A 520199-nucleotide genomic window follows, 5' to 3' on the forward strand; every position below is an offset into this window, starting at 1 on the left:
TCCATACCAATTTTATTTCCTTTCTTAAGCCTACTCACATTTTTAAACATACTGTAATGTGTGTAGAGGATTTTTTTTCCTGTCTAGATCTGTCTTTATTAAATGCTTTCAGCATTCTCTGATCCCATGAAACTATTCTTAAACTACTATGTCAATCACTGGTGCAGCTCAGCTTAGCACATGTCACTGTTGCATGGTGCTGGTGGCTAGCTCCAGCCCACAGACAGTTTGTGTACACCAAACCTACCTGAGAGACAGAGGTCACCAGGAAACCATGCTAGATCACATGTTCCAAACTTTTTTTAAGGCCTTAGTGGTTAGTGGGTATACGTGGTCAAACATTGGACATCATTTGTAAATGGATTTTTCTTTGGACTGTCAGTTCACAAAATACAATGTGGAGATTTATTATTTGTTATAAAAGTCCAGCTTATCTTAGATTTGTTTCTAACTAGCTGTTATAACTTAACCCATATTTTTAATCTACATTCTTCCACATGCTCATTACCTCATCTCCATTTTGCCCACCCTGTTTCTTCTGTGTATGGCTGATTACTCCAACTTCTTCTTCCCAGTATCCTCTGCCCTGAAAACCCTGCCTAGCTATTGACCATTCAACTTTTTATTGAACTAATTAAGTGACATATCTTCACAGTGTACAAAAAGATTATTCCACAGCAGGGTCGGTTATATCCCTGCCTCTTAAAGCACAGGGAGCTTGAGGGAAGAGAGCTTGAAAGAATGTTAAGAGCTGAAGGAAAGAGAGCAGTCATGATTATCTGCACAAGGTCTGCACAAGTCTGGACTCATCAACACCTTGTCATGGAGAGGTGGAAAGGACTCAGATGACCTCTTTCTTCCTGAGGATAAACAGACAGTAAATGGTAGCTAAGGGGGAAAGGCTCATGGAGCTCCATTAAGATATATTGATAGTTAATAGATGTATAACCATTGGTGTCCATATAAACATACATACATACATACATACACACACACACACACACCCCATACCACACACAAACAACTTTTATATGGAAACATAATGAAACTTACTGAGCCACAAAAACAAACAAGGGAAGAGAAAGGAAGAGTAGCAACAAGAGTGGAAAGAGAGCAAGAGAAAGCTAGAGGAGTATAATAAAAATAGATTGTGTACATGTGTGGAAATATTAGAATGTATAACTCATACATCAAAACATTTTCAAATTCATATCAAAATCATAGTGAGATATTACTTTTCACCTACTAGAATAGTTAAAAATAAAGTATGGATTATGCCAAATGTTAACAAAGTTGGGGGATGGCTAGAATGAACTCTGACCTATGCCTGTATGCTATGAATGAGTTGAGATATTTTAGTTAATAGCTTGGCCCTTTTCTACGAAGTTAGATGCGTGCTTTTTATATGACCCGTCCATTCACTTTTCAAGTAAATACCCAAGAGAAATAAAAACATACACCCACACAAAAATAGAAATGCTTAGATAAGCTTTATTAACAACACCCAAGAGTCAGAATCACCATATGTGTTCAATATCAGAAAAAACAATGAATAAGTTGTGTTGTACCCATTCTTGCTCATAAAAAGCAAGCTTACTAATGCACACAATATAGGAAAAAACATCAGAAGTACTTTGTCAAACAAAATGAGATAGACACAAAAAGGTATAAATTTTATAGTTCCAGTTATGGGACATTCTGCTAAAACATAAAGTAGATCACTGTTTTCATTGGGCAAGGACACTAATTAAAAGACTTTAAAACTTATTTGTGAGAAATTGAGTGGTTGCTTAAAAAATTGTCAAGCTTTCCTGAATTGCCCATAGTGTACTTTTTTATTGGTATTTCCATACAAAACTTTATATTAAAAATGTATAGAGCATATTTCTTACTTAAGTATAAGGTGGTATTTACTGAGTATTTTCTTTTTTAGCTCTTTTTATTTACTCTTTGTCTCTTTCACATTATGCCTTTTGGTGCCATTCATTTCCCCATACCTTCATGTCTGCCCTCTACCCTGGCAACCTTCCTGAAAATAAAATAAAATTTAAGAGGGAAAAGAAGAAAATCAAAGGAAAAATCTTGCCATGGAAGCTGTAGTACAACAGTGAGTCATGCAGTAAACCCCTTTGACCATATAGCTTTACTGTCTAGTGTTCATTGCAAAGAGTCACTGATCTGCAAAGAGGCCTCTGGCTTCTGCTACAATATTGATGCTGAGCCCTGACTAGGCTCCTCTTAGATATCCTGTTGCTGCCCTGTGTCATAGAGATCTTTTAGCTTTGGGTCTGCAGAACCGGCCCCTTCACATGCTCCTGCAGATCATAAATGGGTTGAAAATTGGGATGGGTCAACTTATAACCCTGGTTCTGAGTCTGTGTAGATGCAGCATCCTCAGCCCACCAGTTCTTCCCTGTCCTCACCACCAGGATGACCTCTCCACCTTTGTCCCAGCTAGAGGGTAAGCCAACACCTCATGGTGCTACACACATTAATAGAAATGGGTTAATCAAGATGTGAGAGTTAGCCAATAAGAGGCTAGAACTAATGGGCCGAGCAGTATTTAAAAGAATACAGTTTCTGTGTAATTATTTCAGGTAAAGCTAGCCAGGAGCCGGGCCAGAGCCCACCACTCATATCACTACACTAAACAATTGTGTGGCCTCTATGATGCTCACACAACCAGGAAAGAAACCGATGGATTTGTTGGTTGATTTAGGATATGCTTGCACTCGTTGAGTAAGAATATAAGCCACGATTTCCTCTTATGTATATGTAGAATTTTTGTGTCTTCCACTCTCCTTTGTGTCATTTACTTAGCAATTAAAACGTGTGTTTTCTTTGATAGAACAAGTTTAAAGCTGAGAGAAAATGTTCCCAGGCCCATGAGTTAGAAGTCCAAACATTTCCCATGAGTTGTCACTAGAACTGTTCTCAACTCCTAGAAGCTGCTCCTGGGGTACATCTATCTTTTGCAAGCCCTCTTGAAACATGGTTCTGACTTCCTTGAGGTTAGCAGCCTATCTGCTTCTTCAGGAAGAATCCAGTTCTCTAGTGTTTCTTACAGGGACTTTCACTTTTTTTTTTCTCATGTGTTGCTTTTGTTTATTTATTTATTTGGGTAAGAGGTGGTTTTCTCAAAAAGTTGAAGAATTAACTTCTGCTTGAGCAGAACTTTGAGGGAATTTAGTGTTCCAGAGTGCTCAGACTCTTTTTTTTTTAATTTATTTATTTATTAAAGATTTCTGTCTCTTCCCCGCCACCGCCTCCCATTTCCCTCCCCCTCCCCCACTTAAGTCTCCCCCCAGCCCGAAAAGCAATCAGGGTTCCCTGTCCTGTGGGAAGTCCTCCAAGGAGCCCCCACCTCCATCTAGGTCTAGTAAGTTGAGCATCCAAACTGCCTAGGCTCCCACAAAGCCAGTGCGTGCAGTAGGATCAGAAACCCATTGCCATTGTTCTTGAGTTCTCAGTAGTCCTCATTGTCCGCTATGTTCAGAGAGTCCGGTTTTATCCCAGGCTTGCAAATGCAAACTTGTGCAACCACTTTGGAAGGCAGTATGGCGGTTTCTCAGGAAATTCGGGATCAACTTACCCCTGGACCCAGCAATACCACTCTTGGGAATATACCCAAGAGAGGCCTTATCATACAACAAAAGTATATGCTCTACAATGTTCATAGCAGCATTGTTTGTGATAGCCAGAACCTGGAAACAACCTAGATGCCCTTCAATGGAAGAATGGATGAAGAAAGTATGGAATTTATACATATTAGAGTACTACTCAGCAATAAAAAACAAGGACTTCATGAATTTTGCATACAAATGGATGGAAATAGAAAACACTATCCTGAGTGAGGTAAGCCAGACCCAAAAAGAGGAACATGAGATGTACTCACTCATATTTGGTTTCTAGCCATAAACCAAGGACATTGAGCTTATAATTAGTGATCCTAGAGAAGCTAAATAAGGACTTTCACTTTTGTATTAGTGACTTTTATATCACTATGACCAAATTTCTGTTAGCCGCAGAGTAATGGAGGAAAGAATCATTTCAGCAGCATCAGGTCCTGCTGACAAGGTGTGGTGGCTACATTGGTTCTGTCAATGGATAGGACTCTTGCAACAAAGCTTGTTACATCTTGCTAAGGTGGGAAACAGAGAACTGGAACAAGAGGCAGATGTGGCTGTATCTTCAAGCCTCACCACGGCCAACCCTGCTTATGCTAGCAAAGCTAAGGTCCCCAAAGTTCTCCCAAAACAGTACCAGCAGGGGGGAACAAGTGTTTGATCACATGAGCTGGGAGGAAAGCTTGGGATTTCACATCCAACCTGTTAACAGACTTGAATCCTGGGGGCTTACACAAGATCACCTGCTTTGTGGTAACTCCATCAGCAGATTTTGATCCTTAATTACAGCTACAAAACCACTTTTTATCTCAATAGAATGTGACTACAAGAATTGATGGAGGAAGGTCATTGGTTAAAAAAATAAAGAAACTGCCTTGGCCCATTTTATTGGTTAGAACATAGGTGGGTGGAGTAAACAGAACAGAATGCTGGGAGGAAGAGGGAGTGAGCTCAGAGACATGCCATGCTCCCCTCTCCCAGGCAGACACGATAGCTCTGCTCTCTGAAGCAGACATGATTAAGCTCCGACCCAGGATGGACGAAGGCTAGAATCTTCCCGGTAAGCACACCTTGGGGTGCTATGCACATTATTAGAAATGGGCTAGTCCAGGTGCGAGAATTAGCCAGTAAGGGCTAGAGCTAATGGGCCAAGCAGTGTTTAAATGAATACAGTTTGTGTGTTGTTATTTTGGGGCATAAGCTAGCCAAGCAACCAGGAGCTGGGGCGGCAGAAGCCGGGCTGTTTGAAGAGGCCCGCAGCTCCCACTACAGAATGGCACCCAACGTGGCTGATGGGATAATAGATTTGTAATTGTGAGTTACTGTTTTACTGTTTTTAGACAAATATATTGGTATCGATTCTTGTATATTGATACAAAGTGAAATTATACATGCATGTTTCTACCTCTGTTTAAAACAATTTTTTATGTATTGACATATATTGTATTGATATATATATATAGTATATATTTACCATATTGCAGTGTACATTTCTACCTCTGATTAAGATACTTATATAATGTTTGTGTATTGATATATATTTACCATATTGCAATGTATATTTGTACAGTGTTTATATTTGGAGGTCATTATCCTCATTTGTTACACAGTTGTTTATTGTCTTAGTCTTTAAGTTAGATAGATATTGAGAATTATATAGAGTAATAGTCATCGAAGTTTGTCATTTATAATTAGACTAATCAGGTTCTTTAGATATATAGAGATTATACTCAGTATAGATAGATAATCTTCAACCTCTTCAAAGAGCTGTAGAAAATGGCCTTTAATCTAACTCAGAGTTTTGTGATAGTGAGACACAATTGCTCCTGGCAGCACCAATCTATTCCCGAGAGAATGTTGAGCACCAAAAACACTCCACCTGGAGCCTTTCTTTTTGGCAGATCTGGCCTTAGGGCAAAGAAATGCCCATACCTCAACCACTGACAGAGATACAGAGCATACATCAGTGGATAAAACAGGACTGTCATATCCTGGCAAGACAGGGTAAGATAGTTTTGAAAAGTTGCCTGCTTTTGAAAATGGTATGTCAGTTATGTTAGGCCTTAGCCAAAGTTGGTTGCTTCAACACTGCAAACGTGACTTCGGGTGATTGCCCAGGTAGCTAGTTGTCTCTGTGATTTGTTGCATGTTTTGGAAGTTGTTTTACTGAACTTCCTAATTACCCAGGTAACATTATTTCCCTTCTCAGATCTTCGATGGGGTTGAAGACTATATAAATGTAGTTACTTTTCTCTCATGACTTGGCCAATTTATTTATTATACAAGACCTAAGCTAGTTAGAATAGGAAATTTGTACTTATTGTATATAATTTCGTAGTAGGTTTAGAGCTCTCTTATTTAAACAAAAGGGGGAGGCGTTGCAGGAGGTCCTTCTGCTCCTCCAGCCTATAGCCGCTGAGATACCAGCCCATTGGGGCATGGTCTCTCTCCCTTTAAAAAAGCGGCTACTTCCTTTCTTGCTGTCTTTGCTTCCTGCTCTGTTTCCAGCGACCAGACTCCTTCCTGATTGCGCAAAGGGCTGTTGTCTGGGATGGTTATCTGTAAGTTTTTTCCCCTTTAAATAAATACCACCTTATTAATCATAATTCCAAACTGGTGTGGCATTGTTTGTGACTTACGCCTTCAAGGAATAATATCTGTATTCATTACTTTTCTCTTAACACTGTGACAAATATGTGACCAGAGCAACTTACAGAAAGAAAGGTGTAGTTTGGCTTGTGGTTTTCAGACCATTGTGGTGGGAAAGACATGACAGAGCTCACAGCAGGGGAGCATGTGTCAGAAACTTGCCACATCTTGGCAGATCAGGAGTCAGAAATATGTGACAAGAAGGAAATAGAGATAATATTCCCTCAACAACCTTCTCTGAGTGACCAACTTCTCCTGACCAGGTCCTACCTCCTATAACTTGCGTAAGCTCCGAAAACAGCACTGCCAGCTGGGTACCAGATGTTCAGACACATAAGCCTGTAAGGGATATTTCAAGTTTAAATCACAACATCACATCATATTCACAGGTCCTTTCTGCACTCAATGGAAGGGAATAATATATGTGTGCCAAGGAAGGGAGATCTTAGGTACTTAGAAATCTGCCTGCCATGCCAATATTATTATATTCACACATTATATTTGTTATAAGGAGGAGGGGACAATCCCAACAGAGGCTAAACTTAACTCCAGATGTATCCACTACAAGATCTGGAAGTTTTGCTTGAAGAAAACTAGAACACGCACACAATACAAAGAACCAACAAATGAGAGAAAAAATTGCTCTCGTGTAACTATCACATATTGTCAGTCAAGCCGCTCCGACTCACAGACACACAGAGCCAGCACACAGGATCTATTGCTCCAGTTCTGGCACAGTACTACCACTCTCATAACTGCAAGATCAAGATTTTAAATGCTCTTTGGTCATTTTCTAACTATAGACTTAAAAGGTACTTTTCATTGTGCAAGAACATTTGTCACCCTCATTTCTGACATGGGTATAGTGCTGTTTCTACAAACAAATTTCAGTACAGATTTTAAGTAATGGGAAATCTAATGTATCTAAAACTCACGTTCTCACAAACTCAAAGAATTCTTGTTAGTTCCATGTAGCTGACTTGGAGGATTCACTTCGAACAGGTCAGATATCCCCTTTCTCAATTACCAGGCCCTGGGAGCACAAGTCTCCCCATCTTTTCCCAGTACTGACACCCTTCCCCTTAATCACCAGAACCTAAAGAAAAAAAAGTTTTTTTTTTCCTAAACTTAACCTGTCCTCTGCTCTGCCAGTATTTTGCCAGGTCCAAGAGACAATGGACAGTTCCACAAAGCCTGGACAGCAGTGAAACAAACAGCTACCCCAGGACATAGCCAGCATCCCAGCTTTCTCAGGTACCCCAAGATTTCAATGTCCACAAGTCAGCATGAAGCAGTCTTGAGAACCTGGCATCCCTATTTCTGTCCCTCCTGTAATCCCCTTTAATCTCCCCACGTTTTATAATAATAAAAAGATGAGAATGTTAGGATTCAGGCATTATGCTCACCTACCCTATCATCTGGCAGGCTACACCCAGGAAATATCCTGGCCAGCTCAGGGTCCTGGTTTGTATGCAGATGCAAAGGTCCCTTTAAGAGTCAAGCTCCGCTGCTGCTCTTCTGAAGGGACAGGCAGGACTTTTCTTGCCTTTTTTTCTCCTTTCCCTCTCTCATTCTTTCTCTTCTCTTCCCCTTTCTTCCTTCCATTTTCCCACTCCCTTCCCTTCTCCTCCCCCCCAAAAAAAAAACTCCCCACTTAAGCTCTGCCTGCATGGCATGTCTGTCCCTCACTCACCATGAACTTCCACCTGCCACAGTGGCCCTTATCCACCACGGTCCCATCTTGCACCATATCGTATCATAACAGTTGCTATAGAACCAGATGTTATCATTGAATAGTGCCAGTCCTAGGTTTGCCAGCCAGCCCCCAGCTAGTTGGTGGGAGGGGGACAGTGGCATGACCTGCAGGCTACAAGCACAAAGTTAGAGCCTGGCAAACCGCAGGGAGGCCAAATCAAGGACAAGGCAGTGCCTGAAACATGGAACCTAACCCGAAGGCCCTGCCTAGCTGCAAGAACACCCTGACTCTGGCCAACAGTAGGATATCCCCAGGGTTGTCCAGTATTTATGGTTTGTCAGAAATAAGAAACTTTGAACAAGACCAATGACTTGCTGCATTGAATATTTGGGTGTAAAGCTGTTTGGGCAAATATACATACTTTGTGACACACGGCAGTTTCCAATGCCACTATGAAGAAGGCTGCAGTGTATGAGTGGAAACGTCCTTCCTAAGCAGAACCAACAGGGTGGTGTGCTTCATCCTGAAGCTTTGCAGACTCAGCCCCAAAACACACTGCCCAGCCACATGATCCCCATAGATCTGAGCAATGACAAGATGTCAGAGATGAAGAACAGTTTATTTTCTGAACTGGATCTCCTTGAAAGAACTTTATGGTCTATGCTTACCTTGGAGGCCACTTTGGTGTCTGTGATCCATCGCCCCAGGCCATGTTGAAACCTGAGGTTCATGCGGATGTCCGTGGTATATGCTGCTGCATGAAGCCTTGCTGATTTTGATGTCTATGGGCCAGGGTGCTGCCAGGGACCATATTGGTGCACTTGACCTGTGTTGCCCCAGAGGCCATTTTCATATTCTTGGCCTGTGCCTAGGCCTGTGATGGTCTGTGGCCAGTGCTGTGCCAGGATCATGTTAGTATGTGTGATTTATACTACCACTGAAGCCCTTGCTGAGGTCCATGGCTCATGCTGATGCTGGAAACTATGAGGATGTCCTTGATCTAACTAACTGTAAATGCCAAGGGAGTTATTTTTGTAGTGACATTGACAACTGCAGTCTCGTAGTCGAGAAAGAGAGACATAGAAGGCTGCAGTAATACCTCCTACTTCCATGCCTGTCCCATTCCTTCATCTCCCAAAAAGTAACAGTGGACCCAGGAAATCAAAGGAAAGAACTCTGAAAAGTTATGATAAAAATCCTGGAGCTGGGTGTGGTGGCACATGCCTTTAATCCCAACACTTGGGATGCAGAGGCAAGTGACCTGCCTGGTTTACAAGAGCTAGTTCCAGAACAGGCTCCAAAAAGTACAGAGAATCCTTGTCTCAAAAAACAAACAAACAAAAAAATCCTGGAGTATAGCTCTCCACAGTTGAGGGCTTAGGTTCAGTTTTCTTTAAGGGGCTGCATATTGGGAATGACCATGCTCCAGTGAATATATAGACAACAAAAACTGGGCTTGTGGGGGTTTTTGTTTTGTTTGTTTTGTTTTATTGTTTTCCTTTTATTCTTTTTGATGCAGGGGTAGGTCACAAGGGTGAGGGGTGACCTGAGAGGACTGGGAAGTGAGTGTGATCAGAATGCATGATATTAAATTCCCAAATAATCAATAAAAATATGTAAAACAAAAGACTATAAAAATATTATGAAAAACATTTTTAACAAACAAAATTATTTTTCCTCTCTTCTCATGATATCCTTTCTAGTTTTATGATCCACACAAAGACATATATAAGTATATATGCATATGTATAATTTTAATCTAAGTTCTATATATGAGAGAAAAAACAAAATAACTGTCCTTCTGACTTTGCCCTGCCTCCTTCTTACAAAAACCCTTATGACTATATTGTGAAGGTAAAGGCGTAAGTCAAAAACAATCCCACACCAGTTTAGAATTATGATTAATAGAATCATTATTTATTTAAAGGGGAAAAAACTTACAGATCACCGTCCCAGACAACAGCCCTCTGCGCAATCAGGAAGGGAGTCTAGTCGCTGGAAGTGGAGCAGGAAGTAAGAGAGAGCGAGAAGGGAAGTGGCCGCATTTTTAAAGGAAGAGAAACCAAGCCCCATTGGGCTAGTATCTCAGTGGCTATTGGCTGGAGGAGCGGAAGGACCTCCCGCAACAATATTGGACCTACTTAGATAACCCAAGATAATCTTCCCATCTCACATTTGGGAAGGGGTTATCTTTTGCCATTAAGAGTCTAGAAAAACGAAACACAAACAACTTTGGAAGAAGGGGAAAGTTAACCCTACCTACCATAGAACTGACCACAACCATAGTGCTCCTGTGTTTAACATGAAGTATTATTCTAAAAAAAAAAAATCCCTTCTGCATTCAAGAGTCCTGATACCCTTACTTTTTCCAGTTTAAGTCTTCATTTGAGATCAAGGCACAGGCTGAATTATAAAATTAGTGTCCTGCAGATGGGTACAACTCCACCTTATATTATGAACCTAGGACCCTTCTCTCATCTTCAGTGCACAACAAACCAAGGAAAAGGAAATAGGTATAGAAAAGGTGTAAAGGAAAAGTTATAAAACTATGTCATCTCCAGCCCCAGCAGAAGAGTGCTGGAGAAGCCAGAAAATAAGGACAGCATGGAAACAGGTGAACCTAGGAAACTTGCCACCCGTGCACTGGGCACATTGCCTTCCAGAAGTACAATCTATGGGAATCAGCATTGTGCCCTGTGGCTCAGAGCCTGCATTCACATTTTCCCAAAATCTCAGAATCCCACATACTGCTGATTTACGTAATAAAATGAAACTTGTTTTTAAAGTCACATAAACTTGTTTTATTAAAGAAAACATTTTACGTTTTTCAAGAAAATGCTCTGACTTCCCTCAGTGATGTACCTGGTTAATCAAAATAAACCCTTTATTTCCCCCTAAGTTGTTTGTGGCCAGAGTGTTTTATCACAGCAACAGTAAACCAACTAGGACAAAGTTATGGTATACAGACACATTGGAATTATTTTCAAATATAGGAAAGAATAATATTATGTCATTTGCAGAAAAATAGACACAACTTGAGATCATCATATTAAGTGAATTGAGTCAATCTCAGAAAGAAAAATACATGTTTTCTCTAATTTTTAGTTCCTAAATTTTAAATAGACTAATGAAATCACGTTTGTATGTATACCATGAAAGTAGAAACAAATTGTCTGTGGAAAGTGGGAGAATTAGAAAGGGGAGAGGAAGAGGATGTAAAGGGAAATATATCAAAGTACATTTATACTTCTATAAGCATGCCCTGATGTAGCCTACAGTTGTGTACAATGAATATACACCAATAAACTTTTATTCATTATTTGTTTTATTTTTGAGATTATAATTATATAATTTTTTTCCTTCCTCCATCTAAACACTCCTATATACACCTTCTAGCTCTTTTTCAAATTTATGCCCTTTTTAATTAATTATTACATACATATATTCCCCAAAACATAAATACAGTTATGTTCAGTCCATATGTGTTACCCATAGATATGTTTGGAGCTAACCATTTGATATTAAATAAAGAGTTGGAATGTTATTCCCTGTCAAAACTTTCTCCTGTTCTCTGCATTCCTTGATTGTCTATAGTTCTTTGTTAGTGCTTGAGACCTCCTGAGTTTTCTCCTGTCCCTGCTGACATGTCTTTTTTTTTTTTTTTGTTCATGCTTGGAAGGTAACAGTGGTAAGATTTTATGTGTATAGCTTCTGATATTCCTGGGAGACACAGTTTCACAGCAAACTTCCCGTTCCACTGGCCTTTTCTTCTGCAATGATCCCTGAGCCTTAGTTTTGTTTTATGTGTTGTAGATACATCAGTTAGGACTGGACTGCAAACTCTGCATTTTGACCGATTGTAGCTTTCTGTAATGGTCTCTGTCTGTTGCAAAAAGCTTTCCTAATAAAAAGGAAACTTATCTTTGGGTACAAAGACAAACATTTAGAATGTAGTTAGGAATCCAAATAAAAAGAAACCATTATGAGAATAGAGAGGATAGCAGGGCATAAGTGATCTGGTGGGGGACATGGAAAAGAGGGGACTCTAGTCAGTGATGAGGAAGGAGATAACACAGAACAGAAAAAGGTAAAATGATAAGGATTTCTCAAAAGTAAATAGGAAATCATACTATTAACTCTTTCCCTAGAAATACCTATAATACTCATAAGTAGATATACGGATATACATATACAATTTAAATGAAAATTTTTATTTAGGTTGACAATGCTCCCTACAACAGCCAAATACTATCTAATGAAAACACCAACATCAGGCATGAGAAGCCCTCTTTTTGGTTTTTGGTCATGGATATCCAAAAGACTCCAAAAATATTATGACTGCAATTGCCTTTCAATTTAATGAAAAAATTCATTGTTTTTCTCAACTATGAAGATGAGAGGCTTATTAATAAGACTTTAGATGGTGGGACTCATCAACGTATTTAGACACCTACAGGATATAAGCTTTCCAAAATGTTTGTGCAACTTTTGAAAAACATAGACATAATTACATCCTGGACATTAACTCACCAGCTAATTAAAAGCCATAAGCTACTATGAGGATCGATCTGCAAAGCAGAAAGAGGAAGTAGAAAAGTACAGGGAACTACAGAAATAAGCAAGTGTTAACCTGGAGAATGTTCAATCCTCAATACAGACTGATTCTTCAATTTTTCCAAAGTTCCTTACCTTCCTCTGGAATCCTAGTAAAATTGCACCACTAGTGTACAAGAACATGGTTTTGTTCCTTGCAACTTAAAAGATAAAACAAACTGATTTTATGAGGTGAAATTTGTTGTTATTTCTCTGGATTCATTGCCATAATAGAGTCATTTCTCCTTTTCACAAAAATGGGCACTATAGAAATCAAATCTGACAATTTAGAGAGACAAGGTTTTATCTTCCTGAACAGAATTCTGGTAGCAACTACTAGAAATGGAAAAAAAAAAATCTCAAACTAGAAAGAAAAAAAAAAAGGTATTTCCCATTTTCCTTCTCTTCTTCACTCTGCTTAAATATGTTCTCAGAACAAACAGAGTAAGTGTTTGCCATAAAGGGAACACTTACTACAAGGTTGTTGTGCTAAATCATATACATAGATGTAGATAGTAGATTTCTTAGTTCTATTTGGGTCACTTTAGATTTTACTTAAACCATACCAATCAACCATACTACCAAGTGTTGTAAGGAAGCTGCTTGTTCATTTCCAGCTGCCCAGACCTGAAATAACCACACAGAAACTGTATTAACTAAATCACTGCTTGGCCTATTAGCTCTAGCTTCTTATTGGCTAACTCTTACATCTTAATTTAACCCATTTCTATTAATCTCTGTATCACCATGTGGCTGTGGCTTGCCAGCAAGAATTCGTCTGATGTCTCTCTCTGGAGGGGCTACATGGCTTCTCCTGACTCTGCCTTCTTTCTCCCAGCATTCAGTTTAGTTTTCCCCACCTAGCTCTACTCTACCCTATCACAGGCCAAGGCAGTTTTTTTATTCATTAACCAATAAAATCAACACATGTACAGACATACATTCCATACCAACCAAGCACACTGAACTATAGGGTGTGTGTGGCATGCAAGGACCTGGAGGGTCAGGCTTGGTTCCAGGTTGAGCATTTCTTCCACAGTGATGTTCACCCTCTGAAATTGTTTCTGGAAGTGAGTCAGCTACTTTCTGTGAAACCATTGTGTAAGATCCCTCTCATTATGTTTCTGCTACTAGATTGTGGAAAATCAATATAAATTAAAGGATAATAAAGACTTAATTGCTTCTTGAATCTTACATGTATGCTTTTCATCTGTTCCAGTGGGTAGCATGTATGATTGAGTACATGAAAAATTAATCAGGAAGCAATGTGTCTTACTTTACAATAAGTAAAACACCACTCTTTATACTGGAGCCAGTTTCTATTGTATAATCTATACATGTTGTAATCAGAATCACACACACACACACAAGTTTATGGGTGTATTAGTTGCCAACAGTTTCCATTTAAAGGATAACTGAGTTATCCTGAGACAGGATGCTTTCTGTTATCCTCAACACCTGCATTAAAGTGTCAGGAGTATTTATAAAGCTAGTGGCCTTGTACCTATTTACTACACTAACAGTATTAACTGCTGAAGCTAGATAAATACCACATGACACAAAGGGTAATCAACATTCTGCCAGGGTCTTAGATAAATCCAAGTTTACAAAGATTAAGGCAAATAACACTGAGAAACTCAGCAAGCAAAGAAACTGGAACCCTAACGCTTTCCCAAAAGCCAGATGTAACAAAAAATTAAATAAAAAAAGCAAGCACAACAGAAATAATCATAAAACAAAGTGAAACTTTAAAAATGAGATGTAAATATTTAAAGAATGCATAACAGTGTTAAATCGTCCCTATCTAGACATGGATTCTGTTTCAAGAAATGTAAATTTAAAACCAGACCAATCTTTAAAATGACATAAATTGATTGTTGCAGATATTGAGGGTGGAGCAATAAGATTTAGAAATACTAACCAGAAACTTTGAAAACCTAAAAATCTTTTCAAGTAAAATCACTTAAAGATCCAAAACCACAATTTTGAATCCCCTCCTCACAGTTTCTGGGAGCATCCACAGCCTGCACTTCACTTTCGGCCACAGCAGAGGTGGAACTGCATCTCCATGATCTCCACTCCTAAAAAAAGACTGACCCCAACTCAGTCCAAGGATAGTTTTCTTCTCAAATTCGTAAAGCCAGAAAGTCTCAAATAGTACTTTGACCAAAATCTTGTCATGTTTTTGATGCATAGTGAGATCTACTTTTCATATCCCCACTACTATTTTTCTGAGAATTTGCTATATGCCAAAACCAGCTCTTGGCAACAGAAACACAAAGACAAAGACGTTGCAAACTAGAAAGTCTTTGTTAAGGGTGTTTTGAATATAGTCTTTCTGTCATTAAATAGTGACTCAGATCATACTAACAAAACCAAAGTTTGATCATTCAACAAAATTGTTGACATTTTCAACATATTGAAGCAAATTTCAACATATATTGACATATTATTGAGGGAGTTGATTTTATCTATAACTAAATACTGCTAGGATGCTTTATAAAAATCTTAGTTTTTAACTAATTTACTACACAGTTTGGGTCATGTTATCAATGTTTATTTTCTTATCACTTAATAAAATATGATTTTAATTCAGTTTCTCTGTTTTAAAAAAATCACAAAAATGAAGGTCAGACTCATACAATCTTTTACTGTGCTCTGCTGTTGAATGATACTTATGTATCATCTAGCATGCTTTTATATATAGTCTTAATGATTAGGTCTGAAGCGGCCCAGACACATGGAAATATATAGATATCCAGTGTTCTAAATAGAAGATTTTCCTCATAGGCCAGAGTATAAATATTGACATTCTCAGAGAAATGGAAGAGCCCAAGAAAAAATGCAAATGAAAATAATTCCAAAGACTGTGTATTTAAAATGTCCAGTACTTTTAATAGCTATGTTAGCAGAAATTCCTAAGTCATATTTTTAGCAGCAGAAAAAAATATATGCCTGGGTTTAATATTCTTTTATTATTGTATTATTAGAAAACTTTTATTTGTTGGACCGTTTTACATGAAAGCAATTGAGCCACACCAGGGCATTCGTTATTTTAACAGAAATTTTTGCTGGAGGAAAATTCTGCATGTATGCTACCCACTTACAAACTGCAATCACATGTTTATTTACCAGGGAAAGCAGAAGAGATATGATGCTAGGATTTAACTTCCTTTAGAGTCCAAAGGAAGAGAAGGTTTCTATTGCCTTTATAGCTTGAAAGCAAGTGAAACAAGCTTTTCACTCTCCAAAGCATTCTTGTTTAAAACACTCTGCAATTTAAATTCACTTCCCAGAATATAAAATCAGATCATTTAAGAGGAGGAAAACGATCCAAGAAAAAAAAGCCATGTGTCATTAATTCAGTTATAAATTATTAGCCAAAAGCAGCTTCTCAGCATTTGTATTTGATGAACAAAAATTGATTGCTTCAAGGGCATTTCAATCCTTTGATGTTCCCATCTTTTAGCTCACCACAAATCTGAATCCTTAACAGAATGATTATAGCATTATAGTAATCCTGAGAGCCAATACTAAAGGATTTGCAAGAGCAATTGAGATCAATAGTTTGAAAAAAGAATGTCTTTTTGAATTGACAGTGCTGTCTCGCCTGATCGTGAACCTGAACAAAATAAACGGAGTCTAAGTACACAAGCAATTGCGCAGGCTGAGCTGAGCTGCTGCGATGAGCCGGGTTTCTGAGCTCCTGAATAGACCTGAGCACTGAATATTTCTAAAGGATTAAACCCAAACTAATGGCAACCCAAAGATATTTTGCAAACAATCAGTCTCCTGCTAAAATAGTTAAGATAATACATTAAGGGTCTTGATTTGGTATTCAAAGGAGTGAGTTCAGCCACAGGTTCAAACATTTGCCTTTGCATAGTTTGAGATTATGGGAAATTGGATTAGAGGTAACACTGTCTTAATGGTCATCTACTTTGGACCACTTTGAAAATGAGAATCCCTACAGCATTCCAGAATGGACTGGAAAGGACCATATCCTTCACATATAATATATTAGAAACCCAATAGCCCAGGAATGTGTGAAGACACAATTGCCCACATCTATGGGATTTCCAAATTGTAACATTATTTGATGCCTCAAAAGACAGAAAAAGACAGCGGATTGTTAAAGGCTCCTTGAACAATTCAAGGATTAGCATAAAATTATACATAAAGGAGGGTTAGAGCAGCCATACACTTGCTCACCACAGTGGGGGCATTGTTAGTGAACACAAATGGACTCTAAGAAATTGTGACGGCATCTTCACATCGCCTAAGGACCCGCAGGTTTGAACGTTGATGTATATATTCTCCAAGTCTTTGTTTCCTCAACAAGGGGTAACCTTCGTCCACTGGAAAAAGAAGTTAGGAGGCTCAGATGGCACACATCTGGAGAACATCCCATGGAAAAATTGTGAATGGGTAAGTAATCTCTTTCAGAACTAAGACAAGGAGTGGTAATTTATGGTTTAACAGACTGTGAAAACTACCATTAATTCTAACATACAGACTTTAACCAAGTGATTGGGAAGGGTGAAATAAGTCCAGCAATGAATAGAAGCAAAACAACAATTCTAAATAATATGAATTTCACATTGTCATTTGAATGTGAAAGGCTTTTCTATGACAGAGCTTACGTTTCTGGCCACTATACAGGGTAGCCTGACTGACTTATACTCTGCGACGGTAAAGATCTTTGCATTTCTGATGTCTGAAGAAGTTGCTTGAATTAAACATGTTTTAAAGTCAATTCTTGAGAGCTGAGTTGGATAAACAGGCATTTTATTTGGAGGCTATGCAGATAACATATGATCTCTAAAGTTAACCTTTTTCTCAAGCTTTTAAAAATGTTTTGTAGCTGTTCTTGTCCAAATGAATCAAAAGAAGAATAAGCAGGAACTACATAAATAATAGCTGCCTTAAAAGGGAGCAGAAAAATTGATAGCTCTACAAATGGCAGCCACCTGTACCAGGAAAACTCAAAGAAAGAGAATAAGGATTTGAAGAGAAAGAATAATTGGAGATGTGACAGCAAAGAATAGAAATCACTCTCCAGAAGGTGTTTAAAAAGCTCTTCTCCCTCCTACTTAATCACTGTTCCCTTAAGCCCATAAATTAAAATGCAATGCATATGTTATATGCATTATGAGTACGAGTACCCACATAATCTAAAGCATCTTAACTCTGCCCAGATTGTTTTCATACTGACAGCCTCAACCCTATTAATGATGAAAGAATACCAAGCTTTTAAAATGACCTCCTCTGCATCACATTCTACTAGTATTGTGTTGAATTATGGCAATGATGGTCTGTTACCTTCTTGTAAGCAGAAGTGTAAATGATGTTTTATTAAATGTATAAGAAATTTGCACAGGAGTAGAACACACTTTGTGATTTTCATGTTAACTTGGAGACAATTCAGTAATGCCTTTATTACATTCATCTAAATGTTTTAAATGAGTATATCATTAGTAATATGTAGATATCTAGCTAATATTATTAAAATAATGAAAAACGTGTAACTCTACTTTTCAATAATTCATTTTAACCAATACAATTAATAGCAAAGACCAAAGAGAAATAAAGCACTCTAAGGAGCCGGTAAATGTATTCAAGATTTCCCTTGTGGCTCAGTGTGTGTCTTTGCTGTGAGATAAGAATATGGATAGCTCCTCCCCAGATCTAGCATAGAGCTTTGCGGTGGTTTGAAAGAAAATGCCCCCCAAAGGGTATGTCACTATTAGGAAGCGTGGTCTTTTTGGAGGAAGTATGTCACTGTGGAGTCAGGCTTTAAGGTCACATAATTGTTCAAGATACTGCCCAGTCACTCAGATCACTTCCTGTTGCCCATACAAGATGTAGAACTCTCAGATCCTTCTCCAGCACCATGTCTGCCTGCATGTGACCATGTTGCACCATGATGACGTTGTGGACTAAATCTCTGAAAATGTAAGACACCCTAATTTTTTTTTGAATTTTCGAGACAGGGTTTCTCCCTAGCTTTTTGGTTCCTGTCCTGGAACTAGCTCTTGTAGTCCAGGCTGGCCTCAAACTCACAGAGATCCGCCTGCCTCTGCCTCCTGAGTGCTGGGATTAAAGGCGTGCGCCACCACCGCCAGGCTCCTAATTATTTTTTATAAGGGTTGTTATGGTCATAGTATCCCTTCACAGCAATAGAAACCCAAAAAGAGATGAAATGCTATCATGGACCAATGTTAAATTATTTAACTCTAAAGTTAAATTTTAATTTTTATCAAAAACATTAAGCATACTATTTCTCAAGAATGAGTTAGTGTAACATGTTTCAAATATACGAACAAGCACTAAGACAGGAAATAGGCAGTTTCTAACAATAGATAGAGAGAAAAAGAAAGAGCATCTCTTCATGAAATGACACTGCCCATTCACCCAAAAAATTGGATCAACAAAAATTCTGCCATATGGACCAATTTAAATTCTATAACTACTTCCTGACATTGAACTTCTCCATTCCTATGTACAATAGATATTACACATGGTGGCTTCTAAATGGCTAGGATGTCATCCAGACTCATATGCTATCGAGAACCTCCCAGTTTCTAACTTTGATACCATATAGATACAGTCTATTTCTCTCCCTGTAAGTATATATCACCCTTGAAACCCCACTCTGAGATTGGGAAGTTCTCTTGGAACCTCTCTACATCAGCTGGGAACTTTCTCTCTGTGGCCTTTCATTTATTACCATCCTCACTGCTTGATTTATTCCACAGGAATAAATAAACTTGTGAGAGTTTGCCCACAAGATAAACTCTCTGAGAACAGAGAAACCCGAAACAGCCTTCACAAAAACTACATCAAGGATAAATGAATTTAATTACTTATCATTTATTAATCTTGCAAGAAAATTATAAAGTTAGGCAAATTCTAGATTTGTATAACTAAAATATAAATATTCTGTCTTTGAGTGCTATAAAACAAGTAACTATTTAAACCACAAGGAGACCACGTTTGACTGCCTAGAAACCAAACAATGGCACAAAGATAAAGGGTGTTGGGGTGGATAGCTTTGTGTCCTGAACTCTGATGATGACTGATGAGAACCAGAAGTACAGGTATTTGGTACCAGGCATATTGAACACAAAGAGTAGTAATTATATAGATGGAGACTACTTCATAAAACTGAAGGACAAGAATGTGCTAGAAATGCCATGCCAAGGACCCTGGAGGTCTACTCACTTTAAAGCTCTCAAAATTGCAACTTGGTTTCTATCTACTACTTGTTCCATTCATTTCTTCCTTTGCAGGCAAGGTTTCTCTACTTTTCTCCATCTACCATATAATATGAAAGCCTAATGGCTCCCAGGTTTTTGCCTGATTACAAAATACAGTTCCAGCCTCATGACTCAATGTCAGATCCTTTGGGAAAAGAAAATGATTACTTTGGCTTAAGTCAGTTGTTCAAAACACCTTGACTAGAGAGAGAGAAAGGGAGAGAGGGGAAGGCATTTCACAGTTGTCTGATGCAGGTATAATGGCTGTGATTCAGAAATTTTTCTTCTTCAAAAAACATGACAGGCATTAAATTTCACAGTATAGGGAGATTGGCCAATGCTTTTGCTAACACTAATATTGGAAATTTCTGCCCCATCCATTCTCCACTGCATCTGTGACGAAAGGAGCCATGGTCCTGATTGTATCTGGAGTGGTAAGTGTCTATAGTCCTGACAGGAGGGCACCTCTCTAGACCCTAGCCCTCTGGATATATACTCCACACCCTTCCACCACTCAACAAAGTCCCAGAGACCTGGGAGCAGCCTCCCCACACCAGCAACCATAACCCATCACATCTGTGGCCATTAGAGATTTGGCCCTTACTGTACCTGGACAGGTAATTGTTTGGGTTCCCAGCTGGAGAGCCCAGCTGTTTAGTCCCTATACAATGGAGTCACATACCATGTCCCATCCCCATCCACCAAAGCCCCAGAGGCCCCAGAGCAACCTCACCACAACCACAACCATCCCTCACCCATTGGTGACCACCAAAGCCTTGGCCCTGATTACACCTAGACAGAGCCCCCAGAATCACGTCAGCAACCACCAAAGCCACAGGCCCCACCTGCAGTTGAAGGAAGAGATGAGTAGATGACAGTGTAAGAATACATTCGATAATATAAAGATCAGTATAGCACCACCAGAAACAAGGGGTTCTACATCAACAAGACCTGAACATCCCAACACAGGTGAAGCAGAAGAAAACTGTTGCAGGGGGCCTCTTGTTGGTTTCCAGCTATTCAGCCCTGAAATAGTCACACAGAAAATATATTATTTAAATCACTGCTTGGACCAATAGTTCTAACTTCTTATTGGCTAACTCTTACATATAAATTTAACCCATCTCCATTAATCTGTGTATTGCCATGTGGCAGTGACTTACTGGGTAAAGTTCCTGCTTCTGTCTCTGGTGGTGATACATGGCTTCTCCCTGACTCCACTCTTCTTTCTCCCAGCATTTAGTTTAGTTTTCCCTGCCTAACTAAGTTCTACCTTGCTATAGGCTAAGCCAGTTCTTTATTCAATAATCTTTATTCAATAATCCCACATCGATATGGGAGTCCCTTCTGTGTGCTATGATTACCATTAATGAATAAAGAAACTGCTTTGGACCTATAGCAGGGCAGAACTTAGGTAGGAGGGGAAAGCTAGGCTGAATGCTGAGAGACAGAAGGGCAGAGTCAAGGAGATGCCATGGAGCTGCCGCCAGAGACAGGCATGCCGAAAATTTGTTGGCGATACATAGATTCATAGAGAAGGGTTAAATTAATATAAGAGTTAGTCAGTAAGAAGCTAGAACTAATGGGCCAAGCAATGATTTAATTAATACAGTTTCTGTGTGATTATTTTGGGTCTAAGCTAGCCGGGCATCTAAAAACCAACAAGCAGCTCTCACTCCCTCCAATACCACATGAGAAAATGACCTTAAAATTAGCTTTATGAAGATGATAGAGGCCCTAAAAGAGAAAATGAAAAATTCCCTTGAAGAAGTGGAGAAAAATACAAACAAAAATTAGAAGAAATCAAAAATTCCTTCAAAGAAAACCAAGAAAAAACAACCAAACAGATGAAGGAAATAATTTAAGACTTGAAAATGGAAATAGAGGCAATAAAGAAAACACAAACTGAGGGAAATCTGGAAAAAGAAAATCTGGAAAAATGATCAGGAACTATAGATACAAGCATAACCAAGAGAATACAAGAGATGAAGGAAAGAATCTCAGGCCTTGAAGATACAATAGAGAAAATGGACTTACAGGCCAAAGAAAATGTTAAACCAACAAATTCTTAACACAAAATATCCATGAAATCTGAGACACCATGAAAAGATAAAACCTACAAATAATAGGTATAGAAGAAGGAGAAAAAATCAAGCTCAAAGGCACAGAAAATACATTCAACAAAATTGTAGAAGAAAACTTTCCCAAACTGAAGAAGGACATGCTTATGAAAGTACAAGAAACTTACAGAACACCAAATAGATTGGATCAAAACTAAAAGTCCTCCTGCCAAGCAATAATCAAAACACTAAACATGCAGAATAAAGAAAGAATGTTTCTTTATTCTGTAAAGGAAAAAGTCCAAGTAACATATAAAGGCAGACCTATTAAAATTGTACCCGATTTCTCAATGGAAGCTATGAAAGCCAGCAGGTCCTGGATAAATGTTCTGCAGACACTAAGAGACCACGGATGCCAACTTAGACTACTATACCCAGCTTTCAATCACCATAGAAGGAGAAAACAAGATTTTCCATAAAAAAAAATCAGATTTAAACAATACCTAGCCACAAACTCAGTCCTACAGAAAGTACTAGAAGGAAAAGTTCAACCCAAGGACGTTAGCCACGCATACAAAAACACAGAAATAGGTAATCCCACAGCAGCAAAATCAAGAAGGGAAGCACACACCACACAATACCACCACCAAAACCCAAAAAAAAAAGGAACTAATAATCACTGGTCTGGTCATTAATATCTCTTAATATCAATAGACTCAATTCACCTATAAAAAAGACACAGGCTAACATAAAAGATACAAAAACAGGAGCCGTCCTTCTGCTGGATACAAGAAACATACCTCAACTTCAAAGACAGACATTGCCTCAGAGTAAAGCATTGGGAAAGAATTTTCAATCAAATGGACCTAAGAAACAAGCTGGTGTAACTCTCCTAGTATCTAATAAGATGGACTTCAAACTAAAATTAATTAATCAAAAGAGTAATGAAGGAAGTTTCATCCTTCTTTATGAAGATGAAATTTCAATTTCATGAAGTCTCAATTCTCAACATTTATGGCCCAAATATAAGGAGATTCACATATGTAAAAGAAACATTGCTAAAGCTTAAATCACACATCAAACCCCACACACTAATAGTGGGAGACTTCAATACTCCACCCTCACCACTAGACAAAAACTAGTGGTGAGACAAAAACTTAGGACTGTCAGACAAAAACTTAGCAGGGAAATAAAGTAGCAGATGTGATGACTCAAATGGGTTTAACAGACATCTATAGACCATCCCACTCAAACACAAAAGAATATACATTCGTCTCAGCACCTCACGAAGCCTTCTCTAAAATCGACCACATACTTGGTAACAAATCTCAACAGATACAAAAAAAAGTTGGAAAACACCAAAAACACTAGTTGTAGAAACAGCACAAACTCATGGAAATTGAACAATGCTCAACTGAATCACTAATGGGTCAAAGAGGAAATAAGAAAGAAATTAACGACTTCCTAGAATTCAATAAAAATGAATGCACAGCCTACCCAAACCTATGGGACACTTTGGAAGCAGTTTTAACCAAAAAGTTCAGAGCACTAAGTGCCTTCCTCAATAACCTGGAAAGTTCTAAGTACAAATTTACTGGTAACAAATTTGCAATGGTCTTTGGAATTCATATGTTGTCACCAAAAGGTAACTATTACAACCCCTCACTTAAAGTATCTTTCAGATACTTTTTAACATAATTATAATTATCAATTTAAGTTTTTACTTGTACTTAGACCCAGCAGACCTGGATATAAGTTACAAATAATGTCAAATGAGGCTTAGAGAAGTAAAGTATGGTTTCAAGTATGACACAGATAAAAATGGCAAAACCGGGTTTCAATCAAATGAAACACACTAGCAACCAAAGTGTACTTAATCTGTCTAAAATTTATTCAGAAAAGAGAGAGACTGGAGCTGCCTGATGCCAGATCCTCACATATGGCTGAGAAATTCAAATGACATACGTATTTCTTACCTCCCTTGTGAGATAAAGTAAATATATTAAACATTGAAAGTGAAACTTACAGAGCTGGAGATATGGCCCAGCAAGTAAGAGTACCTATTTGCTCTTTAACCAGTGAAGGCCTAGCTTTGAATTCCTAGCATGTGTCTATCCCCACAGCATTAGGGTATGGAGACAGGCAGATTCCTAAGGCTGACTGGCCAGGTAAACCTAGTTGAAATGGTGAACCCTTCCAGTGAGAGATCCTGTCTCCAGGCAAAACAGCAGAGAATGATTGAGGAAGACATACAACATCTTGCTCTGGCCTACATATACACACACACATGCACACATGTACGCACGTGCACGCGCGCGCGCACACACACACACACACAGAAACTGTAACCTAAATCAATAAGCCAGAAAAGGCTACAAAACATAAAATTCAACAATTCAAGTCAAAAAAACTTATGGCCCCTAAAAGCAGCCAAGCACGTGTGTTTTACACTATCTGAGAGACACACTCAATACACAGGTCGTAGGAATTAAATTCTTCTTTGGTTTGTGTAAATTGAGGATGAATTAAGAGTTTTTGTCAGAGGAAAAAGCTTTCCAACCAGGTTTTGCTCACTGAAGTTAGGGAACAGTTAGTTTTAAAATAAGTGCACTTAAGAACAGCGTTTGATCTGCCAACAAGTAAACCAAGAATTCAGTAAAATGGAAAAAGTTTTAAAGTCTGGAAGTGATATAAAATTGTCTTGAAAAATAAAATGCTTCAGTTGTGTGATAGTGGCTTAGTTCCAGGTCTGATGTAAGTGTAGGACCCAGAGATTTCCTAAAGTAAGTTTATATGGCTAGAGAAGTGTTATGTATTCTGGTCAGCTCTGATACCCTCTCAGCACTGACCCATTACCAGTTTCCTTTAGCTGTTGGGAGTTCTTGTAGTTCCAAGATGGTATTAGTGTGCTACCCTGTGTCTTTCAAAGTCATTGTTGTCATTTCAAGACACATTTCCCCATGACTTGGGTGGAGCCCTGAGATGCTCTCAAATCACAAATACAGTTTCCATAGAGGTGATTCTTCTCTTAACTATAAAACCCACTCTCTATGAACTGCAAAGAACATAAAAGTGTCAGCAGACGGGAAGCAAGTTCAGAAGTTAGGGTAAACTGGAACTGGAAACAAACTCAAGAAAAATCCTGTTGGGCTGAACAGAAGCATACAGTAGAAAAGAAATCTGAATGTGATTATTACAGGGGAAGAGGAAGCCTGGAATTTGAGGGAGAAGAATGCACAGTGGGAAACCCTAAAATAAGCTTTTTCCTCTGAAGTCAAGAAAAAAGATTTGACATCCTCCTTAAACATCACAACTAGCTTTGCCAAAATGTTTGACTTAAAGAGAAGATGAGAAGGAGCTTACAAAAGAAATCCAGAGTTCACTGAGTAAAAATTGTCCATATTCTTAATAGAAATAAAATTGATAAATTAGTCCTGGCTAGTAAAACACTCTGGTTATTATATATCCTATATATTACACGTTTCCAAATATATGAGTGAATATCTTTCTTAAACATGAGTTGGCACAAACTGTTTCAAACCTTCTTCACATGCATGCATTATGTGCATTAAGTAGACTACATTTTTCTTTCACTTACTTGTGTGGGAGGCCCCTAAGGATCTCATTCTGTGGCAGGCACAACATCATTTAGCACCATTTATCATTTGCTTGAAGATGTGTGAAATCACTAGTTAACAGAATTCCCTTTGACAGTCTGTCATATGAAAAACCAGCTTCTATTGTTTCCAGTGTGTGCTCTCTGTATAAATTAAAATATTATGACAGAAGTCTAAACCACAGCTAATATTGCCATTATCATATTATTAGACAAAGGTCCATTATGTGTTAGGAATTCCATGTGCCAGACCTAGATAGATGACACCCACCACATTCCACTTCCTCTTTCTCCCTCCCTCTGCTCCGACAGGTTAAGATACCCTTTACCACTTTGTCATCTTGCTACTTTTTAACTTGGCCAGCACTTTCTTCCTATGGATTGGGGATATATTTGCTAAGTTAGAATGTGAAAGTAACTCAAGAAAGAAAACTAACAGAATTTGATAGAGTATTAAACATTGTGGAAGAAGGGAGATCTAATAACCCATTAGCATTCAAGCAGACTGTATGAAACTCGAACGGTGAGGTTGAACTGGATCTGCCCCCCTCCCCATGCACACACATCCCAGGAGTGCCTCCATCCAGGAACCTCTGCACAGGAAGCTGGCCCAACATCTGGGATTTAATCACCACAGCAGAGAATGTATCTGGGCAGGCCCTCAGCTGGCTTCTCCAAATTTTTCTCATGACTGAGAAATGTTTGATATGGATTAACTCATATGGTTTTCTTTGCAGCTGATTTTTGCAGATATTTGGTCTTTTGACACATTTGTGTTACAAAGAAAAACATATGTCCTGGCCAACTATTTCTACAAGTATAGGTTCCAGGGTTTTCTTACCTTTTGTTTCTAACTTAGGTTTTCTTAAAAAAATAACAATAAAAATAATTTAAAAATTCTTCCTTATTTTTCATTTTAAAGGTAGTTTTTATATAAGGGCCATATAACAGTCATATTTAAAATTCCTTAAGGTCAATGGCACTTTGGTAAGTAATTTTTATTTAGGAAATAATGATTGTCAGGAGAATTAACAAACATAAAGTGTGAAAAACAAATTTCTGTGGAATAACAATGTAGAGGGGTGTGCTTTGTCTATAAAACTGCTACACCTCTGGGCTGGAGAGATGGATCAGTGGTTAAGAGCACTGTCTACTCTTCCAAAGGTCCTGAGTTCAATTCCCAGCAACCACATGGTGGCTCCAAACCATCTGTAATGAGATCTGGCTCCCTCCTCTGGCGTGTGGGTATACGTGGAGGCAGAAAGTTGTATACATAATAAACAAATAAATCTTTTTTAAAAAAAATGTACAAAACTGCTACACCTCATCTGGCATTTCTGCCGCTAACCCAGATTCACACAGCCTAACTCTACTACAATGACTGATATCTGTATAAGAACCAGTATAACAAAAAAGTTACTCTGGATGAATCAAAAGACAAAAAGCTCTGAGATGCTCTTTCTCAGCTGAGGTGTCCCAGTCCACAGAGCGTCATCTGATGTGCATTTACATTGTTGTCAGCAATGTAATAATTACAAAATTATCTGAAATAGTTTCAGTTATGAAAGTTATAGTAGCTTGTAGCTACTTTTCTCAAGGCTGTTTAAATGACTGAGCCAAAAAGTGACTGAAGCTTACTGTATTCCATGATTTACTCTGGAATTCAGTATTATTATTGGTCCAACCCAGTTCCTTGTGGTTTTAAGATTAAAGTTCCTATTTTGATTCCTGGCTTTCGGTGTAGTTTCCTGAAATCTGCTCTCATTCCTTGGCATGCAGCTCTGTCCACCTTCAGACTAGCTATGGAACATAAAACCTCACTTGTACTTTGAATTTCTGCCTTCACCTTCTGGAGCCAGCTAGAGAGAACCCCTGATTTTAAAGGGGTGCCCTGAGTGTCTCCAGACCACTAAACTCTCCATCATGTGAATATCAATCGACTTGTAATCACATTTACAAAATCCCTTTCACAGAGGAATGTGTATTTCTTTGAGTAACTAGTAGATGGGAATTTTGATGTTAGGCCCACATATTTAATTCTGCCTACTAAACGAAGTTTAAAAGTCACCATTTTGTAACACATTAAATCAGGCCTTGGGTCTCTACTAAGAGGGTTTGAAAATGTTACTGCCTTGTAAAAGTTGAGACATTTAGTGTTTTTATTAGCAATCTTAAAGTAACTGGTCACGCAGTTGGTAAAACGAAGGATATGGCCACAAAGCTGAATGTTTTAAATGAGATTAGGAGTAAACAGTTTTCTGTTGCTGAAAAGCTACCACAAAGTCTAGTTCAGACTCTGGGAAGAGGTCCAATTTCGAAACACCAAACCTTTCAAAGCAAAACAGGGCTCAGAAATTCCCCAGCACAAGTACATGAGTACTTCCCCTCAGCCATTTTTCTTCATTTTCTGTGTATGATGTCCTAAGGACATCATGCTATGCCGTGGAAAGAAAAGGAAAGTGGGAACAAGTTCTTCCTCAGGGACAGATGCTTGGTGAAGCTGTAATAGTTCCTAAGGCCCCAGTAACAGGACAAAGGGTAGAATGCCTGTCTAGACCTTCTGAAGCCTAGTGCACAGGTCTCATGTTTTCTTACTCCACACACCTCCTCAAAACACTCCAAAATGAGCCCATTGCATCTCCCTCCCATCACTCAGATGCCCCCCCCCCACTCTGTGAATTCTTTTTCTCTTCCACTCCTCTGCTAGATCCCACATGTATTCTGTGAATAGTTTTAATTATAAATTTCCATACAAATGTAATTAGGCTTCCTCTTCCTAGCACTAAGGATAGAACCCTAGAATTTTGTTTTGTTTTATCTTTGTTTTGTTTTGTTTCTATACTAAGCAATTACTCTACCACTGAACTATACCCCAGCCCTTAGACTTCTAGGTCATGGCCTTGCATGGCCTCATGGTATTTGCACCTATCTCTGCCTCTGCCTCCCTAGTGGTGGATTATACTTGTTACCTGTGCACCAGTATGCAAAGCAAGACAAATTTTAAAAACAGGAAGCCAGGCAAGACAAGAACTCTCTGTCTCATTTTACAAGCGAACAATTCAAATTATTTTTCTTTGGCAGAATGTACCATTATTGTTATTTTATGTCATTGACAAATTCTAGCAGTTCTCCCACACTGAAGCATAAGAGGCATTTAGAATAGTAGTTTTATAGAGATTCGTATGTTTGTATAGGAAGCTTCTGGCCTTGTTTTCTGCAAAATGGTAGTTCCGGTCATCAGCTCATCAGCACTGGAATCTCAACCACAGCACTGACTATTGTGATAACTCAAGCAAGAATCTTGCCTCACATACTTGGTGTGTTTGGTCTGCACATTGCCAGTAATAGAGAAACTTAATTCACAAGCCTATAGGGTCTGAGAACGCTGCCTGTGAAGTTCCCACCACAGAGTTCTCCACACAGTGAGCATCTGATAATTATTCATCACTTCAATTACACAGAGGGCTGGACTAAAATACCCAAGTGCCTTCCTCCACTAGTGGCCTATGATGAAATTAGCATGTCACCATCATTTCTGTTTCTTAAAATCTATTTCAAACATTTGAAAATCTCTAATTTATTTCAAACGTTTCTGTCCAGCATTTGCAAAGCAACTGCCTTTTTGTTACTCTCCAAAGGACAGTCAAATACCTTCTGGATGCTACACCTATTGCTGTCCCTGCTGAGATGCTAGACAAAACAAAATAGCTTGTCCTTGATCCTCTCAGACCACGAAAGGAAGAAAAAAGAGTGGAAAGGGGTTCAGAGTTCTCTTCTGACACCCCTGCTCACTGACGGAGCCTGAGCTGAAGAGCGGCTTGGTAAGACCACGGAGAAAGGAAGACAAGTGGCCTTAGCTGACAGGAGAGTGGGTAACAATTGCTTCAGAAATTCGTGCGCACATGCACCTTGATTACAGCACCCCAGTCCCAAATGGCTGGTCTGGCTCCAGTTGGCAGGGGAATGGAGGGAGAGTATAATGAGCCTCCAGGAGCAGGAAAGGCTGGATGGCTGTTCCAGTGCAGACTCTGTCCTGTCCCTGAGCCCTAAGTGTCCTCCAAACTTCAGCTCTCAGGCAAGACTCAGAGAGGATGTGCTTTCTTGCAGTACAGGGTAAATGAATAACGGATGGATGGCAAAAGAGGATATTCAAATGTTCTTGGTTCGTTTTCCTTTTCTCAGTTGGTGTTTGCCATGCAAAGGGTGAGAAACTTGTTCTTTTTTTAGTCCGCTGAAGGGTATTAACGTTTTATGGAGAGAAGATGGATTGGTCTTTTTGAAGTGCTCGCTTTGCTATTATTGCTCAAAGAAAGAAATCAGTTCCGCATTAAGCTGAGGCTCTCGTGGTATCCTGGGAGGCCAGAGGGATGTCATGTTTCCACTTTCTGAACTTACACACACACACACACACACACACACGCACACATGCTCATGCACACACTTAGAGAGAGAGAGAGAGAGACAGAGAGACAGAGAGACAGAGAGAGAGAGAGACAGAGAGACAGAGAGCGCTAAGAGAAAGTCATGGCTTCCTCAGGTCTGCTTACAGCCACTTGCAAATTAGTGCCTATAATTGGATCAAAAGTTGCTAAATGGGTACAGGAAGAAAAGGCCCTTCTGCCCCAGTGGAACTATCAGAGAGCTGGCAAAAAGCTTCATTCAGACTGCCAATTAGACAAATAGTGACTTGCTCTCCTAGGCCTCAGAGAGTCTGAGGCTTTTGCTTAAGCTTTTCTGGGGATTGAGGAAATGTGGAGGGCGGCTTCAAACATGCACACAGATGTCACACTTTCCATGGGCTTCCTGGTCACCATGCCTAAAACCTGGGTCCTTTTTCCTTGCTGTAGCAGAACAGGCTACATTCCAAGAGAACATGTGAGCTTTTCAAGTTACCTCACCTCCTGTTCTCTCCCTGTCAGCTCTCTGGCCATCTCCCTAACAACTCCAGTGTTGATACTGTCCTTGTGATAGTTTGCCGCCTTGAATATGCTCCGGGGCCCATAGCTGCTGTGGCAAACAGAATCCCACTGCATTCAGGCAGAAGCCTGCCACTTTATCTATGCCCAGCCTTATCCCAAACTACCTGACATCTTTATCACCCAATGTAAAGTCTGATCATTACTCAGATAAGCCGAATGTTAGTAATTCAAAGGTATTTCAGCTTCAGTGTATCTCATGCATCCAAAGAGGACAGTAACATGTAGGAAAGAGCAGACATTAAAAGTATCCCAGGCCCCCATCCCTTTGTCCACTGCCAGGCTCACTAACTCCACACTGTGAACACTGTGGAGTTCATATATGGTGGTAAACTTATCCTTCCACAATGCCCAGCGCCATTAAAGACACTGTCCAAAGCTATCTATTTGGACTTTATTAATTTTTCTGAAAATTCATGGTTTCAATGAGACTTGAGTCACATAAAGTTGGAAAATAGTTTAATGATATTATTCCTTCAAACTTTATTCCCTCTAAAAGATTCTATTCACTGGCGACATGTTAGCTAAAACAACACTGTGTCCTTCTGAGGATTCTTGCCCTGAAGCCTGGAAGAAACAATCTTGTATCCCGCTGCCATTCCCCCATTTCCCTTCAGAGGGTTTGGGTATGAGGCTTCTTCTGGGAAAACAATATATTTTTGTTTCCTCTCTGGGCACTAGGGAAGCATATTTTATAGTGAGCCACAGATGCTCAATTATTTGAATCCTTCTTCAGATGTTGCTCATTTACATTGTCTGTGGCAAATAAAAAGATAAGTACAATCATATTGCAAATCCATCATGCTATGATAAATCTGTAGGCTTCTGTCTCTGTGTCCTCTCCACCTCGTGGAATTTATATTGCAGTCATAATAATGTCAGACCTACACTATGAATATCTTCCTGCTAATTATGCCTAGTTTTTAAAACAGTCCCCATTTATGAAGACAGTATTATGGTATTCTTGATTATACCCTAAATAATTTTGTAAGCATAAAACATGCCGAATAATTCTGGAATCCCACTAAAGAACTGCAATAAAAATAAAGCTATCACATACATTCCAATGTCATTTTTCTTCTTACAAAAAAAGTGCTTTTAACAAAATACAGTGTCCTCTCAGCCCTCCCAAACTAACAAAACCACAAATTTCCATTCTTTCAGGACAACACTAGAGCAGACATTACAGAATTTTAGACAAAAGAAAAGTGAAAATGATATTTCTAGTCATTAAAATAATAATTGCAGTAGATGCTGTTCATTGAGTGATGAGCTTATAATCTCTCAGGTAGTGTGCGTCCATTTCTTGACGACATTGTTTTTACAGTACTTCATCAGCTTATCAGAGTAGGTGCACTTTTTCTTATATTAAGGTTGGAGATACTGATGTCGAGAGTTCTAAGTGAGCTCTAACTAAATACTTTGCTGGGCTGGTGTGACAAAGATCTTGAGATCATATGTATTTAAAGTGTGCAACCTAATATCTCAGACACTAAAATCCTCAAAAACAGAAATGGAAGACAGTTTCCACAGTTAGGCTTCCAGCCTATCTACCCATCAACTCATTTTTGAACACATACAAACCAGAAAGACCTGGTAGGTGAAGGTACATTGGAGGATTTTATTGTTTGAATCTTTATGTCAACTTCACAAAGTAAATGTCTAAGCATCCTGTTCTAGTCCAGGTCAGCTGCTCTGCTGAAGAAGCAACAAGAAAGCCACTTGCAAGATCTGATAGAGCTAACCCCAGCCCTTACGTCCCTCTTTTCAGCCACTAAGGCCACAGCTTTACAGCTGAAAGGTGTCTTAGAAATGTAACAGCTGCAACCAAGTCCATCCTTTAAACACAGACTTTCATGACTAGAGCAACCAACAAGGCACTTTGCTGTCCAAAGTACTCTTCTGGCATTTTAAAACCTTCATTCAGCTTTCAAAACTTAATTGACAGGCAATTTGACAGTGTACAAATTTAAAGAACATAGCTGGGCCTGTAGCCTATGGAGCATGTGGAGTGAAAGATAGGCTTGCCATTCCTGTATCAGAGACCTGTAGTGAGACCTGAATAGAAATCTGGGCAGTCTTAGGAGTTGACAAAAATGTCAGTACTGGTATCAGATCAGAGTAAGAGATTAAGTTTTACTCAAGTGAACCTAAACACATTAATAATTATGATATACTGCATATTCTAGGGTGTGACTATTAATTATCACATACCAAAAAAGGGACAAATCATATTTCTTTATAATTTAAAATTTTAAATCTGATACTTTAAAAAAATTGAAAGACCAATAGCATCATTAAAAACTACATTCATCCCCACAAAAATAATCTTAAATCTTACTTGCTATAATTAAGTGATCTGGCAACTTCTATATAAAGCAACCTGAAATTACACGAATAGCCATTGTGTTATCCCACACCCCAGGACATCACCGCAAACAAAATCTCACACTTAACAAAAAGAAAATTACTCCATGTGCCTTGGAGGAAATTGGAAACATTAGCACCGATCTGTGCAAATGAATGCTTTTCTGAACAATTATAACTTATTAAATGGAATTTGGCTTGAAATTAATAATACAAGGTTTATGGTACTCTAATTCTTTAATATTTAAAAGATTTATAATCCTCGCAGATTTTATCAGAGAGAAATAAAAGAGAAAATCCAGTTCTATTCATTTCCTCCAATATAACTCACTTGGACTGACTGATTTAAAGCCCAGAAAAATGTCCCCTCTAGTCTCCTCCTCCCTGGAGCCTGAATCCAGAGAGACTCTCTCAATGTATGCTCAGCCACCAGCTACTGCAAGTCACTTAAGTAAACACATGGGCACCTTGGTGAAAGCAATTGCATGGTCTGAATACCATCAACTGACACTTCTAGTCAGTGACCCTCTCAGGTCTCAGAAATGGTCTTTTCAAATTCCGGGTCTTGAGGTATTGATTTCAATCAGCAGCTTTTCCTAAGAGCATCATTTCAAAAATAGCCCTGTCACAATTCTACTATCTCATCTTCGCTTCATCTGGGCTTTGTATTCCTGTTTGAAACCATTTTGTGAGATGACACCAGAGGCTTTTACTGAGGCATTGATTGAGCGTGAATCATACATGAATAATAGAATTTATTCTCCTGTATATGAGAAAATGCTCATATTTAAGTTTAGTAGAGGGAGATTTCAGGTTTAACATATGAAATATTTTTTTCTCTTACAAAAATTTACAAAAATACAATGTCAAATTAGACCACAGTAATAAAACTTGCAAGCTTGTTTCTGACCTGGTGATGACAAGTCCATATCATCTTTTTGTGACATATACATAATGCACATAATGTTTAAAAAGAAAGGCAAAAATGGTGTGTGTGTGTGAGTGTATGTGTGTGTGTGTGCGTGCACGCACACTTGTCTTTCTGTTTTGCCCATGTGGCTTTAGAAAGAAACACAATAATTTCAATATAGCTTTTCTTCCTTCTTGGTCATTGTATCTATACTTTTTTTCTGAAGTTATAATTGTAAGCTACCCAGCAAAACTTCATTTGATGACAGTGATGAAAAGCACACTCACAGACTTTTACCATGGGATTGCAGAGGTTCAAAGTCACCTAGTGTCTTACTTATAAAAATTCTTGGATTGCTTTTCTAACAATAATTTTCTACTGACAGAAAATTCAAACTGTTTTTGTATTTAAAGGAAAGATCCAATATAAATGCTTTCTATGTCCTATGAATCCTATAATAAATGCTTTATATATTTTTTCCTTTGATTCTGCTATGTACTCTTTGAAAAAGTAACATTTACACTGTCAGTAAGTAACTAAACTTTTTATTTTTATTTTTATTACCTTTCAAGACAGGATTTCTACATGTAGCCCTGACTGTCCAGGAACTCACTCTGTAGACCAAGCTGACTTTGAACCCAGAGATTCACCTACTTCTCCCTCCCTAGGGTTAAGATTAAAGGCATGTGCACCCACCCCCAGCTTAAATATGTAGCCCAGAATGGCCTCTAACTTGTGATCCTCCTGCCTCCACCTCCTTCAGAAACCTTACTGGTGTGTGCCATCACAACTGCCTAAAATGAGTTTTAAATTCAGATATTCAGAGCACAAATATAGGCAAAAATTTAGCATCTACTGTTTCCTGGCATTATCTGTGATATGAGGCATTGGTGGATGAATGATAGGTATATGGTTCCTGTCCATATGAAAATGAAGTCAACTAATAATACAACGGAAAATATAAAGTTAAGTTTTATATTTCCAAAGGTATAAATACACATATATATTGTGCGCATGCACACACACACACACACACACACACACACACACACACACACACACACACTTATATATGAATACAAGGAGTTTGGAGCCACAGAGCAAGGATGTTACAACTTAGAAAAAAATGTTTCAAATTAAAAGAAAATGCAACTATTCTAAATGCCAAAAGGCATTTCATAAAATTAAGCATCCACCAGTAATCTAAAAGAATTTATAATTTGAAAAATATTTTGATCCTACTGCACGTACTGGCTTTGGGGGAGCCTAGGCGGTTTGGATGCTCACCCGAGACCTGGATAGAGGTGGGCGGTCCTTGGGCTTCCCACAGGTCAGGGAACACTGATTGCTCTTCAGCAGATGAGGGAGGGGGACTTGTTCGGGGGAGGGGGAGGGAAATGGGAGGCGGTGGCGGGGAGGAGGCAGAAATCCTTAGTAAATAAATAAATTTAAAAAAAAATAAGCCCAAAAATTGTGATGTGAGCACTGCTGTTTACAGAGAAGAATCAATAAATGAGTTAAAACTATTAGAAATCATAATGTTTTGATGGGTATGATTGGTATAAGCTCATTGTGCAAAAAAAAAAAAAGAGCATGTTCTGTGTGTTTTTAATTCCATATTAAACAAACGAGCAAACAAACAAAAGCACCCAGGATAGGAAAAGATCTATGTGATCCTAGTAAATACTTTAGAGGAGATTTAATAATACAGAAGCTGGAAAAATGACTCAGCATCTCATGACTTGATGACTCTTGCTGCTCTTGTCAAGGACCTAAGTTCGGAACCCAGAACTACATGGCCATCCACAACCTTCCGTAAGTCCGGTTCCATGGGATCCAGCACCTTATTCTGGCCTCTGAGAGCACAAGGCAAATATGTGATGCATACACATACAGCCAGCAAACACTCACAATACAAATTTTAAAATACACACACATACTTATATCCATACAGCTATGAACTGACACAAGAAACCACATCACCCATCACAAGAGTTTTCTTCATTGTCCGCTATGTTCAGAGAGTCCGGTTTTATCCCATGCTTTTTCAGACCCAGGCCAGCTGGCCTTGGTGAGTTCCCAGTAGAACATCCCCATTGTCTCAGTGTGTGGGTGCACCGCTTGCCGTCCTGAGTTCCTTGCTCATGCTCTCTCTCCTTCTGCTCCTGATTTGGCCCTTGAGATTTCAGTCCGGTGCTCCAATGTGGGTCTCTGTCTCTGTCTCCTTTCATCACCTGCTGAAGGTTAATATTCAGGAGGATGCCTATATGTTTTAGCAGACAATGAGGACTACTGAGAACTCAAGAACAATGGCAATGGGTTTCTGATCCTACTGCACGCACTGGCTTTGTGGGAGCCTAGGCAGTTTGGATGCTCAACTTACTAGACCTGGATGGAGGTGGGGGTTCCCTGGACCTCCCACAGGACAGGGAACCCTGATTGCTTTTCGGGCTGGGGGGGGACTTAATTGGGGGAGGGGGAGGGAAATGGGAGGCGGTGGCGGGGAAGACACAGAAATCTTTAATAAATAAATAAATTTATAAAAAAAAACAAGAGTTTTCTTCTGACTTCCCTCCAAATTCCTCTCTTTATGCCCACAAATCAGTGCAGTTCTCAGTCTCCACCAGAGAAGTTTGTGCAGTGAAATGGTGGTACCTCTTCCCCAAAGTTCCAGGATCTTAGAAGAGTAGGTAGAAATATTATAAAAGTCAGAGGTCAGAGCCAATTAGTGTCTTTTGAACATGACAGCACTCTCTGCACTAATGAGCTCCCAGAAGCGGTGATTGCTTCCTACAAGATCTGCACAAGATCAACCCAGTCAACATCCTACATGAAGATAGAGGGGGTTTATAAGCGTCACCTCTGATTATGGATACCCCTCACCCTAACCCCTGCTATGAGCAGTTGATGGCTTCTGGGGGAGGAAGAGTCAGCTTTCTTTAAGGGTGGGTATGAGTCTGTATGGTGGCCACTCTCCAGTTGATGGCCTCACCGCATATCCTTTCAAAAGGCCTTTAATAGGCAGAAATCCTTAATAAATAAATAAATTAAAAAAAATAAAATAAAATCCACATGAAAATACAGTGGAAATAAAAAATCCTAAACAGAAGAAAAAAGGCCTTTAATATAGTGTCTATCCCTCCCCATGTTCTTCCTTTCCCCTGCCTTCCCTTCCTTCATCCCATTAAATTCTTACTGTTTCATTAATCCCTTTCTCTGTTTTATGTCATTATATTCTAGAATACAATCCTTGTCAGAGAAGCCTCCTTTTGCAGTAGATGGCAGTTAACACAGAGACCCAAAACTGTTCAACATGCAGAGCATGAGACTGCAGAGTGCTCACCTCTAAAGAAGACATCTATAGTATTCCTCCTCCAAAATCTGGGGGAATCGTCTGGGAATATCAGGCAGAAAGACTATAAAAGTCAGAGGGTGTGGCTGACTGCAGCAAAATGATGTTTTCTGTATACAATGGGGTAGTTGCTCAGACACAGTCACAGTAGTGGTGGCAGCATGTACAAGATCTGAGCGAGCTCAAGCCAGACAAAATCTTAGCCTGAAGTGAGGAGGCGGTCACAAATTCCCACCTCTAGCTGGGGAACTGTAGTCACCTGACAACAGCTGGGGGAGAGAGAGAGAGAGAGAGAGAGAGAGAGAGAGAGAGAGAGAGAGAGAGAGAGAGAGAGAGAGAGAGAGAGAAGAGAGAGAGAGAGAGAGAAAGAGAGAGAGAGAGAGAGAGAGTTTTCTTTGAAAATGTAGCCCCTTGTACTATACACAATCACTATACAATGGGATGGCCCCACATCCAAGAATAGGTGACCAGCACAAATTCAACTTGACTTTTTTTAAAAATAAAGGCTGGGGTGAACCTGGGAGAAGCTGATGAAGGGGAGTGAATGTGATTCAAATGCATTCTATGAAATTCTCAAAGAAAAAGATTTCTCTTTTCGTTTTTCAAGACAGGGTTTCTCTGTGTACCAACTCACTTTTTAAACCAGCCTGACTTCAAACTCACCAAGATCAGCCTGCTTCTGTCTCCCAAGTGTTGGGATTAAAGGTGTGTGCCACCACAGCCCAGCAAGAAATTAATTTTTTTTTGGCTAGACAAAGAATTTTATTAACCCTTTTCCAAATTTTATTCCCAGGCTTCTTCAGCTTAATTTGCTGCAAAGAATGAATTGTGTTTAAGCAAAAACTGAAAAGAGCTGCAGCGTCCAAAGGGGCTTGGGCTTAAAAATATTAGCGATCTAGATTTGATCAGATCCATAAACAAAAGACCTTTAAAAAGCAGCCATGATATAAAATAGCAGCTCCTGTAACTTCTGCAAGTGTCACTTCTTCAGAAGTCACCTCCATTCAGTTTTGGAGAATTTTTATGAGGCTTCTAAGAAAGAAGAAATTAATTTTTAAAAAGAAAACATGAAGTGGCAGGAGGAAGAAGACTCAGGTAGACCTGAAAGGAGTTAGAGAAGTAAGGAAACATCATCAAAATACGCTGAAGTTCTCAAATTAGCAATGAATTTTAAAAGAAAGATTTTAAAATATGGAAAGTAAAAAAATAATAAAATCAAGGCAACCTATCAAAACAGAATTGTCACAAATTGAAAACAACCTATTTGCTAAGATATTTATTACCCACATGTGAAAAATAAAAAAAAATAAATTAAAAGTAGAAAAATAGCAATCTAAACAAAAAGGCTAAATAAATAAGTAAATTATGACACTTTTTTCTACCTTACCAAGTAGCATAAAGAAAATTTAGGAGAGATGTAGAAACATTTAAATAATGTTAAAGTACAATAAGATGGGATTCAAAATTTGCATACATTTCTTTTAATTTCATAAATATATGTGAATTATACCTCTTTTTAAATTGTTTTTAAAATTTGTCTTGTTTGCTTTTGCAATGTTGGAGTTTAAACCCAGAGTCTTACACATGCTGGGCAAGCACCTAACCAGCCTGTATCTGTAGCCTAATGCTTTAAGAATCTCAAAATTCATAATGCACTTGCTAAATATTTTAACAGAAATATGAAATATATGTGTATATATGTAGATATATAAAGTATATGAAACATATAGTGTGACAACCCAAAAGGAAACAGAAGTTTTTCTGAAGTTAACTTTAACCATTTTATAGGAGCTGTGTGCCTTGCAGGTGGCAGGGTTTTCCCTTTAAAGACTGGTCCTGAATCATTGCAAACAGGGAATAGATTTGCAAAGATGGGTTGGGCACATTACACAACTAGCAAAAACCTCCATACCACACAGCATCAGTTTATACAGACAAACAAGTAGAGGCAAGTCCAGAGCACCCTCAGACTAGCAATGCCTCCATCTGTATGTGCTGAGACTATCAGCAAAGTCACCAAATTTTTCCCATATCAGTCTAAGCAAAATAGTGGCAGAAATTCTTTGGGTGTTGGAAATATCATGCATAGAAGGTAATTAGAAGAAAAAATAGATAAAGAGAGAAGAAAACGGAGTTGAATTTGCAGTTTTAGCTCATGAAATTATAGAAAGAAATGTTTTTAAATTATTTTTTAGAGTTCTATTTTGTAATACAACTTAGAGAAATACAGAATGTAAATCAGAATTTCTGAGGTTTGTGAGGAAAATTGCAGAAAACAGATTTGAGAAGGGATAAGAGGTAGGACATAGATGTTCCAATTCATCAAAAGTCAGGAACTGCAAAAATGTCACACGCATCATATCTTTTATTGGACAAATAGCAGGTGAGAATCATTAACATGGGCTAGTCATTATTTGGCCCTTAATATCATAAGGTCGAAAGTGCTCCAACATACTTCTCTCTCACACACACATAAAATATGGATGTAATGTTGCTTTACAGTTCTTGTCTTCCTAAAATAATTTGGCATCATAATATTTTAAAAACAATTTTAATCCAAGTAATTTGAGTGTTGTTCTACACTTTCCTTACTAATATCAGCAAGGTTTGTAATTTTTATTTAAGCAAATATTCAATAAATAATATTTTAGAAAAATTGTAGCTTAGAAAATTGAGAAAATGTGTAAAAACATAATAGACAATATAATTTGTCATACTAAAAGAAACTTTGCTAATAATAGGCAGAGAAATATAGGCTGACAGCCAGTCTATTTGGATATTTTTAAATTTTATAAATATTGAGATGCCAAATTATTTCAGGAAAATAAGAGCTACGAAGCATGGAGAATCCTAAAGGCAGAATTCACCTTGCTCTTGAATTTAAAAGGGCTGGTCTAAGGTTGAGTTGAGAAGCCCACCAACAGGCTTCAGTGACTGGAGACTGGGTTCCAGGTGTGTGACTATGTACGTAACCATGAATGAAATATGTATAAAAAAGACACTAGCACACTTGAAATCTGGAGAGGAACTAAGATGGCCAAAGAAGAGGAAGAGCATTGAGGATGTCTGGGAAACAACTCATGTGAGGAAAGTTCTTGTCATATTAGCATACAGACCTGAGTTGATTCCACTAAAGCCACTGTATATTTGCCTGTAATCCCAGTGCTGGGAAAAACAAACAGGAGCATCCCTGGGGCTTTCTCATCAGGCCAGTCTAGCCAAATTGATGAACTCCAGATTCATGGTTTTTGAAACCCTGTCTCAAAAAACAAAGTGGAGTGCTCCTGAGGAGGTACAAAACCCAAGGTCAACTTCTTTCTTGCACACGCACGCACACAAACACACACACAAGCTGAGGAAGAGTCCGAAGAGAGCATCAGGACTTTATGCCATAAGGAGAACATTTCATGCTTGATCTGAATGCCCTATTTATAGTTGTCCATCAACATATGAATGAATAATGAATGAAATTGTGGTGTTGTATGGCAGTTTCCTCCAAGGTTAAAGAACTTCTGACTTGGCAAGAACCTTTAAGACACAGGATAGGAAAAGGGAAGTGGAACAACAGGATATTTTAGGACAGAATGATTGTCAAAAGGTGAAACACAGGGTCTTCTAAGGGGAGGTAAAACAAAATGGCTTTGGGAAGTCCCTGAAACTTACCAGATTCACTAGGCTCTCTTACCCAATAGTGTATGTGAGCAATAAAGACTCCAAAAAGTCACTCTTCAGATAAACCCAGCTGCCTGGAAAGAGGCACTGGGAAAGGACACTCCAGCCTGCCGAGTTGCCTGAAGGCTGTGCAATGTGATACAGGTTTCCAGTTTTTGTAAAGTGTCACCCATGTTTTGAGTGGGCTTTGGTGATACATCTGTCTTTGAATCATTTCTGCTCTTATAAATAACTCCTCACTTATATTCCTATAAGTAATCCCAATAAGACTCTCTGGTTCACCAAGTTGGACTTTGGTGATATCCGTATTTTTGTTTGCTGCCAGTTCTGTATCTGTTAATGGTTGTTCAGGTCTCTTCAGAAATATCACCTGGGCATTGATGCACAGAGGAGTTTTGTTCAGCAATAAAGAGGAATGAATTATTTATAGAAGAATGGATCATATGTTTTCTTCCACATGCTGAATTTAGAAGGAAAATAAGGGACATAAGAAACCACTTTGGATATGAAAGAGATAAGAGGGAAAGATAATAAAATAAAAGGGCAGTGAAGCAAGCAAATGAAAGTATATACAAAAAAGTCACGATGAAACCCATTACCTCATTTAATTAAAAAATACTCCAATAAAATTATTTGAAATAGGAAATCAGATTAGGCAGAATTCATATGATGAAAAAAATACCAAAAAGTGTCATGAACTAGACCACAAGTTATTTTTAATTTGGTAGTGTGAGGTTAGCTGCTATGGGACAATGGTCTTTTATCCTGTCATTTGTATTGTTTTTGATAAAATGGTGATTGGCCAGTAGCCAGGCCGGAAGTATAGGTGGGGTAATGAGAATTCTGGGAGGGAGTAAGTTTCAATCTGCAGTTGTCACCCAGACACAGAGCAAGCAAGATGTGACTGTCTCTCTCTCTTCAAAATAGATACCAAGCCACGTGGCTAACACAGACAAGTATTTTGGGCTAATACAAGTTATAAGAGTTAATAAGAAGCCTGAGCAAATAGGCCAGTCAGCTTATAATTAATGTAGACCTCTGTGTGATTTCTTTGAGACTTAACAACTGCAGGAACTGAGCAGGACAGAAACCTCAAACAACAGATAGCATGATGTATGCACTTGTATGTATATACATGGAAAAGAATAAGAAATCCAGCAATGCAATAGGAGGTAAAATCTCTCAAAAAAGAAACATAGGCAAAAAGTTATCGAAAGGATTGTAGGAGCCAGATGGGTCAGTGAAATCACAAGAAAACTCACAAAATCAACTAACCTGGCTCATAGGGGCGCACAGAGACTGAATCAACAACCAGAGAGCCTGAATGGGACTGATCTAGATCCTCTGCACATATGTAATAATTGTGTAGCTTTGTCTTCTTATGGGACTCCAAACAGTGGATTCCGGGGTTGTCTCATACTCGTTACTGGCTTTTGAGACCCTATTCCTCATACTGGGTTGCCCTGCCCAGCCTTAATACAAGGCGAGGTGCTTAGTCTTTTGACAATTGATATTACGCGTTTTATGAATACCCATGGAAGACCTGCACTTTTCTGAATAGAAACAGAGGAGGAGGGGATTGGGGAACAGAAGAGAAGTCAGGGGAGGGACTGCTGGGAGAGGATGGAAGGAAAACTGTGGTCAGGAAGTTAAAAAAAATAAGTAAAATAAGTTGGATAGCAATTGAGGAAGACATTCAATGTCAGCTTCTGAACTCCACACATGTATGGAGAACAGAGAAATAAATCCATATGTGCACACACACACACATGCACGAGCACATGCATACAAATAATACAAAATAAAGGAAAAAAGACAATTTTGATATATTTTAGTTTCATGTAAGAAAACCATCAATGTTAATTATATATCAAATGTAGGCATTTAAACAAGAAATAAGTATGACCAGCAGATGTCTACAAGCTGTATATAAATAAGCCTACTGGAATAAATCTCTTTCCTGCCCACCCTGAAAAAATTCTTAGCAATGGACAGTCTTTAACTATATGAGAAAATTGTGAATGTGTGTGAAACTTGTTCCTCTGACCTTTTAAATCAAAACAGCAGGTTTTAGCAAGGCATCATAAACAAGCCCCGTTAAGCCTAACTCATGGAGCATGTGATCAACACAGGACAAAAAATGGAAATGAGAGAAGAGGAAACGCATGGAACAGTAAGCCTGGTGACCTTCTGAACCACTTCTTCCCATTTTAGATCTAAATTACCCATGTCCTTGTGAACTTTGAAGACCATACCCATCAAAGTCCTTTAGGTTATTTGTTAAGACTATATACCAAACAAAGCTATCAAAATAGTCCTCACCAGAAACCAAGAAGAGATCCTTATTGTTCTGTAGATACTACTAAGATTCCCTATAAGGTTTGATTAGATGGCATTCAAGCCAGATTCCCAGTAATTACTCCCTATACAGCAATCTGGCCTGAGAGAAGCTAAAGAAGCAGAGATCATTTCCAAACTCTCAAATCAGGCTTTTTTACATATCTTCTACCCTGACACATATTCTAATGGGAACACAAGACCTTAAGTTAAAAGGCATAATTACGGAAAAGTCCAAAAAAGAATTACAAGAAGGTGACTTGATTGGGGGAGGGGGGGGGAAATGGGAGGCGGTGGCAGGGAGGAGGCAGAAATTTTTAATAAATAAATAAAGTCAAAAAAAAAAGAAGTTGATCATAGCAGACTAGATAAGCCTGGAAGAGTGCCCAAGTTCTTAATACCTACCATTGGCTGCAAGGATTCCTGTAGCAACCACAAGCTGGTCTCTGCAGTTGCTTACTGCTGCACGAAGATACCTTACAGGAACTGTCTGTGCTTGCCGGTCAGCCTTCTAGGCAACATGTAGGCAGTTTCTAATTCTACCAAGAACACATGCAATGTGGTAGCTGCAACAGCCACTTAAGCTCTTTCTACAGAATACCCTTAAAGCCAAGTAATTGGATGCCTGGGAAATAACTTTGTTGGAAAACGCTTGTCATATAAGCATGAGGACCTGAGTTTGATCCTCAATGTCCACACTAAAATCAGGAATGCTGGTGTTCGTTTGTATGCCCTTCGTTTGGGAAGGTAGAGAGACAGGAGGAGCTCTAGAGCTCTCTAGTTGGCCTTAGGAACAAGCTAAAGGCCAAGAGACCTTGACAAGGGCAAGGTGGGTGGCTCCTGAAGAATGACACCCAATGCTGTTTTCTGGACAGAAGATGTGCTCAAAGACACATATGAGTTTGTGTGTGTTTGTGCACACAGCATGAGAGACAGAGAGGGAGTGAGACCTAGGAACAATCCATTGTTGTGAACCTACCCTAGTTTTTGAATGAATGAGCTTTGGTTGAATTTTTAAAGATTTTAAAAGTTATTTTCAACTATGCATATGCATGTGTGACGGTATTAGGATTTGTGTACATGTGTGTAGGTGCCTGTGGAGACCGGAAGAGGGCATGAGATACCCTGGAGACAGAGTTGCAAGTGGGAGTGAGGTTGGAACCTGAACTCAGGTCCTTTGCAAGAAAAGCAATTTAATCACTGAGCCATTTCTCTTTGGTTGGATTTTTATCCCAAGAAAAATGAAAGCTTTCCATGAAACAAAACAGAATCTTTAGTGGCTATCATGAAAGGTAATACTTATGCTTGAGTTCATGTTCTGAGAATGCTTAATTCCTAACTGCTACTTAATTGACAGTGCCTCTAAGGCAAATAATAGGGACGAGGAACATGGTTCGCTAATATAGCGCTTGCTGAGTGCACACAAAGCTCTACCTAGTACCACAGGTTTTTTTTATTTAAATATCATAAGAAACTTGAGTGAACAACTTGAATACAGGCATATTGAACTCCAGATACCAGAGCAGAAAGGCAATATTCTGTTCAAGTGGACCATAGGGTTGGTCTGGTTCTCTTAATGCTGGTATTCTTCCATCACTGAAACTGGAGAACAGCAGCCCCAACACAAAGACAATGCACAGGGGCTGCTGGAGTTGTCTTTCATTGAACTGACTGATTTGTTTTATGCAGCTATCATTTAGATGAGGATTTCCTTTCCTATATGTAGTATTGTGACTACCATTACATAAGGAAAGCAGAGCAAATCAAGGTACTGTTCTAGATCAAATGTGGGAGGTTCAGATTTCATCTCCACCATGTGCAAGCTTTGCAGCTGAACCACTTAAGGACTCTGAATCTCAACCCTTAAATACTAAAATGGAGAGGGCTGGAATCTGCCTACCTCTCTGGTAGGAAGTAATCTTCTCACTGACTTCTATAATGGTCTGTGTTTGGTTTATGACTGACACATGGTGGCTCTTTTAAAATATAATTTTTATTCGGAATGAAAATATAGTCATCTCTGCCATTTCCTCTGGGGAGAGGGCAGAGGGCTGGGCAACATAAGGGAGATGCTCCCATATAATACTCAAGAGCTCACCTTGCTGTGGAAACCTTCCCTGGTGACAATGACAAAAGGTGGGTGCTAGTTCCAATATGGACCCTAGGACGGGTCAGGGAATATTCCATTTTATGATTATTTAAAGGATTTATATTTTCTTGAAAGCACATGAGGTCTAAAACATGGGGTCTAACAAAATAGACCCCTTGCGGAGTAGTCATTTTGTGTGCACAAGCTTCTGGTCTTGCGTCTCTGTACATGGAGTGTTTGTAGAGTTGAACAACCTAGCCAAATCAAGAGCTCAAATGGCTGCCTATAGAGTACCAGTTTGACTGACAAATCTGTTTTGTCCTATAAAGATTCTTCTTTCAATGAATAATTCAGACTCAGAATGCATGTTGGTAACTATATTTAAACCAAAAATTCCTCACATAATAAATACATTTTATGGACATTAACTTCAATTTTACTTCAGAAAGCTATTTACAATATAAATAATTATAAATGGAAACACTTTGCAAGATATCATTGACATTGCTATTATTTTCTACTTTACATTCCAAAGTAAAAGTTCAAATTACAAGTTTATACTACAATATCACTAAAAACTATACATTGCAAGAGGGTATTTCGAACCAGTATCTTCTCTCACAAATATAATCCTTTTTATAGCATGTCAGTCAAAAAACAAGCATAAAATATTTTTTCTTTCTTGAAGTGCCTCTTGTTTCTTTTCTATTTTTGAAATCTGTTCCTTGGAAAAGAAATTACAGTTACTGGAAAAATTTACCAATGCCAATTTCATTTCTTTTGAAATGTAAACACATCATAATTATTAGGTAGAAATTTAATGTGATTATCAGATTAGGACAAAGTCCTCTTACCTAGTTTATGAAGGCAAAATTCACACAGCAAATCCCAGTAAAATAAACTACAATGATTATCTTAAAATTATGAATTATAATTTCTTGTGTGAATCATCATACATTCACATTAGATATAGCACATTTATAAATTCTCAAAGTAATATAAAAGTCATAGTGTGTGTGTGCATGTGTGTGTATGTGTGTATTTTCTGCACACATTCTGAGAGAAAGAACGCTGAACGAATGTCTATACGGAATTGTCATCTTACCTTTTGAATTTAAGCACTACCCGTACAACCTTTGTGCACAAGAAATAAGTACCACACAAAACTTTCCCCCAAGAATATTTCCTATTTATGATACACTTGCATGTATCCACAGCTGTTCTGTCCCTCGCTTAAAATTTAGAGTGTCTTGTTCACCGTATATCTTCACAGTAAGAGCTAGCCAACAGATTTTTACCTATAGTGAAATCCTTACAAAAAATTAACACTTACATGGATGCTCAATTACTTATTTGGAGGACTTACATTCTCTGTTAAGTCATTCAGAAAACTGGATGTGTTTCTACATCTACCATTTGAGTAAATTAAGAAGCCAAACCCAGACATTCATTTTTTTTTTTTTAACAAGAAAGGCAATACCACAGCGTAAGCTATTCCAGGCAAGAAAAGCGATTCCCAGTCCAGTCCTCAGGTCCCACTCTGTCACTCTCAATTACTGCTAGCACTGATAGATCATACAAATAGCTTGGTGATTAGCTGGTTCCAAGAGAGAGAAACAGAGAGGTACAGAGCAAGAGACAGAGTTAAAAAAAAAAAGCAAGTCTGTATTCAGTGTCTTTCCAGCTATTCTATCATTTACGTAATCTAGATGGGAGGAGGCTTTCATTTTATTTGAAAATATCAATTCATGCTTTCCAAATAATCTCATATTAGAATTAAAATCCACATAAAAAAGAAATAGAAATGGAAGATAATATCCTTTTAAGGAGATCCCATTCAAGGTTATGTTAAGTGGGATTCTCTTCCCAAAGGCAGCATGTGGCAGGCAGCAGGGTGCGGACGTGAAGAACAATACTCGCTGGGAATGCTCTAGCTCTATAAACTATAATCAGAAAATAAGAAGAAGCTTTCTGTATAAACACTGAAAAATTGTTTATTACATACTGTCTGGTTTTGAATGTCCTATCAGTTTTGACATAGTGTCTTGTACAGGCAAGTACAGCTTAGAAAAACTGTCACATTAGATTTTGCATGTGATGTCAAAAGATTTGTGGGGACAGAGCATACATAAATGTCTCATCTACATTGTCTCTGACCTTAAAAATACATCCAAAAAGAATATATCAACTGTATGTTCACAATAATAATTTTAACAGGAAGATCGGGAAAATTTATATTTCATTGGTCACCCACCATTTTAAATTTTATCTTGGTAAAGAAAGTAAATAAGCATCAGAGATATTGTTACTATTTCCAGATAAAATAGGCTTCGTAAAGACTAATAAACTGTGAATGTTGTGGTGCTATAATTATATGTAACATTTTTTAAAATTCCCAAAGTGATAGAAGGAAACATGAATCTCAGGCTTTCAATATTTTAGCAAAAATGGGAAAATCAAGGACTAAAAATAAAGCCAATTTAATTTTAATTTTGATAAAGTTATTGGAAATGTATTTATTCTAGTTCCGTATTTTTAAGAGGCAGATAATTCTTTATAAGCAAATATGTTCTTATACAGAACAAAATAATGGAGGCTACAAATACATTCTTTACATCTATGTGAACAGTCAGAAGTCACCTAGCTATAAAAGGTCAATTCATTTGGAGTCATTTATAATAATCATGCCATTTTGCCAAACAATGTAAGCTATATATATATTGTGATTCTTTGAAGCATTATGTGGAATATTATAAAATTATCACTGCCAAATTGACATTTGTTTAATTAAATAAATGGCTAGTGTATTTTAAATGGGTCAATCTACCAAGACTGTTAATCAAATTATAATTTAGAAGATTCTGTCTTCTTTTAAAAATATTAGTTCTGGCATTCTGGGAAGCATTGTTTCTCCTTATGAGACTCTGTCTGTGGAATTCACAATTTATTTTTATATGAGTTATCCTCCACATTAAAAACTCTGTTGGAATTTCGTTAGTGTCAATCCTCTCTTTAGTATTAGTTCATATGCCTAGGTTCTTCTTTCTATTTCTTACAGAAGGTACCTCTGATAAACTAATATATACCTACCCAGAAATATAAGCTACTTGTATAGATTTTTCTGCCCAAAATACCCACTCACCAAATATTTTTGCCTGACCTACAGAATTCTGTAAAACCATCGCCATTCCAAAAACATTTCTCATGTTGAAATTTTAGCCAAATCATCTATTCTCTGTGTTTCTCAGAAATAATTTTCTCAAAATTACAGAATATTTTTCTTATGGGGTTCAAATTTTAGATTTCATTGTCCTAAGAACATTTTTGAAGAAACATTTAAGTGCATAAGCTATGTTCTCACTGACTTGCACCTGTCTTCATTTTCATTGATAATATTGTTTTGTTATACTCAAGTAGTTAATTTTGTGTATCCTCTTCTCTCCTGCATAAGCAACCCAATGTTTCAACTCTAAATGTATTGTCATACAGGCTGTCACCAAATGATTGTGTTGAGTGATGAAAATACAGTACTAATCCCTGAGTGTCTAATGCCATGTAATGCTTTCATAATCAAGTCCTTCCAGTACATTCCTCTCCTTAAATAGCACAAAAGTAACAGGCATGGGAATCCTAAGAAATACTACCTATGAAACTTTTCTAACCAATCGTGTCATTTTCTTTGAATACTAGAGAATAGTGCATTTAGTAGATTTAAGTATTTTTTTTCTTCCCCCTCATAAATTTGTACCATCTTCATTTGGCTGCATCTAAGAGAGAGTTGACTATAACTCTTCCTGCCTGAAAGAGTCCACACATTGCTTAAATAACAAAGTATCTAGACCTGTATGGAAAAATCCAAAGTCTTGAAAACTCACAGCAGAAATTTAACTGTTTACAAGTTTACTTTGCACTAATGAGTCATAAACCATGGACAAGAGGTGCTTTTCAGACCAGAAAACCAAGATGCAGTGACTGTGCATGATGCATCTATGGACCCAAATTTAAGTGACAGGCAAGAGCAGAATAGAAACCCAGAGATCTTGCAAAAAGTTCACTGGACTTTTTACTGTGCCACATGGACATTTGAGCAAGTATGTTGTTTTCACCGTTTACAAATAGCAAAGAAAGTCAACATTTTCCCTTTGAGTTCCCCATGCTCCTTTTGAACCACATGTCTATCTGCCCAAGCTGTTAACTTAGACCCTCTCATGAGACTTTTCATATGAGACACTCTTGTATCTGTGCTTTGAGATGTTTTTCAATACTTATCCTGTTATCCTGTAGTACCTTACAGATCTTCCTTAGTTACTTTTGCACTAATCAGCATTTTGTCTGGGTGAGCTGGTTTAAATTTCTTATTTGTATATCTAAGTCCCCAAAATGCTGTTTACCTGTTCTCAGTCTTAAAAGGTGTTTTGAACATATAGTTATCCTCTTGGATAAGGGAAGTAGACAAAATTGCCGGGGGGAAAAGTGGGATCTTGGGGGTGGGGTGGGATGGGGGTTAGGGGAGATGGGGAGAGAAAAGGTAGAAGGGAAGGAGGGTGGACTTGGGGAAACAGGAGGATCGGGATAAAGGAAGGTTGGATAGGGGAGCACGGAACCACAATTCTTAGTTAAGGGACCCACTTTAGGGTGGGCAGGAGACTTGACCCTAGAGGGGCTCCCAGGTGCCCAAGCTGAGGTCCCCAGTTAGTTCCCTGGGCAGCTGAGGATAGGGAACCTGAAATGACCCTACCCTAGAGCAATACTGACGAATATATGGCATATCATCCTAGAACTTGCATCTGGCGATGGATGGAGATAGAGACAGAGACCCACACTGGAGCACTGGACTGAGCTCCCAAGGTCCCAATGAGGAGCAGAAGGAGTGAGAACATGAGCAAAGATGTCGGGACCACGAGGAGTGCACCCACCCACTGAGACAGTGGAGATGATCTACTGGGAGCACACCAAGGCCAGCTGGACTGTTACCAGAAAAAGCATGGGATAAAACTGGACTCTCGGAACATGGCGAACAATGAGGGCTGATGAGACGCCAAGGACAATGGCACGCGGTTTTGATCCTATGCAAGGTGCTGGCTTGGTGGGAGCCTAGCCAGTCTGGATGTTCACCTTCCTAGATATGGATGGAGGGGGGAGGACCTAGGACGTACCACAGGGCAGGGAACCCTGACAGCTCTTTGGACTGAAAAGGGAGGGGGAGAGGAGTGGGGGGAAGGGGAGAGGGGTGGGAGGAGGGGGAGAAGAGTGAGAGGAGGGGGAGAAGAGTGGGAGGAGGGGGAGGGAAATGGGAGGCTGGTGGGAGGAGGTGGAAATTTGTTTTTTTTTTTCTTTTCTTTATCCTCCTTTTAGCAATAAAAAAATTAAAAAAAAAAAAAAAAAAAAAAAAAAAAAAAGGTGTTTTGAGATTCAGTATCATTCCATGCTGCTTCTTCTCCCTTTCCTTCTCTAAACCACTTAAAATTGAGTAGGCTACACTTCTTATGGTCTCCTAACATTTCAATGCTATGACATAGAAAGATCCTTACTGCTGTGTCAAAGCAATCCTGGTTTATGTCTAACTCAAAAGTAAGGTGGAAAAATCACTGCTTCCTGACTGTGTGTAATGGGTACCAGGTGAAAATGCATTCATGTACTGTAGATAGCACCATTTCTCTAATTCATACCTGAACCAAATGAGTGGACTAGCTCAAAACCATGAGGATGAAGAAACAGGTTTACAAGACACGTCCCTCTTCTCTTGAGCTATTTTGGGAACTAGTATTCCTTTCAGAAGCTTCATGTGGTAGGTACCCATTTTGTGTATTTATGCATGTAAAACGCACATAGCAGTTTGTGAGTAGCATAAGATTTATGTGCATGAATTCTACTAGATTGTCGTGACACAATTTATCAGCCCTTCCACGTTGTATATATGCTTAATTTGCATTAGTGTTTTTCAATTCAAATATATCTACTATGGTTCCACTGTAATATGTGGGCAATTTCTGTATTTATTTTAGCTGTTATCTGTGTATAACCCTGAACGTTGGGGTTGTTCTTATTTTGTAGTTTTTACTCCCACAGAAACTCCTGCCAAATAGCCAGAAACTTTAACTTAGCTTTTCTAACAATCTGTGGCATAGTAAATGCTGCTAAGGGGACATTAAATGATAAATATGTTTCAGAGACCCTTGAAGAACAAAATATCTTAGAAAAACATCAGCTTCCATTGGTTATTATAACAGATGTTCCCTTGTGTCCTTGTGCTGGGTCTGGCTGCATCCTCAGATGGGAAGTTACATCAAAGTGTGAGCCATTACATCCCAAGGAATAGTTTCTAATAGTTTCACTGTCATATAAATGCTCCAGGGCATATCCAGTTAATGTATAGGCATGCTTATCAAAATACTGCCGGTGGGAGCCAAAGCAGTTTGGAGAGATGGCAGGATGGTCTCCTGCTGTCTGATGAGGAGACGTATCTGAATGTAGATAGTCTTTAGCCAAGATCAAACTGGACTTTGTAATGCGGTCAGAACTGGGACTACTTATCCGAGACAGTGCAGTGGGACTGTTGTCATAGTCATTTTCATGAGGGCTGAGCATCTTGCCCTCTCTCTGCTGGATATGGTCACACGGTGAATTGCTGGCAAGAGCAGAGCTGTGGCAGACTTCACCTGACGGTGGAGCCTGTTGATAGTTTGCAAAACAGAGAGAGTGTTTTTTCCCAGCTCCATTAATGGAAGCCAGTTGGTCTGGAGGCGCTTTCCTTAGCTGTAATCTGTTCTCTTCCTCTTTTATCATCTGCTGTGTGGCTCTTATGAGAGTTTCAATTTTGCTAGGTTCATGTGGGCTATTTTGGTACTGTTCAGTGCGGTATCGGTCACCTGATTCACTGGCTGACCCAGGGTCTGGAGAGCTGACCACACTATCTTCGTCCCAGTGACCTCGACCTACATCATAAAAAGTAAAAAGTAGGTGGTGTCAAAATTCACACACACTCACACAAGTGCATTTCTTTCCTGAAAAAAAAATTACATCTTTCATTTTAGTGACATATTGGAAATAGAAACAGGTTTGTATGACAGAATATTAACATTTGTACTGAAATTCAGATGTATATTGGATTTGTATGTAATCAAAGGGTTTCAATTGCAGATAACATTTATAAAACGTTTCTTAGAAAATAAATTTCATTCATTAGTTGTAAATACCAATTAGTAAATCAGTAAATCACATTCATATTTCCCTATGTGCATAAGTTATTGGACCTGCACATCTACAAGTAATATGAGGAATGTGAATACAATTTGGTTTTTGTTATTAGAATGTTTTCAGTTGAATTTAAAGATGACCGTTGTATAAGCTGAACTATTATATTTTAAATAAGTCACTGAAATTTTTTTATAATTCTTGGTTTATCTTAAATGAGACTATACTCATTATTTTTTAAAAGGCTCTATTATTTTTTAAAAATTCGGAGTTGATAAATATGTTTGTATATGGGTGTGGATGGATAAATGATACAGATGTAAAGATAGTTATCATAACCAAAAGTATAAATACTTTGCTCTCAACAGTAAGGTAAGCATGCTAGCTTCAGAAGTATCAATGAAATCTTTGGTTATTTCTGAAACAGAATTCTAATTATTATTGAAACAAAGTCTTGAGTAAATAAATATTATCATTTTTATAACAACTTGTTCTGAACAAAGAAGGCAGGTTTAAACGCCAAAGAGTAATGCATTCAAAATACATTTCAGAAACTGGATTCTTCTCAGTCTGAAACAAATATAAAAAGCAAAACTAAAAGAAGACAAGGATGTATGAGTGCTGTAAACTGCTTAATGTTGCAGCAGAGCCCCGAATAACACACGCCATTGCTTCCTGTCCTCTTCCCTTGTTTTATTTCTAACATTTTCTTCCAATCCATATAGGTTAAGCCAGAGTTTTGCTTCTCACCTTTATCAGGCAAGAAATTGCCCTTTGCTTTGGATTTCCATTACCAGATATTTCTAACATTTTCATCCCGTCCATATAGGTTAAGCCATATAGGTCTGCTTCTCACCTTTATCTGGCAAGTAATTGTGCTTTGCCCTGGGTTTCCATTACCAGACTACCAAAATGTTCCTTGGTTCTTAAGAGGTTGTTTACTCAAAGGAAAAGCAGAAAAATAAAAAGCAACAATGGAAAGAAGTTAAAAATGCTCAATGAAGTATCTGCCAGGGAGCATTATAAATGAGGACATGATCTAGCACACTTCTCGTGCTAGGAGCAGGGAGAGAATTAAGAAGGCCTTTGCAATGTCACTGACTTTTAATAAAAACAGGGAGATTATCAAAAACCTGCCTAGATCTACACTTGTAATGGTCAGGATAGACTCTTCTTAACTCATTTTCTTTGAAAAAAGTAATTACCAAAGTAATTTACTTTATAATTTACAGAATAATTTAGTTTGAAGAAAGTATTACCAATTATCAAAACTTTAACATTAGTGTCCCTTTCTCAGGGCTGGTGAAGTTGTATAACTCTCCCAAGGTGAAAATCCAGGTAGTTTCTCCACCTTTGACAACGTGGTATTTTCTCTGTCATGATGATGGGAGGCAGCTACCAGGACTTGATTCCCAGAGAAGCTGCTCATGTATGCACAGGACCATAGCCCACTAAGCAAAGCCTGCCTTGTCCAGCACAGCAACCGTGCCCTGGCAGAGAGAAGCTGCCATGAGAATGCTCAGGATGACAAGGCAAAATTCAAGTACAACTACAAATTCGATAGAATTATAAATTGCTGATACTTAATTTCTGTTCTCTATGGTTTTTAAAATGAGAAATTTTTTTCTCATCTGTCATAAATAGGCTAACATTACCAAAATTAATACACTTCAGCTGAGTGGACTTAGTTCTTCAACTTCCATTGGTGTGGATTTCTGTAAATCAAAGGTAAAAGACTACGGGAGTCAGTCCTTCTGATGTACAGCCTCCTGCTGGGTATCTGGTACCCCTCAAGCTCTTACCATGGAGTCTGTGGACAGAGGTGATATGCGGCATGCTGTTCTCATAGGCTTCTCTGCTCTCCGGGGAGGCCTTGGTAAGTGGCAAGGCTGCTCGAGATCCCCACCAGGGATCTCTGCCAGTTGGTGGTGCTCCTAAGAAGTACCTGCCTGCCTCACAGCGGCCTCCCTCACAGGCTTGAGTGTGGAAGTGCCTGTCCTCCACCAGCCTGGAATGATCCAGTGCAAAGCCATAGCAGAGGGAGCTGCGATCTGGGAACTGCCTGTAGGCACATGACACTTCGTGCTGAGAACCAGGCCTCTCTGGGTCCAGGAGCTGTGGGGAGGCAGAATCAGTCAGGGGACTTCCACCCCACTGGCTGTCATGGTCAGATTCCGATCTCTCAGTGTGGAATCCCGAATACTGAAACCAAAAGGATAAGGGAACAACAACATCAATAATCATTAAATTAGTTTTTTTTAAAAAAAATTAAAACCTTTTTTTCTGCAAGGACTGAAGGTCACAATGGCCTGACGCAGTCAAAGTAAGGTACCCATTAACTTTGAACAATTTAATTAGCTAATAGCCATACAGAAAATCACTCTGGCTGTTAAAAGAAATAAAAAATAATAGCAAACATTGAAGTCCTAGGCACTGAATGGGTGAATTACCCCAGGTTATTCTTTTTTATGTTTAATTCTTTTTTTATTAAAATTTTTTATTAAAAATTTCCGCTTCCTCCCCGCCTCCCTTTTCCCTCCCCCTCCCCCCACTCCACACGCCCCCCTCCCCTCCCTCTCCCTCTCCAGTCCGAAGAGCAGTCAGGGTTCCAAATGGACTGAGCTCCCAAGGTCCAAATGAGGAACAGAAGGAGGGAGAACATGAGCAAGGAAGTCAAGACCGCAAGGGCGGCACCCACCCACTGAGACGGTGGGGCTGATCTATTGGGAGCTCACCAAGACCAGCTGGACTGGGACTGAAAAAGCATGGGATAAAACCGGACTCTCTGAATATGGTGGACAATGAGGGCTGCTGAGAAGCCAAGGACAATGGCACTGAGTTTTGACCCTACTGCATGTACTGGCTTTGTGGGAGCCTAGCCTGTTTGGATGCTCACCTTCCTAGACCCCAGGTTATTCTAATAACCCTTTGGGTGTAATGTCAGTGTCCCCACCTAAGACTCACTGTATCATTAGGTACCCATTAACTTTGAACAATTTAATTAGCTAATACCCATACAGAAAATCAGTCTGGCTGTTAAAAGAGATAAAAAAAAAATAACAAACATTTAAAGTCCTAGGCACTGAATGGATGAATTACCCCAGGTTATTCTAATAACCCTTTGGTGTAATGTCAGTGTCCCCAGTGGTGGGGATAGGAATGCTAAATCACAGAGTAAAATAACTGGCCAAGACCACAAGGAAAGACGAATAACAAAATCAAAACTCAAATTCAAATGTTTCACCATCACCCAAACGAATTTGCCTAAATAAGAATGCAGGAAAATTCCCTATTTTATAACAATTTACTTTTTATGCTTTTTTTCTTAGAAAAATAAGGTAAAAGCTAAAGCTCAAGGTACCAAAGTTCTGAGCCTTTGTTAAATTCTATTTATTTGTTCATGTATTTATTTTTAATTGTGTATGTGTGAGTATGTTAATGTAAGGGTGAATGCCCACAGAGGCCAGAGGCTTTGATTCCCCTGAAACTGGAGTTGTAAGGCATCTAACATGGATACTGGAGACTAAACTTCAGTCAGTAAGAGCAATATCAGCTCTTGACCAATGAGCCATCTCTCCACTCCTGGACAATTTGTGCTAAACCATTAACTTCCTGAACGCTGTGTCAGGGAGTTACATATTGTGTACATATTGAGTACATGGCAGAAGAGCTACTAAATGCTTCCCTAATTCAAATGAAATGTAAGTTCAAAAACCTTGCCCTATGTAAACCTTGTTCATAGACAGGCTTCTAAAGTTCAGTTACACAGGATCATATGGAAGTAACACAGGCCATCATCTTTGTTAGAATTCTGCTGCTCATCTTCTCCAAACTATATCATTGGGTATTACAACAAAATGTAAAACTCAAGCCAGCAGGATTGTTGTTCGGCGCATAAAAGCACTTGCTACCTAGAACTGAGTTCAGCCCCCAAATTCTATATCAGAAAAATAAACTCCCTCATTTGTCCTTCTGACCTCCACATGTGCATGGTGGTACACTTGCAAATTGCTTGTGCACATCCACACCCACTCATGCATATCATACCTTTACACACAGGTACACACAAACATGCATGCAATAATAATGAAACTTTTAATTTCAAAAGAAACAAAATGTAAAACGTTTCACAGACCTTTCAAGGAAGGTGCTCACCATCAGGGTCTTCCTAAGTCACTAAAATTCGTAGTATATTAGTGTTCATGGTGCAAAAAGGTACTCAGAATACTACCAGAGGAGAAAGGTAACCATCTAACCAGTCACAAACCCTGGAACATACCTGCCTGCAAGATATGCTGGTATGGTGGTGGCACAAAAGTGTCAGAAAAGTTGTAGGAGTAACCAACCAACTCTTCAATTGGATTTAAGGCCCATTCCATGAGATGGAATTCATGCCTGTCACTGCTAGGGTAGTTAAGAACCTGAAACTGTAGGTCACAGGCCCAAGGAAAAACCAAGTACTGTGATTTTTCAGTCATGGCAAGAATCACACAAACACACACAAAATGATTCCTGATGACATTCTGCTGTTCCCATAGATCAATTTCTCACTCAGTCATCATCAAAGAAGTTTCTTGTAGTCAATGGGTACTGATGCAGAGACACAGAAGTGAACAATGTGTAGAGAGTAAGAGACGTTGGAGCACTTGATCCTAAACGGAATGTCTTCATTAAACCATTCCCCTCAAGGATCAGGTATCGATGCAGAAGAGGAAGTGGAAAGATTGCAAGAGTCAGAGGGTCCAAGCACTGAGAGGAGAAAGTGGGCACAGGCTCCCACCCCTACCAAGAAACTAGGTGCAACTGACATCCACATGCAAAGGAAAAGTTTCTCCAGTGCACTCTTACTGCTTACTGGGTATATTAACCACACTTAAGGGTGGGCCCCCTGCAGTTGATTGAGCAAATCACCTGTGCTGAGCCTTTCACAGGACAAAGCAAAGACTCCACCTTCTGCCAGACCTACCCTGAGCTTGATTCTTCCCATCCGAATGCAAGCAGGCAACTCTACCCAGGGTGCTTGGGAAGAGAGATGAGGCACCCAGGTTCTTGTCAAGCAAACAAAAGCTATGTTAACAGGAGTCACACTTAGGACAAATCTAAATGCAAATTCCAAGTCAAAATTCTTCCCATGACCATTCTTAATTATCATTTCTATTATTTTCCAAATACACATAAGAGCTATCAGCATTTTCCATTAACAAAAAGAAGTCCAACTTAATCTCCTTGCAGGGTTATAAGCAGAAGACACAAAAGCACCCTGAGTTCTAATTCCTACATCATAACTCCGACCTGCCACAAGCCTTTTCTTCTGGTCATGCGAGCCTCTTTCCACAAGACAGCAACTTCTCTTTCAGCAAAGCAAAGTTAATACATCCTGATCTTCCTGAGTGGAGAAATGAATGCTACATTTGTGTCTTCTTCAGCAATGCTTGCCACTGAAAGGCTCAGATATCTGTACTGTCCCAAGCTGGGAGTTGTCTAGACATCACTTGTTTTTATAAAAGTATAAACTAGACCTATTTTTGAAGTGCTCCAGTCAAGACTTCTGAGCCCTGTTGAGTGGAAAAGGCTTTCCTTGAGTGTATATGAGAAAGTAATATCACATCAGGGAACAGTCTATGAATTGCTCATGAAGAAAATCTAACAGGAGGCAACCCAGGCATACATGAGGTACATATTTCAATAGCACTGGAAGAGAATCTGAAGGGAAGCCTCTTGTCAATAGCCTGGAAACCACAACAATAAAGACACTGCCCGGAGACCTTGAAGCAGGTAGAGCAGAGCAACTCACTCAGAGCGAGAGCTTAAATTGCTTTGACACTACAGATGGAGTCGAGATATAAATGTTTGTTTTTAAGAAAAATGTGTGAATGTCTACTAGCACACAAAAACAAAACTATCATCCAAAGTTACTATTTTCTGGTTTAGTTTAACTTTTATATATGTATGTGCTGTTTTATTTTGTTTTGTGAGATAGGGTCTCACTGTATAGCCCAAACTGTAAATCAGGCTATGTCTTGAACTCACAGGGATCCATTTGCCTCTACCTCCTTAGTGCTAGGATTAATGGCTTACACTACCACTCCTTGCCACAGCGACTTATTTAAATAAACTATACTCGATATAAACGTTGTTGTGAGTCCTAAAACCCCATTGTTTGACTTGAAATATGTTCTAGCTTTTTGAACTATTTTTATTTTCGAGATTATTATAATTACATTATTTTCCCTTCCCTCCTTCACCTTGATTTATATAAAATTAATGGCTTCTGGACTCGTTTTCTTTAATTATTGTTACAAAGACACACACACACAGAGACACAGACATACATACCACTGCTAAATATATAAATACAACCTGCTTAATCCATATAATGTTATTTGTATGTGTATGATTTTGTTGCTGACCACTTGGTATTGGTAATTTGAAATATTTCAAGAATTTATCAAATATTTGGGGGAAGAAAGAAAGGAATGCAGAAAATGGTCACCGAAGTTCAGGGTACAGATGACTGCTATAGATGAGAGCTTCTGCTTTACCTCGGTTCTGCTCTTCCGTTTCCATCTTCTCACATTTACAAGTTCTTGGACAGATGATTTCATTTCTTTTAACAAGAACAGGGACCTGAGAGTCGAAATCTACCAAAGGCTAAATCAAAGTTGCCTCACTTAACGAAAGAGGCACTTGGTAGAGAAGAAAGACTTATTTCCTCACTAATTCCTACTATAACTTCCAGGGTGACCTTGGCCAAATGATTTCATCTTCTCTAGCATTTTCTATAAACTGAGACATTGCATTGTATTATTTTATATGGGCAATAGTTAATTTGGTGTCCTCTCTAATGTTGAGACATGGTTTCTACATCTATCCCTATATTTAATCCATTGGAAGAAGGTAATTATAGTAAGCCAGGGTAGTAAAAGCTTATAATGCTGTCACTTGGGAGAATGAAGCAGGACTTTTGCAAGTTCAAGAGCTACATGGTGTGATGCTATCTCAAAAACAAGCAAATAAAAGAAGGAAAGATCATCGTCAAGACCTCTAACAACTGCAAGACATTTTATTACTATGGTTTTGAGAGGAAAGTTATTGTATGAGTATGATTTTTTTCCTATAATGCCAATTTTCTCCCAAGAACTCCATTTTATTAGACACATATTTATTAGAAATTACATGACATGATGTCTGGTGTGTAAAGTACTATATTCTAAAGTATTGAGAATATTACAGCATTTGAATTTAAATTTCTAAATTTCAAAGCTTTTCAAAACCACAAGGTCACCAAGAAGCACAAATTGAGTCACATATGATTCGTACCATTAGCATTATTACAATGAGATAAAAAGACTAAAATTAAATCACTTATAAGTAGAAAACCTCTCACGTAGAACCTGTGGATGTAGGATGAGGGGAGTGAGAGGGAGAAATCTAGTATATAGACAAAATCATCCTAAGGAAGATTTGTACAAATGTACAAAACTAAACGTCAAAATATAAGTGCAAGCCAGTGTTTGGTTACTCACAACACTGACCAGAAGAAGGGACCTTAGAAGTGAGCAAAGTTCAAAACAAATTTTCAAAGTGTGATTTTCATGAGAAGAGAGTACAAATCAAAAATGAATTTCAGTCCTTAAGAGCTGAAGTAAAGGAAGAAAAGAAGAAAGGGGGAGAAATTAAAGCTTCCATAGACACACACATAAAAACAGAAGACATTAATCCTGCTACCTTCTTCCTCCCACCATCATCCCTTCCAAACAATGCATTCACAAGTTGACATGACACGGGTTCTAGAAAAGTGTCACAGATCACAAAGGATCAAGGAATGGGGAGATATTAAGCTTCATACAAAACCCTTTTACGGAGAAAACATAAAACATCTCATTAATAAAATTCAAATCAAGTATCTATAAAAAGAGATGCTGGAGGGCAGCATTATAAATTGAATTAAATAACATCCATAAACATTAGAAGCTGCACGTATAAACACATGCATATATATATATGCATATATATATATATATGCAGATAGAATTAGTACTACCTGGAATTAAGAATCTGATGTTTAAACACTAAGAAATGGACTACAAATAACCTACCACATGGCTAGGGTTGCAGTTCAGGAACTAACTAGCAGTCTCCTACTATATATATGGATATGGGTGTATACATATATACATAAATATTTACATGAAAGTTAACTTTCATGTAAAACAAGGGAAGCAAAATATGTATATCATCTATCTTGCATTAAAAAACACAAGATCTGTAAGCCAAAGAAAAAGAAAACCTGTTTCTACTAGGAAGAAGAGGGGGTGACAAGAGGGGAAACAGGAAGCTGCCTCCCAACACTATGTACTGAGGTAGCCTAGAAGCAATGATATATCCCAGGGAATAATCACACCAAGTATGTATATCTTTGTTTCTAAATACCATCCTACTCTAAAAGGAACAGACCTCCTTGAAAAAGAAATCACTCTTTCTAGGACTAGAGCAGGTAGGAAGGGAGTCTGAAATATCTTGGAAAGCCATATAGTAAGAAAGTGCTCAGAAAAATAAAATGATGTAGATGTGTCAAAAATACATAGGAGTCAGCTTTAAGGAATTTCCTTGGCAAAATAGAAAAAAAACTTAAAAACAAATAAAGGCTGTAGCAGAAGATTTTAGTAACAACAAACACAGCAACATCAATGAGCTCATGCCAATCAGTCATGTGTGGAAGAGTGTTTGGGTTAGAAAAAAAAACTGCAACCAACTTAAAGATTTATTTAAACATCAATGATCACAAAGGTATCAAGGGAAAAGTTTATGAGGAATAAACTAGTTTTAGGGTCTTCAAGAGTCTAACCAAAAAATTGCTATTCATTTGAAAAAGATAAGAAGCGGTTACTTGGTAGAGACACCAGGTGATAAACACTGACATCTCCAGATAGCTCAGATAGATGTCAGGGCCTTTAGATGAATATATGCTGACCAGGGTGCTTCTGGGAGTACTCCAGACATAACAGATGACTGCAGGGAACCATGAAGATGCAGCACAAAAACCATGTAAAACCACTGGGCCTTATTCTCCAAAACTGACAGTGACATGGAAGAAAGGCAGACAAGACAAGGAGCTATACAAATTAAAGAAGACTCTAATAGGCAACAACTGTGTGTAGTATAATGTGGATGGGAACGTGAACTGCAGGGACACTGCAGATGCTCTGACAGATATTACAGCCTTGGCCTTACATCTGTAATTGACTAATGTGAGCTTTCTCAGACTGACAACTGTGCTGAGGTTATCTAGGAAAATATACAGGTCCTGATGAAATACACAAATATTAAGGTTTACATGAGGTGCCATCACTTATGTATCTACTCTAAAATGATCCAAAAATGAGAGAAAGGAATAAATGAGAGAGAAATAATGATAGAACAAACTTGAGACAATTAAGGACTGGAAATAGGAAATAGAAAGAGTGTGAATGGGTATTCTTTTAAATTTACATATTGTGTGTATAGAATGATTTGAAACAAAGCCCTTTGTTAAAATAAATTTTTCCTGAATAGAAACTTGCTCTAGCAAGCTTAAACTTAATTGTTCAAAGGGAGGGGGTCAAGAACATGATGGGGACAACCACAGAGACAGCTGACCGGCTAATGCAACCTCACGGACTATGGACTGATAGCTGGCGAAACTGCATGGGATGGAATTAGACCGTCTGACGTGGGTGACAGTTATGTGGCTTGATCTGTTGTGGGAGCCCCTAGCAGAGGCACTAGGACTTATCCCAAGAGCATGAACTGGCTTTTTGGAACCCATTCCCTATGGTGGGATACCTTGCTCAACCTTGATGTAGCGGGGAAGGTTTGATTCTGCCTCAAGTTGGTATGTCAAACCTTATTGACTCACCAGAGAAGGCCTTACCCCCTCTGAGGAGTTGATGGTGGATGGGAAGGGGGAGGCGAAGGAATAGAGAAGGAAAGGGAGGGGGAACTGTGGTTGGTATGTAAAATATAAAGTAAATTTTTTTAAATAAGAATAGGACCGAAAAGTTGTAATTGTTCAAATGTCTTCGTTATCATTACTATGATCTTTGATCATAACAGGACAATTCAAGCTTGTCAGCTGGGAATGTGAGTAGAAACAAGTGTTGATCTACTGTAGCATGATGTGACTGGGACAAGAGATCTCCCTTCCTGGTTGTTGGTTTTCCTGTGTAGAAAAAAGGAACAGACTACTTTATAGCACTTGGGATCTCGTGCCTTTGATCCCAGTACTTAGGAGGCACATGCTTTTATCCACAGCACTAGGGAGAAGGAGACAGGAATACAAGGTGGGTGGAGACAGGATCTGGACCCCATTCAGTATGAGGTTAGAAATGGGATCTCCCCCATTCAGTCTGGGGAATCATAAAGACAGGCACCCATTCGGTCAGAGATTCCAGAAAGATGAGATGTGACTAAAGCTGCTCCTTTGCTCAGTTGATCTTTCAGGATTTTCCTCAATATCTGACTCCGGTTTTTATTTTTAAGACCAATTAGGATCCCACTTCACCCTACTAAGAATATTACAGATGTATAAGAAATTAAAATATGCATTCCCAAATTTCCAAAATGAAATCAGACTTCTACCCAATCCCCTACACACAAGTCTTTTTACAAATCCTCCGACTTTTCTTGCCACTTGTACTTTGCTCTCAATGTTTCTCAGTTTACATGCTGATAAAAGCCTAGGGACACATTGCTAGGATGTAGAAGGGACATAGCAGGTGGTGAGCTGACAGGGTAGGATTAGGAGGTGTGGCCTTGCTGGAATGAATGTGGCCTCATTGGAGAAAGTGTGTCACTAGGGGTGGGTTTTGAGGTTCCAAAAGCTTACCCAGTCAGAGTCCTTCCTTCCTTCCTTCCTTCCTTCCTTCCTTCCTTCCTTCCTTCCTTCCTTCCTTCCTTCCTCCCTTTTTTCCTTCCTACCTTCCTTCTTTCCTTCCTCCCTTCCTTCCTTCCTCCCTTTTTTCCTTCCTACCTTCCTTCCTTCCTCTCTCTCTTTATTTCTCTCTCTCTCTCTCTCTCTCTCTCTCTCTCTCTCTCTCTCTCTCTCTCTCTTCCTACCCCACTCCCCGTTTGTCTGATACCTGTAGACAAGGGTGTAAAGCTCCCAGATACTTTTCCAGCACCATGCCTGCCTGTGTACTGCCATATTCCATGCCATGATGAGGATGGACTTAACCTCTGAAACTGTAAGGAAACTCCCAATTAAACGCTTTCTTTTATAAGAGTTGCCTTGGTTATGGTATGTCTTCATAGCAATACAATAGTGACTAAGATATCAAGGATAGATAATCATCCATAGGATCACATATCAGCTTGTGGATGGCCCCACTTACCATTCTTGGCATCTATACAGTCAAGTAAAAGCATGATATATAAGCTGCTGGGCAAATATATGCTCTTCTTTGACAGGTAGTCCTATGTCCTCCTACAACATAAATCTGAAAAACTAAATGAATTTCTATTTTAATTAGTTTACAGCCATAAAGAGAGTTCACTGAGAATTAAGTTTGGGTTAATTTTACTGGAATTTCTATTTTTATTTCTTTGAAAACATGTTGTCATTCTAGGTACACTACACCTTAATTAACCTGACATTTGATTTTAATTTTCAAAACAAGCATGAATGTTTTCACACTTAAAAACAAATCAGATGAAGAACGCCCTTGTTCTCTTAGAACAGGAAACCATATGCCACCACCAGCTCCCCTTTGGGATTCGGCTCATGAAGGAATCATTCCTTCTAGGAGAAACTGTGTCTTACAAGGTTAAAGGTCTAAGCCATCAGTTAAGTCTGGTGTGCTACCAGTGTAAACTATTTACAAGACAGATTCCCAGCTGATATGAAAAATAGACCATCCCTCTTCAAGGTGCACATGTTAGTTTGGACATAGTGATGTAAAGGCATTAGCTTTAATGTGGAATAAAATATTAAGAACTCACATAGGGGGAAAAGAGTTGAAAAAAGGAAAATATGAGATTCCCCTTCAATATTTGAAATTGCTGCAGTAGGTAGATGAGCTTTGGTTGATTTAGAGATCATGTTCTCTAATTTACATGTGTTAACTGATACCTACTACAAAAATAACCATTAGAAAACAGTTGGTATCTGTCCAGTACTTTGTTAAGGTTCTACAGGCACAGTTTTATTAGATGTTGACATCTTAAAGGTAACCTAGTTACAGTCATAGAAAATACAGTCTGAAAAATAATAAAGATGTGCCCAAAGTGACATGATTATGAAGCTTAAGAGGGAAGGCTGCATCACTTCTAATGTTTATACAGACATGACTATTTCCGACTGGGACACTCTAGTAAGCCACCATCGCACCCCTTGGGTGGTGTCCCACAGTCATTAAGCCGTCTTCTCACACAATTGCACCCATAGATATCCCTTTTGTGTTAACTGTGCTAGAAGGCAGTCTGCTCCAACAGCATGTTCCAGACAGGTGTTCTGCATTCGTCTGGATGTGGCAGCAGCAATCCAGCTCAGGAAAAACTGCCAGATGTTCCAACAATAGAAGCTACAGTTATCTATTTTTATTCTGGCAGCTCATTGCAGTTTTATCATTTTTAGCTGTAAAACGTATTAAGAGACCCTCTGATCGTGAAGTCCCATTTTCCATGAAAAACTTTCACTCTATCAAACATGAGCAGCTTTCCTCTTGATTTGTGTCTGAACCATGAGAAAAAACATCACAGATGCAGACTGTATTATACTGCGAACATATGCATGCTTTTAAATCACTTTTATCTTACTTTTACTAATGTAAGCCTGAAACATAAAATATGTTCTTTTTTTCATTCACTGTATGGGAAGAACAGATGGTGAAAGAGTTAGATTAAAGTGGTACAGCATGTCCATTAGAATAAGCCCACTGCTTGGGATGCTTCCCTCAGCCAGGAGTCCTGTTTACTGAGGAATGGCTGTGGTTTATATGCATCAGAAATGGCCAGAGGCTTTCCCAGGGGTGAGTAACAAAGTTAATGGCAGAATCAAACAATTTTTAAAATGAAAATAACACAGAGTACCCATTTGAGGATGACTGAATTCACATGCCTGTGACTACATATCTAACAACAGACAAATAACAGAGTTCTATTTTAACTCAAAAGAACACAGAACTCTGGAAACTTAACTGCAATTGTGAGAAGAATACCAAGTGCACATCAGATACGTTCCTGATATCCTTCTACGGAAATCTTGCTGCCACTATTCCAGCTATAAATTATTGTAATAAGAATGGAATACACATCAAGAAAGGCTAAGTGTAGTGTGATTGCTATATGAATGTCATTAATATCTAGCATTGGAAAAGAACCCTCTGAGAAATTATTTAACTTATCATATGGTTCCAAAGGGTTTTTAGTGTTTTTTGAAAAATAATAGAAAACATTCTTCCTCCTTCCCTCCTTTTCTGATCCTAGGAATGGAATCCACAACCTTGCTCACGCTAGGCAAGCGTTCCACTCAGATATGTATCACCAGTCCACAGAAAACATTTTAAAGAAAAAGGGGTATTATCCTTGAATTTTAAAGTAAATAAACTCACTGCAAGTGATTGGAAAGCAAATACTAAAACAAAATTCAAGCATTAGAAAATAAATGTTTGGGTTATTTCTTCCTTATTTTAGAGAATGGTTCAACTATAAACTTCCCAAAACCAATATTTAGGAATGGGCTAACAAAACTTTCACTCATTATTTAATTATTTGATCCTCTTATGGTATATTCCGTTATTTATTATGATTTTTTAAAAAACTTCAATCCACATTATAGTTATATTCATGTTCAGCTCAAAAACTACCTGTGAATTCTCTGTTACAGCTCATGAAATAGAAATAGGGCAGATTTTTATAATACGCCTTAACTACAACTTGAAATGCCATAGAACTTTTTGATTAAAATAAAGTTTTTCATATAACATATTCTGATTGCAATTTCTCCTCCCCCAACTCCTCCCAGATCCTCCCTACCTCTCTGCCCACCTCTTTCTCATTAAGAAACAAACAGGCAACTATCTTAAAAAAGAAGAAGACGAAGGAGAAGAAGGAGGAGAAGGGGAAGAGGAAGAAGAAGAAAAAGAAGAAGAAGGAGGAGGAGGAGGAAGAGAAGGGGAAGAGGAAGAAGAAGAAAAAGAAGAAGAAAGAGGAAGAGGAGGAGGAGGAGGAGGAGGAGGAGGAAGAGAAGGGGAAGAGGAAGAAGAAGAAAAAGAAGAAGAAAGAGGAAGAGGAGGAGGAGGAGGAGGAGGAGGAGGAGGAGGAGGAGGAGGAGGAGGAGGAGGAGAAAGAAACCAGAATAGAACAAAACAAACACATAGGTTTTTAAAAAAGAACTAAAGAAATAAGAATGTGTACAGATGTCAAAACACACACTCATACTCAGGACTTCTCTTAATACACCCCAACAGACAAAAGCTGTTCCTGGGATTTCATTTACTCATTTTTCTCATGGGAAAGTAAGCTTTGTAGACATCTCATCTGCTGTCAAACCAATATACATCTGAAAATAAATCAGCATGCCAGAATAGGGGCTAAGTGTTCTCTAGTGTCATCTTATAAGGCATCTCCCATCAGGTTCCATTAGGACAGAGCTGTTACCAAACATGACATCCCCAATCCATCACCTTTGTAAATTCAAAGGAGAGTTCCTATGGACTTACATAGGCATTTTCACTGTGGAGAGAATTTTAAACCGGTATGAATAAGCATGGAACAAATGCTTAATTAAAGTAGTTAAATCAGAGAAACTCCAGCTGTAACAATCAAAGATATACTAATTTGCTCTGGAAATGTGAAGTAGCTTTAGTCCAATGAGTAAATCCTGGGTTTCCAGAACAACTAGCATTAATCTGAATGGCAATTAAGGAGCTAAAGGGCATTGAGAGCCAGAATAGCATCGTGTACAGACTCACGTTTTCATCTTCCACAAGTAGGTGGCAGATTAGTTGGGTTTAGATGTCTACTGGCAGTGCCACCTGCACCAGCTCCTCACTGAAGCTTTGTTTGGTTTTCTCTGCTTTATTTTGGGTCTAGACAAAGGAAGTGTTGCCCAAGCTACTCTTGGCTGCGTTCTGTGACATGACATCTATAATCCATCTATGCTGATGTGTTGGTAAGCATATTAATAACTCCTTCACACTACAAGATTTCTCGTATTTGTGACTTTGTGAAACGAAATTGAAACCTGAAGACCCTCTGCTGATTTAACTCATTCTACATGGTAGAATAAACAGAAGGACAGATCTACAGGTTTTTTTTTTCTAAATATAAAACAGTGAAGAAAACTCAAATAGCATAGATGTAATAGCAAACAATATGCATTTTGAACCTTTCTACATATTAGTTGAGCATCATATTTAGATATATAATGTGGTAAGTACTATAACATCATTACTATAAAAAAGCTTGTTATCACATCCATTATTTCCATTGGTTAATTATTTGTATCCTGTATGAAAATTTGAAATTTCTTTCAGCAAAATTTCAAGCACACACTATAACATTGTTAAGTACAATCATCACATTTAAGATTAGCTCCCAGACATATCCATCTTAAAACTAAAAGTTTATACTCTCTGACTAACACTCCCCACCCTCAACTTCTGGCAACCACCATTCTATTCCAATAAATATGACTAGTCTAGATATATACAAGTGAAAACCTACAGTATTTTCCATTATCTGCTGTATTTCACAAGTGACAACATTTCTTTCTTTTTACATTATGTGACAAGGGGTTATATATAAAAATTTTTGACCATTCATACTTCAGAAGACATGAGTCAATTCCATTTCTTCACTATTGTAAATAATGCTTCATTGCAGTTTGATCCAGTGATTTACTTTTCCATACATAAATACTAGACTATGGGTTTGCTAGACGACGGAGTGACTCCAGTTTAAATATTTTTAGGAGCTCCTACATTACCTTCTAGAATAGCTTCAATAATTTGCATTGCTCTGGAGGCACACAAGGTGCTTTGCCTTGTATCACTTCTTCAGCATTTTCTATCACTTTTTCTACAAACTTTACAGTTTCTGGTCTTTCATTTAAGTCAAATAATCTATATCAAGCTATTTTTGTATTTGGTAGAAAAGAGGTCCAATACATTTTTTCTGATATCCAAAACTGAATTTGGATATCTAGTCATCCAAACACCGTTTAGTGAAGACCCCGATTACTCACTCTTGGCATACTAGTCAAAATAGCTGATTAGATAGACAGGACTTTATTTCTAAGCTCTGTTTTATGGTGATATAATGTTTTGATTACTGTAGCTTTAAAGTTTAGTTTGAAATCTGGAGGCATAATAGCTCTAGCTTGCTATTCCTTCTGAGTGTGATGCTCAATCTTGCTCTAGTGATTCCAGCATTTTTGTAGCTCAGCACAAATTTTCTCTTTTTATTGATTTTTATTGAGCTCTACATTTTTCTCTGCTCCCCTCCCTATCTTCCCCTCCCCCCTTCTCTTCTTGAGGTGTCCTTTTCTGGCTGGAGCATTGGTAAGTATCTGGCATTAAATTAGTTTGGAAATTTATCTTCAATTTTTTAAAGAACTTTGAAAAAATTTACCCATAATTCTTCTGTAAATGTTTGGTAGACTTTAGTAGAGAAGCTATGTGTGACCACAAACTTGTTTTGGTGGGGAGGTGCTGTTGTTTGGGTTTTCATTGTTGTTGTTTTATGTGTGTACTCTTTTTGTGAATGTATGCTGCTTGTTTGAGTGTCCGCAGAGGCCAGTAAATGGCATTGGATCCCCTGAAGCTAAAGTTATAAGTAGTTGTAAGTTACCAGATGTGGGTGCTGGGAACAAAACTCTGGTCTTTTAGAAGAATAAGTTCTTAACTATGAGCCATCTCTCCAGCCCTTTGGGATTTTTTTTAATACTGACTCAATCTTCTTATTCATTATTGAGTTCCATAGATTTTCTGCTTCTTAATGACACAGTCTTGATACTTTTTATCTTCTAGAAGTACATCCATTTCTTTTAAGTTACACACTAATTTTATGCATAAAATTCACATAATCACTTAATATCCTCTATATTCCTATAAATGTATGAACATCCAACTAAAATGTCTCATTCCCCATAAATTTTATTTATATTCTTTCCTATATTCGTCTAGTTAAAAACGTGTCAGTTTGGGAAAGCTCTATTGCTGAAGACAACAGTTACTTATGTAATCAAACATGGAGAAATTGAGTTGGTGCCCAAGACTAGTAATAATGGTGCTAGAAGATACTCTACAAACTACCACAGAAGGAAAGTAATCATCAGTATCACCGAGCTATGAACTCTGAAACCTACAATAGCAATCTTCCTGCAAGATATCTGGTACAATAGTGACAAACTATTATGGGAGTTACCAACCACATTTTTTAAATTGGCTCACTCCATAAAATAGAAACTAACACTGGTAAAGTAACCAAGGATCGAAGACTCTATAGACCCTAAGGGGAAATCTACGACAATTATTCTGCTAAAAGACCATAATAATAAAATGACACTTAATGACATACTCCTATGTCCATAGACTAGAATATCACTCAATCCTAATCGGAGAAGCTTCTTACAGTAGATGGCGATTAACATAGAGAACTGCAAATGGACAATATAAAGAGAGTGAGAGACATTAGAATACTCAACCCTAAGTGGAATGTCTCTATTAGGCTGCTGACAAGGCTCAGGGAAGAAGAAGCGGTAATAAGAAGTAGTAAGAGTTAAGAGTGATGGTTGCTCCAAGGAAACAGAGTCTTCCAGATACCACAGGACTTATTATATACGTATAAACTCACAGAAACTATAACAGAATGCACAAGACCTGTATAAGTTCAAGCCAGTCAAAATTCCAGCAAAGAGAAGGGGAAATGGACACAAACCATGAGGCTATGTGCAGTTAATAATTTATAGTAAAGGTAAAATCAGCTTTTTTACCAATGAAGTGACCATACTTCAAGGTAAGCCCCGTGCTCACAAGTAGTTGGCCAACACAAAACAGACTCCATATCTTTGTTTTGTTTGATTTTTTTGAGAGAGAGGAGAAAGAGAGAGAGAGAGAAAGAGAGAGAGAGAGAGAGAGAGAGAGAGAGAGAGAGAGAGAGAAGAGAAGAGAAGAGAAGAGAAGAGAAGAGAAGAGAAGAGAAGAGAGAGAGAGAGAGAAGAGAGAGAGAAGAGAGAGAGCATAAAAAGTTAGGTAAGTGGGGAGGTAGGAAAGACCTGGGAGGAGCTGGGGGAAGAATATGGTCAAAATAACAAAATATATTATATGAAAACAAATTTAAGCCAATAAATAAAAATGAAAGTAAAAGATTTAATTACAGTTTTCCGTGTTTTATTTACTTCACTTTCTTCGTCTTTCTGTGAACGTCATCGTTAGGTATAAAGTTAAATTGAAATCATCCCTTTTGTTTCTGTTGGATTTGGTTTTCAAGGTGCTTGGTAAGAAGCCCAGTGTCAAGCACTCTGCCGAGAGCTACACACCATTCTTTGCACAGAACTCTTCATAACTACAAGCCTTCTTTTAGCATTTTTCCTCTGTCTGGTATGGCTTGCCATGTCTTGTTTCCATTTTCATCTGTCTCAGGATTTTCATTAGCCTTTGTTTCCCCTTGACTCATTAACTGCTCAGGAATGTGTTATTTAATTTCCACATATTTTTAATTTTCTCAACTTTCTTCCTGTTATTGACTTTTGGTTTTATACCATTGTTGTCAGAAAAGATACTTGATATGATTCTAACCCTTTTGAATGAATTAAGGGAAGAGTAGGCACAAGGTAATACTCTTTAATACAGTATTTCCCTCTGCCAGACAGAGGAATGAGAAAGCAGAAGCTATGGCCTTGAAAATTCATGACTGGCCACATCTCCCAATTCCTCTCTACCGGGCTAGTTTTTCTCCTCCATCTGCACCTTGGACATAGTTTCCAATGCACTCACCTTTAGCAATTTATGCCTACCTTAGGTGTAAGTAAATAAAGAACTTAGTAGAAAACAATGCAGAAACTCAGTCTCACTACACTGAACAAAATATTTTCTAAAATAATACTCCAAAGGTTACATATGGAGATAAATGATCAAATTTGTTTTAATAATCTCCTGATATTTGAACAGAAGAAGATAAGTCCTAAATTTGTATGTTGCCTAATCCCAGTAGTATAATCTAGTCTGCATAGTATAAGAATTTCTGGGAAGTTGATTTCATTTTTATAAAAATAGATTTGTATTTTTCAATATTAGTCAAGAATGTCATGCTTTCATGCTATATATAAAACATCAAATGAAGGATAGCTACATAGTAATGGTAAAATTACTTTGTGTAATAGAATTACTTTCTTGCAAAATTATTACTATTTTTCCTGTAACTTAAAATGTCAGGTTCCCAGTATAGAGTTGAAGCCAGAAAAAAAAATTAAAAAAAAAAAAACCTTTTCCAAGACAATTTCTACCTTCGCCAAAAGGAATCCAGACTGCAGGTCATGAAAATTAAGAGGGTTCTGTGAGATTGTTTAAAGGAACAGATGTCAAATAAAACTCGCAAGTGTTACAGTGTGTCTGTAGCAAGTGATTAAATGCTTTCAGATTTCAGAAGCATTCACAGTGTAATGCATACATCCTTATTAGGGATGACACATGCATTGCTTACTACTGATTAGAGAAAAGGAGAAAGAGTAAGATGATGCAATAAACTTACCTGGCATGCACTGACTTATTAAACACAACTAAAAACAGACTGAAGTAAAAAGTCTAAAAGGAAACTCTGAAGTCAGGAGGCAATTTACTTGTGATTGACATGGGTGAACCATTGCAAGATATCTTTCAACTGGTATTAAAGTAGTCAGGTCTAGTTACGGAAAAGAATGTGGAAAGCATAATAGCAATCTGTAACACATAAGGTCTGAAAAATAAATTCTATAAATGCAGTAGCTCCAATTCTTTTGAACTATGGAAACTTCATTGTTATTTCTACTCATATAAAACCAGTAACCATACAATGCAAGAGTGCTGCACCAGGAATGCAGCCCCACAGCAGCCCTGAGGCTATGTGAAGAATGAGAGAAGCTAGCCATGATATTTCCTATCACAGTTTCTAAAACCATTCAAAACAATTCATCTTGACCTTTCCCAACTCAAGTAATACACAGAGGTTCAAGGGTGATCCAGTCATTCATTAAGCGGCCATAATATAATCATGGCTAAAATTATTCCCAAGGGTTTCTAATACCAAAGAAGGACCTGAGGGTTCACCTAACTCCTGCACCCAAACTAGGGGCTGGGAGTGAATTATAATTTGTGCATATCTTGAATGTTCATAGAAGAGTACATAAATAATTCAAAAAAGCAAGATTGCTGTTTGCCATTCACTAGACATGTGCTAGAAATTTTTAATATGCCTAATAAAAGAGGGCAACAAATAATATAAAATCATTAAATCACCATAACCTCACAAGAGGCACAAGCTATTACTTTGTAGGTTCCATTTTGCTATGCACTCTGCCTTCTCAAACATCAAATGATAACTTGCAGATAGAAATAACAGAGAGAAAAGAATAATTTTAAAATGAGCATGTGATGTTTTTATTTGCAAGTTATTTACAATAAAGTTTTAATAAAAAGAAGCATAAAAATTACCCCAAAATGAGCAAAAGCATCTAAAATGTGATTCAAGCCATAGGCTCATTATCATTATTTTTCTATTAATACACATGGAGTAATTCAATATAACTTTGACTTGAACAACTGAAAACAAGTTGTAGAAGTATAATGTCAAAATAATGGCATAAAACATGACCAAAACATATCCATAACAAGAAGGGTTACAGAAGCCCAGAATAAGAGAATTTCACCATTCTTTATTTGCCTTCTACCTCACTAAATAACTTTAACAGGTCTTTATAAATTCACATCAGAATGATGTGAATTAGTCCCAGGAATAATCTTCCTTGCTTTACCTTATCAATATTCTTACATCCTACCTCTCCCCCCCCCAAAAAAAAAACCTTCACTTATTCTCTACACAATACTTAAGTTCCTTGAATTAGTGTATATTAGCACCAATATATTTCTCCAAATATCCCTCGCTCATCCGGAAACACCACCTTCCCCCACTTCGTCTCTAGATCCAGCCACACTAATGGCATGTCCTTGCATTTCTCAGTCTTGGTCTTCCTGATTTCTCATCTTGTTTTTTTACTTCCAAATGCCTGATTCTAATGCCCAAAGTTGGATCACCTCACCTGTCAGACAACATTCACAGTGCCCTCTATATGTATCATCTCTCATTACATTTTTTTCTCTGTAGTATAGTTTACTACTTTAACTTTACTGAAATTTTTAAGAATATGTCTTATACCACTGGTTTATATTTTACCCAGTCCACATCCCCAGATCTTTCAATGATCGCTGTAGCATCTTCCTGAAACAGATCCTCAACTCATACGCTGTGGCTTGAAAACTTATAACAACAATGCTGGGCTGAAGAGATGGCTAAACAGTTAAGAGACCTGACTGTTCTTCTGAAAGACCAGGGTTCAATCCCAGCACCCACATGGGGGCTAACAACTGTCTGTAACTCCACTTCCAGAGGATCTTCTAGCATCCATGAGCACTGAATACACATGGCACACAAACATTGATGCAGACAAAATACCAGTCCACATAAAGTCAAAATAAATCTCAAAAAAAAAATCTTTAAAAGAACTGTGCTACATAAAATTTGAAGACTAGCTGTTCCTAAAGAATAACTTGAACCAGGTATTTTTGAAAAACTAATTATTTCTTTAAAATCTTGAGGATTTAAATATAACTAAGTGGGGCAGATTTAAGAATTGTTTTCTTCCAGCAGAAACAATGATGAGTTTGCCCTGGTTGTCACACTTTTCCAAAGATACTCAAGCACCAGGACAACCAATTGCAAATGCCTATCCCCTTGCCAGTCTGTACTAGCAGCTCTTCAAAAATAGAAAAAGTATGTTTCATTCCTGGCATGTGTGTGCTAGTACCCATACAGTAGGAACTTAGATAATGATTTATCTATCACCATTGTCATCTAAAGTAAAGAAAATTAAATAATAACCTTTAGTAGACACATAAACGTTAGGTAAACTTAATTTAGAGTCAACCATGCTGCTTAAAAGGAGGCATACAGTCAAAATTCTAAGGACTGGATTTTTAAGTATTAACACACACACACTAATGGATACACTAGAGAAATCCTGTATAAACAATGTGTGTGTGGTTTTTACTTTGTTTATGCCTGTGATTTTACTTTACAAAACATCATAGAAGAGCAAACAATTCTAAAGAAAACGGTAAAGAGTAATTTTCTACTTTCCACTTTTATTTTTTATACTACACAATATGCTTAACTTTCATATTAATTCTTCATCAGCTAAACACACACAAGAAGTCGTCTAATGGGAGAGCATCTACTGTTCATGTGAAGTGACAGAAACTTTAGACATTAAGACGGAAGTAGGAAGAAAACCAGAACATGCAATGAGGTTTAAAAGGATCAACAAGGAAGTTCATATGTGTGCGTGTATGCATATGTGTGTGTACATGGGTTAATTCCTCATCAGCTAAACACACACAAGAAGTCATCTAATGGGAGAGCATCTACTGTTCAAGTGAACTGACAGAAACTTTAGACATTAAGACGGAAGCAGGAAGAAAACCAGAACATGCAATGAGGTTTAAAAGGATCAACAAGGAAGTGTATATGTGTGCGTGTATGCATATGTGTGTGTACATGGGTGTGTGCTTGTGTGCGTGTGTACACACACACGTTCCTACATATTCCTATATAACAAAGAACATATTCCTATATAACAAAGAACAATCTTTTTAATTTAGTATTTCCTAATTTAAATCATTCATTCATCTGTGTGTGTTCAACATTCATTTATTTTTGAGGAAAAGACTACCCAGAGGCATAATCCATTCCAAAAAGGAAGCCATAAAACTCACTTCCCAAAGCACCAGATGGTGATATAAAAAGCTCCTCACAGACTCTCTAGAGAAAGGAGCAGCTCTGTTGGCAGTGTCTTTGGTAATCCTACTTTATGCCCCACAAGTAAAGCACTCAGCTATCCTGGGAGAAGCTGTGCGCTTTAAAGCATGTAGACCTTGCCCACCCCTTTTGTCAGAGGAAAGAAACCCCAGCTTCTGTGAAAGATTTAGAGCCATGTGACCTGAGCCTCTTTGGTGGCAGAGTGACTGTCTTCTCCTCTTCATTATCTAGATACTAACATAGTCTAGCAAATAGGAGCTTTATAATGACCTCTAAGTCAATGTAAAACATTTCTTCAAATAGTTCACACTTACACATGTTGACAAAATGACAGATCTGAAAAGAACAAAAAAATCACTTTTGTATTCCCCAGATTGCCATTTTTAATAATAATAGTAACAGCAATAAATGTAAGTATAGTACCTCAGAAAGACCACTGGTTTTCTTCTGGCCCAAAAATAAGCTGCTGAGTTACCCATAGTGAGCTGCAGGTAGTTTGGCAGTCCATCTCCAGGAGAGAATGGAGGAAAAGTAGTCACAGGATACGGGGAGTGGCAAATCCTCAATCCTGTGCTACCTTCTCCAGGTAGGAAGCTGCACAGACACATACATCTTGCCAAAATCTAGATTCTATGTATCCCACACTGGTCATAAAATATTCTTTTCCCTCCAAAACCCATTCTCTCAAATGTACACTTCAATACCTCGGGATACCTCCTCTGGGTGTCATCATCTCACTGCCTTGTTAAGAGAAGAACCGTCTTTCCTCCGTGTCATCTGGAAAAGTCTGTCTGTCCCATTTCCCCCATATGCAATCTGTGGGCAAATCTCATGCTGAAGCCATTCTTCATATTTAGCTTCCAAACTCTTATCTTTCTCTTTTAAAGTTCCCAACTTAATTTAGTTCTTCTGATGAGCTCTTATTTCCTATATTTTGTTATGCTGGCTTAATCTTCCAAACTAATCATTGTTGGGAGTTAGAGGGAGGAAGAAGTAAAATCAATAAAAATATCAAAGAAATCGTGATGATGAAAACCAACTTTCCATGAACACAGAAAATAACAAAATCAATTCACAATTCTTCTTAACAGTTTTTATCTATCAACAACATATAGTTAATTAGATTTTATACTTCTTCAACTTTAAGATCAAACCAAGTCAAAAAAAAAAGTTTTAAAACATCAGGTACTGACCTGGGGATATGGGGAGGTCCTGGATTTTGACTTGGTGCTGGATAGCCGAGACTTATTCCCCTTCCTGTTGTCAGTGATGGTGGGGGTGGAGCTACTAGCGTAGGAGAAGGTGGGCTTAGAGGCTGAGATCTGGTCCAGGGAGAGCTGCAGACCTTTGTATTCTGTGTCTCTGCAGGGGTGAGAAACAAAGCCTTCAGTCAGCCTCCACAGGGACTAGATTCGTGCAAATCATAAGAAAAGATAGTACTCCATTTATAAAAAAGAAAGCAAATGTTAGTGGTCAAGTTACCTTTCCCAAACAGCTGCTTTTCTAAAAACGTAGAAAAGACTCACAGTCAACAAATGCCTGGGAGTGTGACTGCCTTCCATTGATTTTATTAAATAGAAGATAAAGGTCTTATTTAATTACTCAGATAAGTATTTTTAATTAAAAACCTAAAGAGTAAATATAATGACTCAGAACGCCCTTTGGCTTTCTAGTAGCCCAAGAGAAATCTGCTGAATTACCCCCAGTGAACTCAGGAAGCCCCACAGTCCTTCTCCTGGAAAGAATGGATTGTAAGTGATAAAGAGATTTTGTGTGCCACAGATGGTGCAATATGAATTTTTAAACCTGCCCTAAAGTTTTCCGTGTGAGTGAACTCAACAGACCACCAATGCTCCCAGATCATCAACAACAATATCATTGTGATAAACATTCTAAACATTCCAAACATTCTTATAGCCAGCTAGCTTCAAATTAGCTAAAAATCCCTTTCAATGGGCTAAATCAGGTATCTCAAAGTAAATTTTAACACCATATTTTTCCCATTCTTTCATTCATCAAATAAACATTCATTGCTCCCCTCATAAACCAGCTTTTGTGCTACATAGAGATATGAGAATGAAGACGATAACTATAATGTGTAGTAGATTATAATTTATTCAGGAGAAAAAGAATATACATACTGACTGCAGATTGGTATGAAGGAATCAAGGAGCTTCTGTTATGAAATCCACTTGGTCTTGCTCACAGGTGTAACCTCAAAGCATTTCAGATATCGTCAGATATCACTTGGAATTTTTCATTCTCTTCAGAGAATATCAACCCTACTGTCTAGTCCCTCAAAACAGATTTTTCAGATACTCTTCTTTATCACCACTTGTGGGAGTAATTTCTTAAGGATTCTAGAACAAACTGGAATGTGCCAAGGTAACTGACTAATTCTTTTTACTCTCTAGAACACTGTGAACTATATATCTCATCATATTTTGTTGACTTGCCCTAGAGGTTTTAAAAATAAAAGCCCCAACTCTAATTTGCAATCCCCTCTAGAACACTTATGAAGCATTCATACAGGCATTTTATGCAAGTTTCCAGCTTCTTCTATTTTTTTCATCTTACTTTTACTTTCTTCATTTATCCTATGATCATTTTCCCATTCTAGGAGACTAGCAAAATCAGGCAAATGGAAAAATATAATTAGTGACTTCAAATTTACTGTGAGGGATGATTTTTAAGTGTTCTTACTATGAAAAGCAAACATTATTTAAGTATTGAGCTAGTATACAAACTACAGATGCTTAATTTAGCCACTACACAACATATACATATATCAAGAACCCCAGTATATGCTATAAATCCATGTAACTTACTTATCAACTCAAAAAGGCAAAAGCATAAGTCAGGCTCTGAGTCTTTCAAGTGAGTAAGAATGTAAACCGGATAACCCAGTTTCAGTATCATCACTGGCAATGCAATGACATGCATCAGCAAACTACAACAGCATGACATCAGACACAGAGTCTGTTGAGTAAAAGCCTTTCCTTTTTATTTAAATCAAAAGGGGGTAAATTGCAGAATAATCCTTTACAGTTTTAAGATTGATTTAGTAATGAGCTGAATGGCCATTAACCAGGAGGGAAGAGGTTAGGTGTGGGACTTCTGGGGACAGAGAGGTTACTGGGAAGAAAAAAGGTGAGGCTGCCAGCTAGATGCAAAGGAAGCAGGACATACTAGAAGAGAGGCAAAAGCCGTGAACCAATGATAGCACATAGACTAGTAGAAATGAGTTAATTTAAGTTATAAGAGCTAGTCAGAAACAGGTCATAGCTAAGGCCATATATTCATAATTAATAATACATCTCTGTCTTGATTCAGGGACTGGCTGGCGGTCTAAAAAAGTGTGCTACATTTGGTGTCCAATGTGGAGGCTTGGATATCTAAACACAGGGCCTGAGAAAGTTAAGAAAAGTTCTGGGCAAGGAACCAGATGTAGTTTTCTAATCTTACAGTCTCTCGGGTGGGCCAGTACTCGGCACACAGAGGTGCCACTACCAGCCACCAGCACCATGTGCTAGACTGAGCCATGAGGCAGCTAACATGGCAGTTTAAGATTTGTCTCACATGGTCAGAGAATGCTGCAGGTACTCCGTAAAGACAGATCTCAATGGAAAAAAACCTCTAAACAGGTTACAGTGTGTTTTTAAAATGTGTGTAGGCTTAAAAAAGAAAACAAAGGGTATAGACAGTCAGAGTAAAAGTAGTTATAAATAATCAGATAAAGTCTTTAAAGAGATTTTGTAATAGGCTGCTTGTTTGTTCTCTGGCCACCCAGAATCCCAAAATAATCAGAATAAGTAGTAAATAAATAGAAACTATATTACTTAAATCACTGCTTGGCCCATTAACTTTAGTTTTTTATTGTCTAACTCTTACATATAAATTTAACCCATCTTCATTAATATGTGGCAATGGCTTACTGGGTAAAGTTCCAGCATCTGTTTCCAGATGGGCTACATAGCTTCTCCATGACTCTGCTTTCTTTCTGCCAGTATTCAGTTTAGGTTTCCCCGCCTAACTAAGTTCTGCCTTGCTATAGGCCAAGGCAGTTTACTTCATTCATTAATCAATAAAGGCAACACATAGACAGAAAGACCTCCCATACCAAAGAGAGAATAAAATAATATAAAAAGGATAAGCCATATAAAAATGGGAAATACACAGAGTATCTAGTTCCTATATAGTGTCACGTTGACTCTGAATTTTTTGATTGCTGATGAGCAAATGATGGCTGCTGAGAGACATGGGATTGTTAAGAGGGACTGCTGAATTAAGCCAGCCTAGATACTTTAGGAATGCCTTAACTTTAAAATGGAAGTCAAAAATGTCCCCCCCCCATGGAAAATGAAAGGCTGTGGATTCACTCAAGGCTGATAGAGAACACGTTTGATCAAGAGAGACCCCCTGAAAATCCTGACTACAGACATAAAGAAATAAACCTAGAAAACCTACAAGACAGAGCAAGAGGACCAGACACCAATGAAAATGGGGAGCACAGATCATGCAGTCTCTCAGAGGACCTCTGTTACAATTTCCTCAGAGTTTTACATCCAGAACAGCTTCAAGGTGGTTAGCTAAGATGGCTTAGCCCCATGGACTGATCCAGTCAGGACTACAGATAAGCCCTGCGCTTTCCCATTATACAGAGAGTGAATAACATATGTTTATTCTAGAACTTTACCATTATGATCTCAGTACTCTCAAGGTCCTCCAAAGATTCTATCACCCACAGATAACAGGGAGCAGTCTACAGAACACAATATTCACATTCCCAAGAGGTGAGGTGGATGGTGTGGGACATTCAGTGGATTATATATGTTTGTCATCATTTAGAAGGGTTAGCTATAACTTGTTATTGGCAATGGTCAGAAAACAAAAACTAAGCAAAGGAGATTAGATACCAAGATCTCTTTCTGAAGGGAAAAGGGGGAATTAGTATAGAAATGATGAGATAAAATGGTGGATTGTTAAGTCCATTGTTGAGTATTTAAACAAACAATAGTCTCAAATTTTTAACATTGGTATGGATTTTTGTAACTTGTACAAATTTAAGGTTATTTTTGTTATACAGCATATATGTTTCTATTCTTGTTTAAGGAATTATACCCCTGTAGATCATTTAAAAAGGTAATGTTAAAGTTTGAGTCCTTGAAAACTATTTAGGATAGTAAAGAAATATAGGTTAATGGTTAGTCATCTATAACAATCAAACTTATGGTAATATTAGCATGGTCTCAAGGCCTTACAAAAATAATTTTAATCAATAGGTAATCTTCAAATACTTCAAATACCTACATAATATGGCATTTAAAATATTTTTGATAACATAAGACTTTTCACAACAGTGAGGTATGTCTATTCCTGACAGCACTAATCTATTTCAAAAAAGAAAAATGGGCATCAAAGAACCTCTGTATGGAGTTTACTTTTATTGTGTCAAAGTTAGTCACTGGGCAAAGAAAATGCCCTTGCCTTGACTGCTGACAGTTTGCTGTCCAAACTGGACAAGCAGTACACAAAAGAAAGTGACTGGTCAACGTTGCCAAGACAGAGTAGGACAACTCTTCAAAAAAATTTGCTATACAGAAAATCTGTCAGATATTGTAAGCCCATAGGCCAAAGAAGAATGCCCCAACATTACAGAGGAACATAGGGATTACTATCCAGGCAACCAGATAGCTCCATAATTTCTTAGTTATGGAAGTTGCTTGCTCTGCACTTCCTGTTTACTCAGGTAATATTATATCCTTCTTGGGTATCTGATGAGGTTGAAAATTAGATAGTTGAAGATTATAATTACAGTTTCCCTTAGTTATGATAAAAAGTAAATTAATTATAAAACCCACCAAAATAAGATACATAATAGAGTATTTTCTCTGAATTTACCAAGCACTAATGGATTGGACATTGTTACTGTATTTCTTACTTGATAATTGTTGTTATTATAATAGTTTTGCATTGCTGGAGCTATTTAGACAAAATGAGAAAATGTTGGGAGATATTTGGTTACATTGTGTAAAGCTATGTCACTGTGATTGGTTTAATTTAAAAAAAAAAAACTAAATGGTCAGTAGCTAAGAAGAAGGTATATCCAGGACTTCTGGACAGAAAGAGCTCTGAGAAGAAGAAAGGTAGGATTACTACCAGTCAGATGCAGAGGAAATAGGATGAGGAAAATAGAGATGAGATAACAAGCATGTGAAAGAATGTAGATTACAAAATATGGGTTAATTTAAGTTAAAAGAACTAGTTAGAAACAAGCCTAAACTAGGGCCGATTCTTCATAACAAATAGTAAGTCTCTGTGTCATGATTTGGGGGCTGGTGATCCAAACAAGGCTGCTACAAGCATCTTCATCTACAAGCTCCACATCTGCAGAGCCACACAACATTGGATTGAGAATATTTTTAACTGCAACTGTACTGAACCATATACAGGCTTTTTCCCACTGTTCTTTATGCAACTGTTTGAAGAACACTTACATTATTTTAAGAATTTTAAGTACCTAGAAAAACATTAAAGCATGTAGGGAGATGTATGTAGATTATACACAAATACTACGTTTTGTTTAGGGGACTTCATAAATTTGGGTATCTATGAAAAAATCCTGGAGCCAATACCTTTTGAAATCTGACAATGACTATTCAAATCATTTAATGAGAGTGAAAAATATTCTTCTCTAAGAAAAACAAAGATTTTAAAAGAAGTCATACACTTGTCTTCTAAGCTCAGAAAGTCTGATCACATTATTCATCTAATCCCTCCTTCTGAAGACAGTGTAGACATGGATAGTCCTCAGTCAGAAATGCAATGTGTTCCACAATACAACTCCTGATTTGTTTTTCTTCCAAAGTTTTCCTTCTTTAGTCCCTCATTTTATCCAAATAGTAATCTCTAAACTAAGCATTTGGATTCTTGGCATTCTTTTTCTCCCAACATCTTATATCCCATTTGTTCCTGTGAAGCTCTTCCTGCCTGCAAAGATTCTTGAGTTTATAATTACTGAGTATCTCTACTGTGGGGCTTTATTCTAGGGGGTTTATAGAAATCAATGAACAGAAAGCCTCTGTGTCTCAGGTAGGAGACACCAAGGCTGCTCCTGAGGGAAGTATGGAGGAGACCAGAAAAATTTCCCTACTCTAACATTTCTTTTCAAAGGATTATGATTTCCCCCAGTAAATTCCAAACTTCTAGAAGACATAAGCAAAGAGGTATTTTGTCATATTTTGAAGGTAAATGCACATTAAATAAATGGAAAAGAAAGACAAGGACACACTAAAAGACTTTTCCCCCACCCAGTGAATACTAATAACTTAAAACCAGCAGATCTTTTTCAATGAGAAAACAACCCTGATGGGCTATGAGCCACATGACATGCCTTTCTTTCTTTTTATTTATTTATTTATTTATTTATTTATTTATTTATTTATTATGCAATATTTTGTATATTCTGTCTCTGTGTATGCCTGCAGGCCAGAAGAGGACACCAGATCTCACTACAGATGGTTGTGAGCCACCATGTGGTTCCTGGGAATTGAACTCAGGACCTCTGGAAGAGCAGGCAATATTCTTAACCACTGAGCCATCTCTCCAGCCCTGACCTGCCTTTCTTTAGAAAATAGAAAGCCAAGGGGCCCGGCGGTGGTGGCGCACACCTTTAATCCCAGCACTCGGGAGGCAGAGGCAGGCAGATCTCTGTGAGTTCGAGGCCAGCCTGGTCTAGAAGAACTAGTTCCAGCACAGGAACCAAAAAGCTACGAAGAAACCCTATCTCGAAAATCAAAAGAAAAAAAAAGAAAAAAGAAAGAAAGAAAGAAAAGAAGAGAAAAGAAAGGAAAAAAATAGAAAGCCAAGCACATCGAACTCTGACAGGAGGTGGAGCTTCTAATTTTGACCAACCACTTCATCCAATGTACTTCTGTTGACCAGAAAATAGAAGATCCATTCAGTGCCTGCCTTCTAGCATGCAAGAATTACTCTCCACTGCAAATGTGGTCTGTTTCTATACAGGAAATTTATATTGATAAGAAGGAAGCACTTTTTTTCTTTGTATACTCTCAGATCTAAAAATACACATAAAGTTCTACAAAGTCTCTCTGAATGAGGGGACTCTCACAAACTCATCCTATCCTACAACATTAACCTGACAATAAAATCAAACAAAGATAGAGCAACAACATAAAAAGAAAACTGCATACCACTGTTCCTGATGAGTACCTAAAAATCCTCAAAGAAATACCAGCAACTCAATCTAACAGCACAAAAGATCACACACGGGGGCAGGCAAGATAGTGTGGCATGTGAAAATACCTGCCACTCAACTCTGATGACCTGAGATCAACTCCAGATCCCACATAAAAATGGAAGTGGAAGTGGAGAATCAACCCCAAAAAGTTGTCCTCTGACCTCACATGTGCTTTGGCACAAACAAAACAAGAAAAACGATTAAACCAGGCATGGTATCATATGCTTTTAATGCATTCAGAGGGCAGAAGTAGGTGGATCTCTGTTAATCCAAGACTGTATTAATCTACATAGAAAGTTCCAGGATATCGATGGCTACATAAAAGAAAGAAATTATCTCAAAAGAATACAGAAATAAAAAAAATTAAACACCATGATCTGTATTCTAAAAATTCAGAAATAGTTTAGCATATGTAAATCAGTAAGTGTAATTCATTCCACCCAAAATATAAAAGACAAAAGCCATATAATCACCTGAATCAAAACAGAAAAATAATTTGAATAAATTAAACACCAATTCATTATATAAACTTTCAACTAATTAATTGAACATAATACCTCAACATAATAACAACTGCATTTAACAAACTCACAGTCAAATCTTACTTCTGGGAGGAAAGTTGAAGTCACTTCCCCTAAGATCTAAAGAAAAAAAGGATATTGGTTTAGGAGCTCTATTGCTGTAGTAAAACACCACAAGCCACTTGGAGGTGTGAAGGGCTTATTTCAGCTAACAATTCTACATCACAATCTAATCACAAAGGAACCCAGGCCAAGTACTCAAGGCAAGATTGATGCAGCAGCCATGCTTACTGGCTTGCTCCTCACAGCTTGATCAGTTTGCTCTTTTATACAATCCATGACCACCTGGCCAGGGATGGTACAGTCCACAGTGGGCTGGGCCCTCTCACATCAATTATTAATCAAGAATATGCCTCACAGGTTTGCCTATAGGCCAATCTTATGGAGGCATTTGCTCGGTTTAGGTTGCCTCTTCTCAAATGACCCTAACTTGTGTCAAGCTGACAGTGGAGAGGGGAAGGACAGATATCCTCTTCCTATACTCCTATTTGACAGAATATTGGAAATTTTAGCCAGCGTAATAAAACAAGGGAAGGAAAGAAAAGGCATACAAGTAGGGAGGGAAAAAAATCTGATTATGCCAGTTTGCAGACCATAGGAAACATGAAGGTTTACATAGAATGGTAAATAGATTCAGTAAGGCTATATGATTCAAAATCAAAGTTATAGTTTCAATGTGGAATTTACAGCATAGGCTCTTGTGTTTGAACATCTGGCCCCCCAATGATAACACTGTTTTGGAGATTGCTAAACCTTTTGAACTAGGGCTTACTTAGGAAAACTGGGCCATTGGAGATGGGCCTTTAAAGTGATGTCTAGCTTCTGAGTCTGGCCTAAATTTTCTATTTCCTGATCAACCAGTATGCAAGAAGTTACCATTTCACATACCTACCACTAGAGACAAAGACGCTCCAGCTACCGTGCCCTCCCTATCATAGAAGACTGCTTCTCCTTAAAACTTAAAGTCAAATTCACTTTTCTCCTTTAAATTGCCTCCATGAGATTTGGTCAAAAGACAAGAAAAGCAAATAACACAAACAACATAAATATCTGGCTGGGCATAAATTCAGGCTTGTGCCTGTAATCTCAGTACTTAGGAGGATGAAGCAGGAGAACTCCCATGAAGTCAAGATTAGACTAGACTACAGGGTAAGGCACTGTCTTAAAAAAAAATAAAATAAAAGTTGCATTTTAAACACAAAGAGCTAACTTACTGAAAAAGAAATCAAATAAAGCAAACTTATCAATAAAATATATTTTTAAATAAAATACTTAAGAGTAAACTTAACCAGAGAAGTGAAAGTCCTACAATAACCATTACAAAGTATTAAACAAACAAATTGAGGAAGACACAAAAACTGGAAAGAATTCCTGGCACTTACAGATTGAAATAACCACTAGTGTATAATGCGCATACTACCTACCCAAAGCAACTTAGAGACTTTGTGTAACGTCACCAAAAATATGATTAGCGAGCTGGGAGCATAAATCAAGGGTAAATCACTTGCTTTGTATGGGAGATGTACTGGGTTCAGTCCCCATTACCTAACAGAAAACAATATAAAGGCTATTCTTCATACAAATACAAGAAAACAATCATAAAATTCATGTAAGTGCACTGACAAAGAGAGAAAGTGATCCTGAGCACAAACAACAAAACTGAATATGTCATAATACTTCTTCTCTAATGCACTAAACCACCCCTAACCAAGAAGCAACTGGAATTGGTACCTGCTGAGAGAAGGAGGATCTGTTTCTCCAATGGAGTGACACTAGATATATCAACCACAACCCAGGACAGGCTAACCAATACAGAATAAACTCCATGTTTTTTTCTTTTTTTTAAGATTTATTTATTATGTATACAATGGTCTTCCTGCATGTGTTCCTGAAGACAGAAGTTGGCACCAGATCTTATTACTGGTGGTTGTGAGTCACCATGTGGTTGCTGGGAATTGAACTCAGGACCTCTGGAAATGCAGTCAATGCTCTTAACCACTGAGCCAACTCTCCAGCCCAACTCCATGTTTTTCTGTGTGCTTTTTGTTGTCATGGTGGTGGTGGTGGTGGTGGTTTGGTGGCTTTGCCTTTTTTGTTCTTTTTTCCAAGTTTTTGGTTTTTGAGGACTTTTTCAAGAGAAAAGACGTGAAGTTAAGTGGGGAAGGAGATGGGGATGATCCAGGAGAACTTGGGAGAGAAGAAAGAATATAATCAAAATACGTTGTATGAAAAAAATTTAAAGCAATACAAAATAAATAAAGCTCTTTATACCTGAAAAACAAAAAAGATCTACTGTGTATTCTAGCCAAAAAACATAGTTACTGGAATCAAAACATGTTCATAGACCAATGGGACATAAGAGCCAGAACATAAAAGCATACAAACATACAATGGGGGGAAAGTACACACTTCGATACAGTAAAGGGAAAACTGGGTACCTGCGTATGAGAGATTGAATATTCCTACACTCACTAAATAAGAAAAAAAACTCAAGATGGATCAAAACTTAAATAGGAGGCCTGAAACTATGAAACAAATGGAAGAAAATACAGAAGAAACACCTTAAGACATCATGATAGGCAATGGTGTTTTGTTTGATTTATAAGATCTCAAAAGCATGGTCAACAAAAGCAAAACCTGAGAAAATGAGACCATATCAAATTAAAAAGCTTCTGCCAGCAAATGAGACTACCTAGAAGATGAAAATGGACCTACCAAATAAAAGAAAATATTTGAAAGTCATTCAGCTGACAGATGAATACTATGCAAAATATAAGAACTCAAAAATCTTAATGACAGAAATTCCCAAATATAACAACTTAAAAATGGATGAGTGGTCTGAATAGACAGTTCTCAAAATACTAGAAATAGTCAATAAACACAGAGGGAAAAGACTCAATATCACTATCTGTCAGGGAAATGCAAATTAAAATCATTAGAATAGCAAAAAGATAGCCTCTCACTCCAATCAGAATTATTAAAAACAAAACAAGAAAAACAGAAAATGCTACTGGAAGTTCAGAGAAATGTGGACACTTGCACACCGCACTGCGGATGAGAATACAAATTAGTGAACAGTGTGATGGCTCCTTAGCAAACTAAAAACAGAACTACATTCCAATGCAGCTAACGCTCTTCTAAATAAAAGTCAAAAAGAAATGAAACCAGTGTATAAAAATAAGTACCTGAATTCCCAAGCTTATTGCATTGCTATTCACACTACCACTACATGGATTCAACTGAAGAGTTCATACACACACAAGTGATGAAGAAAATCTCTCTATATCTGTCTATATATCTGTGTCTGTCTGTCTGTCTGTCTGTCTCCCTTCCTCCTTCTCTATTTGCCTACATACACAAGTATCATTCTGCCATCATAAAGAATGAAATCCTGTAATATGAAGCAACATGGATGGAACTAAAAGACATTCTGTTAAGAGAAAGCTCCAGATGTAGCCAGGGATGTAGCTTAATGGGTAGAGTGCTGACCTAAGAGGCACCAAGTTCTGGTTTGATCCCTATTACCATGTAAACTAACCACAATGGCACATACTTGTAACCCCAGCACTTGAAATGGAGATGCAAGAGAACCAATTTAACATCATTCTTTGGTATACGTCAAGTTTGTGGCCAGCCTAGACTATATAACAGCCTATCATTTAAAAAAAAAAGTACAGACAGAGAAAAACAAATACCACATATTTTCAAAGACGATAGCCATGACTTGAGTCTTGGAGAGAGGGAGAGAGGGTTAGGGAAAGATGGAAGTTGGAAATTTGGTATTAAATAAGTCCTAGTGTTTTGTAGCATAGGAGGGTAATTAATATTTGTATCCTATTATGTATTTATGAAGAACTAGAAGAAAAATGATCAAAAGCTCCAAAATTATAAAAACAAGAAAAGATAAAGGTTTTAGTTACTATACCACTGCACATTGCATACACGTGTTGAAATATAAGTATGTACCTCATAAATGTGTTTAATTATTATATAATGCATGGGAAAATTAAAATATTTTTAAGATCTTTCTAAAACTTTTACACAACTTTTTGGTTTGTATGTTTGTTTGTTTGAGACAGGGTCTCATTACATAGCTTTGGTTGTCCTGGAGCTTACTCTGCAGACAAGGCTAGTCTCAAACTCCCAGAGATCTGCCTCCAAAGCGCTGGAATCAAAGTCATGCAACACACATACGACTTGCGTAGCTTTCAATGACAGAAATACGCCAAGCTAAATAAATCTAGATAACATTTTAAATCTAATATACAGTTTAAAATTGTGCCCACTCACCTCATTGTCAAATGTAAGAATTATAAAAATGCTGTTAATAATTGAACGAAAATGTTGTTCTGATCCTCAACAGCAATGAAATTTAAATAACCACCCCAGGGACTGAAGGGAGGGCTCAGCAGTTTAAATCCAGACAATCCAGGTTGGGTTCCCAGCACTGACTTATTAGCTCAAAACCCTCTCCAGTTTCAGGGAAACCCATGCCCTCTTCCGGCCTTCGTAAACACCAGGCATGCGTGTGATGTACAGATGTACATGAAGCAAACATTCGCACACACAAAACGAAAAATTTATTTTTAGTTTTTTAAAAAATAGTAGTAATTGTTCACATTTACCAGTGAGCACAATATCAAACAGATGAATGTGAAGCCAACCCTGTCTGTCACCAACAAGTTGCCACCCAGGCTTCCGTTCTAGTCTGTGATCCATAAAGACGCAGTGAGGTTTACAAGCAATCTTGTGTGAAAATCCTGCAGCACAGTGCCTGGGAGAGCAAATACTCAGCCACCAGCGTCATCTCTTAGCTTCTCACTCTACCACTATACTTGACTTCAGAAGTGATTTCATTATAAATACTGGTTGTTTTTTTTTTTTTTGAAAGAGAGAAACAACGTAAAGATGGGTGGGTTGGGAGATAGGGAGGATCTGGGAGGAGTTGGGGAGGAGAAAACATATTCAAAATATATTGTGTGGAAAAAAGTTTTTAAATCTTTAAAAAAATTAATAAACACTCCTTACATTGTATTTCTTTCATCTTCATACCAAATGCATTTTTATTTGGTCTGTTACATTTGAGTTGTTAAGTTCTAGTGCATGTGGTCAAAATACTAAGGTAAGTTCTTCATTACTAAGTAAGCACATGGAATCGTTAGAGCACAATCACGCAGAGCAACTCAGCCTTCCTTTTTCACTATTCAAAGCTCCAACAGCTCCATAGATATGTAAGGATGAAAAGCATAATAGAAAAACCCCACTTAAAGACATTTCGAGCAGTTGATGTGCTGCCAAGGGCAGCTCTGAATGGCAGACTTGGGAGGAAGAACAAAGCGCTTGCTTTACTTTTAGACTTCTATTAAGTTGAGCATTTCATTTATACCACTTAAAGGGCTAGATGTTTGTGGGGATTAGAAGTCCCATTTCCCTCTACAGACTTGGACACCAGGAGAAATCTGGCTCTGCGTCTCTCCTTGTCCTCCAGTGAAGCAATTCTGGTACCACACATATACTCAAGATTACATGTGTGTTTAGTGAAGCCATTTATTTAACACTTTCCTTCTGGTATATGGCAAAAAAAAAAAATACTCAGCTTCCATAGACATTGGATCCCAAAGAGTTGGTTGAGGAACATGCCTTAGGTGGTTTCTAACAACAATAAAAAAAAAGGCATGCATCTGTTCTTAAAGCATTCTTGAGATACGCTATATATTCAGGGTTCCACAATTTATCTTTTTAAGGGTAGCTTATACTGGACTCCAGATATGATTGGCATACTGAAAGGAAACCTATTGGTATATGGTACTTGATATATTCTTCAAAAGACTATTGAGGATGATTTACATTTGGTTTTCTCTCCTTTTAATGATTTGTACAAGAGCTATAGGCATCCTTGGGTACCTCTCACTCTGAGAGTAATGAGAGATGAGTAACATTCTATCATTTGATGTTGTAGATGTTAATCTCACCCATATTTGCAGACCAAAGTAATCTTCTTATTCCATTACAGTCAAAAATCATTCAATTTTCAGAATTAGCCAATCAGTCTACTTTAAACCTTATAATAGCCATGTACATATTTGGAATAATTCAAATTTCAGTAGGAAAAAAAATGGGGCCAAGTTCACTTCAATGGCCTTTCTCAACCTTCTTTTAACACTGCACCACAACTATTCATGAAGTCAGTGTCATCATGTCATGTGAAAAGCTCACTATGACACCCTTGTAAAGCTAATGAAAGTAACTTCCCACCTTGGAGAAATACATTATCATCATTTCTATCATTGCAGCCACGACAGAGTGCTTAAGATTCACAGCCTTACAATCTGTGCACAAAGAAGCAAGCAACCACATTGCTCAGACAGTTTCTAGAGCCTTTACAAAAATGTTTCTTCCCCAGCACCACAGTGTATTCCATTTTCTTTTTAGAAAACTGAACTTTCTGCTTATGATATGACAATTTTGGACCTGCAGGTTATCCTGGAGCTTCTCTGGGTACATTATGCTTCATGACAATTCTTAAAAGATGTTGCCAGATTTCCTAGCTGAACTATTTTTTTAAACAGCTGAAATTGATCAAATTACCCAGGCAAAACGTGGAAAAAGAGACACACAACTGATTTGACTCCAAAGGCACAGATTGAAATAAGCAGAGGATTGCATTAAACCACGATCAGATTAAGTGGGGATGACGGTGCCTATACTAAACTTTTTAATTGGATTCCAGAGTCACTCTTACACACAGTGCATGACCTTCTTTGTATTCTGGCTGAGCTGCTGCCTAGCCATCAGTAAGTCCTGGCAGCAGAGAGACCCGTTTTATGTTTCATATTCAGGCTCCTATGGAGCCCAGCAGAAAGAGATGATAAGGACGATTCCGTACTGAGAAGCTCACAGACGATGACAGTCTGGTGAAAATTGGGCTAAGGCGCCTTTGGAAATGAAATCGTCTAGTACAAATAAGTAGATTCGTGGTTATCCCATAGTCATTTCCCAAAACTCTGCTTTTGTAAGCATTGCCTTTACCTAAAAGCCATCCTAAGTTTATGTGAAACCTTTTTAAATTCCTAGATTATAATTAATAAGGACTCTGAGATACTGTGAGAACTTAAGTCACAGAGTCAAATCCTACTTTACTGTTGTAGTAAATTCACTTATTTTTTTCAAATTGTAATTGAAGCATATATAATATTTAGGAAAACTAGAACACTAAAGTCATTTCATCCTAAACTATTTTTTAACTCCTAAAATTATGTGGAAGGAGACAGGAGAAATAAAATTTAAATCCCTAGAGAAATAAATTCTACACTCTGTTAATGACTGCAATATCTCCACAATAGAAAAGTTAGAAAAGGGTACACAAAGTGTTTAGGAATATCCCAAAGGTTTAGTATCATGAATATACATTAAAACAAGCAACAAAAGATAATTGTGCTTTTAATTTGGCAGAGGTATTTTTAATGAACCTGCTAATGACACACAGGAGAGGAAGTAGACATCCACATCGCTACAGCTGGGAAAGTAAAACAATCACACCTGTCAAGTCTTGAGAATGTTCATGCGCTAAGTCCAGCCGTTTACTCTCTAGCAATCTATAGTGTTCTTAGAAAATAGAAAATAATTTTACGAAAATTATTGGAAGTATCAAATATCTATATACAAATATGTTTATTGTCATAATTTCTGATATTTAGTTAGAAGTATAAAATAACCAAATACAAAGGAATTACTAAGTTATGGCATATCCTGATAAATTTTTATACATCTGGTAATCCTTTGACTTCAGTGACATGAAAAATACAATACACTGATTTTTTTTCTTTTTAGGTTAACAAGTACTATCTATATATAATAAGAGGCAATGAACTAAACTGTTAAGTGCAGATATCCAGAAAACAGACCAAAATATCTTTTATCATTTCATTGCTATCTATACTATCATAATTTTTCTATAATGAGCACACTGAACTTTTATAAGAACAAATATTTCTTTTATAAAACACTAATTAAGGTAAGTTTCAAGTACTCCTAACATACAATTAGTAGTTCCCTAACCTCTTTTATTTCCAAGATTTCCTATTTGTGCCTATTATATACAAAAAAAAAGAACTATTGAATTTATTTTTCAAAGGTTTACCATCTTAGGAATACCATTTATGATTTTTAAATGTTCAAATGCACATCTGCTCTCTCAGTACTTAGATATTTCACTGTGTTCTGATCTAATTTTCGCCCTTGCTACCTTACGTAATTATTTGCCTCTGAAGATTTTCATGTGAACTGTTTCAATTTTCAGATGAAATGAACTCATCTGACAGACAACTGATCTCCAAAATATATAAAAAAACTCAAGAAGCTAAACATAAAAATACCAAATAATACAATTAAAAATGAGGTACAAATATAAACAAAGAATTCTCAACAGAAGAATCTCAAAAGACTAAGATCAAAAACAGTGATGAGAGCTTATGCAGGCGAGAATGTGGAGTAAGAGGAACACTCCTCCACTGCTGGTGAGAGTGCAAACTTGTACAAGCACTTTGGAAATTGGTATGGTGATTTCTCAGAAAATTGGGAATCTACCTCAAGACCCAGCTATACTAGTTTTAGGCATATGCCTGGTAAAACACTGGGCAGAGCTCCTGGAGTTCAGCTGAAGAGAGGGAGGAGGGATCTTGCAGAAGAAAAAGAGGAGGAAACTCATAGACTCTGGACCAACATTCAGGGAGCCGGCTTGGACTGACCTAGGTTATCTGCATGGGTACAACCATTGTGTAACTTGGTCTCTTGGTAAGGCTTCTAACAGTGAGAGCAGGACTTCTCCCTGGTGCTTAGCTGGCTTTTGGTAACCTGTTCTCTGTGCTGGATTACCTGGCCCTGCATTGATGTAAGAGGAGGAGCTCGGTCCTGCCTCAACTTGATGTGTTCTGCTTTGTGCAAGCCCATGGGATGTTTATCTGTCCCTTTCTGAACGGAGATGGAGGAGTAGATGGGGTGGGGGATAGATGGAAAAGAGGAGGGGATGGGAGTAGAGGAGAAAGGAGAAAGTGGTTGATATGCAAAATAAATGAAAAAATATTATTTAAATTAAAGAAACAAATTAAGTGAATTAATTTGGGAGCCATATTTCTTGCTATGAGAAAGTTTTAATTTTTTAATTGATTTTTATTGAGCTCCACATTTTGCTCTGCTTCCCTCCCTGCCTCTCCCCTCCCCTCTTCAACACTCCCCTAAGGTCCTCATGCTCTCAATTTACTCAGGAGATCTTGTCTTTTTCTTTTTCCCATGTAGATCAGGTCTATGTATGTCTCTCTTAGTGTCCTCATTGTTGTCTAAGTTCTCTGGGACTGTGGTTTGCAGGCTGGTTTTCTTTGCTTTATGTTTAAAAACCACCTATGAGTAAGTACTTGTGATAATTGTCTTTCTGTGTCTGGGTTACCTCACTCAAAATAATGTTTTCTAGCTCCATCCATTTTCCTGCAAAATTCAAGATATCGTTATTTTTTTCTGCTGTGTAGTTTAATTTTTATGTTCAGGAAAGTATTCTCCATTTTGAGTATAGCTGTTCACCTTTTAGGTCTAAGACCAAAATTCTGTTGATCTTATAACTTTTCTGTTTCTTATTGTTTTAGAAGACAAGGAGGATTTGGGTTTTTATAAGCAAATCAAAAAAGTTTAAACATAAAATTCCATTTCAAAAATGGAATATATTAAAGCCAGATAATCTTCCCTTTCACTTGCTAAGTTATTTGTGTTTGTTTGCTTTGGTTTTTTGTTTGTTTTGTTTTTTCATGTTATTTTTGGAGACAGAGTGTCATGTAGCACAGTTTGTCTTCAGCTCTCTGTGTAGCTGAGGATGGTCCTGAACTTCTGATCTTCCTGCCCTTGCCCCTCAGTGCTGAGAGTACAGATTATGGATTATACCATCATGCCTGGCTTTGTGGTGTTAGTGACCAAAGCCAACTCTTCTATAGAATAAATTATATCTTATTTCCTTTGAGACGGGAGTTATTTTGTTTGGGTTGACAATTCCCTTACATTTGGCTTAGTCTCTAGTCTCATAGGAACCTTCTCTCACTTAGTTCTTCTAATCCTCAGCAAAACTATTTCTAAACTCTAACGATGTCATCTAGCAGAGCACATAAAAATATCACAACTATTTTTGGCTCCAGAAACATAAAAAAAAAACTGTAGCCAAAAGACCATAATCATCCCTTTACTCTGGGAAACTTGATTCCATATTCAAAGCTATAGGCTCTGCAAATTCTGACCCCAGAATCTCATATAAAGAGACCACGGAAGCCAAATGCATAGTACTGCTGGAAAGTCTTCCCTGCCTTACACATTACAAAGTCTGCATTTGTATATCATGGACGCAGAAAGGCTCAGACTTTGAACTATCCAGGAAAAGACAGCAGAAATGATGGCATGATGAAATGTGCTTGGATGCACAGAACGTTGTTTGTTTAACTTAAATATTATAAAGTATGTCCTGTAACATTTATTCTTGATTAACCCTCTTCTGGATAGTTAATCATTAATGATTTCTTTACAGTTGCTGTGCAAACAGTTCACTCCTGCTGATGACATATCAAATCTCAGGGACATATTCTTTAATTGGATTCATTTATTTCTAATCTCCTTAAGCCCTTACTACTGTAATGCTTGACTAAATATACATTAAACTCAATTATTTAAACAGCTAAAATAAATTTGGGGTGTATTTTATGAATAAAAATTCATAATTCATCAAATGTGTGCCTCAGGAATCATTTTAAATTGTCTGACCAGGATCTTATGTTAAAGAAAGGTTTCAATGGTTGATTGAGAATTTGGGCTGCCCACTGAAATGACTAACTTTCAGTTTTGTCTGGTTAAAGTCAGCCATTATAATACTATCCAAAGTGCACAGTCATCAATGTATGAATTGGTATCTGACCATTGTTATAATTTATAAGATTTGGGATGCTTCCCATGACAATGACTCAGAAGTGGTTTACTGACATTAAAATACATTTATTTCTTTAGCCTTAGATATTTGGCCCAAAAAAAGATGATAGTACATTTCCCATCTGTTAACTTTCTTTGATGAAACTTATGACTCTTCCTCTGAACACAGGTGATGTGGCATTCCCTTCTGTATGCTGTAAATACTATTGGTTAATAAAGAAACTGGCCTAGCCTATAGCAAGGTTGAATGCTGGGAGAAAGGGCAGAGTCAGGGAGAAGCCTTGGAGCCTCCACTGGAGACAGACACGCTGAAACTTTTCCTGGTAAGCCACAGCCTCGTAGCGATACACAGATTACTAGAAATGGGCTAAATTAAGATGTAAGAGTTAGCCAATGAGAAGAGCTAATGGGCCAAGTAGTATTTTAAATAATATAGTTTCTGTGTGATTAATTTAGGGCTAAGCAGCCGGGAACGAACAAGCAGCCTCCTCCAATGCACAGTAGCCCCCAAACTTTCAGCACACCTCAGAAAACATCTAATCAGTTTGTTAAAACACAACCTGCTAGACTGTACCCTTTTTTTCATTTATTTGCAGGTCTAGGATACAGTCCAGAAATGTGCATTTTGACTTACTCTCTAGTGGTGCTGATGCTGGGAGGGGAGATATTCTGTGAAAACCAGAGCACTTGTTATCTGGGATGAAAATACCAAAGCAATCAGGTAAAGGGGGACTACAGAACAGTGGAAAACAGGTGACCCAGAAAGGATCTCTCACTGAGGTACTTTCTCAGAACCTGGATGCTTGTTTCCTCTGGAGCTGCTGTTCTGCAAGCTGCAGAGCTACTGTTCAGTCCCCAAGGAGCTTCTCTTCTCTTCTCTTCTCTTCTCTTCTCTTCTCATTTCACTGGATATTTTGTTCCCCTCCACCTCCTTACATTCCATACCTTGATGATCTCCATTTTCTAAGACTTTCCCTCTCTACCAGAACTGAAGTCTAATCTGTGACTTTTCCAGGCATTAAACCCCAACACACAACTGTTTGATACCACTGCCTGCAAACCTGTTTTGTCATACACTGTCCAAGTTGTTCAGGCTAAATAAAACTCTAGGTGTTCTTGATTCCCGTCATTTCTCACACATATCTAATATTTCTGAAAGCTGCCTCTGGTCTACCCATAACAGACACTCTGAAACTTGGCTGGATACACGCCTGGGATCTCTGCTGTTGTCTTGTGTCACACCACAGCCCAACCATACAGCCTGGTATGCAGCAGGCCCTGAGAAATTATTTGCTGAGTTTTTACACCATTTCCAGCTTGCCTTAGACAGAACTTCAACCTAAAACATCCCTTAAAATCCCCTTAGTTATCACCACAGAAATTAAGCAGATTCTTATGACAGAAATTTGTTTATAATAAAAGTCCTATTGAGTCAACTGGGAAGACATACAAACAGAAAAGAAATTAAATTGTAAAGCGCCTGTGCTGTCTCCAATATTTCCCCCAGTCTTCAATTAGCTTTGACAATAGAACACTACACCACATTCTGCTCGTATTTTACATGCACTAATTGGAGGAGTGGAATCAACTCCCACCCTGCCCTTACCTTTGTGTGCCTCATTCTTCCAGCATTCCTGACCCCAGTGGGGTCCAGAACCAAAATACAACACAACGCAATCAATGCTTCACTTTGGCAGAACTGCAGAATGATTTCCACAGTGAAGCTAAATACTGTGGCTTCCAACACTGTACATTTCCTAATAGTATGGGAAAATTAAAATGCAGGATTCTGAGCTGAATTTCCTTCGATCCGGAGGGGGAAACAGTAATTCTTTGTCTGCCACATATTTGGACAGCAATAGCAACTACATGGAGAGCTGAACGCAGTAAATTTCCTGGGTTTTTGCCCTTCGGTCAGAAGAACACCTTATGGCCTCCATAAACACAGAAAGCAAAAGAACAACTAAACAACAACAAGCCCAAACCCTAAGAATGCCAAAAGCCACAGATTCTACTTTTGCAATGGTTAGGAGACGTATTTTCTAAGGATACATTACACGCGAATTAGGCTATTGATGAAATGTAGAACGTGGCAAGGGACTTGGGTTTAAAAGTCCAAACACTGAGAGAATCCCACCTTAATGGATACCTTTATGATATCCCGTTCAATATAATGAGGCTATTTCCAAGATCTGGCCAGCAGCCTGTATTAGCACAGCTTTGCCGATGTGGATACAACAAATTCTGTTTGAACAAGAAATCCCTGAGAAGGAAAGATCTTTTGCCGGGCTCTATCCACTTTACAATCAATCACAGGAAAATACCCTTCTGGGGAAGCCAGCAACTCCCATTTGAATCCTAATAAAATACTAAATGTTCCAAACAAAATGATGTTCAATGGGAGACATCTATCAACTGCTATTTTTTTTTGAAAAATCATTATTTTTGATGCTTAAGTTGATAAAGGAGGTGATGGGATTGGGTATGAAGTATGAGGATATTGCATGGGAGCTGACTAGATCCAGATGCATACAATTATGTCAGAATGACTCACTCTGTGAAGACTGCAAATTAAAAGAAAGAATAACTTTATAGACGTTAGCAAAATATCTGCAAGATGTCACCAGTTACTTCATAAAAAGCCAATGTTGGGCATTTAAATGTAGAGTAACAACTTCATTTTGCCCACCTTAATACATCACCATTTTATGGAGAGCATACCAAAAATGCCATCCAGTGCAGTCCAGGGTCTGGGTGAGTATACTGCTTACACTGCTAACTATAAAATATTAACTGAGCCACCTATTCTCACTGAGCGCCTTGCATCAGCCATTACAGTAGGATACCATCTTTCTCCTCAACCTTCCCAAGCATGGTAGTTAACAGAACAATTCTCAGAGACAGCAGCAGTGCCTGGAACATCATGCCTCATAAAGAAAATAATTTTTAAATTATTACTAAAACCACACAGGCATAATGGTGCATGCTTTAATCCCAGTACTCTACAGGCAGAGGCCGGTGGATCCCTATGAGTTCAAGTCTAGCCTGATCCATATAATGAGCTCCAGCACAGCCAGGGCTATACAGAAACCTAAAGTGATTAACAGTCTTCTAAAGTGCAATAAATCTACAAAGGTAATGAGAGTGATTTTCAATGCAAAAGTTCATGTGATTACTAAGCCTATCAGGTATCAACCACAAAATAGTGAGAAATCCCATTAAAACAAAAGCATCCTAACATCAGTCCAGAGGAACAAAAATCAACTCAGGTACATCTGCTTTCTTTTCTCCAAAGTCATGAGACACAAAGAGCTGCCCCCTCTCCCCTCTCCCCTTTCTCTCTTTCTCTTAATCTCTCTCTCTCTCTCTCTCTCTCTCTCTCTCTCTCTCTCTCTCACACACACACACACACACACACACACACACACACACACACACACACACAGAGAGAGAGAGAGAGACAGAGAGACAGAGGAGAGACAGGGGAGGGGGGGATGGGAGCAGGGAACATCTCCAAGTCCTATTCCTAGCACTCCCTCCCACCACCTGGTCAGGGAGACTCTGAGCCCTAGAGTCCCTGGGCTCACCCCAGGATTGAATTAGTCAGGGCTGGAGCACTCTGGCTCTCTCTTTCTTATGTAGATAAGAAGAGAGCCCCCCTTTTTTTGTACTTAACACCTTTTCTATTTCCACTCCCAACCCCCAAAGACATTTGTTGCTCATTTTGATGTTTGATGTCCCTCAAACTTGTTGTGACACCTGTTGTAGACCAGGTACTCAGTAAATCTTTTGTAATCTTTTATAATTTAAATCATTTATAAAGACTCCTGAAAACTGAAGGACCTAACAATTCATCAAAATGACTACTGATTTATTATTCTTAAGCAAATTTTTGCCTTCCTAAAACTTATCTTTTCTTCTTTCAAAGCCCAAAGACTCATATATACATGTGAATATATATAATATATGTATCCTTATATATTTTTGGGGGGCTTATTAGTGTGCTAAAATATTTTTATTTCATTAAAATAAACACTCTATTAAAAGACATTTTCTCAATGTTATTTTGAATTGAGCGTAGTGCCAAAACACATATTATTTCATCTAATATTCAGAATGACTCTAGGAGGTAAAGTGCCCACATCTTACATATTAAAACTACAAACAGTAGAGTTGAGCAACTTGCCTGGTCACAGAGCTGTTGAGTGGCAACGCTGGAACTAATCAGTAGACTCTTGGCTACTCTGCTATCTTGTACAATAGTACATACTGCAAGCTTATTTTATAACACAAATTTCAAAAGCCTTGTCAGGAATCTCCAGGGTTTAAGGTATCCTAATAAGAAGCCTAGAGGTTAGATTGCATCATACTCTCATAAGAAAAGAATTGGAGAGGCAAATGCAGCCTTTTGGCCCTGAAAATCCAGATCAAGTCCCTCACTGACCTTCCCTGTCCTAATACGTATGTCACACTTTCTTTCTGAAAATTAGTATCAGTACAAAACCACTGTACATGCCAGTACTATACAATCTTTTCAATAGTTCAATTTAGAATACTGTTCAATTTAGAATACTGACACCTCAAACTTTCAAAAGTATGTTCTGTGCATAGGTGCAAAAAATTATTATTAAATCCATGTTGAATGTGTACCACTAATAATTTGTAAAAACAAAAAAAGAAAAGAAAAACACCCCAGCTCCAACACGATAGTCCAGAGTAAAGAAGGGCAGAAATGCTTCCAGCAATAGCACAGAATAGCCACGCTGCAAACGAACACAACTCATTGACCCATGTCAAAAGATCCTAACCCTGTTTCCCATCCCTTTCCCTAGAACTTCACCCTTACCTTGAACTCTGTGTTCCTCACTCCATTTCAAACTGGGTCAACCTGACTTCTCAAGTTAGGTAGGTCTCTTATGTTTAGCTAAGTCAACTATAGACTGTTTGAGCTTGGGTGATGTCCAGAACTTTGTTTCACATACAGCAATGTACAGGCCATGCAAAACAAGGAAGACAAAAGGCTCCATTGAATACCATCAAAAAGGCAAACGTTTCACGATGTATGCACCTGAAGCTATAGTTACTAACAGCAGTGAGTACAGTTAGTAAAAGGGCACTGGTTCCCAATTAAATGAAAGACTAGTAAAAGCTTGACTCCTCTAAATGTTCCTTTTGTCTGGGAAGTAACTTCTGCCAGATATTCTCAGCCATTCTAACACAGAGGAGGCCCTGAGTAAATCCTGGTTCCCCTCTCTCCAAGCAGATATGTCTCCTGCCTTTAGAGCTCATGACAGCAACAGCAACAACCATGGAAATCACACTTAAAGCATAGCCTTTATAGTGTAGAGTTAAGAAATTGTGTAGAAAGGAGACATTTAAAATTACCCAAATCTGTGGTCGATACTTAAAAATTCAAGACCCAGTCAAACCCCAAACCCAGTCAGTGTCCTACACAAAATCAGCCTCCTCTCAACCCTCTGGCCTTTGCCATCACCGTAGACAAATTTTTTCCTTTCCGGAACCTTCGACCTTGAAATGCCCAGAATATAGAAAAGAAAGAAGGGGGTCCTTGAACCAAGGCAAAAGGTGCAGGTTCTTTGTTACAGGTATTCATCAGTAATTTGCATGTTTCATTTAATCCCCAGCCAAGTCATCTTTGCATAGTAGTGTAAGCACGCAGCACTTTAACCCAGTGAATTTTCTGTCACCACCTGCTCATCTGGAAAGACAGCAATATCATAAGCCAATGGGAGCAAAGCACAGAGAGAAACACTAAGAGTAGCAGCAAGCTTTTAGAAATTATTGAGGTACACAGTCACACACACTGACGGTTGAACCTAGCACTTCAGGCATAGTAGGCAAACACTTTACTACCAGACTATATTTTATTTTGATATAAGATCACACTAAATTTCCAGTGCTTAACGTGAACTTATCCTGTAACCCAGACAGGCCTTGAACTTGTGATGTCTTGCCTGAGCTTCTGGGATAGTTATGAGTGCGGGCTTACATCACCAGGTACAGCTACAGACTCAAAGCTTATTATACCAAATATAACAGTATTCCCCAAAATGAGACTATAGGGAAACAAAAGCATGCTTTCCTTAACTGAAATAAAACTCCTTTTGAATTTTGAACCAAGTTCACTTGTCTCAGCCTCCAAATAATGCAATGACCCATACTTTCCTATTCTATAACTCAAAAATCAAAACCTTTCCCCACCCACAGACAAGAAAGCCAGAGGAGAGGTGAGGCTGGACATCACCAAGTAGTCATCACCCAAAAAGGAAGGGGAGATCTTTTATGTCACAGCAGCGATAAAGGGAGGAGTGGAGTCCAGAAGGAAGGAGAAAACAGACAGCAGCACAGGAACTGAAGGAATGAGTGGAAATTCCCAGCAATCAAGTACAACTACAAGGGACAACTGCTGTCATTGAACCATCTCTCTTAAGGAAGAAATGGAAACACCCCACTGCCACAAAAGGTAATTTGTGTCCATTCTGATAAACAGGATTACTTATATTAGCAATTCACAAACATCTGATTTACTGTGTTTTACAAGAACATAAAACATTAAACCTGGTAGCAGAAATGAAATGCGTAATAGCAGCAACATATCTGTAATCTAGAGAGATGCAAAACAATCAGAAAAAAACAAAATATTTGTGATCTACATTATTGTTACAATAATATTGAAAATATCCTTAATAAGGCTTTAGAGGAAAATTATACATTGTTAATTAAGTATCACTGATAAGATGCCATCACTATGCTTTAAAACAAAATGTTAATATCTGGACACACAGTTCTGAAGCAGCAATGTCAAGGCAGTTTTTTAATCTTCCACCATGAATTTGCATTAAAGCCCATTTTGATGTTGGATGGCCTTCATCATTTAAACTCCCCTTCTGACTTTTCCTCCCCTAAACCACCTCCACTTTCATCGTCATACAAGGCAAGATGCTATCATTGGCACAGAGCCTTTAATTCTAGCTTCAGGTCATAAAAGAAATGAGGACAGATTAGTCCAAGGGCATAAAAGTATAATTAAATAAGAAGAATAAATTCTGATGCTCAATTACATGATAGGGTAGTCATAGTAAACAATATAATTTATATTTCCAAAAACTCTTTAAGATATTATTTTAATGGTGTCGCCACATAGAAAATGTAACTATAATAGGTAATAGATAGCTCATCTAGCTGAGAGCCCTGAGAATAATAATAATAATATAATAATAATAATAATGACAGCTCTGACAAGATATTCCAACTGGTATAATTGAATGTTCTGGGAGTATCCAACTACTTTTTAATTGAATCTACAGTCTACTCCAAGAGATGGAACCATTTCTGTCATTGTTACTGAAGCCAAGAATCTATGGCAAGATAAGTCATGGGCCCTAGGGAAAACCCTAGTACTATTATTCAATTAAATGGACATAGTATTAAAATGACTTTTAGTGACGTATTGCTGCACCCACAAATCAGAGCATCTCTCAACCCTTAACTGAGAAGTTTCTCCTTGCAGTAGATGGTTATTGACATAGAAACCCTGAGACTGTGGAACATTCAACCCTAAATATATATATATATATATATATATATATATATATATATATATATATATATCACACCCTTCCTCCAAAGGCTCAGGGATCGTCTCTGAAAATAGGACCAAAAGGTTGTTGAGAGCCAGAAATGGTGGATAACTTTAAGGAAACATTGCTTTCCAGACACAACCAGGCAGTTCCACATATTAGCTCACTGCAGTTGAGACAGCACGCACTGTAACAGCATAAGCTCAAACCAGATACAAGCCCAGCATGGATGAAGGGAGGTAGGCATGGTATCCCACCACTAGCTTGGGAGCTATTGGTATTCGATATCAAATGCTGCTGGGAAAGGGACAGTCAACTTCCTTTAACAGTGTGACAGTTGAGCAACACAAATTGGGCTCATTTTTGTTTGTTTGTCTGTCTGTTTGTTTTATAAAACAAAACAAAAAACCCCGGACTTTGGGTGGATAGGGAAGTCAAGGGAGAAAGGGTAGACTTGGGAGGAGTTGGTAGATGGGGATGAAAATAACCAAAGAAAAGAAAAGAACTGGGTTTGATTTCCAGCACCCACATAACAGCTCAGAATCTGCCGCAACTACAGTCCCAGGGAAAACCATACTCCCTTCTGGCCCCCATCGGTACTGCATGTGCATGGTGTTTGATAATAAAATAATAATAATTTTAAAGATTAAAAATTAATCCTTGGCTCTATCACTTATCCTGTGTGAGCCTCGGTTTTCTCACTCAGCAAAAGATAAGTTAGACCTCTGATCTAACCACTAAACAGAACTCTCAAGAAAAAAAAAGCAACTAAGACGTGTTTTGAAAGAAATGTATGTTCAGAGTTTCTTTAATTCAAAGCAAATACAGCATATTTACATCTTAGCATTCATAAGGTAAAAATAGAAGAATTAGGAATTTGAGGGCTACTCAGTAAGACCTTTTCAAAGGGGAAAAAATAGCTGGGTGTGGTGGCACACCTTTAATCCCAGCACTCTGGAGGCAGAGGTAGGCAGACCTCTAAGTTTGAGATCAGCCTCATCTACAGAGCAAGTTCCAGGACAGTCAGGGCTACACAGAGAAACCCTGTCTTGAAAGAAAAGGCAAAGAAACAAAAAAATAATTTTAATGAAGGTATATTAGAAAATTTTAGGAATATTAAGATTAAAGTAAATATTAGTGATGTGTACATAAGAAGGAGACTAAACCTCACAGCTCTGATGCTTTCTTAGGGCTTCTTTTCAATAGAGGGTTTGGTAGATACAAATTACTATTGATACTACTGTGTCTTCAGTCTATCTCTATAATTATTAAGGTACATAAAGGATCATCTGCTGATAATATCGATGCTCAATATAATTGTGATAGATTAAATACATTTATGGATGGACTCTATTTTATAGGTAAATGTTGTGCACAGTTAGTTTTGAGCCAACAGAAAGTGCTCCACAGATCTGTGGCATAAGAGGAATCTGTTTGCTATTTACTATAGGTCAGTAAGTCAACAGGGCCTTCCTCCATCTGCATCATGTGCAACACAGAAGAGGAGTGGTTTTGATGATTACATTTTGTTCACCAAGTTTTAAAATGTATTTCCTAAATCTTACTAGCAGTAGAAATAGCATTGGTTCTTAAATAAATTTTTTAAAAAATTAAATATTAACACCAAAATTAATTGGGCACCATTAACCTATCTGGAAGAACAAATGAATTCGAAAGTGTTTCAACATTCACTGGTTAAAGCAAGGGTATATAAAGTTTTCTACTCACCAAATATGCTACATTTTTAAATCTTTTTTAATTATGAAAATTATAAGGCTTCTCAGAATATTTAACTGAGAACAGCGTGCAAAACATGAACTTGAGGCATGGAATCTGTGTTTATTACAAGGCGGAGCACATTTTTCTCTGATGTTAAGTATCTCTCCTTCAGCATTGATCAACTTTTCTACAAATTCATGGAGATACTTAGAAGATAGCCACAAATCTGGATTGTCTCCATATGTTGTTTTTAGTAACATAAAAATTGAATTTTTTACAGAGAAAACTACTTCCTTCTATGTGATCTATAAACCACCCGACAACAACACTTGAGATTTTCCACTAAAAACAGTGTTCTAAATTCTAAATTTAGTAAACAAGCAGAGGCAAGCTTTTTACCAGAAAAAAAAAGGCTGAAAATATTAATCAGATCATTCAAAATCTAACTTTTCTTTTTCTTTTCCAAGCACAATATCACAATAGTATTGGTCTATAATTTTTATTAGAAATCAAGTTTAAAATGCTAGACTTTAGGGTTATAGAAGCCATCTCAAACTCTCCAAACACTGTCTATCAGCCTTGCTAAGGTCACCCATCAAAGAACACTTGCTAGATATTGGTGGTAGACTGATTTTCGTGGCACATATAAACTAAGGTTAATCCACACCTTCACTTGCTTCTATAGGCAGTAATTCAGAATACTATAAATGTGTCATCATGTACAGTAGCTAGGCAGGACATTTAGGATGCAATAACCACAATGTCCATAACTTTATTTGAAATTATTTAATAGGAAATATACTCATAAAAATCAACCACATACAGCCATAGAGGGACATCAAAGAAATGTGGGAAATAGCAACAGTGTACTATTCTTTCAACATATAGGTCTGAAAACAATGTGGATATTTTAAATGATAGTTGAACCTCATTGATTTATCTTAAAAGTAGAAGAGTATTTCTTAATTTTAAAATGTACAGTGTCTATAATCATAAAGAGATCCAGCATCTTCAATTTTCTTTTAAATTACATTTCATAGTTTATTGGGTGTTTCACATTTTCAATTTTCTTTGCATTAAATACTAATGTTTTCCATCTGAACTAACTATGAATAATTACTACTACCAATTAAACTGAAGTACATATGAATTCCAGACTCCAGTCTTTGTACAATGTGCTTTCCTTTTGTATTTTCCACTCCCAGGCCTCTCCCTAACAGTCACTGTGGTTAGTTACGTTCTCAATGTATCTATGCTCTTAATCCTAAGGACAGGTGTCTCTCACATTTGATGCACATTTTAAAGCCCAGGAGCACTCAGTGTATAAGAAAACTCTCTCTAATTATGCATGTCTTACAGAAAGTCATAAACAGTCATGGTTTTGTTTTCTTGTGATGGAGGGATATTACAAAAACACAATAGGTGTTACATTGAACCACAGACACCAAAGAAGCTAGGGTTTTTTATGCTCTGGTGTCTTTGCATTTTCTTTTCTCCCGATTTGCAAAATTGAATGCTGATATTGAAGTTAGGAAGGCACAAGGTAAAGACCATCGCCTGCTCTAAAAGCATCCTACATTCCCTACATGCATTGCTGCAGCTACTAATTAAGGCAAGGTTTAGGAGATTTCTGTTCATTGGTGCTTTCATTAGATAATAATGACTGATTTTTTCCTAAGTGTATTTAAACAATATGTTTTCCATCAGAAAATTAAAAAAGTAAACTTCTCATGAACATAGCTTCTACCAAAACACCACACTCTCATTTGATCATTGATTACTTAAAATTTTCCTCTACTTTCATGTCATGAAAATCACTTCAAAGTGTACATTATATAAGAGTTTACATTTGGAAAACATCTGGACTGTCAGGTTATCTGGGGGCTTGCTTAGTATTTAAGGGCACTGTTGAGGTGGTATACCCGCAAAGGATTCACTTACCATTCTCTGTCTGCATCAAGTAGCCCCCAAACAAATGGGGCTATTCACTGCTACCATAGAGAATCAATAAGCCTGTGGTTAATTTGTTAAGACAATGTAAATTAGTAACTTCCAGCCAGATGTGCGATACACATATCAAAGGAATGGCAACCTGTTCGTTATGGAAATCCTGTCAACACACACAGAGCCAAATGATGACATTTCATCTGAAACAGTTTCCAAATTTGCAACTATAAAAATTGTTCTGAGACTTTCTATACAAAGAATTGGAGCTTAGACTCATAAAAAGAGTAACCAACATCAGCTTCCCATCTTGTGTGCCTGTGCATATATGCTTCTTTGTGTGTGCTTCTATTTTCAGCTGAGGTGCATTACATTCAGTAAATGTGTGCCATGCTAGTTTTCCTTCCATAAATCATGCATTTCTCCCATTACTTACTTTTTAATCAGATGTAAAGTTAAAAGTCTAATTTGACAGCTCTCAAGAAGCATGTAAAGAAAGATGAAGACAACAGAAGGAAAAAGAACACTCACCTACTGAAAAGTAAAACAGAATATTTCAAAATGACTGCAAACAAATGAAGCTTACCCATTGGGAGGTCAAACTTTCATTCAGATCATTTGTAGGGGGGTGAGTCACTGTATACACGGTTGTTTGATAAAGAACTAACTACAGGCATCGCCAGAGAACAGAGGTTACATATAATGCTTGCGATGGCTCAGACACACAAAGCACCTTCTTTAAAAATGTTCTTTTCTTTTCCATGGTAAGCAAACATAATTTTTCACCCATCAATACCACTGCTTCATGGGTATGTATAATTATGCCTTGTCAATTTCTCATTTTTATTTTAATAATATGAAAACCATTAGATTTATGGATTGTTTCATGAGACTCAAAATAGTATGCTTTTACTCTGTATTAAAATACACTACCTCTTTGCTATTACAAAAATCAAATCTTTCTTTTAATATGGTTTACTAAAAAGTAAGCAATTAAAACATTCTTAATAACTACTTATTTTAAACATACCATAGATTTATAATAAATAACACATTTGTATAAATAACACATATGTATACATGAACTTACAAGCACAAACACACATCTGCATGTATAAGTTTATAATAGACCTAAGCATCTTTACCCAGGGAAAGGCCACGGCCACTGCTGGTCTTTGAGTTCAAACACAACTACCTATTATTTTTAAACAATCAATCCTTATTTAAATTTATTTTTTGAATCTACCAATTTTTTTAATTAAACAAAGCACTGAGTGTTATTGCTAAGCATGTTTCCAGCCACTACATTTTTATCTGACAATGGAAAGCAATGTGGAATGACTACAAACCTCATCTTGTACTTTATACTCTATTCCAAAGAGCATCCTTTAACCAATGTCCCTAATGACAAAATAGCATTTCTGCTAAGTGTCTGGTGTGTCAATACTTCCAAAGTAAAGAATTTCTGAGGTCCCCTAAAATCACAAGTTTTCAACCCCTTTAAGAAACTAATAAATGCACACACAAAAGATTTCTTTATAAAGACTTCAGCCCTATGCAACTTGACTTTTGTAAACCCTGCACAGAGTGTGCTTCTTCAACAGGCGCGTACCAGACCACGGGATCAGCTGCAAGGCATGTTTCTGGAAAGAACAAGATTCCAATGCAGCTGCAGCAGCTGCCCTGTCTGTCACGCCCCGCAGATCCAGCGAAGATGTTTCAATCTAGCACCCACAAATTCTTGTTGCCTAACACATAGCCTTTGCTTTCTAGAGGTTAAAGTTTTCCTCTGCTGGTCACTCAGGCCGCTTTTGTGGCTCAAGGAAAGAAATGCTCCTTCAGAATTCTAACTTTGTTTGCAGACTCTGTTTAAAATTAAGAACTTCAAACCCGAGATCTGAAAAAGTGAAACAGATGGCCAGTTTCTTAATAGTAAATGGTCCCGTAGGTCGGATCTTTCCCCCTTCTCTCTTTTTTTTTAAATACAGGGTTCTCTTGAAAGGTTAAGAGAGAAAAGAGAGCAAATATGGACAGTATTGCGAAAACTCCTAAATCTTTTCCTAGAAAACGACGAAGAGAGCCTTCAAAATCCCCGACCTGCATCAAACCGCCTCTCCTGGGAGACCGGAGCCTGACCGTGCACACAAAATACAGTTGGAGAAGGTGGTCTCAGGCTGACACTCAAGCACTCACGTGAGAACGTAATTGACGCTGACGATGCAGTGCGGCCTCGAGGAGCGGCTGTTGTGAACGATGGTGGCGTAACTCTGCACCCAGACCCAACCGCCGTGCTTCGCCAAGAACCTGTAGTACTTGGTGGTCACTTGCCCCTTCACCAACACTAGAAAGACGGAAGTAGATGTCGTGAACGGGCCTGTCCTGGACAGGTCCCAGGTGCTGGGTGGTTTGAGTACAAAGCCCCTCATTGCCATACCAACTGCGCCAGTGCAAGTGGGAGAGAAGATGGGCAAATTCCCAATCAATTGACTGCCTGTTAAACTGAATCGACCCTTCCCCGCCCCACCAATAGATACCTATTATATGCTAATGATTGGTGTGGGCCCTCCTGAGGCTCGCTGTCTTCCACACTAGCAATGGGGTAAACACTAAAAAGTTAGAGGTTTTCCCAGACTGACTTTTCCTGCTGCAGAAGGGGAAGTCCTGCTCTAAATCCTCAATCCTGGGAGATTAAGCTCTCAGCAAAGCTGTCTCAAAAGCTAGGTGAGTTAATGCTGGATGAGGAAAGTAGCCTAGGTTGTTTAAACATTTCTCATCTTTAGTGATGTTTGCAGGTGAAGAATGAGACCCCACTGGGGGAACGCACCCCCTCCCACTCCGTTAGTATTAGCAGCTCCGTTAAGTCAGAGATACCAGATGGGTCGCAGCAGTCCCTCCTCCTACTACTCCCCCTACCCCTCTAGGGGAGAACCCCCAGCAATTTGCCTGGACTTCAAATTGCCTGAGAGTAGGGTGGGACCTTACGTAAGTGATGCGCGCAGCGAAGGTGGAAGGTGTCACAGCCATGCACGTGATGATATAGGGTCTTCTCAATCAAGTCCTGAGGTTCATACCCAGTCAGCTCCGCCACCCTGGGGGTAAAAAATTCTTTGGGATGAATGTAAGACTTTTCATCACCTGGGTTCTGGGCCCCATTTCTTGGGCTAGAAAGATCAAGGGAAGGCTCTCCCTCTCTAAACACTGTCATTCTTTAGAGTCCCTTTCTCGACTGCCCACCCACCTGGAGTCCAGGAAAATAAGCTTCATGTCCAGACTGGCTCGGAACATGAACATGTTGCTGTGTAGTTTGATTTCTGTGACAGCGCTCGGAGGCAGGGAGTGACCCACAGCCACCAAACCCACATTCTGGTAGCACCCATCGAAGGGCGACATATCCAGGCTGTACTGGCGGATCTTCAGGTAGCCGCTACAGTGAATGACCTGTGATGGAGGGGGAAGGGCGAGACTCAGCAGAGGTCGGGAAGAGCTCCCTAAAGGAAGCAGAGGAGTTGAAACATGTTAAGATTCTACTTGGCCACAAACCATAAGGTGCCCCCAAACGAGTGACTGCACAGCCACGGTGAATTCACGTGGGAGCTCGTAAAAGAAAGAAAATTAAGAGAGAGATGCAAATGGTTGCTTCCCACCAAATCCACATGAATTGGGGCAGGGAGCCGGCTCTCCATTGATGGTGGCATTCAGCTAAAGAACCCCAGTTTGCAGCTACGTCTTTAGTCCTTAACTCCCTGAGAGATGAATGACTAAAGGGTTTAGAAGCTTTACAGTTCCCCAAGCTCCTCTCTAAGAACAGCCCAGTGTCCTGACTTCATCTTTTAAGTGTCCCTCAGATACCCACAACATGTAATGACCTTTCAGGGCTGCACTCTAAGTGTGGTCCACAAGTGTGGTGCCTGGGGCAGGAACCAACCTCCCTTGCCCCAGAAGCTGCCTGGCCACCCACAGAGTAGACCTTCCAACTCAACCACACACCTTGTAGCCACCGCAAGTGAGGCCTGCGTTCCGCTTGGCTAAAACACACTTCATCCTCAGAAAGAAGGAGCGTTCAATCTCATACTCTGTGAGAAAGAAGAGGAAGTCTCAGGAGGAGAGACAGGCAGCCAAAAGAAGCAGTATCCCAGCCAAGACTAAGTGGTGGCAAGCCCCCAAGCTGACTGGAATGAGCACCTTGAGATGGCAAGGCCTGTCTACCTTACCCTGGACGAAATGAGAGTGGTAGGGTTGGTGAGCTGTGAGCACCGCTGTCATCTCGTCATGGTCAGCTGGGTGGATATATTCGTAGATGCTGTTCCCAGTCAGCTCCACCTGTAAAGAGGAGGGGTCACCATCTCTGCGGTTATACAATGCCCCCAGAAGAAGCTGAAAACTTGCATGGGGGGGGCATAAAGATGGAATAGGCTCTGCTGCTTGCTACCTGATGCATCTTATCTAACTCTCAGCTTCCTCACCTGTAAAATAATCATACATGTCAGTAGTAGTGATAACAATGGCAGTCACTGTCACACCCCTTGGAACACTTGTGTGGAAACTCCTCCCACCATGTCTGGCTTATGGTAAGAATTCTAAAAAGTAACAATTATTTAAGCCTGCAGTAGCATGCTAAAGGAGAAGGGAAATCCAGGTAGGAGGTGACTGAGTCCCTCTGTCACCTGAGAGGTTTCCAGTGCCCAAATGCAGATATGAAATGGTTGGGAAGCCCTCCCCACAATTCCAGCTGTAAACACTGCAGCCTGGAAGGACGAACCACTCACCTACCTGAGAAAGGCCCAGGTGAACTGAAGCTGTCTCAGAAATGTACATGATCTTTCCATCTGGGGCCACCACGAAGATGAAGCCATCCAGAGTCTGGGGAGGCAGAAATAGAGTGAGAGATCTGAGAAACGAAGCAAGGAAAACAGAAGTTAGACACAGGCAGTACAGAAAGGTGAGGCTGTGACAGACTGTCCAGAAACAGGACACAGAATAACCACAAGAATCTCCTTTCTTGAACTTCCCAAGTCTGTAAGAGCAGCACGCTGACAGCATTGGCAGGTCAGAGTGAGGCTACGGACAAGGCTAATGTCCTATAAAGACTCAAGATCCACTCAAATGAAAAAAAAAAATCTGTGGCTAGCAAAAGTCTGGGTGGGGAATGGGATCACAGTCTTCAACAGGAACAGGAAGTAGGGTAGGCCCTCAGGACAGTGGTGCCAGTAAGAACCTCTCTTAATATTGAAGGGTTCCGTAGTAGCAGTGATCAACTGTGAAGAGAGAAATAGCTTGACTTAAGAAAGATCCAGAACAGCAGACACTGGTTGACATGGGAGAACTGGCAATTTGAAGTTATAGACAGAAGGAAGCTGGCCAAAACTTTCAGAGTCAGGAGAGGGAGATTTAGGGGATGAGAGGCTTTTCTGAGCAACCAGTAGTAAAGTAGTGTGACACTGTGTATGTTCCTGTATGTTTACACAGATGCATCAAGCTGGCAGTCTCATTGTAAAGAAACTTTGGAGACTTTCCCTGTCCCTTCATCTCTGTGGATGAGCTAATGGAGACCTATGATAAACCCAACTCCTCTTAAGGAGCTCAAAGGGACAACCAGCCTGAAGATGAATGTGTTGACCACAAAATTAAGTAGATAGAGATGAATAGGCAAGAGACCCAGTAACTATGCATTGCAGAGGCCTCAAAGAACTTGAAGAAGGAAGGACTGAAGAGAACACCTCAAGCAGAAGAAATGATGTAGTAAAGTCAGAGACTGAGGGAAGGGAAGGGTTAGTCTGATGTGTTAAGAGCTGGTGAGGCTGGTGTGAGATGGGGCTACAAAAAGCACATACTCAGTGAATTTTTAAAGTTTGGAATGTCAGTTTGGGGACCTGTAATCGCTCTGCAATCGTTACGTTTCCAAAAGTAATTCTAAGCAAGAATAATATATTTTTGTTTCCTGGCAGAATGTTCTACATGAATCAGGATAAGGAGTCCATGTAGCTATTGGCCTGAAATCACATCTAACAAAGGGGAGAGTCTAATTTAAGGGTGGCACTGAATGCAAATTTTATATTAACTTGCTGGCAGAAAGAGAAAGTAATGTTGATTTCCTGGCTTCAATAAAAAGGGTATGCAGAGCCGGGCAATGGTGGCGCATGCCTTTAATCCCAGCACTTGGGAAGCAGAGGCAGGCAGATCTCTGTGAGTTCGAGACCAGCCTGGTCTACAGAGCTAGTTCCAGGACAGGCTCCAAAGCTACAGAGAAACCCTGTCTCGAAAAAAAAAGTTATGCAGAAGAGTGGAAACACAGAGAAACTGAGGTTTTGCTGTGAGCCCATGTCATCTCTCCAACTGGAAACCAAGATGTTGTGTAAGTAGAAGTCTGAGAAGGGAGATAATACATTCTTGTCTTAAATGTCTAGGTGGCAGCAGGAGACAAAAGTTGAGAGTCCAGAAGGGACTAAACAGTTCAGGTGACAAGTGTTAGTTTATGTTTTGCAGAGTCTTTGGAGCTGTGAGAGGAGAAAGGAGTTAGGACTTTTCCAAATGACATCACAGGCAATATTATGACAAAGAAGAAGAAGAAGAAGAAGAAGAAGAAGAAGAAGAAGAAGAAGGAGAAGAAGAAGAAGAAGGAGAAGGAGAAGGAGAAGGAGAAGGAGAAGGAGAAGGAGAAGGAGAAGGAGAAGGAGAAGGAGAAGGAGAAGGAGAAGGAGAGGAGAAGGAGAAGGAGAAGGAGAAAAGGAAGAGGAGGAGGAGGAAGAGAAGGAGGAGGAGGAGGAGGAGTGTCTGCTAGCTGAATTAGTTCAGGAAAGTCCTTGATATCAGGACAAGTGGAGCCTGTGTAAGGCCCAGTGGGGAGGGGATGGGAGATCATACTGGAGGGAAGTGGGAGCCAAGGGAGAGGAGAGTGAAGGACCCCTGAACTTCAGAGTGTTCAGGAACTGCCAGAAGTTTAGTGAAAGAAAAGAAACCCCTAGAAAAGTATGAAGGAAAAAGCTGTTTGGGTTTTTGTTTTCTTGCTCACACTGCTAGGGAAAAAAAAAATATATACAGGAGCTAGAAGAGATGGCATGGCAAAGTCAGGTACTTCATCTGAGGTAAGATGTTTCCGCAAAGGGAGCTCTGGGCTTTTCTAGCTAAATTCAAAGCGCAAGTCAGATCAGTAGGGAAATACTCACCCAAGCCCTCTCTTTGTTCAGTTTTTACTTGACTGAAACATCTTGCCTCTAGGAAGGAGAGGGGAAAGCAGCACTGGGAAATGAAGGACTCAGCCTCAGGACTCTGTTCCTGTTGACTGCTTCCTAGGCTTCGTAGGTTCCGGGATACTACGCTAGGAGACCCTAGTGGACCCGAATAATAGTAGAGGGTGCAGGGTGAGGGCAAGTGTCAGTCCTAAAAATGCCACTGGGAGTTTTATTATTTAAAATATTTGCTCTGCAACTTAAGCGGCCAACGGGCAGTTAAAAACCCTTCGCACTGCAAATAGCAAGGTAATGGCCACCTCACATTGTTTAAACTCATTACTGGGGGTGCGCATGTGTGTTGTTGTTGGGTTTGCACAGAGCTTGGACTAGCCTAAAGTGAGGGGCACTGACAAGGGGGTATGCCTGGGAACTACCGGGAAGAGACGAAATGAGTTGCAGACGCAGCTGGATCCGGAATGTGCCGGCTTAAAGCACTGAGGGCATTTGCAGCAGATTCCGGTTATTTCCTTTGCAAATTCTTCATTTCAGACGCTTCTTCAGTCCTGCGTCCCAGGCCTGGTGCAGCGCGTTACAGTTTTCTTAGGCGAGAAGCGACAAACGGAACTCCCTCACTTGGATGGAGCCCTCCTGGGGCCTTGCCAGGCTGATTTGCTACCTTGGTAGTCACTTTGCCTTCCCTTCAACCTTTCAGGCACCACTGGTCCAACCGCACCCAGCTAGATTAAGAACTCAGATCTAAGGGGAACTGACTATTGGGACTCCCTCCCTCTCCCTCCCCCCCCCCCCCCGAGAAAACAAAAGCCCGGGTGGTGCCCAGGCGGCCGGTAGTCCTGGCATCTATACCTGTAGTAGATGAGAGCCGAGTTCTCGACCAACGTTGTCCAAGGGACTGGTTCGACTGGTGTGGCCCCACGCCTCGCCAAGCCCTGTGGAGACACACAACCTTCAGTGAAAGACAGTCGGGGGCTAGAATACAATTACGGTTTCTGTCACTCGGGGAGCGGGAGTAGCGCGGGTTACCACCGCAGGTTTCCAGATGCGATCTGGAGGGTGGGAGACTAGGTCCCGCAGGAGTTCTAGAAGCCTCAGCCCTGGATAATTACAGCACTATCTTCAGAATGGGTTCCTGTTTTCTGGTGGGAAGAGTATTTCTTTTCCCAAGTTTTCATCCTTGTCCTTATAAGCAACCTGAGACCAACGCAAATGGCACTCAAAGAAACCAGAGGCCACCGGCCATATAGGCTCAGTCCCTGGTGGCCTTTCTGATTGGTTGCCGGGCTTTCTGGACGCTGGTTTCCCTCAGCCTGAGCTGAATATTATTAGAGAAACCCCTATTTGGGGTTGACTTCCAACTTCTCTTTCACCAGCATCTCTAGACCCTGCCTTATCCTCCTCACCGTTATTTCCCCTCCCCACAAAAACCACCACCTACGGTTTTTTTGGAGTCAATTACCTTGAGATGCCAGCCATTCGGCACCATTTTCGCTCTCTTCTGGACTTAGAATCAGTTTCCCCACTTGTCTAGTACCATCTATCAACAAAGACAGGCCATTCCTCCCCTTTGTTTTAGCGTGTCAATCTTTCAAGCCTTTGACATCAACTTTTTTGAATATGCTTTAAGAAATATTTATTTAAGAATCCCCATATATCAGTACAAAATATGGTCTCTACCCGTATTGAGAATGAAATAAAAGTAACAAAAAGATGCATAGGCGTGTTCATCTATTTATGAGTATCTTTTACAGGTTGCTGATGAAATTACTTCAGTAGTTAAATCCTTTCGTTTTTACATCACGAACAAGCCTTAATCGTTTTCTTTTTTCTTAAGGTGACCTTTTTCGTTAGGAACAAATACTTTGAAACGTATTTGTTTGACACGTAACAAACAGGCTTGAATTGTAATATGGAAAGGAGAAGAGTTTTTCACACTAAGACATCCGGTTAGACTTTTTTGAAGGTGTTAGCTAGGACCTGTTTCCTAAGCGCGTGATCAAAACCCTGACAACGAGTAATGGCAAGCGCCCCTCAGGCTCAAATGGGGTCTTTCTGGGTGTTTGCACACCTAAATAAATCTAACGATTTCCGCACTGCTCTGCAAATATTGCGGCTCCACTCCTGCGGCTGCCTCCCTCCGTTGATAGCGCAGTGTGATCCTCCCTGACGCTCCAGCACGTCTGGTTTCCCTCCCCGAGTGACTCTGTGATCCTAGCCCGAGTCATCCTCGTGGACCAGGAAGGGGGTGGGGAGGCTGTCACAGTCACCTATACAAATCTCTTCGATTTTGCCGTCCCCCCTCCCCTTCCCTCCACTCCCCTCATCCTCTTGAGTTTTGGCCCCGTGAAGGAGTTGGCCACATCTAAGGAAAAGAGAAAGGTCCTTCCTTGCTGAGAGTTCCGAGGACTTGAGTGGGGTCAACCTTGGGCCCCTCAGACCCCTCAAAACCAGAAGCTTCGTGAGATCAGAGGACAGGACATTCCCGCTGGTCCTCCAGCGGGCTGAGGCTGTGGTTGTCTGAGACTAGCTCTCGCAGCCCCGCAAGCTGGCAAAACTGCGTTTTAGGCAAACAAACGTCTTTAATAGAAAAATTTGAGGGTCGCCTGGAACCGCCCGGTACTCTAAAGACCTGAAAAAAAATCACCGGGTGGGGTCGCGGGGTTGTCGGGGGCGTGTAAAAAGATCTTGCCTCCGAACTCTTGGCGCCTGTTTTGCTTTGTCGGGTTGTGCCCTCATTAGCATGTGCCTACAAGGGAAAATAAGACTTGCCCACAGGTTAATAAGCAGCCCGAGAGGGTGCGGGTGCGAGCTAACAAGGGAGTCCCTCCCCGGCCTGTGCTTCCCCCCCACATGCACACCTGGGAGGAAACTTGGTTTCACAGAGGCTGAGTTCTCTTTTTGTCCGCAGAGAAAACCTGTCACACGGTTGAGGCTGGGTTAATGTTTTATGAGGAACCGACTGCCCCGCTCTGCCAGTGGATCTCACCTAGGAAGGAGCTAGCCCTCCTAAGTGTGGAGGACCTATCCCCAAACTAGTTCAAGGTTCCCATTTCCCCAAATCTTAAAGTACTGCCAGGGACCCTCTCACCTCTTTCCTTCGATGAATCTCCCCAGCACCCGGTTTCAGTTGGCAAGGGGGCGGCTGAGATTTCGTTTCTGCACTTGCCCTACCGCAGAAAATGCCCAAATCCTTTGATTGTCTGTTTAAAATGAGGAGGAACCAGCTCTCTTTGCGGCGAGATTACAGTGAGAACAAGATCTAAAGATCCCCTTGTAACTCGGTGAGGCAGAGGGAACAGGGTTTTTGCAAAGGAGAAAAGGCGCTCTGTGAGGGAGGCGATAACTAAATCAGGTTTCAGACAAAAGGATTTTCCCCAGCTAAAGTGGCTGAAGACAAAGGAAAACATAATCTATTTTGGAAGATTTCCAAGATATGCCACATTAACCTCAGCAGATAAATTTTGCTTCTCTCAGGCCCCTCTCTTCCCTTAAAGTCTGGTTTATCGTATTTACATAAGTAGCATTAGAAGGGATGTATCTATTATGAATCTAAAGGGCTAGCTCACATTTCATGTGAAAACCCAAGCAAGTTTCACTGTTGCTTTACCCTTGGTGCGCGGTTGAGCCATTTCCATTTAAATACCCCCTGACCCAAGGATTACCTCAATGGACTGACTGCGCGGGTTTTGTAATTTCCTGAAAATGAGATTTCGATTTATAAAACAAGAAACCAATTAGTAACCAAATGAGGCGAAGTAGATCCACTAAAATTGACCTAATCCCACAGGCACCATTTAGGCCCGTTCTTGGTGAATGAATGATGAGCCCCAGTCTAGCGCGCGCTCAAAGCATCATCCAGCTGTGTTATTGCAAGCAGCAAAAATAAATTGATCGGGCTTTTCCTTCGAATGAATTTCATGCCCTTGACAAAATACAGATTACAGGCCAGGCACCATTACCGCCTTTGCTCGACCGGAAAGAGAAGAGCTTGTTGTAGTGGCCCCTTCTTTCTTTCCTTCGTCATCAGCACGGCATCTCCATAGAAATGTGCCCCCCCCCCCCCACACACACGCAATGCCTAGTATGCCTTTGAGGCAATAGGGAAGTGTCCCATGACCCGTCTACCACCGGGGACGCGGTGAGACAAGCTCTCGCATATTCCTTCTAACTTCAGGTCCCCAGAGGCTAGTAGCTGCTACTTGGGAGGAGTGTGTTAAAAAAGAAAGTCAAAACCGCCCAAATACCACTTATTCCTCACTGCAGGACTTGTGAGCCCTGACTGAAAGCACTGTCAGGGCTAGCGCTCTGGGTTCTGGCTCTGAGCGGTTCAGCCACGGAATTCTCTGGAGTAGAGAAGGTTGTGGAATTGGTGCTCCCGGCAGAACCAATTCCTCCTGCACTGCCAGAGCAAAGCACTTCGTCCAACACCAGAGCGCACCAGTATCTCCACTGGAGTTGGGAATTAACCCAGGCCACTGCCGGAGAGGGGGCTCTCCGGAGGCTCAGTAGACCAACCTCGGCAAGGCCGGTCCTGTATCTCTGCGTGAACCCACAACTGGTGCCCTTCCCCTGCGTGCCCGCCTCTCCCGGGGCAGAGCCAAAGTAACTGTGCCAGGAATCTTGTAGTGTGTGTGCGCGTGCATGCGTGTGTGTGTGTGTGTGTGTGTGTGTGTGTGTGTGTGTGTGTGTTTGTGATTCGCAACTCAACTCAAGGCCGCAGGTCACTCACTGGTCACATTCTCCGTGCTTCATCCCGCCCCAGAGTTTATGCTTCCGGTTGGGAAACAGAGGCTGCCAACCAGGCTGTGTAACTTGGACCGCACCCGCTGCGCGTCACTGAACACTACAAGCACTCGGGGGAAGCAGGGTTTCCTCAGGTCTAGTTTAAAACCGGGGACCAGTGTCCTGTATGTAGGCTGAAGGTGTCATGCGCGATGATCCAGGGCTTTTAGTCTTCGGAAATGCCTGAGGCTTGGCAGTGCCATCTCCGTACAAAGACCCGCGCCTCCATGGCAGGGTGACTCTGCACCTGGTGACCTACGGATCCAGCCCTTCCGCGAACAGGGCACGGACCCTATCTCCGCTGAGCTTTTAACCACCGGACTGGCAGAACAAAGGATGTATCACACTCTGGTGTCTAGCAAAGCCTGTCCTAAAGTTAGGGGTGACCGATTCTCCGTGGACCTAAGATCCGGTTGGTTTGTAAAGTGTGCCCTAAAAGGAGAGTTGTCACAAAAAAAGAATCCAATACATCACGCGGACATAGTGAGCTGCGAGCTTTCTGCGATGGAAAATGCCTGCACCGTAGGGTCGCTGATAAAAAGCGACCCGGGGCGGGGTGGGAGGGTGTTAGGAGGGAATGGAAGGAGGGGAGGGAGTGGGAACTTGGATTAATGTTTTGTTTTGTTTTAAAAATCTAATATTTTTTTTAAAGAAGCGACCCGGGATCTAAACAGAACCACCAGAGTATCAAATCTGTTTCAAACCTGCGGGAGGAAAAATTGCCCACTCTTCCCATTCCGTTCCCACTTTCTGAGTGGCAGGACTGATCCTAACCTAAATCTTGGCGGTCCAAGATGTGGGCAATGAGTGCCCCGCCCAAACTATTGATATTGTTACTGTTGGTTTCCTTGTCTTGAAAAATACCTACACTGACAAGGGAATATCGCAAGAATCCAGGAGTTTGCATTCAAAGCTTGCATCTGACTGTAAAAATTCAAAGCTAGCAAGATTCCCCAGAACTGTATGCCCGCCACCCGCCGCCAAGAAATAAAACAATTCTTCTATATTTAAGGTTGTTTTCTTTTTTTTAATGGGTAATTGTGTTCTGGTTGAAAGCATCCCACCATTGCTTATGATGCTGTGTTCGTTGTTTGGTATTAATTAATGATATATCCATTTCCTTAAAAATGGTTTTTCCATTGATCAAGTCCACAAGTTCTAGTCTGCCTTGCACACAGTTTAATTCTGCACTCACTTAAAACGAACATTAAAAATGGAATTCAGCAAAGAAAGCCAGACTTGAGCAAAAACTGTGCTTAAAGGAGGCTTTAAATGAGAAAAACTTGTGTAAGAAAACAAACAAGGAAACTCAATACTCAATCATTTCCCCAGGCAGCAAGAAAAACAGCCTTAAATCACACATCCACGTGAGAAACTGGCTTCTTTTTATTCTTTGGGTATTTTTAATACTCAAAAATATAATGATTAAGAATTTCAGGTTTTTTATGAATATTGTAGGTCTTGGGAATTTCAACTCTGTGAGTATTTTTATTTTTCATACACATATTGACAATAAATCTTACTGATATTACCAAGATTCTAACCAGATTTGAAAGCATACCTGATACACTATGTCCCTAGCCAAAATTACTTTAGAATTGGCTGGGTAACAACTATGTTATTTTTTGTTTGTTTGTTTGGGTTTTTTTTTTTTTGAGTCAAAGTTCTCTGTAACTTTTGGAGCCTGTCCTGGAGCTCGCTCTGTAGACAGACTGCCCTTGAATTCACAGAGATCCTCCCGCCTCGGCCTCCTGAGTGCTGGGATTAAAGGTGTGCACAAACACCACCTGGCCAAAACTTCTTTTAAAGTTGAATTTGTTCTGTTTTGCACATACATAAAGTCATGCTAATATTGTTTTAATGCCTTTTTAAATTTCATTTTATGTTATGTGCACTGATGTTTTGCCTACACACATGTCTATGTGTGGGTGGCAGATCTTGGAGTTTCAGACAGTTGTGAGTTGCCACTTGGGTGCTGAGAATTGAACCCAGGTCCTTTAGAAGAACAGCGCTTAACTTCAGAGCCCTCTCTCTCCAGCCCCTTGTTTTAATACCTTACTACCATCTTTCTGGCTTCGATAACACCAAGGATTTATTTTTTTCTACATTCCTTAAGTTTTCCTTTTTGAGACTATTTTCAAATGAAACGTGATTAATCAGATGATCTTCCCCCATGTTGAATGATCGTGCAGTACCCTTCCTTGATATTCTTTTCTTCTGATTAAATCTCCAATGCTGATCTAATGCTTGTTCCTCCCCCTTCCTCATTTTCTTCGACCTCCACCTGTTCTTCTGGTTTGGGCCTCAGCTCTTAGAGGAAGGATTACAGATGTACACCACCAAACCCAATTTAAGAATAATTCTTAGTTATTCCTGCATCATTGTCTTCTCCCTCTCTCATTTTGTACTCAACTGTTCAGTATCATCTTTTCGGAACATGGACCCAGACGAAAATCACTACACTCATTGGAGGGGGGCGGTTACAGGGAATAACCTGTTTTCTCTATCCACCTTTTATTCAGGGAAATGTGGGAGAATTTTTCGTTTGTCCACTTACCATAAATCCTTTGGGCATTTCCCAGTAGTATAAAAGTGATTTGTTAAAAAGGAGTTTTACAACGTTGTTATGCCTATAGCTGTGCTATCAGATTTGTAATCATTTGAGATTAGACAACCTATAAAAATCTGTCTTATATGTGATAGGATATTTACCATGATAAAATAGCCGTACTTATTCTTAAAACAAGAAATTATTGAACACCTACTGTGTAGTAGGAATGCTTCAAGATGTGTAAAGTAACTTCAAATTCTATTTAGCATCACTAAAAAGATTACAGCGATAAAAAGTGTTCAGTTTGCCCAATGCTTAGAATCAACCTTAAGTAAAGGCCCGTGTGCAATTTGGCACCCCCTGCAGGTAGTGCCTGGTTCTGCCGCTTGTCACTATTTTGCTCCTTTGAAAACTGCTGAGTTTTGTAATTGTTTGTCGTTGTTGTTTTCTTTGCTATCTTAAGGGGCTGTATTTCGCTTTGGGGTTTTTGAAGCTCAAACAACCTCAAAATTAAAACCTTATCCCTAGGTGCCAGCTGTTCTGATGATCCTGGCTAACTCATCGGGTGGAGGCCGCGGGTGAGTTATGAACTCCACAGAAGCTGGAGAAATAAATGATGTGCCCAGAGTTCACACATCGTGCATCCCCTCCTCCTCATAAACTCACACTCACCCGTAGAGGAGAGAAGAGGTGGGAGGGGCCGGGGTTCAGGAAGAGAGGGATATAGAAAGCACAATTTTCGGTTAAAGTAGCCAAATGGGATGGACCTGGCCACCAAGGAGACCTCAGTGGAAATCTTTCCTGCCGCTCTTTTTAAAAATAATTTTAAATTATTTGCTTTGGGTCCTTCTATCTCTTTATAAGGCGATTTTTAATTTTAAAGAGCTAGCGTCATCAGAAGAGGAGTCGTCTTTTAAAAACAAAAATAAAACAAACAAAAATACCCAGCCCGGCTCTCTCCACGATCTGCACCAAGCAGACTAAGGTCTCTGGCCTGTGGGTTCCGGGGCTCTGTTGAGTGACTGCTGGTGAAGTCGGCCCTCTATTCTTCTCCCGCGGTTATTCTCTGCCCCACAAGCGGCACCATATGCTGCTTCTGATCAAACAGCAAGCGACATCGGCACCGATAATTGAGGAGACCCACTAGAAATCACGCAGAAAGGGAGCCCACTGAGACCACAGGAGCTGACAAATCTCTGCTAATAATCCTGTTAGGAACAGCGCAGCCAGCGGAGTTCGAAATAGCTTTATTTTTATAAAGTAGGCGCTGACAGCATAAAAGACAAAGAGATCTCTTTTTAAAGCTGAAGGCGGTGTGGCACAATGGTGATTTTCCCATCTGCAATTCTCAGCACAATTTGGATGTGAAATGTGATTGTGTGTGTGTGTGTGTGTGTGTGTGTCCTTTCTCCTTGAAAAACAAACCCCAAAACTTTTTAAGTATTATAAACCGCGATTTCTCTCCTCTTTGGATTTCAGGGTGAAAGGAGATGTTCAAGGAATTAACTATATAACACCACTAACGGAATTGAGAGTAGAAATCAACTACTTAGAAGGCTTTTGTTGTGGACCTGACTAATTTGTAGCGTTTCTGAAAGCTTTTAAACAAAGATCAAGTGAAGAGAACTTCGTCCTCTAGTAATAACTACTCTCCCCATCAAAAACAGCACCCCTCAAATACCTAAAACCAACAGACAACATGTCAAACGTTCTCACTTGTAAATAAGCACAGATCTTTCTCTAGAAGTTTTGTTTGTCTAGTAATCATTCTTTTACATTCTCAAAACTTCTTCCCCTAACAAAATATTTTTTCTATTCTGGTTGTTATTTGGCTGTGAGTAAAGAGCAGCAAATGGAAGATCAAAGCGCCCCTTCCCCAGTGCGCAATAACTTTTCCCAGTGAGCCGAAATGCTTTCACACACAACCGTGTTCTGTGAAGGCTGCTTTCCTTCTCACAGTGAATTTGGGACACTAAAATTCCAATTTGAAATCGTATCTGCTGTTACTTCTTCTAACTTCTAGGCCGTCTGAGAATTTGTCTGGACCTTTTTGCCAGCCCAACACTGAGGATACTTTTCGGCACATTCTTTCTGCTTTCCTTGAAACTTGGGTATTCTGAGCACTAGTTTGGTGAACGTCTTAAATACTCAGAGCCAATTTACCATAAAGAGTCAAGAGACTGATCCAGTCAGGACATACTGTTTGTTTATATGTCCGCTCGCTCTTCTTGCCGAATTGTGATCCTTTTGAGAAACTAGCTGGCTCACCTTGCTCCACATAGATAGGTCTAATCTATACCTAGGAAAAAATAACAAACGGACAATACTCCTGCTTTCTACTGGATACATTTCTGATGAGAGGAATAAAAAGGAAAGTCGTGTTTGGATTAGCAGTACTTTCAACTGAGCCAAGTATCTGAAGTGTTGACAAAAGCCCTATTGGGCTTCCCAACCGAAAATATCGTGTGGGCTGGAGAGGAAAGTATGGGGAACAGAGAGGGACTAGAAAAAGAACAAGACGGGGCGTTTGGCGCTGACTGCTCAGGGTTAAGTTTCCCTTTGCAGAGAATATATCCCCGCGAGGGCGAAAACTAGTACATTTCTCTGCTAGCTAGGTAGACTTACGCCTTCTTTGAAATTCAATCTAGGTACAGCCGCTTACCTTCTGGGAAAACCACTCTCATTTTGAGATAGCTGGTCGTGAGTCTGATTATGGATGCTTTGTCCAGCTGCGAGGTGATGGCTGAGGGTAAAGGCAATAATTTAGCCAGTTCATAAAATTCACTGTTTTCTTTCTCCCTCCTCGTCCGGGCAGCATTTTTAGACTTTTCTTTCATCGTGTCTCGGGCTCCCTTTCTTCTTACAACGTAAACTCCACAGACTCATCCAAAACCAAAAGTTAACTTTCAATTAGCGATCACACTCGGTAGAAACATAACTTTGAACGAAGAGGCTGAAATCGGCTCCGGGGAGACCGGAATGATGGAAGGATCAGGAAAATGAAGCAAACAAACACACTTTCTTGAAATCGTGAGGTGTTTAAGGATAAGAAAGTTGCTGGTCCACAGCAAATCCCGGCAATCCTACTGATTTATAAGTATAAAATGCTGGCAGGACTCCCGAAGAGCCAGCCTTTTCATCGGTTCTGTGGTGAGAACCCCGGTCCTTGGAAAATCGACATAATAATACCCGACGTTTGCTTTTTCGTCCCTCTGGCGTTCGGAGCCGTTTTTTTGTGGAGAACTGCAATTCCACGTAACTTCTTTCAGATCACTATGAAAACAAGAGCACCAGAGCATGAGAGATCTTTGGCTCGGCTAGACTCAAACCCACTGCAATTCTGCAAAACGGCCCCAAAGGGCTTCTGCGCCCATGTTCTGCTCGTAGCGACACAAGGTATTTAAAACTTGGAGACTTTGGCCCAAGCAGGGTCGCCCGCAAGTCACGCTTAGATTCGCTTGCCTCGTACTGGGAGATAGCCCCGACGGCTAAACGCACGTCTGCGGAGCCCTCGGCCGCGCACCCGAGCCAAGCTCTCGGGCCGCGGACTCGGGAGTCCTCCGCACAGAATTCCTCCACTGCCCGCCACCCCGACTGCCTCTTGCGCGCGGGGCTCACGTCTGACCGGTTCCTCGAGAAGTGCCGCTTACGCATCGAGCCCCAGGGGACTCCCGCAGTCATACGCCGGGCTCTACGGAGCAGAGTTAACAGGTGGCACGCGCGACCGCCCCTCGCGGGCATCGCCTGGCGCTCTTGGCGCCTCGGGCTTTACCTACCTTCCGTCGTCGCGCGCCGCCGAGGCAGCCGAGGCTCCCGCCCCCTAACTGCGCTCATGCCTGCGTGCCCGCAGAGCCTCGGCGCCAGCCTCCCCGCTGTCACCCGCAGTCTGCAGGGTGAGCCTGGGCGCCCTTCCCGAGGACATGAATAGGGGAAGGGAGATAGCAGGAGGAGGAGGACGCGGGCTTGGGAAGGGCGAGGTGTTTTCCGCGCCGTCCTCCTCCTCCGTGGTGCTTAGGAGCCGGTACTGTTCCTAATTGGGAGCCTAAAGCGCCCCCCTGTAACTTCTTTATAGCTTACCGGGTTTAGCTACAACTTCGCTCCCAGGCTCCCTTTCTCCCGCCCTTCTCCAATGCCACTCTCGAGTCTTCCCTCTTCCTATTGGCCAGAAGGACCCCAAGGCGCGGCTCTCATTGGCCAATCGGGCTGAGTGACTCGAGTGCTCCCCTCGCCACCCCCCACGCGTTTGGGCTCGCGGCTCGGGTCCTACGACGCTCCTGGCAGCTCCGCTCCTAATGAGCCCCGGGCAACGGGGTCGCCGCTGCCCCGCTGCCGCCGCAGCTCCCGACCCCGAGGCCTGCCTTCCGCGTACTGTGCGCCACTCGCGCTCCCTCGACTAGGGTGTCTGCACACACGCGGCCTTGTCCGGGCTGGGAGCTTTCCGAGGCGGCAGGCTGACCCCGGCTCCAGGAAGGGAGGCGACAGTAACCCAGAGAAGGTGGCCAGGATTTACCCACGGCAGAGTCCCTCATGCCTGCAGGACCGGGTGAGGGAGACCGACGCTGGACCTTTTTACCTTGACATCACTGTGACATTTTTCTTCACCAGATGAAATAAATACCTACCTTTAATTCCCCAAAAAGGGGCGTCTTTTTAAAATGATTCGCGTTTGTGGCTGATGCGATGGACAGCTAGCTCTACTAGGCAGTGTCCTATGGGAAACAGAGTGGACTGTCGGGAGAAGGAGGTGATATTTGAGATCAGAATGTTGGAACAACTAGTGTACAGATAGACGTCTCACAGCGTTGTTATCTAAACCGCTGGGCAACTCTGCGGGTTTTATTTCAAGAGACAAAAGACCAACATGAATATTCCTTCCAGAGTGGGAAGTCTAACTGAGAGAACTTGAAAGGTATACATTTCCCAACCTTTCTCAAACGTAATTCATAAGATCTGTTTCTGAAAAACTGTAGTTTAGAGACCCTCCAGTTTTAAGAATATAATAGACCGCAATAAAATATAAAAAAAAGAAAAAAGTTAAGTTTCCCTTAAGACAATGCAGCTCACAGATATCATCCTTGGTTTCGCATGTCTTGGAAGTCAGCAGCACACCGGGAACTGTGCGCTCTGCTCCTCTTTGTGGCTCTTAGAAAATAAATTCTCTGAAGAGAGTCGTGTGCCATAGTGACTCGGCTCACCTTTAAGAGTGTTCGTTGAAAAATAAGAAGAAATCTGTCATCTCCTAGTCCCCCGTCTCCCAATGGCATTAGAATCCTTGGACAATGGGGGTGTTCTGGGGTGTGGAGAATAATTACACATCTGAGCGACACCTAGAAAGAGATTTGGAGAGAAAGAAAAAAGAAACTAAACTAAGAAAAAAGAACTAAACTAAGACTGTGTAGATGTTTCAAAACCAGAACCAGTTAACAGGGCTTTAATTAAGAAGGCGGAGTCATTTCCCCAGTGGCTGTAGCCACTTAAAGGCCCGATTCTGGGTGGGTTGGGAGCATCTTCCATCTAAAGATACACTGTCAATGGGAAGTGAGCAGGGCGGTAGAGGTGTCCTGTGGCTCTCATACAAGATTCCATAAAGACCAGATAATCTCAAGTTTCTTACTGTATGATATGTGTGATGCTGTGTGTGTGGTGGTGTGATAGTGTGTGTGTGTGTGTGTGTGTGTGTGTGTGTGTGTGTGTTAAAGGTCTTTGGTGACTCTCTTTTCCACTAACCTGCACAGATCTCAGGAAGAGACCAATCAAACTAAGCAGCGGCTTTCTGCTCGACTGTGTTCTGGACAAGATTTGTGCAGCCTGCCTTTGCTTCACACCCCATCTCTACTTCAAACGAAGCGCAAGCTGTGGAAGTGCCTCTCTGGGGCCTGAAACCTGAACCTACCCTCTGTGGGGGTTGGTGGAGGAGACTGTGGAGGCCAGGCTTTCTCCAAGGACCCCTTTGAAGAGGAACGTAATATTTTGCCTTAGGGGAAAGAGGGGCAAAATGAGGATGGGAGTCTTGACGGCAAAACAAGTGTATAGGGGATCCGAGCAAGTCCCTCCAAGATCCCCCAGAAGTTCAGCTGTCCATTAAGCTCCTGGAGACTTCCTTTAATATAGTCAATGCCCGATCCAGAGGTGATCGCCCTCGTTAAGTCTTCAGCACACAACTGTCAGGGCTTCATTTACCGAAAGACTGAGTCAGCCAGGCAACGTACCACCTGTTTTTTTAATCTTTGTGCTGGAACTGGCCTCCTTGGCTCCCACGCCGGGCACCTGGACCCCGCCCGCCAGCCCCTCCCGCGAGCGATCCCTGACAGCGAGGGACACCAGCTGGGAACCCCTACCCCGGGTGTCGCCCACGTGTTCGCGCTCGCCTCTGGCGTGGGAAATTTTAAACAAGTTTCCTGAGTCTGAGGGCTAAATCTATCCACTTATTTGCCAACGCAAGAAGAAAGAGACCCGCACACGCGAGCCACCCCTGCCAAGCAGGGGTCTGCCTAGACTAGTCACCTCCCGAAGCACGGAGATTTTGGGAACACAGATTCCCAAAGCCAAACCATACTAACCCCCTCCTTTCCTCTCTCAATAGGACTAACAGCCAAGCTGAGTGGCCACAGCATTCTTCTGAGAGTCCGTCTCCCCAGGGGCACCCGGAAGCTGGCCGACGGGAACCCTTGGGGGCGTGAGGGGTTCTCAGACTTCGTCTGCAGACGCCAGGGTCTGTGGGCACAGCAGGTTCCCCGAGTGGATTCGAGAACTGGCAGAGCCTTTGCTGCCAACCAAGTCCGGAGAGCCAGGGCGGAGCCTCGACCAGGAAGGCGGGCTGACCTTTCTCGATCTCAGATTCAGATAAAGTCCAAGCTAGAGCCGCGCGAGCTGAGGTTGCACGCGAACAAGGGAACGCTGAAGGGAATCCCAAGACAAGCTGCCAAGCTGGGTTTCAGCGCAGCAGCCCGAACCTGCACTGTGGTGCTGACCCCTGCTCTGACACAGACTTTTCACATGCTTCCTCTAAGCCTTCGGAATGCCACATTTGGACATCCTAGATCTGCATCTTAGTGACTTCTACAATCAGGCCGCTATAGATACACATGCACCTCTCAGGTGTACAAAGAACATAGATAAAAATTATAATTAATGGCAAGATCAGGATGAAAGGCATATTTATAAAAACTTAAGCAACTAAATATGTTATATACAGTGCTCAGCTCTCTACCATGGAACAATTTAGGAAAATACTAAGGCCTTCAGAAATAGTTATATTTTTCTTCCACGAACACATGTTGATGATTGTAATGCTATCTTGGACATACAGGAAGATTGTGACGGCTCTTGTGAGGTTGCTGTGATACTGAAGGACCCTTTGCCCCTCTTGTGGGGGAGAGTCTGTCATAAAAAACCAAGGGATCACCAAAACAGTGTCAAAATTAGTATTTTAAAAATTGCAATAAATGTTTCTTCTCTAGGGATCTTCTCAGGAATCTCTGAAAGTGGATAGGTAGAGTGGAAAGGAGAGAGAGAGAGACATGTAGAGAGACAGTTTTTCTGGAGTTGTTACTCAAGTATCTACCTTAATTGACCTTGGAGATGTTAGAAAAATATTTGCTTCAGTGGCTACAAACTGGGAAAAAAAATCAACATAAGAAATGGTGAATGTAAGTAAGGGTTTTGTGTCGCTTCTCTGAATATTCTAGATATTTTCCATCCACATTTTAAAACTGTAATCTAAAATACAACCTTGAATTGGCTACTTACTAGTGAGTGCTGCTTCTATTGCCGTTCATAGTTGTATAGCCAAAACTTCTATGCTTTAAAATAAAACGTTCGTTGAAAGCTCTGTCTGCAATGAAAGAGGATATTGTGCATTCTGAAGCTATAAGCTGACTGGAGCCTGCTCCTCAGGGAGTGGTGCGACCCTAATTCAGCCCTAATTCAGACATTGGGAAGGTGGAGAAGAGGTGACTAACCCATCCTTGTGAGATCCCTAGATGAACTGGCTGAGATGGGCCTGTGATTTCCAGGCGGGGGTGGGGCTGGACTGAGTGAAGAACTAAGGAAAGGTGAGGGTGACGAAAAGTGGGAGGGGGAGGAAAAGGGGCTGAGGAAAAGGAAAGAGGTGAGTTTGGGCATCTCCAGTACTCTAATGCCAGCCTCTGGGGGAGGGGGAGTTGAGGGTCTTTGGATTGGCTTTCTGGAAGGCATTCTCCTTCCCTAAGCCCCAGCTTTTTTTTTCTTTTAGCTGTTAGCTTCAGTGCACCCCAAACTATATTGCTAACCTAGCCCTGAGCTCTTTAGGAAGTGAGGGTAAGGTTGTGGTGAATTCCTTCAAATAAGTAAGCCAGTTGCCTGCTTCCAGACCCAGCCAATTATTTGGGTAACTTACGACAGAACTGAGGCGTTTAAACGTGGTCCTTTGGCCCCACACTGATTTAAGAATCTGAAATCCGGTGGCAGGCAGTGGACTACGACCCCCTGCAAGTCTGATCGCCAGAAAAACCTAGGTGATGGCTTCAGCTAGCACCACTGACGCCATCACTGGCGCGTAGGGCTTCTGTGACCAGTCTGGATACTGGAAGACTATCACTAACTAATTCAGCAACCTCAAGTGGCTGTTGCCTTTGTCGTCTTGGGAAACTACCTGACGTAGGACTTAGGGCAGAGAGTGAATGCCCCCTGGCTAGGTACTGTCTTCCAGTCTCTAAACTGGGAGTGCCATCTCTGGAGTCTACACGCAGGTTGATTCAAACACTGACTGCCAAGTCCACTTCCACAGTCATTGTCGCTAACCAAGAGCTGCTGCGGTGGCTAGTAAAGGAACTACATTTGGAAAGTCAGTCTCAAGGGGTAGAGGTTTCTTGTGGGTCCTGCTGTTGAGGAATAACAAACATAAAGTAATATGGCTGTCTAGGTCAGGCCCACCAGCAAGGAGAGATTCTCTGCAGATGGTTCATTCTGACTGCTATTTGACAATGCTTCCTTGGAAAGGAGGGCAGCCCCAAAGCAAGGGGAAAGAAGCACCAAGCCATCCATCTGCTCTGATCACTTTTTTATCCTCCCTCCCTCCCTCCCTCTCTCCCTCCCTCCCTCCCTCCCTCCCTCCCTCCCTCCTGACAAGATCTTACTATGTAGCACCAGCTGACCTGGAATTCACTGTGTAGATTTCAGACTCATAGAGATCACCTGAGTCTGCCTCCTCAGTGCAGGAGGCACTAGCTCAGATCACTCTACTGTGAAGACATCTGAGGAAAACAGAGATGTGCTCAAGGCATCACCAGAATACTTCAGGGTTCTGGATTCTCAGCTATGCTACAAGAAAGACAAAGTGTTTGGGGCAGGCCTTGTAAAAACACACACAATAGCAGATGGTCATTGATTCTCCTAACAGAGAATCATTTCTTGTCTCCAAGGATTTGTTTCTTGTCCATGGGTGGGTGGGTGAACATGGGGAGGACAGAGGGAAATTTGTATGAGTAACTTCTTTTTTTCTACCCTGTGGGGTCTTGTGCTTGAACTCGGATCTGCAGGCTCAGCAGTTTCACTTGTTGGTTATTTGTTTGCCCAGTACTGGACATTGAACCCAGAGTCTCATGCATCCAAAGCAAGCACTGTAACAACTGAGCTATATCTCCGGTGCCTTCCCGATGTTTTAAAGAAAAATAAACAATGAAGCATTCCAGGTGCATGCACAATGCTAGAGGCAGGGAAATGTCACCAGAGGAAGAGGCCCCGCCTTGATGTGTTGGATTTCCATTTGCCTTGGAATAGCTGCTGCCTCCTCCTCTCAGGTCACAGTGTGACATCTGGACTCTGTTGACCTGTAGGTATTTGTGTAATATTTTCAAGATCCTCTTCTTCCTTAAGGAATTGTTAAAAATTGTATTTTACACTGGATGGTGGTGGCTTACACCTTTAATCTCAGCACTCCGGAGGCAGAGGTAGGCAGATCTCTCTCTGAGTTCCAGGCCATAAGTTCCAGGACAGCCAGGGCTACACAGAGAAACCCTTTCTTGAAAGACAAAATAAATAAGTAAATAAATGAAAAATATATTTTACAAATGCATTGATATAAGATGGAAGTAATTTAGGGGTAATTCATTGTCATATAATGACTATTCTGTTGAATTTCCCCTCTGATTGTAAAAGAAGTTATAGTTAACATATGTAGCCACTGAGCCTCTTTAGGAGACCTCTAGAGAGGTTTTGGTCAATAGTATTTGTTCAAAAATCAGACTTAACTATTAACTATTAGAACCTGCCCATCCCTCCGTGCTCCCCCTACAATATCTTTCCAGCCTAAAGCTGAGTGAATATCCAGACATTAGGTTACCAAAATCATTGCTTGTCTTAACACTTGGCCTACCTGGAGATTCAGATTATTAGATTATATTTAAAGGAGGATGCATAGGGTGGAATGCATGTAGACTGTCAGCTTGTGTCTGCTGCTGCACCGCTACTTAGCTTCCTAGAGTCAAGGCTTCCATATGCATATTCAAGCAAACATTACAATGGATTTTATACATTGTTCTGCACCTTAAATTTTCACTTTCTATGACAGATTCAGACATTTTCCTCATTCTTTCTTCTTTAAATATCCATGTAGCATTCATTTTAAGGATATGTATTAGCAAAAATTATTTTACCTGTCACCCATGGAGGGTGTTCAGATTTGTTTTCTCTTGTTGTTATCACAATGTTTCCACAAGGAGCACTGTACCCATGTCATTTACCAATCTATAAATTCTTAAAAGTAGAGTGGCTGGGTCAAAGGGACATGGATGTGTGTCTGTGTTCAACATTGCTAACCTGCTCTCCAGGAAAGCTGTCTTAACTGACATTCCCAGAAGCAATGAGTAAACGTGGTACAACCTTGTAATGAGACACATTATTAACTCTTCCCTATCTGGCAGGTGAAAAACACCGGTCAGAATTTGTTAGAGAGATTCATTCTAAGAGATCTGTTTGTCTCCTGTGAACTGTCAATGCCAAACCAGTGGACGGCGGAGGCTTCTTTGGTCTCAGGTGGACCATAGTCCCCTGGGTAAGGGGAAAAAGGACAGGATCTAGCTTTAAATCAAGATAAAAGCATTTAAAAGCCATGGGAGTGATCCTCACTGGTGACACTCGCAAGGTGAAACAGGTTCCAAGTTCAGGAGTCATTCATCCAGACTTTGTTTTGTTTTGTTTTAAATACAGCATGCTTCACATTGTCTAACGCAAAGCACAGAATAAGAGAAATATGCAAACATAATTCCAATGTTTCTTCATCCAGCAGCTCTTCTGACTAATTTTAATCAATTATATTGTACATATGTTAACATGCTTTCTAGTTTCTGGGTTCTGTGTGTTGTGAAATTCAGTTTTCCCAGGTTGACATTTGATCAACCTATTTCTGTATTTTACTTGCAACCGCATGGGGACTTCACCACAAAAACAACTTAAGGATGAGCATATGCCACGCTATTACTTCTCATGATTGGAATGAATAACATGGAGGAAACAAGGGGATAGCTTCATCCTAACACACTATTTTATTGGAGGAAAAGCTATAATGGCTTGGCTAAGAATCTAAATAAAAAATGGTACATAGGAGAGAAGATGAAACATGCGCAGTAAGTGTGCAGCCCATCAGGGCTTAGATCAGTTTTTATATTTATTTTCTCTCCTGGAGATCCAATGACTTGTTTGGAATAATAAATGTCATACCATAAGCCATCATGTGTTCTCCCTACTTAATCCACAGCCACTGGAAAAAAACAAACCGATAGCAAACCAGACAGCCATAAAATGGGCATTAACAATTTCTACTAACTCTTCTTAAAATTTGTAATTGCTTCTTCATTAAGGGGTGTAAGTACATTAGAGTTTTATAAGCCAGTTCTTTTTAGATACAGAGCAACATTCTTTCTCTTTTCCACTCTGACCCCTCCCATCAGAAAGACATGATAATGAGAAACTATTCCAGCAGGAGGAGCTGGTTTAGACACAAATGGATTCCATGGCAACTCCTGACTCCACATGACTTCTAATAACTGGCATTTCAGTTGAAAATTGTCTGTCTGGTATTCTGCCCAACACCGGTGCTTTATGTGGGGTTTTCCCTAGTTTACATCTCAGGAACAGAGTCTTAACCTCCAGCTTCGTGGATAAGCAGCTGCAGCAGGGATACGTCACCACCTGTAACCATGAGGCAGCTAGTGATTTGTCAAGTATTTCTGACCCAATTTTCAGACTAGCTGACAGAGACAAATACTGAATGAGAAATGCCCAAAGCTGGTACCACATTGTGCAGAAAATTTGGGAGGCAGGTTCCACTGCAAAATGACAGAGAGTTAAATGTTCTCATTTAACTGCAGTCTAAGCATCAACCAGGCTTCGGACAGCAGGTCTTGGTGGTGGGTTGCTAGTGACAGATCACTGCATTGGAGTAAAAAACTTGTGTAAGACATGAGTAGCCAAATGCTCCTCTTTCCAATTAAAGAGCAAGAATAACCTATGTGATGTGCTAAAATGGGGGAATCCAATGAGTATTATTAGTAACACTGGTAGGATGGTGAAGAAATCTGTTTCAGGACAGGGTTGTAAGATCCCATGTCTGTTTTGCAGTTTGTTTTTTTTTTGTGTGTGTCCTGGGTGGGTGGGTGGGTGACCCATATCTCAAATAAGTCAAACAACTGCTCTGGGATATGTTGCAAATTGATGATGGAATTATGTGCAGTGGTAAAGACCAGCCAAGCCCACACTCCTGGTCCATTTCTAGAGCTTCTTGTTCCCCCTGGGAAGGTTGTATTTCTTCTGTAGGCAAAAGCTGATATTTGGCTCTGCCTTTGTTCTATAGTCTACTCTGAGTGTGCATCTTTCCATAATTTGCATAAAAACCGCTGTCAGGTTTAGCACCAGCCCCACCAGTGCCTCCGGCCTTGTTCATCCAAGGCTGTGTGCTGCTGGGGAAGAAATCATGGAGGAACCTCAGTGGTGAATGGGTAATCAAGTGACTTTTATTCCAGGCGACTGGAAGAATAGAAATGACATAGCATGTTGTGAGGGCATATTCCAAAGGAAATGGGGAAAATAAAAGTAAATGTTACAATGGAGAAAAAAAAACAAACACACATGGGTATGGGAAGCATCAACAAGAGGGTCTTACCAGGGACTGCACATCATTGTGCGCAAAATGGTTTGAAAATAGATTGGCCAAACTCAGAGGAAAATGGTTTCGAAATAACTGAGTTTTTAAATTTAATTTCTAAGTTCTGTTTGGAAAATGGTATTAAATAGTTTATATATTTCCAAACAGGAACTTTAAAAACTCTCTCCAGCTTTGACCAATTTGAAATTTGAGGTCAGGTGTAAGATAGTGTTGACTTGGCATTAACAGTGCTGCTGTGCGCAGGATCTTAAGCAGAGGCTTGAAAGATCTAACTGCTTTTTAACACCCAAGATCTCTATGCTTGAGAACAGTGTGAAGGGCAGGGAGACTGAGGTGTCCACTCCAGGGAAGATGAGAGCTTCAGCCTGGAGGAGCAACGGCAGTGCGGAAAGATGGGGAGAGTCAGGACACGAGTGACAGGCTATCCAATAGGAACTTGAGATGAACTATATAAGCTTGGTGTGAAAGAGAAGGAAGTGAAACCATGGAATAAAAGTGGCCTAGTGTATAGGTGGAAAGCAAGAGAGGAATGGAGAGAGGTTCAATAAAGAAGACAGTTTGGCCTTCGTAGCAATCAATTCAACAGTAGCCATTAAAGTTTAATCTGAATGTATGCTTTGGTCCAAAAAAAATGTTCTAAAATCTTATTCTTCAGAAACACACCCAGATGCAGCAACGTAACCAGATCCAATCCCCTTGTTTCTAAGTCCCAAGTACTGAAATCATAGGCAGGAGCCAAAACACCTAGCTGCAATGCTGTTTGAATGAAACAGTGTTTCATTAAAGCAAGATTATTATATTTAAAAACTGAAGCCAGATAGAGGAACAGTTTTCTTGACAATAAGGTAAATTCTTTTGTGTCTTGCTATGAGGTTCAGGAGGTCCTGTCCCTCACTCTGGGAAACATGCATCCTCTGGTTAGGAAGTGGGTGTGGTTGGCTAAAGTAAGGACAGGTTTTAGGCTGCTGAGGCCATTATAATCTAGAAGGAACAGCTCATCTCTGAGAGTAGTACGCCTGAAAAAAAAAATTCATAGTCCTACTCACAAGTTGTGGATTCCTTTGTCCCTTTCTAACTTTCATAGCAGAGACAAGATTCACAGCGCAGCTTGACTGCCTCTGCCCTGGAGTTTCTGACCTTTTGTGGTCTCATCTGTAAAATCAAAGACAGCAGCTGTGGTCAGCAATGGCTCTCAGTGGATAGGTTTGCAGGTAGAAGGCCTCAGGCCGACTGGGCTCTCAGAGTAAGAATGTGTCTTTCCTACTCCAGGTCAGAGTATGCTATTTAGTAGAAACTCTGCAAAATATATTCTGAATGAATACATTTGGGTAATTCCACAAGATTATTTTGCAGAAGAATCTAATTATCTTATAAATCATTGTGGGTTTTTTTTTCCATTTTAAGTTCATGTGAAAATTTTTTTCTCCACATTCTTTTAGGTTTCTTTTTCTTTCTTTTCACTTTCATCTGCGTCCCCAGTGGCATCTGTTAGCAAGGGCGCTCAAGGACAGAGTGCCAGCAGTACACGCTTGCCACCTATAGGTGGACACTTTTATTACAAGGTTTTCCCTGCGACAGAATGGGCAGAATAAATAAATAAATAAATAAATAAATAAATAAATGCCCTCCCTCCAACTAACCAAACACGAAAAAAAAAAATAATAAATTGCTTTTCAAGTGTTTGATGTCATTATTCTCCTGAGAACTCTATAAATTGGGATTTTAGGGAATAATTCTTTTGTTACCACAAATCAAATTAACTTTTTTTGATATGAAAATTTATTACATAGTTTATTGTGGTTTGCTATTTAGCAAAGTGTCTGGACTTTATAATACAATGGTCTATTTATTTAGACCGTAAAACTGTGTTCTTTATCACTCTGCATGGACCTGTATGGGCATAACTGTCTTTTACACACAGGTTTTGTTTTATATCTGAGCTTGGTTATCTTGACCTGACCTCTTAATAGGCAACTGCTCACCTATTGGGAGTTCTTTGCAGCTTTAATGTACTGGAATCTATGAGTAAAAGCACCATGTTGTCTAACATCTCAAAGATTGTACAACCAGGTATGAAGAGATGGCTCAGTGGTTTAGAGCACTGGTTGCTCTTACAGAAGATCCTGGTTCAATTCCTAGCACCTGCATGGAAGCTCCCAACTGTCTTTAACTCCAGTTACAGGGGATCCAATATCTCTAACAGACATACATGCAAGCAAAACACCAATCCACATAAAATTAAAAAATAAGTAAGTTATACATATAAATACATATCATGCCCTTGGCTAAACACACTTTCATTTTATCTTCTTGACAGAGCTATAAATTAGGTACCACTATTATAAATAGGAACAGTAGAAATGACAGAGAGAGAAAGAGATTGAGAGAGAGAGAATCTTGCCTCAAGTTATAAGGACAGAGTTTAGTCAATTGAGGGTGTTCTATCAAGCCTGTTGTGCATTTACCCATTGAAACACACGTCCCACTAAGTGTTGTCTCTTATCTGTTTTTTGTTTTTCTATTGTCCGCTTACAAGTGTTTTGCCTGCATTTATGCATACCGCATTCATGCCTATTGCCCTCAGGGTCCAGGAGAGGGTGTTGGATTCCCTGGAACTGGAGTTACAGATAGTTGTGATCCATCATCTTCTTGTTATTAATTGAATCCCAGTCCTCTGAAAGAGCAACAAGTACTCTAAACTGTTGAGCTATCGCTCCTACTCTGTTTCTTTTTTCTTATAGTCCCATTGGAAGTGGAAACAAGAATGCTGCCATGACTATTGACTTAGACATAACAGAACAGTCCGATCTGGTAAGCTGATGTGGATCAAAGAAGGAAGTTGACCATATTCGTGCTTGAGGATGTCCAATAGGCAAGCTGTTCATTTTTTCATTTTATTGTTTTTCTTTTTGTTTTATTAGTGATGGAACTCAGGATCTTGCACATTCTATCACTGAACTATGTCTCTGTACCCAACTAATACTTTCTATTATCAATATCCAATGTTTATTGACCACTTAATTCTCCATTTAGAGAGGAACAAAAGACTTGGGTTCTATGAGGTAGCATGTGCTGTGTGGTGGAGTTGTAGAAATTACTGAGGAGAAGCTAAGATAGGAGAAGCATGGATTCAAGGCCAACCTGGTAAAATCATTTCTTCTAAAAGCAAAACAAACAAGCAAAACTAAGAAAGAAGAAGGGGAAGAAGAAAGAGAAGAAGGAAAGACGCTACCATTCAAGCCTAGAAACTTAGCCTGGGCAAAGCAAGTAAAGTGAGAGTCAGTAAAGTTAATGTAGCTTTAATCAGAGAAGAGGATTTTTGTCTCTGGAACTATGAGAAAGAATAGTGCAAGCAGTAAGAAAGGCTATGTGGAGGAAGACTGTGGTCAGGTCAGGCAGGAAGGAATTTCCATGGTAATGAAGATTGCTGCTTGCAGGGATGTTCTTATCCCATGAGGATCCTCATCTCCTCTTTTTCAGGGCCCTCTAGACCTGAATTCACATTACATGCCACATGCACATTCATACTGGTCATTTACTTTAGGGGCCTTAGATTAAACATGCACATACAAAATTCAGCTCTCTCTTTGGAGTTTCCCATTCCCTCTTATGGCTTCAATGTGACAGATGTTAATAGGACCCCACCAACCACAGGCACATCTTCCTTAGCTTCAGGTTAGGACAGACTTGAATGTGAATCCTCACTGTCATTATTAGTGTGATGCCTTGGCCAAATCTCATAATTTGATTAGGTCTTAAATCCACCATCTGTAAAATGGGAAGAATGCTCATTATTATAGGAATGCAATATAAGAGAATATCTTGAAGTAGCAAGTGTGTGAAATTGCATTTTTAATGCCCAGTAAATGATCATTTTCCTGAAGGTTTCTAAAGAGTCTCATAGTAGTAGCACAGGCTCCTCCCACTTGATACTGCTGTAGATCCATTTTCTACTCTGTTCAGACACTGACCTAGCCGAAATTCTTAAGGATATCTGGGTTTCCTTTAGCTTCTGGCTAGGTTTTACAGTGGATAATGGGGGAGATAAAGATTAGACGGTTTACTGACATGGGTTGTCCTCTTATACTCAGGATATTGAGTGACCATGTTCTCCTAGGCTACCACTATGATGGTCAGCCACCCCTCAAAATTCTTTCAATTTAGACACCTTCTCTTCTCTTGCCACATCAGATCCAGGGCGAGACCTTACTGCTGCTAGTCCCTGTATGCTTTGTCATCCTTTGGTAAAACCTATACCTTTGTTCTACTTCAATTTTTAATTAAAAATTATTACATTCAGGTTACATGATGTGTGTGTTTGAGCATGTGCACTCACATGCCCTAAGAGGTGGTGGTCAGAGGACAATTTTTTAAGTTGTTTTTCTCGTTCCTTCATGGGATCCAGGGATGGAACTCGGGTCATCAGGCTTGTGCGGAAAACGTCTTTACTAGCCGAGCCATCCCTTGTTCTACTTCTGTGTACAGTTTTTTTTTTTCAATACATTATTCTTACTTAAGACCTGTGTTTATGTACATGTGATTTTTCTGGAGTCCATCTAGAGTAATATACCTTTCAGGAAAAAAATAATCTCGAGGTAACACATAGAGTAGACCAAAAGAATGAAACCTATCTTAAAGAAGAATGTGCTGAGGAATGGGTCAGAAGGCAGTGAAGAGAATGGGAGAGAATGGCGTAGACCAAAAGAATGAAACCTATCTTGAAGGAGAGTGAGCTGAGGGATGAGTCAGGAGGCAGTGAAGAGAATGGGGGAGGACGGCAGGTGAAATGCATTCTTAACCCTGTGAACCACGCCTACTTTTCCTCATGTCAATACTGTCTAGACGACATAACTGGTCATCACATGATTTGGAAGACAAATGTCCCTTTTAGATGTCTTAGGAATTGAAAGATAAATCCAAGGAACTAGAGTCTGATGGGCACAGATGAAGCATTCATCTTTCAGGTTCAGGCCTGCCTCAGGTCTAGTTGTAGTTGATGTTGTGTTGAATTGGAACTGAAGTCTCTCTTCCTCCTCTCTTTCTCTCTGTCTCTGTCTCTGTCTCTGTCTCTGTCTCTCTCTCTCTCTCTCTCTCTCTCTGTGTGTGTGTGTGTGTGTGTGTGTGTTTGCATCAGGATAAAGTAATTGCTCTCCTTATTCCCATAGTACTTCACAAATACAACAGTTTAAGACTGACAATACTGACCTTGAGCAGAGAAAACCATCTGAGCAAGGTCTTGGTTCTGTTGTCCCCAGGCTCTGTCCTGTGTGCACTCTCTCTCCATTCTCCAAAAACTGAGCAGGGCAATCAAGTTTGTGGTACTAACCCAAATAAGGTGCAGTGAAAGTAAATGGCCAATATCCACTATGAGTGAGCACATACCATGCTTGTCTTTCTGAATCTGGGTTACCTCATCCAGGATGGTGTTTTCTAGTTCCATCCATTTGCATGTAAATTTCAAGATGTCATTGTTTTATAGTGGATGTTAGATGTAAAGTAAAGGATAAGGAGCCTATAGTCCACAACATCAGAGAAATTAGGTAACAAGAAGAACCCTAAGAGAAACATACATAGAGCCCCTGGAAAGGGGAAATAGACAAGCTCTCCTGAGAAAATTGGGAGTATGGGGAAAGGGAGAGAAGAGAAGGTGGACAGGCAGGAGGAGAGGAGAAAGGGAGAGGGAAGAAGAACTTGAGGCAATTGGATGGCTAAGACAGGGGAAGGACAAAGAGGGAAAGCAAGGAATAAGATATCTTGATTGAGGAAGCCGTTATGGGGCTAACAAGACCTGGCACTAGAGAAATACCCAGAAATGCACAGCGATGACCCCAGCTAAGACCCTAAGCAGATGTGGAGAGGGTGCTTGAAGTGGCCTTGCCCTGTAGACAGATTGATTACCATCTTAAATGTCATCATAGAACCTTTAGCCAGCAACTGATGGAAGCAGATGCAGAGATCCACAGCGGAGCACTGGGCTGAGCTCCCAAAGTCTAGCTGAAGAGAGGAAGGAGTGAGAATATGAGCAAAGGGGTCAAGACCATGATGGGGATACCCTCTGAAACAGCTTACCTGAGTTAATGGGAGCCCACTGACTCAGGCCTGACAGCAAGGGAACTAGCATAGGACCAAACTATGCCCTTTGAATGTGGGTGACAGTTATATGGCTGGGGCAGACTGTGGGGCCACTAGCAGAGAGACCAGGATTTATCCCTACTGCTTGTACTGGCTGTTTGGAGCTCATTCTCTTTGGAGGAATACCTTGCTCCACTTAGATATAGTGGGAAGGGTCTTGGTCCTGCCTCAGAGCAATGTGCTTGACTTTGGTGAATTCTCATGCGAAGCCATACTCTCTCTGAGGAGTGGATGGGGGAGTGAAAGGTGGAGGGAGCAGGAGGGGGGGGGAGTAGGAACTGGGATTGGTATGTAAAATGATAAAGGAGTTTTTTTTTAATGAAAAATTAAAACAAAAAGGTAGCCAAGATGTAGAAGTTCCTATTTCCAAGTAAAGATACCAAACAAAAAAAAGTAAATGGCAATGGGTTCCCAACTGGCATAACCAAGTCCTGATGTGGGTTAAAAAGGAAGGTGAGCTCCCTCTTGTGAGGATGTCACAGTGTACACAGGAGAAAAGAGCCTGGTTTTTCACCTTGATGTTGCCACGCCTATTAAAAATCAGCACAATGTCTCTATCCCTGTAGAGATGTGCAAGACATTTGTTTCTAAATAAAGGACTCCGTTGTTGGGCAGTGATGGCACACACATTTAATCCCAGCACTCAGAAGGCAGAGGCAGGCAGATCTCTGCGAATTTGAGGTCATCCTCATCTACCGAGTTCTAGGACAACCAGGGATACACAGAGTAACTCTGTCTCAAACAGACAACAAACCAAATCAAAGAACTCTATTCACTGTTCATGCTGCTGAACTAGCTGAATAATTCTTTGCAAAAGAGATACATTGAAATATTTTATTCTGAAAAAAATAATGTCTTACAACTTTTGAGAGTTTTTCTCCCTCATCTCTTCTAATGGATGATATTCTTTTTTCTACTGGATGATACACATTATTTTTGAGTCAGGGCTTTTATTATATAGCAGTGGCTGAACTGAAACACTCGAGGTAGACCAGGACAACCTGGATGGAACTCACAGTGCTAGTGTTAAAGGTGTATGTCAGTGTCATCACACCTGACAATGATACATGCTTTTTTCTTGGTGAGAGTCCTTGATGAATTTATGTTTCCATAAGGTCTGAAGTACAGCAGACACTCTATTGCTTATAATTGCTTTCTTAGATATCTTTCTTCTCATTTATAAACTATATAGGTTGTCCACATTTTAAATCTTCCATTTTAAGCACCTGACTCTAGATCCATTCCTGAGAAACAGAGGAGTTCATAATGAAGCCTGGGGACTTAGGTGGAACAGCTTGGTCCAGGTTGGCTGGAGAAGCTGGAAATTTGGGCAGTGCTTAGCCATGAGGATTTTATCAAAGACAGCACCCAGCAGCAGTCACTTCACGCATAACACATATGTTTGAAGGAGTCCTTCTGAACTGCAGCTTGCTTCATGATCCAATGGCTTTCTGTACCCTCATCCCACCCTATGGCAGAAGCAGAGCTTGCTCTGGGGAATGTGCAGCAATAGCTGGAGCCACGGGCAATGCACACATTTACACTTTCTACACTCAGACAAGATCGCTCTCCCTTCCCGCTCCCCTGGCTCTCACCTCTGATTTTCAGGACTAGGAAACACATTGTGAGGTCTACTCCAATCGGTTCCTGGATTAAAAGGGAAGGCCTGACAATGCTGTGATAATCTCGAGAGGAGAGTTGAGACCCTGCCCCAAGTAAATTCTTTCCTTTTTGTTTTTCATGTTATGATCTGATGAGCCTTGACTAGGCTCAATTAAATACAATGGCACCATCTTCAAAGGGGAGCACCAAGCCCTGAGAATGGGCTAATTCTGCTCCAGGTTCCCGCTGCCTAGCTGCCCTTGACAAGCCCCAATGGAAGTCAACAGGTGCGTGTCCAAATATAAATGAACAGGCTTAATGAGAAAGCATTGCTGTCTGAGGGGTTTTAGAAGACTTTACTCTGTGGTTTGGCCAGTGGCCTTGCATTTCTTTGCCAGAATACAGAGAAACTTGACCCGTGTCTCTCAGAAGTTAGAGATTCTCATCTCTGCTGTCACTACATGACCTACACACTTCTCCTTCCCCACAAAAAGAAAATCTCAAAAACAAACAGTGAGCTGAGAGGGGAGCTGAGGAAACAAAGGAAGAAGGGTGGCAAGGCAATGCTCAGTGAGTCTGTATTTTATTCCCTTCTGAACACATTTATACAAGCCCAAAACAGAGGAGTCTTCATGTCCGGGAGGAGTGAGAGCAGAGATATTTACAAGCAAATTTATCTCAGTTAAACTTTCTCCATATTGGTAATTATGTGACAAACCACTAGAGTTATCTGTGTTACAACATACATGTATACATATGTTCCTTCCCCCCTTCTCAAGAATGGATTAAGAAATGAGACATTAAGAAACAAGCAACGCAAGTAACTTTTCATTTCATCTTTCTTTAGGCACTTTGTCTCTCTTATACAGACACCAAACACATGTATGATCCTATAGGCAAAATTCATTTTTCAAAGAAGATTCTGTGGTTTCAATGTCAGAAGAATAGGCCATATACCTCTGTTACCAAGAGTGTAGGGATTCAGCTCAGAATCTACCTTCCTATTCTTCAACATCCTGAGCAAGAGATTTGTGTGAGACTAGTTATAATAACTAGTCTTCATTTTGCATTCTAGTAAGTTAATCTAGATGCTTCATACTTTCAAATAATCACCAAAAGGAAATAAATATGACACCTTTCCTGTAATCTAGAGGCAGAAGCTGTGAGTGTGCAAATAAAAGAACAAACATCTGAGCTCAATTTACATATCACAGTAACTATTGTGATATGTAAATTGTGAGTCAAATAAAAATCTCCAGGTAACTCTCTGGGACAAAGGGAAACACTCATTGCTGGGAGGTGGTGGTGGCCTTTAATCCCAGCACTCTGAGGCAGAGGCAGGTGAATCTGTGTGAGTTCAACACCAGCCTGGTCTACGAGGAAGTTCCAGGTGTGGCTACCGAGAAACCCTGTCTAGAAAAACAAAAACAAACAAACAAAAAATAAACACTCACATTAGCAGTAGGACAGTGTCGAGCTCTCCATTCTTCTTGTCCAGAGACTAAAACTTTTTGGTTCTCAGCCCTCGAATACTGGGTTGGTGGGTCAGAAGAGGAGCAGGAACTCCTTCCCCTAGTTGCTGCCACCCAAAGGCTCAGGGGGTGCGGGTTCCTGTGTCTCTAACAGTTTTGGGAGATGCATGAGGCTCCTCCTCTGGTACCCTCCTGTGTTATAGCCCGAAGGAACACACACCCTGCTTTAGCCTGATGCCAATTTCAGGAGGGTTTATGACAGCTGACCACTGTCCTTCATGCATCCCCTGTAGTCTGGGCAACGTCAGTGTGTTCACAAACACTGAGCCAGGATCCCATCTCAGCCTGCTGAGGCCTTGGTGGAGCAGGGGGTGCCCATATGCCGTCTTTTCTGGGTAATAAACCGCTCTGACTGGGACCACAAGGAGCCAAAGCTTTGAGATGTGACCACAGCAATGGAGGCAAAAGTCTGTATAAACACTGAATAGAGGAAAAACTCAAGAGTTCGCTTCTCAGCCTTTTGCTGGCACGGCAGAGCTCAGAGCTTGATCACCTTGGTAGTCGTGCTCTTGGGAAGCAGACGAAAGGCTCCTAATGAGCTCTAAATTCGACAAGAAAGGGACCCAGCTACCCTCCACAAGCTGTTGGCCTCGGAAACACAGGAAAGCTACCGCTTAGTGCTAACCTTAACAGCTTGCAAATGCCAGAAAAACGGCGTAAAGCAAAGAGTAAGTCTACCAGACGATCCCGCAGTGCCCCCGACCAGCTAATTGGCTCCATAAACACTAAGAGAAGAACCAACTTTCTGCACTAAGAAAAAAAAACATCCCAACAAATTGCCGATTCCAGGTGAAGGAGCAAGAGTATCATCAGTTACGAGTGATTAATTAAAATGATGTGAAGAGTGCAAAAAGAGGAGTTGCAGGCTCAAAGAGAAGAAAATGACTTCTCTACCACTGAACAAACACCCTCCATCTTGGAACGCAGTTCTTATTCCAGGGAGGCTGCCATTGAGGAAACCATGTTTTCAAACTTCTCTTTTGGAAATGGTTTTACCAAGTCAGGTTTTAGACATTCTAAAAAAAATCAGATTTTCCCTGAAGAATAACCATTTGCCACGGTCGGAGAGAAATATACTCGAGGTTCAGGGGAGTCTTAAGAAGGGTGGTTCAATGGCGAACAATGAGGGCTGATGAGACGCCAAGGACAATGGCACGCGGTTTTGATCCCATGCCATGTGCTGGCTTGGTGGGAGCCTAGCCAGTCTGGATGTTCACCTTCCTAGATATGGATGGAGGGGGGAGGACCTAGGACGTACCACAGGGCAGGGAACCCTGACAGCTCTCTGGACTGGAAAGGGAGGGGGAGAGGAGTGGGGGGAAGGGGAGAGGGGTGGGAGGAGGGGGAGAAGAGTGGGAGGAGGGGGAGAAGAGTGGGAGGAGGGGGAGGAAAATGGGAGGCTGGTGGGAGGAGGTGGAAATTTGTTTTTTTTTTCTCTTTTCTTTATCCTCCTTTTATCAATAAAAAAATAAAAAAAAAAAAAAAAAAAAAAGAAGGGTGGTTCAGAAACCACTAGAGAATAGCTGCACTGTGGAAAGAGGAGCAGCCAGTGGGAGCAATTGCTCTGAAGAAAACAGTAGCTATCTATTCAAACACTATTTTATTTGTAAAGTGAGATTGTGCAATAATCAGTCCAATTAACAAAAGTCGTTTTTAGTTAAAGGAATCCTTTTGAAATATCTACATTTCCTTTTAAAGACACAAGAGGAAAGACATACTAAAGCTGCTTTTAGGTTTTTGTTTTTATGGAAATACCTCACATCCCTGCTATGGCTATAATTATTGACGAAGGAAAGAGAGTTTCCTGCGTGCATATTTCCTTCATATCTTCCATAATCTTTTGCAATCTTTGATCTCTAAATTTTAAGGATTTAAAAAAATCTATTTTTATTTTTACTGTGTGTATGTGTCAGTGTGTGCACATTATTTGTGTGCAATTGCCCACAAGGGCCAGGAAAGGGTGTTGGATATTTGGGGACTGAGTTACAGGTGGTTGTGAGCTACTTGACGTGGGTTCTTGGAACCAAACTCTTGTCCTCTAGAAGAGCAGTAGAGTAGCACACAGCCTTAACCACTGAACCCTTTTTCCAATTCCAACTTTAGAGAATTTAATTACTTTCTCCTGGAATTCTTTCATTTATATCAACAATTTCTTACTTATTTTTGACACAGAGTCATGCTACATAGGTTAGTCTGGGCTCAAAATTGTGATTTCTTTGCCTTTGCTTTCTAAGTGCCAGGATTGCAGGTGGGCACCACCACAGCTAGCTTGACATTCTTTTAATTATATTCTGAGGGCTGGAGAGATGGCTCAGAGGTTAAGAACATCGCCTGCTCTTCCAAAGGTCCTGAGTTCAATTCCCAGCAACCACATGGTAGCTCACAACCATCTGTAATGAGGTCTGGTGCCCTCTTCTGGCCTGCAGACATACACACAGACAGAATATTATATATATATATATATGTGTGTGTGTGTGTGTGTGTGTGTATGTGTGTATATATATATACATATATATAATAAATATTTTAAAAAATTCTATTCTGAAAAAAATTACTTTAAAAAACTTTAAATATAATTACATCATTTTCTCCCTTCCCTTTCCTTCCTAGAACTCTTCCCTGTTTTCCTGTCCTCATGTCCTCTCAAATTCATAGCCTCTTTCTCCTTACTTGTTCTGTTACCTACATGTATAAACAGATATATAAGTACACCTGTTGAGTCCATTTGTGTTCCTTGTATGTATATGATTTCACGGCTGATAAGTTGGAATTGAATAACCAGTTAGGTGGCTAATCTCTGCGGAAGACTGATTCTCCCTCTCTCAGCATTCCTTAGTTGCTTGTAGTTCTTTGTCTAGGGAAGAAGCCCAGGAGATTTCCTCCTTCTATGGTAGCATGTTAATTGGCATCTTTGTTAAGGTGTTTGTTTATCATATTGCTGATGTCTCAAGTGTGTTGAAATTATTTTCTTGAAGCTAGTACTTGTCTCATCTGGGAATGAGATATTTTAAAGATGTTTTCTCATACAAAAATTAATCACAGTAATATTATTACTGATTTGAGCTCTAAATAATTCTTCCCATTCTCCACCTCAATCGCATTAATGTTGTTTTGTCTCTAAAAGTCACGTTGGCATTTCTAAAATCACTGGAAAAATTTCTAAGTCCTTAAGTTTTCCAAAGTGCTGAAATAGGAAGCTGGATTTCTTGGTACACATTTTAGAACTTTTCCACAGGCTTCCCATTCATGTGGTGAGACGATCAGTGTGGATGAAAAGGCTGTACAAATCTCTTGTTCTTGCCACATTATGAAATCACCAATTCAGCACCACACAGGGACAAAGGCACAAACAGACACGGAAAGACACAGAAACATACACAGACACACACACGCACATACAGACACAGTTATAGACACAGACACACACAAGCACACACAGACACAGTCACAGACACAGAAAGAGACAGACACAGTCATAGACACAGACACACCACATACACAGACACATACAGACACACACAGAAAGACACATACACAGATACAGACAGACACAGTCACAGACACACACACAGATACAGACAGACGCAGTCATAGACATAGACACACACAGACACACACATACAGAGACACACAAGACACAGTCACAGACAGATACAGAAACACACACATAGACATACACCGACACAGACACACTCATACATTACACAGACACACACTGACAGAGAAAGACAGACACACATACAGATACAGACAGACACAGTCACAGACACACACAGACACAGGCATAGACAGATAGACAGTTATATATACAGACACATGCACAGACACAGCCGCAGATAGAAACAGATACACTTGGGATCTCAGGATATTGGAGGTGAAGTGGAGGCATGAAGATGGAGGGTCAGTATCCGTAGGTAGTTTCTTGGAAGTAAGTAGTATTCACACAATTTCTTTAAATGCTATTGTATTAAGGGTAGAAAGGCAAAGAAAGCTGTTAATTCTCTCTGTACATGCAGTGAGACCAGATAGGAATGAGGTCAAGGTGAGGATCCATGTGCGAGAATGTCATTGTGGCCCCATGTGCAATTGTAAATTCATTCATTTGGGCCTCAAAGGACAGAAACCATGGAAACATGAACAATTAATAAGCTTAATGTTGCATTTACGAAAGAGTCAGTTTCCACATGTTAAGTCCAAAGTGGCTGCTCTTTCAGGTCAGTGTACTCTGGGTCAATATTTTGAACATGCCCTTGCTATGTGTTTGCTGCCTGTTTTCAGGAGATTTACCTAGCTTCTCCGGGAATCTGAGTGCAGAGAGGGGAGAAGTGTCAGCCTTCCAGTTGTGGACAGGACTCGAACTGAAAGAAATAGCCTGCGTGAGTAGTTGCTTTAAACCTCCAAAAAGATGTTATTTTGCTGTATGAGAAGCATATGACAGAGCCACACAGACAGTAAGCATTGATATGGTCCCACTTATGGGCATGTCCGAATCCAAGTTCTGCGTCCTTTCTGATATCCATGGGTGTTACAAGTGTTAATGTCTCCTAAAGTAGACTCTTTAAAGCTAGTGACAGTGGGGAGCTGGAAAACAGAGGAACAGACTGACTAATCGGCTGTGGAAGGTATTGATGTTTTATGGAGACATGTTGGCAGAGGAAAGCTGTGTTTTCAAACCCATGCCCTTACTGCCAGCCAAGGTCAATGTGACAACAATTTTACAGTGGAAAATTATATCCAGCAAGTTCTGTAGTCTGATCCTAATTAGGAACTAACCTCTTTTATTAGGTGATATTTTCTTTATTCCTTCACTATGGGATGGATTAAAAACTGATTATAATTGGCTAATAAAATTGTATTAATACATGTTGTCTAATAATTTGTGAATTTTGAGAGAAATGGCCTTTTATTTCTAACTTCTTATTACTTCCAAATCATTAGTGACTCACATATGTTCTGTTGGTTTTATAATAAAATCTTGAGGAAGGAGACCATGCACTTCTTCTTTAATATCTGTTTGTGCAATCTACATGGCTTTGTGGTTTTTGAGTCAGTGGTATTGGTATCACTCATCCATCTCTCAACAATGAATGGCAGTCTCTGAAGTAGGGGGTTGCAGCGGCAAAGCTTAAAACCAAATAAAATCAAGGCAGATGGGAATGCAGACAAGTGGGGTAATGTGGGTAAAAATATTTAAGACTGCAGGTTTGCAACTTAGGTCTGATGCCATTCCTGAGCTCATTTCTTACTTCTGGCTCCCTTGAGTGGGCTTTCTAAGTGTAGAAGAGCGAGTGTTTTAAAATTTTAGAAACATGCCATAGCTCTTCATCCCTTATGGCTGTTTCTCTTCTAGAGTATGACAACTGCTTGGATTTGGGGTTGAGGCTCTAGGGTGGAAGTGGTCGAATGACTTGACTGTCCATTGTAACAACATAGTAGGTCTACTAAAGGGAACTGCCAGAGCTTTCTATATGCCAGGCCCCGGGGCAAAATACGAAGTGGACGTGGCATCTGTCCAAGATGAAGGTTACTCTCCTGGGTCAGCGAAAGACCCACAGCCACCTCCAGCTTCATGAGTAGAAGTAGCCATGGAGGGACACACAGGGATTGAGTACTTAAACAGCCTAAGGTTAGCCTCTGATTGACACGTGAGGATAAGTGCAACAGCCAAGAAGGGATCAAAAGTTTGCATTTCAGGGTAAGGTAGAAACCTGGTGCAGGGGAAACTCCCAGGAATCTACAAGGATGGCCTTAGCTAAGACTCCTAGCAACAGAAAATATGTAGCCTCAGCTGGCCACCTCCTCTGACCAGGCAAGACTTCTAGTGGAGGAATTGGGACACACACCCACCCACATCATCTTTCACCCATAGGCTGTCCTGCTCCCTAGATATGCTGGGATAAGCGTGGCACAGAGACTGTGAAAATGGCCAACCAATGACTGGTCCAGCCTGAGACATATGCCACAAGAGTGAGCTTATCCCTGACACTGCCTGGAGTACCAGAACCCAGAGACTGGATGACCCAGAGACCTAGGATAAAACCAAACATGACTGGAGAAAAAAATGTCAATGTAATGATATTGTGATATACACACAGATTGGTGCCTAGGTCAATTGTCATCAAGAGACTTCATCCAGCAACTGATGGAAACAGATGCTTAGGCCAACAGACAAACATTAGGCTGAGCTCGGGGAATCCTGCTGATGAGAGGAAGGATTGTAGGAGCCAGAGGGGTAAATAGCATCATAAGAAAACCCCCAGAAACAGCTAATCTGGGCTCATAGGGGCTCACAGAGACTGAACCAACAACCCAGGGGCCTCCGTGGGACTGGCCTCAGACCTCTGCATAATGTGACCTTTGTGTAGCTTGTTCTTCTTGAGGGACTCCTAACAGTGGAGGCAGGGATTGTCTCTTACTTCTTCACTGGTTTTTGGGACCCTGATTCTCATAGTGGGTAACCTTGCCTTGCCGTAGAGGGTGATTAGACTCACTGCAACTTGATATCTCATGCTTTTTTTTTTTTGATATCCATGGGATGCCTGCCCTTTCCAGAATAGAAATGGAGGAGGAGTGAATTGGGATGAAGGACTGGAAGGAGAGGAGAGGGGAAATTATGATCAGGATGTAAATTTTTTTTGACAAAAAGTCTTTCCCAGTGTGGATGCCAGCAGGACTGGGCTGGGATGTGCTGTGAACCAGGAACACTGAGGTAAATATGAAGCAGTACAGTTGAGGCAGAGGTTATGGGCTCCGAAGCCTAGAGGCTTCTGGGGGGCTGTGGCAACAATAAGATGAAAGTAAGAGCTCCCATTAATTTCCTATGATTTCCACCAAAGCATATAAAACAAATGAATGGCTTAGAACAACTAAAACATATTATTTCAGAGTTGTGAAATTCTTAGAAGTAGAAACCTGGACTCAAGGACCTCTGTAGGGGGCTATACCTTTTTTTTCCCTTGGAGGGAGAATCTTTCTTCCCCTCTTCTTGTTTTATGTGGCACTGTGTGTTCCCTGACTTGTGGTCCCAACACAGGTCTAGGTTTAGCCTTCTTGTTCACATGGCACCACCTCTGTGTTTCTTTGCAATCGTCTCTCTATGTGTGTCCATGTCCTTTGCAAAGAGGGTACCAGTTGGGTTGGACCAGGGCTCACCCACGTGACCTCAGTTTGTATTTCATTGACTGTATTAAAATACTACTTCTTTATAGAGCTGGAGAGATGACTCAGTAGTTAAGAGCACTTCTTGATTTTGCACAGGACTGGGATTTCATTCCCAGAATCCCCATAGCATCTCACAACCATTTGTAACACCAGTTTCAAGGATCTGACTCCACTCTGCCAGCCTGCTTCTTCAGGCACCAGGTACACATGTGGTGTGGGAGGTCCTTCTTTATATGTGTTGCTTTTATTGGTTAATAAATAAAGAATCTGCTATCAGCCAATGGCTTAACAGAATATAGCCGGGCTGGAAGAGATATACACAGAGAGTAGGCAGACTCCATGTAGCCACCAAAGGGGAAAGACATGAGCTGTGCCAGTAGGCCTCAAGCCTCATGGTAAAATATAAAATAATGGAAATGGGTTAATCCTAGATGTAAGAGCTAGCTAGCAATACACTTAAGTGATTGACCAATCAGTGATTTAATTATTACTGTCTCTGTGTGGCAAGCAGTGATTTAATTATTACAGTCTCTGTGTGGTTATTTCAAATCTGGGCAACCGGGAACGAACAAGCAGCCTTCCTACTACACACATGAATAAACCTTAAGTTGTGGTGAAGTTCACAGAGAAACATTCATACATATAAAATAAAAAAAATCTTAAAAAATTAAAAATACTAAATTTTGTATTTTTCAATAGATTATGACTTTTTAAATCTTTTTATTTTACCTCATTTGAAACTATTTTACTGAAAATTACTGTGCAAGTTAACAACAACAAAAATTTAAATGTTGCAGGGTTAAACATTAAGTCTCTCCCTTCAATCCCCTCCTCTGAAGTCACTGCTCATAAAACTTTGGTATGTTCTTCCAGAATTATTCTATAGAGAGCATTGGGTGTTTCAGACAATCACATTTTGCAGGAAACATGTTGTTAAAGGAATTGAAGTCTGGGGTGGAGGCTGTAAAAATATTCCCCAGCAGGGTCTGTTAAATAGCAGGAACAGACTTTTACTGCTGAACTCATTGCCTGAAAAATACCTTTAATTTCCTAGATTCTGTCCCTATTTTCCTCTCATTCCTATCAGCTTTCCTGCCCCAGGAAGACATTTGTCTGCCTAATGACAGGCAGGAAGGATATTCCATAACCTCACTTTGTTCTGTTGACCTTCACTGGAGACCCCTCGAATGATCCTTTTAAGAGAAGATGGGACAATGACAATAATGTGTACTTGAGAAAGCTTTGGTTTCCTCTGCTCCTTCGTATGCTTTAATGCCAAAGTTTATTGTTACTAAATTTGTATATATTACCCACTATTTCAGCACTTTTCAGGTGCAAGTTGAATTAGAACACCAGAGTCCTGACAGAGACTTGTGCTGTGGAGACTGAGCCAAGGACACAGCATATGTGCCTGAGGAAAGCCATGCAGTGTAGAGACCTTCCACGGCTAACCTTAGCTATGTTCTGAAGTATCTGCATAGTTCATTTAGTTGGAAGACTGCACTTAGTATGTTCCTGTTGACGCATGTAGATCTATTACCTGTCTATTATCATCTCTTCATTTTATATATACATACTGAGAGAGGTATGGATTGCTTCAAAGACAATTTCAATAATGAGGGAATTTTATATGTGAATTTTTTCTTGAATAAATCTTACACTGGGGTGAGGTGTTTTCTGAGGTGTTCAGGAAGGCGCTACATCCCTGTAAATAGAGGTGCCTTCTCACTCCCATCTGAGTATGCATCTGAATTACAGCCATTCGGGGTGGTTCATCATGGGCTGTTATTGTATTTGAACGTCTAACTAAAGCCAACTTTTCTTTATTTAGCACTTTTATGTTCAGTGAGTTTGGTGGCGATGCTTGGAGGTGGCTTGCATCTATGGCTAAACTAAAATGGGAGAGATAATCGTCCTTTAGGTTCTCTTTTTCTGTCATTTTGTGATAGAAAGAAAACCATAAAAAATATGGTTAGTATGAGTAACCAAGTCTGCTTCTTCAAAGGAATATCATTTTATCAAATCTACTCTAAGAAAGGAATAAGTTTTAATGTCAACTTTTAAAGTCAGCAAGTCAAAAATAGAAGAGAGCCTTGTAAAGCCCCTGTAACAGCACAAAGCGTGCAGGCATGTCAGTTAATTCATGATGACATTTTAACCAGCCCTGTTTTGCCAGGAGTGATAACTCAGGGCTTATTTTCGTTTCTTCGTAGGTTTACAAAGAGTTCCAGACAACTGGATAGCTCTACTGTGAGCCTTCGCTATCGGCCCCGGGAGAGCAGGGTAAAGGTGTGTGGGTACAGGTCAGAGGGGCTCTGCTTCTCTACTTTAGAGAACCCATCTGGGATGAAATCTCCCACTGGATTATGAAATTCAGGGCAGCACATTTTGCAGTCAACTCAAAGTGCAGGACTGCAGTCATGGAAGAAGCATGCTGGCTAGCTCCACTAATGCATCCAGGGCAAACTCTAAAAGCTGGCTTTCTCATTTTATAATTGTATCAGGTAAAGAGATTCTCTACTGTAGTGCAATCCATAGTTTTACCTTAATAGATCACTGCCTTCAAAGCAGAGGTTGGGTCAATAGCTCAGTGGTACAGTGAATTTTTATTTAGCATCTTCAAGGGTCTGGGTTCAATCCCCCATATCAAAAACAAAAACAATAAAAACACACTTTACTAGTCTAGGCAAACCTTACATTTCTTGTGTCTTTGGCAGCTGGGGATTAAATCTAGAGCTAAGCATGCTCTCTTTCATTGAGCTACTGCCCAGTCTCAGCAATATAAATTTTATGAAATTTAAAAGTCCATATAAAGAAAAGGAAAAAAATATTTCTTGTAGCAATTATTTGTAGTGACACATACAAACCCATCAACTTAAAATAAATAAACTGTGATATATTCATACAGCAGAATAAACTAAAGCTGTGTGTCACCATAAATAGCATGCATAAAAAAGTTTATAATAGTGCAAGACTCTAATGTATTTAGTTATCTACGGATGTGAAATAAAATACCCTCAAACACCCCACACCTGATACTGCCTGGAGGATCAGGAACCAGAGGCAGGACAGCCTAGAGACCCAGGATAGAACCAAACACAACTAGGGGAAAAGTCAGTGAAAAGATTGCTCTGCTATAGTTACAGATCAGTGTCTAGCCCAATTGTCACTAGAGGGTCACCATTCAGCAACTAATGAAAGCAGATACAGAGACCCACAGCCAAACACTGGGGTGGGGGAGAGGATCCTTCCTCCCCAATAGAAGGATTGTAGGGGTCAGGAGAGTTGAGAACATGGCTCACAAAAATCAATGAGCCAGGGCTTATAGGGACTCATAGAAACTGAAGTATTAAACCTGGACTCTGTACTGGTCTGAGCTAGGTCATATAACTTATGTTTATGTAGCTTGGGTATTATTGTGGGACTCCCAACATTGGGAGTATGTGTGTGTGTGTGTGTGTGTGTGTGAGTGTGTGTGTGTTTTACTTGTATTTAGTACCCTTTTCCTCCTACTGAGTTGCCATGCTTCCAACCATGATAGGATAGGAGGGTTTGTGCCCAGTCTTAGTATCTTGTTAGGCCATGTTTGGTGAATACCCCTGGGAGGCCTGCTCTCTCTCTCTCTCTCTCTCTCTCTCTCTCTCTCTCTCTCTCTCTCTCTCTCTCTCTCTCCTTCCTTCCTCCCTCCCTCCCTCCTTCCTTCGTTCCTTCCTTCCTTTTTTTTTTTAAAAGGGAAACAGAGGAGGATTTGATCTAGGGGAGAGAGGAAGTTGGGGGAGGGACTGGGAGGAGTAGGGGGGGAATTGTGGTCAAGATGTAATATATGAGAGAAGAATAAAAGTTTAAAAAAAAACCCCAAACACACCAGCGTAACACAATACACATTTGTTGTCTTGTAATTTCTGTAGATTAGGGATCCAGCAATGGTCTAGTTGGGTCATTCTGACTCAGGATTATTGGCGAGGCTGCTTCCAAGTTCAGTTAATGGCTGTTGGTAGACCTTGTTAGGTTTACTTCCACAGGGATGCCTCTTGGTAAAGAATAGCATACCTATTGACTTGCCCATAAATGCAGTGTCCTTTCCTTTGTATTTTAATAAATAAAACTTGCCTGAGGATCAGAAAAGTAAAACAGCCACAGTGGCCATCCTTACAGACAAGGCAACAATGACACACAACTTTAATCCTAGTAGTCATACTAGTTTGCCGTAGAATTCAGGCAGTAGTGTTGCATGCCTAATCTCAGAACTAGAGAGGAATATAAAATGGGAGGAGACAGCTCTCAGACAGTCTCATTCTGAGATTTCTTGAGGCAGGATCGCTATTTTGGACTGACGTAGAAGAGTCAGTGACTGGCTGTTTTGCTTTTCTGACCTCCTGGTTGAACCCCAATTTCTATCTCTCAGTTTGTTTGTTTGTTTGTTTATTTAAGATTTCTGCCTCCTCCCCGCCACCGCCTCCCGTTCCCCCCTCCAATCAAGTCCCCCTCCCTCATCAGCCCGAAGAGCAATCAGGGTTCCCTGACCTGTGGGAAGTCCAAGGACCACCCAACTCCATCCAGGTCCAGTAAGGTGAGCATCCAAACTGCCTAGGCTCCCACAAAGCCAGTACGTGCAGTAGGATCAAAAACCCAGTGCCATTGTTCTTGAGTTCTCAGTAGTCCTCATTGTCCGCTATGTTCAGCAAGTCCAGTTTTATACCATGCTTTTTCAGACCCAGGCCAGCTGGCCTTGGTGAGTTCCCGATAGAACATCCCCATTGTCTCAGTGTATGCGTGCACCCCTTGTGGTCCTGAGTTCCTTGCTCGTGCTCCCTCTCCTTCTGCTCCTGATTTGAACCTTGAGATTTCAGTCCGGTGCTCCAATGTGGGTCTCTGTCTCTGTCTCCTTTCATCGCCTGATGAAGGTTAATATTCAGGAGGATGCCTATATGTTTTTCTTTGGGTTCACCTTCTTATTTAGCTTCTCTAGGATCACGAATTATAGGCTCAATGTCTTTTATTTATGGCTAGAAACCAAATATGAGTGAGTACATCCCATGTTCCTCTTTTTGGGTCTGGCTTACCTCACTCAGTTTTTATTAATTGTCCTTCACATAAGTGCTCATCCAAGAATGAATAAGGGACAGTACCAAATATGGGAGTTGTGGCTGTTTAATAATCTGATATTTGATGTGACACCATATTACAGTCTATCTCTCAGTCCAGCTGTCACAGAAACCAAGGGAATTGCCCAAGGGCAAAGACAGGTATTTTAGGAGAGAGCACAGAAGCTGCCTATTAAAATGGGTACATAGTATTTTCCTCTTCCTCTTCTTTCTCCCCATCTTCTTCTTTTTTTATTTGTGCACAGATGAGTGGATTTCACTGTGATATTTAAAACTTCAGATAATGTGTTTCAGTGGTACTTGACTTGTCTTTTATTGTATCTGGACCCTCTCCCCCATCCTGGTCACCTTCCTCTTCCTTTTTATTTTCACAAAATCTAGATTCTGTACAGAAAACTCAGAAATTTTGATTATCCAACTCTTTCTTATTTTGCATAATTTGATCTTCATTTCTTTCCCTTTTTCCTGTAAATAGCACAATTTCCTTCTCTCTGACTGAATGTACTGAACTGAGTTGTTTTTAGTATATGTGAAAACTATAAACCATTACATAAAATTATGTGGTAAAATTATAAACAATATGGATATACACATGAGAGATAATACTATAGACTAAGGATTATCTACTGGAATGGAAGGGGAGAATTGAGAACAATGGTACTGCTACTATGAAAAATGTTTCAGTTTAATACATTTCTGAAACAGTACAGAAATGAACATTGATAGGTCTGAAATAGTTCATAAAACAAGATATTATTAAAACGCAAATAATTAAAATCCTTTCACCTATTTCTTGTGTGTTTTAAGGGAGAGGTCTAAGTACAAAGGGGCCAAGGGTAGAAGAGAAACCCTGATTTTTAAATTTCTTTCTTGCTCGAATATCACTTTGTGTCTTGGGTGGTGTAAAGAAATTTTTGATCCGCCAGTAACTTTTAACCATGGGTCTGTGACACTGACCACACTCTGAGAACCTGGTCTGACCTAACTTAGGGTATGGGTCACATCACAAAAAGGAGTAATGGAGTATGTTTCATTAGAAATTATTTATTTAAATATCACCGTGGATAATGCCAGTATTCCAGATTATTGAAGTGTATTTCCAATGATATTAACTGGTGAAATGACCTAGAAAAGCTGAATGTTTGAATGCTTTGTGTGGGTTATTGATGCATACTTTACTGCCTGAACTTATTTATTGCTCTTTATATTATGCTTCATTTTTGACAGTTTTATACATGTATTCCATCCTTTCCAACTCCTATTACCACATTTGAAAGTCATTTATTTTCCCTGTTTATTTTTAACCCAAAGTATCTGGCTTTAAAATTTTTTTTTGTTTTAAGATAAAAATACATAAATATACCATTTTACATTTTTTTCTGTGTGGAGTTCAGCAGTGTTAAGTGCACTTACATTTCTACAACCATTACTAATCTACATCCCAGGGACTCTTCATATTATAACTGAAATTCTCCACTGTTAGAAAGAACGCAGATGTCTTCTTTCTTCTCTAGGCCCCAGGTAGCACTATTCCTTGTATAGATTTCTATAAACCTCGCTGCTATAAGTCCTCAGTACCAATGAAATTGTTGTATTTTGTGGTTGGGACTGGTCTATTTCATTTGTTATAATATATCCACAGTTCCTGCTGTTGCATATGCCAGTAACATTCCACTATAAGCAAATACCACAATTTTCTTATCCTTTTAATTTTTTACAGACACATGGATTGTTTCTTAGGTTTGGCTATCAGGAACAATGTTGCTATAAACACAGATATAGGAACACCTTTTCAAGACCCTACTTTGATCCTACCTTTGGAAGCACATATCCAAAAGCAGAACTATGGGGTCCTATAGTAATTGTACTTTCTATTTTTTTTAAGCTTCCACACTGTTTCCCACAGTGGCTATGCTATAATACATTTCCATCAACAGTATATAAGAACTTGGATTTTTCTACATTTTGTTATTAACTGTTTTCTGGGCTTCTTTAAAACTGTTGCTGTTTTATGGCTGGAGAAATTACTCAGGGGTTAAAAAGGAATATCTCTTTTGCACAGGAAAGGAGTTTGGCTCCTAGTGTCCATATTGGGCATTTCACAACTATCTGTAACTCCAGCTCCAGGGTATCGTGTGCCGTCTCTGGGGCTCCACAGCCACCTGCGTTCACATGAGCACATGTATACACACACACACACACACACACACACACAGAATGGGGAAAGAGAATTTAAAAAAATAAGTCTTTTAAAAACAATAAAATAAAAGCCATCTAAATGGGCCTACAGTGGTATCTCATGAATTTGACTTCTGGGTATGTAACAAGTAGAAGTCTTAAGCATCTTGCCATGAGCTTACTGGTGCTGTATTTTTTTTCTAATTTTCCATAATTCCCTTTCTCCTTATTTTCTCTCTGGTCTCCTCCATTCCTTTCTTCTTTGAGACAGGGCCTTCCTATGCAGTTCAGGTTATCTTTAACTTCCTGTGTATCTCATTCACCTGTCGAGTGCTGAGAGACGATATTTTGTGTCATTACAATGGTTTATTTTCTTTGGAGAAATATCTGTCAGGTACTTTGTTCATTTTAAAAATCAGGCTGTTTTTGTTGCTCTTAAATTTTAAAAGGTTTTCTGTGTGTTCTATATGTTAATGCCTTGTCAGATATGTGATTTAAAAATCTTTCCTATTTGTGGGCTGTCTTCTTATCCCATTGAAAGTATTGATATCCTGTTGATAGTAAAATAATTTATTATTTTCATAAAGACTATGTGTTTTTATTTTCATTATTTGTGTTTGGTTTCAAGTCCAATACATAACTTCAAGTTCAATAAAAGACATTTGATTTTAATTACAGTTGTCACTTCTCTGCTCGTCAGGTGGAACAAATCTCATTTTGCTGTCTGTTGAATTAAAAAAAATCATGTAATTACATTTTGGGTTTACTTTATATTTCCCTTTTATTTTAACACCACATCCTTATGTTATGTTTGTTAAAATATTTTTGTTTTGAATTTCCCTAGTTTCTAAATTATTATTAGTTATTGACATCATCTTTCTGATTATCTTCTTAGCTGTTCTCCAGTATTTTAATGGATGCATTCTGTTCTAATTGCTGACTCATGGATTTATTGGAATGCATATGCAAATTCTGTATCGGCAAATCATTAGTTACCTTAAATATGTGAAGATTGTTCCTGGATTTTCTCAGTCAATGCTGATTCAAATCAACTTACTTAAATTTAGTCTGAATGACCTTCGAATCTGTCTTTAACTGTTCGATATTTATGCAACCCTCAGGAGAATTTCAAATATATTATTTGGAGATGAGATCAAGCCTCCAAAAATAATTAACACAGTGGGCAAAGATAGAAATGACAAAGCTGAAATAGAAGATGCAGATGTACAATCATTCTCAGTCTGAAGAGTAACAATCAATTCAGATCAACCTCTCTAGGCTGGATTGCTGCAAACAGAAGCAGGTTTGCTGTTTATGACTTCCAGCATTGTATAAAATGGATGGAAGCCAGGACCATCACTGTGGCATATTACAGAAACTGGGATTGTCTGTGGAGACTGTTTTTTATTTATTTCTTCAATGTTTCAGTTTCTCTGAAGACTACTTGTAGGGTAATGTGATTTTTTTATTTTTTCCCCTAAGAGAAATGTATTTCTTCAAAAGATCAGAAGATAAGATTGATTTTTTTACTAATACTTATAAATTATTCTATTTGCTTCTGCCAAGAACAACCCTAGATTAGAAGCTTGGAACATAATTTGTTTCTATTTATTGGTTAAAATTAGGTTTCAGAAATTAGATAGAGTAAAAATATTTTTGTATGAAACATTAAATATTTGCTTTATTTATTTATTATGTGTGTGTAAATGCACATGTGCAAGCATGTACTTACATGTATACCATGGTGCACATGTGAACGTCAAGGCACAACCTTTAGAATCCTTTCATTTCATCATGGGAATTCCAAGAACGATACACGGTTCATCAAGCTTGGCAGCAAGCTTTATTCACTGAGCCATCTTGCCTGCTCCAAACATTTGCTCTTAAAAGCAGTATTTTGGACCTTACTGAATATATTTAAAATGATTCGTCTGGTTATACAGTGTCAGAGGAGCAGGGATCCTAAGAAGTTTTTTGTATTGCTTGAAATATTCAGGAATGTACATAAATGCTTCAAAGAATATTATACCATTTGCTTAATCATTTTATTTCACTCTGTTGAAACACACATTATGATCTACAAGCTCAGGCAGCATGAAAGCACTCCATGGTCTTGTTCTCAAAGGTTTTTCTGCTTCTTTAGTGGTTCTTATTTCTGCTGGTTTGAAATAGCCCCTGGCACATTTGTTTCCAGCTCCCAGAATGCTCAGCATCTGGGCATTCTGCCCCTAACACCTGATAAAAACATATCCCTAGGAAGCACTCAGAATGTTCCATTAAATAATTCACATTCTATTATGTGATGATCTACACCTAAAGTGTAGATTTGAAGAGGAATTCATAAAAAAGGAAAAAAATAGGGCTAAATATTAGCTCAGCAGTTAGGAGCATAGCTCTTCCAGAGGACCTGGGTTCAATTCTTAGCACCTAAAAGGCAGCTCACAAATCTGTAGGAGATTCTAGCATCCATGGGCACCAAGCATGTACATGGAAGCAAACCTCATATATATACATATATAAATATACACACACACATATATATACATATGTGTATATGTATATATGTATGTGTGTGTATAAATATGAAACATAAAAAGAACACATAAAAACACCTGCTTCTCTTTACAATCTGTATCTACTCCTTTTGATCTCCAGTGAGACTGTGTCCTAGTAGAGCATTCTGTGATTATAATAATGGGCTAAAGTAACAATTGGTAAAAATATACATTTCTGGTAGACTGATCATAATTAGATTGGTTCTTATATTTCCATGAGCTTATCTGAAAGTTCAGTTGAAATTACTGGCATTCTTAGTTAGAATATCTTTTCTTTTTCTTTTTTTATTTATTATTTACACAGTGTTCAGCCTCCATGTATGCCTGCAGGCCAGAAGAGGGCACCAGATCTCATTACAGATGGTTGTGAGCCACCATGTGGTTGCTGGGAATTGAACTCAGGACCTCCGGAAGAGCAGTCAGGGCTCTTAACCTCTGAGCCATCTCTCCAGCCCCTTAGTTAAAATATCTATGAACACTTTCATACAGCATTCATTTATTTTAAGAGATACGTGATGATTGGTTTTGAGTCTGTCTTGAACTTTTGTGAAGATAAAATGTTTTATAATGAAGATGTCCACTGGTAGCTTTTCTGTGTATTAGCGTGTGTGTGTGTGTGTGTGTGTGTGTGTGTGTGTGTGTGTGTGTCTGTGTGTCTGTGTGTCTGTGTGTATTAGTTTTTAAACACAGTGCAATTTGTCTTTTTCCATTCTTACCAAAATCTTCTCTTGTGTACTTTCAGCCAACTTTATTTAAAAGATCATATCAATGAGAGAGCAATTGAACTTATAATATCTATTGCCACATATATTTACTATTTCTTTGTGATAAGAACAGTAAAAACCTTCTCTTTTTTTATCTATTTTGAAATAATGTAGTACTGCTACCTTAGTACTCTACTGTGAAACAGAATTTTAGAACTTGCCCCTTTATTTTAATATTCTGTCACTCACCAATATAAACATTAATTCTAAATAGATTAAAAACTTAACTGTCAGACTCGAACTGATAAAAGCATTTGAAACTGTTTGTTTGTATTAGCCTACTCTGCTTAGTTTTGTTTTAATTACCCACACATAATGCTACAAAAAGCAGTCATAAACCTAGACTCACACATGTCAGTACATTGTGTCTTTTTAGGTGACTGCTTTAAAAAATATCCACAACTACTGATGTGCTACCCAGAAGAGCATTTGGTTTGTTTTGCTTTTATAATTTATTTCACATCTCGATCACAGTTTCCCATCCCTCTTTTTCTCTCAGTCCCTACTCCACCTCCCCTCCACTACCCCCATCCTCTTGTCCTCCATTTTTATTCAGAAAAGGGCAGGCCTCCCATGGATATCAAAAAAACATGACATTTCAAGTTGCTATAAGATAAGCACCTTCCTTTGTATTACAAAGCAAAGGCAATCCAATATGAGGCATAGGGTTCCAAAAGCCAGCAAGAGTTGGAGATAGTCCCTGCTCCCTTTGTTAGGAGTCCCACAAGAAGACCAAGCTATAAATTGTCACATATATGCAGAGGGCAAAGAACAGTCCCATGCAGGCTCCCTGGTTGTCGGTCTCTGTGAGCTCCCCTGAGCCCAGGTTTGTTGTTTCTGTGGGTTTTCCTACAATCCTTCCTTCCTCTCTTCAGCAGGCTTCCCTGAGCTCAGCCTAATGTTTGGATGTGGGTCTCTGCATTTGTTCCCGTCAGTTGCTGGATGAGGCCTCTCTGATAATTGGGTTAGGTACCAATCTATGCATATAGCAAAATATTGATAGGCATCATTACACTGATTTTTTTTTTACTCCAGTAGTTTTTGGTTCTATCCTAGGTCTCAGAGCTATCCAGTCTCTGGGTCCTGACACTCCAGGCAGTTTTAGGGATAGGCTCACTTTTGCTGCATGGGTCTCAGGCTGGACCAGTCATTGATTGGCCACTCTCATAATCTTTGCACCATCCTTCTTATCCCAGCACATCCTGTATGCAGGACAGACTAATTGTCAAAGGCTACATTGTGTCTGGGTTTGTTTCCAAATCCCATTAACTAGAAGTATTGCATGATCACAGGAGATGGTCAGTTGAGGCTACATATCCGCTATTGCTTGGAGTCTTTGCTGGAGCTATCCTTGTAGATTGCTGGGACTTTCCCTTGCACTAGATATCTACTTCCCAGTGAATTATCCCAGTTTCTAGCTTATTACCATACTCTCCTCCTTCTTTCCTCCCTTACCTGATCCCTCATGTTCCCATTTCTACTGGGTCCCCAGTCCACCCACAAAATCTCTTCTACTTAGCCTTCCCAGGAAGATCAGTGCTTCCCCCCTTGAAACACTCCTTGTTTTCTAGTTTCTCTGGATCTGTGGATTATAGCATGGTTATCCTTTACTTTACAGCTAATATCTACTTATAAGCGAGCACATACCATGTTTGTGTTTCTGGGTATGAGTTACCTCACTCAGGGTGATTTTTTTTTTAGTTCCATGCATTTGCCTTAAATTTCATGATGTCACTGTTTTAAACAGTTGGGTAATACTCCACTGTGTAAATTACAACATTTTCTTTGTCCAGTCTTTGACTGAATAACATCTATGTTATTTCCAGGTCTGGCTATTATGAATAAAGCTGCTAAGAACATAGTTGAGCAAGTGTTCTTGTGGTATGACTGAACATCCTTTGGATATATTTCTCAAGAGTGGTATGTTGGGGGAAACTGCTTGTTTGTTCCCAGCTGCCAAGATCATGAAATAGTAACTCAGAAACTATATTATTTAAATCACTGCTTGATCAATTACTTAAGCATATTGCTAGGTAATTCTTATATTTTAAATTTCCCATTTCTATTAATCTGTGTATTGCCATGTGACTGTGGCTTTCTGGCAAGGTTTTGGCATGTCTGCCTGTGGCAGAGGTGACATGGCTTTCCTTTGACTCTGTCTTCTTTCTCCCAGCATTCAGTCTAGTTTTCCCACCTAGCTCTACACTGTCCTATCACAGACCAAAGCAGTTTCTTTATACATTATCCAATAAAAGTAACACATTGACAGAAGGACTTCCCACATCATCTCCCCTTTTCTGTTCAAATTAAAAGGAAAGTTTTAACTTTAACATAGCAAAATTACATATAACAAAACAATTTTCAAGCAAAAATTATAATTACAATATTTATATCTGCTTTATCTTTTATCATAACTAAGGAAAGCTGTAATTATAACTATCTATTCTTCAACTCCAACAAAAACTCCAAAAGGATATACTATTACCTAAGTAAACAGGAATTGTATTGTAAGCAACTTTCAAAACTCTAGAATTGACAGAGACATCTTGCTGTCTGCACAGTCACCCAAAATTCTTTTGTATTTCTGGAACATCCATATTCAGCCTACAGGCCCATAGTATCTGGCAGACTTTCCCATGAAGCAGGAAATTTTAAAGATAGTTTCACCTATATTGGCAGTTTGTCAGTCACTTTCTTCTGTACCCTGCAGAATGTCTGGCAGACTCTTTCATGAAGCCAGAACCCTGAAGGCCCTTTCTCACTTTTAGGCAAGTTCAGCAGTCATTTCTCTGTGGATACTGCATGTCCAGTTCATCAAGCCTTCTGGCAAAAACAGTTTCTTATGCAAAAGACTAACAAATTCCATAAGGAGCTTCTTTGATGCCCATCATACTCTTGAAGTAGACTTATGACATGAGACACACCTATCAGGAACAGGTGTGTCTCATGTCATAAAAAGTCCTAAGTTGTTAAAACATTTTATTTCTTTTTTCTTTTCTTTTTTAAAAAAAATATTTATTATGTATATAATATTCTGTCTGCTTGTATGTCTACAGGCCAGAAGAGGGCACCAGACCTCATTATGAATGGTTGTGAGCCATGATGGGGTTGCTGGGAATTGAACTCAGGACCTTTAGAAGAGCAGGCAATGCTCTTCTAACGACTGAATCATCTCTCCAGCCCTTAAAACATTTTAAATGCCATATTCTGTAGCCGTTGAAAGATCTGAAGAATACCCATCTAATTGAAATATATCTCTATATATCTAGAAAACCTAACTAACATGGCTTCAAGCTTGACTCTTACAGATGACATTCTATTAACTTACATTTCTTAATTAGACATTACATTTTTCAATGAGTTGCACAACCACAGTATTTTAATCAAGGGCAGAAATATACATATATCAAAATTGACCCTAAGTTTGTATCAATAAACCAAGATCCATACCAATTCAATACAAACAAGCAAATCATAAACAATATTTGGGAATTGGGGAAAAGTTATCTCTAAACCACTTTCTGCTGTTTATTGGGCAATGTAATTTTTGGGGTGTTCATGAAGATCTTTTGGGTGGTCTTGGTCCATCAAACCACATTAATCTGGAGGGATTCTACATGTTTTCATTCTCTGTGGAAACAAAAGAAGAATTTCTTTCCAAAATAACAAATCCTTAGACTCAAATTCTGAAGTCAAGATACCTTTAAAATATATATGTTGGTTTAGCTTAGCAGCCCATACAATGAAATGGCTCTCTGTACTTAGCTCTTTCACAGTCAAAAAATTCAAAGAAAACACAATGATAGACATAATCCAGACTCTCTGTGTATTTTCTGTCTTTATGTGACTTATTTTTTTTACTCCTTTTAATCTATGACTGTCTTTACTTTGTCTCTTTAAAGGCATTTTTATTTTTTTAAACTATTTACTTCTTTTATAACTCTATGTACTCATTTTCTTCTTTATCCCAAGCCTATGTATGTTTATCCAACACTGTGACCCATTTAGAGATCTTTTTTTTTAATCTGAATCTGTCATTATTGTGTATCTGTAACTATTTTCTGACCAGAAGCACTTTTTTTAATACTAAGTGGGCACAGCTAGGACCAAAGCTGCTTTATCTTTTGTTCTGCCTAGTCCAACATGGTGGAGACATGTTTGCCACCTCTGTGAGTCGTGCACACTCTCCCAGTTTCAGGTATAATGAGGATCTATGTTGCTCCGTTAAGCAGTTTGTAACACACTGCTCACAAACCCCATTTAAATGCTCGACCTCCTAAGAGAGCCAGAGATCACGTTGGCAGCAAGGCCCAGGAAGCTGCCCTTTCAAAACTGTGTGGTTTTTTTCTGCTACCATTCAATCAGGAAAGCCTCTCTTAAAGGACCCACAGCATTAAGCCATGCTTAACTCTGTTCTTTTGTGTCTAGAATTCCTTTTTAAGCTTTCTCAGGTTTTATATAGATATAGTTGACCATATTGGTATGCCAATTTGTTAGGGGTGACTGCTTCTTCATTTCCAGCTGCCAAGACCACAAAATAATCACTCAGGAACTGTAGGTAGCTGTTTTGTCCCATTGATGGTGTTCTTTACCTTACAGAGAAACTTTCAGTTTCATGAGGTACCAATTCTTAATTGTCAGTCTTAGTATCTGTACTAATCAGTGTTCTATTGAGAAAGTTGTCTCCTGTGTCAATGTGTTAAAGGCTATTTCCCACTTTATTAGGTTTAGTGTTTCTGGATTTATATTGAGATTTTTTGACCCACTTCAACTTGAGTTTTGTGCCATGGATCTATTTGCATTCTTCTATATTGTCCACATCCAGTCATACCATTACCATTTGTTGAAGATGCTTTCTTTTTTCTATTGTATAATTTTCACTTGTCAAAAATCATGTGTTTTTAGGTATGTGGATTTACATCTGGGTCTTCAATTTGATGCCACTGATTCACATGTCTATTTTTAAGCCTATATCATGCTATTTTTTTATTACTATAGCTCTGTAGTAGAGATGGAAATCAGTGAGAGTGATATCTCTGTAAGTTTAAGTAATAAAAATTGCTCATTATTGTTTTAGCTATCCTTGTTATCCATATAAAGTTTTGTTCTTTCAAGGTGTGTAAAGAATTTTATTGGCATTTTAATGGGGATTGCATTGAATTTATAGACTGCTTTAGGTAATATGGCCATTTTTACTGTTAATCCTACCAATCTATGAGCATGGGAGATCTTTCCATCTTTTGATATCTTTTTTGATTTCTTTCTTCAAAGACTTGAAGTTCTTTTTATACAGGTCTTTCACTTGCTTGCTTAGAGTTACACCAAGATATTTTATATTATTTGTGGCTATTGTGAAGGGTGTTAATTCCTTGATTTCTTTCTCAGCCTGTTTATTGTTTAGGGGTCACCATCATATCATCTTCAAATAATAATAGTTTGACTTTTTCCTTTCCAATTTGTATTCTATTGATCTCCTTTTGTCGTCTTACAGCTCTAGCTAGAACTTCAAGTACTATATTAAATAGATATGAAGAGTGAACAGTCTTGTCTTATTCCTGATTTTAGTGGAATTACTTTCACTTTCCATTTAATTTGATGTTGTCAATTGGCATGCTGTATATTGCCTTTATTATGTTTATGTATGTCTCTTGTATTTCTTCTCTCTCCAAGTCTTTTATCATGAAGGGGTGATGGATTTTCTTAAAGGCTCTGTTACCATGTAATGAGATGCTCGTGTTTTTTTTTCTTTCAGTTTATTTCTATGGTGGATTGCATTGACAGATTTTAGTATGCTGAACCATCCCTGCATCTCTGAGATGAAGCCTATTTGATCATGACGCATGATCTTTTTGATGTGCTCTTGGATTCAGTTTGCAAGTATTTTATTGGGTATTTTTGCATCAATGTTTATGAGGGAAAATGGTCTGTAATTCTCTTTCTTTGTTGAATCTTTTGTGGTTTGGGTATCAGTATTACTGTAACCTTATAAAAAGAATTTGGCAATATTCCTTCTGTTTCTACTTTGTGGAATAATTTGAGGATTATTGGAATTAGGTCTTTTTTGAAAGTCTGGTAGAAGTCTGTGCTAACACCATCTGGCCCTGGGCTTTTATGTTTGGGAAAGTTTTAATGACTACTTTTGTTGCCTTACAAATTATATTTTTGTTTAAATTGTTTATCCGATCTTGATTTAATTTTGGTGATATTTATCAAGAAATTTGTCAATTTCTCTTAGATTTTCCAATTTTGTAGATTACAGGTTTTTGAAGTATGACTTAATGGCTCTTTGGATTTCCTGAGTGTTATGTCCCCCTTTTTGTTTCCGATTTTGTTAATCTCTGTGTTTCTGTGTTAGCTTGGCTAAGTGTTTTCTCTCTTGTCTTTCTCAAAGAACCAACTCTTTGTTTCATTGATTCTATTTTTCTTTGTTTCTATTTTGTTTCACTGCTCATTTTATTTCTTGTTGTCTACTCTTTTTGGGTGTGTCTGTTCCTTTTTATTCTAGAGCATCCAAGTGTTCTGTTAAGTCACCAGTATGTGTTTTTTCCAATTCCTTTATGAAGGCACTTAGGGCTATCGTCTTTCTTCTTACCACTTTGTGTCCCACGTTTGGGTATGTTGTGCATTCATTTTCATTGAATTCTTGGAAGTCTTTAATTTCTTTATTTTTCCTGGACCCAGTGATAATTCAGTAGAGAGTTGTTCAGCTTCTTCGAGTTTATAGGCTTTCTGTTGTTGAAATCCAGTTTTAATACATGGTGGTCTGATAGGTTGCAGGGGGTTATTTCAATTTTCTTGTATCTTTTGAAACTTGCTTTGTGACAAAATATGTGATCAATTTTGGAAAATGTTCTATAAGGTGCTGAGAAGAAAGTCTATTCTTTTGTGTTTTGATGAAATATTTTGTAGATAACTATTAGGTTCATTTGGGTCATAATGTTTGTTAGCTCCAGTATTTCTGTTTAGTTTTGATAATCTGTCCATTGGTATTAAAGTCTTCCATTATCAATGTGTGAGGGTCAATGTGTGATTTAAACTTTAGTAGCGTTACCTTTACAAATATGGTACCCTTGTATTCAGGGCTTAGATGTTGAAAATTAAGATGCCACAAGAATATTTTTAGAAAGTTTATTTTCGACAGAGGTGGAGCGGCGCGTGGCAGCCAGATGCACAGAGGCGGAGTGGCGCGCGGTGGCCAGACGCACAGAGGCGGAGCAGCACGGTGGCCAGACGCGGCGGAGCGGCACAGCATTCAGGAAGAGGCTTTGGGAGAACAGCGCGGCGGCAGACGCAAGCGGCAGGGTCAGGCGTGCAATAAGGAGAGCAGATCGCCCTACTACAATTAAATCAAAGAGGTAGGCCTTTGGTTGGCCAGGTCACTGGCAAACGGGGAGCCTGGTCCTGTCCTGAAGACCCTTCGGAGGGGTGAGAGGGTTCTTGGCCTGCGGCAGGAACCAGGAAACAGAGCGAGGGCAGATTGTAAGCAGAGCCCTGGGCCAGCAGGGAAACCTGATCCGGTTTTTAAAAGACCCATTAGATAGGATTAATAGGAGGAGATGGGCAGACGCCAAGGCAAGAACTCACCCAATAATCTGAAAAACAACATGAGAACACCAGAACCCAAGGATCTTACAACAGAAGTATTTGAACAACCTAACACAGAAGTGGAAAAAATTGACTTTATGAAGGCAATAGAGTCCCTTAAACAACATGTAAAAAATGCCCTTATAGAAATGGATGAGAAGTATAACAAAAAGTTTGAAGAAATGAGTAAATATGTACATGATACCCTGGAAAACCAAGAAAAAACGATCAAACAGGTAATGGAAACAGTTCAAGAATTGAAAACTGAAATGAAGGCAAGGAAGAAAATACAAACTGAGGACCAGCCGGATATGGATAATCTAGGTCAACGAGCAGAGTCTACAGAAACAAGCATAATCAATAGAATACAAGAGATAGAAGAAAGAATCTCAGATGCTGAGGACACCATAGAGAAAATAAACGAACAGATCAAAGAAAACAGCAAAGCCAACAAATTCTCAACACAAAACATTCAAGAAATATGGGACACAATACAAAAAAACCAAACTTAAGAATAATAGGAATAGAAGAAGGAGAAGAGTCACAGCTCAAAGGCCCAGAAAATATATTCAACAAAATTATGGAAGAAAACTTTCCCAACTTAAAGAAAGATATTCATTTAAATATTCAAGAAGCATACAGAACACCAAACAAACTGGATCAAAGAAAAACATCTCCTCGCCATATAATAATCAAAACACAAAATATACAGGTTAAAGAAAGAATATTAAGAGCTGCAAAGGAAAAAGGGCAAGTAACTTATAAAGGTAAACCGATCAGACTTACACCTGACTTCTCTATGGATACCATGAAAGTCAGAAGGTCCTGGATAGATGTACTGCAGAAGCTAAGAGACCATGGATGCAAACCCAAACTACTATACCCAGCCAAGCTATCGTTCACTATCAATGGAGAAAACAAGACATTCCAGGATAAGAATAAATTTAAACAATATGTAGCCACAAATCCAGCCCTACAGAAAGTAATAGAAGGAAAATCGCAACCCAAGGAATCCAACACTGCCTACAATAACCCAGGCATCTAGTGACCCTTCACCAGCACATCTCAAAGAAGGGAGTCACACAATCTCTACTACAAAAAGCAATAAGAATAACCGGAGTAAACAACCACTGGTCATTAATATCACTTAATATTAATGGGCTCAATTCACCTATAAAAAGGCACAGGCTAAAAGATTGGACACGAAAACAGGATCCAACATTCTGCTGTTTGCAAGAAACACATCTCAACCACAAAGACAGGCACCTACTCAGAGTAAAGGGTTGGGAAAAGGTGTTTCAAGCAAATGGTCCTAAGAAAAAAGCAGGTGTGGCCATATTAATTTCTAACAAAACTGACTTCAAACTAAAATCAATCAGAAGAGATCGAGATGGACACTTTATACTCATAACAGGAACAATTCATTAGGATGACGTCTCAATCCTGAATATCTACGCCCCCAATATAAAAGCACCTACTTATGAAAAAGTAATATTACTAGAACTCAAGGCAGACATCAAACCACACACACTAGTAGTAGGAGACTTCAACACACCTCTCTCTCCAAGGGACAGGTCAATCAGACAGAAACCTAATAGAGAATTAAGAGAATTATTGGAGGTAATGAAGCAAATGGACTTAACAGACATCTATAGAATATTCCACCCAAATAGGAAAGAATATACCTTCTTCTCTGCAGCTCATGGAACCTTCTCAAAAATTGACCACATACTTGGAAACAAAGGAAACCTCTACAGATACAAAAAAAAATCAGTGTCCACCTGTGTCCTATCTGATCACCACGGATTAAAGTTAGAAGGCAACAACAATACTACCCACAGAAAGCCGACAAACTCATGGAAACTGAACAGTCAAATACTGAACCACACCTGGGTCAAGGAAGAAATTAAGAAAGAAATTAAAGTCTTCCTTGAATTTAATGAAAATAAAGAGACAACATACTCAAACCTATGGGACACAATGAAAGCAGTGCTAAGAGGAAAGTTCATAGCACTAAGTGCCCACTTAAAGAAAACGGAGAATGCATACATTGGGGACTTAACAACACACCTGAAAGCTCTAGAAAAAAAAGAAGCAGACGCGGCCAGGAGAAGTAGAAGACTGGAAATAATCAAACTGAGGGCTGAAATCAACAAAATAGAAACACAGAAAACAGTCCAAAGAATCAATGAAACAAAAAGCTGGTTCTTGGAGAAAATCAACAAGATCGACAAACCCCTATCCAAACTAATTAAACGACAGAGAGAGAACACACAAATAAATAAGATCAGAAATGAGAAGGGGGACATAACCACAGACACAGAGGAGATTCAGAGAATCATTAGATCTTACTACAAAAGCCTGTATAACACAAAATTGGAAAATATAAAAGAAATGGACACTTTTTTAGATAAATACCATATACCAAAGTTGAACCAGGACCAGGTGAACAATCTAAACAGACCTGTTAGTCGCGAAGAATTAGAAGAGGTTATCAAAAGCCTCCCTACCAAAAAAAGCCCAGGACCAGATGGTTTCAATGCGGAATTCTACCAGAACTTCCAAGAAGAGCTAATACCGATACCCCTTGATGTATTTCACAATATAGAAACAGAAGAGTCATTACGAAACTCCTTTTATGAAGCTACAGTTACTCTGATACCAAAACCACACAAAGACTCAACCAGGAAAGAGAATTACAGGCCAATCTCACTCATGAACATCGACGCAAAAATCCTCAACAAAATACTGGCAAACCGAATCCAAAAACACATTAGAAAAATTATGCATTATGATCAAATAGGCTTCATCCCAGAGATGTGGGGCTGGTTCAACATACGAAAATCTATCAATGTAATCCACCATATAAATAAACTGAAAGAAAATAACCATATGATCATTTCATTAGATGCTGAAAAAGCATTCGACAAAATTCAACACCCCTTTATGATAAAGGTCTTGGAGAGAATAGGGATACAAGGATCCTACCTAAATATAATAAAAGCTATTTACAGCAAGCCAACAGCTAACATTAAATTGAACGGAGAAAAACTCAAAGCCATCCCACTAAAATCAGGAACACGACAAGGATGTCCACTTTCTCCATACCTCTTCAATACAGTGCTTGAAGTTCTAGCAATAGCAATAAGACAACATAAGAAGATCAAGGGGATTTGTATTGGAAAGGAAGAAGTTAAGCTTTCATTATTTGCAGATGATATGATAGTATACATAAGTGACCCCAAAAATTCTACCAAAGAACTCCTACAGCTGATAAACACCTTTAGTAATGTGGCAGGATACAGGATCAACTCCAAAAAATCAGTTGCCTTCCTTTACACTAAGGATAAGGAAGCAGAGAGGGAAAATAGAGAAGCATCACCTTTCACGATAGCCACAAATAGCATAAAATATCTTGGGGTAACCCTGACCAAGGAAGTGAAAGACCTATTTGACAAAAACTTTAAGTCTTTGAAGAAAGAAATTGAAGAAGACACCAGAAAATGGAAGGACCTCCCTTGCTCTTGGATTGGGAGGATCAACATAGTAAAAATGGCAATTCTACCAAAAGCAATCTATAGATTCAATGCAATCCCCATCAAAATCCCATCAAAATTCTTCACAGATCTGGAGAAGACAATAATCAACTTTATATGGAAGAACAAAAAACTCAGGATAGCCAGAACAATCTTATACAATAAAGGATTGTCTGGAGGCATTACCATCCCTGACTTCAAACTCTATTATAGAGCTACAGTATTGAAAACAGCCTGGTATTGGCATAAAAACAGAGAAGTCGACCAATGGAATCGAATAGAAGACCCTGACTTTAACCCACAAACCTATGAGCACCTGATTTTTGATAAAGGAGCTAAAAGTATACAATGGAAAAAAGACAGCATTTTCAACAAACTGTGCTGGCAAAACTGGATGTCAAACTGTAAAAGAATGAAAATAGATCCATATCTATCACCATGCACAAAAATCAAGTCCAAATGGATTAAAGACCTCAATATCAGTCCGAACACACTGAACCTGACAGAAGAGGAAGTGGGAAGTACTCTACAGCACATGGGTACAGGAGACCACTTCCTACGTATAACCCCAGCAGCACAGACACTAAGGGCATCATTGAATAAATGGGACCTCCTGAGGCTGAGAAGCTTCTGTAAAGCAAAGGACACTGTCACTAAGACAAAAAGGCAACCCACTTACTGGGAGAAGATTTTCACCAACCCCGCAACTGACAAAGGTCTGATCTCCAAAATATATAAAGAAATCAAGAAACTAGACCGTAAAAGGCTAATCAATCCAATTATAAAATGGGGCACTGAGCTGAACAGAGAATTCTCAACAGAAGAACTTCAAATGGCCAGAAGACACTTAAGGTCATGCTCAACTTCCCTAGAGATCAGGGAAATGCAAATCAAGACAACTTTAAGATACCATCTTACACCTGTCAGAATGGCTAAAATCAAAAACACCAATGATAGCCTTTGCTGAAGAGGTTGTGGAGAAAGGGGTACACTCACCCATTGCTGCTGGAAATGCAAACTTGTGCAACCACTCTGGAAAGCAGTGTTTTGGTTTCTCAGGAAATTCGGGATCAACCTACACCTGGATCCAGCAATACCACTCTTGGCAATATACCCGAGAGGCCCTATCATACAACAAAAGTATATGCTCAACTATGTTCATGGCAGCATTGTTTGTAATAGCCAGAACCTGGAAACAACCTAGATGCCCTTCAACGGAAGAATGGATGAAGAAAGTATGGAATATATACATATTAGAATATTACTCAGCAGTAAAAAACAAGAACTTCTTGAATTTTGCATACAAATGGATGGAAATAGAAAACACTATCCTGAGTGAGGTAAGCCAGACCCAAAAAGAGGAACATGGGATGTACTCACTCATATTTGGTTTCTAGCCATAAATAAAGGACATTGAGCTTATAATGCATGTTCCTAGAGAAGCTAACTAAGAAGGTGAACCCAAAGACAAACACATAGGCATCCTCCTGAATATTAACCTTCATCAGGCGATGAAAGGAGACAGAGACAGTGGAGCATGGGACAGAAATCTCAAGGTCCAAATCAGGAGCAGAAGGAGACGGAGCACAAGCAAGGAACTCAGGACCGCGAGGGGTGCACCCACACACTGAGACAATGGGGATGTTCTATCGGGAACTCACCAAGGCCAGCTGGCCTGGCTCTGAAAAAGCATGGGATAAATCCGGACTAGCTGAACACAGAGGACAATGAGGAATACTGAGAACTCAAGAACAGTCGCAGTGGGTTTTTGATCCTACTGCATGTACTGGCTTTGGGGGAGCCTAGGCAGTTTGGATGCTCACCTTAGGAGACCTGGATAGAGGTGGGCGGTCCTTGGGCTTCCCACAGGTCAGGCAACCCTGATTGCTCTTCGAGCAGATGAGGGAGGGTGACTTGATCGGGGGAGGGAAATGGGAGGCGGTTGCGGGGAGGAGGCAGAAATCCTTAATAAATAAATAAATTTAAAAAAACAAAACAAAAGGAAGAAAAAAAACAAAAACAAAACAAAAAAAAGAAAGTTTATTTTCTGAAGTCTGGTATCAATTCATAAGTTATGAGAAAAGTAGTTTCACTTTTTATCTTTGTTGATAATTTTATATATGTATATAATGTTATTGATTCTATGCTCATCCCTCCACTCTATTCCTCTTATTTCTTCTCCAATTTCATGTGATTTTTCTAAAAGAAATCCATGGCGTCAACTTGGTGTTCCCTATAAAGCTCCAGTATGTAAGTGCCCCATTACTCTTGTATGTAAGCGCTCCACTCTATAAGCACTCCAATGATGTAGCGCCATCTTTTGGAGCATGAATAGTCCCGCAGGACTACATCCCTGGAGAAAACTGACCTTCCCCTAACAGCCATCAAAAATCAATTTCTCAGCTATGGATGAGACTTCATGAGTTCCTCCCCAAACTACTCTGGGATTTTGTCTGGCTTGATCTCCTACAGCTACAGCTTCAGTTACATTTGCTGTAGAGCTGGTATGTGCAATAGCCCTCTTATGGGTTGAGAATATTGTTTTGTTAGATACTTGCTCCCTCTGGCTTTTAGAATCTTTCATCCCTGATGGAGGAAGGTCATTGGTTAAATTAAAAGAAACTGCTTGGCTCTCATTGGTTAGGAGATAGGTGGGAGGAGTAAATAGAACAGAACGCTGGGAGGAAGAGGAAGTGAGCTCAGACTCGACAGCTCTCCTCTCAGGAGCAGAAGCAAGAGAGAAGCCATGCTACCTGCTCCAGGGAAGACGCACGCTATGAAGCTCCGACCCAGGATGGACTTAGGCTAGAATCTTCCCGGTAAGACCGGTGCTATACAGATGATAAGAAATGGGCTAGTCCAGGTGGGAGAGTTAGCCTAGAAGATGCTAGGTAGAAATGAGCCAAAGCAGTGTTTAAAAGAATACAGTGTCTGTGTAATTATTTCGGGTAAAGCTAGCCGGGCAGGCGGCTGGGGTTTTGGGGACGCAGCCCCGCCGCCGCTCTTATTACTACACATCCCTATCTTCTGAGATGATCCCTGAGTTTTGGGAGGAGGGGAAATGATAAAGATGTCTTTTTATATATCTCTTTTTGAACACTCTAAATTCTCTTTTTCTCTGTATAGTGACCAGCTGCGCATCTCTATTCATAGCAATCTACTACAAAAGGAAGCTTTTCTCATAAAAGTTAAGAGATGTATTAGTCCCCTAAGAATTTCGGGGACAGTATATTATCCATTTAGCAGAATAGTAGTAGTAGACTCTCTCCTAGTTCCCAAGGCCTAGTCAGTCATGTATTTTTGTCCCAGTTAACAGTACCATACGTAGAATCCATCTATGGAGTGGACTTTAATTGAATGAGGAAGTGGTTGGCTACTTCTAAAACACTGATACCACTATCACATCAGTGGGAATAACTTGATAGGTTGGTTTTTGTAGATCACAGGATTAACAGCTAGGTGAAATGGATGATTATTGTTTTCCCCACTGTGGAGATAAGGGCAAGTGTGCAGTGTGTAGCAGAATGGAAGTTTCAGGGAAAATGCTGGGACTTAATGTGTACTCTAGTATCACTCTGATGGTTAATCCTGCCAACTTGATTGAACTGAGATACATAATAAAGCACACCTCTGGGTGCATATGTAAAGGTATTTGCAGTGATCATTATGAAGGTACCCATGTAATCTCAAGTACTTGAGCTGTTGAGGGAGGAGGTCACAGCACTAGGCTTGGTGGGCTATAAAGCGAAAGTGTATCTTATCCTGATCCCTATTGCTCTCTGGTTCTTGACTGCCATTAAGTAAGCAGCTCTGCTCCACCATGCCCTGTCCACCATGGTAATAATGCTTCAAGGTAATAATGGAATCAGCTTAATAGAAAGTAAGTAGTAGCCTAGAAATTCTGAAACCATCAGCCAAAACAAATATTTCCTCCTTTTAAGTTACTTATGTAAAGTTATTTTGTTACGGTGATGGAAAACTAGCACACATTGCTAGGTCATTGCTGGTGATAGCTTGAGATCCTTGCTGAGTAAAGTCAGAGTTATTCTCTCCTTCTTAAAAAAAAAATCCAATGCAGAATGGTCACTCTTGAAACCAAACACACACCACCAATGCACATGTATGTAACACTAATACAGAAAAAAAGGCTATTAACTTGAGGAGAGAATTGGCATGGGAGAGATTTGACAGTGGGTAACTAGGATGGGCTAGAGGGAGGAAAGGAAGGAGAGCAATGTAATTCTATTTCAGTTAAAAATATAAAACCCGGAAAAATTGAAAAAAACCCAGCTCTTTGAGTTTTATCCTTTTAAAAATATATCATATTCAGCCTCTCTCCCTCAGCTCTTTCCAGATCCACTGTACTTCCCTACCTACCAACTTGTGTTTTTAAAACCTATTTTTATCTTCTTAAAATCCAGCAAAACCAACTTATGCTACCCAACTATTCTTGCATGTGTGGTCTTCCCCTGGAGCATGGTTGGCTTACCAGGGCCACACAGAAACTCTCGTCAGTCACTGCCCCCTCTTTTTCATTGGCTATTCAGGTTCTTATCTATTGCAAACTCAATAGTTTAAATTTTTTAAGCAATATTTTTATTTTTTGGAATTTCATGATGTATTCTGAATATATTCACCCTATCCTCAACTCTTCTTATAATCATTCCCTTCTGCACCCTACCTTAAGTACCCCTCTCTTAGAGTCCATTTGTGTAGCCAACTTGGGAGTGGGCTGCCCCAGAGTCTGGCTGACCTGAAGGGTGGGTGACATCATTAAAGTCTTTTACCCCAAAACTTTCAAAGACCAATAATTCCTTAGCTAGATATGGATTTTGTGCCCACCTTCCCCTTCTTGGCTAAGATTTTGTCTGGCTTGAACTACCACACGTCTTTCTTGTGAATGCTGTCTTTACATTATATTCATTAAAACTGTATATGGTGGTGGGGGGGAGGAGTATAGACAGTCACTGATGCATTGAAATAGGACCAATTTTTCTATTCTAAGTTTATATTAAATTGTTGTATAGATTTTAGACTCTATAGTATTGTTAAGTTTCCATGGTCTTTTCAAAATGCCTTTAGTAACAGATATTTTTAGATAAAGTGAACCATGGGTACTGAAGAAGCCACTTTATTAACTACCAATGTAGCACACTACTACTTGAACTATTATATATAATGCCAACTACAGAAACCAGAGGTAATGAAGTGAAAATCTCAGTGCCAAATGTAGGATATTTCTGTTTGAGTTGTTGCTCAGGAAGGTTTAAGTGTTCTTCAAACATGTGCTATCTTTTTGCTATTGGATGTAGATGGGAGCTGGAAGGTAAGATCCAATTACTAAAGACATCACATATCTTGGTTACAGGACATAGAGATGAAGCTGAAACTGAACTGGAAGTTTCCTCCTTGCTGGCTAGCTTCACAATGTTGAAAAGTGCTATGCATCCATGTGGGGGAGAAGTCATCATGGTCTTACCCAGTGGTGTAGCTTTTGTCCTGTAGTAACTTATCTGCCAGAAAAGATATACCTGCTGTTGAACCAGTGGCATGACTTTTAGGGGGTAGTAAGCAACATCTTTCTGTTTGGATTTGAGTCAGCTTCACAGGAGGAAATTCATGCCTGGTAGAGTGACCTGGTCAAAAGTCCATGGGCTAGGCTCTATGGGAAAAAATTATTACTATTGTTTTGTGGTGTGGGAGGTCCTTCTATGTGTTCCTTTTATTGACTAATGAATAAAGAACTGCCTTGGCCTGTTGATAGGGCAGAACTTAGGTGGGCGGGGAAAACTAAATAGCATGCTGGGAGAAAGAAGGCAGAATCAGAGGGACACCATGGAGTCACCAGAGTCAGACATGCCAAATCTTTGCCGGTAAGCCACTGCCACATGGTGATATACAGATTAATAGAAATGGGTTAAAGTAAGATGTAAGAAGAGCTAGCCAATAAGATATTAGAGCTAATGGCCAAGCAGTGATTTAATTAATACAGCTTCTGTGTGATTATTTCGGGGCTAACCTAGCTGGGCAGCCGGGACGAACAAGTGGACCCTCCTCCTAGTTTTGTTAAAGGACTTGCATGAGACTGCTTTCTAAATACTTCTGTTTATATGTACAGACAAGTGCAGCTCTCAGTATTCATCAAATCAGCGGCCACCGCCAACAAACAGTGAATACAAAGGTTTATGGTTGATTAATGTACTGAGAAGTGACTGTTGAGCACTTAGCCCTAACTGGGACGTTCATATCACCTTTTTACTTTACAGGAAACATCACGGAGGAGGTGGCAGAAATATTTAAGAGCTGGATGATGGGGAGGAGGCCTGGAAAGCACTATCTTCAGGGAATGATGTGGCCATTATAACCATGAACTCATGTTGCCTGCACAAGACTGGGTGTGTCCATATTCAGTCATCCATGGAGGAGGGGAATATAGGACTCTACCCCTCCCCAGGGAAGGCTTTTGGATAAGTTACAGACTTCAGTGGTATAGTCACTGCTGAGTTCCCAATACTCTAGTCAATAGCTCCAAACCTATTCTTATCCAGACAGTCCTGGTTACATTCAGTGAATCACAAAACAAAATGACAAGAAAGTAGGAAAGGCCTGGTAGGGAAGGAGGGTGACTTGGGTAGCAAGTGTATAAGATTGGATTTGGGCGAGTGTGAGCAGGATGCATTATATACACGTACAAGATCAACAGAGTAAAGTTAAAAAAGGAAACCTCTACTTTGTAAAATGGAACACTCATCTTTTCATCACTGTATGTTTTCTTAAAAGATCTCCCCCAAATTAAGATTTGGATAATTTTAAACAATGTTGAAATTCTTGGCCACTAAGAGAGAGAAAAAATCAATGATCTAAAAAAGTAGCACCAATGAGACTCTATTGTCCGATGTCTGATTCCTCTAAAGTGCGGGAACAATGAGTGCAGATAAAGTCACTGATGCAGAAATGATGCAGAAGCAGAAGTCGATCCCTTCCACCTTGACTAAAGGTCAGAGAGTTCAGATCTATTCTTGTTCCTTCAAGGTTTCATGACAGGAGGTTTGATCTAAGGTGTGGGCACTACCAGGATATTTTGACCTAAGGTGTGGTTACTTGGTGTTTTGGGTACTAAGAAGATAATTAGTTGGTTTGTTCCCTGTATCATGGTAAAGAAGCCTCTTGCCTTCCCCCTCCTCTTTGGATTGGGGTATATAAACTCTATGAGAAATAAGCACTAAGAGAATCTCAGTATTTACTAGATGCCCCCCCCCCAACTCTATCAGTTGTCTCTAGTCTATTTCTTCCTTAGTCCTCACTCTTCTCTCCAGGCACGACACAGTATTTGTCCCGGATGTGGGACATGACAAATGGCCCTCAATATGGGGCTTATGAGAAATGACTTTCAACCTGGGGCTTATGATAGAAACATGACCAATCTTTCTATCTTAGTATATACTTCATCTTTTCTGGTTGATTCAGAGTTAAACAATTTTAATGTCAGATTCTTACCTGTTTTTTTCCCCCCTTTTCTTTCTCTTTTCTTTTCCTTTTGAGACAGGGTCTCTCACTATGTCACTGGAGCTGTAGACAAGTCTGGCCTTTGCCTCGTAGACCACATGCCTTTGTCCTGAGTGCTGGGATTAAAGACATGCTTCACTATGCCCTACTGATTCTTGCCTTTCTGATGGAGATAGACTTGTTCTTATTTCTCCTATGTCATATTAATAAGTCTAGTGAAATGCATTCCCTACTTCCTAAGACCTGCTCATTCTCTGAGAAAGATGACATTAATAGAATATATAAAATTGTTTCTACACAGATCCCTGTCAGTATTGGTGATTATTTTTTAGATGTAATTTTCATTTTTCATTTAATCTGATTAAACCAGAAGTTAAGGTACAAATTTCAATTAGGAAATAAACTCTTCTGAAGGAAAAGTACAAAAAGTGATTTATGTGAAATCATTCTGAGACAAGAATTCTCTATATATCTCATCCTCCCACATGTGGTCACACTAGTTATCTATATTCTAAAAAGAGCATATAGTGCATGTCCCCACTTTATCTTTAAAAAAAAAATCTTCTTTTCTCCCTGACTTCCTCATCATAGGAAGAGAAATACAACTTGGAAGTTCCAACTTGAGAAATGTTTACATTCTAGAATTTGCAATAGTTATAATTATGTTGGGGCCAAGAATTACTTTGCAAAGACAATTACATTCCATTAAAATGTATATTAGGTAGACATGAACTTTTTAAATACATTTTGAACAGCTCTTCTTCAAGATAGAACTTGTTTGAATAAACATATTTCCTTTATTACAGGTGATCTATTTGTAGGATTGAATATGAAGACAAAAAATTGTAGCTAGGTTTGGCTGTGCATTCATGGAGATCCAGCACTTGGGAAATGGAGGGAGAAGAGCCCCAAGTTTGAGGCCAGGCTAGATTACTTGGTGAGAACCTGAGATGCAAAACTGAATGAGACTAAACCCCAAAGGCAAACAAAAAATTATGATTTACACTGAACTTTCCTCTTGTATGTGTAAAAATATCAGCGAAGGAAAAAAAGTAGTTTTGAAAAGTGAAAGAAAAAAGAATAGATGAGGATCAGGGGATATAATGGGAAGGTAACGAGAAAAAAACCAGACTGGGTTTTCTGAAGGAGCACTCTATATATTTTATTTTCACCAGTTACAGTGTTTACATTCTCTGAAATCAATGTATGGTCTTTGAGAAATCACCACTGATCTCTGCAATATAATTTTATATCATATATTATTATCTTTAAAAAGAAATCTGTGAAACTATTTCTACATGTAATCAGACCAAATAAATTTTGCTGATAATACCCAGTTTGGATTACCTCACAGATTTACATGTTTTATATTGCTTAAACTCCTAACCTGTCATACCTTGATGGAATTTCCATTAGAAAAAGGAGTAGATGGCATTCATGTAAACAGTACGTTGTGAGATGCAAAGTAGGATAACTCATATCTGTCACCTCCAACATATACAACTTAAAAATCATGTTACATGTTTACTTATCTTACATTAAAGAAACCCATGAAGCCGTTACAAAAAGCAGCATTTTCTAAAAGGCCTCTGTGGCTAATGTTGCTGGAAATCATCATGGCAGCCACTGTCAATCTCCTAGATGTTTTGAGGTTAGAAGTTGATTCTGCCAAGGTAGACACCAAGTAATTCAACTTGTCCACATGACTGAACAGCCAAGATTCTCAGTCACTTCTTTCAAGTGGCCTTGGGTCAGGTTACTATACTGCCAAGTCAGTGAAGGCATCGGAGATCTCTGTGCTGACCTGTGTCGAAAGGTTTGCTTTTGTCACATTGAGATAAATGTCATACTGCTGGTCTAGGCCGATGTAACAGTCACTCATGAGATATAGGGTGAAGATGTATCTGAAATATGACAAACAGAAAGTACATGATTCATGTGAGTAAGAGCATCTTTATGAAGCACACCACTGTCTACAATAAATGGTAATAGAAGAAAAACCTGAGATAAAAATGTAAATTTGCAGCATGTTTTAAAAGTTGGTGATTAATAGTTCAAATATGTATTTAAACATGAGAATTAACATAGGTGAAAGGTGATACCTATACAGAAGGTCATTAGTACATACTCCAGCAAATGCAGATTTTTCAGGACAGAGAATCAGCACACTTCACTTTTTTGAAACTTGAGTGTATGATGCTGCTTACCTTCCAGGTGTTTCAGGAGTAAAGAAAGAGAGCGAGGCATCATGATGAGTTCGAACAAATCCTACTCGTTTTGAAGCAATCATCTCTCTCTTATCCACCTCTCCTAATATCAAAAACCATCCTTCATCTTTTACTTTGGGAAATCGAGGAGTAATTGCATAACTGTCATGTCTCCCCTGAAAACCAGAAGAAAGATAAAACATGAGTAATGCCTATATTTCCTGTTTGTCAGCTGTGTTTACAAGGCTATGCTGTTTCACTTGAATTCAAGCTCAATTACATCTAGCTGGATGTTTTCAAGTCCCTTCCTTTCTGGTTCTGTTTCTTTACTATGTCTTTAGTTCCCTTTCTTGAAGGCTCCCAGCGCATATAAAGGAGCCACTCTGTGAATATGACTATGAAAACATTCGGTTCAGCTAGAACAGCAAGTTCTGAATCATGACATACAGTTTACATGCCATTCCTAAAATAAACATTAACATTCCATAGACAGAAGAAAAATCTGAGGTACATTTTTACATTTAAATGTTACATAAATCCTCCAAAGTTGCATGCACAAAGAACTGATAGTTAGGGAAAAAAGTCAGCAAATGAACACGTTAGTCAAGAATAGACAATAAGCCTCATAATAATGAACAAACAAAAGAGACCCTTTGCTCTGTCCAAGAATAAAATCTACATAAAATAGATATATTTTACTTTATTACTTACTTACTACTCAACCATCCATCCATCCATCTACTTATTTATTTCTGGGAGCTCTAGAGGCTGAGTAGGGTCTTGTGTGGTTCATTCTGGGGACTTAGGGGAAATGCCAAGAGACTATACTCTGAAATCCAGTCTGGAGATTTTCTAAGATTGAGGAGATTTTTTTTTTTAAAACTTTAAGCCTAACTGTTACAATGTTCTACAAAGTGGAAATACAGTCTGAGGTTTAGACTGGAGTGGAGTTGCATAGATAGGCTTGCCCTTTAGCTATGCACTGACGGACCACAACATGTGAAGGATGGCATAGGAACATGCCCTAAACCCGTTTCTATACTAGTGCAGGATTGAGACTGTTTGCACCTGCACCTAGCTGGTATTTTCCTGCACAAAGACTGGCGATGGAGATTGGGTCTGTTTTCTTGAGCATGTGTGCTGAATGAGTGCTTAACTACAGCACCGAAACTTCAGTCACCAGTGGGAGAAATGACACTTCACCCATACTACAACATAGTTCAACTGAAATAATACAATTTTAAAACAAACAAACAAACAAACAAACACATCCCAAATAATGACCTAAGCTCAGATAGGTTAAGTCCCAACAAAGAACAATAAACATAAAAAATCATGGCAATGGGCTTTCTTTGAAAATGGTCAATTCCAAAATAAAAGATTCCAAATAAAAGTAAATTACATAAAATCCTTGACCAATTTTCAAATGAAGGACTAGACGAAAACTTAATGCCATAAAATCTTTGATGTCATAGAAGACATTTTATGTCAGTGAATACATTAAAAACAATTCAAACAAAGCACTTGAATGAATTAAGGAAGTCAATATAGGGTATGACAAAGGCACTTAAGAGGCTGGAGAAAGTATGCAAGTGTGCATAGTGGTGTGTGCCTTTAATTTCAGAACTGGTTAGGTGGAGATGAGAGGATTCCAAGGGCTTGCTGGTGAGCCAGCTTAGATAATTAGTAAGCCCCAGGGACAGTGAGAAACCCCATTAAAGAACAGTAAGGTGGAAAATAAGGTGGATGGCGCCAGAGGAACAACACCCATGGCCTTTACACATGTGCACATACTCCCATTTCACCCATCTGTGTATGTACAAGCACATCATAATGAAATGATAAAAGGAGGAACTAAAAGTAGAGAAATATGCAAAGCAATTAGACTTTCTTGAAAATTAAAGCACATTAAGTCAAATAAAATCAATGAAAGCTTTACCAATAAAATGGATTAAGTGTAAGACAGAATACCAGAGCTAGAAGACAAGATAGACAAATGAGAACATTCAGTCAATGACGAAAATAAAATAATGAGAAAGTATAAACAGAATACACAAGATCTATGGGACACCATTAACAACTAAATATATGAATTTGAGACATAGGAGAAGCTAAAGGCATAGAAAATATATTTAATAAAAACAGCAGATTTTCCAAATTGAGGGAAAGAGATGGCTATGTAGATATATGAGGCATTTACAATGCCGAGCAGACAGACAACTTTCCCATGTCATATTATACTTGAAACATTAAATACGCAAAACATAGAAAAGAACCAAGTCACTTATAAGGGTGAATGCACCAGGAGAACAGTTGATTTGTCAACAGAAGTCTAAAAGCCATGAAATCATGTTAACAACCTACTTTCAGTTCTGAAAGACAGTAACTGTCAATCCATATCACAATATCTAGCACCTTTTGGTCTAAAAGTAGAAGGGAATAATTTTCATGCCAAACACAGTCTGAAGGAATTTGTGATAGGTAAGCCAGTATTACAAATATTTGAGGGAATCCTTTGTCCCACAAGAAAACAATAAACCATGCTAGAACAGCAGTTAAGCCATCAGGAGGAAGAACTAAACATTACAAAATCAATGAAATGACAGGTATTAACATACACCTTTATAGTTATTTAAATGAAAATGGGCCCCATAGGCTCACAGAGACTAGCACTAATGGGTATGGCCTTGCTATAGTAGGTGTGGCTTTGTTGGAGGAAGGGAATCATTATGGGGCGGGCTTCGAGGTCTCAAATGCTCAAGTCCAGTCTAGTATGCCACTGTCACTTAATGCTGCCTGTGGATCCAAATGTAGAAGCCCCAGCCACCTACTTCTCCAGCACCATGTCTGCCTGCATATTGCCATTCTTCCTGTCATGATGACAGTGGACTAAAGTATTGAACCATAAGCCAGCACCAACTAAATATTTTCCTATATAAGACACTGAGAGGAAGACAAGATTTAAAACTAAGATCCAGGGGCTAGGGAGATAGCTCAGTGGGTAAGGAGTTTGCTGTGTGAGTGTGAAGACTGAAGTTTGAATCCTCAGGACCCACATAAGTGCCAGGTACCTGTGGCAGCCTACCTATAATCTCGGTACTTATGAAGCAGAGAAAAGGATCCTGCAGGTGCCTTAATAGACGAGCTGTATCAGCGAGTTCTGGGTTCACTGAGAGACCCTGAATCAATATATGGTTAGGAGTGATTGAAGAAGATACCAACATCAATCTCTAGCTTCCACATGTACCTGTACAAAGTGTATATGCACCTATGTGTGCACCACAAACATTCAGCCCGCCCAAAGTGTCATATATTTGCTGCCTTCAATAAACATATGTAATTATCAAAGACACACAACCTTAGGTTGGTGAAAGGACAGGAAAAAATATCCCAAGCATATGAAACGAGCAAGCTAGCAGGTGTAGCTAGTGCTGAAAAAACCTAGACCTCTAACTACAATTAGAAGGTCACTTTACAGTGGTGAAGGAGCAATCTACCAAGAGGATATTTCAATGATAAAGACACACACCTTAAACATTGATATATGCAAGTTCTTAAACAAAACTGTGGGATGCAAAGGAAAAACTGAACTTCAACAAAGTAACAGAAGATGACTTTTGTCAGATCTTCCAAATAAAAAAAAAAGACACAAAAATCATAATTAAAGGACATTGTAGAGCAAACAGACTTAACAGACATCTACAGAATTTTCTACCAAATGCTGGGAATGCTGCTTGCCTCAGAAGCCTTTGGAACTTTCTCTAAAAGAGATCATGTATTAAGACACAAAGAAAATATTAAGAAGTAGAAGAAAATTGGAGTAATATCTTGCATTTTATGTGATCACAAAAAAGTAAAACTAGAAATCAACATAAAAAAATTAAAGAACATACAAAAACTCATGGAGAATGAGTACCACATTCAGAAGACTCTGTCACTGAGAAAGGAGAGGAATTAAAAATTACTATAATTGGATAAAATGAAAGTACACCACAGAAGAACCCGTGAGATATAATTCATGTGGTTCTAAAGAAGGACTTTATAGCTATAAATACCCACAATAACAATCAGAGAAATACTAAATAAATGATTCAGTAAGGCACCACAAGGTCTTAGAAAAACAAGAACAATCCAATCCCTCAAAGTAGATTAAAAAGAAATTAACAATCAGGGCAGAAAATAATGAGATGAAAGTTGAAAAAAAATAATAAAAAAACCCCCCAGAATCTATGAGAACATAAATAAACATGAAAAATACTTAGACAAATCAAGCAACAGGGAGAAAGAACCAGATTACTGCAAACAGAGATGAAAGTGGATACTACAACTACTATTAGTAAAATTCAGAGAATCTTCAGGCATATCTAAAAGAAAAAAAAAGCCCAATTCCAACAAATTAGAAATTAAGAAGAAATGGCTAATTTTCTTGACACATGTGATACCCAAATTAAGTAAGAGCATATGAATACTCTCCCAAGCAGAGAGTGGTAAGACTGCCAACCAAACAAATGCAAAGCTCAGATGGATGTCCTGCTGAGTGCTGCCAGATAGTAAGAACTAACAATGCTCTTCAAATGATTTCATAAAAGGAACAAGGGTTACACAGCAAGTTCCAGGCCTACCTACCCAGGAATCGAATCTATAAGCTCAGCAATTTGTTACATATATAGCTTGCCACAATCCATGACTAGATGTAAACATGATAACACTTGAAGTTTATTTTGGGATTGATTTCTACAAAAATCATCTACTGGTTTTGTAAGACAATGACTTTATGACATAAATATACTAATACCAAAAAGTTCTTCATTAGATTTTACTGACTTCCAGACAGTTTTTATTTTTAAAACAGTAACTAAAAATTAAATTTAATTCTCAGCACAACTAAATCTATTTCGAAGGTGAATATTAAGGCAATTTCACCATGATTTTTCTTTAACATTAATACTATTCTCCACTTATGATTTTTTTATGTAAAAAGAGAGGGCAAAAGTTGCGTGTTGAAATCTTATTATTATTCACTTCACTTACTCCGGACACCAGCAAAGCCTTAGCCCACTAGGCTGAAAGGAAGACGTCTTCATTATTTCAATCATGGTGTCACTTATAAACCTTCTCCTCACTCTAGGTGATCTTTTAAGACTTAAGTGATTTTAGTGTCAGGCTACAGAAAAAAGCACAAGTAATATACAATAAAAAAAACTACTGTACATTTTTCTCTGCATGAAAACTGACAAAGCTTTCTTTAATGCATTAAAATGAAGGAGGCAGACAGATACGGTAACTGAGCCTCAAAAAAGCTTAGTGTGTTATTTAGGTGCAGAGGAAAGCTCAACCTCATTTGCATCTAGTGTATTGTAGATCCTGCACATCAAGATCCTCCGAGGCAGTGCTTCTCAGAGTTTAATGTCCTTAAAAATACGGGGTGCACTGAGGAGACTATCAGATCCCTGAGATTCTGTTTTGGTTAGAATGGAGGGTATTCAAGGAATCTATACCTTAAAAGGCACACCAGCTAAAGAAATCTATGAGTATAGTGCGACAGGCTAGGTAAGGTGGAGGGAAATTCGGGACATGAAAAACAGCACATGAGAGCTGACTAATTTCAAAAGACCAACACTAGCTGCTAATGCCAGTTGAGAAAGCAGGATTCATGAATGACACGGACACATTAGTAATAGAAAAGATATGTGTGGTGGTGCATGCAAATACTTGGTGTGAAATATTTGAGGACAGAAAGCAAATGTCACACCTTGTGGAACCCAAAGTGGACTCTCTGCAGGCTGACTTGAAGCACATACTGCTGATTAGCATGCAACTTGATCCACTTGTCATCTCGCTTGTCTGCTGGCAGAGTTGAAATGGAGAGTTCTTTATGTCCTTCAACTGAGTCATCCCATGAGCCTTTAACACTTATGCCAACATTTATCACTGGCAAGCGAGATAAGAAATTCCATGCCTGAACAGAAAAGAAAAATAATAAAGGAATAATTAGTGGAAAACGCAGTGAACAACTATGAAATGGTGTGCTTTTAGAAAGTTGGTCTTTGACTTTGAGACTAAATCTGTGTTCATGCAGCTGTTGAAATAATACAGAGATACTTTATACTTTCCCCAGCTTTATGCTGCTACTGGGATACTGCTGGCGGTGTGACCCATCTACCCATTCATATTTCACTCTCTTTTATTATACTTGTAAACGTGGAAAATCATCATTTCAACTTGGCTTTAAAAAAAGACATTGCAATCTAAACTTAGCTCTTTATTGTACATGTCACCTGATTTGAGTAACTATTGGCTATACTAAAAAGTAAACATGATTAAAAGTTTACTGTAACAGGTAGTGGTGGCGTACACATTTAATCCCAGTACTCGGGAGGCAGAGGCAGGCAGATCTCTGTGAGTTCGAGGCCAGCTTGGTCTACAAGAGTCAGGAGAGCCAGGCCCACACAGAGAAACCCAGTCTGGAATCCTTGCCTCCCCCACAACAAAGTTTATTGTTAACGGTTTTGTTTTAGAGATGTGCTTATTCAGATATTATAAGTGACTTTTAATGTGGAGAACATTATGTGGGCCTATAAAGACAACCTGAAAATAAATTGATGTCAGTGTCTTTCATTAAACAACTTAATGAAACATATCACAATACAACTGTTTTTGTTCACGTTCTAATTTTTTTCTGTAAATTTCTATAGTAAAATTCTGTAATAGCTATAATTCATAGGGAGCCCTGTAATTCTGGAATTTGGTCTAGAAATTTTTTTTCGCATTGTTATTCCAACAGTACTAATTAAAACATCACCTATAAAGAGGGAAAATATGTGGCCCCTGTACCTTGTCTGGGCAGTACAGTAGAACTGGCCCTGATGGTGTAGGTCTAGGAGAGCTGACATGCGGGTCTAACATCAGAACTGGCTTCACACCTTGCTTATCACTGCAAGGGGTGAAGTAGCCAGGACAATGCTGGAGAGCTCACCCTGGTGGTGAGGACAGGGGAGAAATGGGAGGGTGACTAACCCTGTAAGTACCCAGGTCCAGAACCAGGGTTATGAGTTGGCGCCCCCCGCCCCCAATATCCACTGCAATAACAATCTTCTGGAACATATGAAGGGGACAGTCCTGCAGATTCAAAGCTACGAGCTCTCCAAGATACAGGGAAACAATAGGATATCCAAGGAGTCCCTGTGAAGGCCTAGTATCAACAGTGTAGCAGAAACCAGAGGCCTTGAACTAGACCCATGACTCTTTGCAATGAACACTTTCAAGTAAAGATATATAGAAAAGGGGGTTTATTGCATGATCTACTGTGTCATATTACAGTGTCCATGACGAGATTGATGATTTTTTTCCCTTTTTCTTTTAGATTTTATTTTATTTTGGGGGAGAGGTTGCAAGGCAGAGGTGGGTATGTAGGGATGGGGGAAATGAATGGGATTGAGATGCATGATGTGAAAGACACAAAGAAAAAAATAAACTTAAAAAAGAATGGAAATATTTTGCCACTTTATGCATCTTCTTTAAGACACTTTCAAATAATCATTCAGTCAGTGCTCAACAATGTAGAATGAAAAAAAATTGAAAGTTTATATTACTAGAAACCACAAGAAACTCAAGGTGGTAAGGTAATTATCATTTTTTGTAAGATTTACAGGTATGTGGCAAACTTACTATCAATCTAGAATACTTCCTAATGTAGTTTTAAAAGCCCATGATCACTTTCACTTTGGTTTCTTTTGATTCCTTAATGTATACCACAGTTTTCTTTCTAGACTTTAATTGCTTGTTCACTGTGGTTTTACTGCTGCTGAGTGTTTGTAATTGAGATGAAGTAGCCCGGATGAGTCAAACCACCCTCAGGAATTACAAAAAAAAAAAAAAAAAAAGGGAAGAAAAGTTAGTTCAATGAGAATTGAATGCTGTAATGTTTTCTTACCAATTTGAAATCATGCCTGGAACTAGATTTCGAAACAGCTATAGAACGGACTTTAAGCACACACGCTGGCTGAGCCCTTGCCAGAACTAGTAGTTAGTGAGTAGAGAAACTGCCCTACTTAAGACTGGCCAGCATGTAAAAATGGTGAAGGAGACATACAATTCAGTAGGGCATTTATTTAATGAGATGACATATGTGAAACAAACATTATTACTCTTCCTTTTTACTTGCACAAATAAATTAGTTACCAATAAAATGTGTTCTACTTTTAGCAACTCTTTGAATTATGCTACAATTCTCTTAAAAGTATCTTGGCTTTTACAAGTATGAATCTTTAGGAAGGATTTAGTATAATTTTTCAGCCTATAATGTGTACACATTTACTTACTATATGTGTGTATATATGCATATATGTAAATATATACACAATATATACGTGCATGTGGATATATATACATACATGAATACATACACACACATATCATGAGCTATTTTTAAGAAAAACTGCTAAGACATTTCAATACCAGCCAAACATATTTATCTGAGGATTAATCTTCATCTATTGAATCAGGCAAGATCACTGCCATGCATACAATTATTTAATTAGCAGCCAAATCCTCTGCCAGTCAGCAGCCGTTCCAGGCATACTGATGGGGTAGGAGATGCAAATCTCACAGTTGTACTGCTTTTTCTCATTACTACTGCAATTAGCACTTAAATTGATGCTTTAAACATACTAATTTCTGGAATAATTCAGGATTTGTATGTTACCTGGGATCGCCTCACTGCAGAGCCGACACCAGATTGCTCTGCAAATTGAAGCACTTTTGAGCCAAATAACCATCATCATATCAGACAGAGCCAATTTGCATTTGGTTTTAAAGATAACAGAATGGCAATTTATGCAAATAAATTAAGTAAGTTTACTTCTGAGTTTTCCCTCAACTAATTATAACAATGTTCTAATTTTTCATCACATCTAAAACTTGGCTTGAAATGAGTGTATGTTATGCGAGAAATCTGTTGTTGCTAACAGTAGTCTTGTTTGAATTCAGAGATGTTTTTATTCATAATTTTCATGGTAATTTAGTTAGAAAGACAGGCATTTATTATGAATATTTAAATAATGATTTGTGTCAATTTGGGGTTCAACAGAAACTGAACAGTCAATCAGATACTTACACTTTTACCAAGTCTTGCTTAAAGTAAGTTTCACTTGGAAAAGAAACATGATATAGGAAAAGTTTCTTCAATACCTGAAGTTGCAGAATTGTGAAGAAATGCTGAATACTTACTTTAAAATTTCAATATAAAATGCTAACAACTTAAAATCTAGAAAGTCAAATATATCTGACATTGTTCATTCATGGTATTTCTTTTCCCAAAGACTGTTTGGATAGACAACTTATTCTGCCTTTCACAACAGCAATTTAACTGTATATACAAGTCATATGGTTCACAAAAGTGAGTATTTGAAAGACTATCTTATAATCTAGGAAGAGAAAAATGATTAATGTAAGACATAAGACATAAACCAGTAACTGAAGAAATTGTATATATGCTAAGGCACACCCTCTACCCCAAATGAAATTCAAAGTTTTTGCTCTCAGTAATTAAACCATTATGTTTCCATAAGAGAGGAAAACTTTATATGTCCAGTAAAAAATACTGTAATTTAAAAAATACAATAGTCCCAAATTTAAACTAAGGTGTTTCAGGTAACATTCACTGGCCTTGTGAAGCATAACAGCACACATAATGCAAGGTGTGTTTTACTATGTATTAGAATCAAGGCTGCAGTGAGGTTGTGACATGAAACATGGATGATAAAAGCTTGAAACACATCAGAGGCATGATATGTTTGATTTTAAATTAACTTTCGGTCATTATGTCAAAAACTCTTCACTGTTACCAATTTTTCATGATTCCATTATCACATGGGTTGGTGCCCCACAGTTGAAGAAACTGTGTTCTAAGTTAAGGAAAGTCGACCTGGAGGAGAGATGGATATACCTGCTTTGTTTTGGCTGACTGTAATTCATTCTCCACCATGGAACTGAATATATGGTCTTTCCCTTCACAGGCATGGATCAGCTCAGGAAGGCATTCGATGGATGTTGGCCTAGCATGTGGGCCCTTTACTGGTGGTTTCCATTTCCTATGAAACAATATACACCAATAAAACAATTTCTTCACAGCCAAATGATGACAGTGGTTTTAACAGTTTTTTTAAAAATAGGTGTACATTTTGTACGCCACTATGCTAACTTTTAAATAACACTCAGTATTCTCTAAGTCATCTCTACTACTATATGAAATATGTAAAGTGTAATCTATACATTCAATACTTAGGTTTCACAGATAGTGGGTGTCTACAGGAACACAGGCCGTTAGATTTTATGCTAAGAAAAAAATACAACTGGAATCATACTCATAATCTTAAGGTTTTTCCAGAAAACTAGAGAGGATTTCCTAGGCCCCTGCTAGTTCTTACTTCTTATAATAGACCTCCCGGTCCCTTAATATGCCTTCTTTACTGCTGGAATCCAGCGTTTGTAACATTTACTAATGCAGCTAAAGGATCTTGAGACAGCTACAGACACCAATGGGTATCTGCCTCCCCTTAACACTTCCTACTAGCATGTCTTGCTCTAAGCACAATTGTATTATTTTTCAGGGATATCCACGTTAGACTCAAACATCTTGAGAGTGCCACGGAGCCCAATATATTTGAATTAAATAAGAGGATCTCCTGGAGGGACTCCATATATGCCTAAGATATTTTATTTATTTATTTGTTTGTTTTGTTTGTATGAGTCTCCTAGGGTCTCATGTTACCTAGGTTAACCTTCAACTTGATGTGTGGCTGACGATAGCCTTGAACACCTGATCTTCTTGCCTCCAATTCCTATGTTCTATATACTAACAGGATTGGTTTACATAGTACAGGGAATTGAACCAAGGCTTTCCTGCTTGCTAGACAAGTACTCTATCAACTGAGCTACATCCCCAACCCATGCCTGAGGGTTTTGTTGTTACTTCTATCTGTAGGCTCTAATGATTGTAACACCTTTCCTGGTTGATAAAATTATAAAAGGAACATGATGGCAAGCTTCAAGCAAACTTTGTTTCATGACTGTAAAACAAGGTTTTGGTTGAAAAGTGTCTCTCAAATATGAAGCAGTGGTGTGAAAGAAATATTTCATTTAAATACTACCAACCTCCATGTATTATGCTATTTTCCCTCTGGCTAAAACCTTTATAACTATTGCACGAGACCTAAGGCTAAATAATTTGATGCTAACATAGCTCTTCCAGTGTATCAAAACAACATTTTAAAATATTTTACAGAAGCATAATTTTCATTTGAAAACAATTCAGATTCCTTAATTCTCTTGTATTACAGAAGAAAATGGCAATTTATTATATGTTTGATCACAAAGTACACTATCAATGTCTTCTTAAATGGAGGCTGATATTGCAAGGGAATAAATTCAATTAAAGTATACATATGACCAACCAATGCTGCAAATGGGAAAGGGTTTAGATAAGAAGAGGTTAAACTTGCTGCTCATCTTGGGGCTAGTAACCCCATTCCAAGGGAGGCTATTATAACACAACCCAGGCTTTTCTCCCCCTGGAAAACAGTTATTTTCAACCTGAAAGAATCAATGTCCTAGGCAAAACCTGGGACTGTAGTAGCTCTGTGAGTGTGAAGAGGAGCCCTGCCTTTGTGGCTGCGTGGGTCACAGTGACTGGGCTCAAGCATGGCATGTATAAACCACTGGGCGGGATCTCAGCCCCTGACCCCATTAAAAAGTTTTTTTTTTAATTAAAATAATTACATTGACAAAACAATTACCTGAAAAGGTGAAGATGGTGCTGTTCTATGTTTGGTATTGTAAGAAGAGAAGAATCCTTTAGCCACCGGCCTTGTATCACCATTTGAACCAGGTGGGTGATATTCAGGACAGTCACCAGCCAGCCCTGGCTTGCAGCCACATCCAACATGGCCTGGATAAGGAAAATCATGTTAGCCTTAACAACAACAACAACAACAAAAAGCAGGAAAATCAAGCATTATATCTTAAAACTACTATGTATCAGAATAGAAACTAAAAACTGAGCTATAGTTAAGTTGGGGAACAAACTGAACTTCCCATAGAAGGATTAAATATAAATATACACTTTTGAGGACAGAAAAAAAGTTAGATATTAGTGTTTCTAGAAATAAGAAAAACATCAATTTTTTTGAGTAAATAGATAATTCACAGCATCAGGATTATTTAAAATGTAAATTTTACTGTCTTTCAAATGTAAAACCAGTAACTGTAGGGAAAAAGGGTTTTTTTTTTTTGTTGTTAAAAAAATATTTTTCTGAAAGAGCAGACTAAGGATATAGGCCAATTCTTAATGACAATAGAGCACACTGCATTGGCAACTGCCTGTGGTCCATGGTCAGTGACGGAAGCAATCCGTATTAGACTTTACATCCAATCTAATGTTTTATGGACAAACAAAAGGCTGCATTTGCTTAAGGCAAAACTAAACAGTGAAATCTTATATAAACAGAGGAGAAGTTTACATAGGCAAAGTGATTTCAATTAAATGAGATTCTGCAGAATGCTGACTGAAAGATGTAAGTTAATATGATACTGGGCAGTTATACAGTTTTGGGACTGTGCTAGCTTTTTTTTGAGATGTACCTAGCAATCTATTACAATGATACTTTACAGTAAATATCTCACTGATGTTAAGGTATTATAATGTTGTATTTAAGCTATGTTAGTAGTATGGCTTACTACCATTCTGTGGTATCAGTGCGAATATATTCTCATAAGCTTTAAATTTCCACCGCTGTGTTCTATGATTTACAAAAAGTAAAATAATCATAAAAATCTGTCAAATAAAATCTATGCTCTTTTATGTACAATATAGGGAAATGGACCAGGGTTCTTGGATATAATGATTAGTATGATAGAACACTCAAACTGGTCATTAGCACCTGTTGGGCTCCTAGCTATACACCAAAAGCCTGGGCATAGATATATTTACATGTGTGGATATATAAGTATGTGCATTGAATGTTTCATCCACATATAGCTGAGAAACACTGTGTGTATACTTTTTCATTAAGATGTACAAGACAAATGAGTTATAATGAATGCTATGTAGAAAATAATGTGGTTCAGAAATCACAATGCTCGAGACCATCTTAGAGAACAGAAAAGAGAAATGAGTAACTGTACTAATGCAATATGATGATGCACTTAGAAGTTGTAATGGGGACTAACAAAAACAATTTTACTTTTGATTTTGTATTGTAATGTGACTGGAAATAAATTCCAGACCAAAGGCTCACATCTACACTTGGATGGACTAACCATATGGTTTTAACTTTGAAGTTTTCATTATGAAGTTGAAAGATTTCATAAAATTTATGAGCGTTCTCTGCAAGTTTTCACTGTATGATCCAGATGTGAAAATACAAAAAGAAAATCATGCAAAGTAAGTGCTTACGTCAAGTGAAAGTCCTATCATGAATTGAAACTCATCTTCAATTTACAGAAAAGAAAGGGATGATAAGGTATTGCAACAGTACAAACGTGCAGAACTAAATTCTGTTACACATCTGTCTGCCAACCACTGCCTAGAGTTGCTGTCTTCTCTGCCCCACTGTTTAGCTCCCACCTTCACTGCCTCAGAAGTTTTCATTTATTCCCATTCTAACTCAATTTTCTTTAATCAACACTTACTTCTCTTAAGAGAATGAATTTCTAAAGAGGTAAAACTAAACAGCCCATTCCCCTACTTAAGTATTTTCAATGACATTACACTGTGTAGTGAACAAAAACAGACATGTCTTTGCATGCAGCCAAAACTCTATGATTATTGTCTCTCTTTTCCCTCTGATCACCTTGGCCAATATACTCTTAGTGGAGTAATAAAAATGGCTGGTATTTTCCAGATTTACACTAGTGATTAATTTTTTAAATGAATATCACTCATTTAACCTTATACACTTCAGAATTTCCCTTTTATCCTTTGAAGCCTTCCTGATTCCTCCAGACAGATATAGGCAAGTTTGTCTCCTTTGCCTCTACTTACCACAATTTTCTATTTATATATTATCCTGTAAAGTATATCCTTCTTGTCATGATAATTTATAAATATTCTTTGTAATTCTAGCCCTAACACAGTGTATTCAGTAAATATTTTGTGGTGGTCTAAATGAAAATGGCCCCCAAAGATTCATAGGAAGTGGCATTATTTATTGGAGGTGTGGCCTTGTTGGAGTACGTGTGGTCTTGTTTTTAGGGCTTTGAGGTTTCAGAAGCTCAAGCCAGGCCCAGTGTCACTTTTCTTCCTGCTGCCTGCAGATCCAGATGTAGATGTCTCAGCTGCCCTCCAGTACCATGTCTGTCTTTGTGCTGCCATGCTGAAAATGGACTAAACCTCTGAACTGTAAGTCAGGCCCAATTAAATGTTTTCCTTTATAAGAGTTACTGCGGTCAACAGTGTCTATAGCAATAAAATACTAAGATATATTTCTTTTATTAAAGTATACATAAAAATCTAACTATAATATTATAATATGACTAAATGACTAAATCATTGAGATCTACTAAAAGCAGTATAAAAGAAAAACACACAAACTTTGATGTCAGACAGAGTTGGATCCTAATTTTATCCCGTTTGGTAAGTACATCTAGATTTGAGAAAGTCACTCTACACTGCTGGATCCTGAAGAGGTTCTTTGGAAGCAGGAGAAAATATCCAACACGAGTCTCCCAGCAGTGGTTTGCTGCACATGAGACGGTAACAAACAGAGACCTAGTTAAACATCATAGAACAAGATTTTCCCCTCTTGCCTAGCAGAGATGTTCTTTTATCTTTTCATGTCCATTTCTACACAGTGAGGGAGGAGTAGAGGAGAGGAGCATCCATGGTCAGGAGCAGATGTATGGGTTGGGTATCAGGAGAGGTTTGCGATTACAAGAAATCAAGGGACAAGGAAAAGGACCTGTGCAGGACAAACTAAGAGATGTCAGTTTGGTTCTCAGGTGGAGTGGAAGCTCATGTTACTGTTTGGAGGGTCATAAGGATGGAAGACTGAGGATCCTGGAAACATATGACTGATCCTGGGAAGGACTCTGTGTCTTAGTATTTTACAATAATCTTTCCCAGGTCACTCCAGAGTTTATCATAGATATCTGATAGCCAACCAAAGAAGATTGCTTTGGTACACTGAAGAGACAAAGCTAGAATGATTCTGAGTACAGAAAAACATGGATAGGGACTAGCACTTTATAATACTTTCTCTTACTAAGTTGGAATAAATTTTTATTGATTATCATTTCTAGCTATAGGGGAATAAAGATGTAATTTCTAGCACTGTATCCATTTTTATAAAATTAGAAAACAAAAACTTATCATAATAGAAACAGTAAGGATGTCAGCTATTTTCTGAAGAGAGGTGGGCTGGAAGGGAGTTGTTGAGTTTTGGACACTTAGTGAAGATGGAGCTATGAAGCCAGGTGGGCTACTGAGGTGAAGACACACTCCACGGCGAGTACAGACTACAGCCGGACTCTGAAATCCAGGGTACAGAGTCAGCAGCCGGAAAGTTACAATGAGCAGCACCGCTCACAAACGAATCAGTAGCAGAACTGGGGAAGGTGGAAAGACCCAGAAAGGTAGGAGAGGGTGGCACAGGAGGCCATCTGAGCAGCCTCCACGACATTGGAAGTAATTTGTGATTTGAACAGATATTTGCTAAATGCTTGCTAATTGTCAAACCGTCTATTAGCATTTTTATATAACATTAAATTTAACTGCATTTTATAATGAGTGTGGCTCAGAGAGAGAAAGAAACATATTTAAGATTACAAAGTTTTAGAAAATAAGTCTGGTTAGGATTCAAATTCAAGTTGTTGGGAGTATAGTAAATAGTATATATAATTAATAGTAACATAATAATAGCATATATAGTAGTAAATATCATTAGTATACAGCCAATGAATCAGAATATGTGGAAGGTGTGTAGAATTTGAGTGGGTCTGTGATTTAGAACAACTGATTTTATAAGGAATGTGCATATTCCTCTTCAAGGATAGTTCTCAATTACAGAAAACAAAATGTTGTTATGGAATGGTTCCAAGACCCTGAAAGATGCAAAAATATGTGGATATTCAAGTCTCTTATTTAAACATATGCATATACTCCTCTATATCTTAAATCACAGGCAGATACCTAATATACTACATTGCTTAAGTAATGACAAAAGAAAAAGAGGTTAAAAAAGGACTATGTCCAGCACTGACCAAATTCTTCCAATATTTTGCTCTATGGCTGGTAGAACATAAAGATATGGAAGTGGTGAATAAGGAAAGCTGATGACTTTAGTGCAGTTCACACATACTTGGCACTGGTTTGCAGCTGGTGTGGTATGTTAGACACAGAACAACAGTTGAGAACTGTATCTCTAACTGTAAAGCTCTGGCAAATTAATTATCGAGGTTCATTTTCCACATCTGAATAACTGATTCTGATCTGTCACTTTTAAAAAAAAGAGTTCTACCTTCCATATAAGCTTTAATATTTTAGCAATGACATATGAACATAGATAGATACACTATATATTTGTTTTTTTGAGAACATTTGATTTCTATCTTTTTAAGTGGACTCTAGCATTTTTACAGTCATTTCTAGTAAATACCAAATAAGCTGTACAAAGAAGAGACCATCCTGGGGTCAGGCTATGAGGGTTCAGAAAAGAATGGAGTTCTGTTGAATACTGATGGTCTCATGGAACCAATGAAAGGAAAGCAAAGGATATTTCTGCAGATGAAGGTAATGGTCTCTTCATTAAGGGAGCACAAAATTACTTAGAAGAAAAACTGGGTAAAAACAATGGAAAAAATCCTGGAGTAGCCTTGTCCTCAACAGCAAGACTCTGTAGTGGATTCAACAATGCTTGGAGCTCATTTCCTGCGATAAAGAGTAATTATGGCCTGAAGGCAGAGAATTCACAGTTCCTGTTCATAGTTACCCATGCAATATGAACTTTTAACACATTGTGACACTAGTGTTGAAGTGGCTATACTTTGGCTACAATCATAGGGGGACAGAAAGTAAATTAAGAAAACAGGAAGGGGAGAAAAGATGACCTATATAGTACCAGAAATGCTCAGTCAAGTTGACCCATAAAGATATCAAGAAGAGCTAATATCTATACTCCTTAATGTATTTCACAATATAGAAGACGCATTGCCAAATTCCTTTTATGAAGCTACAGTTACTCTGATACCAAAACTGCACAAAGACTCAACCAAGAAAGAGAATTATAGACCAATCTCACTCATGAACATCGATGCAAAAATCCTCAACAAAATACTGGCAAACCGAATCCAAGAACACATCAGAAAAATTATCCATTATGATCAAGTAGGCTTCATCCCAGGGATGCAGGGCTGGTTCAACATACGAAAATCTATCAATGTAATCCAGCATATAAATAAACTGAAAGAAAAAAACCATATGATCATTTCATTAGATGCTGAAAAAGCATTTGACAAAATTCAACACCCCTTTATGATAAAAGTATTGGAGAGATTAGGGATACAAGGGACATACCTAAATATAATAAAAGCTATATACACCAAGCCGACAGCTAACATCAAATTAAATGGAGAGAAACTCAAAGCCATCCCACTAAACTCAGGAACACGACAAGGCTGTCCACTCTCGTCATACCTCTTCAATATAGTGCTTGAAGTTCTAGCAATAGCAATAAGACAACATAAGGGGATCAAGGGGATTCAAATTGGAAAGGAAGAAGTGAAACTTTCGTTATTCGCAGATGATATGATAGTGTACATAAGCGACCCCCAAAACTCCACCAAAGAACTTTTACAGCTGATAAACACCTTTAGTAATGTGGCAGAATACAAGATCAACTCCAAGAAATCAGTCGTCCTCTTATACACAAAGGATCTAATGGATTTCTAATGGAAGCTGGCTCCCTAGAAGGAAATGGTTGGAGAGAAAATAGGAGGCTAGTTTTTTTTTTTTTTTTTAATCTCTGTAGGACAAGAAGAACTGCTCAACATGAGTTTCAGAGGAGAGGAGAGGAGAGGAGAGGAAAATGAATTAGTCTGTATCTGCATATGTCTGAGTGAAGGAGCAAAACTGGAAGGAAGAAGATGAAGCAGAGGCAAACCCCATAAAAGACGAAGTACACACCCCAGAGGCATTTCATCCTCAAGGACTTCTGAAGTGATTCATGGCATGCAAAGGAAAAAGAATGCAGAATGAACATTTTGTTTAGTAAAGGCATGCTTTATGGTATGGACAGACTACACATCCTCAACATTTACTATATATCCAACACAAAAAGGCTTCTCAAGTTTGATTTGAACAGCCAAACCCAGTAAGTTTCATTGTGGCATGAAGGACTGAGTTATCCAAATCTAATATTTTTCTTCTCATCTTCTATGACGGCAATTTATAAACAGTGAACATTTAAATGTATTAAGTATAGAAATCTTTAATTATTATGAAAATCCCCAAACAGTAAATTATATAAAGTCATACTGTGTGGAAACATTATGATGAAAATATTTGTACCGAAGCATACAGATTATAAAAGTTTCACAAATAACCTAGTTTAATCTTTACCAACAGCAACTGTGAGACAGATAAGGAAAGAGAAGCTTGCGGAAGGTCAGTGACTAGGAACTAACACACATGAAGAGTGATGGAGGTAAGGATTAGTCTCGTTTTTCCAATTTCAGAACTGCGCTCACTGCATGAGATTCCATTACCTTTGCTGACTTACCCACACCTAGAAAATGAACACTAACTTTAAACAAAATGATGCAATTAAATAATTATTGTCTATGAATAAATTTGCCAAGACAAGATTCAAAATGAAACATGTGAATTAGCTTTATTCCATATAGTTATATTTAAACATTAGCTCATCAGGCATTATTTTTTGAAACAAAATTTATTCTGGAGTAAATAATCAAAAATAAAACTGAACAATGAGCACTAATACAATTAAGTCAATTTCACTGTATGGCAAGAGAACCAATGAAACAGAATAGCAAAGGAAAAGTCTAATAAAAATTTCTCCACGAGCCGGGCGATGGTGGTGCACACCTTTAATCCTAGCACTCGGGAGGCAGAGAGTTCGAGACCAGCCTGGTCTAAAGTCTACAGAGCTAGTTCCAGGACAGGCTCCAAAGCCACAGAGAAACCCTGTCTCGAAAAACCAAAAAAAAAAAAAAAAAATCTCCACGAACGTAAACTTCATTTTAAGAAATCTGGGCTGCGAAGTATGTGCAGTCTGGAATGTGATGCTCCAGCCATGTGCTTATGATAAAAAATTTTCCTTGATTCTTTCTTCCTATGAGAAACCCTTCCTCTACCCTTATCATCTCTCTTACTGTATCTATTGATTATAAAGAGATCACAAGAATATTAGCACACCACCAGGACAATAGCTGAAATAACAGAGAACACTGCCATTTCTGCTTGAATTAAATAACATAAAAATAATACTTTCTTACTCGATTTTAAAGATTTATTTCATCCAAAATGAGAGGAAGTTACATTAATGTGGAGAAACAAAGTTAATAATCGAGCATCACAGGAATGCGAATCACTACAGGAAGATGATAAAACCAAAGTCTGAGAAACTATCATAGCTAAGACAGGTCAAGACAGACAAGAAAGTCAGGCTAATTTATGTAGTATCTTGAATGACAGTATATAAATATTAAAAAGACCTTAATAATGATGGATTTTGATTAATAATGCTATAGGCTTATTAATTATAAGAACTATACTACACTAAATTATGTGTGATGCTATTAACAGAAGAGCTGGACACCCATGGACTCAATGCAACCTTTCCTGAAGTTTCCAATTCAAGCACTAACCAAACCTGATGCTGCTGAGCTTCCAAGATCAGACAAGACTGAGAACATTCATAGCAGCAAGGCTTTAGACAACCTTTCTTGAAAATGTAAATTATTCTCAAATGAAAAGCATACGAAAATAATAATAATAAACCGTCAAACACAAATGTAACTAGCAACTCATTGTAGAAGCTTGCATGTTATAGACTGTAAGCAAACCCGTTGCTTAGCTCAGAGCTCCTGGAAGTTTTGCAAGGACAGGAAGGCCCCTGAGAATGGCTTTCTGGAGAAAAAGGCACAGTCACTTAAAGGTTCAAATCCTGTGAAGTAAGGATACAATATTTTGTCAATAATTAAAATGCTGAAAGTACATTTATAAGATTTTTTTTTTCAGTAGCAACAGTTGTTCATTGTAACTTTCTCCTAAACTTTGACCCCCAGAAGGTTAGCATTCAGGAAGCTCAGCTGCTGTCTAACAAACTTAATTAATCAAAAAGTCATTTCCGAGCTGTAACTATGAGAAAAAGGGCTTCGAGTGTCCTAGCAAGCCTACAAGTTAATCAAAATGCTAATGCAGTACAAATTAAAGTTGTGATTAACATTTCACAGTAGCTGCTTAAGTGCATTGATCACACAAATGGGTTAAGCATTACTCATTTCCTAAAGCCCCAACCGGGGAAAAGGGTTGTTATGTGGGTGTGAGGAGAGGAACTGAGGATAGAAGGATCCTTTACGACAGCACCACACTGTCAATAAATCATCCCTGAGCTTCCATATGAAAGCCTACAGGCAGTTATGCCAGAGGAAACAGCCTTCCAAATTATATTACATTCCCTGAAGGGAGAGGGCTTGCAAATTCACAGGAGTAAATAAAGGTGTCTAACACCACAAAACATACATATTTGTGTTAGTTTTGGAAGTGCTAAGCCCATGGGCTCTGCTCCATCCCTAGCAAGGATGATGCTTTGTTTTAGGTGATTTTGGTCATTGTACTGAAGAATTAAGACGAAACTCTGACTATCTGGACTGAATGCCCACTGTAGTGTAAATATTTCCATGTGGAAGAATGGATCATTAAGGATTAAGTTCATGTAGTATAATTTGCTTTAAATTCTTAGACAGTAGCAAGATTTCACAAGGCTTCTATGGAAAAAAAGGGGTCTTTAGCCGCCTGGCCAAGAAAAGAGCCTAAATTAGACCCCACCCAGGTCACTTATGAGATTGATAAGGTCACATAAAAATGTTTATAGTAAATGGACTATATGTGTTGGTAGACAATTCAAAATTTTGTAGCCGAAAATCCTTTAGGTCGTGGGAAAACTTAAACACACACAAATACACCACACACACACACACACACACACACACACACACACACACACACACACACACCTTTCCTTTCTACCATCTTCTATTAAGAAATTAGAAAGAAAAAAAAACAAAATATTTGTTTTATTTGTTCATGATGTCATTTTTCCAGTCAGTGATGCTACAGCTATTAGAGGTTCCCAATATACTTTAGCTCTGAAACCCTCCCATAGTGTTAGCGCTCCTTGACACAGACCAGAATAACAGACATGTTGTTTACAAATAATCTACTTGTCTTTCTTTTATCAAAATGACCTCGAGAGATCTGAAACATACTGTGCTACCTACTTTAAGGAAATCTCTAATTTGTCTAATTAGAAGCATTTAACATTTGAAAGGATTTAACTAAGAATACAGTAGATTCACCTAACATTTGCAATATCAAAACATTCTTACAAGTATTGGATTAAGGATTACACCAAGTACTTCGTATTTAAGCTTGGTAATACCTCGACTACTTTTACTGCTAATTGTACTTGGCTCTAAACGACTAAACCCCACTCATTCAGATGATTGTGACATTTTTCAATGCATTCCCACCCATTAAGCCCATGCTAGTGAGCACCAGGTAAACACACTCACTTTCCTCTATGGTATTTGATTCTTTGGAAATCAAGTATTTTTACAGGTAACCCCCACAACAGGAATGAATCATTTACTAATAAAATCTAGACCCAGCACATTTATAGTTATACTATACTTTCATTCAAAAGACTGTTTTTTTCCTTATTTTTTCCTTTTGTGGCACTGAAAGTAACTCAGATATTTTATTCTCTCCTCTTCTCATACTCTAACATATGGACACATACTTTCAGAAGCACATGTATTGTTTATCCATCAGCATATTTAGCAGCAGTGAAGTTGGGGATGTAGCACAGTGAGTAGTGAACTGGCTACAATATACCACAGGTTCTAAGTTTGATCCACTGCAATCTCTAACAATGGCTAAGTGCAGGCACATAAGCCTGTAATGCAATCTTCGCCACTCCTAAAATGGAAGCTAGAGAATCAGGACTTCAGGCTAACACGTGAACTAAGACAGTTAGAGACCCATCTCATTAGGCTAGATCAGACCCTACAGCAGATCAAGAAAAGAAAAAAAATTAGAAAAAAATAGATTGAAGATGAAATACCAATTATTAGGAATGGGTTGCTTCCTTTAGAATCATTGTCCAAAGCACAGACCCCCCAATGAAACTACTTCAAGTGGTCAAAGTTACTATCATCAGTAACGGCTGCATTGCTGTCATGAACCTTATGAATGTGATACATTAACAGGGCAAACCATCTCTGTTGTGGTATTCTTGGCAAAATCCTGAACATGAATGCAATCACAAGGAAGTACTCATCTGGCAAGTTTACATTGTGGGGCATTACAAAATCATTGCTAAGATAGCCAAGAACACTAAACAGATGTTAACAAATAAAATTTTGAATTCTGGACTGAAACTGGATCCTTTGGCTGAATATGGAAAAGGAAAGTTTTACTGAAGTTGGTTATGCAAGATAAATTTTGTGCATGATATTTAGATGATGACAATAATGGTACTCAATTTATTTGCAAGAACAGAATGTACTTCTGCACCTTTCATGCAAGCCTTCCTGACCCCAGTGTTCATTAACTGTCTTTGAGGAAAGGATGAAAAAAAAACCCATAGCAAACACAAATGAGTATCCAGGGCCACAGCTGAAAACCCAGAACTTTAACTCTGTAAAGTGTGACTAATGAGGTATGGTAAATCATCTTCCTAGAGAGGCAGATCATGTGTTAGCTATGAAAATGTATACAAAGCACTGGTGTGTTAAAGGCTTATTTCCCTCTGAATTTCTGATACCCCGTGCTTACCCTATTTTATATGGTAACACTTTTGAATAATAAAAATGTGTGTTACATGCTTTTAATTCCAGGAGATAGGTAGAGGCAGAGAGGTGGAGAGGCAGAGGCGGATGGATCTTTGTGAGTTTAAGGCCAGCCTAATCTACATAGTCTGCCCCAAGATGCCCAGGGCTTCATGGAGAGACCCTGTCTCAAGACAATAAAAACAACAAAAACCAAAAACAAAGAACAATAAAAATGTCAGAGTTTCTTTATAAAACATGCAAGCATTTTAGAAGAGCAGAAAGCAGAAAATAAAAAGCATACTAAACCTGCCACCCAGATACAGGTACTGTAAAAATCTCTCAGTGAAATCATCTTAGAATTTTTCTTAGATGTAGGTAATCTTCACATAAATATTATATTATAAATATGTAATATTATACATATAATATTATAAATATATAAATATTATAAATATAATAATATATAAATATTAAATTATATATAAATAAGATAAATACATATAATTTATCAATAGAACAGTTACAAATTATAATTAATTTAAGAGGTCCTGATTAGTTTTGAACCTTTACCATTTTAAAGAATGTCCTTGTACTGACATCTTCAGATAGACTTAATATACCTGTAAAAAGACTTTTAAAAATTACATATTTTGTGACAGGAATGTTAAAAAATGTAAAATGTAGAAAGTCAAGATCTCTCATAATTCAATCTTGTCAGTGTACATCCTTCATCAAAACCTAATTCCCTGTGGTTTCCCCCAGTCAAGGGCAGCTTCTTTCTTGCAGCTGTGCTGGAAAACCCTGAATCATCTTCAGTTTTACCTGCCTGCTAAAAATTCTTGTCCATTCACCCTGCTCTTTAAAAAAGTTATTCAAGGACCATTTAGGATCAAACCAGTTCTCATCTACCACACCTATTTTATTCCTTGTCTCACTCTAGAGCATTCAAGGTATGGAAACCTCATTGATAGGGTTTTAAACTCTAATGTTCATGAGGATATAAAAAACTGGTAGAGTACTCTTCATTTAAATTACATCGCAGCAAGGGTCGATTTCCTTTATATATTTCAATAAAACAACACTGCAACAAACACTTTGTATTGATTACAAAAGGAGATAAATGGGTCTAGGTGACATTTATTACTTTGGATATCAAAACATTTACAAGATATAAAACAGGGGTACAGCTTTCACTATTTTTTTGTGGGTTTAGAAAGTAACTATTTTTTATAAAAATTATGTTAACATGAGAGTACTACTTTTATCTTCAAGTGAGTTATTGAATATTTGAGAATACTGATAGGTATTACTAATATCATAATGAACCAATGTCCCAATGCTTTCCCTCTTTAAAGTGAAGTCTAAAATCCACATTTAGTTTAGCTCTTCTCAGCATAGGATACTACTTTCTCCATAATCTCGACTTCTGCCTCTTTCTGTGCTATTTCTATCCATCTCTTTTCAATGTTTTTCAATAGTCATTTTGATTTTCTAAGTAAACCAGGTGGCTTCCTACAGGAAAGCTTCGGTAACTGCTTCTCTGTGGAGAATATACCCAGGACTCTATGACTTCACCTTCCCCACTCAATTTTAGAGACAGAGTTTCACTAGGTAGCCAGGATAGAGTCCACTTTCTGTATAGCTCAGGCTGGCTGCAAACTCAAGATTCTCCTGTCTCTGCTAATGAAGTGCTGGGATTATAAATGAGTGCCATGACACTTGCCTTGATTTATATATATTTTTTACTATTAGCCTTTGACATCTTGAGTCATTAAAATATGGATACTTCTTTTTTATTACTATATACTCTTTGCATATAATGTTCCGGGCATACACTTCTCTTTCAATACATTCTGGTTAAATGTGACTGAACTGGTTTTAGTTGTTAGTTTTTTTTGAGACATGGTTTCTCTGTATAACAGCCCTGACTGTCCTGGAACTTGCTTTGTAGTGTAGACAGGCTGGCATCAAAGAGTGCTAAGATTAAAGGCATGTGCTACCATGATTGGCTGTAACTGGTTTTATAAGATAACAATATTTGTTTTTCCTTAGAAAGGTATTGATTTGACTCACCGGGTATTTCTCAACAATGCTAGAATAAAATAGTCTTATATGTAATAAGATATCAGAAAGGCTGTCATACCTGACATACTCTGAGAGCTTGGTCTAAGACCGTTTTGGTATCAGTGTCATAATCTGGGCAGGGCAGCATGGCTCGGCTGAGATGTGCCTGAAGCAGGAGATGCGCCTTGGTGTGAGGACTGTCAAACGAGTGAGGATTTAATTCAATGGGAAGACATTTGGCCAATTCGCTGTTCGTGTGGTCCTCATTGTGTCTTACTGGCAAGTCTGTGTATTCTTCTGCATCCTGTAAAACAAAATAAATTTCAACTTAATGATCAAAATCACAATAATTAATGTACTTCTCAGTGATATTGTGATCTGACAACTGAACCCAGGGCATTGCACATGCCAGGCAAGCACTGTACCTCTTGATTAATACACTAGTTTTGATTAATACCCTTTACTTGATGATGTTTAAAACATGATTTATAAAAACCACAAATAGCCATATCCCTTCAAGCCTTATTTAACTTAATACTATCATTAATACATAACCAAAAATAATAATATATATTTGAAATCCATGAAGACTCACTTGTTTTTAAAAAGTAAAAAAAAAAAATCAGAGGATCTACTAGGTGCTATGTTATTATGAGCGTGGGGCCACACCAGTGAATGAGAACCTGTGTTCCCACTAGGGAAAACAGACAGTTCCGTAAAGTGTAATGAACGCTATGCTATGCTAAGAACAGAGCACTACGGAATATTTCAGTTTGGACAACCTACTTCTTTATGTATTTTTTATGAAAAGTGAGGCATTTGATCTTTCAAGAGGGGGACAAACAAAGCAGTGCTGGAAGAAAAATCAGGAATGGTACTAGTGAGGAGAGCAAAGGACATAGAACAGGATCATCAACTAAAAACTCATCATCAAATTACTGTGCACTAATTGCTAATTTATTAATGATTATTTTAGAAACTTCTATAGGTATTTATGACTGACATGACAGAGACAAAAGCCTAAAAGTAGGTAGCCTGTTCCATTAAAAGCAGATTTGTCTACTTACTTAAAATATTTTTGTGACTAGAAAAATCTTATTTTTTCAAATATGTAGTTGAGATTCAGTCTACTGTTGCCGATATGAAAGTTCAACTCCATCTGTGGCATCAGGGATGGGTTAATGTTACAAATGGTTTCATAACATTTGGTTAATATGGAAAGAACAAAGCAGTGACTCTCAAGGTACTGGCCATGGAACACTTGATATTTAGGAACCAAGCTAGGTGAGCCTTACCTAGCTTACAGTATAGAGACTTTCCAAGATGTATTCTAGAAAAGCACAATCCAAGCAGACAAGGAGATGAAGTTGTAAATCCACAGAGATGAGGGTAGCTAGAGTTTATGCATTAGTACCAGAGAAAATAGACACCAAGGGTGAGGAAATGGAGAAAGTGTGCACACGAGCTCTAGAAATCACAAGGAACTCCTCTTTGAGTCTCCATCCAAATATTGTCTAGACGACCTTCTCACAGTTTGGAGAACAGCTGTGCAGTACCAGTGAAAATAATTTTATGGTTTGGGTTCACTACAACCTGAGGAACTGTATTAAAGGGTCACAGCATCAGGAAGCCTGATAATAACTGATTTAGAGAATGTATATTAGAAAATTACCTAAAGTTGGGAGAAAAAAATCATTAAAAAACATAATTTTAAAAAGCTAATTAACCCAATTGAAAAATGGGGTACTGATCTGAACAGAGAATTCTCAACAGAAGAAATTCAAATGGCCAAAAGACACTTAAGGTCATGCTCAACTGACTCCTTAGCCATCAGAGAAATGCAAATCAAAACAACTTTGAGATACCATCTTACACATGTCAGAATAACTAAAATCAAAACCACCAATGATAGCCTTTGCTGGAGAGGTTGTAGAGTAAAGGGTACACTCATCCATTGCTGGTGGGAATGCAAACTTGTGCAACCACTTTGGAAATCAGTGTGGCGGTTTCTCAGGAAATTCGGGATCAACCTACCTCAGGACCCAGCAATACCACTTCTGGGAATATACCCAAGAGATGCCCTATCATACTACAAAAGCATTTGTTTAACTATGTTCATACCAGCATTATTTGTAATAGCCAGATCCTGGAAACAACCTAGATGCCCCTCAATGGAAGAATGGATAAAGAAAGTGTGGAATATATACGCATTAGAGTACTACTCAGCGGTAAAAAAAACAATGACATTTTGAATTTTGCATGCAAATGGATGGAAATAGAGAACAGTATCCTGAGTGAGGTAACCCAGACCCAAAAAGATGAATATGGTATGTACTCACTCATTAGTGGATTCTAGCCATAAATAAAGGACATCGAGCCTATAAATCATGATCCTAGAGAAGCTAAATAGGAAGGTTACCCCACCCAAAAAAACCCACAAGTAGTTATCCTCCTGGATATTGGAAGTATACAAGATTTCTAGGCAAAAATTGAGAGCTTGGGGGTGAGGGTGGGATGGGGGTAAGGAGAGATGGGGAGAGAGAAGTGAGAAGGGGAGGATGGGGAGACTTTGGGAGAATGGGACAGTTGGGATGGAGGAGTGGATATTTTTCAAATATGTAGTTGAGATTCAGTCTACTGTTGCCGATATGAAAGTTCAACTCCATCTGTGGCATCAGGGATGGGTTAATGTTACAAATGGTTTCATAACATTTGGTTAAAAAAGGGATTCTAAACACAAAAGAACATGGCTTCTTGGTAGCAGCATTTTCTTGGTTGGGCTCTGTTGGCTAGAGGCAAGCAGAGGTCCAGCTACTTTAAGAAGCCTCCTGAGTCAGCATTAGCAGCAAAAACCATGTGGCTCTTTTAAGAGACACTGCTACCAAACACTTATATCGAGCTTATGAGCAGCTGGCAATACCTCCACCATTAAGCTAGACCCTCAGGAAGCCAAAGAAATAAATAGAACTAGTAGCTTTAATAGTGGCCATGCCTGCTTAGCAGATTAAACTCTCATGTTATCAGAAAAAAGATCTAGATGAAAAAAAAACTAAATGGTTTACAGTGTGTTTAAAATATACATAGCTTGGGAGAAAAAAACTATACAGACAGTCATCAAAAAAGAAATATATAGTTTTAAAATAATTAAGTCCTTAAAAGGGGAGTAAAGTAATATAAAAAATGTCATGTAAAAATGGAAAATACAAAGAGAGTCTGGATACTGTATGCCATTGTGTTGCTTTTGAAATTTTTTTGACAGTTGAGGAAGGAGCAACAGCTGCTGCTAAAAGACATTTGATTATAAATGCTACTGGATTAATCCATCATATATGTTTCGAAAATGCCTTGACTTCCAAATTTAAGTCAAAATATATGTTACTTTGGAGATTATGTTTTTGTTTCCACAAGAAATAAGGATTCATTCCAGGTTAAGAAAAATCAGGTTTGATCAAGGAAGACCCCCTGAAAAATTTCTAATGGAAACAGATGATCCAATATCCCAGACTGCCTCTGTTATAGTTTACCTGAGTTCTATATCCACAACAGCTTCAAGGTGATTGGCTAAGATGATCCAGCCTCACAGAATACTCCAGGCAGGACTTGACCATAATCCTAAATTTTCTCTGGGTCCCCATAAGATTAAGTGCCCCCAATCAGCAGGAAGTAGCCTAGAAAACTATGCTCACATTCCAAATATGGATTATGGACGTTTGTCTTTGTTTAGGAAGTTTGGTTATAAATTATTATTGGTCATAGTCAGTCCTTTTCTAAAGAAGAAAGGGAGCATGATAATAATAGAAAAAGGGTAGGTTATTATGATGGGAAAAAGATAGATTATTAAATCTACTTTAATCTAAAAAATAACTGATAGTCTTACATATTTTACATGGATATAGATTTTAGTTTATTGATACAAATTTAAAGTTAATTTTGTTATGCAATATGGGTATTTCTACTCTTGTTTAAGGCATTGTGTTTATACAACTCAATTAAAAATGAAATGTATAGTTAAGAAAGACAGATTAATAGTCATCTATAATTGTCATAATTATAGTTATGTTTTTCTAGGTATACAAAGATATTTCAGATAGGCAATCTTTAAACACTTCAAAGACCTACAGAATATGGTATTTAAAATGTTTTAATAACTTAGACTTTTTAAGATAGTAAGACACATCTACTCTTGGAAGCACCAACCAACTACACAGAAGATGGTGGGTATGGAAGAAAACTCCATATGGAGTTTATTTTCATTGTGGCCAAAGTTAGCCACGGGGCAAGAAAATGCCCTTGCCTTGACTGCTGACAACATGCTGTCCAAATGGGACAAGCAGGACACAAATGAAAGGACTGCAGAACTTTGCTTAGACAAGGTAGGACAGCCATTCAGAAAGTCCTGCCTCACAGATAATTCTGCCAGACATGCTAGCCCTATAGGCTGAAGATGGATACTCCAATGATGCAGAGGAATTTTATGTGACCGTCCAGGCAGTCCTATGTCCCTGTCATTAGTACCTAACTTTCCATCTTTCTGAGTTTTTGATGTAGTTGAAGACTAGATAGCTATAATTATAGTTTTCCTTAGTTATAATAGAAAGTAAACTAGATATAAACTCGCCAAGATAAGCTAGATAATTATTTTCTTGAATTTTGTCAAATACAAATGGGTTGGATATTGTTACTATAATTCTTACTTAATAACTGCTTTTGTTATATATATTTTTACTATATTAGGTAAAAACTTTCCTTTTCATTAGACAAAAAGGTGGAAATTCTTGTATACTGCCAAGATTTGTCACTTGAATTAGCTTAATAACATGGTGATTGGCCAGTAGCCAGTCAGGAAGTACAGGTCCGGCAAGAAGACTAGGAAAATTTTGGGAAGAGGAAGGGTGGAGTCAGGAGTCACCAGCAAGATGAGAATGCTAGGAAAGGTACAAAGCCACATGGTTAAGCATAGATAAGAATTATTGATTAATTTAAGCATAAGAGCTAGTTAGTAATAAACCTGAGCTAGCAGACAAACATTATAATTAATATAAGTCTCCTGTGTGGTAATTTGGGAATCAGCTGCGGAATGGGGCAGGACAGAAACTCACATCTAACTATAGCTCCTCTCCCAAAAAACTTTAAAAAAAAACCAACAAGAAGATCAAAGATGATGCATATAAAGTATATATTTATGCCCCAAAATATAATTTCTAGAAACAAACATTTTAGATTACATATTAAAATCTAAAGGACACCAAAAATCATGTTAATTATAAATGGGTTAAATAACCATAATCAAAGTCAAAGATTACCTGAATAACAATGAATCAACTACATCTGGCCTATATATAACATAAAGAAACGGGTAATACTGAAACAAAAGGAAAGATAAAAAAGATATGCCATGGTAATAGCAGTTGTAACAGGATAGTGGCAATTTTAATTTCAGAGACAGAAGAATTGTAGCGTAAGGACAAAGCATAAAGAAGACCATGAGTTCTTTGAAGGTCTGGGAGAATATTGTGATGAATTCATCTGGCCCTAAGTTTTTACCAGTTAGATTTCTAAATACCACTTCTATTTCACTATGGCTATTGACCTGTTTAAACTGTTTATTTCTTCTTTGTCTCACTTTGGTGAGTCAAATATTATAGATCCTAAGTGCCAGAGGCATTAGATGATTCCAAAGAAACACCATTCTTACAGACTCAACAGGGCTTTTTGATGTACATATGAACTCAAAGAGCCTGTGACAGTAGGCATAACACCTGCAAAAATCTAAGCCAGACAAATAGCCCCACATAGAGAAGAGGAAGTGGGGTCAAAATATCACCTCTAAGATGCTAATGGCAACTGACAGTTGCTGGGAGAGACAAAATCAGATTTCTCCAGTGGACTGACACAGGTCTATCAAGTACACTTCAGGGAAAGCCTAATGTTTAGGAGTAGCTGACCAACACAAATGGATTCCATGGCTGCTGTGTGCTTTTTAAATATTTTTATATTTTTGTTGTTGTTATTTGAAAGAGGCAAAGGAAAAAGCATGTAATTGGGTGGAAGGTAGGGAAGATCTGGTAGAACTTGGAAGAGGGAAAATATAATCAAAATATATTTCATGAAAACATTAAAAATAAAAAGTTCATTTTATAGTGGTAACAGAATCAACCACAAAAATGCTTTAAGAATGTGAGATACTTCTTATCCAATTAAGTTCTAAATTTATAAAAAAAGTTGGTAGAGTATAAAAAACTGGGATTATAAATTAGTCTGACACTTTATATGGATTTGTGGATTGAAATCACTCCATATTAAGTGTTAGACACAATTTATAATCCCTGCTCTTTTTCGGTGAGCTGGGAGGTCATAACAAGAGAGTCACTGGGAAACCTGTGTTCAGATAATCTGGAATATGTAACAAATCAAAGCAAAGCAAAGCAAAGCAAAGCAAAGCAAAGCAAACCAAACCAAACCAAACCAAACCGAAACAACACCACCACCACCAAAAGCAGGGAAGTTTGCTCAGTGTTTTAATACCTCTCTATTCAGCATTATTACAAAGGTCCAGCCAGTGACATCAGGCAATAAAAAGGCATGATGATTGAAAGGAAGAACCAAAACTGTCTTGATTTGATCATCAATGTAGAAAGCTTGACAGACGGCCAACATAATCATCTAGAACTATCAAATGAATTTGGATATGCAGAACTAAAATTTTGGAAACTGCAACATTCAATGGTATAAATCATGAGGATTACCTAAAGATGAATCTACCAAATACACAAAATCCATATAATTCAAACTATGTAATGCTTCTAAAAAAAAGTTCAACAAAATGTAACTAAAGGGATGGGCATCCCTTGGTTGTCTCACTCAAACTGACTTACTGGCCTAAAATAGTTCCAACAAAAACGACAGAAATTCTTTCCTTTTTTCTTTTGGTAGAAATTCACAAGTTGGTGCCATAATTCATAAGGAAATCCAGAGGAGCTAGAAAAGCAGAAACTCAGAAAAAGGACATCAAAGCAGAAAAGCTGTCACTACACGACTTTAAGACTTGTTATATAGTGGGTATTGTGGTTTATGCCTGTAAGATCAATACCAGGAGGCTCAGGCAGGAGGACTGTTATGAGTTCCAGGTCAGCCTGTGCAATATAGCTCTAGTGCTGTTCTGGAACTATGTGTCTGCCTATGTCTCTGGAGTGCTGGGATTAAAAGAATGTGGGACCTCACCTGGCTTAAAAAATGGTTTCTATGATTTATATGCAACAGGAATTTTAAATGGTGTTACCATATAATGCAGGGACAATACCCCAACCAAATATCATATGCTACCAAATAAAATCCCTAGTACCAGGAATGGGGTTATATCTTGTTGAGCTGTCAGCCAATGGGTCACAGAGAACCTCCCCCACAACATTACAGTCTATTTCCAAGGATACTGGTTACTATCCACAGTTAGATGGTTAGCAATTACTATCGCTGAAAACATCACATACTAAGGCCAGCCTCACATAACTGTTTTTTTTTTTGTTTTGTTTTTTGAGACAGGGTTTCTCTGTGGCTTTGGAGCCTGTCCTGGAACTAGCTCTGTAGACCAGGCTGGTCTCGAACTCACAGAGATCCACCTGCCTCTGCCTCCCGAGTGCTGGGATTAAAGGCGTGTGCCACCATCGCCCGGCTAATTTTTCTGTTAAAAAGTTTTAAGAATTATTTCATGTAAAGAGGTGCAATATTGCTATCTTAGGAAAATAAAACCTAAAATGTTTAAAATTTGTGTAACTGACAAACCAAGTATTAAAAGGAGTGATGAAAATCTTGATCAGAATACAAAATGTTATAATCTCTTTGGAACAGTCTTATATTCACTGAAACTCAGAAACACACCTGTCACATGACTCAGTCACCTCATTTTTACAATGTACCCAATATACAGCTACACAAAGTTTGTATGCAGAAACTGACATCATTAACATTGACAGGTGAAGAGCTAAACATCTGTGTTCTACATAGATGCAAATTTTTGCTACTCAATGAAAAGAATTAACTATCAATACTTTCCACAACACAAGTTAAGTCACACAGAATTATGCTACACGAAAACTCTTAGTAAATACAAACTAATCTATAGTAACAGCATACTGATGACCGCTAGCACTGAAGAGCTGGAGAGGCTAATGTTCACATACATGTGAGTAAGATAACATTTGTTTTGAAATTGTGGACTTCTGCTTATAAAACATGACAGAATGACGAAACAGTATCCACAGGTTTTATTTCTTGGAATTCAATATTGTAATAAAATCCAAGTATTCTACTAACTATGTGTCAATACATACTATGTACTCAACTATCCAGATATAGTATTTATGTGGTCCTTGGATTTCCCACAGGGCAGGGAACCCTGATTGCTCTTCGGGCTGACGAGGGAGGGGGACTTAATTGGGGGAGGGAAGGCGGTGGCAGGGAGGAGGCAGAAATCTTTAATAAATAAATAAATAAAATAAAAATTTTCATTTTCTATTAAAATAAAAAATTATATTTATGTGTGTGTCTTTGTGAGTACCAAAATATGGGAGGAATGATTGTAGTGTTAGATCCTAATGAAAAAGATTAGAGTATTGATAGGAATAGTCCTACTTAAAAACCTTGAGTAAAATGAATTAATCTAAAAAAGCAACTGTTGAACACCTACTTCATGTCACTGCCAGCTTCTGGATAAAGAAGCCTCCCAGTAGTGCCTAAAGAATCAACTGCAGGCATACATGGAAGACTGAAATGTGAAGGGAGAAGTGAAGAGAGTTCAGAGAACACTGTCCTCTAATGGGGAGGAAAATGGTGAGGCTAAGAGAGTGAAAAATATGTGTAAAGTTAGTTTTAATTAATATAACTAATTATATTAATTGCTAAGTAACTTGAATATTATGTTATATTCCTTTAATAATTTGAACAAATGTCAAATTTCTTTTCAAGTTTTGTTTTGTAAGTTGTTGCACAACATTGGCTTTTGGCTTCCTTATGTAAGAAGTATATATCAGCAGTTAATATGCTGCCTCTAATTTAATCTTCATTTTCTTTATGAAAGCCATTTCTGTTCTCTTGTTTTTGGAAGCCACCTGTCAATAAGGAAAGACCAACTACACATTTGTCTTAGTTAGGTTTTCTATTGCTGTGATAAAATGCCATGTGTGGTTTATTTAGCCTACACTTCCATTTCACTGCTTATCATCAAAGAAGTCAGGACAGAAACCTGGAGCCAAGAGCTGATGCAAAGGCTATAGAGAAATTCTGCTTACTGGCTTGCTCAATATGATTTCCTCAGCCTGCTTTCACATAGAACCCAGGACTCTCAGCCCAGGATGGCACTACCCACAACAAGCTGTCCCTCCTACATCAATAACTAATTAAGAAAATGCAAACATCCTGATCTTATGGAGGTATTTTCTCAGTTGAGGTTCTCTCCTCTCAAATGACTGTAGCTTGTGTCAAGCCGACACCAAACTTTCCAGCACAATACTGTTTGTAACAGTTAAATTTTAGAACAGACGCACTGTCACCCACAGGCTGACCTATCATCTTTTTCCATCCGGATCTTTATCAGCAAGCCCACTTCATATTCCCTGTCTTGACAACTGGTATAAGGGAAAACAAACAAACAAACAAACAAGTCAACGGCAGATAAGGAAGAATTTGGCTCAGAAATCCAGGTGCTTTTTTCCATTCTAGGATATTAAAATCATATTAGGAAAACAACTTATACAGATGAATAGTTACTGGAACTGTAGTATCAAGCGCTGCTATTGAGAGAAGAGTGCTGAAGAAGATGGGATGTGTTAGAAACTTTCCCAGAGGAGACTCTGCTCTAGGCTTGTGACAATTTGCAGGAGAGAAAGAGAAACTATCTGCATTCAATGAGAATAGAAGGCAAAAAGCAAATAACAATAAAATAAAATTTAAAAAAGGTAGTTAAAGATGGTATGAGTTTGTGCCTCCAGGAGAAGGGAGATGATAATGGGTTTAATAGAAGAGAAGGTAGGAAACAGGGAGCAGCACTGTCTGTCAAACACACAAACCCTACTGACAGAGATGGCAGCAATCCAGGCAGTTAGGTGTAAGGTTGGAAAGGACGATACATCAGATTAAGGCCTGTACAACAAGATAAACGTGTACTGACATCTCAGATTTTTCAAAACCATTATTACTTCTCATCTTTTACTGAAAAGAAAAATGTGGTTACTCTTTTATCATTGAAAACCAAACTGGATCTCTAGGTTTTGAGTATGAGGAATATGAGACATAGAAATTATTTAGAAAGATCAATTAAAAAACAGAAAATTATAATCGGACTGAAATGCTAATTAACAGTATTTTTAATTAATATTGTTAATTGTCCAAATAATTATTTAGATTATGACATAGATTCATATAAACAATAATGCAAACACAATTTACTTATAAACATATATAGCTTCTTCCTCTGTGATGGGGGAACTCTTCTATAACAGGCTTTGATTTACCAGTTCTGAACATGCAGACATCTTTCTGAAGTGACTGTCATTCTGATATTCAAAGGAAGATTTTGTTGTTGCTGCTTAGTGAAATGATCGCACTTACAGAACAATCTGGACCAGATTTCATCCTGGAGCCCAGGCTGCGTGTGAGAGCTTGTGGAGATCTTGCCTCGGCCTCTCCTGGGTTGTAATTAGAGTTGATAGCTTCAAGGTCAAGCTAGGCTCACATTTTTGCTTTTTGTTTTTCTTTTTAAAACAATCTTATTTTACATTCCCAGTTCCCTCTCCCTCCTATTCTGCTCTCTCCACCTTCTCCCAACCCCAACCCCCATCCACTCCTCAGAGAGGGTCAAGTCTGCCACAACATTTGAGGCAGAACCAAGTCCCCGCCCCATCTAGGCCGAGCAAGTTGTCCCTTCACAGGGAATTCATGCAGTGGGGATGAATACTGGCTTCACTGCTAGCGGCCTCACAAACAGCCAAGACTCACATTTTGTAAAATTAGGATATGCGAGTGAGCTAACTGCCTCATTTGGTATTAAAGAAATAAAGATATGCTCAAATGCCAGCCAAGAAACTCCTGCTGTTGAAATGAGATGATGTGTATCTGAGCAGCCATGAGTACACACATGCCTTACTGTGCTTCAGGCTCGAGAAGTTATTCTGGTAACTTTGGCTTTTCGGGTTTTACTTCCCAATCTCAGAATCCCAACTCCATGTAAGATGTGACACCAGTGTTCTCTCAACTGTGCCAATTCTTCCTGAATGGCCCGACTTAGTCTTTAATCCCTTCTTCTCCAGGCTTGTGAATGTGCTCATTGCCAGGAGTATCGGTATCAGAAGAGTCTGAGAACAGCTGAGTACATTTCAGGTTGGGAAAATCTTGTGCAGTGCAGCCACCCCAGTTGTACACAGGGCGAGACGACTGTTAGTGCAGGCTATCCAAAGGCGGCAATCGTGTACACAGAGCACCATGGTAAGACCTCTCATCAGTACAGAAAGCAATCTTTCTGAACTAAAAAGATGATTTCTTTCCGAAATTTATATATACGCTAATTAATAAAATTATAAGTATTTAAATAAATACATTAGTAAGGTGTTAGTGTTTTGGAATATTTTTTTTTACCAAGTGTATATTTAAAATGTGTTATTGCTGCACAGTGGTAAACAAAAGCAAATGGAATGATGTAGGCTGTAGGAGTTTTAGACCACAGATAAACACAAAAAGGGGGGAATATTTCATGAGAAAATAATCTTTAAAGACAACATTACCACTGTGCTTCAAACATAAGTTACGGCTACATGTACGTTTGCTAACAGCACAGGGCCAAAGTACCTTGTCCACCTGGTATATTAGGTAAAACGTGTCTCTCGATTTTCAGTTTGACACAGATTTCACTTTTCACCAAAATAGTTATTTGGCTTAAAAATATTTATAGAACATAAAATTAACAGCAATTTCTGCACTTATCTACAGTAAAAAAGGCTTCATCATCTAAAGCTGTTATTTCCTTTGTTGATTTTTCAAGGTTGGGGCAGCACCTGGGCTTGAAACTAGAATATCTACCAGGAGCCCAAACTCCAAAGATCTTTTCTTTTCTGTTCAATGTTTAAATTAAGTGGAATTCAAAGAATGTGGTAAGTAATTCATTGTCTTAACGCTACACAACTCAGCAGGGTGGATGGTATGGTATTGGGCAGTTGAGGGATGAGTGACCAGGAAATTGATATAGAAGGTAGATCTTCAGCTCTGCTGTTTAAAAACTATGATTCTTTCAGAGACCTACTGTACCCTTGAAGCCCAAATTCTTACCTTAACTTGGGGCTTGGTATGAGAATTCAATGTGACAGTAAAAACTTTCTGCAAGTGCGAGGTATTATAATAATGACTTTGATCTCCATATATGATATCACACATGATGTGAAGTGACTTAGGAGTCAATTATTTGAGTTTTGTTCTATAATTTTCAGGTATGTATATTTGTTTATAAATATGTAGATATATTTTATCATCTCAGATCAACTTCCTTTTCCTGCTGAACTATCTTGTTGGTCACTCAAATAATCACAGAATTGTAATGTCATTCAGTCACAGAAAACATTGGTTCTTTCAAAGAAAATAATTTCCTGTTACAAGGGATAGTTAAAGGATATTTGGAAATTGTATCCTCTTAAAGTATAATTTGATATTGTGGGCTTTCGTCTCTGATCCCAAGCAGGTCCTCTTTTAAATACATTATAGTTCACTGTTAATAAAGGTACTTGTGTGGGTGACAAGGTAACACACTTTTCTGGGCACCTCAGTGGAACTAACTGAAGATACCATGTAGACAGGAAAAATGAAAGAACCATTTATCTTCACATATTCAGAAAAGTCACGTAATTTGGAAATCTTACATGGTTTCCTAATCAATACTCAAATGGCATGATCCACACAAATGAAAAGTTGTTACTGATTTTTAGATCGCTGAGTAAAAGTATTACTGGCTTCTTGCTGCTGTTGCTGGTAGATTGATAATGGACCTCAGAGGTCGAGTTAAAACGCAGGCTGAAGACAACTGCTATTTAATCCACTACTGCTCTGCCAGACCCTGCTGAGAAAAGCCATGCACACTTGCTTGTTGGATTCCCTTTCACAATTTTCTAAGCTCTTTAGCATGTGACATGCTTGCTTCACCACTTTGCTCACCTCCTATGTCCCCACAAGTGTTTTATTACGATGGATGTTTTAGAAAACTCACAAAAGGAATTTCTAAAAAACTCAATTTAGATTGGTTAGAAAAGCAACAATCCCAGGATCAGCAGAACTAGGAAAATAATCAAAATTCCTGGTTAAAAACAAACAGCCCAACAAAAACTCTTTCTAGACACTTCTTCAGCAGGACATATAGAATTATTTATCTCCAAATTACTCCTCTAATTTTAAACAAGTTGTATAATTTCCTGTGTGTGATCATTGACTGTAAGGAAGGTTCATTTTCTTATCTACATCGTGTAGGTAATTAAAGGAAATTGAATGTGGGTAGTGAAGCTTTTATGTAACAGGGATTGAAGCTGAATGGAGGGCAGCAAGGTCAGTGGAGTCCATTATATTTTTATGTGAGAGGCTGGTTGTTAGCCCTGGCCTTGTTTATTTAGAGCAGGCTGGACAGACTACTAACTACAAATCTGTGTCTCTGATTTGCTCAGCTGTCTTTGAATAAAGACATCTTCCACTGCAAATGCTAAATGACAGTGATTGACAACCTGTGATGAACTCTGCTTCCAACCCCCTGCTACTGTTTTTAGATTAAAAAAGAAAGAAAAACCAGAATGAAGAAATGTCTTTCATAATTACAAATGGTTCCTGCTGTTCTTTCAATACTTTTCAATTTGCCCCTGTTCATTACAAACCTCAATCTGTTCTATAGCTCCCTCTTACACATAACATAAAAATTTAAAAATGCAAGGATGCTGTTACATCTTGTTTCTGAATATCTATACTGGTTTTCAGTCTATAGGAAATATACATTCCTACACAATGTTTCTTTCTATGATGCCACACAACTTGCTTTTCTACTACAACAACCTGGTAGGTCTGCCCTGAATGAGAGCTTCTAGCTATTAGTAGACATGGGCTCTGGCACTTTTATTTGATTTGTAAATCTCACATGGACTGTGGCCATTAAAAATCTAATGCTTAAACACTTGTAACGTCATTAAGGTCTTTTCTTTATTAGCAAATGTATGTTTGAGTAACACACATTTTCCCTCCCAGCTTCAGTAGTAATATGTGTGCTTTACTTCGGCAGACAGAGCTGGAATGGGCAGCTGCTTGTTCTTCTGTAAACCTTCAGTAGCAGTAAGCTAGTTCTTTTCCATCACTGCACAGACTCTGCCTGCACTCGCTACACTGCAGAGAGAAGGGCACTTGCACAGTGGGACGGCAGTCTAATCAACGAGGACTACAGCGTTATGCTATAACCTAATCTCTGTCATGGGAAAAGGAAAACTTAAAAAGTTAATGAGTTCTAGACTTTAAGTAGCACTTGATTAATTTGTAACATTCTGAGGTGTTAAAACAAACCAAAATTAGTTTTCTCACATTCCAGCGCTGTCTTATGGCCACTGAAGCTTTAGAAAAGCATTTCAGTAAATTTCCCTGATAGAGACCCTAATTGTTTGCCTTCAGAAGTACTAAATTAATTGGGTAGTAGGTATTTTATAATACCATTTGCAAAGTAAGCTCATATTTACCAAGCCAGAAAGGAGATAATATGCCTTCTGGCATCTTTGCCTGTTACTTCAGATGATCTTTTATTCAGTTGCTAATAAATTAAAACAGTAATATAAATATTTTCATATATTATCAAATAGATTATATTAATTCAACACAATTTGTACTTTTATTAGGAAAATATAGTCAAATTGAATAAGTCACACACTACACTACTAGATGCATACTGTAGAGCTGTGGAGCTTCTAAAATACAAGACATCAAAGCAGACTTACATAGCATTTATAGTGATCACAAAACTCAGGGCAAAGTAGTACACAAGGGATGAACCTCATATTTCAGTTTCAAGGAAAAAGCAAAAGAACCCTATGTTACAAAAGATTACAAAATAACAAAATTAATAAAAAGATTTAGTTACTTAAATAACTTATTTCACTTTAATAAAGCATCAAGATAACAAAGATGTAAAATATAAACATTGATGACTATAATCATGATTTCTCATAAGTTCTACATGTGTCTTTTCAGGTTTATCTAAAAACATGTGTCTGATTTGTATCAATGTCTTAAAACTTATAGACAGATGTCTAGCTGCCAGGCAATTTAGGGCATAAAATCATTTGCCAAAAATAAATATGAATAAGAAATAACATCATACTGTCTCCACCGTAAGAAGGACCACCTGGTTGACAGCTGGATTTTTAAGGGATCTTACAATAGTGGGCAACATCAGTCCTGTTGTACTTAAAATAATTTCAGTGGGAGGAATTCCATCAGAAACTTCTATTCCCCAGGATTTATAGCTAAGTCCTTAAAAAATTGCTCTTTGATGAAACTTGAAAAAAATTTCTCAGTTTTCAGGGATAAAATAAAAAAATGCCATATAGCTTAATAATGTTTTGATATTTCCTTTTTAAGAAAGAAAAATCTTGAAGTTTAAAACATAACAAAAGATATTGAGATTAAGAGCAATATAGGGTAATTAAATAACCTTAAAACACATAAAACAACCCATCTATAAATGTGAAATAAATTATTTTATCACCCTCCCTCTGCTCTGACAACTTTAAATATTTATTAGTAGCGACCTTTTCTTTCTGTTTCTCTCTCTTTTTTTTCTTTTGAGTCATGGTCTAATGTGGTATAGGCTTGGGTATAAAACCTGGACGGCTTTGAACTCCAGATCTTACTTCTGCCTCCTAAGTGTTGGGATTTGAGGTGTGTACTATCGTGTCTGGCAGAGGTGTCTTTCCTTATAAATTGTATTTCTATAGACTATGAGAATATAGCAAACATAACATAAACAAGAACATTAAAAAAAATTAAGGTGAATGATACTAAGGGATATCAGTAAAGTATTTCTAATTTGTTAAATAATTTAAGAGTATTTTTGTTTTAGGAGTTAAAAATATATTAACAAGTTAGGTAAATATAAAAGTGAAATATCAACATAAGCGAAACATATGAGAAGTATTTCAAGGCAATACTTAAAAGAACTACCAAATAAGTGGAACAAATACTGTGCCACAAATGAAACAAGAGCCACCGAGGTCCAGTTAAGAAGATACAGAGGCAAGGTAGACGAAGGGATGTTAGAAACCATCTAGGTGGGACTCAAAAGGGGAGGCACGAGACAGGCGGAGCATATACACTGTGTTTAAGGGTGACAGAGTCTAGATGCATACTGAAGAGCTGTGGAGGACAGAAACAGTGCTTTGAAAGATTAGGATATGAGTCCTATACATTAAAATAAGAAACAGGAAGATCTTGTGAGATATTCTGTTTGGATGCAGGCTAATGAGAAACCAGACAAGACTTGAAGAATAAATTCCCACAAAAGGGAGAAATTTCAGAAAGAAAACTTAAGAAGGAAGAAATGAATGAAGCTGGTAATTGGCTTGGTATGGGAAGCTGTGGAAAAGGAAGGAGGAAGCAACCCTCTTGGAAATACAAACAACTAACCTGCAAAGGACTGTCACGCAGCAGCAGAGACTTTCAGCCTTCTGGGCACCGAGTCTCACAGAAGGATGATGGGGGAGGTAGCAAACAGAACTGTGCAGGTGTAGGTGAACAGAGATATCAAGTTTGGTGTATGTCATGAGACTTGCCTATCTAGAGGCAGTATTTAAACTGTAGTAACTATGGTGTAATTTTAGAATGCAAGCAGTCTAGAAACAAGTTTGGAGCATGACACAGGAAGAGGCAGAGCCAGTGACAATGTGGAAGAAAAAGAAATGGCTATGATTTGTAAGTACAATTTCCAGAGAGAAAATATCAAAGTAAGCACGGTTGTCAAAATGTTATAAAATGGGAGAATGTGTACAAAAAAAAATACAAAAACCCCACTATATTACCGGTCCTGAGAAGGGTGCTGTGATCCTCTGAAGAATCTGGACCACAATAGTTCAGAACACAGGAGGATCACAAAAGGATGGAAAAGTTGGAACAGCTGAGGTCTCCCCCTCTCTTCAGTCCTTGCTCCCATTTTCCCTCACTCCCTCTCTGACTGGCAGTGAATGGAAGAAAGGAAGAGAGTAATTGAAGGAGGATGGGAGAACCAAATAAAGAGGTTTCCCCCCATATTAGAGGGTTAATGACAAATGGTTAGAAAACATTTATTCCTATATTTAAAATCATTTGAAGTCTTTAAGAAACGACACCAAGAGAATTATCAAGAAAATTACTTCCACAACATACTTAAGGGGGAAAAACAGCTGGGTTCTCATAAGCCAGTGTCTGAGCACCTAGGTAATATATCTTACGAACACATCATTTTCCTGTCTCCTCTTCAGTTGATGGACTGACTTGGGTTGTTTCCAACTGGGAAAAATACCTGCTATAAACATTTGTGTAAAAGTTTGGGCCCGAAAATCCAGCAGTTCTTGTGGGTGTATATCTATGAGTGAAGTTGGGGTGCTATGTGATAACTACTTAATATTTTGAAGAACAGCTGACCATTTTAAAAAAATAAATTGACAATTTACATTCCAAACAGTAATGCTTGGGAGTTGTAATCTCGATATTCTCCCCAACACTATTTATGGTATGTCCTTTTGGCCACACCACTGTATTACAGTATGGAATACACTGCATTATGGGTTTGGTTTGCATTTTCACTATTAATAATGATGTTTACATCCTTGTTCTGCTCTTACTGGACAATTGGAGAAAATATCTATTCAGATCTCTTGTTAATTTTTTAATTGAATAACTTATCTTTTACATTGAGATTATTTGTTTTACTTATTTTAGATAAAATTCCTTTTACACATAGATATAATACATAATTTTAACTCTAGATTCCATATATGAGAAAAGATGTGTATAAATGTTTTCTTGAAATTTTCTTACTATAATGATTTCTAGTTGCATGGATTAAAAGTATTCTAAAAACAGGTAAGTAATTTGCAAATACATTCTTGGTATCCAGCCCAAAGTGATGAATATTTATGTCTGCATCACTCTTTAAGAAGACCTCTCACTGGTGAGATGGCCTATGTGTGGGACAACAGTAAAGGCCCCTGTCTCCATGTCTGGCGATCCCTAAGGCCCACATGGCATAGGAAGCAAACTCAACTCCCAGAAGTTGTCCTGTGACTTCTACATGGTAACATGGCACATGTGCCCCATCCCCCATTCCTCACTACACACAGACACACACTCATAGTCATCACTCCCATTCCTGTTTTGATTATTGCCACTATGAAAGTGTTGGGTTTTATTAAATGTTGTCCCAGTTTCCTGAGTGATCAAATGATTGCTCTTTGTTGCATTAATATTCTTAGTTAATTCACTAGGTTTTTAGATATTAAGTCAACCTTGTATTCACTGGTAGATCATACTTGATTAGGGCAGACCATCTTTTCATGATGATTCTGGCTTTAATTTGCTGAGGGTTTTCACATCTGTATTCACAAGACATACTAATCTACATTTCTGGGGAAAGATTTATTTGGTTTTGGTATTAGGGTACTTCTAGTGTCATAAAAAATATGTTCAGAATTGTCTTTTCCTCTCATATTTTTCAAAGATGTGGTGGATGAAAAATTTTTGAATATTTGACATGATTCACCAATTTCTGAGGCTTCCTCTTTCCTAATAAAAAGCTTTTTAAAGATTTAATTCAATCTCCTTGCCTGGGTTACATCTATTGAAATATTTTGTTTATTCCCTTCACTCTCATAGTTTATATATTTTTGAAAATCCATTTCAACTAAATTATATATATATATATGTGAGGGGGAAATATATATATATATATATATATATATATATATATATATATATATCCGTGTAATTCATATGATTTCTGAAGTTGTCACAGTCAAGTCTTTTGCTTCACTATTGTCAAGCTCAATGTTTTATTTTTCTTTTTACCTAAAGTTTTGAGAAGTTTATCTTTGCAAAGAATCAGCTTTTGTCTTCTGCTATGAAGTGCTTGTGTCAGAAACAATTCATAGATGATGGAACCTCAGGGAGGCACCACGGAGGGAAATAGATGATGGAACTAGAGAGGTCAAGAGTAGGAGAGATCAGCACTTTTCCAACAAGACTCTCCTGCCATGTGAGCACAGAGAAGATGGTCATCTATGACCTGGGAAATGGGACCTTCCCAGACACTCAATCTGCTGACAACTTAATCTTGTCTTTCTCACCCTCTAGAACTGACAGAAATAATTTTCTGTTGTTTACTGCTCACCTACTTCAAGGTATTTTGTTACAGCAGTCTGAAAAGATTAAAATTTTACAGCTGATTTTCTTTACTTTATATTCTATGTTTTATTCATTTAAACACTGATCCTTATCGAATGTTTCCTTCTGATGGCTTTTTTTTTTTGTTTTTCTTCCAGCTTTTTAAAGTAGTGAGTTGGATATTGATTTCAACCTGCTCTTAAATAAAGGGTTATATAACTAGGTCTTTATTTACTTATCTATTTTGTGTGTGTATACTTCAGCATGTGCCTGTGTGGAGGTCGGAGGACAAGTTGCAGGAGTTAGTTCTCTCCCTTATCATGTGGTCCCAGGGAATGAATTCAGGTTGTCAGGTATGGCAGGAAATGCCTTTACTCACTGAACCAAAAGGCTTGCCCTCATAAGGACTTTATAAAAGCACTGCTTTAGTACATCATAAAGACTCATGCACTATGTTCTGGTTTTCATTATTTTAAAGTATTTCTAATTTCTATTATGAATTCTCCATTGAGCCTATGGTTGTGTGGAAGTGTTGTTAAAGTTCAAGTGTCTGCACATTTCTTAAACCCTTCCTGCTAATGTCTTACAAATTAATTTCATTGTGTTTAGAGAGCACACTTCTTATGATCAAGTTTTTTCATCTGGGGGGCTTGCTTTCTGGTTAAGTCTGTGGCTGGTTCTGAAGATTGTTCAAGTACATCAGAGAAAAATCTTTATCTGTTACACACTCTACAGAGGTCTAGTTGTTTTATACTGGTGATGATTTCTCTTTGGTCTTATTAAACAGTGACCCAGTCACTGCTGAAAATAAAGCTCTGAAGTTGGTCAAATCAAAGAATGAAGCAAAGCTTTCACTCTCAGAGTGTGTGTTCCGAGAAGGGAGATTGGTTCACTTCACTAATACTGTTTGGGATAGAGCTTTTGCAAGGTTTTGGAGGAAGTAATGAGAGACACTAGACCCCTCCTGACTACAGCACCTAGAAGTATTGTTTCTCTTAAAAACAAACAAACAAAAAACAGTAGGAAATGTTAAAATCCTCTCATATGCAAAAGGAAAATAAAAGACTTTTGGAAAGCATAGTACATAGATTTTTTTTTTCTGCAGAAATGCAGGGAAAATATATAACGATTCCAATGACAACTGAAGGTAAAGTACTTAGCTATCAAAGTGTTACGGGAAGTTATTAAGAAAATTGATAACTTCGTAAACTACAGTTTCAGAAAATAATTTCTATTATGTGTTAAATGTTAACCTACAGTAAATGGCACACATATAATTACATTAGACATTTTGCCCTTTCAAAAAAGCTCCTTTAAACAAGTTTATTTGGCTCAATTTTTATGTTACCAAATAGATATGAACTCCAAATTTTGCTGACTAAAAAAATAAGAGAGCTTTCCATTATAGCTTTCAGATTTGTTTCCCAAAGCAAAGCATTAAAAACAAGAATAATATAAATATAACCCCTCCTTTCCCTTCCTGCATTCAGTATAAAATAGACTCTAAGGAGACTCAGTTTGGGTGACTTTTCCCAGGGAATAGGACTAGTACTAGTTTAATTTTTCAATGCTGGCTATTCTTAGGTTATTGCAGTCTTATTATGATGATAAAATAACAAAGATTTCAACTAATTCAGTTGAGAATACGAGAGAAATTCTGTGCATTATATACAAATATAATGGACATTATATATAAATAATGTCTATTCTAAAAGCTCACGATTCATAAATAAGCAAGCAATTGCATAACCCATACTGCAGAATTGTTAAACTCCATTTTAACAACCTGAAAGTCTTATTACAGCTTTCTAAGAGATACAGTTACTAAAATATCTGAAAGCTAAGTTATAATGTGTGGCAAATAAATCTATATACTGAATATAGGTGAGCACAAATGTAACTTTTGGTTGTTTTAAAGGGTTATTTCTTTGGATAGTATGAAAAACGCATCCAGTAAGTGATGTAAGCAGATGCTGAGATCCACAGCTAAGCACTGGGCTAACATCCCAGAGTCCAGTCATAGAGGGAGGAGGGATCAAGATCATGGTGGGGAAACCAACAGACAGCTGACCTGAGCTAGTGGGAGCTCAATGACTCTGCATTGACAGTGGGGAACCTGCATAGGCCCTGTGAATGTGAGTGACAGTTCTGTGGCTTGGGCAGTCTGTGGAGTCACTGGCAATAGGATCAGCATTTATCCCTAGTCCATGAACTGGCTTTCTGGAGCCCATTTCCTATGGAGGAATACCTTGCTCAGCCTTGATATGGGTGGAGGGGCTTGGTCCTGCCTCAACTTGATGTGCCAGACTTTGTTGACTCCCCAGGGGAAGCCTTTCCAGTTCTGAGAAGTGGATGGGGGGGATGTTTTTTTTGGGGGGGGGGAGGAGGTGGAGAGGGAGTGGAAGGAGCGGGGAGGGGAACTGTGGTTGGTATGTAAAATGAAAGAAAAACTTTTAAATAAAAATAATTCTTTTTTTTTTTGATTTTTCTAGACAGGGTTTCTCCGTAGCTTTTGGTTCCTGTTCTGGAACTAGCACTTGTAGACCAGGCTGGCCTCGAACTCACAGAGATCCGCCTGCCTCTGCCTCCCGAGTGCTGGGATTAAAGGCGTGCGCCACCACTGCCCAGCAAAAGGTAAATTCTTAAAGCCACATAATGTTAACAAGTTGTTCCCCGGAAATGTCTAATTAACAAACATCTCTGCATATAGCATGTGCTATAGTACTAAAGGCAACAGAAACAGTCAAGTGCATTGATGGGCTCCTACGAGTCCTGAACAAACAGCTTGGGGTACATCTTTATGTGCTGCTTTATAACTATGAATGTGCTAACTACAGTGATGAAGATCTAACATTAAGTATTTCCTTAATAAATTACATTTTATTTCTTTTAATTCAGTGATTAGAAAGTTTATTTTAAAAACTCAATTTAAATTCACAAAAACAGCTTTATTTGAAGTAGAATAAAATCTGGTTTCTGTTGTGAGAACTCCTTCAGCCAATAGCCTTTAAGATACTGGCACACTTTGGGCATGGTCTCATGTACTATTAAAATAGGCGAAAAACGTGTGTGGCCCTCTTTGTTGTTGGATTCGGTTCCAGTTCCCAGTGCACGCAGAGGACTGTGGATTGCTACCATTACTGTGAGTGTATAAACAAATAAATAAAGCTTTGCTATACCCCATTCTGGGCTACTGTGGAGCTCTTTGGTATAACTACAAATCGGTGTCCAATGTGGGGCCCGAACCCATGATCCAGAGATTTGCATATTTATACAATTTTACGATATATTTATCATATTGCACAATATATTTCTACCTCTGATCAAGAAAATATATATATATATATATAAAATTTATATTTTGAGGCCATTGTCCTCATTTGCTCCACATTTGTTTAAAGATTGTTTAATGTTTTTAATATGAAACCTTAGTCTTTAAGCCATTTGGTATTAAGAATTGCAGGTTAATAATCATCCATGTTCATCATACTTACAGTTAGACTAGTCAGATTCTTTAGATGCACAGAGACTGCATTTCACATAGGGAGGTAATCTTCAAACAATTAAAATTGTAGAATATAATATTTAAATAACTTTTGTTGGTATAAGGCACGATTGCTCCTGGCAACACTGATCTATTCCCAAGAGAATGTTGGGCACAGAAGATACTCCACTTGTAACTTGTTTTCTTCTTGGCAAAACTGGCCTTTGGGCAAAGAACTGCCCCTGCTTCGATTACTGACAAAACTCACTGTGCAGGATGCAAGCAAAAAAACTGCCAAATCTTGCCAAGATAGGGTAAGACAGTTTTTCAAATTTTCCTGCCCCTGAAAATGGTCTGTCAAATACTGTAGGCCTTAGTCAAAATTGGTTGTCCCAAGATTGGAAATGAGACTTTGGGTGATTACACAGGTAGGTGATTGTCTCTGTCATTTCATGCACCTTTTGGAAGTTGCCTGATTGCACTTCCTATTTACTCAGGTAGTATTATTTCCCTTCTCAGGTCTTTGAGACTAGACTAGATTGTCATAGTTATTTTCCTCTCATGACTTAGCCAAGCCATTTTTAATATAAGACTTAGACTCCCTAGGATAGGATAATTATTAAAACATTTAGCATGTTTCTTGTTTGATGCTGTTCATGCTGGTTGTAATTCTAATTTTATGTATGTTTTTGCCTCTACTTTTTCCTGAACAATACTTGATATTCTTATTGTGTATAGTTTTGTATTAGGCTTAGATCTCTCTTATTTAGACAAAAGTGGGGAGGTGTTGTGGGAACTACTTCAGCCAATAATCTTTTTTTTTTTTTTTGTTTTGTTTTTTGTTTTTCGAGACAGAGTTTCTCTGTGGTTTTGGAGCCTGTCCTGGAACTATCTCTTCTAGACCAGGCTGGTCTTGAACTCAAAGAGATCCGCCTGCCTCTGCCTCCCGAGTGCTGGGATTAAAGGCGTGCGCCACCACCACTCGGCTTCAGCCAATAATCTTTAAGATACCAGCCCACTTCAGGCGTGGTCTCATGTACCATAAAGGCAGACGAAAAGCTTGCACAGCTCTCTTTGCTGCTGAATTCGGTTCCGGTTCCCAGCTTACGCAGAGGGCTGCAAATCACTACCCTTACTGTGAGTCTATCCCCTAATAAATAAAGCTTTGTTATACTCCATTCCCGGCTATTGTGAAATTCCTTGGCACAACTACAGGCTTCTCAGAAGAGATCAAAATAAAGAGCTGCTTGCATGCCTGGGTGTACATAAGAATTGTTGTATTAATAAAGTATGTTTTCTTTGATTAGGAAGAAAAATGTGGATAGCCTTGAAAAAAATCTCTAAAATATTTTGATATTCTATTTCTTTATTTAGATTTAAGAATGCATTATTTACTATTATAGGTTGACTGAATAAATTATTTCTCTTCTCTTGAAACAATATTCCCTGAAGAGAAGACTAAATGCTACTTGAAAAGCAATCACATAATTTGTAAGTTATATGTGAAAAGAATAACTGAAGAAGTTATGGCAGACACATGCAAAGTGGAGAAGCTGGGTCAGTGAGTTCTGGGTTTTATTTAGGATTAGTGTAGTACGGAAAGATGCCACAACTTTATTCTTGGTAGCACAAAGATATGACTTGTTGATTTGGTAAAGAAAGACTGGGGAAATGATTACCTAATTTGTTACTAATCATTATTACCTTAAAAGAGAGAGAGAGAGAGAGAGAGAGAGAGAGAGAGAGAGAGAGAGAGAGAGAGAGAGAGAGGTTTCTTCCTAGCTTCAATTATTTCTCTAGCTCCCATGAGACTTGCTTGAATCTGCTCCAATATTCCCCAGTTTTAAGCATGAGAAAATATTCCTGACTTGGAGAGTCTTGCACTTTTATAGAAGTGTTTACTATGAAGCATCATGCTTTTTCATCCTGAAAGCCTCAGAAATATGTATTCTCCACTTAATGTAAGATATGGACTCAGAATTAACAAATATCTAAACTTAATCAAATGAAAGCTTGCTTTTATGCAAAGTATGAGCAGAATCATGGGACAGACTGACTTTAAATGAACATATGTATATTCTGAAGCTCATTTTGCTGCACTATAGTTGGAAAGACCTTGGAAACTACTCATGACATTGTAGTTACAACCAATTTGAAAGGCTAAACCTATAGGTTGTGTGTTCTTATCCAGCCTTTTGTTTTGATTGATTTCCTGTTATTTTCCAAAAACACAAGCAAAAATCAAAATAAAACAAATAATATGCTATGGATGTGTGATATTTTGAACCTCAGAATTCAAAAGAATGTGCCACAGGAAGTTAGTATTTGCAACTGTAGAACTTGACAAAATAATATCTTTAGATAATATAGTAGATGTTTGCTAAACAGTTACCTAAATTGATGCGTCACTTAGTAAGGTAAGTAAAGCAGGTGCCAATAAGAAAACACAAATTGAAAAATAAAGTGCAAGCACTGAAGAAAGAAGAAGAAAAAAGACTAGAAATATATTTAAAAATAAGCAAGCAAACAACCAGAAAAAAAACATCTGGAAACCACTGCCATTTAAATAGCCTATTAGGTACTATACTTAGGTGGGTGCTTTGTAAACTGCATTCAACTTTGAGTGTATTTAGATACAAGGTTTTAGTTTTAGTTTATAAATATTAAAATGTTTTAAAAGATATTAACTTATAAAAATCAATTACGCTAGAGTAATTAAAGTTACCACTATTTTTGTTCCTAAGGTAAACTTTTAATATGTTTTATTTAAATACAACAAAGGAAAACAAAGATTTTCAATGCCAGATGTCTGCGAAGATCCCATTTGGATTTGAGCTACTTAAATTTGCAATCGTGTATTTATACATCTAACAGAGCTTCTGTTTCCCCCAGAATCAGAAAATTAACTAGCTTTGTAGCATCTTTCTTGATCTGCCACCCGTGCCCTGAGGATTAGAGACTCCACCTGAGCTTGTTTTACAAGCATAACAGAAAAAATTAATCTCTGCTGGCAGCGCTCCCACTGGGATACTGATGAATAATGATATCCCTCTTCTGCTGCCCTCTCAGTCCACTAGAAAAGCCACTCTAACCCGGCCACGTGGAAACGGCTGAAACCATTCCAGCTGTGGATTAGCAGTCCGTCAAGCACCCATCTGCTCTGTGCGAATCAACAAAAAGCAAACAGGAATTCTTATGGCTAAGTCATATTTAAAGCCTGTAAAAAGAGTTTTCTCTGCATCTAAATGTCAACATGTATATGAAATAGGCAGGCAATACTCTATTCATCAATTTAATTTGCCTTTTTTTGGTACCTTAAACACTAAAAATCCAAAGTACATGTTTAGGGCATATGAAGTACAACTCTTAAGTTTGGTATTCATCTGGGGCTGATTCACTACAAATTATACTTGTAGAGTATAATATGAAAATACACGAGACAAATTGAGTTTCCTGTGTCTTAAATGTAGCAACCAGCCACTTGTGTCATGAAGTGGAAATGTTTAAAGAAGTAGCTTTATTTTCTTGTTGCATTGATACAATAAATAAATAAAGATTTTTGCCTTCATCTTTTTTTTCTTCTTCTTCTGGAGGCAGCGTTTCTCTTTAGTCCTGGTTGTTGTGGAACTTGCTATATAAATTAGACTGGGTTCTAATTCAGAGATCTGCTTGCCTCTATATCCCAAGTGCAGGGATTAAAGGCACATGCCATCATGCCCCATAATTTTTGCCTTCTTTAAAGAGAAAAGAACAATTACTTTTAGCCTAAAACTACCTAAACAGCATAGATCAGTACTCTACTACCACAACAATTATGTATGTGTGCATGTAGGTATGTACTCACACATGCATGCTATGCATGCATGTACACATATACATCCATGCTGCATATGCTAAATAATGCTATCTGCTGTACTTCTAGCTTGATCAGCTCTTTATTAATGAGCTCGCTAGCATTTTAGTATGTCCATAAGGTAATGATGTTTCATGCTTATGATAGCAAGAAGACCCATAAAGACCTTTATGGAATCTCAGCATCATTAAAATAAAAGCTCTATCTGCATATATATGCCTTTATTTTAGTACTATTTTAAATGTTTGGCCATTAATATTCTTTGAAAAGTAAAATTTCTACATATATGTACAAAAATTTCATTAATTGGAATATTTAACACATTGCCTCTATATATTCCTTGTCAATGAATTTAAAAAAATGAAGATGAGACATCTGCTTTTAGTTCAAGTCCTATGCAAGCCATATCGCTTTGGTGTGGGTCACAAGTGACTATGTTTTGATTCTCCTCTGATTTTACTCTATTCACTGGTTGTCTAGATGAAGTCACAGATTTTCTGCATTTCTAGGTCAGCAGAGCATTGCTAGCCTCATTACTGGGTCTTCAGGAGACCTTAGTCCACCTGAGAGAAGATGATATTTGCTTGGTATGTATTTTATCAACTTGCTGACTTATTTAAAAAATATCATAAAATAGCCAGGATTTGCCTTACAGTATGCTTCATCACACAAGATGCTATTGAGACCCATAACTTGTGAGTTCAACCAGGGTTCATACGAAAAAAAGCAGGGCCTAGTGGTGAAGACCTGTATTTCCAGCTACTTGGAAGGCTGAGAGGGAATAATGTGAATTCAAGCATACCCTGAATAGTTTGGTGGGAGACTGTCACAAACAAACAAAAACACTCCAAGCCAAAAAGGTTTAGAATTAAAACTCAGCAATAGGGAACTGTTGAAACCTGTGTGTAGTTTCAATCCCCAGTGCTGGTGGAAAGAAAAAGAAAGGAAAAGGAATGCTGACTGAAACCAAGGAAATTCCTAAAAACGGAAGCACGCAGAGTTAAACTATTTCTTTGCTCTACATAAAATAATAGAGTATAAGAAAGTATAAAGTATGACTCCAAGGAAAATAACATTTAGATATCACTCTTTTTAATCAAAGTGATTTTTAAAGATTCATTTTTATTATTTTTGATTATGTAGAGTTATGTGTGTTTGTATGTGGGTATGTCCATGTGAGGCAGGTGCTTGCAGAAGCCAGACACGTAAGGTCCCCTGTTAAGTTCTCTTTGAACTGGAGCTACAGATGGTTGTGAACTACCTCACATGGGGACTAGGAACCAAACTCGGGTCCTCTCTGAAAGAGCAGTAAGTCCTTTTCACCAATGAACCATCTCTTTAGCCTGGCAAAGATTTCTATGATGTGTCTATATGCATAGGTTCTCAGGTAGAAACTATTATTTACAAAAATCATGGAAATTTTTCCTGGAGAATATAATGTTAAAATAAGTTCGCAGAGGGTGTGAATACTTCTTTAATAAAGACTATACCTACATACTTTATCTACATATGAGAATAGGGCATAATCCTGTCTTTGGGTTAGAAGTCAGGACACTCAGTGTATAATAAATCAGTGGAGTGAAGCCCTTTAGGTCATTATCATATGTATTCAAGAAAAATCTTCATTGTTTTACGGAGGGAACATTATAGTTTTCATGTATCTCCTGAATGTCAGAGACTTCCCCCTCCCCCTTTCCTCCCTACAAATCTTTCAATATAATCCTCCTTGCTGTATTTCAAAGCAAAGGCCTCTTTTTCTTTAATTGTTGTCATACTGTATATTTATGTATATCTATTTATATTTACATATATTCCCTAAACATAAAGATTCAAACAACCTGCAAAGTCTGTGTAATGTTACTTGTATGTAATGACTTCAGGGCTGAACAAGTACGAAACCAATAGACAAGCAAACACATATGAGGACGAAAACTCACGGCGCCTCAACCTTAGACAAAGAATTACAGGCAACTAAGGAATGCTGAGAGTCTTACCTCGGGAAGGGTGTCTCACCTTCTGATGCTCACTGCTATGTTGTTGCCCAGTCAGGCTTTTAGTCTTCTTAAGCTCCAACATTAAAAAGCAAACATACTTCTACTTTATAAATTATCCAGTCTCGATTTTTTTAAAACAACAAGAAATGGGATAATTAATCAGATATTCTTTCTCTAAAAATTATTCAATTAATTTAAGGGAGTGACCCCTTTTATTTGACAAGGGAGGACAGTTATCTTCATACTATAACGTACATACATCAACCCAAAGAGGAAAGAATATTTTTCTAATGGTACTTAAAAAAAAACTAACAATGAAGATATTAAAAATTACTTAGATATGTTATATTTTATCCTCTAAAGCTTTTTCTTCTGGGAATAAATGGCTTGCTAAATATGTGTTGGGTTTGAATTCCAACATTAAGAAGTTCAGATTATCTGGGTTTAGTTTTGTAGCTCTCTGAAAGTTGTAAGGTCTAGGGGCTAGAGAGTACTGGCTGCTCTTTCAGAGGAACTGGGTTCAGATCCCAGCACCCACATAGCAAGTTCTATGTAACTTTCATCCCAGGAGATTTAGCACCCTATTCTGGCCAGGCACAGGTACAACACCCATCACCACCACCACCACGACACACCACATCTCTACAGGTGAAAACACTCTTGTATATAAAAAGCAAGTACATTAAAAAAATATTAACAGTACCTTCATTGAATACAAGTTTTCTATAGATAGAGAGCTCTTTTAGAGCTACTCTTTCTCACTGTCTGCCTACCAGTTTTTATATCAATACTATGCTGTTTTGATCAGTACAGTTTTATATAATGCTTGGTTCCTTTTGCTAGAAATGATTTTATTTTTTTCACTCCATGTATTAGTATCATATTGCTGTGATCAAATATCTGAAAAAGTAACTTAAGGGATGAAGAATTTAATTTTGATTACAGTTTGAGGGTATAATGTCTTAGTGTGAAAGGCAGGAGGCAGCTAGCCAAGATGTGTTCTAGCTCCCTCTATCACAGCTGTAAAGCGCCCCAAAGGCCTTTGTGGCTGGATCTGAGAAGATATTTTCTGAGGCATGTATTTTCAGGCAAGCAAGTTCATCGGTGAAATTCCCAATTAGGCTATCTCCTTCTAAATCCACTTGATTTTCACAAATGCGAGCCTTTGATAGTGTAGTCTTGTCCTCAGAGCATTATTCCTATTGTCCTAAAGCAAAGTTATGAAGTTTTTCTTCAGTGGTGCTAAGAATTTAAACACATCAATCTTGGGGGTGGCATTTCACATTTATATTGTGACTTTCTCTTTCTACCTCTACCTCTGTCTGAATCTCTGTGGTTCTATAGGAGTTTCATTTTTTCCTGAGTTCGGTAAAAAATGCCAATATTATTTTGAAAGAGGTTTTTTGAATTTGTATATCTGTTGGATAGTACAGAGATTTCTACAGTATTCATCTTTGTGATCTGTGTTTTGCTGGTAGGGATTTGTTATTATTAAATCTTATAATTTCTTACTGATCTGTCAAGATTCTCCAGTCTTGGTGAAGTGTGTCTAAGAACTTGTCCATTTCCTGTAGATTTTCAAATGTACTGACATGTAGTTATTTACTGATGTTTTATATTTCTGTGTTAGCACCGACAAACTTTTCTTTTTCTTTGATTTTTGAGTCTTTTATTTTTCTAAGTCTATCTAAGAGTTTATTAAATTCTCTTTCTTTTCCCATACTCAGATAGGGTTTGTAGCCTAGGGTGACCTCAAATTTACAGCGATCCTCCTCTTGAGCCTCTTGAGTGCCAAGATTATAGGTTTGTGTCACTGCACCTAATCCTTTTCTCTTCCCTAATATTGGGGAATGAACCTAAAGTGTCATGCTTGCAGGACAAACATCTGCCATTGAGCTACAGGCCTAGGCTTTTGAGTTTTATTTTAAAGAAAAAGTTCTTTGTTTCATTGATCTTTTATATGTGTTTATTTTATTGTCTGTGTTATTTATGTCTTTTCTAATGTGTATTTGTTATTTCATTTTAGTAATTGTGGTTTGTTTTCTTCTTTTTCCATTTCTTTAAGCTGTGGATTACAATCTCTTCCTCTCTTGCCATTGGAATCGGCTACTGTAAATCTCCCTCAGTGCTCCCTTTATTTCATGAGCTTCGCTATGTTGTGTCTCCAGTTTCAACTGATTTAAGGCAGTTTTAAGTTTCCTTGTTATTTCCTCATGGATTCACTGGTTGTTCAGAAGTTATTTGTTTTACTTCTCTTTGTATAATTTTGGAAGCTTTTATTATTATTTATTTCTAGGTTTATTATACTGAGATTTGATTTGTGAACTATTATTTAATCTAACCTGGAGAATGTTACATGTCCTGATGATAAACATACGTCTGCCAGGTGCAGGATGAACCATTTTGCCTGGGACGTAATTTAGCTATGGTATTTCTTTGTTGATTTTTTTCTTTTCTTTTTTTGGCCAGGTGATCTGTCCATTAAGAGTGGGACACTAAAGTCTGAAACAATTATTTTATTATAGTCTATCTTTACTTTTAGGTCTATTAACACTTGCTTGATACATTTGGGTACTCCTACACTGGTTGTGTTAGCTATTAATTCTTCTTGTATGATCCTTCACCATTATATGATCTCCTTTATCCTTCTTTACTACTTTGTCTTGCAATATATTTTATATAACATTAATATGGCTCCTCCTGAACTGTATTTTCCATTTGCATGGGATACTTATTTTATCCCTTCACTTTAACTTGTTTTCTTAACTCACTCATTGATTCTATCTATTAACTGGAAAAGGTAGAGGTCTTCATATGGTATACAATAAAAAGCTTGTATTCTAAAACATTTATTTTGTGTATTTCAGCCAAATTTTGGGCTAGTAATTAAAACAATAGATGAAGTTGGCCAGATCTTTAACTATAAACTCACTGAAGGGATTATATGCCTCATAAAACAACCCATTCATTTTCTTGAGTTTTTCTCTGAAGTTGGGTTCCCAGTGGCTTTCTCGCTGTCTGTTTTGCAGATACCTATTTAAAATTCAAGGAATACCAAGACAAAACAAACAAAAAACACTAATAAAGCTTCCTTATAGCTTTCAAACCTAAGTTCAGTATTTAAAGATGTGCTAAATCTATTTTCAAAGCAACTCAGTAAAGAAGTACTCCAAGTCACAATCTGCTCATAGTCATAATCACCCCAACTTCTAGCAATCCAGGAGTTTCAGACAAACATAAACAGATGAGAATAATGACAAGCATAGACACTTGTTGGAATGCCACAATAACACTTGATGTAAGATTATTAGTCCTTTTTTATTTGAAGAGAGGGCATTGGGAAATCATTCCTTCGTAGACTTTCTCATTCTCAAGTAGAAATCTATAACCAAGATATGACCTGTAGTTGAATATTAACTTGGGTATAGATCATAAAGGGAAGACAGAGTTGAAGCAGAAGAACCTAAGAATGGTTCAGAAAATAGGTAGAAGAATCATGATAAGATTCACAATTCTCTCTGTGTGTATATGTGTGTGAATATAAACAAATTTCGTATATCATACACTATGTTACCTTTTATATATTAAAATATATCTTAGAAACACTACTTTGGACAAAGATACAAAGGTTATTTATGTGGAATACTATGTGATCACGCAAGTATGTCAACTACAGAAAGGATATGTGCTAAAGAAAAATAAAGTATTACTTGGAATTGTAAGGGACATAAAACCCCATAGTCTCCTTTATTAAGCCACCAATAGAGAAATTAAAAGTTTCTTAATAGGTTCAAAAAGCTGCCCTCACTACTAAATACCCCAAATGTCTAAAACCACTGTAAAGGTATCCAAATCAAGTAAGTTGTAAGTATAAAATGAGAGAAAAACTTATGTAGAATACCTAGACTCAAATTCCAATCCACTGCTTTTCAAGGAAAACCGTCTCTGTATCAAGGTCCATATGTCCCAACAAGTGTCCCTTCAATTTCTATAAGCAGGAACAGAAGAGTCATTTAATTATCTCATTAGCACCTCACAGTAACTCTGAAGAAAACCAGAGAAGATATGGCTTTCATGTTTTCTAATAACTATGGAAGCGGGCTTAGAGAAATTAAAGGAATTGCCATTTATATGAAGAAATAAAATGGCCATGCTGAGATAAGCTATTTCTGAATTTCAATTGGCACATGAGCTCCATAACACTGTGGAGAGCTTCACTGAGTAACTATCTTTTCCTAAACTTATGTTTTTTTTTCCTTATTAGTTAGACCTGATGATATAATTTTGAAACTTAAGAAAAAACTAGGACGAACAAAAGAGATTTTGTTTATTTTTCTATATAGGTGACAAATGGTCTCCACTGTACTTGGACTTACATATTTTTCATTTTTTTAAATTTTTATTCTTTCTGCAAAGTTCTACGTAGGATTAACAATATTTAGTGGGTTTTGTCAGTATAAAAACCATCATATCCATCATTCATGACACCCAAATCTTCCCAAAGTTTCTCAGAACACTTGACCTTATCATGACATAAATGATGAGTCCTGGGTTTTCTAGTACTCACTATACCACATGTACTGGAGGTTGCTTGATATTCTTTGAATCAGTCAAGGGCTTTTGCTTCTTTTATGTTTATTCCGCTGCCCGTAATTCCTGTCATAAGGTTGTGACTATTCACAGAACTACATTTTATGTTCAAATATCATCTCCTGTGGTGGTAGGAAAGAAAATGGGCCCCAAAGGGAGTGGCACTATTAGGAGGTGTGGCTTTGTTGGAGGAAGTGTGTCACTGTGGAGGCAGGCTTGAGGTCTTTTATGTTTAAGCCATGTACAGTGAGACAGACCACTTCCTGTGAGCTCCCTTGCTTCCCATCATGATGATAATGGACTAATCCTCTGAACTGTAAGTGAGCTACCCCGATTAAATGTTTTCCTTTATAAGAGTTGCCATGATCATGGTGTCTCTACACAGCAATAGAAACCCTAAGTAAAACAGAAGTTGGTAATAAGAACTGGGGTACTGTTGTGATAGGCCTGGTATGTTTTTATTTGAAGGAATATGGACCTAGGGACTGTGGATTAGCAAAGCAGCTGAACACTTTAAGTGTTGTTTAGTGGTCTATACCAGTAGGAACATGGAAGACAGTGGTTCTGAGTATGATTTGAACTATGGTGCCAGGATCAAGAGGTTTCAGAGGAGAAGAAAGTTAGTAGGTGGCATAGAGACCCATCGTGTACAATTTTGGTGAAGAATGTGGTTGTTTTTGCCATTGTTAAAAAAGTCTGCCTGAGGCTAAAGTGATGAGTTTTAGATTAATTTAGCAGAGGAACTCTCAAAACAGCCTAGTATAAACGGTGTTGTGTGGCTATTAGTGTTAACTATAATGAAGATATATAACGAAAAGGAGCAAACTGAGCAAGGAAAAATATTTGAAGAGAAAAAGGGCACCAGAAAATAGGATGGAGCTAAATCCTGTATTCAAGGACATAAATAGGTTAAGACAATAGTGGTTACCTCAGGGCAAGATCAGAAAAACTTCCAATCTGTGAAAAGAAATTAAAGAAAAGCTTACATCCTGGTATGGTGATGCACACCTTGAATCTCAGCATTCTTGAGGCAAAGGTGGGTGGATCTCTTGAGTTGGAGGCACTCCTGAGCTATAGATCCAGTTTCAGGATAATCAAGTTTAGGCAATGAAGGAAACTATGGAAAAGAGAAAGCTGGTGAAGCTGTAATTGAACAAGGAGGCCATGTTCCAGCTCCAGCAAGCAACAGAAGTTGTGTCAGGAATGTCCCTGATGGAAGCCTAGAGAGGGTCACTGTATGAAGCTGTGATGTTGAGGCCTGGATTGCCTTGGAGACCCCAAGATGTCAGAGATGCCAGAGTCATTGGATATGGGCTGAGTGAAGCTGCTATCAGGGTTGGAACCAGCCCAAGAGAAAGAAGTGTGTTGCAGTTAACAAAGATCAAAGAAGTTGGAGATCTGAAGAGCGTTTTGGCATTAGACATGGAGATTCATAATTTGCAGTTTGCCCAGCTGGCTTTCACTCTTATTTGAACCTAGTATTTCCTCACTATGCTCCCTTCCTTGTGTTTTGGAATGGTAATGTATATCTTGTGCCATTATATGGTGAAAGTATGTCATCTGCTTTTTGATTTTGATTTTACAGGGGATTATTAAGAATCTCAGAACATGAACCTCAGAAGAGACTTTTAAATAAGTTTGAGACTGTTATAGACTATGGGACTTTTGAAGTTGAACTGAATGCATTTTTCCATTATGATAATGACTACAATCCTTTGGTGGCCAGGGAATGGAATGTGGTGTTCGAAAGAAAATGAGCCCCAAAGGGAGTGGCACTATTAGGAGATGTGACTTTGTCAGAGGAATTGTGTCACTGTGAAGGCAGGCTTTGAGGTCTCATATGCTCAGGCCATGCCTAGTGAGGCAGACCATTTTTTTTTTTTTTGCCTGCAAGACACAGGACTCTCAGTTGCTTCTCCAGCACTATGTCTGCTTGCATGCTGCCTTGTTTCCTGTCAGAATGATAATGAACTAAACCTCTGAATTGTAAGTGGGCCACCCCAATTAAAGTTTTCCTTTGTAAGAGTTGTCATTGTCATGGCGTCTCTTCACAGCAATAGAAACCCTAACTAAATTATGTCCTAAAACAAGCATTTCCTAATCAAGACAAGCAGCCTCCTCCAGCTATGGTAGCTCCTACCTCTCATTTTCAAAATTAAATCTCACTATTTTTCTGCTACATACTCTATTACTCAGTGGAATGCAAATGCTTAATAATTACAGCAAGTGCTTAATAACTTAAGTAAAATATCAGTTATGAACAGAGGGTTGTTTTAAGTAGTTTTACCTACATCAAGTAATTTACACTTTCTAAAACCCCATAAAGTATTTACTGGGATTCTATCTACCACAGACATGGAGAAACAAAGGTAAATTCATCTTCTAAAAAGTGGCAGGGCAAGCTGCAGAGACCAGCGCGCAGATGCAAGCGGCAGAGACCGGTGGCGGCGGATGCAGGATAGTCCAAACATGAAACAGTGAAGCCCACACTGAGAGCAAATCGCCCCACTACAATTAAATCAAGTTGGTTTTTGGGGGCCTGGCCTGCAGAGTGGTAGGCCTTTTATTGGTGAGGTCCACGGGTGAACGGGGAGCCTGGTCCTGTCCCTGAAGACCCTCCTGAGTGGGGAGAGTTTTCTTGGCCTGCGGCGGGACACAGGAAATGGAGCAGAGGCATTCCCTGACCCCCTTGACCCCCCAGTTAGTCTGCGAGGGCTGGTCCCCTCTGCTGGGGCTGCTCCTCCTCTGCTGTGACCTCTATCTCACTGACCCATCCCAGCTTGCACCCAGGGGCCTCCTTCACTTCCCTTCCCTTCCACGGGATCACCCAGTTCAGTCTGTTTGGGCACTGGGTCAGGAGCTCAGGGCAGAGGGCAGCGGGAGTTTCTCTGTTTTGGTGGCTGGCCTGCAGAGTGGTATGCCTTTTGTTGGCGAGGTCCCTGGCGAACGGGGAGCCTGGTCCTGAAGACCCTTCTGAGTGGTGAGAGGGATCTTGGTCCGCGGCGGGAGCAAGGAAACAGAGCGAGGGCATTTTGTAAGAGGAGCCCCTGGCCAGCAAGGAAACCTGATCCTGTTTTAAAAGACCCATTAGATAGCATCGATAGGAGGAGATGGGCAGGCGCCAAGGCAAGAATTCACCCAACAATCTGAAAAACAACATGAAAACACCAGAACCCAATGATTTTACAACAGAAGGACTTGAACACCCTAACACAGAAGAAGTAGAAAAAAATTGACTTTATGAAAGCAAGAGTCCCTCAAACAACATGTAAAAAATGCCCTTATAAAAATGGATGAGAAGTATAAGAAAAACTTTGAAGAAATGAGTAAATACGTAAATGATACCCTGGGAAACCAAGAAAAAACGATCAAACAGGTAATGGAAACAGTTCAAGAATTGAAAATTGAAATGGAAGCAAGGAAGAAAACACAAACTGAGGACCAGCTAGATATGGAAAATCTAGGTCAATGAGCAGAAACTACAGAAACAAGCATAATCAATAGGATACAAGAGATAGAAGAAAGAATCTCAGATTCTGAAGACACCATAGAGAAAATAAACGCACTGATCAGAGAAAACAGCAAAGCCAACAAATTCTCATCACAAAACATTCAGGAAATATGGGACACAATAAAAAGACCAAACCTAAGAATAATAGGGACAGAAGAAGGAGAAGAATCACAGCTCAAAGGCCCAGAAAATATTTTTAACAAAATTATGGAAGAAAACTTTCCCAACATAAAGAAAGATATTCCTTCGAATATTCAAGAAGCATACAGAACACCAAAGAGACTGGATCAAAAAAAAAAAAAAACAACAAACAAACCATCCCCTCACCATATAATAATCAAAATACAAAATATACAGATTAAAGAAAGAATATTAAGAGCTGCAAAGGAAAAAGGGCAAGTAACTTATAAAAGTAAACCAATCAGACTTACACCTGACTTCTCTATGGAAACCATGAAAGCCAGAAGGTCCTGGATAGAGGTACTGCAGAAACTAAGAGACCATGGATGCAAACCCAAACTTCTATACCCAGCCAAGCTATCGTTCACTGTCAATGGAGAAAACAAGACATTCCAGGATATGAACAAATTTAAACAATACGTAGGGATAAATCCAGCCCTACAGAAAGTAATAGAAGGAAAATCACAACCCAAGGAATCCAACATTGCCAACACTGGCTACAATAACTCAGGCATCTAGCGACCCTTCACCAGCACAACTCAAAGAAGGGAACACAAAAACTCTACTACCAAAAACAATAAGAATAACCAGAATAAACAACCACTGGTCATTAATATCACTTAATATTAATGGGCTCAATTCACCTATAAAAAGGCACAGGCTAAGAGATTGGATACGAAAACAGGATACAACATTCTGCTGTTTGCAAGAAATACATCTCAACAACAAAGACAGGTATCTACTCAGAGTAAAGGGTTGGGAAAAGATTTTTCAATCAAATGGTCCTAAGAAAAAAGCAGGTGTGGCCATAATAATTTCTAACAAAACTGACTTCAAACTAAAATCAATCAGAAGAGATCGAGATGGACACTTTATACTCATAACAGGAACAATTCATCAGGATGAAGTCTCAATCCTGAATATCTAAGCCCATAATATAAAAGCACCCACTTATGTAAAAGAAATATTACTAAAACTCAAGGCAGACATCAAACCACACACACACTAGTAATAGGAGACTTCAACACACCTCTCTCACGAATGGACAGGTCAATCAGACAGAAACCTAATAGAGAATTAAGAGAATTGTTGGAGGTAATGAAACAAATGGACTTAACAGACATATATAGAACATTCCACCCAAATAGGAAAGAATATACCTTCTTCTCTGAAGCTCATGGAACCTTCTCAAAAATTGACCACATACTCGGAAACAAAGGAAACCTCTACAGATACAAAAAAAAAAAATCAGTGTCCACCTGTGTCTTATCAGATCACCACAGATTAAAGTTAGAAGGCAACAACAGTCCTACCCCCAGAAAGACGACAAACTCATGAAAACTGAACAGTCAACTACTGAACCACACCTGGGTCAAGGAAGGAATTAAGAAAGAAATTAAAGTCTTCCTTGAATTTAATGAAAATAAAGAGACAACATACTCAAACCAATGGGACACTATGAAATCAGTGCTAAGAGGAAAGTTCATAGCACTAAGTGCCCACTTAAATAAAACGGAGAATGCATACATTGGGGACTTAACAGCCCACCTGAAAGCTCTAGAAAAAAAAGAAGCTGCCGCGCCCAGGAAGAGTAGAAGACTGGAAATAATCAAACTGAGGGCAGAAATCAACAAAATAGAAACACAGAAAACAGTCCAAAGAATCAATGAAACAAAAAGTTGGATCTTGGAGAAAATCAACAAGGTCGACAAACCCCTATCCAAACTAATTAAATGACAGAGAGAGAACACGCAAATAAAAAAGATCAGAAATGAAAAGGGGAACATAACCACAGACACAGAGGAAATTCAGAGAATCGTTATATCTTACTACAAAAGCCTGTATGCCACAAAAATGGAAAATGCAAAAGAAATGGACATTTTTTTAGATAAGTACCATATACCAAAGCTAAACCAAGACTAGGTGAAGGATCTGAATAGACCTGTTAATCACAAAGAATTAGAAACTGTTATCAAAAATCTCCCTTCCAAAAAAAGCCCAGGAACAGATGGTTTCAATGCAGAATTCTACCAGAACCTCCAAGAAGAGCTAATACCTATACTCCTTAATGTATTTCACAATATAGAAACAGAAGAGGCATTGCCAAATTCCTTTTATGAAGCTACAGTCACTCTGATACCAAAACCACACAAAGACTCAACCAAGAAAGAGAATTGCAGGCCTATATCACTTATGAACATTGATGCAAAAATTCTCAATAAAATACTGGCAAACAGAATACAAGAACACATTAGAAAAATTATCCATTATGATCAAGTAGGCTTCATCCCAGAGATGCAGGGCTGGTTCAACATACGAAAATCTATCAATGTAATCCAGCATATAAATAAACTGAAAGAAAAAATCCATATGATCATTTCATTAGATGCTGAAAAAGCATTTGACAAAATTCAACACCCCTTTATGATAAAGGTCTTGGAGAGATTAGGGATAAAAGGATCGTACTTAAATACAATAAAAGCTATTTACAGCAAGCTGACAGCCAACATTAAATTAAATGGAGAAAAACTCAAAGCCATCCCACTAAAATCAGGAACACGACAACGCTGTCCACTCTCTCCATACCTCTTCAATATAGTGCTTGAAGTTCTAGCAATAGCAATAAGACAACATAAGGGGATCAAGGGGATTCGAATTGGAAAGGAAGAAGTTAAGTTAAGATGATATGATAGTATATATAAGCGACCCCAAAATCTCTACCAAAGAACTCCTATAGCTGATAAACACCTTTGGTAATGTGGCAGGATACAAGATCAACTCCAAAAAATCAGTTGCCTTCCTATACACTAAAGATAAGGAAGCAGAGAGGGAAATCAGAAAAGCATCACCTTTCACGATAGCCACAAATAGCATAAAATATCATGCGGTAACTCTGACCAAGGAAGTGAAAGATCTATTTGATAAGAACTTTAAGTCTTTGAAGAAAGAAATTGAAAAGGACACCAGAAAATGGAAGGCTCTCCCTTGCTCTTGGATTGGGAGGATCAACATAGTAAAAATGGCAATTCTACCAAAAGCAATCTATAAATTCAATGCAATCCCCATCAAAATCCCATCAAAACTCTTCACAGATCTGGAGAGGACAATAATCAACTCTATATGGAAAAACAAAAAACCCAGGATAGCCAAAACAATCTCATACAATAAAGGATCGTCTGGAGGCATTACCATCCCTGACTTCAAACTCTACTACAGAGCTACAGTATTGAAAACAGCCTGGTATTGGCATAAAAACAGAGAAGTCAACCAATGGAATCGAATAGAAGACCCTGACTTTCACCCACAAACCTATGAACACCTGATTTTTAATAAAGGAGCTAAAGGATACAATGGAAAAAAGAGAGCATCTTTAACAAGTTGTGCTGGCAAAACTGGATGTGAATCTGTAGAAGAATGAAAATAGATCCTTATCTATCACCATGCACAAAACTCAAGTCCAAATGGATTAAAGACCTCAATTTCAGTTTGAACACACTGAAAATGATAGAAGAGAAAGTGGGAAGTACCCTACAACACATGGGCACAGGAGACCGCTTCCTACGTATAACTCCAGCAGCACAGACATTAAGGACCTCATTGAATAAATGGGACCTCCTGAGACTGAGAAGATTCTGTAATGCAAAGAACACTGTCACTAAGACAAAAAGGCAACCCACTGACTTGGAGAAGATCTTCACCAACCCTGCAACTGACAGAGGTCTGATCTCCAAAATATATAAAGAACTCAAGAAACTAGACTGTAAAAATCTAATCAACCCAATTATAAAATGGGGCACTGAGCTGAACAGAGAATTCTCAACAGAAGAAGTTCAAATCGCCAAAAGACACTTAAGGTCATGCTCAACTTCCTTAGCGATCAGGGAAATGCAAATCAAAACAACTTTGAGATATCATCTTACACCTGTCAGAATGGCTAAAATCAAAAACACCAATGATAGCCTTTGCTGGAGAGGTTGTGGAGAAAGGGGTACACTCATCCATTGCTGGTGGGAATGCAAACCTGTGCAACCACTTTGGAAAGCAGTGTGGTGGTTTCTTAGGAAATTCGGGATCAACCTACCCCTGGACCCAGCAATACCACTCTTGGGAATATACCCAAGAGAGGCCTTATCATACAACAAAAGTATATGCTCTCCTATGTTCATAGCAGCATTGTTTGTAATAGCCAGAACCTGGAAACAACCTAGATGCCCTTCAGTGGAAGAATGGATGAAGAAAGTATGGAATCTATTAGAGTACTACTCAGCAGTAAAAAACAAGGACTTCTTGAATTTAGCAAAAGAAAATCAAACAAACAAAAAACTGTAGTAACAGTATTCCTAATGACCCTTAACACCATACTGCTTAACTCATAGGTAGAGACTTGTTCTGCCATTATGAGGAAACTTCCCTCTTGAGGCAGACTGAAAAAAATACAGATCAACAGCCATACATTACAGAGACCGAGACTCTGTAATACTCAACCATAAGTGGGATGTCTCTATCAAATCTCTCCATTCAAGACTCAGGGAACCCTGGAGAAGAGGAGGTATAAAGGGTATAAGAACTGGAGGGAATAAGGATACCAAGGGAAAAAGTGGTCCTCTAATTCAACACAAGTAAGCTAATATAAACTCAGAGACTTAGGGGGCTTGCATAGGCCCTGCATAGTTTTGCACCAGGTTTTCTGAATATATATTATGCCTTCTAGTTTATAGTGTTTTTATGGGATTCCTGAGTGTGCAAATGAGTGGGTCTCTGTTTCTTGTGTCTTCTCTTCGGCTCCTTTCATTCTGTTAGTTTGTTGTATTCAATTCCAATGAGTTGGTTTCTGTTTTATAAGATTATATCATATATATATATATATATATATAATGTTTGATGCTATTACGATTCCTTAGAAGTCTGATTCTTTTCCAATGACAGACAGAAAGGAAAAGGATCCAAATGGGATGGGAAGGAGGGAGGAACTGGGAGGAGTAGTGGGAAGGTCATTGGTTAAAATAAAAGAAGCTGCTTGGCTCTCATTGGTTAGGAGATAGGTGGGAGGAGTAAACAGAACAGAATGCCGGGAGGAAGAGGAAGTGAGGTCAGACTCCGCGGCTCTCCTCTCCGGAGCAGACACCTCAGGGAGAGACGCCATGCTACCTGCTCCAGGGAAGATGCACGCTATGAAGCTCCGACCCAGGATGGACTTAGGCTAGAATCTTCCCGGTAAGACCGGTGCTCACAGATTGTTAGAGATGGGTTGATAGGGATATCAGAATTAGCCAGTAAGGGCTAGAGCTAAGGGCCAAGCAGTGTTTAAAAGAATACAGTGTCTGTGTAATTATTTCGGGTAAAGCTAGCCGGGCAGGCGGCTGGGGTGTTTGGGGACGCAGCCCCGCCGCCGCGCTCCATATTACTACAGGAAATTATAAATCAGAATATATTATTTGAGAAAAAAATATATTTTCAATAAAGAAAAAAGTAAAGGGGCATGGTTAAAAAATAATTATACAAAATCATCTCTAAGTCATAATAGCAAGTTATCTGAAAAAATTACCAAGAAAATAATCTCATAGCTAGAAACATTAACATACTTAAGAATAACAATAATCACAGTGGTAAAAGGTCTTTTTCTGGTTACTAAAAAACATTTACAAAGAGGGCAATAAAAATGAAAAGAGATTCTCTGTTCATGTACTGGAAATTAATATCACCCAAAGCATTAGAAATCTGCATGGAAGAATTAAAATAATAGAATAAAGTTTGAGAAGAAGGAACAAGGCTGGAGGCATCATCTTACATGACCTAGCACATATGACAAAGCTATAACACCTAAACACAATATAAGAGTACAAGCAGAGAAAAACATAGAAACAGCCTAGAGCCCCCCCCCCCCCCAAAGGCAATCCTGTAACATGAGGGCCTGCTTGTTGGGGTTTCTGTCCCACAGCCAGTAAGCCCCCAAGGAAACCATACAGACGTCTCTCTAAGTTATAAACTGATTGGCCTATTAGCTCAGGCTTCGTATTAGCTCTTATAACTTATATTAGCTCATTTTTTTTAACCTATGTTAGCTACATGGCTTGGTACCTTTTTCAGCAGGGTAGGTCACATCTTCCTTCTTCCATGTTTGGACAGGACTGGGGAGGAATGGTCTTCCTCCTTCCCAGAATTCTCCTGTTCTCATTGACCTGCCTCTACTTCCTATCTGGTTGTCCCACCTATACTTCCTGCCTGGCTACTGGCCAATCAGCATTTATTTAAAACATAATTTACAGAATACAGGATTGTCCCTCACCACAATGGAATAAAAAATGTACCAAGAACAGGTGATAAAAAAACAAATAACCCCACCTCCAGGCACAGAAGCCCCAGAGACCTGGCACAAGGCCCCAACCATTCCCCACTGGAGCTCTGACCCCACCTGCACCTGGAGGAATGACAAAGCCCCAACTAAACCTAGAGGAAGAGTGACCACCTAAGCCACAGGCCCAGAAGAGGGAACCCCTGAAGCACAGACCCTACTGGCACCTATTGGTGACCCCAAAGAACTCTGACACCTTGCTCAGCTTCAGTATAGGGAGGGCCCTTGGTACTGCCCCATGTGACAGACTTTTTTAACTCCCCATGGGAGAGGTCTTACACTATCTGAGGAATGGATGGGGGGGCTGCAGTGGGGAGAAGGTGTGGGGAACGCAGTGTGTGTGTGGATGACTGGGATTGGTATTGTTTTAAAAAATAAAAAATAAACACCCACACACTGAGACAATGGGGATGTTCTATCGGGAACTCACCAAGGCCAGCTGGCCTGGGTCTGAAAATGCATGGGATAAAACTGGACTCGTTGAACATAGTGGACAATGAGGACTACTGAGAACTCAAGAACAATGGCAATGGGTTTTTGATCCTACTGCATGTACTGGCGTTGTGGAAGCCTAGGCAGTTTGGATGCTCACCTTACTAGACCTGGATGGAGGTGGGTGGTCCTTGGACTTCCCACAGGGCAGGGAACCCTGATTGCTCATAGGGCTGATGAGGGAGGGGAACTTGATTGGGGGAGGGGGAAGGAAATGGAAGGCGGTGGCAGGGAAGAAACAGAAATCTTTAATAAATAAATAAATAAATAGAACAAAAAGAAATCTCAAAGGAGAAAAAATAAATAAAAAAGAATTAAAAAATGAAAAAAAATCCCCAAACATTGTCTCTTTTTGGGGAAAAATATGTCCACTTTTCTCACACCATGCACAAATTGAAATGCATTAGAAACTTAAACATAAAGCTCAAAATATAAAATTAGTTAAAACATGAATGCAAAATAGGATCATATTAAACCAAGAAGTTTAGACACAGAAAGAACAAAAAGGAAAAACAGAAATTAAACAAAGTCCAAATAAAAATAATCACGATAAAAAACCAGAATACTGACACAGCATACAGAATAAGAGAAAGTACTTCCAAGCTGCAGTAGAAAAAGGAACATAAACATCAGAACAGCTAGAAAAAGATTGGTTCTATCAACAATGAATAAAAGACAAGTGTAGAATGTCTCCAAGTTGATGACTGGGGAGGAGTTCCAGAGACTCGTGTACAATAAGAGCTATTGCTATTGCTTCTGTTGCCTACCATAATCTGACTCTGACAGTAAAACCCCGCTGCTAAAGATAAGGCACTCTTTGCCTCACTCCCTGCTGGGTAGCTTTCATAGAACCAGGAAGTGTCATGCAGCTGGGGAAGAAAAGTCACCAACAGTCTTAAGGAGCTGTAAATCCTGTAAGTTACCATAATAATCAGCCTGAAAAGACAAGTCCCTGGATAGAGCAGGGGCATGATTGTTACAGAAGTAGCCATCGATCTGACTGGACTTAAGTCCTCTCCACAGGAGAAAACAAATGCCTGGTACTATAAATCTGATCAAAAACTTGTTGCTTAAGAAACTAAGAGGCCAGAGGAGAGAATGCACTATTATTTTGCTAAATCAGTATCAGACTGCCTTCTAAATACTAATAACCACAATGGTGGACTATATCAGTTCTCAGTCTTCTTCAGAGAAACTCTCTTGCAGCATCAGGTCATATACAGATTCATGACTTGCCAAAAAACAGAGAAATATCTGTAGAAAGCTCAACCCCAAAAGGACATTTATGCCTTACTATCTACCTTGGGGACCAGGGAACAACACAGAAGAGGGTGCATGAAGATGAAAAGACTCAGGGTTTGGGGACAACTGTTGTGAAATGGTGTCTTCAGTACATGACAAGGCTGTTGTGCTCAAGAAGGCAACCTGAATAAGCTAGTCAAGGCAGTCAAAATCTTAGCATAGATAAGGGAGGGCTCCTAAGACCCCAGAGGAGCTAGTGGCAGCTGACAGGGGATAGGGAAGGGTGTGGCTCTCATAGGTTAACCACTTTCCAGTGGATGATTTCATACATACTCCTCAGTAGTTGCAAAGCATGGACTTTGTACTTGGTGGTTTACTAAAAATAATAATTACATGGAGTTGAGAGAACTAGGGGGTAGTATTGAGGTTTAGGAGGGAAGTCATGGAGGGGTAAGATATGATCAAAATATATTATATACATGCATGGACTGCTCAAGGTCTTAAAAAATGAAACAAAATCAGGCAAAGCCCTGAACAGATAATTTCCAGAAGGCATACAAATGATCAATGAGCATGTAAAAATAGTCAGCATGATTAAAAATCAGTTGTATGCAAATCAAAGTGATGAGTGCCTTCCGCCCCGACCACCACAAGATATTAGTGGCTACTGTTAAAAAGAAGAAAAAAAATTGGCAGCAGTGTGCAGAAATGAGAGTTCTTATACATTCTGGGTGGAAATCTGAACTAGAACAACTATTATGTGGAACTGTGTAGACGCTTCTCACAAAATCAGAACTACTAAATAATTCGGCAACCCCACTTGTACATATATAACCAGAGAAAATGAAATCAATACAGAAAAGTGATATATGCTTTTCCATGTTACCGAAGCTCATTCACAAACATGATAAACTTAGCTATCTTACTGATCAAATGACAAATTGATAAGGAAAATATAGCACACAAATATCAATGTGATTCAGGTTTGAAAATAAATTCTGTCCATTGTGACAATATGGCTAAACTTAGGGAACATTATTTTAAGTGAAACAAGCCATGCACAGAAAGATGAACACAAAAAGATGCAGAGAAAGAATGAATGAAATCTCATTCATGTATGGAACCCATAAAAGCTGACCTCATAAAAGGAAAGGAATGCAGTAGTGGTTGCTAGGGCATAAGTGACCAGAGGTCTATGTAGGAGGGCAGGGGATATATAACTATAGCTAGAGAGCACACATCAGACAAAGGCAGAAGGCACACTGCTTGTGAAGCGGTAGGGAAACAATGAAAGCACAGAGATGGGGAATGACTGCAATGCAGTTTCTTTCTTGGGCAATAAGCAGTCGTAAAACTGTGGAGATGACTGACTGATTCTGACTATATAATTCAAATGATTGGTGGCATGATAAGGTGGATTATATCTCACAAACTTGTTTTTAAAAACCAAAATTATTAATTGCATATTCTGTCAAATAATTCATGATAGGGTTCCTTGGAAAAAAATTTGCAAACTTCCCTTGTCTTTTCAAGGCCTTCATAATCCCTGCACTAAGTAGAAGCACCCTCAGCAAATGTGCCCTGATGACCCTATGTGCATGTGATCCAATTCTGCCAGGCTGGGAACTCTGATATTCAGAGACGACAATGCCATCAAGTTTTTGCTCTGAATGTTTTGATCTGGACTGAACATTTCCCATGGACATTTAAAGCAGTATTGAGTAGCAACGCCAGACACAAACACAAGCTTCTACCATTATGGCCCTAAGTTTGTTTGTTCTAGCAAAAATTCCTTTAAAATACAGGGATGTGTCTTCTATTTCTTTGGGTCTATTCAGCTGTATTTAGGGTCAGTACTGGACAAGAACACTTACAGATTTTGAACAAGCAATAATAAAATATTTCTATTGACAGTTTAGGCTAAGAAAGTTATGAGCAAATGCTTTTTACATGCTTTGCAAATTTAGATAAGATGGTAAAACAATATGAAGAAACAGAAAAAAAACAGTACAAAACATCAAAGAGAAAGCAGACATGACATTTCTTAAGTTGCTTGGGAGACATGAATCTAACATTGTCTTGACTCTTGGAATTGTGCAGTGTAGTAGGAGCGGCGGGGCTGTGTCCCGCCAACTGGCTAGCTTTACACCTGAAATAATTACATGGAAACTGTATTCTTTTAAATACTGTTTGGCCCATTCGTTAAAAGAATACAGTTTCTGTGTAATTATTTCGGGTAAAGCTAGTTGGGTGGCGGGAAGCAGCCCGCTGCTCTTACTACAGTGCAGAACTTAGAAATTTTTATGATTTTTCCATACTGTATCATGTTAGACAAGGGAGGGTATTTAAATTTTTAAATAATAAAGTTGAGTTGTTTATGAAAGAAAGATTAAGCTTATTAATAATTTAGTATTGTAACTCATGCCTTAATAAAAAAATCCACCAAGTTTTAGAATACTAGTAATTGATAGTTATATTTTGTGTACTCATTTAGGAAACCAAAAGTAATGAGAAAACAGAAATGAACAAAAACTGACCACAAAACTAATTCTAGGTATTATCACATACATCGTATATTCAGAACCTAATAGGTTAAGAACTTTGGTCTCCTAAACAGTAACAAACTTATTTCAGATTGACATCTTTTACCAGTAAAATAGTTCTTTTCACTTGGTTGAAGAAAGCTTATAAATCTACAATTCTGGGAGAAGCTAAGAAATAATGGAGAATAAAGAAAGACAGTCTCAAGGGTAAAGGATGAAGAGAATAAAAAGATACTTTAAAAAAGACATTTGCCATCTGTGCCTCTTCCAAAGATGCCAGGCAGCCCCCAGGCTGAGGTATAGGGATACTCTCCTCACAAACCTTGGAATGTATCACATCAGGATTCCCCACATGGGATACCGAGCAGCAGATGGGACCTTGTGACTGCCATGAGGTTAGGTGGAAATGGAAGGCCACTGAGGTTGTGGTGTCCACTGTTAGTTAACCTTCCTTTCATTTTTTTTCTTTAATGAACTCTTTCATTTTACAAGCTAAGTCTCCTCCCTAAAGTACTATTTATAATAGGCCTGGTTATTTTAACTTTCTTTAAAAATTATCACTTATTTTTTTAACCACCTTGTAAGTTGGAGAAAGATGTTTTTGTAATTTGATAGCACAAGATTTGTAGTATACTACAAAATGACAAGATATAAGCATTAAGATACTCAATTACTTAAATAGTTATATACTGACTATTATGATAGATAAATCAGCTTGGCAAAGAAGTACTGCCAAAGCTGAAAATTTATTGATTATAAATTTATATACATCTGAAACTTTAAAAAATTTGAAATTGCTGTATTTTCATGTATGAAGTTTGTTCTTTTATTCGAATCTTTGCTGGGAAATAAGAGATTAATAATTTGTAAAGTATCTGACATATATGCATATAATCCCATGCTTTATGTAAACAAGAATAACTTCATGTTTCTGCCCAGTTACAAGAACAACAGACAAATAATTCTTACACTTAAAAAAGGTCTGAAAATTCGAGAGGCATAAGGTACATTAAGACTATATTTTCGATTTCTTTCAGCTATTAATACCCTAAGGAAACACACAGTTAAAACGATGTTGGAATAGATTCTCCAGCTTTGAAAGTTTTCACTTCCATTGCTGTTTTAAAATAGCTGCTTTCTAAACACCTCTGAAACACATCAACCCTGACCCTGCTGTGCTATGACGATGGACACTTTCTGCTCTGGAGTTGTGCCAGCATCATTAAGAGATTCTTCAAATTACTTTTGAAATGTACTTTTCCCTCAGGAGTTTCACTTATTCCTAATTAGACTACTAACTACAAGCTTTGTAATCCCTGTTGCCAAAACTGCTAAATGCTTCAATAAGTAGGAGGAGGGCATCAATGGAGCAGGACAGATGTAATGTCACTGGTTAACAATAGAGGTGTGAAGCAGCTGCCTTAATTATGAAGCTTATTAATTCATGGTGTGGAAAAAGGCTTGGCAAGTGTTCTTATAAAATACCCGATCTTTTCAAAATAGCATCAGATGGTTTAAAACTTTAAATATACATTTCCAACAAGGAATACTAAAATGATTATTTTTGCCAGTGATTAACATTTATATTCAATACTTATAATCTAGGTTACAAGATCACAAATAATTTTAAAACTAACTCTAATTTATTTTTAAAATTATATGATGTTAAAACTTAATGTTTATTTTTTTTAAGCTAGAACTGACCTACAAGATAAGATAAAATGTGTCTAGGAGAGGTTAGGTATTGGGGAGACCTAAAGAACTACTTCCTATGGGTTATGAAGCAGCTCATTATTACTAAAATTGGTTTTTATTATTTATATGATTATACCATAGGAAGTTGTTGAGGCTTGTAAGTAATATACATAAAGTGCAAAGCATATAGTAGATAGTTAAAAGTAATTTTTTATTTGCGTGTTCCTACTGTGGAATAAGATTAGTGAGAACAGTTTCAGTACAATACAGAATGATGAAATAATCAGCAGAAATTAATACTGCAAATATAGTAGGCTGTAACACCCAAAGGAAAAACCTCCAGAATATTCTGAAGGTTAAAAATCTCCCTAAAGCATCTACAGGGCAAACAGACAGAAAAGACATGCATGTACCAGGTAAGTCTGCTCCTAATGCAGCCCCGCTTTCCTGACCTAAAGAGAAACAATCCTGGTCACACACACACACACTTCCATCTTCTAAAAATAGTTCATTGGCAGTGTACTTATTCTGACTCTTTTGAAAAAGTTTATGTCTTTGGTCTACAAGTGATGATTCAAAATTGCACTTCTAAGATCTGATAGAATCAGTTCCCAATTATGAACATGTCACAAGAGTAAAAGTTGCTTCTGTTCAGACAACACATACAGTGATCCAAAGTCCACCTTGCTAGGCTTTAGCCACTCAGTCTGGGCCATTCAGTATTCTCTACAATGTCCTCCAAACTTGAGGTCAACAGAACTGTACACATCAAATATCCCCAGGAGATTAACAAGGAGGACAGAATATGCATTTTGTTTTGTCTTGAAAATTTTTCTTCTGAAAACAAGCAGAGCTCTGACTGGTTTTAGCAGTATCTAAGTGTCACTCTGCCACAGATCACAGCGTATCCGTCAATTACAACATCCACTGATAATGCCTATGATTTCATATCTTGATCTCAAGTGCCTCTCACACAATTAGCAAGAAGAATCAACATAAAATATATGGTTAAAAGGTGACCATGAAGAACAGAGAATAACATTTAGAGCAGTGGTTCTCAACCATCCTAATGGTTCAACTCCTTAATTCAGTTCCTCATGCTGCGGTGACACCAACCATAAAATTATTTCATGTCTACTTTAGAACTGCAATTTAGATATTGTTATGACTCATAATGGTATGCAGGATATAACTGCTTTGTGACCCCCCAGAGGGGTTGTAATATCCAGATTGAGAACCATTGATGTAATGAATAAACTATTTTTGATATACCTATTTTTTTAATGCAATCTCTGCTAAGTTCCTTACTTATTAATTTTTATTATGTAGAAGAATTTAGTGTCACCTGCAAATTGAGAAACTTCCTGTTGCCTCTATACTTTGGTGAAAGGTGATAACAGAATCACCATTGTGAAAACTACTGAGCTCATCCCAAACATCCTGAGGATAGAGGAAAAGGACACAGAGAATAGGAATTAGTAGCTAGATATAAATGGAACTAACAGACCAATTTTTTTAAATCAGTCATGCCAATCTTCTAATATGAAGTACTGTAAAGTGGAAGGTTCAGTTCCAAAAATATTAATTAAAAAGGATATGATAAGGTGACCTGATTAAATATTTTCTTTTACTTTTGAAAGAAAAATTCTTTTCTGGTAAATACTACAAAGTCAATAAAGTCACTACATTCCTATTCCAAAAGAAATTCTATTTCCTCAGAAAAGTAGAAAGCAATTTGTATAGATGCTATGAATTCCAGTTTATTTTTAAGTCACATACATGACTTAGTGTAAAAGTCTATATAATTATCTTCTCCCACAGGAGAAAAGGTGTAAGCAATTAAGAAATCTCCTTGATAATAACTGAAGGGAAGTGACAGGCTCATGTTTTTAAAGCTTTTGGTGAATCAATGTTTTGATATACTTTTATCTTCCATAGTCGTCTTCTAAAACATTTTTTTTTCTGCCAGTAACAATGATACTGTGACATTTGTCAGAAAAGAGGATATTTCAATGAACATAATTTCTGTATTATGATTAACACAAAACAAAAAGGTCAAATATGTGTAGCTTAAAACATGAGAAATTCTTCTTTGTATAAAAAAGATTTATTTCTAAAAAATTCCTCATCTTTTAAATATTTTTCATGTTTTTACATTAAAATATACTTTCATTATTTCCCCCTTCCGTTTCCTACCTCCAACCATTCCTATGCATACCTCCTTTGCTGTCTCTCAAATTGATGGCCTCTATTTCTTTAACTGCTATCACACACACACACACACACACACACACACACACACACACACTTCTAAAGAAAGAAATATAACCTGTTCAGTCTGCACAGAGTTATGTGTGTGGGTCAGTGAATGTGCGCATGCATGCCTGCGTGTCCTGGGTGTGAGGGTCCCTAGAGGATAGAAGCAGGTGTTGGATCTCCTGCATTTTGAGTTACATGAAGTTATGAGCTGCTTGACATATATGTTAGGAATCAAACTTGGGTTCTCTGGAAGGGCAGCAAGTGTTCTTAACTGCTGAGCCATCTCTCTAGCTCCAGAAATGAGACAATTTCATTACTGACAAATTAAATTTAAGAAAATACTATAGTGGGCGAGGGATATGAACCAGTAGGCAAAATGCCTGCTATATAAACACCAAGAACTTCATTTAGATCCCTCCCATCCGCATAAAGAGCCAGACATTGTGACATACACCTGTCACTTGGAAGTAGAGACAGGTAGATCCATGGAGCTTTTGCCAGCCAGCTTATAGTTCTTAAATGTGCAGGCAAAGTAAGACCCTCACCCCTTGTGCAGAGTACGCCTTAAACTTCAGTATTAAACTTAGGTTTTAGTTTTTTTTTTTTGGGAAAGAGAAGAAAGAGTATAGTAGATTTACCATATGATACATCTTGTTCCCTTTTTTAGAAGGAGATAGATGGGAGATGGAAGTGGCATTTAAAAGCTTTCATGGTGTTGATTTAAAATAAAATTTAATCATATGGATCCTTAAGAAAAGGCTATTTAGTAACATCATAGAGTACTCAACAGAGCCACCCAAATAAACGAACAGCAAGTTTTCAATGTCAGAGGGGACACTGAGTCATCAGGTTTGCTTTGGGGAGTAAAGTAGACCACTAATTCGGGCTCACATACCAACAGCACCTATCCTACTCAGGAGGATCCTGCTCAGGACAGGTCATATCATCACATCTGTTGCAAGGTAATCCTACATATGAAAATGGAAAGAACCCTTGTTTGAAAGAAAGAAGACACTCCTGTACACTCTCAGGAAAAATTTTCTGACCTGGAAACAATATAATTTCCAAATTATAAGAGAAGTTGTAAAATATATGAACCACAGTAGTGTAAAAAACCACACTCGGCATTGAAATATATGTCAAAGTAGTGTAAGACTCACACTTAGAATTGAAAGCAGTTCTTCAACGCTGCACTCAGGTTTCAAACGGTCCTTGAACATTTTGACTGTTTTGTGCTTCAAATAGTAATAGGAGGCAATTCGACCACATTCTAGTGGCTCAATGCTGCGGTTATCCTATTTCAAATAAAGGTAGAACAAGGTAAGTGTACAGTGGAGGTCCACATTCCTAAGAGAGTAATAGTTCACACTGTGGTTACTACTATTACAGATTTGTTGCAAATTTTAATAGCACAAACCCCATCACCCTCTGTCAAAAGCTGGATCAGAGTCCCACCTCTCCAACTTCAATGCAGTGGGAAAGCTCCAACTCAACCAGAGACTTCTCAATCAGATGTGACAGGAACTTGTTCGTGGAGTCGTGGCTGACATCATCCAAGCTGTAGTAGCTAGGAAAAAAGTGAGGTCAGTTTCAAGATGTGTCTTCTAAAATTGTCACATCAACTTTATGATCTTTTCAGAATTTTAAAAGCATGAAATTACAGTAAATATAAAATGGAATGAAAAAGTAAAACAAACAGAGTGAACCTGTTATAGGTCAACGGCCCAATACTAAACTTTGCCAACACCAATGAAAAAGAAAATATATTTCTTTTTCATATTTAAAATATGTAAAGTAGGCATATAAAACGGTACATCACATGAAAAACACTTTCTTATGTTACATTTGATATTAATTCATTTTACCCATCTATTCTAAAGTAACCTTATCTACTGAATTTAGAAAGTGTGAAATGCAATGTTTGACTGAAATCACATATGATAATACACACATACATGTACACACACACAAACACACACACACCTTTTATTATAAAATTTACCCTTAACAATTTTACAAAGAAATCACAGCTACTGATCTTAGTAGTAGATGAGTGCCCCTAGGAAAATTTGAGAATTTTTCTGATGCTTATGCAAAAAATGGTGTTCTATCATCTGGAAAGGAAATCATCAAGCTAAAATAAAGCACTGTAATTTGTGATACACAGCAAACACAAACACCCAGCTCTGAATATTTTCCAAATAAAACCTCTAAGCGCATTTAATTTATCTGACCATTCACTCTCCACTGCAACAAAGGCAAATGCAGAACAAGGAGTCTGTACCTGGGAAGGAACACAGAAGGTGAAGGTGACCTGAACAACAACGGCAGTTTCCAAATTCCTGCTGGTAAATTCCACAGCAGTCAGCATGGAGAACATACATAATATCCTACCTCTCTTCTCGGTCCAAGAAAGGACCAGAGGAGAACTGAAAGTAATCTTAAAGGCTTACAAACTCTTTTCACTAAAATACCACCATGGTAGCTTCAACGTTTCAACAGCATTGGAAAAACCTGTTACCAACCTCAAATGAAAGAGGCCCATATAAAATCCCCATCACAGAGGGCTAGAAACACACCGCAAAGATGACTCCTCACAGTGACATTTCAAACTTCACTGGAAGTTAAAACTTATTTAAAAATATTTAAATGAGGAATTAAAATCATGCCAGGATAAAATTAAAATAGAAAGAAGGTAGTGCAAATGATGTAGGGCACCACAACGTGTCTCTGGTAAAACTCACAAGACACTAGAATTTGAAATGTGTACATTCATCCAAGTCTTCACTGAGGAACAACCAGTAAAGGATTAGATTTTATTTAGCAAAATAACCTTTCAAGAAGCAAGCTATAGTTACTTTTTGTTCATGGAAAGACTACTTTTGTTCAAACAGACAGCCTCTTTTCAATGTTGCATTTTCAATGAAGGTATAGAATAAGTGCTGAACCTCTGTATCATTAATCTAAACAAAATGCTCATATTCACATTCCAGGCCTATGTGGAAATGAAAAAGAAGCATTAGAAAAAGTGAGGAACTATTTCCTGAGTTAGTTAGGATCACTCTTTCTGCTTTAAACTGCAAACAACAATTCTGGACCCTGGTTTAATACCCAGCACCCAAAGGGTGGTGGTGCACACTGTCTTTAACTCCAGTTTCAGAAGATCCTGTGCACCCTTTTGGCCTCCACCTATACCATGCAAACACATGGTTCACAAGCATAAATGCAGGCAAAACACCACAGACATAAAGGATAAAGTAATAACAATTCTGGATATTTGAAGTATTACAAGTACACAAATTTCTAACTTATTAAAGTCTGTTTCCTCTCTAATTTAAATCCCCAAAATATGATATCTCAAATTTTCTGCTATGTAAGGACTCTCTGTATTTGACATTCTTTGGACTTGCTAAGCCTTTACATTTCCATATGATCAACAACTGTCTGCACCAATTCAGTTTAATAAAGTTATCCTAAATTAAAAATAATGCATGCAAGAAAATGCATGTGTAGTAATTTCTTAAACTAAGAAAATATCCTCAATGCAACTAAATTTATAGAAAACAATATTATCACGAAACAAAAATTAACATTCCACTTTTATCTATAAATTTATTAGGTTATTAATAAAAAAGCCCATGGATACTGTTTCTACTAATAATCATTATCTTAAATATTTAAGTGGAATGCCAACTTGCCATTTTATAATATAATAAGTGTTAGATGTAAAACTATTTAAGGCCATAAACTATAAATTTCCTTAACATAGATGTTTTCCACATAGATTTTGCTTCATCCACTATATTTAATTTTACTTTATTCACTATAATTCTGTTTTGGTGGTGAATTTTGCCTCTAAATGCTTTTAAAGATTAATTTCCTCGAAATAACGCAGTTGGGGGAAACCCTTTGTAATCATTTAAACTCAATAGGTAAGAGAAAACACTTGGATCAAACAATGCTGTCTCTGAGAATGCAATTATCTCACAAAGAATTATTCACAATCCAGCCAATCAACTTATTCTAAAAGGAAATATTTAAAGTTGTTACTGATAAACATTCCTAAATTTTTTCTGAATGTGATTGAGTTCTCATTGTCACAACTGGAAGAACACAATTTCAGTGTGAGGAACGACACTTCACTGACTTTTCTGAAGCACATTTTGTGGTTTAATATTCAGTCTGAAGGCAAGATCACTTAAAACATTAAAATAGTCTAGAGTATATGTTCTATCATAATTAGATTCATCATTATGATATATTATAAAATAATATAAATGTAACAATTATGTTTTAGGAATCATAACATTTTGAGAGGTCTGATTGGGTACACAACATATTTTTTTTTCTTTTTAATCAGTGAGCTGTTACCGCCCAGTTTCTAATCTAAGTAAAAGGACATATAATTATTTTCAATAATCACTTTACTCCATTGAAAAAGCATGTGGCAGCTAACTAAAAAGGTCTGTTTTCATGTTGTACAAGATTTATAATTTACTGGTTATTTAAACAGCGATTCTTACACAACTGTTTAATTACAGCTAACGGGCAGAGTGCAGTTTCATGCTCACTGTGTCGAATCATCAAGTCATTATCTTCCTCCGCTACAAACAGAAAGCCTCCCTTTTGTCAGCATGCTATTTCATTTCTTTCCCAGAGAAATGCAGTTTCACAATAATTGACTTGTCAGAAACTCTAATTTATGCGACTGCGCTCTGTAAGGTTTCTCTGTATTGGACTTAACCTGCACACAAGCAGGGCTGAATATTTACAATGCCGTTAACAGGTGCTGAGTTGTTTAATGGTTCTAATAGCCAGAAGTGTGCTGAGAAAGCCAGCGGGATCGCAATTACAGGCTGTTTGAACACAACAATTACTAGTCCCTGGAGAAGTGTGAAAGTCAAAGGCAGTTTGATACTGACAGCATCTAGCACATGGGCTAGACAAGCGAACTTCTATTAGCAGTCCATTGGGAAAGAGTCATAACAAGCCTCGCCCTGAAATAAAAATTTAAAGTCTATAAAATTTAAGCAATCAAAACCCCACACAACTTTAAAAAATATTAGCCTTTAAAGTCCCTATTAAGGTAGAAGGAAGAATTACACACAGGAACCCACAGAATATATTTTTCCAACTTGAAACCAGATTAAATCTCACCATCTCGGAATGAAAGAGGTTTTATAGTAAACTGAAACTGAGACAAAGTTACAGCAAACAGTTTGCATTTAATGTGAACAGTGGCAACCATTTCCTTTTTGCTTTATGTAAACCTGGCCAGATAGCTTGCTGAGAAAACTGTCATCAGTACTGAAATGCCACTGCTGTAACTGTCAGTGCTGGGAAGTCATTTGTTACAGCACCATGTTTTTTTATGTTCAGATTATGCAGCAGTAATAATGACACAAATAATGGAAGAGCGCTCAGGGACAGCTGACAAGACCTCATTTTTGCCTAGATATATTTAAAAGCAGAGTGAAACTGACAATGCAAATTGAATCACAAACTCAATTTGGGATAGCTTCTATTTTATGAAAACAATATATGTGTTTATACACATTTGAACAAGGGAGTATATGCATGTGTACACATATATATTAGCATACAAGCCTTGTCTATACTCATGTGCAATTGAATGTGTATTATATATGCATGTATCCTTACATAGCTAGCAAGTCAGGAAGAGTGGCTGGTGTGGTGTAGTGTTAACTTTATAGTGTTGGTATGATTAACTGAGGGGGCTAGAACAATCAGGTCATTCTTATTTATTTATAATGGATTGTCATTTGGAAACAGTATTTCTCTTCTATGAGTAAATAAATCTAGACACATACACACACACGTGTGTGTGTGTGTGTGTGTGTGTGTGTGTGTGATGTACAGAAACAAGCTTGCATATGAACATTCCTTCCACCCAAGATAATTCAAATCTCAATTTATGCCACTGGATGAAAGGAGGCACTAAGAAAAAATACTAATGTTACACACAATACAGCTATTAATATGAGAAAACTATAGATTTTTAAAAGAAATTTGCCTGTTTTCTCAATTCCTATGTGTTTGTGCAAGCACTGAAGATAGATGATTTTAAAAGGGACAATAATAAAGAAAATATAGTCAAAGCCAATATGAAGATGTGAAGTAAAGGGATAGCTTGGACACTGTTTGTGGGAATATAAATTGGTACAATCATTACAGCAAATAGTGTGAAATTCCTCATAAAACTGAAAACAAAATCATCAAATAATCCAGCTATGTCTCTCCTAGGGTCCTCTTTGTTGTCTAGGTTCTCTGGGGTTGTGGACTGTAGACTGGTTTTTCTTTGCTTTATGTCTAAAGGCTACTTACGAGTGAGTACACATGAAGAAGAGAGGGGAGGAAGGGAGGGGAGTGAAGAAAATGTATAGTGCAATAAAAACAATTAAAAAAGAGAAAGCACTCTTCTCCTAATTCTTATTTTGCCTTCTGTTTTGGTTTGCATGTTGTTAATTTTGCATCTATTTTAGTCTTGTACTTGCTCTCTTCATATTGTTTTGAGACAGTCTTACTATATAAGCCAACATGGTCCCAAGCTTATGTCAAAACTCCTGGCTCAGCCTCCTGAGTGATGGGATGACAGGTGGACTCCACCACTTCTGTCTGTTATTCTCTTGTACATCTTTCCAACCTTAATAGCAAATTTCATATATTTGAAAACTGCTATTTGAATTTTGTATGTACCTTACAATAAATGTTTGCTTTGATTTACAAAATGGATCTGAACTGTGTATGGTGGCACACACATTAGCCTCAGCACTGAGGAGCCAGAGTCAAGGGGGATCTCTGTGAGTTTGAGATCAGCTTTATTTGCATAGTGAGTTCCAGGATGGCATCATAGCTAAATAGTGAGACCCTGTCTTAACTCATCCCCTCAATAAAAATAAATGGATCCGAGAATTTCTATCTTAAAAAGGGAAATATGAATCACTGACAAAATTTATTATTATAATTGACCTGACTATGACACAAAAAGATGCTGTCCATGTCCTGTGCTGAAACACAGCAATGGTACCCATTTTACCCAAAATGAAAGCCAAAGTCTTAGCCCATACAGTGTCACATGGTTTATTTACCAAAGCATAGCAAAAACTTTTGCTTACTAATACATCTTCAGATAGTTAATTGTAGCTAGAACTTGGGCTGTCATGTTTGTCTAGCAAACACTTTACCCGGAGAGCTATTTTTAGAAAAACAATCATTTCTGTAATCTGGGCTGATTAATTGATGTAGACTTGCACTGCAGAATGTCAGTTTTATTCTAACCAGAGTTGCCTGGAACATTTACTTAGGTAGCTACTAATGAAATAAGCACACACATTATAGAGTCAAGAGTAGATACTTTGTATCCTAAAAATCAGCTGAAGTAGCATTTATCAATGTGATTGGAATATTGGCCATCAGACAAAACTTGTGAGGCAATGTGAATTCTGTAACACATGTTGATTTACACGGGTGATGCCTACAACTGAAAAGGAGACACACAAGTCACCAGCCAACAAAATGTCTTTGATCAGAGATCTAGTAAAATTTCCTTTTAAAATTCCATCACTGTGTAGCACTTCTAGTGTTAAGTCTAATTACCACTGTTTATTATGATTGTATGGAGATTTCCTTGCTATAAAAATGAAAGTGAAGTTATATCCATCCAAACCAAATTATCTGGGAAATTTCTTACTCTTATCTTTAAAGAAAACCAAACTATATCTAATTTACATGTTCTATGTAATTAATCTTATTTTTGATCAATACTGTTTGACAGAGTACAAATGGGACTAAATTAGACCAGAAGCAGGTGGAGAGTAACTGAAACTGAAAGATGATTTCTTTTGAAGTAAAAACAAAAAAAAAAAATGAACTTCAAACTCTACTACAGAGCTACAGTACTGAAAACAGCCTGGTATTGGCATAAGAACAGACAGGAGGACCAATGGAACTGAACAGAAGACCTGGAATAATCCACGATCCTTTGAACACCTGATTTTTGACAAAGAAGCTAAAACTATCAAATGGAAAACAGAAAGCATATTTAACAAACAGTGCTGGCATAACTGGATATCAACATGTAGAAGAATGAAAATAGACCCATATTTATCATAATGCACAAAACTCAAGTCCAAATGGATCAAAGACCTCAACATAAAGCCAGCCACATTGAACCTTATAGAAGAGACAGTGCAAAGTACACTTGAACGCATTGGCATAGGAGACCACTTCCTAAATATAACCCCAGTAGTACAGACACTGAGAGAAACAATTAATAAATAGGATCTCCTGAAACTGAAAAGTTTCTGTAAATCAAAGGACATGGTCAACAACTCAAAATGATAGCCTACAGAATGGGAAAAGATCTTCACTAACCCCATATCACAAAGAGGTCTGATCTTCAAAATATACTAAGAACTCAAGAAATTGGTCACCAAAAGAACACATAATCCAATAAAAAAATGGAGTACAGACCTAAACAGAGAACTCTCAACAGAGGAATCTAAAATGGCTGAAAGACACTAAAGGAAATGTTCTACATCCTTAGTCATCAGAGAAATGCAAATTAAAACAATTCTGAGATTCCATCTTACACCTGTAAGAATGGCCAAGATTAAAAACATTGACGACAAGTTATGCTGGAGAGATTGTGGGGAAAAGGGAACACTTATGCATTGCTGGTGGGAATGCAAGCTAGTACAGCCCCTTTGGATGTCAGTGTGGCGATTTCTCAGAAAATTAGGATACAACCTTCCTCAAGACCCAGTAATACCATTTTTGGGTATATATCCAAAGGATGCTCAATCGTACCACAAGGACATGTGCTTTACTATGTTCACAGCAGCTTTGTTTGTCATAGCCAGAACCTGGAAACAACCTAAATGCCCCTCGACCAAAGAATGGGTAAGGAAAATGTGGTATATTTACACAGCAGAAAACAATAACAACATCTTGAATTTTGCAGGAAAATGGATGGAGCTAGAAAACATTTTGAGTGAGGTAATCCAGACACAGAAAGACAATTATCACATGTACTCACTCATAGGTAATTTTTAAACATAAAACAAACAAACAAAAAAAAACCAGCCTACAAATCACAATCCCCGAGAACCTAGACAACAATGAAGACACTAAGAGTGACTTACATAGATCTAATCTACATGGGAAGTAGAGAAAGACAAGATCTCCTGAGTAAATTCGGAGATGGGGACCTTGGGAGAGGGTTGAAGGGGAGAGCGGAGAGGCAGAAAGGAGAGCAGAGAAAAATGTAGAGCTCAATAAAAATCAATAAAAAAGATGATTTATTTTGAAGTGACAACAAAAAAAATGATGAGTCAACAAAAAACGAGATAAAATTGATAAACCATGTGATGAGAATAGTGTTGCTTCAGTGGTACTGTAAAAAAGGCATAATGAGGAAACTTGTGCCTAATCCAAATAAAAAAATCGTGTAAAAGTAACTAGTTAGCATTCATCAGGAGTCAGCATTTTCAGATACAGAAAGACAAAAATGACCCATGGTGGACAAGTCAGCCAACTGTAATGTAGAACACTAGGTTGAATTATAATAGAAAGGGGGATTAGCCAGACAATAGGTGAAATCTAAATAAAGGCTGCATGTTAGCTACTAGGTTTATATAAATGTTATTTTCTGATTTTGGAAATTTTACAGTGGTTATATAAGATATCAACACAGGAAAGATAGGTTTGGAGTAAATGGCATTTCTTAACAACGTTTTTGAAAGACTTTCTTAAATTCTTTTCAAATGAACCCTTAGAGCCATTAGTTTGATTTTTTAGAACACACATAAAGGGAAGCAATCTGCAACCTGCTAATGAACTTGCTTGTCCTAAACGCCTTAACAGTTAAGGGACACTAAGTAAAGACACAGCAATTTAAAACAGCTATGTATAAAAGGAGAGATGCTAGCTAAAATATTTTTTTAAGCTACCAACAGTAAGATTTTCTGATGCCATTTTCCATGTTTCCTCTGTTAAAGACTTCATAATGGCTTATAATTTCAACAGGAATATCTCATATTTGACCCTTGCTCTATTCCATTTCCTCTGTATCTATTATAGTTCTCAAAAGTCCTCCCCTCTCTCTCTTTCCCTCCCACTCCCTTTCTTCTCCCTCCCTCTCTCTCTTTCCTTTTGGTTCTTCAAGACAGAGTTTCTCTGTGTAGCCCTGCCTGTGCTGGAACTCACTCTTTAGACCAGGCTGGCCTCAAACTCACAGAGATCTGCCTGCCTCTGACTCTGAGTACCAGGACTAAGGGTGGGCGCCACTACTACCTGGTAGTAAATGCCTCTCTAGTTGGCCTTTTTGCTGTAACTATCTTCTACTAAAGTGCTTAGGAACTGAAATACCGCAAAACCTATTCTGATGATGTTAATTCATGTATAAGTACTCACAGTGGCTCATTCCCATACCCTCAGAAAGGATCAGATGGGTGCTCTTCAGCATGCTTTGTAGACACAGACCCTTTCCCTCCAATGTAGTCATCTACTTTCTGCTTGGGACAAGCTTTACCCCCCATACCCTTTACTCTCTGAGCACAGCAAACTTTCCTAATCCATAAACACTAATGACTCTTCCAATCTCCAGGACCCTTTGTGTTTATTTTCCTGCCTGGTTGCTTTACACCTTTTCTAGTTCTGAATATCTGAAGTATCACATTATCTGACAAGCTATTACCTTCACAGGTTTAAATTCAGTTCTCTTAGAGAATTTACCAAATTCTAGTGCTTACTCATGCCTTTCCTATAAGAAATGGGAGTCACTGGAGACAAAGGATGGTAAACACAAACATGCATTTCAGAGTTTGACATAACATCTGATAAGTGCCTGCTAAATCAAGATCTAATAAACTAGAAAGAGAAAAATAGGATCAATTACAGCACAATTTTATCTTGTAGAATTCTTATTAACACTAAGAAATACTCCATAATTTCTCTCATCCAACTTCACCACTCTTAACCTTTCTTTGAACTTCAACTGTATCTCTGTTAGTTACTAACACACAGTAACGAAGATGCCTTAATGACTTTCAGTGCTTTGTCTTCCAACTACATAGGAAAATTATCCTACAGCAATTCAAATAGCAAATGTATACAATCAACCATACTCTTATGTACTATGACTATATGGGACATTATATGATTTTCTTGTAAACTTGCATCTACAGAATGTGCTAAGAGCTGACAAACACTCAGACTTGGAGTTTCTTTTAAATGCCTGTGCTTTCTGTACATACAATGTGCAACTGCCAATTCACAGAGCCTCACACTTACCTAGGGTTCATCATAAGACGTCGGAAAAAGTAAGTCCATGTGATATAATCCATTGCATCTTGCTTAGATGTTATTGTACCTCCAGCAATCTCTGCATTTAAGTGGTCAGAAAGCACTCCTAATAAGCTATATATTGAGTAAGAGACAAGAAATACAATGAACAATAAACAGTAAAGATTCAGATTTTTATGTTCTAAGCTATCAAAAAGTGGTTTTATGTAATTTATGTATAACAACTTTGTATAATTTATAAATAATTTATTTCAGATTATTTGGTGATAACTGTTAAAAGTTGTTACAAATTCTACAGATTCACAACTTAGCACCATGAACTTAAGAACACATTATTAACTAGCACATATATGCGTATGCTTTCTTTCTTGATAAAATGTACATGAATATGAACAGAGTGCAAGTACTATAGTAATATAGACTTTCCCCAGAATACCTTAAGTAGTAAAAACCAGCTGAAAGCAATTACTACTACCTGCCATCTGGTAAATACTCAACAAATAGTAACCTTGCTATCTTTTTTTTTTTTCAGAAAATAATGGCTATATGGAAAAATAAATCATAGGCTGGCAGGAAGGAAGCTAGAAACTTACAGAAAAAGAAGATGTGACTCAAGAGAGGAGGCTTGTTGAATGAAATGAAGAACATAAGAAGTGCTGGAGTAAAGACTAAAAGGGAACTTGTGAGACAGAGATGATAGGCGGAGGCAAAGACATTTCCTCTATTCACCCAGTGAACATTAAGTGCTTGAAAGAATAGGAAAGTTTCATTGAATATAAAAAGGTGATCAGATGTGTTGAAAGATTGGGAAAGAACATGCTAATTTTAGTTTCTTATGTATAATATAAAAAACAAGCAATGTCCAAAAAGGGCTAAATAATTACAAATAGAATCATATGCAAGTATTCAAATTAACTTTTGTAAAGGACATGAATAGATCAGAAAAACTGAATGTAAAAAATACTCTCTATGACAAGCTCAATTTATTGTGACAGAGTGAAAGTGGTTACAGTCTGCATGAAGAGTACCGGCAATCTCCACTGGAGGGCTGACTATAATCTAGCAATTCCCTTTTTTCATCACAGTCTGATAGAGAAACATCTGTATGTACTATTAGAAAGGCAAAATGCTTCACTGTCACAGTATACACAAGAGGAGGGAACCGTGCGGCTAGAGAGACGGCACAGCCGTTATGAGTACTTGCAGAGGACCAGAGCTCAGTTACTGGTACCCATACTGCAACTCCAGTACTAGGGGATCTGATGCCCTCTTCTGGCCTCCTTTAGCATGGTAGGCATGTTGGTGCCCTTACATACATGCAAGCAAAACATTCATACATGTTTAAAAAAATCCTTTAGAAGAGAAAATTGGATTGCTAAATGTGCAATAGAGAACTGAATTAGCTATGGAATATTTTATGACATAAAATATTAGTAATGGTCATAGCACAAGAAAAAAATAACCTTTTTACTATACAATGCTCAGAGTAAATTAGTTTTGTGATAAATGGGTATGTTAAATCAAATTCTTTAAAAATACATATGAGATGGTCATATGACATTTATCATTTGTTTTTGTGGCGAATTAGATTCACTTATTTTCAGAAACAGTTTTTGTATTTACAGGGTAAAGTGTATTTGTGTATGTATACATATACATATATATATAATGATATAAATATATATAGTGATGTTTCGTTTTTGATTTCTGTATTCATTCAAAAGATACACAGGTCTATTAAGTTCTTAAGATGATTTCTTAATGAATTTTAGCATCTAAGTTATTCTGACTCCATAAAACAAACTAGAAATTTATTCCTAATGTTTCTTTTCCTCTCTCTCTCTCTCTCTCTCTCTCTCTCTCTCTCTCTCTCTCTCTCTCTCTCTCTCTCTCTCTCTCGGCTCTTACTATGTAGTCTAGTCATGGATAATCTGGAATACGCTATGTAGACATAGATTTTTCTCAAATCTGTTTCCTAAGTGCTGGGATGAAAAGTATGCACCACCACACCCTGCAATTCCTACCTTTTCTATTACTAGGAGAAAGCTCATTAATGGCTGGCATTATTCCTTCTATAGTATAAAGAATTCAACAGTAAAGTATCTGCATCATATGATTTCATTTTGAAAAAAGTTCTGCATTCTGAATTCAACTGCTTTGACATATCTGGTACTGATGACTTATATTCTCTTTTTTATTGTGCCAGTTTTAGTAATTTTTAAAATAAATTTTATTCTTTGAGCTAAGGTGTAAAATTTATTTTTATAAAGTTGTTCATAATATTTTATCTTTTTAATATTTATGATGTTTTTCTAATCCTGGTATTTAGATATAAACATATAAATTTTCTTCATCTTTGGAAAACATAATCAAATAAGCAAACAGTAGAGCCTTGTGGTATAATTCAGTGATCTAAGCTTCTAGGGGGGGGTGTTTAGCTGGAGGTTTCACCCCAGCTCCTGGCATAAGCTCCCTCCCCTGGGAGCTGCCTCAGTCCAAACTCCACCTCCGAGAAAGCCCACCAAACGGTGTCCCCTCCACAGGGAGGGTCAAGAAAGCCCACCAAATCGTTAACCCCTCCCCAGGGAAGGTTGGGATCACTTCCACAGGCTATTTAAACTGCCCCCGTCCAGAGAATGAACATGAGGTCTCCATGTTTTCCCAGCGCCACTCAGGAGCACTCCATTAAACATGGGCATCTTTAATTTGGTCTGATTGGGATTATTTATGCTGGCAGAGAGATTTGGCGTCTTAAGAAAATACTTAACATTTGGAGGGCCCACTGAGATGCCAAGCCAGGTAGACTAAATCTTTCCCCCACAGGAAAATCTTTGGGCGTCTTGTACTCAGCAGCTAATGGCAAGCACTGCTTCTAGGTTGGTGCTTTCCAAGGACTAAGAGAGACTTGGGATTGCCTGCATAGCTAAAAAAGCTCTTTCATTTTTGCTCATTTATCCCTCTTAGATCTGTCTAATGGCTAAGGTACTGGTAGCTCGTTACTTCATTTGTTAAGTTTCCTGCTAAAATACAGACAGGTGTGCTTCTTTAACAGACTTCATAATCCAGGACTAACAGGTTTCAGGTGTATCTTCAGAGGCTCAAAGTTTCCAGTTCCTTTTAACCTAAAGCAATAGCCTTTTGCCATGACAGCAAGATGTAAATGTGTTCCAGTTGTCTTACAGATACCTACAGGTTCCTGGGAAAAAGTTCTGCTGCTGTATCAAAAATCAGGTCTGGTAATAACTAACAGTCTCCAGAGCCTACTTTAACTCCACCTATTTTCAAACATATTTAACAGGTCACTCCTGCTGTCTGGGCAAAGACAAATTTACTAAGCGCTCTCCAGACAACACCAACACATGTACCAGCTTCTGGGACTTCACCATTGGTATCAACTCTCCTGGATCAAAGACACCTACCAACTAAAATCTGGTTTATCTGCTATTGTGTCCCACTTATACATCTGAGCCTCACCAGTACAACCAGGGCACTTCTCTATCCCATTCTTTCTGGCAGTCAATGACTCTTCCCATGACTAGCCCATTCATAGGGCCAATAATAACAATATATATATATATATTTTTTTTTTTTTCTCCTAGCCACCTGCCTTCTCATGTCCCTCCAAGAAACAGCTGCCTGATATCTCCAGGATGAGAGTAAAACGGATGCCACTCCAGCCACACCTCTGGCTAAGTGTGAGCCCATCAAATCCCAGATCTCCCCTTCCCACATCACCCCAAGCCCGCAGGAAGCAGCCAGACTTGAGCTGGTGCCCCTTTATCCAAGGAGTCTAAACTTTTGGTTAAGGGGCTTCATCTCAGCTCGTTGGCACACCTTTATCAAAAAAGTCTGGAATGTCTGGTCAAAAGCATCACATCAGCTCCCTAACACCCCTTTATACAAAATGGCCGGACTGTTTGGCTGGGGGCTTCACCCCAGCTCCTGGGAGCTGCCTCAGTCCAAACTCCACCTCCGAGAAAGCCCACCAAATGGTGTCCCCCCCACAGGGAGGGTCAAGAAAGCCCACCAAATCATTAACTCCTCCCCAGAGAAGGTTGGGACCACTCCCACAGGCTATTTAAACTGCCTCCACCCAGAGAATGAACATGTGGTCTCCAGGTTTTGTGGGGTCTTTGCCTCTCCATGTTTTCCCAGGGTCACTCAGGAGAACTCCATTAAACATGAGCAACTTTAATTTTGTCTGGTTCAGTCTGAGTGGGATTATTTATGTCGGTAAAGAGGTTTGGTGTCTTAAGAAAATACTCAGCAAGAGGGACTGAGGCATGGAACCTGCAAGTTCAGTGCCTGGCTGGGGTACTGAGTAAGTCCAAGATCCAACTGGGTAACTTCATAAAACCCTATCTCAAAATGAAAAGCAAAAAAGGGGGCAGTGATATATGTAGTGGTAGGGTCTACCATGCCTCAGGCCCTAGGTTCAGTCCCGAAGATCACACACATATAAAAGCCAAAGCAAGCAAACAAATACAGCCCAACATTTGGGACTGCTAAAGTCTTTAATAAATGTTTTTTCTTATTTTAATATTTATTATTATTTTCAAATGTTGTATGTCTAAGTGGGGTTGGTGATTGCGAATGTAGTGCACTCGGAGGCCAGAAGAGAATATGGACTCCAGCAGAGCTGGAGTTACATGTAGAGGGAACAGAATTTTTGTATTACGTGATCAGCAATAAACTGTTAATTACATGCCTCCTTATTGTGGACTCTATTGCAAAAAGGAAAGTACCTAATACAAATACCAAGGAAAATACAAATTCTTCAGAAAAGTAATGTAGTACTGAATGCTTTCCTCACAACAGATATTGGTTGCAAGAATTATTGATCTTATCCCTACAAATACAAATGAGCAAGTTAAAATTGCTATCACTCACATTTGTTCACAATGAAAAGCGAAAGGAACTGCTCAAAGTCAAGCAATTTAGTGGCAGAGCTCAGAATTCAACCTGGGTCACCTGGGCCAGAGTAATGGTTCAGCCATACAACAAAGTTTCCCTTAAAATAATAATAACAGCTGTATGTTGTCTCACATTGTAAAGTTATGTTATGAGTATTACTAATTGTTTTTTAGTAAGACATAACCAGGACAAAAAATACCCAAACAAAATTTGAGAAAAAAAAAGAAAGAAAAAGCAACCATTAAGTCTGTTTTGTACTGGCCAACTACTCCTAGGCACAAGGTCTACCCCGAAGTGTGGATGATATACAGTGTTACTCCACTGGGAAAAACTGATTTTCCCTTTCCCAAGAGATCAATTGCAAATAGCTTCTTTGTTAGAGCTTTTTACTTTGCTTTGATATTTTTTGTTTTATCTGTTTTAATATTTATGATGTTTTTCTAATCTATGGATTTTTGTTTTTTTTGTTCTTTTTTCGTTTCTTTTGAGACAGCGGGAGATAGGGAAGAGGAGAAGGAAAGGGAGATTGTATGAACATGAAGTTGGGTGGGTAGAAAGATATAATCAGGGAAGAGCTGGGGTTGGGAAAGAATATGATCAAAACATATTGTATGACAAACTTATTTTCAATTGAAAAGAAATATAACTAGAAAAACACAAATTCATTATGAAACGAAACCCATTTGTTTAAGCCCAAACTTACCTTGATTCAACTGGGAAAGGTTCATAAAGAAATTTTTTATAAAAGTCTTTTTTTATATCATGAACAAGAATTACAGCTTTGCCCTGGTCATCGAACTGAGGTCTCCCAGCTCTTCCCATCATCTGCAGCACATCTATGAAAGAGATAATAAGAGGCACCCTGCAGTGACACTGAGCACAAAGTAAAGTTACCGATCAGGTCACACTTCTAACAACAAAGACTAATAGTTAATAGGATATTTTAAGAAAATATCTGATCATCACTATTACAGTCTTTAACATATATATATGTGTCTCTGTTTATATACATAATATAATCACATATATATGATATATTCAAAATTTACATTAAATAAGCAATTGTGATTAAGACTAAACTCTTAAAATGGCAGTTTACACTATTTGTGAAATGAAGTTCTCTTAAGTTACATGATTTAAGATACTATTTGACAATATTGATATTGTAGGGTCTGTGGAGATGGCTCAGTGGATAAAGCACTTCTGTACAAGTGTGAGGACAGGAGTTGAAAACTCAGTACTGATATCAAAGCCAGAAGGGTATGGCAGCTTCTCTGTATCCTAGCACATGGGAGACAGAGACGGGTTCCCAAGACAAACTGGCTAACTAGATTAGAAGAACTCTGGCTTTAGCAAGAGCTGCCATTCTTTAGTCAATGAGAAAGACAGCTGGTATCAACCTCTGGCCTCCACCTGCATGTACACACACAATGCTGCTGTGCCCGTCCACATGTGCGCTCACACACATTGTGAGCGTGCTTATATACATACGTCCACACCAACTGTGTAGTGTGTGTGTGAGCATGGATACATACATACATCCACACCAACTGTGTAGTGTGTGTGTGAGCGTGCATATATACATACATCCACACAAACTGTGTAGTGATTTTATCTAAAAACTATTCATCCCACTAAACTCAGGAACACGACAAGGCTGTCCACTCTCGCCATACCTCTTCAATATAGTGCTTGAAGTTCTAGCAATAGCAATAAGACAACATAAGGGGATCAAGGGGATTCGAATTGGAAAGGAAGAAGTGAAACTTTCGTTATTTGCAGATGATATGATAGTGTACATAAGCGACACCAAAAACTCCACCAAAGAACTTTTACAGCTGATAAACACCATTAGTAATGTGGCAGGATACAAGATCAACTCCAAAAAATCAGTCGCCCTCTTATACACAAAGGATATGGAAGCAGAGAGGGAAATCAGAGAAGCTTCACCTTTCTCGATAGCCACAAACAGCATAAAATATCTTGGGGTAACTCTAACCAAGGAAGTGAAAGATCTATTTGACAAGAACTTTAAGGCATTGAAGAAAGAAATTGAGGAGTATACCAGAAAATGGAAGGACCTCCCTTGCTCTTGGATTGGGAGGATCAACATAGTAAAAATGGCAATTCTGCCAAAGGCAATTTATAGATTCAATGCAATCCCCATCAAGGTCCCATCAAAATTCTTCACAGATCTTGAGAGGACAATAATCAACTTTATATGGAAAAACAAAAAACCCAGGATAGCCAAAACAATCCTACACAATAAAGGATCTTCTGGAGGCATTACCATCCCTGACTTCAAACTCTATTACAGAGCTACAGTGATGAAAACAGTGTGGTACTGGCATAAAAACAGAGAAGTCGACCAATGGAATCGTATAGAAGACCCGAATAGTTTTTGAAATCTATTAATTATAGTTCTTAATCAGAACTTATTGTCTCTAATAGTTATTAACCAGTACTTTTATGAATTTGAAATCACTAACTATGGTTTTGATTATTAATGAATTGGGCAAGAAATAAAAAAGTTCAATATTTACTGAAGCATTTATGCTAAAAACAAAGACATCTTAACTTGATTATTATATACATGAGATGAGTTCTCAAAATTTAATTTATATAAACCTAAATTGCTAAAGATGAAAGACAAGTTTAATATATCTTTGAACTAAGAAAAATTACCTGTAATGGGAAAATCCACATAACGTCTTGTTTTTCCATCATAATATTCAGTTCCTTTAATAATTACTAAGTGAGCTGGAAAGTTTACACCCCATGCTAATGTGCTTGTAGCAATAAGAACCTAAAAGATAAACATAATGCTTTATAGCTAAATAAAATGAAACTTCGATATCACTTTTAAATATTTATTCAAGGGAAAAGGTACCTGGACTTTACAGTTCACAAATAGTTCTTCTACAGTTTTTCGGTCTCTTTCATGTAGTCCAGCATGATGCATTCCTATCCCAAAAGCTAGAGTCAGCTTCAGGTTGGAATCTCGTATTGTCCCAATGATGTTCTCCATCTGCCAATGCAAGGACAAGTCTAAGATGTAGGTGCATCAGCTTCAAAATACTCATGCATTTCAATTATGTTAGATTGACATACCTTTTGTTTTTTGTTTTTGCATTTTTTCTGCCTTTAATGACATTATATGGCCATAAATACATAATCCATTTACTGCTTTCATTAAAGCTGGGTAAACAGAAAAGAATTCCTTTTTGGTAAAAACGTATTTTTCATACTACCCATTTTAGTATTATTAAACAATAGAAAAATACGTGATGATAAATAGAAATTATTCTTAATGATTATAGAATATTTAAAAGGATTTAAGATTGTCTAAAAATGTTCAGGATCATTATAATAAAAAGACACTTATCTTTTCAGATCTGAGTCTAAACTTGAGAAAATGCAAAAACAAAAAGAATCTGATATAATTCTAACAGAAAGTATTTACCACAACAAAGTTTCATACTAAACTTAGGGCTCATTAAGTCACATGACTGACTCCGTTTCTTTATCTGTAAATTAGAAATAATAATAAGAGTAATCTTATGTACGCATTTAAATCCTTCCATTAAAGTCATGTAATAAGTAACTAGCCTTATCTGAAAATTTGCCAATGGATAAAAACAGTTTGAAGATGCTTGGAGGAGGTCTATTCCAAACTTTTCTGCCAGAAAAGTTGCTAACTATAATCATGTCAGAGCCTGAAAAAAAATTTAATCGTTAAAAAGACTACTTTGTTTATTTCTTATTGCTTTGATCAGTAGCTAAAAGCCTTTCATATCTCCTAGTTGCTTTTTTGGGGGTGAATTACCATTTTACTTTAATTGATGTGACATCTCTCTTTTGCTTACCGGTGTAATATAACCAGTATACATGCCGATGAGTAACAACTTTTCTTTGCCCATAAACATCCTTATCTAGTTTTTCAAACATCATTTTATTTATTATTTAAAATAACTTGACAGACCAAATGTTTCAAAGTATTCACTTATGTTTTATTACCTAGAATTTTTCTTAAGCACCTACAAAATATACATTCGCCTACTATTTAACTCCTGTTGTAGTTTTAATTTGTACCTAAACAATTATATATCCTTTATTTGCTTTAAAATTATGGTTAAAATCCAAAGTGTTTCTTCTATCAATTTAACTGGAAATGATGGCTATGTGATTCCTTGTTTCAAAGTTAAACTATACAATTTATTTCTTATTTAAAGTTTTTTGATATATTAAAAATGTTCACATATTCTAGCTTTTTATTTTTATAGAGTTTATGTCTAAAGCTTCCCTTATTTCAGTTAAATTTCATACATCTATCTACATGTTTTTTGGAACACATTTAATAAATATTCTTTAAATGTTCTATTCATCTCCACTGTACACTGGATATAATGAATACAACATAAATTTGATGGCAATGGCAGAAAATTTTATTTGCTTATAAAATTTATTCCTTATAAAGAACTAAACAGAAAGTCCAATCTCCTCTTCTTAGTGGTCTTCTGCTTGTCCTTAAAGCATAGAGTAACCTCAGGGACAGCATAGGAAGTTTTTCCCTTCATGAGCATTCAACATCACACCCTTAAAAGGCTATTCCATTTTAGTTATTTCTATAGCCTTATCTACACATGCCATTAGTACTCAACACTGGAGGGAGAACTTGGAAAAAGATCATGGACAATTTTATATGCTTGAAGTAGAAATACAAATAAATAATACTGTCTTCAGATATCATTTCATTTTTTTTCCCTCCTGACAACTTCTATCATGCACAACTAGAATACATTTCCTCTTCCGGGTGTGCATAAAGTAAACATCTCAAAATCTCCAATTAAGAGAACTTTATGTGGTTGTTACATTTTAGAAAAAATACACAAGTCCATATTATCCATACAAGGAATAACTGCTTGCATTTATATTCCTTTTGTTTTCATAATTTAAAAAAACTTGTAAGATTTTAGAATGTGGGAACAAGCTGTCTTGTACTAATAATACATAAAAAGAAAGTAATGTTTAATAGTAAAATTAATTTATAGAAAATGATACATTAAGTAGGCAATACTTTGAATATCACACATATTAGAAACGTTATTTGTCAACTTTCACTGATAGTTGTAGTGTATTAAAAGTTCATTCTGTTTTATAATACATAACAGCTTTTGCCTTTATCTGTGACCATAAGAAGTAAACTTCTCTGAAATTTACTATATATATGTACACTGTCTTCAATGAAATTAGCATAAGAAAGTTCTTATTGTCTAATAAATTATTTCTGAGCCAGCTGCACTGCATAAGGTATTTCCAATTTATATTGATTCACTGATGCTTTTAAACTTAAAATTACTTTTAGATTTTTCAGTTTTATAAACAAAGCAAGTACATATGAATTGTGTAATTCACGATGTCCCATGACAATCATACCTCAAAAGTAATGTGCCATTTGCCATTCAAAAACTAAAACACCTTGTGACAGGAGATTTGGAGGAAGAGGAGCTATTTCTCACTCTCCTCACCTCTCAGTCACATAAATCAATGCATTAAAAAGAAAGCTTTGCCTATCCGAGCTGGCAATCCCTGAAATCCTCAAGAGGACAATCACAAAAACAACTTCATTTATTACACAGTTTCGAAGGATGAATCTGAATTTTCTGAACAACATAAGGGAAAATTACAGATGCTAATTAGTAAAATAAAATACTACTAAAGTAGCCCAAAGGAATTAAAAAATACATTTATTGAATTATATGTACTTGTTATTGTTTTTAAACTGAGTTTAATTTTGATCAAATTATTTTAAGTCAAGCAAAAAAATTGGGAAATTTTCAGGTAGTAAAAGCTGAACCTTTTAATAGATATTTCTTTAGCACTTTCTATTTGTCTCCTCTTGTGCTATCGATTTATAAAGCTTATCATAGATTATTCTTTATACAATGCAGCAGTATTAACATCACACTTAGTTTATTCATACAACTTAGTATGTTTTAAATTAAAAAGTTTCATTGATTTTGAAATCAATATAGTAACCTTTCTCAACTTTGTTTCAACGAAATAAGATTCTCAACAAGTATGGGTTATCATCTCAATTTCTCCAAGTACGACTCCACGAAGACATATGGCACATTATTTATTACATAAAAATGGATACCATAGCACTGAAAGGGTTAATTGTTGGTAATATGGGTGCTACATGACTAACTACAACAATGAAAACAATAGGAAGTTTCAATTCCGATGTACGGTTGGTTTAATAAATATTTGCTGTAATGCATTGGTATTTTTCCAATAAACAACCTTTGAAATATATCAGACCACCTAATAGTTAAACAAAAAATATTTGAAATTGCACATAAAAGAGAAACAGATCTATATGCTTTCGAGTGATCTGTTTAAGGGGTGGGAGAAGAGGCACATATGTAAGTTGTTGAACCATTTACTTTAACTTAATAGAATTTTTTATATTTTAAATTTATTATACTCAAAAAGCTTTTGTAGAGAGATAGGATTCCATTTAAGTAGATACATTACTCTGAGCCTAAAGTACATTCCAGTCAGAATATAATTCAGCAAGCTGATGACAATGCTGGCTCCAAAAGAAAGGAGACCAGATTGGACAAGAATGAGCTAACAGACTGTGCAGCCCAGTTCTGTCCCTTTGAGTGTGATATATTGTTTCAAGATGCTAAAATCCCATAGCTTCTCAAAGCATATCTGCTGCGCTGGTTTTCCCATTTTCACAGAATCCTCATTATCAGAACTCTGTACTCTTTTTCAAAGCATGTCAGACTCAGACCATATGCCACTGAATAATGCTTATCAGTGGTCTAAACTGTTCAACAGAAGATACACTAAGCAGAAGAATCATGAAAGTTACAAAGACTTCTAAAAACAGGAGTCAATCAACCACACTAATACAGATGTTAAATAAAGTTTAAGTATTTTCTTGTAATTGCAAAGTATTAATTTCTTAACCTGTTTCTCTATGATAAACCCCACAGATGGAATAGGAAAAATTAACAATGAAGAATAGACATAGGACATTTTATTGATATGTTAACAGAAACGAATTCTAGAAAGTTATTCAAAATAAAAGTTTCTAAAATTTCCCAATACTACAAAATTATTTTTTCCTCCCTTCTCTAAATGTCAATCACACTGTAAAAGATTTACCATATAGTGACATATTAATTTTAAGCATATACATATGTGATTAAGGAAATAAATCTGCCCGAGGGAGAAGCTTAGCAATACAGCACCTGCTTTTCACATATAAACCCATGGGTTCCATTTTTAGTAATGCTGATTAAAAAAAAATTACATGAGAAATAAACACAAATTCACACAAAAGTGTGAACTACAAATAAGTAAATACATACCTAAACAATAAATAAAATCTAAACAATAAGAGATTTGCTACATTTTCCAAATACATAGAATACAATTTAAAATTACTTTTTCCTTGCCTAATTCTTACTTATTATAATATACAAATGGAATCTCAAGGTAAGATATTAACACGCTTTCCTCACTCACATTTCTAAATTAATTCCTTATACCACTAGCAGAAAATCCTTCTAAAAACACTTTATATTTACTTTTGTACATAGTTTTGATGCTTATTTCCATTTTTAGAGAGTTTTGATTCTAATACATTGGAGAATATGTCCATATATTGGGGTGCTTTTCAAATGCAGAACAGACTGAGCTGAAAATGAATATTACAGAGTTATCTTTCTAAAGTAGCACAATTACATTTTATTAATATGAATTAAATCATAATATGATTACCAGAAGGGCATAAACAAATGGTCAAAGTTCACCTTATAGCTTTTAGCAGACTTGGACTATTTATTTGGCATAGTCAGTGTTGCATAACCATGATACTACAAATGTTGAGTATCTAATTTTAGGATATCTGCAGATTCCAATTGGGCACCCTAATCTGTAATGTTCCTAAGGTGAAACTTTCTAAGCACAGGCACAATCCATAACAGTTAGCATGCTAAAAATACATTATTTTTAAGGATCTGATATGTTCTTAATGCATTTACTTATCACAGCAGTCCCGTGAAGACAGTTGTTACCATTCCTTTTACATGTGAAAATTTGAGGCCTATCAGCCACGTAGTATACTGGGATCGTATAACTAATGGTAGACAGTCAGTCATGATTCCAGCACTGCTGGATGTGGTTTATGCCTTCCAGCACAGTGCCCCCATATATTACTACATGAATAAAAGACCACTTACAGTTACAATGTTCACTAGATCTCATTGTTCTAGACTGTATGCAGAAAACAGGCTAAGATTTGATACAATGAGTAATTATCATTCACACACTGGAAAAATCTACTCAGATGATTTGCAAATATTCTTTAGTATTTAAATATCTCTATACCTATGCCTAAAATGAAGAACATCTCAATTATCTTGTTCTATAAACTAAAATCAAATGCCGTCTCTTTCAACTTCTTCATGATTGTGAAATGGCACAGTCTTGTCAATTTCTTGTTCTTGTAGCTATTGTTTTTTTTATACATTTTTCCCTCTTCAATTTTTTTTCATCTTAACTAAGGTTAATATGTTGCTAATAAGCCTACTTACTGTAAATATTGCAAGTTAAAACAAACAAACAAAACAGACCAAGTTTGCTACCCTGTGTTTGGGTACAACTTGTCACTTGCTGCATCACCCAAAGTAAGTAATCAATCTTTCTGCTCTAGTTTTTGCACCTGGAAAACTGGGATAAGAAATATGTTCTACAAATTTATGACTAGATTTGATAATAGATCCTTTAAACAACTATAAAGTACTCCATGCATGTTACCAACTAAAGCAAAGAGAAACAGATTGTCTTCTGTTGTTTAAGGAATGAAAATTGATGATCCCAATCACACCGGTATCCCATGAGTCCCAACTAGACCCAAATGTTCAATGCTTAGCAAATTCACAGAGGTCTGTTTTCCACACCATTTTAAGACATTTCACATCATAAGCATTTCCATAGTTTTTAAGAGGGTTGAGGCATGGTTTATCAAAGAATGGGTGCAGGGTTGGGGAGTATGTGTTGTTTCCAGCTACTCCTAAAGCTGACATGGGAAGAAAGACCTTTAGCATGAGGGTACCCTGCACTAAGCATAGTAAGATCCTTGTCAGAGTGAAAATAAAAATGGGCCAAGAATTCACGTCAGTGGTAGAAACTTGTTACATTGGTTATTAGTCACGTTGCTAGGACAAAATGACTGACCAAACAAGCTTAAGGAAGGGAATGTTTATTTTGGCTTGCAATGAAAGTCCATCATGGTAGGGAAGGCATGGCAGTCAGTGGGAAGCAACTGGTCACACTGTATTCAAGGTTAGGAGACAGAGACCAATGAATGCTATCATTCAGCTAGCTGGTTCCTTATTCAATGAAACCCATGAGATAGTGCAATTCCCATCGATGGCAGGTTATCTAGATAATCAGCACACCTGTTCAGACTGTGAGAGGCCTGAAGTTTGGTACTATGTAGCACAAACAAAACAAAACCCAGAAAGCAACCAGAGTAAGATTTATTCATGAGTTATTAAATGTTTTGTGAATTACTTCGAAGTAGTAAAGTTAGCAACCTTTTAAAGTTTTGTATAATTTAGGAAGGTTTTTAGCCCATTAATCTGAATTAGCAAGATTTAACTAAACTGTTTTATTTCTCATTTTTGTTTTTATATTGTCTCCACCCATATCCATTGCCTGGCTTGCTCCAGTCAGAGAGATACGTCTTTTCCTGCTTTTGATCTTTGGAACAAGCATAAATTAACTGGCTCCTTTTATTACTTTAGGTATGTAGATCTTATTTAACAGCACATAGAAAGAAATGGGCAGTTTTGGAGATTTAGTAAAAGTAAGCGTTAAGAAAGGAATGTAAATATAATCTTTTTAAAAAAGATTTATTTATTTATTATGTATACAACATTCATTCCTTGTATGCTTACATGCCAGAAGAGGGCACCAGATCTCATTATAGATGGCTGTGAGCCACCATGTGGTTGCTGGGAATTGAAGTCAGGACCTCTGGAAGAGCAGTCAGTGCTCTTAACCTCTAAGCCATCTCTCCAGCCCCTGTAAATATAATCTTAACAAAAGCCTAATCTTTTCCCAGCATTCTGCTACCTGCTGAAAGAAGAAAGAAAAGCAATATACAACCAGAGAATTCAGAAGAAAGGGCTTTCTCCTGCTTTTGTACATTTTGTACCCCTTAGTGCTGATTGGTAAGCACCCAGAGCTATCACAGTCCTGTTGCATGTGGGACGACATGGTTGAACACCTGAGGGAACACGATGTAGCGAACCTTCTTAGTGCCAAATCAAAAACCACTAAGCTGTGGTTCATTCCGTTTCTCCGCACTCCTCTCATTTACTCTATAACCAGTTCCAAACTGGCTTCTGTTCATAACAGATTGCTCCTTGCCAAGTTCACTCACAGGGCCTCCAAGTGTTAAATGACACTGGGAGCTTCTCTCTCATACCATGAATTCCCTTCATCACTTCATGTAATCGAGCATTTTCTCCTGCACTGGTCTCTGTCTACTGGCATCTTATCACCTTTGACAGTTTCCCGTTTCCTATCTCACTTCAAAACAAGTGAGTCCCTTGTGTGCCTCTTCTTCACACTGCCCAAGGCTGTTATATGAACTTACTTGGGCATGAAGTCTGCTTGTACACAGACATGTCCAACTCCATATGTTCACATCTGAAGTAGGTTTGACAGACCTCTTACATTTAATCACTTTGTAATTTCTACTTGAAAGTCTTAGGCATACCAAAAAACATGTCAAATATAACTTTTAAGTTCAAATACCCTTCTCCCTTTATCCCATTTTTTATTTCTCAGAATTTCTTTTGCTGTTTCATTACTTAGCATTATTATGATCTGATTTAACAACCAGAGTGCCATTCTTGATTACTTTTTCTATCTTTCATCTATCATAAAGTCTTATTATTAAAACTAAATATATCTTTCTGTTGCCACCGCCACCAAGGTATTAGGAGGCCTTATACCACCATCCCTACTAAGTTCTATGTTGTTGTTCCAGAATTAACAAAATGTTCTCAAAAAGTGAAAGAAAGATCTGTCGAAATGGCTTAGTGGCTAAAGAATGTGCTACTCAAGTATATGGATTGGCGTTTGGATTCCCAGAACCTATGTATACAGACTGGCTGGCCATGACAAATCACTTGTAATTTCATCCTCAGAAGGTGGCGATACGAATCCCCAGAGCAAGCTGCCATATTGGTGAGCTCTAGGTTTGACTGAGAGACAGACCCTCCCTCAATGAATAAAGTCACAGAGCATTTTAGGATGATTCTTGGCACCAATTTTGGGCCTCTATATGCACATATATTCAAACACATGCAAAAATGTGAATATATACACAAGAAAAACAGAAAAAATGTAAAAAAACGTATATATGTAATTGGTGTTCCTTATACCCTCTATTATCATGAACTGCTGCTGCCTTAGCTATGTGCTTGGTTTGCTCCCTGTCCTTTCCAACTGTGCTCAGAGTCTATCTTGTCAGAGGCCCTTCTGCCTTGATTACTGTGTAATATCCAATAATGAACATTCTCATCTCCCATGCTTATTATTTTTCCTATGAGAATCACCATATATTAACTTATTTGCTTGTTATCATTTATCCCCACTGGAATGTTAATTAGTAAAATCCAGGAATTTTACGAGACACAAAACTACAAAAGCACTGACCTTATAAACAATTGCCCCTCCACAGTATTTAAAACAAAAGTTAACCAACTTACTGGTGTGTCTGTAGCTTTGCACAAACTTCCTATCAGTAGTCTTTCTGACCTGTACCATTATTACTGGCATAATGGGAAGCAATTGTGATTTTGATTTACACTTGATAATTAGTGATACTGAACATTTCTCTAAACCTGGCACATATATGCTTTCTTGAGAAATGTGTTTAAATCCACTGACCATTTTTATTGGGCTGTTTGCTGTTTTAATCCTCAGTTCTTTTTCTTAGTTTTGAAAATCATATTCTGGACAGCAATCCCATTTCCGTTAATCTGTAAGGCTATCTCTGTATTCTGCTGAGTTTTCTTTATTGTGCCTTTAAGCAATTTTGGATTAGAACAAATAAGAGAGAGGTATGTAAAAACTGTCCTTTCTCTAATGTGTCTGTTCTGCTGTTCAATAGCTTCCTACATGCTGTGACACAGGTATGTCATCATTCTTTCTCTCCTTCCCAATTCCTTCCTCTCTGTGTTGCTTTTCTGATATTGAGGATAATCTAGAGCCTCAGAAATCCTATGTGCATTAGTTCTTTCCTTCTTTCTTTCCTCCCTTCCTTCCTCTTCTCTTTCTTTTTCTACATGGGTCTTGCTATGTAGCCTTGGCTGGCCTAGAACTTGCTATGTAGATCAGGCTGGCCTTGAACTCACAGAGTTTGCCTGTATTTGCCTCCTGAGTGCTGGAATTAAAGGCATATGCCACCACACCTAGCTTCCTAAACCTTACCACCTTTGTCAAGAAACAAATGGTTTATGCATCAGAGTGTCCAGGCTCTTTACTCTATGGTCAGCTTTTAATGCCAATATTATGCTTATCACTACAGCTTTGAATTGATGAAGGAAGGTCATTGGTTAAATAAACTGCCTTGGCCCTGGTAGGTAAAAACATAGGTGGGTGGAGTAAACAGAACAAAATGCTGGGAGGAAGAGGAAGTGAGGTCAGAAATCATGCAGCTCCTCTCAGAGCCAGATGCCATGAAGCAAGCTGCCAGGTCAGACATGCTGAATATTTCCCGGTAAGACTGATGCTACTCAGATTACTAGAGATGGGTTGATTGGGATGTGAGAATTAGCCTGTAAGGGCTAGAGTTAATGGGCCAAGCAGTGTTTAAATGAATCCAGTTTGTGTGTTGTTTTTTCGGGGCATAAGCTAGCAGGCGGCCAGGGTGCCGGGGAAGCAGCCCCGCCGCTCCTATTATTACTACACAATGGTATTTTCTAGTTCAGAGGCAAACAACACTAGTACATTGATAGACATCATGCTGGACTTCTCTTCTGGTACTGTGCTAATTTTTATGACAGAATACCTGATGGACAACTGGAGTCAGCAGTGTCACAGTGACTTTTCTTCACCACAGTGGGGAAAGACTGGAGGCCTCATGGGTCTCTAAACGAGAAAGCAGAGTAACCAAGCCAAGACTTGTGGTGGGACCTGTCTCCAGGATCCTTTTTTATTTCAGTCAGGCCCCAGCTCCTAAATGCTCCACAGCCTTAAAATAATACCATAAAATGTACACCAAGTGTTCAAAACACATGCCCGTGGGAGGACATTTCTGATCAATTCGTAACAGGTAGTATGGAGAGTCTGTCAACATTGGCTCTCAATTTGAGTACACGTTGCCCTTCCTCATTTTTGTATTCTCTTCAAATTTCTTTAATTAATGTCTACTAATCTGTAATGCAAAGGTCTTATTGCCTTATTAGCTAAATTTACTCTTAGGCATTTCATCATCATCATCATCATCATCATCATCATCATCATCATCATCGTCATCATCATCACTGTTTTGTAGATCTTATAAAATGAGACCACTTTTTTGATTTATATTTCAAATAATTCACAACTGGGAAAAAGTAATACTAGTGGCTTCTGCATTCATTTGAATCTACAAAGTCTGCTGAATTCATTCATTATTTTTCTAACAGTTTTTGTTGGAATTTAAAATATTTTCTCCCCATGTCATTGGCCAACAGGACTAGCTGCTTATGGCAGGTCTTATAGCAATGTTTGGTGAAAGTGCTCATCCATGTCTTATTAGCAGATGTTAGAGAGGTCATTCAGCTTTATTCAATACAATGCTAGTGGATTACTTATCATCAATGTACTTTATTATACTGAGGTGTTATACATGTTCTCCTAGAATTGAAACATTCCTTTCTGGCTCAGGAAGTAAACAAAACCTATGTCTTAGGGATCCTGTGATTTACTACCCTACTCAAGGGTATAAACAAGTGGGATGGACAGTAGACTTATGGGCAGAGCTGTCTATAGCTAAACAGGAGCTCCTAGGATGCAGCCTTTGTGAGTCATCAGCTTTCATGGAATAGGATTTTGGGGAGCATAATTTCTTTACGTAACACCTCAAACACACCCATGGGATTAATCCCATTAAACTCAATAGTCCACTAAATCTAGACCTGGATGGGACCATTTACCCAGTATGTGGGCAGTGTCCTCTCTGAGATGAAATGTCTGTTAACAATGCCCAAGAAAAGCCATAAATATGAGGCATGTTTCTTCTATACCTTCGTTCATTTTATCATATATTTTCTCTGCACTGAGATGATCATGCTTCGCTTCTCATTTTGATGAAGTCCTATATTTTGCTGTGCACTACTGAAAATTAATGGTTCTGTTCTTACACTGCTAGAACCATGTTCCAAGAGCCAAGTGGCCAAGGGCTGCATACTTTCTAAAATCTCAGCAAATAAACATCATTATGTTTTTTTTCTATTCCTCGTGACTTCTTAGCTTTGCTGGTTTGGAGAGCTAATATCTACAAGATTAGTAATTTGCTTAGAAATAACAGTAACTGAAATATCTACACAGGGTATTTGATGTTTCCATTCTACTTGATGGAAAAGCAAAATGTGGTTATTATCATTTAGGCAACTGATTTTGATGAAATTAGGCTGTTATATTATTATATAACAAGGGAGAAAATTTTAGGTACACCCAAACTTTCCACTCTATTTAAAAAATTAATCAAAGGCTTTATAACTTTATGAATTAAGCATACATACAAATCTAGCTGCCAGCCTCTTATGGCTATGTATTTTGGGGACTCTAGATTAGCTTAGCAGCTTGTTGGAAAACATGTCCAAGTGACACATGGTAGAGCAAATAAATAATAAATGTATTTTTGGCTTGGAAGAGTGGCAAATAGAAACAGTTTGTTCCCTACCCTTGCTTAGCTGCTACCTCACATATGTATCAATAGATTTCTAAGTAATTTCATTTCTCTCCCTTCTTACTATTCTTTACTACTGAATGTAATATATTAACTGTGACTTTTTTAGTTTAGTCTACTGGCTAATGTTTACTTTTCACTATGAACTTGAATAAATTTAGTATTGCCAGAAAAATATTTCTCTATATGTGTCTGAGGGCATTTCCAGAAAGGTTTAATTCAACAAGTAAGAGCCAACCCAAATGTGGGCGGCATAATTCCATAACTGAGACCCTGGACTAGATAAAAGGAAGTTCAGTTTCCTAACTACAGACTCATGTGACCAGGTACCTCAAATCCTGTGACCACGCCTTCCGTGCCATGATGGACTATATTCTTAAAGTCTTCCTGTCTTAAAGTTGTTTTTATCAGCTATTTTGCAGCAGCAAGGGAGCTAATACAGTAGAGAATACTGAGAAGGGACTGCAGTAGGACTGTATGGGCAGGGGTGTACCTGGTGCAGAGAACGTGGACAAGACCCTGAATTCTAACTCCAGCTCGGCAAAAGAACAGGTTACCAACAACAGAAGCCACAAAGAGATCAAGAAACGTAGGTCTTTATGTTAACTGCTGCCCAAGATGGAAGTTTTAGTTGAGTTGTCCCTCTGGAGACATGCAAAGAAAGATGTTTTGATTATTTGATAAAAATGTATGTTGTTTGGAAGTTTTTTTTTTTTTAAATGTAGCCAATGGGGAAAACACCAAATTAATTAATTTAGAAGAACTATACATTGGACCTGTACTACTCTGGACAGCCAGTATCACTTTCTATAACTCCTCTAACATCAGCCAAAAATAAATCCTCTTTTCCTGACATATGTCACAGATTAAAACTCAGGCAATCAAAATTTTCTGTTTGTCATGAAGTCTGAGAGAATAGTGCAAAGACTTGGTGAAAATTTGAGGCTAGAAGAAGTGGATGCTCTCAGTGAGAATCCAAGTGACTAAGTAGCTTTATTCCCAGAAACTCTAGAAATCATGTAAAAGGCTTCCTACTGGCAAATCCAAAGGATACTACTTTGGGGTTTCTAGCTGCAGTATAGTTTTATAGGAAAAATATACTTGGAGTTGTTTTCCTACATCTTAACACTTTCCTTTCAGTTAATACTGGATTAAGATATTAAATTACTCCTTTGCCTCTGCTAAGAAATTTAACTCATGAGTCTTTCATGAGTTATCTCTTGATGCGCTGATTCTTTTGCTTTGCTTTCACTATTGCCTCTTCCCCAGATACCTAGAAAGTAGTTCTTCAGCTGCAGAATGATTTGAAGGCTGCCTATGTCAGCAACAGAGTCCCCTTCAGTTGCCAAGATAACTACCATGTTTATTCAGCTTTCTCCTAGTGTTAGTTACCCATGTCCTGTCACAAGACACTAAATACTGCACAAAGAGCATTAATGATATATGACACTAACATTTCATCCCAGAATGCATCCTCTACAGACATTATAAATCTAGAGTTGGTTTTATGCCACCTTTACACAGGATATATCTAGAGTACATCTGACAAGAGAAACTTCAATAGAGAAATGTCTCCATTAGATTATCTGGAGGCAAGTGTTTAGTGCATTTTCTTGATTAATAGTTGATATGAGGGGGTGGCAGCCCAGGGCAGATGGTTCAATCCCTGGGTAGATGGTCCTAAATTGTATAAGAAAGCAGGCTGAGCAAGTCACAAGAAGCAAGCCAGTAAGCAGCATTCCTCTTGGCTTCTAGTTCAGTTCCTGCCTAGAGTACCTACTCTCACTCCCCTCAGTGATGGGACTTTGGCCTGAGTTGTAAGATAAAATAAATCCTTAAATTCCCAAGTTGCTTTTGATTATGGTAGCTTATCACAGCAATATAAACTCTAATTAAGGCATTTAATTTAATTATCTGGCTGTACCATAACAGAAACACCTGCTTATGTGGGTTTAGGTATAATCACATAGCTAAACCCACTTTTGTAGGTTTTGGTATACTCAAATTGAACACACACACACACAGTAAACTAAATGCAAACTCAATGAAAACTTTATTTAAAATTTTTGTTTGTTATGTTTTTGTGATGAAGCAAGGCCTTCCTGGATTGACACAGACTGAATGTGACCAAACATGTAGAAATAAAAAATTACCAGTTGTCATAATTTTACCAGCAAACAAACAAACAAACCACGCAAGCAAATGTTATGGATTCCACTTATCAATAGTGATAAATTTTTGTGCTTACTGAAACAACACAATTCTCCACAATAGCTGAGCTATACAGACTTCCACAGATATCATAATTAGAACAAATAAATAAAAGAAGTGCACTCTAGCAAGGATGAACACATGAGGTTCACATTTTAAAACAATGTGAATCACATATGTGCTAAATGCAGAGCAATGTACTTTGAGCACACACCCTAAAGTGTGTTCAGTAGGTATGTATGTACTTTATACTCTGACTTCAAAGAAATGTTTCAATTAGGAACATTTTTTAGAGACAAAACAAAAGAGAAATAAAATTAAGATGAAATAGATATTATATTCTTCATATACTAAACTATAAATAGGTAATTTACCTATTTTTAGCATTTGCCTCCTAAATTGTGATACTGTTGTAGAAATTTCTTAAAAATAAACACCAACAGTATTAGATTTCCTATGACATCTTCAAACAAAATTTGTTGGTTCTCCCTTCTCATACTCCTCCTCCATAAAACACTCCTTCCTCAACAGGTCTTTTGTCTCTTCTTGAAATAGATCTCCTTTCATTAGAAAGGCTATCCCTATATTCATAACCTCCTCCCATATAATGTATACGTATAAACAGGATAAACTAGGATCTTAAAAAAGAGAGAACATGCATTTTTATCTTTCTGAGTCTTAGTCACCTTGCTTAATATAATACTTTCCAAATAATATCCACTTTCTGATGGAGGAAGGTCATTGGTAATAAACAAACTGCCTTGGCCCATTTTGATAGGCCATCCCTTAGGTGGGTGGAGTAGGCAGAACAGAATGCTGGGAGGAAGAGGAAGTGAGCTCAGACTCCATAGCTCTGCTCTCTGGGGCAGATGCCTCAGACAGATGCCAGGCTCCTCTCTCCCGAGCAGCTCCGACGCAGGATGGACATAGGCTAGAATCTTCCTGGTAAGACTGATGCTACACAGATTATTAGAGATGGGTTGATAGGGATATGAGAATTAGCCCTTACAGACTAATGGGCCAAGCAGTGTTTAAAAGAATACAGTGTCCGTGTAATTATTTCGGGTGGCAGGAGCTGGGTGGCGGAATGCAGCCCTCAGCTCCTTTCAACAACTTTCTTTAGACACAACAATTGAGTAACACAGAATAAAATTATTTAGACATTAAGTTATACTGTACAGTATATACATATAACCAAATTTAAGAAAGTAATGATGAAATCCTAAAGATAAAATTATCTGTGAAACTTAGAACACTTTGAAATACTAGCTTATGATAGCATATACATTGTATCCAACAGACAGTAACTCTAGATGGCCACAAGAAAACGAAAGGTGTAGTGATATTTTTATGTATTTTAATAAATAAAGCTTACCTGAAGATCAGAGTGCAAAGCTAAGCCATATAGCTCAGGGAGTAGTGGCACACAGCTTTAATCCCAGTGTTTGGGAGTCACATTTCTTTAATCCTAGCACTAGGGGGGGTGGAAAAAGGAATGATATGGCTGGGCGGAGAGAGGAATATAAAGGGGGAAAGACAGGAACTCACTGGAGTGTGGAGGCGGAGGTTTGGTTGAGACACAGTGCTACCTTTACATAGGATCACCCCTTCGATCTGAGAATTGGTAAAGGTAAAAGGGCTCTCTAGTGGTTTACTGCTCTGCGCCTTTGATCTTCAGTTTTAACCCCTATATCTGTCTCAGAGTTTTTATTATTCATGCTACAGAAAGGCAGAAATTTCTAATTTGTTCAAACTAAATTGATGGGTTTGAAACACTGTTCTTCAGGCTATGACCACAAAAAGAGGAAATGGGAGGGGGAATAAGAGATGATAATACAACAATTAGGTAACCTATTTCTTCAGTCTTCATCATAATTCTGTCTCAGAAAATATTTTTAAAACTGGAAAAATATTAAAAAGAAAAGTCATTATGAATTAAATCTATGAAACAGAGAAGGGACAACAAGGACCATATTACACAGACTATATAATTTGAAAGGAAAACCTTTAATTTGTAAAAGATAAAAAGACAAGCAAAAATAATTAAGGAGTAGATTAGCATATATACATACTGACATACACACATGTAGGAACAGTTAGTAATATGAAGTTGCATATAGGTATTTCCACCTAATTTTAAGGCTCAACAAATCTTTAGGATATACTGAAAAAGATAAAAAAGACCACAGAAAAGAAAAACGGAACTAATGAATAAATATATGAAAACATGTTCATCTACAAAAATCAAAGTGTAGATTAAAAAGAGGATAACCTTTTATTCATAGTGTTACTCAATTAAAAATATGTGGACTCCTACACCAAGGCTGACCACTTCAATCAGCATAGGTACTTGAGAAATCAATTAGCAGCATAAGAAAAGCAGCAACTATGGTCTGAGAAAATAATTCTAACAGGAATAAAGTGCAATAAAGAAACTCGATTATTTAATTATATGAAGAAAAAACTATGGAATAGGTACATAGTGAAATAAAACAGTACAGGGACAAATTGTAATTATTTAAAAATGTAAAGGTAGTTTTAAAGTTTACTATACTGATTAGTATTTACTAACTAAGCTATAAACAAGGATCATGTTATACATTTTTCTAAAGTTAATTTAACAAAATTGATTTTAAGTTATGTAAGGGCAAGAAATACTAAAACTTTTGAAAACATAGTTGAATATAAAATATTAATCATTATGATATTAAATAAAGGGAATGATCATAGATCTGCAAAGTAAGTGTTTTACTTGGAATACCTGAGGATATGTATGCAAATATTAATAAGGTTGTATAAACGTAGCACAATACTGTACTCCTTCTTTCCTGTTATTTTTATTATAGAATTAAACTAAATATAATTAAGTACACAACTCCTATCACAGTACAGTATGAATTTGAAAAAGCAACTTACCTCTTGTTCATCCATATTCAACCACTGTTTTGGGTCCTCTTCAGTAGCCAGAAAAGCTATCAACTCTAAAGCAGTAAGTCGAGTTTGACGTCTTGATGAGACAAATATCAAAACAGGCTTGGCTGGAGAATGACTTCTAATTGCTGTGGAAAGTTGTGGGAATAAAATATTAAGCCACTTAACAGATGCACATGAAAACCAATATAGTTCATGTAAATTCTTAATTTGGTCAGGAAATTAATTATTATTTCAAGTAGTAGAGGAGTCTGACAGGACACTGGGAAAAATGACAGGAAAGGGATGATGCCGACCACAGTTCTACAGAATACTGCCTAGTACAGGGAAGAGTTACTCATCACACCCAAGGTCATGCCAAGGAAGGAGGCACTAAAATGCTGAGATTCTTCACTAAGCTATACATAGACATAGAGTCTTACGTTGAGTTCTCTCTATTCTTCTGTTTGTTTCCAAGACACCGCTGCTTGTTTAAGTGATATGAGAGGTAAACAGTCTGAGATCTAAAGAGTTCAAGCAAGCTCTGACAAATTATGAAAAAGCCCAAGAAACAACAACGACAACACACACACACACACACACACACACACACACACACACACACACACACACACACATTCTACTATTACTGTTATCAGTAGATGAAAAATTAAGATAAAATAAATAACTGATAAATGAGAAGAAAGTTTCCTTCTGACTTCTGAAATACATGTGTGAGGCTTCAAAGGAGGAGAGTACATTAGAGATTAAGCGCCTGATGTGTATCTGAGAAGGGCATGGCAACTCGGTGCACAGAAGAAAAGGGCACTTCGAAGCCTTGGTACCAACAATAAAGAAAGAATAATTACATTTTTAAAGAAATACTTAATGTGGCACATAAACCATCTGGATTACCTGCAAGTGAGATTTGTTTATTTTTTAAAACAGTGGCAAAATGGCAGAAGAAGAATTGTTACTTAAGCAGCTCTTTCAAAACAGTGAGAGGGGTTGAAGGTAGGGAAGAAAGTCACTAAAACTAACTTTATTCAAAATGTTATAATGATGTGTAACACCTTATAAGCTAATTAAAGAATTAAAATCAATATATTTAACATTTTATAAGAAAAACTTCCCCCTTGTTTAGATTTCTTCTTTGAACTATGAGCTGCAGAACCTGTTCTACAGGCCAAAAATCAGTTTTCAAATGGAAATGTAACCATGTACTTGACTATATACCACAACAGAAGTTAGGCTAGCACAAATCCCATTTCCAAAATCAAAGAAGTCTAGGATTCAGTATAGGGATGACAAATAATTAATAAGGATAGGGTTGAAGTGATTTCATACCTAACAACTAATACTTCAGGTCTTTACTGCTGACTTACTATTTACACAATGCAAATGCTTCCTTTTCTGTAATGGCATGCAGCCATTTTCTATACAGATAAAAGCAATTTCTGTAATAGATACCATGAAAAATAAACTCATTTCTTTTTATTTATTTTTTCATTCACCATTTATTAGAATACTAAAAATATAAATGATAAATCTGTTATAAATCACCTTAGAAATACAATGTTTAAACACATACTCCTACAATACTGGTATCATTTATATAGATAATCATGAATGATCTGTTTCTTTTCTAAACCTCAACCTTTAATGTGTTTTACTGCTGCAAGAACAGGTGTGGCTGTGCAGCTCATGGCAGATTTATTGTTCATTAGTGATTTTGTACAATGCTTCTGCGGAGGTGTAAATAATCTGAACTGCCAAGATGGGTCTCCAGCCCACAATCAATACTGGGCTTCTGTCATAGGCTAATTGCAGCAGCTAAAAAGTCGCCACCTCACCATCAACAGTGGTATACTGGAGAGAATTTATTTTGGAGCTTTCTTTTAATTGATACAATAAATATTCCTTCTATAGTCTAAATAAAACATGTTTCAATAAAACTGGAGTATTATTCCTATGCTTCTCCTATTTGCCTAACTTGTTAAAAAAGGAAAAATGAAAAACAAACATGAAACCAACAGAATTTTAAGAAGTAATGAATTGTCCAAGTTATTTTAAATTAAGATTTATTTATTTTTATGTTTGAGTGTTTGCCTACACGTATGTTGTGTGCACATCACGTGAATGCTAGGAACCTGCAGAGGCAAGAGGCACTGGATGACCTGGAACTAGATATAATGGATATGAAATCTGATATGAGGTGCTGGGAATTGAGGCTCTTGTCTTCAGCAAAGGCAGTAGTAGTGTTAACTATGGAACTGATACTCTGGCTACTGAATTGTGCAAGTTCTATATTTTCTGTTAAAAGTTAAAATCATGATTTTGAAAATTTATTACTCTTATTTATTATGTTTAAGCTATTACTTAACAAACAACACCTTGGGTACTAATATTAAACATCTACTTCCTAAAATACATATCTTATTCTGTTGTGAAGTTATTTTTATCTATGAAATACCTTTAATTTTCCATATACAATTTAACACGTATTAATGTTCCTCAGTGGGTGATGTAGATAGCTTTTGATTGTTTTTACCTGTGGGACCATTATCATTCTTTGATAGAAACTGAAACGATATAGAATGTATTTAAAAGCTACTATCTAGAGAGAATGCTCATTACCATATTCCAATAATCAGATGCTTACCCTGAAATGCAGGCTTGTTCATACTAGCCATGCGTGGGCAGTAATGCTGACCCGGGAAACCTTGAATGTGGACTTCCAGAGGAACTGGGCGAACTGATGGTCGGAAGTTGAACAAACCCATCTGGGTAAACATAAAAAGAAACCAGTTACAGTTTTTACACTGAAGGATGCATTATAATTATATAATAAAGTTAAGCATAAACAACTGTTCCTGAGTAACTAATCTGTCACTCTTCCTCATACCTGCTTAATGTTGAGCCAGTCAGCAAGGTCTCTGGCATTAGCTAGTGCAGTGGACAATCCGACTATTCTAACAGGCCTCTCTGTGTGTGATGAGATAAAGTTTGTTCGAGATACAATAACTTCTAGAACTGGTCCTCTCTCTTCCCCTAAGAATAAAGAATAATGAATATTATTTATTTGTTAATTCATGTTGGCTGTTGCAGGCACAAAGTCAGAACACAAAAATTTCTTTAAAAAGTGGGGGGAAGGAAACTACTGTATGAATAAGCAACCTTACATTTGCACAGACATTCAAAGGAATTGGGATCAGTATGTCAAAGAGTTATGTGTACTTCTGCATCCATTATATTATTATCCACAATAACCAAATAATGGCTAAATGTCCACTTAGAGATGAATAAAGTAAATGCTGCAAACAACTGAATATTATAAAACAATAAAAAGAATGAAGTCTTGGCATTTACATCAAAGATGAACCAGAAGACATTATGCTAAGAGAAATGACCATGGACTGAGACAAAATTGCATGATCTATGTAGAATCAAAACAACAAAAAAAAACCCTTCAAGGAAACAGTTTGCCAGGGTGTGGGAGTGGTTTGGTAGAGGACAGGAAACCTGAGATGTTGGAAAGGTACTTAGCTGCAGTTAGACAGAAGGAATAAGTCCAAGGGATCTATCAGTTATATAGTTAGTGACAAATACCTTAACACAATTTAATCGTTACACACTGTATATAAATAAAACATCTCATTATACACCAAGAAAATATACAATTATTTGTCAATAAAATTACATTAATAGAAGAGTGTCAAGTTTTATAAAATTCTATTTTTACTTGAGTTGTACCTACCAAGCAGATGGATCTCATCTATGATGAGAATGGTAACCTGCTGAACGTAGTTCCTATTCTGCCAGCTTCGACTGACTCCATCCCACTTTTCTGGTGTAGTGACAATAAGGTCAGCCTGAGCAATGGATTTCATGTCTGGAGTCACATCCCCTGTCAATTCAATAACTCTGGAGAGAAATAAAATTGATCCCCAGTAAACATAACTTTGGACAGACTAAAAACTCTCTCTTTTGAAACAAAGTCTTATAGTAGTTAAAACTACTCAATTCCCTTTCACTTGAAATTTTCTGAAATGTGAAAATTGCATGAATGCAGTAAGCCAAACAATAAAAAATACATAAGCACATATAAATTCAAATCAATATATGCAATCTATATGTATTTAAGCATTAAGCTTTGCTGAATTACATGTACAGCAATCTGTCTGTTATTTATTTTATAAAACTCAATGATTATCTCCTTGTCTGCATAGTGAAACCGACAGACAGACCTATTATTCATTAATTCCTCCCCTCCCCCTTTTCGTTTTTTGCTTTTTGAGATAGAATCTTACGCAGTTCATGTTAAAGCTGAACTTAGTATGTGGCCAAGGATGAACCTGCAATACTCTCTCTCTGCTACTTTTAAACCTATTTGGTTAGAAAGTTTTATTTTGTTAGGGCAGCAACTAAGAGCAGAATTATTTGCAAGCTTCACTTAATTTTTTCTTAGACTGAAATTTTCTATAGTTAACATAGAAAACTTCAAACAAAGTGTGATATAAACAAGGTCAGGAAGGATAACTAAAGGCCACCTTTCTCAGAGGCTCTCAGCTTTATAGTGAAAAAGGAAGATACCCAGCAAAGCATAGAAGAGTTACAGAACACAAAGCCAAATCTGGAGGCAAATTCCACATTTTCAGTAATTACTCACAATTTGCATATCTAGATTCAGACTGAGAAAGGAGAACTATGGGGAAAAGGTTTGGTCCTTTAATGATAACGTTCCCAGAGCACCTATTTACTTCTTTAATGTTTTCAGTTTTACATGCTACATATTATGTGGAATATGTAATACATCCAGGGCTGAAGAAATTATAGTGAGCAGTCGCTAATAGTCCATTCCTAGAGTCATTTGCTTCAGAGAAGAGGTGGGACAGTTTGCTTCTCTCTCTCTGTTTTTAACAACAGTCCCTCTAGAGTTCCCTTCAGTACATAGCAGCCAATCTTTTGTGGAGATATACAAAATTTTACATTTTGCAATTGTACCATTATTTACTTGGAAGTATATTATGGAACAATCAAGCTGTCTGCAGTCTTGCTGATAAACAATACTGTAATAAACAGTCATGTCAAACGTTAAAATATTAACACAAAATAATGTTTTTCAAAGATGTTTTTTTCATTGAGGAAGTTATATAAGAAATGTTTTTGAAGATAAAATGACAGTATTCATATTAGGTATCTAAATGACTACATTTTATACTTAAAAAGAATTAGAATATTGATATAATTCTAGTAATGGTTGAGTTTTGAATAAAAATTATGAAAATCACTGAAAACATCAAGTAGTTTTATGCAACTTCTAAATCTGGTAGTCTACTTATACTATTAAAAGCCTATTTTGAATCAAAGTAAGAACTTACTTTTTACCAAGTTTTTCTTCTATTCTAATTTTCCAATCATCCATCCTTTCCCGTACTAGAGCTTTTAGGGGAGCAATATACACTGCCTAAAAAGGGAACAGAGACAAAAGGACTCATGAAAATAAGAAATAGAAACTTTGTCAAAATAAACAATGAACACCACAATGTTAAATTAATAAAGGAAACACAATTAACTTTACTTATACAAAACAAAACAACTAGATACATCCTATCAAAAAAACAAAGACACATTTCTAAGGCATTTAAAAAAATCAGATATTTTATGATACTGCAATCTAAAATAATGCAAGCAATTATAAAATAGTGCACTATTCAAGACTTTCTAATCATTGGAACTCTAATTTTCCTATATTTTGTATAGAATCTTCATGAAATACCTGAGAACATTCATTAATTTTGACATTTAGAAGAGAAATTAGCTGCTTAAGTTTAGTGCAAATCAATGCTAGCTATACATTTTAGCTGTTTTACTTTTTGAAAAATACCACAAACTTGTCTTTGATAATCTAAACAAAATACAAAGTGTTATATGTCCCAATCTTCATTTCAACATCTTGCAATTTAGTTGAGCTGTTCTAGTGTGCACTGTGTTCTTTATGGGTGAATAAACACCTAACAGATTAAAAACAGGAGAATAAAGTTATGCAATAAAGAAAAGGCACTTAATTGGAAAACCCCCCAAAAAGGAAGATTTAACCCTAAAGACTATACATACATAAACATACACAGACATACACAGACACACACACACAAAGGAACAGAACTGACAAGATCAGTGTCAAGAAATTTCCATATACTCCCTCTTTTTCTTTTCAATTTTTCTAGTTTCAGATTGCTGATTTCAGGGAAGCTGAGAAGAATGAAGATCAGAGTGCAGAGCTAAGCCACTAAAGGCCAGGGAGTGGAGGCACACACCTTTAATCCCAGGTGACTCAGGAGAGAGAGGCAGAGAGATCTCTGTAGTTAAAGGCCACCCTGGTCTACACAAGATTCAATCTGTCTAAAAGAGAAACAAAGCTCACACAAAGGTGATTTCAGCACTGGGGATCCCACACACTAGGGAGGTGGAGACAGGAGTGATGTGGCTGGTGGAGAGAAAAATATAAGGCAGGAGGAGACAGGAGCTCAGTGCAGTCTGAAGTTTAGTGGAGACAGATGCAGATAGGATATACAGTCTGAGAACTGGATTGCTCTTTGGTCTGCGCATTGGTAGAGGTAAAGGAACTCTCTGCTTCTCTGATCTTTAGCATTAACCCTTAGATCTGACTTGGTTTTTATTACTAATAACAATTAAAATTCATGCTACAGTTATAAGGGACAGGAGTAAGGAAAAGGGAGATACTGCTCAAAGTGTATGTTTCATTTATGCAGAATATATAAATTCTGAGGACATTATGACAGTCTGGGAAGTAAAGTTCAAATTGCTATGCTAAATACTTGAAATTTCCTAAGACTAGATATTAAGTGTTCTTATCACAGAGCAACTATTTGAAAATATGGATATGTACATCATCTTGATGGCAGTAATCACTTCATAATGAATATGCACATTGGAACATCACATTGCATATCTCAATGACAAAGTTTATTAAAAATAAATAATGAGAGAAAATTAACAATATCATAGCATTCAGAACAATGTACTACCTCTCCTTATATCCTTTATATAGTCAAATTATTCTTAAAACAGTAGCACTTCCATCATATCTGAAGGATTTGATTGTAGGTTGCTGTGTATTTATGAACATGGCTATAAATCAGGTATCTTTCCAATGAGTTGCAGGTATAACAAAGGAAATATTCAACTAAAGGGCTCCAAATTCAAGGAAAATTATTATTATTATTATTATTATTATATTTTTGTCAAGGAAATTATTTTAACACTGATGTGTTCCCTTTGGAAAGTTTCTGCCAGGAAATATTCTCTCTGGGTCCTGACAGTACATTTAGAACTTTCTAGTTCTGAGACTAAGAACTGTCTTTTTGGATTGACTGTCAACATACGACTCTTTGAACAGACCTTTGAAGTGGGATACTTGTTGAAGACTCTGAAAATGGCTAGTTCAGCTGCAACCGTCTTTCCTGATCCAGTGGGAGCTCCAAGCAGGACATTACAGTCCGTGTGATACAGTGTGTGGAATATCTGTGTCTGGACTGGGTTGAAGTGGCTGAAATTATATAGAGCTTCATATGCTTTGCACCCCAAAGCTGTGACTGGTAAAGGCTGAAGGTCCAACAGTTCTGAAAAACATGAGTGGTACTGCTATAAAATCACCAACAATACTATGTACAGCACTGGACACCATATTTCAAATAATCCTTCATTTTTATACAGCAATTACATCTTTATGTCCTTCACCACATCATAGGAACATACTGAATGCTCTTCTGCAAAGTTCCTATGAAGCAACTGGATCTTTCTCTATTAAATAGAATAAAACTTGAATATCCAACTTCATGAGAGCATTCATATTACAAAACAAAACTAGATCCGCCTTAATGCGTAAACAAAACAAAATACCACCTACAAACTTCAGTACTGTAACATTCACTCACAAATTTTGATCTGTTAAACACTGGCCATGCAAAGCTGCTGAGTAAACTATTGCCACAGCTATGGGGAACTTAAGAAAACTGTAATGTAGAGAATAACTGGGAAGAACAAAATTTGCCCCAAGAAAACCTTCAAAGAAAGCAGATTTAGTCTTTCATCATAATGACTAGAGACTAAGGAATTAGAAATTAAAACTATTTAGAGAGGAAGTTTCACCTATCAATACATACCCCTACGAACCAAGACTTCATATTTTCCTACCTTTTTTTTAACAAATCTATCAGTTAAAACACTGGTATTTCTGTCAAGACTGGTACACAGGTGAAGTTTAAGTTAGGTTGGTAGGTTGAATTTAAAAGTTCAGCAAGAGGACAGTACTCTGAATAGATCTTTACTGTATGGTTTCAAAATGCAACATGTGATTTATTTTCTTATTAAAAGGTCTACTTAAAAGTCAAAAAGCTAATCCTTGCCTACTGCTTGTCTCTACCGCAAGGTTAGCCAAGAGCTGAGTATATGTTTTCTATGTCATTCAATTTTCTGAAAAACTCTAAATCAAGAAGGGAGAGAGGAAGAAACTCAACATTTGCTATGTCAAACAAGGCACAGATAAGTTTTAACAATGAGTAGAAAATAATTATTATGCATGATCAATGGGCAATTATTGTCAATGTTCAGTGCAGATACTTCAGTGACTATACTTAATTGATTTAAACTCAATGATGTGCTTATATGTACATTGAGCAAAATATATCCTGGGGTTACTAAATTATTCTGTACACATTGAATATCAATTGAGATATCATGATGTTAAATTTTTGGTTTTGAAAATGTAGTCATAATAAGATATTACATACACAGATTGATGTCTGCTCGGTTGTTTAACTGTGAAATAACTGATCATTAAAATACAATGATAATGTACTATAAAATAAAGCATTTTAGTTAAAGAAACACACTAACGTCAGAATGTACTTTAAAACACAAAATATTTCATATATCTTATTATAAAACTCTGGATTGTATATACAATTAAAGATGAAACAGAAATGTCAGAAAGTTCAACTTCTGTGAGCAGATTATGGTACTGATACTATCATATCTCTATCTTTTTGTTTTGACCAATCATTCTCTTTTGTCAAGAATCAAAGAGCAACTGAGCTACAGTATAAGGACATTCTTGAGGTAAACAACATAATAAATAAGGAATACGTTTGACCAAATGTCAACAATTAGTCATATTAAAGCCTTTTCTTTCATTTTCTACAGGACTGGGAAGTAGTGAGTAAATTAAAAAATCATAATTAGCATTTAATTGTGAAAGTTTTCATCTTGAATAATTATAAAAAAATAAAATTAAGACTTTTTAGTGGTCTATTAAATAAAAATATCTGGAATTCAATAGTCCTCAATTATTTATTTTAAAAGAGAAGGAAAAATAATGTACTGGTTAATTTAAAAGACTCAGAAAAATTTTGAAATAGATTTTATGAAGTACTTGAAATTATTGTCATAAATATCCATGCATACATATTTCTAGCTTTTATAAACCAATATAAGAATGTATTAGTTCACCTTATAAAAATATAAAATAGAATTTTAAAAAAGACAACAATGAGAAACCTTTCAGGATGTGTTGCCGTTAGTTGCCATAAAGCTAAAATATGGGAGGGAGTTGATATGAAGGTTCCACACAGTCACTGTGGGTATTTATAAATTCCCTCCAGAATAAAACAAAACAAACAAAATCCATGATGCCTTAGTATTAAAACATTTCAGATATTGAAGAACATCAATGGGACAAAGAAAAGTCCAGAATAAAAAAAATGATAATTTAGCATACATATTGTCCTACCTGATCTGAGAATACAAAAACATCTAAAACCGTTGGAATAGTGTCTCACATGTTTCAAAAAACACATAGTAAGCACAGCTAAATAAGACAGTAAGCACACATGAAGAAATTACAGCTATATAAATGGAGAAAGCAGCAGAGTAGTTCCATCCTTACTAAGTCCATCAAAACTGGCCCACTTTAATGCTTTTTTAACTCAAAATTCAGGGGACTATCTTAAACTTTGCCCAATATAAATACAAACAATTTTCTCTGAAAACTCTCTTTCTAAACTGTATTATCAAATAGTTTGAATTTTCATAAAGAATAACACAAGCAACAATACGTTTCAACACTAAACAAAACAGTCATTTTGGGGAAGGTAATGATTCAAATTAGTTAGCCACTTTACCTGTATGAGGAGGATGTCTCTCTGGTAGAATCAGATGCTGAAAGTTGATAATGCAAACGGCCTCAGCTCCTAGCCATCTATCAGACACTGCTCGAATGTAGTACTGAGAGGGCAAAGGCTCAAAAATAGGGATTGTAAATACCAGAAGTTGAGGTTCTTTATTAATAACCTAGTGTGAAATAAAGCCTCAAGTAAATATGTCTTCTCCTACATTAGGCTGTTGTTAAGAAAGCAGTACCTACTACACAAGATACACTGACAATAAAGCACACTGGATTATAAGAGGCCGAGATGCTTAGGTAATTCAGCATCATTTTGTGTGATTCCTTTAAGAACTTGATATACTCTTAGGTGACGTTTATATTTATTGTGTGCTATTTAGTATGCATTGATAGGTATAACTTTGATTTGTTTATCAGAATTATGCAAACATTATTCACTCAATTACTTAACTTTATTTGTAAAATTCTAACTGCTATACTAATATTTACATAATGTTTAAGTTCTATGAGTACCATAGAGAAATACCACAATTGAGTATAATAAATGTTTAATAGAAAAGCAACGTCAACAAAAACAAATCTGATGCCCTTACAAGATTTATCAGCTTAAGCTTCCCTTTTCCCTTTGATAAAAAGTGAAACTACTAGCAAAGCATCAACTACATGGCAAGAACTAAGCCTTTAAAAAGTTGTTTCAATTACCTTTTGAGATTATAATATAATTAACATCATTTACCCCTTGTTTTCTTTCAAGTTCATGGCCTCTTTTCATCAGTTGGTGTTGCATGTATGTGTAAAATGTTCCTAAACACGTAAGTTACAACCTGCTCAGTCTGTATAATACTACTTGTAGTTATTTTTCAGGGCTGACCTAAGTCTTTTATTGGCAATTTATAAAGAATTTTCACTAGGTGTGTCAATCTTCTTACTATATTGTACGCATACAACACCTAATTATTACTTATTTCATCTACATTCCATATTTCACAACCTGGAAGCCATGACTTACTTAACAGATGACCAAAATTGTAATTAAAGTTCTCAAACAATCATCATGATGATTTACCAAAAGCACACATTCACTGTCTTCCTTTAAAAGAGGCAGAAATAATAATAAATAAAGCCTTAATGGATATCATTTAGAAAGAAAATAATAGTAGAAAATGTTAGTTTATATTTTCTCTTCATGGCAGTAAAATAGGGAAAAGTCAGAGAAATATGTATTTACCTGTTTTTTAAGAGCTAAAAAGTACTCTGAATGATAAATATGGTCATTTGTAGGATCTTCTACCCAAATCCACCAGGGTTCCCCAACTGTCCCATGGACCTAGAAAAGTAGTATTACAGTTTAAGACAGGCTGTTTATACACTCCACAGCTATTCCTCTCTTCAGCAACTTCGTTATTATAAAGGCCATTTGTTTACTTATTTAACATATGAAAGGCAATTTAACATATTTACAAAGCTTCACAACTATAGCCACAATCTAATTTTAGAACATTTCATCACCTCCAGAAAAATACAAATGTATTTATAAGCTATAGCTATTCACTATAGATTGCCATTTCTGAATATTTTGTATAAATGGAATTGTACTCTGTGGACTTTTATGACTGGCTTTTTAATCTGATTCATTATGTACCAGTACTTCACTCCAATTATTGTCAGTTAATATTTCACTGGATTAATAAGCCATATTTTGTTCATTCATTTCAGGCTGCTCCTTTCTCCTTACAAGGCTCCATGTTCATTTTTCACCTAAGTGGCCACATCACCTGGGACAAAGCTGATTTTCGTAAGATCGACAGTTCGTGGAATTATTCTGACAGCAGGTAAAGGAGAAACCCACAAAAAATTTTGAGCTAAACCTGTGCTCTAGGCTGAGGGTGTAGGGATATATTTCCTTGCTCAAATTAAACAATTAAATTTGAAAAGGGAAATCTGAAACTTTTGGTAAGAACTCAACAATGTCAGCAAAGTAGGGCTGAATAAAAATATCTGGACCCTGAATGGTGTGATTAACTAGAAGCCTGAAACATTCTGAATGGTGTGATTAACTAGAAGCCTGAAACATTCTGAGGCATGTAGAACACCTGTGGACCTTTGTTGCACAGGAAAATACACTGTCTTCCTTCCTTCAAATGGGGGCAAGTTCAGTTCTCCAATTTAAGACCATAACATTCTACCTGAGAGTGTTCCCTGGAGGGTTATTATGGATTTTAGTAGAAGATAACTGAAACAGTAAAATTTAATTCATTTCACAAACAGGCCTAAAATTTAAAATTTCAAACATGATTTTTAACAGCTAACTATATAAATACATATATTTTAAATATATATAACTATTTAAATATATATTATATTTTAAATATAACTAAATATAAAATATTTATATTTTGTATAAAATTCTTTCTTTAGAGAAATATTAAAGTAAATTTATATTATCACCACTTGTTCCTCAGAGAAATTCTGAGAACATTATAATAGTTTATTATTAGTATTTGTAGATTAGGAAATTATAAGACTCAGAAGTCTGAGCACGTTAAAGCAATTGCACATGGGATTAGCAACATATGTAGGTGATCCTACAAAACATGGCTGAATAAAAGTAACTCTAATAGGAACTATGTGGGGTACGCACAGGTACTTGAGATTACTACAACTACTGAGTGACTTTCCTTCCCCTAGGGGCCTCTTCTCAGTGGGGAGATTCTGACTTACTTTTATAGATACAATTTCTAACACATAAATTAGTTCAAGGAATGCTGATTGAATGGCAAGGTGATTCAGAGTAGATCTTTATGTATGAGTTTACCCCTATTTTGCCTTGAAAGACTCTTTCGTAACCCAGGCTGGCCTGAACCTCATGGGGCTGAGCTCCCTCTGGGTGCTGGGACTGCAGGATATACCAGCACACCTGTTTCATGTGGCCACAGGGATGGCATTAAGAACAACAAATACCACCAATCATGCTACAACCTCAATATTAATGTTAGAATTTAATACATATGGTTTTAAAGCAGGAAATAACAAATGAAGATAAAAACTGAAGTAACCATGACAGGAACCAAGGAAAGACATTTTGAAAAAGAGTTATGTATATAAATACTACATATTCAGAAACATAGAAAAGAAAAAAAAACTATTAATTATAGCCAATGCTAGACTTTGATACTAGGAAAAAGAATCTATCAAACGGGTAACATGGAAGAAAATGTAGAGTATTCTTCCGACTAGCCTAATTTTTTAAAAGGGAAATAATGGTAAGTTTACAGATTACAAGATTTAAAAATGTCTCTGTTAGCAAACAGAATATCAAATTAGTGGCCAAACTGACAGTATGGATGTCGAAATGATAACATGGATAATACGGAAGAACACGGCCAGTGTGGCCCATTTTACAGAGCGCAATCTACTGACTCATTCAGTTCAATGTTGTAACTGTTAATTCAGTGGACGCTGGAAGATCTCATTGGCTGACACATCAATATACCACATTTTCTTAAAAATAAGAATAACTACTACTACAATGCTGTCAGTGAAGACCATATATATATAAAGGTTTTCTCTGTGCCTTTGGGATAGATATAAGGTTTGGAGAACTTGCAGTACAGACACCTAGGTATAACATGAATTTAGATATTTCCAGCTCTACCTGATCATTCCAAGAGAAATCCGGGTGGATATTCAGAGATACTCGGAGGACAGTCCGCGTGATGGGCTGAATGGAAGCTTCCATCGTAACAGAAGGAATCTGATGAACACACTGTTTAACCTTCAGTCCAATATTCACATGATGCAAAATGTGACCTGAAAGGAAAGCATCACATAGAAAAGAATGTGCCCCACATAATCTGACTTGTAAATGAGATTTCAGAGATGGTGATTTTATTGCCTGCTTTATGATTTGTTATGTAAAATAGCTGACATTCTTGACCTGACATGTTTGAATATTTTGTAATAGTTAACTTGAATTAGCAATTCATAGCTTAGAAAACCAGTATCAGGGTTTATTTAGATATTAATAGGTTCTGAAAATTGCTGAGCTATTTGAAAAACTATAAAGGGACCCACTTCTTTCTCTCTTAGTTTATAACATAGTATGGAGTTATGAAGTACTTTGTGAAAATAGTCATTAATTTATTCACAGTCTTTATCAGAACTTTATACAACTAAGGAAATATTTCAGGAAAATTAAACGATTCATTCATCCATATACTATTCTAGAAAACAAAATCAAAATATAAATTACAGTCTATCAGAATACACTAACTACTTATGCTTATTTTCATAAGTAAGCAGATTCTACAATAAAGATATGAATGGAAGTCAGATATTATTACAAAATAAATATAACTAGACAAATGTGACAAACTAGTTTAAGCAAGTAGAACTAAATTACATTTTTTATAATCAAGATTACTTTTATCTTAACTCTTCCATAGAGATTTTTTTGAAGGGCACACATTTATATGTCAATATGTTTCAACTTGATCAAATTGGAAATTAAAGTTGATGGCCTTTATTTAAAAATACATCTTTTGACAGATTGCAACTGCTGAGTAGACCAAGAGGTGAGTGACCAGCACTCCAGCAGTACCACCCAGTCTCTAGGCCCTAGGACCCTGGGGCAAACCCGGGCCCCTCCAACACCCTCCTCAGTAGTACTAGTCAGCCAGTGGGAAGTGTCCTGCTGATAGGCTGTTCCTTTATTGGACCCTGTAATTTACAAGTTCTACTCTACCACCAAGTTTATTCACCCCCCCCCCCCCCCCCCCCCCCCCCCCGCGAGCTCAGTGGCTCTTTGAGGCACAGTCGCTCTAACAGGTGGGTGACCAGCTACCCAGATGGAGAGCCCAATCTCAAAGCGCTAGGCCCCACCCAGGCCCTTCCCCCACCTGCTTCAGCTTCACTAGCTGGCAAGCAGGAAAGCCTCCTGCTGATAGGCTGCTCCAACACCCTCCCCCGCCCACAGAAAACCCTATAATCTATAAATTCCATTCTACCACCAAATTTCCCCATCCCTTGAGACCTGAGTGGCTCTCTGAGGCCAGACTCCTACTGCACACAGTGTATCAAGACTAGCCCCCCCCCCTCATACCAAGACCTAGGCCCTAGGGCAAAACCCCTCCCCCACCTGCCTTAACTGCTTAACTGCACTGGGCAGCCAGCAGGCAAACCATCTGTAAGAAAGAAGGCAGGCTATTCCAACAGCCCTCCCTCACATTTAATGGACCTGTAATCTACAAATCCCACTCCACCGCAAACCCACCCATGCCCTGAGAACTCAGCGTCTTCCTGAGGCACAGACAGCAACTGCAATGATCAGTCCAAGAAAGGATCACTGAGACATGGTCATCAACCACAAGGATTGGATCAAGAGGCAAAGACATTGCCTGCACCAATTGGAGGAAGAGATAGGTAGGTGCCAATGCAAGAATATATTCAAGAATGTACAAGAACATGACAACACCAGAACCCAATGATCTAAACATTCAAACCCAGAAACAGCAGAAGAAAATGACCTTAAATACAACTTTATGAAGATGATAGAGACCCTTAAAGAAGAAATAAAAAATCCCCTTAAAGGAATGGACAGCCCAGTCTCTAGGCACTAGGCCCCAAGACAAACAGAAAATTGGAAGAAATCAATACATCTCTTAAAGAAAGTTAAGAGAAAACAACCAACCAGGTGAAGCAAACAGTAAAAACAGTTCAAGACTTGGAAACTGAAATAGAGACAATAAAGAAAACACAAATTGAGGAATTCTGGAAATGGAAAACCTAGGTAAATAAACAGGAACTACAGATGCAAGCACAACCAACAGAATATATGAGATGGAAGAGAAAATACAATATAGGAACTAGATTAATCGGTTAAAGAAAATGTTAAATCCAACAAATTCTTAACACAGAACATCAAGGAAATTTGGGACACTATAAAAAGCCAAACCTAAGAATAATAGGGATAGAAGAAGTAGTCCAGCTTGAAGACACAGAAAAGGTATTCAACAAAGTCATAGAGGAAAACTTTCCCAACCTAAAGGACATGTCTATGAAGGTACAAGAAGCTTATAGAATACCAAACAGACTGGACCAAAAGAAGAAAAAAAGTTCCCCTGTGGCATATTATAATCAAAACAGTAAAAACACAAAATAAAGAAAGAGTATTAAGAACTGCAAAGGAAAAAGGCCAAGGAATATGTAAAGACAGACCAATCAGAATTACACACTACTTCTCAATGGAAACATGAAGGCCAGAAGGTCCTGGACAGATGTGCTGCAGACATTAAGAGACCAAGGATTCCCAACAAAGCTTCAATCACCACAGGCAGAGAAAAAGATATTCCATGACAAAAAATAGATTTAAACAATATCTATCCATAAACCAAGTCTTATAGAAAGTACTAGAAAGAAAACTCCAACCCAAGGAAGTTAGCTGCATCCACAAAAAACACAGGCAACAAATAACATCATACCAGCAAACCCCAAAGAAGGAAAACACACAAACACTACCACCGAAAAATAACAGGAATCAATAATCACTGGTCATTATTCTTAATATCAATGGACTCAATTTACCTATAAAAATACACAGGCTAACAGAATGGATATAAAAACAGGATCCAATCTTCAGCTGCATATTCACCCAGGAATAGTAGATGACAGGAAATAATTAAATTGAAGGCTGAAACCAATAAAATAGAAACAAAGAAAATGAATCAATGAAACAAAGAGCTGGTTCTTTGAGAAAATTAAGATAGACAAACCCTTATCCAAACTAATCAAAAGGGGGGACATAACAGGCACTTAAGAAATCCAGAAAATCATTAGGTAATACTTAGAAAACCTATACACCACAAAATGGGAAAATCTAAAAGAAATGGACAATTTTCTGGAAAGGTAACAAATGCCAAAATTAAATCAAGACCAGATGAACAATTTAAATAGACCCATAACCCCTAAGGAAATATAAGAGAAATAAAGCCCAGGGTGAGGTAATTTCAGCACAGAATTCTACCAGAATTTCAAAGAAGAGCTAATACCAATATTCCTCAAATTGTTACACACAATAGAGAAGAAAGATCATTGCCAAACTCTTTTTATGAGGCTTTAGTTCCCATGATACCCACACCACACAAAGAAACAACTAATAAAGAGAATTACATACCAATCTCCCTCATGAACATTGATGCAAAAATACTCAGTAAAACATGGGCAAACCAAATCTAAGAACACATCAAAAAATAATCTAACATAATCAAAGTTGGTGTCATTCCAGAGATACAGGGATGGTTCAACACACAAAAATCTATCAATATAATCCACAAAATAAATAAGCTGAAAGAAAAAGGATATATCATCATCTCATTAGATGCTGAAAAAGCATTAAACAAAATCCTATAGCCCTTCATGATAAATGTCTTGGGAGATCAGGTACACAAGGAATATATCTAAACATAATAAAAGCTATATAAAGGAAGTTATCAGATAACATCAAATTAAATGGAGAGAAACGCAAATAGATTCTACTAAAATCAGGAACAAGACAAGGCTGTCCACTCTCTCCATATCTATTCAACATAGGAATTGATGGTCTTGGTAGAGCAATAAGACAACAAAAGGAAATCAAGAGTATACAAATTGTAAGGAAGAAGTCAAATTTTCACTATTTGCAGAGGATAATAGTAATAAGTAATCCCAAAAATTCTACAAGAGAAGTCGTATAGTGGATAAACACCTTCAGCAATGTGACAGGATACAAGATCAAGTAAAAAACAAAATCAGTAGCCCTCCTATAAACAGAGAAAGAAAGCAGGGCTGTGGTGGCACACGCCTTTAATCCCAGCCCTCTGAGGCACAGGCAGATGGATCTCTGTGAGTTCAAGGCCAGCCTAGTCTACAAGAGGTAGTTCCATGACAGGCACCAAAGCTACGGAGAAATCTTGTCTCAAAAAAACTGAGAGAGAGAGAGAGAGAGAGAGAGAGAGAGAGAGAGAGAGAGAGAGAGAGAGAAAGAGAAAGAGAGAGAGAGAGAGAGAGAGATATCAGAGAAAATCATCCATTACATTAGCCACAAAAAACATAAAATATCTTGGGGTAACACTAACCAGAGATGTGAGAGGCCTTTACTTCAAGAACTTTAAGTCTTTGAAGAAAAAATAATTGAAGAAGATATTAGAAAATGGAAAGATCTTTCATGCTCTTGGATAGGTAGGATCAACATAATAAAAATGGCAATCCTACCAACAATAATCTACAGATTCAATGCAATCCCCATCAAAATCGCAGAACAATTCTTCATAGACCCTGCAAGAACAATACTCATCTTCAAATGGAAAAGAAAAAAAAACCTGGATAGCCAACAGTCCTATACAATAAAGAAACTTAAGTACACATCACAATCCTTGACATCAAGCTCTATTATAGAGCTACAGTAATAAAAACGGCTTGGTACTGGCATAAAAACAGACAGATGGACCAATGGAATCTAATAAAAGACCCTGATATTAATCCCCAAACCAATGAATACCCTATTTTTAGCAAAGAAGCTAAAATTATACAACGGAAAAAAGAAAGCATCTTCAGTAAAAGGTGCTAGCACAATCGGATATCAACATATAGAAGAATATATAGAGATTCATATCTATCCCCATGTACAAAACTCAAGTCCAAATGGATGTAAGACCTCAAAATAAGTCCAGTCACACTGTACCTCAGAGAAGAGAAAGTGGAAAGTAGCTTTGAACGCTTAGCATAGGAGACCACTTCCTAAATATAACACCAGTAGCACAGTCACTGAGAACAACAATAAATAAATGGGACCTTCTGAAACTGAGCAGGTCAACAAGACGAAACAGTAGCCTACAGAATGGGAAAAGATCTTCACCAACTCCACATCAGACAAAGGACCGATAACCAAAATATATAAAGAACTCAAGAAACTAACCATCAAAATACCAAATAATCAAATTAAAAAATGGGGTATAGATCTAAACAGAGAATTCTCAACAAAAAAATATCAAATGGTTGAAAGACACTTAGGAAATTTTCACCTTAAATCCTTAGCCATCAGGGAAATACAAATCAAAACAACTCTGGGATACTGTCTTACACCAGTTAGAGTAGCAAAAACACGAATGGTAAGCTTATGCTGGAGAAGATGAGGACCATGGAGAACACGCCACCATTGCTGCTGGGAGTGTAAACTTACACAGCCACTTTGGAAATCACTGTGGTGGTTTCTCAGAAAATTGGGAATCAACCCACCTCAAGAACTGGCAATATCACTCTTGGTCATATACCCAAAGAATGCACACTCATACCACAAGGACATTTGCTCAACTATGTTCATAGCAGTATTATTCGTAATAGCCAGAAACTGGAAGAAACCTAGATGCCCCTCAACCGAAGAAAGGATAAAGAAAATGTGGTACATTTATACAATGGAATACTGTTCAGCAGTAAAAAACAATGACATCTTGAAGTTTGCATGTAAATGGATGGAACTAGAAAAAACCATCCTGAGTGAGCTAAGTCAGACTAAGTAAAAGAAATATGGTATGTATGCACTCATAAGTGGATATCAGATGTGAAACAAAGAATACTCATCAGCCCATGACCCCAGAGAAGCTATGTAACAAGGAGAACCCTAAGAAAATTATATATGGATCTCCCTGGGATGGGGAAAATAGACAAAATCTCCTGATAAAGTTTGGAGTATGGTGTGGGAGAACAGGAGGAGAACATGAGGCAATGGGATGGTTGAGATGGGGGAAGGCAGAGAGGGAGAGAAGAAAAGAGGTATCTTAAATGAGGGAGCCATTATGTGGCTAGCAAGAAACCTGGCACTAGGGAAATTCACAGGAATCCACAAAGATGACCCCAGCGAAGACTCCTAGCAACAGTAGAGAGTGTGCCTAACTGGCCTTCCCCTGTAATCAGATTGATGACTACCTTAATTGTCATCATAGAACCTTCATCTAGCAACTGATGGAATCCGATGCAGAGATGTACAGTGAAGCACTGTGCTGAGCTCCTAAAGACCAGTCGAAAAGAGGGAGGAGCAATAATATGAGTAAAGGAGTCAAGACCATGATGGGGATATCCACTGAAACAGCCAGCTTACCTGAGCTAATGGGAACTCACTGACTCTGGATTGATTGTGGAGGAACCAGCATAGGACCACACTAGACCCTCTGAATATGGGTGCCAGGTGCATGGCTGGCACAGTCTGTGGGGCCACTGGCAGTGTGACCATGATTTATTACTACTGCTTGTACTTGCTCTTTGGAGTCCATTCTCTTTGGAGGGATACCTTAGGGCTCAGCCTAGATACAGGGGAGAGGGCCTTAGTCCTGCTTCAATGTGTTGTGCCAGACTGTGTTGATTACCCTTAGAAGTCTTACCCTCTTTGAGGAGTGGATGGGGGGGGAGTAGGGGAAAGGTGGAGGGAGCAGGAGGAAGGGAGCGAGTGGGAACTGGAACAGGTATGTAAAATGATAAAAGTTTGTTTAAAAATAAATTTAAGCCAGGCGATGGTGGCGCACGCCTTTAATCCCAGCACTCGGGAGGCAGAGGCAGGAGGATCTCTGTGAGTTCGAGACCAGCCTGGTCTACAGAGCTAGTTCCAAAACAGGCTCAAAGCCACAGAGAAACCCTGTCTCGAAAAACCAAAAAAAAAAAAAAATTTTAAATAAAAAATACACATCTCCTATATATTCTCAAGTTCCCTTCTTAAAAATCACAATTTCTTTCTATTGATGCTCTTCTTTTATTATTCTATAAAAGTATCCTTCAACTCTAAATATAATATTAATGTTCTTGGCCTCTCAATAATATTGGGAGACTGACAATGACAACCCTTGTGTTCTGAGCCTGCCTTTCTGCAGGAGCAGTATCCATCCTATTCAGGAGCAAAGTATTTCCTAGTTATATTACAGGTTTTACAATACAATGTTAAATTTCACAGAAATATTTGTAGCAAGGACTTCTCAACATTATGTGGGGCAAAAACTCAAAAATTCTATGTACAGACTGATATTAACTGCGTTTAAATATACAGATGTTTGTGATTAAAGGTTAACAAACTGTGGTGAACTGTAAAGTTTCATGTCCACAAATTCTTATTTATTGTACTTCGGTAGTGCATGGGAGTCCTGACAGACTAGTGTTCCACTATTTGGATATATCCCCAGTCACCACACGATTTTAAACTGTAAAACTGCTGATATACATGACAAAAATTACTCAATTAAACATTGAATTTAATTGTGAATGAACATCATCTAATGAGTCTCATCATTTATGGATAAGAGTCTATGTATAAAATAATCAAAAGTTTGCTACTCTATTTTAATTGCTAATTCAGTTAAGTAATAAATTTGGAAAGATTTTTTTTAATTAGCTTAGATGAGCAAGAATGATTTCATAAATACCATAAAATGTCTTCATTTGGAAATACAGCATATTGATATATTGATCAGATATATACAATGGTAAACAGATGTAAAGATTTTTGCTTCCTTCTTACCTATTTCATCCTTTCTCATGTCTTTGAGCTTATCTACAGTAAGGTTTTTTTCTTCTAATCTTGTCAGAATGTGAGGTGGTAACACAGAAAACTGCCTCAAAGGGCTAGCCCAACCCCAGAGTCTCTTGTCGATGACTTTACTCAGGTTCAGAAGCCTGTAGGTCATAGTAGGCCAACGTTTCCTCAGTGCAATTTCAAAGAGAGCACGGACAATTCTAGCTGCATTCTGAGGAACAAAAGGAAAAGACTGGTAGTTAGCTAACAATGTGCTTTTAAATGTCAGTAAATTTATTATTCCAACTAGACTCAGAAGAATGACAAATCAAGCTACGTACTTAAATTATGTGCAGCAACTTTCTTTATACAACTTTAATTATCATCAGGTAGTATAAGAGTAGCCCTATTACTATTGTGTACATGTTATCTATTAAACTTACAGAGGGCAAAGTATTTCTATATTCCTTAGACCTTCTAAGCATAAGTGAAATAGGTAGACAAAAGACAAACAAGGTAGTAGACAGACTGTTCAAGTGCCTAGAGTATAAGAAAGAGGCTGAAATGTCCCTAAGTATATCATGCAATGATTAAGTGTATGAGAAATTTAAGCGAGAATTCATAAAGATTTTCATTTCAGTCAGGAGAGAAATTAATGAGGGAAGGGTGACAAAGGAAATACAGCTGAGTGCAGTGCAGTGACCAATACTAAATGGTCAATACAATGGTTCCCTAAAAATCAAACAGTATAACTAGCTTTACAAATAGAACGCTCTACAAGCAGATCTGTGGAATTATTTTATGGCCAGACTGGTTTACACAGTAATTTTCAGGCAAGCTAGAGCTGCAGAGTGAGATCATGCCTCATCTCAGTGTATGTGTGTGTGTGTGTGTGTATGTATGTATGTGTGTAGGAGGGGGAGAGGGAGAGAGAGAGAGAGAGAGAGAGAGAGAGAGAGAGAGAGAGAGAGAGAGAGAGAGAGAGAGAGGGAGAGAGAGAGAGAGAAGGAGAGAGAGAAGGAGAGAGAGAGCGAAAGAGAAAGAAGTCTCACATATTCTAAATCAGATTTAGTTTCAATTTTTATCACTTTAAAGGAAACATTACGAAAAATATAAATGTATACGTAAGACAAAAAGAACATATTCTGTTTTATAAGCTATGTCTTTCTGAAAGGCAAATAGCAAATGCACAAAATAAGGTATTTTACTTTATTTCATTTCTACCAGAATTCAAAAAGTTATGAAGTAAGTGAGTTGTAATTTAGGGAATAGTTGCCTTTCAGCTTTCAATTGTATCACTGGTAGAGAAGATCATTGTTTTTCTTTTTTTAGTATGTTTGTTTTTGTTTTAAACGAGACAGGGTCTCACTATATAATCTTGGCTGACCGTGAACTCACAGAGACCCACCTAAGTTGTGTGCTACCAAACAGGTCAAGATTAATTATTTTAGAGATTTAGATAGACCTAGCAAAATGTACATATGAAATGAGATACATTTATTAATTCACACTTAAGAGTAAATTAGTTATAGCCAAATGGAATTCCAGTCTTGACCCACGAGAACAGATTATACACACGATGTACAAATGATTGGAAACAGGTTTAAGATAAAACGGCAGTTGGCAGCATTCTCAGTATCTCATGGACTAATTTAGTAGTCTTCAAAGATCAGCAAAAATGGGAAAGGATTAAGAGTCTTACCTGGGCAACGTAGGCAGAATCTGATATGAGGGAGAAACTGTCCATCTCTCCTCGGCTAATGTAGGTCTGAAGCAAGATGTTTATTTTCCCATAACTATTTTCCACACCTCCAGGAGCTGAGAGTTCACAGAAATTGTTTAACAAGGTGTCTAGCTCCTCTACTTCCTCTTCTCTGACCTAGAAGAGGGAAGGTTTTTATATTAATACTTTGACTGAATTAAGGAAAATTCTCTTGTTCAAATTAAACTGTATGTTTGTACAAGCTTCCACTTTATATGATAACATTCTCCTTCTATAGTACTGAAATCATTATTTTTCCCACAGGTAGTTGTAAAATACAATATGAAACCATTTTGAAGACGACAGTTGTATTTTAATTCATAACTAATACTAAAGTTTCCAATGACATAAAAATTTACTATGCCATAAAAACTAAATCATCTGACCTCAGTATCCTTCAATTGATGAGATTTCATTTTTTTATTTGATCAGAGTTAAACCTCTGCCCAACTGGATTAGGGCATACTTGATTGTCTTCAAATGCATTCATTATAGTTACATATTTTTATAAGGTATAACACATTCATACATTAAAGCTGTGAAGTACTATTTCTTATTTCAGAATACAAAAGTTTTTACTGTTAATGAGATTAAATCACAATATGAACAGTACAGAAATATTCAAATCCAAGTCTGAATCATGTACTTATTTTGTATTCTGTTCAATGAACTTTACCTTTTAGTAGCCCAAAGCCTATCCACTTACATTATTTAATAGTTTTTCTCTCTTGTCTATCCCAACACCTTCTGTGAAACAGGGTTTCATTGTGTAACTAACTCTTGGCCTAGAACTTGCTATGTAGACCAGGCTAGCTTCAGACTTACAGAGATCCTCTGTCTTCCAAATGGAAGAACTAAAGGGTATACCATTACTCCAGATTTATTTGATAGTTCCAATACTACAATATCTACAAAATTACTGATTTGGAGCAAAAGCAAAAGATGATATAATTTTAGGAAAGTGGATATTGTTGAGATGTTGATGCTCCAAATTCATATGTGTGAGAAATTGTAATTAACTACAAGTTTTGATAAATGAATTGATATATATTTATGTCATATACATTTAATTCAAACCTCAAGTAATCTTACCTTAATTTGATCAAATTCTTCAGCTTTGGAGACAATAGCAAAGATATCACCTTCTGTTTTGTGTGCATCAAAAAGTTCATTAAATGTCTGTCAAAATAAATATTATATTTGATTAAAATTAGAAGTCCAATGAAGTGTTGTTAAGTTACACATCTTACTCTAAATATGCACACTTAAGAGAAATGGAGCCCTAGAGCATACAGCTATCTGCTGTATTCCAAATTCTCACTCTATAGAAATCATCAAAGCAAGAAGATCTGTAAGAGCAAAATGATACATAAAACCATTATTAACCAAAATGTACAATAAATGCCTAAAAAATGTTTATCAAAACATTTTGGCCAGGGTATATAGAAATCTTATTTGGATCATTCACTGACACTAAATAAATATATATCATGTAAAATTCAGAGAAATTAATATAAAGTAGTGATGTGGGAGTCTGCTGTCTTGTGTTGATTTCATTGGTTAAATAAAGAGACTGCCTTGGCCCTTTAAGAGGACAGAAAATTAGGTAGGCGGAGTAGACTGAACAGAATGCTGGGAGAAAGAAGCAGATTGAGGAGTCACCACGATTCTCCTACTGGACACAGACGCAGGTTAAGATCTTCCCTGGTAAGACACCTCGTGGTGTTAGAGGGATATTAGAAATGGGTTAGGTCAATATGTAAGAGCTAGCCAGTAAGAGGCTGGAACTAATGGGCCAGGCAGTATTTAAAAGACTACAGTTTCCGTGTAATTATTTCGGGGCATAAGCTAGCCATGCGGGCGGCCGGGTGCCGGGGACGCAGCCTCGCCGGTCCTACTACAACAAAGCAGAAATCTGGTGATTTTCATCATACTGATATTATCAATGAAACTGGGATGAAGAAAAGCAGTCAAAGGTTATGTACAATGAAGACAGAGAATGAAAGAACTGCAAATGGATTTAAGACTTGGCTTTGACTGGGCTCAACCAAGGAGTTGACTATGGTCTAACAAGAGAGCCTGCATGGGACAGGCCTAGGCTCTCTGCATATGTGAGAAGATGTTCTGGCTTGGTCTACTTGTGGGACTCCAGGCCTTGGGACTCAGGCCTGTCCCTAAGAGTTAGGTTGGCTTTAGGGAACTCGTTCCTAATGTTGGTTGCCTTGCCTGGCTTTAATACAAGAATAGGAGCGTAGTCCTACCTAAACTAGATAGGCCATGCTCTGTTGTCATGCATGGGAGGACTGCCCCTTTCGGAACAGATGTGGAAAAGGGGTGGAGGAGATAGGGAAAGTAAATGGGAGGAAGGGGTAGGAGAAAGCTGTTGTTGGGATGTAAAATAAATGAAAAAATTTAAGTAATAATAATAAAAAAGACTAGGTAGCATATGCCAACGAGTGGACAAGCAAGAAAGGTTGTGCAATAGAGAAAGAGAGCAGACAGTTAGTGGGTGATGGAAGGAGAAAATGCTGGGTATTGTGTTAAAGAATCCCCAGTTGTAAGTTGTAAGATAATATATGTCAGCTGGGTGGTGGTGGCGCACACTTTTAATCTCAGCACTTGGGAGGCAAAGGTAGGCAGATTTCGAGGTCGAGGCTAGTCTGGTCTACAGGAGCTAGTTCCAGGATAGACTCCAAAGCAACACATAGAAACCCTGTCTCAAAAAAAAAAAAAAAAAAAAAAAAGAAAAGAAAAGAAAAAAACCACACAAAAAAACCCCAAACAAATTAAAAAAAATATATGTCAAAGGTTTTAAAGAATCTGACTAGTAATACAAGCATAAGGTTTATTTCAGAAAATATAGGGACAATCTATTAAGCATATGAAAACTACTTTCTAAGACCTGTACTATTTATATGCAAAACATAAACAGATATAAAAACTAAATTTCAGATAAACTGATGAGTCTACATTTGAAGAAATCAAATTGGGATGATTTCTTTTTAAACTAAAAGTGTCTATAAAAGTACAAAACTAAAAGTGAATATAAAATTCAAGCCATGATTATTAAATAAAACACATATACAGGAGAGTACAGATAAACTCAAAGCCATGAATGTTAAAGCAGCCCCTCATCTGACACAGGAGCAACTCAAAGGCAATGAGTAAGCGAGGCATTTTGATATGGGCCTGGTATCCAGCACTTGGGAGGTGGAGGTCAAACTGAACTTAGACTGGCCACCAAAATGCAATTATCACATCTATAACCATTCCTTAAATACAAGCAATTGGAAAAATAAAGAAAAAAGGTAGGAAAAGGTAAGAATTTGCAGCTATATATTTAAAATATTAACCTTCAAAAATCCCCAAGCTGGGCTGGGCGGTGGTGGCGCACGCCTTTAACCCCAGCACTCGGGAGGCAGAAGCAGGCGGATCTCTGGGAGTTCGAGGCCAGCCTAGTCTACAAGAGCTAGTTCCGGAACAGGCACCAAAGCTACAGAGAAACCCTGTCTCGAAAACAAAACAAAAAAAAATCCCCAAGCTGTCCTAAGTCAGCTTGGCCTAGTGAACTCTAACCACTGGTTCTTAAAATGCAAATAATCTTTTAATTTTTATTTAAAAAAATCATCAAATTATCATTTCCCACTTAATTTATTCTGGCATTCATTCTTTAGGACTCAGCAATGTGCTCTACATGCTTTAGAATTTCATTGATTGCTTGGCAAAGGGCCAGGACTATTTAAAATCTTATTTGTATCTTGTCAATACTAAGGGTATTATTGAATTCCTATATCTTGTTGTCTTAGCTGCTTTTGTTATTCTGAATTATCAGCATATTCCAAAGACTAGGAATTATCTGAATATAAAGTGAAGATACTGTTGTATTTGTTCCATTCAGTGTAATACCTCGATGGTGTTATATTTAATATAGTAGTGGCTGGCAGTTCTACCCAAATCAGTGGAGGAAAAATAACCAGTTCGCTCTTCAAAACGGATCATCTTAGCTTTATCCAGCTTTTGTCCAACTTCAATGACTAGCTGTTCTCGATGTTTTCTTAATGTTGGGTCAATCTATTGGAAAGAAACAGAGCTAATAAACATAAATGTATTAAACTATTTAGATAGTCAGCACATAGGCCTACTTATGTAAATTAACATGTTTTTTTCTTGAGGGCTTAGAGTCCAATTAAGTTTATTTAAAAAAACACATAACTGTACATATTAAAAGTATGCCATATCATTGTTTATTAATACACATATTTGGCAATGATTAAACATACCTATCTCTTTAAACATTTATCATTTCTTTATTACAAAACTTTCTTCTAGCTTTGTGAAATACAAAGCATGTTGTCATCTGTCCCCACCTACAGTATAATAATATGGGTGAATTACCTGCTCTTAAGTAACTGCAACTCAGTACACACTGACAAAACTTCCCACATCCCTGCTCTAAGAAGAGCCTCTGGTAATCATCATGGTATTCTCAATTTCTGTGTTCGCAAAATTTTTAGTTTTCACACATGAATAACATCATGTGGTACTTGTTTTTCTATGTCTGGATCATGTAATTTGGCCCATAATTTCTCTTTCCATTTATGTTGTCACAAATGACAAGATTACATTCTGTTTTTAACTGTTAAAAACTATTCACTATACACACGGAACACATTTTCCTTGTCCATCCATCAATGGACCATGATGGACACATGGATGGGACCATTTCTTGGGCACTGTGAAATTTGCTGCCACGAACACAGGAGTGTGGATGTCTTTTTGACATATTGATTTCATTTCTTATATATGTGTGTATGTATGTATATCTTAACATTTAAGGAGGAATTAGAAAAATTTTATGTATTAAAAAAGCTTAAAAATCACTGATGTTATCAATCTGCACATTCTGTTTAAATATTCTAGAATCCAAGATGGCTATATCTGTAATATTCAGAACAATAAATACTTAAGATTAGATATAAAAATCATTTCTTTCTTACTTTTAGACAAAAGGGGAATAAAGGGGCTGGGAAGATGACTCAGCAGTTAATAGCACTGGTTGCTCTTCCAGAGATCCTGAGTTCAATTCCCAGCAACCATATGGTGGCTCATAGCCACCCATCAGATCTGGTACACTCTTCTGGCCTGCAGGTGTACATTCAGGCAGAATATTGTACACATAATAAATAAATAAATCTTAAAAAAAGGGATTTAAAATTCGAGCCTTATTACTATTTCATGAGTATTAGTATTACACGGAGATATGGTGGTGAGAGTGCTTTTCCCAGGCAAGATCCACAAAAATAAATGTACTTTTAATGGAACACAGAAGCATAAAAAGCATCTTCTAAATCTAAAGAGTTAATACTGTTTTCTTTCATTTTAACTTAGGTCCTCATTAGAGATAAAAGAAAATTTAAAAGTCAGGAAAACGAGGCTACAGGTAGGAGCTATGTCAGCAGATGTTTCCATTGCTGACTGTGATAGGCCGTACTGGGTTCATCTAAAATAAAGTTATTAATAAGTTACAAATTCATTAAATACAAACTATTTGATTTATATTAGTAAGAAATTTATTCTTAAAAATTTATGTTGAGTAATAAGAGTAAGACACATAATTAAGCAAAATTATACACAGTTAAGGACATTGATAAGGTGGTTTGGGTATTTGTCACCAGGCCTCAGGACTCAACTTGATGCCTGAGATCAACATGGAGGAAGGAGAGAACCAACTCTTTCAAGTTATCCTCTAGCATGTGCCTCTCCCTCAAATAAAGAAACAAACACATGATTAAATAAACAGATTGTTAATACTGGAAACTACACCAAAAGTATTCCTTATGCCAGAGAACTACAAAATGATGCATAATATCAATTATATTTTAAAATAAAATGTTATGGTCTTATTATAAGACCTAAAATATATGCTATACTAGTTATTTTTTCTGATGCTGTGATAAAATACCATACCAAAAGCACCTTAGAGGAGAAAAGGGTTTATCTTAGCTTAGTGTTCCAGATGGACAGAGTCCATCATGGTAGGAAAGGCATAGAAACAGGGAAGCATGACAAGAACAAGGAGCCAGCTTATCACATTTTTGTCCACATAGGAAAGAAAAAGAATAGGAAATGATGCTGTAACATAAACCCTTCAAGCCCACCCTCAGTGACATACTGCCTCCATCAAAGCTCCACCTCCAGAAGGTTCTAAAGCAGTGGTTCTCAATCTTCCTAACGCTCTGATTCTTTAATGCAGTACCTCATGTTATGGTGAATCCCCAATCATAAAATTATTTTTTCCTGCTACTTTGTAATTTTGTTTCTGCTATGACTTGTAATGTAAATATCTGATCTGCAGGATATCTCCTATGTAAGCCCCGAGAAAAGGTAGGTCTACTGCCACAGGGTCATGACCCACAGGTTGAGAACCTCTGTTACATAGCCTTTCTAAATAGAGGGTTTTCCAAACTTAGGGCTGAGTGTTCAAATACAGGAAGAAGCATATGAGGAACACTTCTCATTCAAACTATCATGTGTACACCATGTTTAGTCTTACCCTTTAGAAAATTTTCATAATGCCCTCAATTATTCTCACCATACTTATACTTATAATGTGAATAGTCAGGGTTATATTAGTCACCATCTATAAAGTTAGAGGTTATAATGCACCTATATTTAGCCACAAATTAACTTCATCACACAATTCAATGAATGAAAGAAAGGTAGTGGAATACTTTCTAGGGAAAAACCCAAATAGGGAAACTCAAGTGACTTCAGAGTGGCAGCCTCAACGCTAATTGTTGCTCCCATCTTAAATTCTATGAAATCTACTGCATAGGAAAAGGAAAAACAAAAGAAAAGCCCCAAGATTAGCTTTGGTAGCAAGATCAGATATGTGTTACCAGTAAATGGAAAAACATTTTGAGTTAAATTCAACTTTTTTGATAATTCTGACTTGACATAAATGAATATTCACATGATGATAGTAAATAATGTTCTCATCAGACCACAACAGGGTTTCATCTGTAATTAGGAAGTACTTACAGCATATAAGCAGAGTTTTAAAGAAAAACCAAGATTATATGGAGTCTGTAAGCCATATGGACCACACAACCATAAAGCTCATAGGGAAGGCTGTTACCACGTGTATCCAATTCTCAGTCTGCCTATGCATTGATTCATGACAGTAATCCTGGCTTCCAAAGAGTTACGATGACTCACTACTGCTACCACTTAAAAATTACAGAATAGGGATAAAGTAACTTGATAAGAGGAACAGATTATATATAACATATGCCATTATTAAAACATAGCCATAAATTTTTTTCCTGCCCAGTTTACTCCCAAGCTAAATATATAAGTTAAAAAACAAACATTGGAAAATATCAATAGCAAATGGTAATTTATCTGAAAATAGTTTGATCATAACATAAATAGAAACTTAATATGTAACTGGTTTGCAAATGAGGCGAGAGTAACAAATACTCATTTTCACATTAGGAAAGGACCACACAAGCCAACAGAAGGCTTAAGCTTCTCTTTTTTTTCCCAGCAAATGAGCTCTCTACCTGGTATGCTTTATGACTGATGCCATAAGCTAATGGATTTGCTCTCATCCGCACATAGAGGTAAGTGTAACTTATCCACTTCACTGCTTCTTCCACATTGGTAACTGTTCCCAGAGCAATCTGCAAATAAAAAAATAAAGCAGAAATTAAAGTGACACATTAAAGACAACCATTAATATTATAGCAGAGACTATTTTGCCAGAAATCAAGTTTTGAAAACAGGTCACTTTACCGTATTTTTTTAAAAAAGGCAAACACAATTGGTAAGCATGATTTTCCAATTTATTAAACGTCACTGCTGCTTCATTTAAATGAGAACAAATAGTACATTAGAAATGAGGTCTAAAAGCTGAATTTCCTCTATTTTATGGCTTTTAATTATTTTTCCAAGTGTAGATTTTAAATTATACACTATTAAGGTCTTTTCTGTAATTTGTTATTTTTCTCTTTATTCAGTTATGACTCAACTTATTGTAGTTTCACTTATTTTTGTCTGAAAAGTTTAAAGCAAGAAAACTAAAATAATGATAACAAAATACTGTTTGCATGTACTTTCCTGATTTTGTGCAGTTATTATCAAAAACACAGAAGGGAAGTTAGCTTTATCTCGAAATATGTCCTCAGCACTGGCGTAGACACACAAATGGAACAAAATAGGAACCTGTAATCATGTCTACAAAAAGAAAAAAATTCTACATACTAATACTTAAAAAAAATTCCATAGAATTGCAACTACAACCGCCTTGCATTCTTGAGTGAAAGCATGACAAGATTCCTCTGCTAGCAAGACAGTGACAACACCAGCAATGAAAAAAACCATCCAACAGAGTAAGCAATGCTTTCATTATGAGCGAAGAACTACAATAAAAAAGGAATGCTCCAGAGTACATTCACAAAGTCATGTGCAATGGGCATTTTCATGTATTTTAGCCACCTATTAATTTAATGAAACCTGTAGCATGCTTTTCTGAACCACTGGCTCCAAAATCGTGACACAGAGACTTATTAATTATGAATGTTTGGCGTTAGTTTAGGCGTGTTTTTAGCTAGCTTTTTTCCCCCTTAACTTAAATTTCAACCCATTTTTATTCATTTATTTATTTTTCTGAGTATCACAAAAGTTTACTTAGCAAAAAGTATTTTTTTTCAATGAAAATGTACATGACCCAATTCTACACCCAAGTCAAACAGCCTTTGGGGGAAGAATGTGAACTCCTACTGAACAGCTATCGTTTAGACTCTTTCCAAGGCTTCTAACATGAGGATGCTCTTTCCTCGTATGACCACCATGCTGATGTCATTCTGTTGCCCACTAGTTGCCATCTCCACACACTCATCAATCACACGATTCATAAAGGGATCAAAGCCCCAAACTATTCCTTGTACACGTCTGCCACCATTTAACTTCAATGATAACTTCTTGTCCATAAATTTCTTCAATTCAGGAGGGTGGGCCTTGCTCATGGCAACTCTTCAGTGGGCTCTGCATTGGAAGGAGCGGGTGGCCTTACAAACACACGTGCAGTAGACCAGCAGCTGAACTTAACCCATTTTTGTTATATTTATCTATGTGCTGTCCAGAGTCTCGTCTACTTCCTCTATGTCTTGTCCACCCTGCTTTCCTGCTTCTTCCATATCTGGCTGGCTGGCTCACCTTTTTCTCTGCCCAGTAGGCCCACCTATCCCTCTTATGCCTAGTTATTGGCTATTCAGATTTTTATTATTATCACGTGCGTTAGGGAGACAAGGTGAAACAGCAACACAAGCTTACATATTTAAACAAAAGCAACACATCATTACATAGTTAAACATTTATTATATTCCACAACAGAAAGAATTGAAGACTTAAAAACACAACTGACATGAAATCTGTATAAAGGAAATAGTTATTAGACAATGATGTTAACAATTTTAATGAGACACTTTCGTGAAGAAGTATTTGATTTTTCAACAGACCAACCGGAAGCAATAGTGCTTTCTGGGAGAGTGTTTCAAGTGTGGAAATTGCCCTCTGTAGTTTTTCTACAAATCCTTAGCTAAAGATTTGGAAACACATTAAAAGAGATGTGTTCTTTATACATTATTACATTATAGGAGGAAGAAAAGCAAGGGAAAGTGACTATGGTTCTAGTATTAAGGAAACTAAAACTACAATTTGCTTTATTTTTATATAACTTAAGGAGACAAAATATGGAAATTTATTTTAGCATTTATATTTAAAGAACCCTCAAAAACTGCTTTATTCTTGCAGTTTTAATTTTATATAACTAATTCTATTAGATATATTATGTGGATGAACTGGTAATATAGCCCAGTGGTACAAAGTATGCTCTGCACACACAAGGTCATGGACTGAATCCATAATACTGTCCTATCCATGCCATGCAAAAGAACTAAATCTGAGCCAATAGGGAGCTGCATAATAATTACTGAAGAATTACAGGTATGACAATTAAATGCTTCAATTCAGGATAAACAAAACTTGTTTAAATTAAATCTATTTGCATATCCAATTTTCTACCACTGTTATTTATATTCTTATGTTTCTATATATAATCTATGATATCTAATTCATAATTATTTTAATCATTAAATATCATAAAGCCTACATTAAACGGTGTTCACAAAAGTAAAGAATTAAGCACACTCATTGGGATAGTTGTACATGCCTATAACCACAGGTGTCAGAAGGTTAAATTAAGAGGATGACTGCAAGTCAGGCCAACCTGGGCTAAAAAGCTACTATACAACAAGATGTTCCTCAAAAAACAAATAAATGAAAAAAGCCCATGCACAGTTTATTACATGTCCTATGCACACTGTGCACATGTGGGCATAAGAACAAATCAGTTAAGGCATGATATGCTAACCCTAACCTCTCTCCCTTGACAGTTCTATCATTCACAGGGCGAGAGCAAATGATTACTTCATTATAGTGCCAGAAACTCGCCATCACTATTATTTTCTGAGTTTTACCAACCAGCTGCAGTGCTGACTTAAACTTAGGTTTACAACTCCTACAGACACTTTCTTTTTCTTTCACTAACCTGCATTGTCTTCAAAGTGGCTTTTAAAGCTTTTAAAGCTTCAGTTGTTGGCACTGTATGTTACCCTTTTTGTTTTGAAATATTCCTTTGAAAAGTTAGTAAAATTGGTAAAAATGTATATAAATGATATGACTAAAAATCAGACACCAGGCACCCACTCTCCTATTTAAAACTACATGGTGCCAGATGTTTTGGAATACGCAGTATTCTAGGTATTGTCCAGCCTGCTCCCTTCCTATATACAATGCCCAATAAATTACTCTTCATATTCTAGTTTAAGATTTGTGATGTGTGTGTGTGTAATGTCATATGAAGTGTGACCTATTTTCCTTACAATCATATACTACTATATTAAAATAAAAGAAATGAAGATTTTACAAAACACAAAATAAGCTTCATCAGTAGATTAATGTGAGTAGCCTGCTATGGCTGCCTCTGATATGCTGAAAAGATAGGAGGGACCAAGCATCACTCATCTGCTTAAGGAAAGCAAATCTAATCATTCACATAAAGGAAAGACATTAAACAGAAAAATACATGTTTATTCCATGATACACTGTATTTTGAAGCTAGTCTTTTATCGCCACCTCATGACAGAAAAGAAAAATTTCTTGTAACTATAAGCTGCCACCTGGTGACAGCTTTTTCATAGTGTATCTTTGGAATTTTTCATTCATCTTAGAAGGTAGCAGTAAACCTGTACACTCTGTACGAGTATATGTACACACAAACACGGTCCTTGGCCATCTGAAGATCCCTCTTCATGAGGCTAGAACATATAACCACTGGGATGAATACCATAAGCCATTCCTTATAGTTGACTTAACATCCACCAATGGTTTTCAAATACTGGATATATGAATGATGAAAATGTTACTAGTGTATAATGCACTAATACTATAAAGTTCATTAAATAAAATGTAATTTAGACATAAGACTTAAATAACACTTCATACCTAATCTATTAATTAAAGTTTAATATATAAGAATATTTTGATTATTTGTAAAATATGCATGTTTTTAAAATTGGTCAAAATTATATAAAATCTAAAAAATTTATCCTATCACTCACTTCTTTTAAGACTAGAATATTTTAAGGTTGAGTATCAAAGAACTATCAAAAAACTCAGAAGATCAATTTGCTGTGTGCTATAGCAAAGTAGAACAGGCATTTAATAGATTTTTCACAAATCGATAAGAGTACTATTTTATAAATAAAAAGTGAAAACAAGAAACTGAAAAAAAAAAGGACATTGAAGGCAATGAGGGCAGAAGAAAACCTTTCTGGGACAAAGGATTTGTGTTAAAGGCAGACTGGGGAGGCAAGGTTACACTGGGAGGCCTTTACGCAAGGTCTCCGTGCAATATTCTGCATGGATGGAATTCTTCTGAAGAGCAGAGCTAGAATACAGGAAAATTACCCTAGCTTTAAAGACTGGCTTGCTAGAACAGAGTAGAAGCATAGTGATGTCTTCTGAAAACATACTAATAAACTTCAAACACTTGTTTTTCTCTCATTGCAAACTCAGGTGGCTTGATACAGAGAATGTACTTATGACCTTTCAGCTTTAGGGTTATGAAGTCACCTCATTAGGTGTCAATGAGCAAATATGTGCAGAAAACATTTGCTTTAAATTATAGCTAATGTATTTGTTTTAATAGTTAAAAATTATATTTATAAAGTCAAAGGCATGAGTAGAAACAATATTATTTTTCTCGTTTAACTTGTTTTTTTCTTTGCATTAACAATTGCCAATTCTAAATCTTAGCAAAGATGTGAACACAAATCCAAGACGTTAATAATACAGCAGATTCATGCTATAAGTTGATTCATATTTGATTTCCAATTTTACCAAATTTAATTTTACATTCAAATTGCATTATTATCAGAATATTTGACAAGAATGTATTTTAGTAGACCAAGAATATCATTGACCATACCTCATTTTAAATGTTAAAAATTTCAAAGTATGAATGCCCTTTATATAAATAAATGGAAAATGGCATATCTATTAAGTAGTTAATGATGAACATATGGAGCCTTATTTACTTTGATTCTCAGAGTATAGCTAGTTTCACTGACACTATTCTATTGTTCTAAATGGTAAGAACAGTGTTTGACTCAGTTTGTATCCTCTGTATACTTACAATAGCATGTGGGTTTTTTACTTAAATAACGGTCAAAGACAAGGTGATTAAATTTAGTCTCCATGAACTTTAAGATTAAAGTAATATATCTGTCTTCATTAGGGTTGCTACTGTTGTGATAAAATATCACCAGCTAATATCAATGAAGGGAGGAAAGGGATGATAGCTTGTAGTCTATCATCCAGAGATTAGTGTGTATCTGCATGCAAACTTTGGAGGTCAGAAGACAATGTCCAGTGGTTGGTTATTTCCTTCTACCATGTGGGTTCAGAGGAACAAACTCAGGTCCTAGGCTTTGAGGCAAGTGCCTTAACTCATGGGCAATCTCCTTGGCCCTCATACCTTTTTTCTAATCTCCAATCACACCTCTCCAAATTTACCTATCTTTCTGACCTCCGATAGAGCTTTCACAGACAAAAATCATTTCTGTGGCAGCCTTGCACCTGATGTATTGTCCCCCTCTGTATGTATCCTTCTGCAACACTTGCCCCTCTTTGGATGTCACTGCACTGTAGAGTTTGACCTGTCTTTGGCCATTATTCTTAAACAGAGAGAGCCAAATAAGTTTGCTTTTCCTCCTTTAGAGAGGAAACACAAAGAACAGGAGCAGGATGTAACAGACTTCTATAAGCTAGTCATAGGTATGTGGTATAAGACTAGCATACATTTTGACTATGAATATTTCCTTCATTTAGTTCATGCTTAATATCAGTTACCGAAATCATTAGGACAACTTCAGGCTAAAAAAAAAAACTGGCATAGGAAACTGCTGAATATTGCAACAATACTTAAAAATGCCAGGAAACAGTGAAAACACAGTTAACATTTGACATATATATTCTAAATTGTTAAAAATGGTTATATTCTTTGCCAGCTAAGATGTTAGATATCCAGGCTGCTGGGATCAAATAGGTTTGAGCACAGAAGCTGCACAAACACAAATGCAAAGCTACTCAAGCTAAAATTAGTTTTATGTATTTCATATAAAATGTTAATAATGAAGCTATCAAATGATCTAACAACATAAGGTAACTTTACAAATCTTCTAAATTTTATTAGAAAAGCAGAATACAATATACATTTTTATTATTGCTGTTTGTTTCCCTAATCTATATAGATTAGTTTGGAAATTCTGACTTAGAAAAAAATCTCATATTAGCAACAAGTACTTGTCAGTCATGTCTACATTTTATCCTTCCATGAGTTAATCAACATTCTGCATTTAGCCTATTATTTTCTCTTTTTATAAAGATGTAATTTTTATGTGTTTGTGTATATATATGTGTGTATGTGTACTGTGTGTGGCTTTGTACATGTACAAACAGATGCTAATAAAGGCCAGAAAAGTGTATCAGATTCCTTGAGGCTGGCCTTTCAAGGTAAGTAGTTAGGAGTTGCCTGATACGGGTTCTGGGTACGAAACCCAGGTCTTCTGTAAGACCAGTAAACACCCTTAACAACAAAGCCATCTCTCCAGCCTCTATTTTGTCTCTTGACACACACCATATTCCTGAAATTACAGATAAACAGCCAATTCAATTTTCCCCAATCTTCTGAGCTCTTACTTACCTCAGCATTTAGGTTATCTGCAAGGCTTTCCAGAAACTGACTCTCAATTGGGTTTTGTTGAGTGAGTAAACTGAGGTAATGGCTGAGTTTATCATGTGTCGTTATAATGATTCCTTCCCCAAATTTGTCAAATTGTGGTCGTCCAGCTCGGCCAAATATCTGCATGACATCTAAAATTCCAAGGTCAACAAAGGAGCCTCTTTTGGCAGCATATATTTGTGTTCCCTAGATGAGAAAAGTTAATAAAATTTACATAAGCACACACATATAATCCTGGAGAGCTGGAACCTGAAATTGGGCAAATACGGAAAGATCTCAAAAGTGTACTTTAAATAATCCCTTCATCAGCTGGGATAGAGTTAAATTCTGTAATTGAAGCTAGACTTCTACTGGAGAAAATAATTCTGTCTAAATGCTATTCACAGTCAATGAAACAGACAAATCACAACATTTTTATAAATAAATCAATTCAGAGGCTTGCTTTAACAGGCACACAAATCCATGTGCAAAGGGAGGTAAGCTCCTACCTTAATAATAACAGCATGCGCAGGAAGATTGACACCCCAGGCTAATGTGGCTGTACAGATTAGGACTTTGATATGCCCATTTGAAAACAAGTTTTCAACCAAATTCCTGTCTTGCCGAAGCATTCCTGCATGATGAATGCTAAAGCCATCCAAGAATAATTCTCGCACTTGCTTATTTCTTGACTTTTGCACCTAGACATTAAAAACATAAAAGGATAATTACTTAGCATTTAATGGCAATTGCTATTTTTTGGGCAGGTTGAATGAGTTTATCGAAGAAAGCAAACATTGTTTTGAAGTTTCTTAACTTGGTAATGGTGCCTTACATAAAAATCATTTTGTTATATATCTTACAAGTTTACAAAACATGACACATTATCTTAAAGGAATGGCACAAACATCCGACCTGGTTATACCTTCTTGTAATAAATTAATGTCTTATACAGTTTTTTGTACACTTCCAAAACACTTGACTAAAATTAAACACATCTGGTGTGGAAATTCCTTCTGTACGTGTGTTACTTTTATTGGTTAACAAATAAAGACACTGCATTGGCCTGTGACAGGGCAGAGTAGAGCTAGGTGGGGAAACGAGCTGAATGCTAGGAGAAAGAAGTTAGAGTCAAAAGACGCTATGTAGCTGCCAGCTGAAACCTTGCTGGTAGGCCATGAGCCTTGTGGCAAAATGTAAAATAATGGAAATGGGTTAATTCTAGATGCAAGAACTAGCTAGTAATATGATTAAGCTATTGGTCAAACAGTAATTTAAATAATATAGCTTCTGAGTGATTATTTCATGGTCTGGGCATCTGGGAATGAACAGCAGCCTTCTACTACACACATTTGTACCTCAGCGTAAATCTGGAGTGGTCAAAATCCAAAGCTCTGCAGCATCTCATCTTAAGTGCTACCTTCACTTGCTGACACAAGCCACACAAGTCAGCATTTTCTGAGTTTCTTCTGAAGGATGTATCCTACATTTATACTTTCCATTCTAGACACACAATCTAGAAGACTTTACTGAGATGCCTACTGATTCCCTTAGTCTTCTACAAGCAATGAGTGCAGAAACCCAACAGTGGTCATCTACAGCTGTGTTCATGCTGAGCTTTGGTGGAGGTTTTGACCACATCTCTCCACAACCTTACAACTACTTTGAACAGACTAAATTCCCTGATGGTATCTGTTCTTTGGACAGGTTTGAACTTCTGGGATCCTAAGTTTTACAACAAAAAACTTTATAACTCACTGAAGTGACTCACTAAAGAAATATTTCTACACAACCGAAGATGTTGGTGTAATACTTTTAAAAGTTGTTCAATAATAAAGGCTTCTTTAGGGGTATTATATAACGTATTTATTTATCAGTGCTATGAAAAAAAAATCTCATTTTCAAAAATAGCATCTTTTTGACTATTTGTTCCCCACATATAGATATGGCAGGGAATGGGAGCTCAGGGGGTGGGGTTCTGGTCTATAACTTGTCAAACTGTCTGCATCTTGGGTCACCTAATTTTATTAATTTCTAAGCAACCAACTAAAGAAAATAACATTTTATAAATTCAACTTCAAGCAGGTTGAGTATAATAAATTAGTAAACTCCACCATCTAGTGGCCAACAAACTAAATGACAACCTGTACATTTTTTAGGATTCCTAATCAAAACCAGGCTATAATCCACAGTCCTAAAAGGAGGACGCTAAGAGGGACAAGCATGGATCCCCCTAGGAAGGGGAAATAGATAAGATCTCATAGGTAAACTGGTGGCTGCAGGGGGTTGAGTGGGACAGAGAGGAAGAGCAATGAAATAGACATTCTGATAGAGGGCGTCATTATGGGCTTAGGGAGAAACCTGATGCTAGGAAAATTCCCAGAGTCCACAAGAATTACCCCATATAAGACTCCTAGCAATAGTGAAGAGGGCCCCTGAACTGGTGTTCCCCTATAACCAGATTAGTGACTACCCTAATTGTCTTCATGAAACCTATATCTAGTAACTGATGGAAGGAGATGCAAAACTCCACAGCCAAGCACTGGGCTGAGCTCCTAGAGTCAAAGAGAGGGAGGAGGGATTATATGAGCAAGAGGTGGGGAGAATATCATGATGGAAAAACCCACTGAGACAGCTGACCTGACCTAGTGGGAGCTCATGGCCTCTGGTCTGACAGCTGGAGAGCACGCATAGGACCAAACCAGGTCCGCTGAATGTAGGTGACAGTTCTGTGGCTAGGTCTCTTGGTGGAACCCTTGGCAGCAGGACCAGGATTTATCGGTGAATGAACTAGCTTTTTGGAGTCCATTTTCTGTGGTGGGATACCTTGCTTGGCCTTTATGTAGAGAGGAGAGGCTTGATCCTGCCTCAACATGATATGCCAGACTTAGTAGACTCCCCATGAGAGGCCTTACACTCTCTGAGGAGTAGATGAGGTAGGAGGAAAGGTGGCAGGAGGACGAAGAGAGGGAGGGGGAACTGTGGTTGGTATGCAAAATGAATAAAAGAGAGAGAGAGAAAAGAGTTTGAATCAAATAAAGACATCTAACAACAGACTATCCTTTTCATGTTTCAATGAGGATGCACTCTTATTTATCTTTGTGAAGTACAGTTAGCCTGTAAAAACATAGAATACTTTATGATTAACTACATATTTATGCTCCGAATTTGCAATGTCCGCCAAAGGCCATGTTCAGAGTGCTTGGACAACATCTGTTGATGCTATTGAAGGGTATAGAGACTTTAGGAGGTAGAGCCTTCAGCCTGTTTGGAGCCAGTCATTGGACCGTTTAAGATCAATGACTTGACCCCCTGGTTCAGGCCACTGCCATGAGAAGAATTTCAACTATAGATTCTTGTTGGTTTGAACTCTCTTGATGTCTTCTCCATTATGATGCACTGCAACTCCTTGAAACTGAGCTGAAATATATCTTTCCTTCTACAAGTTATTTCTATCAGGTCACACAGATGCCAAGTAATGAATGTGTTATACTTCAATCACATTGCCTTCTTTTTAGAGCTGAGATACTATTGTTAAATTTCTTGAAGCAACTCTCATGAATAACAGACTAGAGTATTTGCTAAGAGAGAACAGAGTTCTTTCAGCAGCCAAAATAAGAGATAGGTCACTAGACCTGCTCCACTTCTCTAACATTCAAAAGTAGGCACTCAGCTGCACAACTGTGGTGCAGGATAGTTGCCTGCTTCTGCTGAGGCCCACATCTGGACGGCTTGCCCTGAAATAACCAGACGTGGTTGCTCAATATAGAATCCTGTGATGAACCACAGTTTACTTAGGACACTGATGACACAGGATGTAACTTAACACAGGAAGCATGTAACTGTGGTAAGAATTCTCTCCAGGTAGCAAGCAAAACTGGAGTTGACTCAGCACATCCTTACTGTTTAGATGGCACTTCATGACATACCTCGAAAAATATTCTCAAACATTCCATTTTTGTAGACATCTGTTTTGTACCCAATACTAAGGAGGTAACATATATTATGCAATTTTGCTTTTCTTATTCTGGAACAGATTCCCAAGAATTAAAAAAAGAAACTGGATTGAAAAGTATTGTTTTTAATTTCATTTAAAGTTGTCAAATTTCTTTCTAAAATTATGCAATGAATTCATAGCTCTAACACAATATAGGAAAGTGCACTCCACCCTGTCATTCACAATGCTGAACTCACAGTTCTTGTTAAATTCTGCCAATCGTGTGAGTAAAATGGATTGCTCATTGTCACTTTTAAGTTTTTTTGGCTGCTTTTTTAAAAGCAATAGGTTAACTGACATATATTCCCAGTATATATTATTGGATTTCTTAAGACCTTTCTTGCAAATACATTTTGAGCTTATTCTACACTCACATCTGATGTGGGAGTCTTCTGTTTTGTGTTGATTTCATTGGTTAAATAAAGAAACTGCCTTGGCCCTTTAATAGAACAGAAAATTAGGTAGGCAGAGTAAACAGAACAGAATGCTGGGAGAAAGAAGCCGAGTTGGGCAGTCACCATGATTCTCCCACTCCAGACAGATCCAGGTTAAGATCTTCCCTGGTAAGCCACCTCATGGGCTACACAGATTATTAGAAATGGGTTAGATCAATATGTAAGAGCTAGCCAATAAGAGGCTGGAACTAATGAGCCAGGCAGTGTTTCCGTGTAATTATTTCAGGTATAAAGCTAGCCGTGCAGGCGGCCTGGAGCTCGGGTGCCAGGAACGTAGCCCGCCACCCTTATTACAACACACATCTTTTGTGTTTCCATTTCTCCTGCAACCTTCACATCAAAGCCTTACCATTTCATCTCTACTTTCATGCCCTATCTATATACACTGTTGATTTTCTGTGTGAATATAAAATTTAAGGTACAAGATTGAGAGAAAATATACTATCTGTCCTGGACTACCTTGAGTTACCAAAAATGTGAGGATCTCCAGGTACATTCATTTTCTCACATATGATGGAATTTCATTCTTCTTTATGGTTGAAAAAGATTTCATTGTGTATATATACCAAACTTTTCTATTATTCCATTCATCTGCTCACAGACTGGTAGGGTGATTCTGGGGTGAATTTTACTTTTCAGATTTTATTTTTGAATCAGGGTATCACTGTAGTTTGACACTCCTATAATAGACAAGCTTGCCTTAAACTACCACAAATCTGTCTACCTCTGCCTTTCAAATATTGGGATTAAAGGTGTGTGCTACCATGACAAGCCTCTTTATCCTAAATTTTAATTTTTGAATCTGAATTTTCCATTTGTTGTCTATCTTATTTCACAATACACTTGAAGTATTGATAATCCAAAGGATGCACATCTTAAGAACATTACTTTTAAAATAGGTGAAAAAAAACTAGTTTTTGCACTATTGACATTCAATTCCATGACGTTTTACGTAAGTATCGGCTCTGTAACCACTGTCATTTTCAAAATACAAAAAGGATCATTCATAACAGTGGTCCTCAACTTGTGGGTTGTACCCTTTGGGTGGTCAACCTACCCTTTCACAGGGCTTGCATATCAGATATTTACATTATCATTCATAAAACAGTAGCAAAATTTCAGTTAGGAAGCAGCAATGAAATAATTTCATGGTTGGGGGATCTTCAAAACATGAGGCAGTTTATTAAAGAGTCACAACATTGAGAAGATTGAGAACCACAGACTCCTGATATCAGAGAGCTGTGTATATTGTTTCTTTATAGATAAACTCTTAGCTTAAACTTCCTGAAGCAACTGTTTTTTTCTGTTTTGTTTTGTTTTTTTTACAGGACATCTGTTACTTCCAAGAATGTTATACAAAAATAATCAAACAGTGTATTCTGGACGGGTTTCTTTCCTCTACCTTAAATGTCTTTAAGACTTATGCAGATTGATGCATGTCAATGGTCCACTACTTATTCTAACTTTTACTGCAATAGTTTTCACTGCTGTGGATGGACATTTCAAAGGATGTTAATCTAATTTCACAATGCATGGCATCTGGATTGCAAAGAGTTTAGGTGGAGCTTCCACTGACACTGATATTTGTTTCTTTGAGTCCATGTTTTTGTTTCCCTAGTATACTACTGAGTCAACAGTAACTGTATTATGTTAAACTTCAGTAAGTCTGCAAACTATCCCAGAGGGCGCTGACATGTGCATCAGTGAAGGATGAGAAATCTCATTGATTCTTATACACGCCTGTGATTGTATTGTCATTAAAATTTTTTAAATATTGTAAAAGGTATGTGGCAGTATATGAGCATGTTTTCTATTTGACATTTCACTAACAGTTAATGATTGATGGAGGTGAGTCTGGTATTTATCTGTTGCTTTCATTGGTTAATTAATAAAGAAAACTGCTTGGCCCTGATAGGACAGAAAATTAGGTAGGCGGAGTAAACAGAACAGAATGCTAGGAGAAAGAAGCCGAGTCAAGCAGTCGTCATGATTCTCCCACCGGACACAGACGCAGGTTAAGATCTTACCTGGTAAGACACCTCATGGTGTTACAGGGATATTAGAAATGGGTTAGACTGATATGTAAGAGCTAGCCAATAAGAGGCTGGAACTAATGGGCCAGGCAGTGTTTAAAAGAATACAATTTCCGTGTAATTATTTCAGGGCAAAAGCTAGCCATGCAGGTGGCCAGGTGCCGGGGACGCAGCCCACCGCTCCTCACAACAAATGATATTATTTTTCCATATTCTTGGATGAATATATCTGACTAGTTATTCATGTTATTTTAATGCAAACATAGTATTAAGGATTAGAGTTTCTCACAGGAAGATAGTTGCAGTAATATTTTTATCTATCTATATACAATACAGTCTAATAATTTGACCTCATGAAATTGTTTCATGACAAGTAACTTCAAATTCATTACTATTTTAAATTAAACTCTTAGGAGAAAAATCATTGTGACAAAATAATGAAACACAGTAAAGACTAAGAAAAAAGAAAGAAATCAAGAAAGAAATCAAGGAAGGAGAACAAATAAAAATAAAACAAGTACTAAGCATTACAAAATCTGTAGATTAGAAAAAAGAACAAACTGAGATATAATGAATCTATGACAGAAGCATTCAGGCAAAGCTCTGCTTTGCACTGTAGACTGATATTATGAGAAGGCACATAGACAGAGCTAACAAATGGAGTCAAATAAAAATGAGTATTTCTTTACTAAACCTTAACCAAACAAAAAACTAACAAACAAAAAAACCTAATGGCTGGAATTGGGGGGGGGGGGGCTTTTCAGGGGCACAGTGGAAACCTAGTGCAATAAAAACGCCATGGATTTACAAGAGTAATCCTAGCAAAGCTAGCAAAGTCTCCTTGTAATGGGGGACCTGGCGCCTGAACCGGCCATCTTCTGTAATCAGGTAGAAGGATTGGGGCACCAATCCAGTAAGAAAACTTTGACCTACAGCTTATCCTGCCTCCAGAGTGCTCCTGGACGAGAACCTAGCCAAAGTCTCATCAAAGAGACCAGAAAAGGGTTCATGCAGCAGTTGAGGAAAGTCAGTGCAGAGTACCACAGCCTAACAATCTGTGTAGCTCTGAGAGCTCTGCAGAGTAGGGGGAGGAAGGATTGGAGAAATCAGAAGGATTAAGGGCACCAGGAGAGCAAGACCAAAAGACTCAATGACTGGGATGCACCGGGGCTCACAGAGATCAGGAAGCCTGTCGGGGTCTGTCCTGGATCCCCTGCATATAAGTTACAGCCAAGGAGCTTGGTGTTCTTGCAGGATACCGAAAAGTGGGAGCAGCAGTGGTCAGATGATTCTAACTAAAATATCCATTTAACTCAACTGACAAAAAACAACTAAAGACAATGGTTTAATAATGAAAACATCTGCATCCCTATTGCTCTGTCTACTTCTACAAACAAAAGTGCCAGCTATTCTTTGAGGTATATTCTATTTTACAAAAGATGAGCTTTCCTGAAGCACTCTTTGTGGGGGATAGCAATAAAGCAGTAATATGCAGGGTTACTGGATCTATAGTACTATCCTCTTGGTTTATATGTAGTTGTTCATGCACATTCCTGAAAATAGTAATTTTCATGCAGTATCTAAAATATTACAGAAAGCCATTAGAAACATGGAAGGCCTACAGTAGCTCACTGAATCTGACTGAAGAGAAACTAAGTCTCAGAAATGATGAGATATCTAAGGGTCTCGGGAGAAATGGAGTCACGGAGCTTCCTATGCTCTGTGGTTGTTTGTTTGTTTTTTTTCCCTTTTTCTTTTTCTTCTGGGCCTCATCTGTAATTCTTGGGAGAAGCCCTGGCCCAGCAGAAACCATAAGCTGTCCAGCAAAAGCTGCTCACTTTTCACTTTGAAACATGTCACACTTTACTTTCCCCACCTCCCTGCTTCAGGAGACAGTTTGAAAACACAAGGGTGTTGTGAATGAGCTGCTCCAGGTATGAAAGAGGGGAACGATGTGAGGAGTCTTACAGCATGCCTGGCACAGGCTGCCGAGATTCCCTTTGATTAGCAGCAGAGGCACACATTTTCATTACTATATTTGTATATCTACATGCATGTATGAAAGAGAGGAGGATAGGTAAGAGAGCAGGAACGTGAGAGAGACAGCAAGGGGAACAAGAGAGAAAGGGGCTGGAGAAGGGGAGAGAAGAGAAGAAAGTTTCTTTCTGGGTTTTATCATTTACATAGAAATAGTATTATAAAATAAAACTATTAGGAAATGTTTCTAAGGAGCTGAAGTGATGGCTCAGCAATTAAGAGTACTACTGCCCATCCAGAGGTCCCAGGTTCAATACCCAACTCCTACATGGTAAATCACAAGCATCTGCAACTGTTTCAAGGTATCTTGCACCCTCTTCTATCCTCTGCAGGCACTCTGTGCATGTGGAACATAGGTACATATGCAGGAAAAAAGTCCATATATATTTAAATTAAATTACTTTCCTGTTTGTTTTTTGAGACAGTGTCTGTATATGTAGCCTGGGTTGTCCTGGAATTCACTATGTAGACCGGAGTGTCCTCAATCTCATACAGTATACCTGCCTCTGCCTCCTGAGTGCTTGTATTAAATATGTGTGCCACAATGCCCGACTTCTAAATTATTTTTTAAAAAGTGCTCTTAAAGGGCTTTCTAGGTTAAGTTATGAATTGGGAGGCACCTAAGGGTAAAGGAATAATTGTGGCAAAATAGAGTAAAGGAAGTCGGACTAGTCAGAAGGGGAGCAAGAGAGAGGAGAAAAGATGGACGGACACACGGGTCACAGGCAAAGTATGTCCTGTGAATAATTCAGCTTTGGTAAATAAGAGTATAATGATATTATCTAAAAAAATTAAAGTAAAATTATTTATCATATTACTTTTCCTTTAGGACAAAAAGGTAATTTGGGGTACCTGTTATTGAACAAATACATGAAGAACTAAAAGAAGAGGTATACAGGACAATGTTCCTTGCAAAGAAATAATGAATAAAAGCAATCATTTTTGCAAAAAAAATCCAATAACAGTTGGGTTAGGACAAAAATATTAAGCATCCCCAAAATACTTAAAAGTATAATAAAAATGACTAGGGATTTGCACATCTACTCACCTGTATCTATTTACCTGCATTAAAGTTTCAGTTTCTCTGTGTTACTTTTTTTTTCCAGAATAGGCATCTGTGAATAACTAACTATGTGCTATAAAAGTATTTAAGAGTGTATCAGAATTTCTTACAGACATGCCGTTTCAATACAAACAATACAAATCTCCATCACTATGAAATGAGGAGTGGATAAATTAAAAGGCAATAAAAGAATGCCTGGCACTAGAAAACACTTCATAATTGGTGCACAATATTATAACTATTAAATAGTGAGTGTGAATTATCTATAAGAAAAAGCAGCTGTGAAGAATGAGAGACAGGAAGGAACCAAAAGTCCACAGGGTGGCTCAAGGTTTGGTTTTTAAACACCATAGAGATGATTTTTATTTCCAAAGAAATAAAACAAGACTTAGGAATACCACTTTGACTTTTCAAGGATTCTCACAAATTCATCGTTGATAAATAACTCAAAAAACACAAACTACAAAATAAATATTAAACAATAGGGAATTTTATAAAGAGATAAAAATAAGTACCTTGTGTGGCTCAAAGCTGAAAAGAAGATTGATCTGATGTTCAAAACAAATGGCATTAGGTGACTGGAGTTAGACTTTAAAACTTTATAGGGCAACAATGAAATCCACAGTGTGGCCAGAATGACAAAATATCCTTGACTAAGGCAATACTTGTGAAATAATATGGTCACCAAGACAGGACATGTAAAGCATGCTCACTAAAAGCAATGGCTTGGTTGTCAACATGACTACATCTAGAATTAATTAAAACCTAAGATGCTGGGTACACCTATGAGGGATTTCTTGTTTTTCCTGAAATAAATTATTCGAAATGGGAAGACCCATATCCTTGAGACAGGAAGATATACCTTTAATCTCGGTCACAGCTCCAGCTAACAGTCTACAGAAAGAACATTGAAGAAGGAAGCAGGCTCTTTTTTTGTTGCTTGCTCTAACTAGAAAGCCCATTACTTCAGTGGTATTAAAGTCTACTCCTTTGGGATTCCAGTGTATACTGAAGACTATCTGAGACATCCATGAATCAAGATTAATAAAAACTAAGAGAGAGAAATTGGGGTTCAGCCTGAAGATCCAAAAAACAAAGCAGCCAGCCACTGGTTCTCACCTTGACTTCAGTCCAAAATGGCAATCCTGCCTCCAGGAATTTTAGAATGAGACTGTGTCTGAGAGCTGGCTCCCATTTTATAATCCTCTCTAGGGCTGGGATTAAAGGCATGCACCACCCGGTTTTTATGGCAACTAGTGTGGATTAAAGGTGTGTGTCGTTGTAGCTTCTGGGATTAAAGATTTACGACATTGCTGGCTGCTCTGTAAGGCTGGCCAGTATGGCTGTTTTACTTTCCCAATCCCCAGGCAAGCTTTATTTATTAAAATACAAGTGAAATGCAACTACACTTTCAGCCTTGTGGACTGAACGACTACTGCATTCTTGGGCTTTTCATTGGTAGACAGCCATTGTTGGATAAACCAGACCATAGCCTGTGAGCCAGTCTAATAAAAACCCTTCCTACAGAGATTCTTTCTGTTAGTTCTACAAGCCATTTTAATAAATCCCATCTCCATATATATATATGTATATATATACATATACACACACATATATATATAATTTTTCAATCTATCTGTTCTATTCCTCTAGATAAGAATAACCAGAGCATGTAAAATTGCGTAGCATCAGGTTTGTGAGCTTATAGCCATTAAGCAAACAGTCTGTTAAATCTTATCACAAATACATTTGGAAGTAATCACTTTATATGAATAGAAAATTTATTTTTATAGGTTTAAATTCAGATCAAGACACAGTTCCAGCAAAGAAACCAAAGTATTTTGCTATCTCTATAATGACTGACTATCCAGTCTCCTGTAGCACAAGAGAACAGCTATAAGTAATAAAGTGTTAAGACTGGTTGTGCTTTCAAGTCATTATCGATCATCTTTTGATTTCTCTGCTTTAAACTTACTATTATCTCACCTTGCAGTGTGTATGAAGATATTTTAAAACCAAGAGAACCATTAAAATAAAAACAAAAATAATCAGGGATATGTTAGACCATGAGGCCAGAGTTTGCCTAATTTTGATTAAAATTTTTAGTAAATTTATATATATATATTATATGTGTGTAAAATATGCTAAAAAATCACAAGATACTGTTGCTATTCAAATTACCTAGATCAGTGATTTTTAAATTATAAGGAGCACAAAATCTACCCAGGAATCGGGGTGATGTACAGATTCTGATTTGTAAGCCCAAGGGTTTGCTTTCCTAACAAGGGCGCAAGTAATACCATGATTTAGTAAGACATCGTTTTCAGTAACCCTTTATATTCTTAAAGATCTTTTGTTAAGTAAGGTTACATTTGTCAAATTAATGTTAGAAGCTAAACTGACTAAATTTAAAGATTCTAATTTACCAATTTTAAAAATAATAATAAACCTTTTAGATGTTAACTTATTTTATGAATGCAAATGTGCTTTATATCTTAGCTGTATTTGAAAAGGTAGAAATAAACACTTCAGCTATATCCATGCATGGAAATAAGTGAGGCCGTCTTAAAAAAAATCTTTAGTTGAAGGGGATGAATAAGAACAAAGAATGTCTATAAAAACATCCCAATGAAACCCTTTACTTAAAAAAATGTTTAAAAAGATCAAGTCACAAAAGTTTATAAATATGCAAGATTAAATTCTCAGAATCTACAACTATACATCGTCCATTGAGACCTGTGTAGCAGGCACATCACATTCCTGTGTTCTTCAGGTCATTTGGTACTTACCTGTTTTAATGCATGGCCATACTCTGGTCCTTGGGTAGGCAGAAAGTAGGAAATCTGGCCACTATTTTTTGCTCTTTCTATTAGAGACATAGCTGTCCGAACAGTGGCATTGCGAGCATGTACAAATACCATAACCTAAAATGATGGAAAACAGGTTATTTAACATTTCAATTCTTTATGTTAAATTTAATTCTGGCATAGAAATCATCACACAGAAATGATTATTAAAGTTTCAAAAAAATCTACAATTTCTTGGTGTGGAACTCCTGTCTGTGAGTTGTTTTTATTGGTTAATGAATAAAAAAGCTGCTTTTGGCCAATGGCTTGGCAGAGTGGAGCTAGGTGGGGAAAACTAAACTGAATGCTGGGAGAAAGAAGGCAAAGTCAGGAGAAATCATATAGCCTCTGCCAGGGACAAACGTGCTGGTACCTTGCTGGTAAGGTACAGCCATACACAGAATAACAGAAATGGGTTAACCAAAGATTTAAGAGTTAGCAAAAAATATGCTTAAGTTATTGGTCAAGTAGTGATTCAAATGGCATGAACAAGGGAATGAACAAGCTGCCTCTTACTATAATTTCTGAATTAGCCAACATTTAAAAAAATACAGAATAAAGATAAGGTAAATCGGCAATATGACTAATTCATTATAGATCCATGAACTTGAAGCACAGTTTGTACATTATGCTCTTGAAAATATGATTCATTGTTTTTATTCACAGCATATAAATTTGAGAAAAATCATCTATCTATATAAAAATTGGTATGATTTGTATCATAGTTTCATCCCTCCTTATGTTTCCATGCTTTGCTTTTCATATGAGAAAATTATGATAATATTTTGGAGTTATAGCTTTTTAAAATGTTACAAGTATGTGTGACTGAGTTTTGCTCAGAAGTAGGAGAATTTGGACATAGACTTCTGAGCAATGCATGAATGGTTAAACATTTTGGTTTATTACAGACAGAATACATTTTGCATGAGGATGTGGGTAAGAGCCATAGGGTTCTGAAGGAGAAATGCTATAGTTTTGACCTTAAACATTCCCCAAAGGCCTCTAAGATAAGGGATCAGTCTGCAGTTTGGTAACACTGCCTAGTGACCAACACTGTGAAAGGTGGGGCCAATGGAGCTGTTAGGTCACAGAGCACACCCTCACAGGGGAAAGCGGACTTTGGTCCTCTCTCTTTTCTTTTTGCTTCCCAGCCAACATGAAGTCAACACTTTTGATTTACCATCCACTCACTACTGAGATGTTCTTCTGTGTTACCATAGTATCAGAAATAACCATTCCTACGAGATACAGAAGTAACCATACCTACTTAATAAATGTTAAAATCACAAGGCAAAAATTAAAAACTTCCTCTTTTAAATTTGATTACCTTGAATGCTTTGGTAATGGAAATGGAACAGCAGCAGAAAACAGATATTTGTGGTGGTGATTTATATGCACACCAGGGAAAAATCTATCAATCATTCACAAAATCGAAAAGATACAAATAATAAACTAATAGTCGTTCAGCATACATACAAAGAAAAGATCGACACAAAATCTAGAGAAATTCAGAATTTCCTCAGAGGGCGAAGAAAAAAAATCTCTCTCAGTGAGTTCACAGAAAAGAAAAATCAACATTGTGAGTTAATAGGAAAATGTTAACACAAATCCATCAGTTGTTGAAAATAAAAGTCCATCTTCACACTAAGATCAATATTTTATTTAACTAGTATAGCCTCAAGATGAATTTTCTTATGAGTCAGCATTTTACAAAATGACATTTTCATTCTGCATGATTCAAAGCTTTATTATGAAAAAGCAACAAAAGGCAGAACATAATGAAACACAAAATATGAGTAAAATAATTACATAATTTTGATATGACTTACACTTTAAAACTTTTTAGTGCTGCCAAGAGAAGTACTAGTTACAATTTGAAGTAAAAATTTCTTTTTACTATGAACCTATCATGTCTTGTTCAGTAAAATGTACTCCTTTTTCTTATAAGCACTTTCTGTCTAGAGGCTTCAACAGAAGTTATTACAAGGTTTTGGGTCTCTGTAAACATACTTGATTTTATGGCTTGCTAATTCTGTTAACTGATTTATTACTATCATTATTATTTTATCTAGTGACCTCTCAACTTTTATTGGTCCCTTAGTCCCAGGGGTACCTTCCTTTTTAGCCTCAGTACTCAAAACTCTAGTGTCAGTGGTAAGGTACACCATTTTGCCATGCATAACTTTACAGGTGTTTGTTCTCTGGATAGTTTTCATGGAATTGCTGCAGTCCAGGACATCAAGTCTCAAGTCTTCCCCGTCTTCCTGCAAGTTGTGGCAGGTGGATAGTCTCCGTATCAAACTTGACTGATACTCAGCAAGGTGTTGTATTCCTGGGTCTGGCACTGCCTCTCTGCCAAAGGTTGTGCCAGCTCTGAATCCAGCTGGAGAAGGAACCCACTGAGCTGCTCCATCTAAATGTCGTATCAAGCTACCATGTCCTCAAGGCTGTAACACAAACTGGCCCGACTTTTCATGGACTGCATGCCAGTCTCCATGGCCTGGAAGGCATGTCTCAGCTTCAGGAGTGTGGTCTTAGTGTCTGATTTCAGCAGACTAGGTAGTGACCACTATCGTGCTCGCCTCAATCTGTTGGGCTTAGTACTTGTCCAGTTCCTCATGGTTCGTTCTTCTGAGGAAGCTTCTCATGCTGGGTCGGGATGTTTGGCAAGATCTTGCTGATGTCCTGAGATTTGGGGGCACCCAGTTGCATGATCAATCTGTAATTGGCAATCTAGGCTTCCAGTTCTTTGACTTCCTCCTTGTGATTCTTCTTCAAGAACAGCAGTTCCTCCTTAATGGCTTCAACTTCTTCCTCTAGCTGCAGCTTTGTTGAATGAGGCCGCTAGTTAGTTCCCAGTTGCTTAGCACCGAAATAACCACATAGAAACTGTATTAATCAAACCACTGCTTGGCCCATTAGCTCTAGCTTCTTATTGGCTCTTACATCTTAATTTAACCCATTTCTATTAATCTGTGTATCGCCACATGGGGCTTACCAAGTAAAGTTCTATCTGTCTGTCTCCAGCAGAGGTTCCATGGCTTCTCTTTGACTCCACCTTTCTTTCTCCCACCATTCAGACTAGCTTTCCATGCCTAACTAACTTCTGCCCTGTTACTGGTCCAGAGCAGTTTTCTTTATTAATCAATGGTAATCACAGCATACAGAGGGAAATCCCACATCACAGCTTTGTCATGTTGATGTCATCAACTAACATTTGGAGTCTATGAATATCACTCTGCACAGACCAGTGCATGGCCAATGATGTTTTATACTTGACTTCAAAGTCATTAACAAAAATTGGCATAATCAAGAACATTAATTTTAGTTGTTCATAATCATTCTACAGATTTAATGAAGAAACATTTTTGAAAATATTTGGCAATGTAGATTGACTTTCCAAATATTTTATTTTATATTCAACTAAATATAAACAGTTGCTTTTGCTATTAACTGATGAAGAAGCATATTATATTTGAAGTACGATAACATTTTTATGCTACATTTATTTGGGCAAGTTTACTGGCCACTACCTTTGTAATATGAGTAAGAGTAGTTACTTTGCAAGAGTGCTGTAGAGACACAATAAAGTAACAGGTTCTAAGTACTAGGAAAAAGCTTGACATTCAAGGTTTAGTGTTTTACATAGGTTTCATTACATTCACTACTACAGGATCCACTCATTGGCAGCAATGCTGACTCTGTTCTTGGAGTAACAGGAGATAAATCTCACTTCTGTGTTTGAGCATTATCAGCTCTCCAGTGTGCATTCTCCTGAAAGTTGCTCTCAGAGCATTCTCCTAATGATGGTTTCAACAGTCTACTGCTGGTGAGCTTAATTCTATAAACACAAAAGTATGCATTCAAGCAAGACACTCTCTTTAAATTCAAGGAGGAACTAATTGGAAAATTTAGAAACCACATAATAGGGACTGGAGAGATGGCTTAATGGTTATCAAGTTTTTCTTCCGAGAGATGGCTTAATGGTTATCAAGTTTTTCTTCCCAGGATCAGTTCTGAGCACCCACTTGGGGCAGTGGAGAACTGCCTGTAAATCTAGATCCAGGGGATCTGACGCCTTTCTCTGGACTCCTTGGAGACAGACACACCTTCAAAAGTAAAAGGCATATAATGGCATCCAATTTTAAAGTTAAAATTTTAAGACACAAAAGATCACACACTTTTACAAATAATTGCATTTAAAAAAATCTTTGTCACTTAACATTATGGAAATGCTGCAGTTACTTCCTGGGGCCACAGGTTTTTTTCATTTGTATTTCACAAGCATATTATCTGAACTCTCTTCTCTTTCAAGGGAACACTCCCCCCTCCCCAGTGGGGAAAACACTGTAAAGGAGTCAAGTAGAAAGAAAGTCAGTTACAAAGCACCTGGGATCTGAACTGGCTTTACTTTATAATCTCAAATATTTTGTCTGTTAAATTCACTTATCAGATTAAAATAACAAAATAGCATAATAATGTTCCATTAATAAATGTTTTGTGCTTTTTTAAAGCTTAGATTTTTAAGAGACAGAAAAAAATATTAAAAAGAGACAAAATCATATCTTTATAAGAAAAGTTCAACTGATAGTCCACGTGGTACCACCATAGGACACAAACTACTAATCCTTCACCAGTTAAACAACAGCTTTGAAAGATCCTTTTAAATATTTTATTCTTTGAAAATTTCATACACTATAGTTTGATCACATTCGTACTCCTTACAACTCTCACCAGATTCACCCTACCTCCCTTTCTACCTGGCCTCAAGCTGTTTCTTTAAAACTGAATTTGTGCTCCACAAATACTCTCAGGATTAGGGTCCTCACTACTAGCTGATGGTTGACCAAGCAGCGGTCACAGCCTTAAGGAAGTCTAATTTATCTTCTCCCAGCAGCTATCAATTGCTAACAGGTCTCCAGCTACAAGGGTACATCATGCCCATCTTCCCAGCTCCATGCAAAGGTTTACTCTGTCTTGAGTTTGCACACGTCTTATAAATATTGTCATAAACGCTCTGCAGTTCTATATGCAACTGTCCCGTTGTATCTAGAAAGTTTTAAAGTGTTTTGCTTATAGAATTCATCCCTCCAACAAAGTCTTTTGTTGCAATCTAATACACAAGAGAAAAACAAAACAGGAATATAAGAAAGCAACTGAAGTGGACTGGATAGATACAAATCTATCTTTTCCCCCTTGAAAGGGAGCAAGCAGCTTTGCCACTCTTCACTTTAGCAGACCAGAGGTGCCAACCTTGGAGGTGGCATCTCTGAGAACCTTGGAAAAATCTAAAAGTAAGTTATTGAAGGAACTCTTCTGATGAAAAGGAACTGTTCGAAGCTGTATTTGTTTGTATACAAAATGTTAAAAGTCCAACTATCTCATTCCTCTCCACGTTTTGAAGATATTTTTTTTTCATATAAATCAAATAATCATTTTAAAAGTTTTACTTCTTTCTAAGAACTTATTTTAAAATATTTAGGGGACAGGAGATGACTCAGCAATTAAGAGCACCGGCTGCTTTAATAGAGGACCCAGGTACTATTTCCAGCAACCACATGGCAGGCCACAACCACACGTAACTCCAGAAACCCTCTAATGGCCTCCACAGGTACCATTCATGCAGTGCGCATACATACATACAAGAAAACAATCATGCACAGAAAATAAAAATAAATAAATCTTTAACATGAGGGCCGGCTTGTTGGGGTTTCAGCTCTGCCCAGTTCCCGCAGCTGTTATGTCCCAGGGAAAATCACACAGAGGTATCCATAAGTTATAAGACTGGTTGGCCCATTAGCTCAGGCTTTGTATTAGTTCTTATAACATATATTAACCCATTATTTTTATATATGTTAGCCACATGGCTCAGCACCTTTTTTAGCGGGGTAGGTCATATCCTGCTTACTTGTAGAAAAAGTTAATTTCAACTTCTATGAAAAGCATATGAGTCTGCCTAGATAATCCTAATATACCAAGAAAAGATGTAAAGAATGAGAGATTTATGTGAACATGTCAAAAGGACAGATAAGTCAGCCTGAAAGGGTTCCGACTAGCAAAATATGATCATTAGTTTTGTACTGGCTAGCATTAAGTCAACCTGACAGAAGCTAAGCATGCTAGAGAGATAACCCTCAACTGAGAAAATGCTTCCATAAGTTCAGCCTGCAGGCAAGCTTGTAGGACATTTTCTTAATTAGTGATTAATGTGGAAGCCTGCAGGCAAGCTTGTAGGACATTTTCTTAATTAGTGAATAATGTGGACAGGCCCAGCTCATTGTGGCTGGGACTACCCTGGGCTGGGTGATCCTAGGTTCTATATGAAAGCAGGCTGAGAAAGACATGGGGAGCCAACAAACAGCATCCATCCATGGCATCAGCTCCTGCCTCCAGGTTCCTACCCTGTTTGAGTTCCTATCATTCAATGGGAGCATATGACAAATAAACCCATTCTTCTGCAGTTTGCTTTTGGTCATGGTGTTCTTTCATAGCAGTAATAAAACTAAGACAAGTTTAAAAACTTTACAACACTTTGTTTTAAAACAAAGTAAAACTGACTCCATGAAGTTACAGCTAGAGGAACTGGGAGAAAGATGTTTTCTTTCACACACATTGGCATTAAAGGGGTAACAAGTTAAAAAACCAGCAAAAATCTTAAAGGCAATTAGTGAAAACTTAGCAGGGACACCTTCTGTGTTAAGACACAAAGTATTAATATATGCTAACTTGCTGGTCACAAAGCATAAAATGGTAACTTTACAAAGAAGCCATTTCAAAAACCAGGCAATAACAGCAATCAGCAGCAAAACTGGAAAATTCTGGTAACATATGCCTCTAACATGAGAAACTCAGCTAAATTGAACATCAATTCTATGATATTTTCACAAATTGAAAAATATAAATTTAATTATAAGAAAGGTCAGATAAACCCAAGTTGAGTCATTTTATAAACTATTAGGTAATTAAAAATAGAGAAGTCAAAATTAGGTATTTGTTCAGAGCCAAAATAGAGAAGGCTGGCGTAGTAAATCACAGTTACAAACCTAATGCTAGGTAGGAGCCCTACGCAGATCATAGACCTCACTGGCTATCCAGGTTAGTTACTTGGTGAGCTCCAGGACAGTAAAATATTCTGTCTCCAAACAAGGTGGGTGGCATTTTGTTTTAGTTACTTTTGTATTGCTGTGATAAAGCTCCATGAAAACGCAACTTACAGAAGAAAGAACTCATTTGGGCTACAGTTCCAGAGGGATAGGAGTCCCTCACCATCATGGCAGGGAGAATGGCAGTAGGCAGGTAGGCATAGCAATGAGGCAGCAACTGAGAGCTCATATCTTGATTCACAAACAGGAAGCAGAGAGTGCACTGGGGATGGCAGGAGGCTTATGAAGTATTAAGTCCACACTCATGACACATCTTCTCCAATAAGGCCATATTCCTAACCTTCCCAAGCAGTTCCCCAAACTGGATACCAAGTAATCAAATTTATGAGGATATGAGGGCTATTTTCAATCAAACCATTACACATCTGGAGAATGGAACTAAAGTTTACCTCTGGTCTCCATAAGTATAGGACATGCACGTACACCTACATATACATACAAATGCATCCACAAACACAAGAACACATACATACAGGCACACGTATGCGCACACATGATCAAATAAAAAACCAAAATAATGTTGAAGAATTGTTCTCAGTCTTTAAAAATGAAAGAGACTCTACAAATAAGTAATCTTGGACTGGACTGATGCTATCTTCCACAGACATTATTGTTGTCCATTATTAATATAGGTAAAAATAATTCCTTCCACAGTATACTAAGACACTAAATTCAGAAACATTAGGTTTGTATATTCTGGCCAAGTAGAATTTATACCAGAATGTAAGGGTGACCAACATATGAAAATCTACCAATGCAATATACAACATCAACAAAAGGAACAAGACTAAGTTGGCACTAAAATAAAGAAAAATGAATGAATGAATGAATGAATGAATGAATAAATCACCTGAGAAAACCCAACATTCTTTCATGGAGAATTTCCTCAACTTACTGGCAAAGCATAGCAAAAGCAACACATGAAGAACACATAGCAATTATCAAAGATGAAAGGCTGAACTTTTTCTAAGATTGGTGAAAAAAATGTATACTTCCTCAAATGAATGCAACATATTACCTGGATATTTTAGTTAAGGGCATAGTGCAAGAAAAGTAAATAAATGTTATCTTCTCAGGAAAACTAATACTTTTATTTTAATGACATTACAAGACACCTACCTTATATAATCAATAGAAAAATTACTTGTATTTATACAAAGTGAACAAATCAGTGCTGCTTTCTGCATCTCTTTACATGATTTCTGGAGATCCAAACTCAAGTGTCTATGCTTATGCAGCAAGCATTTATCCACTGAGCCATTCCTCAGACTACCTGATTTTTATTTTTTGACAAATTAGCAATCATTTTCTTGAGAATGGTAACTTTGCATATACATGGCCTTCAGGTAGCGACAAAAAAAATGGGCTTTCCGTTTTGTGTATTTTCTAACCAAAAATGAGTCCAATAGCCTATGTTGAGTTTTTCATTTTGTGTGGGAATCTCTTTCTCTTTTCAAGCCCAATTTGAACTCCTTTGTTATGTTTAATCATGTGTTATGAAACCTAGCCTAACCCACCAGTTTATCCTTTCTCTGATGGAAAGCTATCCTTTTCCTGTATCACAAAAGGGATGGAAAAAAACTAAATGCCAAACATCATCTACAGCAATGGATCCACCAGTAATGGAAGGTTGGCATCCGTTACTAAAGCTCAATTTCCTCTGCTGATTCTCTGTATGTGTGAAGCAATGCTTCATCCGTAGTGTAATAGCTATTCTAGGTTGTCAACTTGACTGTATCTGGAATGACTACAATCAAGAAACGGAAGGCACCTTATTTTTCGGATCTTGACGCAAAAAGACAACAGGTGTTAAGGCTGGAAGACACACCTTTAATCTGCTGGGAGCCTATATAAGAAAATGAAAGAAGAAAAGATTCCTTCTTCTTGGCCTGCTTGCCCTCGCCTTGTTAGTTCATTCCTTCACTGGCCCTGGAGCATACTTCTTTGGGATTCCAACATACACAGACAACCTAACCTCGTGGGCCTAAGCAGCTGCTAGGTTCTTAGTCTTTTCATTCACGATTAGAAATTGCTGAACTGAAGCCTATTACTCATTCTAATAAATTCCCATATATAATAAATACACACAGAGAGAGACAGAGACAGAGAGACAGAGATATTCAATCTATAAGTTCTGTGACACATAACTTGACTGTGTTGCATTATCCTCACTGACTCTGATGCCAGATCAATGCACAGAAATAGCACTTTTGTCCAAGATGGGTGGGCAATTGTTGCTACTTGTATGAATGTTCCCAGGTGGTAAGAATAACAGTCTCTTCAATAAACAGTACCAAAAAAAAAAGGCAAGGCCACATGCAAAAATATAAAATTATTCTCTTTGTCTACAAAACAATCGAGATGGATCAAAGACCTAAATTTAAGAGTAGGAAAACAGAAAACAGAAAAAATTCTCCATGTTCTCAAATTTGGCATTGGTTTACTAACTATAATAAAAGGCAAGCAATACGAAAAGCTGGACATTAAGTTAAAAACTTCTTTGCATTGAAAATACCATCAAGTGAATAAAAAGGAAGCACATGGAATGCAGAGCAGATTTACAAATCTTGTGTGTGGCAACAGTTTTAAGAACCAACAAGAAGAAAACTCAATTGGGCCTAAAGAAATTAAGATTTCTGGCAGGAAGGTATACAATACAAATGGCCAATAAGTAACAAAAAACAAAACAAAACAAACAAACCATGCTTTGTATCATTATTCCCCAGGTTGGAGATGAAACCAAAACCTATTTCATAGCAACTGGAACAGCTGCACTTTTAGAAACAGACAAGAACAGGGTCATTAAGGATATGGAGAAGTTTTCAGATTTGATTTGGACTGTACTTTTTTGTTTAACCATGTATGTCATGAAAACTCTCACACTGTAATGGAAGATATATTGGCACAGCCTTTGTAAAAAAAACTTTTGCATTCCTTGATACTTTTAACAGAATTACAATGAACTGCATATCCTTCCTAGGTAAACAGAAGAAGAACTAAAAATAAATATCCCAAGGAACATTTGTAAATGTTCACAGAGCTTCCTCAAGAATGGCCAAGAGGTATAAACAATATTAGTGCCCATCAAACATAAACAGGTAAACAAAGCAGTGTCTACATGCCAAAAGTTATTATATATGCTAAAACATGGGGAAGTAAAACAAACAGGACGTAAAAGGATAAATATATTATTCCGCATATGTGAAAGAGTCTAGAGACAGAAACTAAAAGATTCTCAGCCCTCAAGAGAGCTGCAATTCTGGAAAATGATCTTCCTTCCTTTAGAATTTCAGTTTCCATCCATCACATGCATTATTATAGCTCCAGAAATCCAACTGATGAGAGGAAGGAAGGAATATATGAGCAAGAGAGGTCAAGATCATGATGGAGAAATCTACAAATCAGCTAATCCAACTCTTGGAAACTCAGCAACTCTAGTCCGACAGCTGTGTAGCCTCCATGGGGCTGAACTAGGCTCCCCATATGTGGGAGACAGTGGTGAAACTTGAACTATCTGTGCGGCACCTGGCAGTAGGATCAGGATCTATCCCTGGTGCATGAGCTAACTTATTGGAACCCATTCCCTATGGTGGAATGCCACGCTCAGTCTTAATGCAGGAGCGAGGGGCTTGGTTCTGCCCCAACTTCATGTGCCAGACTTTGCTGACTTCCCATGGGAACCCTTACCCCTGGGAAGAGTAGATAGAGGGTGGGCTGGAGGGGGAAAAGGGGAGAACTTTTGATGGAATGTAAAATAAAATTAAATTTTAAAAAAGTGCAATGAAGGCCAAAAAAAAATTTATCAGTTTTAAATTTCAAATTCCAACCACCTTGGGACCATGACTTTATAAAAGATGCCAAATAAAGTAAAACTCGGAAACTAAGATTCAAACTAGAATAGCTTCTGATTTGCCCCCATAATTAAGCTTGGCATATTTAATTCATTGCACGTTAGAGGATAATAAACAGAATAATGAAGCCTTTCTTATTATAAAGCAGTATCACACAAAAAAAAAATATTTTACTAACCTCCAAAACAGCCAAATTTCATCTGCTTTGTTACAGACAGCCCCAATAGCAGTATCTATAATGGACTTTTATCCCTCTGGAATTATAAACTCAAATAAACCATTTTTTTCTTCACATTGCCTTGGTCACAGTGTTTTGTAATACCAATAGAAATGTAATTAATTCAACTTGATAGACTTAAAGAGCATGGGTCCCATTACTGGAGACCTCAGGAGGATGACAGCATTAGATTGGATAACTGCTACAGCTCCCATCTCTTATTGCCATCAACACAAAAGTCCTCAAACCTGGCAAAGACTAGCGCTGGAAAAGACTCTTTGATTTCCTAAACTTTCAATCCATGTGGGACAAAACCCCAGCCACTTACTAATACATTTACCCATCATATTAAAAAATGGAAATACACATAGAGTCATTATATTCTCTTAAGAAGAAACAATGTTTACAAAATTCATCACTTTTCACTTAAAATAATACTATGAATATAAAGGTCAAAACTCTAAGTAAAGACAAATAAGCCCACAATAGTTATTTATGCTTAAATATTTAGCTACTTTTTATGTTGAACTTTGAGAAAAAAAAGGATAATTATGCCATTGGAACATAAAATTTTAAACTTAGTGATAATATTATCACTGTATTACTTTATTCAGGGACTTCAATGGTAATGTAGTGAACAAAATGTTAGTAGTAGCAAATGAACTCACTACACACATGTACAAACTGTTTAGGTAACAGGAAGAAATAGCTAAAAGGGGACCTGACATACTTTTGTCAATGAAATAAATAGATAATAAATAATAAGCTTCTTATTTTTAATGAAAAGTATTTGAAAAACAGGCCAGAGAATTGTCTATGCTGCCATGAAAGCAGGAGAATTATAACAGGTAGCAAGTGTTGTTTTAGTGCTCCTTAAGTCTATAGTGCAACATCGCTGTAAATTATTCAAATAACATAAAACAAGATTGCATTCAGATTAGGTTTCATTTACACCAAAATTAATTAAATACATAAAATATGTGATGTAAATTAAATCTGATATAAATAACTTTTTAGATTATCTAGATATTAGATATACTAAAGTCACAATTTTAAATAAATAAGTTAGCAAATAACCTAATACATCTAATTGCTGAAGCAGAAATATTTTACCCAAATCAATTAAAGCTTTCAAACCAAAATCTTAAAGCAAGTATAAGTATTAAGTTAGGTTTCCTTCATGTCCAGCATCAGAACGTACACATCTAGAGGACAGAGGTAAGCACGTCTTATGCAAAGAACTTGCAGTGTGAAATAGCCCCGGTGAGGACGACAGCAGCGACAGAGAAAAGGAAGACTGCACATGGTAAGAAGGTACAGAAACTTTATGAGCTGCCCATTCTGCTCCTTTAAAACTACAAATAGGCATTTAAACAGGGTGGCCTGGTTAGTTTCTTGACAATTTGACACAAGATGGATTTATCTGGGAAGAGAAACTTTACTGAGAAAAACCTTTGTGAAATCGCCCGTAGGAAAGTCTATGGCTAGTTCCTTCATTAATCATTAATGTGGGCGGGCCCAGTCAGCTGTGGGTAATGCTGATCCTGGGCATGTGATCCTGAGCTGTGTAAGAAAGAAGGATGAGCAAAACACTGGAGCAAACCAATAAGCAGCAGTCTTCCACGGCATCTATATCAGCTCCTGCCTCTAGGTTCCTTCCCTGCTTGACTTCTGCCCTAACTTCCTTCAGTGATAGATTACTATCTTGAAGTATAAGATAAAGAAACTTTTCCTCTCCAAGTTACTTTTGTGACTTTTATTCTAGCAATAGAAATCTAATTAATACAGAAGGGAATTGAAGGAAATTGAGGAAGATGAAAAGAATGAATAAAAGATTTGAAAACCTGGTCATTCCTATGGGGAAATAGGATAAAAGAGATATTGTTACATGTATCACAGAAGTGGGTACAACATAAGCTTTGTCTCTAGGTTTATATCAGTTTCATACAACATTTTTTTTTGTCTTAGCTCTATTTTTCTTCTTAAACTTACACAGCACCTTTTTCATTTGATCTTTAAGTTTAAAACTTAAAATAGATACAAAGAAAAATAAATGGCATGGCAACCCAGAAAGTTAATGCTCAACGACTGATCAGTAAAATTGTGGTAGTCAATGTGTAAAAGGAATTATCAATTGCCATCAGCAGTGAGGCTGGTAAAAAAGGAATTTTGTCATCAGTGCTTATAAATTTCTCAGGGAATCTTTATGAGAATTTCTCCAGTCACACACTATTATTATAAGCAAAATGTTGTGGAGTTTATAATGATTCATATGTAGATCAACACTAACTTTATAGCCTCAAAAATTCCTAAACTTTTCTTTATGATAAACTATTTCATACTATTCAGAAATATATGTTTAAGAGTGGAATACAATTTTAAAAAAAAGTTTCAAATGCAGCCAGGGATATAAGAAGGCTTAGTAGATTAAGTAGACCTCTAAAACTCAGATAAATGCCAGGTGGGTATGGCAGCCTGCCTGCAATTTCAGTTTTGGAAGGTGGAGCTTGGGAACCATTGGGGCAAGCTGGCTAGAGAGACACAGATGACTTTTAGGTTTTTAGTCTATGGAATTAAATCTATAGCCCGTTATTTGTTGATCTAAGAATTAAGAGAATACCATAGATTTGGGGGAAGATACCATAGATTTGATACAGATAAATTACATTGTGATATAAAGGGGGAGACTTTCTTACAGGCCCAAATTAGACTTTTTTTTTTGGAAGAGTCATCTTTTGTAGTATAGATGAAGGAGAAATATCTTTAATATTCATACTCACAGTAAAAAAGCATCTTTAAGAGTCATACCTACATATGCCTTTAGGGTAACACCTCATAAGGTCAGGGGGAACAAAGAATGCAGGATTCAAAAGCATACATAAGTAAGTCATTATAAATGAATTTGCTGTGGCTAAAAGTTACCAAGAATCAGAGATGCTTGCATACAAAAAATAAAAATTTTCATAGGCAAAATAAGCATTGCTAATTTCCATTATGAAAGTTAGTACAACAGAATTTGTTTTGATTGTATATGAATACACCTGAGAACCAATGTTAACAAAGACTCAGGAGTTACTCAGTCGGCTGGGCAGGAGGCATACATGCAAAAAGTGAGGCATTAAGTGCATACTCCTATTTTCCCAGCTGGGGTAGACAGTGAAGGATTATCCCTAAAGGTCACAATGAATACTGTGGAGAACAATTAAAAACAAAACCTGATGTCAATCTCTGTGGTTGCAGGCACACAGACAAGAACGCGCGCGCGCGCGCGCGCGCGCGCACACACACACACACACGCACGCACACACACACACGCACACACACACGCACACACATCAAAATCATACTCTACAGACAGGAAATTCATCTAGTCATTAGTCAATTTTAAGGGATTTTTTAGAATCTTGAAATGAAACCATTAGTGAACAACAAGGAAAAAGAAAATAATATAGTAAAGATTAAAGATTGGTGTTTAATTTTAACAAGGTTGAAGTTCTTTAGTTCTCTTTAACCGAATCTTTTCTGCTATCAAACGGGAAGCAGATTTTTAGATAAGAAGCTACTAAATAAGGATCTTACTTCCTTTTCAAAGTTTGATTTGAAAAGTTCAATATACTATAATTAGAGAAAGTTCCTAATTGCCTTCCTATCATTGTAACAAAGTTTGTATAAGAAGACAATCTCAATAGAACCACAGGCATCAATTATTTCCCATTCTGCAAGTTACACAGGAGGAGGGGAATTATTAACAGGAATGATAAAGCTGTACTTGCATTTGGTAACACAAAGAAAAGCTTATAAATGAGATGTCTCATTAGTTTGAGCAGATGGATCAAAATTAAAGGCTGAATCGCCAACTTTTAATTTCCCAGTTGCCAAGAAGAGCTTGAAGTCTTGCAGAGTAGGAATGCTGACAATCAACGGGAACAGGTTTTCTCCATCTGTCAGCACACATGCCTGAGTGGAGCACAACTGCCTCCTACCGTCGTCAATGCTTTTAGGACAAAGCTACACATAAAGTCTATTAAGTACATGAATGCACATGTTTAGATGACTGGGGTACCGAAACTCATAGAATAGCATGGACAGAGAGTATCAGCATGGATTCCAAACATGGGACTTCTCTATTCTAATTTACTCCAAATGGAATTTTTTAAGAGGAAAAGGTAATGTCTTTGCTACCTTTTTAAAACTGACTCCATTTCAATCTTTTTTAATATTGACCTGAAAAATAACTGCTCTAAAAATAAAATCAAAACATTTAGAGAACACACACCAGGGGAAATTCAGGATACAGACAACCTCATGGAAAGCAAACAAATAAAGGCAAGTGCATTCACTGGACCTTTTTTTTTTGACCTATTTAGTTGTTGCTGTTGTTTTAAGCTAGAATAACAGAGTCATGAGATAGACCCAAGAAACGTCAATTAGATATCTCAGACTAGAAAAGACTGCTTTATATATTTACTACTCCTGAATACTAACTGATAAGTTATATTTAAAGGGAAGAAACAGAATCAAAGTTTAGATGTGTTCTAACAAAGAAAGGCATAACCATAGAATATGTAGCTGGCTGTTCATAGTACGTGCTCGTATGATGTTAGATCTGTCAGAGCTCCAGCAGCAAATCTTACTATCTATGTATCTAGTCAGCACTGATCCATAAGGAAAAAGACAAGTGTATAATTTGTTATGCTTATATGCACAATAATATTTAGGGAGAAAGCCTTTTAGAAAAAAATCATATAGAATTAGACTTTTCAATTAGAAGTGAGTGGACTACTATAAAGATCTAATGGTTTATTCACTTTTTAGATAAGGTCAAATGTTAAACTACACATTCTTCATCTTTCTCAGACAGATATACACAATCTCATGTACTTAAAATAAACATTTGGAACTTAATACAAAGGCAGTTGATTACAGCAGAGAACTAACTTCAACTTTAATCATGGGCGAAAAATGCAATTGTGAATCTCTACTGAAGAGGTAGTTTCCCGACTTTCTGAATATAGCATAACAGCATAGTTAAGGTGTATCTTAAGATGACTTAATAAGGAATAAAGAACCTTCGAGGACTGAAAGCCCATGGGAAAAAAACTTCTAGGCAAGTCTCAGTATCAAAAACTAAAATGACAAACCAAATATTATAATGGAATCAATAAAGGAATGCTGAACTTACAAAAATTGGAAACTCTAGTTTCCAAAATAAAATCTCATGGCATCTTGTTTTCCAAATACCCCTGGTGCAACTGTCAATGCTAGTCATTCAGCAGAATGCTACCACATCTTAAGCTCAATGATCGCAGATTAATTTAGTACACAAGAATAAACGGACAAATGCTTTTAACAGATGGATACAGTTATAGATTTGCTTTGAGCACTTTCCTTATAGGTATTCCGACACCACAGGAAACACAAAGAAGTGAAAAGAGAGGAACTCTTGAGTTAGGTTACAAAAGAACTTAATAGCATTATTAGCTGTATTATAACTGTTTTAATGTAAGAACCTACAGAGCTACCCAGGTTTGTTTGCAGTATGAAGGCATTGGTTTTTGTAATACTACCAACACTAAAGGCAAATGTCAACTAGTGGGGAAAGAGTCAAACATTCCTGTTTCCAGTCTTACCCATACCACTAGGAACATGCTGTTTATGAGGACAAGGACAAGAAAATTCATCACAATCGAACTGCACCCATGACAAAGTTCATGAAGATAACAACACATCCTTTACAGCCAACCTTTCTAGGTAAAACCTATCCTACTAGAACAAAAATCTGAAAGAATACTGCACGAAACACTCTAAAACCAATACTGAGATTTAAGATTGTTAGGCAGAACATACATTTTAATGTTTTTAATTCTATTTATGGTTCTTTCATATTTTTGAACAATTAAAAATACAATAAAATAATAAGATCAGGAAAAATTATTGGGAATTTAAGATCATGAGATGTCTTTAAAAAGAACAAAGAAGGGGCTGGAGAAATAGCTCAGAGGCTAAGAGCACTGGTTGCTCTTCCAAAGGTCCCGAATTCAATTACCACATGGTGGCTCACAACCATCTGTAGCCATGTTATTTTAAATGAAAGTCTTGAAAACCTCTTGATTCTGGTATTTTTCATGGTGGGTGTCTAAAATCAGGTTTGCAAGGATGTCAAGGATGGCCTGCATCAATTATCTGGCCAGTAAGTGCTACGATATAAAAGGAAACATTATTTGATTTCTTTTAATTTTAGGGTAACAGTATGTTCTAGCTTTATCTCTGTTGCTCTGATATAAGCAACTTAGAGAGGAAAGGGTTTATCTGCAAAGCTTAGGTTTCCAGATGATGGGCCATCACTGAGAAAAGTTAAATCACGAACTAAGGCAGAAACCATGGGGGAAAACTGTTTACTCTCTGGCCTGCTCATTAGCTCATGTTTATTGTATATTCCACAGTAATATATTTACAATTTACCTCTATTATCTAAAAAAAAAATCGTTAAGCCTTTTTATTTAAAATGGATTCTACCACATATTGATGAAGATTTTGTGTGTGTGTGTGTGTTGGAAGAACAGGAAAACATAATTAAAAGCCCATATATAAAATTTTACCAATGCACAGTTCAAAATAGATGCAGACATATAAAATCCAATACATCCATCAAATGACAAGAGCACAACCAATATATTACTTTTTTGAACAGGACTTTATTTCGCCTGTCAACTATACATAACAGAATATACTTAAGAAGATGCTGAGAGAATTTAGTAAATGTAAAACAATGTTATCATTTTTAGGTATTACTTAAGAGCTAGAAAAAGTATTAATTTAAAATAATCGGATTCTTGATTTTCCAAGAATTAAAAGTAGTATTGATAAACTTAAAATTTTCAAATAGAGAGCTGAGGATGCAGTTCAGTTGATGAAGTGATTTGTCTAACACTCACTTGATTCTGGGTTAGATGCCCAGGAATGGTGACACCATGCCTGTGATTCATCAGTATTTGAGAGTGATAGGCAAGGAGGATCAGAAATGAAATGATATCTTTGGCTACATGAGACCTTGTCTCAAAAACAATACAAAAAATAGGACAATAAATAAAAATAAATAAGGAATGAGGACTCTCAAACAGACTAAGATTAAAAAAGCAAGTAAGCATTCTTAAGACCAACAGCATTCTATTAACAGAAAAATAAATGTTGAAAACCTTTGTTTAAAATCTCAAGGGTGTTCACTAGGTGGCACCTATCTTTGTTCTCAGATCCAAGTGAGTTTGACTTTTTTCATATAAAGCAGCTGTAATATAATTCAGCCTCGGGTAAAAGGATTCTTTTGTACACAAAAATATATTTTCATTTTGCAACAGACTAAGACTACTGGAGAAAACTATAACATATCAAAATGATAAGTTGTGGATCCCAGTTCCAATAGATACATCTACAAAACACTCCAGTCCCTAAGGCTCAGGGAATATGGCAGAAGAGGGGCTGAAAAATTATAAAAGCTTACTGGAATAACAACAACAAAAAAATAGGCAAAAGTTAATTTTTATAGAATATCATTCCACATTTTCTTCAAAGAATTTTGGGACACTTGTAACTCTTTCTCTTTCCATGCCCCCCACTCCATGGATCTCAGTAGCTCAAACACAATAGTCATGTGGTCTAACATGTAACCATACCCAAGAATGAAACTGCTCAACTTCTAAACACAATTAAACAATACACAATCTATTAAATACATTTCAAATATACTTCATGAAAATAGTAATAATAATAGTAATAATAATTACTAATTACTACTTATAATATTACTACTACTAACAGTAATAATAATAAAATAAAAAGTTTAATATATAAAATTATTAATTAGAAATGAGCTTTGAGAGGTTTGTGCTTTTAAAAAAATTAAAAGTAACAAATGTAAACCAAACTTTTTCTTAAATATTAATAAAAAAGGAAACAAAATATCATGATCTATCAACATTAGGATATCAATAGCACTTAATATTTATATAGCTCATATGGTTACCCGTTAGACTAAACAATTAAGAAATAAATCTTAACCTCAGAATTCAGGAAAACTTTTAAGTGAAGATCAAAAAATCTACAGTTTTTCATTTAGCATTTTCTAGAAATAATATAAACTCAGTGTACCTGGTGTCCAGCCTTTACTTGTTTCCAAACACTTTCATAGCATACTTCATCCATGTTATTCAACTGTTGCATCTTAAAGATTTTAAAACATGAAAATTACGAAATGAGACAATGAAACACTTTCAAATTAAAAATGAAACTGCCAATTATATTACAAAAGCCTATCAAACTAATTAAAACACAGAACCAACAAATGAAATGTAAGTATCTAACATAAAACAAACCAAATAAAATAAAAAGTACAAATAAAGTGCCTCAGCCACAGTTTGAGAGTACCAAGGATGCTGAGGTTTGAAAAGTCAGTGTCCTTGGGGTGATACACCAGCTAGATACAAAAATGTTAAGATACATTTTAAAGTTAGTGTTTTGGAGTGATAGCCAACTAGCTACAGAAATGCTAGAATACATTTGCAGGTGATATACCAGCTAGCTATAGAAATGCTAGGATACATTTTGGGATGCCAAAGCAGCTAACTATAGGAATACTAGAATACATTTTAAAGTTAGTTGTCTTTGGGGTGACATACCAGCTAACTATAGAAATACTAGGGCACATTTTAGGGGTGAAACACCAGCTAGCTATAGAAACGCTAGGACACATTTTGGGGTGATATACCATCTAGCTATAAAAACACTTGAATACATTTAGGGTGAAACACCAGCTAGCTATAGAAACACTAGGATACATTTTGGGGCAACATATCAGCTAGCTATTAAAACCAGAATAGATTTTGGGGGGGATACACCAGCTAGCTATATAAACGCTAGGACACATTTCAACGTTTTCTGCTTTCTCTAAAGAATCTCATTCTTCAGGGTAATATTTTTTTCTCATTCCATAAACCATACAGTTTTCTGAAAATTGAAAGAACACAGGTTTTATGACAACGAATATCCTAAGGAAAGAAATTGCCTCGCTGTTTCTGTGGTATACAACACTAAAACATGGGAAACTTATGACCGACAAGCTGCAGCTATGCAGGACGAGATGATCACAGTGTAAATAGTCTCACCAGTGACTTGGAAAGCAAATCTAATTTTTCCTATCCCCAAGCTAAATCTAAATGTTTTCAGTGTACTCTGGATTGGGTTCAATTCATTGCAAATACTATCATACTATTTCTGATATTCCTGAATAACAACTGGATCATATCTTGAGTTTCTAAATGAAATTCCAGTAGCTGGTTATAAAATACCTTAACAATACCCTGGTGAAATCTTCATTCTAGCCAACTGTGTATTTCATATTAATATAAAACTAATAAGTTTTATTAATATAAATCTGTTAACTATAATTTACCACTCATACTCCAATGTGTAAATTCTTTAATTACCAAATTTCCGAAACTTTAAAACAATCAGATCACTTGTTCATCCAACATGTGTTTTGTGAGTATGCTGCTGGCAAAATGCTATAAAAATCACTTTGAATTTAATTAACTTTAAGTGATTTACCAATCTGAGTGACATAATTGAAAGAAAATAAGACTTTAGGGGGCTTTCATGCATTTGAGATATTTTAGAAACATCTCTGTCACTACAATTTGCTATAATTTAAGCTGGAAGTCTAGAAAAATCTGGAAACATGTCTCTGTTTATCTGAATGATACTGTGAAATGAGCGAAATAAAAAAAACCGTATATTTAAGAAATGATGCAAAAACAAATAGCAAGATTTATAGTAGCCCAAATCACTTGAAGTAATTGATGAAAGTTAAATATGCAGTTTTTATCACAATATATTCTTTTTTTCCCTATGAATCCAAAAAAAAAATCCCTACAATTAAAAAGGTAGCTCACTGAGATTTTCTTTGGCACAGGTCTAAAAACATGATGTGTGTGCATTTGTATTGTATGTGCACGTATAATCTGAGGTTGACGCCAGGTATTTTCCTAGATTACTCTCTACTAGCTTGAAATCAGAGCTCACCATGTGCTAGTATAGCTAGTCAGCTTGTTTGGGGTATCACCAGTCTCCTGCCTCCTGCGTGACTGGATTATAGCAGGAGACCAGGCTCATCTGGCATTTTATGTGGGTGTTAGATACTAGCTTACAGCAAGCCCTTTAGTCACTAAGCCATATGTCGAGCCTAACACCTCACCTTTACTCCATGTAGTACATTATTTGCTGACATATAAAAAACTGAGTATTAGAGTCAGAGAGATCGCTTAGTCATTAAGATCATGGAATGTTCTTGTTGAGGACCCAACTTTGCTTTTCAGCACCAATATCAGCAATGCTATAACTCCAGCTTCAAGGTGATCCAACAACCCTGGCCTCATCAGGCTTGGGCACTCACATGAGCATAATTAAATATTATAAAAAGCATTTACTGAGTATTCTTCCAACATTCCAACAGTACGAGGCAAAAATGACTGTTTAAAGAATAAACTTGCATTTAGAAAACTTAATGGAATTAATGAAAGGCAAAGTATGACCAAATATACAATTTCAACCAGTTCTGTTTTAGAAAAGAGGTCAAAATGACTGTTAATATTCTCCTAAAGCTATTTCTTCTAAGAAGGAATACAAATTGAACAGAATAATTTGAAGTTTTACTCATATTGCTATAAAGGTGTACTAGGCATACTAATAGTACAAAAGGCATATGGTGGCACCATTAAAGGAATGGCTGCTTTTAATGACATTCACTATATAGAATGTCAGAAATATTTTTCATATACATAATTAATATGATAATTAAAACATTTTCTTTTTCGCGGGGGAGGGGGGGAGGTGGGTTTGGGGTGAGACAGGATTTCTCTGTAGCTTGGGAGCCTATCCTGGAATTAGTGCTTGTAGGTCAGGCTGGCTTGAACTCACAGAAATCCACCTCCCTATGCCTCCCAAGTGCTGGGATTAAAGGTGTGCACCACCACTGCCCGGCTTAAAACATCTTTCTTACGCACAAATCTCCCCCACTGGTTGCTAACATGAAATTACTTTTCAATTACATCTGAAAGCCTTTTTCCTTATTTTAAATGAACATTATATCAAAATATATATTACTGATTTTATTAGTTTTTATTATTTACAATGTCCTTCAATGAAATAAAAATGACTGTGAAGTTTTTAACATGTTCAAAACGCTGTAAGCCACCATAAGATCCTTTCTGCACGAAGATTTCTACCAACACTGAGAAGTGTGCCTGATTTTGCTTGAAGTTAAATTGTATGCTATGAAAGTATCACTTGGTAATATTTAATCCCATTTAAGTATTCAACAGTAAGTCAACAAAAATATTTTTCCTTTAAAAGTATAGCTATTAAAACAAGCTCTTACCTTATTTGCACTTTTAATGCCTAAAAATGTCTGTCCAAGAGGTACGGGTCGAAAACGGCCATCAAAGTAAAAAAGTCCAATGTAGGGGTTAACATGCAAAAATGTAGCAACATCGAGGTAGTTGGGTAAAGTTGCAGACAGTCCAAGAATTCTTATCATACTCTGTGTGGATTCAACCTGCATGGGTAATTCCAATTGGAAGTTATTTACTTAACTAAGATTCATGCAAATTAACCAAAAGGACTATCATGTATTCTATGCATATGAACTGCTAAAAGCTATAGTACAGAAAATGGATGTGAGATCACAGGTCAACAGAGGGCCTTTTCATATGAAACTATAGAAATAATAGATGTAGGCCCTGGTTATGTGACTCAGTGGCAGAATACTTGCCTATTGTATTTGAATCCCCTACATACACATATACATACACATGCATACTTGCATGCACTGATCCTATTCTTTATCCACTATCATTAAAACTATAGAATAAACATTAAATAGCTTTGTACCGTGAGAAAATCCAATAAATTTCAAACACTGGGGCTGGAAACTTAATGCCCTGGTAGAGGGCTGACTTGGTAGGTAACAATTGGTATTGCCTAAACAAATAAATAAAATTCCCCAAACTCAAATTTTTTAAAAAAGTCAAATTCTGATTGGATTATATTATTGCAATATGTGGAATGTGACAAAATCAAAGGATCAAAAAATATCCATATGCTTGAAAACTAAGATATATCACTACACGGCTATGATGCTGTTATAGAAGTAAATGTTATTAAGTTTGTTCAGTTTTGGAGATTCACTAAAATATGCAAAACAGGACATTGTGGGTAACTTCATGTTTCCAGAGCCATCAATGCTGGGTGACTGCATAATCCGTGGTAATTAGGGGATGCACGCCTGAGTAGGCACAGACCCACACCTGTAGAGACTACGTGAAGCATAAATCCGGATCAAATCAGGATTGAGCTGGGTGAAAATTGATGCACACATACAGAGAAAGAAATATATAGGAATTTGGTTTCACTAAAGTAATCTTACATAAAACAGAAAAAAAAAACAAATTTCAAACAATGGGAAGTATTCAAACCAGGTAATGAAACATGTATTGCTGAATACTACAAAACTTGTTCTGAGATTCTTCATCTGTAGTCCAGAAACCAGGGATTTAACTTTTTTGGGTGGGTTGGAGAAGTGCTGATACTAGAACCCAAGTTTTTTCACAGCTTCTATGATTACTTTTTCCAAACTTTTATGATTTCTATCCCATAAAGTTTAAGTTTGGACAGTCTATCTCCTCATTGGAAAAACTTAAGAAGTAATGCCAGTTTATGTTGTTAAGTACAATAATTTATAATTTCTTGCGCATCTGTCTTATCTCCCCATGATTCCACGTGTGCTGTGAATGTAGTTTCTAATCTACCATGTAATTTCTGACGGGAACATAAGCTACACTGAGCTGACATAGCTTCCTGCATCACTCACAGTAAGGAGTCAGGGTTACTTATGATGTGAAACACTGCCATCTTCTGGGAACTTCTGGTAATCGCAAGGAACAGCATGCATTTTAATATAAATAGTAATGAACACTACATTAGCACTTTGTGATTCAAAGTCACGTGTGATTCAAAGTTACATTTATACCAAGGAAATTAAAATCTAGTGAAAAAATGCAGAAGATAAAATATGAGTTGTCGCTAGTTGTATGATTATGATTGAAACATGCTAAAAACGTGCAAAGTGTGAGCAGAGGGAACACAGACAGCTTATAAAATTTACTATAAGAAACTCTTCATACAGGAATATAAAAAATCCACTCCTTTATTTTAGACACCTCGTTTCGGAATTTAGGAAACAGAATGAAAATTTTAAATATACGAGAAGTATGTGACACATTCAAAAGAACAGTATATTTTTAAGAAATATTTGCACATAGTGATGATAAGTGTATAACTGGCATTTAGAAGCCTTAATCACAAACAGGAAAAACCCACATTTTACCTCAAGTAAGTTTAAGTACACATAGCATACAAGGCTAATGCACTGTAAAGAAATAGGGAAAAATAAAATAGCTTCAAGTGGCTAGAATCCACAGTAGTTGACAGATTTTGTAGAAGTTAAAAGTGAGATGACTAGACTTTAATAATTTTTAGTATTTAGCTAAAAAAATCTAGAAGAGTTTCTTCGGACTACAAATGAAGAAAAGGTGAGAAACTATTGAAAAGTGGTAACATCAAAAGAAGAAAATGGGAGTGTGAAATGTTATATGTTCTCTAAAACAAGCTACATGCAGTAAAAGAACACATACGCTGCAGCATATATAGCCACAAGAAGGACTGACAGCAATCCCCCTTCCCACTTCCTGATACCGTGGGAAGCTACAGTAAGGCTAGTTAGTCCCCCTGTGAACACATAGCCACACCCCTTTAGCAAATGTGTAGAGATCTGCTTGGTCTCTACAGCTCTAAAACTGCAAGAAAGCCTTTATCTGTGAAATGGTTTAGAATGAAGGCCTGGACTTTCAAGGTGGCTCACCGCAAATGAATGGGGGCTATATGGATTCATATATCATGACTCCCCGGAAAAGACACCAATTCTCTAATATCAAGGCATAAAAAGAAAAAATTAGGATCAAAATCACTCTTTTTAATGTAAAAGCTCTTGAATGTAAAACCTGGAGCAGAGAACAGGTGTTGGAGGAAGAGAGACTGTGGAGAGAGCAGCAGGTACAGACCTTTCATGTGTTCTGTGTCACAACCACATGCATCATTGAAGTTATTCTGAAACTCTATTAGAGAATGTCTGACTTTACAAGTCATACTGAGTATTTAACTCTTTTTACTTTATATAGGTGTAGTAATGTGTGTACATTTATATGCTGACATGTTAAAATGTGACACATCATAAATACTCCTTCAATTCCATCCTCACTGTAAAACAAACAAACAAACAAACCCAACATATTTGAGCTTGCTGCAACTGCTGTCACAGACATGTGCCTCACTCTGTGCCATGTTAAAGCCAAAACATGTCCACAAACTTATTTTCTAAATTCATAGTACTTGGAAGTGTTTAGTTAGCACATGATTGGCGTTTAATAAATCTGATTAAACAATGAATGAATGCAAATATGTACTGCACACGTTTCTTCCCATAAAATTAGTCTGTGTTCTACAAACAGGACAGATTGTTGTTGCATGAAGAATGTACTATGGCTATTTTTGAAGTTCAGTTTATGTGGCTCCCCCTCACCTTCAATTTTTAAAGCCTGCAAAGTAGTAGCATGTTGTTGGAGAAATGGGATGTAAGTTACCAAATAACTTCTTTTTGCAGAACATTTGGGCTGTTCCCAAACTATTTAGCTTGTAAAAAAGAATGTCAATGAGTATAGGAAATAATTTGAGTTTATGCTGTTTGCTTCCAGACTAGGTGTCTTGAAATAAACTACAAAAACAGATGCTTTCAAATTATATCCTCTTACATTTTTGCTAATCTGATAGAAATACAGATTTTGTTTCTTTTAAGACATATTCTCTATATTTCTCAACATTTTTATTTCTGTATTTCTTCATTTCTATTAAAATAATCTCCTGTTTTAAAGATAATTTCTTGTAATTTTAAAAATATCTATTACAAATATTAGCGATTGATTTTATGTGCTGAAAGTCTCTCTACTATTCAGTTACTCTTATTTTGATAGTTGTTTCTTTAGTGATTTTTGTAATACTTTTATTACACAGGTTTCTTTTATAACTTGTGATTTTTTGCACCATGCTAAGATTGCCACTCCATTGCTTTGAAGAGATTCCATGACCAAGGTAACTCTCATAAAAAAACACACACACACAATTATGGCTTGTTTATAGTTTTAGAGGTTTAGTCCATTATCACTGGGAAACATAGCATGGGGCATGTGGGCAGAGATGCTGTTGGATAAACAGCTGAAGAGTTCTACACACAGATCCATAGGCAGCAGCACAAGGGGATATGATGGAGGAAGGTCATTGGTTAAATAAAAAGAAACTGCTTGGTCCTCCCTCATTGGTTAGAAGATAGGTGGGAGGAATAAACAGAACAGAACACTGGGAGGAAGAGGAAGTGAGGTCAGACCCGACAGCTCTCCTCTCCGGAGCAGACGCAGGAGAGACGCCATGCTACCTGCTCCAGGGAAGACGCACGCTATGAAGCTCCAACCCAGGATGGACTTAGGCTAGAATCTTCCCGGTAAGACCGGTGCTATACAGATGATAAGAAATGGGCTAGTCCAGGTGGGAGAGTTAGCCTAGAAGATGCTAGGTAGAAATGAGCCAAGCAGTGTTTAAATGAATACAGTGTCTGTGTAATTATTTCGGGGCATAAGCTAGCCGGGCAGGCGGCTGGGGGTTGGGGACGCAGCCGCCGCCGCTCCTTATTACTACAGGGATACTAGGCCTTGCTTGACTTTTGAAACCTCAAAGCCCACCCTGTGACACATTTCCTCCAGTAAGGCCACATTGACCTCAAAAAGGCAAGACCTTCTCAAGTAGTGCCAGTCTACAATGACTACGTATCTGAGTTACAGTTGCATTTTTACTGGGGAGGGATTGCAGCTTCTCAAGTTCAATTCATTATCATGGTGGGACATAGTGGCACGCAGGCAGACTTAGTGACGGGGCAGGAGCTGAGAGTTCTACATCTTGATCTTCATGCGGCAGGATGTGAACTAAAAATCATTTCCTTCAACAAGGCCACACCTCCTAATAGTGTCACTCCCTATAGACCTACGGGGGCCATTTTCTTTTAAACCTCTAAACTAAGCATTCATATATAAGAGACTTATTCAATCTACCACATATATCTTCTTCAGTGTCTTAAAAGATTTTAAAATAAAAGTATCATCAATCTGACTAAAAAAAATTATGGCCCACTCATGGAAAAAAGTATTTTAAAACTTGCTTTAGAAACAACTTTTAAAAAATTTCCCTTTTTATATTAAAAATTTTAATGGATCTGCATTAAGATATTTCAGAAGTGAATCATAGAACTACAAATATAAAAGAATACATTTTGGTGGAGGCGAATTCTAAAGAAAATATGCAGTGGCATATGCAAATGAAGGGAAAACATGAAAGTTTTGGCATTGTTATATGGAGATGAAATGGACACTGAGAAAATAATGAGTCCAGGTATGACCAAAAATGAATCTACATGCTACACACACACACACACACACACACACACACACACACACACACGAGGTGAGCATACCTAACCTAAAAATCTAAAATCCAAGTTACTTCAGTATGAATTTTTTTTAAGTGATAACATAATGTCATACATGGAAGATTCCATACGTTGACAGGTTGAAGTCAAAATTCTGATGCACTAAAACAACATTTAAAATTTTCAGGCTTTATATAAATGCATGTAGATAAAAATAAATTTCACATATAGACTAAAAAACTCCCAATTCTAGGACAATTATGCATTATGTAGATATGTCAAAATAAAGAAAATTTGATAGGGAGAGGGAGAATAAGTCTTCCCCAGGGATAACCCCACAAATCTAATTCCATATGGTCAGTCCTAGGAACATATACACAAGTAACACTAAATGAACTCAGAAGGATGTGTTTATACAATTATATTTCTATATGTAACAATGATAATTAAAGAAAAAGGGCAATGAATTTCAGAGAATGGGAAACACAAGAGGAGTTAGAGGGATGGGGTAAATCATATAAATACAGTACTTACCTATGAAGTTCTACCAAAAATTTTTTTCTTAAAGAAAATTTGAAACACATCTGTTCTAAAATATTTTTGATAAAAGATATTGAACAAATGTGTGTCTGTGTCTGTGTGGGGGGGACATAGTGTTATTTTAAAGGAGTAAGTATTTAGGACCAAAAAATAATAAGGCAAATGTGACTGTCTTAGAGAATGCTCACATATCAAGAATGAAAGAGATCATCAAGAAATTATGAAGAAAAACAAAGCAAATAAATACCTTTTAAAAAGAAAATATAAAGTAGGATTAGAAAATAGGAGGGGGACCAGTGGCAATGATGAAGGAGGTGATAACTGTGGGCAATGCAGTTCAAATATGTTCAAATATTTATGTATATGTATAAAACACCAAATGAAGCCCCCTGCTTGATACAACTAGTAAACATTAATAAGACAAAGTTTAAGTGAAATGTCAAGATAGGGTGCATCATGGAGCCACAGGTAAAGAGTCAGAATCTAAAGCTGGTTTGGTAAGTAGTATCAAATATTAATATTTAGTAACATCAGAAGTTTAAAACATAGGTTTAAGAACAAGCTTTCAGTCACTGGTGAACCTGTAAAAACATTTTATTTATGCTTATGTTCAAGAAATCACCATCCTGTCACAGATAGAAAATAAAATGAATAGGGCCAATCAGATTAGTATTTCCAGAAGTTAAGTAGAAAAAAAAACTTTGAAGAAAACTTTTAGTGAAGTTAAACACCACTTTTAAGCTGAAGAGAAAGTGCCCCCTGAGCAGGAAAAGTTAAGATACAAAACAAAAAAGGAGCAATTTACAGAGTGAAAAGAATGGTACCTAGGAAAGGAAGGGCAAGGACTTGAGAGAAAGGGTGTAAAGACAGCGAAGATACTGATGATGAAAGAAGATACTGGGTGTCTCTTGGGAAGAGGAAAGAAGTTCAAACACTTCCGTTTAATGAAAAGCACTGGGATGTAAGTAGGGGGAAGCTGGTGTGGGAGAGTGAAGCAGAGAGCAGTGAGATGTGGAGTCCATAGCTGCCTCTTACCTGCCTTAAGGTCCTCGCAACTATGCTTTCTAGCACTGGGCCCCGGTCTTCATGCAGCAAGTGAACTTCATCAAGAATCAGGAGTTTCACAATTTGAGAAAGAGCAACATCTCCAACACTCTTCCTTGTTACTACATCCCATTTTTCTGGTGTGGTCACAAGCATCTAAAAGACAAGACATAACAAGCAAACTAAAATAGAGAAAAAGTCACACAGATTAGTTTTCATCTCTATGGATACTTCCATATGGTGCAAATCAAGTATTTAAGATATCCCATGATGTCAGGTTATTCACTAATGACAATGGCCAATTCAACAGTATATTTCTCCAAGGTATTATTTTTGATGATTATTTAAAGCTGAGTGTGGTTTACTGGCAAATTATAGGTAAATCATAAAAATATCTCATGATGTGAGCACTGCTGTTAGAGTAGCATCTGTCAAAAATAATGATTTTCCAAAAAAAGACGAGGAAAGACAGAAAATTGAAGAGGAAATAAAATTAAAACTTTACTCTGGTATGCCATCCGTGGTAACATTCTTCAAGTATAGAATATGCTACTACTGATATGAACTTCAAAAACCTTCCCTTAGTGTCTACTGTAGATACATACTTTATATATTCAACATTTGTACATCATTTTATAAGACTTAGTTGACACACACAACAGTGGGAGATTAGGACTCAATGATCAGAGTATTCATGTAAGCTTCAGAGAAGTAGACCATCTGGGAATATATAATGAATTGTTTGACTCTTGCAAAAGCACACTGGGAGAGAGAAAAAAATTACCACCTTCCACTGTAATGACACAATACTAGGAAATACACCTGTAACTGATTAATTCAAAAAATAGATGAGGTAACATATCAAAACCAAAGCTTCTCTTCCCAATAGATGACATCATAGAAACTGGTGACAATTAGTCATTCAACTACGCTTTCCTTTGCAAGAGAAACTGTTCTCACTAATATACTTCCATATCTGCTCTGACGTCACGAAGTGACGTCAATATTACTTTAGGCTGCAAATGATGAATATGATATTAACAAACGCACAATACAAACTCAACAATATGATCTGATTTACCATTAGAGACGGCACTGCTATCATTCTGAAATAAACTGAAAAATTTTACAAAAATATTAATTAGCTGATAGAAATGAAACAGACTAAGCAATGCAAATCTAAAGTATGTAGTGCTATAAGTTCTATAACTAAAACAGCAATTCTCCCAAACTTAAAACAAAGCACATCAAATATAATGAAGCTATTTTATTATCGGCATAAACTGAGAGCTACAAACTATACTATTCAAATATAATGAACCCTAAATCTGGCGTGTACCTCACCATGAAGTTGGAGATGACTCTAAACATTGTTTTTCTTTTTGAAGATTTGTTTTATTTTATACATAGAAGTATTTCATCTGTCTGTATTTATGTACACCACATTCATGCTTGATCTCCATCAAAGCAAGAAGAGGATGCTAAGATTCCTTGGAGCTGGAGTTTACGGATGGTCGTAGGCCACTATGTAGGTGCTGATAGCCTTACCTGGGTCCTCTACAAAAGCAGCAACTGCCTTTTTAACCTCTGAACCTTCTGTCCATCCTACCCTATACCTGGCCACAATTTATTCTTATAGTTAACACTTTCAGAAATAATAATGAAATATCAGTCAAACTGTAAAGTCAAAATTTAGACATAAGAACACTGAGCTACCATGTCTGAAGAAGCCTGCTCACAATCTGTTTCTATAGTTTACTCCAGTTCATTAATAAGTGGCTTCATTTATATTACTATTTTGCCACTTCAGTTCCCTGAACTAAAAGGATCTGAAAATAAAGTGTCACATTTGCTTAATGAACCAGAACTCAAGCAAGACATTCCATCTGCTCTTGGATTAGGCCATGAGTTAACTGTCAACATAACTTTTATCAGTACATTTACTTAGCCCCTCAATAGTATAAAAACTGTGTTTTTGAAATTGTTCCAATGTTATTCTGCCCACTGAGAAATTAGCATTGTTGAGATGCTACCATTAGGCTAAAAAATTAATGTATCACATTTTTAAAATGCTCATCAATTAGACACCAAAACCAAAGGACCCAAGATTTGCCAAGAAAGAGTCACAGTAAAATTTACCCTACATCGATCTATATATAGTAAAATTAAAACATTTAATTTTGTAAGAATGCTTTGTAACTAATTTAAACTACTCTTTGCTAAGTATAAAAAGAACATTACAGCAAAGAGGGCATGCTTCAACAAATGAAGAATGTCCCCCAGGAGTCCAAGTATTCAGAAATTTGTACCAAATAGAATTCTTTGAATTTTGAGCTTAGAACTGAAAAACCACAAAGCATCCTGTCAAATAACATCTGGGAGAAGAATGATTCTCGATGTGTATTTTACATTCCCCATATATTAAGAGATGTAACTAATTGAATGTTCCTTGAGGAATAGAGAATGAAAAATTCAAGAGGCAGAAGGCCTCCATCAGCTAGCTACTGCAGGCAGATGGTCGGTTCCAATGTTATACAGCAGAGATATGCTTAGGCATAAAGAAATGGGTTCCCGGCTGGAGAGCCCTGCTCTCTAGGCACTAATCCTCAGAGGCACATCCCACGCTCCATCTGCACCCACCAATGCTCCAGAGACCCCAGAGCAGTTTCCCAACACCCACAACCATCCCCCACTGCATCTGTGATCACTGGATCCTTGGCCCTGACTGCGCCTGAAGAGGTGTCAGGGTTCCCAGCTGGAGAGCCTTGCTATCTAGGCACTAGTGCCCAAAGGCCCATCTAACACCCGGTCCCTACCCAACAAAGCCCCAGAGAACCCAGAGCAGCCCCCCACACCCACAACCATTCCCCTCTGCATCTGCAATCACCAGAGCCTTGATTCTGACTGCTCCCGAAGAGGAGTCCCCAGAGCTGCATCAATGACTACCATAGGCACAGTCCGGCCTGCACCTGGAGAAAGAGCAACCACCTAACCCACAGTACCCACTGTACTAATTGATGGAAAAGGGTCCCTGAAGCACAGGCCCCAACTATACCCATTGAAGGAAGAAATGAGTAGATGGCAGTGTAAGAATACATTCAACAACGTAAAGGGTAATATGGTAGCACCAGAAACTAGGGGTTCTACATCAGCAAGAACTGTCCTTCCCAACACAGATGAAAAAGAAGAAAAGGCCATTAAAAACAACTTTATGAAGACGATAGAGGCCCTTAAGGAGGAAATGCAAACTTACTTCAAAGAAATGGGAGAAAAGTCAGACAAAAAATTAGAAGAAATCAACAAATCCAAAAAGAAAACAAAGAAAGCAAAAAATAAATAAATAAGTAAATAAAAAATAAAAATAAAAACAAACAGGTGAAGGAAATGGCTCAATATTTGAAAATTGAGATAGAGGCAACAAAGAAAAAACCCACAAAATGAATTCTGGATTCTGAAAATGGAAAATTTGGGTAAATGATCAGGATCTACAAATGCAAGAATAACCAACAAAATACAAGAGATGGAAGAGAGAATCTCAGGCATTCAAGATACAATCTAGAAGAAATGGGGCTGGCGAGATGGCTCAGTGGTTGGGAGCACTGTCTGCTCTTCCAGAGGTCCTGAGTTCAATTCCCAGCAACCACATGGTTGCTCCAAACCATCTGTAATGAGATCTGGCGCCCTCTTCTGGCATGTGGAGGCAGAAAGTTGTATACATAATAAATAAATAAATCTTTTTTTTAAAAAAAGAAGAAATAAATTCATTGGTCAAAGAAAATGATAAATCTAACAAATTCTTAACACAAATCATCCAGGAAATCTGGAACACCATGAAAAGATAAAACCTAAGATGAATAGGAATAGAAGGAAAAAACTCCAGCTCAAAGGCACAGGAAATATATTCAACAAAATCATAGAAGGAAACTTTCCCAACCTAAAGAAGGATATATGTATAAAAAGTGTAAGTACCTTGTAGAACACCAACTAGAGGGGACAAAAAAAAGTCCCCTCGTCATATAATAAACAAAACACAAAACATACTGAATAAAGAAAGAATATTGAGAGCTGCAAAGGAAAAAGGTCAAGTAACATATAAAGGCAAACCCATCAGAATTACACCTGACTTCTTAATGGAAATTCTGAAAGTCAGAAGTTCCTGAGTAGACATTTTACAGACAGTAAGAGACCACATATGCCAGCCCAGACTGCTATACCCAGCAAAGTTTGCCCTAAGCAAAGTTCTAGAAGTAAAACTCCAACCCAAGGAAGTTAGCTACTCCTATAAAAACACAGGTAATTGACAAGACCACACCAACAAATCAAAAGAAGGAAAAAATACCACCACCACCACCAAAAATAGAATAACAGAAACTGACCATCATTGGTCATTAATATCTCTTAATATCAATGGTCACATTTTGCCTATAAAAGACACAGGCTATTAATCCCAGCACTCGGGAGGCAGAGGCAGTCGGATCTCAGTGAGTTCGAGACCAGCCTGGTCTACAGAGCTAGTTCCAGGACAGGCTCCAAAGCCACAGAGAAACCCTGTCTCGAAAAAACAAACAAACAAAAAAGACACAGGCTAACAGAATAAATATGAAAACAGGACCCATCCTTCTCCTGCATACAAGAAACACACCTCAACTTAAAATACAGACATTATCTCAGGGTAAAGGGTTGAGAAAGATTTTCCAATCAAATGTACTTAAGAAACAGGCTGCTGTAGCTATCCTTATATCTAACAAAATAGACTTCAAACTAAAATTAATCATAAGAGATGAAGAATGACAGTTTATATTAGTCACAGAAAAAATCCATCAAGATGAAGTCTCAATTCTAAACATCTATAACCCAAATACAAACACACCCACATTTGTACAAGAAACATAATTAAACATTAAATCACACATTAAACCTCACACACTAGTAGTGGGAGACTTCAATACTCCACTCTCATCAGTGGACAAGACGGCCAAACAGATATATAACAGAATTCAGTTACATAGGCATTCTTCATATATTTCAAAGACTACATTTATGTATGTAAGTACATTTAAATATGGCATTTAAAATGTTTTAATAACTTAGGGCTTTTCATGACAATGAGATGCACCAGCTACTTCAAGAGGACAATGGGCATCAAAGAGGCTCCTTATGGAGTTGGTTAGCCATTTGGGCAAGAAACTGCTCTTGCCTGGACTGATGCACAAATGGGACACACAGAACCCTCAGAGAGAGGACTGCTGAAATTGCCTAAAGGTGAGATGATCCTTCGTGGTTCCTGCTTCATGAAAGAGTTTGCAAGACATTCTGCAGGACATAGAAGAAAGTGACTGAACTGTCTTTCAAATTTCCTGCTTCATGGAAATGTCTGCTGGATACTATGGGCCTATAGGCTGAAGATGGATGCCCCAATGGTACAGAAGACCTTTGGATGACTGTACAGGCTGCAAGATGTCTAGAAATGACAATTTCTAGAGTTTTGGAAGTTGTTTATTCTTGTTTACTTAGGCAATATTATATCCTTCTGGATTCTTTGATGGAGTTGAAGAATAGATGGGTAGTTATAGTTAATAGTTTTCCTTTGTTATAACAAAAGATAAAATAGATACAAATATTGTAACTGTAATTCTTGCTTGATACCTGTTGTATGTAATTTTACTATGTTAAAGTGAAAGCTTTCCTTTTTTGTTTAAACAAGAAAGGGGATCCTGTTTTCATATCCAATCTCTTAGCCTGTGTGCCTTTGAGGATGGGGAGAGCTTGGGGGAATGAGATGGTTGGGATAAAGGAAGAGTGGATATGGGGGCAGGGAAGTATATATCTTAATTAAGGGAGCCATTTTAGGGTTGGCAAGAGCCTTGACTCTAGAGGGGTTCCCAGGGGTCCAGAGAGATGTCTCCAGCTAGGTCCTTGGGCAACTGAGGAGAGAGAGCCTTAAATGGCCAGATCCTATAGCCATACTAATGAATATCTTGCATATCACCATAGAGCCTTCATCTGTCGATGGATGGAGATAGAGACAGAGACCCACATTGGAGCAATGGACTGAGCTCCCAAGATCCAAATGAGGAGCAGAAGGAGGGAGAACATGAGCAAGGAAGTCAGGACCACGAGGGGTGCACCCACCTACTGAGACAGTGGGGCTGATCTAACGGGAGCTCACCAAGGCCAGCTGGACTATGACTGAAAAAGCATGGGATAAAACCGGACTCTCTGAACATGGCGGACAATGAGGGCTGATGAGAAGCCAAGGACAATGGTACTGGGTTTTGATCCTACTGCATGTACTGGCTTTGTGGGAGCCTAGCCTGTTTGGATGCTCACCTTCCTAGACCTGGATGAAGGGGGGAGGACCCTGGTCTTCCCACAGGGCAGGGAACCCTGACTGCTCTTTGGACTGGAGAGGGAGGGGAAGGGGAGTGGCCGGTGGGGAGTGAGGGGAGTAAGAGGGAAAAGGGGGGCGGAAATTTTTAATAATAAAAAAAAGGGGGAAATGGTGTAGGAAGTCCTTCTGTTTATGTGTTGCTTTCATTGGTTGAATAAAGAAACTGCCTTGGCCTAGGTGATAGGCTAAAACTTACTTAGACGGAATAGAAAGAACTGAATGCTGGGAAGAAGGGCAGAGTGGCAGATGCCATGGATCTCCTGCCTGAGATGGATGCTGGCTAGAATCTTGCCGGTAAGCCACAGTCATGTGGCAATACACAGATTAAAAGAAATGGATTAAATTAAGATGTAATAATTAGTCAATAAGAAGTTAGAGCTAATGGGCCAGGCCGTGTTTAAATAAATACAGTTTCTGTGTGATTATTTCAGGTGTAAGATAGCCAGGTGACTGTGACGACAAGCAGCCCGCTCCTCCTGCTACACACAAGGCCTTGTCCTCATCATTCTAGTTGTTTGCCTACAATACTCTAGGTTTGCAACTCACAGAGTCTTGAGGGCAGATTCACTGAGACTTATAATGATGCCTTAGCATATTCCTAGAGAGTTTAGAGAGGTCCTTCTAGGACCAGCCCCTCAGACCTCTTCAGGATACAGTCAAGACACTGTAGTTTAGTGAGGCAGCTAACTGAAAAAGATCTGAGGATAAAATGATTTCTCCACTACATAGTTTTCATTATCAGTTTTTTTATTGTTCTCTTTCTGCTCCTCCAATGTTTCCAGTTCATATACACATGCAGACACAATCTGCAGTTCTCTGGCAATAGCAAGGTTACAGGACTTGCTTTTTTCAGGGTCATAAAAGCAGAGAAGTATTATACAAAAAAGATAACTGTCAGCTTACTTTATGGCTAAGGGGAGGCGTGACTTGTGAGATGTATATCTGAGGGGCAAAACAGTAAATTGTGGAAAGGGCTATAGGTCCTAAGGAAGGAGAAGGAAAGGTTGGTACATGACACTACATTCCTAGGTTAAAATCACGTATTAATTTGCATTTCCCTGATCGCTAAGTAGGTTGAGCATGACCTTAAGTGTCTTTTGGCCATTTGAACTTCTGTTGATAATTCTCTGTTCAGTTCAGTACCCCATTTTTTACTTGGGTTAATTAGCATTTTAAAGTCTAGTTTCTTGAGTTCTTTATATATTTTAGAGATCAGACCTTTGTCAGTTGCGGGGTTGGTGAAGATCTTCTCCCAGTCAGTAGGTTGCCTTTTTGTCTTAGTGACAGTGTCCTTTGCTTTACAGAAGCTTCTCAGTTTCAGTAGGTCCCATTTATTCAATGTTGCCCTTAATGTCTGAGCTGCTGGGGTTATACATAGGAAGCAATCTCCTGGATGGAGGGGGGAGGACCTTGGACTTTCCACAGGGCAGGGAACTCTGACTGCTCTTCGGACTGGAGACGGGGGGGGGGGGGGGGGGGGGGGAGTGGGAGGAGGGGCAGAGGAGTGAAAGGAGGGGGAGGGAAATGGGAGGCTAGGAGGAGGTGGAAATTTTTTTTCAATAAAAAATAAATAAATCACGTATTAATAAACAGAAGTGAGGGTAGTTGTAGGGAGTTAATAGCTTTTTAAAGGTTACAACAGGGGTCAACTGAGGCTAGCAAGTAAGGGAAAGCCCAAGTAAGCTGTGGGTCGATTTGGGACACCCAGTCTTTTTATCTGTGAGGAAGTAATCAACTAGCTTTGACATGTACCCTCTTCTCAGTGCCTATCTTTGAACATCCCAAATGTGATCTATTTGCAAGATTCCTTTCCTGGCCAGATGTCCTGCCATAAAAGTTAACTGTGGAAAGCTAGCTTCTAAATTTATATCAGAGAATAAAGCAAAGATTTGCCTAAGAGAACAAAGGTTTTTTAACAGTGTGAGTACTTTCACACCAGGACCCCATGGTGTAAGAAAAAGTCATCTAATATACGAGTACATGAGGAAACTATGCCTAATAATTGATTATACATTGCTGTGGTTTTGGGAATGAATCCTATAATAGAAATGGAGTGCTATGTCTTCAATGGGAATTTACAATAAAGACAGCAACTATTCAAAAGCAAATACTCCCAACACCCTGCATATAGATCTCTTCCATCAGAATGCCTGATGCCGATGGGTTAGAGTCTTATGATTTGTCAGCTGAGTTCTCATGGCATAATCTTATGGGCATAGAAGAAATTGTTAGTGATTTGTTGGTGGCAGCAAGCTGTCGTACGACTATCCAAATTAGTGTTTTCCCCAACCTGACTATCAAATGTGTCCCGTAAAAATAAAAAGGGAACTCTTCAACTACTCATATCATCAAACAGATGACCACATGCAAATCCAAGGGTGGAGATTAATTTCTTCCTAAATAAAGTTCATTTGCAATGTCAAACAACTATAGCTCAAACAACGAATTTAATGAATGTATTCTTTGGTTATTCATAGACCAACTCAAAGTAATGCCAAATTTGTCACTTTATGCTAATTTTAGAGATAATCACATCAAAAGTTTATTCTGACCTTCCAGGCTAATGCTGTTTGATCGACTAAGATCTCCCGAAAGTTCTACATAAAACCCAAAAACTACTCAAGAAAAATCAGGAAGTAGTTTGAAGAGAACTGTGCTCAAATTTCCAAATATTGTTTATAATTTTTTTTACATTTAAAGTGGGATATGCTATAGAGATGAATATTTTGTATTGGTATGGATCTTGGTCTATTGATAAAAATTTAGGGTCAGTTTTGTAATATGTACATTTCTGCTCTTGATTAAGATATTGTGTTTGTAGAGCTCATTTAAAAATGTAATGTATAATTAAGGAATACAGGTTAACAGATAGCCATCTGTAATAGTCAAGCTTGTAGTCGTGTTAGTTAGGTTTTCTAGATATACTGAGATATATTTTAGATAAATAGGTATTCTTCAATCTTCAAAGACTAAAAAAATGTGGCATTTAAAATGTTTTAAGACCTTTGGATTTTTCATTACAATGAGACACATCTGCTCCTGGCAGCACCAATCTACTTCAAGAAGATGATGGACATCAAAGAGGCTCCTTATAGAGTTTGCTAGCCATTTGGGCAAGAAACTGCTCTTGGCGATGACTGCATGATGTTATGCTGCATAAACTGGACATGCAAAACCTACAAAACATATGGCTGTTGAACTTGCCTAAAGAAGATGAGATAGTCCCTTAAGGTTCCTATTTCATGAAAGAGTCTGTCAGACATTGTGTAGACACAGAAGAAAGTTACTGACAAACTGTCAATATAGGTGAACTGTTTTTGAAATTTTCTGCTTCATGGAAAAGTATGCTGGATACTATGGACCTGTAGGCTAAAGATGAATGCACCAACGTTGCAGAAGAACTTTGGGTGACTGTCCAGGTAGCGAGATGTCTCTGTCAATTTAGAGTTTTGGAAGTTGCCTGCAATGCACTTTCTGTTTACTTAGGTAATATTGTATCCTTCTAAAGTCTTTGATGAAGTTGAAGAATAGTTATAATTCTAGTTTTCCTTAGATATGATAAAAGATAAAATAGATATAAATGTAGTAACTGTAATTTTTTCTTGATACTTGTTTTGTATATGTAATTTTACTATGTTAATGTTAAAACCTTGCTTTTAATTTAGACAGAAAAGGGGAGGTGAATGGTATTCCCCTTTTTATGCTGTGAATACCATTGGTTAATAAAGAAGATCCTTTGGGCCTATTGCAGCAGAGCAAGGCAGGGATTCCAAGTAGCTAGAGGATGAAAGAGTAGGCAGAAGAAGTAGAGAAGCCATATAGCTGCCTCAGGAGACAAACACCAGATAGAACCTTACCGGTAACAACCACATGGCAATATACATATTAATGAGTTATTTTAAGATATAAGAGCTAGCCAATAAGAAGCATAAGCTGATAGGCCAAGCACTGTTGTAAAAATATAGTTTCTGTGTGATTATTTCCGATCTGGGTGGCTAAGAAATGAACAAGCGGCCTCTACTTATAGATCAATAGCAATTCGTACTCCTGAATTTTTATCTGTGGTCCTTTCCATTTGTTACAATCTAAGAAATTCAAAATAATGAAAAAGAAACTCATTATTTGTTATTAGTTTTGAAGCACATATTAGGAATGCTGCTGGAATGGGGAGATGGCCACTCAGGGGATAGAGAGCTTGCTGTGAAAGCAGAAGACCTCAACACCAAATCCTAGCAGCCACATAAAAAGAAAGGAATGGCAAGCTCCATGTGATGCAGCACTGGGCAGGGTAGAAAAAAATGACACATGACATCTTCCTCTGTGTTTGCTTGTCCTAAATATGTGTACACCCAACAAACATTCATAGCCCCTCCACTAAATGAGTCAATGCAGAATCTGCAGCTTTAAGCTTTCTTGACATGTTTTAAAAAGAAAGATCAGTACATGGTGAAGAACGGACTAAGCAGATCCTCAATGAAAAGTGTCATTCTCACATAACCAACCACAAGAGCGATCTATTGAGAGGACTGTTCACAACAACTAGGGAAACGTGCTTATTCATTAGTTTTATTTTAGAAAATGTATGATGATAAGAAAAAAAACGTGAATTACATAGGAAGATTGTACATAAAGCTTCTCTCATGCCTTCCCCATTTCACTCTCCTACAATGTAACCACTATTTATCATGTATCCTGCCACAAAAGATCACACTACATAATACGATTATATGATTATATAATAATCATAATAATATGATCTAGTCTTTGAGAACAATACAAATGGAAACTATGCTAGACTTGAACTGGCAATACCCTTGCCTTTGATGTGCTCGGATTACAAACACCTAAATTAACTGCAGATAACATTTTTGGAAGATGAATATCAAATACTTCAAGGACTCAAGCATACAATCTGAAGTATCTGTATTACTGTAGCATTGCAAAGTAGTTATTATAACATGGACTATACAGTTAGACTTAATTGTTTGTGTCTTCACATAGTATTCAGTAGAACATTCTATGAAAACATACTTAAATTCCTTCTGTCTCATCTGTAAAATGAGGACTGTACCTAAATTTCAGGTTTGTAGTGAAGATTAAATGCATTAGCCCATAAAAAATTACCAGCTCATAGTTTATACCATTATTAACTCCACCCTCATTCCACTCTTTCCAGCACGATCATTACCATCACTACTAAAGGGACTATAGACCTGACTTACATGGATACTGGGGATGCAATCTCAGGTCCTCACACATTGAGTCACCCCCCTGCTCCAAATTTTACATTTTGCAGAGCTAGCAAACAACTACTAAAGGAATTATAGATAGATATAGATATGATAGGTTTGGTAATATAAGATGCACATAAACATCAGGTATGGTAGCAAACATTTGTAATACAGGCACTTGGGGGACTGAGCAGAAGAACTGAGAATTCTGTTCAATGCTAGCCTAGACTGCAAAGCAAGACCTAAACTCAAAAAAGAAATTCCATTTTAGAATTCTAGTAACGTAGATGTAATGATGTTATCCTCAGCTTACACAGAAAGGGAACAATGTTAGTAATAAGCCTCACAATCTCTTTAAACTAAAACCTGAAATTGGCCCATTGCTATACCCAGCAAAAATAACTATTAAAATAAATAAAAAAGTAAAAATAATTTTAGAAAAACAAGAAAATTCGTGACAACTATGCCAGCACTGTATAAAATTCTCTCTCTCTCTCTCTCTCTCTCTCTCTCTCTCTCTCTCTCTCTCTCTCTCTCTCTCTCACACACACACACACACACACACACACACATACACACACGAGGAAGAAGAAGGGTAAAGAGAGAAGAGAAGAAAGCAAAGGAAAAAAGATGTGGGGGAGAAAGAAGAGAAGAAAGAGGAGGAGAAAGGAGGGAGAGGAGGAGGGAATTTCAAACGAGAGACCACAGGAAAGAATACATTCCATGAAAGCAATAGATGAACAAAGGATACTTGGAAAGGAATCAATCATGCAATACAGCAAAGCAATAAACATTCAACATTACCAAGAAAGGAAGAAAAGAACTAGCAAATCCCATCCAAAAACAATGCAACAAATAAAATCAAAAACAGGAAAGCCTTCTCAATTATAATCTTATAAAGAAAAATGGCTTAAACCCATCAATTAAAGGACACAACTAATGGGCTAGATGAAAAAATATAATACAGCTACCTCCTGTCTCCAAGAAATTCACATACGAAATATACTTACCAGCTGACAGTCAATAGCTGGAAATGCAACTATGAAATAAGCGGAAGCCTCAGAAAAAGTGGTACAATACTCATTCTCATACCTGATAAAGTAGACTTCAAACCAAACTAAGTTATAAAAGGGGAAAAAGTACCACTAAACAATGATAAAAAGAATAATTCAGCAAAGTGTAATAATTGCAAATATTAACAGCTGACTCTCAGCTCTCAATTTTATTACATACAGAATGAGAAAAGTAGAGGACCAAGTATGTCCAGACACAATAATGAAAGCCTTCAAGAGCCTGCTAATATTATGTGACTTCTCTTCCTCATTAAAAAATTAGCCATGGCTGATTGATACCCATGGTTGGGGGCCTGCCCTTTTCTAAGAGAAACAGAGGAGGAGAGGATGAGGGTGGTGTGCAGATGAGGGACTGGGAGGGGAGGGAGCGATGGGAAACTGATGCTGAGATGCAATAACAAAAATAAAAACAAACACAGAAGAAAAAATTAGCAAGGAAACCTTAGAGTTATATCAGATCACAGAAAAAAATGTACTTAATAGGTATTTATAGAACATTCCACCAAACATATAGGAAATATACATTCTCTAAAACTGACATTATAGGCCATAAAGAAAACTTATAAAGACAAAAAAATTGAAATAGCTCCTTGCCTTCCTATCAGACCACAATAGAGTAAAGCTAGAAATCAGTAGCAAAATGAATAAAAAAGATACAGAAATATTTGTAGACTAAACAGAAATCAAGATAAAATTTGAAAAGTTCCTAGAATCAACTAAGAATAAGAATATACCAGGTTTTCTGGAATACAGGAAGAGTTATAAGAGGACCATCCATAGTTGTGTTCACATTGAAAACAAAATAAATTACTTAATGATGCCAAGTAACATGACCCAGTGAGGGAAGAAAGGACTATCTTGTATTTAGTCATCCCCCTAAAGTACACGGAATAAATATAAAGAGATAATTTTGTAAAGAATTGAAAGAAGTGTCACTAACAGATAGGTAGGAAGCACCCTAAACTTAACGAGATAGCAAAATGTTCGTAGAGGTAACACAAAATCATGTGAAAAATATCAAAGAATGTATTAATGCAAAGCTACTACTAAACTTTAAGAACTAGAAGAAAAATCAGAAAATATCAAACAATTCCAGTTAACTATAGAAAAATATAATGCACTCTGCCATAAATATAGTTAGAAAAGACTTTATGTGAGTGAAGAGACTCATATAAGGGGACAGATATTAATAAATTCTCATTTGAAAATATGAAATGTCTAAAATTTCTTATTCTATCCTTAACTAGGCTAAAAGTCTAGTGTGATTACTTCAAGATCTCCGCAATGCTTCCTCTTAAGAGTCAACTACAATCTTACCCCCAGATTCTCATCCCCTTGTTACAAAAACTGTCAAGAGACATAAACTCTATGCTTGGAAATAATATTCAAAATGTTAAGAATCGCAAAAGAAGGCTATGAAAGACTAATAAAGCAACATTAATAATTGTCTTTAATACAGATATAGTGTCATAAATAAGTTTGTTACATTGTGTTTGTATTACGTTAAATTAAGTTGTACAACAATTTCATAACCTTAGAAATGAACAATATAAAAAGATGTGGGTGAAAAACATACCTGAGTTCTTAAAATTTCACTTTTTGATAACTGCATATCTCCAGTCAGTTCTTTCACAACGATGCCGAGTGGCTCAAGACGTTTGCTGAAGTAATTTGTCATTTCAGCTGCCAAGGCTTTCATTGGAGCGACATACACAATCTGTACCAAACAAACACTAGCTTGATGAATGAGAAAAATTACAATACCATTATTTCACAGTAGCCAATGTAAGTAAGTCACAATTTATTGTGAAATATGATCCTAGTTACTTCCTGTGAAAAATGTTAATAATGATATATGGAAAGTACTTATCTTTGCTGAATTAAGCACATAGTTATTTAAATAAATAAAATATTGTCCTTTAAATAAAAGGACAATGGAATTTGTTTATGCCGCCTCATTACTTAAAAAATGGGCTCTGTGTCAAAACATAAAATATTTTCATGCCTTTCCCCAAGGGTAATGAGATTTTCAAAGCAGAAATTGGACTGCCTTTATAGTAAAGAAGTCAATCACACAACATTCTTTATATGACTTTTACTATAACAAATGTCTTCTGTAAACAGAGACTGCTCTTTCGTTCCCAGCCATCCAGACCCAAATAATCACACAGAAACTATATTAATTGCAACACTGCTTGGCCTATTAGCTCAGACTTCTTATTAATTAATTTTACATCTTAAGTTAACCCATTTCTATTAATCTGTGTATTGCCACTAGGCTGTGGCTTAATGGTGGCCGCATGTTACTCCCACGGCAGCTAACTGGCATCTCACTGATTCCGCCTACTCTCTCCCTCTTATCTCTTCCAGCCTGGCTATATTCTGCCCTGCCATAAGCTGAAGCAGCTTCTTTTTAACCAATGGTAATAAAACATATTCATAACATACAGAGGGGAATCCCACATCAATCTTTAAGAATTCACAGGTTTTTTTAGAATTGAAGGTTTATCTTAACATCTACACTCAAGAAAGAATAAAGAACTGTTGTCTGATTTATATTCTCCTACCTTAAACTCATTCTTTTTAATAACACCTTGTTGAAAGTGTTGCCGGATTTCATGTAAAACTGTAAGCATCGCAATATTGGTCTTCCCAGCTCCGGTAGGGGCACAAATCAGCATGTTCTCATTGGTGTTGTAAGCAGTCTCAAATACTATGGACTGGATTCTATTGAGTCTCTTCATTCCTTTAAAAGCCAACTGTCCAATCTAAAATAAGGCAGGGACATGACATTATAAATTAAATATAAATGACTCAAAGTATTGAATATAAACACTAAATCTCTATGGTTAACAACATGAAGACAAGCATGCATGACATCTACCTCAACAGACAGCTCGGTTTCTCAGTGCATCCTGCATTTCAACGTGCACATAGCTGAGAAGCACCGTAACTACAGCCCAGTTCTAATTTGGAAATTACAACACTCTAAATATGAAAATATGATTCTAAACATATATATATATATATATATAAAATATTTGACCAAATGACTTCTCAATACACAAAATAATGTAATTTTTAACTATAAAATGATACATATCCTTCAAAATTCAAACTACTTCCAAATTGTATCATGATAGTCTATGAAGGGAAAACAGGCACTAGCATATACATGTTACTAGCACTGCAGAGGGCGGAGCAGAGTCAAGGCCGGCGAGTGTACAGTGAAACCCTTCTTTAAGAAACTTTTAGAAATTAAAACAAAACAAAAAGTCACCTGGAGAAAGAAAACAATAGGAAATTCTATTTCATTATTTGGATAGGTTTTCATTATTGTAATATTTTATGATATAAAAAAAATCAAACTTTAGAAGAAAACATAAATTGTGTGAATAGACAGACCAGACTCCATACACTTTATACCAAAACATGTAGAGTTATAAGGACTTTAATACTATTCCTTTATTTAACCCCCAGAATAATTCTATGGTACACTATTATTACAACTCTTTAGTTAAAACAACAACAACGAAAGGTTTGAAAAGTAACAGAACGCACAGGTGATGTAAAATTAAGGAATAAACTGGAGAGAGCCAATGACAAGACTTAGAAGAGGGGAGACACCAGCTTTAATATCAAAGTCAAAGAGGGAATTGTACACAGCAGTAGTTCAGAGTAAATCCAGAAGTGTGCCTTGGTTTTGGGTACTTCCTGCTCCTGGAGAAGGGAAGCACCGATAACAAAGAAGACAGGAAACACAGCTTAGCACAGGGAGACTCAGAAAATCTATACTGTACTGACAATAAGAACTTATTGACAAAATAAATTGTGAAAATGGAGCAAAAAAGGGGCTGCAGAGAAGACTCAGCAGTCAAGAGTACAAACGGCTCTTGTAGAGTATCAGAGATCTGTTCTCAGTATGCATGTAACTGAGTCAGCTCACATCATCTGTAATTCCACCTCAGGGAATTTGACCCCTCCAGTCTTGTCTCTTCTCTCTCTTTTCTCTCTCTCTCTTTCTCTCTTTCCCTTTCTCCCTCTTCCCCCACATAATTAAAAATACAAGTAAATCTTAAAAAAAAAAGAACAGAAAGAGGGTGCTTCTCCATGCCTTCTCCCCCCCCCCTCAGTGTCCCAGCAACATATTTTTGTATGTCTTCCTCTCTCCTCCATGAGAAGAAGGTCGGGTTATTTCTGTACAACATATTGTATATATGCTTTTACTCTTGTTTAAGATATTGCAACTATGTAGTTCATTTAAAAATGTAACGTAAAATTCTAGTTTTTGAAAAATACAATTATGAATTGTTTAGGATAATCAAGAAACACAGGTCAGCAGTTAGTTACCTATAACAATCAAATTTGTAGATATGCTATGTATGTTTTCTAGATCATATAGAGGTATTTTAGATAGGTGGTCTTCAAAAACCTATAGAATATGGCATTTTAAATGTCTTGTTAATTTAAAGTTTTTCATGACAATTAGGCACATCTGCTCCTGGGAGTACCAATTTACTGAGGAAATGACGGACATTGAAGAAACTCTTATGGCGTTTGCTGTCACAGTGGTACGATCAGCCATTTGGCTCTTGCATTGCTTGACCGTATGTTTTATAACCTGGACGTGCAGGTCCCATGGGAAAGTGACCACAGAACTTTGTCAAAACAAAGCAGGCTGGTCCTTCAAGGTTTCTGCTTCACAGAAGAAACTGTCAGACATTCTGATGGACACAAAGGAAAGTGAGTGGCAAACTGCCAATATAGGCAGAACAGTCTTTGAAATTTCCTGCTTCATTGAAAAGTCTACCAGATACCATGGGCCTGTACGTTGAAGATGGATGCCTAACACTGCAAAGGAGCTTTGGGTGACTGTCCAGGCAGTCAGATGTCTCTGTCATTTATAGAATTTTTAGAAGTCATTTGCAATGCATGTTTATTTAAATAACACTATATCTTTCTGGTGCCTTTGATGGTGTTGAAGACTACATAGTTATAATTTCAATTTTTATTAGATATGAATGATAGAAAGTAAGTTAGTTATAAAATTTTGGATTTACTAAGACAGGATAGATTATGGAATATTTTCTTTCAATTTACCAGGCATAAATAAACTGGAATTCAATACATTGTGAATATAATCTTTATTTGATAATTGTTCTTACTGTATACAGTCTTACCATGTTAAAGTTAAAATTTTTCATTTTTGTTTAGAAAGAAAAAAGGGGAAGTGTTGGAGAATATTATTTTAAGGTGTGTTGCTTTTCTTTATGCTGCATTTCTTTAACTCTGTAAAGCTGTGATTCTTTGCTATTCAAAACACCTGATGGTCTATAAGCTCCCTTTGAAGCTTTGAAAGAGCTAGTGCCCAAGAGAACATAATTTCTTGAGGGTGCAGCTCTTGAGGCTGAACCGCTGCTGGCATTGGCAGAGCTGCAGTTGCTGACTAGGGTAGCCTTGACTTAAAAGGCAGCAATAATTAAAAATGAGGATAACAAAAGACCCCGTCTCAAAAGAAAAGAAAAAAAAATAGTAGATAGTGCCTGAAAAATGACAGGCAAGGATCCTCTAACCTCCACATGCACATACAGACATACATACTCATGTATGCACTAGCATATGCACAACTTTCAATGTTTCAACTGTACCAGTGTTTAGAAACAGATATCATTCAAGACAAAATACAGTAAGAGAGCAGACTTGGAGTCTGTCACTTTCTCGGCATTTCTTCATGCCTTTGCACTGCCCCAAAAGTCTTTCCCAACCCTTGGAAGCTATCATTCAAGTTCAAGCCCATAGGTGAGTTTATATTTCCTCTAGTTCCCTAAGTAACCACTATTTATTTCTTTAAAATCCGGTCAAGCAGGAGCTTGTGGTAATATATAAAATAATGAAAATGGACTAATTTAAGATATAAGAGTTAGCCAGAAATATGCTTAAGATACTGGTCAAGCAATATTGATCTTAATATAGTCTTTGTGTGGTTATTCTGGGTCTGGGAGGCCAGGAAACAAATAAGCAGCCTTCAACCACACTGGTTTGCTCTTTTTCAAACAAGGGCACATAGCATGATCATTCATTCAGTAAATATTTGTTGAATATATGAAAAAACCACAAACTGGCCAAATGGTTAAAACCATCAAAAAAAATGATCTGTTCTCATGTAATTTACATTCTAATATGATAGAAAAATGTTCTATAATGAAAACAACCAACTTATTTCAAATGTTCACGCAAATGAAATTGAATTGGCAGTGCAATTAAAAGGAATAGGATGGAAATATTATTTTAGCTTTTCTAATTTGAAAATAAAGTGTTAGAAAACTTGCCGTTGTAGCACAATTAATAAAAACCCAGAGACAGAAACTGGGGTTCAACCTAAAGGTCAGAAAAGCAAAAGTCTCTGTTCTGGCTCTTACCTAGACCTCAGTCCAAAATGGCAACCCTGTCTCCAGGAATCTCAAAATGAAACTGTGTGAGAAAGCCATCTCCTTCTGTTTATATTCCTCTCTAGATTAAAGGTGTGCACCACTACTGCCAGGTTTCTATGGCAAACTAGTATGGGTACTGGGATTAAAGGTGTGTGTCATCACTGCCTGGTCTATAACGCTGATCAGTATGGCTGTTTTACTCTCTGAACTTCAGCAAGCCATATTTATTAAAATATAAATGAAATATCAGTATAGATCATGAAAAAAATTCTAAGCACATGCAATCTGTGCAGAAGCAAGATCTAGTTCTAGGTCACTGCATCAAAACATAGCTGACATGTAGTCTTGCACATATGTCAGAGGTGAGCAAGTAGTCAAATGGATCTGAAAAAAGGAGATAAAATTCTTATTCCTGTACAGGTAGGTTAAAATGAAGGACCTGTAAGTATTTTTTATACTACAGTAAAAATATGTGCAGGATTTTAAGCAGAAGAATGGGATTATGTAACTCATATTTTTAAAGCTCTATCTAGGCTCCCAGAGGAAAGTAGATGGAAATAGGCAAAAACTCTGGAAACAGAACAGGTAAGGGGTAATGTTAGCTTATATTAAGGCAGAAGCAGGAGAGAGAGGAAACGTTACAAAACAGATAATAGGCTGTGTCGGAGATGTACCCAATAGGTTTGCTGACTTGAATGAGTATGGTAAACAGAAATCACATATGGCCTTCTTAATGAGAAAATGGATGATAGTATGTAACAGGGAAAGATAACAAAAGATTGAAAAAAAAAACAAAAGGTCTAAGTACCTACTAATCCCCATCCCCCGAAATAAAAAAAGATTTTACATTAAAACTCTTTTCATCATCACATGGGACTTTCTCAGAACTGCGTCACATATAAGGGCAAAACCAACACCTAAGAAACATCTTGTAATAGTTTCTTCAACTACCTCATAACAGAATTAAAACCAGAAGCTATACAAACATAAGGAGATTGAGTGATACATTTTCAGACAACCTATGTCCTGGAAGAAATAACAGGGGAAATTTACCTATTCCTAGAACCAACTGAAATCTGTGCAATAAAGCACCACCACAGCACTTCAAAGACAGAGAGCCAAAAAAAAAATCAATTAAAGAAATAATGAACTACAAAACTAAAATAAGTGAAATAGGAAATAAAAGAACAATACAAAGGATCAATAAAACAAAAAAAATGGTTTCTTTGAAGAGATAAAAAACACACTATTCCTTTACCAAACTAAGCAAAAGAAAGAACACAGATCAAAATGAATAAAAGCAGAGGCAGAAGGGGGCATTGCAACAGATGCCACAGAAACCCATGTGGTCCTTAAAGAGTTTAATACTTGCTCTTGACAAATGACTGAGTTCTATTTAATTAAAACCTTTCTCTTAAATGCTCTTAATTGAGAAATAAAACATTGCAAGGACATTGTCAATTTTTCTTTATTAAAGACCCAAGTGTCTCATGATGATAATTCATTTTATTGTTTTTGTGTTTTTTTTTTTGGTTTTTTCGAGACAGGGTTTCTCTGTGGTTTTGGAGCCTGTCCTGGAACTAGCTCTTGTAGACCAGGCTGGTCTCGAACTCACAGAGATCCGCCTGCCTCTGCCTCCCGAGTGCTGGGATTAAAGGCGTGCGCCACCACCGCCCGACGATAATTCATTTTAACTACATGATCCAGACACAGGACACTAATTCCTTGGAGCAAAAGTCCTAAGGAGAATTCAATATTACATCTTTAGAAGAATGGAGAATGTTAAGACTTTATAAATATCAAGTTAGTTATATTATAGTAAATTTTATTATATACAAAGAAAGTCTTAAGAAATCCCAGTATAATTAGAAATTGTAACACAATTTAGATTGTAGCGCTTTTAGATTACATAACTTAACCCGTTTAAATACTAACAGAAAATAATCAGTATGTCTAAAAATGCAAATTTCTAAAAATTTAATTCATATTGAAAACAGTCCGTATAAGAGGCAGAGAAACAAAAAAAAAAAAGTCCAATAAATCAACTGGCAGACTTTCCAAATATCTTCTACCCACTGAATCTAAGATGGAAATTAGAAAGATTGTTACCATAAGCCTCCAAGGAAACAGCATTTCAAAAAACAGAAGCAAGAAACATTTCACCAACAAGATACAACAGGATTCTGTGTGTCCTAGTTTGCTTTTCTATGGCTGTGATAAAACACCCACCGAAACAAACTTGGGTAGGAAAGAGTTTATTTGGCTTATAGGTTACTGTCCATCAGAGCAGCCAAGGCAGGAACTCAATGCAGGAAGCTGGAGACAGAAACTGAGCAGAGACCACAGAAGAATCAGCTTACTACCTTGCTTCCAGGCTCAGGTGTAGCCCGATTTTTTATAGAACCCAAGACCACTCATTTAAAGATGGCATCACCCACACTGGGCAAAGCCCTCACAATCAATTTTTAATTAAGAAAATGCCCCACAGATTTGCCTATAGGCCATTCGTAAGCAGGCAATTCCTCAACAGGCATCCTCTGTTCCTAGATGACTGGGGCTTGAGATTATGCTCTTCCTATGGGGATAAGACTGCAATCTTATCCTTGAGAGGATTGGTTTCAGTCTGGGCTCAATGCTGAGGAAACCTGAAGAAATAACAAGTTCTCAAAAGTAGAGTTTAAAAGATAAGTAAAACCCATTTATAAGAAGCTCCACTGATAAATTTTACAGAATTTCTCCCGCACGGTTTTAAATTCAAACATCATTGCACCATCTTGTGCCATCCCTTTCCTTGTCCAAACCGTTCCAGGTATGACAACCCCGACCTCTACACATACTCCACCTTGCACTCTTTCAACATCATGGCATCTATTACTTCTTTAGTTCTTATTGTTAAAAACACACGAACACACACGCACCTCTAAACATATACATAGAAAGTGATCAGAATGTTTATTGCTACCAGTAGGTATATGATTTCACAGCTGATTTCTTGGTATTGGGGGCTCTTCCTTGGGAAAACTAGTTCTGTTTTTAGCACTGCTTAGTTGCCTATTGTTCTTTATCTAAGGGTTGGGTATTACGAGATTTCCCCTTCTATATTAAAAAGTATTTCACAAGGACACTCTCAATTATGCCCACTCTCACTCTGAAATGTCTTCATGGACCTATGCCAACATGTGAAGTTCAGAGAATGTCAACAGTTTAATCTTAGTTATAACTCTGACTTGCTTAGGTTTGCTTTCCGTGTCATTAGATAGAACCATCACAAGTGAGGATACTTTTACATCACCGGTCTTATAACTACATATACTAAGTTCAGATGTTCAAAGCTCACACAGACCTGGAGGCTGACAAAGTGATGTGTCACATGAACCTAATGTATTACTTTCATAAAGAAATAAGTCACGATAGCTATGTGTATATCTATCCCTCTAGGTTGTCACTTAGGTGTTGCGAACTCAAAGTTATTTAACTTGTCTTGACAATTAAAAAACTCATAGAAGCTCGACAACTATAGAATTTGTTTTCTGATAAACAGTTGTGTGGCTAATAAGAACAATAAAATATAAGGAAAACAGCCTCTGTCAAATTCCCTTTTTTTCTGTTTATTAAAGCTGAATATATTTTATTAAACTGGTCTGGTTAATTACCGATCGACCACGCCCATCAAAATACCTTATAAAAAGAGTTATATCTACTCAGTATTCTGAAGTTTTTGGTGAATCCAGATAAAAAGGAAACTCAAAAAGAACTGGACCTTAAATAACGGACCATTATTAACTGCTAGAGCTATTAGTTAAAGAAACTTCAAAATTCTACATGCAGTAGCAACAAAAAGAATGTTACCAGAGCAGCTCCACACACAACTGACATGTTAAAAAACAAAGAATGTTGCATAAGTATGGAAAAATACCATCCTCAAGATTCGAAAAGTTGAATATTATTAGGATTTAAGCAGGGCTGTAGTGACACATGACTTTAATCCCAGCACTTGGAAGGCAGAAGCAGGAGGATCTCCGTGAGTTTGAGGCCAGCCTGGTTTACAAGAACTAGTTCCAGGACAGGCTCCAAAAGTACAGAAAAACCGTGTCTTGAAAAACAAAACAAAAGATTTAAACTCTGATATGCTGATAAGGACAGCAGACAGGCAAACTGTATATCTTCACCTCTCCCTCTGACCCTCCAGATCCAAACCCCTGCTCATCCCCATCTCTGGAGAAGGACATGTACTACAGTCTCCTCTACCCTTCTGGCCCTGTCTCCAGTGGACCCACAAATCTTCCCTTCCTAACCTTCCCGCACCCACTCATTGCTTTACTCCTGCTCCCAATTCAAGCAGACACACACTGGAACCCACAAGCCACTCATGCCAGGGAAACAGATAAGTTACACGCACTTCACCTTGACCCCCCCAGCCCCCTCCACTCTCCAAGTCTCATCCTCAACTCAGCAGTAGATCTGTTGTGGACTCTGCTCATTCTCTTCCCCCAAAGGACTAAGCAGATCCTGGTGGAAAAACCCTACTTTTGTCCTTCCTTGTGGGCATCTACAGCTCCACCCAGAGCCAACTGCCTTTCCTAAGAATCAGCTCCCAATACTGAGAAATACATTTTTACCCAGAAACTGCTAAACTCACTACTCACTAAAAAGTAGGTCAAGACAGAATTCAAGAAAGAAATAAAAGTCTTTCCAAAATTGAATTAAAATGAATAAATAACATTCCCAAACTTATGGAACATAATGAGTGCAGTTCTAACAGGTAAATTCATAAAGTCAACTGCCTATTAAAAAATATTGGAGAGATCTAATATGAGCAACTTAACAGCACATTGCAATCTCAAGAAGAGGAGAAGAAAGGGAGGGAGGGAGGGAGGGAGGGAGGGAGGGAGGGAGGGAGGGAGGGAGGGAGGGAGGGAGGGAGGGAGGACAAGGAAAGAGAGAGGGAGGGAGGGCAAGGAGAGGGAAATCATACCCAAAAGTAGAGGGCTGATATCAATAAAATAGAGACAAACAAACAAATACCCATAACAAAGAATCAATGAAACAAAGCCATGATTCTTTGAAAAATCAGTAAAACTGACAAACCATACAAAATAACAAAATTAGAAATGTAAAGGGAGACATAAGAACAGATACTAAGGATATCCAGAGACTCATAAAGACATACTATAGAGAAAAGGGCCAGCCCCCCCCCAAAAAAACAAAAAAAACCCAAACCAAACAAAAACAACCCCCCCCCCCAAAAAAAAACCCAACCTACCCTGGTCCTGAAACCAGAGCTAGTGAAATATACCTAGCTGCTCTGGCTCTAACACCAGAGCCAGAGATAGAACCACACCCTGTATATGAGCTCTGATCCAGTGAAAGAAATACTTTTAACCCTGAACCAAGAACCTGAAAAACATGCCCTGACTCTGAAAGCAGTGCCAAACAAACACACTTTGTCTCTAGAATCAGTGCCAGTGAAAAAAACACACCCTGGTCCTAAGATTAGAATCAAAAGGCTAGAAACGACCAGTGAAAGAAACATAGTTTGGCCCTGAAACCAGAACCAACTATGCCCCTGACCAACTGAAACACTAAACCAACTAATCCCTGAGCATCCTGACTCTGAACCCAGAGTCAGTGAAAGAAACACACCCAGATCTGAAAACAGAGCCAGTAAATCCAACACTTTTAGGCTTGAACCCAGAACCAAAGAAACATGCCATGACTCTGAAACCAGAGTCAAAGAAATACACCTTGTCTCTAGAACCAGAGCCAGTGAAAGAAATATGCCCTGGCCCCTAAACTAGAGCTAAAATGTTAAAAATGGCCAGTGAAAGAAACAGAGTTTGACCCTGAAACCAAAGCTAACTCTGCCCTGAACAACTAAACTAACCAAGCCCTGAGTAGGAAAACTAACCAATCCCTGAGAAGAAAAATTTCTCCCTGGGAAAATTCTACCCCCTACGAAGCCCTATATAAGTCCCCCTTCCAGTTCAGGTGGGGCTGTTGCTCTTTCCCACTCTGGCAGAGGCAGCCACTCTCCTGGACTCCTCCTTCCCAAATAATTTTCTTTCTCAAAAGAATCTTGGGTAAAGATCTTCATTCATTGGAGCTGTACAGAACATTGCTGAGACTTTGGGATATAGTAGGAGCTCTTTGTTCGTTCCAGATGCTCAGAACCAAAATAATCACACAGAAACTGTATTAATTAAAACACTGCTTGGTCCATTAGCTCTAGCTTCTTATTGGCTACCTCTTGCATATTAATTTAACCCATTTCTATTAATCTGCATATCACCACGAGGCCATGGCCTACCTGGAAAGTTTCAGCACGTCTATCTCTTGTGGCGGCTCCATGGCGTCTCTCTGACTCTTCCCTCTACCTCCCAGCATTCTGTTTAGTTTTCCCCACCTAGCTCTGTTCCCCTATAGCTCTGCTATAGGCCCAAAGCAGTTCCTTTATTCATTAACCATAAAAGCAACACATAGACAGAAAGACCTTCCACACCATTAGGGGATTGAGCAGAAAAAAGAAAAAAGCAAACAAAAAAATAAATAAATAAACCAAAAAAAAAAAGTAACAACTTTTCTTTTCTGCAGGGGTTTTGCCTCTTTGCCTCTAGCAGATTATAGCAGAAGAGGTAACATCTTGAGCCTCAGCAGAAGCAGCAGCATATAGCTCTGCTAGGACATTCCCTTAGGTCAACAGAGCAGAGCTCAGCTGTAAGGCCTCTCTCTAGGAAAGGAGCAGGATTGCTGTATCCTGGGAGGAGACTACCCCCCATTGTACCCTAGCTTCAGGAATTGCTTGACCTGCCGACAAATCAAAAATTCTTCTCTCTCTACGGCTGAACCACTCTATAGAGGCTCCAGCCTCCAGAACTGTCCTGGAGTTCTACGTTCCTGAGCTGTCCTACTGAAGCTCTAGGTTTCGCCTGGCTTCCTGACAAATCAGGACATCTTTCCCTCCAGGGCTAAGCTGCCCTTCTGCAGCTCTACTACTGTGGCTCTACCTCTTCAGAGCTGTCCTATTGCAGCACTAGGTACAGCCTGGCTTGCGGAAAAGTCAGGATACCTTTGCAGCTCCTGAGCTCTTAACACTCACACTAGCTTACACATACTTTAAAAAACTGTACTCTACTGAATTGAAAATCTAAAAAAGAAAAGAAAGATAATTTTCTCAATACATAACACTTAACAAGTTTAAATCATAATCAGATAAGCTCAGTCACAGTCTCATTCTAAGATTCCTGGAGGCAGGATCACCATTTCAGATTGAGGTCAAGGTATGAGCCAGTGGCAGGCTGCTTTGTTTTTCAGATCTTCAGGATGAAACCAAATTTCTCTCTCTGAGCTTTTACTAATTGTGTTTTAGAAAGGAGTCAAAATATTTTTCTTTGCCGATGATATGATAGTACGTGACCCTAAGATTTCTACCAGGAAACTACTTCAGCAAAGTAGATTGACAAAAATTAACTCACAAAAATCAGTAGCCCTCCTATATAAAAATGACTAATAGACTGAGAAAGATATCAAGGAAACAACACCTTTCATAACAGCCTCAAAAAGTATCCCAGAGTAACTCTATCCAAGCAAGTGAAAGGCTTCTATGATAAAAAAAAGGAAATTTTAAGATATTAAAAAAATCTTAGAAGATATGAGAAGATAGAAAGATCTCCGAGGTTCATGAGTCAGTAGAATTTATACAGAAAAATGGTCATCCTACCAAAAGCAATGTACAGATGGAATGTATTCCCCAACAAAATTCCAACACAACTCTTCCCACATGTTGAAAAGGCAGTTTGCAGCTTCATCTGAAACATAAATAACCCAGAAAAACTAATATAATCTTGAATGATAAGAACTGTGGGAGGTATCACTCAACCCAATTTTAAACTGTACTACAGAGCTACATAGTAAAAAAAACAGTAAAGTACTCCCACAGAAGCAGATGACACATTGATCAATTGAATGGAACTGAAGACCCACACATAAATCCACACATCTATGGACAACTGACAGGAATATTTTGCCCCCTGCCCCTTTCTGCTTCCTGACCAACCTGCCCTTTTCTCCATCGAGCCATTGGTCATCTTGTGTTCTTCCTCATCTTAGAACCAGAAACAATAAAGAAAACGATCATGGACTAAACCGTGAATCAAACTAAGCCAATCCTCCTGTTTAGACATGTTTTTTAATTATTTTAATATAAATGGAAAACTGAATAATACACAGTTCATTTTGAAATTGTTTAGCCACTTGGGAAATCAACATGGAATATCTCAGAAAATTGGGATTCAATCTATCTCAATACCCAGTGATACCACTCTTGGGCATATACTCAAAGGATACTCAATCCTACCATGAGGATACTTGCTCAATGTGTCCATAGCAGCATTATTTGTAATAATAGCTAGAACATGGATACAACCTACATGGTTTCCAAAGAATGGACAAAAAAAAGTGGTACATTTACACAATAGATTATTACTTAGCTGTTAAAAACAGTAACATCCAGAAATTTGAAGGAAAATGGACAGAGCTAGAAATAATCATCGTGCGTGGGGTAACCCAGACCCAGAAAGCAAACATAGTTATGTACTCACTCATATTATAGTGAATTTATATATCACATTTATAATGAATATTAACAATAAATAAAAAGATAACCATGCTACAATCTATCAACCCAGAGAAGCTTGATAACAAGGAGGGCCCAAGAGGGTAAGGTACGGATCTCCAGGGAAGGGGAAATAAAGAAGAACTCCTTAGTAGGGGGGGGGGAGGGGCAATGGACATGGGAACTTGAAGGTTTGGGGTGTGTGCAGAGTGTGATAGTGCTGAGATAAGGTGCTTTACCAGGTTGAATAGAAGCCTGATACAAGTGAAACTCCCACGAGGCTAAAAGGATGGACCCAGCTAAGAATCTTGGGAGCATTGGATGCATAGCCTGAAATGGCCATGCCTTGTGATCGGATTGGCCACTACCCTGGTTGTCATCAGAGAACCTTCATCTGAACTGGGGGAGATAGATTCAGAGACCCATGGCCAAACATTAGGCCAAGCTTAGAGAGTCGTGTTGAGAAAAGGGAGGATAGACTGTAGGAAACATGGTGTCAGGGACATTGGAGGAACACCCACAAAAACAGCTAGCCTGGTTCATGGGACTCTGAACTTTTCATAGACTCTGAACCAACAACCAAGGAGCCTGCACGGGACTGACCTAGACCCACTGCATGTATGTGACAGTTATATAGCTTGGTCTATTTTTGTGACTCCTGGCAATGGGAGCAGGGGCTGTCTCTGGTGATTTGACTGGATCTTGTGAACTAATTCCTCAAGTTGGATTGCCTTGAGAGGTGCTTGGTCTTACTGCAGTCCAATAGGCCATGCTTTACTGATGCCCATAGGAGGCCTGCCCCTTTCTGAGTGAATAGGGAGGACGGGTAAATTGGGGGAGGCATAAGAGAGGGGATAAGGGAGTTGGAGGAGAGGAGTGAGGGGAAGTTCCAGTTGGGATGTAAAATAAATAAATAAAACTTTAAAAAAATTACCTAAGAAAAAGTGATCAGTGTAATATAACAATATATTATTATTATTAATTATTATTATTATTATTACTCTGTCTTTTGAAATAAAAATATCTCCCACAAAACAGGTATCTCATCTAAAAGAATATGACGCGGGCCAGGGAATGGATAAAATTAACACTAATCATTATTCTGTTCCATTCACAAAATCATGAGGTTGTAAAATGAAGCATTTGTATTTCTACATTGATTTTAATTTTATTTTTGTACTAAAACCAGCAAGATTTTCTGGAAATTGAGAATTTTACCAAGTGAAAAGATCTGTTTAGTAACCGATCTTTCTCTGTAGGTGCTTAAATGGCCAACTGCATTTCAAGACAAATTATTACCAAACGATAGAAAATGTTTTCCTTCTCTAACTGGGAATTACCGGAAGGGAATGTATTATACTCTAATAAAGTGTCAAGTAAAAATGAGAAAGTTATTCAGCTTTAATAGCAACTGGTGAAGCAGTAGTTAATGAGTCCATAACAGTGTCCTAAGTAGATAGGCCTTACATCCATCTAAGAAGAAGAGGTACCTCTTTCCTTGGACATACAGAAAACAGACTACAAGGGGACATAAGAAAAATGCTGGAGATTAGATGCCTAGAAGAATTCTCATCAGAAAGAACCTTCTAGCATTACCTGTGTCTTCAGCTTATACCATCAGAACTCTGAGAAAAGAAAAAGCAAATCTCCACTCAAGCCGGTCTATGGATTTTTCATGACAGTCTAAGTACACAAATAGGCTTTTAGAACACCAATAAACTACAGACAAAACAGGCATCTTTCAACAGGGGACTAGGTAACTGACTAGTGGTTTTCCACATCATCTGCAGGAAGAACAAACCCAAAAGATATCACATGGCAATGAAAAGAATCTGTGACTACAGTAGCTTCTGGCAGAGGCTATAGATAGAATTGACCAATTTATCACCAACATATTTTGAATTAATATTTGTTTAGAGATAAATATGTCAGAAAACAAAGAACTGTGGTTCATTCATCATTATAGATAATATGTACAATTTTTATATAAAACATTAAAGATTTAATATGTAAAAACAATTTCAGAGATAGTTGCCTATGATTTAGTATAACTGTTTATATTCCTTATAATTGTGTAATAAAACTGCTTAATTCTATAGGATCTCAGTGCTGGCTATCTTTCAGAATTATCTATAGAGCGTCAAACACAACCTATGTGGGTTCCACCTTAGTGACTGGGAATCAATCAGCAGTCAAGGCTCTGAGATACTAAAAGGTTCTACAGGCAATCCTGACATACAGGATGAAAACCATCATATGAGTTGTTATAAGAACTCTGTTCTATTATAAAGCCTTATTGTATAAAACAACCTAAAATTTGCAATTTTAAGAAACTAATTTAAAAGTAATAAAAACATAAAAGGGAACGTTGTATAATAATTAAAGAAATGATAAAGCAGAAAGAACAACTGACACAGAGAAAGTATTCCAGCATATGTATGCTGTAGGAAATCCTATAGCCAGTAGTTACCCACCCACTGGGGCGTGGCCTCTTAAACTATTTATGCCTATGTAAATCATGCATCCCGCCTCTTTTCTGGGTGGGGAATATGGTTTCTGTTCTCCATTCCAGCTGAGGATTCTGAATTGTGAGTCTACCCATAAATAAATAACCGTCTATAATTCTCAATTTTTAGCTAGTGTGGGATTTCTTTTAAGCATCCTTCTTCATGTGCAGGTATGTATTTGTGTATGATATAATTCCATTTAAAAAGACACAAATGTAAGTGTATATTGAAAGAATTTTGGTCGTTCTGTAGGTGTATTTTGTTACTTTATGCTCCTCTTCTGATTTGCCTGTATTTGATATTTCTGAATATCTATATACTACTTATATATTAAAAAGAAGCAGTTACAGTTTTGTTATTACTTAAAAAGAATTAATCAAAATTTTTATTTCTTTCTAGTTCATTTTAATTAAAATATAATTGTATCATTTCCACCCTCCAACTCCTCTCATGTCCCCACTCCATTCAATCCCTCTCAAACTCATGTTCTCTTTCCCTTCAATTATACACATGCATACATATCTTTAAGATCTTTATGTCTATACGACTGCCAACATGTATGTATGTGCATCACGTGTGCTTAGTACCCACAGAGACCAAACGGGCATTAGATCCTCTAGAACTGGAGTTACAGGCAGTTGTGAACCTCCATGTGGGTGCTGCAAATGAACCCCTGACCTCTGCAAGAGCAGCGAGTGTTTTTAACCAAAAGCTATCTTTCATTCCTCAAGCAACTGTATCCTCACAATGGAACAGATTAAATACTACGGACACATTAAGTGATACTTTACTTTGAAATAAAGTAAATGCTGATACAAGTATGCTATTCAGAAACATTCTACAAGGTTTAAACTTTCTCAATAATCAAGTTATAGAAAAAGAACTTAGACTTTGTTCACCCAAGCAAAAAAGGTACTTAATTATATATGATGATCATTTGATATATCAATATAATATATCACACCTTTAAAATATTTAAGTAAGCTCATATGATTTAATTTTAAAAAACAATCAGCTGAAGGGTGCTGCTGATTCTTTTTTTTAATTCTTTACTCTTTTGGGGGACCTAACAACCAGTTCCCAGATTAATCATACACAGAGAGGCTTATTCTTAATTATAAATTATAAATGTCTGACCTTAGCTTGGCTTGTTTCTAAGCAGTTTTCCTTAAATTACAGCATCTACCTTCTGCCTCTGGGATTTTATCTTTCTCTTCTGTATATGTTACTTTCACTCTTACTCTGTGGCTGACTGGGCGGCTGGCCCCTAACACCCTCCTCTTCTTGTTCTATCTTGCTCCTTCTTCCAGAGTTTTCCTTTATATATTCTCTCTGCCTGGCATCCCTGCCTATCCTTTCTCCTGCCTCACTATTGGCCATTCAGCTTTTTATTAGACCATCAGGTGTTTTAGACAGCAAAGAATCACAGCTTCACAGAGTTAAACAAATGCAGCATATACAAAAGCAACACATCTTTACATCCTTAAACAAATGTTCCACAGCATAAACAAATGTAACATGGCTTAAAATAATATTCCATAACAGAAGGGCAGAGAAGATGGCTAAGACAGTACACGCTTAGTAAAGAAGCATGAGTTTGGATACCCAGAACCTACATTTAAAATAAAATGGCACAGAAGCACACAACTATTGTTTAGCTTGGGCAAGTGAGGAAAGCACTTGTACCCAAATGTGCATATACACACACATGAACACATACACATAAAAATTTAGCTGTAGTGACCAAAATGAACAAAAGATAAACAAATGTAATGCAAAGGCATATATGAAAGTGTTTGGTGTATGAAGAAAGGAATGTATCCATTTTCACCATTTACACTCCAACTTACTTCTTAAGCAACCAGTTATCTATCTATATTCTTAACTATCATTGGCCAATGATAACTTCCATACTCAAAAGCTCGTCTTACCTCATCTAAGTCTTGGATATAAACTGGCTTTTCCTCAAAGCCAACTGGCATTGGCTCACTATAAGGGATCCGTACTTCTTCATACAGCTTGGTATTCTCTCTTTGAATTCCTTCTGGTAAAATCATCTATAAGCATCAAAAATAAAATTCCAATAAAATAAAAACAACTGCTCTGGTAAGATTTTAGTTAAATTAGAGATGATGACAAAATGTTACTGGCTTTATAACAAAGTACTGACAAATAAATCCAGCTAATATAAAGGAAATAAATCTAAATGAGAGAAAAATAAACATGAACTACACTACACCTACAGACATTCAGGAATCGGGTATCTCATATGATACACAAAGCACATTAACGCAATGAACTGAAAGAACACACTAGCCAAAATGAAGCCTCCTAGGTCCTTCTCAGCTGCAAGCCTCTCCCCTTCTTCAGCGAAGGCTATCCCTTATTTTCAATTCATGGTTCACAAAGATCTAAAATATACTTCAGGAGGTAAGACCGGACAAGGGTGTTTGTAACCATTACCCACTTAGCATGATTACAGTAAGGCTCTTAATGGTGGTTTTTGAGGAACTGCCCTAGATCCTGTAGATTAAAAGGCGGGACTTTACCTTGTTAAATAGTGAAATCCCAAATAAAGCTTTCTTAATAAAAAAAAAAAACACTAGCTACACAGTATTTTTGAGCACAAATGTTCCCTCATAACCAGAAAAATATGTAACAGTCTAAGTTTAACCAGTCAATGATACAATGGATACAATTCATAAATACAAACTGAAACAATCAAAAAAGTGAATATGTTCTAGATACTGACCATGTTTAAATTTATTAAAATACAAAACAAATTTAAATATATTTCAGGAACTTAAAAGATATACTGCAATATTCCTTTTTCCTATTATTTTAACATATAATTTAGCATATTGTATCCAACGGTAATATAGTCAAGGACACAGGAAAAATCTATGCAGGCATTTCCTCAGAAAATACCTGTTTCCAAAAGTGATTATATTACAATGACATACCTTGGCACCAGCAATGAATGCTGATGTTTCTCGGGCCTTAGCCTGGGAATCATAAACATGGGGATAATGGATTTTTTCAACTTCCATGTCTCTCTGTCTGCCCAGAATTGGAGCACTTCTAGCATTCAGAAGTGCCTGTTCTCTATAAATATAAAGGTAGATAAATAAAAAGTCAAATTTGACACTATTACATTAAAAATAAAATCATACACCTAAACGAAGCCATTATGATAGTTATTCTAGGTAATCCATTAAAAAGCGAGAACTTCAACTACAAAGGGAGATATTAGCAACCTAGAAGTTTTAGGAGAAATAAATATGTTTTAAGTATCCAGTTGCTACTTTTAAAAGAGGTTAGTAAGGATGGCTTGCTACTTTTTAACTGTAATTTTGCTACTGTTATGAATAGCAATGTAAATGTTTTGGAGATAGAGGTTTGCCAAGGGGTTGACAACAGATGGGAGACCACAGGTTCAATACTGCAAATTTAAACAAATACTTAAATCATTTTCATTTTTTAACTTTTAAATAACAAGGAAATAACATATCATTAAATTGAAAACAAAAACATGTAAAACTATATCCATGTAGCATTCATGTAACTTAACTGAAAAGTATATACTGGGCAACTTAGACTAGCCCACCTCTATAAATGAAATGTTTCCCTTATATGAATTCAATCAAGACTTGCTCTAATTAAAGAGTGATTGTTTTATTTTGTCATAGAAAGCAAGGTTGTAAGAGAATCACCAAATTACTAAAAAACTAAAGGACAAGCCGGGCAGTGGCGGCGCACGCCTTTAATCCCAGCAGTCGGGAGGCAGAGGCAGGTGGATCTCTGTGAGTTTGAGGCCAGCCTGGTCTACAAGAGCTAGTTCCAGCACAGGAACCAAAAAGCTACAGAGAAACCCTGTCTCGAAAAATCCAAAAACAAACAAACAAAACCAAAAAAAAACTAAAGGACAAATTACAAGTAAAATCACACCACTTGCATGTTTTCAGCATCTGACTTTTACTACCTGTGTATCCGGAGTTCCTTAGGATCAAAGGACAAAAGTCCTTCCCCAGAAACCTCCCCATCTTCTCCAGTCTTTTTTTGTCTGGAAATCCTTTTTTCTTCACGGCGATACAATTTCATTAACTGTTTTTCTTGTTCAGACTGAATAGTGACTTGACATCCATAATTAGGCTTGGCATTCTCGCCTAAAAGTTTTTTACAACTATCTGTAATTAAAAAATATAATGAATTATAAATCTCAGATATGACCTTCATGAAAACCATTTTTTCCATCACAAACACATAACAAAATCCAATTCTCTAACAACTCACTTTTTATAGTTGATTTACTCAATTACATATTTTTAAAACATTAAAAACATGGTATCTACATAGTATTACACAGTAACTTAAGAAAAATCAGCAAAAGTTTCTTTTTAATGATTCAATACTGTAAGGGATACTGGGATCATTTAACTTTTCATATACCATCAAAATGACAAAAATTAAATTTCATATTTTATAATAATTTGTTCATAATTTCAAATATATAATTATCAATTTTTAATTAATTTACTATTTCTGTGATAAAATAATAATGTTATATATTAAATACAACTTTCCTCTAAGTAATTAGCCTTGCTATTCTAGGTAATCATACATTTACTACTTTTCACTGCTCAGGATATATCCACAGACAGTGGTCAAAACAACATTACTGTCCACCTTCTTATAGAAACGCAGGAGAACTAGATCAACCAAAGCTTACTGTTTATAAAGTATGAGTTAAGTTTGTGTGTAGTCACCTCAGTATTCAGGATGTTTTTCAACAGGATTGCCTTCTGTGGCTATTTATTTATTTATTTGGTTGGTTGGTTTGGTTTTTTGAGACTGGGTTTCTCTATGTAACAGTCCTGGCTGCCCCTGCATCTGCATTGTAGACCAGGCTGGCCTTGAACTCACAGAAATCCACTTGTCTCTGTTTCCCGAGTACTGGGATTAAAGGTACCTGCCACCGCGACTCCATACCTTTTGTGTTTAAAGTCTTTCTGAGTCCCTACAGTCCAGAAGGAACTAACAGAAAGGAGTCAACGTCAGTAAGTATTTAAAATATTGAGAACTCAGCACAACGAGGCTAGGAAGACAATACCAAATGAGACTTATCTGTACTCACAACAGAGCGCAGGTACAACGTATTTTATCAAATGGCAAAAATTCAAATTAGAACAGGGAAGGTATTAAAGCACCAAGACAGTAAAATGTGGTTCAAATTGATTCTTAGTCAAATCTTAAAACTTCTCACACACTGCACCCTTACATAACTTAGAGTAAACCTTTTTAATTCTCAATCACATAAAATAATCTCCTAAAATGTGGCTCTATTAGCATTAAAGCGTATGTTTCAAAAGCATAAAAAAAAGACTTTGACCTATAATAAACTAAAATTTTATGTCTCTAACAAAAATTTTGTTCTATTTGTCTCATACACCTTTCTTTCTACGCAATAGCATATAATTTATAATTAACTTTCACTGCCAAAAAATCCAGATTGTGAAAGCTTTCACATGTACTAAAAGAAAAGTGAAACTGTCTGCAAAATGACATCCTCTTATTTCAATGTATGGTTTTTGTGTTTTGCTTTGTTTTTAGTTATGCTATCTGTAAAGACAGACAAGCAGAAACAAAATAAATAACCACAATAACAACTACCACATATAATGTTACTCAAGAGTAAAATAGAAATTTATGTTTTTATAAAACCATATTATGCTAGAAAAGAATCATTTATAGTCTTCAAAGATGAGTTAGTTACCAATGGTCATGTCGGAGGAGCAGCAGGTGGCAATTAAGCTTCAGGAGTTTGGCTTACCAGAATGTAAGGCACTGATACAGGAGGCCCCAAGGGCTTTGGCTCCAGAATGCCTCTTGCAACTACTATGCCTTTACATGTTTGCCACTGCCATTTTTGCCTGGTATCTGGCATAATGTGAATGGCTGTGGGGGGATCCCCACTGCTTTTAATGTAGTGTGATTAGCTCATGAAATATCCCCATTCTATTGTGCATTTTTACCTGTGAATTATTATAAAGATGATTTCCTTTTAAGTTATACTGTTTAACTGAATTAATGACTTTATACCCAGATCCACATCCAGGACTTGGGAGTTGCCCCCCCCCCCCACCAAACATCTACCCCATCTGTGAGCTGTTGTAGCACGTGAAGGGACTAACTAACTGGTCCTGAGGAATGGTTGCCATGCTGTCTGAGAGAAGTTTCAGTGAGGGTCCAGTACTGATGGTGTACCAGAAGCCAGAGGCCTTGAATGAGACCAATAACTCATTGTAATGAATATTTGCGAGGAAAGCTATTTAGGCAAAAGGATATACTGCTGCATGACACGCTGCAGGTCAAGGCCACTACAAAATGAGTGCGTGATGGAGAGGAGAAAAAGATGGAGGCATGAAGTGGTTTTTTTTTCTTTCTTTTCTTTTGAAATCTTTGGTGGGGGCAGGCTACAAGGATGGTGGATGGACATGGAAGGACTAAGAAATGAGTGAGATTGTGGTGCATGATGTATTAACTCCCAAGAATCAATAAAAATTATGTTAATTAAAAATATTCAAGATAAAGTTTTCTGCTAAAATAAAGAAAATGTTCAAGAATATAGCTAGTTATAAATAGAAGCAACATGAACAACAATCCTACAAAGAATAAAAGTAAAAGCCATGTGAGAAGAGTAGAAAACATTTCTGGTCAGATACATAAGTATATCTCAAATACACTTATGAACAATTTAAATTTAGTTTTGGGACTAGGAAAGGAGCTCAATGATAGAATTCTTGCCGAGCATGTGTGAAGCCCTAAGTTCAATATCCAGCACTGAAAAAAATTAATATTTAGTGTTGACTAAAAAGCACATTCCTTCTATGTTATCATTATAAAACAAAATATGAAAATGAGAATAATATATGATCATAACTGGGATTACTAACTACTTTTTGACACACTACAGCTTTTAAAAACTGTGAGACTATAATTCATTATATGTTGGTAGTAACATTTAGAATACTAACCAAGATAACACAAACTTTTCAGAACTTATAAATTTCAGGATTGCTGTTTAAAATACCATTACTTATGAAAAAACAGTTTACAAATAAAGAGGGTTTAGCTGTTCTTAAATCCTGCTGGTTTCCTCCAGTATGTGAATAGAATCCCTGTGGTCAGGGGAGTGTGAAATTAGCTCTTCCATGTATGTGAAGAGCTCAGAGCGTCTCATAAAAGACCAAATTGCTAAATTTTAAATATCCAAGTGTCTATTAATCTTTTATTTTGGATTTTATTAATTTATTAAAAGGTACATTTCTTAGTTTCAGATATAATGGTAGTTGGTTAAATTACTTCTATCCACTCAAATCAATGTTTCCAAAATTGAAGCATTACCAGCATTTTGAAAGAACTGAAAAGGCATAAATGAAACACGATTTACAAGGTTAAAATACACTGTTCCTTGGTTTACTTTTTTGTGGGAATGTACATGTCAAAATGGTTATAGTCACTCTGGGTGGACTTAGGCTGCACAGTGCAACACGGAGCTGCCTACAATTTATCAGTGCAGATCTTATATTCAGGGCCAGCATGGAGAACTGTTATAAGAATTCAGTCCTATAGGTCAATGGTATTGGGGTGACTTACCCCTATGGGCATGGTCTTCTTTGGGTACATGATCAGATAAGAACTGAGGGTAAGGGTCATGTGCTCCCTCTGGGACAATGAGGGAATTGGCAGAGCTACATCTTGGTTCCCCTTGGCCCTTGATGAACGGAGGTCATGAAGTTATAGAGCAGCAGCAGAGAGCTGATTCCCTAGTGGGATGGGTGGAGCAGCTAGTGATGTGACTGGACTCCTCCTTCTCTGTTTTGGAATCTTTGTCCACAGATTTGATATAATAAAAGATAAAACATTCTTAAAAATTTCTACTTTGGAGAATCTGAACACTACCTTTGTGGTCTTATAATTATGGAGATGCCTCCTTAACTTCCCTTAAGACACTGCAGAAGAATTCTTGCAAATCTATTCCTTTTAAAACAAAATTCTACATTAGAAAGAGTGGCAGTTTTATAAAGACAGTCCATAGTAAAAGCTTCTGGAGTGTTTCATAAAGCCTAAACTAAGTTTAGTGCAAAAAACAAAATTTTCATCCAGAGTAGAAATAAATTTTCTCAAATGGAACTAGACTGAGACAGAAATTACGTAGAACTTTTATTATGGATACAAGCCATCTATTCTCTATAAGAAATAGTAAAGTTAACAAATTTTTAAAACCTGTGGTATCTGGTTTATATAAAACACCTACAAGCTTAAACGTAGTTCTCATATAGCAATAAAAATCCCTCCTCTAAATTAGGTATTACTTGGCTATGGGTGTCAATTAACCATTTACTATTTAAAATATTACCCCTGATAAAGCCTTAAAAGGGCAATTGTAAAATGTTGGTTTTGATGTAATCCTTGTAATTGTTTAAATTTTGAGATTTAAATTATGTAATTCATGGTTTTCAATACCACTTAAATTGGTCTTAAATCAATGTTAAAATGAAGGTTCACAGTTTTATTTCACATTCATATGTTTGGCCTGGAACTGAATGTTTTGTGGATATCTTAGGTTTTTCTTGCTGTGAAGAGACACCATGACCATGGCACCTCTTATAAAGAAAACATTTACTTGGGGTGGCTCCCTTACAGTTTCAGAGCTTCAGTCCATTATCTTCAGGGCTGGGACCTTGTCGGCCTAAAGGCAGACAGACATATGGCAGAAGCTGGGACTCCTACATCTTGACTCAGAGGCAACAGCAAGGCGAATGACTCATGGGGTGGTTTCTGGGTCTAAGAAAACTCAAAGCCTGCCCCCTTAGTGACATATTTTCTCCAATAAGGCTAAACTCACCCCCAACGAAGCCACACCTCCTAATTGTGCCACTCCCTATGAACTTATGGGGGCCAAATACATTCAAACCACCACAGTGGGTGAATTAGAATCCAAATATAGAATCAAATCTAACTATCCTTAGAATCAGTTTTCCCAACTCCAACTTAGGCCATTATGATAACCTGATGATGGACTTGACATTTCATAGCTTAAATCCTGTGCCATTAGAAACTCACAATGAGAACTGCAAAAGAAAAAAAGACTTCAGTAAACAGGTTCTGTTGCTGCTGCTGCAATCCTACTGCTTAAGCAAACAGCAAAAAATGCAATGTAACAGAACTTTGCCTAAATACTCTTCGCTGCTAATGGTGAATAGGTGATCTCTAAGATGCATGATTTTGTATTTACTGCAGGAAAGAGAGGAGCCTATGAACGTCAGAGAAGAAAATCCCAGGGAGGACCAAGTTTCTAACAATTGTAATGCTATCCCCGCCTTCTAAGAACATTTATAAGGATTCGAGAAGATTTATAAGCAATTTTGGATTAAATCAAGGCTGTTTCCATCAGTCCTTTTTAGTGACATCACCAGGAAAAAAAATGAAATGACATAAATAGAAAGTAAGCATAACGCAGGCAACATGAATGGACATTAAAAGTATATAATTCCATATAGTCTTATTATTTTTTTAAAAAAAATCCCAGTTAATGAGGCTGGCAAGGAAAATTTGATTAAAAGTTTCAAGAAATTTCATTTTTACTTTGCTATTTGAAACCTGCGTCTGGCAGCCCTATGGACAAGATACCTCAGGTAGCTTTTATTTTATTATTTTGTTTCTTATCCAACTGTCCCTAATCTGGGGGAAGTTTAAATACAAACAATACATGGCGTTCCACTTCTAAGTGTGATAGTAGCATAGCAGTTGTAAGGGTGACTGTCAGCATTCTTACCTGTACTCCTAAGAGCTTACAGGGTATTGCCCCGAGGTACACAATTTCTTAAGCTTGTTAAGGAAAAGGCTTAAACAGTGCTCTTGTTGTCTTTTCTCTCCTCTCTCTCTCTCTCCCTTCCCACCTTCCTCTCTTGTGTGTGTGTGTATGTGCGCACGCGCGTGTATGTGTGTGTGTGTGTGTAACGAATAATGGAACAAAATGCTAATGAGAGGTAAAACTACATAAGTACATGTCAAGTATTTCAAGAATCTACTGTATTATAATTTAACAGGTTTGAAAATGTTTAAAATAAAAAGTTGGAAGCAAGCTATAATATACTGGGCACATAGTAAATAATATATGTATTCATGCTTTTAAAAAATTCTTCCATATTGCTTAAGATGCCAGCCCCTCCCCCCGCAAATGCTACGTCCAAACACTAATATATCCTATTTGTGTCGTTTATGTATGTTTTATGGTCTGCTTTGTCTCAAAGGTTCATTAGCCAACAAATCTTTTTTAAAACACATTATTTTTTAATTTCATAGAGCTATAAGGAAATATGACCATATCTAGCCCCATTACTCCCCTCCATCTTCCTCCATATAGCCTTCCAACATACCCCATTCCAAACTTCATGTTTTTCAAATAATTCACTAAGTCCAGTTAGTAACTAGTGCATACGCAGGTTTAAATATAAGCTGAAATTACTACCGAATTCTTACCTTGAAGAACCTGAAGCTTATGATCATTTGAGGAATTAAGAAATCGATCTACAATTGTAATTCTGTTCTGGAGAAGCTTCTCAATCAGATCGAGTCCTTCAGGTCCCAGCAACTCAAAAAGCTTTAAAAGAAAATAACAAAATGAACTTTTACTCATTAACACCCCTTACAACAAAATGATGAGGTCAAACTAATCATATGCAGTACACAATATTTAAAAAAGAAATCAACTTGTAAAAGAAAATTCTCTATCTACAAGGCAAAGAATGTCCAGAACCTGTATAAAGACTACTTATTATTACATACTTAAAGATCATGATTCTGTTTTTAAAAACAATTATAATTTGAATATGTAACTTCATCACAGAATAAATTATTATTCTTAAGTTTTCTCTGGTATAATCAATGAAATTCTAAAATTTAATTTACTTTCCAACATTTTTCTGGCCTTTACATAGACTGTATATATATTACTAGTTACACAAAAGTTTACTATAACAGCTGTCATTTTAGAATTAAAAATAGGTTAGAATATTTAAATCAATTATGATTGGTAAACAAATTTTACAGGTATTTATCGAACAAATCTGTACTCTGAAACACAGTTCAGAAAAGTTCTCATGCAAATATTACTTGCCTATGCAGAAATTGTCAAAAACCAATTTGGTTTCAGACATGGAAGAAAAACAAATGTTAAAGTTCAGAGCCTTCAACTAGCTCAATATATAGCATGCCTCTTCTAGAAAGGATTCAGGCTTCCTCAAGTATGAGCTGAAATGACATACATACACTATTTCTTTTTCAAAATGTTACACTTTACACTCCCATGTTAGGAAGTTACATTAATCAAATTCTGTTATTATAGAATCCATATATAAAATCATAAGACAAAAACTTATGCTGAGTATATATGATTTATTAAATATAAAGTACTTTTGCTGTTTAATGAAGTTATATAAGCAAAAGGAAAATAAAACAATATGAATTTGAAGAATGATCCTGTCTTATCAACTCTAAAGGTATCAATAGTATACAAACATTTATTATACAAGATCTGGCCTAACAAACATTTCAAATTCAAGTACTAACATTACTTGATTTTATAAAACCTAAACTTAGGAAATTTACATCTGTATATCCAAGGTTATACAGATAATAGAAAAGCAAACTTTGAAGTGGTAACTCTCTGAATCTGAACACAATTGGAGTATTTTACAGAAAACTATCGTGATATGCACAAACAGAGATACACTGTCCAACTAGCAGTATCAGGTAGGGTTATGTCTAAAACACAGAACTAAGAAGTGATCACTGATTTCAGGAGAGCCTGGATTACATAGCAAGGTCCCCTGGACAGAAAATAAATCAGGGTTTTTTGTTGTTGATAATGACAGCTGCTCGGACTTTTAGAACTTTATGGGCTATCTGGACATCCTGAAAATGGTTAGCATGCAAGAATAAGAAATATAACTAAATCCTCATAATAATTCTAAGTAACTGAAAGAAATACCGACATATAAAAAGCTGAAAACAGACAAATGACGAAGGAAAAATTAATGGGATGCGGAGAATTAGAAGGAGGAAGCAGTTGGGCTGCAATAAACAAACAAACAAATAAATAATCACACAGGATTCCTGCCACCTGATTCCAGGCCCAATATCTGCTTCTCCCAGAGATCAGGCTAGCATCCTGAACCCAGTTAACATTGCCCCCAAACCTGCCCTTGCCAGTCCAATATAACTCCAACAGTCCCAACTCTCTTTTTCACCACTTCCAGGAATGACATTTCATTTGTATTTTAATAAATAAAGCTTGCCTGAAGATCAGAACACAAAACAGCCACAACGGTCAGTCATACAGGCCAGGCAGAGGTGGCATACACTTTTAATCTCAGCAGCTGCACTAGTTAGACATAGAGGTTAGGTGGTGGTGGTGCACAGCTTTAATACCAACACTAAAGAGGAATATACCAAGATGAGATAGGAACTAGCTCTTTCAATCTGAAGGTTTCATAGAGGTAAGAGCTCTCTAGTGGCTTGGCTGTTTTGTTTTTCTGATCTTCAGGAACAAGACAAGGCTGTCTAGCTAGAACAATAAGGCAAGCAAAAGAAATTAAAAGGGAATACAAATTGGAAAGGAGGAAATTATTACCAGGTCAAATGATAGTATACATAAGCAACCCCAAAAAATTCAACCAGGAAACTCCTACAGCAGATAAACACCTTTTGTGAAGTGACTGAATATATGATTAACTGAAAAAAAAGTAGCCCTCCTATATACAAACAATAAAAGGGCTGAGAAAAAAAAATCAGAGAACCAACATCCCTCACAATAGCTAAAATAATATAAAATATTTTGCATTATTCTAACCAAGCAAGCAAAGAACCTATATGGCATAAACTTCAAATCTCTGAAAAGAAAAATTTCACAGGATATCAGAAGATAGATAGATCTCCCAGACTCATGAATTGGAAAGAATAATATTGTAAAATAGTACCATCTTTCCAAAAGCAATTTAGGGATTCAAAGCAACCCCCATTAAAACACCAACACAATTTTTTTTTTTTTTGGTTTTTCGAGACAGGGTTTCTCTGTGGTTTTGGAGCCTGTCCTGGAACTAGCTCTTGTAGACCAGGGTTACAGAGCTTGAAAGAACAATATCCAACTTCATATGGAAAAATCAAAAACCCAGGATAGCTAAAAACATCCTATACAATAAAAGAACTTTCAGAGGTATCACCATCCTAGATTTCAAGCTCTACAGAGCTATAGTAATAAAAAAGAACACGTTACTGGCATAAAAACAGACACTTGGATCAATGGAATCAAATAGAAGGGTCAGAGGTAAATCCACACACTTATGGACATCTAATTCTCAACAAAGAAGCCAAAATTATACAATGGAAGAAAGAAAGCACCTTCAACAAATGGTATTGATCTAACTGAATGTCAGCATGTAGAAGAATGCAAATGGATCCATATCTATCACCCTGTATAAAACTCAAGTCCAAGTGGATAAAAGACCTCAAAATAAATCCTGATACATCAATCCTCATAGAAGAGAAAGTGGCAAGAGCCTTAAATACATTATTGGCACAGGATAGAGCTTCCTTACTAAACCACCAATAACATAAACATGAAGACTGACAGTTAAGAAATGGGACCTCATGAAGCTAAAAACTTCTTTGTAAGGGAAAGGACACAGCATTCTCCATAATGGGAAAAGAGCTTCACCATTCCCACATGTGGCAGAGGGTTGATCTCCAAAATAAATAAAAAAAAACCTCAAGAATACTGACATAAAAAATAGTCCAATTTAAAAAGTGGAGTGCAGATCGAAACAGAGAGGAGCCAACCAATGACTGGCTCAGCCTGTGACCCGTGACAGGAGAGTGAGTGCACCCTTGACACTGAAGCTGGTGGCCCAGAAATCTATGATAAAACCAAACAGCCTGGGAAAAAAATGTCAATGTAATGATGCCTAACGGTATTCTGCTATACTCATAGATCGGCTCAAAGTCATCAGAGAGGCTTCATCCAGAAACTAGTGGAAAGAGATACATAGATCCACTGCCAACATTGGGCAGACTTGGAGAATCCTGCAGAAAAGGGGAAGAATAGATTGTAGGAGCTAGAGGGGTCAAGGAAATCATAAGAAAACCCAGAGAAACAACTAACCTAGACTCATAGGGGCTCACAGAGACTTGGAGCCTACATGGAACTGACCTCAGCCCTCTGCATAATGTGACAGTTATGTAGCTTATTCTTGTGGGACTCCTAACAGTGGGAGTAGGGACTGTCTCTGACTGTTTTGGGGCCTTTTGGAACTCTACTCCTCACTGGGTTGCCTTTTCCAGTCTTGCTACAAGGGGAAGTGCTTAGTCTTACTACAACTTGATATTGTCAATATCTGGTGTAGGAGGTCCTTTTGTCCATGTGTTGCATTCACTGATTAATGAATAAAGAAACTGCCTTGGCCTGTTGATTGGGCAGAACTTAGGTAAGCTGAAGACAGAACTGAATGCTGGGAGAAGGAAAGAGTCAGGGGGATGACATAGATCTGCCTGAGACAGACGCTAAAAATTTTACCTGGCAAGCTACTGCCACATGGCGATACACAGATTAATAGAAATGGGCTAAATTAAGATGTAAGAATTAACCAATAAGAAACTAGAGCTAATGGGCCAAGCTGTGATTTAATTAATACAGTTTCTGTGTGGTTTATTTCGGGGCTAAGCTAACCAGGCAGCCAGAACAAACAAGTGGGCCCTTCTCCTACAAATGTCCATGGGAGGCTTGTCCTTTTCTGAATAGAAATGGGGGAGTCGATGGGGGAAGAAGAGGCAAATAGGGAGAGTAGGAAGAGAGATAGAAGGGGAAACTTCAGTAGGAATGTAAAATAAATTTAAAAAAAATTAACAAAGGATCCATGTTTGTGTCATGCTACAATAAGCAACTAATAAGAAGCACCCTGTAAAATACCGAGAACTTACTAAGCATTCCAATATTTCTTTAGAGATCTATAAAGAAATAGCAACTGCATAAACATATAAGAAACAGTGGGCACTAAAATCAAAAATACATTCACACAGAAAATAGTCTAGCTTTATTGGGAATGTACCAAGAAAATAAAAAAAAAACACTTTCCAAAATATATGTGAAATGCTTACTTTGCATTAAGAATAGTAAGTACCCACCTTAGTGGAAGCTATTCATGAATACCATGAAGACTGTTTCTATGATCATAATCAACTTTCGAAGAAGAGATTAGAATGTCTTCTTATAAGATATGTTTTTAATAATATATATTAATTTGCTTTTGAACAAAATATTCAAATCTTCAACTTCTTAATATCCTCTCATGAGAAAAGAATTTCTTAATCATTACATCTTACATGAATCTAGGGACTGATGATTTTCTTTCCAAAGCGACTGATTTTTCCTCTGAGTACTAACTATAAAACTATCCATAGCTTTTGAGATATCTCTGATCGCATCTCTGTTGCTTTTCCTGTTTCTAATTTCCTAGATTTCATCTATGGATCAGGGAAGGCCATTAATGTATTCTGCTCTCCCCTCCAACAAACATATTTACAGGAATTTCAGGTATACATCCATGCAGGTGACCACAGGGACTTCACACTGTATAGCTGAGGACTCAATGACCCCACACACTCCAGTCTAAATGGTACCTGTGAGCACAAGGATCATATTACTTTGCACAAAATCTAGGGTTACTAACTTAGGAAGGGAAAGAATTTGTTTTGTCTCACAATTTTAGTAGCACTATAATATTGGCATCCAATAAAAGTAGTACATTACAAAAGGATTCCATAGGACAAGACACTGTCACCATGATCCAGATCATTGAGACAGACAGTGAGACATGTATGGGCTCCCCTACTCTTCTTTAAGGGTTCTCTCAATACCTACAGACCTGCCATAGTCTTTACCTCACAACAGCATTGCCCTGGTGACACAACTGTTACCACTTGAACTTCTGGAGACACAACCCACACTCAAACTGCAGTATATTGCTCCTGACAGTGCATTCACTGTCATGCAAGGAATCAAACAACCAGAAGTTTCACAACCAATTAATTAAAATGTTTGCAATAGTATATACCACATAAGTGATCAGCAATAGTTAGCAAATATATCTGTACCAAGTCAGTAGTCAGGGTGATCCTTTTACAATAAGCCCTTTCTCAGTTATATTAAAAAAGAAGAGGAGGAGGAGACGTTCCAAGTACATATTAAAGGTATAATTCTTACTTATGTTCAGTGGTATGCACAGTAACAGGGAGGATAAACATCAATAGTCTAATTATAGTACCACATGTTCCACAATGGTACTCTTTTTAGTCGAGGCAGAATATTAATAAGAAAACAGCTATTTGGTCAATACTACAAACCAACTAAGCCTAACAGGGTTCTATCTAACAGATCATCAGATCATATGACAAGAGAAGAACATACTTTCTTTTCAAATATGAATTAAATGTTTCCCGCGACAGGTCATATGACAAACAAGTTCCAACATAAGCCACAAGGTATTTCAAAGAGAAATAATCCAAACTATGTTTAGTAAACATAATTAAATAAAGCTAGAAATCTATAAGACAAAACCTAAAGAATTTTCAAATGTGTGATAAATAAACAGTAATAAGCAATTGATCAAAAAAGTTATGAAAATATAAACATACACTTCAGGATGCAAATACAAGTAAGATAGTTGGAGGTGGGTATTATCAAGTTCACAGGATTGAAAAAGTCAAAGAGTAAATGCAGACCAAATTTTATTTAATGTAGTTAAAACAGGACTTAAAAGGAAATTTATGGCCATACATTCCCTTTTAAAAAGCACCCAAGTCTCTGGGAGTTCGAGGCCAGCCTGATCTACAAGAGCTAGTTCCGGGACGGGCACCAAAGCTACAGAGAAACCCTGTCTCGAAAAAACAAAACAAAACAAAACAAAAAAAGAGCACCCAAGTCAAGAATTTCATTTTCAACCCTAAGATACCAGAAAAAGGAAATAATAAGCACTGAACAAAAATGAACTAGAGCACAGACGAGCAATAGAGAGAATCAAGAAAACCAAGAACTTTAAAACTTTACCTAGATTTAACAAAAGAGGAAAATGACTGAAATATATTTTATATGACAAAGTGTTGGAGGAGGGCGCTGACTGTTGGTTCCCAGCAACATAGCTCTGAAATAATCCCACAGAAACTGTATTAATTAAAACACTACATTGGCTCATTAGCTCTAGCTTGTTAATGGCTAACTCTTACATATTAATTTAACCCATTTCTAATTATCTATGCATCACCACGAAGTCATGGCCTTCCAGCAAAGTTTCACCACATCTATCTCTGGTGGTGGCTCCATGGCTTCTCTCTCTGACTCTGCCCTTCTTTCTCCCAGCATTCAGCTTAGTTTTCCCTTCCTACCTAAGTTCTGCCAAAGCAGTTTCTTTATTCATTAATGGTAATCACAGCACACAGAGAGGACCCCCAATTTAACAAAGATATAATGTCTAAAAACTAACTCAAAATCTTACAGATATCTATATAGACTTGTACCAAGGGAAAGGATGATTAGTGACCAAACCAGTCAACACAAAGTCCAGGTTCAGAATTCTATGGTAGTAAACCAATATATGAATTAAATTCTACTCATGACTTCTACTAAATCTTTTTAAAAGGTTAACACCAGTTCTTAACAAATGCACAAAATACAAACACAAAAACATTTCTACGCTGATTTTTCAAAACCAATACTAGTAATACCAAAAACAAATGTTTAACAAGAAAATTATAGGTCAATGACTTAGAAATACGGGAACAGAATATCTATGAAATACTTTCAAAATAAACCCAATAACATATTCAAATGTTTCAACTTATATTAAATCAATAGACAGATAATAGATGATAGACATCATGATGGACTGAAATCAATACCAGCAATACAAGGCTGACTCAACAGAAAAAAAAAAACAACCAATATGATACCTTATCAATGAAATTAAAACAAACTGTGCAATTAGTTAAACAGATGAGAAAAAGACAATTTTATTCTTTTGTAAATAAAAAATACTCCAGCAACTATAATAAAGTGAGTTCTAAAGCTTCATAAAGGTAACCTAAGAAAACTCACAGCTAACTATATCATTTCATAACAGTGAAATAAGAGCTTAGCCATGAAGAGCAGAAATAAGACAAGAAAGTCTCAACTCACCACTTATATTCAACACTGTAGGGGAGGTTCTAGCCAGGGCATTTAGGCAAGAAAAAGATACAGAGGACATCTAAATAGAAAGAGAAGAAACAAAAGTGTTTTATTCACAGAGGACACAATCTTGCCTAGAGAAATGCTGTGGGAACTACTCTGTCTTCAAAATTTCACAAGGGAAGATCATATATAAAATTCAACTGTATCCTGTACTGAAGCTGAATAATCTGAAAAAGATATTGAGGAAGCAATTCCTTCTACAATGTCATCAAAATTTACTTAGGAATAAATTTTCTTAAAAAGGAAAACTAAGACTTTCCCACTGAAACTATAAAATACAACTGAAAGAACCTAAAATCCTAAATAAATTTACAAATCAACACATCTATGAACCAGAATATGTAATATTAAGATTTTTAATACAACCAATATTAATCCTTAGGTTCAATACAATCTCTCCTAAAATCCCTGATGGCTTCCTTTTAGAAAATAGCAAGTAGACTAAAATTCATATGAATTTGGAAGAAACCCAGAATAGTGAAAACAATCATGGGAGGAGGGTGATAAGAACAGTGTAGGTCCCTATTTCTAGACTCACAACAAAGTAATAAAGACCAAAAGTATGCCACACTGGCACAAGGATAAAGATAACGTTGAACAGAAGTCAGAGTACAGAACAAAGAAGACAAAACAACGACAATAAAATGCCTTCATGAATTGATTTCTAAAGAGTGTCAAGGCAAGAGAAAAAAATAGTCTTTCCATAAGCAACAACTAAATAACCAGAGAAAAGAGGGAAGAGAAGAGCAGAAAGGAGAGAGAAGGGGAAGGTCAGGAAGAAGGAGCCCAAATTGCAAACAAAAACTAACTCAAAACGAATCAATGGACTAAATGCCTTCAACTCTAAAACTATAAAACTCTTAAAAGAAAACATAAATAAATCTTCAGAGAAAGGATGCTTAAATACTACATTGAAAATAAATAAGGCAAGTCCATGCTTCCAAGAAAACATTCAAGATAGTAAAAAGACATGGACTATAATGAAAACAATATTTCAAAATACACAACTGACAAGATACTTTTGTCCAAAACATATAAAGAAAGCATAATGCAGAGTAATAAAACAAAAACATGAAGCATTTAAGTTTCTCTATGAAATACATGCCAATATCTACTAAGCATGACGACACTTTATATGACATAGCCTGAGGAAAACACAAATCAAATCATAATGGCCTACCACTGGACACCAAATAGAAAGACTAAAAAGTGAAAACTCCAAGTATTGTTAAGTATGTGGAAAATATGAAATCTTCATATGTTGTGCAGCCACTGTGGAAACAATTTCCTGGTTCCTTAGAAAAGAAGGCTTAAAAATATTTTAGGACTTTACAATTATACTTTGTATATATACAAGAAAAGTAAATTAAAATACAAAGAAAATATGTACATAAATGCTGTTACTCTGCATAGTCAGAAAGTAACGATCACACAAAAGTTTATCAAAGGATGAATAAATAAAGGGTGGTATGCATGTGTGTACGCACACACACAAACACACACAAAATAGAATAGTTATAAAAGCACTGAAGTAGCACACAGCAGAAACTTTGAAAACATTCTGTTAAGCATAAGAAATCACTCAAGGGCTGGAGAGATGGCTCAGTGGTTAAGAGTATTGCCTGCTCTTCCAAAGGTCCTGAGTTCAATCCCCAGCAACCACATGATGGCTCACAACCATCTGTAATGAGGTCTGGTGCCCTCTTCAGGCATTCAGGCATACACACAGACAGAATATTGTATACATAATAGTATACATAATAAATAAATAAATATTTAAAAAAAGAAATCACTCAAATTGTACTGCATGATTCCTTTTATGTGAAATGTCCAAAATAAGGGAAATCTCTAGGAGACAAATTGATTAGTGAATAATTAAAGTTAAAGATGTTAGAAGTGAAATGTAAAAGGACAAAGGTCTCAGATTTCTTTTTAGATGACTTAAAAGTAGGAAAACAAATGCTATAATTGCATGAATCTGTGCATATATGAGAACTCATGATTTATACACTTTAAATATATGAAAAATTATATCAATAATGCTACAAAAAGGTGTTTATAGGCCACAATTCCTTCAAATGCCGAGAATAATTTAAATATTGCTTGAGGTTGAAAAATTCTTCATCTCAGAATTTAATTTTTCATATTATTCTTTGTACAAGTTAATGGGGGTCACCATATTTCAATATATGAATACAGTGTGTGTCAATTGATATAATGTTTCCCATTTTACTCATTCCCTCCTTATATAATCTCTATATTCATAACATTTTTATAAAATGTTTAAATGATTATTTTGGATTATTGCTAGACACAGCCATGCCTCAAAGATCAAGGACAGTATTAAAGAACTTTATACACAAAGAGGGGAGTGGGATAACACAATGCATAACTATATCATAATCTCCAATACAACACACACACGCACGTACACACATACATACACACACATACACGCAAACTATAACAGGAAACACTCTATATACAGTATGGTATACTCTTTAAATTCTCTCAAGTCTTAAATTCTGTGGAATTTTAACATGAGCTCATTTCTTCTATTTAACCCTACCAGAGCTATCCTTACATATTCTTAGTCACTCAGTTACTCAATCCAAACTGTGTTGATCACATATGGCAAATTTTAGTAAGAAATTTTTTAGACAAAAACCATTTTAGGAAACCACTAGTGTACTAGGAAACTAATTTCTAATGCAAGAACATGGAATAATGGTACAGTCAATCACATCTTAATAACACTCTAAAGTTCCAGTGATTGACAAGACAAACAAACAAAAACCTATTCTGTTCTGAATATAAGGCTTTTGTCACTCCCACAGAATCTTAGCAGAGTTTTGGGATAAGCTGCTATCAGTTTTAACAACAACCCAAAATTATGTTTTCCGTAACACCTGGCACATCCATCCACTCCAAGAACAGGTGCACTCTTCATTCAAGACCTGCACTATTCAAACTAACTTGGCACTGACTACTGTTTGCAAAGGGATAGTTGTCTGGATCACTGCTCAAGTTCCGGGGTCACCAAATTAAAAAGGAAAGAGGGAGAGGTTAGCTATGAGTCCACAGAGATATCTACCAAAGAAGTTTTATTAACAGAAGAATGCAGCTACCAATGAAAGACTAAACTGCAGGATCTGAGATTTAGTGAAGATATAATAAATACTGCAGTGAGAATTCTAATTGGTCTTAATAATAAAAACCAGGAGTTATATATCAGGGTACATGCTGAAAGAACAGAGAAGTAAGAGCCACCCACTAAAGAAACCTTTTACCTCTACCAAATCCTCAGACCAAAGTGGGCAACATCCTGTCTCCATGAATCCTCAGACTAAATATGGTAAGCCCATCTCCTTCTGCCTTATATGCCTCTCTCTGAGCAAGTGCACACGCGCGCGCACACACACACACACACACACACACACACACACACACACACACTTTAAATTCAAAATAAAATTCTTTTTAAAAAGAAAAGCAAACTAACTAGAGAATTAGACAATTAGACCAAAATCAATCCCAATAAGGGCAGTATTAACAGTGAAGACTAAACTCCCAACCTGATTAACAAATGCTAACATATATTATAATGTCATAAAAGGAATTAAAAATTAACAGTAAACATTAATGGCCAACTCTCCTCTTCATGTTGAGATCCTCCTGTCTGGTTTAGGATTACATAGGTCTTTGTGTACAGTTGTGTCTTTTTAGTTATCCTCCCACTCTGGCCTCTTTCTAGTACCTCTCTCCCAATGATCCCTGAATCTCTGGAGCAGGAGGTATAGGATTCAAAATTCTACATAGCAATGGGTATCCTGAATGTTATCAAAAGTAAAAGATAATCATTGATCTTACCCAATTATGAATCCTATGAGTTACAATAACAACTGGCAAGACATGCCCAATGATAACACAAATGTCATGGGAGTAAAAAAACCACTTTCTGGCTGGACTGAAGACCTCTTCCACAGCTAAAGGCCCTATCTAGCACTATTATTGAGCCAAAAACCTATGGCTAGAAAGATCATAGATGCTAAGAGAGAATATCCAATTATTATTCTGTTAAATGGACAAAGAATTAAGCCAACTCCTAATGACCTATCAATATGCACATAGACGAAGGCATCTCTCGACCTTCAATAGAGAAGCTTCTCTTTGCAGCTGATAGTCTACATAGAGACCCACAACTGGACAACACACAGAGAGCAAGAAACTATAGAATTTCCTCAAAATTGTTATTTATTATATGTAAACAAGAAGGAAATGGTGTATTGTTAAGTATAACATTACAAAACCAATGTTCTAAAAGTTCCTAAATAATAGAAGTCAATCAAAGAAATATTAGGGATAAGTATACTAAAACCTTACAATCATTCTTTAAAAAAAAACATGCACAAAAGTTTCATCTGTAGCTAAATAAAAACTGTGATCTCACAAAATCTAGGAAAGCCTGGAAAGGTAGACGGCTACATTTTTATTTAATCAATATATTTCTAACACTTCACTTAAAAAGCTGAAGACACCACACTGACGAAACACTTGAAGTTCTGAGCTAAATTTCATCTATACTTTTAAAGAGAGTCCCAATGAGCAATTAAAGCATATCAGCACAAAAGCTGAACCAGGACCAAAGAGCTTGTTTACAAGCAATGTTCTGAGAAGAAAGTGAAGTAGTTTTCAATCTAACGGAAAGAATACAGGCAGACTATAATGAGACAACCCATTTAACTGAAAAGTACTTGAAGAGCTTTTACAAAACAGTGAAACAGGCATACATATATAATTTTCCAATGAAAAAATGTGAGCAAATAAGTATGAATAACCACAACAAAGTGATAACTGAGCAAACAGTAGAAAAATACACAGACTGGCTGTATTTCAATAAGTAACAAATCTATTAAAATAATATATTTTCATTCTTATTCAAAGTAATACCACAAACTATTTAAGCTTTCTCTTTATATATAACAGGAGTGACAAATGCATAAACATGTTTTATTTATACGTTCAATCTGTGGCTCTCTGTAGTGTTATTTAACTAAAATTTCTAGAACCCATTTTGTTTTAAATTTAGAAACCAGACTGCCTAAACAACTGGTGTGTGTGCATGTGTGTGTACACTTGTGTAGGACAACGAGTATACAAGACAGCCAAAGGTCACTCTACAGTATTGCTCCTAAGGAGAAATCCTACCCCCCCCCCCTTCTGTCTTTTTTTAAGGACAAGGTATCTGCAACTTGCCAAGCATGCTTGGCACAATGGCCAGCAAACTGTGCAAATCTCTGTTTCTGAGGCTGGAATTCAGGTTCTCTGCAATATGCACTTGAACAACTGAGCTACTTCTGCAGTCTTGGATTAACATTTTGAAAAACGAAAGTATAAGATACAGAATGCAAGGAAATACTAAGCTGCATTACTGAAAGCACTTGCAGGATAAGATCTATTGCCACTGAGTATTCCCAATTCAAAATGTTTGGGACCAGAACAGAATTGACTTTACTATTTTTAGATGTGAGAGATTTTTTCATATGCATGGTAAAATAGTTGGAGAACAGGACCAAAGTCTAAATATGAAAGTCACCTGTTTCAATACATACCTTATGTATGTGGGCCAAAAGTTACTCCATACAATATTTTTAGAACATCTACATTATGACTTCACTCTATATCATGAGGTAAACTGTGGGCTTTCCTACTCATGGTAAACATGCTGGCTATTAAAAATTTCAAATTTTAGAACAGTATAGTTCTGAGCCAGGGTTCTTCAATCAGCATTGGCTACTAGCAGTCATTCTACTTGAAGGACTCACAGCTTTGAAAAAGAACAAGTTTCTGTCTCTATCATTCCCAATCCTGTTCAGTAATCAGAACATGCCATACTGCTAAATATTTCTTATTCTTCTTGAAGTCTACATTTCCTTTTATATTCTTGATATATCATTCTTTTCCTGTCTCCTCTTTAGACTCATCCACAATTGAATGTAAGGGTCCATTCTTTAAGGGTACCTTCACTTCATCTTTCCTCATTATCTATTTACAATCAAACCTTCCTGTCTCCTCTTTAGATTTATCCACAATTGAATGTAAGGGACCATTCTTTAAGGGTACCTTCACTTCATCTTCCCTCGTTATCTATTTACAATCAAACCTTAGCAAGTACACATTAAAACTGAAATCTATACATCTATGCACCCTGAGCTCCCTACTAAATACCCAAGTTATCCTTTCTATTTACAGGACCTAAAGGTCTCTTAAAATGCTTCATGTGTAAAACTGTCCATATTTCTCTACCCACTTCATTCTTTCTAAGAGCTCTTTATATTCATGAATGGAACTGCTATTACTCCTACCCAACTATGCATATTTAACACTCCCTACCCTACTTTACGCACTGCATCCCTGTCACCGAACCCATTCCCAAGGTCTCTTGATTTAAAAATTAAATGTCTTTCTCTCCTTTAAGCTCACCACTGCTTGCTACCTAGAACACTCAAAAAGTTTTGCAAATTTAATTTTTCTAAATTTATCTTGAGCATGCTCCAAAGCATTTTCCTTTGGAAATTCAACATATGCTGCCTCTTTACTATTTCTTGTTAAAAAAAAAACAATAATTTCTAATTGTCATACAGATTAATTATTAAATGGGATTGATTATACCTCAAAATATCACAAACAGTTCAAGATTCAAAAATTATGAAGAATATCCAAACATACTGTTCTAATGGGAAGGATTTTAATGTTGCTAATAAGGTTCAAGGTGGGAACATGGCACAGTAGTAGAATGCTTGCCTAACATGAACCAGGTCCTAGGTTCAATGCTCAGACCTATAAAAATAATTTCTATAACATTCTTTTAAAATTTCTCATTTTGTATATGTTTTATAATAGTCATAGGCACATAATATATGTACATAATTTCAAATTAAATGACTAAATATATGAGAAAGTATAGGCAGGACAACCAGACAAGAAGTAGAGGCGGGTCAAGAACAGAAGAATTCTGGGAAGAAGGAAGCCCATTCCTCTGCAGTCATTCCTCTACAGTCCTGACCCAACCACAGAAGAAGCAAGATGTGACTGCCCCGCTGAATAAGGTACTGAGCCACATGGCTAACACAGATAAGAATAATGGGCTAATAATGGGCTATATAAGTTATAAGAGTTAATAAGAAGCCTGAGCTAATGGGCCAATCAGTTTATAACTAATGTAGACCTCTGTGTAATTTCTTTGGGACTTAACGATTGCAGGAACCAGACAGGACAAATAACCCAGACACCATATATACAAAACAGAGTATTTTCTTTAAACTCTCAGCAGTAAAAGTATTTTAGCAACTAATAACATTAGTAATTAGTGTCTTGTAATATTAATAAAATTAATTTTAAAAACTATCGCTGGGGTGAAACGTAAATTCTTGAATCTGATGCCTAACTGAAGTTAGTTGAGTGGCACAGGGAGGATATAAAAAGACACAAGACAATTTTACCTTAGTTGTGAAGGAGTCTATACAGAGAATTAGTATTTTAAGTGACTGTGTAAATAGTCATATTTATAAAAAGCAAATAAGAAAGACACTGCTTTTCAAACAAGCCTGTTTGTTTGTATATTAATAGAAAAATGAACATCTTTCAAAATATAATTTAGTTGAAACATCATATAGATCTTTAATAAGATCTATTGCAGTTCATGGTAGACTGGTAAATACATTAATTGGTAATGTACAGATTCTTTACTGCATGGACAATAAAAACAGCACCATCTGTCAGAGGACTCTATACTCAATGGAGTCTCAAGGCATTAAAGTATTAATAGAAATTCTTGGAAAGAACTGGGTGGTGGTGGCACAAGCACTCAGGAGGCAGAGACAGATAGATCTCTGAATTCAAGGCCAACCTGGTGTACAAAGCAAGTTCCAGGACAGTCAGGGACAAGCAGAAACCCTGTCTCGAAAAAAGCAAAAACACAAACAAACAAAAATTTTGGAAAGAAATATTACACATGCCTTTTTTTCTGGACGTTGGCTGATATATAAATTGGAAAAAGAGCTAAGTTAGGAGAACTAGACTTAAGACTGACATAACGAAAGCAAAGTCACATGATTTCCTAATTGCAGCTTTCTTGTTATGCTTTTAACCCAGAATCATCATGATTATTTATTTTGATCAATTTGGGTTCTCAAATATAACACTATGAAAAACAAAGCAAAAACAGTAACTATTTACTGATCTCTGTCAATGAATGAATTTACATGCCAAGAAAATATGGCTGACAGGCAAAAGCTATACAATGAATTTTGTTATTCTACTATTAGAAAATATTCACAAATGGCTAAATTCTTAAACAATTTGTTTATTGAAAATTTTAACGAGTCTATGAAGATAAGTACCTTCTCTTTTGAAATTAAAAATTCTATCACATATTTTCCCCTTTGATGTGTGTGTGTGGAGGGGGAGAGTCTTCTTTTGAGACAGTGTGATTTCCTAAAAATCATGATCCTTTGCCTCAGTCTCTCACAGGTACTAGGATTATAAGTACGTACCACCATGCCTATTTTCTACTTTGATACATTATTCTTATTATCTTTAGTATTTATATTCATTGTATATGTACTGTAATATAAGAACACTGTCACAGATGTATATACTGTACATTGAGCCTATTTCTCCCACAATCACTCCTTTTTAACCTTTTGCCTTCCTAGAATTTAGCCGTATGGGACAGGACAGCTATCAATATGGCTGAATAAAAAAAATCTAACTGACTTAAAACAAGTATTTGGGGGGAAGGGGCTATAACTATATTGCATATTTCTTGAAAAGTTAAACTGACATCATGTTGCAATATCACACAAAATAAATGTATACATGGTCTCACAGCTTCAATCCACAGGTCATGGAATAAATATTTTTGATGACAGATAGATAGATAAACAAATATAGATATATATGTATGTGTGTGTATATATATATATATATATATATATATATATATACACGTGTTTTATCTATATAAATTTCTAGGAGGCACAAATAAGAAAATGTATTGTCTGAGGCTGACCTAATTGGTTTAATGTATTTATCTCTAGTTACATGATTTCTATTTTATTTTAATATTTTCATAAAATTATCTTGAAAATCTCACTTTTCTGCTTAAAAACAAGAGGGCTTCTTCTGAAAAAATTACCATTTCTACTTATGAAGACTGCAGACAGTGTTTATGTGTTGTGATAAATAAGGAAAACAGAGGACAAACATATTTCTATGACAAAAATTGAGCGAAAGAAAGAAAGAAAGAAAGAAAGAAAGAAAGAAAGAAAGAAAGAACAAAAAGGCTAAAGTGTGTGGTCATGTGAGCTCTGGTTCTGAAACAAGCTAGGGAGCTTCCTCCTTGGGGTAACCTAGATGAAAAGTGCTCAGTGCAGACTGGCAACTAGCACTGATCTTAGCTGAAGCAGGAAAGTGAACACGATTTCCCATCCCTATCAATGATGACCCCAAACAAAGCAGGGGTCACAGCTCTTGTAAGAATTTAGGAGGGGCTCAGAGGAATGTGAAAGGAAAAAGCTTCAAATTCATGTCAATCTAAAATTAAAATGTGGGGATGAAAAAAAGGGTCAGTGATTACAAGCACTTATTGCTTCTACAGAGGACCTACATGCTGGCCAGCAATCATATACAACTCATGTTCCAAGGATTCCAACACTCTCTACTGGTCTCTCTGGGCACCAGGCAGGCACGTGACACATATGCATACATGCAGGCAAAACATGCATAAGTCAATTAACCATGTTTGGCACAGTAATAAATAAATCTTAAACACAATAAAAATAAAATTATGGAAACTGTTGTTCTAGTTACTTCTGAGAAATAAAACATTGTGACTAAAAGCAACTAGTGGTTTATTTAATCTTTCACTTCCGGGTTACAGTCTACCACTGAAGGACGTCAGGTGAAGAACTCAAAACAGAAATGTTGTTTCTTGAGTTACTCATAGGCTCATGCTTAGCTAGCTCTGATATGGTCTAGGAGTTCATCTACTGACAGTGGGTTGGGACCTCTTGCATCAAATAAGACAATCCTCCACAGACATGCCCGACACCAAACTGATCTAGGCAATTCTTCAATGATGGCTTTCTTCTTGGAAGACTCTAGGTAAGTTTTAAGTTAACAATTAAGTTAATGAAAACACATGGGAGGAAAAAAACTCCTACACTAAAAATCACTGTCATAAAAAAAAGTCAATCATAAAGCATATCTAGAAAAAAATCAGAAACATGAATAAATAGGACCAGTGACATGGTTCAATGAGTGAACAACACTACACAAGCCTGATGACCTAAGTTTAACTCACATGGTAGAAGAGAACCACGTGCTGTAAACTGTTCTCTGATCTCCACATACATTCACACATATACACACAAATAAATGAGAAAAGTTAAAAAAAAAAAACAGATTTTGAAAAGCCAACAAAACGGCCGCTGAGGTAAAAGACAAAAGGCAAAACAATAAGTGATTAAGAACCAAGTAGAGATCTAGAAACAGAAGAAGGTTGCCAGAGACAGGGTTCACCTAGGATGCAAGACAGTAAGTACTTAAGATGATATTTAAAGCCCCTCAAAAGACAGAGACTATATAGAGAGAAGTTCCAAAATAGAACTAACAGGATTTTAAGAGATGAAGAACAGAAGGAATGAATACTCGTACTGAATACCTGTAAAGTATGACAAAATGAACTGTAGTGAGTGTTTGATCAACTACAAATGATGCAAGAGGCAACTGGAGCATTAAACTCAAATGCCAAAAACAGAATGTAAACCCCAACCACCATATCTGTTAAAAGGAGCATCTTTTATCTTTTACAACCCAAAGAAAGTCACAACAGGAATTGTTTTAAAAGTACTCAATTGGCGGACACAGGGATGCACACCTATATTTTCGGCATTGGGAAGGAAGAAGACCTTGAGTTAGAGGCTAACTCGGGCTACATAACCAACAAAAAGTGGGGTGGGTAAGAAAGAAAGAGGAGGATGAAAGAGCATGCACACACACAAAAAGGTATGTAAAAAACAAAAGTAAGTCTGGTGAAGGACAATTATATATTCTGTCAATTATATTTTAAATAAACGCTGATTGGCCGATAGCCAGGCAGGAAGTATAGATGGGAAAACCAGACAGGAAGTAGAGGCGGAGCAATGAGAACAGGAGTATTCTGGGAAGAGGGAAGCTCTTCTCCCCAGTACTGCCCAGACCACCGAAGAAACAGGATGTGACCTACCCCGCTGAAAGAGGGACTGAGCCATGTGGCTAACATAGATAAGAATATTGGGTTAATATAAGTTATAAGAGCTAATACGAAGCCTGAGTTAATGGGCCAATCAGTTTATTATTAATAGAGAATCTCTGTGTGATTTTCGGGGGGGAAGGTAACAGCTGTGGGAACAGGGTAGAACAGAAACCCCAACAAACAGACCCTCATCTTACAGTAAATCCATTTATAAAATATGTCAATAAATGTAATTAATTAGACTTAAAACAAAAAAAAAAAAACCAATTAGCTTCCACACCAAAAGCAAACCAAACAACAAAACCAATCGGCAGCTCCCAACACAGAAAAAAAAGCAAAGGTCTAGAAAGATTGGCAAACCCAAAGCTTAGAGCCTGAAAGATGTTTACTTGAGCAGTTAATGGGAAGTACATTTCAAATTAAACAAAGTTAAAGTACTTCTTCTTCATAGAGAGTTTTCAAGGAAGGAAAATAAATTAGGTACTCAAAAAGCAACTGTTGGGCAAATGTCAAAACAGAAAGAATAAGTAACAGAAAAACAAAAATATTTTCAGTTTTAATTATCAAAGCCTGTAAATAACCAAAAAGTACCACAGTAAGAAAATGAATAAGCCGGGCGGTGGTGGCACACGCCTTTAATCCCAGCACTCGGGTGGCAGAGGCAGGCGGATCTCTGTGAGTTCTAGGCCAGCCTGGTCTACAAGAGCTAGTCCCAGGACAGGCTCCAAAACCACAGAGAAACCCTGTCTCGAAAAAAACAAAAAAAGAAAAAAGAAAGAAAGAAAATGAATAAACAGTGTAGTGCTGTTCAGTATTAAAAATAAACACACTATCATACCCCAAGAGGACACAGAAAAATCTTAAATGCACACTGCTAAGTAAAACAAGCAGTCTGTAAACAATATGTATTTTATGATTCCACCTACAGAACATTCTGGAAAAAAGCAGAGAAAATGGTTTTCAAGAAAAGTATAGAAAGAGCTTGGCAGTGGTGGTGCACATCTTTAATCCCAGCACTCGGGAGGCAGAGACAGGCAGATCTCTGTGAGTTCGAGGCCAGCCTGGTCTACAAGAGCTAATTCCAGGACAGTCTCCAAAAGCTACAGAGAAACCCTGTCTTGAAAAACCAAAACCAAAAAACAACAACAACAACAAAAAAGTATACAAAAAGCAAAACTATCAAGGTTGCCAGGGGCTCAATGGGGGAAAAAACGAGACTTGTGAAACAGATGGTTCAGAGGGTAAATGCTTGCTGCAAAAGCCCAAGGGCCTCAGTTCACTCTGGACCTCACATGGTGGGAGAATGATCCCAAAGTTAAAGTTGTCCTCTGACCTCTTCCACAACATGCATGCTAAACACACATATGTACACATGCATACACAAAATAAGGTTTAAAAAATATCAAAATAGTAGGAGACAAAAGACAGAGGCCAAAGTCTTCCAGGAAAATGAAACTACTGATGGACACACACACACTACACATCAGTCAAAACCCAGAGACTCTGTAATACCAAAAATGAATCATAATAAATTATGAACTTTAATTGATACTGTTAGGCCAAAGTGGCCCCCAAAATGGCAGTGCTGCTGAAAATGTTATAGCTAGGCCACTCTCATAGGGAAACAGAAGGATTATTAAGCAGTAAATAGAATCCTAAATTCAGAATTCCTTAGAAATCTGAAGTAAGTTTGTGTTTGTTAGAAAGAGTCAACATTTCCCTTATCTACCTGCAATGGTCAAATGCATCAGGCAATGAGCATCTAGTTCTGGATCAACTCAACAGTCCGCATGCTAACTCGTAGGCTGTTTTGCCCCATACCTCTTCCTACACTACTTTTACCCATAAAACTGACAAAGTTTTTCCTGGTCGCCTGGCAATTTGCATTCCCAAATAAACTGTCTTCCACCACAGAAAAGTCCAGGTAGGTGGTTTCACAGTGCCTTTGTTTATACCAATAATATATCGATATCCTGACTCTCAATTGTAACAAATATGCCAAACTAATGCAAGATGTTAATAATAAGAAAAAATGTGGAACAAGACATATTCAGAAACTATATATTTCTGCTTTTTCAGAAAACCTAAAACTAGCATAAAATGAGCCTAAAAGAAAGCCAATATGGAATAAAAGTGATTTTTCTTTGAATAATGGCAAATTTTGTAAAGCAGCAAGATTACTCACTATGATTAAACACAATCCATACAGTGAAATGTCTTTATGCTAACAATGCTTAAATCTTTGTATAAAAGAATAATAATTAACAGAAAGAGAGGAACTATGATCAAATGTGGGGTATTTTATCAGCTTTAGATATGATATCATTATATGTACATATCTGTATAACCAAATCGGACTCTATTTTCAAACAGTTCATCTTTCTTTTCAATTGAACCTGGAGACCTTTGTCTACACTGGGAGACTTAAGTCTCTGCCCAATCTATTAATCATTTAGTCAGCTGAATTTGAGACATTTTCATTTATTGATGTGGGAGTGTCATATATCAATCTGTTGATTTCATTGGCTAAGCAATAAAGAAACTGCTAGACCCATTTGATAGGCCCACCCTTAGGTGGGTGGAGTAAACAGAACAGAACGCTGGGAGGAAGAGGAAGTGAGCTCAGACTCGACAGCTCTCCTCTCCAGAGCAGACGCCTCAGAGAGACGCCATGCTCCCCGCTCCAGGGAAGATGCACGCTATGAAGCTCCGACCCAGGATGGACTTAGGCTAGAATCTTCCCGGTAAGACCGGTGTTATACAGATGATAAGAAATGGGCTAGTCCAGGTGTGAGAGTTAGCCTAGAAGAGGCTAGGTAGAAATGAGCCAAGCAGTGTTTAAATGAATACAGTGTCCCTGTAATTATTTCGGGGCATAAGCTAGCCGAGCAGGCGGCTGGGGTGTTGGGGACGCAGCCCCGCCGCTCCATATTACTACAATTTATTTAAATGAGTAGCCCAGGCTAGCATCGAACCAGCAATCTCCTGCATAGCCTACAGAATAGTGATTGTAGTGCACCATCACCAACCTAGACATCAACAGCTAAAATACGTAAGTAAAACCATCATTTCCATTGTAAAATAAATATAATTGAAAACTGGGTATAATAAGACCTTCGGGGTTATTTCAACTCTTTTGTAACTAAAGAATGGAAAATTCTCAGAGGCCTAATTATTTAAAACAAATATATGCTTTACTAATAAAAGCTAAGTCATATATCAAAAAATAAAGCTAAAAAGCAACACAACCAAAAGCTGGTTTTCTAAAAACAAACACTAAAAAAAGTGAGGGGGAAAGTAGAGATTAGGTGCAAAATGACCAAAAGCTACTGAGAGAGATAGAGACACAGCTATGAATCGTTTTATAGAAAAAGGCTTCAAAGCTGGGATCAAATAGCTAGGATGTGGAAAAATATAGTTGTCAAACCAAATTTAACAATGAAATAGAATGTCTGAATAAGGCAAAACGCACAGGAGAATCTGAACTGACATGGAATTCTGACCTTTGATACAACTGTACAGGCACGCCAGCATTAAATGTTCTTGAAACAAGTACGTTTCTTTCTTACTGAACCCCTTCTGAAGACAGAAGAAAGCTTCACAAATTTATAAGGTTACAATGTAGGTTTTAAAAGTAGATAAATTATAAATTCTCTACTCAGGCTAGTATGCTAAGCAATGTGAAAACAAGTTTCTATAGAATAAATAACATTAAGAGAAAAAGAGAAGAGGAATTCTGTTTCTCATAAATCAAGGAAAATTCATCCATGTCTTTTAATTATACAAACATGCATTACAAATTCTGAGAATACGCTACACACTGAAGTAATAAAGAGCATGTATTACACATTATAGTAAGCATAATATACAAGGCAAAATTATTAATGGCTTCCTTTGAGGTAATAAGTAATATCAATTTGCATTAGAAGACAATGTGACTGTCCTGATTTTGGGGTTTTGGTTTTCTTTTTTGGTTTTGGTTTTTTGTGTGTATGTCTGTGTGTATGAAGTTGACACAAGCTATAGTTATCTGAGAAGAGGGAACCACAATTGAGAGAAAATGCCTTCTTATATTGGCCTGCTAATTTATTACGCTGTGGGAAGACCCAGCCCGTGGCAAGTGGTGCCAACTCTGGGCATGTGGTACTGGGTTGTGTATGAAACCAGCTGAGAACTAAAGTAAGCAGCACTCCTCCATGGCTTCTGCTTCAATTCCTGCCTCCAGGTTTCTGCCCTGATTTTCTACAGTGATGAACAAAAATCTCAAAAGTATGAATTGAAATAAATTATTTCCTCCCAAAGTTTATTTTGGATATGGTGTTTTATCACAGCAAGAGAAGCCCTAAAGAAGTGATAATAAAAATGCTAAAAACATGAGTAACTCTGACAAAAGACCTTGGATCTACAGCTCATACAGAATTAAATACTGCATAATTATACTAAGTAGACAATACTTAAAATTTATAAACTAATCCTCATTTGGTTTGTGGCATAGAAAATTAGTAAATACATACACTGTGAAATAGAGTTACAACTAACAAAAAAATGGTCTTGAAAATAGGACAGCATTTGTTTATCTCTAGGAGGAAGGTGCAATGCAATTGTTGCTGCCTGAAAAGAATTAGATAAATTAAATTTTCATAATAATTAATGACCACTATTTTCAGGTACTTAATCTAACATAACAATTTAACAAACCTAAAGTCAAAGTCGTTGTACAAGTTTAATTAAAACAACTTGGAATGTGAACACAATTTATTCTCACATACTAGAAATAATTAGATGGGCAGGGTGGTGGTTTGAATGAGAATGGCTCCCAAAGACTCATAGTCGAATATTCCTTAGTTGGTGAAACTGTTCAGGAGGGATTGGGAGGGGTAGCCTTTTGAGCAGTTGTGTCAGTGGGAATGAGCTAAGGGGTTTCAAAAGACTTGGGTCGTTCCCAGTGAGTACATGTGTTCGTGATCTCTCTCTCTCCCCTACTTCTCTCCCTATCCCTACCCCCCCTCTCCCCCCTTCTCTCTCTCTCTCCCCTGTTCTCTCCCCTTCTCTTATTCTCTGCTTATTCCTGATGGGCCAAGATGTGATCTCTCAGCTGTTTCTGTCACAATGTCCTTGCTCAGCACCACAGACTGTAACCCTCTGAAACTGTAAAGCAAATTAAACACTTCCTAAGTGGCCTTGGTAATGGTGCCATACCACAATAATAGAAAAGTAACTTAGTGAGGCAATTAGTAAAATCAATATGTATAGCATATTGAGTTTTCGGATTTGTCAAAAGAAAATAGGCTAACTTTGTCTCAAAAGAAATATTTACAGTCATACATGTAAATACAGATAACTGATCAAAATAGTCTACCTACTTAAATACTTATCTAAGTGCTAATAACATTTTCTAAGTTGAATACCTGTTTACAAACTGACAAAATATTACAGATGTTTTCTTTAAATTTCAAATAAAATAATTATCAATAGTGCTAAATATCAAGGAATAGCTCTATGTGTCTTCCTAGTAGCTTTAAAGAATATAAAGTACTGGGAACCTAAAGTTTAGACCACTACATTAAACCATACTAATTACTCTCATAAAATTTTCAATGACACCAGAAACAGAAAAGAAATCATAATCTCCAATCACAAGATAATCTAACCAAATAATTTCCACTTTCTGGGATCAGGAAAAATCAGAAAAGGAATATGTTCAGAAATAAATTGCTAGGAGTCAAGAAGTGTCATCTCTATAGATACAAGAGACAGTGGTAACAGCAAATATCAGATTACAAATGCTACAGAAAGTGCCATCTACATAAAAACAAGCTGTGAACATCAATAAATTTAAAACTCAGTGTTTTCCTAGGAAGTAATTACACAACAACTCCAATAGTATTTATACTGTCATTAATTGTGCTGCAAATAGCACTTAGTATTTGAATAATACTAATATGTACACTCTGACAGATCTAGACCATGGTAGCCTTTCTCAATATTTCAATCAACCCTTTAGTGCTTATCTGAAGGCACAGATTAGAATTTATAATTCATAAGGAATAAAGTCAAAACTCTGATATGTTCAAACATTATGTTGCTAACAGTTTGGAGAACATTGTACCAGATGCTTCATATATATATAACCATAAATTCTCACAATATTATTAAGTAAATATTTGAAATATTGTTACATAAGGGGTTAGAAATTTGTCTACTATGAAGGTCGAGACAAGACTTACCTAGCTTTACAATTTTAAAAATCCTTCAACTTTTCAATTTATGTTCTTCTCTTTAAAACATAATGAAAGTCGAAGAGAGAGACAGGTCAGTGTTAAGAGTACAGACTGCAATCACAAAGACAGACCTTCAGAAGACCAGACCCATAAAACAAGCCTGGAGTATGCCAATAACCCCACTTCCAAGGGTGGCAAAAGCAGAAAGACCACTGGGGTGTCCTGGCTTCTGGCTTAGCACAGAAAACAGAAGCCCTAGATCCAGGGAGAGACACTGCCTCAAAAAATTAGGCAGAGAAGCAACTCTACACCCTCTTCTGGCACATGCACGTACACAGGTGTGCATATGCTCACACAGATATGTACACATCAATAAACAAACAAAATTTTCTGATTGAGAGCTCATAACAAAAATGGATGCTCTATGCCGCGGGAAAAGGTTCCAGAATGTCTAACACTGTCTTGTTTTGTACTTGAGCCTCAATTTTGAATTGGAGACTTTTTTAGTTGGTTTTTGTTTTTTCCAATTTTATACATAGACAACTTGAAAGACTGAGAGGAAAATAGATATGTCAAGAGAGACAGTCTGATGCAAGCTCATCCATAACAGTCATTTAAAACATGGTAGCATTCCTGTAACTAATGTAGCTGACTATACTAAGGGGATCATTTTTAATAATTTCTAAAATAATTAAATTCCAACAGGTTAAGGAATCTTAAAGTTTTTCTAATCATAACGACAACAATCTAAATAGAAAAATTACTCAGTCAAGGGTCAAAGAGTCACTAGATACTAGATCAATAACCTATGCTCAAAGCTGGAAAAGCACACATTAAGGAACAAAAATATGTTCAGTAGAGAAGTAGCTTTTTACATGCTTAAGTAACGTGAAAATATGTCTACATTGTTACGACAAATTTCTACAACAGTAGGCAACATGATTATTTAAAGGCTGGGCATAATGTGATATGTAGTCCCAGTGCTCCAGAGGAGGCCACAAGATGGTCATGAGGAGTTCAGAGTCAACTAATGCTACCTACTGCCATTTTGTCTCAGAAACCCAAGGGTTAGGGACAAAGCCTAGTGGTAAAGAGCTTGACTAACCATGTAAAAGGTCATAGGTTTGATTAGAAGGACTACTAAATAAAAAGAAAAAAAAAGAAACGATAAGGAGATTAACTTTGCTATCAAATAACTACCCCTATAACTTTTTTCTTTATAAGCTTATGTGAGAGATAAAAGTAAACAGTGGAAAGATCTGAATTCAATACCCAGAACCAAAAATAAACACTCCATCAGTTCAGGAAATAATTTAAAAAGCTTGAGGTTGCTTGAGAGAACTTGTCGTTTCTGCAGAGGCCAGTGGATAGGCTCAGCAGAATACAAGTGGATGTTTACACCACCTGTAACCCCCATTCCAAGGGATCTGATAAGCTCTTTGGTCTCCATGGACACCAAGCATGCACATGGCATACATGCTTACATGTAGGCAAAACACTCACATATTAAAATAAATATAAGAATTTAAATAAGTTTAAAAAAGAAAAAAAAAACTCTAAATGCATTCACTGGTAAAAACAATGGCATAACTGCAATGGAGGTAACTACTGATTTTCTATTAAAATTTGAGACAACTCCACTAGAGGAATTCATGTCTTATCTTGTAAGCCTGGTCAAATGCCCATGTTTGGTCATAAGCCCTAGGGTTAACCTGCTGCTGACATCTTAAGATGTCAAACTTCATTCTAAGCATTTAAGAATAGCTGTTCAGATTAGCACTGCCTTAGCACACTTCAGAGGAAGTTCTGTTTGGAGAAGGCAACAATCAATGCAAAAACTCATAACTGCTCAAGATAGTAAGAACAAGTAACTGCTGAATGCTCAGCCCTCACTAGGACATCTACAAAACCACCTCCACGGCTTAAGGAACATGACATAAAAGGGGACAAAAGAATGTAGGAGTGAGAGGGTGGGAAGGAAAACAGCAAAACACTGTGTTCTAGATATGACCTGGTTGTTATAAATGCAAACATATAACAGTAATGGTATCTGCACAAGAACGGCACAAGGCTGGGTCCACCAACATTCAACCATGGACAAGAATGGGCTCATAAAGCTCCACCCCACCTTGGGGAGCAGTACAGGAGTGGTCCTAAGCTGTAGTAGTATAGTCTGGTAAACTGACCTTGTAACCTTTCATTCATGTTCATGAAGGCAAAACTAATTGAATGCAGTGGAGCACATACACAAAAGGATATGACAGTAGAAGACCTGTTAGGAAGATGAAAGAGTTTGATGGGAAGGAGGATACGAGAGAATAATAGGGGGAGAGGATGTGATCAAAGTACAATTCAATTGATCAAAGTATATATATTGTATTTGTATGAAATTATGAAAGACTAAGTAAATCTAAAAAGAAATTAAAATAAAAAAGCACTGACACACTAAAATAATAAAATAGCCCTACCCAGCAAAAAAGATCATCAACTGAGAGTAAAGAGACAGTCCACATAATGAAAAAAAATTCTTTACTAAATACTCATCTGACAGAGGATCAATTCCAGGATATATACACAAACCAAAAAGTACACATAAGAACAACAAATAATACAATCTTTAGTACAAGATATTTATCTTATAGGGAATCAAATCCAGGATAAATAGAAATAAAAAAACACCAAAACAAAACCAATTCAATCAGTAAATGGGTAAATAAATTGAACACACACTTTTCAAACTGAGAAATATAAATGACCAATGAATTAAATAAAAATATACTAGCATATCAGGGAAGTATAACCCAAAAGAAAGATGAGATTCCATTTGAACCCAGGCAGAAAAGAAACGCTCACAAGTACGGTGGCATCCTGTATACACTGCCACAGGAACAGAATTCAATACGAAAATTTCTCAGAAAGTTCAACATAAAACTCCCATATAATTATACCTAACTCTGTGTATATACAGTTACAGCTAAAATACCCCCAGACATGTTTATCACTAATGTACTTTGAAAAACTAAGTTATAGAATCAGCCTAGGTGCCTCGGGATGAACACCAAAGAATGGCATTCACACAGCAGTTTCTTCCATCCGTGTTATTTGTAGGAATGTGGTTGTAGCTGTAGAATAAGTAAACTGTAAAATAAGTCATTGTCACAAAGTTGAACATCACACGCTTTAACATATCTGTGGAACTTCGGGAAGAAAACAGGACAGGAAAGTAAAGTAGGACTACCACAGACATGGAATGGAAACGGATAAGAAAGGGCAACAGAGAACGAATTATCATCAAAGAACATTGCATGCATTATCTAAAAATGCTATAATAAAAGCTCATTATAATGTGAAATTAAGATATACTAAAAGATGACACATGAGATGCAGCATATTCTTAAGTGAAACTATATAAAACATCTACTGCACCAGGCTGCTGAGATGGCTCAGCAGGTAAAGATGCTTGCTGCAAAAATTGATGAGCTAGTTTGGGCATCCAGGATAATGTTGGAAAAGAAATGATTCCCCAAATTGTCCTCTGAACACAACAACCTTGACACATCAGTATTCACTGGGACTCCCCCCTGGTACTATCCTGTTTTCTGTTTTATTATCTGCACTGCGTCTTCGTGCTCTTTACTTATTTTTCTAATCTCACCCCACCCTGGTAAGTGGTATACTTGTTAAAGTTGGTCCCCAACACACAACAACAAACATTATGAAACAAGAACCTTAGGGGTGGAAGAGAGGTACACAGACCTTGGTGGTAACTAATAGGTCTCTAATTAATACTCAAGAGACACTCAACAATTGGGAAATCATCTAGGGTTAGTGAAGTCATGTATCTTGATGGAGAAACTATAATAGCCATTTTACTAAACCAACATAATTCCTAACTACACTCTAAATATGTACCCTTATGGTCATATACCACTCTTCCTCAAAGATATTTCCCTCTGTACCAGTGGGAGATCATTACAGAAAACCACAAGGGACTAAAATGCAGAGCACAAGTGGTCATGTGTTCTCAGTCCAAAGTAGCAGATCTACAACACAATTCCTGCACCTAAGGCTCAGGGATCATGGTAGAAGAGGACAGGAAGACTGTAAAAACCAGAGGAACAGGAAGTTGCTGTGAGACCATGTCTCCTAGTATATCTGAGCTGAGATACCTATGAAGTATCATCAATATAGATGCCAAAAAGAGACCTGAACAAGGATAACATGCTAAGCTGTAAAATGGAAATCTCATGGGCCTCAACCCTAGACAAAAAACTACAGGCAACTAAAGAATATTTAAAGTAACCAATTGGTTAGCCAATGAAATAATACACATACAATTAATATACAGACAGGGCAATTTACACACAATTTATACAGATGGGGCAATTTACACACACACACTTGTTTGTGTGTGTGTAAAATAAAATAATTAAAGACAAAGAGGACACAAATTTGTGAGAAAACAAGAGTAGAAGTGGGGGCAGGGTGCATGGAAGGATTGGAGGAAAAGTAAGAGGGAAATAATATAATTATTTTAGGAAAAAAATCTAGTCAGCCAAGTATTTCAGATTAATTTGATTCTCAATAGTTATCGTTTCAAACAGAAACTGGTCAAAAAATTCTCTTAATCAACGGCAATTAACATACAAATGAAATTTCCAATATTTGAGGCTATTTTGTCACAAAACGCTTAGAAATTTAGAAATATGCTTAGAAATATAAAATCTTGTAAAAACAACCACACAATTTCTCATTTAAATCTACATATTTCTCCAAGTAAAAATATTAATTACTGCAGTTAAACAATTCTTTTAAATAGGAGCATCCCACTTTTACTACTCATTACCCTCAGTCTTGTAAGAGCCCACTGGGAAGTATATGTGCCTCCGATGTAAAAGCACTTAGTTAGAAAGCTCATTACAGTAACAGGTCAGAATGTTTAAGACAGTACTTTCATGCTAGCTATGGTTAAAAGGATATTCCTGACAGAGTATGTATCTTGGTGCTAAAGCATATACTCAGCATGTTCAAGGCTCTAGGTTGAAGACCAATACTATAACAATAAATTAATTTTTAAAGAGCTTTTCGGTAAAATAGTTCATGTTTATATACAACTTCAAAACTTCAACTGTACCTCATCCTGAAGTTCATCACCACTTTTAACAGAAGCAAGCATGTCATACAAGGTACAGCAGAGATCTTCAATTCTTGGTGCTTCAGTCATTTCCTTTGAGGTTGCATTTAAGTACTTCTCAACTTCACACCACAAAAAGGTACCATTTGTCTTTTCTACGGGTTTCAGTTCTGGGGTGTAGTGCTCCTGAAAATGTTCATTCAAGAACTTCTTGTAGTCTAAGCTTATAGTTTTCTGGGCTTCGCCATTTACTGGCAATTCATCAAAGTGGTCCAGATCATGCATATCAAAGGAAAATGCTAAGTTTTTACCAAAAAACACTTTATCACTACACTGGTTTTCTGCCATCTGGACAAGAGCAGTCATATCATCTTGACTAAAATGAGAAATAATTCGATTAGTGGCATTACAAGCTGTAGTAGCAGATGACAATGGAAAGGGACCAAACATCTGTCTGATGGCTTTTGTCTCCACGTGACCAACAGAGTCCGTCAAGTGAAATGTCATAAAGAGAAATGCAGCTCCACTTTCAATTTCTTCTCTCCCAATATCTGCTCCAACTATTCAAAAACAAAACCAAGAAAAAAGTATTAGCTTAACTGAATCATCACTCAACTTGGTGCTTTCTAAAAAAAGAAAAGAAAAAAGAAAGATAAGATCCTTCCACTTGTTGATTGAAATCAATTTGGGACTACAAAAGTCCATTCCCAAATTCCCAAAGAACTATGTTTGAACAACAAAGAGCATTTTAGTTCAACCAACCATTCATTAGTCTATATTAAATACAGAAGCTACCTAATAAAAACACTTGCCTCTTTCTAGAAATGAGCTATGAAATAAAATTTACTTAAAATTAAACATTAATTTGATGATAAACTATAGTAAGATTTTAAAATACTTCAGAATTACAGACATGAAACTCAAAGGAAACCTCACATACTCATAGCTTTCTTTCCAATTTGTATAACAGACTTATATGACAAGAAATAATTGCAGATAAGCCTATACAGCTCTCATTCAAAATATTTTATAGCACTAGGGTGTGTGTGTGTGTGTGTGTGTGTGTGTGTGTGTGTGTGTGTGTGTGTTTAAAACAAATCTAATTTACCATACCATACAATATGAAAGAAGGATACTATGCTAAAGCAGACAAAAAACTTCACAGAGGTATATGGTCAGACCCTATTTTTAAAGCGTCAACTGCCCCATATACAATTTTCTTAAATAAAGAGAAAACAATTGAGTTTCAAAAATTTCAGAGAATAATCTTAAAATAGGAAAAAAAAGAATTTAAATTTTCAAGAGGCCTTAACAATAATGGTACATTTGACAAGACAATAAGCATTTGCATCTTCCTGAAAGTATAGCTCAATTCATCCCTCAAAATACTAAACAGTTCAGATAGCTGGGTCTTCCTACAAGAGCAGGAACTGACTCCATCTTTTATTGTTTGGTTGCTTTCCTCTAGTCCTACTATCTAGTACTTGTTTTCTACTCTAACTACAAACAATGTCTTATTATTCAGGACGAGGACCCTCCAAATACCATGGAACCCATAAAGTCAACTACTAAGAAAGCAAAGGCATGAGGATCACTTGAGCACAGTAGTTCAAGACCAGCCTGTACAATGTAATACACCACCTGGTATTAAAAAAAAAATGACTTTTTAAAATAAATTACATTGCTTAAAGGTTTGGGTTTTTAATATTTCTACAGGTAATTTAACAAGGTTGGTATTGTTGATACAAAACTCTAAACAAAAAATGGAATTCATAAGACTGGAGCTCAGCAATTAAGAGCAATGACTGCTCTTACAGAAGATGATCTACTTTTTATTCCAAGGACCCACAAAATAGATCCCAACATCTTTACCTTCACCATGCTCTTCTGGTCTCCATGGGTACTACATGAACATGGTATACAAACATACAGATATACATGATACCCACATCCATAAAACAAAATTTTAAAAATTTCAATGCAATTTATACCTATATCCAACATTTCAGCATGTAATATTTCTTTATAAAAACAATTTATTAAAACTTCTTTATTAAGTTACCTTACTTTGTTCTTTAAAAAAAATCTTGCTCATGCTAAAATAAGAACTCAAGCATGAAAATGTATAAGAAACAACTGAAAATAAGTCATTAAACAAGACTCACAGCAATCCTTTATTTCACATTTTTCTCACTGCACTAGGTTCCCTGTAAGTTCCTAAAAAGTAGATGTGTGTCTGGTTCTATTTATTAAATAAATCTTAATGATAGATAAACCGCTTTAAAAATATAGAAGAAACATGTTACATTACTGAACATGGATTTAACTTAATTTTCTAATAGTAGGTAAGTAACTGGTAAAGTTATGGAACAATCTTGGGGTAACATGGAGAATGTGTGCATATTACTGTCTTGTGTTTTATATTGCTGTGAAGAGTCACCATGCCTCCATGCTGCCATGCTTCCCACCATGTTGGTAATGGACTAAGCCTCTGAAACTGTTAGCCACCCCAGTTAAATGCTTTCTTTTATAAGAATTGCCATGGTCATGGTGACTGATTAGTTAAGAGCAATATTTTGATTAATCCTAATCAGTAGCAGAGTGAATGAGAGAGGGAGAGACAGCAAAAAAGAGACAGACAGACAGACAGACAGACAGACAGACAGACAGACAGAGAGAGAGATCAACTGGCTGACTGAAACTGGGTTACTTTAGCATGGGCTATTGAAACCACAGAGCCCACTCCCAAGGACAGACTTCCTCCAACAAGGCCACTACCTCCTAACCTTTTCAAACAGTGCCACTCCCTAGTGATCAAGTATTCAAATCTAGGAGTCTATAGGGGCTATTCTTATTCAAACCACCAGTTACCATAAAAAGTACTATTAACATGTATGATAAGCAGGAGAAAATTCATGAGTTAACTTTCAATAGGGAAAAATTATAAACTCAGAAAAATCATTACAGATCAAATGCAATGGTTTCAATACAACTGACCTATGTGAAAGCACAATAACCTGTAAAGCACATCCCAAAATGCTTAGGAAGAGCCAAAGTGTAACAGTCTTTCTCAGAATCACTTTTACCTGGCAGAGAAAGAGCAGAACTGAGTTTGGCTAGCACGCACTCTCCTAAATATTAAGAGAACCTTACTGTATAAAACATTTAATGGTGTAAGAGGTCCTTCTGTCTATGTGTTGTTTTCATTGGTTAGTAAAGGAACTGCTTTGGACCTATAGCAGAACTGAGCTAGGCGGAGAAAACAAAACAGAATGCTGGGAGGAAAAAGGTGGAGTCAGGAAGACACTACGGAACTGCCAGAGTTAGACATGCTGAATTTTTGTCTGTAAGCCACTGCCACGTGGTGATATACAGATTAATAGAAATGGGTTAAATTAAGATATAAGAGTTAGTCAAAATGAAAATAGCGCTAATGGGCCAAGTAGAGATTAAATGAATATAGTTTCTGTATGATTATTTCGGTTCTACACAGCTGGAAGGGATGAACAGGCGGCTCTTGCAAATAATTGGCACACCAATGTGTGCTAGCTTAATCCACTAAAAACATGAGAGAATATGAAAAGAAATTGTACACACAAAATTAGAGTTTAACACAGCTTCTTGTTGTTTGCTGGCAGCATGCCTCAGCTCCTTTAGAAGAAATTTTCCTGACTCGGCAGCAGAAGAAGAAGAAAAAAAAACATAGATGTTTTAAAATGCTGGCTTTCTGGGCTATGCTGCCAGCGAAACCTCTGGGTCTTTGGAGAGACGAAGCATTTGAGTGTGGTTTCTGAGAATGCTGCAACTTGCTTAATGGCAGCAAGGACCAGCTGTGTAGTTAGAGATGGGGCACTATGCATGTCTCTCAGAGGCAGTAAGCAGCTCCGTCATGCTGGACTGTGCTGAGTGAGCAGGCAGTACAGTATTTGACCTAGTAATGTCACAGCTTAGATTCTTAAGTGGTTAGCATTTTAAGAAGTGCTTCTGGTCATAAAATAATTATAGATATTGCAATAAAGACAAATCCAGATGAGTCATGGTGTTGGATAAATGTACATAGGCTTGGGAGAGAAAAGAAAAAGAGTATAGAGAGTCATAAAATAAAGTTAATGCTTTAAAAGAAAAGGGTAAAATCTTTAAAGAGACAGAGTACAGATAGTCATAGATTAAAAGGAATAAAGAAAAATAAACCACATAAAAATGGAAAATTCACAGAGAGTCTATATTATGTATATTACTATGTTATCTTTGAATATTTTTGTCTGTGGATGAGCTAAGTACAGAGAGACATTTTATTATATGGGCTGCTAAACTAAACAAGCATGTATATTATAATGATATCATGATTTACAAATTTAGGTCTAAGGATAGGTTGCTTTGGAAAAGAGGTTCTTCTCTTCTTTCCACAGAGGATGAGAACCTGTGGATTGCTTCCAAACCAATATGGTTTGATAGAGGATGACCCCCTGAAAGGTTGCCATGAACACCCTCAAAAAATTACTTTGCCCAGCTCCTAATTGAGATGAACCTAACATTCAGGATACACCGTGAAAGACCTAATTAACAGTGCGCCCAAACAGCAGGAAGCAGTACGGACAGAACTATGCCCATACTCCCAAATATTGTCTATAAATGTTTGTTTACATTTAAAGAGGGATATGCTATAAAGATCTGCATTGGTATGGATCTTGCTTTATTGATACAAATTTAAGGTGAATTTTGTTATACCGTATATATGTATTTCTGATCTTAGGGTATTATGTTTGTCTAGCTTATTTAAAAATGCAATGTATAATTAAGAAATACAGGTTAATAGACAATCGTGTATAATAGTCAAGTTTGTAGTCATGTTAGTTAGGTTTTCTAGACAAACAAAGATATACTTCAGTTAGTTAGGTATTCTTCAAATCTTTCAGAGACCTTAAGATTATGGCATTTAAAATATAGTATCTTAGGACTTTTCATGACAATAAAACATGTCTGCTCTTGGCAGCATAAATTACTTCAAGAGGAAGATGGGCATCAAAGAGGCTCCTTAGCCATTTGGGCAAGAAAGTGCTCATTCCTGGACTACTTAACTGTACATGCAAGATCCACAGAGAAATAACTGCTGAACTTGCCTAAAGGTGAGATGGTCCTTCAAGGTTTCTGCTTCATAAAAGAGTCTGCTAGACATTCTGCAGGACACAGAAAAATGTGACAGACAAACTGCCAGTATAGGTGGAACTGCCTTTAAAATTTCCTGTTTTGTGAAAAAATCTGCTGGATACTATGACCTATAGGCTAAAGATGGATGCCCCAATGTTACAGAATAACTTTGGGTGACTATCCAGGTAGCGAGATATCTCTGTCCTTTCTAGAGTATTGGAAGTGGCTTAAAATGTACTTCCTGTATACTTAGGTAATATTATATCCTTCTGGAATCTTTGATGGAGTTGAAGAATTTATAGTTATAGTTTTCTTTAGTTATGATAAAAGATAAAGTAGATATAAGTATTGTAACTGTAGTTCTTGCTTGATACCTGTTGTTATATGTAGTTTTGCTATATTAAAGTGAAAGCCTTCCTTTTTGTTTAAACAGAAAAGGGGAAATGGTGTAGGAGGTCCTTCTGTCTGTGTTGCTTTGATTGGTTAATAAAGGAACTACTTTGGGCCTATAGCAGAGCTGTAGGGGAACAGAGCTAGGAAGAGAAAACTAAAGGGAATGCTGGGAGAAAGAAGGGAGAGTCAGGAAGACACTACGGAACTGCCAGAGTTAGACATGCTGAATCATTGTCTGTAAGCCACTGCCACGTGGTGATATACAGATTAATAGAAATGGGTTAAATTAAGATGTAAGAGTTAGCCAATAAGAAGCTAGAGCTAATGGGCCAAGCAGTGATTTAATGAATAGTTTCTATGTGATTATTTCAGTTCTGGGCGGCCGGGACAAACAAGCAGCTCCCGCAAGAATTTAAAATTCACTTTTTTCAATAGCCTTTCCTAGTAGTTAAGAAATTCTTCAAAAAGGTGAATTTTTAAATTTAAAAATCAAATTAAAATATCTATCAAAACTTGTGCCCTTACATAAAAAGCATTAAGTTAAAAGTAGCCAACTAATAAATGAGTTTTCTAATGAATTAGAGCTTCATTGTTCAGTAAAGTAATAAATCATTTATGTTTATATTAATAGTGAACTGTTCAATGCAGTCAAATTTATTTTGCTTTATATGTTATGTTCAAACTTAAAATGATAGTTTTACCATTTGATAACTGACCTTCACATATGAAAATTACATTACAATTTTGAACTGTTTACTTAAATTTGTTCCATTTATTTAAAACAAAGACAGTAAGACAAGCAAGTTGGTATAAACATGTTTACAAAAATAGAGATTAGGTGCCTGACTTATTTTGTAATTATATTTTCTTTTAAAAACATTCAAACTACTTTCTTGGAATACTACCTACATACCAAAGTACATAATCTGAAAACTAAAACTGTCTAGAAATCATTGATGCTCTTTCAACCCTGAATATTGGCAAATCCTCAATTTACAACTGGAATAAAACCATTCGGTTACTGTGATGTTAAAATCAAATGTTTTATTCTGCCCCTGAGAAAGATATGTATTTAGAGAAAATTAGGGAACTTTAGTTTCTATTGACCCATCTGCTTGCCATTCGTAACTCCTATAGTCTACTTTCTATCTCTACTGCATGAATCTTTTTAACCTCTTGAGCTGTTTTGTTGTGTATGTGACTTGTAAACAGCAAACATTGGACAAATAATTTAATTGCAATTTTTGAAATATAAGAAAAAATTTACTTGTGGTACTTAGTAAACTCAAAATTCCATTTGTGATTTCATTAAGTATTCCGAAGTATTATTATAACAGAGCTAAGGATAGTATTTTAAAAGACCTCATTCAAACCTGGTATAACTTCTTATAAATGAAGATAATAAGAGCAGCAGGGTTACATCAAATCAGGGCAAACCATACACTTTGTATGTTTACTATTATTTTTTTCAACATTCTTAAAACAGTGTGACTGCCAAAAATATCATAAATGTCTTCACATCATACTCTGTTTCCCCTAGACTCATGCAAACCCAAATTTTCCTACTGCTCTAAAACTTCAGAAAAAGAAAAGAGGCAAAATATGCATATCTTTTACTTTTCAGTCTAACAATAAGGACAGTCTATTCAATACTATACTGGATTATAAAATAAGACTTAAATGATATATTGAAGCCCAGACACTAATTTTTTAATCTGATGATTACAGTCTTCAATTCAAAGAAATATAATTGAAACACTCACCAATATCTTGAAAATCTACAAAAAAAAAAAAAAGGAGGAGGAGGAGAAAGAGATGGAAGTCTACCGAAGGTTACAGTGACGAAGCAATGTTCTAGTTGAGTTCAAATGACAAGGAGCATCTATCTCTAGTATGGTAGGGAAATTTTTCCCAGTACAGTGAGCAGGATATACAGTTCTCCAGACACAGGCATGGAAATTGTGAGGAAGTCAGAGAAAATCACCAGTAAGCAGCTCATTGGGGAAAGCAAAGATAATTTGGGGAAGGCAAGGAATACATGAGACAGAAAATGAGTTCAGAATTCTGGAAGTATAAACCTGATGAATTTGAGAAAGATGGAACTACAGAAGCATTAACTATCAAAAATTTAGAATGATACCATGCATCCCAATGTACAAACTTAGAAATTTTATTACGAATTCAGCTTAGTTTTACTTAGCTTTGTTTGTAACCTTTAGAGAGTAAGCTTGCATTAAATATCAAGTATTATAATTTCAAGTAACAATTTTGTGTAAATATAATCAACTAATGAGAATGTTCGTAAAAATTGGGAGCTGAAGCAGTCGAAGTACAAGTTATATTCTCTTCTGCTCTAGGTGGCCATCTGTTGGGAGACTGAACTTTTAATGTTTGGAGCAATTAATTGTATACAATAGGTTGTGTACTTCTACCCCTGCCACACTGTCCTACATTCATTAACAGATAAGACTGTCCTATATGCAACCGGGAATATCTAGTGGGAAACTGCAGATTTTTACCATACATTACTAAGGTATATAGCAAAATATAACTTATAAGGAATCTATTTTAGAACCATATTGGTTTTGTTAAGGACTATACCGATTTGTTTTGCAGCTTGCAGTATATCTTTTAAGTCTTCATTTATACTTTGCATTTTATTCTTCTCTAGTTTTTCATTCAAAAATTTGACTATCTTCTTCCATGTGAGGCCCAAATCTAAAACTTGTTCATGAAGTTTGGATCGCTTCAGCTGAAAAAGAGTATAACATAAAAATATTTTGGTTAAAGTTTTTCTCCAATCCATTATTTATCATGTATGATTTGCATTACATAATAGCTATTTTGCACTACCCAGAATTCAAAATTGTACGTACTCAAATATAAATCAATTATTCTCAAAAGGAATTTAAGCAGTCACAAATTGAGCTGTGAAAGGAAAAAAAAATGTTTTAAAATAAATGTTTACTATTTTAATTATAAAACAAGATCATTCATATACCAAAGTAGGAAATTCAATATTCCTAAGCTCACATGAAAACATCCCACTATATTCCTTTCCTTTTCTGTTTGTATTAATACAGTTTATAATGATTATAAAAATATGTTTTGAAAAAAAAATGTTTTGACAAAAGGCATTTGAAGACTATTAGAGTCCCCTTCTTAGTCAGTTCAACACATTTAAACAACACTGTTTTCCAAAGCATGACCCGGGAACTAAAGGGTAGATATAGATTATTTTCTTTATACACTCTTTTCTTGAAACCATAAATCTTTTCCTTCTCAAGAATTGATTACAGAATGCAATAAAAGTTTCATGTCAGATCCCTGCCTTTAATCCATAGATAAAAGTCATGAAGCAATCTAACAAAATAAAGAACTGGTGAGTCAAGCAAAGAACTGTAACTTTACTCCTGCTTGCACTGACGATGCTAATTATTCATTACTTTCTTGCTTCAATTTTAAAATCTCAAGTGAGGTTGGACAATTTGAGTTAAGAAGAGAATAGGAAAATGTATATTTGATATAGACTGGCCATAAAATGACTTTAGCTGTTTATAATAAGATCATAAGTATAATGATTCATTTAACTTTCATCTCTACTTTTGTATATGGGGAACACTATCTGCGATTAAAAAGGCACATTAAAACAAAATTTACTGAATATGGTATTTTCCATCCTCGGATAGCAAAAGTATTTAAAATACTACAATATTAAATAAAATAACAAGGGGGAAAGGTATGTAGTCTTTATGTTTTTAAACTGCAAAAATCTTTTGTATTATCACTATTTCAGCATAATTTGCAAGGCCATAGGAAAGTAAAAACAGAAAACAAACTATATTAATATTCATTAAGAATATGTATTATAATTTTTGTATTTATTACTGTGAGAAATGTAAGAATCATTATGAAGACTGTTTCCTGGTCTGACACAATTCTGCATCATTAGAGGGAAGTCTACCAAAAGACTGGTAAATAATAATCTTTACTTTCTGAGTGAATCTTTAGGTGAAGAAGTTAACTGTAACACTATATAAAGACTGCATCAATGAAGTTCAGCATACCAGGAAATTATGTTACCACTCCGCAATACAGTCAATTGAAAAGCCAAAAATTAAAAAAAAAAAAAACTTTAAATTTTTCTTTTAAAGAAGAACATTAAGATCTTCATAAACTGCTGTCAATATTCCCACATACAGTAGATACATCATGAGGACTATAAGCCTTGATTATGATGCCAAACATTTAACTTCTCTGCTAAAAGTCAGTGTATCATTTACAGATTTAAGACTCCATAAATTTCATTCTTAATATGAAATATATATGTATGACAGCTTTTGCTCATTTACCTTTTGAAACAGTATACAATATAATCATATTCAGAAAGAAATACTATAATTTAAGGATTAAAATAAGTAAACTCCTTACATTTGCAAACTAGTCAAAATCTATATATTATGAGCTAAACTGCTTCTCAGAATTCATATCGAAATCCTAACCTCCAATACCTCAGCAAGCCATTAATGTTAGATCATAGTCCTATCTGATTGGTTTAATTACAGAAACACAAACTATGGACACTCGAGAATGCCAGGGATAAGCTTCTACAGAGGAAAGATCCTAGGAGATACAGTATGAAGGCTGTTATCTACAATTCACAGACGAGTTTCCAGGGAAAAGAATCTTTGCCTTGATTCTGAATTTTAAACTCCCACTCTACAGAATACAAAATTTGTGTTGGCAGAGCCACCAAACCTATAACGTATTATATTATTCTATATAAATTAATGTATCATAGATTAAGAACTTTTCTTAGTCTCACAAATATTTTACATAGAATTTGCAATGCGTCTTAGTATAACTTACTTTTCATAATGTATTTATAATTACATTCACTTATTTTATAAAACTTACCTACATAAGTAAGTTTACTTTCAGAAGAAATTCACTGTGAAACCACATGCTCTAATTTGTTGCTCAGAAATTGCAGTCATTCAACTATTATAAAAAGTGATTGGCGTTCTTTCCATAAAACTCCAAAGTGCTAACCACATTGTCCAAACAGAAGCTATGTTTATAGTGAACATAAACTTACTGCTAAGTAATATAAAGCTCAGTCATGTAAGGAATTTGTCCACATCAGTCATTTCAGTTAGCTACATTACTGTTAAAGAATCTGGAGTTCCATACATTTTTATTATTACCATTTATTTCTAAAGTTTTTAACGTAATAAGGCCTTACAACTAACTTCTTTAAGCACTGAATGTACTCTTACCAATTATATGGACATGTCAACTATGAGACCAACTATAAAACCTGAAATTAATATTATATTCCTATGTTAAGGTTCATGTGTGAAGAATTTAACAGGAGACCTAAAAACATGTCCAGCTGATTCAAAATAAAGGTAAACTAAATCACAAAATTAACAGAAAACATGAAGGCCTGTATTTGATTATTCTCTTTGATAACAGTCAGAGGTGCTTAACATAAGTATACTTCAATAATACAACAGTATACTCAATCTCCTTCTCAGAACAGAAACAAGATAAAATATTCATTTTAAGCACATACAACTAAAAACTGAAATGTCAAATACTCACCCATACTCTTTGTTTTTAATGGTTTTCACCTAAAAACATTTACCTTTAAGTCAGCTACTTCTTCATTATAATTATCTTGCTTGGTGACATTTGAAAAGGAGCGCAAAGCTCCTGTGAGCCGAGGTAAAGCCATCTTTTACTCAATCAGTGATCCATAGAAATAAGAAACTCAAAACTGAAACAAAACACAATGATATTTATCTGTTTAGAAATGACACAGATAATCAAACTCAAGAAACTGACCTATATGAGAAAAATAAAAAACACGAAAGCACTTGTGACCAATGTTAGTTTCTTAAGTATAGAATAAAATCTTCCAGCAAAAAATAAGCAGATGTGCTAGAAACTATAACAATTCTATCATATCAGTCAGAACAGACTTTAGAGCAAAAGGTAAAAGGGACTTAAAGCAAAGATTCTAAACAATAATAAAAGACAACATATATAAAAAATTCTTCGTTCATATGCATGGCTTTAAAAATTAAAAATTAAAACAGACCTCCAGAAAGAAATGGAAAGAAATGTGCAGTACAAAGACATCAATGACTGATGGCCCAATTCACATGCCATACCCAAACCCTACCCCTATCAAAATTCAATAAAGACACACACAGAAACATACACTTTATGATTAAAAATATACATTATGTACATTTGAAATTTTTAATTACATTGCACACTCATGCGTGCACATGTGTATATGCACACCTCTGTGTGTGTGTGTGTGTGTGTGTGTGTGTGCGCGCGCGCGCGCCATGGTACAGGGAGATCAAAGGGCAACTGTGGGAGGCGGTTCTCTCCTACTTTATTGGATCCCAGGATTATCAGGCTTGGTAGCCTTTACCTGCTATGTCATCCATCTTGCTGATCATGAAATAGTTTTAAGACAGTATGTTGTATACAACAGTATAAAGTCTCAACAAATTTCAAATGGTATTACAGAAATCAGGAAATGATGTGGGATTCCCCTCTATATGCTGTGAATACCACTAGTTAATGAAGAACTGTCTTAGGCCTGTGCAGGGCAGAATAGAGGTGGGGGGGGGGCGTGCATGGGACACTAGAATGCTGGGAGAAACAAGGCCGAGTCACATAAGATGCCATGTAGCCACCAAAAAGGGAATTTGCAAGCTGCCAGGTGGAAACTTGCCGGTAGGCCACAAGCCTCATGGTAAAATATAAAATAATGGAAATGAGTTAAATTAAGATGTAAGAGCTAGCCCATAAGAAGCTAGAGCTAATAGGCCAAGCAGTGATTTAATTAATATAGATTCTATATGATTATTCCGGGGGTCTGGGTGGCCAGGAAATGAACAAGCAGCCTCATACAACAAGATAATAATATTTCAACAATGTTTAGAAGTATCAAATCTATCCTGGAGCTCAATGTGACCAAGTTAGTTTGTTGACCTCTTATAGAAGTCATTCTCTTAACAACATGTAATTAAATAAGAAACAAAATGCAAGACATTAAAAGCATAGGAGAGAGCATAAAGATGAGTAAGAACTTTCTAGAATAGCTAAAGAACTGTACCTTACAATGGAGAAATTCTATAGAGAAAGTAAAATGACTCAACTTGTAAGCAAATTCTCCTATTAGAGGACTTCAAGTTCCAGCTACTCAGTGGGCATACAGAGATAGGTGAGCACTTGTGATAAAATTAACATGGATGGAAAACAAATTCTTGTGCACCAGCACGATTTCCAGGCTCTTGGGCAACAGAACAAAAGCTTAGACAGGGACACAGTGATAACAATAGAAGCAGAAGCAGTTTACTAAGAATGAATATCTTAGTAATGGACGGAGCTAGAAAACATCATATTGAATAAGATAACCCAGACCCAGAAAGACAATTCTATGTACTAACGCACAGGAGGTTTTTTTTTTTTAATTAATTTATTTATTAAGGATTTCTGCCTCCTCCCCGCAACCGCCTCCCATTTCCCTCCCCCTCCCCCCGATCAAGTCCCCCTCCCTCATCTGCTCGAAGAGCAATCAGGGTTCCCTGACCTGTGGGAAGCCCAAGGACCGCCCACCTCTATCCAGGTCTCCTAAGGTGAGCATCCAAACTGCCTAGGCTCCCCCAAAGCCAGTACGTGCAGTAGGATCAAAAACCCACTGCGATTGTTCTTGAGTTCTCAGTATTCCTCATTGTCCTCTATGTTCAGCTAGTCCGGATTTATCCCATGCTTTTTCAGACCCAGGCCAGCTGGCCTTGGTGAGTTCCCGATAGAACATCCCCATAAGAGGTTTTTAAACAAGGAAAACAGTCTACAAATCACAATCGCAGAGAACCTAGACAATGAGGACCCTTAGAGAGACATACATGGATCTAATCTACGTGGGAAGTAGAAAAGGACAAGATCTCCTGAGTATATTGGGAGCATGGGTACCATGGGAGAGGGCAGAGGCAGGGAGGGGAACAAAGAAAAATGTATAAAAAGAAAAAAAAATGAATAAACTTCCAAGGAGGAAGCAGGCCAGACCTGTGATGAATATTAGAAACTAAACGGCAGGCAGACAAGACAGTTCAGTGGCAGGCGTGCCAGCTAGGGTATGTGGCCTGAACTGGATCCCTGAGACCTAACACATGATAGAGAAAACCAACTGCCCCCTACTGTTCTGACTGCCACATATATTACAAACACACACACACACACTAAATAAAATGTAAAAAAAAAAAAGATAGCTAATGCTGTAGGAAGGATGAGGACTTTTATGCCATATTTCTCAAACTTTCTCCCTTATGTTCTACATGCCAGCCTATGCTGGGCAGGTTGCAGCATTTCCTCTATCAAATGCTTTCTTTCATATGTTAATCTCTCTTTCGAATAAGGTTCTATTGAACCTCACATCACAGTCTTCTGTTCCAAGATAATTCTGAGAGTATCATTTAAATGTTTCTAACATTGCGTAATATATTCTTAAAGCATTTGAAAAGGAAAAAAGTAAACCAGAAGTTAGTGGATAGTTTCTCAAACTTTATTGTGCACTAGTCAAATGCCATACTTTTAAAATAACTGGCCTAAATAAATAAATAAAATGAAAAATAAAAATGACTGATTTAAGACAAGAAAGATATCGCCTACCCTTAAATCAGTATTCAGTGTCTGTTCACGTCAAAGAAAATCTATGTAGTAAGAATCAATGGTCTCCATTTAGATTCAATCTGTTTCCTACCAGATTTCTCAACTAGATTCCCTGAAAAATAAAATTGTACTGAAAGTATCTTGATAAACATTTCTTTTCCTCAGTTCTACCGAGGACTGTACATAGGTAATATCAGTAGAAAAGCAAGGCATACAAAGAATACCTTCCAGCACTGAAGTTTACAAAACCAGAAGAATGATGGATACATTCTCCTCAGGATAACAAAAGCTAAAACTCTTCAAAGAAGGTCCTGATATTAAACTTAACATATTGTGCCTCAGAACCTCACAGATTTCAAAATGTAAGCATCAAAACAGGAAATACATGAAGTGTAGAATACACTGTCTCAGCATGGTTTTAAGGAAAACTGGTGTACTTGGGACCACAAATTTAATAATTTTGACTATCCAACAGTAATACCCTGAATTACCTGTCCTTTCTTTTAAAGAACTTAATATTTTCATTGATTTTAAACTTATTTGCAAATTTAGACAATACTACCAAACATGACAATACTCTCAACCTTCAATAAGAAATGTCTAGTCAACGAAAAGATGGCTCGGTGGTTGAGAGCACTTGCTGCTCATGCAGAAGACCCAGGTTTGGTTCCCAGGAATTACATGGCAGCTAGCATTTCAGGCAATGGGATGCCCTCTTTTGGCTTCTGTGGGCACCAGACACACAACTGGTGTACACACATACATGCAGGCACTCACACAAACACATATAATTATTTTGTTAAGAAAGGACTAACAATAAGGTGATGTTGTTTCAAACTATACTGATAGGAAACTTTAAACAGGCACCTGCTCGTTCCTTAAATTTTCCTTTAATCACCACATTTATCTCAAATTAGGAAATCTTCCAGTACAGCAAGGTTTCGATGTTTAACATATGCCTTCAAAAAATAAACATCAACATAACCATTAAACACAAACCAACTTCTTCACCTGGACTTCATCTGAAGAAACAAAAAGTTTCAAGTATAGAGCAAAAACACAGCTGTGTAGAATACACTCACAGTAATGTTGTGTCAACACTTCAAGGGTAATTTCAATTATTCATAACTCTACCTACCAAACTGACAACAGATCCTATACCTCTCTTAAGCAAAAAGAGACTGTCTTAAAGAGTCCTTAAAAGTTAGGATACACATTTGACTCACGGAGAACTCAGAAAGCACAGGAACAGATCATTAAACCTACACATACCTCACACAATATAAAATGTATGCTTGCATATTTTACAAACAAAATTTCTATGTGGCTCTTATATCATAATCACTCATCTATATTAACTCCAGGTTACCAACTCAAAGACTAAGGGGGACAGCCTACACAGAAGCCAAAAGTTCCACATTCTACAAGATTCCACTTTCAACATTTTTTACTCTTAAGAAAACATAAGGAAGTCTCTTCTTTTAAATGTCTTTGGGAAAAATAAGATGTTAAAATACTACTTCAACATCAAAGAACAGTTACAAAAACTCAAAAAGAACAAACAAGTATATACATCACCTCTTAAAAAAATTTGGAGCAGATCCAATACATACTATTTCACATATGAATTTTAACTATCCGCATACTAGCCCATTAAAAAGAGTCTGTGAAAAATTATGGTCAAAAGGCAAAATTTTCATTTAACTCTAACCATAAGTCTTAAAAGAAAAAAAAAAATACAAGGAATTTATGCCTGTCCCTTAAAAACCCTAAGAAGTTTAACTTGAAATAAAAATCTAAATATTTTTCTCTCAAAAGAAAAAATATGTATGTATATATTACACATACAAAACCAAAACTCTAGGGATGTTCCAGGGGCAGGCTTAGATGCTTGGAATTTAAGAGAGTTTGAAATATCTAATAGTGCCACTCCCTGGTGAACAAGCATTCAAATGTATGAGTCTATGGAGGCCATTCTTATTCAAACCCACCATATTCCACTCCTTTGCATAAATCCCTAACATTTGGTGTCGTGACTCGGATAGGCTCTCCTGCCCCGAACCTTTCTCCCTGGGTCAGATTTCTACAATGTGATTTATATTCATAACACCAGCTTCGATTGGTAACTTTCGCCCATTCTGTTATGGTTGCTTCCCTCAGTTTAAATTGTGTTTGGAATGGCCCAGGGCTAATCCACCCATGACTGAGGGCCCAGGGTCCCTCAGATCCTTCTTTCTCTCTTTTTTTTTCCATTTCTTTTCTTTTCCTTTTTTTCCCCCTCACTATAAAAGGACACTCAGTACAGCCTCTGGCCTATCTGGCTTCTGAGTGACCCTGACCAGATCCAGCCAGACCATAACACTGCACCCAGGGTCAGGGAACGCCCAGTTCACAGGTCCTGTGGTGTTCACTCCCATTTGCACACCACCTATAAGAGGAGATGCCCTCGTTATAGACTTTGTGGTATCACCCTTTCGCGGGTTTTCACAATTTCAGCTATGGGTAGCAAGCCATCCAGGTCTGTCCCCCCTAAGGTGTAACACTTTTAGAGGCCCTAACACCCTAGGCCTTAGCTCTTACCCTCATTCTGCCAGTGTCCCGCCAGCTCCACTTTTATGGGCGCTTTCTGACTACTGTCTACGGAAACTTTTAACTACTGTCAGTGCACAGGCAAATGGACCCTGCCAGGATGCACGAGGCAGCATTTTCAATCCCAGCCTTTTGCTCCCCCCTGTGGCTTGTGACATGACGACTTGTGGCATCGTGGCTCAGCGACAGGGCGGATCACGCCTCTAGGTCTCTCTTATTATTAAGTTTAAAATCCCCACAGCCAAAAATTGTGGCTTTTTTCATACAACATGTGACTGCTGCCATTTTAACTGAGGTCATGTGATCTTACCACCATCTTAACTGAGGTCACGTGACCTCACCACCATCTTAACTGAGGTCATGTGACCTCACCACCATCTTAACTGAGTGGGTTTTCCATACAACATGTGACTGCTGCCATTTTGATTGGGGTCAGATGACTTTGCCGCCATCTTGTCTGCGAGCCAGGTCAGGTGACCAAGTTCCGCCATCTTTACTGAGGTATACCCTGCCTTGTCCCCCAGTTTATTTATGCTTTTGTTCACTAAATTCCTCTTGCTGACTCTGTTGCATGTGTGTTTTGCACAGTGGCATGCCTTTGGTAGGGCCCATCAAGAGCCACTTTGCCCAATTCCTGTTCACTCTCTGTGTGTGATCATACATGTAACTTAAATATACCTATGCTTAATGTTATAACTCTCATTTCAGACTACAAAAACAATATGTCTCATGTTTTAAACTGGTATGTACTTTTAAGTCTCTTAAAAAAATACTTTATATTTAATCCAATTGTTCTCTACTATTGTCAGTTCTGCCGTTAGCCTTCTATTGGAAGCAGTTTCTTCTCCTTTCTGTCTTTTTACGAGTGTAAATCTCACCTGTTAAGAGTCAATACAGTCAAGCTCAGACCCAGCTCTCCAGGCAGAGTCTATACCGTTGTTATATTTAACAAACAGCCCTCAACTGCTCAGAGATCTAGAAAATATGGCATTTAAATATTTAATTATTAAAAACCTTTTCATAACGAAAAGAGACATGTTGGCTCCTAGTAGCACTCTACTTCCTCCAAAAAGACAGAAGACAAATGGGCACAGAACAACATCCATCTACAATTCACTTCAACTGCCAAGCTCTGACCATTGGGCAAAACTGCCTTTCATCTAAACTAAAGATCTCCAGACGTGGACAGAATTGCTGGAATTAACAGCCTAGATGATCAGGTCAAGGTAGGCTTGTCTTCCTACAGATTTCTTAGCCCATAGGATCTTCTGGAGCCTGGCAGGCCCCGCGCTAAAAAGCAAAAGGCAAATTCGACCTTCAGCGACCATGGAGGACCCTGAAGAGTAGCTCTGGGTACCAACCAAGTAAGTTTTCTGTCATTTCTTAATCAGTTACTCAAGTAAAAATTTCATCCTTCTCAAAGATCTCTGATGCAGTTTGACAGCAGAGAGGTTTTGTCAGTTTAAAAAAACAACCTCACCAAACAAACAAATTTCAATAAAATACAAATACAAGACCTACAAGTTATAAAGGTGTGAGGACAAATACAAGTTATCAAACCTCTCTCTCATGATGCCTTCCATAGTCTTAAAATATTTTTCATTGTGCAAAAATATCTGTCACAGTCATTCTAACATAAATATGCTACTGTTTATACAATGTATATGTCTAAAACCCCTATTTTCACAAACCCGAAGAATTCTTGTGAGTTCCAGGAAACTGAACTGAAGGATCCACCTTAAACAGGTCAGATACACCCCTCTCAATTCCCTGTTCCTAATAATTATTTTCCTTAACTTAACTTTGTCCTCTGTTCTGCCAATACCTTAAACAGGTCAGATACACCCCCCTTGATTCCTTGGTCCTAATTTTTTTTCCTTAATTTAACTTTGTTCTTTGTTCTGCCAATACCTTAATTAAGCAGGTGTAAGAGACACCAAGCATTTCCATGCCACAAACACCAGACAGGATTAAAGAGACCAGCTATGCCAGGATGTGGCCAGCACCCAGCCCCCAAAGACAATGCCCACAAATAAGCAGGAAGCAGTCTTAAAAATGTGCCGCCCCTTGGGGCTGGAAAAATGGCTCAGAGGATAAGAGCACTGGTTGTTCTTCCAGAGGTCCTGAGTTCAATTCCCAGCAACCACATGGTGGCTCACAACCATCTGTAGTGTGATCTGGTGCCCTCTTCTGGCCCACAGGGATACATGCAGGCAGAATATTGTATATATAATAAACAAATAAATCTTTTAAAAAAATGCACCACCCCAATTCCTTTGACCTGTGGTGCCTAACCGCCTGTTTTTTTATTATAAAAAAGAGATGGGAATGTAATGACTGTTTTATCTCTTTAAGAGACAAGCCACGCCCACTCCCTCCCCCGTCCCCTGAGGAAGGCTGATCTTCAGCTTCTAGCCTGAGCTCTCTCTTTTTTGTCTTCCTCTTGGAGAGGCAGCTTCACTTATGCCTCTCTCCCCACTTCTCCCCTTCCCCTGCTTCTGTCTCTCTCTTTTCTCTCTCCTCTCTCTCTGTTCTTCTCCCCTTCTCCTTTCCCCCTCCACAACCCCCCAAATAAATATCCAACCTCACTCTGCATGTCGTGCCTATCCATGTCTGTCTTTTGCCTGCCCTCCACGTGTCTCCCTGCCTGGGATCAGCCACTGCTCATGAACCAGTAGCCGTCTCTGCCTGGGACTGGCTGCTCTCAGGGCCCACTGCCTGACGCCACATGGCCTGCTACCACTGCTTGGGGACCTATAACATTTCTGCTGCCTACTGGCGCCAGGGATCCTGCAGCACTTTTAATAAATCCATAACAAACATTCCACTGTGTATGTATACCACATTTCCATTATCCATTCAGCTGCTGATGAACATTTAAGCATATACCATTTTCTTGCTGTTGTGACTAGAGCAGCAATAAATATAAAAAAACCAAGAATATCCTACTAGATATCTAATAAGGAATGGCACAGTACAGCTCAGTCACATGGAGTTCTGTTTTTTCATTTATTTATTTGACATTTCGTCATGAACGCTACTACTACATTTTGAATGGACCATGGTATGAGCAAAATCAATCTAGTGTGTACAATAGTGAATCACAGCCTAAAGGGGAAAAGAAGCCAACTAGATAATCTAACTCAAAGCAAAATAAATAGATATAAAAGTTGATATAAAAAGCAGCAATAAAGAACATGACTAGAACTCAGAGTGGTGTGTTTAGAATAACATGAAAGGGGATCATGATGGAACTTCACATAAGAGTGACTCAGGTAAGGAGGGAAACATGCATTAGCTGCGTGATGAGGATATGCCACATTCAAGGAGCACAGCAGTCAGAAACTGTACAACAAACAATGGCATCTGACAGAGTAAAATCTCTTGAAAAGACATAAACCTGGTTAAATTTAGAAACTATAACAGCTTTTTTAAAAAGGAGGAAGAATAAAAGAAGAAGGAGTAAGAAGGAAGAAGAAAAAAAGAGGAAGAAGAATAGAAAAACCTCAAAAAAGAGGTTTTATTTGAACTGTATAGAAGAATATAAAAATCTCAAAAAAGAAGTTTTACTTGAACTGTATTTAATTAGGATCGTTAAGAATACAGTGAAAGGAATGGACTGAACCAAGGCAAACTGGAAGCAGAAAGATTAGGAATTCTTTGCAGAATTTATAAATAAAAGACAAGCTGATAGTTCCTGAAATGAGATAATGACGGTGATTTAGAGAAAGGTAAATAAATCCAAGCAATTATGGAAGTCAAATCTACTTGGTTTACTAATTAACTGCATTTGCAGTGGAGGGGATAAACAAACAGGTGACCAACCTCTGCACTGAAGAAAACAGGAAGATAAAGGACTTCATAGGGATAAAGCCAAGTGATTATTTTGTCTTTCTCTCTTGAAATGTTGTCCTAGTTTGCTATTTCTGTGATTTGCAAACATAATCAAAAACTAACTGGGGAGGAACAGGTATGATTAAAAACCATGACCAAAAGCAACTTGGGAAGGAGCAGGTTTATTGTGTCATCTTACAGCTTAGTTTACAAACAGAAATCAGGGTAGGAAATCAAGGCAGGAACCTAGAGGCAGAAATTGAAGCAGAACCACAAAGGAATATTGCTTACTGGCTTGCTCATCCTGCTCTTTTAAACAACTCAAAACTGTCTGTTGGACAGATGGACAGAACCATTAATCAAGAGAAGCCCCACAGGCCTGTCTACAGGCCAGTCTATCAGCTGAGATGGATCATCTAACTAGTGTCAAGAGGACAGAACTAGACAGCACAGCTGGGACATTCAGGTAGAGAGAGCAGGAAGACTACAGACATAGAACTCAGGAGACGAGCCTTGTTTTAAGAAAGACATCAAAATCACCAGCAAAACCATAGGAATAAATTTAAAAATCATCTACAAATTAATATGAGTGCAGTAAAAGACAACAGGAAGTGAAGAACAAACTTGCAAGAATTAAGTAGGAGAAAAAAATCAATAAAGAATTTTTAATAGCAAGAGGCCATAAAGTCCAGAAGCAAAGGAGTGTATACCAAAACAAAGTGTCACCAAAACAAAGGAAAGAGAGTGGTCTAAAATAGAGGTTACAGTCAGTTGTATAAAATAGTATAAAAATATGTAGTAAAATGCCCACTGAAGTATTTCACCAGTGTTCTTCTAAAGTTCAGCTTTTAATACTATATGTGCACAATATCTCTTAAAAGGCATTAAATTGAACCACCTTTTACTGTCCTAATACACTCACTCATCTTTTTGTAATATGAAGGCCAAACTCAACCAGTAAAGAGATCTTGCCACAAATCAATATACTACCAGTCCCAGAATGCACATTTAATCCCAGAGTGTAGGAGTAGTATGTCTCTTGCTGTTACACACTACCTTGTATAGTTTGTTGGCTTATATAGAGAAACTCAAAACATACTTACTGAATGATATATATATATACGTATATATATATGTATATATATACGTATATATATATATATATATATAGAGAGAGAGAGAGAGAGAGAACATTAACCTATCTGAAGATGATTATTATTATCACTACCAGTCAAATCCCGAAAATATAGAACAATGGTTCTTGATTTTACTAGTGCCACAACCCTTTTCACTACAGTTCCTAGTGTTGTGGTGACTCCAATCATCGAATTATTCTTGTTGCTACTTCATGACTGTAATTTTGCTACTGTTAAGAATGGTATGGTAATGTAATCTGTGGTTTCTGATGGTCTTGAGCAACCTCTATGAAAGAGTCATTTGCCCCTCAAAAAGGTCAAAACCCACGGGTTGAGAGTGGCTGATATAGAGAGTACTAATATTTTTGAAAAAACCTTGAAGAACGTTCACAGACTGGAAGGATGGCTCAGTGTTAAAAACCACCCAAGTTCATTTCCCAGCACCTATATCAGGCAGCTCACAGCTACTGGTAACTCCAGTGCCTTAGCTAGTGTTCTACTGCTGTGAAGAGACACCATGACTATCTGCAGCTCACAGCTACTAGTGACCCCAGTCCCTTGTCAGGTGTTCTATTGCTGTGAAGAGACACCATGACCAACTCTTATAACTGAATGCATTTAACTGGGCTTGCTTACAGTTTCAAATGTTTAGTCTATTATCATGGTGAAGGGTATGGCAACAAACAGGCAGACATGTTGGAGAAGTAGCTCAGAGTTCTACATCCAGATCTGCTGTCAACAGAAAGAGAGCTAGACACTGGGTCTGTCTTGGGCTTTTGAAACTTCAAAGTCAACTCACAATGACACATGTCCCCCAACAAGGCCATACCTCCCAAACCTTCTCAAGGAGTGTCAATCCCTGATGATTAAGCATGCAATTCTAAGAGCCTATGGGGGCAATTCTGATTCAACCCATCACACCCTGCTTTAGGGAATCCAACACCCTCTTCTGGCCTCTGCAGGCACCCACACTTATGTGCCCATACATATATACATGATTAAAAATCTTCACAAAAAATGTTTAGTTTCCTACTGGTCATGAAGGTACTAGTCTACAGCAGTCATTAAAAAAAAGGGAAGAGGAGGAAGAGGAGGAAGAAAGAAAGAAAGAAAGAAAGAAGAAAGAAAGAAAGAAAGAAAGAAAGAAAGAAAAGAGAAGGAAGGAAAGAAGGTAGGCAGGCAAGCAGGCAGGCCGGAAGGAAAGCAAATTGGAAGAGATACACTGCAATTTTTGTATGATTTCAACCTGAAGCTAATTGCTTCTTGAAATCTTGAAAACAAGAAAAATTCTTGTTTCCTAAATCAACACAAAAGGTACATCGATTCCTATTTAAGCACAGAAGAATTTAACAGTTTCAGAGTTCCATTTGACAAGGTCAAAACATAAGCAGTCTTAACAGTAAACATGAATTTCTTCTTTGTAAACAGAAATTGAGTTTTTTCGTATCACTTTTATAAGCCTTATTTACTAACAACTGAAAAGTGTCTTCCTACCCATTCTCTTAATATAAAAGGACACAAAAACTCTGAAAATGTCAAGTTTTAGTAGTTACTTCCCTAATTACTCAATAATCGCAAAATAGCTTACTTTCCTTCTTTTCAAGTTCAAGTTTGATAGAACAGGTATTACGCAAATTAGAAGGTTTAAGATATGGGTTTAAAAATTGGAGTTGGTAACAATATGAACTAGGTGCATTGAGCATATTTCTGTAATCATCTGAGGAAACTGTGCCAGAGTTTGGCTACTTTGTATTTAGTCAGTACTAAAGTATATGTATTCTCTTCTTTAAACATCAATACTCACTGCCCAGCAATTACTAAATTAAAACGTATCATGAAAACGCGTACTGATAACCATTAATTTTTCTTATTACTAGTTTTATTTACATGTCATACCATATTCCAGCCTAATGTTCTGTGTCAGTACAAACTTTAACAATAAACACAATCCTAATAATTCTATCTGGAGAGTCCAAGTGAAGAAAGATTCACTAAAACTTAACAAAAGCAAAAAGAAAATTTATACTAGAGAGGGTACTCCTATGGCACAAACCTTCATTATTCATTTTCTCTCTCTCCCTCTCTCCCTCTCTCCCTCTCTCCCTCTGTCCCTCCCTCCCTCCCTCCCTCCCTCTCTCTCTCTCTCTCTCTCTCTCTCTCTCTCTCTCTCTCTCTCTCTCTCTCTCTGTGTGTGTGTGTGTGTGTGTGTGTGTGTGTGTATTTCCGAATGCCAAAAACCTTTGCAAATTAAGTTAGGTTCCCATTATCTTCCTAGCTTCGTTAGTTTTGGCTGGTGTTCCTGTGAATCACTCTCCAAAGAGAACACTTAGTAACTTCATTTTCTAATCAGCAAAATGAAAAAAGAACCACAAGGGGTATTCCTAATAAACCCTTTCAAGATAATTAAAACTTAATTAAGAAGAATGATGATGAAATGAATTAAAATCTAATAAGTTAAAGATGTCAGAAATAAAACTTGTAAAACATCACAACGAAGCAGAAAAAGATAAAACTAAGAGCCTTCTCAACCTCCCTTGCTCAAGTATATTTACAAAAAATTTCTTAAATGGCAGTGCTGGGTCCTTTACATAGAGACTACTTGATAGGAGTTGAACTAGGCAAAACATACAAGAAGTAAGTTACTCCAACGCTTGCTTGGAGTAAAAGGCATGTTTTCTAATGGTTGCTAAGTATATGCTGAGAATTCCTCATCTGAAATGATTGAAATTAAAGTGCTCCCAGATTGAGGCTGTTGGATTTTAGAATATCTGCATGTAAAATGTGATAGGCTGGCGATGGAGACCCACAATTAAATAAAATTCATTTATCTTTTATACTTTATACTCAAGTCTGAAGCTGATTTCATTCAGTATTTTTAATAACTTTGCCCATAAAGTAGAATTTTCGACTTCTTATGTCACATCAGTTTTTGAATCCCCAAATACCAAAAAGTTTCAGCATGGAACTGGAAAGTGTTTAGCAGCTACCCTTCAGAAAAGAGGATATATCCAGAACTTACAAAGAATTGTAAATATTAAATACCAAGGAAATAAAACTGCCAAAATCAACAAATGGGCAAATGAACTGAACACATAGTTTTCAAATAGAGAAACACAAATGGCCAATAGCCATTATAAAAGTCGTCAAAATCCTTAGCCAACGGGAAAATGCAAATTAAAACTTTGGGATAACATTTGACCCTAGTCAAAATGACTATCAAGAAACTTGATAACAAATGTTAGAGAAAATGTGCAGAAAGAAACACTTATTCACTGATGGCGGGGGTGCAAATTAATACAGGTATTATGGAAATCAGTTTTAAGAATCCTCAAAAATAGAGCTCTCTTATGACCTAGTTATTTTACTCCTGGGCATATACCCAGAGTATTCTACACTCTACCACAGAGGTATTTGCACCACCACATTTACTGTTTCTTTATTCACTTTGGACAGAAAACAGAACCAACCTCATTGGCAATCCACAAGCAAGCTGTTTTTGTGTGTGTGTGTGTGTGTGTGTGTGTGTGTGTGTGTGTGTGTGTGTGTTGGAATACTCAGATTTAAAGAAAACAAAAATTAACAAATTTTTCAGGAAAATGGATGGTTCTCAGCCTGTGCATCACAACGCCTTTGGAGGATACATATCAGATAACCTTCATATCAGATGATAATGATTTTTAATAGTAGCAAAATTACAGTTGTGATGTATCAACAAAATAAATTTATGAACGGAAGTCACCACAAGTGTGGGCAGCAGCATTAGGAAGGCTGAGAACCACAAGTGTAAAATATCTGTTAGTAAGGTCATATAATCTCAGAAAGAAAGAAAAACACATGTTCTATCTCATATGCAGCTACTAGCTCTGTGTGTGTGTGTGTGTGTGTGTGTGTGTGTGTGTACTCGAAAGTATACAAATGCAAACGTAGGTTCAGTGAATATATAAAAAGGAGAAGAGTTACTATTAGGTGATAAGGAGGAAATGAATGTAGATAATTGATACTTTAGTCTTGAGAGAGATTATATAGCTTTTCTCTTTTCATTTTAACTATCATGGATTTTTCATTTTTGTGGTAGATAAGTGAGTAAAAAAATATATTTGATAGTGAAATGTAAAATCCAACATGCAGCCTTCAACATACTCTAAGTATATTTTACACACACACACACACACACACACACACACACACATATATATGTTCATTGAGATGTATAGACTTCGGATCTGGCAACATTCTCTGCGTAGTTTTTTTTTAATTTACAAGTTCTTTATACTAAAATATTAATCATAAAACTTTAATAAGTTTTAGGAGCACTTCATATTTTGAGTTTTCAGCTTAAGGATGTTCAACCAATGCTAATTCTCTCCTCAGGAATTCTGCATTTCTTTCTGCACAAGTTCACAAGTTAAAATTTTAATTGCACATAGCTACCTTCTCAAAGTTGAAAACTGTATTTTCCAGAGAGGCTTATGCAAACTCTCTTCTCAAGAAAGCTGTTATAAAATAGTAAGTTTACTTTGTATGTATCATACATGCCCCTGATGAAATGTTTTGTGTGTACATTTCCTATAATCCAAGGCACAGACATAGGAAATCAATACAACCACTGTAAATGCTGGGGAGGGAAAAAAAAAAAGAAAACATTTTTCACACAGAAATTCATTTCCAACTGTTGAATTAAGATTCCTCCTAAAAGGGTGTTTGCTAGTGAAGTATACAAAGTTCTATGACTATGTATATGACAGGGACTTTCTATGTCCTAGAAAAAGACCCGGTCAGTTGTCCTCATCAACTTAGACCATGAAACCCAATACTGACAAGTTCATCAGAAGCGCCATGTATGGGCTGCCCATGCACGCTTCAGCATCTCCATGGCATAAATTTCGTTTCATTTCAGGCCCACAGTACCTGGACTTTGATGAAGAGCAAGTGGATGAATGAATGAATGAACCTACTATGAAAAGAAAACTATTCAACAAGGATCAAGAAAACAACTCTTAAATAATAAAAAAAAGAAAACAACTCTTGAAAAATTAATTCACACACACACATACACAACACTAACCTACATTTAACTAACATCTCTATGAACATTTTAATGAAACACTAGCATTATAACCATCGCGAAAAGCTAAATATACAGCCTGAGAGAACATGTGTACTAGACATAGAGTCGAATTAGGAACTTGAGAAAACTAAAATTTAAAAAATAAATGTTTCGCTTATGAATCTACAAAGGATGAAGACGATATACCGACTATTCGATCTAATATTAACCCAGGGGCAAAAAGAAAATACGGTTGCCAATTAAACTGAGCCCCTCATAGCACACATACCAAACTCAGGTAAGGCTAAACTTAGATTTCTTTTAAAGCAAAGGAAAACAAATGCATGAGTGCACTGCATTCCACCAAAAACTACCTCGCCTACCCACACAGCACCACAATAGCGTATCCATTTCTTTATTTTAAAAATGACATTCTAGATTCCTCGATTACTAAATTCACACACAATCCTCAACTCTATAGCCCAATCTAGTCACTTTCTGTGTAGTGGGGAAAACCTAACCCAAGAGATTTCACGTTCAAAATCTAGGCGAAGGAAATGATGTTGCCATAACTTTATAACATACAAAAGAAAAGAAAAAATAAAGAAAAGTGAAAGCAGATTAGACACACAACAGAAAAATCTCGCCTAGTGGCCACGCTGAGTCTGCACACGTGAGCAATCGCTCTGGAGTTTTCAATCCTACCTCCATCTACAAACTTCGGCGAGCCTGGACAGGGCCGAGGGATGACAGCTCGCTCGGCCAGGCTCTTCCGGGCTCCGCGACCGCCCCCGCACAGTCCAGCTCCGCCGCCCCCGCCCTCCCTCTGCCCGGCTCACCTCAGCCCCGTCGCCGCACGCGCCTGGCCTCCGGGAGGTGTGTGCTTCCCCTTCCCGAGTGAGCGGAGGGCTGCGCTCCGCCCTCCTCTGCAGCCCACGCGGGCCCGCCGGCGGGGGTCGCCCGCTACCACGGCGCAGCGCGCTGGATGCCCGGCGGGGACAGACCCACAGACCCCCAGACCGGCACGGAGGGACGAGGAGGGGCGGGGCGGGCGCCGGCGACGCGTCACCGGCCGCGACGCCAGCGTCGACACGTCAGCACCTAGCCGCCCTCGGCCACGCCCACCTAGGCCGTCTGCAGGCCTGCGGGCTTGGGATGGGTGTGGCTATCTGCAGGTTTCCTGCGGTAGCTGGCTTGCTGCTGGGCTCCTTTCCTGTGGTGGGATCCTGGTTCCTTCCCTGTCTCCAGCGGCCTCTTCTTCGCCACCCTAGGCCCCTCTCATCTCCGAAAACAGCGTAGAGAACACAACCGTGAGTCAGAGTCCCGTGGTCGCTAGAAGGTTCCGCCCACCTGCTGTAGGTCCAAGTTTCGTTTTCCCTAAGTTTCATGTGTTCTCAACTTAGTATTTCTGAAGTTATTTCTGACCTTCAAAACAAAACACCTGGCGATGCCCTAGTGCAACTGGCAAATTTAGAAAAGCTAACCTAAACTACTCTGCGTTGTTGTTAAATTTTAACTGTTGAGCTAGGGTGCAGTCGTGATATACTTTGTCACTCTTCCAATCCCCTTCTTCCCTAGGTAATGTGTCCTAATACTTACCAGACCTCTGTTCTATAGAAGCAGCCAGTATTAAGCGAATATTGATCAATTGCAGACGCACTGGAAATCCTGTATTCTAGACTTGAGTATGGTAAGAAGGCTTCAATCACGGTAGAATTATTCCAGGGATTAAAATAATGAAGATAACTCAGCCTAAAAGAATCATAAAGTATAAATGGAACTTGATAGGATTCAATAAAAGAAAAAGTTACCGTATTGTAAACATGGAAGACCCATCCTGTGACTTGTCCAAGTAATAAATACAAAATATATGACATATTTTAAAAGACTTAAGAGGAAGATAAATATGAACTATCAACTTTTTATTTTGTTTTGAAATAATCTTTTGTATGTTAGGCCAAATGAAATATAATTATTCCAGCTGTTTTCACTTTTTAAAATGTAAATCTAGAAATATATTTTTACCCCTTTGTATTCTCAAGAAAGTTTTCCAAATGATGACTGAAAAAAATCTACTGAATACTAATCTGGAGGAGGAATAATGTCTGGAAAGTTTGTCACATGCAAAGCAGAAAGTAAATGCACTCTGATAACTAGCAACTCATTTGTCTGTATTGAGAAGTTATTTAAATATTTTTATTTTTTTTTTATTTTATTTATCCCTATGTGTGTATTGTGGGCACATGTGCCATGTTTGTGTGTGTGTGTGTGTGTGTGTGTGTGTGTGAGAGAGAGAGAGAGAGAGAGAGAGAGAGAGAGAGAGACTTATACATTTTTTTCTTCAGGTCCTTTAAGGCTTTTCTTATGAAAGAAGCCAATAAAACTATGGAATAAGGTTTTATTACAGTAATATACATCAGCCATGTTACTGATCTTCAAACTTCAAAGTTTGTGCTTGCATTAAGCACAAATTAATAAGGAAAGTCTGTCCAGGTTTCATACTTCATCGTTATAGAGCTTGTTAACTTTTGCAATGACAGCCAAGTTTCTGCGAATCAAACAAACCTACATACACCTTAGGTGAAATATGAGAGGTAAAGGCCAACTGCAAAGTTGGAAGCACAGTCTCAACCCTCATTTCTAAGACTAATTAAAAGTTTGAGAAGGGAACAAAACCTCTGGAGTGCAAATTTGCCAGAAAGACTCAAAGCTCCCTGAATTGATACAGGAAAGCTTGAAAGCTCAGGCTCAAAGGAAATTTCAGGTAAGCAGTGTGTTTCAAACGTGGAGTATCAGTCATGTTCAAGCTGTGAAGTCAAAATGGTACTGTTCCAACACCTATGTGGATAATATGCATAGCACACTGTCAGAGAAATTTACCAGAACTAGATGTCCAGAGTCTGGGGGGATTTATTATACATACAAAAATGATTTATTAATGTATTGAGTGATTAATCTCAGAATCCAAGGCCACAAATCCAAAGCTCCTATCTGAGGAAAGACGCTTAAAAGAAATCCCATACTAGCTCAGAATTGAGAGAAAAGATGAGTATTTATTTAGGGGTAAAATCACAAATCAGAAATAGGCTGGATCCAGCCATCAAAGCCATGGCTTAAATCCTACCCACATTGCTTGGTAAATTAAAGACTCATGTGGTCAGAAAAAGAGAGATACACTAGAGAGAGATTCAAAGACAAAAAAAAAAAACCCTCTAACTGGTTTACTGTGCATTAAAAACATGCACTGGCTTGGGAGAAAAAAGTAAAAGGTTAAAGTCCTTAAAATAAAAAAGAAAGAGAGTAGTTGGGTGTGGTGGTACACACCTTTAACCCCAACACTTGTGAGGCAGAGGTAGACTGGAGTCTGTGAGTTCAAGGTGTGGTGGCACAAGCCTTTAATCCCAATGCCTGGGAGGCAGAGGCAGAGGGATCTCTGTGAGTTCAAGGACAGCCTGGTCTACATAGTGAGTTCAAGGACAAAGATACATAGAAACCCTGTCTCAAAAAGCCAAAAATTAAAAATAAAAGAAACAGAGTTTAAAATAAAGCTGCATAAAGATAGAAACACACAGAATCTTGATACTGTATGTTATTGTGCTCTCTTTGAATTGTTTGAATGCTGAGGAAGGAGCAACAGCTGCTAAAAGATATTTGTTTATAAATGCTGCTAAACTAATTCAAGATAGGTATTATGAAAATACCTTGACTTCAAAATTGAAGTCAAAAGGTTACATTGGAGATTTTGCTTTTGTTTCCACAGGAAATGAGAGGCTGTAGATTCATTTTGAGTTAAGAAAAATCATGTTTGATCAAGGAAGACCACCTGAGAAATCTCTGGTAGGAACAGATGGCCCTGATGTCAGAGTTCTACATTCAGAACAGGTCCCCATAATATTATCAGCACCGCCAAACAGCAGGAAGTAGGCTGGAATACTATGCCCACATTCCCCAAAAGATGGACTATAGATATTTTTCTTCATTTAAAAAAAAAAAAGAGGGGGAAGTGGTGCAGGAGAATTGTCTATATTCTGTCAATCATGTTTTAAATAAATGCTGATCGGCCAGGCAGGAAGTATAGATGGGTCAATCAGATAGGAAGCAGAGGCTGGGCAATGAGAACAGGAGAATTCTGGGAAGCAGGAAGCTTACTTTCCGCAGTCCTGCCCAGATCACTGAAGAAGCAGGATGTGATCCTCCCTTCTGAAAAAGATACTGAGCCATGTGGCTAACATAGATAAGGATAATGGGTTAATATAAACTACAGGAACTAATAAGAAGCCTGAGCTAATGGGCCAATCAGTTTATAAGTAATGCAGACTCTCTGTGTGATTTCTTTTGGGCTGAATGGCTGTGAGAACCGGGAAGGATAGAAACTCCAACAAGCAGCCCCTTCTGCTGCAAGGCAGAAAGGGTAAACTCACCAGTTGGCTACTGTTGGAAGAAGTGAATAGGTTTTGGCTCTCTGATAAGTTTGAGAATTGAGTTGGAGGTTCTGAAGACCCATCCAAGTCATTATGTGAGTCATGAAGTCACCGAAAGGGAGGAAAACACAAGACACCCCAAGACCAAGTTCTCAGCACAAAAGGAGATATATTACCCTTGAGGGGCAAGGAGGGCAAAGGCAACAACAGCAGCAAGAAAGCAAAAATCATAACAAAACAAAGAAACAAAAGATAACAAGAACAAGAAAAGCAAAAAAAAATATCTTGCTTCTGCAAAAGTGAGGGGTGTTTTTGGTAGCTTTGGGCTTTATTTTTTTTTCTTTTTAAAATGTATTTTTTAAGTAAAACAAACTATCTTTTTTCACTATACATACCAATGCAAGTTCCCACTACCTCCCTTCCCTCTACTCCCTCCATATACCCTCCACTTCAACCCCTTCCAATTCTCAGAGAGGGCAAGGAACACTGTTCTGTGGAAGGTCCAAGGCCCTCCCCACTATATCCAGGTCAAGAAAGGCATCCATCCAAAGAGAATTGGTTCACAAAAAGCCAGTGGCCCCTCAGTCTGTCCCAGCCTGCAACATTAACCATACTCAGAGGACCACTTTGATACCATGCTTGGTCTTTCCCAGTCCAGCTGGAGCTGGTGAGCTCAAACTAGCTCTGGTAGACTGTTTCAGTGGATGAACCCATCATGATCTTGACCTCTTTGCTCACATTCTTATCTCTCCCACTCTTTAACTGGACCTAGGGAGCTCAGTCCAGTGCTCCAATAAGGGTCTCTGCCTCTGTTTCCATCAGTTGCTGGATGAAGGTTCTATGGTGATATTTAAGATAATCATCAGTCTGACAACAGGACATCAAGATCGGGCCCCCTCTCCTCTGTTGCTTAGGTTCCTAGCTGGGGTCACTCAACCATTGCTGGTGGGAATACAAACTTGTACAACCACTTTGGAAATCAGTATGGTGGTTTCCAAGAAAATTGGGAATAAACATACCTCAGGACCCAGAAATACCACTCTTGGGCATCTACCCAAAGGATGGTCAATAAGGACATTTGTTCAACTATGTTCTGTTGTAGGAGCAGCAGACTGCGTCCCCGGCACCCGGCTAGCTTTATCCAAAATAATTACATGGAAACTGTATTCTTTTAAACACTGCCTGGCCCATTAGTTATAACCTCTTATTGGCTAGCTCTTACATATTGATCTAACCCATTTTTAATATCCCTGTAACACCACAAGATGTCTTACCAGGGAAGATCTTAACCTGCATCTGTCTGGAGTAGAAGAATCATGGCGACTGTCTGACTCGGCTTCTTTCTCCCAGCATTCTGTTCTGTCTACTCCGCCTACCTAAGGGCTGGCCTATCAAATGGGCCAAGGCAGTTTCTTTATTAATTAACCAATGAAAGCAACAGATTAGAAAGAAGTCACTCCCACATCAGTGTTCATAGCAGCAGTATTTGTAATAGCCAGAATTTGGAAACAACCTAGATGCCTCTCAACTGAAGAATAAATAGAGAAAATGAGGTACATTTACATAATGGAGTACTACTTAACAGTAAAAGAAAAATGACATCTTGAAATTTGCATGCTAATGAATGGAACTAGAAAAAAAATCCTGAATGAGGTAACCTAGACCCAGAAAGAGGAACATGGTATGTACTCACTTATAAGGGATAGTAGCTGTAAAGCAAAGGATAACAAGCCTATAGTCTATGATCCTAGAGAAGCTAAGTAACAAGGTGAATCCTAAGAAAAACACATATAGATTCATCTGGAAAGGGGAAATAGACAAAATCACCTGACAAAATTGGGAACATGGGGGGGGGGGAGGAGAAGAGAAGGCAAAAGGGGAGGAGGAAGAGAGAAGGGAAGGGGGAGAATAACTTGAGGGAACAGAATAGTCGAGATGGAGAAAGGACAGAGATTAGAGCAAAATGGGCACCTACAAAATGGGAAAAGATCTTCACCAATCTCACGTGTGACAGAGGACTGATCTCAAAAATATATAAAGAACTCAAGAAACTGTTCATAAAAAACCAAATAGTCCAATTTAAAAAAATGGAATGCAGATCTAAACATAAGTCTAAACAGAAGAATTTCAAATGGCAGAAAAACGCTTGAGGAAATGTTCAACATCCTTGGCTATAAGGGAAATGCAAATCAAAACAACTCTGAGAATCCATCTTACACCTGTCAGAATGCCTGATATCAAAAATGCAAATAACCACTCATGTTTTAGAGGATGGACATCAACTGACACAAGGTGATTTTTCTTCCAATACTCCGTGCTCTTCCCTCCAATGCTGCCTCTACTTCCCTAGCCACAGATGGACTGACTAGCAGAACCTAAACATTGACTAATACAGCCTGCACTTCCAAATCTTGACCAACATTTTAGCTTCCTTGAGTCCCTAACAACAATGTTTCAATGAGAGCAGAAAGTAACCAGAGAGAACAAGGCACACTTACCTAGCACCCAGTAACCCAATAACACAAGAAGGTGGGAATGAAAGACCTCTGACAGGTCTGAGCATAGCAAACACAAACCTGAGCGTGGCAAACATTACAGACAAATTTTTCCCCTTTACCATTTTTCTTCTCGCTTACTAAAAACTGTTCCTTTCCTAGAGCTAGCCCCCAAGATCTATTCTTTTCTTTGGCCATTGACTCATTCATGAGACAAAGTACCAAGGTTCAACAATCAAAATTCATTGTTTGACTAGTATGTCCAATCAAGATTTACCAACTCACCCAGAAGACTCCAGCTTTTCCCCTGTAAAAACCCCCTTCTGCAGAAACACCTGCTCTTCCTTCTCTTGCCTCTCTTGCTTTCTTGCTTGCTCAATGCTATGGTTGTTGCTGCCTTTGCAGTCTTCTTCCACTTTTTCAGGGTAATATAACTCTCCCTTATGCTGAGAATTTGGTGTCTGTGTATGTCTTTACTGATTATGGGGGGGTGTTCCCTCCCTTTCACATATAATAATCTGTTTTTCTCTAGTTTATCATTTGTGTTTTAATTTTGTCAGTTAACTAAGAAATTTTATTTATTTAGTTAGTTAGTTAGTTACTGACAGAATCTGGATATATATCTCAGGCTAGCCTCAAATTTAGGAAGATACTTCAGCCTCTTGATTATAAGGATGAAAGAAAGAAAGGAAGGAGGAAAACATAATTTTATTCCAATTAAAAACGCTAAAAAATACAAAATACAAATCATTAATATTTACCTGCTAAAGCTGATAACTGAACTGTGGTTATGTGATATCTATCCAGAATCTCAAGATAATCTTAGGAAACATGAAAATATATAATGAAGGTTTTGGAAGGCTCATTACATATGTTGACTACAACTCACCTTCAAATGCTGCTAGGAAACAACCATGTCCACACAACCATGTGTTTAAAGAATGAAGAATAGATGAGGGGATAAAGGTTAGGATCAAAATATGAAAAAAAAAACTTTTTAAGGTCAAATTAAAAACAATAGTGAAGGGCAGAATAAAAGAAATGATAAAGTAAATAGGATACAATAATGATAGCAGGCAAAACTGAGTCTTTTGCTGAAGATGTAGGAGCTCCTTGATATGACCATACCTGGCTACTCAGCAAAAAGCAACATTTCTCAAGCTACCACAAGGACTGTACTGGTTTCAGTCTTGCTCACTCTGTAGTATTCAAGGGGTAGCACCTAGAGAAATGTCTTAGTTACTATTCTATTGCTGTGAAAATACACCATGACAACCATGACCACAGCAACTCTTAAACAAAAGCATTTAATTGGGGCTTTTGTTATAGTTTCAGAGGATTAGTCCTGTGGTTCTCAACATATCTCCAATGACCCTTTCACAGGGGTTACCTAACACCATCAGAAAACACAGATATTTATATTACCATTCATAACAACAACAAAATTAAGTTGTGAAGTAGTCACAAAAATAATTGTATGGCTAAGGGCCACCATAGCATGAGGAACTGAATTAAAAGTCCCCACATTAGGACATTTAGATTAGATTAGAACCACTGGATTAGTCCATAATCTTCATGGCAGGAATCAGACGGACAGAACAAAAGCATTCCCTGCAGGCTCACAGGCAGCAGCAGACCAGAGAGATAGGGCTTACCCAGATATTATGAAAGCTCAAAGCCAATCCCCAGTGACACAGCTCCTAAACAGTTCTACTAAATGGGAACCAAACACCTAAAAATATGAGCCTCTGAGGGTCATTCTCATTCAAACTATAAGGAGTCTCTGAAAATATACTTAGGATTGTGTTGTTTCTACTCACTCCTCCACATTTGCCATGAGTTCTATTGCATTAAAAAATAGAGCTCGACTACCTCTCTCTTCCTATCCCATTCCAGATTGTACCTAGGTAACCTCTCCCTACTTTTTCCTTTCTTGGGGGCCATAAGATCCCCCAGTTCAGCCCATTTGGGTGCTGGGATAGGGTGGTGAGTGCAACTGGGTGGGAGTGCCTTTGTTTCAATAGCCTGCCTGAAGCAAGGTAGGCCTTTTGTCTGTGAGGTCCCTGGCCAGCAAGGAGATCTGATCCTGTACCAGAAGATCCATGGGGAACATTTGGAGGAAGAGATGGGCAGGTACCAATACAAGAATTCCTCCAACAATCTGAAAAACAACATGAAAACACCAGAACCCAAAGAACTTACAACAGGAGGACTTGAACACCCTAATCCAGAAGAAGTAGAAAAAATTGACTTTATGAAAGTGATAGAGTCCCTTAAACATGAGGTAGAAGACTCCCTTAAAGATATGGATGAGCCAGGCAGTATGGCGCACGCATTTAATCCCAACATTTGGGAGGCAAAGGCAGGTGGATCTCTGTGAGTTCGAGACCAGCCTGGTCTACCAGAGCTAGTTCCGGAACAGGATCCAAAACCTCAGAGAAACCCTGTCTCGAAAAACCAAAAAAAAAAAAAAAAAAAAAAAAGAATTCTACAAGAAATGGATGAGAAGAATAACAAAAAGTTTGAGGAAATGAATAAATCCGTGAATGATATCCTAGAAAACCAAGAAAAAACAATCAGACAGACAATGGAAACAGTTTAAGACTTGAAAACTGAAATGGAGGCGATGAAGAAAACACAAACTGAGGGCCGGCTAGATATGGAAAATCTAGGTAAACGAACAGAGACTACAGAAACAAGCATAACCAACAGAATACAAGAGATAGAAGAAAGAATCTCAGATTCTGAAGACACCATAGAGAAAATAAACGCACTGATCAAAGAAAACAGCAAATCCAACAAATTCTCATCACAAAACATTCAGGAAATCTGGGACACAATAAAAAGACCAAACCTAAGAATAATAGGGGTAGAAGAAGGAGAAGAATTACAGCTCAAAGGCCCAGAAAATATATTCAATAAAATTATAGAAGAAAACTTCCCCAACCTAAAGAAAGATATTCTTGTGAAGGTTCAAGAAGCATACAAAACACCGAATAGACTGGATCAAAAAAAAAATCCCCTCACCATAAAATAATCAAAACAAAATACATACGGAATAAAGAAAGAATATTAAGAGCTGCAAAGGAAAACGGTCAAGTAACTTATAAAGGTAAACCTATCAGACTTAAACCTGACTTCTCTATGGAAACCATGAAAGCCAGAAGGTCCTGGATAGATGTCCTGCAGAAACTAAGAGACCATGGATGCAATCCCAGAATACTATACCCAGCCAAGCTTTCGTTCACTATAAATGGAGAAAACAAAATATTCCAGGATAAAAACAAATTTAAACAATACGTAGCCACAAATGCAGCCTTACAGAAAGTAATAGAAGGAAAATCACAAACCAAGGAGTACAACAATGCCCACAATAACTCAGACATCTAGAGACCCTTCACTAGCACAACTTGAAGAAGGGAAACACACAAACTCTACTACTAAAAAAGTGACCGGAGTTAACAACCACTGGTCATTAATATCACTTAATGTCAATGGACTCCACTCACCTATAAAAAGGCACAGGCTAAGAGACTGGATAAAAAACAGGATCCAACATTCTGCTGTTTACAAGAAACACACCTCAACCACAAAGACAGGCACCTACTCAGAGTAAAGGGCTGGGAAAAGGCTTATCAAGCAAATGGACCTAAGAAACAAGCAGGTGTGGCCATACTAATCTCTAACAAAGTTGACTTCAAACTAAAATCAATCAGAAGAGATGGAGAGGGACATTTTATACTCATAACAGGAACAATTCATCGGGATGAAGTCTCAATCTTGAATATCTATGCCCCTAATATAAAAGCACCCACTTATGTAAAGGAAACATTACTAGAACTCAAGGCAGCCATAAAACCACACACACTAATAGTAGGAAACCTCAACACTCCTCTCTCACCAATGGACATGTCAATCAGACAGAAACCTAACAGAGAAATAAGAGAATTAGTGGAGGTAATGAATCAAATGGACTTAACAGACATCTATAGAACATTCCACCCAAATAGGAAAGAATATACCTTCTTCTCTGCAGCTCATGGAACCTTCTTGAAAATTGACCACATACTCAGTGACAAAGCAAACTTCCACAGATACAAAAAAATATTAGTAACCACCTGTGTCTTGTAAGATAACCATGGATTAAAGTTAGAATTTAACAATAATTCCACCCCCAGAAAGCCTACAAACTCTTGGAAGCTGAACAGTCAACTACTGAACCACCCCTGGGTAAGGGAAGAAATAAAGAAAGAAATTAAAGTCTTCCTTGAATTCAACAAAAGTAATGACACAACATACCCAAACCTATGGGACACTATGAAAGCAGTGCTAAGAGGAAAGTTCATAGCTCTAAAAACCCACATTAAAAAACAGAGAAAGCTCATATTAGAGACTTAAGAGCACAGCTGAATGTTCTAGAAAAAAAAGAAGCAGACTCACCCATGAGGAGTAGAATTGGGTAGAAGATTGGAAATAACCAAACTGAGGGCTGAAATCAACAAAATAGAAAAACAGAAAACAATCCAAAGGATCAATGAAAAAAAGAGCTGGTTCTTTGAGAAAGTCAACAAGATTGACAAACTTTATCCAAAATAATCAAAAGGCAGAGAGAGAACATGCAAATTAACAAGATCAGAAATGAAAAGGGGGATATAACAAAAGACACTGAGGAAATTCAGAGAATCATTACGTCTTACTACAAAAGCTTATATGCACCCAAGTTGGAAAATGTAAAAGAAATGGACTTGTTTTTAGATAAGCACCATTTACCAAAATTAAATCAAGACCAGGTGAACAATTTAAATGGACCTATAAGTCGTGAGGAAATAGAAGCTGTCATAAAAAAACCTCCCAACCAAAAAAAGCCCAGAACCTGATGGCTTTAATGCAGAATTTTATCAGAAATTCCAAGAAGAGCTGATACCTGTACTCCTTAATGTGTTTCATTAAGACGAAGCTACAGTCACCCTGATTCCAAAACCACACAAAGACCTATCCAAGAAAAAGAATTACAGGCCAATCTCACTCATGAACATCGATGCAAAAATTCTCAATAAAATTATGACAAACAAAGTCCAAGAACACATTAGAAAAATTATCCATTATGATCAAGTAGGCTTCATCCCAGAGATTCAGGGCTGGTTCAACATACGAAAATCTATCAATGTAATCCATCATATAAATAAACTGAAAGAAAAAAACCATGTGATCGTTTCATTAGATATGGAAAAAGCATTTCACAAAAATCAACACCCCTTTATAATAAAAGTTTTGGAGAGGTTAGGGATACAAGGATCATACCTAAATATAATAAAAGCAATATATAGCAAGCCAACAGCTAATATCAAATTAAATTGAGAGAAACTCAAAGCCATTCCACTAAATTCTGGAACAAGACAAGGCTGTCAACTCTCACTCTATCTCTTCAACATAGTTCTTGAAGTTCTAGCAATAGCAATAAGACAACATCAGGAGATCAAGGGAATTTGAATCAGAAAGGAAGAAGTCAAACTTTCATTATTTGCAGACAATATGATAGTGTACATTAGTGACCCCCTAACCTCTACCAAAGAACTCCTACAGCTGATAAATAACTTCAGTGAAGTAGCAGGCTACAAGATCAATTCAAAACAAACAAACAAACCAAAAAAAACACCCCCAAAACCAGTAGCCCTCCTATACACAACGTATAGAGAAACAGAGAGGGAATTCAGAGAAACTTCACCTTTTATGATAGTCACAAATAGCATAAAGTATCTCGGGGTAACTTTAACCAAGGAAGTAAAAGATCTATTTGACAAGAACTTTAAGGCATTGAAGAAAGAAATTGAAGAGAACACCAGAAAATGGAAAGACCTCCCATGCTCTTGGATGCATAAAATCAACATGGTAAAAATGGCAGTTCTACAAAAGTCAATCTATAAATTCAATGCAATCCCCATTAAAATCCCAACAAAAGTCTTCACAGACCTTGAGAGAACAATAATCAACTTTATATGGAAAAACAAAAAACCCAGGATAGCCAAAACAATCCTATACAATAAAGGAACTTCTGGAAGCATTACCATCCCTGACTTCAAACTCTATTACAGAGCTACAGTAATGAAAACAGCTTGGTACTGGCATAAAAACAGAGAAGTCGACCAGTGGAATCGAATAGAAGACCCGGATATTAACCCACAAATATATGAACACCTGATTTTTGACAAAGGAGCTAAAAGTATACAATAAAGAAAGAAAGCATCTTCAACAAATGGTGCTGGCACAACTGGATGTCAACCTGTAGAAGAATGAAAATAGATCCATATCTATCACTATGCACAAAAGTTAAGTCCAAATGAATTAAAGATCATAATATCAATTTGTACACACTGAACCTGATATAAGAGAAAGTGGGAAATAGTCTTCAACATATGGGCACAGGAGACCACTTCTTATGTATAACTGCTGTAGCACACACATTAAGGGCAACATTGAATAAATGGAACCTCCTAAAACTGAGAAGCTTCTGTAAAGCAAAAGACACTGTCATTAAAACAAAAAGACCACCTACTGATTGGGAGAAGATCTTCACTAACCCCACAACAGACAAAGGGCTGATCTCCAAAATATATAAAGAACTCAAGAAATTAGACTTTAAAATGCTAATTAACCCAATTTAAAAAATGGGGTACTGATCTGAACAGAGAATTCTCAACAGAAGAAGTTCAAATGGCCAAACAACACTTAAGGTCATGCTCAACCTCCTTAGCAATCAGGAAAATGCAAATCAAAACAATTTTGAGATATCATCTTACACCTGTCAGAATGGCTAAAAAAAAAAAACACCAATGATAGCCTTTACTGGAGAGGATGTGGAGTAAGGGGAACACTCATCCATTGCTGGTGGGAATGCAAACTTGTGCAACCAGTTTGGAAATGAGTGTTTCGGTTTCTCAGGAAATTCGGGATCAACCTACCCCAGGATGCAGCAATACCACTCCTAGGAATATACCCAAGAGATGCCCTACCATACTACAAAAGCATTTGTTCAACTATGTTCATAGCAGCATTATTTGTAATAGCCAGAACCTGGAAAAAATCTAGATGCCCCTCAATGGAAGAATGGATAAAGAAAGTGTGGAATATATACGCATTAGAGTACTACTCAGCGGAAAAAAAAAACAATGACATCTCGAATTTTGCATGCAAATGGATGAAAATAGAGAACACTATTATGAATGAGGTAACCCAGACCCAAAAAGATGAATATGGTATGTACTCCCTCATTAGTGGATTCTAGCCATAAATAAATGACATTGAGCCTATAATTCATGATCCTAGAGAAGGTGAACCCCCCCCCCAACAAAACATGTAGTTATCCTCCTGGATATTGGAAGTAGACAAGATTTTCAGGCACAAATTGAGAGCTTAGGGGTGGGAATGGGTTTGGGGTAACGGGAGATGGGGAGAGAGAAGTGAGAAGGGAAAGATGGGGAGAGCTTGGGGAAATGTGATAATTGCGATGGAGGAGTAGTGGATATGGGAGCAGGGAAGTATTTTTCTTAATTGTAGTAATATGAGCGCAGTCCCCAACTACCAGCCGCCTGCCCGGCTAGCTTATGCCCCGAAATAATTACACGGACACTGTATTCATTTAAACACTGCTTGGCCCTTAGCTCTAGCCCTTAATGGCTAATTCTGATATCCCAATCAACCCATCTCTAACAATCTGTGAGCACCGGTCTTACCGGGAAGATTCTAGCCTAAGTCCATCCTGGGTCGGAGCTTCATAGCGTGTCTTCCCTGGAGCAGGTAGCATGGCGTCTCTCTCTGAGGTGTCTGCTCCGGAGAGGAGAGCTGCGGAGTCTGACCTCACTTCCTCTTCTTCCTGGCATTCTGTTCTGTTTACTCCTCCCACCTATCTCCTAACCAATGAGAGCCAAGCAGCTTCTTTTATTTTAACCAATGACCTTCCTCCATCACTTAATTAAGGGAGCCATTTGAGGGTTGGCAAGAGACTGGACTCTAGAGGGGTTCCCAGGTGTCCAAGGAGATGTCCCCAGCTTGTTCCTTGAGCAGCTGAGGAGAGGGTGCCTGAACTGGCCCTATTCTATAGCCACACTGATGAATATCTTGCATATCACCATAGAATCTTCATCTGGCGATGAATGGAGATAAAGACAAAGACCCACAATAGAGCACTGGACTGAGCTCCCAAGGTCCAAATGAGGAGCAGAAGAAGAGAGAACATGAGCAAGGAAGTAAGGGCCGCAAGGGGTGCGCCCACCCACTGTGACGTTGGGGCTGATCTAATGGGAACTCACCAAGGCCAGCTGAACTGGGACTGATGGAGCATGTGATCAAACCGGACTCTCTGAATGTGGCTGATAAGGAGGGCTGACTGAGAAGCCAAGGACAATGTCACTGGGTTTTCATTCTACTCCATGTACTGGCTTTGTGGGAACCTAGTATATTTGGATCCTCACCTTCCTAGACCTGGATGGAGGGGGGAGGACCTTGGACTTCCCACAGGGCAGGGAACCCTGACTGCTCTTTGGACTGGAGAGGGAGGAGGAGGGGGAAATGGGGGGGAAGGGAATGGGAGGATCGGAGGAGGTGAAAATTTGTAGTAATAATAATTAAATAAAAATAAATAAAATAGAGCTCTACAACCCTGTGATTTGTTTGTTGATTTCTTTTGTTACCTTCTATATTCACTATCTTACTTTACCCCAACCATTGCACCTTCTTGCTATTTCCAGTCCTACTAACCATGCTCAGTCATTCTAAAATTTATATTCACTAAAAGTCAACATTTAGTATGGTTGAAGTAAAAATCTTTGCTATATTTTTTGAAAAACAGTCCTTCTCTATAAGATTTTAAAAACAATAAAACATAAAATAAAAAGTAGGACATAGCTAGGAGCCCAAACAATAAGCTATCAATGAATCTAAAGCTGGAAACAACCAAAATAATCATTTTCATATCAAATATTATTTTAGTTTAAGCTTCCATAAGTTTTAATGATATCGAAATGCCTTTAAACTATCTTTTCAGAAGGAATGTTTAAGAAGTTCTTGTGGAAAAGTCTATATTTTAAATAAATATTTTATTTCCTCATAATGAAAAGCCCATCCATGTAGTCTATCTTATGCTATTGTATTTTATCACAGTTATTTGTTGAAAGCAAAAATGTTTTCTCAGAAGAAACATACTATATATTATTAATACCAAAATAATCATATGTGAGTGATTCCATGAATGTGTATCAATTCAATAATAAAATTGTATATGCGAACGGGCCTCCAGGCTGCTACTGTAAACTCAGGGGAAGGAAAATAGCTGTTATGGAATAAAAATGAGTGAATGCACAGTCTAAATTTTATTCAGTGTTTAGATGTATTCAAATTAGAAACCCCAAAAGGCATACCAGAAAGCAGAGAAAGAGCAAAGGTTACAGTTTTAGTGTTCTTCAGGAATCCTGTGATGTGCAGACAAATGCAAGCCCTAGATGTCAGAAGAGTTCCTCACTATTTGGAGTAAAAAGGCTGGATGTAAAGTTCCAAACAGGCTGACCAGGACATCACAGAGTCTTTGTTCTAGTTTACCATATCCTCCTACTATTCTAATACTTTTTCTGAATTACAGTCATGGGTTTATATTTTTTAAACATAAGCATTTATCTGTTGCCCTAATACTTTAAAACATAACTTCATTTTGTTTTATCCCCCATGCCGTGTGTGCGCACACATCTGCACTTGCATGGGAAGGGCAGAAGTCAACCTCAGGTGTCAGAACCAAGCATGCATCTACCTTGATGTTTGAGAGTGGCTTGCTGATTGACTAGGCTAATCTGAATGACCAGTAGGCTCCAGGGATCCTTTTCTGCCTTCAGTAGTAAGATTACAAGTGTGGGCCACCATGTGTATGAAAATCTAGTAACAGTTCCAACAATGCTTTGTATATAGTAGCATTAAGACCACCCTCTTTTCCTTTCCTATTGCCTCCTTCCTTTTGCCTTTCCTCCTCTTCATTCCTCTCTGCTTTTCCACTTTTCCTCTGTATACAGTTTCTTCCTATCTTGCTTCTGTTCTCTCCTTCTAATTACCCCTCACCATCACCACTTCTTCCCTCTCATCTTTCCCCTTCTCGGTCTTTTCCCTTCTTCCTTCATTTTAAAACTTTTAATACTGAGTTTTAAAATAAAGCCTTCTGTGTGCTGCTAAGCAAATACCTCCTCACTGGGTCAACATCTCTGGTTGCTTTTAATTTTACATGCAATATTATTAGGGAGACAGAGACAGGGAGACAAAGAGACAAGAAGATTGGGGATTTGATTGTTATGGAGGTCAAAGACATCTTTTTTCTTTTTATTAATTGATTTTTATTGAGCTCTACGCTTTTCTCTGCTCCCCTCCCTGCCTCTCCCCTCCCCACTTCAGCCCACCCCTAAGGTCCCCATGCTCCCAATTTACTCAGGAGATCTTGTCTTTTTCTACTTCCCATGTAGATTAGACCTATGTAAGTCTCTCTTTGAGTCATCATTATTGTCTAAGTTCTCTGGGATTATGGTTTGTAGGCTGGTTTTCTTTGCTTTATGTTTAAAAACCAACTATGAGTGAGTTACATGTGATAATTGTCTTTCTGTGTCTGGGTGACCTCACTCAAAATAATGTTTTCTAGCTCCATCCATTTTCCTGCAAAATTCAAGATGCTGTTATTTTTTCTGCTGTGCAGTACTTCATTGTGTAAATGTACTACATTTTCCTTATCCATTCTTCTGTTTAAGGACATTTAGGTTGTTCCCAGGTTCTGGCTATGACAAACAAAGCTGCTGTGAACATAGTAAAGCACATGTCCTTGTGGCACGGTTGAGCATCCTTTGGATATATACCCAAAGTGGTATTACTGGGTCTTGAGGAAGATTGTTTCCCAATTTTCTGGGATATTGCCACACTGACATCCTAAGGGATTGTAGCAGCTTGCATTCCCACCAGCAATGCAGAAGTGTTCCCTTTTCCCCACAACCTCTCCAGCATAAGTCGTCATCAATGGTTTTGATTTTGGCCATTCTTAGAGGTGAAGGAAGGAATCTCAGAGTTGTTTTGATTTGCATTTCTCTGATGACTAAGGATGTTGAATATTTCCTTAATTGTCTTCCAGCCATTTTAGATTCTTCTGTTGAGAGTTCTCTATTTAGGTCTGTACCGCAATGTTTTTATTGGATTATGTGTTCTTTTGGTGACCAATTTCTTGAATTCTTTGTATATTTTGGAGATCAGACCTCTGTCTGATGTGGAGTTAGTGTAGATCTTTTCCATTTAGGAATATTGTTTTGTCTTATTGACTGTGACCTTTGCGTTACAGAAGCTTTTCGGTTTCAGGAGGTCCCATTTATTAATTGTTTCTCTGAGTGTCTGTGCAGCAGGGGTTATATTTAGGAAGTGGTCTCCTGTGCCAATATATTCAATGTACTTCCCACTTTCTCTTCTATAAGGTTCAGTGTGGCTGGCTTTATGTTGAGGTCTTTGATCCATTTGGACTTGAGTTTTGTGGATGGTTATAGATATGGGTCTATTTTTATTCTTCTACATGATCATATCCAGTTATGCCAGAAGCATTTGTTAAATATGCTTTCTTTTTTCCATTTGATATTTTTTTGCTTCTTTGTAAAAATTCAGATGTTCAAAGGTGTGTGAATTAATATTTGGGTCTTATATTTGGTTCCATTGGTCCTCCTGTCTGTTCTTATGCCAATACCAGGCAGTTTTCAGTACTGTAGCTCTGTAGTAGAGTTTGAAGTCAGGGATTGTGATGCCTCCAGAAGTTCTTTTATTGTACCGCATTGTTTTGTCTATTCTGGTTCTTTTGCTTTTCCATTTGAAGTTGAGTACCATTCTTTTGAGGTCTATGAAGAATTTTGCTGGGATTCTGATGGGCATTGCATTGAATGTGTATATTGCTTTTGGTAAGATTGTCATTTTTACTATGTTAATTCTGCCTACCCAAGAGCATGGGAGATCTTTCCACTTTCTGGTGTCTTCTTCAATTTCTTTCTTTAAAGATTTAAAGTTCTTGGCATACAAGTCTTCTACTTGTTTGTTTAGAGGTACTCTGATATATTTTATGCTATTTTTGGGTACTGTGAAGGGTGTTGTTTGTTTGATTTCTTTTCCAGCTCTTTTATCATCTGTGCACAGAAAGGCTACTGACTTTTTTTGAGTTAATCTTGTATCCTGCTACATTACTGAGTTTTTATGCTACATTACTAAGTGTTTATGAGTTGTAGAAGTTCCTTGGTAGAATTTTTGGGATCGGTTATAGAAACTATCATATCATCTGCACACAGTGAGAGTTTGACAGGGTGCAAAACTATTTACATTTGTAGGATCAGTGCATGATATTGAGAAAGAAAGAAAAAGAATTAGAGACTGAGAGCTAATTTAGGAGTTCCAGCAGTCTGAGAGGTCAAACAATAGCCTGAATTGGACCACCACCCATTCCAGTAACACAGTTGATGTGGAATACCATCTTAGGCATCCACTTGGTCAACTTTTGTGACTGCTTCCAGCTACAGCTGCAGAAACAAGGAACTGCAGAAAAAAATGTACTCACTTTTTATTCTCTTGTTCATAACTGGAACTTTGCAAAATGCCAGTCTAGAGAATGATAAAAGCCCAAGTTAAGAAAGCTGTGTGTACTGGAGAAAAGATTTCTGAAACATTTTAAGATTTTTTTCTCTCCAGATAATGTGTTTATCTTTAGCTTTTTATTGCTCTGTGTCGCTATAAAAGCAATGGCTATTTTTGTGATCAATTTAAATAATTCAGAATGCATAAAATAGACACCAAATTATTCTACATGCTTTTTAAAAGGTGTTACTAATACTAATACAGATGTTTCCTAACTTAAAATGATTGGAATTAATAGCTTTCACATTACAATGTTATGAAAGCCCTATGGACACTGCAGACATCATACTTAAAATTTAAATTTTAATCTTTTCTCAGTCTAGCACATAGTACAGTAATGTGGGTGGGCTGAGGTAATGAGTTGATGTTTTCAGTGAGTCACAGAATCACAAGAGTAAATCACTCATATGCTTCAGTATTGCACTGCTAAGCCATGGTGTCCTGTAGATCAGGTGTTGCTAAAATTTAGATTTTTAAATGCACAAAAAGGACCCATGAGATATAGGTTTGGTCATTGTGGTAGAGTTGTTAGGAAGTGGAACATTTTAAAAATGGAGTCTACCGGAAGGCCATTAGGTCACAAGGGACCTCTGAAGGGGATTGTGGGAGCTTGACTCTTTCTATTTTTTAAATCCCCCCTTTAAAACTGCTATGAAGGTTTTAAGCTCCTACACTAAGGCTACTCACCCAGAGCGGTGAGTGCCTGCCTACTGGGCAGGCCTCAAGGTCCCCGGTAAGGGAGCCCGGTCACCTTCAGCTTGTGCTCCAGGGTTGCCTGTGCTCTCCTGGATCCCACCCGGCCTGCTCCGTTTTTCCTTTTGTTCCTGGATCATTGGGCTACCAGGTGGCCCTGTTGAGGTGCTGAGGAGTTCCATCTGGACGGGTGAGTGTGTGCTATCCAGGGGCGGATAGTCCTGGAAGAGAGCACAAACCCCGCCTCCCCCAGCTCCCCCCTCCGCCAGCTCCTTCTGCAGGGCTGTCTTTCTTACGCACGACCCCCCCACCCCCAAGCCTGCGTTTTCTGCTAGGTCCTTTGCTCAGAAACAGTTTTCTGCTTCTACACTAAGGCTACCCACCCAGAGCGGTGAGTGCCTGCCTCAAGGACCCCCGAAAGGGAGCACGCGAACCTTCCGTTTGTGCAGTAGGGTGTCCTGTGTTCTACTCATCCCAGCCCTGCCCCCCAAGTTCTCCCTTTTGTCCGCGGGTCATTGGACTACCAGGTGTCCATGTTTTGGTGCTGAGGAGTTCCATCTGGAAGGGATGGTTCCTGCTTCTACACTGAAGAGATACACCCAGAGTCAGTCACAGCAAAGACTGGACCAAGACACCAGGCCTCTCCTGGCTCCATTTGAAGGAAGAGATGGGAAGGCACCAATGCAAGAATTCCTCCAACAACCTGAAAGGTAACATGACATCACCAGAATCCAGGGATCCCGAAATAAGAAGAATTGTACACCCTACTCCAGAAGAATTAGAAGAAATCGACTCAAAAGTGAATTATATGAAAATAATAGAAGACCTTAAACAGGAGGTGAAAAACTGCCATCAACAATTAGAGATTACAAACAAAAAGGTAGAGGAAATGAATAAATCGCTCAAAGATACCCAAGAAAACCAAGAGAAACAAGAAAAAGCAATCAAACAGGTAAGGGAAGCGGTTCAAGACTTGAATAATGAAATGGAAGTAATGAAGAAAACACAAACCGAGGAAAGGATGGAGATGGAAAATCTGGGCAAATGAACAGGAACTACAGAGACAAGTACTACCAACAGATTACAAGAGATAGAAGAAAGAATTTCAGACACTGAAGATACCATAGAGAAAATAAACACACAGATCAAAGAAAACAGCAAAACCAACAAATTCTCATCACAAAACATTCAGGAAATCTGGGACACAATAAAAAGACCAAACCTAAGAATAATTGGGATAGAAGAAGGAGAAGTACAGCTCAATGGTCCAGAAAATATATTTAATAAAATTATAGAAGGAAACTCTCCCAAACTAAAGAAGGATATTCCTTTGAAGGTTCAAGAAGAATACAGAACACCGAATAGACTGGAACAAAAAAAAATCTCCTCACCATATAATAATTAAAACACAAAACATACAGAATAAAGAAAGAATATTAAGAGCTGCAAAGGAAAAAGGCCAAGTTACTTATAAAGGTAAACCTATCAGACTTACACCTGATTTCTCTATGGAAACAATGAAAGCCATAAGGTCCTGGATAGATGTACTGCAGAAACTAAGAGACCATGGATGCAAGCCCAAACTACTATGCCCAGCCAAGTTTTGTTCACTATAAATGGAGAAAACAAAATTTTCCAGGATAAAAACAAATATAAACAATACGTAGCCACAAATCCAGCCTTACAGAAAGTATTAGAAGGAAAATCACAAACCAAGGAGTCCAAAAATGACCGCAATAACTCAAACATCTAGAGACCCTTCACCAGCACAACTCAAAGAAGGGAAACACACAAACTCTACTACTAAAAAAGTGACCGGAGTTAACAACCACTGGTCATTAATATCACTTAATGTCAATGGACTCAACTCACCAAAAAAACGGCACAGGCTAAGAGATTGGATAAAAAACAGGATCCAACATTCTGCTGTTTACAAGAAACACACCTTAACCACAAGGACAGGCACCTATTCAGAGTAAAGGGATGGGAAAAGGTTTATCAAGCAAATGGACCTAAGAAACAAGCAGGTGTGGCCACACTAATTTCTAACAAAGTTGACTTCAAACTTAAATCAATCAGAAGATATGGAGAGGGACATTTTATACTCATAACAGGAACAATTCATCAGGAAGAAGTCTCAATCCTGAACATCTATGCCCCTAATATAAAAGCACCCATGTACGTAAAAGAAACATTACTAAAACTCAAGGCTGCCATCAAACTGCAAACACTAATAGTATGAGACTTCAACACTCCTCTCTCACCAATGGACATGTCAATCAGACAGAAACCTAACAGAGAAATAAGAGAATTAGTGGAGGTAATGAATCAAATGGACTTAACAGACATCTATAGAACATTCCACCCAAATAGGAAAGAATATACATTCTTCTCTGCAGCTCATGGAACCTTCTCGAAAATTGACCACATACTCGTTAACAAAGCAAACTTCCACAGTTACAAAAACTATTAGTAACCTCCTGTGTCTTATCAGATCACCATGGATTAAAGTTAGAATTCAACAACAATGCTACCCCCCAGAAAGCCTACAAACTCATGGAAACTGAACAGTCAACTACTGAACCACACCTGGATCAAGAAAGAAATAAAGAAAGAAAGTAAAGTCTTCCATGAAATCAATGAAAATAAAGAAACAACCTACTCAAACTTATGGGATGCTATGAAAGCAGTCCTAAGAGGAAAGTTCATAGCACTAAGTGCCCACCTAATGAAAACAGAGAAAGCACACATTGGAGACTTAACAGCCCACCTGAAAGCTCTAGAAAAAAAAACAAGCAGACTCACCTAGGAGGAGTAGAACACTGGAAATAATCAAACTAAGGGCTGAAATCAACAAAATAGAAACACAGAAAACAATCCAAAGAATCAATGAAACAAAAAGCTGGTTCCTGGAGAAAATCAACAAGATTGATAAACCCCTATCCAAACTAATCAAACGGCAGAGAGAGAATATACAAATTAATAAGTCAGAAATGAAAAGGGGACATAACCACAGACACAGAGGAAATTCAGAGAATCGTTAGATTTTACTACAAAAGCCTGTATGCCACAAAACTGGAAAATGTAAAAGAAATGGACACTTTTTTAGATAAATACCATATACCAAAGTTAAACCAGGACCAGGTGAACAATCTAAATAGACCTGCTAGTCGCGAAGAATTAGAAGCTGTTGTCAAAAACCTCCCTACCAAAAAAAGCCCAGGGCCAGATGGTTTCAATGCAGAATTCTTCCAGAACTTCCAAGAAGAGCTAATACCTATACTCCTTAATGCATTTCACAATATAGAAACAGAAGAGTCATTGCCAAATTCCTTTTATGAAGCTACAGTCACTCTGATATCAAAACCGCACAAAGACTCAACCAAGAAAGAGAATTACAGGTCAATCTCACTCATGAACATAGACGCAAAAATCCTCAACAAAATACTGGCAAACCATATCCAAGAACACATTAGGAACATTATCCATTATGATCAAGTAGGCTTCATCCCAGAGATGCAGGGCTGGTTCAACATACGAAAATCTATCAATGTAATCCATCATATAAATAAACTGAAAGAAAAAAACCATATGATCATTTCATTAGATGCTGAAAAAGCTTTTGACAAAATTCAACATCCCTTTATGATAATAGTCTTGGAGAGATTAGGTATACAAAGGTCATACCTAAATATAATAAAAGCTATTTACAGCCAACCGACAGCTAACATCAAACTAAACTGAGAGAAACTCGAAACCATCCCACTAAAATCAGGAACACGACAAGGCTGTCCACGCCCTCCATACCTCTTCAATATAGTGCTTGAAGTTTTAGCAATAGCAATATGACAACATAAGGGGATCAAGGGGATTCGAATTGGAAAGGAAGAAGTTAAACTTTCGTTATTTGCAGATAATAATGAAATGATATGATAGTGTACATAAGCGACCCCCAAAACTCCACCAAAGAACTCTTACAGCTGATAAACAGCTTTAGTAATGTGGCAGGATACAAGATCAACTCCAAAAAATCAGTTGCCCTCTTATACACAAAGGATATGGAAGCAGAGACGGAAATCAGAGAAGCTTCACCTTTCATGATAGCCACAAACAGCATAAAATGAGAAAGTGAGAAGGGGAGTGAAGGCGTAAGTCACAAACAATGCCACACCAATTTGGGATTATGATTAATAGGGTGATATTTATTTAAAGGGGAAAAACTTACAGATCACTGTCCCAGGCAACAGCCCTCTACGCAACGCAACCAGGAGTCTAGTCGCCGGCGGAGCAGGAAGTGAAGAGAGAGAGGAGAGGGAAGTGGCCGCTTTTTTAAAGGGAGAGAGACCACGCCCCAATGGGCTGGTATCTCAGCAGCTATAGGTTGGAGAAGTGGGAGGACCTCCCGCAACACCTCCCCCTTTTGTTTAAATAAGAGAGTTCTAAACCTATCATGAAATCATATATAATAAGTACAAATATCCTATTCTAACTAGCTTAGGTCTTGTATAATAAATAACTTGGCCAAGTCATGAGAGAAAGTAACTATATTTATATAGTCTTCAACCCCATCAAAGATCTGAGAAGGGAAATAATGTTACCTGGGTAATTAGGAAGTTCAGTAAAACAACTTCCAAAACATGCAACAAATCACAGAGACAACTAGCTACCTGGGCAATCACCCAAAGTCACGTTTGCAGTGTTGAAGCAACCAACTTTGGCTAAGGCCTAACCTAACTGACATACCATTTTCAAAGGCATGCAACTTTTCAAAACTATCTTACCCTGTCTTGGCAGGATATGACAGTCCTGTTTTATCCATTGATGCATGCTCTGTATCTCTGTCAGTGGTTGAGGTATGGGCATTTCTTTGCCCAAAGGCCAGTTCTGCTAAAAAGAAAGGCTCCAGGTGGAGTGTCTTTGGTGCTCAACATTCTCTTGGGAATAGAGCGGTGTTGCCAGGAGCAATTGTGTCTCATTACCACAAAACTCTGAGTTAGATTAAAGGCCATTTTCTACAGCTCTTTGAAGAAGTTGAAGATTATCTATCTATACTGAGTATAATCTCTATATATCTAGAGAACCTGATTAGTCTAATTATAAATGACAAACTTAGATGACTATTAATCTATATAATTCTCAATATCTATCTAACTTAAAGACTAAGAAAATAAACTACTGTGAAACAAATGAGGACAATGACCTCCAAATATAAACAATGTACAAATATACATTGCAGTGGGTAAATATATATCAATACACAAACATTATATAAGTATCTTAATCAGAGGTAGAAATGTACACTGCAATATTGTAGTAATATGGGCGGTGGCGGGGCTGCGTCCCCAACACCCAGCCGCCTGCCCGGCTAGCTTTACCTGAAATAATTACACAGACACTGTATTCTTTTAAACACTGCTTTGGCCCATTCCTATCTAGCCTCTTCTAGGCTAATTCTCACATCCCGATCAACCCATCTCTAATAATCTGTGAGCACCGGTCTTACCGGGAAGATTCTAGCCTAAGTCCATCCTGGGTCGGAGCTTCATAGCATGCGTCTTCCCTGGAGCAGGTAGCATGGCGTCTCTCCTGCATCTGCTCTGGAGAGGAGAGCTGTGGAGTCTGACCTCACTTCCTCTTCCTCCCGGCATTCTGTTCTGTTTACTCCTCCCACCTATCTCCTAACCAATGAGAGCCAAGCGGCTTCTTTTATTTTAACCAATGACCTTCCTCCATCACAATATGGTAAATATATACAATATATCAATACAATATATGTCAATACATAAATAATACATAAAAAATGTTTTAAACAGAGGTAGAAACATGAATGCATACAATAGTCAATATAATTTAACTTTGTATCAATATACAAGAATCTATATTAATATATTTGTCTAAAAACAGTAACTCACAATTACAAATCTATTATCCCATCATCCCTCTTTTTTTTTCAAAAAGATCCCTGAGCTTATAAAATTCCTCCCCCAACCTTCAATCATATACTAATTATAATCAACCCCTAAATGATGTCCCTAAACCCAAGGGCAAACTTTACTGGGAGAGGGGACGTCGTCCTCTAGAATTACTTCCAGCTGTCATAGGGGCGACGTTCTTTCTGGGGGATCCTGTGAAAGTAAAATGATGGTTAAATTTCAAGATCAATGTCTTTTAAAATTGCCAATAGTCTCTGAATATTTTGTGCAGGTCTGGCCAAAATGTTGTATAAGATGTGCACCATTTCAGCTAACCAAGTTGGAACTGTCTTGTGCAGCTGGTACCCAAAGCAGGTCTTGTAGTAGCGCTATCAGTATCATGACGTCATATCAACCAGGTGGAGTTGTTGTTATGGGGCCCCATCTTCTTCCTGGAAACTTCAAATGTCACTTCAGGAAAAACTCATTGTTCATTGTGAAAAACTTAAACATTAATCATTATATATATATATATATATATATATATATATATATATATATATACACATATACATATTCACTGAAAGGCATGATAGATATGTTCAATGAAAAGTATGATAGATATGAAGAAAAGCAAAGATGTTTTCTAAACTCATATTTCTTTCTGTCCCATATCATGGCTCTTGACATGAGACAGAAACTCCAGAAACTCTGGGTTTTTCTCTTACTAACAGGCTTGGAATTGGAGAGGGACTGAGCCAGAGTCCAACTTCAAATCCAGCTTTATAAATTTAGAAATATGGTTTAATATTACTTACACAACCCTTTCAGTTTTCTTGATATTTCCTATCGGGCAGGTATTTTTCCATCTGTCAGTATCCAAATATCCAAGGTCCCTTGAATTTTTCAAAGATGAGTGTTTTCCTGTGGAGATAAGAACAGAACCCTGCCCCCATTCTATATGTTTTTCTTACCACCTGTATGAATATCATCATTGTGGATAAGTTGTCATTTCTCCTTTCCAAGAGGTTTCTCCTCTTCAAATCGAAACTTTATTAATTTTGATGGTATCCACAATTTTTCTTCTCCTGTGGAAACAAGAGCAAAACCCCTTCCCCAACGTAGCACATCTCCTGGCTTCCATTGAGAGGTCAGCATATCTTTGAAATAAATCGGTTGATTTAGTTCAGCAGACTTTTCCATTATCCAATGTCTCTCTGCTGCTGTCGTTCCTTTCTCATTAGCGTTAAGAAAATTCAAGGTTAACAAAGCATTATGTAATCTATTTCTGAGGGTATTTTCGGTCCCTTTCTGTTTGTTCAGCATATCCTTTATAGTACGATTTGATCTTCCTATAACTGCCTGACCTGTAGGATTATTTGGTATACCTGTAATGTGCTTTATATTGTAATAATCAAAAAAGCATTTCATTTTCTTAGATACATATGCTGGACCATTATCTGTCTTTATTTGTGCAGGTATACCCATGATGGCCATAACTTCCAATAAATGTGTGATTACTGAATCAGCCTTTTCTGAGCTCAGGGCAGTAGCCCATTGAAAACCTGAATACGTGTCTATGGTGTGGTGTACATATTTTAATTTACCAAATTCCATAAAGTGGAACACATCCATCTGCCAGATTTCATTTCTCTTAGTACCCTTTGGGTTACTCCCTGCAGGCAACGGTGTTTGATTATAGAAAGAACAAGTAGGACATCTCTTTATAATGTCCTTAGCTTGTTACCAAGTAATGGAAAATTCTTTCTTTAGGCCTTTACTATTGATATGATGCTTCTAATGAAATTCTGAGGCCTGCAACACACTTCCAATCAATAATTGATCAATCTCAGCATTGCCTTGGGCTAGAGGACCAGGCAGACCTGTATGGGACCGGATGTGTGTTATGTACATCGGACAAAGCCTGTTCCTGATTATGTCTTGTACCTGGATAAACAATGAAGTCAACTCTGTGTCATCTGGTATAAATTCTGCTGTCTCAATATGCAAGATAACTCTTTCTGCATATTGTGAATCTGTAACTATATTAAGAGGTTCTTTAAAATCCCTTAGCACCATAAGAATGACATATAATTCTGCCTTCTGGACAGAATTATAAGGGCTTTGTTTCACCTTACTCAATTCATCTGACTTGTAACCTGCTTTCCCTGATTTATTTGCATCAGTATAGAAAGTACGGGCTCCAGTTATTGGAGCATCACGTACAATTCTAGGAAGAATCCAAGAAGTTCTTTTTATGAGGTTAAGTCTACCACTTTTGGGATAGTTGCTATTAATTTCTCCCCAAAAATTAGCACAAGCTCTTTGCCACGGTTCATTGTCTTCCCATAACTTTTTTATTTCTTCTGTAGTAAAAGGCACTATAATTTCTCCTGGGTCTATACATGCTAATTGACGAAGTCTCAGCTTACCTTTTATAATTAATTCAGAGACTTTTTCCACATAAGTTTTTAATTTTTTACTTGGTTTATTAGGTATAAATATCCACTCTAAAATAATATCTTCCCTCTGCATTAGAATCCCTGTAGGAGAAATTCTGGAAGGCAATATGACTAGGATGCAGCTAAGATTTGGGTTCACCCTATCCACATGTGCCTCCTGTAATTTTTCCTCAATCATTGTCAGTTCCTTTTCTGCTTCAGCTGTCAGTTTTCTTGGACTATTCAAATCTTTATCACCATCTAAGGTTTTGTTTAAATGAACTATTAGATCAGGTGTTATCCCAACAGCTGGTTGTAGACTGGAAATGTCTCCTAACAATCTTTGGAAGTCATTAGGAGTCTTTAAGCGGTCTCTCCTAATTTGTGCCTTTTGCGTTTTAATTTTCTCTAACCCTATTCTGTAACCTAGGTAATTAATAGAGTTTCCTCTTTGAATCTTTTCAGGGGCAATTTGTAATCCCCACCTAGGCAAGACTTTCTTTACTTCTTCAAACATCCTTTCTAAAGTATCTTTATTTGAATCAGATAACAAGATGTCATCCATGTAATGATAAATGATGGACTTGGGGAAATGTTTACGAATTACTTCCAATGGCTTACTTACAAAATATTGGCACAGTGTAGGACTATTGAGCATACCCTGTGGGAGGATAGTCCACTGATATCTCTTATTAGGCTGAGAATTATTATAAGTAGGCACTGTGAAGGCAAATTTTTCTCTATCCTTTTCTTGTAACGGTATAGTGAAAAAACAATCTTTCAAATCAATAACTATAAGAAGCCATCCTTTTGGTAACAGAGAAGGCAAAGGAATTCCAGACTGTAGTGGGCCCATAGATTGAATTACTTTGTTGACAGCTCTTAGATCTGTCACCATTCTCCATTTACCAGATTTCTTTTTTACAACAAACACAGGAGAATTCCAAGGGCTGGTTGATTCTTCAATATGGTGAGCATCTAGTTGCTCTTGCACCAGCTGTTCCAATGCCTGTAGTTTATCTTCAGCTAGAGGCCACTGTTTGATCCATATTGGCTTCTCAGTTAGCCATTTTAAAGGTAGGGCTGTTGGTACCTCTAAAGGTTTGGTATTTGCTGTATGTTCTTGTACAGCCTGAATGGCTGGTGACCTTTTTCCATAATACCTCATCATATCCTTCCCAGAATTATGAGTTCCTGGAACTACAGGAATGTTAATCTGGGTATTCCATTGCTGTAGCAGGTCACGGCCCCATAAATTTATGGCAATATTGGCTATATATGGCCTTAGTCTTCCTATTTGCCCTTCGGGCCCTATGCATTCAACCCATCTTGTGCTTTGTTTTACACGAGATAGGGTTCCAATTCCCAGGAACTGAACATCTACCTCTTGAAGAGGCCAATTCGGATGCCTAGATTCTGGGGTAATGATACTTACATCCGCACCTGTGTCTAATAAGCCTTCAATAAAAGTGCCATTTATACAGACTCTTAGCTTTGGTCTTTGATCATTAATAGAAGTCTGCCAAAATATACGTTTACTCTGTCCTACTGGGTTTTTTGACTCATCCTCCACACGTAATTCATCATTTAGACCAGTATTACTTTTTACAGCAGAAATTGGAGCTTCTAATTTTCTTGGTGAGGCACGTTCTCCACTGTGACTGGGAATGACTGGGCCACTGTTGGCTTGGGGGCCTGCGAGAGGCCCCCCAAGGAGTTTCCCGATGATATCGGATTGCCCCGTCTATCTGTTGTTGACCTACATTCGTTGGACCAATGCCTGCCTTTACCGCATCTCCTACATATACCTGAAGTCCTAGGTCTCCTATTTTTGTCATTCCCAGAAGAGATATTATTCCTAGAAATTCTTTGCCTGCAATCCCTTTGTAAATGTCCTAATTTACCACAATTAAAACACCTGGCAGTTTGATGTCTCCTCATTGCTTTGGAAATCACTTCTCCTACCCAAGATTCATCATTATAGCTAAACGTCTCAAAATTCATCGTATGCTGAATCCATTCATCCATAGGTGCTGATCTAGACTTTAAAGGCCCAATTATCTTTTTGCATTCTATGTTTGCATTCTCAAAAGCTAGAGATTCAAGAAGTATTCGTCTAGATTCTGGGTCTGTTACCCCTATGTCCAGAGCCTTAATCAATCTTTGCAAAAAGTCAATAAAGGGTTCTCTCTGTCCCTGCCTAATTCTGGTATATGATTCAACCCTTTTTGCTGGATCTTGTATCCTATTCCAAGCATTTAAAGCTGCTTGGTGACATAGACACAGTACTTCATCGTCATAAAGAGCTTGGACCTGTGGATCAGCATATTCTCCTGCACCAAGAATTTGATCTTGGGAAACCTCAATACCTTTTGCTCTTCCTTGCTGTTCCATATGTTTGGATTCTTCTCTGAAATAAATTCCAAACATCAAGGAAGGTCCATTACCTAAAACTGCAGACACTAACTTATGGAAATCATGGGAGATAGCTCTAGCATTAGAAGCCCAAGTCTTTATCATTTCTTTTACATATGCATTGTGCAAGCCAAAATTAAGAACAGCTTGCTTAATTTCTTTCAGATCATTCATTGCTATTGGTGTCCATCTAGCTTCTCTGACTCCCTTTGAGCCTTTAGAAGTTGATGCTTTGTCAGAATTAAGTATAGGGTATGTCGCTAGAACCCTGGGTAAGGCAGTTCTAATAGCTGGTGGAGGCATTGTATCCTGTCCTTGCGCCTCCTTACTCTGTTCACCAGCTGCAATAATTTCTCCAATCTTTTCAAATCTTTTTATCATTGTCTCTCTTAAATCCTGAATCTCCTGACCTGTATATATTTCCAGTGATTTCACTGAGGTATCAATTTTTTGGTCCCCATTCTGCACCTGTGATTCCAAAGCTTTAATTTTTTCCTTCAAAGATAACATGTCCTCCTTAAACTTTTCTTGTATATCATGTAGATTCCCATCTTGGAGGTACATTCTGTCTGTTACCTTATCAAAACTTTGTGATAAAGTCTGAAGGTCAAATTCAACAGCCTGAACCCTTTCAGGTAACTTTCTAATACCCTTGGATATGGAATCAATTTTGTCTGTCATAGTATCCACTTGTTCAGATAACCTCTGATTTTCAATAATTTTAATCCTGTCAATTAGTTGTTCATTATTAGTTCGTAAAGATTCTATCATTCTTAGGAGTGCCATATTCTTCTGTTCATTATTAGTTTGTAAAGATTCTATCATTCTTAGGAGTGCCATATTTTTCTGTTCATTATTAGTACGTAAAGATTCAATCATTCTTAGGAGTGCCATATTCTTCCTTAATGATAGAATATGGAAAAGAAAACTGAAGCCTAGTAACAAGCAAATTAAGGTATTCCCATAATCATATAAACCTTGTATGATGTAATTCATTGTATTAGTAAATATAAAATTACTAATCCATTGTATTAGTGAAAACAAAGCAGTAAAATTTGCGTTAGAAACGAAAATTGCCATATTACCTATTATCCAGCAGGTGGCGCTGTTGCAGAATCGCGATGAAAACATGGTCCTGTTTCAGTGCCTTAGTAGATGTGAAAAACTGGAAAATGCAAGTTTCTCAACAAAGTAAATGTAATTAAATCAATTCCAGAGACGGAACCAGAAACCCAGAATCCAGGGGTAGAGAAGAGCAATCTGGAAGCCGCTTATGCCTCCACGTGACAGCTTTCAGCAACCGCGTGCTTTGGTTTGCGCCACTTAAGAGCTGTGCTTGCAAGGGAGATTTAAAAACGACTCAGAAAAGAGCAAACCACGCGGGCGGAGACTACGTGGGCCTGTGGAGTTTAAATCCACGTGGGGAGGCCAAGGCCGCCACTGTGGCTGAGGAAGGGAGGGCTCCCGCCAAGCTGAACTAGCGCCCGCCAAGCCGAACTCGCGGCTGCGAGCCGGGAGAGGTTCTAAAACCAAACGTTGGGTGCCAAAATGAAGGCGTAAGTCACAAACAATGCCACACCAATTTGGGATTATGATTAATAGGGTGATATTTATTTAAAGGGGAAAAAACTTACAGATCACTGTCCCAGGCAACAGCCCTCTACGCAACGCAACCAGGAGTCTAGTCGCTGGCGGAGCAGGAAGTGAAGAGAGAGAGGAGAGGGAAGTGGCCGCTTTTTTAAAGGGAGAGAGACCACGCCCCAGTGGGCTGGTATCTCAGCAGCTATAGGTTGGAGAAGTGGGAGGACCTCCCGCAACAGGGGAGGATGGGGGGAACTTGAGGAAACGGGATGATTGGGATAAAGGAAGGTTGGATAGGGTAGCAGGGAAGCACATATCTTAATTAAGGGAGCCATCTTAGGGTTGGCAAGAGACTTGGACCCAGAGGGGCTCCCAGGTGCCCAGGGCCATGTCACCAGTTAGTTCCTGGGGCAGCTGAGGATAGGGAACCTGAAATGAACCGATCCTATAGCCATACTGATGAATATCTTCCATATCACCATAGAACCTTCATCTGGCGATGGATGGAGATAGAGACAGAGACCCACACTGGAGTACTGGACTGAGCTCCCAAAGTCCCAATGAGGAGCAGAAGGAGGGAGAAGATGAGCAAAGAAGTCAGGACCACAAGGGGTGCACCCTCTCACGGAGACAGTGGGGCTGATCTATTGGGAGCTCACCAAGACCAGCTGGACTGTGACTGAAAAAGCATGGGATAAAACCGGACTCTCTGAATATGGCGGACAATGAGGGCTGCTGAGAAGCCAAGGACAATGGCACTGGGTCTTGATCCTACTTCATGTTCTGGCTTTGTGGGAGCCTAGCCAGTCTGGATGTTCACCTTCCTAGACCAGGATGGAGGGGGGAGGACTTTGGACTTTTCACAGGGCAGGGAACCCTGACTGCTCTTCAGACTGGAGAGGGAGGGGGAGAGGAGCAGGGGGAGGGGGAGAGGAGTTGGGGGAGGAGAAAGGGAAATGGGTGGTTGGGAGGAGGCAGAAATTTTTTTTTCTTCAATAAAAAAATAAAATATAAAAAAAACTGCTATGAACTGTTTCTCTATTGTACTATTTTCACAATGAATTGCTGTCTTGTCATAGGTCTCACAATGGGACCAATTTAACAGTCATTGAGATGTCCTAATCTGTGAGCCAAAATTATCTCAGTTATTTTTTTATGATGCTAGAAAACATACTAACACTGGTGTATTTATTATTTTTGATATTTTTAACATGATAACTTACTGGGATGTATCTCCATCATAAGAAAAGGGACACACGCATACACACATACACAAACATGTACATGCACACACACGCACACTCATGAGCACTCATGCACTTGCACATGCACATACACAGACACGTGCACACACACACACATGCACATACATGCATGCATATGGGTACACACACACACACACACACACACACACACACACCTCAGACCCATCTCAGACTTTCTTTTCTGTCACAACACAAGGATCTATTTCATGCTCATTAGTAGTTTTATATTATGGATCATCTTTTTTGGGAAGTCCAATTTAGTGCTCCACCCATTCTACAGATTTGTATTGGGAAATGCTGTCTAAATCTATGGAATTATCTATACCAGTCTTCTGAAATTTGCCCAGTCCATCCATTTGTATACCATCATGGTTACCCTACAAATAGGATTTAATTCTGCCTCTTGTCATTTGTTGTTTAGTTCAAGTTTGAGCATTGAATACATTCAGAAATGGTAATGATGGCTAATTTTCACTCAGATTTGCTTTTTCTTCCTCTAAAATCTAGTTGGAGAAACTGAAGCACAAGTTAGGTGATGTCCTGATATTAAAATATGTTCTGTGGAAAATGACAGTTTATCCACCAAATTCTGTTATCTGCCTTTCACTGGGTGTGTTTTTTTACTTGGGTGTGGCCATATCAAGGAGTCCATTGTGCTATGGCCCTGTGAAATGACAAAAATGTCTCCTGGCTACACTCTGGGAAAGACAAAGTCTTCCCTCTGGTATGAGTCTGAATGTTGACAATATGTGCAGAGAATGTCCACTATAGTTTCTCTCTGGTGGTATTTATGGTCTGTAAAATATTCTCCTACAGAGATTGTTTTGTAGTCTCTGTATATGTAGTCACTGCTATGTAGTCTCTTAATAAGATTATCTAAACCCGCCTCCTTGGTTCAGCTGTATGTAATAATCCCAGCTCCCTCTTCAACTGTATACAATAAAAGACATACAGACATCAGCAGATACATTTGTGCTCTAATTAATGATATTTTGGTTAATGACTGAGTACACATGTGACAATGGTTCCATGCAATATAATGGAGCTAAACAAACTTTTTCACCCAATGACTTTGAAGCCATTATCATTCAATGTGTGCATTTGTGGGATGCTAGTACAAATAACCATATGGTATTACCATCAGGTGATAATATAGGACATTCATTTTTAAGTGTTTCCTATCCGTTTGTACTTCTTTGGAGAAGTTTCTGTTCAGTCCCACTGCCCATTTTTAATTAGGTTGTTTGCTTTATTAATGTTTAGGTTTTTGTTGTTATTGCTCTTTCTATATTGTAGACACTAATCATCTGTCAGATGAATAGCTGGCAGAGGGTTTCTTCATTCTATAGGCTGTTTATTCGTTCATGTGATGGTCCTTTGCAGTACAGAAGATTAATTTTTATGAGATCCTGTTTATTGATTGTTTCTTTTATTTCTCGCACTAACAGAGTCTTGTTCAGAAAGTCTTTACCTGTGCCTATCTGAAGTATGCAGCCCGCTTTCATTTGTGGCCATTTCAGAATATAAGCCCTGCAATAGACCCTGTTATTCTTATTTACTGAGTAGCCACACTGTCAAATTGCCTTCTAAATGCTTATGTTTATATCTAGACACCTGGTCAGCAAAGCTTCTTTCTTTAGATGACAGGAGTCAGTGGAGAGACACAGCTGATTATAATGCTGATAATAAGAAACCTGGTTTTTAGCCCTAAGATGTTCCCTGAGCACCAGCCCCCCCCCCCCACAAGGCTCAGGGAACATCTTGGAAAATATGGAAAGAATGTAAGAGCAGAAACTAGGAGATAAGCTGTAGGATGTTGTCTTCTGGATGCCATTATGATCTCGCCTGTGACCTGTTTTATATCAGACAGTCAATATATACATGTCTTGCTCAGAAAGTCTTTACCTATGACTGTCAGAAGACAACCCCAATATGGAATGATTAGATCATTTCCAGGCCATTCCCATTTCCTGAGAAGTTTCTTGGTAGCGGACAGTTGTTGGAAGAAGGAAAATAATTCTTTTGGAGGATGTGACGACTGGGAATCCTATGCAGTTATCTAAAAAAAAACAATGACATGAAGTTGAGAGATGGCATGTTGAAGGTAGTTGAGAGAAGGCGGAGGGAGGAAATGGTGTTGATATGATCATTCTTCATTGCATGCATGTATGCAATTCCCCCAAAATTTAAAAGCATAGTACATACAATTACACATTGTAGGTGCTAATGGCAAAGAATGACTTTGTTACAGGAAAAAGGAGTGCCTGCCTTTCAGATTCTCCTATGGAAACACATGTTAGCTGTTAACATTTTTAAATACCTATATCCCCTTTTCCATATATAAATTTGTTCTGCTTCAGCATTTTGATTTCTATGGCCTGGGACTAAAGGTTCCTTTTTTAAGTATTATCGACTGAGTTAGCACCCTCTCAAAATGTAGCCCTAACTCTCAGAATGTCCTTGTATTTGAAAACATGGTTCATACAATGTAGTTAAGCAGACCTGTGGTTGTTAGCATAGGTCTCACAGAGGAGTGTGTATGCACAGAAAAGGGCTGTGTGCAGACAGAGAAAGATTATAAGGAAAGGGGAAAGAGTCCAGGAAAAATCAAACTTGTCAACAACTTGAGCTAGAGCTTCCCACCTCCAGAATTGAAGGGGAAATCTGTTGTTTAATCCACCAACTCCATAGCGTTTTTGTTATCTCAGCATTAGTAATCTAATATGCTCAGAAATGTTATGTTGAACACACATAAGATAAAAATAAAACACACAATGGTTGGCTGTAGAACAAAATCTGTGAACATTTTGGGGGTGGAACACAATACACAGAATTCAACATCAAAAAGGAAACCATTTCTAAGCAGAAAATTAAACAAGGGCAATGATGTCTAGTGGAGGATGATGAAGCCCTATTTTAAGAATGGTGAGGAAGTCATTACTGAGACTTTTGCTCATTCCATGTTTTCTTACAGGCTCAAGGGTAATACATTTTTCTAGCACAATAAAAGTCCTATGTTTTTATGGGAATTTATTTGCTTTCACCCTGCTTTGTCATTAACACATGTAAACTGTTTTGTTTCTATACAACATCTGTGATTCAGCGTAAGTGATCAAAGGTAAATGACAATTTACCAACAACAGAAGGACCAGTGGAACATAACTGGCGCCTTAACAGCCACGTCACATGGAAAACATGCTGAAAATCATGAGAGGAAAATGTTTCACTGTTAACAGCAGGGAAAAGATGTACAAGTACATCTTGGGCTCAGTCCTTCTGGTTGAGGAGGATGATCCATTTAGGGCACTAATGTGGATATATGTGGATTTCAATAATAATAAATAAACAGCTTCTGTGATGCACCCGTAACAAACATATCGTCTTTAATCCCCAAAACAATCCTGAAAATAGACACAGTTTACAAAATGGAACTAGAGACTTGGGAAAAAACGAATTATATAAAAATCTTGTTACTAAATAAAAAACAGAAAAATGACTCAAATCCACTGTTGGAGTCCCAAGTTCGTATTCTACATATCACATACTAAACTTCTCCTCTTCTTCTTGCTCCAGTTTATGCTTACCCAAAAATCTTTATTTTATCCTTACTCATGTACCAATTTTCTCCTAAAACAAGCTTTCTGAATATGATTTCTCTTCTGAAAATAAATTATATGCTAATATTTTCCATAATTCTTGTGAGAAATATGAATAAACTATTAAGGAACTTATATCAGACACACGTATACACACATGTAGAAAAGAAGCTGTGATTTTATTTTTATTTTTTTCTTTTCTTTTATTTATTAAAAATTTCCACCTCCTCCCCTCCTCCCATTTTCCTCCCACTTTCCCCCTTTCTCTTCTCGCCTCCCTCTCCAGTCATAAGAGAAGTCAGGGTACCCTGCCCTGTGGGAAGTCCATGGCCTTTCCCCCTCCATCCAGGTCTAGGAAGGTGTGCATCCAAACAAACTAGGCTCCCAAAAAACCAGTACATGCTAGCTTTTTAAAATGTACCTGCAATCACAAAACATATTAATCATAAAATCTGCTGTGTCTAATTATACAAGTAGTCCCAGTCACAGCTTTAAAATACAAATACACAGTCTAAGGACAAAATGTTACGATTTGTGAGGTTACAGTAAAAATAAAGTATTAATTCTATTGCACCATACTTTCTTACTTGATTTTCTTCAACACACACACACACACACACACACACACACACACACACACACACACGCACGCACGCGCGCGCGCTGATTGGATATGATCAAATTATTTAACACATGGGAAACTTTGACCTACAAAAAAAAATCAAACTCATGTCCTTGGCCTCATTTGAACAGTTTCACTAATCATCATTATCCAAATTTTCTTTTTAAAATTCCAATAGCAATTATTTTCTGCAGAACTCATTGGTAATTAATCATGCACTGCTTTGTGATAAACCAATTGTTCCCTTGAGCTGTCATCTAACTGTTTTCTTATTTGCTTTGTGCTGCAGTATATTTTATATTACCACAAAATTGTCCTTGCAAAGAGCAGATGCTACAATTATGTTATTGAGCTCTTACAATGAAAGGCGCTTTTCCAAAACACCAAGTGGCTTATTGCTCCTCTGTCTACTGTATGGGTGCATGTTGAGATGGTATAGTACCATGTAAGTGAGTCTGGACTTGAACTCACAGCAATCCTCCCATCTAAGCTTCCAATGTTTGGGGTTTGCAGGGGCCAGTCACCATGTCTAGGCAGAGCCTTCAGAAATGTATTTACGTAATAGAGTAGGATGCTATATCTCAGAAAAAGAGAATCCTCACTTTTGAAAACTGTATTAGGTACTTCAAAAGCATGAAGTTTGAAATTGAGTCTAACCTTTTCTCCTTTTTCTTGGAAGAGAGAACTCTCACCATGTGAATTCTGTTCTACTTTCTGCCCACTTTCAATCATGAGACCCTCACTAGAAATCAAATAATGCCATCAACATGCTCTTTGACTTCTAAAACCATGAGCCAAAGCGCACATATTTCCTCTGTAAAAATTTCCAGTTTCAATCATTTGGTTACTACTAAAAGAGCAAACTAAGACAATAGAGTATTATTTCTGAAGTTAGATTATAGAAGATATTTGCAGGCCTGTCTTGCCCTCCTGGGTCACTGTTTATGGGAAAAAGGCAGCTGCCTTATCATAAGACAATGACCTTTTTAGAAAGTTCATGGAGTAGAGATTATCCTGCCAAAGACCATATGAATGATTCATCTTGGAAGTGAAGCCTCTAACCCAACCCCACCTTCATAAGACTGAAGTTCCATGCTGTCTTGGTGATAGCCTCACAAGATACTGATCAGCAAGCACACAGCAAAGACTCTCCTGAAATAGCAATGTCAAAAACACTGTATGAGATGATAAATGTTCATCGTTCTTCTAATCTGTCACTTGTTGCACAATAATAAATGGATAATATAATGAGCATTACTTTTACTCACATTTCATTGGTAAAATCTAGTCGCTTGGCACTATATTAATCCATTCTATGTTATAATGAGATACCCAGTCAGATTAACTTCATTAAGAAAGAGGATCTAATTAATCTATTGTTCTGGAGAATCAAAAGCACAGATGGAACCATGACATATTTTTCTGGGGAGACACAACACATATAGTCGCTTACCCCAGAAAGGGAGGAGTCTGTAAGACTAAAGTAGCAATTACATCAATGTCCAATTAATGAACCAACGAGCTTTCAATTGGGGTTACTAACAGGAGTAGAGGGAAAGATCGCTTGCAAGAAGAGGATCAGGAATGTCTTAAAAGCAGCTTTATTACCAGACAGCCCCCTATGTGTGAAAACTCCCAAATGCCTGCAACTCTGGAGCTTGCTATACAATTTTCAGAAAGCTTGGGAGCTGAATATCTTTCTTTCTGAAGTGTTCCAAGTCAGAGGCTGCACTCCAAGCAAATGTTTACTCCTTTTGATATCCTAGTTAATTGCCATCAACAATATTTTAAGTTACTGTTCTCTGGAATGTAAGACCTTTATTTACTTCCTGGGGCACCTGAGTCTACTCTTCGTTCATAAAGTCGATGCCTCAACTTGGGGAAATGTGGCAATCTGGAGGAAAATGCCATATAACAGTGACCAACAGTAATGACAGTCTGGGGATGACGTGATCACACAGTGCTCACATGGTGTAAGCACAGGAGTGTATACATTAATAACAGAGAGAACACATTGCCGGATAGGTAGACAAAGAAAGAAGAGTCAGATTTCTTCTTTTTATATTGACCATGAGAACCAACCAAGAGGACCATGGGAAAGTTACCATAATTTCTCCCAAGTAGTACCTTCTACTAGGTTCTATCACTTACCTGCTCACATCATCTACTAAGAGCACTACACTAGGGACTAAGATTCCTATATATAACCTCTCAGGGAATAAACCATAGTGAAACCATAGGAACCAAACAAGTCCAAGAGAGGCTTAGCTACACCCAATTGCCACATCCTTGCATAGTTCTAGGGACTAATCTAACTGAGGCAGGTAGGGAATGAAGAAAAGATAAACACAGGAACACATAGAAAAGTTGGGGTTGAAAAGACTAAACTCTCTGATGGTGAGACTGCAGCACCCTGGAAGCTCAGCCTCTTTCTTTTGTTGAGAACTGTCAGTTTAGATCTTGTGTTAATCTGCCTCCATTACAATAATAAATACCTCAGTCAGTCAGCTAGAGAGAGAAAAAGTTCTTTGTGGTTCATGGTTTTGGATGTTGCAGTGTTGATTTTGCCTGTGGTAGGGCATGTATTATAGCAGTGGCAAATAGAAAAGGCAGTCATTACATCAGGCAGCCTGGGATGTTTCAGAATTAATTCTGAAGTTGAGTCGGTGATTAATAACTTTCCTCTTTCTTACTGTAAGTGTCAAATGTAATTGATTGAGCCTTTTACACATAGACCTTTAACAGACAATTATACAAATGAGAGCAGATACTTTTGTTTTCTATTGAGCTGTTTATCTTCATTATATCTTTTGGATATCAGCCACCAGACGCATGGTGCCCCATTCTTTAGGAAGTCCCTTTTCTCTGATCATTGTTTCTTTGGCTGTGCAGAACTTTCCATTTCTGATTTGATGTTGTACACACTTTATATAAACTATATTAGTAATTTTCCTTCTATAAGAAACGTTTGGAGCTTTATTTAGCCTATAAGTTTTGAAGCTTAAAAGTACATGATCAGTTACTTCCATTGGTTCAATCTTTCAGATATTTTAAAAAAGAAATTAATTTTTAAAATTATTTTTAATTATGTGTATGTGTGTGTTCTGCATATGGGTATGTGCACTTGCATCCAGCTTTAGCTGGAGTTATAAGTGATTGTGAGCCACCTGTTATGAGTGCTAAGAACTAAAGTTGGGCTTTCTGGAAGCGCCATTTTTAGACTTAAAATTTTTTTTTTATTTTCTGTGTAATAGGTCTTTTGCCTACCTGTATATTTGTGCATCATGTTCATGAAGTGCCTTTGGAAGTCAGAAGAATGCAATCAGATCCTCTAGAACTGGAAATACAGACAGCATGAGCTGCCATGTTAGTGCTAGGAACCAAACCTGATGCCTCTGCAAGAGCAACAAGTGCAACACCACTGCCTGACTAAAATTCCACCTTTCACCTGTCAAAATGGTTAAGATCAGCAACGCAACTGACAGCTTATGCTCAAGAGGATGTGGAGCAAGAGCAAGGGGAAGCTTCCTCCATTGCCGGTGGGAGCACAAACTTAGAAATCAAGACGAAAGTTTCTCAAAAAACTAGGGATCAATCTATCTCAAGACCTGGCTATACCACTTTTGGGCATATACTCAAAGGATGCTCAGCCATACCACAAGGACATTTCTTAAATATTTTCACAGCAGATTTTTTTGTAATAGCCAGAACCTGGGAACAACCTAGATGTCCCTCATCCAAGGAATGGATAAAGAAAATGTGGTACTTTTACACAATGGAGTATTAGTAAACTGTTAAAAGCAATGATATTATGAAATTTGAAGGCAAATGGGTGGAACTAGAAAAAGTCATCCTGAATAAAGTAATCCAGACTCAAAAAGACAAACATGATTGGTGCCTAGCCCAATTGCCATAAGAGAGGCTTCATCTGAAAACTGATAGAAATAAGTGCAGGCCCAGAGCCAAACATCAGGTAGAACTTGAGGAATACTGCAGAATGGGAGGATGAAGGATTGTAGGAGCCAGAGGGGTCAAGGACAGCACAAGAAAATTTACATTTTCTTGTGTTGGTTCATAAGGGCTCACAGAGACTGAACTGACAACCAGGGAGCCTGCATGGCACTGACCATTCACTCTGCATGTATGTTACAGTTGTATAATTTTGTACTCTTAGGGGACTCCTAACCATAGGAGCATGGGCTGTCTTTGACTCTTTTTACTAGCTTTCGAGATCCTACTTCTTATACTGGGTCACCTTGCTCAGCCTTAATATATGAGGAGGTGCTTAGTATCATGGCAACTTGATAAGCCGTATTTTATTGATATTCATGGGGGACCTACCCTTTCCTGAACAGAAATGAAGGAGTGGATTGGGGATTGGGAACAGAGGGGGATGGGGTGAGGAGGAGGGTCCTGGAAGAGCAAAGGGAGAGGAAACTGTGGCTGGCATATAAAATAAATAAATAAATTAAAAAAAACCCCAAGCATTCAACAGTTTTTTGAAAAGAGCAAAAAAGTGTTTTTTAACCTTTGGGCCACCGTTCCAGACCTTGGTACAGCCTTGTATGAAGACCTATGACGCATGGAAACATGGTGGCTCTTCAACTTAAGTCTTAATACATTTTCAGTAATCTTTTTGGGTTGCGAAGGTCTAATTAGATTATTCTTTGTGTAGTTATACAGTTTGTTTATCTTATCTTTTTATTCCTTCCTTCCTTCTTTTATTTTTGAGACAGAGTTTTATGTATACTGTGGAGGCCTATGCAAACACAATGGCCAACAGAATAGACTTTGTGTTGTCAGTTAATTGGAGAGAAATAAGTCCTAATTTTGGCTATTGTTTTATTCTAGTAAAAGGCAAAATATTAAATTTAACAAATTAACTTTTTAAAAAATTAGTTCAGTTCTATGAACTGTATGCATCATGTTTATGTGACAGGCTTCTAGGACATCGTCCTATTCACCAAACTGAAACTTTACCCTCACTGAACAATGAGCCACTCCTCACGCCTTCTTCTACTCAACTCCAGCAACCATCTATCGACTTTTTAGAGTTTGGCTCAAAAGTGAAAGAGTCACACAGTAGCTGCTTTGGTTACTAATTTTTTGCTTCACACACTGCTCTCAAAATCATTCATTTGTAACATAATTTCTTTTTGTTTATTTTTGCATGTACCAAATGCAGTGTGGTGTGGTGTGGTGTGGGGGTGATGGTGTGTGTGTGTGTGTTCACAATTGTGTGAACTAAAGGCAGAAATCATAGTGCTAAGTTGGCTTTCTGTGGGAAAGAAAATTGGGAGTAAAAGGCACAAAAACTTGCTTTGCATCTAATTTCTTCTACACCTTTTGAATTTTTGTTTCTGTGTATAACAAAAAATGACTTTTAATTCAGAAACAATTGCTAGATATTTTAGAAAGATTCTTTATCTTCAGAATATCTACCTTATTGTAGCTCTATATCCATTCCCTTAAAGCATCTTGTCTTCAGATTACTCCATTGTCTGATAATGACAGAAGGCTTTTCACCATTTAAAAATGAATGCTTGATTCACCTGATCAATTAAGCTAGGAAATTCATGGACATTTATTCCTGCTGTCCAACCTATGGGTTTTAATTTAAATTTTCTGTCTGAATTGTCCTTAACTGTTACCATGGTGACTGTCATAAAAGTTTAAAAAAATCACATTTAATAGGTATTTATATTTTGAGGCTGCCAATAATAGTAGTGGGTTCATTTTCAAGTGCCTTCTCTTTGCATATTTGCTTTTACCTTTCCTTTTATAATTATTCTTTTTTCATTGTTTTTATTCACAACAGCACTCATCCAATCATACTAAAACTGAGTGCCAGCATCTAAAGGTGAACAGTATTTTATTCTGTTTGTCCTAATTCTAGTGGATGGGTGTTAGACTGGTTTTTTTTAAGAGAGGTCCTAGTCAGAAGGTTAATATGCTTAGCATGGTACTGATCTATAGATTTTCCTGGACTGATGTTAAAACAGAATATATTTTTCAAGTTCTATTTTTGTCAATAAAAGCTTAAGCAAGTTATGAAAATGAACAAAACAGTATTGTAAATTCAAGTAACTAATCATTTCTATAGGTTGTTATTTCCTCTCTAGTCTTAGATTCCATTCCTGACTGTTTCTTAATAGTATTTACAATGACTTATGTTTGTTCTGTATTTAAGACTAAGCATTTAAATCAAAGCACTAAAGAAAGAGAATAAGCATTTAGAAAAGATCATTACCTTCACAGCTCAAATTTCTCTTACTCCTGTCACTTAAATCTGTATAAATCTTTGAGTAGCATACGTGTACCTGGTGTCCAGGATTTTGCAACTAATTATGGGGAATAAAAAGTATGATAGTTTCTGCTGTTAATATACTAATCACATAACTGAAAATAAAGAATTTTGATAAATGAAAGGGAACAGAAAATCAGAAATTGCAACACAGTACTTATACTGGAAATGCATAGTCTAACAGCTCAGAAATTGTTCATATCAAGGGAACAAAGGAAGTAACTTCATTTATAGACCAAGTGTTTTTAGGCTTAAATCTTATTTAGAAGAAAATATGCATCCTGAGAAAGAGAATCTTCACATTTGTAAAGATCATTGATTCTCTGCTAATTATAGTATAATCTGACCCAGGGGACATTATATTGTATGGTTAATAGTGTGTGTGTGTGTGTGTGTGTGTGTGTGTTGAAAATTTATTGCTGCTCCTTTTTGTGTGATAATGTTTCAGAATATTTTAAAGTTTCCTCTGTTTCTTTTCTATGGTCCCCAATCTCTTCCAAAACATAGGTAAAAGATAAATCCAATTTTCTATGTAACTCGTGAACTGACGGCATGTGGGATTAAAGGGAAGTCATTGAACAGCATTTACAATAAAATAATCATGAGCAGCACATTTGCTTCCAGGCCATATGGTAGTAGCATGTCTCTAATGGTCCAGCTATAGAATGCAAAGATTAGATAAAACTGATGTGGGATTTCTCTTTGTATGCTGTGATTACTGTTAATGAATAAAGAACTGCTTTGAGCCTATAGCAGGGTAGAGCTTAGGTAGGCTTGTAAGACTAAACTGAATTCTGGGAGAAAGAAGGGTGGAGTCAGAGAGAAGCCATGTACCCCTGCCAGAGACAGATGCCAGAACTTTAGCCAATAAGCCACAGCTACGTGGCAATACACAGATTAATAGAAATGGGTTAAATTAGCCATTAAGAAGCTAGAGCTATGTTCAGAGAGTCCAGTTTTATCCCATTCTTTTTCGGTAACAGTCCAGCTGGCCTTGGTGAGCTCCCAGTAGATCAGCTCCACTGTCTCGGTGGGTGGGTGCACCCCTCGTGGTCCCGACTTCTTTGCTCATGTTCTCCCTCCTTCTGCTCCTCATTGGGACTTGGGAGCTCAGTCCAGTGCTCCAGTGTGGGTCTCTGTCTCTATCTCCATCCATCACCAGATGAAGGTTCTAGGATGATATGCAAGATATTCGTCAGTATTGCTCTAGGATAGGGTCATTTCAGGTTCCCTATCCTCAGCTGCCCAAGGAACTAACTGGGGACCTCAGCTTGGGCACCTGGGAGCCCCTCTAGGGTCAAGTCTCTTGCCCACCCTAAAGTGCTCCCTTACCTAAGAATTGTGGTTCCGTGCTCCCCTATCCAACCTTCCTTTATCCCGATCCTCCTGTTTCCCCAAGTCCCCCCTCCTTCCCTTCTATCTTTTCTCTCCCCATCTCCCCTTACCCCCATCCCACCCCACCCCCAAGATCCCAATTTTCTCCCCGGCAATTTTGTCTACTTCTCTTAGCCAAGAGGATAACTATATTTTTTTCCTTGGGTTCACCTTCTTACTTAGCTTCTTTAGGTTCACCTATTGTAGACTCCGTGACCCCTATTTATGGCTAGAAACCAATTATGAGTGAGTACATCTTTTTGGGTCTGGGATACCTCACTCAGGATAGTGTTTTCTATTTCCATCCATTTGCATGCAAAATTTGAGAAGTCATTGTTTTTTACAGCAGCGTAGTACTCTAGTGTGTATATATTCCATACTTTCTTCATCCATTCTTCCATTGAAGGGCATCTAGGTTGTTTCCAGGTTCTGGCTATTACAAATAATACTGCTATGAACATAGTTGAACAAATGCTTTTGTCATGTGATAGAGCATCTCTTGGGATAAAACTGGACTCTCTGAACATGGCGAACAATGAGGGCTGATGAGACGCCAAGGACAATGGCACGGGGTTTTGATCCTACTTAATGTGCTGGCTTGGTGGGAGCCTAGCCAGTTTGGATGTTCACCTTCCCAGATATGGACGGAGGGGGGAGGACCTAGGACTTACCACAGGGCAGGGAACGCTGACTGCTCTTTGGACTGGAGAGGGAGGGGGAGAGGAGTGGGGAGAAGGGGAGAGGGGTGGGAGGAGGGGGAGAAGAGTGGGAGGAGGGGGAGGAGGGGGAGGAGGGGGAGGGAAATGGGAGGCTGGGAGGAGGTGGAAATTTGTTTTTTTTCTTTATTATTCTCCTTTTATCAATAAAAAAAGAAAAGAAAAAAAAAGAAGCTAGAGCTAATGGGCTAAGCGGTGATTTAACTAATACAGTTTCTGTGTGATTATTTTGGGGCTAAGCAGCTGAGTACTAACAAGCGGCCTCCTTACTACATAAAATGATTACAATTTTCTTTATTATAAAAATCTGTTAGTCACACATTTTCCGTCCATCTATTTTTCAATTCCAAAAGGAATATTTTACATTTATTCTATTTACCTGCCCTCTGCTCTTTAAGTCAACCTTAAAAATGTGTTTACATAAACTTTTTGGAAACTGGGTTGCTTGCTTTAGTGTATTACAAGAATGTGACAACTGATCTTATTCTCTTAATCTGTGTTTATAAAAGTTTAGTACAAAACAGATCCAACATTTTACTCTCATTTTCTATCCTGATTTTTCAATCTCATTTTCTATCTCGTGATTCAACCCCTGAATCCTATAATCTGGAAAACTAAGTACTTAATTGAAATAGAATATATTAAAAATCTAAACTTGTTTATTGTAGAAAACATTGCAAAATAAAGCATTGAGACAAAAAATATTTTCAGTTTACATGCATTATTGAGAATTCTGGTTTATGAATAACAAAAGACAACATTTTCTAT

At 37.6% G+C, this 520199-nt stretch overlaps 2 protein-coding genes and 1 pseudogene across 4 annotated transcripts; all 3 read right to left on the reverse strand.

The window, feature by feature from the left end:
• Positions 1–50611: 50611 nt before the first annotated feature.
• Positions 50612–125037, reverse strand: Sim1 (SIM bHLH transcription factor 1). Its single transcript, XM_075959210.1, has 12 exons — positions 124797–125037; positions 123683–124293; positions 114537–114619; positions 111274–111363; positions 110715–110823; positions 110491–110576; positions 109742–109941; positions 109486–109592; positions 108697–108844; positions 76639–76807; positions 54199–54598; positions 50612–52137 (listed from the first exon to the last, which is right to left on the reverse strand). Exons 2-12 carry the CDS (start codon positions 123855–123857, stop codon positions 51407–51409), a joined length of 2298 nt encoding a protein of 765 aa, XP_075815325.1. The 5' UTR covers positions 123858–124293; positions 124797–125037; the 3' UTR covers positions 50612–51406.
• A 55915-nt stretch (positions 125038–180952) lies between these two features.
• Ascc3 (activating signal cointegrator 1 complex subunit 3) lies at positions 180953–473974 on the reverse strand. Of its 3 annotated transcripts, none has more exons than XM_075944106.1 (42): positions 473761–473974; positions 457269–457400; positions 454220–454370; positions 446078–446637; positions 415626–415746; positions 409063–409267; positions 408044–408185; positions 407012–407137; positions 390099–390299; positions 389108–389248; positions 374828–374992; positions 368045–368221; positions 364762–364833; positions 345329–345463; positions 333464–333655; positions 332937–333161; positions 326173–326292; positions 322514–322678; positions 319700–319786; positions 318548–318724; positions 316852–317077; positions 308974–309128; positions 306547–306645; positions 305317–305485; positions 302537–302757; positions 300496–300581; positions 298872–299038; positions 298020–298165; positions 297777–297897; positions 295121–295263; positions 277889–278026; positions 277684–277804; positions 275702–275834; positions 270073–270198; positions 260215–260326; positions 259920–260054; positions 207237–207461; positions 193819–193970; positions 191970–192114; positions 187776–187982; positions 182024–182199; positions 180953–181720 (listed from the first exon to the last, which is right to left on the reverse strand). In XM_075944106.1, the coding sequence occupies exons 2-42, from the start codon at positions 457356–457358 to the stop codon at positions 181576–181578; spliced, it is 6600 nt and encodes a 2199-aa protein (XP_075800221.1). In that variant the 5' UTR covers positions 457359–457400; positions 473761–473974; the 3' UTR covers positions 180953–181575. The 3 variants fall into 3 exon arrangements, with proteins under 3 accessions (XP_075800221.1, XP_075800230.1, XP_075800237.1); XM_075944115.1 differs by lacking the exon at positions 473761–473974 and adding an exon at positions 473627–473713; XM_075944122.1 differs by lacking the exons at positions 180953–181720; positions 182024–182199; positions 187776–187982; ... (24 more) ...; positions 333464–333655; positions 345329–345463 and having other exon boundaries at positions 364753–364833; positions 473761–473970.
• On the reverse strand, positions 327406–327636 carry LOC142842477 (small nuclear ribonucleoprotein G pseudogene; annotated as a pseudogene).
• Positions 473975–520199: the final 46225 nt, after the last annotated feature.

This window comes from Microtus pennsylvanicus, chromosome 1 (assembly GCF_037038515.1).
Source record: "Microtus pennsylvanicus isolate mMicPen1 chromosome 1, mMicPen1.hap1, whole genome shotgun sequence".
Taxonomy (NCBI): domain Eukaryota; kingdom Metazoa; phylum Chordata; class Mammalia; order Rodentia; family Cricetidae; genus Microtus; species Microtus pennsylvanicus.

Excerpts from the sequence above, each read along its gene's own strand:
- Sim1 (XM_075959210.1), bottom strand. The coding sequence starts at position 123,857 with ATGAAAGAAAAGTCTAAAAATGCTGCCCGGACGAGGAGGGAGAAAGAA. Across the intron at positions 110,824-111,273 it reads TTCACCTGGGCCTTTCTCAG|GTGGAGCTGACTGGGAACAG; the intron begins GTAGGTGAGTGG and ends TCCTCTTTACAG. Across the intron at positions 109,942-110,490 it reads TCACTTGCGGTGGCTACAAG|GTCATTCACTGTAGCGGCTA; the intron begins GTGTGTGGTTGA and ends CCTCCATCACAG.
- Ascc3 (XM_075944106.1), bottom strand. The coding sequence starts at position 457,358 with ATGGCTTTACCTCGGCTCACAGGAGCTTTGCGCTCCTTTTCAAATGTC. Across the intron at positions 322,679-326,172 it reads TCAGTCATAAAGCATACCAG|ATTGACCCAACATTAAGAAA; the intron begins GTAGAGAGCTCA and ends TCTTTCCAATAG. Across the intron at positions 192,115-193,818 it reads CACCATCTTCACCTTTTCAG|GAAATGGAAACCACCAGTAA; the intron begins GTAATTGTTTTG and ends ATTGTTTCATAG.